The sequence below is a fragment of the Caretta caretta genome, chromosome 2, assembly GCF_965140235.1.
Source record: "Caretta caretta isolate rCarCar2 chromosome 2, rCarCar1.hap1, whole genome shotgun sequence".
Taxonomy (NCBI): Eukaryota; Metazoa; Chordata; order Testudines; family Cheloniidae; genus Caretta; species Caretta caretta.
The window spans coordinates 4,451,068-5,027,783 of record NC_134207.1 but is presented as its reverse complement, the minus strand read 5'-3'; the positions used below and the strand labels follow the sequence as shown (position 1 = coordinate 5,027,783).

Below are 576,716 nucleotides of genomic sequence, written 5' to 3'. Positions count from 1 at the left end.
TCCATGAAGCTCCTGGAAGCGACCGGCATGTCCGGCTCCTAGGCGCAGGTGCAATCAGAGAAGCTCTGCGTGCTGACCCCACCCTGAGCTCCACCTCCACAGTTCCCATTGTCCGGGAAGCATGGCCAATGAGAGCTGCAAGGGCGGCGCCTGCGAACGCGGGCAACGCGCAACACGCAGAGCCGCCTGGCCACACCTCTACCTAGGGGCTGGACATGCCGGCCACTTCCAGGAGCAGTGCAGAGCCAGGGCAGGCAGGCAGGCCGGCCGGGAGCTGGTCAGAGAGCACTGGGCTCGGCCCTGCCGCTACAGGCCTCCAGCACATGCACGCGCACATGAACACCCCCCATAGATTCACACACAGAGCGCGCACCCCCCTTAGATTCACACACAGAGCGCGCACCCCCCTTAGATTCACACACAGAGAGCGCGCACCCCCCATAGATTCACACACAGAGCGCGCGCACCCCCCTTAGATTCACACACAGAGCGCGCACCCCCCTTAGATTCACACACAGAGCGCGCACCCCTTAGATTCACACACAGAGCGCGCGCACCCCCCATAGATTCACACACAGAGCGCGCGCACCCCCCATAGATTCACACACAGAGCGCGCGCACCCCCCATAGATTCACACACAGAGCGCGCGCACCCCTTAGATTCACACACAGAGCGCGCGCACCCCCCATAGATTCACACACAGAGCGCGCGCACCCCCCATAGATTCACACACAGAGCGCGCACCCCCCTTAGATTCACACACAGAGAGCGCGCGCACCCCCCATAGATTCACACACAGAGAGCGCACACCCCCCATAGATTCACACACAGAGAGCGCGCACCCCCCTTAGATTCACACACAGAGCGCGCGCACCCCCCTTAGATTCACACACAGAGCGCGCGCACCCCCCATAGATTCACACACAGAGCGCGCGCACCCCATAGATCACACACAGAGAGCGCGCACACCCCCCATAGATTCACACACAGAGAGCGCGCACACCCCATAGATTCACACACAGAGCGCGCGCACCCCCCTTAGATTCACACACAGAGCACGCGCACCCCCCTTAGATTCACACACAGAGAGCGCGCACACCCCCCATAGATTCACACACAGAGAGCGCGCACACCCCCCATAGATTCACACACAGAGCGCGCGCACCCCCCTTAGATTCACACACAGAGCGCGCGCACCCCCCTTAGATTCACACACAGAGCGCACACCCCCCTTAGATTCACACACACAGAGCGCGCACCCCCCATAGATTCACACACACAGAGCGCGCACCCCCCATAGATTCACACACACAGAGCGCGCACCCCCCATAGATTCACACACAGAGAGCGCGCACACCCCCCATAGATTCACACACACAGAGAGCGCACACCCCCCATAGATTCACACACACAGAGCGCGCACCCCCCTTAGATTCACACACAGAGAGCGCGCACACCCCCCATAGATTCACACACAGAGAGCGCGCACACCCCCCATAGATTCACACACAGAGAGCGCGCACACCCCCCATAGATTCACACACAGAGCGCGCACACCCCCCATAGATTCACACACACAGAGCGCGCACCCCCCATAGATTCACACACAGAGAGCGCACCCCCCCCTTAGATTCACACTGTGACGATGTGACTCAGCAGGGAGGGGGGAGTGTTGACCTGGGAATGTGCCCTGGGGATGGGAGTCCTGAGAGCCTGTCACCTGAGCCAGGAGGGGGAGGGGGAGGTGACACCTCTGCCCAGGAATGTGAACAGAGGCTGCAGCAGGGAACCTGCGGGGTGAGTTTAGTTGGCAGTTTGGAGGCTGGGGGGAGGAACACAGGGAACCCCAGGGCTGGGGTCTAAGCTCCCTGCTCCCCCAGAAGGACGTGATTGAGGGGTCCTGGTTGTACCCACAAGCTCTGTTGTGGACTGTGTTCCTGTTGTCCAATAAACCTTCTGTTTTACTGGCTGGCTGAGAGTCTCAGTGGATCCCAGGAAGAGGGGTGCAGGGCCTGGACTCCCCCACACTCCGTGACAACTGGTGGCAGCGGTGGGATCTACTGCACCCCGTGAACGGCGCTTCCTGCAGTAAGTGACTGGGGAACAGTAAAACGAAGGGGAATTGACGGGGACCAGGCGTGCTGAAGATTCAGAGACGGTTTCGGGGGGCGGTTAACCCCTGGGAATGTGTGACCAGAGAGAAAGACTTTTGCAGTAACAGGGTCCCCCGGGGGATTGCAGCGAGCAGTCCCAGGGGCGGAGGAGTCTGCAGCTCGACCCTGGCAAAGAGGTGGTGACCTCAAGAAGGACTGGCACACTAAGGGCTTTTCCTGGAAACCGTGGGAAGCTGCCCGGCCTGCGAGTGGCCAGCAGGGAGATGTACGCTAAACGCCTTAAGAGTGACCTGGTGGAGCTGTGCAGGCAGAGGGGGCTGCGCATCGGGAGGTCCACCAAGGAACAACTGATTGCCCAGTTGGAGGAGAGGGATCGCTTGGATGACCCGATCCCTATCCCTGAGGGGAGCCGCCCGGCAGACGCAGCGTGGGCCCTGGGGCCTGACCGGGCTGGGAGGGGTCAGACTGCTGCCGAGGACATCCCGAGACCCTTCCTACCTATGTCTGGGGGAGGGGTTGGGGGAAGCCCAGCGAATACCGAGGGCACCCTGACCCCAGCACCCAGCAGGGGATCCTCCCGGCGGAGCTCCCCATCCCTGGAGCGGAGGCGGCTGGAATGGGAGAGGGAGATGAAAATGAGGGAGCTGGAGGATCATGAAAAACAACGTCAACATGAGCAGGAGGAGAAGGAGAAACAACGTCAACATGAGCGCCAGGAGAAGGAGAAACAAAGACAGCACGAACTGGAGCTGGCCAGGCTGAAGAGCAGTGGGGCCCCGGCTGTGGTGAGTGAGGGGGGACCCAAGACTGCAAGGAACTTTGATAAGTGCTTCCTGGCCCAGCGTAAGGAGGGGGAGGACATAGATAGCTTCCTGACGGCCTTTGAGAATGCCTGTGAGCTGCACAGGGTTGACCCTGCAGACAGGCTCCAGTTTCTCACCCCCTTACTGGACCCCAAAGCCGTGGAGGTGTACAGCCGGATGACAGGGCCGGAGGCAGGGGACTATGAACTGTTCAAACAGGCGCTGCTCCGTGAGTTTGGGCTGACCCCCGAGATGTACCGGAGAAGGTTCCGGAGTCAGCGTAAAACGCCTGAGGTCACCTACCTACAACTGGCCAACCGGATGCAGGGGTATGCCCGCAAGTGGACAGCGGGGGCCCGAGCTAAAGAGGACCTGCTTGACCTAATTGTACTGGAGCAGCTGTATGAACAGTGCCCTTCCGACCTGAGGCTGTGGTTGGTGGACAAAAAGCTCGAGAACCCCCAGCACGCAGGGCAGCTGGCCGACGAGTTTGTGAACAGTCGGTCAGGGGGTAGCCGGGAGGAGTCCCAAAAGAACAGGCCCCCCCCGATGCAGAGAGAGAGTCACCAGGGGGCCTCCCAGCGGGGAAATAGGGAGAACCCCCTCCCAAGGGGAACGCCTGGCGTCGGGCCCCTCCGACCCGCTCGAGGGGACCAACGTGACCTGAGCTGCTATCACTGTGGCCAGAGAGGCCACGTACGGTCCCAGTGCCCTGGGCTCAGGGACAAACTGAGCAGACCCAACCTACCCAGGGTTAACTGGGTAGGGACCCAGCTGGACGAGGGGCAGACGACTCAGGCAAGGGGGGCTGCCAGTTTACCACCTGCCCCGGAGGGAAGAGTACCCCAGGCCAGCTCCACCAGAGGGCTGGAGGCTCTGGACTCAGGGCGCTCAGTTTACAGGGTGGGCGCGGGGCTGTCCCTCCGGAGAGAGTGCCTTGTTCCCCTGGAGGTGGATGGGAGGAAGGTCAATGGATACTGGGATACGGGTGCGGAGGTGACGCTGGCCCGGCCCGAGGTGGTGGCCCCAGATCGGGTGGTGCCCAACACCTACCTGACCCTGACAGGGGTGGGTGGGACCCCATTTAAGGTGCCCGTGGCAAGGGTACACCTGAAATGGGGGGCCAAGGAGGGCCACAAGGATGTGGGGGTACACCACCATTTGCCCACTGAAGTTTTGATGGGGGGAGACCTAGAGGACTGGCCAAGCAAGCCCCAGACCGCCCTGGTTGTGACCCGTAGCCAGAGCCGGCGAGGGCCACTGCTCCCTGACCTCGGGGAGGGTACCGCACCGGAGGCGCAGGACCCTACCCTGGTGGGAAGGGAGGGCCGAGGGGCACGGCTCAGAGAGGCTGAGGCCTCAGACCTGGCCACTGAGGGGGAACCGGTCCCCATCCCTTCCCCAGCTGCTGAGTTCCAGGCCGAGTTGAGGAAAGATCCCTCCTTGCGGAAGCTCAGGGACCTGGCCGACCTCAGGGTGGTACGGACCATGAGGAGAGGCTGCCAGGAGAGGTTCCTGTGGGAGAAGGGGTTCCTATACCGAGAATGGGCTCCCACAAGGGAAGTAGAGTCCTGTGGGATCAGGAGGCAGCTGGTGGTCCCCCAGAAGTATCGCCGCAAGCTCCTGTACCTGGCCCATGACATCCCCCTCGCAGGGCACCAGGGAATCCGGCGCACCTGGCAGAGGTTGCTACAGAACTTTTACTGGCCCGGGGTCTTTACCACGGTCCGGCAGTATTGCCGATCCTGTGACCCCTGTCAGAGGGTGGGGAAGGCCCGGGACAAGGGGAAAGCGGCTTTGAGACCTTTGCCCATCATAGAGGAGCCTTTCCAGAAGGTGGCCATGGACATCGTGGGGCCTCTCAGCAGGACGACCCGGTCGGGGAAGAAATACATTCTGGTGGTGGTAGATTTTGCCACCCGCTACCCCGAGGCAGTGCCCTTAGCTTCCATTGAAGCAGACACCGTGGCCGATGCGCTCCTGACCATTTTCAGCCGAGTGGGGTTCCCCAAGGAAGTCTTGACAGACCAAGGCTCCAACTTCATGTCGGCCCTGCTCCGGTGCTTGTGGGAGAAATGTGGGGTCCGGCACGACTGGGCCTCAGCTTATCACCCCCAGTCCAACGGGCTGGTGGAGAGGTTTAACGGGACGCTAAAGATGATGCTGAAAACCTTTATGAACCAGCACCCACAGGATTGGGACAAGTACTTACCTCACCTGCTGTTCGCGTACAGGGAGGTGCCACAGGAGTCTACCGGATTTTCGCCTTTCGAACTGTTATATGGAAGGAGGGTGAGGGGCCCCCTGGACCTGATGAGAGACGAGTGGGAGGGGAAGGCCACTCCCGATGGAGAGTCAGTGGTGGAGTATGTCCTGATCTTCCGAGAGAGACTTGCTGAACTCATGGGCCTGGCCAGGGAGAATCTGGCCAGAGCCCAGAAGAAGCAGAAGGTCTGGTATGACCGCACGGCAAGGGCCCGTGCCTACGCCACCGGGGATCCGGTGATGGTTCTCATCCCAGTGAGAAAGAACAAACTACAGGCCGCCTGGGAGGGCCCTTTCAAGGTCGTCAAGCAGCTCAATGAGGTAAACTATGTGGTGGAGCTGTCGAACCGGGCGCACCACCGCCGGGTGTACCATGTGAATATGATGAAGCCATATTATGCCAGGGGGAATGTGGTGTTGGCCGTGTGTGGACAGTGGGAAGAGCAGGGAGATGACCCTTTAGTGGATCTATTCCCTGGGACTAGAGCTGGTTCCCCCCTGGAAACAATTCCCCTCTCGGATCAGCTAACCCCTGCCCAGCAAGATGAGGTCAGGGAGGTGCTGCATCCGTACCGACAGCTGTTTTCCAACCAGCCTGGACGCACTAATCTGACTGTCCACCGGGTGCAGACAGGGTCGCACCCGCCGATAAGATGCTCCCCCTTCCGAGTCACAGGGAAAACTGCTCAGGACCTGGAAAGAGAGGTCCGGGACATGCTGGCTTTGGGGGTGATCCAGCCATCTGCCAGCCCTTGGGCCTCGCCGGTGGTGCTGGTCCCCAAAAAGGATGGGTCGGTCCGGTTCTGTGTGGACTATCGGAAGCTCAATGCCATCACTGTATCTGATGCCTACCCCATGCCCAGGCCTGATGAGCTCCTAGACAAGCTGGGAGGAGCTCGGTACCTTACCACCATGGACCTTACAAAGGGCTACTGGCAAGTGCCGCTGGATGCAGATGCCCGGCTGAAATCGGCCTTTATCACCCCTCTGGGGCTCTATGAGTTCCTGACCCTGCCTTTCGGCCTCAAGGGAGCGCCGGCCACCTTCCAGCGCCTAGTGGACCAGCTCCTGAGGGGGATGGAGAGTTTTGCCGTGGCGTATATTGATGACATCTGTGTCTTTAGCCAGACCTGGGAGGACCACGTGTCCCAGGTTAGACAAGTGCTGGACCGACTCCAGGGGGCTGGGCTGACTGTAAAAGCGGACAAGTGCAAGGTGGGGATGGCGGAAGTGTCTTACCTGGGCCATCGGGTGGGGAGCGGCCGCCTAAAGCCGGAACCAGCCAAGGTGGAGGTGATCAGAGACTGGCCCGCTCCCCACACCAAAAAGCAGGTCCAAGCCTTTATTGGGATGGCAGGATACTACCGAAGATTTGTGCCTCACTTTAGCGCCATAGCCACCCCCATCACTGAGCTATGCAAGAAGGGGAAGCCAGACAAGGTGGTCTGGACCGAGCAGTGCCAGGAGGCTTTCCGGGCGCTGAAGGAGGCTCTGGTCAGTGGCCCAGTTCTGGCAAACCCAGACTTTGACAAGCCCTTTGTGGTGTTCACCGACGCCTCCGACACGGGACTGGGGGCGGTGTTAATGCAGGAGGATGAAAAGGGGGAGAGACACCCCATCGTGTACCTGAGCAAGAAGTTGCTACCCCGGGAGCAACACTACGCGGCCATCGAGAAGGAGTGCCTGGCCATGGTGTGGGCCCTCAAGAAACTAGAGCCCTATCTCTTCGGGCGGCACTTCACCGTGTACACCGACCACTCGCCCCTGACCTGGCTGCACCAGATGAAAGGAGCCAACGCCAAGCTCCTGAGATGGAGCCTGCTCCTGCAGGATTACGACATGGACGTGGTCCACGTGAAGGGAAGTGCCAACCTGATAGCGGATGCGCTGTCCCGGAGAGGGGGCCCCGAACTTCCCCAGGTCACTGGTCACAGTGACCCCGCTCAGTTCAGTCTCGAAGGGGGGAGAGATGTGACGATGTGACTCAGCAGGGAGGGGGGAGTGTTGACCTGGGAATGTGCCCTGGGGATGGGAGTCCTGAGAGCCTGTCACCTGAGCCAGGAGGGGGAGGGGGAGGTAACACCTCTGCCCAGGAATGTGAACAGAGGCTGCAGCAGGGAACCTGCGGGGTGAGTTTAGTTGGCAGTTTGGAGGCTGGGGGGAGGAACACAGGGAACCCCAGGGCTGGGGTCTAAGCTCCCTGCTCCCCCAGAAGGACGTGATTGAGGGGTCCTGGTTGTACCCACAAGCTCTGTTGTGGACTGTGTTCCTGTTGTCCAATAAACCTTCTGTTTTACTGGCTGGCTGAGAGTCTCAGTGGATCCCAGGAAGAGGGGTGCAGGGCCTGGACTCCCCCACACTCCGTGACACACACACAGAGAGCGCACACCCCCCTTAGATTCACACACAGAGCGCGCGCACCCCCCTTAGATTCACACACAGAGCGCGCGCACCCCCCATAGATTCACACACAGAGAGCGCGCACACCCCCCATAGATTCACACACACAGAGCGCGCGCACCCCCCATAGATTCACACACAGAGCGCGCGCACCCCCCATAGATTCACACACAGAGCGCGCGCACCCCCCATAGATTCACACACAGAGAGCGCGCACACCCCATAGATTCACACACAGAGAGCGCGCACACCCCCCATAGATTCACACACAGAGCGCGCGCACACCCCCCATAGATTCACACACAGAGCGCGCATCCCCCATAGATTCACACACAGAGCGCGCACCCCCCATAGATTCACACACAGAGAGCGCACACACCCCTTAGATTCACACACAGAGCGCGCACCCCCCCACAGATTCACACACACAGAGCGCGCACCCCCCATAGATTCACACACAGAGAGCGCACCCCCCCATAGATTCACACACACAGAGCGCGCACCCCCCTTAGATTCACACACAGAGAGCGCGCACCCCCCATAGATTCACACACAGAGAGCGCGCACCCCCCATAGATTCACACACAGAGCACGCACCCCCCTTAGATTCACACACAGAGAGCGAGCACACCCCCCATAGATTCACACACAGAGAGCGCGCACACCCCCCATAGATTCACACACAGAGCGCGCGCACCCCCCATAGATTCACACACAGAGCGCGCACACCCCCCATAGATTCACACACAGAGAGCGCGCACACCCCCCATAGATTCACACACAGAGCGCGCGCACCCCCCATAGATTCACACACAGAGCGCGCGCACCCCATAGATTCACACACACAGAGCGCGCCCCCCATAGATTCACACACACAGAGCGCGCCCCCCATAGATTCACACACACAGAGCGCACACACACACCAGACACACACACACCACAGAAAGACACCGAGTGTGCACACTCACCACAGATACACACAGAGCATGCACACACACACACACACCATAAACACCAGACATAACACCTCACACACCAGACATACACACAACACATGCACAGAGTGCAGACACACACCATAGACACCACACACAAACAGAACACACAGCCCCATACATACAGACACAAATGCCACACAGACAGCCCCCTAGCATGGACACATGCACACTACTCTCAGAGAAAAGAAAAGGAGTACTTGTGGCACCTTAGAGACTAACCAATTTATTTGAGCATGAGCTTTCGTGAGCCACAGCTGAAGTGAGCTGTGGCTCACGAAAGCTCATGCTCAAATAAATTGGTTAGTCTCTAAGGTGCCACAAGTACTCCTTTTCTTTTTGCGAATACAGACTAACACGGCTGTTCCTCTAATACTCTCAGAGAGGCACACAGACCCACACAAGTAGTTCCTATGCACACCCTCATCACACAGACACACCCACACAACTAAAACACACAGTCTCACACACAAATGTTCCCACTGTGCACACAATAGGATGCAGTCACTCACACCTCACAAAAAATACAAATGTGGTGACACATACACACACTGCCCAGGCTCACAAACACACAAGCACCTCCATCCACAAACACACCCAGTCACATACGCCCAAACACCTCTCACCTGTAACATCCACTACTCCCACAGACATACCAGTGTCCCTGAATACACACAGAATCACACGTCAAACACCCATGCACACACACCCTCAGGCCCACAACCAAGCACACCCATATCCACACAAACACATTTTAACCTGGGCAGAAACATGCCCACACAGTGCAGTCTGACTTTCACACAAACACAGCCCTCTGCACACCACACACATCCTTGCATATCCATACCTGCCCCACACACAGCCTCCTAACAGATAAGGATCATAGAAGATCAGAGTTGGAAGGGACCTCAGGAGGTCATCTAGTCCAACCCCCTGCTCAAAGCAGGACCAATCCCCAATTTTTGTCCCAGATCCCTAAATGGCCCCCTCAAGGATTGAACTCACAACCCTGGCTTTAGCAGGCCAATGCTGAAACCACTGAGCTATCCCTCCCCCCATAAGCTGCAAGACTTCAACATTCTCTCCCTTAGAAAACTCCAAGGTGTTGCTCTCCCAGACCAATGCACAGCCATGTCCCCTTTAGCTCGTATGGATATTTGAATCCATCATGCAACATCTAAACATCACACATTTCTCCTTTGCTCTGTCGCTTTAAGGGAATCCCCTCTCCTCTGGAATTGAAATCATAGGGGAAAGTGTCACCAACTCAAACCAATTTTGCAAACACAAGAGTTCATCTGGAAGGTTGCCAAACTTGGCAAGTTTCCCTAGCCCCACGTTAGAGTATTTGCAGTCCAGGGCAAAGCACACTCATTCTAGGAACAAAGGGGCTAATTTTTCAAATCTTACTCATGCAAGTAAATTTCCCTATTCCTGGGAATACCCCCTTCAAAATCAATGGGACCAGTCACAGAAGGCAAGACTTCTTGTGAGTGAGCAGAGTGCAGGATTGGGCCCCGCATGAAAAGCTAGAATAATAGAAAGGCAGTGTGGTTTACTGGTTAGTGCAGCCAACTGGGAGTTGAGAGACCTGGATTCTGTTCTCGACACTGACGCTAGCTCATTTTAGGACCTTTGGGCAAGTCACTTCCTGGCTCTGTGCCTCAGTTTCCCCATCTATGCAAGAGGGATAAGGACCTTTGCAAAGCCCTAAGGCTGGCTGCTCAGGGAAAGATTGTGTTGGAGAAGTGCCCAGTAGAGGGCAGGAGAAGAAAGATGATCTGCCAACCCAGTGTGGCGCAGCAGTAGGGGGTGGAGGGTGGGGGGGAAGAGGGCATTTCTTACCCCTAATATCATGGCTCTGTGCCATTAATGCTGGTGAAAGGTGCCAGATTGCCATATGTGGGGGGCTGGCGGCACCCTTCGGGCAAGCTCACAGACTTTAACAAAGGGCTAGCCAGCGCCAAACGGCATCACCTGAATGCTTGGAGCACCCAGAGGCAGTGAGAAACTGCTGGCCACCACCCCTGCGAGGGCACCAGCCAGATACATCCAGCTCTGCTTGGCTTCGTATCCCCTTCGTGTCACTGCAGCCAAGCCAGGAAATCACAGGCTGGTGGCCTCCCTGGCGAGAGCCAGAGCTAGGGGCCCTGAGTTGCCGGGGTTGTTTGGGGGTGTCTGTCAGCACACAGTGTCCAGGAGAAGAGGGGTATGCACAGAACAGACACACGATACACAGCCCCAGCGGCTCTCTTCTCACCCTCCACAGGGGGCATGTGACTTCCCCCCCCCACCATCACAACTAGACCCAACACAGTTCCTCTCCTTGCTTCTGTTTCTCTTTGGCAACGGTGGGCAAGTCCTTTATTCCTCAGAAACAACCACTTTGGTGCGGGGAAGAAAACAAGTCTAGCACCTGTGAGCAACCCTGCCACAGCCACCCAACTGGTGCTCAGAGCAACCCTTCCCCAACAAACTTCCTTCCACCTATAACACCCTCCCACAGCAAACCAGCCGGCACCGGGAGCCAGCCACCTGGCCAACGCAAACCCACCAGCGTCCAGCAGCAGCCCTGCCCGAACAGCCCAGACAGCACCCAAGAGCAGCCTTTAGCAACAAGCACCTAGGGGGAGCCCAATTCTCACAAGCCAGCCCCACAGTCATAAATCAGGGCACACAGCTCAGTGCTCCAGACTGACCTGACAAGCACGTGCTGCCCAGGCCGCAGGAGCAGCCCTGCAATAACAAACCGATGTCTTCCGTGCATGCCGCAGGCAGGGAAAAAACATTCCAGTGTCGCATCTCCATAGGGCTTTTGCTCTATTTTTTATCAGCTGAGAGCTACGTCAAATGCTTTGGCCACGTCCTGTCTATCTGAACCGGCTTCGATACAACATACGGGGAAAACGCTGTTCTTTTTGCTTCTGAGAGCTCCCCCCTACCCCGATGGGCTGTATCCATCTCAGAATTCCTGGAGGTACAGGCTGCCCAACACGGACTGTGCTAGGAAATGTCAAAAGCCACAGGGAGCAGAGAGATCCATTTACACTGCCCGGAGTGAGGAACTCATAGCAGGGAGCCGGGGACAGCTGCAGCAGATACAGGTTCATTAGGGGACAAAGGGTATCAGACTCCAGCTTGGTATGAACAGGCCTGCCCCACCAGACGGGGAGCAAGTGCCAAAGAGCCAAAGGTGGATCAGGTGCTGCTGGAGTGTCTGTTGCCCACTCATTGCCAGAGGGACATCAGTAATATGCTGACCCCTCCCATGGGGCTGTCCTTTGGGAATCAGGAGGTTGATCGATCTAGCTATCCTGTTGCAGCGGGACACTGGCTGATCTTGCTGCAGTGCAACACTGCATGTCCCCCCTGCCATGTGCCATTTCTTTACCCTGCCACAATGAGAGGTCGCACAGGCCAGTTGTAGGCCCCGCAGCGCTGCGTGGTCCTGCCGGGGTGCCACACTGCATGGCCCCGCTGCGACGGGACATTGCATAGGCTCCTCGCAAAGGTATGGTCTCCCTGCAACGCAGCATCCCTGGTTCTGCTGCAATGCGGAGTCACGTCGAGAGCCATCGCAGTGCAATGTACCCATTGCGCTGCACTGTCCCATGTGCACGGCAGCGTTGTGTGGTCCCAGTGCGCCGCACGGCCCTGCTGTGACGTGATGCTCCGCCCTCCCACCGCAACACACCACTCCGTGCTTTCTGTGCCATGGGATGTTGCACCGATCCCGCTACGACCCAACCACCGCGGCGCTCCTGCACCCACCCTGAAGATATTTCAGGATGCATTTCCCTCACGGTGGGACGTCCATGTCCCACTGAGGCCTTGCCAGAATCAGGACTGGCCTGGGAAAACAGGTGGCAACCCCACAGCCGGGACCGAATGTCCTGGAACTACCCCTCCCCAGCCGTGTTTTCCCCACAGCTGCAAACGGAGGCAGGGAGGTGGCTACCGTTAATGTGCTCAGATCCACCACCGGCTCTGCCACTTAATGGAGTCCAATTGTCTATTTTTCATTATTGAACAATTTCCTTTATTGGGCTTTTTGGCTCGTCCAGGAAATTAAATCAATAGAGTTCTCAAAGGGAAGCGAGCGAGCAAGCGAGAGGCGTGCGGCTCGTAATGGGCTCCTCAGACAAAGGCTTGTATTATCATTGCTGTCCCCATTAACATAATGACTCAAGTGCCTGTTATGCCCCCTGTATGAAGTATTCCCACCGTTGGCTGTGACGCAGGCTGGGTGCTGCCCGGCAGACCGGGCCTTCCCCAGAACCAGCCGCAGCTCCAGCAAGGAGGGGAAGTGTCCAGCTTGCATTGGCTGGAGGGCAGCATCGGGATGCGATGGGTGGGAAGAGCTGGGCTAGATCTCCTGACTCCAGCTGGGACAACCCCTGCTGTCCCATTCCCCTGAAGCCGAGATTTGTCCTCACTCAGTGGGGTAGGCTTAGACCATGTCTACACTGGGCATTAGGCTCTGTAACCCACACCCCCCACCACACCCTGCTGGTGGCACTCACCGGCCTAGCTGACCTCTGGTGATGGGAGGGCGAGCCCCAAAATGGCTTCCCGCCCTTGGGAACAACAATGGCCGCCCTCTCGCAAGAGGGCAGGGGCCAAAAAAGAAACCAGGGTCAGCCAAACGTGGGGGCCAAACAGATGGGGGGCCACAGGTGGAATGGGGGCACTGAGCAGAGAACCCCAGGCTCTGAGAAGAGAGGGTGGGGCTCAGCAGGCAACCCCCCCACGGACCTGGATGCGTGAGTGAGGGCAAAGGGCTCCAGCCCTGCGGTCGCGGTGACAGCTGCCGGCGACAGGGCCACAGTGCGTTGCGGGAGAGCTAGCTGAACGGTCTCGGCTAGTCCGCATGGAAGGGCCTATGGCTGGGGCAACTGAGGCACCATCACGGTTCAACCTGCTGCAGTCCAGCTGGTGCTTTAGGATCTGGGCCCTGCTGGGGGGAAGACGTGAAGAGGGCCTAGCTGGTCACAAAGGGGACACGGGCTGTGGGACACGGTACATTTCTCCAGTGTGGGCGAGGACAGGATGGGAAGCAGTGTTAGGGACTAGAGCAATGGTCCCCAAACTTTTCAGGGTCGGGACTTGCACCCCACTCCTTCCGGAGCCAGGAATACAGACAGGGGTAAGGGGGCCAAGGCTGGGGCCGCAGATGGAGGCAGGTCTGGGGCCAGGATCGGGTGCAGACCTGCAGCCGGACCACAGTCAGGGGCTGAGGCTGGGAGCAGGGCCAGAGCACAGCAGGACTGGGTGGTGCTCCCTCCCTGCTCCACCGTGGGAGCCACGCCCCGCCGCACCCCCTCAAACGTTCCTACGCACCCCCCTAGGGAGGCACATCCCACAGTTTGGGGACCTCTGGACTAGAGGTTAATAGTGAATAGCTGACACCGCCATTATAAACACGGACGATACTCCCTGCCCCATAATGTATTTGGGTGTCTGTGTGCTGGAAGCATGTGTGCGTCCTGTCCAGTTCTGCCCAATGGAGAGGCAGAAAGAGGTGGCAAAATTTGCAGATGATACAAAACCACTCAAGATAGTTAAGTCCCAGGCAGACTGCGAAGAGCTACAAAAGGATCTCTCAAAACTAGGTGACTGGACAACAAAATGGCAGATGAAATTCAATGATGATAAATGCAAAGTAATGCGCATTGCAAAACATAATCCCAACTATACATACAAAAGGATGGGGTCTAAATTAGCTGTTACCACTCCAGAGAGAGATCTTGGCGTCATTGTGGACAGTTCTCTAAAAACATCCACTCAATGTGCAGCGGCAGTCAAAAAAGTGAACAGCATGTTGGGAATCATCAAGAAAGGGGTAGATAATAAGACAGAAAATATCCTATTGCCTTGATATAAATCCATGGTACACCCACATCTTGAATACTGCGTGCAGATGTGATCGCCCCATCTCAAAAAAGATTTATTGGAATTGGAGAAGGTTCAGAAAAGGGCAATAAAAACGATTAGGGGTATGGAATGGCTTCTGTATGAGGAGAGATTAATAAGATTGGGACTTTTCAGCTTGGGAAAGAGACGACTAAGGGGGATATATATGACAGACGTGTGGAGAAAGAGTAAATAACACTTCCTTATTTACTCTTTCTCATAACACAAGGGGTCACCAAATGAAATTAATAGGCAGCAGGTTTAAAACAAACAAAAGGAAGTATTTTTTTTTCCACACAACGCACAGTCAACCTGTGGAACTCCTTGCCAGAGGATGTTGTGAAGGCCAAGACTATAACAGGGTTCAAAAAAGAACTAGATAAATTCATGGAGGACAGGTGTACCAATGGCTATTAGCCAGGATGGGCAGGGATGGTGTCCCTAGCCTGTGTTTGCCAGAAGCTGGGAATGGGCAACAGGGGATGGATCACTTGATGATTCCCTGTTCTGTTCATTCCCTCTGTTGGAGAAATTGACCAAGGAAGTGTTATTTACCCCTTCACATAACACAAGAACTATGAAATTAATAGGCAGCAGGTTTAAAACAAACAAAAGGAAGTATTTCTTTATACAAAACACAGTCAGCCTGTGGAACTCATTGCCAGAGGATGTTGTGAAGGCCAAGACTAAAGCAGGGTTCAAAAAAGAACTAGATAAGTTCATGGAGGATAGGTCCATCAATGGCTATCAGCTGGGATGCTCAGAGATGCAACCTCTGACTGCCAGATGCTGGGAGTGGATAACAGGGATCACTCATGATGGCCTGTTCTGTTCATTCTCTCTGGGGCACCTGGCACTGGCCACTGTCGCAAAACAGGATGCTGGGCTAGATGGACCTTTGGTCTGACCCAGTATGACTGTTCTTATGTTCTTAATGGACAATGGTCAGCAGCTTGGAAATACTTCCAGATGGGACAGGGTGGAAAGATCATTAGACCCTGGTTTGTTAGGGTACTGTACATTATTAGGACCTCATGTGGTGCTCGCTGGTGATTTTAATCACAAGTCTCCTGATTGTGGGTGGTTTTCTTAAACCCCCCGTCCCAGGAGTCAGGTGATGACATGAGAACTGAAGCCGATGACATGCCATTATTTTGACGCCAATCATAATTTTTCAGCGCCCAACTCGTTATTTTTGAATGCTTGTGCGTGGCAACGCTGGCATGATTTAATGTCCATCAGAGTTCAGAATGTGCCTAGGTGAGAGATGCATACACCTATCTGAGTTTGTGTGTGTGTGTTTGGGGATGGGGTGATACCATACCGCATATGGGGGTAGTGGTGTGTGAGAGGTGGAGGTACATACCGGTCAGAGGCTGGAGGTCAGTGTGCGTCTTCTGGAGAGCATCTGGGTGGTTGTTGTGGGACTGCGTATACACGGAGCGTTTGCCTGTGTGTGGAGGCTTGTGTTGGTTTGGGAATTGTGCGTGTGTGTGTTGTACAGTGCTGGGGGGGGGGGGGGTTGGGGTGAGTGGACATACTGTACTGGAGTTGTGGGGGTGCGCATTGTATAGTGCTGGGGGAGTGTTGGAGTGTGTCTATGCTGTACAATGGGGGATGTTTGTACTGCATAACATTGAGGTGGGGGGTGTACTGCACAGTATTTGTGGGGGATCTTGAGTACAGCATTAGAATATGGGGTGTGCATACTGTACAATATCTGAATGGGGGCACTGGGGGATGTACAGTGTTTGCATGAGGGGGTGTATACTGTCTGGATGGGGGCACGCTGCACAGTCTCTGGATGGGGGTTTGGGGGTATACTGTACAGAGTTTGGGTGCGAGGATGTTTACTGTACAATATTTGGATGAGGATTGTATTTTACAGTGTCTGGGTTTGGGGGATGTATACTGTACAGTGTCTGGGTGGGATGCTGGGGAGTACTTTAAGTGTTTGGGTGCGGGGGTGTATACAGTACAATGTCCGGCTGGGGATTGTACTGTACAATGTCCGGGTCCGGGGGGGTGTATATTGTATCTGGGTGGGTGGTACTTCACAGTGGCTGGGTGAGGGTTGGGGGGCTGTGTATACGCTGTGCTTTGCCTGTGCAGGGCGGCTGGTGCCAGTCCCCCCGCCCGTTGCTGGACGGGATTCTTTTGCCTAATGAGTTGTGTGCGTGTGTGTGTGTTGTGTCTTGCAGGCAGCATGGCAGAGGCGCATGACGCTGCGAAGATGCCACATAACGAGGTCCCTGTCACCGGCTCGCTCCTGACAGGGCTTCGTAATTACCGTATGGGCCTCTGCGCTGTGCTGGCAAACGTGTGTCAAGCTGTCAGCCGCCCCCGTCACCCTCTCTGTGCCTTGGCTTCCCCTCCCGCTGCTTCCCTGCTGCCCAGACCCACCACCCAGCCTTGCCTGGGGGAGCAGGGCCGGGGAAGGGAGCAAACCCTGTCTGGGTCGCTGCTGCTTCTCCCCCCGCCCACCCCTTTGGCAAAAGGCACTTCCCCGTGCACAGCACGCAGATTCACAGCCGTCACTGATCGCAAACAACAGCGCTTCACCGCGCCGTGGTGTTGTCATCATCAAAGACCCTGACTTCCAGCACCTTCCTGAGAGACCGCCCTCCCACCTGGGTTTGGGACACACACACACCGCAGTGCACATTCTCACACAAACATCTGCACACACTCACCAGCTCACAAACACTCTCCCACGCAGCCTGTCACAACCACGCAGAGCATCACCCCAAATCCACCCCACAGCCTCCCACCCAAAAATACAAGCACACCATCTCACAAACTGCCTCACCCATACAGTCTCAAGCCCACAAATGAGGTGAAAGGCAGTAGCTACTGTACATAAATGTCAGATATTAGCGCTGCGAGCTGCTCCGAGTGACACCAATGCAACACCGTCGATACAGGGGGGACTGGATCAGGGGAGCAAGAGCAAAATTTGGCCCTGTGTTGAAAATGCACTAACATGAAGCGCGAAAGAAGAGTGTGATTATTTACCAGCCACACACGGCTTCTGGCATGCAACAATATCACAGCATCCCTGCTTCTCCTATTGCAGGGAGCAATTCCATGTAGAGCAACACCCGCCCCCCCGAAGATGCGCCATAGCTCGCGTTTACACCTGGCTTCATCAGAGGCACCCTATTCAAATGCTAATGCTTTTCCCTTCCCTGCCCTTTTCCATCGGAGACTATCAAAGCACTTTACAAACACTAACGAATTAAGCCTCACCACACTTCTTTCAGGTATTACTATCCCCGTTTTAATGACGGGGAAACTGAGTCACGGAACGGGGAAAGTGATTTGGCCAAAGTCACACAGCAAGTCAGAGGCAGAGCTGGGAATGGAACCCCACTCTGCCAGGCCTCTACCCCAAGGGGTTCACTGACTTTTTACACACTTGAAATGCAGCTCAGCACACTGGGAAAGAATGAATGTGGGGCAAATCTTGCTGGGCACCATCCATAACGAGGGCCCTATCAAATTCATGGCCATGAAAAATGCATCACGGACCATGCAGTCTGGTCTCCCGCTGTGAAATCTATATAGTAGGGTAAAAGCACACAAAAGACCAGATTTCATGGGGGAGACCAGTAGTTCTCAAACTGGGGGTCCTGACCCAAAAGGGAGCTGCGGGGGAGGGGGTCACAAGATTATTCTAGGGTGGTCACGATATTGCCACCCTCACTTCTGCACTGCCTTCAGAGCCAGGCACCTGGAGAGCAGCGACTCTTGACCGGGCGCCCAGCTCTGAAGGCAGCATCCCCGCAGCAGCACAGAAGAAAGAGTGGCAACACCATACCATGCCATCCTTATTCTGCACTGCTGCCTTCCGAGCTTGGCGGCTGGAGAGCGGCAGCTGCTGACTGAGGGCCCTGCTCTGCAGGCAGCAGCGCAGAAGTAAGGGTGGCATTGTATCGGCTCTGCCTTCAGAGCTGGGCTCCCGGCCAGCAGCTGCCGCTCTCCAGCTGCCCAGCTCTGAAGGCAGCGTCGCCGCCAGCAGCCGTGCAGAAGTAAGGGTAGCAGCTCCGCAACCCCTCCTACAATAACTTTGTGGCCTCCCTCCCCACACAACTCCTTTTGGGGTCAGGACCCCTACAATTACAAAACTCTGAAATTTCAGATTTTTAAAATCCTATGACCGTGAAATTGACCAAAATGGACCATGAATTTGGGAGGGCCTTATCCATAACATTAGAAACTCATCAGACTGGTACATTGGTTCAGGGAATTCAGTTTGCCCACAGTACCCAGTCACCCAAGGCAAGTCAAATCTGGGCAGCTGACCAGCTGGAGTGTACGGTGGAAAGGTCAGTATCTGGGCAGGGCTGGGCTGACATTTCCAAACATTTTATGAGGGTGTACAGTGTGATCTCTGGGCCAAATTCTGATTTCACTTCCATGAGTGTAAATCTGGAATCTTTAGTGGAGTCATCCCAGATTTATAGTGGCTGCTCTGAGAGAGGAATCTGGTCCTCAGTCTTTGAATTCTGCAGAGTTCTCAAAAAGGCAAATACATGAATTTCTGATCACAAAAATTCTTGCAAAACTTTCTAATGCGTGTGCATTAGAGCATTGCACTATTTAAAAAGGATACAGAAAACAGAGGGGAAATGGAATAAAAGAAAAAGGACAAACAAGCAGGGGAGGTGGCTTAAATTTGTGGACCAAAATGATGCTCTTCCTGATGTGTTCCAGGTTCCTAGACACCCTGGTGATGGGTATATTGTAAGTGCCTCATGTTAGCAGGTGCCTTTCCCACCCTGCCCTGAACACGCTGTCTTTAGTCCCAATTCACCCTCTTTCCCATGCGTTGGCTAGTGGTAATTCAAACAATTAAAATACTAACCTCAGTCTAAGCATGGCTATCCCTGCAGAGACCTCCCTGTGCCAGACCCTGCTTCTGAGTGACCCAAGAGCCAGGCTCAACTCCCTTATATACAAGGCGAAGTTAACAGGCCCCGCCCAGTGCCTACCACAGCCAATCAGCAGGAGTAAGTACCCCCACTGTAAGACTCCATCAAAGTGGGGAGAGTCAACACAAGAGCCTCCAACGGGACACAGTAAATGCTCAGCTGACACAGCAGCCAGCATAGAAAGGGCAGCTACGTGGACTTTGCGCTTTATAGCCACGTTTCCCCTTGAGTGGGTCTCCCACAGGAGGTTGCTTGGGTCTCTTTCTCCTCCAGACCTGGCTTGATCAGCCTCTGTAACCCTCGGCCCTCTTTTTCCTTCCCTTCCAGAAGAGAGTCCTTGTCTGAACAGCACAGTCACGTTCTCCTCACCTCCCCAAATGAACACGGTCACGAGGAGCCGATGGGATGAAGCAGGTCGTGCAGGAGCCCCGAGGAAGGACATTGTGGGGACAGACAGCACAGCTCAGCGGAGGCCCTCCGTGAGCATCAGCAAGACAGCGCTGTGCAGCATCCTCCCTTCGCATGGAATTTCCTCCCAGTTTGCTCTCGACTCCGAAGGAGGTGGCATTTCTGCTGCTGCTTGTCTGGGTGCTAAGGCATCCAAGTCTGCTCAGGCTGGGGACACAGCTGATAAACCCTGTGGAAAACCAGAGAAAAAAAACCAAACACCTACAACCTTCTGGTTAGAACCAACTTGTAGCCAAATAAACCCAGTCTGAGCTGTAGCCTTGGAACTCAGTACAAGATGACAGTCTTTGGTAGTCACGGCTTGGCCTGCCTTCATGTTCTGGGACTGATAGAGTCTTTCCTGGTTAGGGGCTTCATGCCATCTTTTCCCAGTCAGTTCTGGGTGCCTCAGGGTTTGGAGGCCCAGCTTTAAGACCCCTTGAGCCTGACAGTCTGAAGTGCAGAGTACTCACACCTCCCATTAACTGTCACTACAGGTATAGGCGTGCAAGGCCTCTGAGGATCAGGCCTGAAGTGTCTCCCAACTGGACACCTGAAAACACAAGGCACCTGTCAGAGTGTGGGGGAGTCCAGGCCCTGCACCCCTCTTCCTGGGATTCACTGAGACTCTCAGCCAGCCAGTAAAACAGAAAGTTTATTGGACAACAGGAACACAGTCCAAAACAGAGCTTGTGGGTACAAGCAGGACCCCTCAGTCAAGTCCTTCTGGGGGAGCAGGGAGCTTAGACCCCAGCCCTGGGGTTCCCTGCGTTCCTCCACCCAGCCCCAAACTGAAACTAAACCCCCGCAGCAGGCTCTCTCCTGCAGCCTCTGTTCACATTTCTGGGCAGAGGTGTTACCTCCCCCTCCTGGCTCAGGTTACAGGCTCTCAGGTCTCCCATCCCCAGGGTACATTCCCAGGTCAACACTTCCCCCTCCCTGCTGCTTCACATCCTCACAGCACCCCACTCCAGACGCTGTGTTTGATAAGTCACTCTTTGTTCTTCAGTGGGCACTTTATGGCCCACTCACCAAAGGGGGCTGGGATTTTGCATCTGATCTCTTCAAAGATGGTTCAAACATAAATGCCCTTTTCATGCCCCAAAGGGGGACTTCTAGAATCTCCCAGACAGATCCTCGACTGGCATGAACTCCATTGAAATCAGTGTAGTAGCACTGACTTCAACCAGTCCACGTTCTTAATCTCTCTTGGCAACAGTATACAGCAGAGGTCCCCAATCTGTGGGGCACACCCCCCCCCAGGGGAGCACAGAGGAACATTTGGGGGGCACAGCTGTGCCCCAGGCCAGCCCCCATGGGAGGCAGAACCACACAGCTCTGCTCCCAGACCCATGTCTGGGGATCTGCTGCCAGCCCTGCACCCAGAGCTCTGCTCTTGGCCCCGCGCCCAGGGATCTGCTCCCAGCCACTGGCCCCATGCCCGGGGTCCCGGCTGCTGACCCCACGCTCAGCCACAGCTGCTGACTCCGCACCCAGAGCCCTGGCTGCTGGTCTTGGCCTCTGGTCTCTGCTCTGGTCCTACCTCTGCCCCCAGCTGTGGCCCCAGCCTCGGCCCCCTGACCTCTGTCTGCACCCCCCCCCTTTCCTGGAGCCACAGCCCCACTCCCAGCTCGGGAGGAAAGGGGGTGGGTATGAGCACGGACAGGATAAGAGGGGGCGTGAGGTAAAAAGTTTGGGGACCACTGGGTGTACAGCCACAAAATGCCACATCCCACCTGCCCAGTGAGCCTCGTGAGGATACCCCAGGATCTCCTTTCCTCTCCACCATCGCTAGCAGACTCCCCAATCTGCCTGTCAAATTCTCCTCCTTCAGGAGGAGGCAACAGTAGCAACAAGGAGACCTGTGCCAACATCTCTGCTGCTCCGCGCTCCCACCAACCCTGAGGCCCGTCAGACGGGCCCCTGGAGGCCAGCAGAGAGGCCCAAGAGAGGGTGAAACATCAGGAGAACGGGGTGGTCTTGCTGCAGAGCTGTTCCGAGTCGCAGCCAGACACTCCAAGTGAACAATTGCAATGGGTTCCAGTCAGCCAGGTAGATTCTGGCCAGCAGAGGTCCACCGGTTTGGGCAGGCAACGGTGCAATCATCTGTCGGTTCCGGAGCCTACTGGGCCGCCAGTGAAATCAGAGATGCTGTGGCCACGACGGGCCTGCTAAATGTCAGGGGACTGTTGCCCCTTTACTAACATTCAGTGGGGTGTTTTAGTTGCTAGCTCCCAGTACTAAAAAGGGGAAGGGTCGATGGGGAATCAGGACCCCGAGACTGACAGTCCCCAGGAACAATGGGGAGAGGCCATTGCTCCAAGGCAACCTGAATGAGAGAACGGGCTAATCAGGGAGTCAGGAAGGTCCCGTCCTCCACGTGAGCTGGAATTGCCTGGGTGAGACAGAGTGGGGCCGAGCTAAGGAGAGAGCTGAGCTGGGGAGCAGCGCCAGAGAGAGCAGACCCTGTGCTGGGAGCAGAGCCGCAGCCCCAAAGCCAGAGGCACAGCCCAGATCGAGCAGACTTGCCCTGGGAGCGGAGCTGCAGCAACCAGAGCCAGAGCAGCCAGAGAAGCAGCCCAGGGAGCTGGAGGCAGAGCAGCAGCAGCCGTGCTGAGACAGGGTGGAGCTGGAGCAGTCCGGGGCCCGGTGTCGTGAGCAGCTCGGGAGAGCGAGGTGGGACTCTGGGCAATGGGCCCAGCACAGGGAGATGCCTCAGCCAGGAGGCTCTGCAGGCCAGACTCGGAGGGGGATTGTAACCCCGACAGGGCGGGGGCAACACTGGGAAGAAGGGCCTTGCCACCTAGAGCCTGTGAGCGTGTGGCCACCACCAGAGCAAGCGTCCAACCCACAGCATCCCTGCAGCACAGCCAGGGCCTGAGAAGAAGGCCTGGGACTTACAAGGAGAAGACTGTGACCTGCCCTGACATTCCAGAGACACTGTTTGTGAAGTTCCCTGCCACAGAGCGGGGTGATGTTTCCTTTCACCCTTTCCCATTTCCCCTTATTCTGTTTAAAATTAATTGTTGATTAAATAACTTGCATTTGCTTTAACTTGTATGTAATGGTCAGTGGGTCATAGAATATCAGGGTTGGAAGGGACCCCAGAAGGTCATCTAGTCCAACCCCCTGCTCAAAGCAGGACCAATCCCCAATTAAATCATCCCAGCCAGGGCTTTGTCAAGCCTGACCTTAAAAACTTTAAGGAAGGAGATTCTACCACCTCCCTAGGTAACGCATTCCACTGTTTCAGAGAAGTGCCCAGTGCAGAGTGTACACCCCAGAGTGGGGACACCCTAGCCCCTGTCTTAGGTGACCACAGCAGGGTTGGGGGTCGAGCCCCCCAGGAATCCTGGGCCCAGCCTTGTTGGGGTTACGAGGACTCTGCCAGACAGGAGAGGGGAAGGGGAGTCCTCAAGGGCAGGGAGGCCAGTGGGTAAAGGAAGTGGGAGCGAGGACTCAGATCCTTTCGCTAGCCCACTTCACCAAGGTAGTGCAGAAGCCAGGAAAGTTCCCCACACTAATGGGACTATTCCCGCGCTTACATAAAGGATTCCAATGGAGTCTACTGGAGTTTCCACCAGGGAGGCATTAGTGCATTTTAGAGGCTGTGGACACTTAGCCTGATCTGGGGGCGCCCACCCAGTGACCAGAGCGGTTGCTAGGAGCCCAAGCGTCAGCGCTAATTCGCATTTAAAAAAAAATAAAGAGCAAATTGCAGCCACCCTCCTTTTGAATAAGGAGGTGCTGTCCTCCGGGACTACACCTCCCAGCAGGCCATGCTCCACCTTGACCTGCTCTGGAGTGGCCTCCAATCAGAACAGGCTGGAGCATTGCACGCTGGGACCCGTAGTCTCTGCGGACACCACCACCTCCATATTGAGCCTCAGGATAGCGGCTGTGCCATGGGAGCCAATGGCAGCATTTTAACCATCCCTCTCGTACCAAGCTACTGCGGTTTCCAGGCCACGTTGCCATTCCAGGTAATCGTGCTGCTCGTTCGTAGACCCCCCCCATCCTAACCTGCTGGATTTCCTGGGTTAGCTGCGCTGTGCCAGTGAACCCCAACAATTCCTGCCCCCCAACAACCAACCTGGGGAAAAGATACCCCAGGAAATTCACGGTCCCCAGAGAAAAGGTGCGACGCACAGGCGGGCTGGGACTGTTACGTTAGGGTGCGGCAGCGAGAGCCCTGGAGAAGAAACCCTTGTGCACCAGCAGGGCGAGATCCTGGGAAGGAACAAAGCGCAAGCTGAGCAGAAGGAGCCGGGAGGGGGAAATCTCCTGGCTCCGGCAGACCCTTCGCTCTGCAGTTACCATTCAGTGGAGCATCCGTAGGGCCTGACACAGTTCGGCAGCCCCCCAGGCCCTGCTCACATCTGCTCCCACCCATGCACACACACTCTCCCTCCCCGCAGTTCAATCTATTTGTGTATCTGAAAGGAATTGCTACTCACGGCTGATGCACAGCTTGTGTCGGAGCCAAAGGCTGGCAGGAGAAGGGCCCAGGCACTTTGAGGATTAAATACACTCAGGTTTATTGCATGGAGGAGGGGAAGGAGAGGGCCACTGACTTCCTGCATATCAGCGCTGTCTCCAGGTGGTGTTTCTGCCCTGGCGCCCGGGGAATGGGGGCCCCCCAACTGTAATATGTCTCTTGACGCTTCACGTTCTGGTCATGTGCCAGAATGGGTCCTGGCCTCAGGGTGCCTGGAAATGGGCAGCATTTCCTATAGGGACAGGAAGCTCCTGGAGGGTTAGCCTTTGTTGAAAGTAGTCTTATTCACAAGGAGAATGGGAGCAGCTTTCCCAACCTCAAGTGGTCAAAAAACTCACAAACCACATCCACAAAAATCACATGAATGGCTTAGAAATCCTGTGGGTTTTTTACAAATGTGTTTGTCCAGCACCTAGCACCACAGGGCCCTGGTCCATGACTGGGCTCCCAGCTGCTACTGCAGTACACATAATAATAAATAATGATCAATCTTGGGTTCTTTTTATTTTTCTTCTGGTTTCGGAGCCTTTTAGGGGCCACTCAGGTCCCATTTTCAAGCTTCTCTCTGCAATGTAATCAGTTCCCAGTCACTGCAGGGGCTTCATGCATTGGTGCACCTTGTGCTCTGCCTGCGGCATACAATAGGTCAGTCTCCCAAGGGCTGTAATACTTTGGTCTAATTCTGGTCCTTGGGTTTGGTGAGTGGGTGCCGGGTGGGGTTGGTGGCCTGTGATATACAGGAGGTCAAGCTCGATGATCTGGCCTTAAACTCTGTGCATCCAACAGGAACCCTAGAAATTTGCTGTTTAAATGACATTCTCCCCGTATGATATGACTCCAGCTACTGGGGCTTCTAGAAAGACACCAAACTTTACGAGGCTGGTGCAAAAACATACACGGTGGCAACATAACTCAGATAGCGTTAGCTAGCTCGAGCGAGCTGACGCTTTCTAGAACGCTAGACACGGCAAGTTATACTTCAGCACGTGCTAAGCGGGGCCATTTGAAAGCGTAGGGACGCACGCTAACTCAACCAGCGTTGCACCTGGTACAACTTGCTTTGTCTAGAATTCTGGAGAGCGTTAGATCAAGCTAGCTAACGCAATCTCCAAAGGTACCTTTAAATCCTAGTCTAGACAATGCCTTGGGGAGGAAATTTTCCCTGCAATGTCTTTAAAATGATCAGAACATAGAGAGCTAGTTTAGAAACTAAGCAACAACATCCTACTCTACCTGCCAGAAAATATAAACTCTCAGCAACAAGGGCTACTGTTTATTTGGGACTAACACAGAAACACTGGGCTTGTTCTCCTCTCTCATACCTGTGTCAAGCAGGTGCTAAACGCTACTAGACTAGAATTCACCATTCACACCAGTTGTGCCATTTATTGCCTCCCAGTTCCCTACTCTAACCATTAGACCGCACTCCTAACCTGGCAGCTGCTGCAGTCAATATCAGTCAGCTCTTTTAGGGACAAGTGTTCAAATGTAGGTGCTCCAAGCTGTACATGCACAACCTGCATTTGCACACGCACACACACACCGCTCTTGCACACACCAAGAGGGTTAGGGCAAGGCTAATTCATTTTAAAGGTGGCTCTAAGGCAGGGGTTCTCAAACTTCATTGCACTGGGACCCCCTTCCAACAACAAAAATTACTATTTGACCCCAGGAGTGGGGGACTGAAGTGTGAGCCCACCCAAGCCCTGCCACCCCAGGTGTGGGGCCTTTAACCTGAGCCCCACCACCCCCAGCTGAAACCAAAGTCTAAGCCCCAAGTGGTGGGGTTAAAATGGGATCACAACCCACTTTGGGGTCCTGTAGCGCAGCGTGCGCTCCCCACCACAGCACCTCCTGCTGGTCAGTCCAGGAATTAGCTCACCCATCTTCAGAGCGCCTCCTGCTGGCCAGTGTCTCTCTACTGGTACCTGCTTCCTGGTCTCCACCACTGTACTTCAGGCCCCACAACCCTCCGGACCCCTTCTCTTGGGTACTGCTTATGGTAGTGTTCCCACACTCAGGGTCCTACCCTCCCTGGGGACCCCCAATCCCATGTCACCTCAGTGACCCACTGCCAGGCTTCATCTAGCCCCTTCCCTCAGGGGCAAACTGCAGTCTGAAGTGGCCACTCATCATCGGCAAGGGGGTTGGACCTGTTGCCTCTTCCTCCTTCCCCACAGACTTAGTACCTCCTCCGGTCCTTAAAGCAAGGCATCTGCCTGGGGATTTGCCAGGCTGGAACTTCCACAGCGCCTCCTGCCCTTCCCCAGCACAGCACTATCAAAGTGCCCTTTTCTCCTTCATGCAGCCAGATCCATCTCTCCCCAAAGCTAGAGAGAGACTGACTGCTTCAGGCCCTGCAGCCCTTTTATAGGCCCAGCCTAGCCCGGATTGGCTGCCTCCCAGCCTTCTCTGATTGGCTCCCAGCCCTCTCCAAGGGCTGGCTTTTAACCCCTTCTAACTCGGAGCAGGGTGACTGCCCCACTATAGGTCCCAACCCACAGTTTGAGAACCGCTGCTCTAAGGCAAAAACCAGCAGGAGTCAGGATAAGGAGCTCAAGCTATTTAGCTTAACAAAGAGAAGGGTAAGGGGTGATTTGATCACAGACTTTAAGCACCTACATGGAGACATTCAATAAAAGGGCCCCTCAGCCTTTTAGACAAAGGTCTAACAAGATCCAATGGCTGGAAGTTGAAGCTAGATCAATTCAGACTAGAAATAAGGCACACATTTTTAACAGTGAGGGTCATTAACCATTGGAACAAGGCCGTGGTGGATTCTCCATCACTTGCATGTTTAAGTCAAGGTGGGATGTTTTTCTGAAAGCTCTGCTCTACTGCATACAGGCCTGAATTCAGAGACGTCCTGTGGCCCACTTTGGGAAGGAGATCAGACAAGACAATCAGAATGGACCCTTCTGGCTTTAGAATCTCTGAATAGATCTGTCCCCGGTGTTTACTTAGGGCAAAACTGTGATTTGGGCTACGGGCCTCCCCATTCCCTACATGCCCCCAGGCCAGACATGCGGGATCCAGGCACATAAAAAGCAGAGCTGTGAACCCTAGCCCAGATCCTCAAAAGTATTTGGCACTTAACTTCCATTGGAATCAGTTGGAGGTTGGTGTCTAACTACCTTTGAAGATCGGAGAAGGACCTGAGCCCCTTCCTCAGCTGGACTGACCACTCACCCATCACCCCGCGGAGCCCTGTACAGGCTCAGACTCGTAAGTCGGCAAACGGATTGAAAAACAGATGGTCAGACAGACAGATGAGGTAGTAGACAGAAGTGTGGGCTGGGAGATAGGTCAGTAGATAGCAGGAAGTCTGGGCAAATACAAGATAGATACCATAGTTGAATGATTGATAGCTAGCTACATACAGCAAGCAAATGGATGCAACAGCGAGATAGTGTACAGCAAAAGGAACTTGTCAGATGAACCCGCAAGTAGATACATGTTGTAGGCAGATAGAGGAGTGATAGATACATGCTGTAGACAGGCGAATGATAGATCCTGTAGGTAGAGGGATACTGTACATAGAGGGAAATGTGTGTCACCTGCAGGAGTGGTATATAATCGCCTTTCCCATGTGCACTGAACTTTCAGATTCACTTGCCTGCAGTACCCTAGGGTCCTCTTTAAAAGAGCACTTCCAGAACCTGCTTCATAAACAGAACTGATGGGGTTCATTCCCAACGTGCCAGGTTGTCTTCAACAGAAAATAATCCTTAAACAAATCAAGTGCAGTTTATCTGGGCTTCAAACGCACATGCAAAAAAAAAAAAAATCCTAAAAACAAAAAACAAAAAAAATCAAAAGTAAAAAGAAGAAGGGGAAAAAAAGCGCCACATTTCAGAGTCAGCTGAGAAGTGACAAAGTAATTTGCTCTTGGCAGTCTATCACGGCTGTCTAATTCCCAGTGACACCATTCAGCTGCTGACTGCACTAACTGTCAGAGTCAATTAGCCGGGAGCCAGCAGCGCAAACTGTTTACGGGTGCTAAAATTCACTCCACACGCTGTGCGGAAGTGAGAAAAAATTACTTTGAGGGAAGGGGGGAAATTCAAGCGGCTGGTTTAATGGTACAGCTGCCTCTGCCGAGCCCAGAGAAAACAACGGGAACGCAAGGAAACAATGAGATGCGGGAGAAAGCAACTCAGAAGCGTCCCAGCCATGGCGAAGAAGAAGGGGCAGGAGCTGGGGGGAGAGATTGGTTGGTTTCATTAGTGCAATGTATAAATTAACCTGCAGAACTCACTGCCACTGCATAGGAAAAGACCTCAGGCCTGGTTTAGCCCCCTGAGATCAAGTATGGAGGGGACAGCCCGTATGAAGAAGGGAGTGGTCTTATGGCCCTGTGGCAGCTCTGCTCCCTTTCTTAGACTGTGTGAACATAGCATAAGCAGGTGGGCACCAGGCTAGGCCATAAGAGAAACAGGCATCACTCCACAGTGGCCGCTCAGAGATGTGATACACCTTGAGCTCTCCTCTCTGTGGTGAGGAAGGACCTACCCTTCTGTTCTTTGCCTGTGACACACCATAGCTCAGTCTCCTGAGGACCGTGATACTTTGGTCTAATTCTGGTGGTTGGGCTTGGTGTGCGGGTGCTGGGTGGTGTTGATGGCCTGTGATCTACCGAAAACAGACTCGATCTGGTGATTCCTTCCGACCTTAAATGCTGACTCTTTACGGGCAGGGCACATGGCAACTACTGGCCGCAGGAGCCCCCTTCAGTACAGGTCCGCTGCATCAGTGCCAGACAGGGAATGGGTGTCAGACACAGCTGTCGCAGAGATATGTGCTGACCCCTGTGCAATCTTCTGGGTGCAGGTGCAGGCAGAGGGGGCAGCCAGGCAGCCTGTACCTTGGGAGGGGGAGCAGGGGGAGAAGTCTGAATTTTCTCCTCCATCACTGCTTTTCCTTGGGGTGGGGGAGACAACTGTGCCCTTAGGTACTGCCTCCACGGCGCTACAGAAACAACCAGACTGGTAATACGTGCAGTTCCAAGGGCATTTGTATGAATGAGAGAAGCATCTGCTGTGACTCCACAGAAAAAGGCCCGTCAACCTGTAGGCTCCAGGGCACTGATGAGAAACTGGGGTCAGGAAGACCCTCCATGCCATAACACAGCACAAGGAACACTTGGCAGCAGGATACGGGATGGGTACTCCTCTCTCTGATGCACCCAGCACTGGCCACCATTGGAGAAGGAACCCCAGACTCACAGACTATTAGTCTTTCCCCAGTTCCTACATTCTTAAAAGGAAAAGTCAGTTATGGCCGGGGGAAGAGGGGTGGTGGGTCTGAGATGGGGCTGCATTGGTCAGTGAGGAGAGCCACAGTGCAGTATGGTACGTCGGGCTGGCACAAAGCTGGAATTTCACTCAGGAGACTGGAACCAGCAAAGCCAAGGGGGAAGAAAGGACATGATAAAAGGGAGAGACATGTGCCATGCTCTCTCTCTCTCTCTTCCACCTACATCTACAGACACCACACCAAGCGACTGAGGCGCTGATCAAAGGGGAGAGCCTGGCTGAAGAGCAACCAGGCAGCCTGTGGTGAAAAGTATCCAAGTTTGTAAGGGCACTGAAAGTGTTAAGATCAACTTAGAATACATTTTGCTTTTATTTCATTTGACCAAATCTGACTTCTTATGCTTTGACTTATAATCACTTAAAATCTATCTTTATAGTGAATACAGCTGTTTGTTTATTCTACCTGAAGCAGTGTGTTTGGTTTGAAGTGTGTCAGAGACTCCCCTTGGGATAACAAGCCTGCTAAATATCAATTTCTTTGTTAAATTGCTGAACTTATATAGGCTTGCAGCGTCCAGCAGGCATAACTGGACACTGCAAGACGGAGGTTCCTAGGGTTGTGTCTGGGTCGGGAGATATTGGCTAGTGTGATTCGGTTGCTGGGAGCAGCTTACATGCCTGAGGCTGTGTGTGAATAGCCCAGGAGTGGGGGTTCTCACAGCAGAGCAGGGTAAGGCTGGCTCCCAGCATCAAGGATTGGAGGGACCTAGCAGATCACCGGTCCAGATAACACCAGAGGGGAATGTCACAACCAGGGTCTTCTTCACTCCCCATCCTAAACTGCGAAGTGGTGTTGCTGTGTGCCGTTCGACAGCTGCTGCCTTCCACCCCAGAGGCAGCTGCCTTTGGGTGGTCAGGGGAACTGAATATTAGAGCTGAGCAGGAACCGGTTTTCTCAGCTGAAAATGTGATATTTTTTTTTAAATCCCCATCCTGCACTGAGACAAAAAGTGGAAATCTCAAATTTTTGCAAACTGAAAATCCAAACAAAATTTTGGGTCAGGTCAGTTGAAACGCTTTGTTTTTATTTTAGACAGAATCAAGGTGGGTGGGGTGAGATCTTTTATTGGACCAGCTTCTGTTGGTGAAAGAAACAAGCTTTGGAGCTTACACAGAGCTCTTCTTCAGGTGTGGAAAATGCATTCAGATTGTAACAGCTAAATACAAGGTTGTTTAGTATAAGGAGTTAACACACATTTCAAGGGACCACTCAAGGACCAGGACCCACCAACTCAAAGCGGCACCAGATCCTGTGAAAGCAACAGATTCAAAACCTGCAGACATACCTCCGCAGCTGCAATGACCAGCACGCCCCCCCTCACAACGCATCTTTCAGGATCGGGGGTCCTACACACGCCTATCACAACATGTGGTGTACCTCAGCCAGTGTAGTAATTGCCCCCAAAACAACTCTGTGGGTGAAACCAGACAGTCGCTAGGCTCTCAAGTGAACTCACCCAGGGAAATGATGACAGACAAAAACACCCCATGACATCACCTGTGGAGGAGCACTGGTCCCAGAGTGATCACGCTATATCTGACCGATCAGTCCTCATCCTCCAAGGAAACCTGCACAAGACCTTCAGGAGATGAGCCTGGGAGCTTGCTTTCATTACTTTGCTAGACACTAAAAATCACGGACTGACCAGAGACACTGGATTTATGGCTCACTACAGTGATCTATAACCCACTCATAACCACCCCCAGCTTCATCTTTTTTTCCCTCTCTCCTTCTTTTCCTTCCTTTCCTTCCCCTTCCTTTCCTCCCTATGACTGGAGGGGTGTTAATGGTCCATTTCACCTTGAATGGTCCCTTGAAATACGTTAACCCTTATGCTAAACCAGGGGTTCTCAAACTGGGGGCCGGGACCCCTCAATGGGTCGCGAGGTTATCACATGGGGGGATCACGAGCTGTCAGCCTCCACCCCAAACCCCACTTTGCCTCCAGCATTTATAATGGTGTTCAATATATAAACAAGTGTGTTTAATTTATACGGGGGGGTCACACGCAGAGGCTTGCTATGTGAAAGGGGGTCACCAGTACAATCGTTTGAGAAACACTGTGCTAAACCATCTGTTCCACACCTTGTATTTAGCTATGGCACTCTGAGGACATTTTCCAAATCTCGAACGCTTGTCCCTCTCACCACTAGATAAAGATCTGAACTCACCCACCTTGTCTCTCTAATGTCCTGGGACCGACACGGCTACACCCACCCAGCAAACAACTTGTTTCGATTTTGACCTTTTAAAACTGTTTAAATATATTTTTACTAAAATTGACCTCCATGTCTCAATAAAACATTATTTTGGACAAAATAACCCTGAATTTTTTTCATTTTGAAAATGTCAAACCGGGACATTGCAGCCATTTCAAAGCGAGAAAGGCGTCAGAACGGACCTTTTGCCGCAGAAAGTTTCTGCCTTTTTTTTGAGAGAGAGAGAAAAACATTTTGTCAAATACATGCTGACCAGCTCTGCTGTATATATGTTGGGAGGCCCTGCAGAAAATTTTAATCCTCATCCTTCCCATTTTGAGTGGAGGATCTCAAATCAAGACTGGCTGTTTGTCTAAATGGTGTGGTCTAAGAATGATCTGGGGGCAGTTCTCTGGGCTGTGTCTTGCAGGAGGTCAGACTAGTTGATAACAGTTGTCCCTTCTGGCCTTGGGATCTAAGAAATCCCCTTCAGATATTAAGGAATTTAAACCAGAAAACTAGGTAGGAGTGAATCATTTATTCTCCAGTTTCACCCGTTTGTCACGTTGAGAGTCACCCAGTAACAGTTTGCAACTTTCTGAAATACACCCTTTATTCAGAATGGGGCCAGAGAGCATGAGGAAGGTTAAGATTTTGTCACCGTTATTTTTGAATAAAAGTCACAGACAGGTCACGGGCAATAAACAAAAATTCACGGAAGCTCATGATCTGTCCCTGACTTTTACTAAAAATAACGGTGACAAAAACGAGGAGGGGAGGTTCCAGCTCCAGGGTCCACCAGGTGCCCGCGGCAGCTTGGAGATCCCAGGTTCCCCCACTGCCCACAGTGGCTGAGAGTGCCGGGGTCCCCCCTGCCACCCATGGCACCTCGGAGCTGCAGGAGACCCCCACCATGGCTCGGAGCTCTGGGGCCAACAGCTGGGAGCTGCGGGGTCCCCCACCAGCCGTGGTAGCTGAGAGCTCTGGAGCCCTGCCAGATGACAGCTCCAGCCCCATCGTCCCCGGGGACTGAAGCGGAATATGTCACAGAGGTCTGTGACTTCCGTGACATAATCTTAGCCTTAAGCCTGAGTGAGCCCCGAGCTGATGGGTAATACAAAGAACCGTTCCCAGGGCAGGTTAGCCGATAACTGTAGGGTTTTATGTGCTTTCCTCTGATGTTTCTGGTGCCAGCCACTGCCAGAGACAGGACACTGGATTATATGGACCTGGGGTTTGATCCAGTCTGGCAGTTCCTATGTTCCCAACTTCTGCAAATGAATGTTGGCCTGGGACTTGCTGACTGCCCTAACAGCTCCTTCCAACTATTCAAAATTAGAGCACAGTTTGTTCTGCCTGGATGTGGAGCTCACATGGATATTTGCCCTGCTCTGCTCATAAAACCCCTGTGTCCTAGGAAATTATAAACCACCCCCAGGATCCACAAAGCAGCCAATTTACCATCCCCCTTCCTGAACTGATTGGGAGTCCTGGCCCTGTAAAACTGCACTTTTCCTGTGGGCAGTTTCCAGGTCCAGCCAGGTGAATTGCATTGAACAGCGCTGAGTTCCTAGAATAACAGAGAGATTCCCCCTTCCCGCAGGAGGCATTTTAACAAGCCAGGACTGCCGTAACACTGTGTAACTTACATGGCACAGTTCACCCTAAGATCTCAAAACACCTTACTCCTACTGCTTTATTAGGCTTCGCAGCCCACCTGGGAGGTTGGTCAGTGTTAATATCCCCATTTTACAGATGGGCATAGTGCAGCACGGGGAAGGGAAATGACCTGACACAAGGAGTTGAGCAGCAAAGGCAGGGCGAGAATCCCAGCTTCCAGTCCAGTCCCTGCAGCAATGCTAGCCCAGGAACAAAACCGTGCATTGTACCCTTAAGTCAAACCCAACTCAACCCTGCTCTACATCACAGACGGGAGACTGGCAACAAGGGAGCATGTGCAGAGCAGACTTGGGTGTTTGGGGGAAAAAGCTGAATGTTTATAGATTCGTAGAGTTTAAGACCAGAAGGGGCCATTAGCTCTAGGCCGACCTCCAGTGTATCACAAGCTGTTTTTAAAAGCTCAGGTTCCCGTTTGTTCCTATTCCTCGCGTTAAACCTTTATTTTAAATCTTTGTATTCATTTCAGAAAGCACAGAGCAAATGCTCGTCACAGACAAGGGCAGTCAAATACCAACTCACCGAAGTTAAATTGAAAACCCAATTTTCCATCAAAGAAGAGTTTTGACAGTTTCTTCAACCAGCCCAACTTTGATGTCTGTCTCCTCACAACCCCCCGGCCAGGTACGGCATTGTACAGATGGGGAGCTGAGGCAGAGAGGCAAAGTGACTTGCCGATGTTCAAACGGGATGTCTGTGGCAGAGCAGCAACTCCAAGTCCTAGGCTAGCGCCCTGTCCATGGGCCCATCCTCCTCTCTTACCCATATGCACAACATACCAAGAACCAGAGCCAAGTGAATAATTTTGAGTCAATAATCCACCTGGCAAAGCATGTCCTGGTTCTGCTCACAACATCCACAAGCCGATTGACCCCCATGGCCTCAAATTTATTCCTTAGGTTATTTAATGATTTGGGGTGGGAAGAGAACTTTGCAGTTGACACTATTTAAGCTGCCTTGGTTAGCCGTGATTGGCCAGTTACGCAGGGAGCGATAGCTCAGTGGTTTGAGCATTGGCCTGCTAAACCCAGTGTTGTGAGTTCAATCCTTGAGGGGGCCATTTAAGGATCTGGGGCAAAAATTGAGGATTGGTCCTGCTTTGAGCAGGGGGTTGGACTAGATGACCTCCTGAGGTCCCTTCTAACCCTGGGCGAGCCTGCGGCATTAGTAGTCATGTGTACCAATCGAGCGCTTGGTCTGCATGAATCCTCACGCATGGGCCTGTGGAATTCACTTTCCACCAACCTCCAGGCAAGGGCAACTCAGCTGCAGGGAGATGGTCGGGGACAGAATTTGTATTATCGTAGCACCGCAAAGCCCCGGCTGAGATCAGGGCCTCATTGTGCGGAGCGCTGTGCACACGCATTGTGCAAGACAGTCCCAGCCCTGAACGGCTCACGACGGATGTTCACAAAGAGCCACCGCGGACGTGGATCATTACCAGCGCCCATCCGTGTAAAGCCCCACAGCAGCCAGGAGTGGAGTCCTGGTCCTATTGACGGCAATGGCCTATTGGGTTGGGATTTCACCTGTCACTTTTACCGCCACATCCCCCTGCTCTGTCAATCAGTGTGCTGGTAGAGACCGCCTAACCTGCGGCAGTGACGCACTGAGACCCCCCGTTAGGGGGACCAGAAAGCAAGTGTGAACATTCAGGACAGGGGTGGGGGGGAATAGGCATCTGTATAAGACAAAGCCCCGAATATTGGGACTGTCCCTATCAAATCGGGACATCTGTGAACTGCAGGCAGGGAGGAAGGGAATTGGACCGGCCAGCAAACCCCACCGCTCCACAGACCCAGTGACAATGGTGTCATCCAGACCTTGGTGCACATCAGAAGGAAAACTCAGAGCCAGGCACTGCTTGCCTGGAGCAGAGCCCCTTCCCCTGTTGTTTTCTGCTGTCTCGCTGCCCTCCATCTCTTTATGATTTGCTGTCTTGTTTAGCTAGGAAGTTCCTTGGGGCAGGGCCCTCGTTCTCCGTCTGTAATGTACCACGTTCACCGACGGTGCTGTCTAAATAATACAGCATAACCACAGCACCACGTCACACCTGAGCCAGATGGAAAAACGCCCTCCTGGAGACGTGGGCAGAACAACGTTTCCGCTGCTTTATTCAGCACGGAGACGGTGGGTGCCAAACGAAGAGGCAGGTGTTCGCCAGGGAGACTTTCCCTGTCTGTCTGTGAATGCACCTCGAGCTATATCTGCAGCCCTTCCCCACCTGCTGTCCTAGCCCTGGGCTCCCCATACAGCCCCAACGCACGGGTCTGGGCTCCCCATACACACCGCTCTGCTGATGTCCCTCAATCCTGACCCACAGCCCCCTCTGCTACTCAGACCCCGGCTTTCTACACAATGCTACAACCTGCCCTTCCCTTTCCAGACCTCCTCTGCTCATGCTGCACTGGCTCCTTGTCTCGGATGGCGTTATAAAACAGGTCCTGGAGAACAGGGACCAGCCCCTTGTCGTCACACTGAGCCTGGATTTAAACCCAGGTGTAGACAGGAGAATGGACACCCATCGCCCCCTCCCCACCTGTGCATTGAACCCCCCAGCCCCGCACCCCTGGCATGGTCTGCAGCAAAGAGTTCCCCAGCCCCATCCCAGGGATATCCACCAACCGCACAGGAGCCTCACCCAGCTCCTAGCCCCTCTCAAGCACCATGGCCATGTCTGCATGGAAGGGTCAGGAAAGCAGCCCGTCCTGGGGGTAAAGCCAATGAGGACAGGTGGGCTGAGAGAAGAGAGTCACCAGTTGCCCACCCCCTGCGTGATCCTGGACCCTTCACCACTGGCTGGGTCTTTGGGGCGCCAAGTATTTATTGCATTTGGGTGATTTCTCCTCCTGAGGGCATCTGCTGGCTGGGTCCACCTCCCTTTTCGGGGCCCTGGGCCATGTTTTGGGGGTCCCCACCACTGGATATTAGGCTGGTGGCTGGATAAGCTTTTAGATTCCTTCCCCTTAGATAACTGCATCCTTCTCTGGCTTTGGGGTGAATGGGGACTGGTACCCAGGCCCCTGAGGTGGGCATGTGCAAAGGAGGCTGGGGCAGTGCAGGCAGGGGCATCCTGCCCCCGAGGGGAGCTGCAGCATAGGGCTCTGTGCCAGGTCCTAAAGGCACGTGCAGGAGGGATTTGGAAGGGGCGAACTGCAGGGTCACAGATCCAGTGGCTCCAAATCCCCACGGGGGGGGCGGGGCATGGAGGGACAGCAGCTGCTATCTCTGCCCCTAATCTGTAATAGTTTCTGCAGATAGGATGGATTGCAATCCCCTGGCTTACCCACAGGTTGGGGAGTAGATTCCATCACCTCACTCCCTCCGAATTTCCTATGCAATGTTCTGGAAGGTAGCATAGGGATAGTGCACAGGGATGGGATTCAGGAGACTTGTGTTCTATTTCTGACTCTGCCACTGACCTGGTGTGTGACCTTGGGCAAGTTACTTTGCCTCTCTGTGCTTCAGTTTCCCCTCCCAGCCTTTGCCTGTCTTGTCTCCTTGGACTGTGAGTTCTTCAGGGCAGGGACAGTCTCTTACTATGCCTATGTTCCACACTGCCCCATTGTGCTAGGTGATCTTTGAACTGCTACCATCATAAAAATAAGAGTATTGTGATGCAGTTTGGTGTGTGTTACACAACCCTCTCTAGTGGCTGGTCCACAGAATATAAGAGTCTATTACAGCAGCCGGCTAGAGAAACTACTCATTCAGGCAAGTGGTTGAGGGGCTCCCTTTTGGTGCTGGAGGTCTGAGGTTCAATACCGAGGGCTCCCACCCATCTTTTGAAAACAGCATGAAATGGCAGTATTCTGTTAGGTCTATGATGTTACAATGATCTGCCTTATCTAGCCATCCTTGCACATCTGTCTCCATTGCTGGCTGCAGTTCCACAGTTATGATTTTTATTATTCATGTTGCAGGAGTGTTAGCAGCACCAACCAAGCTCTGGGCCCCATTGTGCCAGGCTCTGCAGAAACACACGGTGAGAGCCAGCACCTGCCCTGAAAAGCTTCCAATTTAATAGACAAGACAAAGTCAGGACCATTATCCCCCTTTTACAGATGGGGAAACTGAGGCACTGAGAGACTGTGTGCTCAAGGTCACACAGGGAGTCTGTGATAGCGCTGGGAATTGAACCCAGATCTCCTGAATCCCTGCCCAGTGCCTTCACACAGGGCTATGTCCACATGGCACTGTCTCATATAAAGGACATTTAAAAGTCCTCAAACATGTTCAGATTGGCTAAGTGTCCACATGAGACATAAACAAATATAATAAATTATTGTACTAGATCCCAAAGAGACCTTCCCCAGGGACTGCACCTGGACATGGGCAGACGTCTTGCCTGCTCCCATGATCCCGAGGGCTATGCTGCAGGAGTATAAGTGATAGGGCCACCCATGCCAGACAGCTTGAAGGTTAAGAGTCAGATTAAAGGCAATCCACTGGTCCACCTCATAGGGGGTCGGGAGGATGCCAACAACCCACTCCTTTAAAAAACCAAGTGGTTATGGAAACCTACCCTACTGCTCAGATGAACACACTGAGCTCAGCGCGGTTGGCCCTATAAGAGAGATGATGACATAAAGTGGCCAAACTCACAAAGAAGCTGTTCCCCTGAAGAGTTTTCTCTCTCCTACAGTCTGTAACTAAACTCGGCACATGGACGGTGGGGACACAATACACGTCTGGTGCAATGGCGCCAGTAACGCCAACATGCACTAGGCACCTCCCAGGACCACTAAACCACACGTGCCTTGTGGAGCTCAGGGGCTGGAATCTCTCAGAGAGGAATGAGTAAAGACAGCTTTGCGGGACCAGGCTGGGTCCCACAGGCAGGCCAAGAGTACCATAACCCCCTGGACTGTGTCAAAGGCTGCCCACTGATCCCAACAATACCAGCAAGGATGACTGATCCTTTTCCATAGCCCTGCAGAGCTCATCTGTCGGCTCAACTACTCACATTTCTGCAACGTATCCAGGTCTGAGTCGGGGTCTAAGATGCTGAATCATAGCATTAAAAGGGACCACAAGGGTCATCTAGTCTAACCCCCTCCCAAGATGCAGGATTTGTTGTGTCTAATTTGTTGCTGGCCCAACATCACCTTCTTAAGAAAGAGACATTTCAGACAGGGCAGTAGTTGGAAAAGCCATTGCTTGTTGGCATTGGCCAGTACTTTCTTGAGTGTCGACCAGATGCGGAGAGTATCTGATGACACAGACTTTCAGGAGCTCTTCCAGCAAGAATGGCCCAAATTCCACCCAAGTGGAAGTTTATCTATCAACTTTTTTGGACCCAAAACGCTTTTTGAACCATACAAAAATGTTCACGTTGTTCAAGGGTTTTAAATTTCCGTCAAAGCAACATTTTTCATTTCAATTCAGTATGAAAATTTTCATTTCAAATCAGTTTGAAATGAACAAATTCATTTCTATTGGAATTAAAATGAACATTTTGTTGTTTAGGGATTGGAGGGGGGCCATTCCCCTTTACCATTTCTTGTTCCTTTCCCTCCCCAACTCCTTTTCTAATGGAAAAAGAGGGTAAAAGGGGAGAGCAGGATGGGGAGGAGAAACAAACCAAACAAGAAAGTTTCATGTTGACAATGTGTATAGGCTTGGAAAGATTTGAGTTTTATTGGTAAATGGCAGGAAACGTAGATTTCACCAGGCACACACAAATCAACGGGAAAATATTGACACCGATAGCAAAAATTTACAACATAAGAAACATGCTGCTTGAGAACTTCTTAGAGGTTGATGTAAGGACATTTACTTTGTATATTTTGACATGGGGTGTTGACAGTTTGTGTTTTAATGGTTATAAAGCTTTAACTTGCTGAATCTCAGCTTCTCATAGAATCATAGAATATCAGTGTTGGAAGGGACCTCAGGAGGTCATCTAGTCCAACCCCCGGCTCAAAGCAGGACCGATCCCCAATTAAATCATCCCAGCCAGAGCTTTGTCAAGCCTGACCTTAAAAACTTCTAGGGAAGGAGATTCCACCACTTCCCTAGGTAAAGCATTCCAGTGTTTCACCACCCTCCTAGTGAAAAAGTTTTTCCTAATATCCAACCTAAATCTCCCCCACTGCAACTTGAGACCATTACTCCTTGTTCTGTCATCTGCCACCACTGAGAACAGCCGAGCTCCATCCTCTTTGGAGCCCCCTTTCAGGTAGTTGAAAGCAGCTATCAAATCCCCCCTCATTCTTCTCTTCTGAAGACTAAATATCCCCAGTTCCCTCAGCCTCTCCTCATAGATAATTATTCTCCCGTCATTAGATAATTATTGTCTGGCCTCCCCATTACCTGGTCCCCCCATAATTTCCTGCAATTGTGAAAACATAAACAAAATTTAAATGCTTAAAAATAAACATTGATATTTTCCATCAAAATTATATAAAAAAGAGCTCTGCCGAGCCTATCTATGTATAAATCAGTAGAAAGTTTCAAATGAATGAAAATTTCTCTCTCTTCCCCCCCCATACTTCTTTTTTTTAACCCAAGCCCATCCCCATGGCTTCTTGCTTCTTGCTTCAATTCTGCCTCTGAATCCTTAGCCCCGGATTCAACCACTCATTTCCACAAAGTCAAATGCTATCTGCTCAGAACAGGAGGCAATCAGGAGGCCCCGCAATCCCAAAATAGGCCTTTTGGACTGGACTTTGCCGAGGCAGTGGCAGGAGAGAAGGACCCCTTAATACATTGCACTCAGGTAGCAGAGCATTGTCACCTGCCAGTTTCATTCTGGTTTCCTACCAACAGGGCTTGTTTCTCATGCCCTCCTGTTTAAGTTGTCAGAGCTCATCGGTGAACCTGCATTCTCACCAGCCCTGGAGGGTTCAGCAGACGATCACGAAGGTGACTTGACCCTCCAAATCCCACAGCTCCAAATATCACAAGCTATTGCCTGGTGGGGAAGGATGACCTGCCCAAGACAGAAACGGGGGTGGCCACCACAGGGAATTGTAAAAGGGGTGTAGCAGTGTTCAGTTTATCATCAACACCCAAAGTTTTTAGTCCCATTTCCCTATAAACTCTCTGACCTCTCAGACAAGTCCACGGATCACCCCCAACTCTCCCCAAACTCAGGATCTTTCCCCCAAGGTGATTGTCTCCCCTTCTGCCCATTTCTGGAGCTGGTTTTCTCTTTGGCACTCCTTCAGCATACACATTTCTTGAGTATGAATATTGCTTCTGTTCCTCCTTGGAATGAGCTGGGTCTGGTGGATATAGACCCCAGTCCTGTTCCACTCCTGGCAGCCTGTGAGAGGATTGGTTACTTGGACTCCGCTGCTACTTGGGATTTCGCCCGCCTCCTCCCCCCCCGCCCCATGTGACAGTTCACATTGTCACAGGTCAGTATCTCATTGTATAGTCCTACAATCTACCACCAGCCCAGCCCAGGGCATGGCAGAGAATTCTGGGAAACCAATAGGATCCATTCATCTCATCTGCCCAATCAGCAAGGGAACATTTCACTACTAATTGGGATCTTTGACATGCTAGCATTTGCAAGAATAGGCAACGTTAAGGGCGGTTTTCTCTTTTAAAAAAAACAAGGAAATGAAATGCAAAAATACCATGTCAGTGCAGCATTAAGAGCAGACAGTTAAAAGAAGACGGAAATGAAAAATTAAGGTTCCTACAGGCTATGCTACACATTCTGTACATTTTATGGGATTCATTTTGTAGAAGACAAAGTCCTAACAAGATCCAGTGTCTCGAAGTTGAAGCTAGACGAATTCAAACCAGGAGTAAGGAGCAAAATTTTAACAGCAAGGACAATTAATCACTGGGATGACGTACCTAGGGGTGTGGTGGGTTTTCCTGCACTTGGAGGCTTTAAATCAAAGCTATATCCCTTCCTAAACCATGCATTCTAGCTCAGCTAGCACTGATCGGCTTGATGCAGGAATCACTGGGTGAGGTTTTTCTGCCTGTGTCATGCAGGTCAGATTAGATTATCATAATGGTCCCTTCTTGGCCTTAAGAATTATGCATAATTTATTGAAAGACAAGAAAAACAGGAAAAGGAAAAACTGCATAAAGTAGATGGGTGAAATTCACCCCAGTGCAGGGCCCAGGAAACACTGAATCCCCCCAGGGTGTAAGTGGGGCCCAAGCTTGGTGCACTGGGGTGAGTTTCATGAAAAGCCATCAGCTAAAATCTGGGAGCACAAATTATTCATCAAACAGTGACAGACAAATGTGTCAAAGTCACCGACTGTTCCCAGGTGATTTGTAAGCTGAAATAAAGGGGCTAGAGGTTCGTGGGATAAATTAGCTGCAACTCCTAACTCAGTCAGCTCCGCCCAAGGGAAATACTTTAACCACAAATGGAAATCGTTTCATTATTACACATGCCTGAGTTCTCTTGTGATGGGGAGGGAGCAGGAAACTGGATTCTATTCCCTGCCTTGTGACCTTGGGTGAGTCACTTGATTGCTCTGTGCCTCAGTTTCCCCTCTGTGAAATGGCAGTGATAATGCCTCACCGGGGACTGTGAGGATTGGTCAGCAAATGCTTGGGATTGTTACACGTATGGTGCCATACAGCGCAAAGAATCCACAGTGCTGTAGGGTCTCACACCTGTCACTGTGTTGCATGTCACAGCTACTCAGAACTTCATAGTGGTAAGGGGATTAGAACTCAGACTCTCATGATCCATGATGCTCTTACCACTTCAGCTAAAGGAGAATCGCTGTTAGCAGTACAGGGCTTATGAGGCACAACTGAGCAGTTCTAATTGCATCCAGTAGAGGGCAGTAGAGACAAGTTACATACCAGCCAGCTCCTTAGGGTGGAGCGAGAAGTGAAATACTATGCTCAGATACCAAAGTGGTGGGCCTGGGAGAGGATGGACAGAGAGGTGGATGGGCAGACAAATGGACAGACGGGAGGATGGATGGACAGACAACTTGATCCTGCAAAACCATACTCATATGGATAATCTCATTGAAGCCAGAGAGTAAATTACCCTGGTGAAAGGGCAGGAGGGAGCAATGTTTTGGAACAAGGAGTAGCTCGTCCTGTGGATGAAACCCGCTCCCCTCCATCCTACCAGGAAGACAAAGAGCAAAGCATTTGGTTGGCTGCCTAACCAGCCACGTCCAGCTGCTTCCACATACATCATCCATCTCCAGTTTGCGCTGCTGATGGCCATCTGTGCATCTAAACGAGGAGCCCCCCAGAACGTTGGGTCACTTGAGTCCTTGTCTCTTTAGCCCTCCAGCCTGCCCGCCGTAGGAAGCTGGGGAGGAAAGCCTCCCCCGACACTGCCAACAGCAACAGGGGATGAGATTCAAACAGCAGCTCTTCATGGCTGCCTGAACCATCCAGCGACAGAGCCCAGAAATCAGTGCCACGGAGAGCTGAGTCCCTGGTGTCTGGCTGCCATGGGCTCTCGGGAGACGCGTTAACTTCCACTGAAATGATGGAGTCTGCCCAGAAGGTGGAAGGTGAACATGACGCTGGCCCGGCTGCTGATCTGACACGGGAGCCCTTGGGAATGGCTGCCCTCCCACAGGCCTAGTTGAACACGGTGGCCCCTCCGACGTGGGATGGGCACAAGGTGGTGAAGATCAGGGTTGGTCCTGAGGGGGCCCTTTTGGTACATTGCCAGGTTCCGGATTTGCATCAAAGGGAGCAGATTGCAGACATCCTGCTATTAACAGAGAGATGAGGCCCAGGGAGACGACCACTCCCAGCATGTAACACTCCACCTCGATCCCGGCAGCTGAGGACGTAACATGCCGTCTGGATCCGAGTGTCCCGATTTTCAGACGCGCTCAGCTCCCAGGGCTGCACCGCTGGACACGTTGGAAAGATATCGAGGTGCCCGAGTGGCAGCGGCACCCTGAGGAAAACCTGGCCGCGCTGGTGGGTGCAGAGTTGTTTCGAACATCTGGCCCCACCTGCGCAGGAATGGGAGCATTGCGCACTCCAAAAACCACACGTCCGCATTCTCATGGAAGAGTTTCACAACTCACATGTTCCCCAGGGCCGCAGCCCCAATCAACCTAATCCTCGCTGCTGTTTTACATTCACACAGTTTCCTTCGCCATCCCAAGATGGAACAGGTTTGGCTTGGTTGAAAGCACTACTCCCACAGAACAGGTCATGACGCCCCCCCAGAGAAGGGCTTCCCAACCTGCCCCGGGGCCCCAGGAACACTGCTCTAGGAGACGAGGCACCGGTGGGCTGTCACCGACTCACTGTTCAACCTTGGAAAAGTCACTGCCCCGCTCTGTGCCTCAGTTTCCCTTTATGTGACTGGGGATAATGATACAGATTCGCGGGTGTTCCATCATCTGCCAGCTAGAGTGGGCATGTCTACCTGAGCCGGCAGTTACACTTCCAGCTCCAGCGTGCAGACATACCCTAAACAACATGCCCAAGATCACGCATAGGAATCCACAGCAGAACAAGGAGCGGAACCCAGATCTGCCCGGTCCCACTCCTGTGCCCTAACTATGCGCCCGCCCTTCCTCTCTTTAATGCTAATAATACAAAAGATGATGGCAGAACCAGCCCGGGCGACGGCAGGTGAGAACGCTCCTCAAATGATTCACGACGAGGCCTGTGGCGGGGGTTAAGAGGAGGAGGAGGTAGGGCGAGAAAACACACACGACAAGCTTGTCAGTTGACTTCTTAAGTAAAAGCCAGCAAGCCAGGCAGGCAGACGCCGAGTCGGGTTTCTCCCAATTAAATTTAACAAGAGACGCCCCTGAATCTTTCATGAGCGTTCGGAAATTTTAGTCCATCTGTCTTCCTCTCCCCCTTCACTCTTCTAAACGGCACAACACTTTGTCTATCAGCCGCGGCTTTTGTAGCAGCATAAATAATTTCCGAGGGACTTTAAGCCTCTAGAAGACATGGGGAAGTGGGCCCAGAGGCCTCACTCCACCCAGCAGCCTGGACAGGCAGCCCCCTTCTGGGCTGTTTTGACTTCATCATCAGCTTTACCGTCATCTTCATCCTCCTCCTCTTTTCCCCCCTCTGTTCCCGCCTGATAGATTGTCACTTTAATTATCTATCGGCCCCTCAACGTGCCGGCAGGTAACCCAGCCCTAGTCAAGCTTCAAAGTGGCTCCTGGGCCTCTGTGTGTTTGTGTGCAGTTTACACACAGCATCAGTTGCTTTCAATTAAGCTCTGAGCTAACCTGAAAGAGAATCCGTGGCTGCTGCCAGAAACAAGCAGAGCAGGTGGGGGAGAGGGAGGAAGGGAGGAGCATGTCATTGGGTTAACATTTTAGGACTACAGCAGAAAGTGGTTGGCTTAAAGAGGGTGAAAGAGCAGATGGAGGCATCCTATCCACACAGGGCAGATGCCTCCAGGAAGTGCTATATGTTACATCCATGTCATACACACAGAGATGTTAGCTAAAAACATCAAATACACTTGCTGGAAGGTTGCAACGTGACACTATTTGATTTGTTAGAATTCAGAACGACAACATACAAGACCCCAAAACAGAGAGAGACAAAGCAGGCTGCTCCCTGAAACAGAGTGGCACAACTCACCACCCAGCACAAGATCTAAGTACCACATCCCTTTGGCTGTTACTGTGAGGAATTTTATACTGATGCTGCTGCCCCAATGCAAGCCACTAGTGTCAACATGCTGCACTCGGGTAGCAAAGCTGGGCACATTGTACCCCACTGCATCACATCTACACTAGGGATTTGCACAGTGGTGTAACTGCCCTGATGCAAAGATCCCCAGCGGAAACAAGCCCTTGATCCCTCAATATGACACCTCAGTGGTTATGAGCCATCAGCTGCTAGAGTTATGTGAGAATGGACATAAGGTGGTTATCAGAATGACGTGATTTTTTTAGGTCTTCTTTCTTGTGGCCTGCCAGGACTAGGGTAACTTTGATGGATCAGTAAACTCTTCCAACCACTGGTCCTGGATCAGAGATCAGAGCTAAAAATGCTGATTGCCCTGAGGGATGGATGAGAAAGTCAGTTTGGAAGAAATAGCAAGTCTACCCAGAGCTAAAACAGAACCTTATTTCTTGTGTAAAAAGTTTTGCCCTCTTGCCTTTAGTTTGTTTATTTCTTGCTGCAATGCGGGCACCCCTCTGCATTCCATGTTCCACCAGGAACAAGAGCCAAAGTCCTGAAAGATTTTGAGCAAGGTCATTGTAGCTGCTTTCCTGCCCCAGAAAAGACCTGTCTAGGAATCACCAGGAAAATTAGTCCCCATGAGGCTCCCGGACAAATGAGGCGCCGAGAAGCTGGAGATGAATTTCTGAAACTTTGCCTGTTGCTCTGGACAGCAAGATACGCTGACTCAGCCTTTTCCATCCTTCCTAATCACACCCCCACACACTCGAAGGAGGCTGGAATCACCAACATTAGGGCTAGAAAACAGCTATCTAATGGGTCGTTTTAGTCCATCCTTTGCGATCAGTCTGTGAGGAGGCAACACACTTTGCCATGATGATGACAGGTGTCAGCCATCCCCAGGAGCCACTGCTAGATCCGTTGCCACTGTTCTTTGGACAGCCTAGTCGCAAAGGTCCCTTTCCTAAGGAGCCCGCTCCACAGCCCAGGAGATCTTCCCAGCAGGAAGTTTTTCCCAGTATTGGGTCAGCTCCTCAGATCAGCATAGCTGCATGGAAGTTAATGGAGTTCCACCGATACCAGCAGAGAGTCTGCTTCATTCAGACAAAATGCCCCCTTTCTTAATTCCATCCCACTCGTCCTAGTAACAGTCTGTCCTATTATCCTAAACCATCCCTCTTGGAAGCGAGGACAATCCAGATCTCTCGGGTTGTACTTTCATAGCTCTGCTGCTGACTTGGGCAAGTCACGTCCGCTCTTTGGGCCTCTGTGATGCCCCATGGGTCAGTCGAAGTGATCGCAGTGGCTCCGTTGCTAAGTGGTGAATTTCACTTCTTTTTCTGCTCGAGAACAGATCGTAAAATTCACAACTCTGTTGCCCAGAATTGCTCATCAATGTCTTTATCATCACTAAAGTAGCACTTGAAGGCCTTCATTGCAGTCCAGGCCCCATTGTGCTGGGTGCAGTGCAAATGCATAGTAAGAAACAGTCCCTGCCCCTGGAGCTTACAATCTAAGTAGAATCTACAGGATTGACAATCCAAATAGACCTAAGGCTCTCCCCTCCCTACTCCTAATGAATAGCTCACAAACTCTTCAGAACTCTGATACTGAAATCTACACTGGATGAATCACATGGGTTTATTTCCGTTCCCTGACTGGGCAGCTTATGTGAATAATTAAAATAGGGAAAATTGCAAATGTTGAATATTGCAGGCAAGTGCACAATGTGGCTAATTTGAACTCGAGCCTTCCCTGTCGCCTTTGAGGCAGGTCGGTATTATTCCCATTTCATAGATGAGGAAACTGGGACACAGGGGTTTCATAAACATCTATAACAGAGCTTGGATCAGAACCCAGATGGCTTGTTTCTGTGTAATCTAAACACCAGTGAAACTGCCCCCACCTCAACATACCCCTTGAAGTAAGTTGCAACCCAGGAGGAAACTTCCATTTTGCATGCCATAAAATAGACACAAAATTGAATGTACCCATGGAGAAAACAGAAAGGGTATGGCAAGATTTCTTCAGTAATACCTATGCTAAGTAGATTTAGCAGCAAATTAGCAAACGATTCATAAGAAGCCAAGAGAAATTTGGGGCTGAATATCAGGAATAACTTTTTGATAGCAAGATCTACTGAAGTTAGACATTTTTAAATCAGAAAATCCAGATAACTGGCACCCAAGAGTTTTAAAAGAGCTGTCCGAGGAGCTTGCTGGACTGGTAATGTTGATTTTCAATAAATCTTGGAACACTGGGGAAGTTCCAGAAAAATGGAAGAAAACCTAATGCTGTGCCAATATTTTAAAAGGCTAAACAGGAAGACCTGGGTAATTATAGGCTTGTCAGTCTCACATCGATCCTGGGCAAGATAAGGGAGCATCTGACACAGGACTAGATTAATAAAGAATTAAATTAGGATAATATAATTAATGCCAATAAACCTGGGTTTATGGAAAATAGATCCTGACAAACTAACAACATCTTTTTTGATGAGATTGCGAGTTTGATTGATAAAGGTAATAACAGTGACATCGTAAACTGAAATTTCTGTAAGGTGTTCAGCTTGGTACTGCATGACATTGTAATTAAAAAACTAGAAAGATATAAAATCAACATGGTACCCATTAAATGGATTAAAAGCTGGCTAACTAATAGATCTCAAACTGTAATTGTAAACAGGGAATGACTGTTGAGTGCATGTTTCTCTAGTGGAGTCCTGCAGGGATCAGTTCTTGACCCTGTACTATTCAATTTTTTTTATCAATGTCCTGGCAGAAAACATAAAACCATTACTGATCACGATTGCAGATGACACAAAAATTGGGAGAGTGGTAAACAAGGAAGAGGACAGGTCACTGATATGGAGCAATCTGGATATATAAATAAATATAGTAAATATAAGTAAATATATACAGCAAGGAACAAAGAATGTAGGCTGCACTCACAGGAGGGGGGGCTCCTACCCTCGGAAGCAGTGACTGAAAAAGCTTTGTGGGTTGTGGTGGATAATTAGCTGAACATGAGCTCCCACTGCAACGCTATGCCCAAAAGAGCGAATGCAATCCTGCGATGCATAAACAGGAATCGTGAGTATAGCAGAGAGGTTCTTTTATCTCTGTTTCTGGCACTGGTGCGACTGCAGCTGAAAATCCTCTTCTGGTGCCCACAATTGAGGAAGGAGGTTGATACATTGCAGAGGGTTCAGAGAAGAGCCACAAGAATGATTAAAGGATTAAAAAACCTGCCTTATAGTGACAGACTCAGGGAGCGCAATCTATTTAGCTCAGCAAAGAGAAGGCTAAGGGGTGACTTGATTACAGTCTGTTGGTACAAACATTTGATAATGGGCTCTTCGATCTAGCAGAGACAGGTAAAGCATGAACCAATGGCTGGAAGTTGAAGCCAGACAGATTCCCCAGACTGGAAAGAAGGTGTAACATTTTACCAGTGAGGGTCATTAACCACTGGTCCTGGTGGAGTCTCCATCACTGGCAATGTCTAAATCAAAACGGGCTGGTTTTTCTAAAAGTTCTGCTCTAGGAATGACTTTGGGGCAGTTCTCTGGGGTGTGCTATACAGGAGGTCAGTCCAGATGACAACAGAGTTCCCTTCCAGCCCTGCAATCTCGGACCTAGCAGGGACCCCATCTCTTGGGCCCTTTGAAAAATCCAAGTTTCACCGAGCTGGAGGCATTTGGTAATGGCAGAGAGGGGTGGGGTGGATTTTCTTCCACCAGTGAATCGTACGCTTGGCTCCAAAGCCTATGGAAGCCAGTAGAAAGATTCCCATTGACTCCACTAAGCTTTGGATGAGGCCCTTAGCGAATGTATTCAAAGAACTAAGGAGCCGAGGACATAGAGCAGGCTAATGAACACAGCTAGCCCATGGTAAGGTCAGTGGCCTAATTGGATGAGTCCATACAACAGAAAATTGCAGTGTAGATAATTCTGCTTCTCTTTGCTCTTCCTGTTCTGCTCATCTGCCAAAGTCCTGCGCTTCTGTGTGGGGCAGTACCTACCACACAGCCAAGGGCATCCCTGGCTGGGGCCTCACCCCAGTCTGCTTGGCTCTTCTGGGTTACTGCACGAGTAATTAGGCTTCTTCTTTTCTCCCATGGAACCCTTTTTCCTCTGTGCCCCCAAATGCCAAATCCACCCCTCCGGCCCGGCCCGGCTAACAGAGACCTAACAGGCCAATGGCATTTTGGGATGTATAAGTAGGGGCATAGCGAGCAGATCGAGGGACGTGATCGTTCCCCTCTATTCGACATTGGTGAGGCCTCATCTGGAGTACTGTGTCCAGTTTTGGGCCCCTCACTACAAGAAGGATGTGGAAAAATTGGAGAGAGTCCAGCGAAGGGCAACAAAAATGATTAGGGGTCTAGAACACATGACTTATGAAGAGAGGCTGAGGGAGCTGGGATTGTTTAGCCTGCAGAAGAGAAGAATGAGGGGGGATTTGATAGCTGCTTTCAACTACCTGAAAGGGGGTTCCAAAGAGGATGGCTCTAGACTGTTCTCAATGGTAGCAGATGACAGGACAAGGAGTAATGGTCTCAAGTTGCAGTGGGGGAGGTTTAGATTGGATATTAGGAAAAACTTTTTCACTAAGAGGGTGGTGAAACACTGGAATGCGTTACCTAGGGAGGTGGTAGAATCTCCTTCCTTAGAGGTTTTTAAGGTCAGGCTTGACAAAGCCCTGGCTCGGATGATTTAACTGGGAATTGGTCCTGCTTCGAGCAGGGGGTTGGACTAGATGACCTTCAGGGGTCCCTTCCAACCCTGATATTCTATGATTCTATGATTCTATGATTCTATGACCATCACCGGTTTGTCACTGGTGACCATGCATTACCATCTCCGCCTCGCCCACAGTCAGGTCCTCGTTTCCTAGAAGCAAAGCCAAGACATTTTTCAAAAATAAAGGCCCCAAAGATCCCAACTGGGAGAGGAAGGGAGTAAGATTTCAGCCTGTTCCTAGCCTGGGGGAGGCTGCCTGCTGTAAATCCCAACAGGGGCTGAACTCCCAGCAGTGGGGAAAGGAAATTGCATGATACATTTCCAGCATGGGAATTCCTCTGCTCTGCAAAGCTGCTTTGGGTGCCAATTCCTCTCTCTCTCTCTCTTTTTAACCACCCACCCCTCTCTACCTGTTTTCCCTCCCCTTCCATCATCGGGGCCGGGGGGACTCACGTCTGATGAGAAAGACACAACCTACCTTGGCTAAGCAATAGCTGAGTGTAGACAGTCACTGAGATACTACTGTGAGGACGGATGGGCCGACAGACCAAAAGGAAGGAAGATACTTGTAGGATACAACCTACAAGTATCTCTGGGGTATAAACGTCAAGGAATTATTGAGCGTGTTCCGAGCTGTTGGAACTCGGAACAATAGGATGAAATTAAAAATGTTAAATACCGAGGAAATCTTCCTGCAAGGGGGCGGTATCGAGTCACGGAACAGTCCACCCAAAGGATGCACTGCAAGCCCTGTCACTTTTCGGCATTTCAAACTCAGCCACCATGTGCTTGCCTTGACGGAATGGGTTCTTTAATACAGTCGCCATCTCCGTTTTCATTTTGCATCCGAAAGAACGTAACTTCGGTAGTCAGGTGCCCCCTGGTGCCACGCCTTGGAATTGGCTCCAGACCGGCTCAGAGCGTCCCCTAATGAGACTCTGGCCCCACTTTCAGACTTAAATATGTTACTTGCGTACTGTGCCAGAGAGGGGTGGACTTAAACACACGCTTGAGTGAACCTTGAGCTTTGGTGTTTGGCTGAATCGGAGCCTAGATCGTTAATGTTTGTAAAGAAGTGCAAGGCCCTATTATGAATTCACTCCTTCCTCCACATCATTCATAAATATACCGAGCAGCAGCTGCCCTCCTGCAGACCTCGGGTGTATCCCACTCGTTCCTCAGTGAGCATCAATTGTTTAGTCTTCCTCGGCTGCTTCTCTCTTCCCCAGCTTTTAATCCAGGAATTTACCTCTGCACTCCACAACTACCAAGTTTCCTTCACAGCCCCTTGTGAGAGACTCTATCCAGATCCTTCTGAAAGTCTAAAGGATTTTTTTCTTCTATCCTCTAATTCCTTACTTCGGTCAAAGCATTCTAACAGGCTGGAATTCCTGGTCTTGGCATGCAAATGGCCTCTCTAAAGAAATCTTGTACCCACCTCTGTAGTGCAGTAGTCCCCAAACATTCCAGGGGGTAAGAGGCCCGAGGTTGGGGCTACAGCTGGGGGCAAGTCTGGGTCTGGGGTCAGGGCCAGGAACGGAGCTACAGCCAGGGGCTGAGGGCTGGGGCCAGGACCAAGAGCAGAGCCCCAGTCGGGGGCCAAGGCTCAGGGCGAGGCTGGGAGCTGGGCCTGGAGCGGTGGCCACGGCTGGACCAGAGCAGGGGGTGTAGTGGGGCTGGGTGGTGTTCCCTCCCAGCTGCCCGTGGGTGATGGCACAGGTGCACTGTACCCCCTCCCCCCCCAAAGGTTCCTCCACTCCCCCCTAGGGGTGAGTGCCCCACAGTTTGGGGACCACTGCTGTAGAGAGATGATATTCAAACATGGCCTATTGGCTTCCTTTCAAGCATTTGACCTTGATGTAAGCAAAGCCTCAAGGGTCAGCAGCTAGTTATATGCTCATGAGGATAGACGAGGTCAGACAAATGGACCACAATGCAAGAGCAGTCTCAAGAGAATATGTGAAAGGACGGACAGGAGACCAGACAGGTCAGGGAATTGTCAAGAGGAGGGAGAAGCTTTTGCCACTGGTTCAAGTCCAGCCCCGGTTTGGTGCTAAGGAGCAAAAGCCAGTATCAGCAGGTGTGCAGGGCACACGTGGAACGAATTGGCAGGGTCTCCATTCAGTTCCTAGGGCTCGAGACAAAGTGTGTGGGAATCTTTCCATCCATGTAAGTAAGGTTTGGGTCAGGCCACAGAGCAAACACAGCATCCCAAAAACCAACCGCCAGCAGAGCGGCCAGGGGCTGGATGAGAACAGAGCTGGACCTAGTCCCCTCTTGGCCCTACATATGCTCCCTCCAAGCCCTCAGCATGTTTGCGGGGAAGCTCGCACCTGCCGGTGCCTGGGCTGGATCATCCTGGCGAACGGCTAGAGAGCTCCTGCCTCCAGTGACTGTCGATCTGGCACCTTTCACCCACACTCAGTTCACTTAAGTTCCCTCCCGGCTGCCTCTGCAAACCCAGCCCTGGCTTGAAACAAAATAATAAAGAATTAATAAAGACAAAGCTCTTAGCAGCATCCCTGCTTCCCAGCCCCTTAGCCACCCTACGGAAGCATTTTGAATGCCTCTTAGTTTGCATCGCCTGACGAAATAATCAGGATGGAGTGGTGGCTTGCACGGACGCCTCATCCTCGCACACTACAGCCGTCATGCCTTTGAGTGTGCACCTGCAAAGGGCTTTCAAAGACCTCGCTCCATTATTTCATCAGCAACCAGCTCATGATGCTCTGCCCCTCCTCACCCCCCGACCCTCCCAAACCTTCCTTTCCCCTCTCCCCCATGTCACAGCTGGTGAGAGTCTGAGTGTAGAAAAGAAACTTTTAATAAAAGTAGGGAAGTAACTCGGCATTAATTTGGGAAAACACCGCAAACAGAGTTCATAAATATAAACCATGAGTAAAAGGCCCACCCCCAAGTAAGCTGGGCAGTGTCCTTTTCCCCTCAGGTTCTTAAATCCAGCAACCCACAAGTCCCTTTCACATGCCCGTCTCTTCTCTGCACCCCACTCTCAGTTACTGTCCTTGGTTAGTGCAGACCCAGACTTCAGAGGTCCATCTGAAGAGTTCATCTCCCCCACAGGTGAGGTAAAGAGCTACCTTACTCTGCTTGTAAGGGACTGCGGAAGACTTTGTTATGACCTAGCTAGGGAACTTCCGCTTTCTCAAGGCCGCCCGGTCACTGTAGGACATGGAGAACCAACTTTAACCGGTTTTAGGCCGGTTTTGTCTGCCTTGCATGGCCCGTGGCCAGGTAGCGGAAAGCCTCCTTAGGAAAGTACCTAATTATATATTCATGAGCTGTTTCTGTGCACTGCTTATTATGGCTCGCTGGTTGCCCCTTCGTCGGACTCCGTCCCAGGCAAAGCTCAGGTGCGCTGGGTTCTCCGCCTCCGTGACAGCAACGCTTGGAGTCCCCGTTGCGGGTGTGTCACTAACCTTCAATAAAGCCAATAACTCGCTGCTTAGCTGCGTGTGGCTCTCGTTTTCCAGAGTACCTCTGCCGGCCTGCGGTGCTTCGAACACCTTGGCCCAGAACATTTGGCGCAGCGAGCAGGGTACTCTGACAAGCGATGCCACTTTGGCCGAAGGTAGGGGAGGTGGGGAAGCCTTCGCTGTCCCTACAGCGCATACCAGGATGGCCCCCGACAGAGCGCTGGGGGCCGGTAGCGCGGGTTATGGCCGGGTGGGCTGCCCCGGCGGATTGGCGGGAATTTCAACAGGCTGCAGGGGTCACACCTGTGCGGCTGGTTGAGGGGAGGCGTCCAACATGTTCTAGCATTGATAGACACGGGCGCCAAAGTCACCATTTTGCACTCCACGCAGGCCCAGGGCCGAGCCGCTGTGGTAAAAGGCCTCAGAGGAGCGGAAACTCTGGCATATGAGGTCACTGTCACCCTCACCCTGGGAAAGACACCCCGTTTTGGGCCACGGTCTTGGCAGCCACGATCGGAGAGTATATACTGGGCATCGACGTCCTGCAGGGCCGCTCGGTAGATACCCAGTACGGTCTCTTCGTGTTTGGACATCCCCGGTATCTAAGCGCGACGCAGGTACGGGAGGTGCGGGCATTGACGATCCTGCGGGGTTCTCCCCGCTGGGAGCCCGTAGTGTTGTCTCCCCCGGCCGCCGTAGTCTCTAAAAAGCAGCATCGCCTCCCAGGAGGGGAGGAGGAGATCACCCAGACCATCAGTGCACTATTAGAGGCCAAAGTCATTCAGCCTACCCTCAGCCCGTACAACAGCCCTCTGTGGCCTGTGCAGAAACCAGATGGAACTTGGCACATGACGGTAGACTACCGCAAGTTGAATAAGGTGACCCCCCGCACTGACAGCTATCGTACCGGACATGGTAACCTTGATTGAGCGGATTGCAGAGGCTGCCTTACCCTGGCATGCCATCCTCGATCTCTCTAATGCCTTTTTCTCCATTGCCATCGCTCCTGGCAGTCAAGAGCAATTTGCCTTTTCATGGCAAGTTTGCCAGTATACCTTTTGTGTTTTGCTGCAGGGCTGGAAGCACTCCCTGACTATTTGCCACCAGTTGGTGAGCGCAGATCTTGACCATATACAATTGCCAGATACGACCCGTTGTTATCATTACATCGACGATGTGATGGTCTCCGGCCCCTCCCGTGAAGTGGTGGCGGATGCATTGAATGCAGTCATCACTAGCCTGGAGGCGCGCGGATGGACTCTGAACCCACAGAAAATACAGGGCCCCGCCCAGACAGTGGTCTTCCTGGGTATCATGTGGGCGGGCCCAGAACGACAAATTCCCCAGAAGGTGCGACAAACAGCGCCCCGACCGAGATTGAGTGGCATGTACTGGCTAACATGTGGTGGACATTACCACAGCGAGACCCACAAGCCGCTGTAGTCCTCACCACTGGGGAAGGATGGGCTTACGTACTCCCAGAGAGGGAAGACTATCCCCGCATGGTCTCGCTGTCCCGCTTGTCGCGACGCTCCTTATAAGTACCGTCGCAGCCATCTTCTCACCTGTGAACACCTGGCTGGTGCTGGCTCGCAGTGCTGTGAATGCGACGTCGTTTTGCCTACCGCATACGTTCGCTGTGGGTGCGGTAATGGAGACCTGTTTCATCGGCATCTGTGCAGCACCGACCCTGGTCCAGCACTATTCCCTACTGAAGACAATTGATAAGACTTTTACGTATACTGCCTTGTATGCATTGGGGCCAGCCCAATATAAACTGGACGCCTCTATGTATTCCTTTTGGCTTGCTAATGTAACGCTTGCTCCTTCTTGTATGTGGTTTGTAAATGCTACTCACGTTGGGGCGGACCTCACCAATGGAGACCTTATATGTAATGAGAGTATGGATATCTCCTTTGCATACAGGCATATGAAATTGCCTGCTGGGTGGTTTCTTTTCAGTGGCAGGCGTGCTTATTCCTACATCCCCGCCAATAGCTCTGGGAGCCCCTGCGCTCTTGGTCGGGTGGCCCCCCTTATTTTTCCGTATCCCCCACAGATGTCTGCCCAACACAGGAGGGATGCCACCCCCCTTGATTCCACCTGTAAATTGGATGTGACCCTATTCTCCGAGGCCGAAGCCGGGGCCCTGGCCTTTTCCTTGATTGGTATTCCTGGGCTAGTGGTGCACAATTATCATGCGGTGGAGCACCTTGCCTGTACTGTGGCAAAAGCCATCCATCTGACCTCTGCAGTCCTCGCACTCCTCTCACATGAGTTGGGCGAGGTAGGCCAGGGTATGCTACAGAACAGGCTGGCTGTGGATTATTTACTCCTGCGCCACGGCCACCTGTGCCAAGAGTTTGCTGGCATGTGCTGTTTTAATGTAACCGATGCGGGGCCTTCCGTTGAGGCCGACTTACTGCACCTCCGGAAGTTAGCAGAGGGCATCCACCAGCAGCAAGGGGATGCCTGGCTTTGGTCCTGGCTTTCCACCTTACGGCGGTGGGCAGCACATCTAGTCCAAGGCCTCCTTATAGGCCTCTTTTGCCTTATTAGCTTGTATTTTTACTGCTTTTGTGGTCACGGCTTAATGTCCCAATGCTGTGCGTGATCCACCCATTATGCTTCTGCCTGGTCCCTGACGTCGCTCGAGAAAGCGAGGGGAGGAGTGTAAGGGACTGCGGAAGACTTTGTTACGGCCTAGCTAGGGAACTTCCGCTTTCTCGAGGCCGCCCGGTCACTGTAGGACATGGAGATCCAACTTTAACCGGTTTTAGGCCGGTTTTGTCTGCCTTCCATGGCCCGTGGCCAGGTAGCGGAAAGCCCCCTTAGGAAAGTACCTAATTAAATATTCATGATCTGTTTTTGTGCACTGCTTATTATGGCTCGCTGGTTGCCCCTTCGTCGGACTCCGTCCCAGGCAAAGCTCAGGTGTGCTGGGTTCTCCGCCTCCGTGACAGCAACGCTTGGAGTCCCCGTTGCGGGTGTGTCACTAACCTTCAATAAAGCCAATAACTCGCTGCTTAGCTGCGTGTGGCTCTCGTTTTCCAGAGTACCTCTGCCGGCCTGCGGTGCTTCGAACACCTTGGCCCAGAACACCGCTGCTCGGGCCCTCGCTCGCCACCCTGCTCTGCCAGCCACCCTGCTGGATGCTCACCGCCACCCTGCTCTGCCGGCCACCTGCTCACCGCGCCTCTCCACCAGCCACGCTACTAGCCACTCATCACGCTTCTCCACCAGCATGGAGAAACCAGTTAAACCCATCTAGAGGAGGGCCCTAGAGAGTATACAGCCTCCTGGCTGGGGCTGGGAATGGGAATCCTCCTCCCCTTAACCCCCCCCCCTTACTTTCACAGGGGTGTGACATTCAATCCTCTACTAAACAAGGTTCTTTCAACTGAGGGTGGCCCTCCTCATTTGGGACAGGTTAAACACAGTCCTGCTTTCCTGTATTCCTACAATAATTACCACATTGGTAACCATATTTCACTACCCCTGCATTCAGTACTAAGGCCATTTGTACCCAACACCAGCCAAAGTTGATCCTTTGACACAGCTGTATCTGACGAATATGTAAACAGAGCAGGAGCAAACTGTATTTACATAAACACACCCAGGTCTCTTCCCCTTCCAGCTACCTGTCAGGGAAGCATTCATTCAGACCCTGCTTACAAACAAAAAAACCTGCAAGAATGAGTCTCAGAGCCTCAATGAGTCCTCTACAGACTCGGGTTCACACTACAGCCACGTAGCTGTTCCTGATCGGGCTCTGAGACGCACCATTCTCACCAGGTATCATTGCCCAAGAGCTCTAGCCCGAGAGGGAATGTCTACTCTGTTCTTTTGAGTGCCGTAGCATGGGCCCCAAACTGTAGACCCAGGCTCTGAGATTGGCTGCCCTGGGTTTATGTAGACGTATCCTCTGTTCCCTTATCAGTTCCCTTGGAACACTTGAAATTAAACTGTGTTCACTTGGTTCCCTTCATCACACACTGCTTTCTTATTGCCGAGTGGAGCACACTGGTTTCCTACTGTAGGGCTGCTCATGCTGCTTTATTGTGGTTGGGCTTCCCAAGAGCACTGTGTCATACACATACCCACCCATTTTTTATTGTAGGGTCGCTCATGAGCACTGGCCTGCACACGCGGGTCTGTTATTGCAGGGCTGCTCGTGAAGGCTAGGGCTACAAGCACCAGACAGTTACTGTAGGGTTGCGGAGGCTGCTATTTTGCTGACTGTGACAACTTTCAAGCGCATCAGAGAATTACATTCTCTTTAGAAAGAACCTGCAAAAACCATTGCACGGACTTTGCAATGAGATCTAAGGAGAGGGGAAAAGGCAGGTCAGACTCCAGGGCCTTCACTTCCGGCAACTCAGCATTTATTGTCCCTCGAAAGCAAGCTGGGTTTGGAAAAGCAAGAAAGTTTGGCTCCGAAAGCTTCATCAGACTCCTCCATTTAATTTCTGTTTGGTTTAGTTTGTTTGCCTCCAGATTGTCAGCCGATGTGTGCGTGTCACTGGAAATAAGAGAAAGACCCCTGAAGACTTCTGGAGACAATAATGCAGACAGATTGTTTTTAAGTCTCGCTCTCTCTCTGTAGGAGATACTGTCTCTCTTGCCTGCTTCATGAAATAACCTGTATTAAGATGCATCCCTGTTACAATAAGCAGCTTCCCGATGGATTTTAATAGAGCTCGCTGACTCGGGCTCTTTCATTTCTAAACGCCTCACTCTTAACAGCTGGTGAGAGCCTTGACAGGGCGTCATTTTGGCGAGGGAAGGGGGAGGCTGTGAAGCTGCAGTTAAGGGGGCTTCGAGAAAACATCAAGAACAATGTTAATTATTTGATGGAAGAGGCAGGAGGCGGGTGGGTGCGGAACAATCCTGCAGCCGGGCATTGATATGCTGCTGCACTGTCATACGTACCCCCAGAAACACTCCCGGGAAACCTCCTTCCAAGAGGAGCTGCAGGAGCTGGGGGCTACGCAGTGAGCTGCTGGGGCCCAATCAAGCACTCTCGAGTTAAGCCTTGCCTACACACACACACACACACACGCACCCTCCAAGTATACGATCCTTTTCTGGGAATGAGGGGTGCTGGGCATCCAGAAGGAGTCACTCAGTCCCACACAGGATCGGACCCACTGATCCACATGGTTTTGCCACAGGAGCGCACCACTAGCCAGTCCCAAAGCGGCTCCGGTCTCACCCCACAGCTGAGATCTGACGCCGAAAGCAGTCACCAGAAACAGACCCCAGCCAGGCAGTTTTGATCTGGATCCAAGTCCAGATCCAAGTCCCAAGGTTTGCGTGTATTCGATCCAGGGCTTTGGTTCAGCCCTGCGTGGATCTAATAGAGGACCCTGCCATTTAGCTGGGTGAGGGGGCCAAAACCCACCAAACTTTGCCCATCCAAAATCCATCCAGTAGCATCCACTCCACATAAACCAGACTGCATTTCCCTGACGTCAGTTTCCTCAGCTGTTAAGTTGCAATTAGGAGGGGGACAGAAAACAACAGGGAAACTTGCTGCGTAAGTCATTTTCTGCACCAGCGCAGCATCTGTCTAGCTTCGGTGCTTGTCTGGCTTCCATTAGCACAGTATCATGAGCACATCACAATTGTTAATGTCCCTGTGAGGCAGGACAGTGCTTTTAGCCCCACCATCCAGGCACAGAGAGACTAAAGGACTGGCCCAAGTTCACCCAGGAAGTCTCTGGCAGAGCAGAGAATTGTATCTGCATCTCCCAACACCATGCTAATGCCCCAACCACTGGACCATCCTTCCTCCCCATGTCTGCAGTTGGGGGCTGTTCCCATGCCTCTCCATCAGTGCAAAAAACAATTAAAAATGGCCAAATGTGGGCAACCCCCAAGCTGAAGCGCTGTATATAACCAGCTCAGTGCTATTACGAAATGTTCACCGTGACGTGAAATTGGCCTGATTTGAGTTTCCAAAACAGGCTCCACAAAAGAGGGGCATGTAACAGACCCAGACCTACTCCTGGACACGGGGCATGTTACACAAATAGGAGTTACATCAAATTCGTTTCAAAGAAATCTTGACAGGCAACAGACTTGACCTCCCTTGACAGTTGCTGCATTTGCTTAGCTCTTCGCTTTATGGACCCAGACCAATTTTTGCTTTGTGTGCTTAAACAGTGCTTTTCTCAAAGTGAATTTAGAGCTGGCAAAAGATGCCTGATTGACAGCCCCAGAGACTCTTTAGCCACAGAACACATATAAGCATTCGCTTCCCGGGCGGGATGGGGTGACGCTGGCTCTTAAACAGAAGACTGTGTTTGAAAACACAGGCTGCGATGGGTCATGAGAACTTGTCTCTGCTTTTAGTTGCTTCTTTATTATGTATAAAATGGCCTGAAAGATTTGCCATTGTTGTTGTTGCTGATGGGGTTTTTTTAAAAAAACTATTATTTCTTCTGATCGTTTATTACATCAAATGTTCAGGACTTCTCTGCACAGATCTTCCTGGAAGATTCTATGGTTGACGGGAGAACTGGGACAGTAATAGCATCAGAGTTGCTAAGCCCTGGAAACCTTATTGAAAGAGGCAATGATTTTTATTCATATCATTTCAGAGTCTTTTTGTTGTTCTTGTTTGCTCAACCCCTATTTAACACAAACACCCGACAGACAGCTGGGAGAAAAAACCTCACAGTTAAAGATTCAAAATGCTCACCCCTTCCATTCAGAGTCAATTCAATTGTCTGAGTTCTCCAGAAAAAATTCCTGACAGTCTAAGGGCTGGTCTACACAGGGGTTTTAAACCAGATCAAGTCAAGCTAATCTGGTTTGAGATTGCTCACGTACCCATGAGGCAATCCATCGCAGCGCATTAGCTCCACATGTGCTGGGAACTCTGGAGTCCTCTCGCAAAGCAGACTGAGTTTGCTGTGAGCTGAAGCAGTCTGGTGCATTGTTGGGGTGCACGCAAGTGCTGTGCACCACTTTTTGCACATCTCCGGTGGCGACCCCACACTGCATTGCCGGCGACCGTTCCAGACCTGTCTGCCCTCCCCTGCTCTGGTGTCAAGATCCCAGGACGACCCCTCCCCTATTTAAAACCTGGTACAAGGCCAGATTTTGTCCCTTTGCTCCTGGATTTGAGCGTACCGGCATGCTTGTGATACTGCTGCAGTAGCAGGTCAGAATCCCCACAACATGCCTCATGCAGCCACCTAGAGCTAGCCAGTGCTGAGACCCTGGAGCTCATTGTTGTCTGGGGAGTGCAGCAGTGTTGGAAGTTCTTGTGGCCTGCTCTGAGCACGAAGATCTGTTTGCGGACATTGCACAGCAGATGTCCACGAGGGGTCATGACCCGGAGGGGGAGCAGAGTCCGAAAAAGAGCAAGCAGGGTCTTTATTAAAACAAGGGATGCAAGGTAAACAGCCAGCAGGGAACATGTGACCTGTCCATTTTTTGAGGAACTGGACAGCATTTGGCAAAAGTACATAACCCAGAAAGCTTGTGTAACCTGCTGTCCACTCTCTTCCCTCCCCGCCCCCAAAGATGACCGGCAAGACCCATCAGAGGATGAGCAGGACAAAGCTGGAGAAGAGCTGTCCCCCGACAGCCAGGATCTCTTTGGGTCTGAGGACCTGGATGCTGGCCAGGATGAAATCCAGCCCGATTCCTGCCCTGCATCAGCCAAGCCCAAGTCCCAGCCAGCAACCCCTGCTGGGACCAAAAAGGCAGATCCTCTGGTGGATGTAAGTACCTGTCTCCATCCCTCCTTTGGCCCACACTGTCTGCTTGGCCCCACTATTCGTTCCCGAGATGGCCCACACCCTGGAGAGCTCATGCGCATCCACCTATTTCCTTTCCCCTTCCCTAATCTGTCCTACCCAGTAAACAACCCTCCATCCCAGGACCTGTTTGCCATCGCCAATTGGTGGCCAGCAGCCCAGCTCTTGCGGCAGATTTGACAGATGAAAACATCTGTTTCTGCAAAACTCAGCAGTTTATCGAGGCAGCGGTTGCAGGCAAAGGCGTTTGGTTAGCAGCATGGCATGCCCATACAGGTACAAACACTGCTGCTCCCCACGGAGGTTAAAATGCCCCGTAACACACAGTCTTTCAGGAAAAGAGCTGACAGTCACTGCGGAAGCTGACAGTCACTCTGCTTTTCACCACATCTGTGGGGGAGATAAAGCAGAATTGAAGACCAAGAAATGGCTCGATTTTGCTTCACACATTATAGGGCATAGAATCATAGAATATCAGGGTTGGAAGGGACCTCAGGAGGTCATCTAGTCCAACCCCCTGCTCAAAGCAGGACCAATCCCCAATTAAATCATCCCAGCCAGGGCTTTGTCAAGCCTGACCTTAAAAACTTCTAAGGAAGGAGATTCTACCACCTCCCTAGGTAACGCATTCCAGTGTTTCACCACCCTCCTAGTGAAAAAGTTTTTCCTAACATCCAACCTAGACCTCCCCCACTGCAACTTGAGACCATTACTCCTTGTCCTGTCCTCTTCTACCACTGAGAATAGTCTAGAACCATCCTCTCTGGAACTACCTCTCAGGTAGTTGAAAGCAGCTGTCAAATCCCCCCTCATTCTTCTCTTCTGCAGACTAAACAATCCCAGTTCCCTCAGCCTCTCCTCATAACTCATGTGTTCCAGACCCCTAATCATTTTTGTTGCCCTTCGCTGGACTCTCTCCAATTTTTCCACATCTTTCTTGTAGTGTGGGGCCCAAAACTGGACACAGTACTCCAGATGAGGCCTCACCAATGTCGAATAGAGGGGGATGATCACGTCCCTCGATCTGCTCGCTATGCCCCTACTTATACATCCCAAAATGCCATTGGCCTTCTTGGCAACAAGGGCACACTGCTGACTCATATCCAGCTTCTCATCCACTGTCACCCCTAGGTCCTTTTCCGCAGAACTGCTGCTGAGCCATTCGGTCCCTAGTCTGTAGCTGTGCATTGGGTTCTTCCGTCCTAAGTGCAGGACCCTGCACTTATCCTTATTGAACCTCATCAGATTTCTTTTGGCCCAATCCTCCAATTTGTCTAGGTCCCTCTGTATCCTATCCCTGCCCTCCAGCATATCTACCACTCCTCCCAGTTTAGTATCATCCGCAAATTTGCTGAGAGTGCAATCCACACCATCCTCCAGATCATTTATGAAGATATTGAACAAAACCGGCCCCAGGACCGACCCCTGGGGCACTCCACTTGAGACTGGCTGCCAACTAGACATGGAGCCATTGATCACTACCCGTTGAGCCCGACAATCTAGCCAACTTTCTACCCACCTTATAGTGCATTCATCCAGCCCATACTTCTTTAACTTGCTGACAAGAATACTGTGGGAGACCGTGTCAAAAGCTTTGCTAAAGTCAAGAAACCATACATCCACTGCTTTCCCTTCATCCACAGAACCAGTAATCTCATCATAGAAGGCGATTAGATTAGTCAGGCATGACCTTCCCTTGGTGAATCCATGCTGACTGTTTCTGATCATTTTCCTCTCTAGTAAGTGCTTCAGGATTGATTCTTTGAGGACCTGCTCCATGATTTTTCCGGGGACTGAGGTGAGGCTGACTGGCCTGTAGTTCCCAGGATCCTCCTTCTTCCCTTTTTTAAAGATTGGCACTACATTAGCCTTTTTCCAGTCATCCGGGACTTCCCCTGTTCACCACGAGTTTTCAAAGATAATGGCCAATGGCTCTGCAATCACAGCCGCCAATTCCTTTAGCACTCTCGGGTGCAACTCGTCCGGCCCCATGGACTTGTGCACGTCCAGCTTTTCTAAATAGTCCCTAACCACCTCTATCTCCACAGAGGGCTGGCCATCTCTTCCCCATTTTGCGATGCCCAGCGCAGCAGTCTGGGAGCTGACCTTGTTAGTGAAGACAGAGACAAAAAAAGCATTGAGTACATTAGCTTTTTCCACATCCTCTGTCACTAGGTTGCCTCCCTCATTCATTAAGGGGCCCACACTTTCTTTGGCTTTCTTCTTGTTGCCAACATACCTGAAGAAACCCTTCTTGTTACTCTTGACATCTCTCACTAGCTGCAGCTCCAGGTGTGATTTGGCCCTCCTGATTTCATTCCTACATGCCTGAGCAATATTTTTATACTCTTCCCTGGTCATATGTCCAACCTTCCACTTCTTGTAAGCTTCTTTTTTATGTTTAAGATCCATTAGGATTTCACCGTTAAGCCAAGCTGGTCGCCTGCCATATTTACTATTCTTTCGACACATCGGGATGGTTTGTCCCTGTAACCTCAACAGGGATTCCTTGAAATACAGCCAGCTCTCCTGGACTCCTTTCCCCTTCAAGTTAGTCACCCAGGGGATCCTGGCCATCCGTTCCCTGAGGGAGTCAAAGTCTGCTTTCCTGAAGTCCAGGGTCCGTATCCTGCTGCTTACCTTTCTTCCCTGTGTCAAGATCCTGAACTCAACCAACTCATGGTCACTGCCTCCCAGATTCCCATCCACTTTTGCTTCCCCCACTAATTCTACCCGGTTTGTGAGCAGCAGGTCAAGAAAAGTGCCCCCCCAGTTGGCTCCTCTAGCACTTGCACCAGGAAATTGTCCCCTACGCTTTCCAAAAACTTCCTGGATTGTCTGTGCACCGCTGTATTGCTCTCCCAGCAGATATCAGGAAAATTAAAGTCACCCATGAGAACCAGGGCGTGCGATCTAGTAGCTTCTGCGAGCTGCCGGAAGAAAGCCTCATCCACCTCATCCCCCTGGTCCGGTGGTCTATAGCAGACTCCCACCACTACATCACTCTTGTTGCTCACACTTCTAAACTTAATCCAGAGACACTCAGGTTTTTCTGCAGTTTCGTACCGGAGCTCTGAGCAGTCATACTGCTCCCTTACATACAGTGCTACTCCCTCACCTTTCCTGCCCTGCCTGTCCTTCCTGAACAGTTTATAACCATCCATGACAGTACTCCAGTCATGCGAGTTATCCCACCAAGTCTCTGTTATTCCAATCACGTCATAATTCCTTGACATCACCAGGACCTCCAGTTCTCCGGCTTGTTTCCAAGGCTTTGTGCATTCGTATATAAGCACTTGAGATAACCTGCTGATCGCCCCTCTTTCAGTATGAGGCAGGAGCCCTCCCCTCACAGACGTTCCTGCCTGTGCTTCCTCCCGGTATCCCACTTTCCCACTTACCTCAGGGCTTTGGTCTCCTTCCCCCGGTGAACCTAGTTTAAAGCCCTCCTCACTAGGTTAGCCAGCCTGCTCACGAAGATGCTCTTCCCTCTCTTTGTTAGGTGGAGCCCGTCTCTGCCCAGCACTCCTCCTTCATGGAACACCATCCCATGGTCAAAGAATCCAAAGCCTTCTCTCCGACACCACCTGCGTAGCCATTCGTTGACTTCCACGATTCGATGGTCCCTGCCCCGGCCTTTTCCTCCCACGGGGAGAATGGACGAGAACAACACTTGCGCCTCAAACTCCTTTATCCTTCTTCCCAGAGCCACGTAGTCCGCAGTGATCCGCTCAAGGTCATTCTTGGCAGTATCATTGGTGCCCACGTGGAGAAGCAGGAAGGGTTAGCGATCCGAGGGCTTGATGAGTCTCGGCAGTCTCTCCGTCACATCGCGAATCTTAGCCCCCGGCAAGCAGCAGACTTCTCGGTTTTCCCTGTCAGGGCGGCAGATAGATGACTCAGTCCCCCGGAGGAGAGAGTCCCCGACCACCACCACCCGCCTTCTCCTCTTGGGAGTGGTGGTCGTGGAACCCCCCATCTCAGGACAGCGCATCTCATGCCTTCCAACCAGCGGAGTCTCCTTCTGCTTTCTCCCCCCAGACGTATCATCTGGTCCACTCTCCGCAATGGTACCTGTGGAGAGAACACGAAAGCGGTTAGTTACCGTGTGGTCATTGCCCCTGGAACGGCTTGCACTCCTGCAGCACCCCGGGGGGACCACCTTGGTGAATCGACTCACAGAGTATCTCTGCCCTTTGCCTTTTTGAATAAGGCCGTTCTCTGCCTCCTGGGCACACTGCCTCCTCAGTGTAAAGGAGCCAAGAGTCAGGACAGCCCGAGATGGGTGGAGATGGGATTACTATCCAGCTCGCCCCCCGATACCCGCCTTACTCCTCTGACCGACAGCACAGAAGTGCTTCCAGGAAAAAACAGGAACATAATTCCACCCGCACAGCACAGCAGGAAGGCCAAACAGCACCTTTCCCATGCACACCCCACTTACCAGCTCTGAGTTGCCCAGGACCGGGAAGACTCCCAGGGAGGTAAAGTCAGAACTGCACACAAAACACACACACATGCTATAGTGCCCTGTCTGGAATACAAATGATAACTGACTTTTTTTTCCACACTCCCCCAGCCACAACTCCTGCAGCAGCCGGACCATCGAGGGCAGGGGCTCTGCCAGCCGCAGAGCAGCTGGCCAGCCCGAGGGGGCCAAAATGAAAGACTCGCAATGAGATGTTCTCAGAGCTCACCACGGGGTCCCAAAGGGAAACCAAGGCAGGTCTGGTGGAGGCACTCTTCGAGGACCCAGAGGAAAGAGAAATGGTGCTCTCCATGGAGATCGTGGAAGGGGCCAAGGGCAGTGTGGAAGCTGCCGCAGAAAGCGTGGCCATGGCGTGATGAGCCACACGGTGGGGGATGCAGAGGCTACCCTAGGCCAACGTGCTCTGCTCCATCGCATGCTGCTGCTGGCAGCGGGTGCTGCAGTCCCTATGCCAGGTCCCATGTTCTTCAGACCCCGGACTCTACGGGTTACTGGGGACGCCGGCGATTCCTCCCTGCTCTGACAGTTCTCCCTGGCACTTCCCGAAGCCTTTCCCTTTGCAGAGCCAACCTCTGGGCACAAAGACAAATTGCACCAGGAGCGCAGCTCTTTTTGAGCCCACCGTGATCCTAAGGGCAGAAAGTCCCTTCTCCATTACTGCAAATACAACTGAGTCCTGAAAGCTCTTAGTGTCGTGACCCCTGCCAGAGCACCCTGCAGTGGCCTTATCCTGGTGGTTAGCCAGCCCTCGGAGCACCGTGGAGAAATGCCCCTTTGTGTTTTCAAATCCTGTGTCTTACTGGGGCGGGGGCAGATGATAGGCACATGGGTTCCAGCAGGTGGCCTTGGACAGTTTAAGAACCTCCTGTGTGCAAAGACATTTGAGCCCTGATACATTCAAGCCAGGCCACTCGGCCCCAAAAGCTCTGCAAACAAAAAGAGAAAGAGCCAAAATGTATCCTGGCCTGTGACTTTAAGCCCCCACCCAGCACATTTGTGCCCTGCACGGTTGCACTTTAAATTTTGGCTTCCCTGATGTTTGACTTAAAGGTTTCTTTTACAGCTCTTACTTAATAGGCTTTTTTCCCCCAATGTATTTCCCAATAAACTATGGTTGGTTTAGCAGTGGCTCACATAAACCTTTATTTTTGGTCTGTTACAGAATCGATTGCTGTTTCGTAATAAAACCCCATTTAAAAATCATCCAAGACGAGGCCTCGAACCGGCGATTCATGCAGAAAAATCTTTAGGGTGAGTCTACACTACTGTGCGGCTCGGAGCAGCTGCACCGATGCCGCTGCTCCGCTGTCGTGTCTGGTGAAGTTGTGTAGTTGTGTCTTCTGCTGACATAACACAGTGTGGACCCCACTTCAAGTCAATGTAACTTGTGTTACTGGGGGGGGGAGGGGGGCTTTTTCACACCCTTTAGCGAGGTAAGTTACATCGACTTAAGCAGCAGCATAGACAAGCCATCTCATCCCAAGGAAATAAGAACCACGTCCCATCGCCACCGCCTCCCAACCCCTTCTCCACGCACATTTGTAGGCATGAGACTCACCCTCAGAACAGGAAGCTGCCCTGAGACTCCTCCCCCAGCTGTTTCCGTTTTCTTTGCGACACCTTCCCAGCTGCTCAAACCACTGAGCAAGTCTGTACACCTCAGCCTTCCGCCCGTCGGCGAGGTTTTCTCCCTTACCCACACAAAGAGACGGGTCGAAGCGTTTCCTCCTGCTGCCGCCGACCTATTCCGCAAACGGCACCATCTTCCTTTCAAATGGCCCGATGCACCTGCCCCGGCCACTCTGCCCCTGCCGGGGCGGTAGTTAAAGAGTTCCTGTCTTCTGTCCAGGTGGCCTGTGAATGGCTGCATTAGCCAGGGAAGCAGGACTTGAGCCGGGTCCTCCCAGAATAACCAGAGCAATCTTCACACACCATTAATGTCCACCCGATCCTGGGGACCGAAAGTCCCTTCTCCAGTAATGCAAATACAAGTGAGTTCTGAAAGATCATAGCGTCGGGAACCCTTCCAGAGCACTCTGCAGTGAACCCATCCCGGTGGTCAGCCTGCCCTCGGAGCACCATGGAGAAATACCCCTTTCTCTTTATAAACCCTGCGTCTTGCTGCAGCACCTGGTCTCCGGCTTGCAGCCCAGCACAGTCCCAGAACCCCACGTGTGCAAAGACATCCGTGCTTTCCTGAATGCCGCCCAGCTTTACAACCCGGGGAGCATGGGCGGCGGGTATCATAGGCTGGGAGAGGCTGAGCCTCCCCAAACAGCTCAGCGTGGCCCCGCCTATGCACTGCCTGCCCAGCACTCCGGGGTTCAGGGTGCTGTGGCCACACCACCCGCCTGGGGCTGGGGGCGCTGGGATCGCTTGGAGCTGGGGGGGAAGGTGCTCTGGGCTCCGGCAGGGGAAGGAGGGCAGAAGGGGAGGGAGAGGAAAGAGGCCTCGAGCAGGAAGGGAGGGGGCCGGGGTTAGCCTCCCTCAATGGCCTGTTGACCCACCACCCATGCCAGTGAGACGGTACCTGCTCCATGGCATCACACACCAGTGTGGCAATGGCCCCAACAGTTGGCCTCCCCCTGCTGAATCAGTTGTCTATGGTCCAGTAGCCTGCCAGGGTGGCCAGTGTGGGGACCTGCTTCTCCAATGGGCGTGGGGCACCACACGTTGGTACGTTACCACTGCAGCTCCAGGGTCAGTTCAGCACATATCCCAAAAAAGGCAGCCCCCCCCCTCCCCCGCCCCGTGCTAAAAGTCTCTCTCTGCTGGCCCAGGCCCAGAGAATGATCCTTCGCCATCAATCCACGGTGCTGCACCCTGTGAGGTTGCTCCAGGAACCAGCCCTCCAAGACCAACCAGTCAGTGCCCTCCTCTTTTTTTGTTGTCCTCATTCGGCTTCCATCACCGCTGAGTCTCCGCCTGCCGCGGACGCCGCAGCATCTGCTCAGAGGTGCGACGGGCAAAGTTGAAAGCCAGATTCGTCCGGATCTGAGTGCTGAAATACAGCCCAAGGAGCCTTTGGGTCTTGGTGGGTACCGAGCGGAGCCATGCTGGAGCCACGCTGGCCAATAGCAATTCGAAAATAGCGCGGTCTCCACCCACAAATGAAGCGTGGGGCGGAGCCAGCAGGAACATGGGATTTTTTTTTTTTAAGTTTGAATCTGACTGGTTTCTGCTTTGATCCCACAACTCCTAGTAAAAAAAAAAAAAAATCCCCGGGTGCACATTGCTCCGCCCGGAAGCAAAGGACCATGGGACACCCTCCAAGAATGCCGCACGCTTGTCATGCCACAAGGCACTGCTGTGTAGACACACAATGCAAACTGAAAGACAGGACAGGCGCACCGTGGGCGGTTTGCATGCTGTGCGTTACCCGACACATGTCAAAAAGCTTCGGAATAAATCCCCTTTGTAGACAAGCCCTAACGTGAAAAATAAGGGGGGGGGGCCTTTACAATTATTTGAAGAACATTCAGACTTTCTTTATAGTCATTGCAGTTCTTTTCTTTTGCAAGCCCACCTCAATATCCCACTGGAGTTACATACATGCAAGTGCTTTCACAACAGCCTCACCCTTATTATTATTTGATTCCCAGTCCAGTGCCCTGCTCACTAGCTCACACTGCCTCTCTGCTTAACTGGGCCGGGGCTCTTCTAACAGGTCTAGCCTTGTCTGCCACTCTGCATTTCTTAGAGGGGCCCAAGTCCCCCAGATAGCAGGTTGGGAGCCCTGCCTGCTTCCTTTCTCCTCTCCCCTCCAGCTTTATCCCGCCTGGTGTCTCTCACCCACGCAGCGTCCTGCTGCCTCTTACACTATTAAATACCAGGGAGCTGGAGCTGAATAGTGAATAATCGCAGGGGGGGTGAGAGAAATCAACACAGTGCTGCCAACACTTGCAACATTGTTGTGATTTCAGGCAGCTCTAGCAAACAAACAGGCATCTTGGGACTACTGCCTGAAAACCCTCCCTGCAGTTTTCCCCTCTGGCCCCGAGAGACGGGCAGCTGGGGCAGCAGGCAGGAGTCCAGAGACAGCCCCCTCCCCTGCACGCTGGGGACAGCTGCAGGAGCCTTATATACCAGGGGACTGGACGCTGGGGGAGCCTGCTAGGAAGAGTGGAGAGCTGGGGAGGGCTCTGGGCAGCACGAGGGACCAGCTGCAGTGGAGGCTGGGACCCATCTGGGTGTGCACATCTTGTGTTTATTTTGGTTGTAATTTACATACCCACACACGCAGACATTCAGAGGGGGTGCCTGGGAAGTTCATAAACCAGAAGACAAACCCAAACCACCTGATTCCTTTTTCCCCCCTATAGCTCACGATTTTTCAGCCAGTCTCATGATTACTGAGGTCCTGGCCCAGGGTTTTTGGATGAGGACAGAGAAATGTGGTTGCCGAGATCTGGCGTATGAGGGAGGCTCCATGGGGCCGGGAGAAGCTGTTCCAGACAGCAGGAGCTGCAGTGGAGAAGGCTCCCACGCCAAGCCCTGGTGTAGAGGGGCAGAGAGGAGACGGGGCTAGAAGAGCAGAGGGAGTGGGGATGACAACAGAGGAAAAAGGGGACACGTATCGAAGGCTTTCCTCACTCCACATTCTGGTCAAATCCCCGTTGACTTCAGGGGTGGAGCGTCAATATTCGGAATGAACTCCTGGCCCCATTGAGGTCAATGGCAACTCTCTGTGGGCCTGATCCAAAGCCCATTGAAAGGCCCCATATGCCCTGTACAAGTCAAAGAAAGCACAGTGCAAACCCAGTCTCTGCAGTGGTCTATAGCGGCATTTGACTAAATGACCAGCAATTCCGTACACCCCCCATCCACTCTGACTGAGCGACTACAGCCCGACACTGGGAACCAGGACTCCTGGGTTCTTTTCTAGGCTCTGCCACTGTCTCAGCCTGTGAACTTGAGCCAGTCACTTAGGTCCAGTTCCTCAAAGCTGTTTAGGTCCCTAACTCCTGTTGGGCCTAGGAGCGTAGCGACGGGGGGAGCGGGGCAGCGGCCGCTCTCCCAGTGAGCAGAAGTGGTGCCATTTTAATTTTTACTCACCCGGCGGCGCTCCGGATCTTCAGTAGCACTTCGGCGCCGGGTCCTTCACGCGCTCCGGTCTTCGGCGGCATTTCAGCGGCGGGGGGTCCTTCAGGGCCGCCGAAGACCGGAGCGCGTGAAGGACCCGACGCCGAAGCCCCCGAGCACCGCCTGACCCGCTGCCGGGTGAGTACAAGTGGGTGGTGCCGATTTTTATTTCCGCTCCACCTGTTTTCTCCACCTGGCTACGCCACCGGGCCTAACCCAAGGTCTCCTCCCTAAAATGGGGACCATAATAATTCTCTGCCTCCTAGTGGGGAATTAATGCACTAAGGCTTGTGAAACTCTCTCCTAGGGTGACCAGATAGCAAGTGTAAAAAATCGGGACAGGAGGTGGGAAGTAATAGGTCCCTATCAGGGCCGGCTCTAGGCACCAGCTTTCCAAGCAGGTGCGTGGGGCAGCAGTCCGTGTCCCGCAGCGGCAATTCGGCAGCGACTGCTTGGGGCGGCAAAATTCGTAAGAAAAAGCCCTCAAAATTGGGACTGTCCCTATAAGCTCGGGACATCTGGTCACCCTACGTCTCTCCCCGAGATGACTGGATGGAAGGTGCCACAGAAGCGGAATGGGAGACCGGTCCGTAAAGCTAAACGCTGAACTGTCGAAAAGAGTGAGCTGCCAGGAGTTGGTACCCCATCTCCAGACGGGGCAGACAGCTGCTTCTCTCCACCAGCTGTGCAAGCAATGGAACGAGAGCAGAAGATGTCGCAGGATCCATCCCTCCTGCAGTCTGTGCACTGTCAGGAGATGGCACAACACAGGTTTGACAAGGCTGGGCAAGAGCACAACTAAAGTCTCTGGAGACTTGATCCCCAGCAGAACGGAAACCAGTAGTGTTCCCCTGCAGTGATAGAACGAAGATAGCGATTTCTCCCCAACCCCCTCCCAGAATGCCGCAGTGCTCAGAATTCTGCCCCCAACCCGCTCCCAGAATGCCGCAGTGCTCAGAATTCTGCCCCCAACCCGCTCCCAGAATGCCGCAGTGCTCCGAATTCTGCCCCCAACCCGCTCCCAGAATGCCGCAGTGCTCAGAATTCTGCCCCAACCCGCTCCCAGAATGCCGCAGTGCTCCGAATTCTGCCCCCACCCTCCTCCCAGAATGCCGCAGTGCTCCGAATTCTGCCCCCAACCTCCGCCCAGAATGCCGCAGTGCTCCGAATTCTGCCCCCAACCTCCTACCAGAATGCCGCAGTGCTCCGAATTCTGCCCCCAACCCCCTCCCAGAATGCCGCAGTGCTCAGAATTCTGCCCCCAACCCGCTCCCAGAATGCCGCAGTGCTCAGAATTCTGCCCCCAACCTCCTCCCAGAATGCAGCAGTGCTCCGAATTCTGCCCCCAACCTCCTCCCAGAATGCCGCAGTGCTCCGAATTCTGACCCCAACCCCCTCCCAGAATGCCGCAGTGCTCAGAATTCTGCCCCCAACCCGCTCCCAGAATGCCGCAGTGCTCCGAATTCTGCCCCCAACCTCCTCCCAGAATGCCGCAGTGCTCCGAATTCTGCCCCCAACCTCCTCCCAGAATGCCGCAGTGCTCCGAATTCTGCCCCCAACCCCCTCCCAGAATGCCGCAGTGCTCAGAATTCTGCCCCCAACCCGCTCCCAGAATGCCGCAGTGCTCCGAATTCTGCCCCCAACCCGCTCCCAGAATGCCGCAGTGCTCAGAATTCTGCCCCAACCCGCTCCCAGAATGCCGCAGTGCTCCGAATTCTGCCCCCACCCTCCTCCCAGAATGCCGCAGTGCTCCGAATTCTGCCCCCAACCCACTCCCAGAATGCCGCAGTGCTCCAAATTCTGCCTCCAACCCCCTCCCAGAATGCCGCAGTGCTCCGAATTCTGCCCCCAACCCCCTCCCAGAATGCCGCAGTGCTCAGAATTCTGCCCCCAACCCGCTCCCAGAATGCCGCAGTCCTCAGAATTCTGCCCCCAACCCGCTCCCAGAATGCCGCAGTGCTCAGAATTCTGCCCCCAACCTCCTCCCAGAATGCCGCAGTGCTCAGAATTCTGCCCCCAACCCGCTCCCAGAATGCCGCAGTCCTCAGAATTCTGCCCCCAACCCGCTCCCAGAATGCCGCAGTGCTCCGAATTCTGCCCCCACCCTCCTCCCAGAATGCCGCAGTGCTCCGAATTCTGCCCCCAACCTCCTCCCAGAATGCCGCAGTGCTCCGAATTCTGCCCCCAACCTCCTACCAGAATGCCGCAGTGCTCCGAATTCTGCCCCCAACCCCCTCCCAGAATGCCGCAGTGCTCAGAATTCTGCCCCCAACCCGCTCCCAGAATGCCGCAGTGCTCTGAATTCTGCCCCCAACCCGCTCCCAGAATGCCGCAGTGCTCAGAATTCTGCCCCCAACCCGCTCCCAGAATGCCGCAGTCCTCAGAATTCTGCCCCCAACCCGCTCCCAGAATGCCGCAGTGCTCAGAATTCTGCCCCAACCCGCTCCCAGAATGCCGCAGTGCTCATTATTCTGCCCCCAACCTCCTCCCAGAATGCCGCAGTGCTCCGAATTCTGCCCCCAACCTCCTCCCAGAATGCCGCAGTGCTCCGAATTCTGCCCCAACCTGCTCCCAGAATGCTGCAGTGCTCAGAATTCTGCCCCCAACCCACTCCCAGAATGCCGCAGTGCTCCGAATTCTTCCCCCACCCTCCTCCCAGAATGCCGCAGTGCTCTGAATTCTGCCCCAACCTCCTCCCAGAATGCCGCAGTGCTCCGAATTCTGCCCCAACCTCCTCCCAGAATGCCGCAGTGCTCATAATTCTGCCCCCAACCCGCTCCCAGAATGCCGCAGTGCTCATTATTCTGCCCCCAACCTCCTCCCAGAATGCCGCAGTGCTCAGAATTCTGCCCCCAACCTCCTCCCAGAATGCCGCAGTGCTCCGAATTCTGCCCCAACCTGCTCCCAGAATGCTGCAGTGCTCAGAATTCTGCCCCAACCTGCTCCCAGAATGCCGCAGTGCTCCGAATTCTGCCCCCAACCTCCTACCAGAATGCCGCAGTGCTCTGAATTCTGCCCCAACCTCCTCCCAGAATGCCGCAGTGCTCCGAATTCTGCCCCAACCTCCTCCCAGAATGCCGCAGTGCTCAGAATTCTGCCCCCAACCTCCTCCCAGAATGCGGCAGTGCTCTGAATTCTGCCCCCAACCCGCTCCCAGAATGCCGCAGTGCTCATTATTCTGCCCCCAGCCTCCTCCCAGAATGCCGCAGTGCTCAGAATTCTGCCCCCAACTTCCTCCCAGAATGCCGCAGTGCTCAGAATTCTGCCCCCAACCCGCTCCCAGAATGCCGCAGTGCTCATTATTCTGCCCCCAACCTCCTCCCAGAATGCCGCAGTGCTCCGAATTCTGCCCCCAACCTCCTACCAGAATGCCGCAGTGCTCAGAATTCTGCCCCACCCCATTTCAGAATGCCGCAGTGCTCCGAATTCTGCCCCCAACCCACTCCCAGAATGCCGCAGTGCTCAGAATTCTGCCCCCAACCTCCCCCCAGAATGCCGCAGTGCTCCGAATTCTGCCCCCAACCTCCTCCCAGAATGCCGCAGTGCTCAGAATTCTGCCCCAACCTCCTCCCAGAATGCCGCAGTGCTCAGAATTCTGCCCCCAACCTCCTCCCAGAATGTCGCAGTGCTCTGAATTCTGCCCCGAACCTCCTCCCAGAATGTCGCAGTGCTCAGAATTCTGCCCCACCCCATTTCAGAATGCCGCAGTGCTCCGAATTCTGCCCCCAACCCACTCCCAGAATGCCGCAGTGCTCAGAATTCTGCCCCAACCCACTCCCAGAATGCCGCAGTGCTCCGAATTCTGCCCCAACCCACTCCCAGAAATCCACAGTGCTCAGAATTCTGCCCCCAACCTCCTCCCAGAATGCCGCAGTGCTCCGAATTCTGCCCCCAACCTCCTCCCAGAATGTCGCAGTGCTCAGAATTCTGCCCCACCCCATTTCAGAATGCCGCAGTGCTCCGAATTCTGCCCCCAACCCGCTCCCAGAATGCCGCAGTGCTCAGAATTCTGCCCCAACCCACTCCCAGAATGCCGCAGTGCTCCGAATTCTGCCCCCAACCCACTCCCAGAAATCCACAGTGCTCAGAATTCTGCCCCCAACCTCCTCCCAGAATGCCGCAGTGCTCCGAATTCTGCCCCCAACCTCCTCCCAGAATGCCGCAGTGCTCAGAATTCTGCCCCAACCCGCTCCCAGAATGCCGCAGTGCTCCAAATTCTGCCCCCAACCTCCTCCCAGAATGCCGCAGTGCTCCGAATTCTGCCCCCAACCTCCTACCAGAATGCCGCAGTGCTCCGAATTCTGCCCCCAACCTCCTCCCAGAATGCCGCAGTGCTCATTATTCTGCCCCCAACCTCCTCCCAGAATGCCGCAGTCCTCCGAATTCTGCCCCCAACCTCCTCCCAGAATGCCGCAGTGCTCCGAATTCTGCCCCCAACCCCCTCCCAGAATGCCGCAGTGCTCCGAATTCTGCCCCCAACCTCCTCCCAGAATGCCGCAGTGCTCCGAATTCTGCCCCCAACCTCCTCCCAGAATGCCGCAGTGCTCCGAATTACACACCGCGCCCTGCCTCAAAAATGCCGGTTTTCCTTTAGCCCCTTGCCTGCCATTTGGAAGCAAGCCCCACGCCCCCAAAGGTTGGCTGTCCATCCTTTGCTTTTACGCAGAGGGATTTAAAAATAATGAATTTACTGAAGCAAGGGGGGGGAGCGGGAGGGTAGGTTAATATGTTGTCCAGCATGGAGCCCAGGAATGTCCCAAGCCCATTGCTAGCACGACCAGTGTGTGCGTGTGTGTGGAGGGGTCTCTGCGGGAAGAAGAGACGGTTAATAACTCTGAGTTAGTCTCTGGAGGATGCCACAGAGCAGGCGGTTGGAGGGAACGACCCACTAAAGGTCCTTTGCAACCCAAACGATTCCTGGTTTCAGGTTGCTATTGTAAGGCAGGGGTCGGGGGGGTGGAGGGGGCATGAGAAAACTGCCGACACCGGGGAAACATGAAAAACAGCAACAACAAAAAGAGCAAAATCAAAGAGAATAAGTGAGTGCTGCTTACTCCACAACACGGCGCGGGACTGGGAGTGAGCCGCAGCCTGCTCCGAGTAACCGCTCCCCCCGCACTCGCCCACCCCCACCAAGAGCCAGTGTCCAGAGGAAAAGGCCCAACACAAAACCAAAACGCCACCGTCCTGCCGGGCCACAATAGCACAGGGATTGGAACAACAGAGAGGCCTAGATAGTCTTATGAGGCAATGCCAGGCCTCGTGGAGGATGCCTCCCCTCCTATGCATCACCCTGTGCTGTATCAGCCACTGCCCCGACCCAATACAGGCTCCATCCCTCCTGCGTTACCACCCTGCGCACTCAGCTGCTCCCAGCCCCAGCCGGGCTCCATCCTTCCTGCACAGCATTGCTCTGTGTTGTAGCCTGACCCATTTTAAGTGACCCAAACACCGAGGCGTCCGCTCTTTCTCTCAGGAGACTATTTCGCGGCCCCACTGATCCCACTACTGGGATGCTTGTTCGGGGACGGTCTCAGTTTTACTCCCATTCATGTCGTTCTGTTACTGGGATGCAGGGACTCCCTGGACGTGAGGCCGGAGGTCTGGGTTATAATTGTTATTGCTGTAGACCCCCTAGGAGACTCAAATAGGGACGGGGGGCTCCTTGTGCTAGCCCCCCACACACACACATACACACACAGTGGTTCCTGCCCCAACAAGCCCTTTTGCAAGATTCAGCTGTCAATACACTCGGGGGTGGGGGGGTTTACCCCATGGATCTATAAGCACTTTACAGAGGTTGGGCTCTGCAATCGTCCTCATTTTGCTAGGGAAACTAGGGAAGCTAGGGAAACTGAGGCACAGAGCGGGGAAATGACTTATCCAGCATCACATGCTGAGCCAGTGGCAGAGCTGGGACTAGAAACCAGAGCTCCCACGCACAGGTCCTGGCCCTGGCCCCCTGCGGCCTCTGCCAGGAATACTGGCCCTGGCCCCCTGCGGCCTCTGCCAGGAATACTGCCTCCCCCTGCAAGGATCTTGTGAGGCGAACTGCTTCAGGGTCTGTAAAGAGCGTGGTGATCCTCAGCTGGATGGTGCTGTCTTAGCACTGTGCGTTATTGAAATTATTTACTCTGAGCACTGGCCATGTGCAGCTTCCAACTAATTCCTTCACTTGCCTGCTGCAGCCTTGGCCGGGGGTGGCGGCCGCCCTAAAGACAAACATTAGATCAGCATGAACCAGAGACCCCGGAGGCCACGTGTGAGCCACACATCCACTTAATTAGGGCAACAGTCAGAGGACAGACTCGTGCAGTGACCAGTCATTCAGCGGATAGTGCAGCTCGCCTGGTTCAGCAGCATGCCCTGCACCACCCACTTGCTGGAGAAAACAGGGCTGCTTGGCGCCCGATTTCCTGCCCCTGCTAATATAGGTTGGAGAAGGGTTTTGTGCCCCTGGCTCTGCCAACCACTCAATCAGCTCATTCAATTACAGGGAATCTCTCCTGGCATCACTCAGTGCACCCCCAAAGCAGAGGACGCCATCTCCATTGGTGTCGGGGTCTGGGCCCACCTGAACCTCAGACTCAACAGAGACCAGCTCCGCTGAGATTGCTCCGCACCCGCCGGGGGCCAGGTCAACAGAAGCCCCTGAATGAGGAATTCACTGAGGCACACCTGTACCCCACATCCCGCCCCACTGAAGCTGAGGGCTCCCAGGGATAGGACACAGCAGCCTGATCACTGGAGAGGGTACTGCTTAGCCCAGTGGGGCTGCTCTCACTCTCCTCGTTTAGCAAGGCTCTCCCAGAACTGCAGCAATGGCAGCGGGTGACCCTCAGGGTCTTGCCATTGGGGATTAAGCTAGTTTAAGCCACTGGATCGGTTTCAGGGTAGAGCTGCCAGCATCCTCCCGGGAGGTGATCAATGCCAGGAGGCGCTACAGTGGATGGAAAGCAGGGCACGGGGGAGAGACAACAAGCAAAGTTCTTCTCTACAGATTCAGCATGCTTGCAAATCAGGGGTGCTGGGAACAGCTGGGAGTCTGCAATGCGCCTGCAGGTTTTTTTTTGGGGGGGGGGGGCGTAGAGATTAGGGATGGAGGGGGTGGAGTTTGCTGACTGCACTGCTGGAGCTTATTTCCCAGGATGCAGCCACAGCTGCGAGCATCGGGAGCCTGCCAAAGTCCAATAGAAAAACACTGATTAATATCATCGTACCATGGATCCTTCGCTGCAGATGTGCGGGCTGCTGACTCTGCAACTCCCGGCCTCTCCTTGCAGCAAGGAGACCTCGAGCCAACAATGCCTGTGTGTGTGTGTGTATATATATATATATCAGAGAGGAGCCTGGACCAGAACCCCACACCCCAACACCACCCAGATTTGGAGGGATGTGAAATCTAGCTCTAACGCTGAGTCTACAGCCTTTCTCTAGCATGTGTGTCTGTATATAGGGATGGGGGAGGAATGTCCACGTGTGTGTGGGTTCGTAAGCATGCCTCCATGTCTACAGGTTGTGTGCATGCAGAAAGGCCTGTCCCTGAGGCTGACAGTGTGTGTGCACCCACATGTCTATAGCATGTGTGTGCGTGTGTTTTGTGCAGATGTGCGCACCTGCATTCTTGTGTCTATAGCATGTGAGTGCATGTATATACGAATCCATGACTATGGTGGGTGAAGACATGTATGTCCATCATGTGTGTTCATGTATGTGTATTGTACCTGTGCTGTGTGTGTGTGCATGGATGCATGTCTTTAGTGTGTGTGCCGGCATGCGTGTGCATGTAGAAAGCATATACTGTTTTTTACACTAGCTTGTCCTGCCCATTGTCTCACTGGATTTGTGCTTGCACTGCATATCTATGGCTGCAAGTACGTCATGTGCAGTTGTGTTTGTGCATGCGGCTCTGCAGTGTGTGGGGGGCAGGAGCAAAGTCCCTCGGGTGCCACGAGTAAGCTGTAGGTGCATCAAAATTAAAAGCCAAAGCAGATGCCACCACAAGTTGGCTACGCAGCTGGCATGTCGCAACTGCTGCATATTACACTAGTCAGCTCACGTCCACTGTGGGCTCCCTGCTTCTGTTTGCCGCAGACCCCTGTTTGTTGTGTACATCGCCTAATGCAATGAGGGGCCTCAGTCAGGGATCAGGGCCCAAGTGCTATGGTCACACAAACAAAAAAGAAGAGCAACATATGAGGATAGGGCAAAGGACTGACCTAAGATCAGCAAAGCATTCTGCATTCCACTATCCCCGGAGACATGGGCTCAGCCTAGTTAATCATCCACATGATAGCGAAAAGTCAGAGCACCACGTGGCTCACCCAAGTGTGACTTGTGAGGTGATGAGTACCTCCTTGGGGAACAAAAACGTGATAACAGACGGTTCTTCAGGCTAGTACGCCAAGTATAATGAGACCCAATGGCTGAACATATTCAGACTGGAAATAAGATGCACTTTTTTAACAGTGAGAGTACCTGACCACTGGAACAATATACCAAGGGTCATGGTGGATTCTCCATGATTGGAAATTTTTTACTCAAGCTTGGCTGTTTTTCTAAAAGATCTGCTGCAGGTCAAACAGGAATTAATTCCTGGAAGTCCCACGGCCTGTGTTATGCAGGAGGTCAGGCTAGATGACAACAATGGCCGCTTCTTGCCTTATACTCTATTCAAGTGTAGCCATTATGATTCAGAGTTAACATCACACCTTTCAGAGAGGGCGGCAGGCTCAGGCACTTGACACTTTTCATTCAGTTCACGTTTTGCCAGCACTCTTTCTAACCACAAGGCCTGGAGACTTCTTTTTTTAAAGGAAAGCCAAGATCCCAGAGCACAAGTCTGAGACAATTTAAAAATAATCCACCATTGTGCAGCCTCATACTAACAAGCATCATTATTATTATTCCATTCTAATTAAATCAGAGAGACACCTTCCCCCCCGCCCGCCCCCGATGAAATAACCAACTGGCAATTCATCAGCTGTGAACAATGCCAGAAAGGGGGAGGGATAGCTCAGCGGTTTGAGCATTGGCCTGCTAAACCCAGGGTTGTGAGTTCAATCCCTGAGGGGGCCATTTAGGGATCGGGGGCAAAAATTGGGGATTGGTCCTGCTTTGAGCAGGGGGTTGGATTAGATGACCTCTTGAGGTCCCTTCCAACCCTGATATTCTATGTTTAAAGAAAGTGAGAGAAAAAAGTTACACCCATCAAACCCGTTGACTTCGATGGAGGAGGTCACATGCGGGATTCAGTTGTAGCTGAACTTGTAGCATCCCTGCAAGCTACGAAACGTCCCCCATCTCCCCTCCTCATCATCTCCTGCAGGTTTCGACGGGGAGAGAGCTGCGGCGACAGATGGAGCCAGGTGTTCCAAAAATAGGATCATGCATGTTTAACTACGGCCCCAGCTTGGTCCGCCTGTGCATTTTTGATGGCCGGGGGAGCTCGAGTGCAGCGCCGGGGAGGTGCTGCCTCACCAGGGCCCCCACACTTGCCTTCCAGAGCGGCAGCAGCATGACAGGGATGAATATTTCATGCCTGCCCTTGTGTTTTTGGCAGCCTTTGCCTTGTTTATTGTAGCAGCTTTCACTCTTTCCCCTCTGCTGCCTGTCCAGTGCTACTTCAGCCTGAGCTAATGCCCCGGCCCCCAGAGACAAGCCACTTCAGCTCCTGAAATATTGATGGGGCAAGCAGGCAACACAGGCACTGGCCTGGTGGGCTTCGGGAAGGATGTGACACAGGGTGGCCCCACTGGATGTGCATGCCCACACCCGACTCTGCCAGGGGGGCAGGGGCCTGATGTGGAGGGGAGAGGGAAATAGGGCAGGAAGGGAAGCAGCGGGGTAAGGTAAGGGGGGTATGAGAAAAGGTAAATGGAGGAATAGCCCAGAGCAAAGAAAGAAAGAAAGAAAGAAAGAAAGAAAGGTGTAGCGAGGAAGCAGAAAGAGGACAAATAAAGACAGGATGAGGGAATTTAAAAAAGAAGGGAAGTGTATTCTACTGGAATGCCAGGCGACCTCTCTCTAAGCTCATCACCCTGAAGCCCTCTCCTGTAGAAGGTTGTTGAGCCCGGCTCTTGCCTCTATCACAGCCCAAGGCTTAGATATTGCTCCTCAGTATAATTTGCCACATAGTGGTGCCCTGCTGCCTGCGAACTTCTCCTCTTCCTCCGCTGCTCGGAAGCCAGGGAGAAAGAAGAGCTCTTGCTACAGTGCAGGGCACCATGTAAAGGAGGACCCTGCTGCCCCGCAGTTGACCAGGCCCCTTGCTCTCATGAAAGGTTGTTGCTTCACCTCAGCGCCAGGCCAGCTTCAGGTCTCGTACTTCTCCCAAGTCGGAGCCATGCTGTGGGTCTCAGTGCTGAGAGCTTGCTCTGACGCCCTTTAAAAGGGCTATCTCGGGGTTTTATATGGCCACTCACCACTGTGGTAGCTGGGCACCTAGATGCCACTTTTTGAATGGATAACAGGAAACGCTCCTTCGTGCAACATAGCTAACCTGTGGAACTCACTGCTGCAGGAAAACAGCTCAGCAAGTTTCCAACAAAAGACTAGCTATTTCTGTGATAAACAATAACATCTACAGTAATACCAGCTAGAGTAATAAAATACCATCCTCCTCTTCCTCGTTTGTCCTTCACTGGCAACCTGTATGCAGGGAGCTCAAGGCATGTCACAAACAACAAAAAAATTCATGACTTGAGCCTCACAGCAGCCTTGGGAGGCAGGGAGATGTCCCCTGTGTGGGGAAACTGAGGCAAAGAGAGGGGAGGTGACTTGCTCAAGACAGCATCGGAGGCAAGAATAGAACCCAGGAATCCCAGCTCCCAGTCTTGTGATTTAGGACAGAAAGGGTGATCTTGTGGCTAATGCACAAGACTGGGTGCAATATAGGGACAAGTCCGGTTCCCCATCTCTTCCCCTAGGGCATTCCCAATTGGCTTGTTCCAGCCCCCAGGCTTCATGTGGCAACCCCTGCTGGCAGGAACCAGGCTCTGCAAAGTGTCAATCCCAGTTTCCCAAAGGAGTTCTGTGGGGCCCAGCCATGCCCTTCCCCAACTGCCTGACTAGCCACAGGCCACATTGCCGGCAGCAGCCTACTCCCTGGCATCACTTAATATGCCCCTTACTCCACAGCACACAAGGCCAGGCTGGGCCCCTCTAGCTGCCGTTCAGCGGGGAAGCCATAGAGTGATTTAAGGGCAGCTCCCACTGAGGTCAATTGGGATGATATTCATTGTATCACAGCAGCACCAAAACTAGAACCCTGTTCCCCTAACGCCCAGCCTCGGGTCTGACCCACAGGACCACCATGGGAGTTGAGTAGGGTGGCTAACTTTGTAATATTTAAAAAACGGGCACTGGACCCTCTCCTTCCCCTCCCATTCCCCTCCCGTTCCCTGCTTCTGCCCTGCCTCTTCCCCCTGAGGCCCCGACCTCTGTTCGCTCCTCTTTCCCCCTCCCTCCATAGCTCGCTGCTCTTTCCCTCTCCCCCTTCCCTGCGTGGGTCGGGAGGGACTCGCCCGCGGAGTCGGGGCTGGGAGCTGCAGCCGCCTGATGCAGGTAGGAGGCGGCCCCGGCTCAGCACCTCCCCGCCTCTCCCACCTGCAGTAACCGGACTTTGGGTGTCTGATCAGAAATTCTGACCAGACACTGTCAGGTCCCCTTTTTGACCAGAAAGTCCAGTCGAAACCCGGGCACCGGGTCACCCTAGAGTCGAGGGAGTGCCCGACCAGCCAGGCACTCGGTATCTCACCGGAGCAGGGCCATAGGCCGCCGAGGCTTTGTCAGCACTGCAATTAAACACCCAGGGCTGTCCCGCGCCAGCTGACTCGGGCTTGGGGCAAAGGGCTGTGTAATTGCAGCATAGTCCTAGAGCCAGGGCTCCAGCTCAAGACCGAACATCTACACTTAGCCCGAGCCCGAGTCAGCTGGGCCAGCTGCGGGTTTTTAATTGAGACATACCGCCAGAAACCAGCACCCTAACCTGCGTCTAAGCTGCTGCAGAATGACTCACCTCCAGAGCAGCACTATGAAAAGCCATCGCGCGGACCAGCCCCTCTGCCACGCTACCACCTGGCCTGTTAACGCCAAGTCAGGCATTCTTGGTGTCCCGGGAAGCCTCGGTAAAAGCCCGTGCTATGGATCGCGGCTCCCTGCTGTTACTGTCCCTGCTGAAACTTTTCCCCTTGGCCTTCCTTTCCTGGCTGCTCTGAGCAGCGAGACTTGAAAACCCTCACGACTTCCCCAGGGTTAGATCCCTGCCGGTTCAGAGGCACAGGCTGCATCCATCCCGCTGTGTGAGGCTCTCTCCACGGGGAACGGCAGCCTTGCCCCTTCCGCATGGACCGTGGAGAGCCAATGGCACTTTTTGTCAGAATTCACACACACCCCCAGGCCCCCTTTGGAGCATGTTTTTGTACAAGCTCTTAGCATAACGGGGGCTTCGCTCCCGCTTGGGGCCGTTGGGCCCTACCGCCCTCTCAGTATTAAATCGTAATAAGGAATCGCGATGAGGAAGGCAGACAGCGCTGCAAGAAGCAATGCGAGCGCCATAAGTGCTCATTTGCTGCATTGCAGGGCAGTGGGCTGGGTCTTTTCCTCACTGATGTAAAGATCAATCCCAGGCTGTCCGGCAAAGGGGAAATGCTTCAAAAGTGCCCTAAGTCCCACTTGAAGTGCTTGTCACTGGGACTCGGGCCCAGACCCTCTAACGACTATTGAAAGCAATCAGTCACTGGCTGAAGACGCTTATGGAGCGCTGAGAATGCGGCCCTCAAGCATTCTGAAAATTTTGCCCAGTGACTTTTATTCTGTAGCGAACAAGACTTGTGATGCAAACAATAACTGGGGGTTGGGTCATTTTTAGACTGTGTGGTGGGTTAGAAAGGCCAGACCGGCCTGTTTGGGGGTGAATTAAAGGGTTGGGGGCATAGGGTTGCCAATTTTGGTTGGACATGTTCCTGGAGGTTTCATCACATGACATTAATCTTTAATTAAAGATTAAACTTTAATTCCTGGAGACTGCAGGACAATCCTGGAGAGTTGGCAACCCTACTGGGGGGCTTTCCACTCTGCTTGTTTTTTCACATCGGTAATTCAGGTCTTGTCTACCCTCCTCCTGGGAAACTCTCTGGAGGACTGGAGATCGGCTGAGACAGAGGCCTCGCGTCTAAGGCCTGAAAAGACTCCCCAGCATAGGTGCCAACTTTTACTTTCCCCTTGGGGTGCTCCACCCCCACTCTGCCTGAGGCCCCGCCCCCCACTCTGCCCCTTCCCCCCACGGCACCCCCTTTGCTCCGCCTCTTCTCGCTCCTGCTCCACCCCCTCCTCCAAGGCCCCAAACTCACTCCGCCCCCCTCCCCAAGGCCCCCACTCTGCCTGCCGCTCCCTGGTCTCCGCCCTCCCCCAAGCCCCTCTCCCCAAGCTGCCCAACAGCTGTTTGCCGGCGCCCCGAACTAGCTGATCGGCAGCACCGCAGAACAGCTGTGGCTGTGGGTGCTGAGCACTCGCTGTTTTTTTCCCCAGGGGTGCTCCAGCCCCGGAGCACCCCCAGAGTCAGCGCCTGTGCTCCCCAAGTACCTAGTCAGGCCTCCTGCGTGCCCCAGGCCTCTAACTTACACGCAGCCCAACCACCAGAATTAGACCCACGTATCACAGCCCTCAGGAGCCTGAATTGGTGGCTGCCGCAGGCAGAGCACATCACAGGCACCTGAGCGAGTGAAACACGGCAGCTTGGCAGGGCTGGCGATCTTTAGTCAGATTGTTTCGGGGGGGAGGGGGTTGTCCCATTAACCCCTATTTATGTACAGGCCTGAGCAGCACTTGCCAGTAAAGCTCTCTCGTTTCAGGCTTCAGCACCCTCCTCTCCTCACAATCCGCCTTGCTGAGCCACCAGCGAGCCCTCCCCAAAACCAGGGCTGACCACACTCGACCGTCCCCCTCGGTCCAAGGTCGAAAGCCACCAACTGCAAACCCAGGCTCTCTCTCTACCCACCAGAACAAAGCTCGAGAGGGCACAGGCCCGTTTTCCCATCCTCAGTGTCCCACCTGTGAGGGCGCCTGGTGGCAGAGCCAGGAACAGCCCTGCGCCCACTCCCCTCCCTCCGCTCGCTCGCTCCCCTGGCAGGCTGTGACCCCGGCTGGCAGTAATTGGCAGCCAGGGTCAGGCCATGGCTTGCTGGTAGCAGAAGCTGCCTGGAGACATGCAAGAGTGTTTGTTCCCGACAATCTAAGCAGGTCGGGGAGGGATGAATGGAAACACCCCCTCCACCAGCACAGAGATGGGACTTGAGTCTACAAACCTGGGCACAGCAACCTACCCAATATCCCCTGCATTAGCCCCCAGGGCATACAGCAGAAGGGGAGGGGTCAGACATGATGAGGAGAGACTCCATGTGCCATCTCTTTCCTAGCAGCTGGAGCCCACCTGGATGGCTGGACCCTTACTTAAAACTTAATCAGCAGCCAATGAATATTTCACAAAGACAAACAGGCCAGGTACATAAGGCGAATCTTTTATTTATGACCCTCCGGGGGGAGGGAGAGAGACAGACACAGAGGGCACCAGACGAACACAGGCTTCGCCAGACCGAGTGTGCCCCAGTACCAGAGCTGGCAGAGCCGAGAGACTGGGATTGACGGGCCCGACTCCCCTCTCGCTTACGCTGGTTTCACGCTGGCCTCAGGGGAGCTATTCCTGATCGACATCAGCGGGAGCCAGTGAAGAATCACACACATCCACTGGAGCTCACCGTTGGCTTTAGGAACAGAGATCCTGACCCAACATAATAAACAGAAGTGGCTGCACCCCCAATTCTTAGGGAGATCACTGTGGCAATTCCCAGTCCCCGCAGCCCATGGGACATACGTACACACACACATAAACGCACACGCTGTATTTGGGAATTGTGGCTTATGAGGTGTGGCTCCTTTATATGGTGACCAGATGACAAAAACAAAATATCAGGACACATGGGGGGGAGCCACAGGCTCACCCCCTGCCCCCACCAGGGCTGGCTCTAGGTTTTTTGCCTCCCCAAGCCAAAAGAAAAAAGAAAAAAAAGCCGGAGTGCCGCTGAAGCAAAATATCGGGACAAATAGCGTCCTGACCATACATTGGTCGGGACACGGGACAAACAACTAAATATCAAGACAGTCCCGATTTTATCGGGATGTCTTGTCACCTTACTCCTTTGAGAAACCAGGAAGTGGAGCCAGGAGGAGAGGCCCCGGTGGCAGACATAAGAACGGCCATTTTGGGTCAAACCAATGGTCCATCTACCTGGTATCCTGTCTTCCGACAGTGGCCAATGCCAGGTGCCCCAGAGGGAATGGACAGAACAGGCCATCATGAGTGATCTGTGTTATCCACTCCCAGCATCTGGCAGTCAGAGGTTGCATCTCTGAGCATCCTGGCTGATAGTCATTGATGGACCTATCCTCCATGAACTACTTAGTTCTTTTTTGAACCCTGCTTTAGTCTTGGCCTTCACAACATCCTCTGGCAATGAGTTCCACAGGCTGATTGTGTTTTGTATAAAGAAATACTTCCTTTTGTTTGTTTTACACCTGCTGCCTATTAATCTCATAGTTCTTGTGTTATGTGAAGGGGTAAATAACACTTCCTCGGTCAATTTCTCCAACAGCATTCATGATTTTACAGACCTCTATCATTTCCCCCCTTTACATCCCTCGAATAAAAGTTTGTTCTTCTTTGCATTTAAACCTAAGCGGTCTTCAAGTTATTGGGATACCACATTGGTGAAAGGATGTTGGACCCAAGTGTGTCACTGGCTGCCGTACAATTCCCAGCTTCTATGCCCAGATCTGCCCCATTCCTGATGCTACCACGGGACCACCCTTGCCATGGACCAGATGGATCGCAGCATTCAATATGTCCTTGGTGGCGGCTGGTCTGGAGGTGGCACCTGCAGCATGCCACAAGCTAGGAACCAAAGGCTTTTGGGATCTTCTCCACTCTGGAGACAGGTGCATCGTGCCGGGGGCGGTAAGGGCACTAGCAGGACACTTTCACCCCACGCCCAGGGCTGTACTCAAACGTATGACCTTTCGGTGGCAAGCGTAACTCCCCGGGGAATCAGTCTGTCAGTTTGTAGCCAGTCTCTGAGAACTGGCAGTTATGTGAAAATTTGCAACCCTAACTGATGAGATGACTCGGGATCAGTTTCTGGAGTGGATTTCATCCCCTTCCCTCCCGCCTCTGTCCCAGCTTGCAGGGGCACCTCCTGATGGAACTAGATTCCCGGACGCTCCACAGGGCAGTGGAAATGGGCTGTTGATTTGAACATGCAATCTAAGAGCCAGACCCCCCACAGGTTGCTCTTCTTCAGAAGCATCCTTCACACCATCCACCACTGCAGCCACCCCCCAGTTCAGCAGATTGGCCTAGTTCAGGTACCCACGTGGGTGACAGAGGGGATCCCCCCCGTCAGTAGCTGTGGCAACTCTGGCTGAGCCCCTCACCATCAGGGGCTCCAGGAGTGTCCAGTCCAGGGACAAATGCACCAGCAATGTGGAAAACTTCACCGGTTTGCCAGATGATGCCACTCTGCCCCAGCCGTCACCTACCTGAAAGACCAGGGGATGGAGGAAGATTCCATGCCTGAGGGGATCAACTCGGTGACACGGCACGGGGAGAGTTTTAAAATCTACCCATGCCATTTAGCAGGTGCCGAGATACTACTGCTGGTGGACACTGGAGCACGAGTCTCACTCATAAACTACACCGCCTACCATAGATATTTTGCCTATTTCGCCTTGCGGCCAGCGCAGTCCACCCGATCCAGATACGGCAATGCCAGCTTCGCTTTGCTGGGGATGGTGGATCTCCCCATGATGTATTATCAACAAGACGTGGGAGCATTCCCAATTTACATGGCCCACTCTGGGGCCAACCTTCTCAGGCAGGATCTGTTCCAGGCACTGGGCTTTAAAGTATTAGGCTCACAGAACACAGAAATCCACCTTGTGGGGAATGAGCGGAGAGACGTACTCCCTGAGGTCTCCTCTGGACTCAACTGTTGCCATCACTGTACGCATCATCCATGGGTGGATCCACTGGCCACCCCAATTATACAACCATTCTGCAGCCCTACCCTGGCATTCAAGGATGCCGTATCCACAGAGATTTCTCGCTTACTCAAGGAGGACATGATAGAAGCGACTGACTCCCCACTGTGGGTGTCAGACCTTGCTGTTGCAAAAAAGATAGAAGGCAAACTATGCTTTTGTGTGGGCTTGCCCCAAGTGAACAAGGCCATCAGACCCAACTGCCATCCTCTGCCGATTGTAGAGAAACTGACAGCACAATGTATTGGTTCAACTGTGTTTACTAAATTGGATCTACACCAGGGATATCTCCAGATACCGTTAGCCCTTTACTCACAGAACCTCATTACTTTTCTCAGCCACATGGGCTCTTTCGGTTTCAAAGGATGCCTTTTGGTTTATAATTGGCCCCGGCTGTTTCCAAAAAGTCTTCACTGTTAGCAGGTGTTCCTGGGGTGGCCAAATAGCCAGATGGCATTTGGTTCACGGGTCATCTTCTTCTGACCACGATGCTTCCCCCCATGCAGGACTAACCCGATTTAAGGACCATCATCTAAGCTGAACACAGAGGCGTATGTTTTTGATCTGGATTTTGTGGGTCATCATCTGTTGGCGAGTGGAATCACTCCTTTGCAATCCAACGTGTATGCCATCCTTCAGCTGCCAGACCCCATGGGCAAGTCAGAAGTCCTCGCGTTTCTTGGAGTGACTATTACGTTTATTTTGTACAAGATGATGCTCAGCTCACTGCATCCTGACGGGCCCTGTTGCAGTGATGCGGGCTGGAACTGGACTCCAGCGTGTTCCTGGACAGCGGGCCGGCTCAAAGAATTTAGTACATCAGCTCCCACACCGTCACATGTTGCCAACTTTGTCACGTGTGTTGGCTCAGCTCTGGCTCTCAGGGCTGCGCTCCCCCAGATCCTCCAGGGGGTGGAAATTCCAGTGGCATTTGCCTCCCAACCACCCTCCTCAACTGAGTAAAAATACTCAGTGAGGCAAAGGGAGGCCGTAGTGTACATATGGGGGGGTGTTAGGGGGCTTATTCCTTCACCCACTTACTTCCCTGGTCCTTCTCGCATGAACAGAGAGCAACAATACCCGAAGTCCAAAGGTGCAAACAATTCGATGTTTATTGGGGTGAACTTACAGCAAGCATGATTCCAGTTTCCTTCCTTAGTATCCTCCTTCCCAGCTCTGACACCACAGAGCCTTACACCTGTGTCCCTGTTCCCATTCCTGCCCTTAGCCAAACATGATTCCAACTTCCTTACTCCCATTCCCTGTTCCCATTTCCCCCTTTAGCAAAACATGATTCCAATTTTCTTACCCCCATTCCGTTCCCATCTCACACACCCACATGCCCGCCCACGCCCACCCCCCGTCACTTCCTCATTGACTACAGATTATATAGTAAAACTAGAGTTCTGCTTAGCTATACCTTAACCAATCATTTTCCTGAAATTTAACTAACCAATCCTAACATATTGTAACATGATTATGTAACCAATTATATCCCACCACCTCGATTAGTTTACACCCAGCAAAATTAATTATACAGCAGACAGGAACAATCACAGAACCAGACAGAGATTATACAGACAAACAACAGCAAAGTGGGAACTATAATGACAAAACAATACAGAAGTGAGGATTTCACATCCCAGCTATTGATAAGTGAGTTCTTGCCAGACAGGATGCTATCAAACTAAGTTTCCTTTTACATTTTCTAGGCACTTCCCTTTCTCTGGAGGTGATAGGAATACAATCCTGTCCTGATAGTGCCTAACAGCCCAATAGCACCTTATTTCAATGTGACTAGTTTGGAATGTGAGGATGTGACTGTTCGCTTCCCAGTTTATGGCTGCCTCTGCTGCTTAGCCAAAGGCCTGAGCCTAAGCACAGGGCCACAAACTGTCACAGTAAGAGAAGGCCCTTACACTGGCAGACAGTGGTTTTGATTCTTTCTTTTATACCTCTATCACTAGCCAAGTGATAAGAATACACCTAAATTCTTAGAGTATAGGCCTTTACAGACAGGCCTGAATATCTATATCCTAACAGGGGGCATGTGAAAGGTGGCATCATTATATATGGGCGTACTTTCACATTACGCACCAACCACCCAGTGTTAACCGCACTGTTAATGCCAGCCAGGTCAGGGCACTGACCCTTTCGTATTCATAGATGGGCTGATCACTTACACCAGTACAATGTCTGAGCACAGCGCCATCTGGGTAAACTCAATCAGGTGGTCGGTCACCTATCCCAGGCTTTACCTGCCAAATCCACAGAAAGGGGGGTTCTGAGCCAGGAAGAGGATAACACCACCTTGGCTGATTTCGCTCTTGTCACACCCATGTCATTGTGTGCGGCACTGCCCCGGGATGTGGTATTTCCAAGGGGGCTCAGATATGTTCATTGGGGTTGGCCAGACACTGGTCCAGACTAGCTTGGGGCTTATTTTCATGTGCGACATGAATGATCGCCAGGGAGTGATCATGGTCTATTTTGGGGTGCCCAGCTGGTGGGTCCAGAGGCCGTGCAGGCAGAGGTGCTGGCCACCACCCAGGAAGGGCCCGTTGGGCAGGGCTGTATGAAGCAGAGGTGTCGCACCGCTATATGGTGGCCAGGAATTGAAGCATTGGTCAGAAATTGTGAACCCTGTTTACTTAGCGGTAAATCCTGCAAGCCAACCAATGGACCCATGATCCCTAACCCACCACCGCCTGCACCGTGGCGGCCCACACAGCTAGACGTGTGTGGAGAAATAACCCCTGCCCCAGCATCTGTGGTTTCTGGTAGTAACCTACAATCTTTTTTTCCAGAGGTAGCTGTTAGCAACAGCACAAGTCATCTGTGATCAGCTGGAGGAGAGGCTCTCCAGGTGGGGTTATCCCCACACCATAATTACTGATCATGGACCTCAGTTTGTTTCAACCAATTCCAATCACATAAAGGCATCCGGCCTGTCTGTACCCCCAGCTACCGCCTTCAGGCTAATGGGACTGTAGTGAGATTTAATCTCACATTGAAAAGCAGGATTTGGGCTCATCCGTCCCAGGGTTTGTCCTTTCCGCAAGCTCTCTGCTCGGTACGACTGCATCACCGGGCTGCTCCCCAGAGAGCTACAGGTCAGTTGCTGGCTTTGCTCATGCTGGGGCAAGAGTTGGGCTTAACATTAGACTTATTACGGCCCTTTCTTAAAGATCCCAGGAACACAGGCCTGGGGACAGTCACGACAATGTACAGAACGATCAGGCACACTGCAAACGTTACACCGCTGACAACCAGAGGGCGAGGGTGAAGACCTGGTGGTGGGCCAACAGACCCGGTATGTGTCCGCAGACCACAGGCTGGTCCAAGTTTGGATGATAGCTTTCAAATCTAATGTGGGGTACGCTGCGTCTAGAAGCAGTAATATACGAATTTGCACAATGGATCCCATTGGCATCTCAGTCATTTAGTCCAGGTAACGAAGCCCATCACAGGTGAAGCAGGTCTGGAAATCCCCACTGCCCCTGGTTTTGCCTGGTCTGGTAGTGGCTACAGTTTCGCTTCCGTCAAGGTTCCTTCCGCACTCTGAACTCTAGGGTACAGATGTGGGGACCTGCATGAAAGACCCCCTAAGCTTATTCTTACCAGCTTAGGTTAAAACTTCCCCAAGGTACGAACTTTTACCTTTTGGTCCTTGAACCTTTATGCTGCCACCACCAAAGCGTCTAACAAAAATAACAGGGGAAGTGCCCACTTGGAAACGTCTCCCCCGCAAAATATCCCACCAAACACTACACCCCCTTTCCTGGGGAAGGCTTGATAAAAGTCCTCACCAATTTGCATAGGTGAACACAGACCCAAACCCTTGGATCTTAAGAACAAGGAAAAAGCAATCAGGTTCTTAAAAGAAGAATTTTAATTGAAGAAAAAGTAAAAGAATCACCTCTGTAAAATCAGGAAGGTAAATACCTTACAGGGTAATCAGATTCAAAACACAGAAAATCCCTCAAGGCAAAACCTTAAGTTACAAAAAGACACCAAAACAGGAATCTACATTCCATTCAGCACAGCTTATTTTATCAGCCATTTAAACAAAACAGAATCTGATGCATATCTAACTAGATTGCTTATTAACCCTTTACAGGAGTTCTGACCTGCATTCCTGCTCTGGTCCGGGCAAAAACAACACACAGACAGAGAGAACCCTTTGTTCCCCCCGCCCCACCTCCAGCTTTGAAAGTATCTTGTCTCCTCAGTGGTCATTTTGGTCAGGTGCCAGCGAGGTTATCTTAGCTTCTTAACCCTTTACAGGTGAAAGGGTTTTTCCTCTGGCCAGGAGAGATTTAAAGGTGTTTACCCTTCCCTTTATATTTATGACAGCTTCCAATCCTGCCTCCGCCAGCTGCTGATGTCCCAAGGATGATGCATAGACCTTTATGCTCCTGAAGGCCTTTGCAGTGTAAGATCCAAAGCAATTACTACAATTTTGAAGGTTTCAATTGCACAGTTTGTTGTTGTAGCAAAATTAAGTGTTTGGAGGGGGGCATATGTAGTATTTGGGGACAGGTTTCAGAGTAACAGCCGTGTTAGTCTGTATTCGCAAAAAGAAAAGGAGTACTTGTGGCACCTTAGAGACTAACCAATTTATTTGAGCATGAGCTTTCGTGAGCTACAGCTCACTTCATCAGATGCATACTGTGGAAAGTGTAGAAGATCTTTTTATACACACAAAGCATGAAAAAATACCTCCCCCCACCCCACTCTCCTGCTGGTAATAGCTTATCTAAAGTGATCACCCTCCTTACAATGTGTATGATAATCAAGGTGGGCCATTTCCAGCACAAATCCAGGGTTTAACAACAACGTCTTGGGGGGGGGGGGTTTAGGAAAAAACAAGGGGAAATAGGTTACCTTGCATAATGACTTAGCCACTCCCAGTCTCTATTCAAGCCTAAGTTAATTGTATCCAATTTGCAAATGAATTCCAATTCAACAGTCTCTCGCTGGAGTCTGGTTTTGAAGTTTTTTTGTTGTAATATCGCAACTTTCATGTCTGTAATCGCGTGACCAGAGAGATTGAAGTGTTCTCTGACTGGTTTATGAATGTTATAATTCTTGACATCTGATTTGTATCCATTTATTCTTTTACGTAGAGACTGTCCAGTTTGACCAATGTACATGGCAGAGGGGCATTGCTGGCACATGATGGCATATATCACATTGGTGGATGTGCAGGTGAACGAGCCTCTGATAGTGTGGCTGATGTTATTAGGCCCTGTGATGGTGTCCCCTGAATAGATATGTGGGCACAGTTGGCAACGGGCTTTGTTGCAAGGATAGGTTCCTGGGTTAGTGGTTCTTTTGTGTGGTTTGTGGTTGCTGGTGAGTATTTGCTTCAGGTTGGGGGGCTGTCTGTAGGCAAGGACTGGCCTGTCTCCCAAGATTTGTGAGAGTGTTGGGTCATCCTTCAGGATAGGTTGTAGATCCTTAATAATGCGTTGGAGGGGTTTTAGTTGGGGGCTGAAGGTGACGGCTAGTGGCGTTCTGTTATTTTCTTTGTTAGGCCTGTCCTGTAGTAGGTGACTTCTGGGAACTCTTCTGGCTCTATCAATCTGTTTCTTCACTTCCGCAGGTGGAATGCTTGATAGAGATCTTGTAGGTGTTTGTCTCTGTCTGAGGGTTGGAGCAAATGCGGTTGTATCGTAGAGCTTGGCTGTAGACAATGGATCATGTGGTGTGGTCTGGGTGAAAGCTGGAGGCATGTAGGTAGGAATAGCGGTCAGTAGGTTTCCGGTATAGGGTGGTGTTTATGTGACCATCGTTTATTAGCACTGTAGTGTCCAGGAAGTGGATCTCTTGTGTGGACTGGACCAGGCTGAGGTTGATGGTGGGATGGAAATTGTTGAAATCATGGTGGAATTCCTCAAGGGCTTCTTTTCCATGGGTCCAGATGATGAATATGTCATCAGTATAGTGCAAGTAGAGTAGGGGCGTTAGGGGACGAGAGCTGAGGAAGCGTTGTTCTAAATCAGCCATAAAAATGTTGGCATACTGTGGGGCCATGCGGGTACCCATAGCAGTGCCGCTGATCTGAAGGTATACATTGTCCCCAAATGTAAAATAGTTATGGGTAAGGACAAAGTCACAAAGTTCAGCCACCAGGTTAGCCGTGACATTATTGGGGATAGTGTTCTTGACGGCTTGTAGTCCATCTTTGTGTGAAATGTTGGTGTAGAGGGCTTCTGCATCCATAGTGGCCAGGATGGTGTTTTCAGAAAGATCACCGACGGATTGTAGTTTCCTCAGGAAGTCAGTGGTGTCTCGAAGATAGTTGGGAGTGCTGGTAGCGTAGGGCCTGAGGAGGGAGTCTACATAGCCAGGCAATCCTGCTGTCAGGGTGCCAATGCCTGAGATGATGGGGCACCCAGGATTTCCAGGTTTATGGATCTTGAGTAGTAGATAGAATATCCCAGGTTGGGGTTCCAGGGGTGTGTCTGTGCGGATTTGATCTTGTTCTTTTTCAGGGAGTTTCTTGATCAAATGCTGTAGTTTCTGATATATGCCATCATGTGCCAGCAATGCCCCTCTGCCATGTACATTGGTCAAACTGGACAGTCTCTACGTAAAAGAATAAATGGACACAAATCAGATGTCAAGAATTATAACATTCATAAACCAGTCGGAGAACACTTCAATCTCTCTGGTCACGCGATTACAGACATGAAAGTTGCGATATTACAACAAAAAAACTTCAAAACCAGACTCCAGCGAGAGACTGTTGAATTGGAATTCATTTGCAAATTGGATACAATTAACTTAGCTTGAATAGAGACTGGGAGTGGCTAAGTCATTATGCAAGGTAACCTATTTCCCCTTGTTTTTTCCTAACCCCCCCACCCCAGACATTCTTGTTAAACCCTGGATTAGAAATGGCCCACCTTGATTATCATACACATTGTAAGGAGAGTGATCACTTTAGATAAGCTATTACCAGCAGGAGAGTGGGGTGGGGGGAGGTATTTTTTCATGCTTTGTGTGTATAAAAAGATCTTCTACACTTTCCACAGTATGCATCTGATGAAGTGAGCTGTAGCTCACGAAAGCTCATGCTCAAATAAATTGGTTAGTCTCTAAGGTGCCACAAGTCCTCCTTTTCTATCTGGGGACAGCAGCTGGTGAGGCGAGGCGAGGCTCCTTTAACAAACCAGGACGTAGAGCCCAGAAGGAAGCAGGGGGGTGGGGGAGGTCATGGGGAGGAGAAAGCTATAGAGGGGGCACTAATACGACCCCAGGAATAAAGCTTGTTCTTGTTTGTATTTAAAGCGGAGTGGTCTTCAAGTTATTGGGGTGCCCCACTGTGCACACACACAAAGCGGGACATTGATCCCAGAGGAGCCTGGAGAAAAAGGGAGCCTGGGGAAGGGGGAATCTTTCGAGGAATATAGCCCCCAAGTGGGCTGTGGATTAAAACACTTTTAGTAACTCTGTTGAACTGGATTCATGCTGGATTTGCACTGCTGTAACTGAACATAATTCAGCCCATTGGGTTTGCCATATGCTATCAGTCAGCGCCCTGCCTTTGGAAGCTGGGAGGGAAATACTCCATCGTGTCTGATGCTGCACGGGTTGAGGGGGGAAAGAGGGGGATTGATGTTTCCTTCCTGACCCTTTGCTGATGAGTACATTACACCTTGACGTATGCAATCTGGTTGCGGTCATGGTCTGAGCAGGGTGGCAGTGGCTGCCTAAGGGGCTAAACAAAAATAAAGAAATGAATCATTCCAAGGATCGGTGTTTGGGTGCTGCAGGAAGCCGGCACACACCCGGACCCCTCGGTGTTTGAACCTGCCATGGGGAGGCGACTTCTGGGCCTGAAATAACACAAGCTCTAAACTAAAGGTGCGGGGAAGTCAGAAACAAGGGCAAGGAAGAGAACGCGCCGGGAAGGAAGCACAGCTACTGGATGGCTAGTGCACAGCCATGGTGAAAGATTAAACAAAGGCCCTGCCCCACCGCCCATACAAGTGACTGAGAGTCTTTCCATTGGCTTCCAAGGGGTTCTAGATCAGGCCCTAAGCTGCATAGTTCAGCTAACGCAACGACTAGCTGTGGGGACATGAGAGCCCATCTCCAAACAGCGGGATGGTCCAGAGACAGAGGGATCATTTAGGGGTATCGGCAGGAGGAACAGGATGAATATCAGGGGGTACCATTTGACGGTCAGATCTCTGAGCCTGGGAAGGGAAGTGATGGAATCCCAGCTCCAGGAGCACTGGGAACAAGACTGCGTGATGCACTCTAGGTAATACACTGCGGGAGGCAGTCCTGTGTGCGCGGGCCATGGCAGGATGGGCCAGCCAGGGGCCATACAGGGACTTTGCCTGAGGCCGGAGAAGAGGATTGAGATGGGGATATGTCCTGTCTCTAAATCCTGTGGGGCTGACCCTGAGAGATGCTGAACCCCACAGCTCCCAGTCAAGTCAGTTTCTGCATGTTGCTATTAATGTAAAAAAACCTAATTAACTTAAACAAATCATTTGAACAGTCAGAAAAGATGATCTTGTGGTTAAAATGCGGACTGGGTTTCAGGAGGTCTGCGTTCTAGTCCCAAGCCTTCCACAGACTTCCTGGGCGAGACGCTTAATCTACCCCATGTCCCAGGGCAGCACAGTTAATCCACCTCCACGAAAGGAGGGTAGCTATGTGGACAGGAGAAGCCCTCCTTGTCGTCCAGGATTGTCCAGGAGTCTCCAGGAATTAAAGATTAATCTTTAATTCCTGATTACGTCAGGTGCAGAAACCTCCAGGAATACGTCCGACCAAAATTGGTAACGCTACCTACAACCAGGGTTAGGTCAGCGTAACTGCGTCACTCGGGGCTGTGGATTTTTCACGCCCCTGAGCAACCGAGTTATACCGCTGTAGATCTGTGGTGTGGACCTGGCCCCGGTTTCCCATCTGTAAAATAGGGATAACAAATCTGTATTCCTGTTTAGATTGTAAACTCTTCAGGGTGCCAACTCCCTCTTCGGTCTGATCCACACGACAGACCTATATTGGAATAACTACGTCGCTCAGCAGTGTGAAAAGTCCACGCCCCTGAGCGATGCAGTTACACCAACCAAACCCCCCATGTAGGCAGCACTGTCAGTGGGACAGCGTCTCCCACCGGCATGGCTACTGCCTCTCGGGGAGGTGACGTAACTAAGCCCACAGGAGAGCTCTCCCACCGTCTTCATGGACGCTACCGCAGTGCAGCTGCGCCGATGCCGCGTTTTCAGTGAAGGTTTGTCCTTAGTATGTGTAAGCACTGTGCCTAGCACAATACGGTCCTGACTGGAGCAGGGCATCTAGGCATTTTAAATAATACTCTGGATGCTTTTTATTACACCAAAACCTAAGCAGAACATGAATAGGAGGCTTATTCACCTGCTGCTGAAAGGCAGCCCCCTCTGAGAGGAAACTTGGCAACTGTTTATAAAGAGATCATGCCCCGTCACTGAAATGCAGCCACCTCTGAGATGGGCCATGGCAGCTGTTTATACAAGGATCACTCAGGTATGATAAGCCTGTGAATGTAGTTATCATGTAACAAACAAATCTGTCTGTAATACACATGTAATTAAAGCCAGCATGGCCACAAAGACAGGGCCAACATTTAACTGGCATCAGGGAAGATGTTACCTAGAAAGAAGTTAATTACCCAGCTTATCAGATGTCCACATTGTTAACATAACCCTGACGTAATTAACTTGATACAAACTAGCCCACAAATATTAATTGCCTAAAACTTCCTTGTAACTTGACTGTATTAATAAGACCATCATTATGTATGGATTGCATAGCTGTGAGTTAATGACATGGCAATTTGATTTGTCTCACAGAAACACGATAAACCCAAGGAAGTGTTCTCCAAACAATCAATTGATATTTAATTAACGGACACAACCTGTCGGAGTAAATCTAAATTAAACGCCTGCAACATTGCACTTAAAGTGTTATGACAAAGGCTTCTGAGTGCGCGGCACGTGGCGCCCAGACCCCGGTGATGGGAGGCTGCAAACAGAGACAGCAGGGGAGGATCCCAGGAGGCAGAACAATTGCTGCTTGCTCTTCAGTGATCACAGGAAAAACCCGTTCAGTGACCTGCCAAGGCAGCGCCAAGAAGATTCCACTTTTTCTGGGGGTGGAAGGCAAAGATTAAGGGAAGCTAAGAAATCCAAGTTACCCGCGGTGCAAACCCACTTGCTCCCATCACCTCTTCCCCCTCCTCCCACCACTTCCCCTTGTCATGTTCATTCATCAGCCCACTGTGCCTCAAATTTTAGGCCCATTGCAGAACAGAGACCTTCACTTGTAGGGATCTGTCTCAAATGAGCTATATGTACAGCTCCTAGCACCCCTGGGGCACTGATCGTGGCGGGGGCCTCAGGGTGCTACAGCCAAAGCTACAGTAGTGCGATGCTTCAATCCCCTCCCCCACCACCGGTGCTGATGAATGGCACCAACCGGCCCTATTAGTACTTGGCAGCCTGGGCTCCTGGAGCAATGGCCGTTGGCTCCAGCTCTGCATTAGGCTGAGCTCCAAAGCCTTCTGCAAATCCACTAATACACTTGCTGGCCGGCAACTGGCTGGGGAGTGGGGGAGCGATGGCAGTGGAGAGGGGGAGGGGGCCGGCGAGGTGGAGATGGGACAAGCTTTGAAGGGGATTTTCCATCAACAGGCCCGGTGAATCAGTCTCCCCCTGAGGCACTGGGCTCCGCACCCAGCCCCACCGCTGAGCCAGCAGCCGTGGGGGGCAGGAACACAGCCTGGCCTTGCCCAAAGCTCAGAGTGGGAAGGGAAGTGCGTCCCCCTTGCCAGCTCTCCCAACGCCCGCAAGCTATCATGAGTGGGTAGGTGCCCCCAGCAGTGAGCCCATGGGCAAGGAAGGGGGTCCTGGGCATAGGAGCCCCTGGAGATACAAGAGGCCAGCAGGGGAGGCCCTGCCTCCCCCGCTGTGGCTGGTGGCCGCTCCCGCGGGCTGTCTGTAAGCAGCTGTTTCAGGGCTCATCTTGCCAAGGGGACCCTGAGCAGCCCCAGGTGGCTGCTTCTTTCCAGCTTGCCCTGGAACCCTAAGGAGGAGGGAGGAGGCCCCAGAGCAAGTGACTGGAGAGCAGGAAAAGGGCTAGCCGCCCTTTAGACACCCCAGCACCCCTCCTCCTGCCACTTCCCAATGGCCTGCCCAAGAGGATGATCCCAGAGCGCCCTTTGTTTGGGTCACGCCCATTCTGCTTCCCCCTGCCCTCCCACCCACTCCCACTGCAGAGTCCACCCCCGCCTGCCTCTGGCTGGCACCCCTATTTCACCTTCTGACATTCCTGTTGGTGAATCCTGCCGCTCGGTCCCGGCACCACGGGGCTAGAGAGACGCTGCCCATCCGCTGCCAGCAGCAGGCGAATAGATGGCCATGAATAGAGACTGACGCAGCATGCCCAGCGTCTGGGGCATCGGGACCCAGGGAGGCTGGTCAGCGCGGGAACCCGGTTTTACAGGTCAGTGCTCACCAGTGACACAGTCAATCAACAAGAATGTCTATGGCTGGCTGTGCCCATGGCCAGGCTGGCATTCCAGGCCTCAGGCACAGAGGAAAGAAACAGATCACTGGGACTGACTGTCCATTGTAATGACTTTGTCACCGGTGAATTCAGGCACCTCCCAAGCAATTAAAACAAGAAACAACTATGACAATTTCCCTCTGTCGTGTCCAAAACACATTCGATAGGTTAATGGCGTGCAAGAGGGTGGGCATGTGTCTACAGGTGGGCGGGTGAGAGATGGGCATGGACAGCACATCTACAGGTTGGTGAGCAGCACATGTCTCTGGATGGGCATGCAAGAGGGTGAATGTACAGAGCGCAAGGCAGGAGTGCAGGAGAATGAGCACAAAGCGTGAAGAACTCATTGAGGAAAGGCTAAGTCTCAGAGTTGGGTTTTGCATTTAGTCCTGAATGCAACGAGGCCCGTGGTCTCTTGTGGCCATGAGTTCCACAGTCTCATTGGAAAGTTCTTTCTGCTGCACTCAGCCCCTCCTCATGGGCCAACAGTTCCACTGTCCCAGTGGAGCGTAGCTGTACAGAGAACTCACAGTCATGAAGGGAAGGAGACTGAGGGTCACTAGGACCAGTCCACAGAGGGCTTTGAATAGTAGTACTGAGACCTGGAACTGTTCTCTGTCCAGTGGGGATCCAATGGGGATTCAAAGCACAGAGCCCCGGGCTGATGCATTAATGGTCCCCTGGATGCCTGAGCTTTGCACCAGTTGGAGCTGTGATTTGCACCAGCTGCTGCATCTTCAGGGCATGTGGCTTTGGTCCTAACTCTGATGTGAGCTGCAGCCTGGAGGCCATGGACACATGGTGCGCTGTGGCCAGGTCTGAGGCTGAGAGGGCGGGGCAGTCGTCTCAGCGACTTGCCCAGGGTGTTTGCTGGTGCCACGGCTGTTTGGTCACCCAACAGGGGTGGGGAGTCCAAAGGGCTGAACACTGGGCAGGCAGACAGGGAACAGCATTGCAGCGCGGGCGGCAAAGAACACTGGGATCCCATGGATGAAAGGGGCAGTATAAATCCTCAACTAGCGTGGGGCCTTCTACAGCCCTCATCGGGCATCTGGGGCACAGAGCCCCTAAGTGACTTGCCCAAGGAGTCTTTGATGAAGCAGAGAACTGAACTGGGGTCTCTTAAGTGCTAGGTTAGCCATCAAACCACTGGGCCAATCTGTCTCTTGCTGAGCTAAACACTGAACCAGCTTGCAGAGAGCCGAACGTGGTGTTCACTATCTGCTCATAGCCAGGAGCTTTTCATAGTAATTATTTGCTACAGTAGCTGTGACATGTGGCTGGCTTCCTGCTAACCACAGCTCTGCCAATCTCTGGGCCAGATCCGCCCACCTGAACTCTGTCTGTGCCTTGATTTCTGTCTGGGTTTGCTTGGATTCAGTGCAGGTCCAAGGCTGCTCCTCACCCAGCAGCTGGAACACAAGGGAATCTCTCAAACCCGACTCTGGTAGGCAGGCTGGGCCTGGCTTTGCTTCATGATGTCATTATTGAGGTCTTCTTTGGGGGGAGGGGGTCTGTCCATTGGATTCTGTCGAATACATGGCGGACGGCTGTATATCTATTGCTAATTGCAGCCCAGAAAGCCCCCAAGTCCAGCAATCCACCAGCCACTGGATTCAACAGCCAGAAATATATTTTAAAGGCAGGCGGGGGGACCAAAATACAAATCTCTCTCTGGCTTTTCCTCCCCCATTCCTTATTTCCTGATGAGAGCTGATGGGATTTGTTGGTGTTGGTGTTGGGTTCCCCCCCACCCCCATCTCATTTCTTTTCCATTAAAGGTTTTTTGCCTGGATTTGAATCCCTATCAATAAAATTTAATTGTCGGCCACAATTAAATCTATCAATACGGAATAAGCCGAAAAGCTGACGTGCTGCTTCTTGCCTCCGTTCGCGGGGAATAGAGTTGGGGGGGGGGGTTTAAGTGAAATGCTAATAAAAGGAATGAGACGATTCTTTGTCAAAGCTTATTGAGCCGCGAGCACAAACAGAGCCCTGAGACGATAGACGCCCCCAGCCCGGCCGGCTGATGTCAGTTTTAATGTACCCGGAGTATCAGATTGGTAATTGCTTCTGCTGTTGTCCCCTTCCCTGGAGGATCTCAAAGCACTTCACAGCCATTGGATCAGACTCCTAGCCTGTTCTAGGGGGTGGGACCCTGGGCTGGCCCTCAGAGACCCAGGGGTCATTCTGATCAGCTAGTCTGGCCTCTGGCATAAACAGGGGTCCCGGTGTTCTGTTTCCGGCTCTGCCACTGACTTCCTGTGCGACCCTGGGAAAGTCTCACCTCTGCGTCCCCTCTCATCCTGCGCCTGCCTGGGGTCTCTTACTCCATAACTCTGCAGCACCTAGGACAATGGGGACCCAGTCTCCGTAAGGGCCTTCAGATGCTACTGGAATACCAATAAAACAGCAGCCGCAGCCCTGGGAAGGGGCTCAGTGCTGTTATCCCCATTATTTAGACAGGGAAACTGAAGTATGGAGCAAAGCTGGGAGTAGAACCCAGGAGTCTTGGCTCCTGCTCCCCTGAATGGGGGAGGCCTTCTCTACAATCTCTCACAGCTCCCTGCTTAGCAGATGGGAAGATGAGGTTGAATGTAAACCTTATTCATTCAGCACCATGTGCTCGTAGTGCCTCAGTATGTCAGCCCCTCACTCCGCCCCAGGGAGGTGCTGTTATCCCCATATTACAGATGAGGACACTGAGAATAAGTGATTCACCCAAGACCACACAGCAAACCTGTGGCGGAGCCCAGAACCGAGCCCAGATCTTCCAAGCCGGTGCTCCCACCACACAGCCACCCTTCCTCCCTCCACCCTGTAGCAGACTCAGGCCTTGTCTACATGGGACAGTTTTACCAGTTACACTGCTAGAGCTGTACGGGTTAACGCCTGGGTGGGCACTTTTATTCCAGTATAAGAGTGTCCACACAGGGCCTATACCAGTGTACCTACGCTGGTTTAAATTCCTACCTTAGGTCATAGCAAAAACCCTGTGCCAAGTAGGCAAGGCTTCCGCAGAAGACATGGTCGCCATGTGACCTAGAGACCTGTTGGTGCCAACTGGCAGAGGGCACAGGGCATGCATAGGGATTTACAGGGATCCCCTGGGTCTGATGCATGCATAATAGCTCACCAAAGGGTGGCCCGAGAGGTCTTTAATGAGACAGGTAGTCTCTACCTTGGGTCAATATGATCATTGCCAAATGTACATGTGGATACTATGTAAGGAGTCCTGTGTCTATTCTGAAAATTATGTTCTTAAAGTCTTGGGATTAAAGCAGGTCACCAAGAGGGGACGTACCTAGGAACTGTCCCTTTCAGGCAGGAGGCAGCCACCACACAGCTCCCGGTCTGGCAGCGTGTACGGCGTGCCTCACAACAGACGCCTGATTGCACGCTGAGGCAGCTGCTGATTAAGAGATTGACAAATCTGCAGGCAAGCAAATCTACTGGAAGCAAGTTGGCAGGGTGGTGCCCTGCACATGAATAAAGACAGAGAATTGTTCTGGGAGAACAAAGTGAAACACTAGATCTTTCACCTAGGAGGCAAACTAGCAGTATGTGTGTCTCATGAAAGGAGGGTCACAGCCAAGGCTGGCTGTAAACCACTGCAGGGATCTTGGGTGAGCGACACGTTATTAGACATGAGAGCATCTTGTTAAGCAAGTCTAGGCTCTAGCAGGCAGGTTAGGATTTTATTTGATATGTAACCGTTTGTTTCCAACACTTGTACTTGCTACTACTTGAACCTCTTGTGCTTTGTTAAATAAACGTACGTGTGATTTCACTGTAAACATACCTTAGTGCTGCGTGGTAAGCAGAGCGAGCAGCTGAGCTGGAACGGGTAGGCTGGGCAGCCCTGGTTCTTTGGAAGCAGCAGAGCTGTGAATGCTGTGAGTGCCCAGTGCGCCGGGGGCTGGACAATCCAGGCAGACCTTCCGAGGGTGGGAGCGTGCCTATCGCTGACCTGCAAAGTAACAGAACAGCCTGCGAGCGCTTGTGTTGCCCATGGCCAGGGAAGTCAGGGAGCTGACCACTGGCTGGCATAGACAAGGCTTCCTCACGCTAAGGGCTGGAGAAAGTGAGGTGCCTCTCAGCCCTGGGTGCCCCCGGGAAGCGTCACAGCCTGCCCTAATGAGGCCCCAGGCGCAACAGACAGACGCAGGCCAAGCCAGATGCACGGGGAGACCCAGAGGAAGCCTCTAGCTGAGCCCATCTCCCTACCAGCCTCATTCTCTCTGAGGGTGGGGAGTGTTTGCGAACAATGCTAGGGGGTGAGCTTGGAAGTGGGATCTGAGTGAGAGAGAAGGTGCCCAGACAACCAGGCTGGGGAGGAACTGCCAGACACAGCAGGGGGCGCAGTGTGAACAAAAGCACTGAGACGGGAAGGACAGAAAGGGGACCAGTGAGAAATGAGAGCAGCGGGGTAGATGGGAGTGTAGGTTCCCCATAGCTCGAGTCTCAGCTTTGTCTCCTTTGTTTACCAGTGACCACACCTTGTCTGGCGCTCTCTACAGCACACAGAGACCTCTAGTGGTCAAATAAGATACTACAAATAAACATCCCGGCCACCAGACAGGCTCTTAATTCTAGGCACTCCCATCTTCCACAAGGCATGGGGTAGGGGAGAGAACTTGCACCCTCTGCTCAGAGATGAATGTAAAGATCCCTGCCCACCTCTCCCTTCTTTCCAATGACAGGGGGTAAACATGCTGGTATCCCCGACGCTCTGATCCCCCCCACCTCCAGACCCCCTAAATACAGCCAGCTCCAGACCCAATCTTTGTTCCTATTGATGTCTTCAGGTTGTGAGCCCTCTGGGCCTGGCTGGAAACTGCCACTTAGGTGAGGCTAACAGCTTGGGGAGCCTGCTCGTTTAGTGTCTGGGGGCAAGGGCAGACAAGGTCCTCTACAGAAAATCCCCATAGTCCCTGCCAACGCAGGTGAGCTGTGGGGCGGGAAGAGAGCAGGCCAAAGTTGCCCTGGTAGAAGGGGAGAGGATGGGGGATGGGACTGGGGCAGGAGGAGGTGGATCTCGGGCTGCATTGGTTGGGACCCAGATCAATGGAGCGGGGCCTGAGGTGACGGGGGAGCAGGTGGGCAAAGCTCAGAGGGGCCACAGGGGACGCTGAGCTCCCAGGAGGACACCCTATGGGATCTAGACTGACCAGCACTCTAATGGCCAAATCAATCTCTAACTGTGACCCTCTGAACACAGAGGGGTTTGCTGTGGATGTGAGCACACGCTAGCTGTGAGCACCCCACCTCCCCCACCCCTTCATTGCAGCGGCAGGGAAGAGAATGGGGTTCCAGAAGCAGCAGCAAACCTGTCCTCCACCCGTTGGTACATGCCAACACTCCCGCAGGCACACCTGACTTTGCAAAGCTTGGACCCAGTGAGCTAATTCACTGATCTGCTGTTTCTGGAGGCTAGGGCTGTGAAATGAGTTTGCGGTTCTCAGCCTACTCCCTATGAGACGTTGGCTCCCATCCCAGAAGTCTGCAGCAGTGCGATATGCTGAGGGGTCTCTGTTCACCAGAAGCCCCAGGCTGGAGGAGCCCAGCACTAGAAGAGCAGGGGGGCTGTGGGTCCGGGCTGAGATGCATCAGCAGAACTATCTATGGGGGGAGAAGAGTACAGAGGGCCTGCCTTGTAGCGTACCTGACTCGAACCTGCACCATCCACCCCATTCCAACCTTTCGTAAGCACTCAGTCCAGGTTGGAAGCCAAACTCTTGGTCCTTGGACCGGAAGCCACCACTCCCAAAGCATCTGTCAGAGAGGAGGCACCATTGTTTACAGCAGGAGATGTAGATTCTAACCCTGGTTCTATAAGTGACACCCCTCTGTGCCTCAGTTTCCCTCTCTGCAAAAGAGGGAGTGAGTTTATCTCCCATCAGCTGGGGGAGGCTGCAAGATTAAATTTGTTGTTGGCTGTGAAGTTCTCAGAGCTGCGTATTAACGCCCGGATCTCGCTCGGCACACGCCACCAGTTTGTTAACAGTCTATTAAACAGGGTTTGTGCATTAAAACTCCGCCCTTAACCCCCATGCTATTCAGTCTATTGCATATCGTCTTGGGGCAGGGCCAGAGGAGATGGGTAGAAGGGCCATTAGCACTGGTGGGGGGAGGAGGAGCAGGGGGTGCTCAGGGCAGGTTTCTTTATATTATACACGTCTCAAGGACTGTCAGTCACGCTGGGCTTTTTTTCTTTTATGTAAATTTCACATGACAATTAGTTTATTTTTGTTTGTGTAAATTACAACTGGCTGCTCCCAGAGAGCTGCCAAGGCTGCATTGAGCTACTGACTACGCTCCTGCTAGCTGAATAAACTGGGGGGAAGGGAAATGCTACAGACCCCCCCATTTTTCCCAACTCCCTCCCCCAACAAACCCTTGGGGTTCAACAACAGCACACAGCTCCTGGGAGCAGTGAGCATCAGGCACGGAGGGCACCCAAGATGCTCAGATACCACGGTGATGGACAGTACAACAAACCCCAAGAGATTCAGAGATGTTAAGGCCAGGAGAGATCATTCCATCCTCTGCTCTGACCTCCTGTATCACACCAGCCCTTACACCCTCCACCCAGCTGCCCCTGTACCGAGGCCAACACAACCCAGTTTTGTGTTGCTCAGGTCCATTCCAAGGAGGCGTGTGCACGCCACGTGTACAGTCACCGGACGGTTTTTCCCCTAGCGGTACCTGTCAGGCCGATCCAGGTGCCCCCTAGGGTCGCACCTTCATGGCGCTGCATAAAGGGCCCTGCCGACCCACCACCTCTTCAGTTCCTTCTTACCGGCTTTGCTCTGACACAGAGGGAGGCGGGTGGGTCTTGGATCGGACGTGAGCAACACATCTCGAAGAACAACAGTTACGAGAGGCAGGTCACCAGTTTTTCTTCTTCGAGTGCTTGCTCACATTGATTCCAAGTAGGCGGCTCCCAACCAGTTTCTAGGAGGAGGGGTCAGAGCTCCCCGATTCACGGATTGATGCGCTGCTCTGCCGAATGCATCCCCGTGGAGTACGCTGTCAGTGCATCTTTGCCAAGTGAGAGCGTGTTCGGCTGCAGGATGTGAGCCACAAAGAAACTCTTTAGGGCGACAGCAGAAGGCCCTTCAGTCCGGTTGGTTTGTTTGCTTTTTAATAGGTTTCTGGCAAACCCCACCCAGCATAAACCCTTGAGACCGAGGCATGCCCCGGTCTCGGGGAAAAGAAGGGGAACGAGGTAGGGAACCCCGGGATGGGGATTGTAATTAAGAACTGGACTACCACTAAAAACTACTGACAACCTTTTTAACTATTTACAGATTAAAACGAAGAGTTCACTAAAGGATCGCTTGAGGCGAGAACGAGAGAGAGAGCGCGCCAACGACCGTCATGGGCAGTAAGAAGGAACGGAAGAGGCGGGGGGTCAGCAGAGCCCTATATGCGTCTCCATGAAGGTGCGACCCCAGGGGGCGCCTGGACCGACCCAACTGGTACCATAGGGGAGAAACCTTCCAGCTACTGTGCACGCGGGGCACACATGCCTCCTTGGAATGGGCCTGAGCAAGCATCCGAAGAAGAACTTGCTTTTGGCTAACGCATCACTTCCAGAAAGGCAGCCATTTGGGTCCGAAGACACCAAGAGAAAGAGAATCCACCACTGCCCTTGGGGGGTTGTTCCAACAGTGAATCACCCTCACTGGTAAAACACTGGGCCTTAATTCTAATTTGAAGTTGCCTGGCTTCCGCTCATGGTTCTTGTTATGCCTTTCTCTACTAGATTAAAGAGTGCTTTGGTACCCGGGTTTTTTCTGCCCAGGAAGGGACTTATACGCCATAATTGAGGCACTTCTCTAGCCTTTCGATAAGTTCAACATCTTTAAGTCTCTCGCTGTCAGGCATTTTCTCCAGCCCCCGAATCATTTTTGTGGCTCTTCTCTGCACCCTCTCCAATTGCCCATCCTCCTTTTCCAGAAGCAGACGTGATGATAATGTTGCAAGAAGCTAGCTACGGTGCACCGCTGCCCTCTCCTGGATGGAATCAGAACTGCTCAACTGTGTGTCATAGGCCCTACAGTGCTAGTTGCAAATGGAGATGGTTCCTCTAGCTCCAGGAGAAGGGAGTTGTTCTTTTGAGGTGGGGGATTTGAGTTCTAGCCCCGCTGTCGGGGAAGGTGAGGGGGTTAGGTGGCTAGATGCAGGCTAGTGTAGTACACAAAAGGTCCCGCTTCTGTAAGGGGAGCACATACCTTTCTATAGTGTCTTGCATCCGGGAAGATCCTGCCCAGGCTTTGTTCTCTATCCATATATGTCACTTTGTCCATCCTTAGGGTGGGATGAGGCAGCTGCTTATCAGGGCTACCCAGCTCTTTAGGACAGGAAGGGAAGCTCAGGTGATCCAATGGAGGATGGTCACCAGAGCTAACACTGAACACTTGCCAAAGGCCCATGGGATCCTTACTGCTCACCACCAGTCTCGACCTGGCCTTTCCATCTTGCCTCATGCCCTCCAGCACCACAGCCCCTTTGTGCCATGCCCGGGAAATGGGTCCGGGCCTGGATGTGAGCAGAGCAGAGGACGCACCTGGAGCTGCATCAGGGGTCACTCCAGAGCCAGCCCTAGCAGGGAAATGCTGTTTGCTTTCAAACCACCTCACCCCAAGAACCGGCTGAGGAACACTCAACTCGTTTACTGCTCCCCTACAGAGACCCCAATTTCTGTCATTGCCAGAAGTGTCTGAATGGAGTTGGGGCCAATGGGAGGGAATGAGCAATGAGAAACATGGGCTGAACGGCAGGGGAAAGCTCTTGCTGGGAAGACGTTGATGCTCCCAGATTCTCGTGGTCAGTGAGTTTGCCCCGAGACCCGACCTAAATCCCCCTTTGTTCATTCTCACCCCCTTGCTCCTGGTCCTGCCCCCTCCCCTTGCTGACGCTGGGCCCAGCCAGGCCAACCAAGCTCTCTCTCTCCCCGCTGCAGTCAGACCCTCCAGCCCCTGGACCATCTTCCCCTAGTTCCTGCTGGATCTCTGGCCCCTGGGCAGGTGGAGGGCTCTTGCATAGATGGCAGTGCAAGAAGGTAACATCATTGGTCAGCTGTATCAGCAGCAAACCCCCTGAGATTGAGAGAGACCCCCCCATCCCTGCCCTAGCCTCACCCCCTGCTTCCCCACCTCCAGCACCAGGGCAGGCACGGGCGCCTGACCAGCACCTCCTCCTCCGCTTTGCAAAGTACAGGTGTCACACGCCTTTTCCCGCAGCCACCATCAGCACCTTGAGGCAGGTGCAATCTTCCCCACTGCTGCACGTGAACCTGGGAGCAACCGCTCGGCTCCCCTCTCGGGGTCTGCAGGGACGGGGGCCCTGGATCTAAGCAGGTACAATCTGCAACGAAGCGTTCTGGCTTGGGTCAAACTCCACGTGTGTGGGGGAGGATCATGTGACCAAGCCTAGGCAGGGTGTGATCCTTGTGATGCACACGACCTCAGCCAGCCTGGTGTGAATTTCAGCACCTCAGCTGGGTGGAGGCTACTTGGGGGGGGGTCTCTGAGAATGGGCAGTTGAACTGCACCCCCAACCCCCTTAGCAGGAGCCATTGGCATGGGGCAGTTGAACCCCAGCAATGTACCTGGCATTCCACCCCACTCCCCTGGACCCATGGTGGAAATCACCGAAAATAAAGCTCCCCCATGGGGAACGCTCCACGAGAGTGACACGTCCACTGGAATCAAAGCCCCAGTTCTTTTGACTTGTGCTCTAGCCATCCTGGATCCTGGCCTGGAACAAGCTGCTGCATAATAGGAGAGAAATCGGTTTGCCTCTAAAACCCAGTCAAAACAGCCAGCAAAGCATTGCCCGGTTTGTAGGAAAGCCTCAGGGAACCATTGGCGCCTGGCTGGCGTGTTCCAATTCTCCCCTTCCATCTCACCCCAGCAGCAGCTGCAGCTGGCATGTGTACAGAACTCACGCCCTGGCACTAAGAACCTTTTAGCCTTTGTAATGTGCATCGTCCCACGAGTCAAACACAGACTGTGGTGATCAGCAGGAGAAAGACCCAGCGGAAGGCCCAGGCCCCTCCCCTGAGCTGGCACAAATACAGGTGGTTTGAAGGTACCTTCAGCCCTTTCTAATGAACTCAGAGGCTCACCTTCCCAGAGCAGTGGGGCAGGTTCTGTCCACAGTTACGCTGGTATAAATCAGGCAGATCCCACGAAAGTCAAAGTGGTTCCTGTGGATTTACACCAGTGCCACCAAGATTGGGCGAGCATCTCTCAGCCTTTCAGTCACTGGAGATCCCGCTCCGAATCGCCCAGAGGCAGAGCCCCACCTACCTTGGGGCAACGCTGCCACATGAGAAACAGGTGTCAGAGCAGCAGCCGTGTCAGTCCGTACCCGCAAAAAGAACAGGAGGACTCGTGGCACCTTAGAGACTAACCCATTTACTGGAGCATAAACTTTCGTGAGCCACAGCTCACTTCAGCGGATGCATACTGTGGAAAATACAGTGGGGAGATTTATATACACAGAGAACATGGAACAATGGGCGTTACCGTACACACTGTAACGAGAGTGATCAGGTAAGGTGAGCTATTACCAGCAGTAGAGCGTGGGGAGGGGGGGGGCGCGACCCTTTTGACACTAGGAGACACAAGAGGAGAACGGATGTGAGGCAGCAGCCTTGTTAAGTCCCTGCCATCAGTGTCTGGGCTGTTGGTTTCCTCTTAGTGGAGTACAAGGTTTTACATGTCTAGGCACCGAGTTTCCCCTTGCTGATCTCCGCTCTCCAGGTCACTTTGATCCTCCTGCAGGAGGGGACAGGGAAATGCTGGGTATCCAATCACCTGGAAATCCTAAGAGAGTACCGGGCAGGGGTACAACTACTACATCACCAACGCCAAGCATTCAGAAATCATGAAACAGGCCCCCAAAATTGCAAGATTGGCTTCAAAATCATGAGTTTTAAAAAACAATAATAGTTGTCGGATTCTTTTTTGGACCTTCCAGGGGCACTGGGGTCACAGTTCCAAGCTCTCCCCTGCAACAATGGCTTGAAACTGACTTCGCTTTTTCCCAGTGAAAGCCCAGATTCTCATTCCTCCAGGAGCTGGGGCTTTAAGAAAGACACCAGATCTCACAAGACGAATGATAAAGTCGCGAGAGCTGGCGACACTGCAGTGACATGCCAGTGGGATAGGCGCCGGATTGGATCAGATCATGTAGATCTTGCACCCAGCATCAGACAGATGCTGCCCTACACAGTGACGGCACATTCTGCTGCAAATGGGACTCGGGTGCTTAGGGGAGCTGTAACAATAGATTCCTCCCAGCAAGCTGCCGCTGCCCCTGGCGAGTATGAAGCCCCATGGCAGAGTGCCCCATCAGCAATCGGCAGCCTGTCCCGTTCCGCTCTTCCTCGGCCACTCTACTCGGGAACCCTCGCATCTCCGGAGATCCCACATGCAGGTTTCTTTGGTCCCCTTGACCCACCAGCTCAGTAGAGATTCAAGCAAGGTTCTGCCAAAGGGACACTTCTCTGTTTGGAGCTCAGAAAATCCCACGGCCGTGGTCAGGGGGAACATAGGGCAGGAAACGACTGTAGGCATTTAACACAGCCGGTGGGAATGTGAAAAATGGCCCCTTGCCCACGGCAAGATAAACACACGCTTGACACATTCCTTCAAGGAACCCAAAGATGTTTGCTCGAGATGAACCGGTAACAAAAATGCTATTCTGTGCTCATTTCAGGCTTCAGGCTCACTCTGCTGCAGTCCAGGGTCACTCCAAACAGCATGCCAGCAGAGACGGGAGCCAGATCCTCCAGCCCCAACAGCAGAGGAGGCCCCTAGTAGCTGATCTAAAGGAAAATCCCCCTTAACTGTTAGCAGTATAGGGCTTATGACATGTGAATTGCCAGACCAGATTAGACTGATAGCCCATCTAATCCAGTCTTCAGTCTCTGATAGTGGCCTGCACCAGCTGCTTCAGAGGAAGGAATAAGAACCCCATAGTAGCAGATGTGGGGTAATCTGCCCCACACATTAGGTCTCCTCATCCTAATACAGAGATTGTCTTAAGCCCTGAAACAGGAGGTTAAATCTCTCTTCCACAATATTTTATCATAAATAATTATAATTCTGGATATTCCTGATCTCCGTATAAATGTCCAATCCCTTCTTGCATCTTATTAAGTTCTTGGCTTCAATGCCTTCCAGTGGCAGTGAGTTCCATAGTTTAATCACATACTGTGTGAAAAAGTATTTCCGTCTATTGGCTTTGAATTTCCCACCTTTTAATTTCATTGAATGTCTCTTGTTCTTGTGTTATGAGCCAAGGAGAACCAAAGTGCCGCATCTCCCATCTCTAGACCATTCAGTATTTCATAGACTCAATGATTAGAGGGCCGGAGCACATGACTTATGAGGAGAGGCTGAGGGAACTGGGGTTATTTAGTCTGCGGAAGAGAAGAATGAGGGGGATTTGACTGCTGCTTTCAACTAACTGAAAGGGGGTTCCAAAGAGGATGGATCTAGACTGTTCTCAGTAGTACCAGATAACAGAACAAGGAGTAATGGTCTCAAGTTGCAGTGGGGGAGGTCTAGGTTGGATATTAGGAAACACTATTTCACTAGGAGGGCGGTGAAGCACTGGAATGGGTTACCTAAGGAGGTGGTGGAAACTCCATCCTTAGAGGTTTTTAAGGCCCAGCTTAACAAAGCCCTGGCTGGGATGATTTGGTTGGGGATTGGTCCTGCTTTGAGCAGGGGGTTGGACTAGATGACCTCCTGAGTTCTCTTCCAACCCTAATATTCTATGATTCTTTTGTTCCCCCCTTATTAGTCTCCTTTCTAAGGTAACAATTTCAACCTTTCCAATCTCTCTTCATGGGAGTTTTTTTCCAGGCCCTGGATCATTCTCACTACTCTTCTCTGAATACCCTCTAGTGCATGACTGGTGTGGAGAAAGTAAATAAGAAAGTGTTATTTACTCCTTCTCATAACACAAGAACTACGGGTAACCAAATGAAATCAATAGGCAGCAGGTTTAAAACAAATAAAAGGAAGTGTTTCTTTACACAACGCACAGTGAACCTCTGGAACTCCTTGCCAGAGGATGTCGTGAAGGCCAAGATACTAAAAGGGTTCAAAAAGGAACTAGGTAAGTTCATGGAGGATAGATCCATCAATGGCTATTAGCCAGGATGGGCAGGGATGGTGTCCCTGGCCTCTGTTTGCCAGAAGCTGGGAATGGGCGACAGGGGATGGATCACTCAGTGATTCCCTGTTCTGTTCATTCCCTCTGGGGCACCTGGCATTGGCCACTGTTGGAAGACAGGATACCAGGCAAGATAGACCTTTGGTATGACCCAGTATGGCTGTTCTTATGCCGTAATATCCCTTGAGATAGGGTGCCCAGTACCGAGAGGCAGTGTGGTCTAGTGGATAGAGCACTGGCCTGGAACTCAGTATTTCCAGCTGAGCCACTAGCCTGCTGGATGATCATGGACAAGTCACTACCGCCCCGTGCCTCGGTTTCCCTAACTGTACAATGGAGATAAGGATGCTTATCTCCTGTGTAAAGGGCTCTGCGAGCTACTGATGCAGCTGATCTCTTATCTACTGGTAAGAGGCAAGTAGCATTATTACTGTACACACTAAAGCCATTGCTTTACATAAAGGCATTCAAATATTCTCCATATTCTTCACCATCTCAGTCTTTATGCACCCGCATCCTGGTTCGCTTTGTTGGCTGCAGGTGCACACTGAGCAGAGGTCCTGGATGAGCTCTCTAAAGTGATATCCAGCCCCCTTTCAGGAGTTGATACCGGCTCGTTAGAACCCTGCAAAGTACAGGACTGGTGTGATGGGCTGCACCTGGCCCGGCGAGACCCCCCCACTGGAGGCCCCAGGGTCCTACCACATCCTGCCGCAGGAAAGGAGCCGTGAAGGTGGGTCCCACAGTCCCGACTGGAGAGGCTGTACAGAAGCAGCCAAACAGAGCCCAGCAGGCTCAGATAAACGGAGCTGCAGGGGCTGAGCCGGTCAGTTCGTGACCGCGTCCAGAGGGGCTAGGAAGGGTGGTTGTGCCTGGCCAAAGACACTCACGGAGAGACCCAGAGGATGGGTTCCAATGGTACTTGCAAGTTGCATTCAGCAGGGAGGAGGAAGATTTGAGAACTTCCGGCCTGAGGTCAGGGTGAGGAGAAAGAGGCGACATGGGAAAGGACCCAGGGAACAGCAGCAGAAAACTGAAGGAAGCAGTATGGGGCTGCTATTTACAGGATCCCTAGGTTGGGACCCGGAGTACTGGGCGGGCCCGGGTTCCCCCACCCACCACTGGCAAAGTGCCCTCAGCTGCAAGAAGTGGACAAGGAATGGGTTACCTAGGGAATCTCCATCCTTTAGAGGCTTTTAAGGCCCGGCTTGACAAAGCCCTGGCTGGGATGATTTGGTTGGGGATTGGTCCTGCTTTAGGGGGTTGGACTAGATGACCTCCTGAGGTCTCTTCCAACCCTAATCTTCTATGATTCTATGACAAAGCTTGGTGAGACGCCTGAGCGTTAAAAGGGCCCAGAGACCGGACTGAAGACCCTGGCAAGGGCTGACCTTGTGTTGAACTCTGTGATACCCTGGAAGGGAATTGAACTTGCTGACTGGAGAGCTGAGGCAGTGAGAACCTGGGCAGAGGAAGAGTATCCAAGGTCAGAGTCTCCCTGGGAGAAGTGCTCAGTTAAGGAGCCAAGAAGAACTCTGCAGGGCCCAGGAGTAGGGGCAAAGCACAGGGAACTTCAGCGAGCGGTGGACTGTGGGCGGGAGGGACTCCCAGGAAGGCAGCCCGGGCTCAGGTGCTCTGTAACAGGGCAGGGAAGGACTCAGAGTTAGCCCAGAAGGGGCCAAGAACTGAGCCCAGAAAGCAGGCTGAAGACTACGACAAAAGGAAGAGAAGAAACATTTGTCTGGATGTTTGTTTAGACTTTCAGCCGGGCTTTTATTTCCTCGGAAAGGGATCATCCATTTTAGCCTGTGTGACTTGTTCTGGAGGACTGATCTCTGGAAGACCGAGCCCCGGAAGACCCACCAAGTAAGGTCAGGGAGCGCCTGGGGCAGGAGAGATTGCAGCACCACACCCAGCCGCCAGGTATAGCTGTGATGCTTGCTGGTCTACAATTCCCTGGACCACCCTTACAGGCTTTTTTCCCCAGTATGGGTACACCAGACGGGTTCTCCACGCCGCAGGAGCAGTGGTTGGTTTTAAGGAGTGTGTGCATATTTTTGTTAGAAGCGCAGCTCCCTCAGAACTCTTGAGCAGACCACGTGGGCCTGGTGACTTCCTGGTTTTTAAACTTATAAATTTGCTCCAGCAAATTCTTTTTCTTCTGATACCTCGATCTCTAAAAGTCTCTCGTGTTTATTATCAGGAAAGAGCAAATCTGGGTAGATATCTCCCTCCACATCCTGATGCAAAGAAATAATTTAATTTCTCAGCTATGGCCTTATTTTTCTTAATTAGTCCCTTTGACCCCGACGATGCAATGGACCCACAGATTCTTTCACAGGCTTCCTGTTTTTGAAAACAGGAAGAATTGCATGTTTATTTCTACATCTTTAGCTATTAGCTCTTTGAAATCCATTTTTAAGCCTTCTGATTTCCCTCTAATACACCACGGTGCGTATTGACTTCGGTAGGGTCACATGTAGTTGAGCAGTTCTGATTCCGTCCAGGAGTGGGCGGTAGCGTGCACATAGACAAGATCCTTTTTTTAAACATTCGCTGGGATGTGGAGAGAGAGATCGCTTTAAATTACAAGTGTGATAATATTCTGCTCGTGTAGGATTTGGGAAGTTTTTCTTTGTTTTCTAAGGGAAGGAAGGGAGAGACCTTAAAGTTTGCACCACTTTTGTTCCTCCCAGCTCCAAATATACATCCCCTCCCCTGATCTTTCCATTATGGATTCCAGATAAATAAGTTATAAAAGGCCATTTCCTGTACCGAGAAATGTATAATTAATATTACCACTAGAGGGCATTCAAAACACCATGTGCACGTGTCGCATACTGGATTCCTACAGGACAAACGCAAACCCGGATTCCCTTTGTTAAAAATACCTTTGGAACAGATTACTCTTCAAGAGCTGCCTAGCAAGACTTTACACTAATTAAAAACAAACCCATACCTACATTGGGGCATTTCAGGAAACAGAAAATAGACTTGCAAGCCCTTCAGGGCAGGGACCCTGTATTCATGGTCGGTAAAGCACTTTGGGCGATATATTAAAAGCAGCTCTGAACACACAGTTATCAAATGTAGATGGCTAACGGTAGGCACGTAAATTCGTACTCAGGCACATTATTAATTATCATCTGCATTGCAGCCGTGCCTCGAACCCACAACCTAGATCACGACCCCGTTACACTGAGCCCTGCGCACACAGAGGAAGGCTATGTCTATACCACACACCACTTCCGGTGGCATGTAGGATACGTGCAGCTACACATGGCAGTGAAAAGCAGGCTGCATCCACACTGCACTGTGCAGGCATTCCCCACTGCTGAAGCCTGTCCCTGCTGCCAGAGGCTTTTTCTGCAGCAGGACACCACCCGGCTAAAAACAGGAGTGTAGACAGGAAGGCAGGGCTTGGGCCAGTAGTGTCTGTTCAGGCGTGTCTGTTCTTACTCAGCCATGCCTCACCATCCACAGAGCTACTTAAACCTATACCGGGGGGGGGGGCCACCCGAGTACATACTCTCCTACCTGCTGCTGAAAGAAGTGTGCCGGGTAGACGTAGCTTAAGAGCCAGTCCCTGCAACCTGAACAGAGGAAGGAAGTCATTCCAGGCACTTACCTTTGAACATTTTGGTCTCCACGTTTATCTTCCATTTTCATGTGTGGACTCTTCTTCCTTGTTCAGGATCACCCAACTGGACAAGATGCTAAAATATTGTACCACGACAATGGGTGAGGAAAAAGAAAAGGAGTACTTGTGGCACCTTAGAGACTAACCAATTTATTTGAGCATGAGCTTTCGTGAGCCACAGCTCACTTCATCAGATGTGTACCGTGGAAACTGCAGCAGACTTTATATACACACAGAGAATATGAAACAATACCTCCTCCCACCCCACTGTCCTGCTGGTAATAGCTTATCTAAAGTGATCAACAGGTGGGCCATTTCCAGCACAAATCCAGGTTTTCTCACCCTCCACCCCCCCACACAAATTCACTCTCCTGCTGGTGCTAGCCCATCCAAAGTGACAACTCTTTACATAGTCAAGTCGGGCTATTTCCTGCATAGATCCAGGTTTTCTCACTTCCCCCCCACCCCCATACACACACAAACTCACTCTCCTGCTGGTAATAGCTCATCTAAACTGACCACTCTCCAAGTTTAAATCCAAGTTAAACCAGAATATCTAGGGGGGGGGGGAATAGATTGGACATATAGATTATTATAAACAAATGGAACCATTACAGTGCTGCAAGCCCCAGCTGCTGGAGTCATGGGAATATGTGAGAGTTTCATTTTTTAGGGAAGGAAAAATTTGACTCAAGTGCTTCCTAAGGGTTTCAAAACAAGAAGGTAAATGAAAATAACTCAAAATCAAAATCTGAGTTTTTTAATGTCATGCTTTTTTAGTGAATACCATGATTTTGCAGGGCCAGGTTCATGATTGTTTAGTGTCTGGGGTTGCAAACAGTGCATTTATCTGTGTTTATTGTGTGCATAAAGCAACAATAAAATAAAAAGCTTTCCAGGAAAATTCCTTATTGGTTACTAAACTCAGCTGAGATTATTAAAACAGAAAGAATCTTACAAAAAAGCCCATTAGAGTTGTATTTTGTTCACCCTTTGTTCTTCACTCAGTATTAGGGTGACCAGACAGCAACTGTGAAAGATCAGGACATGGGGTTGGGGGTAATAGGCACCTATATAAGACAAAGCCCCAAATATCGGGACTGTCCCTATAAAATCGGGACATCTGGTCACCCTACTCAGTGTGGACAGAAAAGCTAGCCTGTCCAACTTCATGGTCAGTTTCTAGTCAGTTTCACATGACACCTAGGTCCAAGGGATGATCCAGGTTACAGGACAGCCAAAAGAAGGCTCAATTCTCGCCCCATCTACAAATAACTTAACTTACTCTCCAACAACCATTTTTTTAAAAAAGTCAAGAGGGTTTTATTCTTTAAAAACTGTTTAGGTGTCAAACTTTTGTTTTTATTTAGACTCCTTGAGAGTTTCCCTTGAAGGCTGACGAAAAAAACAAAACTTTTGACCAAATATCTTCTACCACCTGTATTTATTTTGTGGCCCCTTTTCTCCATAAACATCTTTCTTGAAGGGGTTGCCTATTTGCAGATTTACAACTTATTGGGTTAGTGCAGCAGAACTGGTCTTAATTGTAATTCTGTTTGATGCCCTCCTTGGACACAAAGTGGTGCGCTTTGCTAAACATTGGTTTGCATATAGTGAAAGAGAGAGAGAGAGACCTGCAGATTGCCACAGGTCTGTCTGAAAGCTGATGAAACAAACACCTCTCAAACCCACGATCAATCAATATCAAATTAACTCTGTTTTTCGACAGGCCACAAAGCGACATGTCTCACATGTGTCTGACAGTTTGTTTTTTAAGATATAAATAATGAGGGGCGGGGGGTAGGAGGCAGGCTGTGTGTGAGGGACGTGTAAAAATGATATCTAACCAAAAACAGAATTCAAAAAACTGGAGAAAATTTAAAAAAGTGTGTAGGGCAAAATACATAATCGAAACAGCATCTCAGGATTATATACACAACTACTTACTCGCTCATTGGCCAGCTCCTGGTCTCAGTTATGCTGGTTTAAACTCCACTGAAGCCAATGGACTTATACTCCAGAATTACACCAGAATAACTCAGTTCATAAGCAACCGCATCACCGTTAGTAGTTAAAAGAATTTTATAATGTACAATCAAACTTTGTTAGTGTTAATTCAGTCTTCTCTAGTTCACAAGTCCTATAATTCACGTACCCCAAACAGCCTCCTCTCCCTGCTTCTCGGCAACAATTTAATAGCCAAGTGTCGGAGGATGGTCTCATGTTACTAAGACATCATAGAATCATAGAATCATAGAATATAAGGGTTGGAAGGGACCCCAGAAGGTCATCTAGTCCAACCCCCTGCTCGAAGCAGGACCAATTCCCAGTTAAATCATCCCAGCCAGGGCTTTGTCAAGCCTGACCTTAAAAACCTCTAAGGAAGGAGATTCTACCACCTCCCTAGGTAACGCATTCCAGTGTTTCACCACCCTCATAGTGAAAAAGTTTTTCCTAATATCCAATCTAAACCTCCCCCACTGCAGCTTGAGACCATTACTCCTCGTTCTGTCATCTGATACCATTGAGAACAGTCTAGAGCCATCCTCTTTGGAACCCCCTTTCAGGTAGTTGAAAGCAGCTATCAAATCCCCCCTCATTCTTCTCTTCTGCAGGCTAAACAATCCCAGCTCCCTCAGCCTCTCCTCATAAGTCATGTGTTCCAGACCCCTAATCATTTTTGTTGCCCTTCGCTGGACTCTCTCCAATTTATCCACATCCTTCTTGAAGTGTGGGGCCCAAAACTGGACACAGTACTCCAGATGAGGCCTCACCAATGTCGAATAGAGGGGGACGATCACGTCATGCACATCATGACTTCTGCAAAATACACTGCCGTACATTCAGTAGTATAACTAGGGAATATTAGTTTCAATAATTAAAACGGAAGCTACACTTGGCATATGAATGAGCAAAGTGTATTTTGTGGCGCATCATCGATTGTTTTATCTTGGTTGTCCACTTATTTGTGAAATCTGGTTATCTACAATGATTTTTCTAATCATTCGTGCGCGATGACATGTTCTGCACACAGAGAACAATATATTTAGCGCACGCACATGACGCACCATCTCAGAGCATCACGGACATTTGAGACGGGAAAACTCAGTTTCGTCATCTAGTCAGATCCAATAGGAAAGGCTGGGTTGGTCTTGTGGTTGAAGTGCAGGAGTGGGAGTCGGAAGAGCTGGGTCTACTCCTCGCTGGATCACTGACCTACCTCCAGCCTGACCTTGGACGAGTCAGGTCACCTGTCCAAGTCCCCGCTTCCCTATGTGCAACCACCATTTAATTTCATACTAAAATCTAAGACCAGCCCAAAGGTGTCCACACCTCAGCATAGCTCTGAAAGCAGTTGTTTTAAACCAATAAACTGCAATACTCCCAACCAGAAAGTGAAACTGATTGTAAACCAGCGTGAAATTGACGTCACTGCTCTCCCTTATCCAAAGGCAGAGACCTGGAAAGGGCAGACACAGTGAAAAATAAAACTGAACGTTTACAGTCTTTTCCACTTCAATAATACAAGGTGATGCCCGTTACACAACGGAAACAATCCATTTATTCACAGTCTGGGGGTTAGATCCGTAGCTGGCGTGAGCGGGCATCACGGGATTGATTTCAGTGGAGCTATGTCCCTTTACACCAGCTGGGGATCTGGCCTGTGATTTTAAGCTGACAGTTGCCCTTTAAAATTGTTCTCCACACCTATGGTGAGGCTTAATGAAAGCTTGGAAAGCACTAGAAAAGCCTCCCATGGAAGAAGCCACGTTTGTCATCAGTCAGCCACAGGAGAGTTCCCTACGGCACTTTCTCCAGTGCTTCGTCCATCCTTGAAATGACCCAGCCACTGGGTTGAGTCTCTAAGGCCTGATCTCGCTCCCTTTGAAGCCAGGAGTTCAAAGCCCTAAGAAGCATCCTTCCGAGTTGCAGCCCGAGGGAGGATGAAAACAGGCTCGGCCTACACAACAGACTGATGCAAACAGGCAGGGAAAGCTGCAGAGCGCTCCTGTCGGCTGTAAAACGTCTTAGTCCTCCACACTGAATCCAACGTGTGGAGGGGCTACTGTCCTAGCCTCAATCCACACGAGTCCTCAGCTCATCAAGGGAGTGGGGCTGCCAGAGGGAAGGACTTATGGGGCCGCCCCATCTGGGCCCCAGGTGATTTTTGGCCAGTCCCTAAGAGACAGCATCAAGTTTAGAATAATTCCCCATGCCTGGCAGTCTCTCTCCAACAAAACCTCCAGGACTGGAGGAGCAGGGGGTAGGCTGCAGACCAAGAGCAAGGGTACTGGGCAGAGTTGGGGGAGCCCTGGGCTGGTATAGCAGGGGATGGTACAGGGTAGGCTCAAGAAGCCTTGGCAGAGTAAGGAGGGGAGCCCGGGGCTGGAAGGGAGGCAGGCTATGCTGGAAGAATTTGCACAGGCCCCGCCTGCGTGTGGCCCTCTAGCTCCCAGGTTCAGGGTGCCTTGTCAACAGGGCTGGCTCCAGCGTTTTTGCCACCCCAAGCAGCAAAAAAAAACAAAACAAAAAACCTTGCCGCCGAACACAGAGGTGGAGTGATGGTGCGGCTGCCGAATCGCCGCCGAGCGCCAAACACACTCTGAGGGAGCCGCTGCCAAACTCCCGCCGCCCCAGAGCCCGACCTCCTGCCGCCCCTTTACATTTGCCGCCCCAGGCACCTGCTTGGTTCGCTGGTGCCTGGAGCCGACCCTGCTTGTCAACGGTGCTCATTTTACTCTTCACCTGAGGCCAGAGGTACCCGGGTTCAGAGTGTCTCCTGCGTAACAAAAACTAATTACCCCCACACTAAATTTCCCCCTACTGTTACGCAAACCTTCTTGTCAACTGTTTGAAATGGGCCACTCTCATTACCACTACAAAAGTGATTCTTCCTCCCTTGGTATCCTACTGTTAACTGAATTGTCTCGTTAGCACTGACCCCACACTTGGTAAGGCAACTCCCATCTTGTCATGTACTGTGTACATAGACCTGCTACTGCATTGTCCACTCCATGCATCTGATGAAGTGGGTTTTAGCCCACAAAAGCTTACGCCTCAATAAATTGGTTAGTCTCTAAGGTGCCACAAGGACTCCTCGTTGTTCCTGCATTGAGCACGTCATGGCTGTGATGGTACTCCACCCTCTCCATAACAAGACAGAGACACATTCTCAGGGTCCAGGTCAGAGAGATGCCCCAACTCATTGCTCCGCCAACACCACTCACCTCTGCTCTACCTGCGCCCCGGCAGGCAGATGTGCAAAGCACAAGAACGCTGCAAACTCCAAAGTCCCCTAGGGCTCTTCCAAAGAGAAGCCCGAGATGAAGGGAAACCAGAGGGGCTACCACCCATTCCACACGACGGCTTCAATCGGGGGAAACTGAGATCCCCTTTGGCAGGGGTGACATTGCAGGCGATGCTGTTCCTGCACACTACCCCTGTGTGGACAGTGACGGGGGAGAGTGATTAGCTCGGGAAGTGGAGGGAGGTGAGGGAAGAGTTTGGGAAGGAGACACTGCCCAAGGAGGGATGAGGGGTTAGGTGGCAGGAGGCATGTGATCCAGGGCAATGAGGAAGGTCACAGCTACTCTTAGCCCTGCCAAAGGCATGGAAACTGCTACTATCCAGGGAGAGGGTTCCCTAGGGAACTTACAAGCCAGGAGCAAGGAGCCTGAAGGGCTCTGAAGGGCTTCTGCTCGCAGCCCCTCGCTCAGACCCAACCTGGGGAGAGCGACCTCATGGGAACGACACATGCCGGCCTGGAACCGTCGCTTGCTTGGGAATCAAACTCGGGGGCAGAGTCATTCACCTGCCCCATCCCCGCCCAAAGCAGATAAAGGCCCCAGGAGTGACCTGAACACTCGCCTTTCCGCTGGCGCTCACAGCCCAGGGGTCAACGCAGCCTCCATGAATGGTTTCTACAGCACCTTTCCGCCCGCAGCCCCGGGCCACCGGGGACCCGGGAAATGCAGCTGCCCTGCGTGCGGAATGCAGCAGCCAGGTGGCCAGCATGCTGAGTGGGAGAGGGGGCGGGAGGGGAAATCCAGGCCAGGACATGGGAAAGCCCTCGAACGCCCACACAGAGAGCCATGGATCTCCAGGACATTAGTTTTTAAAGTCTCATCTGACCAATCCAGGCAGTGGCGCTCCAAGGGTTAAGCGGAATGCTTCCCCTCCCCACCCCTAACGGGGCCCAGAATCCGCTCCCTGCATGGGGTGAGAGTGCGGAGAGCAGGATCCCAGCCTCACTTGTTCAGGCCAGAAGAATTCCCCCGGCGCGTCAGGACTCCGGCAGCTGCCAAAGGCTGTGCAACCTGCCAAGGAGGCTGCAAAACTCACCCACCCTGTCCCCCTCCCCGGAGGAGGGGGCGGGGGACACAGACAGCAGGAGAATTCTCTGCAAACTGGAGCGCAGCCTGCCCCGCCTTGGAGCTGAGCCAGGCCAGGATCTTGGCTGGCCCCTGTCGACAGCCAGGAGAGCTTAAAATAATATTGTTCCATTCCAAGAGCCGGGCTTGGGACTGGATTATTAAGGGGGCTATTTTCAACGGGGAGGCTGGCCAAACCCCCAGGAGCTGACTCGGGCAGGAATTAGAGAGGGAAGAAGGAAGCGAAGTGGCAGCGAGAGCTGGGTGCATGGCCAGGGAGAGGGAGAGGCTGGTAACTCACTGCAGACTGTTACACGACTGGACCACGGCAGGCTAGATCCACACGATCTATAGGGCAGGATAAATCACACTCCGTGGCCTGCACCAAGCTCCCAGGCAGCGTCACTCTGGGGAACCAGCGGCTGTTGGTGGATTAAGCAGGAGACGCACTCAAACCAATCCCCCTCTGCTCCGGGTGGACAGATGTGTGCGCGCCATCTCGCTAGCCGCTCTATAGATTGTGGGCATGTGTGTTTGAGGAGGGCAGGGAGCAGTAAATACAGGCCTTGGGGAGCAAGCTGAGACTGCACATACCATTGTGTGCCTGGAAAATCGCTCACATAGTTGGGGTGTTTTCAAGGACCATTTGCACAAGCAGTTTTGGGCATTGGGCACAAGGCCTTTTTTTACACATGGAAAACTTGGCAATAGATGGTGGGGGAGGGGGGCAAGAGAGAGAAGAGAAGAAAGCCTTAACGACCCAAGAGGCTTCTTCCAGCATATTGTCTGCGTGCAGGCATATAAAATACTGTACAATAGTTGGTCATAATATTGTACTAGGGAGAAAATGCTGAAGGGGGATGATCTTACACGCAAAATACACAACTAATATCAGGGGGCGGGGAAGCTCAGCAGATTTCAGCAAGGGGGTGGGGGGGAACTAGCACAATGCCTTTAATTGAGCGGGGGGGGGGGGGGCGTTGGAGAAGGCAGCGGAAGCCCTGCGTTTTTCTAACCCCAAAATGAGATTTACAACCCTTAAGAGAAGCATCCAGCGTGGTTTGTGACTTTCTAGCTTGTCTTGAGAGGGACAGACACACACACACACTTCATAGATGTGATTTCACCCTCCCCTCCATTTATTATTGACATTACACAGCCTAGGAAATAGGAATCTGCTGTCTACGAAGGAGAGAGAAATTGAAGAGGTGGATCTGAATCTGCCACCTGTAATGCTCTGACCCAACTCGGGCCAAAAGAATTTTTAGCTGAACTGTTCCACTTCCGGAGAAGGGGGGGCAGGGGAGGAAGTGGTCGCTATTCATTCTACTCGGTCATTTCTTGGCGTCACTCTGTGCATTGGGAGATTCAAACCTGTCAAACTGTCGTTTGCAATTTCAAATAAAAGACATTAAATAGTCTTGCGCCAGCCCCAAACCACCTCCCTGTGGTTAAAATCAACAAAACTGCAGAGACAGCAGAGGGATTTGAATTTTGGAAGCATCATGTTGCAGACACAACCGCTCTCCCCTTCGCCAAAGCATATCTGCACTCGGTTCATTAAACATTGCTTCATTTGCCGCGGGTCATGCCAGGGCTGAGCCCCGGCGCCTCTAGGCTTGGAAGTTCATAGTCCTAGCACCCTAGGCTTGGCAATTCATAGCCCCGGCCTCTCTGGGCTTGCCCTGTCAGTTATGAAAGTCAATAAATTGCTTGAGCCCCGGCACCTCTTTCATTACAAATTAAGCACTGTCATTAAGTCATTGGCATGGAAGCCCCTCTACATCTATGGGAAAGTCTCAGTTCCCACCCTAAGACTCCGGAGGAAACCGGCAACCCGAGAGACTTGCCCACTTGCTGAAGTTTAACGAGGAAAAAAGGGTGGCGTATGATTTCTTGATCCTGTATTATTCATTCGACAACATGGCACTTTGTAGCAAAGGCATCACGTTAACCCAGGGCTTAAACAGGGAGTGCTCAAGCTGCGTCAGCATTGACGGGTTCCGCTCGTCTATGCAAAACCAGGCAGTTGCTTGGGGTTTGGCTGACGCTTGTGATCAGTTTTGAATTGCATCCTGAAGGGTGCTTTCTCAGGCGAGGCCAGGGGACAGCCCGGGAGCGAGAGCGGGTTAGGGCTGGGCAAACTGGTTTGGAGAAAACAGAGCCGGGGCATTGCTTTAGCCACTGAAGACAAGACAAGACTAGAGCATAGGGCCCGCTCCCCAACTGCTAGAGAAGGGGAGAGGTGGAGAGGGGAGAGGTGGTGCCTAGCAGGCGTCCTTGAAGCTCCGTATGATTGAACCTGTCTGAGGCTGGCTCACCAGCAGCTATCAACAGCAAGGCAACTCCAACACAGCCCAGCGCTAACAACCCGACTCTTGCTACGGGGGTGGACTCGCCTCATGATTGGGATGCAAGGCCAGGGAGGAATCCACCGGGCACCCACCCTGCCCCACACATTGGACAGTTCACATTCACCGCCCTTTCCTTTTTTGGAGGCAAGTTTGAGGGACAACATCGGGAAAAAAATAAACCAGAGACCGAAAAGGCACAGCTGCTGCAAGGGGACTGGTCATCTCCCCTCACGCCTCCTCTCCCCTCCACCCGCACCAAGCCTGCCCCGGAAACTGTCAGGAACTCAGTCATGGGGGTCTTGGATACATGGACAAACCTCTCAGCCTCTCGGCCAAAAAAGGACTGCAACTTAAAGAGCAGCTTAGATACTGGGTGGGTGAAAACCAAGGGCTGTTTCTAGCAGAGAGTGGGGTTATTAGCCACTGGAACATGGTGGATTGTCAATCACCGACAAATTTTTAAATCAAGCTTGGCTGTTTTCCTCGAAGATCTGCTCCCAGTCATTCCTAGAGCAGTTCTCAGACTGTGTTACACAGGAGGTTGGACGACATGATCACCTTTGGCCTTGGAATCTAGGACTCGCTTTTGTCAACAACCTTCTTGGAAGTTGGGTGGGTCGGTAAAGTGGGGGGCAAGCCCCAGGGAACTGGTGTACCATGGCACCCCCTCTAGTGTCTCCAAGGGAGCTTCTCTGTAAAGCAGCTGAAAGGCAGATTGCACTGGGTGGGAGCTGAAACTTTCCCGTTCCATTTCACCAGGGAGCCAGGAGGCCTTGCTTCTATTCCTGGTTGACCACCGACTTGCCATGTTGCCTTAGACAACTCACTTCACCTTCTCTTGCCTCTGTTTCACTGTCTGTAAAATGGGGCAGCGGTGGGTACCCGCCCGTGTAGTGATCTGAAATCTAGGGGTGGAAACTGCTAAAAATTATTAGACACATTCCCTCCACCACCACCACCCAGCAGAACTGCAAGAATCAGACCCCCCCAAAAGGCTTCTGCGTTAGTTGGGTGCTGGTGAATAGACAGGCATCAACATAGGGGCAGAAACATTTCAGCCCTGACCCGCTGGTTCCCAGAGTCTGAAGCAGGAGGCCAGTGCCCATTCCCCAGCCCTGAGAGCTCAGACCATGCACAAACAAGGCCCAGAATGGAGAAATCATTGGGTATTTCTCAAATATCTCGGGCTGCTTGGGAAATGCAACTCGGCTCAGCTCTGCTCTCATCAAAATCAATGGCAAAACTCTCACTGATTTCAACAGGAGCAGAATTGGGCCCACTCCCACAGATTATTTTGTCAGGGCGCTGAGAAAAAGCAGCAGCAATCAAGCCGGCTGAGTGACGATGGGCGCACTCAGAGCTAGGAAGCCTAATCATGAGCTAAAATCCAGGAGTTTCTGCCCTGCAAATGAACGTAGTTTGTATTGCACAGGGCTGCCCTGTATCCCGGTGTGGCCGGCAAGCCGGATTTCTGACCTGACTCGACGCAGTTCCTATTTCACTGTGCCTTGTCCCGATTTGCTCCATTCCCTCGAGCTTTATTCCTGTTTTCCTCATGGACGGTTTGGCCACAAATTACTCAGGTCGAAAACAAAGCAAGTGAACACAGGGGCACTCCAGAGGAGAGCTAAAAAGATTCAAACACAGAGGAAGAGGGAACACAACTCTCAAGGACAAGGGGGCACAGATTTTGCCCCTTACTAAGAAGAAATAAATAGAGCGCACAAATATACAGAGAGAGACGGGGTGGAAAATGCCACGGTTTATGTAACTGCCTCTCTTTTGTGTGCCAGTAACGAGGCAGGAACTGTTCACACTCCCCATGCCATGTGCCAGGCAGAGCTGGACTCTGAAAATTAAACCGGAAGATTTCAGTAGACTAGCGTACCAGTCCGCTCGGCGTGTGTCTATAAATATATGGGGCATATACACACATATATAGTCAAGTTGTGTCGCTACCGTGCTCTGCGTAGGCATGACCCACACCGACGCTGCGTCTGGATCAGACCTCGCGTTTCAGACCTCGCTTTTCTCCAAAACCCCGTTCTCCGAAATGAGGCCACATCGCCTTACACAAATCCTTTACATTCCCCCCCAGCACTCCACTGAGATCTATTAACTTCACATCCCGCAGTTCCATTGCGATAGCCCTCAGCTTGCCAGAATATACGGCCGCCAACCGCTGTTTGAGCTGGTCAGAGCTTCCACTACAGCAGGGAGACTGGCACCAATGTCCATCGGACTTGGGGGCACGGAAAAGGGACTGGTCACACTTTAACCCAAAAGGTACAATGGATTCACTGTGTAAGTCAAGATCTCTGCTCACTCAGACTCTAAGGGCTCGTGGTTTCATTTGATGATCTGGGAAGCCTGGCTCAGAGCATGGCCGCAAGCTCAGCCCAGAAATGAAGCACAAGCAAGAGTGGATTGAACTGTATTCAATTGTATTTGGCCTTTTATTCTGCAACTGTGGGCCACGCACTTGAGCGGGGGTGGGATGGGTGCGTGAAGATAGTCATGCTAATACTTAATTGCATGTCACAGAGGGGAGAAATATTTGCCGATAGATATCAAGCTAAAGAACAGCCAAAAAGCAACCCAACTATTCCTTCTGCCAAAGAAGTAGTCACGGTTCCTGGGCCTATCAAAGCACAAGATATCTCACTCAATAAGCAACGAGACTAAGTGACTATTGACTGGTCTGTAGGCAGCTGAACGACTGGTACTCTGGATTGTAATGGGGAATCCATGGAGTTAATTAATGCATGAATATCATATGCACACACGCACCCACAGAAAAATTGCCCAATGTGAAGTTAACTGATCTCAGTGGAGTGCAAAGGGGCAAGTGTAAATGATTCACGTAGGACCATGTACACAAACACACACACGAACAAACGGGACACAATCCAAACAGAGGGTCAGATCCACAATGGAGCCATGCTAATTTACACCAGAAGATGATCTATCCCAGAGACAGGCAGTATTACAAGACCCTTCTTTGTGGGTGCGAAAACTTTCCTGGCCTTTGTTTTTAGAGAGACACTTTTAAAGTCCTATCTACTCCAATCAGACTGCTGTCATGCAGCTTCATTTTCAGTCACTTGCCTAAAGAGTTATTGCTTTCGAGCTAATGAGTTTCAAGTCATTATGGTGGAGGGCGGGGGAGGCCCCTCTCCTAGGGTGGAACCCCTTTCCCTCACCAACTTTTCCGCTCTCCTTATTTAGTAACACCCACTGGCTTGGGCCGGGACTGCCGTCTGAAAAATGCAGAGGTGGGGGTTAAGGGTGGGAAGATGTAGGGGAATTAAGAGGAATGTCTACTGCAGGGGCTTGGGACCCAGCACAGACTAAGTAAACGCTGGGGATCTGACAACCCGTAGTCACCGTCTCACAATTAAATGGGGAAATTAAACTAGAATTGAATAAAAACTAAAAAAGGCTTTGGGGGCCACCACCAGGGAAGGGCCCTGAAACAAAACAAAACGAAACAACAACAGGTGGAGCAGCAAGTGGTGCAATTTACAAGATGAAATTCAGTGATAAAAGATGGCATCCGTTCCCTTGCTTTAAAAGAAGGGGCGCCAGTCTCCTTCCCAAAAGGCTTCCTCATTGTTAACACTTGTGGTCGTTCATCAAATCCGAATGACTGACCCAAGTCCAGCACAAATTAACCCTACCCAGGCCCTGCCCGTTGGAGAGAAACTGCGCCGTTAACAGTGTCCAAATCCCCGTGGGGTGTGGGGAAAAGGAAATTGGGGTTACCCGTGGGGGGGAGTCAGCGTGGAACCACATGGTGAAAAGACACCAAGAAGAGAGGAAAAAAAACCTGGGCTGGACTGACTGACGCACGCGCTTCCCCCCCCATCTTTGCCAGCAATCCTCGCGTGCTCAACCTGCAAAGGCAGGTTTTGCAGAAATCTTACATTTCATAGACAGCATCTTTCTATGTGTTCAGGGCCCAATCCTGCTTCCACTGAAGTCAATAGCAAAATTCCCCAGGATGTCAGAGCAGAATCAGGATCAGGCCCTCATCTATTGGTCCTGCTTTGAGCAGGGGGTTGGATTAGATGACCTCCTGAGGTCTCTTCCAACCCTAACCTTCTATGATCTATACAGCATATGGATCTCTCTCTCTCTCTGGATATTAAACCTCTGGATTTCGAGATTCCAATCTAGTCCGTAGCGGACACACAACTCTCTCTCTCACACACACACACACGGCGCCTGCAAGTCCACAAAAAAAAAAAAAAAAAGTGTTTTGAGAAGTCAGGAATCTCACCCAACTGTTCATGTCATGAGGCAACGAATATCTGCCTAAAAAGGAGCTGAACGATTCGGGGAGAGAAATGCCCACAATTATTTAGGACAGTGGGAGGGGATCAAACCAGAAGGAAAATTAACAAGGGGAGAAATTTAGGCTGAGTATTCAGAGAGACTCCCGGACAGTGAAATCTATCCAGCTGTACGATATAGTCTGTCAGGGACAATGTGGATGCCCCCTCGCTTGGGACAGATAAACTAGGCTGGACAAAGCAGTAGGGAAAAGAAAGAACAATACAGACCAAGCCTGTCCTGGCCAAGAGAATGAACTGGATGAGCTAATTGGTCTTTTCCATCTTTAACTTCTGTAACTGATCTATAAAAGCTGCCAGGCAGGCAGCTGCAGAATCACCCTCCATCCTCAGTCCCAGCGTCGCACCGATTGCCATTTCCCCCTCCCATTAAATAAAACGGGTGCGGTGCCTAACAGATGCCCAGTGTCCATCTCAGCTCCCTTCAAGCAAAAAACCCTCCTTCCTCCGGGCCAAGGAGACGCTCCTCGGAGAACGGCTTTCCGACCCTGCACCCTGAAATGGTACCAAAGCCTCCAGCCAGCAATCCATTTTGCATCTGCGAAGTGAGAGCAGCACAAAGTCTAAAGCAAGCCCAGCAGACCCAGAGAAATGGGGGGGGGGGGATTCAAAATCAGACTCTGAAAAAGAGGGTGGGCGGGGGGAGTTTGTGCCAAAGTAGAAGCCTTCTGGTTTATTTTTTAAAATATTTGAAACACTCATTTTTCCCATTTGTTGAGCGCACACAAACCCAAAAAAAAAAAAAAAAACACAACAAAAAAAACCCAATTAGTGCTAGGATTTTAATTGGCACCCAAAAGATTCCCTCCCGTGAGGATCGCCACCACAGGCATGTTTAACAGACAAATTAAATCCACTCGATTTCTAGTCATTTTAAAGTCACTTAAAGCCATTCGCTGCTTATTCTTCTATTTTTAAATTGCAGTTTAAAATATTACTTTGGGGAGAATTTTGTTTTTAGATTAAAAATTCTTAAACAATATCCAAAAGGGGAAAATAAAACCATTTACTGCCATTTAAAATAAAAGGCACTCAGTGGACTGATTTGGGCATGAGAGAGACACAGCATTAAGCGCTATTGAGAGCATTCATTTGGTGTGGAAATAATTATTTGTTTAAAAAGAAAATGATTTCACTGGTAAGTGCGGAAAAAATGCTCCAATTTCTGATCAAATCCTTTATCGTTCTAAATCCCAGCACTCTGAAAATTAAAATGGAGATCTAAAACATGCACTTAAAAATGCTCAATTTAATAGTCCTTTTTAAATAAAACATATCCCATATATTGAATGATTCAGATAAAGTGTTTCTAATGAAAAAGAAAAGAGTAAAACCACCACTTAATTCCAAGGAATCTCTCTCAAAATTTAAATTGTCAGCATTTAAACAAAAAAATAAATCAGACTAATAAATGGTGAGGTTTTAATATTATTTCAAACCAAATCTTTGGAAATGAAAAAGTACCAGAAATAGCACTAAAATATTGTCGTTTTTCCCCCTATAGATGAAAACTTGGGAAGAAAAATTATGAGCCTAAAAGTATTTTTTTACCATTAATATCTTGCTGCTCCAGTCACCCAAACTGTATTTTTAAAGTGCTGTCCTTTAAACTAGAAAGCTCAGCATCACCCAGAAGAAGAAGAAGAAGAAGAAGAAGAAAGTGCATCTTCAAAAATGGACAAAATATTGATGTTTAAAAAAAAAAAACCTGAAAATGTTTACCATGCTTTCCAAAGAGATCAATTTTTATGCTAATTTCTTACACTGGAAAACGAATTTTTAAAGTGGGAGTTTACACAGTTTCATCTAGAGCCCACCAAAACAAAGTTAAAATAATTTCCTAACTATTCATTCACTCCAGGGATTGCAGTTGCATATATTTCCCTGCCTTTGTATTTAAACTCAAACTCACATTTGGATTAATCCATCACCTTGCATTCTGGTACACAAAGCAAAGAAACGAGTGTGCTTTAATTTCCCCCAAACATCTAATCCAAAAGAGACAATCACCACGGTCACCAGTGCAAAAATTTAAAATGGATTTCCCCTCCCTACAAAAACTAGGAAGGCAAAAAAAAGATAGGTATGTCTAAAGAGATTTATTTTTCGTTCGTCTGTAGCCAAGGAAAGCTAAAATGAGTTTTTGCATTGATGCCTGAACACAAAGGAAACACAATTCAAAGAACAAACAAAAACAAAACAAACAAACAAGATATAGGTGGTTTTGAGGTTGCAACAGCCCACATGGCTCAACAGCAGTTCATATAAAAAGACTTAACTGAAGCTGTAGATGAATATACGTTCTATCTTGATGCAACAGAGTTAAAACCATCAGAAACTGAAACAAACTGGTTATTTAAAATGCTTCGCACAAGCAGCACCTAAAACGTACCAGTTCCCAAAGTTCACACGTGGTTTGTTTGTCTTTAAGACTTTTAGTTTTCCCTAAGATTTCCTTTTTTTAAATAAGCAACTTGTTAAAAACCCCCAAACTGCTATGTATATTTTGTTTTACTTTCACACAAAGCATAAATTGCAAGATTAGGTGCATTTTCTTTTCTCTTTTAAAATCATCAAGGTTAAAATAATATGGTTTCCCAGGGGTTAATAAATAAATCTGGTGCATAGTGATACAGCAGCCAACTGATTGCAGTCCATATATTACTATATTGCCTTTCAGGTCATCTTAGAATGTTACCTTTTTCCCCCCCAATTATTTTTAACAGCATAGATCATTTTAAATCTCTATAAAACAACAGCATTATTTAATCCAATTGATTCCTGTATATAGTGCATTCGGCTTTTTCAACATAATTAAATTAATCAATTCTTATATTATTTGCATGCTATTACATACAAACTTTCGTTAAGACTTGTGATTTTTTTAAGCTTTTTTTCTTAAATCACCAAGCAAAATATAGTCTCAGAGAGAAAAACAAAGGCAAAAAACTAACTAAATTCTACATATGTACAAGTGGACACCTTTAAATAAGTTAAGTTTGGCTCAGGTTTCCTTTTTAAAACAACAACAAGAATTATTAGTAAGAAAAGGAGATAAAAAGCAGGTAAACTCAACTCTTTTTTTTGGAGTCTGAAGTCCCAAGATATATATTCCAGTCCCTTTTGTGAGTGTTTTGCTGCACTGTTCCACTGAGAGAGAAAACATCACTTTGCAAACATTTTAAGACTATTTGTTATTTAAGATGCACCCAACAAGAGTGCTGCAAACTAAAAACTGACCGTTGGGGGGGGGGGGGGGAAACAAAAACAAAAAATATTACCAAGAGGGGGAAAAAACTGGATCATGCTTTTTCTTCATCTGTTCTAGTAGAAAAGAAGGGGAGATTATTGAAATACCATACATGTCCTGCATGCAGGATTGCTTAAAAAGTCTTCTAAGAACCACAGTTAAGTTGCACAGTTCCTTGGACGCCGCTTTATTAATTAGTATGATTATTAAGAGTATATAGGAGGATTTCGTTACGATGCACTTTTTCTCCCAAAACGATTTTGGTTGGTTACCCAGTTTTCCAGGAGGCGGGGGGAAAAATGCAGGTTTGCTCATTATTTCCTTCTTCCCTGTTGCTTCGAGTCTTTCACTGTTCAGTTTGTCTTTCCCTCCAGCCAAAGCTTGGTCTGGTCTGGTCGGGCTTTGTTTTTGTTTTTGTTTTTTAAAGTTTGTGCGATCACAAGGTTAAGACTCAGGAGTGAGCGTGTGAGCATGTCTGGAGGCGGCTGTCACCTTGCTGCCTCGCCTCTCCCGGTCCCAGCTCGGGCTCTCTTGCCCGGGGACGTACAAAGGCAGGAGGATGCGCTGGGGGAACGGGCAGGACCCCGGGGCGCGGCTGGAACGGAGGCGAGCTGGCCGCAGGGCTGGGGCTCTCGTGGGCAGCCCAGGCGGGGGAGGGAGGGAAGGAAGGAAGGAGACGCAAGCGGGGGCGCTGGGGGGACGGGGACCTTGCCCCGCACTGGGAGGGGGGGCGCCCGCTTGGTGAGTTGGTTTGCAGCCCGGAGACGCACACAAAAACAGGAGTCTATGTACAGCAGCCGGCCCCTCTAGGTACACGGAGTCCCGGGGGCAGTGGGGAGGCCGAGCACCCCCCCCCCCCACACACACACCCCCCACTTTCCCCGTTCACATGAAGAACTCGGCCGAGGCTTTGGGGGGAGCCTGCGGGGGCGGCTCCCGGGGGAAGCCGCGGCCGGCCAGCTTCTCGTACTTCTCTTTGTACAGGTCCCGCTCCTTGGCCAGCCGGGAGACCTCCTGCTTGAGCTGCTCCACCTGGCCCTGCAGCTGGGACTTCTCGTTCTCCAGGATGTGCCGCTGCTGGACCCGCTTGTAGCGGCAGGACTGGGCGTAGCCCCGGTTCTTCAGCGTGCGCCGCTTCTGCTTGAGGCGGATCACCTCCTCCTTGCTGAAGCCCCGCAGCTGGCGGTTCAGCTCCCGCACCGACATGCTGACCAGCTGCTCGTCCGAGAAGCGCTCCTCCAGCCGCAGGAGGTGGTGCGGGGGGCCCGCGTGGTGGTGGTGGTGGTGGTGCGGGGGGCCCGCGTGGTGGTGGTGGTGGTGGTGGTGGTGCGGGGGGCCCGCGTGGTGGTGCCCGGCCGGGGCCGCCTCCTCGCCGGGGAAGCCCGGGCCGCGGAAGCCCTCGTAGCCGTGCAGCGGGTGCGGGCTGCCGATCAGCGCCTCCACCGCGTCCTCCGGGGTGAGGTTCAGCGCCTCCGGGTTGAGCGGGGGCTGGTAGCCCGCCATCCAGTAGAGATCCTCCAGCGGCGCCTTGCCGGCGCTGCCCGGGTGCGGCGCGGCGCCGGGGCCCGCCGGGCCGCCGGGGCTGGGCGCGCAGAAGCTGGGCGAGGACGGCACCGAGGAGCAAGGGGTGCTGAGGGGGGTGGAGGAGAGCGAGCCCGGGGGGAGGCGGTGGCAGAAGCGCTCGGCCTCGGGCGGCTCCTTCTTCACCTCGAACTTCATCAGGTCGAAGTCGTTGACGTACTCGATGGCCAGCGGGCTGGTGGGCAGCTCGCCGCTCATGGCCAGCTCGGAGGCCATCTCAGTCCATGCACCGGCGGCGCGGGGCTGGCCCTGCCCGGCGGGGGGCTCGGCTGCGCCCGCCCGAGGCGCCCCGGATCTCCCCGCCTGCGACCCTGGGAGCCCCTCGCCCCCGGCTTGAGCCTGGGCCGGGTGAATCAAGAGGTCGTTCGGGGCAGTTCAGAGCCTCAGCCAAGGCGCCGCGGGGAGAGTCGCAGCCGGCGCATGGGGGGCCGCGGGGAGCACGGGCCGGACACGGGCCGGGGGGCGTCTTCAGAGGCAAGTTGCGCTGCCCCAGAATCCGGATCGGAGGGGCGCGGGCGGGCCGCTGCGGCCCCTGGTCCCCGCCCGCTGGGTCTTGCCCAGACTTGGCTGCGCCCGCCTCTCTCTCTGTCTCTCTTCTCGCCCCCGGCTTTGCTCGGCGGACGGCCGGCTGCCAGCGGCAAAGAGCCCCCCGAACTCTGCTCTGCAACCCCCCCGCCCCCGGGCTCCGCTGGCGCCCTCCCCCCGAGGCTGACGGCTCAGTGCAATGCCCCCCCCCCCCCCGGCCACAACGCTGGGCAATGGCCACAGAGGGTCCCTCCGCCTGTGGCCCCTGCCCCCCACACTCAGCTGCAGCAGCTCCCGCGACCGCCGGCCCGTCTCCCGCTTCGCAAGCACTGAGGTGCTGAATGGGGCACTCCGCCTTTTATCGGGAGCAATGCCTGGCCCCGCCTCCCCGGGCGGGGGCAGCCGCCTCCCCACCTATAACAGCCAGTGCAATTTGCCTATCCCTATAGCAACCCTGGGGCCAGCTGTCAATCTGCTGCGGGAACAGCTGTAAGGGCGGGGGGGGGGGGGGGGGGGGGGGCAGGGACAAGGTCCCTCCAGTGGCCATGAACGGGAGTAGCATAAATAGAGCAAGGAATCTACTCTCGTGTAAAAAGAACAGGAGGACTTGGGGCACCTTAGAGACTCACCAATTTATTTGAGCATGAGCTACAGCTCACTACAGCTGTGACTTTAAAACTACTCTAGTGTAAGTGGCTGCTGCCCAAACCACCCCCCCCCCCCCACCCTTTACTTCTCACAGCAAATCCAGAGCCCAGGGCTCATTGCACAAGAAGATTCTCTGAACAATTAGTTTAGCCTTAAATGTATGCCACAAAACCCCAGCATTTTTATTTTACCGTATGCAAAATTCACAGATCTAGTCTAATAATTGTCTCCCTTTGAATTCATCAGCCCCAAGGGGAAGAAATAAGTTTGACAGTAAAGACAGATTTCTTGGCCCTTCAGGGCCAGCTCTGCTCCTGAACCAGGGCAGTAAAACTGGGTTTGCACTTTTTACCCTTGCTGTGCACTGGCAGGAAAGGTGAATGCAACTCTTCCACCCACCCCCCAGACACATACAGCCTCACTGCACTCCCCCCAACACAAATACGCAAGTAGGCAGGCACACCCCAAGCTTGTCCACGCTTGAGATGCCGTTACCCATAATAATTATAATCCAAAAGGCAACTGCTCCGATACACCCTACAATTCTCCCAACACACCCATGGAGATGTAATAATGACACACAAACCACACACCACAACAAAGGTGCACACAGCAGGGCAATGCATCCCCCCCACCACTACTGTCTCTCTCTCTCTCACACACACACACACACACACACACACACACATCCATCTGCATTCCTGGAGCTCTGTACAATAAAAACACAAACTTCAATATACACATTGCATCTAGCTCCATAGGTGTACTGGGAGATATCTGCCATGCATGAATCACATACATCTTAATACACGCAAATTGTACACATCCAAGACACATTTCAATGCACGCTAGCTGTCACACTAACTGATACACACCCCAAAACTGTACTTTTTCCCAGTACCACAAAGGGCAGCAAGCAGCCCAGGCATACTTATAACCCTGCCTTCCCCCCCCCCCCACCCCTACCCCTCCAATCCACCTGCCTCAAATCCCACAGCGAATACATACAGACTGACAAACTGCAATAACCAAAGGCTTCCCCCTCTGAGGGTAGTTAGTTCATTGTCATACGTGCTGGCTGTCGTTGGGGTTGTCGTAAGCTAGTTAAAATGCCCTGCCTTTGCTCTCAGCAAATTGTAACTTTCCTATCAGGGCTCGGCCAAGCAAAAGGAAAAACCCTCCCTCAAAAGAGAAGGGAAAAACCCAGAACGTGGCTTATTGATTTCAAATATCTGCAGTGTCAGATTTCGCATGAATTAGAGTCTAACAACCCAGCCCGCTGCAGGGCTCGTTGTCTCTCCATCAATCCCACGTTCCCCAGGCCAGCACCAAACCGCTTCCTGGGCGCTGCTGGCTGGCATGCCCCCAAATCTTGTGCCAAAAATCCTCTAGCCACTGGCCAAAATCCCACAGCCCCAGATTTAGCTGGGGGGAAGAACACAGCCCCGCAGTTCCCATTCCCCTCAACAGTGTCAGTTCACAGAGATAATGGCAGGATTTCCAAGTGGAGTGATTCACTGTTCATTTGCCACCGCCACCCCGGCAAGGTCGGGATTCAGCTATTTTTGCACACACCACCCAGCTGAGGCAGGATCAGGGGCAGAACCCCAGCGTGAAGGCCCAGAGACCTTGTCTGTTGCTGCTCCAGGATGAGGGCCAGTTTGTTCCCTGCATATGCCCGCCCTGCAGAACAAGCAACAGGGTGGGGTCCTGGTGTCAGAGAGGCCAATCAGTAGCGTGCCTGGACTCTGCTCCCAGCCACCATGCTTGGGGAGGAAGTCCTTGGCCTGCACTGAGGGTTTGGGGCTGGAAGCGTGTCAATGGGAAGATGACCAGAAGCTCCCAGGTCTGACCTTACTATAGAGTTTCTCCACAATTGAGGGGAAGGATCCCACCCTGAGGGAGGAAAATTATCCCAGCACAGTGTGTCCCAAGCCAGGTTACAGTGATGGCATGAACACGACAGCATCACTACTGGAAGGTACAGGGTCCTCTGGACTGTTTATGCAGCATACCCATTCTCCAGCCATGATCCATGCTACAAGGGTGAGCCTGTGGGAGAGGGGGCTGTGGGAGAGGGGGCTGATGAGGGCTCTTAAACCAGGGGGACAGAATGGCTGGTGAGGAGAGAAGAGGAGAACCAGGTGCTACTTCCAGTTCTGCTTCCCATTGGCTGCATAACCCTGTGAGAGTCCCTGCACTGCTGTGCCTCAGTTTCCCTTCCTATGCAATGGGAATAATGGGATACTTACCCAGCTTATAAAGTGCTTTAAGATCTACAGATAGAAGAACACTGAAGGATTAATATATTAAAGGTATTGACGATTAAAGAGATTGAAAAGATGGGGACAGATTAGTTTAGAGAGGAAACAAATAAGAAGGGCCACAATAGAGGTTTGCAAAATAATAAATGAGAGAAAAGTGGTGAATTGGGCACTCCTCCTATTTAGTCTTTCAGATACAAGAGCAAGGGGAAACTGAAGGCAGAAAATTTAAAATGGCTTCAAGGAAACACTTTTTCATGCGGTGCATGGTTAGCCAGTGGAACTCACTGCTACGTGATATCACCAAGGTCAGGAGCTGAGCAGGATTCAAAGGACTGGAGAATAGTCACATGAGGTCAGATTAAAAGTAAGGGAATGATATCTGCAAGTTTTAGGATATAAACCAAATCATCAACTGATGAGAATAAGGAGGGAAATTCCTTTATCAAGTTAGAAGGGACCGCAAGGGTCAGCTAGTCTAGCCCCCTGCCAAGATGCAGGATTTGTTGTGTCTAAACCATCCCAGACAGACGGCTCCAGCCTCCTTTTGGAAACCTCCAGTGAAGGAGCTTCCAAACCCTCCCTAGTCTGTTCCTCTGTCCATAGCTGTGCACTGGGGCATTTCTCGTACATCCCTCTGACGCATCTAGTGCTGGGCAGTGTCAGAGACAGGATACTGGACTAGATGACCCAGCCTGGCATTTCCTAAGGCTTCACTGGGACATGAAAGCCCGGCGAGAGTCAGTCCGATCCATGCAGAGTCTAACAATGCAGCCACTCCAGTAACCTTGCAAGATCCCAGTCTCAGCGGTATCCGTTTAAAACCATACTCCAGTATCCTACCTTAACGGCCCCAAGACAGCCCGGCGGGCGGTCACGGTGCTGCAGGCTGTGTTGTTTAGAAGTGTTCCTGAAGAACACTCACACGGCTTTAAAAGTAAGGGCTCTCTCCCCTAAGCCCACCAGATGGGCTGGCCTGGAGTCAAGAGGAAGCTGCACCTCCGCCCCACGGCTGTCACTCGCCCCTTGATACAGAGTGAGATAGCTGCAAAGCAAAGGCCTCCTGCTCAGACAGGCTCTGCACAGCTCCTGCTGGCTCAGCAAAGGAGGCGGCGCTGGGTTGGCTCAGGGAGCCAGAGTTGCGATCCTGCGAGAAGCCTGATCCCAACCTCAGCTGGGGTGAGGTACAGTAGAAGGATCTTTGTTCTCTCCTCTCCCTCTGATCGGTTCCAAAAAACCCAACCTCTCCTCCTCTCTAGCAACTGCAAAGGCGGGTGGGCGCAGGGATGGGTTTTCTTCAATTAATGCTACGAGCTGCTGTATTATGGTGATGTATTATTTGTTTAGCCATAGCAGCTAGGAGCCACAGTCACGGAGCAGGACCCCATTGTGCTAGGCGCTTTACAAACACAGAACAAAAAGACAAGCCCTGCCCCCAAATAGTTCACAATCAAAGTACAAGATCTTCTGGCAGCTGGGGTGCAGCAGAGTCCCAAAAAGGCCTGCCTCCTTCCCCAGAAATCCACCCTCAGGAGCTGCCCAGTCTATGAAGTTCCACCCCACGCTAATTACAAATCGGAACAGATCTCAAAAGCCATTTAAAAACGGACAATTCTAGGGTAGTTCGGCACCTACAGACACAACACTGAGGATGCCCAGCTCCAACTGAAGCATTATTAATTGGAGATTTGGAACATTAGCTACAGTATTTGGGCACGTAAAAAGGCAGCAGAAGGAATCAGAATCAAGAGTACTGCATAGGCTATTAATACATTCACTAAATGGATTAAAGGCTGACTAACTGATAGGTCTCAAAATGTAATTGCACCTGGGTCATCATCCTCCGGCTCTTGGCCCTCTGCTATTTAACATTTTTGTTAATGACCTGAAAGAAACTATAAAACCGTCCCTGATAAAGTTTGCAGATGACACAAAAATGGAGGGAGAGGTAAATAATGAAGAGCATAGGTAACTGATACAGAGCAATCTGGATTGCTTGGTAAACTGGGCTCAAGTAAACAATGTGCATTTTAATCTGGCTCAGTGTAAATATATAGGACACAAAGGACACAGGCCATGGTTCAGGATGGGGAACTTTATCTTGGGAAGCAGGGACTCTGAAAAAGACTTGGGGGTTGTGGTGGACAATCAGCTGAACATGAGCTCCCAGTGTGACACTGTGGCCAACAAAGCTAATGCGATCCTTGGATGTGGAAATGGGAATCTTTAGTAGGAGCAGAGAGGTTACTTTACCTCTTTATTCAGCGCTGATGCGACTGCTGCTGGAATCCTGTGTCCAGTTTTGGTGCCCGCCATTGAAGGAGGAGGTTGATAAATTGGAATGCGTTCAGAGAAAAGCCACGAACATGATTACAGGATTAGAAAACCTGCCTTATAGTGATAGACCCAACAAGGAGCTCAATCTATGTAGCTTAACAAAGAGAAGGTTAAGGGGTGACTTGATCACAGTCTGTAAGTACCTACACAGGGAACAGATATTTGATAACGGGCTCTTCAGTCTAGCAGAGAAAAGGTCTAACATGATCCAACGGCGGGAAGTTGAAGCGAGACAACTTGAGACTGGAAATAAGATGTAAATTTTTAACAGTGAGGGTAATTAACCATTGGAACAGCTTACCAAGCATGATGGTGGATTCTCCATCACTGACCATTTTAAAATCCAGACTGGCTATTTCTCTAAAAGACCTGCTGTAGGAATGACTTGGGGACAGTTCTCTGGGTTTGTCAAGTAGGGGGTCAGATGAGACAATCACAGTGGTCCCTTCCGTCCTGGTAATCTATGAAGTCCAGAGGAACTGACAGTGCTCGGCACTTCTGAAAATTCATTCCACAGAAAGTGTCACTTTCACCTAGCATTGAACAAGGAACTTGATTAGAACAAGGAAAACTGCCTTTCCTTCAGCTGCTCCTACTCCACTTCCCTGTCGGGCTTCTGCCTAGAGCTCACCCCACAGCCCTTCTTGCCCAGCCCCGCTGGGACAGATTTAAAGAAACGGTGCACGCATCGTCCTACCCATCGCTTTAGCCTCTAAGCGCCGAAGCCGGCAATTGGATCAGCAAAACTAGAAGCTCCAGTGTGAAAGTGATCATTGCTACAGGCTGCGTGAAGGGCGAAGAACTAAAGAAAATATAGCACAGGTGGCAAAAAGGGAAATTTGATTTTTAAAGGGCCTTCAGGTTTAAATAAGTCGGAGGCCTAAGGACATTTGTTTTGTTTCGAAGGGTATAGGCTAGACTTTCATACCCACACACACCATTACTAGGGTGACCAGATGAAACGGACAAAATATCGGGACACATGGGGGAAGCGGGGGGAAAAAAAGCAGCCGGAGCAGAGTCGCTGAAGCAACAAAAAACAAAACAAAAGAAAAACAAAACCATCAGTCAGAGCGGCCAAAGCTGCAGCATCGGGACAAATGGCTCCTGGCTGCGCATGGGTCGGGACGCGGGACAAAGAACTAAAAACCGGGACAGACGGCTGGTCACCCTAGCCATTACAAATAGCCAGCCCCCACCTTTTTAATCTGCCGGTTACCTAGAAGAGCATAGTCCATGCTACAAGTAAATGGCTGTTTTCAACAGCCCTGCGCGGGAGAGTCAATGCTCTTGCAGGATACAAGCAGCTCAGCGGCAAAATACCAGCTGTGTGAGTGAACGGCCTTAACCCTCTCTAAGGCACACTGCTTCCCTCATGGCGGTTGCAGAGCTGCCGTACATATGCTGGGACTCTGCAACAGCCCGAGAAGTGACCGCCCCAGAGAATCCCTCCTGGCATTTTCCAGAGCCCGGTGCATCCTGGGACATGACTTTGGGAGTTCAGTGAGCGCTGTGTGAATACCCAGGCAGTGCAGAGACAACTGGCACATATCTCGCCAGCAAGGCTCAGTCTCTGGGTTTAAGGAGCTGCTGGTAACTTGAGACATAACAGGGTGGCCAGGGCCTTCCAGAATGAAGGGTCCGTTTTGCTCTGAGCTGCACCATCAAGGTAACTTCAGCAGAGCTGGCGATTCCCACTGGCACAGTGAGAGTAGCATTCAGCTCCCCGAGTTCAGCCCCCAGCTTAGCCCGCTCATGCAGCCACCTGGAGCAAGCCGCCACGCAGCCCCCCCGGCCGCTCCGCTCTGCAGCTCGCTTTGGCCTGAGCAGAGCTGCAGAGGCCTGTGAAAGGAGTCACGCTGGCCCCACTAACAGAGCCAGTCTGCCCGTCACCTGCAGCAGCCTGTGGCCCAGGTATAATTCGTTCCCAGCCAGGGGAAGCCTCACCAAAACCCAATCTCCCCAAGTCAACGGTTCCACCCAGAAAGCGGAGACTCCTTTCTACGCGGCCTGGAGATCCAGAGCCCAAGATCTAATATGTCCCTGGCCCCCCTCCACCTCAGAGACTCTGCCCAAAGTACTTCATTCCCAGCTAAGCGTCTGGCTATTAAATTAACCCTTCGCGAGCTGCAGTCCGAGGACAAGTGCCAGCTTCAAAGGGGAGAAGGGAGCAAAGGATTGTGGGAGACGTGGCAGAGAGTCGCCGCCCAATCTTGCGAGCCCTCAACACCTTCCATCGAGGTCAGTGGGACTGAAGGGCATTCAGCACCGGGCAGGATTGGCCTTTGACGTGGCCGGAGCGGCTGGCAGCACTGCCATCTTGTGGCTGTTTAGAGATGTAGCATTCTGCCGGGGTGGACGCTGCTTTGCCTCTGACAGCCCCAAAACCGCCTGCGATCTGGTCCCACGTGGCTCAGCACTGGCCCCAGGGCCGCTGCTTTGGTGAAGCTCCTGGAACAGCAGCAGGTAGCCAGCTGCCTGCACCAAAGTCCGCGTAACCCTTCTGCCAGGTGGAGCCGGCAGCAACCGGGGCCGGGTTCAACATCTAGGGGTTCCTTTTCAACGATACAACACAGAACCGGCTCGAGCGGCCACCTGGAAAATTACGCACACCCCCAGGGCGCCTGTGAGAGGCAATACTTCCCCTCTGGCAAGCACAGAGTCTGCGTGTAGAAAGGAAACTTTTAATGAAAGCAGGGAAGTCACCCGACATTAATGAGGGAAAAGGCCACAAGCAGGATTCATAAACCTAAAGCTGTGAGCAGGACGCCCACCCCCGAGTGCGTGGGGCAGAGCCGCTGGTGAGTTCTCCAACTCAGAGTTCCTGTTCTGTGCCCCGTCTGCTCCCTCACCGCACCCCACTCACAGTGGTTGTCCTTGGTCAGCGAGGTCCCAGGGTTCAGAGACGCATCTGTGAGAGTTCCCCTCCCACCCGGGGAACAAGGCACCTTGCTCGCTCTGCCATCTGAGCACTTGCTCTGGCTGGCCGCCCCGCCCGCCACTGTCCCTCACCGCCTGGCCGCCCTGCCCGCCACTGTCCCTCGCCGCCTGGCCGCCCCGCCCGCCACTGTCCCTCGCCGCCTGGCCGCCCCGCCCGCCACTGTCCCTCGCCGCCTGGCCGCCCCGCCCGCCACTGTCCCTCGCCGCCTGGCCGCCCTGCCCGCCACTGTCCCTCGCCGCCTGGCCGCCCTGCCCACCACTGTCCCTCGCCGCCTGGCCGCCCTGCCCACCACTGTTCCTCGCTGCCTCACCACCCTGCCCGCCCCTCATTCCACTCGCCGCCTCGCCGTCCCGCATGCCACTGTTCCTCGCTGCCTCACCACCCTGCCCGCCCCTCATTCCACTCGCCGCCTCGCCGTCCCGCATGCCACTGTTCCTCGCTGCCGGCCACCCCGCCTGCCACTGTTCCTCGCCGCCTGGCTGCCCCGCCCACCCCTCATTCCGCTCGCCGCCTGGCCGCCCCACCCACCACTGTTCCTGGCCGCCCCGCCAGCCACTGTTCCTCTCAGCTGACCACCCCACCAGCCATGGTTCCTAGCCACCTGGCCGCCCTGCCAGCCCCTCATTCTATTCACCGCCTGGCCGCCCCGCCCGCCACTGTTCCTCGCTGCCTGGCCGCCCCGCCCGCCCCTCATTCTGCTTGCTGCCTGGCCGACCCGCCCACCACAGTTCCTCGCCGCCTGGCCGACCCGCCTGCCACAGTTCCTCACTTCCTGGCCACCCTGCCAGCCCCTCATTCTACTCACTGCCTGGCCACCCCACCCACCACTGTTCCTCGCTGCCTGACCGCCCTGCCAGCCCCTCATTCTGCTCACTGCCTGGCTGCCCTGCCCACCACTGTTCCTCTCTGCTGACCACCCGGTCAGCCACGGTTCCTTGCCGCCTGGCCGCCCTGCCCACCACGGTTCCTCTCTGCTGACCATCCCGCCAGCTACGGTTCCTTGCCGCCTGGCCGCCCTGCCCACCACGGTTCCTCTCTGCTGACCATCCCGCCAGCTACGGTTCCTTGCCGCCTGGCTGCCCTGCCCACCACTGTTCCTCTGGGCTGACCGCCCCGCCCGCCACAGTTCCTCACCGCCTGGCCACCCTGCCAGCCCCTCATTTCACTCACCGCCTGGCTGCCCCACCCGCCACTGTTCCTCATTGCCTGGCCACCCTGCCCACCACGGTTCCTCTCCGCTGGTCACCCCGCCAGCCACGGTTCCTTGCTGCCTGGCCACCCTGCCCGCTGCTGTTCCTCTCCGCTGGCCACCCCGCCAGCTGCTCATTCTGCTCACCGCCTAGCCACCCCTCCAGCCACGGTTCCTCTCTGCTGGCCACCCCGCCAGCCACTCAGTCTGCTCGCACCTTCTGCCACCCACCCCTCTGCTGTGACCTCCGCAGGTCAGTCTCTTAAGAGTCCACCCAACTCTTAGTGACTGTCAGCTCTTAGTGATGCAGGCTAGGCAGAAATGCTGTCTTACCACAAGTGTTTTCAGCTCTAGTGAGCACTTTACATAACAAAAGACTCCTAAATGGAGCCTATTTAGCTTCTATCTTTGAACAGTGGGGGAGGAACAGGTTAAACCAGACCTGGGACCCTTATGGAGAGTCCACGGCTCCTAGCTAGGACAGCTGTCCCCACCCCTCTTCCCTTCACAGGGGTCTGGCATTCGAGCCCCTGGCTTAGCAAGTCCATTTCACCTGAGGGTGACCACCTCAATCGGGACACGCTCAGCAGGGCTCTGCTCCCCTTTCCTCATACAATAAAGATAACGTTTCACTACCCCTGCATTCAATACTACTGTGATTTGTAACCCAACACCAGAGTGGGCGTGTTCATGTAAATACAGTGTGCTCCTGATGTCTCTCCCCCTCTCCTACTAGCTGTCAGGGGAGAATTCATTCAGACCCTGCTTACACCTGCATATTTGCACAGGAACACGGGGTCTTCCCATGCAGAACCCTCGTGCACACCAATCCCATCTACACAAACGTTTGTGGACAAGAGGGGTGAACACGGGCGAGTGCAACAATGATCCAGAATACAAGGAAATCGTAGTAAGAAAGGGTTCCTGGCCCAGGAGTAGCTCTTGGTCTCCAAGTGTGTTCGGTTCCTCAGAGGCACGCATCAGTTCAGCTCTCTAAGGGTATGTCTGCACTGCACACAGGCTGTAACTCAGCTTCAAGCCGAAGCCCCTGTTCCATCCACACACAAATCAGTCTGACTCTGGTCAGCAAGCCCTAGGACCCTGCTGGGGGGTTGGGGGGGGCGGGGGTGCTGGGTCAGAGCCCGAGTCCTGCTGTGACTCGGGTCCAAGCCCTGCCACTTTTCAGGGTGGATGCAGGCCAAGCTGCAGCCCCATGATGCAAGGGCCACGTGGCACAGTATGAACACGATGGCACAGCTGTGGGACCCAGGTCCAGCAACTGTAACCATAGAATCATAGAATCATAGAATATAAGGGTTGGAAGGGACCCCAGAAGGTCATCTAGTCCAACCCCCTGCTCAAAGCAGGACCAATTCCCAGTTAAATCATCCCAGCCAGGGCTTTGTCAAGCCTGACCTTAAAAACCTCTAAGGAAGGAGATTCTACCACCTCCCTAGGTAACGCATTCCAGTGTTTCACCACCCTCTTAGTGAAAAAGTTTTTCCTAATATCCAATCTAAACCTCCCCCACTGCAGCTTGAGACCATTACTCCTCATTCTGTCATCTGCTACCATTGAGAACAGTCTAGAGCCATCCTCTTTGGAACCCCCTTTCAGGTAGTTGAAAGCAGCTATCAAATCCCCCCTCATTCTTCTCTTCTGCAGGCTAAACAATCCCAGCTCCCTCAGCCTCTCCTCATAACTCATGTGTTCCAGACCCCTAATCATTTTTGTTGCCCTTCGCTGGACTCTCTCCAATTTATCCACATCCTTCTTGAAGTGTGGGGCCCAAAACTGGACACAGTACTCCAGATGAGGCCTCACCAATGTCGAATAGAGGGGAACGATCACGTCCCTCGATCTGCTCGCTATGCCCCTACTTATACATCCCAAAATGCCATTGGCCTTCTTGGCAACAAGGGCACACTGCTGACTCATATCCAGCTTCTCGTCCACTGTCACCCCTAGGTCCTTTTCCGCAGAACTGCTGCCTAGCCATTCGGTCCCTAGTCTGTAGCTGTGGACAAGAAACCCCAGGTTTCTAATGCAGTGTTGGTGCAGGCATACCCATAGGGCTCAGCCCTCGTGAGCTGCCGAAGCAGTTTTCAGTGTCCGGTTTGTACAGCTCTGGCTCCTCGGGACGGCCATCGAGCATCAGCAATGCAGACTGACCACAATGGTCAGGACTCTGAGGGCACACCCGAGTACCACACTGCCCCAGCTCCCCTTAGCAAGGATCGGCTTGGGCCCCAAAGCTCCTCGCCAGGGATCTCCTCCCATGGGGTCCCTTCAAATCTCTGCAAATCCAGGGTCTTTTGGGGCCCTCCTCACTGTAGCCTCTGAGCATCTCACAAGCATGAATGTGAGGGAGGGATCCTGTGAGGGAGGGAAGGATTTTACAGTGAGACACAGAAAGATGAAGCAATGTTCCCAACATCACAGAGAAAGCCAGTGGCAGGGCCAGAAATCCAACCCAGATCTCTCAAGCCGCAGTCCCAGGCCTTAAACCAAAGACCAGACTTGTTTCTGAGTAAATAAAACAACACTAGTGAGTCAGGGTCTCTCTCTCCTTTGCCTAAATCCTGTTTGCTTTGGGCCCTGCACTCATCCGAAGGATGAATTGGAGGAAGATTTCAGTCACTTCACACCTGGGGCAATTTGTAACAAAGAAACTGGCATTTCCTCCTCATTTAAAGGAGAAAAACAGCCAGTTATTGATGAGCGAAATGCTGCGTATCAGAATTTATCAGGGGTTGTCCATACAGACGGAGGCTCTGAGATGGCTTTTTGGGATTAGGAAATTAGCACCAGTTTATAGAAATTAACTGATCCTCATTAGACCTGTGGGTAATTTTCTCACCTCTATCCCGTTCTTATTTTTAGTGCTACAAAACTCTTAGCCAGCTACCTGCTGCCAGCCACAATGCTTTCGGGGCGGACTGTCAACGCAGCAGTCTGGTTGAGTGGACTAAGCACACGATGGATTAAGCAACAGCAGGGTTCTAATCCCAAGTCTGGCACTGCCTGCCTATCGTGGTCTCATTCAAGTCACTCAGCCTTCTGCCTCAGTTTACCCATCTGGAAGGTGGGTGTTAAAGCACTGGGCTATCGCCCAGGATGACTGAGTTTGAGGGAAGGGATACCATTCATCAGAAGGTGCCCCAAACTCTACCAGCTCCAAGACCCTAATTTATTTGGGGCATCAGCAGAGCTGGGGATGGGAGAACAGGATGGCAGCTGCTGGGAGAAGTGTGTGCAGACAGACCCCCAACCTTGCTGCTCTAGCAACAGACATCCCTGAGTGTAATGCCCCTTCCAAAGCACCCCCAATCTCCTGCCACTGAAAGAGCACCCTCTTTCCACCAGCAACACGATCTGAAGGGCTCAGATCCTTGCCACAGATGCAGTGTTACCGCCCATTTCCAGGTTTCTCTGTGCATCTACAGCCAACAGCACAGGTTCCCTCTCCTCGCCATGGAGAGCGAGAGGCTGAGGAGACACCAAAGGTAGCCAGAACCAGGAAACATTTCTAACAGAGGAGAGGAAATGTAAAGGACTCCAGCCCCGCTCCGGCATGTGAGTATGGCCACACATCCACATGCAATCTGCAGCACATGTGCAATGAAGACAGTCACTGTGACGGATCCCATTGGGACTGTCACCTGATGTGCTGAAATGACCTCTGAGCCCATTTTCCCTGCCAGCTTGGGATTCCAGAACCCTGCCTTGTTGAGCCAGACACTAGTCTGCTGCAACACAGACCCAGGGATTGGTCCACGCCCCCAAAGCTGCAGACTTTAACTAAAAACAGCTCAGCAGGTTACCTGTCTCCAGCACCCAGCTCCCAATGGGATCCAAACCCCAAATAAATCAGTTTTGCTCTGTATAAAGCTTATAAAGGGTAAATTCATAAATTGTCCACCCTCTATAATACTGATAGAATGATATGCATAGTCGTTTGCTCTCCCAGGTATTAACCGCTTACTCTGGGTTTATTAATAAACAAAAGTGATTTTATTAAGTATAAAAAGTAGGATTTAAGTGGTTTCAAGTAATAATAGACAGAACAAAGTAAGTCACCAAGCAAAATAAAACAAAAACATGCAAGTGTAAGCCTACTACATTAAGAAACTGATTACAGGTAATATTTCACCTTCCGAGATGTTCCAATAAGCTTCTTTCACAGACTAGACTCCTTCCTAGTCTGGGACCAATCCTTTACCCTGGTACAGTCCTTGTTAGTTCCAGCAGACATTTCAGGTGGTAAGCAGGGGTTTTCTCATGACTGGCCTCCTTTTGTCCTGCTCCGCCCCCTTTTATAGCTTTGGCACAAGGCAGGAAACTTTTGTCTGTGCTTGTCCCCACCCCTGCCTCATCAATGGAAAAGTACAAGGATTAAGATCTGATACATCTGATGAAGTGAGCTGTAGCTCACGAAAGCTCATGCTCAAATAAATTGGTTAGTCTCTAAGGTGCCACAAGTACTCCTTTTCTTTTTAGGATTAAGATGGATTCCAGTATCATGTGGCATGGTGACAGGTCACTGTAAGACTCCTAGTCTCCATTTTTCCTGGGTTGGCCCACAGTACACAGGAAGGCTTGCAGGTAAATAAACCATTTACAACCAATTGTCCTAGTCAATGGGAGCCATCAAGATTCTAAACCACCATTAATGGCCCACACTTTCCATAATTACAATAGGACCTCAGAGTTATACTTCATATTTCTAGCTTCAGATACAAGAAGGATACATGCATACAAATAGGAGGAATATATTCAGTAGATTATAACCTTTGTTATGATACCTTACAAGAGACCTTTTGCATAAAGCACATGCCAGTTACATCATATTCACGCTCATAAGCATATTTCCATAAAACGTATGGAGTGCAACGTCACACCCTCCTCCTGAACTTACTGCCATAGTCTTGGACACTGTCCATGGCAGAGACAGTACATGTAAAATCCCTGTTCATCTCTGATCACATCCCCTCCCAGTACCTTTAAATCCTATAATGTCATTCATTGGGGTTCCTGAGTGCCTGAAAACATCCACCATCTTGGCTGACACACTGGGGACTTCATAGGGATAAAAGCAGGAGCCCCCAGAGACCGAGCTGCAGAGCCAGGCTCCGTAGCTGCGGGTTTTAACAGACTCACGTCCTCTATGGATTCAGTAGCGACACGTAACTCACACTGGCCGGTGGGTTGCACAACTTCCCTCATGCTTATATAGACCCGGGTGTGTGTGTGCTCACATCCCCCACACCCTCTTGCCTCTGTGCAACCAAGCACGCACACGACCTGAACGCAGCCCTGTGGGACAGAGATGCACCTGCGCCCATCCAGCCCCTGCAGGCCCCCATGTGGGGTGCACAGTACCCGGCCTGCAGCACTCTCCAATGCTCAGGAGATTGCCTGACAGATCCTGTGACACTTCTCAGTAACAGAGGGGCACCCAGCCCAAACCCCAGGTGTCCCGCTGCCTTCCCAGGAGCTGGGGGGCGCTCTCCTCGGAGAGCGTTAACCCTCTATGGCTCAGCTGCCACCTCTCTCCCTCCTCCTCCCCCCTTTCTCCTGGGAGCCTTTAACCCTCAATTGCCTGTGTCCGGGTTCCGACAGCTGTCGGCGAGCTCAGCTGTTAGAACGTGCAACGACTTCCGCCAGCAGAGACCGGGACAGTCCCGCCGAGCACGGCGCGCCAGGAGCTGCGCTCTTTGTTAAAGGCACCGGCCCTCCGCTGGGAAGGTCATGGGGGGCCAGCTCGTTACCTGGCTAGCAGGCTGCATAGAGGTACAGCGCGGTGACGCACCCTCCTTCCTTCCCAGATCAGGACAACAGTTGGAGCGTTCTCTCCTTTGTGTTCCTGGGGGGTGACTGGGCAGTGCCTACTTTCCAAATACACTCAGCGGCGACCGAATAAAGCAGCTCCCTGGAGCTTTGAGACCGAGCCGGTTTTGTAAGACGACTTTCCACACTCCCCACAAAAACTGCAAGCTAGGAAAATGTTGCAGAAACAAAGCAGCTCTGATTTTTCAAGGGTTAACCCCATACCCAGCTGCCCACAAAACTCCCAGTCAACAAAAGACAGGCACAGAGGGCTCGGTCCTGCTGAGCTCCCACTGACATCAGGGGAGTTTTGCCCAATTAAAGACTTCAGAATCAGGGCCACGACCTATCACAGTCCTTGGTCCTGTCGGAAAAGTCTCATTCTGTGGTTATTCCAGGAATGGCTCTGCAGATTCATCCAGGAAAAGCCAGAAAGGATCACTGAGGTCAACGGAACGTACCAGACCCTTGATCAAATTTCCCAGTTTGGTCCTATGATTCTCCTTCACTTCTTGTCCCGACCTGTGCCGATGCTGGGCTCTACAAAAATGGCTAGCATGTTCCACCCCAGAGGTGGCTGCACTTGCGTGGTGGGAAGGCAATTATTCTATGTGTAAAGGTGACCAAGTGATTAGGGATTCTTTGATCTGAAGAGGAGCCACATAAATGAAAGTTGTTATAGCCCGGTAACATGGCTATTAGGGCTTATGTTCTCCCCCGCCTCTGGAGGGAGATAAGTCACGTATACGTGCACAGAGAAGGCAATGGAGACATCTGGACGTGTTGACAGATTGTTGCATAGTCACCGACAATATCACTCTGCAGTGTCGCACCCACTACTGATGATTCTACCAGTGCAGCAGTGGGGAAAGCTGGCAGAAAACATCAGCCAGGAGTACCCCAGATACACCAGAGTGTCAGGAGCTCAAGGACTCCCAGCCAATTTGCTTCTCCTAAGGAATTTAGAGCTGGAATCCATCCAGCCTCACTTCACTTCACCCATGCACCAAGTACAAAGAACAGTCTTTGCTAAGGATGTCTGGAACTCAGAGCACTAGCTAGAGGTAGGCATGGTGCCTGCTGGTGCTGGGCAAAGTTCTCCCCAGAGTTCTGCTAATGCCCCTTGACCCTGAGCCAGACCCACCTGCTATTCCAATCCTGAGCTCCCCACACCCCGCTCCGCTGATGCCTCTTGATCCTGATCCGATGTGCACCCCCCTGCTATTGCAGTCCTAATCACCCCACACCGAATGCACACAGCTCTGCTGGTGCGCCTCAGTCCCGACGTCATGCACCCCCCCCGCTATTGCAGCCCGAATTCACCCTCCCACAACTCTGCCAATGCACCTCAGTCCTGCCTGCAGCCCCCCATGTCTATGGTGACAAATCACAGGAGTAACTTTCTAATTCTAAACAAGGAACTTTATTAGACTAAGTAAAACTACATCTCTGTACAACTTCTGCCTAGAACCTTCTCCAGCCACCGCCTGCCCAGCTTCCTGCTATAGATTTAAAGAAACAGGTCACATATCCTCACAGAACCATAGGGTTAGAAGGAACCTCAAGGATCATTTTGTCAAACCTCTTGCCAAGATGCAGGATTTGTTGTGGCTAAACCACCCCAGAGGGACGGCTCCCGCCTCCTTTTGAAAACCTCCATAGAATCATAGAATATCAGGGTTGGAAGGGACCTCAGGAGGTCATCTAGTCCAACCCCCTGCTCAAAGCAGGACCAATCCCCAATTTTTGCCCCAGATCCCTAAATGGCCCCCTCAAGGATTGAACTCACAACCGTGGGTTTAGCATGTCAATGCTCAAACCACTGAGCGGTCCCTCCCCGCTTCCACACCCTCCCTAGGCGTCTGTTCCATTGTCCTACTTGTCTTACCGTTAGGAATTTTTTCCTGAGATTTCATCTAAATCTGCTGTGCTGGAGTTCGAACCCACGGCCTCTTGTCCTGCCCTCTGTGGCAAGAGAGAACAACTTTTCTCCATCGTTTTTATGGCAGCCTTTCAAGTATTAGAAGATCGCTATCATGTCCCCCTGCAATCTCCTCTCTTCCAAACTAAACACACCCAGTTCCTTCAGCCTTTGCTCATCTGGCTTCTGTTCCAGCCCTTTGATCATCTTTGTCACCAGTTTCTCTACATCCTTTCTGTACATTGGTGACCACAATTGGACACAGTTCTCCAGCTGAGGCCTAATCGGTGCCGAGCAGCACGGTACTGTCACCTCCCGTGGCTTGCATGTTAATGCAACCTAAACTGGAATTTGCTTTTTTTGCAGCAGCATCTCGTTGCTGACTCGTGTTGAGGTTGTGATCCACCACAATGCCCAGATCCTTCTCAGCCGTGCTGCTGCCAAGCCAGTTATTCCCCATTCTGTATTTGTGCATTTGGGTTTTCTCCCGTAGGTGTAGCACCTTACATTCGTCTTTGTTGAATTTCATTTTGTTGTCCAGCCCAGTTCTTCAATTTATCAAGATCCCTTTGAATTTTAGCTCCATCCTCCTAAGTGTTTGCAACCCTGCCCCCGCCAGCTTTGTGTCATCTGTCAAATGTGATCACTGTGCTCTCTATTCCTATATCCAGGTCATTAATAAAGATGTTAACACCGGACCCAGAACAGATCCCTGTGGAACCCCACATGAGAGGACCTTTCAATCCGACATTATTCCATTCAGAGTTACTCTAAGCGGTTGTTTAACCAGTTACAGTGTGTATCTACTTAATGGTAGTCCTGCCAAGCCCCCATTTCTCCCCCTTGCTGTTCCAGTACTCAGCCTCTAAAAACCAGCATAAACCTCATCTCCGTTCGTTCCAAGTACAAGGCAGACCTGTTCCACCTGCCTTTGCTAATGACAACACAGAGCAGTTTACATGTAATTTTAAATCTCATGCAATTTCCCCCAGAGAAAGGAAGGATGGATGGACAAACCACAGGTGACAGAGGCTAGTCACATCACTTAATGCCCTTCTGGAAGGTCCTCAGATACGAGGAGATGGGGGTTGTATAAGGGATGGGATGGGATGTAGGAGAAGATGGGGTTGGATAGTTTTAGGATAAGACGGGACCAGCCAGTCCTGCTGCACCATGTGAGTGTTTTGTGATGCAGACAAATGGGAACGTGTCAAAGACTCACCGAGCTCATTGCGTGATTTGGGTCCATGTCTGACATCCACACGCAGAAGTGAGCAGCTGGGGTATGAACCCAATGCACCCGCTTCCCCCCTCTCTCACACACAACCCCCGAGGCCCAGTCCGCAGACCTTCTGGATGGGGGAACTCAGTGGTGGAGACGTCTCTGCTGTAATCTCACGCTCCCTTCCCAACAGAAGCCACGACTCGGACAAACATTTCCCCAGGATCTGGAATCCCCTCCTCCAGCCAGGCAGACCATGGTGCTGGGTGGGGCAGCCCCTGGTAACCGCTCCTTCTCTTTGCTCCATCCCTTGAGCACAGGAACCGCGTGCCCATTTACATAGCAGGTGGTAGGATGTCGAAGAAACACGCATGGGCTCAGGTTGGAAGGGGCTGGAGAAAACGAGGATCCCTGCGGCTTGGGCAGTGATTGAACAGCTGCTTGCCTGCACCCCGCTGCGGCTGTGCCCCTCTATCTTCCTCTATCAGTGCTCCGAACCAGCTGGAGGAAATGCTGCAGGACTTCTGCTGGCGGTCAGCCCCGAGCTCCTCCACCCGACGGGGACAAGGGGGAGCGGATGGCAGCTGAAATCCCTGGCTGCCCTGCTGCCTTTTGGGGTGCCTTGTGCACACACCTCAGTCTGGTAGGAGGCCAGGCCGAGCCGCGCAAGTCCCCAGGGTCGTCAAGGCTTAGCGCCCAACGCTGACAGGTTAAGTCCGAGTCCTAGCAAAGGGGTAAGGTGGCCCCGGGACTGTGTGGCCCACTAGCCTGCCCCAGTTGCTGGGAGCAAAGCTGGCACCTGGGTCCCACTCTGCGGGCCAGGCCCTTACCGGACAAAACCGCGGCGGATCCTCTTAGCACAAGGAAGTCCGACAGAGCCAAGACAGCTCTGGGCAGGGGATGGTCGGGGGCTCCCTTGATGGCTGTGGGAAGCGGGCTGGGCCTGAGGCTCCCTGGATGGCACAAGGCCCCTTGTTACTGGCGGGGGAGGAGGGCAGCGGCTGGTGTTTTGTGTTGGAGGTGGTGGCCCTACGTGAGGGGGACTGGAGCCGGAGGAGCACCATGCAGGGAGCTCTGAGGGAGGCAGACACCGTGGGGAGGAGGAGACAGCTGGGAAGAACGGTGCAGGGAACACCCAGGCGGGAGATAAGGGCACATGAGGGGCGGCTTTGTCCCTACACCCTAAACACGTGGCTTGAAGCTGCTCCAGAATGGTGGCCTACGGACCTCAGACGTTTTAGCATCTTCCCGCCCTTGTCTGAAAGCCTCCAACTTAGTGGAACTCCCCAGCAGTGGAGGCCAGAGGGGGACTTCCTCTCCAGGGGGTGCCCCAGCAGCCTGGCACGCGCTCTGTGGGCAGGGGCAGGGGCGGGTTCCTTGACAGATGGAGATCTGAGAACCTCGGCAGGGCACAGGGCTCAAGGGGGGGAAGAAAACCTGGGCACCTCCACAGGTTACAAAGGTGGACGGGATCTCAAGGCGGGCAGAAGGGGGCTCAAGGTTTGTTCCTGATCCCCCTCCTCCCGCTCAGCCTGCCCTAGCCCCAAGGAGCCATCAGCCCAACCCAGCCTGTCCCCGCTTCCCTCCCCCTCTGCCTGAGCCAGCCAGCAGCCCACGCCTCCATCCTTGCCTGGCAGCTCTGCACTGGCTGGGCACCTCCAGGGGGGAGCACCGAGCTCAAACACAAGACAGTGCCCTCCCATGCCTGGTGGCCTGGGGGCGAGGGAGGGAGGGCAAGCTCCCGGGGCTCTCACAGATGGTCCCAGGCAGCCATTCACGTGGGCTCATTTTCAGCCACCCTCCTCCCCCCGTCAGACCCTGCCCCGGCCCCAAAGGCAGAGTCCCTGCCCCAGGCACTGATGGCATCTGGGTGCCCGGGCTGCCCCGGCCAGAGAATGCTAGCAGGGCCAGGGCAATGGGGGCTGCTCTAGAGTTAAACTCCCAAGTTCCTCCCGCAGCTCTGCCACTGTCTCCTCTGTGGCCTTGGGTGCCCCCCGAGGAAGCGTGCACACTGGGGGGGGGGGGGGGAGCACTTACAACCCTTTCAATTCTGCAGTGAATACCATGGTCGCCCAAGGACCCATACGTGGCCTGCCTAAAGTGCCCTCAGGGCAAAGCGTTTCCCCAGCCCTCCATTGGGGTTCATGCTGCACCCAGTGCCCCCCCAGGAGAGGGGACCCAACAACCAAAGAGCCCCCAGGGCCAGAGACCCTCCACGAGGATGGCTCCATTGTCACATCTCCAACAGCAAGGTGGGGGCCCCTGGTTTGCAGTTCCCAGGCCCCTCACCCCGCAAGCATCCACCTCTTCCACTCGCCGACCGCCCTTTAAAACAGAGTGTCGGCGGGACGTCCCCTCCTGCCTGCAGCTGGCCCACACACACGATCCACCAAGCCCTGAGCACTGTGCACAGGATGGGACACGGACACCGCCCTCAAGGGAATACCACCCCAAACTGCTTCCCCTCAGTGCATCACCCCGCCGGAGCCCAGGTCACAGTGCAACGTCCGTCAGAGGCAGTGGGCGTCTCCAGGGACGTCGCCTGACATGGCTGCCCTGAGTTCCTGACAGGCTGGGACCTCTCCACGTGAGAGCGAGCTCAGAAAGCCAAGCAAACGACGCGCCATGCAACTTGAAAGCACTCGCCAGTCCTGGGCTTTGACGTCACTGGCCTATTGCTGGAAAGGGGGCAGGGGGTGTAGGCAGAGCTCACCGAATGACACTGCAGAAAGAAAACGGCTTCTCCTATGGAGAGAGGTCAACAAATGCTTCCAACCCGGCAAAAAATCTAGAGACTGGCCAACCTCCCCCCCACCCCAGCCCATCAGACTGAGTCACTGTTTGGATGGGAGACTTCCAGGGAAACCCAGGGACTGAAGTCGGGGAACTTTTCTCCGAGTCAGCAGTTAGCTCATGCCCTGGCCTGTGATCTGAGGACACTGAGATGCTGGATGAGATATGAAACCAGGTGGTCATTAGAGACCCCTAGATTCACTGACTCAATGGACAGAGTAGCTTACACGGCTCTTCACACTGTGGCCATCTGGCCTTCATGGCCAACGGCAGAGAGAGAAATCAGAGTCTTCTGTTCTCCACACACAGGCCCGCACCACTGTAGCTAAGGGAGAATCTCAGTCCAGGTTAGTTCCCCTGGAGGCCCGTCCCTGGAGGACAACCCAGTAATTCTTTGCCCTTCACTAGCGCTGCCCAGCAAACAGATCTCAAAGGGCTTTGCAAACCATAATGAATTAGTCCCTCCCAAATGCCCTACTCCCGGGAGGTGGATATTGTTAATCCCATTATAAAGATGAGGAGACTGAGGCCCCAAGTGACTTGTCCAGGGTCAGGAATTGAGTCAGCGGCAGAGCCAGGGATGGAAGCCAGGTGTCTTGGAGAGAGAACGCGAGAGCGAGCATTGTGCGGTGCACGACAACGAAGACACAGGACCTCTGGACTCCAAAACCTCTCCCACCCCTATACAGCCACGCCTGCCCCTATACAGCAGGTCTGCCATTCTGTCCAGCAGAGGGCAGCGGTGCCCCACACACACACACAATCACACACACACACTGTGGCAGAGCACAGCTGGTTTCTCAGGAGTTGGGGTGTGAGCTCTGGTGACTTGGGCAAGCGCCCAGGCTGGTACGTGCGTCCTCCCCGCGGGGCTGGGGGTCAGTTTGTCACACGTTGCTCTGTCCCTTACAGGTTCTTTAAGAACTGAAGGGAGCAGCAGGATGAGAGAAAGGTGGGGGAGATTTCTAAGCATGCAGGATCAGCTGGCAGGGCGTCTCCGGGCACTCTTTAGCTAGCTCAGACAGCTAGAGCCCGTAGCTCTCTTTGACCACCTTAAACCAATCAAAGGCTTTATTCGATCAGTTTCAAAAGGCTTCCTTAAGCGGCTTTCAGCCTTTAGATCATTGTAAATGTCAATCTAAAACAATTTCCATCACACTCAGTGGCTGCAGCCTCTTGTAATCTGGCTGTTTGTCTCCTTACTCCATCTTTCTGGTACCCATGAGCCCAGGGCTTCGGCATTCACGCTGGGCCTGGGAAAGAGACAAGGTCTCCTGGCCTTGTGGCAGCAGCTGGAATCAGAGAGCGTCTGCTGCAGTGCTGAGGTCGTCAGGCCATGTTTGGCTGACTCACAGAAGCATCCAAGTTTTGGGGGACTGGTGACCCCCAAATAACCCAAGCAGGGGACACCAGAAGCTAGTTAGGAAAAACCCAAGCTTCAGATTCCAGCAGCGACTCATGCAGAGGCTTCCTGGGGTGAGGACAACTTGGAGAAGCTCGCAGGCAACCCAGAAGCGTGCTCATGCCAGTTACAGGACGAGGGGCCAGAGGAGAAACAGCAGGAGGAAGGAGTAGCCAGTCGGGTGACCGGCCCGCCAGCCAAGACTCATGACCTGTGAACTCGGGGCTTTCAGATCCAAACACACGTGGGTGTGCAGGCTAAAGGAGAAGCTCTGCCACTAGAGGGCGCGGATTCACAGGATGGGGACAACCCTGAGCCGGCTGAAAACGTTTCACACAATAAACGGCTTGTCAAAGGAAATGAACATTCCCCGTAAAAATCAAGATTCTCCTCCCTCCCCCTAACAGAATGAAATGAAAAACAGAAGGGTTTTCGAAACCAAAACATTTTTTGCTACATTTTCCCCTCCCTTTTCTCTCCCCCCCCCCCCGCCCCCAGGGGAAAACGACCCAAAACTTTGTTTTTAAATTTGAGACAAACATTTCCAGGGATCCTTTGAAAGGGAACAAAACTGCCTCCCCTGCCCAGTCTGCTCCCTGGCCCACGATTTGCACTCAGGTCTGCTTCCTCTGCTGGGGATGGAGATCAGGCCAGCCCAGGAACGCTACAGATATGCAAATACCCACTGTGCCCTCTTGCAGTCCTGGCCCTCTGCTGGGTCATGCCCGGAGACTCCCTGCCAGGCAGAGGCAGCAAGCCATGTCCTTCGTGTGAAGAGCTGGCAGAGTTAGCCGCGGGCCTGCTCCTGTGTCTTCCTAAGCAGGGAGCGTGGGGCCAGTCCAGGATGCTGCACCTGACCTAGTCACGTAGCTGCCTCTTTCCATCAGCAGCCAAGGCTCCCGGGCTGCGTCAGTGTCCATCACACGCAAGGCCAGGGTAGTTCCGCGCAACGGGCCGTGGGGAGTTCTCCTGCCACAGTGGGCAGGCGGGGCTCAAACTCAGCAGCTACCTTTTAAGAGGGGGAGAGGGATGCAACCAGGACTGGAGGGGGAACAGCTGGATGTAAAGGAGGGTGTCGGGGGAGGGCTGGCTGCTCAGGTTAGAAATAGGGTTAGCTGGAGCATGTCCACGGGGCTAGAGCAGGGGGAAATAATGGGTCCAAGCTTGTCACTGGGCACCTCCCATGGAGCGGTTTGAAACCACTTCATGGGACAGGGCTTCAGTCCACTAGCAGACGGGGCACCCGCCCTCTGGACTGCAGCGAACCGTCACCCTGGAGCGCAGCTCAGCTGGCAAGCCAGGGCAAGAAGCAGGTCTGCAATAGAGAGCTGCAGGGAAGGACGCTCCAGCGATTATGGCTCCAGCCTGGGACCTGGGGAGACCTGGGTTCAAGCACCTGCTCCACTGCAGACTTCTTGTGCAAATCTTGGGCAAACCATTTAGCCGCTCCGTGCCTCAGTTTCCCCTTCTAAAATGCGGCTGATGGAGCAGTGCTACCGCACGAGTGCGTTGTGAGGATAAGCACGTTAAAGAATGTGAGGGGCTCGGACTCTACAGCAGAGGGGGGCCAGAGATGTACCGTGGACGTACCAGATTCTGTAGGTCGGGGAGCGCTTTTCGCAGAGGTCAGGCGCAAACAACCCCTCCCCGTGGTACTCGCTGGTGCTGCGCCGCTGCTGGGGCCATCTTTTGGGCGAGATCTATCTGGGCAGTCCTCCCCCTCCCCCCCCCCCCCGTCACCAGAGCATCTGAGATGCAACACCAATGCCCGCTCCGGACAGCTGGCCGGCAACGTAGACCCTACGGTGCTTAAACAGAGGGTGTCCTTCCGACCAAGTAACACCTCACCCCACCCAAACTCCGCCGGCTGTTTCAAGCAGCTACACTTTTCTTCTTCACATTGTGTGCTGTTGAACAGCTGCTGCATTCCCCCCCAGAGGTGGCTGCATTCCAGCAGCGATCAAAAGCCATCCCTGGACAGACAGCGGCTCGTCTGCCAGTTGAAATGCCTCAGGCTGGTTGGGACCCTTTGGCACGAAAGGCTCTAATGAAAGGTGAGCTCCCCTGGGTGGAACATCGTAGACGGGGGCTGGGGCTGGATTCGGATTTGCACATTGCTTTCCCTGTGGTGGCCAGGCCTGAGCAAGTGTTTCCCTTTGGCGCACGAGGGGTTGAGAGAAGAAGCTCCCAGGGATGGGTTAATTCTGCTTCTCTGGGGTCCGGGGATAGGGAAGGCCAGGCAGGGAGGGAAGGGGAAATGAGCCAGAGTAACGCCTCCCTCCACTCCTCCTCTCAGTGTCCAGGATGCTGGGACCCTTCGGGCCTGGAATCCCCTTCCTTGTGCTGCAGTAACACAAGGAGATTAGCAGCTCCTTTCCCTGGGACAGGAACACACGTCAGCACCTTCCCCAGAGCAGTATTAACAGCTGCCTCCCTGGATGGAAATGAGACATTAAAGGATTAGGGCTGGGCCGGGCTCCAAGGATCTCTGTCACTCTAGGCCCAGGGAGTGGGAGTGTATTTATAGGCGCTTTGCTGCAGAGCCAGTGGCATCTCCCCTCTTCCCCCACCCCGGACCAGGAGCCAAGCGGTTATCTAAGTTTGCACACAGGAGGGAGAGTGACATAACCAGTTGGAGGCCCGGAGATGGCAGAGAGCTTGCATCATCCCCTCGCTTTTAGAGGGGCAAACAAGTGCGCGGATTTAACTCTTGGAGCCGTTCTGCACCGAGGACCCACTGTGCACCAGGACGCCTGGGTTCTTTTGCTGGTTGTGCCGCTGACTCGGTCTGTCTCCCCAAGCAAAATGCACCGTCGCGCCGTGCCTCAGTTTCCCCATCCGGGATCGTAACACGACAACGAGTCCAGACCCTCACAGCTATCACTACACCCACTCAGACCTTCCCGGCAGGACAGAAGTCAGAGCCTTCTGCTTCAAAAGCACCAGCAGGTGCTACTGTAGGCTCTGTATCTGGGGTTTGCCAAGCACAATGGGGTAACCTGACCATGGCACTACCATCGGATTAAATTAGAATCAAGAAGACTTTCCTCTAGCAGTATGGGGCTTATGACACACACAGCTGAGCAGTTCAGCTGACATGCTAACTCATGTGTGGGTATTAGCTATCCAGTGGCAAGAGCATGCTCTGTCTTGTGCTGACAGGCACAGAGCGCGTGTCCCGGCCCCAGAGAGCTCGAGCCCAGCTCAGACACACGTGGTCCATCCGTCGTAGAGGGGGCTATTTTTTCTTCCCACCCATCCCCTGGGAAATCACCGGCTGTCCAGCCTGGCACATGCACCCTAACCTCTTACCTGCGTTTTCCAGCCCCAGCGACATCCGCGGGACATTGCTATGAGTGAATCTCTCTCCACCCTTGCCCCAGCGACATCCGCGGGACATTGCTACGAGTGAATCTCTCTCCACCCTTGCCCCAGCCCACGCCCTTCGTCCGCCCACCGGGTCTGTCCTGGCTTATTCAGATCATGAGATAAACAGGTCCTCAGTTGTGAGATGATCAGTCAGGGGCTTTTATCAATGCGTTGGAATACAATTAATAACCATCCGAATTAATGGCAGCCGAAGACCTATGGCTCCATACCCCAGCCTAACTGGAAGGAGGGGCTGTGTTCCCAAGCCCGGAAACCCCCCTAGCTCCCAGCCCACCCCACACTCTTCTGCCCCCTCCCATCAGAAACCCGTGTGAACCAGTGCTCCCCCCAGATTTACAGATGTCTCCCTCCAGGAAACCCGGCGCTGAAGTCAAACAGCTGGGGAATTTTTTATTTAACTGTTTCCCCCCCAATTTCTCTCAAAAGCTTCGCAGGCAACTTCAGCCAAACAATGAGCGCCTTTCAACCTCTGGCCAGCTGCCTCAACATCTGGAACCGGTCACCAGTGACACGAGTTTGGGAGGCTGCTTGTAATTCTCCCCACCCCCAAAGATATTCCCCCAGATCACGAACCCACCACACAATTTGGCTCGAAGGACCGCGGCTCCCCGAGAGAGAGGCGCACGGAATTGGAAGAACCGGAGGAGCTGCTGTTCTCTCTCTCTCACACACCCGCCTCTGGTGCCAGCTGGATGCGGTGTCCATGTGCAGAAGGGAATAACCCACGTGACTTTAACTCAGGGATAAAATTCCAGCCTGCACCTCCTGCTACATCTGTGAGGGTCCCACAAGTGCCCCTTGCCACAGCAGCCTATCAGCGGGTTAACAACAGGAGAGTCATCACCCGCCTCCTGGAGTTGGCTCGATTTGGGTCACACCTGGGATTTCCATCTTCTATAGCCCTTTATTCAAAGTGCTCTACAGTCGTAACGCAACGGGCTCAGGAGGTGGGCAAGTGTTACCCTCATTGTACAGCTGGGGAAACTGAGGCACGGTGATGGGATAGTTCTTGTCCCATGTCACTCACATTCCACGCTGGCAGCAGGAGCCGGGCACAGAATCCAGCAGTCTCAACTATTCTAGCCCCACCCCTTATGGCCCCAGGCAGGAGGGTTGGCTCACCCCCCAGGCACATTGAGAGCAGACTGGGAGAGGAGAGAAAAGTGACCCAGGTACTTACAGGATTCCTCAGAGCCTCCCATGGCAAGAAGTCGAGCCAGCCAAAAGAAGGGGAAACGATGGGATGGCATCTCATTAAATCTGTCTTCAACGAAACCAGCCACAGCACCTCACTCACCACAATACCTGCCCTTGGCAACCCAGACGGCTTCTCTGGGGAATGGGGATGCGCCAGCCATGCCCGGCATGGCTGAGACTGGGCGGGAGCCAGGTCAGGCCCTGCTCACGGGGCAGAGGTCAGTGTTTGGATGGGAGACTCAAAAGCAAACCCCAGTGGGGTGCCAGGGTGTGGCAATGGGGTACAGCAGGTGGTCCTCTTTTCTCCAATGCCTACGAAAAGAATACTTGGCTTTTCCCGAGCCCTCTCCACGTGCCTCCCAGGCAGTAATGAATTTAGCCTCAGAATCCTCCGTCAGAGTAGGGTAGCAAGTGTGAAAATTCGGGACGGGGGTGGGGGGTAATACGCCTCTATATAAGAAAAAGCCCCAAATATCGGGACTGTCCCTATAAAATTGGGACATCTGCTCACCCTACTTCAGATGGACCCATTCCCCATGGCACAGCTGGTGAAACTGAGGCCCGCTTAGCAGATGGGTGGAAAACTTTTTCCCTAGGAGGGAGGTGAAGCACTGGAATGGGTTACCTAGGGAGGTGGTGGAATCTCCATCCTTAGAGGTTTTTAAGGTCAGGCTTGACAAAGCCCTGGCTGGGATGATTTAATTGGGGATCGGTCCTGCTTTGAGCAGGGGGTGGGACTAGATGACCTCCTGAGGTCCCTTCCCGCCCTGATCTTCTAGGATTCTATGGTCTGTGGCAAAGCTGGGACTGGAAGCCAGGCTTTCACCACATGCCCTGCGCTCCAGAGCCGAGATCCTCGCCGCTCAGACACTCACTATCCCATGGCGCTGTCGGCAAGAGCGAGCCCCCTGGTTTCCTCCCTACATCCCACCTACCTAACTCCCAGTCTGAAGTTCCCGCTGGATGCCGGGCTTCTCTTCACTTCCTGTCCTGAACGCTCTCGCAGAGGTGCTGCGAGCCAGCGGCTCCCTTCCACCCCAGCAGCGGCTGCAGACGACTGTGACCACTAGAAAAAGCAGAGAAACGGTTTCCATTCCAACTCCCTTTTCCCGGAGCCGAGAACTCCCTCCACAGTCAATTCCTTTGAGCCTGAAAATGCCCACCCAGATCCTCATCCCGAAAGGAAATTGCTCAGGCCTGTGCTAAAACAGCTGACGGGCTGTGGATTTGCACAGTGCCTGGGGACGCCACAAGTACTCCTTTTCTTTTTGCGAATACAGACTAACACGGCTGTTCCTCTGAAACCGTAGAAAGCTGGAGAATGCTGCAGGGGGCGGTAGTGTGCTCCACCCCAGAAATACCACCATCCTGCAAAAGAAACAGGGGCTTCTTGCCTTTCAGTTCCTGCTAACCCCAGGAACCAGGCGTCCTCTCGAGCAGGGACGCGTTAAGCTCCCTCCATGCTCCCCTCATGGCCAGGTCTCCCACACAGGCTGGTCTTCTGCACGTTTGAGGCATTTTGCAGGCTGCAGACTGAGCTGGTGCTGGCCTTCGCACCGTAACCAGGGGAATGCCAGCCCTGGTACAGGGTGGGCCGCTCCCAGCCCATTGCTGCACTTCACCTCTAAGAGCAAGATCCCAGCTGACACTAAACCCCCAAATTGCCCTTGCCACAGCAGGGCACATCCGAGAGCGGCTTGGAACATGTGGGGAGAGGATTCCCTTTGTAATGAGCAGAACAGGTGTCCCCCCGCCAGGATTTCCTGGAAAGGGGGAATCTCAGCGTAAATAGTTCAGGGCTTGACAGCTCCCCGAATTGCCTGGAAAGGCCTGGGCAGGGTTCATCTCTCCCCAGGTTCGTGCACCGTGCCGAGCGCCAGGAACGTGGTGCGCCGAACAAGCTAATTGGCTGGGAACGGAAATGAGTCCGTTGTTTCTCCACCTGCGAGGGGAGAACGGAGGGAGGGTGCACGGGTGTGCACACGGGGGCTCGCCCTGCATCTTCCAGGCTCACTGCATCCTCCTGGGGTCCATCACTCCCCCATCTCCCAGGCAGCAAACAAACTCCCAGCCCTGGTAAGCTCCCGCTACTTATCCGATCTCGTCTCACCACAGCGTGACCCGCCCCCTTGGCTTTGTCAGCGGCAGCGGCCTGCCCGCCTGCTTCTCCCCCAAAACCCTTTTGGGCCCCCCGTCTATGTAAACGTGCTTCCCAATCCCAGATCAACTGGGACAGCCACCACCCTGCCCCCCTTCCAATCTTCAGAGCCACCTCTCCCCCTATGCTGGGCCGAGCGCAGATGGGGGCCCGAAACTGTCACGCTTCTAAATGGGGCCCTTGGCTGAGAATCGCTGCAGCCACACATCTCCAGCAGTCACCGTCATCTTCCCCTGCCCCGTTTACACCCCCCTGTTGCCTCCTGACCCTGTTTCAGTTGCACGTTCTTTGGGTATGTCTGTCCAGCACTCTGGGGTGTCCCAAACGGGCCTCTAGGCCCCCCTCCAATGCAAACAATAAATGAGGATGATGCGAGGGACCTGGGGACCCCTGGCCCCAACACAATCCCCCAGTAGGAGCCAGGGCAACTGGAGAAGACTATTATAACCAGAGAGAGGACATGACCCCAAAGGCCCGCGAAACTTTCTCTACTCCCCTCTGATGCAGGGCAGTGCTGCAATCTCCATCTCACAGGTGGGGAACTGAGGCACAGAGAGGCTAAGTGACCCGCCCACAGGGACATTAGCAGGATGGAGACGCAGACAGGAGGAAGAAGGGGGCCTCTGACCTTCCTTGTGGCCCAGGACGACGAGGGCCGGCTGCCTATTGCCTTTGCTTCTCCACCCAGCCCTACCTGAGGGGCATGGGCTCGCTCGCCTCCTCCCAGCAATGGCCTGCCACGGCCAGCTTGTTGCCAGGAGCCTTAAGGCTGCTGATAGCACCAGCACCTCTCCTCTCCTTTCGCCTGGTGGGGAGAGCTTGCCGTGGAGGGAGCGTGTCAAACAGCTGCAGCTGGTACTTTGGCTGGCAAGCCAATGCGCCCAAACTTGTTTATGTGCCTGAAATCCATCTCCCAGCCCGAGGGGCGGCATTGGGTTTCGTACCCAGGGGCCTCTAGGAGGGTGGGATCCATCCCAAGGCAGCATGACCCACAGGGCGTCTCTAGATGACTGCAAGGTGTCAGGAAGCTCCCGAAATGTCACCCGGGCTTGTGCCGGACACCTAACACCCTCCCTGGAACACAGCCCTCCCTAACCCCAGTGTAGCTTGAAAGCTTGTCTCTTGCACCAGCAGAGGTTGGGCCAATGAAAGGTCTGACCTCACCCGCCATCGGATGGAGTCTGGGAAACCTGCCTGCACCGCTTGGGCTGCATGAGAGGAGGAGCGGGGATCAAGAGGTGGCAGTTATCTCCTAAGGTGACTTTTCACTTCTAGGAAAGGGGCGGGGTGCTGGTCAGTTTCCCTGCGTGGCTTTGGGAGCCAGGGATGTTCTTACTGTGACTTCAGCACTGGGTGAAGGGGCTGGCTTGACAGCCAGGAGATGGACGGCCTCCACCTCTCTCGGCCAGGTTCTCATCCTGCCTGCGTCACCATGGGATCTGAGCACCTTCCCACATGCGGTCACTGTAGTGACTGATAGCTGTCACACGTGGTTCGTTCTCTCTCCTCTCCCTGGGGCATGTCCTAGGGAAGCCCCGACTGGAGCTCTCTCTTGCTGCAGGCTGCGGCACGACAAGTGCATCTGCCTCAGTTTGCTTCCTTCAGAGTCGCCAGTAACTCCCGCTAGCTTTCCTGACTCATGCCCTCCTTGGGACTGGCTTATTACCAAAACATAGTTCAAAAACTCCATAACAAAAGTCCTAAACAATTCATTTCTCACCCAGCAAACGTAGTCCTTAAAATCCTCTAGTCCATCAATGTGGCACGTACCCTGCTCCAGCATCTTCCACCACACCTGGCTCCTCTCCAGCTCTCTCCTGACCTTTCATTAGGACAGCCCTTCCAGGTTGGGTGCAACCCTGCTCTTCCCCCTGGAAGCCCCCATAGCTTCTCTGCTGGGAGTTCATCCTCACCAGGTGAGCATCCCTCCCTCCCCCAGCCCGCAGACTTCTCCAGCCCTCTGGCTGCAGCTCTCCAGTGTGGAGGCATCAGGGGGTAGCTCTCTTCCAGGCCCTCCACTGCTCCCCTGCCTTCAGCCCACTCCAGTTCTCCAAGTCAGCAGGCAGCGCCCTGGTCTTCATCCCTCCGGCCCTGGCTCTCGGAGGTGTGATGGGGTGTTCACCCCCCGCCCCACCAGAGGGAAGGAAGCGCAAAAGGGGCCAATGAGTGAGATAGGCCCCACGTGAGGGGGTTAGGCTGGAGAAGCAACCCTTGATTGGAAGATGGGGCTCAGCTGCATAGGCAAAGGCTGGGCTAGTCTAAAGCCAGGAAGCGGACAAGAGAAATGGCAGCAGAGAGTCTGTGCATTGGAGAGGGAAGGAGGGAACCCAGGGCAAGAGTAGGACCCTGAGAGCCGGGTCCTGAGGGAAGGGCGTACCCAGAACAGAAGAGGGAGGAGAAAGCCCGTCAGAGGTGAGTAGGAAGCAGCCCCGGGAGAGAGCAGCAAGGCTGGGGACTGAGCAGACCTCGGCTGCATGTTGTAGGGTCCCAGGACTGGAACCTGGAGTAGTGGGTGGGCCCAGGTGCCCCCACCAGCCACTGACGGCGTGTCAGTGCTGGGACAGCAGGTCCAGTGAGACTCCATACCCCCCAGCCAGGTCATTAGGGGGTACGTCACGAAGAGGAAGCTGCAGCTCCTGGAGTGAGAGAGGATGACAGGGAGATGTGGGGCCTGGAAGAGAGCTAATCCCCAGAACAGCCAGGAGGAGCTGCGGCCTGTAGCAAGCAGAGCGACCTGAGATGGGGGTCAGCCGGCAAATCCTTTGTGCTGCTTTCTTGCCTTCGGCTTTCCCCCAGGAACATCCTACAGCTCCCGGTCTCTGTCAGCTCTCACCTGCCGACCTGCCACCCCCAGGCAGAGCTCCTCTTCCCCTTCCCTGGCTGAGTCCCTGACAGGGCCCAGGTGCCTTCTCTTAAAATCCAGCTGGTGAGTGACAGGTGTGCTGGCCTTTTTCTTCTCAAAGGCTGCTGCCACCCGAGAGTTTTGTTTTGGGAGAGTTTAGTTTGGGGGGGGTGTTTTTACATGGTCAGACTGCCCTGTGGTCATACGACAGAGCAGGGAGCAAAGAAATGCACCATGCGCTTGAAGCGGAAGGGGGGAGGTTTTTGTGATGAGCCTGGTTCCTGGGGAAGTTCATTCCACAGTCTCGGACCAGCTTTATCCGTATGGCAGAAAGTCCCATTGGGCCTGAGGAGCAGAGCTTTAGATATGCTGGGCCCAGCTCATTGAGTGCCTTGAAGATAAGGATGGAGACCTTGCATGTGGCTTGCTAGTCAATGGGAAGCCAGTGTAGACAGGGCAGGACAGGTGTGATGTGCTCACTGTAGCCCTCGGTTGCTGTGGAATGCTCTGCGGAGTTCCGTACCAGCTGGATTTTCCTAAGAGCTGATGGCTTCATGCCAGCTCTGTTGCACTGAGGCAGGCCAGAAGGCCAGATGGGACGCACAAAGGCATCTCACTGAGGCCAGGCTTTTGTCCACCAGGATGGGGTGGAGTCTCCTAATCAACCAGATGGGGTAGGAAGTGTTACTTGTAGATGCTGCTAGGTGAGTGACGATGGCCACGTTGTTAGGACTGTTCTCCCCCCCCTCCTGGGGGTGGTGGTGGTGGGTTAATGGAGGACGTCAGGCTCTTGATAGGTCCCTGTTTACCCAACATCTAATTCATTGTTCATGCTGCCAGAAGCCATACCCAGAAGCTGTGTGAGAACTCAGTGTCGGCGAGGAATCCAGTGTTCCTGGACTACGGACTGAATTGACCAGTTCTGGGTGCATCCCTTCAACCCCAAGAGACCATGGCTGCAAACTCCTCCAAGTGCTTTCCTCTGCCCACCAGCATCACCTCGGTCTCATTCAGGTTCAGCGTCAGCCAGCCGTTCCTCATACACAGGTTGGTCTGGTCCAAGCACTGGGCCATCTTGCTGGCGGTGGAGTGGCCGTAGGCAGTGAAGGATAGGTGGAGCTGAGTGCCATCTGCCTATGAGTGGCACTGGAGCCCATGTCATTTCACCAGGTCACCTGGGAGCTGCATGCAGATACTGACTAGGGCTGGAGAGGCATTGATCTTTGTGCGACTCCACAGTAGGGGGGATCTAGTTGTGGGGGTGCCGTTTCCCATCACTACTCATTGGGGGCGTCTCTCCAGGAAGGACTCAGACCAATTTAGTACATTACCCTAGACCCTAGCCACCTCACTTAGGCAAGACAACCGTGTCTCATGATGAACGGCGCTGAATACCGCTGAGATGCCCGGGAGGAGGAGAATGGGGGTCTGCTCTCCATCCATCGACAGCAGGAGGTCATGCAAACAGGCTGTTTTGTCTATTCCTAGAGCAGAGGCAGCTGCAACGCGAACTTCCCATGCGCACCTCCTCCAGCCAACAGGCTCCCTGCCTGCACTCAAGGACCGCCCCACCCACAACAGCAAGGGGTGTACAGTCACCATGGTCCACCCATCCTGCTGGGCACCCACAGTACAGATGTCCCAAGGGCAGGGTAATCACACGCCTTATGCTAACAAAGAACAGTTCCTCTGGCAGGGAAGTTCTAGGAGTCCCGGCCATGGTAACTAATGAGAAGCTCCTGGACAGTATTTTCCCATTAACCTCCACACTGCTCTATAACACACTAGGTGAACATCCTGCAGACTGGCTTGTGGTTAAGGCCCAGCACCGAGGTCGGGAGACATTCCCAGCTCTGCCACAGAACTTTAGTTGGCCTTGGACAAGTCACTTACTCTGATCACCCATCCATGTTTGTGGAGCGCTTGTGGTATGGCGGTAAACTACCACGGAAATGCCTCTATAGAAGAGATGATTGAGCAGAGACTGCTGCTTGGACCTGGTCTTTCCACATACCCCATCCCCATCTTGGACGTAGCCTCTTGCGGTCTTGTCAAGAACGTTAGCTCCTTGGGGAAGGGACCTCCTTTTTGTTACGTGTGCATAGTGCCTCGCACAATGGGGCCCTGATCGAGGCCTCCTTGATAACAGTGATCCCTATTGCAGTAGATCCCTGAATTAGTTCGGCCTCCTTGTGCCTCTATTTCCTCATCTTTAAAATGGGGACAGGAATTCCAGTCGTATGGGGGGGTGAGAGGCTTACATGTGTGAAGTGCTTTGGGATCCACGGAGGCAGGGCACTGTGGAAATGCTAAGTATTATTGTTAATAAAAGCACACACATACTATCTTTCCCTGCGATGACTGCTTCAGTTGCAGTGAGATTTTTTTTTTTTTTTGGGTCCACACCACCATTCCCATTGCTACCACCTCCCCTGGCACCGCGTCAGCATCTCCATCATAAACACCAATTTCAACGGTATGGGACCAACTTGCGGCTTGGCAACGCATCGCTGCCACCCCCCCAGGACAAGCCCCCATGGAAATATCACCACAGAAACCTTCTCGGCAGCTTCTGCCGCTCTCTTGGCCTCATGAGCTACCCCTCTGTCCAAACCTGGATCTCCCTGGCCAGCTCAGTTCTGTGTTGCCCAGATACCTCGGTGATGGGCTTGGTATAACCTGAATAGACAGATGCTGAATCTTCAACCTGGTTGCTGTATTTAGCTCCACTCAGGGCTTTGGAGTACAGTTTATAAGCCATACAAAGTAAAAGCTCATTGCACTTGGCAAGGGCTGTAGGCCACAGGGTCATCTCCACATGCGGACACCCAGAAAGTGGGGCTCTCTCCAGTTGGAACGGGACAAAGATTTTCAGTGGGGGAAATGTGGGAAGAAACATCCAGTAGCTGGTATCCTCTGGGCCCAGCAACTGCCCGAAAGAGGACTTCGCCTGTTCTCCTGCTCTTGCGCTGAAATTAATCACCTCCAAGCATCTATTTAATGGCAGCCGGCAATAAATTACACCATTCCTTGGGAAAGGCGTGGAGGCATCGGGGGCGGTAAAACGGCTGCACTAAATGAGTGAGTAATTTCCTAGCTTAATTATTTCAGCATGATTCTTAATCCCCATTACTCTGCTCCTTAAGGAGCCTTCACTGCTGCTCCCAGCGGTGCCTTCTGCTCAAGCTGCCTCTGAGCTGTGTTTGTAGATCCAGCTGGGCCAATCCAAGCCTCCCAGCTGCACTACGCAGGGTGACACAGAGGTAGGAATCTCAGCTCACGAGCCATCCATGACACAATACCACAAAATTACCTGGGGCCTTACAGAATCCCCTAGGTTTCCATCCTTGAAAGGCCCAATCCCGGAGAGTGCTTGGCAGCTAATTAAACATCAAAAGGAATTGGAGGGTTCTCAGCACCATACAGGATCCAACCCAAGACAGACAAAACAAAGAGATGATGATTTTGCCCTTAGTATGAATGAGAACAGTTGTGTTTAAAAACGTCAAAGCCAGTGGTGGTGCTGAGACTTAGGCTCAAATGTGGTAGCTGGTAGGTTAACCATGACCAGCGAATATATTTTTAACACAACTGTCGTCCCCCAAAAGGGCAAATCTTGATCTGATCTGGCAGATAGACATAACACGGTCCAAAGGCTGGAAGCAGAAGCTAGACACAGCCAGACTAGAAAGGAGGTACACACTTGTAACAGTGGAACAACTTATCCAGGGAGGTGGTAGATTCCCCCCACGTGGGAGTCTTTAACTGAGACTGGCTGTCTTTCTAAAAGATCTTCTCTAGCTTAAACAGAAACAAGGGGCTTGATGCAGGAGTCACTGGGCAAGAGATCAGACCCAATGATCCCAATGGTCCCTTCTGGCCCTAAAATCTGTGAAGCCAAGAACCATTGAAAACTGGCTTTTACGCTGTGCTGATTCAAACGGTTTAATTAATGTTTCCTAACCCAGGATTTCCCCCAATATAGATAATGCCTGAGTCGGAGCCAGAGCGGTAAGTAGAACTAAGGTGTTCAAGACTCAGTCCCGCGTTTGGACCACGTCACCATGCTGCCATTTAACAATTTCCTCGCAATCACGCAGGAGACAAAAACGAAACCAGAATAAGTCAGGAAGAGAGAGGAGGCAGAGAGGGAGCCCAATGCAATATAAATGGTGTCAATAGGTTCAGAACAACAAAGTTTAACGGGAATCTCTTCGGAGGGAGAAGGGTTTACCTACCATGGGCACATCGTCTCCCCAGGAAAATGCCTTCTGTGTGTTGGGTAATTTCAAGACATTTTTATAATCTCTACATACAGTATGTGTATATTACTTCTTCTAGGCAAACGTACAATAAAGTCCTCTGCACTCTGTGGATGCATTCCTTTTTCTGAACACTCATGGAAATTAGATATTTAGACATCATTAACTAGAGCTGTGCAAGTGACTGTATTTTATTTTCTGCTAAAAATGTACAAAGCAGAAATTTTTGTCAAAAAATGTTCATGGAACTTTAGTTTTTATCAAAAACTCCCCCAAAACTGAACATTGTGGGATTTCAGTTGTCAAAGGCCAAACGTTTTTCAGGTTTTTGGTTTGTCAATAAAAACCTGAAAAATTTCAACAAATGGAATGGGTCTGACAAAAATTTCTGCTTCACAAAAAAAAAAAAAAGGTTTTGATGAAAATTTTTCAGCCAGGCACTACCTTGGTAACGTTGGGAATAACGAGAAACTTTTGATCACACATCAGAGAAAGAGCAAAGCCACAAAGCAGCAATTTGTTGCACAAACTCTTCATTCACCTTTATTTAAATATCAAAAAGCACCAATTAACAAAAGACATTTAGTATCAACAGTGACTATGGAATTCTTTATTAAAAATAGCTTCCTTTAACACATAGCTAAGAGTTTCACACCAAACAAAGCCCAGCACGAGCATAGAGACCACAAAGCGAAAGGTAGTTTTGAACATACTCCGTTTCATGGCTCTTCCAAGGAATATCACCCTAGCGGTGATGGACACAGATTCTTACGCTTCACAAGCCTGTTACTGCTAACTTAAATCCTATGCTGCCCAAGTCAGTGCTCTGGCTACTCTTGATTTTGCAAGCAGTAAGATAGCATATTGACATCGAGGGCAGAACCCTTCACATTGAGTGGCACTACATTCCTATGTCTGCTAGTTCAGTTAGACGTAATTGCTTCTCTAGTCGGAGTCCATATTTTCAGGGGGTTATAGAACTTCATTTCTAAGATCTTGGGCCTAATTCTTGGGCCTAATTTCCCCAACACCCTTGAAACAAAACAGTACGATAAGGCTGGGCTGCTTAAACACACTAAGAGCACAATTAAACCTGGATCCCCACTGGCGTAAACACGTCTAAGCTGTGCCGATGTACCCCAGCCAAGGAGTCGGCCTGAGAAGTGGAGTTGTTGGGGCTGCCTGATTTGGAGGATGCTACAAGATGCTTCCCATTGGCACTGGAATGAGGAGCAGTGGCAGGGAGTTGACTGCAGCCTTCAGAGCTTACATCTGAGGTTCGCTCCCATTCATTTATGTGCTGAATGTACCCATGCACCAGGGAGCAGCCCAGCCCACAACCGGACTGTGTGGAAGGGGAGAGCGGGCAACCGCAAAGTAAGTTCGACTACCATTTAGCCCCTCCGAAATCCACCGGCTCCCCTCCATTTGCTAAAGATCTTCTGGACCAGCCCTACCCCCAACCTTGGTGCTCCTTAACAAACTAGGAAACGCCAAGTGGCTCTCACGGGGTATGTCTACGCAGCAAAGAAAAACCCGCAGCTGGCCTGTGCCAGCTGACTCAGGCTGTGGGGGTGTTTCATTAAGCCCGAGCTCTGGGTCCTACAGCCCAGGCTCCAGCCCGAGCCCAGATGTCTACACAGCAGTGAAACAGCCCCGCAGTCCAAGCCCAAGTTGCCTGGCACAAGCCAGCCACGGGGGTCTAGTTGCTGCGTAGACATACCCATGGAGGAAGGACATTGTTTTTTAAGGGGGAAATTCAAAGTCATTTCCACATTGCCTGCCTGGGTAACACAGAAAGCTGGAGTCATCTCTGGCTTTCATTTCAGTGTCACAGTTCACCAGGGAGGGAGCAGGCGTTTGCTTTTGAGGGCTGGAGCTAGGTGGGCTGTGTTATCCGCATGCAACCTTTGAGCATGACCCTTCTTGGTGGCTTATAATACATGGCATGACTAAGTGTGGGTTCACGTATAACTGTCAAGCACTCAAGAATCTTCTGCCCAATGTTCTCATCTGTCCTTTTAAATCCTGTGCAGTGACACCTCTGTCCAGTGGACTGCACCAACGGCAAGGCAGCAGCAGGGTGCTGGGTTCATTGACCACTCGGGTGGAGGTGTCCTCGTGAGAGGGCTTTGGGTGTGACAATGCCTAGACGGGTTGTCTCGCTCAAACGAAGGATGCAGGACGCAGCGGGGTCCACGTGGCAGTTGTACAGTAATCACAGAATTTTTGAGAACCCCAAATGGTTGCATTTAGTGCTGTTGATGTCACCATGTTTCACAAAGGTGTGTGACATCACAATGGGGAAACTGAGGGGTTACGTGCCCAAGTCAGAATTGGGAATAGAACCCAAGTCTCTTGATGCCCAGTCACCTACCCTAACCTCTGGACCATGCTCCCTCCCTGCCTCTACTGAGCACAGAGCGAGCCCACGAAGATAGCAGTGATTTGTGCCAAAGCGTTCGGGTTTGGAAATTAGTTACATGGCATCTTTGGTTGTACTTCGTGCCAGTGAATGTACATGATCCGAGAGCTGATACTCTGGGCAGTTGAGCGAAACACTATCTGTCAGTCCCTCCTGGAACAAATCCTGCAGGGTAACTCACACCCTATAAACAACCAGCCTCAGCCCCCTTAAAGAGACGCTTCTTCCTGAAAGTTTCAGAGTGGCAGCTGGTACTTGGAAAAGTCAGAAGCTCTCTGAGCTACTACAGCTTTCCAAGCCTCTGCATATATAATTTCCCCCCTACAGGAATCTGTCCTGCCCTGGAAGTAAATACGGTGACGTTAACATCAAGCACCAAATCAAAACGATACGGTTACATGGTATCAACTCCATCCCAAGCCCTGGCAGAGGAACGAGCCAGTCCCCACCCCAACACCTGAACTGAATTGATCCCCAAGGAATCTAACAGGCTCAAAATTCCCACTGCCGTAGATGGGGGCAAGGAGCTAGAGCAGAAGATGGGCCTGGTGCTGGAGGTGGGGAGCACCACCTGTGAAGGGCTGAGCACCTCCTCACATGCTGCCATCACCAGGAGTCGAGGGTGCTCAGAACCTTGCAGGATCAAGCCCACTGTCCCTAAAGAGGATTGTTAACCTTACATCATCCTACTCTGGAGCAGAGCAAATGAATGGATGAGATAGCCAGCGGCCCTGGGTGTTAGCTCAGCCTGGATGGTTCACCAGCGGGGTTGAACATTATGTCTCAGCGATGCTGACTCACAGGTAACACATCGCATGGCGGTAACACAGGCAGGCATGTACAGACCGGGATAGCCATGATCTCTACCTGATAAAGTCAAGGAAGGAGAACGCTGCAGAGCAGAGTCACACTAAAGAGACAAGCAGGGACCTGTAACTGTCCAAGCAGGGACCTGTAACACCAGCAGAGCCAAGGAAGCCTCTACCGTACAGAACACATAACAGCTTGTCTATAAAATATATATCAAGGCAAGAAACTCCCTGGATCTAACCTCAACCAGCTACTGACTTACTACGTGACCTCAGTTTCACTAGGCCTCCTAGCATCTCTGTCGCCCCTGCAAGAAAATGGGGTAAAAAATAGTTGAAACCTTAGTGGAAAGACACACAGACATTACAGACCCCTCTGCAACCACTGCAAACCTGAGGGCGAAGCATCTGGCGGCTGACTGTCCCCAAGAGAATACATTACAGGCCCTTCTCCAGTCACTGCGAACCAGAGGATGCTGCACCTGAGAGCACAGCTCCCCCAGGGAAATATGTTGCCAAAAGACCTTGAAAATAAAAAGTGCCTGGCTACTGGATTTGCGAGTTCACACGCAAACTCTGCTTTCTTCCTGTTCGCTGATAAACACGCTGACCGAATCCTGTGCATGCCTCGCAATCCAGAGGTTTCCAGGGGGGCATACTGGTGACCCCGGGGCAGCACAGTAGCCCACCCTGGCTACGTGGTCAGTTAGGCAGCAGTCGGCCGGAACATATGGGCGTCTGTATTTTATTTACACACAGCAGACCCCGTATGCTTCTGGCAGGTGCAAGGGTGAGAGATTTTGCTAACCTCCCATTGCGTGTGTCGATGGAGGCTGCCCGTCTGAGGAATGAGAACCAAACCACCTGCCCCAGAGTTCCATTTAATGATACCGAGCTACTAACTAGGACATCCTACTAGGAGAGGGAGGAGTTTGGAAAGAGACAAGCCCTCTTGGTGCTTTCCTAGGACCTCTCAGTTCAGGATTTTCCTTTGCCCTGTACCCTCTGTATCTCCCCATGTCAGGAAGGTCTAATGGGGAAACTGAGGCTGGCTCTTAGTCATAAGGTGAATTTGCCTTGATAATATTTACTTCTCCAGCCTCTATCTCCCAAGCAGCAATGATGGCCAAAGTTTGCCTTCAGATACTCCCATTCAGCCCTCATTGTCTTGCATAAGTGTGACCAAGAGACAAATTTGGCCCTAAGGTCCACTATCACCAAATGCTTAGACTATCCTCTGACCTAATTCCAGGGGACCCCACCGAAGCAAGGTTCTCACTGACCATTCCCTGTGTGTGAAGTTTTACTGGGGATCTTCCTGGTTGCTGTAGATGCTTTCGATCTTGAGGTCCTAGTGCTCCCATGATGTGACATGTCCTGTATGGATCTCCTTGGCTTCACTGCAGATTAGGTTATACCATTGGGATTTCTTATGGGGTTCTCAGTGCTTTTTGCATGCTGGATCAGATGGGAATGTCTGGATTTGATAGGAATTTCTGGAACTATCCTTGGAAACTTAGTGACACCCATTAAAAATCACCTCCACCCCCTAAAGTTTAAAATGATGGAGACAAAAAAGAGAAAAACTGCACCTGCAGTTCTCCTCTCGGCGCGCCCTCGGTAAGTTGCCCGGCCAGCACTCCTCCGCTCTGCGGGAACACACATCGACAGGATGCTAAATCACAGAGATAAAGAAACGGAGTGGGGAAAATAAAAACAGCACAATCAACTGGGTGTTTGCTAACGACCCCCCTCATGCTCCCTCCGTCCCTCAGTGCAGCGAGGAGCCGGGGAGGAAATGCTGACCTCGGCAGATTGCAATTATAGTTCCAATCAATCTTTTATTAGCTTGTTGCTCTGTGGTGAAGGGAGGAGATGAGCCAGGCAGATTCACAGAAGGGGGGAAATTTCACCGCTCACCGCAAAAATTTCAATCAAACTCCACGGCAGCTGGCTTGATATGCAAAGTGACCGAGAGATGCTACCGTGATGAGTAACTAACACCCTCCAGGAGCAACGTTGGATGATCAGACACTGTGAGAGAAAAAGGCATCGGCATGTGACAACTGTACCTTTACACCAATGCAAACTGGACTCCCAGCGCCAGGTCATCTCCTGGGGGGCGAGAGGGATACGTGACAAAATGTGTCAACGTCAAGCAACTCAGTATCCACATTAGGCATGCTGAAAAGTTGCAAACTCTTTTTAGCAAATGTGTCTGGTTTGAACTAGAGACAGGTGGAGGCTGCTCAGTCTGGATCCTGATTCTGAATGCCCCAAAGCTGGGCTTTGGTTGAACCTGTTTAAAGACAGTGAAAGTCAGACTCAGATCACACTTTGGATTTGGAAGGGTCCCAAGTTTGGGGTATCTGGATCCAGGGGTCCGGCTCAGGCCAATATCAGAATAGGAGCCCTATGAGAAAGGCAGAGCTGGTGCAAACGTGTTTGGCTCTGAGGGGTGGTATGGGTCAGCTCTACATTTAAACCAAATGCTTGTTGTGTTGATATCATCTCTCAGCACAGCACTGGGGCTCCATTTCATTAGAGTCTGACCCACAGTAAACACACCAGTTAAAAATAAAGAAACCAAGGAGCTCTGAATATTACAAACTCCTCTTGGGGCCGAGGTGGATTTATCCAGGCGGGCATTTGGCCTGTACATTTGGGAACTAAGCAGACAGCATCTCTGACACACTAAACAATCATTATATGAACCTGTGAGATCATTAGAGAATGCTGGCTTCTAAACCAAGAAAACAGGTTATTTTCCCTGGACCTGAACTGAACAACCTGGAATTCAACACACATTGAGAAGGGCACTAAATCCTTTGTGGGAGGCCCATGTTCCATAAATACCTGTATCCTTGCACCCTGCTATTACCACAGTGGAGAAGAGGAGAAATCACCATTAACAAAAGTCTAATTCAGAGTCCTCGGTTCCTCTTTCTTTCCTGACTAGATACTCTGTCATCCTTGGCTTTTACAAGCCTCGCTTTTCCCCTGGAATACTTAACCAGACTGCTTTCCTCACCTCTTTGCATGAACCAGATACAGATGGGAAAAGCAGCTGGATCACAAGGCAGTGCTCACTGAAAGCAGCGGTATGGAAACCACCACACTGACTACAGACTTCACCTTCTGTCCTCTTAGTCTTGCTGCATCTCCTTGCGGTTTCCTCTCCTCTTGGAGGGGTACAGGGATGGGAGAAGGTGATCACCCTGCAAAGCCCCACCGCACACCGCAGGACCACAGGGTTTTCTTAGGCCCTGTCAGCTGCAGACAAATCACTAGCAAACAGACTCCTCCGCGTGCATTAGATATTAGGGGGCTTGCATTTCCATTCAGAAATGCTCCCCCCCTCCACCCCCAACACACAATATTTTTTGGCACAAGGGCATAACTGTTTCTCTGAAATGGTTTCAGAGCTCACCTCATGTGGCTGTTCTGTTTGGGTCACACATATCCCTTAAGCACATGGCTACAGGAAGCCACAGCCCTCTTGCACACCCCTCACTCACAAAACAAATTCCTATCCTGATGGTTGTAAGATGCGCACACCCTCATTTCTAGGCAATTGCTGCAGTTCTTGGCTGGCTGAAGTCCTCCAGCCTCTCATCATGCAGTATAATTTCCCACTAACAGACAGCACTGTTGAAATATACCCAACTGGGCAATGCGGCTTCCCGGCACTAAAGAGAAACAGAGTTAGGTTTCTTTAATCCCTGTGCCTTCCTCAAATCTCTGTGAGGAGAATTACTGCAACGGCAAAGCTCCAAACACACCACCAAGAACCCGGGTGCAAAGGGCTGCAGGTATGATCAATGGGCTCCACTTAGCCTAATCTGGTCACAACAGTTCATTCATGCTAACTCAAGAATGACCAGGCAAGCTGAAGTTAAACAGGGGCTTGGGAAGGGGGTTGTTTTAAATAAACCAGATTAAAAGATCATTTATTCCAAAATTAAAACGCTTACAAAGCCGCCTCCCTGTGTGACGGGGCTGGGGGAACCTGGGACATTTACTGTTACCGGGTTCCGGGCCAAATGAACGTATCGAAAAGGAACACAAATCAGGAGGAAGCCTCCTCCCATCTTGCTGTCCTGAGGTAGGTGCCAGGCCTAGCCTGGCCGCTGCGTTTCCTGAGGCGTTCGGCTGCTGGACTGTTGGATGGACCAGTGCATGAAGAGGCCAGAGAGATGCTGAATCCAGGGAGCTGACCTCACAGCCTGGGCTTGATCTGCAGCGGCTTCCCTGGAAGGAGAAGGAGAAAGCGGAAGGTGAGTGTTGTGGTGACATTAGTAGCTGGCAGTTTGGGAATATAAATCTATGGCAGAGGAAGTGGTTAGAGGTGAGCCCCAGATGCATTGTGGGAAGGGCAGAGGGGTCACAGCACTGGAGAGGATAGCTATGCACACATGCTAGACGTATAATTTGGGCTTAGAGGGGCAAACTCTGCTCCCTTATCCGTGGCCAGGCCCCTACCTGCACGGGGGAATAGGATTCTGAGAGCACACACCTGGACACTGGGCAGGAGCTCCCTCCATGGCCACGCCCAGTAAGGATCTTACAAGGGGGCCAATGGATCATCATCTAAGCACAGCCACTGGCCATGATCTCCATCCCCCAATGGCGCTGTGATAAGAACAGGGGGAGGGATAGCTCAGTGGTTTGAGCATTGGTCTGCTAAACCCAGGGTTGTGAGTTCAATCCTTAAGGGGGCCATTTAGGGATCTGTGGCAAAAATTGGGGATTGGTCCTGCTTTGAGCAGGGGGTTGGACTAGATGACCTCCTGAGGTCCCTTCCAACCCTGATATTCTATGGTTCTATGATCAGGGGTTAGCCTAGACTGAAGGACAGTGAGAGCTCCCTGTCCTCATCTTCAAATCCTCCGCTGGGCCAGGAAGCTGCTAGCTCAGGGGCCATCTCACCTTCTGAGCACACTGCAATATACACCTGGCTGAACAAGCTGCCTCGCAGTGACACCCAGCATGGAAGGAAGTGGCCACCAGACCCCCACCACTAGCCAACCCTACAATTTGTTTGCCAGGGAACTGAATCACAGCTTCCAAAACGGGGTCTCTCATGTGAGCTATGAAAAGTGCCTATGGATGCTCTGGGCAGAGCAGAGCATAATGCTAATACGTGGGAAGCTATACTTTGAGCAAACTGCCTACCTGTGGGCTGTGCCAATGCAGGGTGCATTTTAGACAGTCTAGTGGGTAAGACGAGAGGTAAGAGCTTAGGGCACTGTTGTTGGCTCTGTTACTCATTTGCCATATGAGCCTGGGCACGTCACTTAACACAATACCATTATTTCCTCTAGAGCCTCAGGTTCCTCATCAGTACACTGGAAATCCTATTTCTATCCCTTGTCATTGCTAGTGATTGCAAAGCGCTTCGGGATCCTTAAATGGAAGGTCACCTAGATGAGCACTGAGGGCCATGTTACAGCTCTGACTAGGAATTGTGTATGTATTTTACTTACACACACACAAACCCCAACACGGCACTAGCCCATATTTCTTGGCAGCTGTGAACCACTGGAGAATTCCAACCCTTGGGCGGATGCCATCCGGTTGACTCCCAAAACAAATTAGTGGCATTTAGTGGGGCTGCAGGGCAGCAGCTGCTGCTAAGCCAGTGTGACTAACCCTCTTTCACTGAGCTGGAGGTGGGGGTGGGCAGGCAGTGTTACTGGGGACAGGGCAAAGAGTGAGAGTTCACATCCATTTTCACTCTCGGCCCAGCCCCCAGGGTCCCACTCAGTCCCACCTGGGCCTAGAGCTCATCTTTTGGGCTCCCCTTGCTCCGCTGCTCATACCCCTTGGCTTCCTTCTACTCCCATTGCCATGCCTTCCTCCATGCTGTCTCCATCCATGAGCCACCTCCCAAACCCGGCACACTGGGTTCCTAGTCTCTCCTCATGCAAACCTTCCCGAAAGGCTCACTTCTAACACCAGCCCAGGGCAAACCTCTCCCCACCCAACTTCAAATCAGGAGAAAGGAGAGAGACTGGAAAACCGAAATAACCCTAAACTTGGGTCTCCCAATGCGTCTGGTCTTACCTGGCAGTGCCTTAACCTGTAAGCAGCCAGGGGCAGGGATTGTCTTGGCAGTGCCAAGCTCAGGATCATTAAATGAGATTTTCCACAATAGGAGCCTCTGCTATAAGGCTAGTGAGAGAACAGGGCATGGGCCAGTGGTGTGAACAGAGGGGAAGGAATCTGGGTTCTAATCCTGCTTCTGTCATTAGAACCGAGCATTGGAAAGGACCTGCTGGGTCACTGAATCCAGTCCCCTGCTATCGCAGGCCACCCTGTCAGACCATCCTGGTCCGAAATTTGCCAAGCTCCATCTTACAACCAGTTTGGTTATTTGCTCCCCACTGCATGTGTTAGGAGGCTGCTCCGCAGCTTCACTCTGAGGGTTAGAAGCTTCCTGCTAATTTACAGCCTCAGTGTATCGATGCCCAGTTTATTTGCATTTGCTCTTATGCCGACGTTGTTCTTCATCTTAAATAGCCCTTCCTCCTCCTTCGCATCCCCCGCCCCCCACCCATGTATTTATAGAGAGCAATCAAGTCTCCTCTCAGCCTTCCTTTTGCTACATTTCCGCCAAGCTCTTTAAGTCTCCTCTCATCAGATGTGTTCTCTGTTCCCCGGAGCATCCTAGCAACGCTCCTTCTCTGCAACGCCCCTGTGCCCTTGGGCTGGCTGCACGGGTGTTGCAAAAATCTAACGAACACGGGAATGTTTTTTGGGGAGGGTATTTCCTCATTTCAGTTTAAAACCAATATTTGCTCTCACTGCATGAGAGAGCTAGGAAGCTAACCTAACTAGAAACCAAGTTATAATATTTCTTAATGGGGAGACAGTGTTGCCCAGTGGATAGTGCACTTGATGGGGACCCTGGAGACCTGGATTCTATTCCTATCTCTGCCACCAACCTGCAGAGTGACCGTCCCCCCTCTGTGCCTCAATTTCCCCTCCCATCTTTTGTTTCTCATCTATTTAGGCTGTAAGCAGTCTGAGGCAGTGTCTCACTGTCTCTGTACAGCAACCAGCACAATGGGGTCCTGATCTCCATTCAGGCCTCTACGCGCTCCTGGAACATAAATAATCATGATAATAAAGTGAAACTGACCAGTCTAGTTGCATCGTACAACTTTAGTGACATGCAGAAAGCAAACAGACAGCATCAATGGGGAGAAAGAATTAAGGTCTGAAAATATCTTTCAGCTCCATTTAAAACAATGCAATTGCATTAGGAAGTCAGGACTGGCCAATCCTTATTGCAGTATGTCCCTGCATTGCTAATACCATATACAAGAGTGTATCATACTGGGGCAAGGAACCTGTTGGAATTATCTGTTTTTTTAATGGCAACAGCTCTCTAGGCTTTTTAGAGAACTATCCCTTTAACCTTAACCACCTTGTCTCACCACTGACATCAAAAGCAGCCATGTGGTTGTGTCCCTGCATTACTTACTGAAAATGTCGTCCTTCCCAAACTGCCCTGGATTTACACACACCTCATGGTAACAAGAGTCCTTCAATGGGAAGGCTAAGCTGCAGAAAACAGCACCGCTGATTTCTGGTTCTTTCACAATGGGCTGGAAGATACTGTTCTTCTTATGTGGCATCTCCATTTCTGGAGGTTTGCAAGCATGGTAGCCCATGCTGTACAGCTCTCTGCTAATCTCTTTGTGGGTGAATAATTGTTTTGATCCACATGGGACACCACATCCCGCATTCACGGTCTTCTTTTTCTGCCTGGTGTCGTTCTGCCACCGACTTTCCCTTCCAGTGCCCATAAACATGCATCGCCCACAGACCTCTTAAAAGTATCCCGCAAATCAAATCTTTCTTTACGTAAGATTGCTAACTACTGTTTTCCTAGTTCCAGTCATCTCCAAGACCTTTTCACTGGTTACGTGGTGTATCCAGGATATTTTCACAATTCTTCTGTAACACCATCATTTGAAGGATTGTAGTTTGTTTATTATGGGGTGTTTGAATGTCTACGTTTCACAGCCGTAATTTAACGCCAGCCTAATGCAAGTTTTTAAGAGTTGGAATTTAGTCTTCAGATTTATGACGCTTCTCATCAGATGTTTATTCTTCAGGGATGTCTCTTCCACTCTTGCTATTCCGGTGCTGATGTCAATATCCGATATTCCGTCTTCTGTAAGATACCGCTCCCAAACCCCACTTTGGCCGGCTCACAAAGAAGGTGTGATGTTTACAGAAACCAGGCTTGGATGATTCATTTTCATTAGAGTGATGATTGTGCCTTAAATTAATTACCTACTTATACCAATCAGCCAATCTATGTATATAGATACCTCTGACCTACACAGGCTCAGTCCCTGAGTGGCTATGTTAACAGCTGTGATTTCCTGATGCAGTGAATTTATCAACTGAGGGCAAGAGTGCCCTGCACCCACTGATTCCAAAGGGTTCAAAAGGTGCAGTTACTTTGCTGGGCCTGCTCTATTCTGAAAGTACAGGATGAAAAGAGCTGCTCCTTGTGCAGAAATTACGAATTGCCTGCGGGGATAGAGCCCGTGTCTAAACCGGAGAGCTCCCTGCTCCCAGCCACACAGGGACTTCCCCAGGACTCCAATAATTTCTTTAATATCATTGGAGATTAAACATTCTAATATTAAAGAGTGAACTTTATCCAGCCGCAGATACCAGCCACGGAGTGGGATGGAAAGTGGCTTGCAATAACACTTCGTGCTGCTCTCGTCCCTTCCCCCTGAAGATCTCAGAGCTTTAGAGACATGCATTCACCTGCTCAACACACAGGCTGAGACAGGCCATTTCGGAGAGTTCAAAGCCCTTCTCGGACTCAGGGGGAGACAAGTTCTCTGCTTTCGAGAGCACATTTCACCGAAAAGCCATCACATGGACACCTATTGTAGCTAGTCCCGCTTCTTCCAAACTCTCCTCCCCTTCTATCTCTTCACCACACAATCATTGCCTAGGGCCAGTACACCCACACTTTAGGTACAAGACAATCAACCTCATCAGAAGGCACCACCTCATTTCAAATAATCTGCTGCTACATCAAACAGCTGACGCTCACCTTTGCCAAGGGGTAGGCTGACATGACACGGCCGATATCTATTAACAACTCAATAAGGACATTATAAGAGTGACTTTGTGGGCCCCTCAGAGTGTAAATCCTCCAGCTTCCAAGAAGCAACTGCCTTCAGTTCTGTGCTACCATGGAGGAGGACTGCTGGGGAGGGGGAAGATGGAGCAGCCTGAATGCCAATGACAGCACTTGCTACCCCAGGACTAAGCCTGCTAGCCCAGGTGAAGCGACAGGTCTCCACCTTGTACTGCTCTGTTTAACGGTGCATTACCAGTTTGCTTGCTGGCTCATACACTTTGCAAACAGAGATGGGCTTTTCTTTATGTTTTTCTCCACATTGTAACGCCCATGTCATTTTCTGCAGTGTTTGAACGTGTGCTCTTCCCTCTTTTCCTTATCTGCCCTGCCTGCTTCCCTCCTTTCTGCTCATTATATACAGGTTAGGGTGCAGCCCTGGGCTTAGGGGACAGACACCCTCCTTAACTGTCCAGCACGCAAGGAGCTAACATTGGTTTCTTTATTTGCTCTGCTGTATTTCCTGTCCCTCCTGCTTTCCCCTCTCTCTGAGCTCTGAACTACTTTTTAAATGTGTCCTCCCCACCCCCAGTTACATACCTATCTGCACCCACTCACATGTACGCACACCCCCACACCTATTTGCACCCACTCACACACATGCATATACACACCTATCTGCACCCACTCACACACCTCCCCCTGCATACACACCCCTATCTGCACCCACTCTTACACCTCCCCCTGTATACACACATCTATCAGCACCCACTCACACCCCCTCCGCATACACACACCTATCTGCGCCCACTCATATGCACACACTTGCATTTGCACACTTATCTACACCCGCTCACATTTATGCACACCCCACACCTATCTGCACCCACTCACACATGTGCATATGCACACCTATTTACGCCCACTCACGTGTACACACACAATCCCCTGCATACTCACACCTATCTGCACCCACTCATACACACACTCCCACACCTCCATACACACACCTATCTGTGCCCACTCACATGCACACACACCTACCCCTGCATATACACACCTATCTGAATCCCCTCCCCCGCATACTCACCTCCCTACAAATGCTCCCAGGTTCCCCAACCCCCCCTCAGTTCTACTCCCTGGCCCTACTCACCCCAGGATCAATGGGATCGCCAAGCCGTGACAAGCAGGGCAGCAAAGCATTCATCAGTTCCAGCTCCCCCAGGGATCTGGGTCCCCGAGAAGTTGCAATGGGCAGTAGGTCAGGGGCTGGCCAAGTCCCCAGCATGGGGAGAAATGCTCCAAAGAGGAATTAAAGGGGGGGGCTCCTTCAAACTGAGGGACTAACATTGTCTGAGTGGTATCAGAGGAACAGCCGTGTTAGTCTGTATTTGCAAAAAGAAAAGGAGTACTTGTGGCACCTTAGAGACTAACCAATTTATTTGAGCATGAGCTTTCGTGAGCTACAGCTCACTTCATCAGATGTTTACCGTGGAAACTGCAGCAGACTTTATATACACACAGAAATCATGAAACAATACCTCCTCCCACCCCACTGTCCTGCTGGTAATAGCTTATCTAAAGTGATCAACAGGTGGGCCATTTCCAGCACAAATCCAGGTTTTCTCACCCTCCACCCCCCCACACAAATTCACTCTCCTGCTGGTGCTAGCCCATCCAAAGTGACAACTCTTTACATAATCAAGTCGGGCTATTTCCTGCATAGATCAAGGTTTTGCTCCAACCCCTCAGACAGAGACAGACACCTACAAGATCTCTGTCAAGCTTTCTTACAACTACAATACCCACCTGCAGAAGTAAAGAAACAGATTGATAGAGCCAGAAGAGTTCCCAGAAGTTACCTACTACAGGACAGGCCTAACAAAGAAAATAACAGAACGCCACTAGCGGTCACCTTCAGCCCCCAACTAAAACCCCTCCAATGCATTATAAAGGATCTACAACCTATCCTAAAGGATGACCCAACACTCTCACAAGTCTTGGGAGACAGGCCAGTCCTTGCCTACAGACAGCCCCGCAACCTGAAGCAAATACTCACCAACAACCACATACCACACAACAGAACCACTAACCCAGGAACTTATCCTTGCAACAAAGCCCGTTGCCAATTGTGCCCACATATCTATTCAGGGGACACCATCACAGGGCCTAACAACATCAGCCACACCATCAGAGGCTCGTTCACCTGCACATCCACCAATGTGATATATGCCATCATGTGCCAGCAATGCCCCTCTGCCATGTACATTGGTCAAACTGGACAGTCTCTACGTAAAAGAATAAATGGACACAAATCAGATGTCAAGAATTATAACATTCATAAACCAGTCGGAGAACACTTCAATCTCTCTGGTCACGCAATCACAGACATGAAGGTCGCTATCTTAAAACAAAAAAACTTCAAATCCAGACTCCAGCGAGAAACTGCTGAATTGGAATTCATTTGCAAATTGGATACTATTAATTTAGGCTTAAATAGAGACTGGGAGTGGCTAAGTCATTATGCAAGGTAGCCTGTTTCCTCTTGTTTTTTCCTACCCCCCCCCAGATGTTCTGGTTTAACTTGGATTTAAATCTGGAGAGTGGTCAGTTTAGATGAGCTATTACCAGCAGGAGAGTGAGTTTGTGTGTGTATGGGGGTGGGGGGGATGTGAGAAAACCTTGATCTATGCAGGAAATAGCCCGACTTGATTATGTAAAGAGTTGTCACTTTGGATGGGCTAGCACCAGCAGGAGAGTGAATTTGTGTGGGGGGGTGGAGGGTGAGAAAACCTGGATTTGTGCTGGAAATGGCCCACCTGTTGATCACTTTAGATAAGCTATTACCAGCAGGACAGTGGGGTGGGAGGAGGTATTGTTTCATGATTTCTGTGTGTATATAAAGTCTGCTGCAGTTTCCACGGTAAACATCTGATGAAGTGAGCTGTAGCTCACGAAAGCTCATGCTCAAATAAATTGGTTAGTCTCTAAGGTGCCACAAGTACTCCTTTTCTTATTGTCTGAGTGCTCTGAGAACTACATAGTGGCAGGGGCTGGAAGCTGCATCTGAGCACCAGTGAGCAAAGAGTTAACTCCAGGGTGTTCTGGGGGTGTAACAAGGGCAGCTTGAGGCAGGGACAGTTCTACACCCAGCCGCTGTGAACTCAAAATACAGTGCAGAAAACAGGGCCTGTCTGAATTCCAACAACCGGGACGGAAACCTGGGGAAAATCCTGCTGCTCTGCCCCCAGCCACACACTGCCAGCGCCCGAGTGAAGGTGGGAACACAGCTGTAGGGCACAGCCCAGGAAACACCCGGCCGAAAGCCGCACACCACGGCTGTGCAGCAAAGGGGAGAACAGCTCAGCACACAAGAGCTCACCTGCAGAAAGAGCTGGGATGAGGTGGTGTTTCCGGGAGTTCGGGGCATCTGATCTATTTTACTGTACAGCAATGACAACTCAGCGATAGAAATCCGGCGCCCCTAGAACATCGGGCTGACGCTTTGGATGCAATACAGGAGTTGGGGATATTGTTTGTGCAAATCGGGCAACACTATTACGTATCTAGATCAGTGGCTCTCAAACTGTGGGTCAGGGCTCCGTTCTAATGGGGTCACCAGGGCTGGGATTAGATCTTCTGGGGCCGAAGCCCAAGCCCCACCGCCCAGGGCCGAAGCCTGAGGGCTTCAGCCCTGGGTGGTGGGGCTCAGGTTACAGGCCCCTTCCTGGGGCTGAAGCCCTTGGTCTTTGGTCCCTCCCACCCGGGGTAGTGGGGCTCTGGCTTTGGCAGGGCTCGGGCAGGCTCAGGCTTCAGTTCCCCTCTTGGGGTCGTGTAGTAAGTTTTGTTGTCAGAAGGGGGTTGCGGTGCAATGAAGCTTGAGAAACCCCCAATCTAAATTGATTCCTTCCAACTGATCCATATGAGTCCACGTGTCCTGCTCCATCCAGAACAGTGTGTCTCAATGACTGGTCCGTGGAACAGCCCCGGCCCCGAAGATCTCCCTGATGCAGTTTAGGAAGGCAGCCAGCCAGTCCCTGGTATTAGGTTGAGAAACACTGGGTTAGAAGAATAGAATCAACCATTGCCCTGGGCTGTGAGAGATGAGTTTGGTCCCGAGGCATCACAGCTGCTGAACCCTTTGATCTTCCTCTGCTCTGATGGGTATTCATAGATTTTAAGGCCAGTACAGACCATTAGATCAGCTAATCTGACCTCCTGGATAACACAGGCCCAGAACTTCACCCTTGTACTAAGTCCATTTACTTGTATTTGGCTAAAGCATCTCTTCCAGAACTGCAACCAGTCCTGCCTTAAAGACACCGGGAGATTATTATTCATAGAATCATAGAATATAAGGGTTGGAAGGGACCCCAGAAGGTCATCTAGTCCAACCCCCTGCTCGAAGCAGGACCAAATCCCAGTTAAATCATCCCAGCCAGGGCTTTGTCAAGCCTGACCTTAAAAACCTCTAAGGAAGGAGATTCTACCACCTCCCTAGGTAACGCATTCCAGTGTTTCACCACCCTCTTAGTGAAAAAGTTTTTCCTAATATCCAATCTAAACCTCCCCCACTGCAACTTGAGACCATTACTCCTCGTTCTGTCATCTGCTACCATTGAGAACAGTCTAGAGCCATCCTCTTTGGAACCCCCTTTCAGGTAGTTGAAAGCAGCTATCAAATCCCCCCTCATTCTTCTCTTCTGCAGGCTAAACAATCCCAGCTCCCTCAGCCTCTCCTCATAACTCATGTGTTCCAGACCCCTAATCATTTTTGTTGCCCTTCGCTGGACTCTCTCCAATTTATCCACATCTTTCTTGAAGTGTGGGGCCCAAAACTGGACACAGTACTCCAGATGAGGCCTCACCAATGTCGAATAGAGGGGAACGATCACGTCCCTCGATCTGCTCGCTATGCCCCTACTTATACATCCCAAAATGCCATTGGCCTTCTTGGCAACAAGGGCACACTGCTGACTCATATCCAGCTTCTCGTCCACTGTCACCCCTAGGTCCTTTTCCGCAGAAAGGTCAGAAAGGTCAGAAAAGGCAGAAAGGTCATTGTCATTTGTACTGTCGTAGCACCTAGGAGTCACGGTCCTGACCCATTGTGCCAGGCTCTGGACAAACACAGAAGAAACAGACAGCCCCTGCTCCACAGAGCTGACAATCTAAGTATAAGACAAGAGACAACAGATGGAGACAGACAGAGGAGTACAATGAAACCATGACCCAATATTGGACAGGGTGCGAGACAGTGGGCTCAGGACGCCAGCAGCTTAACTGTTGTCATGATTCTTGGTGGCATCACAGCAAAGGAGAGTTTTAAGGAGGGATGTGAACAGTGAAGGGGCTTTGCAGAAGTTTACGGGAAGTTCCTCCCAGGAGTCAGGGACAACGTGGGAGAAAGCTCTAGAGGGCTTGTTTGAAAATTTAGCAATTGGGCAATAGATGCTGGCGTTGCGCTACTGACTGAGAGGGTAGGTAGAGTGGACACAGGCCAAGAAGTGAAAGTGAAGACAAGCCGCTTGTTTGAAGGGCTAGAGAAGGAGGAGTCACCGGTGGAGGGAGGCAAAGAGAAGGGCTCAAGGATGGTCCGAGCGACGGGCTAGGAGAATGGATATTCTCAATCGATAGGAGTGGGGCAAGGTTGTCTTCGTCAAGGCCAGAGAACAGGATGTTGCAGTAACTGAGACTCAAGACAATGAGAGCTTGGACAAGAGCTTTCTCTGTGTGGGTGGATAGGAAAGGCTGGACCTTACAGATGTTATGCAGAACAAATCTGCAAGGCTTAGACAGAGAGTGGATGTTTGGACCTACATAGGGGTCAGAATCGAAGATGACGCCCAAGTTCCGGGCCCGAGTGACAGGCAGGATGGTGCTGTTGATCACAGTGGTCAAGAAAGTAGGTAGCAGAGAGGCTTGGGTTTGGGCAGGGGTGGGGAGGCAGAGAGGCAGATTAGGAGCTCTGCTTTAGCCACACTGAGCTTCAGCTCATGTCTAGACATCTACAAGATGGACAAAGAGAGGCTGAGACTAGTTTGTACAGAAGGTGGCAGGCCTGGAGCAGAGAAGTAGATCCGAGTCATCAGCATAGAGACAGTAGTTGAATTTGTGTTTGCAGATGAAATTACCCAGAGACAAGGTGTAGCGGGAGAAGGGGACTAAGGACAGAGCCCAGAGATAGAAAATCCACTGCTTCCCTTGGTGGTTCGTTCCAATGGTTAATCACCTTTGCTGTTCAAAATTGTGTTTTATTTCTAACTTAATCTGTCTGGCTTCAGCTTCCAGCCACTGGTTCTTTCTCTGAAATATTAAAGAGCCCTTTAGTACCTGGTATTTTCTCCCCGTGTAATCAGATCACCTCTTGATCTTCTTTTTGATCAGCTAAACGGACTGAACTAGAAGTCTCTCACTGTAAAGCATTTTTCCAACCCTCAAGTCCTTTTTGTGGCTCTTCTCTGCACCCGTTCCAATTTTTCATCACTCTTTTAAAAATGTGTACACCAAAACTGGATGCAGTCTCCAGCACTGGTCTCACCAACGCTGTATACAAACTCCACTCCCTGGTCCCAGGGTAGCATTAGCTCTTTGCCACGGCATTGTGTTGGGAGCTCGTGTTCCGTTCTTTGTCCACTATGACCCTTCAATCAGAGTCACTGCTGGCCAGGATATAGGCCTCAATTCGCAGGCACCCCTCCAAAAGGCCATTTCCCTGCTCCGTGGCCTCTTCTTGGTCTGGTGCCAGCACCCCTTGCGAGTCAGCCAGATGCAAGAGACCACCAGCTGCTGAGCTGGAAGAGAGGGAAAGATCAGGGACAGGAATGGAGAATGATGATCTGTGCAAAAGGCTGGGCCAAATTTTCCAGCTTCCGGATGTCAGGGGCTCGTCAGAGCCCTCTGCATTTTGCAGCGGCGTCTATTACCCTGCATCGGTGCACTGGAATAGTTTGGCTCTGCCACTCAACACTTCCTGGACCACTTGGGAAGTGACCAAAGAGCCAAGTGTTCTGATGCCTGGAGTGAATTACCACCTAAAAGCATTTGGCCACCCCTCCTGATCAGCTGAAATCTCCTTAAGTACCTCTCAGTACCGTGCATTAACAGTGGAAACAAGATTGCCTTGTGGCCCTCGCGCCACAGCCCATGGGGCACTTTCCCATGGGGACACAGAACCTCTCAGCCATCAGCCCAGGAAATGCTTAGACAGCTCCAAAATGTACTGGGTAACAGACCCGCCCCCCAGGGAGGAGGAGGGCCAATACCATCGGTGGCTCCTGCTGGAAAGTCCCCTCTTCACCCTGCCCTGGTGAAGTAAGTCCCCTTGGAACCAGAGAAGTAGGACCATTGTAGACCAAAGCAGATATGGGCCATCCCCAGAGACAGGGAGTATTAGATCAAAGCCAATGCCCAAGCAAGTGCTATCCTAACATGCACATAACGGAGCAGGCTGCAGCTGTCCTGCCTTCAGTGTGTGGGTGCAGCTCACAGAAACCAGTTACGCCGCGCAACTCTCCATCCTGAGCTGAACCCTGAGTATTAAAGAGAAGGGCAGGTGCAGGCTGCATTTAGGTTGCAGGCCATGCTCCCGGAGTCCCTGCTTTAGCGCTAAGCGTAAACTGTGGGAGCAGCGTTTCCACAGTGAAGGACTCCCGGGCCCTCCTGAGCTCATTTTACTCCCTCCCCACTCCCTTCCCTGCCCCCAAGAGCTCGTCAGATGGGACACAAAGTTGCAAGGCTTGAGCTCTGCACACACCGGCTCCAGCCTGCTGGCTGGAATTCCGCAGTTCTAGGAATCCCGAGGAATGAGGCTCCTCTCACAGGCCGCTCTGCTGGAAGCCAGTAGGATACAGTTACCCTGTTCCCAAGCACGATGGGTGCTGGGCTGTACAGCTGGCCATTCCTGCGGACAGCGTCCGCATCTGGCAGGAGGCCTGGACCCAGAGGCCACAAGAGAGCGCTCAGGATGCGGATTAGAAAAGCATTACAGCTTGCACGCCGGCGAGCTGAGGGGGGATGAGAGAATAAGAGTTTTGAATGTGTAGAAACAAATGGCCCTCCCACAGGAACACAGTTGGGGATGGACGTGGTCAAGGGAGTCTCTGGGGCGATCAGGAATTTGCTGCTTCGTTAGACAAATGCACAATTGGAAAGGGATGCTTGGGTTTGTGTGGGCCCGCATGCTGCACCGGTGAAGACTGCAGGAGAGTGGTGAGCTAAGAATCCCATAGGCAAGGGGAGCAGATGGCTCCCGGCCCTGGAGCTCACCCTCTGGAGGGGTAGCGGGTTTAAATTTCTTGGCGTGCCGATGCTACAGGGGTTCAGGTTTCCAAGCCCCAAGGGCAGAAGGGCGGGAGACCCCATACCATTAACACAACAGACCTTAACCTAAGCACCGGTGGTCACAGCCCCTGGAGGACCGTCCACTAAAATGCCGCCTTGCATTCAGGGGATTCCTCCCTCGGACTCTGCTGAGGTTTCATGTGATGAGGGGGGAACATGATTACGGGTCACGTCAGGTGCCTCAGCCCACTTGGCCCCCCAGTGACTCATGTGGGCAGGAGTGGGGAAGTCTTATTTGTCTTTCCTGTTAAACTTGGCAACCAAACATCCTCAGGGTGTCAGTGGCATTGATTCATGACTTTTGAGCTAATTTATGTAAAACAAAGAGGGCTCATTTAGCACCTTTCCACCCTTAATATAACACCCATACATCAGAGGGACGCACAGCAGTCACTGGGGACTCGGCAATTAGTCACCTTAGTGGACTAAGACAGCTTTAAAGGCACAGTGGCAGAGAAACAACCAATCCCATGGTCCACCCCCCTCCCCAAGGGCAGTATCATATACCGGGGCATTTACATGCTTGTATGGGGCACCTTTTCCAGTCTATCCCTACTGCAGAAAGGCCCTAAAAGCACTTGACTAAAATGATAATACTTTGGTGCTTATGTAGCATCTTCCATCCAAGGATCTCAGTGTGACTTACAAACACTGGTTCTCTCTGGGAGATAGACTATTATCCCCGCTTCACAGGTACAGGGAGGGGAAGTGATTTGCCCAAGGTCACATGCTGAGTCAACGACAGTGCTGGGAACAGAACCCAGGAGATTTGCTTCCAAGCATTTGATTTACCAGATCAAACTTCTTGTCTACACTTTCCTGAGCTATGAACATCCACATCACAAAGTCTGCTCTCTCCTGGTTGGAAGATAAGCCACCAGAAACCTCCTTACCAGTACTTTAGATAACCCAAATAAGACTGGACCGGTCAGGGTACGGAGACAAAAGGATGGTCAGGGAGCGAGGGAGTGAAGAGGAGAATGGCATGTAGGTTACAAAGTCCGCATTTCCAATGCTTGAGTAAGACAGAACAATTAACATACAGCATTGATTGAATGGAAACCCATCTGTGAAACTCACAAGCACTGCACTTTCTGGGCGGAAGAAAGGTGGAGGCAAGCAACATCTGATGGCAAAAGCAGAGTCTGCAAGATCTCAGTGAATCTGCACCACAAAGGACTAAAATCGGGAGCCTCCAACGAGAGCTGCAGTCAAGCCATCTGACTCAATCCACTTCAGATAGACTAATTAGTGGTGGAGAGGGAGCTGGGGACAGGGGAATTGAGGGGAAGAGCAGAGGCAACCCCCCCCCCCCATCCAAGGCTTGAAATTAAACAAACAAACAAACCAAACTAAGATTTATTGTTGCAAAACTAGCCTGGCAATATTTCTGAACGATAATATTGACAGGTTAGTTTATGCCGGAAGATGGTGTAGAATAAAATAAACTGAGTGAAGACCACATGATTCAAGAGAGTCAGTCCATAGAGGATACTTACCTTAAGAGAATGTATTTACCATTCCTATCAGCTGTGTTTTCTTAGCCATCTGCAGGGGAGGTGTATTTAATCATGCTGTATGTTTCCTTCCTCTGCTGAAGGACAGCACCCAGCATCAGACCCACCGCCATAAATTCGGGGAGGGGGTATTTATTTATTTTTTATGAGGAGCTATGAAATTCTTAGAGGCATGTTGTAAAATCACCTGTCACTTCCCCCCAAGAGGCTCTGATGGGATGTTAATCGCTAAAATTCTTATCTATGTGCGGCTTGATCTTAATTATGAATCTCAAACAGAGGAGAGGGAATTTAAAACCAAAAAACAACTGGGAAAAAACATCTGTCATCTTGGAGGGACAAAAATTGTATTAAGATTTTTACTGATCTGCGATCCTATCTTCCCCAATAAAGGCTCTCTGTCATCTCCTTTAACATACTTTTCACACTTTCCAAAGCACAGCAGGAATGATCCAAGATTCAGGGAAGCTTTGACATGGGATAAACTTTTTTTTTGTATTTAGTACACAGTTGAGAATGTAAACAGCTCCCACTAGCCCAGCATGGGCAGGTACAAGGTGATCCCAACAAAGAGCAGGTGGCATCCAGACTTAACACTTCAGATGATTGCTAAATCATGATTACACCGCTGCAATTAGTAGTAGTCAGATCAGAGAAACCACTACGATGAGTGAAATTATTTCTACTTGGTCTCCCCAGGCAGCAGGGGGACTGAAGAGACACATGGTGAGAGAAGTGATGTTTACTGCTACTGAAATTCCAAAAGTGAAAGGGGCGAAAGCTTTAATCCAGTCTCTGAGTCCACTTGCCCTCCAGTCCAGTGGCTCCTCCCTTCCCAATGGGTCACAGAACTCCTTGGCAGTTATAAAGCACCTGATTATCCCAACAGCCTTTGGTGGCAGCAAAGGTATCAGACTAGTGGCTCTGGAGGGTGAAGTAGTACAACACAGATAATGTGTGCTCTGCCCAATGCTAACCCAGTAGGGAGCTGTCTGAACCCACTCTAGGAGGCAAAGGGGAGCTCTCTCCACGACCCATTCAACCTTTGAACGAAGGACCAACAAGGTGTCTCCAAGTGTGCATCATAATGGTGGTTTCCGTCACATGGATGCTGATCTGCCAGAAATGGCGCTCAGTCCTGGCAACTGCTTTTGGTCAGAACTGACCACAGCTAGATTTGAACCTGCAACCTCGAGGTTAAAGGCTTAATTACCAATCCCCTGCATGTAGACTCCTCCATCTCATACAGTGGCCTGGCAGCAGTGGCAAGTTTCGTTCACTGTACTTCTGAGCCAGTCATGACATTTTTTACATAGTGCACACAAGGGAGAGTAAATGTTTTCTGGAATGAGCAACCTAGGCCCTAAAGGGGGAAGACATGAGACCAGGGCATCCAGTACTACACATCATCCCACCAACATGGCTGGAAGCCTTCCATGGATCTCCTAATACCCTCTTTGTTGGTTTTTATTTGTCTAACTCAGTCTTCCTTCCTTTCTTCTCTTCTCCATCCCTTTTCCCACCTGTTTAGGGCTCTTTTCCAGCCTTCACTTCCATTTCTTCTCCGATGAAGTGAGCTGTAGCTCACGAAAGCTTATGCTCAAATAAAGTTGTTAGTCTCTAAGGTGCCACAAGTACTCCTTTTCTTTTTGCGAATACAGACTAACACGGCTGCTACTCTGAAACCAAACATTTCTTCTTCTGTTATAGTTTCCCCAGCACCCACTTGAATAGAACAGGACTTTAACACCTTGTGGCAGTGAGTCCTACGAGTTAACAATGCGCTGTGTATACAAGTTTTTCGTTTGATCAGTTTCAAAGGAAAACGGGGATAATATTAAACAACTCAGTTACCTCAGAGCAGAGCTGTGAGACGTTGTTAGCTAATACCAGTTCAGTACTTTGAACTTGCAAAGAGCTATTTAAATGATAAATATAACGGACGGAGAAATTTAGAGATTTTTTGAAAACATCTTCACAAAACTTTTGTTGACTACATTTAGCTTCCCGATGGTTGTGCAGATTTTTAAATAGTTTGGCTGGGTTTATGGTCGGTTCTATATTGTATATACTTGGTTTTAAAGATTACTTGGTGCTTTCCCTGTATGAATTTTAGTATATAATTAACTTAGCATCCACAAGTGCCTCAACTAGTGCTTCAAAATACACAAAATTCAAAACAAGTGAGAAGCTGTTTTTATGTTGAAACCAATTTCTAAGTTCTGACACTGACTCTAGCCATTGCCTTGAGAAAAACCCCTTTATTTCCCTACCTCAGTTTACCTAGCTACAAGAAGCAGGAGGGGAGATAATATTTACTTCCCTCAAAGGGACTCTGTGAGGGTTCAATCGTGGCACAGCGCTTTGAAGAAGAAAAGGCTCCCACTGACTTTAATGTGAGTTGGACTAGGCACCGTAGGCCTACGACTGCTGAGTGAATGGCAAGACCAGTCATTTCCAACACATCCCCATTCGCCTAAACTAGCTGCATCAACTCCATCCTCGGGAGTTGAGTTAGCATCGGAATGGTCAATCTACCACTTTTCAAACGCACTGTCAGGCCCTGAGGGGTATACTTCCATGGCTCACGTCACCACAGCATCTGAGCACCTCGCAGTCATTAATGGATTTGACCCTCACAGCACCCCACTATTATCCCCATTGTACAGATGGTGAACTGAGGCACAGAGAGGTTCTGGGACTTGCCCAAGGTCACCCAGCAAATCTGTGGCAGAGCAGGAAACTGATTCCCCAGTCTTCGAGTCCCCAGCTATTGCCCTAAACACTGGCCATCCTTCCTACCCCCCGATCCTGCAATCTAATCCATGCCGGTAGACCTGTAACACCTCCGTGGAGCCCCACTGAAACCTACAGGCAGGATCCCCGTAGGACACAGGTGCTCTCTTTAGAGCTTCTGGGGTATTTGCGCCCCTTTGTCACATTCATTGCTTAGGTTCTTGCACAAATACATTTCAGACCTCCCCAGGACCACAGGGGAGAGGGCTTTTTCTTATAAGTACTAGTCCTGGCCTCCCCTCAAGCCTGTATGTGAATCAGTGTCAAACAGGCTTCAAATCTGTCAGGGGGTAAATTACACACTAATCCCTTGCTCTTCTATGGAGCTTTTCACCAGTAGATTTCAAAGCAATTCATAATCTTTCATGTATTTCTCCTCCCCACACCCCTGGGAGGCGGGGCAGTGCTGTTATCCACATTGTACACATGGGAAGCTGATTGGAAGCTCGGTGCCCAAATACCTTTGAGGTTCTGGGCCTATGTCTTGCCCACGGTCACACAGACAGTCTGTGGCAAAGCAGGGACTTGAACCTGGGTCTCCCGATTCCTCTCCAGGAGACACATGGGGCCATTGAAAAAGTTTTGCTTCCACTTTGAGAAATCCGAAGTATATTAATGATCTCCAAAGCAATAAAAAGTTTTTAAAACCCTAACCCATCTAAATGAACAATTGCTTTTAAATACAATGTAATCTAATGCTCATGGGGAATTCAGCCAAATAAGGGAACATCCAGAGGATGGAAAGCCTGCACTGACTGGAACAACAGGCTCCACAGTCATTCTTTTAACAACCAGTTGACAGGGTTGGAATTAATTTCTGTGTGATCCTACAACACATTGGTCAAAACTCAACAAAGGGGCTGAATTTTACCTCTGTCCTCTTCCACATCTTGCCCCCTTTGCCCAGTGACAGAGAGACCCGACAACTGCAAACAAAAATATATTCTCTTTTTTTGTGCATGGTAGATTCTGCAAATTGTGTGATCAATCTTGTGCCGCATTGTGCGTGCCTTCACTCTATACCACCCTCTGTATTTCGGGAGCAATGCAATCTATCTTCCGGGAACCAGGTATATAATTTCTAGTTAGCGAAAGCTAGGATAAGAAGCCCCTTTTTCATTATGATGATTGAACTGCTTCCAAAGAGAAGAGCGAGGCTGGATCGTCAGCCCTTTGTGGAAACCTGAGCAGCTTTTGCTGAGCTTGTCAGCCTCGCTGGAGAATTAGTACTTCCAATGCTCTTACTTTCGATGAAAATCAACATTTATTTTGCCTAAGCCTAAGAAGGTGTCAGGCAGACAGAGAAACTTGCCACTCTTAAAGGGAAAGTGAGCAAAAGAAAGAAATCTAATAGAAATAGATCATCAAGTCCGAGAAGTGGACCCTGTAGTAAATCACACTTCAGGTGGCACCATTATATATTTCAATAAAAAAGTACTTTCCTCAGACACATCCTTTAGACGCTCACAAGGGCGTCTTCGTCTGCAGCCAAAGGGAAAGTTAAACAAAATTCACTTCAAACAGATATTGTGAGATGGGGAGAGGGCAGATTTACAGGGACACTGCCAACGCGAAAGCTAGTCAATTTACAAATAAAAAGAAACCTAAGTGGGCAGCAGCTTTGGATTCCACACCTGCTACTGAATCCCTTGGCCAATTTCTGTAAATCCATCGTCCTGTGTTTTCAAACCCATGTTTCTCCCCAACTGCTCTGTGAAAGACTCAGACTCTCAGTCTTTAAGGCCAGAAGGGACCATCCTGATCATCGTCCGACCTCCTGCACATTGCACGCCACAGACCCTCACCCGCCCACTTCTGCAGTAGACCCCAACCCTCTGGCTGAGCTACTGATGTCCTCAATGCTAGATTTAAAGACCCCTGATGAGCAGGGACACCTGACAGACCAAAGTGCTGCCATAGGCCACCCAACAAAGAGAAGCGCCAAAGCCTCCATGAAATCCACTAAGGACTTCACTATGGCTAATGATTTTACGTGGAAGGTGCCCAGAGGCTAAGGTGATGGGAAGCAGCATAAAACAGAGAGAGAGATGCACTGAAAAATAATTGCTCCTGCTAATCTCTTGCAGTCACTGCAACGTTCCAGATAGAAACATGGCTTCTTCATTGATGCATCATTCCCTTAGTGGCCAATCGTGAGCCAGACAGAAGATCTTTGCAATCTTCTTAACAACTCCCCCTCTCTGAAGGAGAAGTTGGCTAATGAGATGACTTTAATTAACAGTCAGAGCTCAGAGTAAGCCAAACAAGGCTCACATTATTATTGTATTATTATTATCTCACATTGTAGTGAGAGCAGCATTGAACTCTGTAAGGTAGCAGAAGGTGACATACGAGTTTCCAACTTGATCCTCTATTCGCAGTCACTCAGCACTTCTTGAAACTTTCCAGGATTGGGCTCTGCCTTAAAAGGGGCATTTCATGTGTGCGCGTGAAGTTTTAATGAAAATGGTTTAACCGTTTTTGAATGTGAGGAAAGTAACCCCCTCCCCCCACACTTTTCCCATTATAGAAACATCTTTTTCAAACCACCCTGTGGGTAACTTGCAGGGAGCTGCAAGGTGAATTTTGGCAAGGCACTAGCCTTTACTTTCTCAAGGGAAATGCACAGCCAAATCAGCTGAGGAAAAGTTTCGATCAGAGAGGGCTTGAGGCCCTTTTAAATAAAAAGAGCAAAGAAAAGTGGAAGGGTGAAAATTAAGAGTTTTCTGCAAAATCTTTTCCATAAAAGCATAAGAACGGCCGTACTGGGTCAGACCAAAGGTCCATCTAGCCCAGTATCCTGTCTTCCGACAGTGGCCAGTGCCAGGTGCCCCAGAGGGAATGAACAGAACAGGGAATCATCAAGTGATCCATCCCCTGTCGCCCATTCCCAGCTTCTGGCAATGCCCCCATACCCATAACCCCAATGTAGAAAAGTAAAGGATTTTACACTGAATGATGAGACATGAGAGTTGCATCAAAGAGTGCTAGAAGGCGTCAGGAGCAATTTCACACACTGTTGTATATAGTTAAGGCAGGCAGAGGATTATAAATCATCGCACACGAACAGGAACAGTCTCAATACCTCGTACACGGAGATAAATACACAGGTGGCAGTCACTGAGTTTACGGGGAGCGAATGGTGTCGTTGACAGAATTCTGCGTTCTGATCTCACCCACCATTTTCAGTTGCTTTTAAAACTCTCTCATACAAATTGCTTTTGGGTCAAAAGCTTCCATCCATGGGGTCAGCCCAAAGGCGCACTTTGTTTTGGAAGATTTGAGCTAAATCAGTTCAGCCATTTCTGAATTACACACTTGTTAAACACCATAAAGTAAAATACCATGTTAGGATTAAAACTTCTGCTCCTCTGTCATTCAAATAGCTCATGCCAGAAACGTCAAAGCTGGCTTGTTTCAGAGTCCTCATTTGGGAAGGAAAAAAGCTCAAATGTGAAGAAAACTTGTTCAGTATTTTAAAAGTTAGGGAGGTTTAAAATTGGTTTGTTTGTTACAATATTTTCTACTAGCTTTTATGCTACTGTGGTTCAGAGCTGGGCATGTGCAGGACATCTGCACGTAATTTGTCATCCACTTTTCCACTGATCTTTAATCCTCCTTTCGTTGTTTTGTCAAAACTAGGTAGATTAAATGACAATAAAACCCACTGTTAATGCAACACTGAGAAGTCAGAAATGATAAGTTTGATTTTCCTAAGGCAACCCCAATTTAGCCACACTGCACCTGGGAAGAATTTCCTTTTGATGGTTTAATTGTTAAATATAAACAATGTATTACTTTGTGATATTAAACATCTGCCACAAAAATACACAGGTCTTGCAATGAAACCAAGTTAGCACAAAAGACATGTCTGACTTGTGCACTTGATTTCTCAACCTTAATGTGCCATTAACTTTAGATTTTTGCATTTGATACCCAAGCAGGGGAGTAAATACCATGGAAGGTGAAGAGCTATTTAAGCTAAAGGACAAAGTCAGCACAAGAACAAATAGGGATAAACTGGCCATGAACAAACTCAGGCTTGAAATTAGACGGTGGTTTCTAACCATCAGAAGAGGGAGGCTCTGGAGCAGCCTCCCAGTAGGAGCAAACAACTTACTTAGTTTTAAGAGAAAGCTGGACAAATTTATGAATGTGACTGTATGATGGGATTGCTTGTGATGGTCAGGGGCAGGGCTTGGCAGCTTTGGGGTTCACTTCCAGTTTTTGTCTTCTGTTCCCAAAAGCTCATGCTTCAGGGTTTCAGCTGGCCAACTACGGGGGCCAGGAAGGGATTCCCCCACCCCTTTGTATTCTGTTGGGTTTTATATAATCTCCTCCCTCTGAAGCATCAGGGATGGCCACAGCTGAAGACAGGACATGGAGAGGGGTTTGGTCAGTGCTCTAAGGTGGCACTGAGCATGCTCTTTCTCAGGTGCTTGGCTGGCTGATTTTTGCTCATATGCTCAGAATTCTAGCTAATCACCATACCTGGGGTCGGGGAGGAATTTTGGCAGGGACCCAGTGGGGGGGTTTGCCATCCTCTGCAGTGTGCAGTGTCACTCGCCAGGATTATCAGGGTATATCTCACGTAATCATTGCCCTGCCATTGTTGGGGCCTTGAGCACTGGTGCACCTCGGTCCCTCCTGTTCTCTGCCTGTAGGACAGAGCAGTCCAGTCTCCCAGGGGCTGTGATACTTTGGTCTGATATTGGTTGCTGGGTTTAGTGTGCGGGTGCCAGGTGCTGTCGGTGGCCTGTGAGATACAAGAGATCAGACTGGATGATCTGGTGGATCCTTCTGGCCTTAAACTCTAGGGCTCTATAAACAGACTAACATCTAACACATGAGAGAAGCAATTTGTTTAAGTTGCAGTTTTTTTAAAAACACCCACCACAAATTAAACTGGAGCCCTGAACTCTGGGCACTCCAACTCGAGATGGGACCACTCCGCTGGGTCAGGATTCATTGTCACGTACACAGCTTTCTTCACTGTGGCAGTCACACCAAGCACAGAGGGTAATCCCCAGCAGAATGATTGTATCCTAAAAACATTTCCTGAGTGGGGAGGGAGTGGAGAGAGCACATGTCTGCTGCAGAATTGGCTGAATGCTTCACAGCCTCTCAATTCTACTTGTCAACTCTTTCACAAACACAATGGCTCTGTTTTGCGACTCAGTGACCAGAAAAGCTGGCAGATGAGCACCCTGTCTTATCTCCCCATTATCTGACAAAAAGCATCCACAGAGCAAACACCCAGGAGCTATCGATTACTCAGGGACATAGCCTATTTCACTCAACCTCCTGTGGCATATGGAGCTGAGACCTGTCCGCCCAGTTCCAGAGCCTTTGCCTCCCCAGCCCCACGCACTAAACTAATTTCTCCAACATTTTGATTCAGATTCACGCAAGAGGCTTTAATCCAGAGCAAATGAGTTTTGAGCCTGCCTACAAATACAGTTTTGTGGGTTATGGTAGCACAAAAGTACACTGATCATCCATCTGTTCAAATCAGTTCTCAAAAGCTGCAATGTCGCACCCGATTTATCAGTGATGAAATATGAAGCTTACAAGCTACAGGTGACTCTTCCTTGTACCACATCTAAGAGAGAACGCAATACTGGGGGTATTTTTATGTTCTGTTTGACACAGTGCACAGCAAGTCACTTTAATTCTTCTTGTCTAGGATCAAGCATAGTATTAATTTAATGACAGGTTTCAGAGTAACAGCCGTGTTAGTCTGTATTCGCAAAAAGAAAAGGAGTACTTGTGGCACCTTAGAGACTAACCAATTTCTAAGGTGCCACAAGTACTCCTTTTCTTTTTATTAATTTAATATCAGACATACCCTCTACCAGGGGGCGACACTTTACCCTGAAAGGGGAGTGGATTTGATGATCTCAGAGATCCTTTTCATCTCTAATTACTATGAGATTAAATAACTCAGGTGGGGAAATTGCAGGGCTGTCAAGCTGTAAGAATCTGAGCGAGAGTGATTTCCAAAGCTCCCAGGTGAGATTTTAAAAGGTCTCATCGCCAGGCCCTCCATCACAAGAGGAAAAGGCTTTTAAACACGTGTGAAAGATTAATCCGGAAGGAGTGAGTCTCAATCCCAGCAAATAAGCGAGACTTGGCAGGTCTGAAACTTGTCTGCAAATCAATAAGGCAAGAGGATTGGAAAACTGTAGACAATTAGATCCCTGCAAAAAAATAAATCAGCAAGCATATTTGCAAATGTCATGCTGTGGGATAAGAAATGAAGGCTCCGGTTCAGACCGATATGGAATCAAAATGCCTTTCGCATTTAGTTTATGACTGGAAGTTTCATTTAAGGTGAGCGACTCAGTGTCCCTTGCAACAAAGAAATCAAATGTGAGCGCAGTTGTTTCCTTCTAGACTTTCCCAGAACTGCAAAGGTGCAGTGAGACCCAGGCCTCAGCACTATACGACAATAGCCCAGTTGAGATCCGGGCCCATCTGCACTATGCACTGTACAGACACATGGGGAGCTCACCAGCTAAACAGGCAAGACAAAGGCTGGGAGAAAGGCCGTATTGCTCTTCTCATGTCACAGCTGGGGAACTCAGGCACAGATCGAGGAAGTTACTTGTCCAAGGTCACACAAGGAGTCCGTGGCAGAACTGGGAACTGAACCCCACTCTCCTGAGTACTAGCCCCATGTGCTAGCCATCAGGCCTTCCTTCCTTCCTCTCAAATACATCTCTCTCCAACAGAGGGGAGCCCCCATTATCCAGCTCTTTTCAGAGTTAGCTTCCAGAACCAAAGTAACCAAGAAAATCACTCAGAGCAGCTAAACCCTAAAGCTTTGGGGAACACTGGTGGGCACCCCAAAAACCACTTCATCCACCTGCCGATGGCAGGACTAAAGGCTGTAATCACTAATGACCTGAACAAACCCAGCGTGCCGAACAGAAACCAATTAGACTGACATGTAGCGCCTGGCCGTAGGAAGGAGCATGTGCACGCTACCTGCAACTCGATAGGTTTTGCATTAGAAAAGCAATTATATTAGAGGTTTGTTAATTCAATTATGAAAGGAGTTTTGATGCTTTCCAATTAGCTCGTTCTGAATGCTTGATGGAACATATATTTTCCTGGTTTCCCTGGGACTTGCCCATAGAAGCCAGATGAGACATCCGATGGCGGTTCATTCCCTGGGTGCAATTGGGGCAAGCAAAGCTGGGGGGCACCCACGAGCATACCACCACCACCTTGTGGGCGGTTCACAAGATAAACTTGTTCAATTGCAAGAGAAATCTGCTATGGTCAACTAACCACCACTGGCCCAGCTAAGGCCTTTGCAAAGGCGGCTGTCCAGAAGTGCACACGCTAAGGGGGACAGTGAGATCAGGGACTGCTCAAGGGTCCTCCACAGTGGAATTTGCTTGTAACCAGAAAGATACTGAAGAAGGTTCTCAGGTGGGGGTGGTGGGCCCCAAGATTGGGGTGGTTTCCTTGCTAAGCTCAGTCCCTGCCTCTGGATGCCGCTAAGCCATCCTGGCCAGTCAGGTGGCCTCTGGCGAAGGCAGAAAGGGCGGGAGATCAGCCAGCTGTAATACCTTGGTTGTTGGTTTAGTGCGCGGACGCTGGGTGGTGCTGATGGCCGGTGATGTACAGGAGGTCGGACCAGATGATCTGACGGTCCTTTCTGGCCTTGAACTTTGTGACCCCGCTGGAGACTCCAGATGAAGCAGTGATGCACCTAACTCCCTTTTCTGAAAGGGGAAAAGACCATCCCCAGGAACCCACACCGGTCCCGAGAGATGCTGGAGTCGAGTTACAGCATGGGCCTCCACTGCCCTCAGTGACCCCTTTCCTCTGCCCTCTCTGGGCCCCCTCCCCAGCGCCATGCTCGCTTCCCCTCCTTACAGAACAGCTGCATGGCGGGCAGAGCCCAGGGCTTCTCCAAGAAGTGAAGCAGCTGCCTGGGTCTGAAGCACACACCGAGCTCTCAGCACTTGGAGTGTCCCCTTGCTGGGGAAGAAACAAACTGGTCCAATCTGCTGCCACTTTGACCAGCTGTCTTATTCTCTGACTCAAACTTTCTACTCAGGAGCAAACTTGGCAAATTTTACTGTATTGCCATTGAAATTCCCTGTGTAGCAGGCCAGCCTGGCACTGTCTGGCCCAGGGACTTGTGATGCTAATGGGGAGAACTCAATTTCTGATGGTCTGGGTACTTATAGGGCCCCCGTTATCACAGTACCTGAGCACCTCACGATTGGATGCATTTATCCAGTGTCTCCTCATTAGAGACAGGCTCTTGAGGGCAGAGATCACCTGTGTTCTGGGCCTGTACAGCACCTGCACGATTGGGTCCTGGTCCGTAACTCAGGGTCTCAGGCGTTATTGAAATAAGAAACCACCACCATCCTCATGACGTCTTGCAGCTGCACAGCACATTCTATGCAGAGACCTTATTGCGCTTTGCAGAAAGCCTCACAACAGCCCCACAAGGTAGGGGAGTATTAGCTCAATTTTACAGGTGGGGAAACAGAGGCAGGGAGAGTGAGTGACCACAGCAAGTGAGTGGCCAAGCTGGGAGTAGAACCTAGGTCTGTCCGAAGGGCTGAGGCACCAGACTGGCCATCCTTCCTTCCAACGGGGGGAGGTGACTGGAAGTGTCACATCTGCTAAAGAGGGGTGTCGGCTGGGTCCAAAGCTGGCCACGCCCATATCCCCAGCACCGATGGGAAGAGACGGCTACAGTACTGGGGCGGTGGAGGTGAGTACAGACAATGAGCTCTTAGACCACACAGGGTACAGGCCCTTACTCTAGCTTTCCTCCACCCATCTTGGCGTCTTATCTCCAGGCTGTGCCCGTCTGGACGCTGGGCTGCAGACGTTGATCAGCCCGCCTGAGGAGAATGAACGGCCCAAGGAGAGAGCCCTGTGTCCCTGCGGGAGTAGGGGCTGGCAGGGGTACAGGGGCAGCACACCCAGGGGCTGGCATGGCAGAGCAACTTGCCCACCTGGTTGCAGAGCAGTGCTGAGCTGCTGAAGGAGCTGCCCCCGAGCGAGTGCAATGGTGGGGTACCGACACGCAGTTCATTGCGGACAGATCTGCTGGCGTGATTGAAGGCTTACGGCAGGAACCACGAAGGGACATGTCACATTTTTTCCCATCCCTTTATACTTGGGATCTGATCCTGTTCAACTTCACGTCAACAGCAAGACTTCCATTGCCTTTAATGGGAGCGGGACCTGGTCCCTAAGGGATGCTGGGTGGGTTTCCCCCCCCCTTTCTCCCTTCGCCATTTTATGGCCCTTAGCAGCATCTGCTGCAGCAGATCTCAGTCATGGGCGCCCACGGGTACCAGCTTGCTCCTCTGCCAGCACCTAGGCTGCTACAGGAGGCAGATGGCACAAGGGATGCAACAGCGTTAGCGTGGTGAAAAAACACAGGGCTCTGGCAGCCTGCCCAGCGGCTCTGGCTGCAAGAGACTCTAGACTTCTCCTGAAGCGGGAACACACTCCTGCTAGTGCCTGGAAGGCTCCCGGCAAAGTTAGATCCCACCGCAAACTGGGGGTCAGGAGACACCTAACAGAGGCCAAGTACTCAGAACAAGGTAAGAGAAATATGTTTCTTTGCAAAGACTCCAGCCCTGCCAGTGGACTCAGAAGCCCAGACTAGGGTGGAAGGCATGAGTCAAGGGCAGCAGCAGCCCCCTGCAAGGAGGGGATATGTCCAAGGGTACATGGTCACTGGTAAGCAGCAAATTAATGCACCTACTGATAGTGCTCTTACCTACCTGAGATACAGACAGACAACAACATGCGCTTCTCTAACCAGGGGTCTCTAAGCACACTGCACCCACAGAATTAAGTCTTAATATTCCTGCCACGTAACGAAGTACTCCTTCCATTTTAAAGGGGACACTGAGTCACAGAGCAGCTAGAGTCACTTATGTTAAAAGCCACCCTTCCAGCTGAACATTTTAACTTCTTGTTGTTACACACCAGGCCTGAAATGACTGCAATGGCAGAGGTGAGGGCAGCTATCGCTGTGACCTGGCAGTGTGTTTATTTGGTAAATGTGACTGCACTTTATGTACAGTCAGGGTTGCTCTTCTCCCAGCATAGTCAGTTCATCTCCCGCATACGCCCACCCCAGTCTGTGTGGCTTTCATGCAGCAACAGGCAAAACCCCACTCTTCTTAACAACAAAAAGAGGGTCACAAAATGCAAAAATTGGCAAAGTGATTCAAGGACAGGGGCTCAGATACCAGTGATGGGTAGTGGAACAAAGCCCCAAGTTAGGACTCAAAACCACTCTGAACTCATTTTTTAAAACTAATTAGATTTTAAGTCCATGGTATCCCTGTGACGTATCCAAGGTCACAAGAGAAGCTTGTGATAGCGTGAAGAGAGCTCAGATCTTTGGACTCTCGGGCCTGGTCTACACTACACAGGTCGACGTACGGCAGCTTACGTCAACCTAATTATGTGCGTACGAATGACAGCCTTGTCCCGCTGATGTAAGTGCCCTACTGTGCTGACATAACTACTCCACTCCCACGAGAAGTGTAGGGCTTCTTATGCTGGTGTAGTTAGGATGATAGACACTGCATTAGGTACATTGGCTGTCAGCTGGCTTAGCAATTTCATGGCTCCATGCTGGAGCCGTGAAATTGACAAGAAAGCTGGACAGCTAAAGCCCAGCTGCCCCTGGCTCTCCACTCCCAGCCAGTCTGCTACCTCAAGGCTCCCAGCTCAGGGAGCAGAGAAACCCGGGCGGCTGCCCCCCACTCCCAGCCGGGAGCAGGGAAGTGAGAAGCCTGGGGGGCAGCCGGGCTCCCAGCGGGGAGCTGTGAGCCCTGTCTCTCAGCCCCCCACACTGCCCCTCTACCGTTGGTGGAAGCACCCCTGGTGAGGACACGCACCCTGTGTGTATAACAGTGGAGTCTTTAACCCAGGACGGTAGAATGGACATCAGCCATTGCAGTAATCACTGTGGTGGCTATAAGTAGACTTAACATAGGTTGACTTAGGGCTGTAGTGTAGACATGCCCTGAGTCATGTGCTTTACCCATTGGACAATGCTTCCTCTAAGACCTTGCTGCTGACATTAGAAAACTACGATTTAACTACCTTGATTTAGAAACTGTGTTACACTGGGGCCACTCCTCGAGTGTGAACACTTTTGCCCTGGTTCAAGGGAGTCGTATCAGTTCAGCTTAAGCCTGTTATTAAAGCCTTGTTAAAAGCCTGTTGTTAAAGCCCTGGCTGGGATGATTTAGTCGGGGATTGGTCCTGCTTTGAGCAGGGGGTTGGACTAGCTGACCTCCTGAGGTCCCCTCCGACCCTGATATTCTATGGTTCTATTCTATTCTTTTATTCCTTGTATTACTGTAGTGCTTAAGAACCCTGGTCAAGGACCAGGACCCATTGTGCTTAGCGCTGTACTTTCAAGCAAGGTAAGCAAATTGGGGTGATGCGTACCTGCCTCCCGGGGCTGTTGGGAGGCGAGTTAATGCCTCTGCAGTGCTTGGGAGATAAGACACGCTAAGTGCCATATTCTTGGGAGGTAAAGATATTCCCAAGTGGCATTAGAGAGACTCCCAAATGCTATTTCCTATGGTGGCCTGGGAGGGTCATTAGAGGAGAACACAGGTGAGATTCTTCCCCAGGGTGAAAGCACTGGCTCCAAATCGTGCCCAGGCCTTGCCTGGCAGGAAGCAGGAGACCAAGGCCCGGGTCTCAGTGCTGACCCTCTGCTACCACAGCCTCACTCAGCCAGCCTGTCCCACCCAGTGCGGAGCAAACGGCGAGAGCCCCGGATGTGCAAGCCCACCTGAGAGGAGAGTCTCTGGTGGGTATGGCATTCAGGAACGCCTGCAGGCAGAGGGAATCCTGATTAGCATTTCTACATGACCAACAAGAGGGTGCCCGGAGCACCCAGAGTAATGGCGATTTGCTTGCCTGCAGCTGTACGTGCAGCATGGCCTTAGGGTTAGGAGGTGTGTGGTCTTTTAAATAATCACATTATTTCTCGTGCAAGATGAGGAAAAAAAGAGTGAGAGAGAGAGAGAAGGAAGAAATAAAAAAGTCACTCAACTGAACAATAGATAGTGGCTTTGAGAGAGAGATTTTTGCTCTCTTAAAATTTTACACTCCATCACGATGGGGCTTGATGAATATGAGAGACAGGCATATTCCCCTCCTCTACCTTCCTTGATTCAGGGCTATTGATCTCTAGCAGGTCTATAAAGTTTTTGGGGAGAGACTGCGCTTGCTACAGCCTGGCTGCTCGTGATTTCACCACTGCAACTCCTCACTTGTGGCAGCAGGTGAAGGGAACAGGTGGCTGGTCCAGCGAGGAATGGGAACATTTAACCCAGGAAGGCAGCGCTCGTGTGTGTAACCCTGGCAGCAGGGGGAGCCAGGAAATATGAACTGGGTTTGGAAATATGAACATGGCAGGGAGGCGTGTGCATGGAGGGGATTCGTGTTTTCAAAGTTATTCCTCCAGAAGCGAAAGCTGTAAACAAAAACAGAAGCACTGCACCTCAATGAATTTTCCAAAGCAAAAGTGTTTGAGCGTGCTCAGCGGAGCCATTAAAAAAGACTGTAGCGAGCATCTTCCATTAACGTTACGACCGTGAAATATGACAATAAAATGATAGCCGTATGGTCGCAGATTTGCAGCCCGCCGAGTTGCTAGGGGTTTATCGTCACTCAAACGTGCAGAGAGCTGTAAAATGTTTACAGAAAGGGTCGTTTGCAGCTATAAAATCCTCTTTTCTCTCCTAAACAAGGCTGAGTGGAGCCATTTACAAACCCCTGAATGTTCATCGGGGGAAAGGGGAACATCTGTTCTCTCCAGGAGTTTTCAGTGATCTTCTCGAACAAATTAACTAAAATGGGTGCTTTCTAATTAAATTAGCACTCGATTGGAATGGTTTGCATTGGTGCGCTTGGTTACAATTAGCGCAGGGAGGACAGTTAGCTCCAGCGCAGGCTATTTAACTGGAAGGTGAAATATGGAAAAGCACATTATCTGGAAACACTGTCAGGAGGGGAGGGTGGCTAAATTCATCCCCACGCCGGAAACACTTCCAGGAGGGGAGGGTGGGATAGATTTATCCCCCCCGCCCACCCCACATAAATGCTTCCCCAGTTTTGTAAGAACAAAACAAGGTGAAGGACACGAATGTTGCAACTAAATCCAGGGAGCAGCTGATCTCCCTGTGCCCCCTGCTCCTGCTGGAAAGGAGCTTTCTCCCTGGCGCACACTGGAGGGGAAGGCTGCCCAGTGAAAGCCAGGCCGTCCCCTTCACACAGCCTCAAGACTGTGCGGGGAAGAGTTATTCACACAAAGGCCACGCTGAGGAAGCCCTGCCTGGAAATAGCACCCTGCATTAATCTGCTACTGCGTCGGCACAGACGGTGGAGGAAGGAGTGCTTTGCCTGTACATAACACTACATGATGCCCCATAAGTGGGCACACCTTACAGCCAGCGTCCAGGGCAAGGGAGCAGGAGGCCCACTTCCACAGAGTTCCTCACATCACAGTCCTGCAAGGCACACTGGTCCCCATTAACACCACTCCCGGAGAGCCGAGAGCAGGTCCATCCCAGAGCTAGATGAGCTAAGGTCACTAGCAGCTGTAAGACCCAACGGGGATGTTCACCATCAAGCAGAGGCTCTTCGTATGTGTCAGCTCACGTTCTGTGCCAGCCTTGTGGCTCAGACAGTCACGGCACTGAGATGCTGCATGGGCGACGGGTTCTACATGACACTGGACATGCCTAGACTAGCATGAAAGCTGTGGCTAAACCCTAGGCCCCCCACACCTAGGGTCGACCCCTACCAGCTCATGCAAGTTCAATACCACTTTCCATGTCTACACTAGAGTACTAGAATGTGTTAGCTGACAAGTTTTAGAAGACACCTTTCCCCATGTCTGGAGTACATTGGAGAGAACAATCCCATGTTGAGAGGATTGGGGAAATGGACCAGATATCCCCAGAGGCCTGTTCAGTCTCTAACTTCGGAGACTTTATTAACACGGACAGATTACTGAGTCCATGCTGGGCCATGGACCACACCAAACCCTTCCCCGAGCGTGCACAGGAAAAGACATGAAAAGGGATGGGGTGGAGTTTTCAAGAGCACCTAAGGGACTTCTGCAGATATCTAGTTCATCTCCCTACTCCTGTCAGTGTGGGGTTATTCTCTCCAGCATACTCCAGAACTTCTTCCACTTCATCATAAGTGATTCACAAGATGGAGCTTCCACCTTTTCCCTGGGAAGGCTTGCAAAGGAGGCAATGCGACCAGGGATTAGAACAGCTGACTGGGAGCCAAGACCTTGTGGGTTCTATTCCGGTCTCTGTAGCTGGCTCCGTGTGTGACCACGGGCAAATCACTTCAATTCTCTGTGCCTAGGCTTCCCAGCTAGCGGGATGGGGACAGCAAAGCTGACTTGCCTCAGAGGAGGGGAGCACGTGCATGAATGGAAGTTTGTAAAGCACTTCAAAATTCTTGATTGGAGGCCTGTATAGAAGTGCAAAGGGCCATTACCAGCCTAAACTGCAAAACTGAGAGAGAGCAGAGGAGAAGAGAGCCTGCAATCTGATGGCCTAAGGCCCTGCACTGAAAAGAAATGCGACAACGTTTTTCTTACAGTTGTGATTTTTAGTACAAGCATAATATTGTCCACCCTGGAGCATGCACATTCCTATTAAATTGATTGGGGCTCAAGTCATAAACCACACGACTGAAGGCACATGAGCCTTCAGTCCTCTCTCTCAAAACACCCAATACACACACACTACTTTCATCTGGGTGTTCAACAGCTGCTGGGCAAGTTAACTGCACACTCACAGCAGAGTCCTCCTGGGCTGACCGTAGAGTGGGGATAGACTTGTTCCCAATTCCACTCGCTTCTGCAGAGACACACATACTTTTATTTTCTTGTACGCTGCGTAGACTGACAGATCTTCCACATGCAGAGGATGCGCTTAAGAATTCTCCAAGTCTGAAAAATTCAGCTGATTTCAGAAACGTTCCCTGTGGCAGCTTCAAAATCTTTAAAATGGGGAATTCCATTCCGATCTTTCCAGCCAGAAGGGTTTTTAAAGAGCGTGCACCAAACGAAGTTTCATAGATGCGCACACACAGATAGATGCAAACACATTTAATAGAGAACCTATGATTAGGTGTTTCAGAGTAGCAGCCGCGTCAGTCTGTATTTGCAAAAAGAAAAGGAGGACTTGTGGCACCTTCGAGACGAACGCATTTATTTGACATAAGCTTTCGTGAGCTATAGCTCACTTCATCGGATGCATTGAGCTTATGTTCAAATAAATGTGTTCGTTTCTAAGGTGCCACAAGTCCTCCTTTTCTTTTTATAATTATGTGGTGTGATAAAGATCTTATTAGTCCATGTTTGAGACCGTTGCATTACAAACGAGCAGTCATCCCGAATTCAGACCAATCAAGTCTCTCTGACTCTCCTCACCCCATGTGTGTCACATAGGCCACCTATTATAAAAATCCTCCCTCCATTTCAAAGTATCTAAGCATTTTTAAAATACAGATATAGATACACACACACAAAATTTCTTAGATCCATCTACCAGTAAGTCACCAAGAAGATATAAATCAACAAGGTTAAAGCTCCTTTAAAAATGGCCTGAAATAATTTTCTGTACACAAAAATGTCCTGGCTTTATATCTGGGGACCTTCGAGGGCTATAAGCAAGAGCTGAGTATCCCACTGGACAGCTGAGAATCTCAGACTCATAGGCTGTAAGGCCAGAAGGGACCATCATGATCATCTAGCCTGACCTCTGGCACACCCCAGGCCACAGAACCTCATCCACCCACTCCTGTAATAGGCCCAGAACCTCGGGCTGAGTTATTGACATCCTCAAATCCTGGTTTAAAGATTTCAAGTTACAGAGACTCCACCACTTACACTAGTTTAAACCTGCAAGTGACCCGTACCCCATGCAGCAGAAGACGACAAAAAAAAAACCCCCAGGGTCTCTGCCAATCTAACCCAGGGGAAAATTCCTTCCTAACCCCAAATATCAGTTAGACCCTGAGCTTGTGGGCACAACCTACCAGGCAGATACCTAGGAAAGAATTCTCTGTAGTAACTCAGAGCTCTGCCCATCTAGTGTCCCAGCTCCAGCAGTTGGGGATTTTTGCTACTGGCAGTCGCAGATTGGCTACATGCCATTGTAGGCAGTCCCATCATACCATTCCCTCCAGACATTTATCAAGCTCAATCTTGAAGCCAGTTATTTTGTCCCCCACTGCTCCCCTTGGAAGACAGTTCCAGAACTTCACTCCTCGGATGGTTGGAAACCTTTGCCTAATTTTGAGCCTAAACTTGTTGATGGCCAGTTTATAGCTCCCCTCTTCAGCAGTGTGAAGTTCCCATGATTAGACCTTCAGGGCTGAGAGATATTGGACCTTTAATCAGTAACTACTGCCATTCCTGCCTCCCAGAGCAGTTGAACTGGGGGGTTGTTGGTGTCAGATGACTGCCTGCAGTTCCCCAAGGCTGTAGGGATGTTAGAACAAGGCTCAGGGAGATGGATTAGTGAGTAAAGAGAAGAGAAGGTGGCCAAAGTGGCATGACAAATGCAGTTCACCACTTATCTAATAATCAGATGTACATGGCAACACACCCTACTGGGCAACCTCTTATCTTCGCGGACAAGCTGAGGTGGGTTTCCTAAGTGTGGACAGAGCACAATTCTGCTCCCCCTTGACAAGACAATCATCCACCATTAAACATGGGAGTTTCTGGTCTTGAGTGGTTGCTGAGGATACACTCACTGTGAATGAACAGAAGCAATGATAAAAGTTGCATCTCTTCTGTCAGCAAACTTTGTCCATTGTAACTGGCTGAAGGGCCCCTCTATGCATAGATCACCTTTGAAATGCAGTTCTCACTGCAGGATGTATGCTCTGGGAGTGCAGGGATAGGGCAGCAAATATGGAGGGGAGTCTCCCGCCCAGTCCCTTGGTGACAATCACAACCAGAGGACTGTCCCACCCCTCCTCCCCCAGCCCACGTGCCAAGCAAGGCCTCTGTGCTTTATGGATCAACGGCATGGCGATCACTCCATCTCCGGCACGAGAACACACTCCCCCTCAAAATGGTTTCTATATATCTGCAATTCCCTGTAGCCCCAACACTCACGCTTTCTCCAAGGAGTCTCCAGCCGCCCCACCAGCCTGTGCGCCTCACTTCCAGCAAGGGACTGCCCCACTGAAACTGGAGGAGGGGCGGGTGTCTGCCTCAGAGGGAAAGGAATGTGGAGAGTGGGCTACCAGTTACATCCTATTGCACTTGGATCTCCTACCCTCGCATCCTGTCTCCTCCAGCTCTGGCAACTCCCAGCTGGCTCTCAAGTACAACCACATCTCCTGACGCGGGCGATGCCGATTTCCAGGGGCTCTGGGGCAGACAGCGCTATGAAAGCTGTTCCCTCGTCTCCAGAGAAGGCAAGCGGGAAACGATGCATAAGGCACGGTGCGGCCCGTCACAGCCAACACTTTCGCTAATGTTGGGGGAAGACAGGGAAAGAGGAGGAAGGGGCCAGATAACCCATGTCAAGAGCATGCGTGAGCTCTTTATTCCATGGGATGGTGCTTCCGCTCGAGAAGCCAAGCCAGAGCATCAGCTACTTTTTCTCTGTGTGCTCTCCTCCTACGATGACCAAAACCAGGAGTTAGAAAAAAATGCTTCTTTCCCCTCCCAGATGCCCTTTCCGCTACTGCATCTTTACCCTCCATCTGACACCCATTCTCTTGACCCACTAGAGGATGAGTTACTTCAGGCTGACAAGTGCAATTCATGGCATTTCAACAGCTTTCTTTCTGCAGATTAATTGCTCCATCTTCACGGCAGAGATAAAAAAGCCAGATTAACTCACTGGTTCAAGAGCACTTCCCATAGCAGACAGCAGCCGCCCTGCCATTGAGATCAAAAGGAGTTGAAACGGGGCCAAGAGGAGGAAGGAGGGGGAAGAAATCACTGTGATTCAAAAGGGAAGCCAAGCACTCCTCTCCATGTTGCGTAGAGAAGCCTTTATAGCAGCAATGATCCTTGCTGAAAGGGCAACGGCTGCCCTGCGCGCCCATTGCTTAGCATTTCAATAGCATGCAGCCAAGCAGCCATTCTTCCGAACACACATGCTCACCAGTGACCTAAGGAATATGTTACTAATCCCAGGAATTCTTTTCCCCCAGACATCAAGATGCCTTGAAACTTCCCAGCCTTGAAGTGGGTTTTACACTTTACTGCCAGGCTGATCATAGCTCCGAAGTTCCATTAAGCAGAAGAGACGTTTCTCTCCAGCATGGGAGGCTGGAAGGGGGCTCACGTGACCTTTCATGAGCTGGCTCTCATTGCAGTCCCTCTGCCCACACAGACCCAGGGTGATCTCACTGCCATTAGACACGAGACACAGAAGGCACTGCAGAAGCATGACACAGAGCAGAGCAGAAAAGTTAAAGAAATGGATTTGTGCTCCTGGCATGGCTTGTTTCCCTGTCTCCCTTCTCTTCGTACAGACCCAAGCCTTGGGCCATCCAGTCCAGCCACTGCATTTGGCATGACTGGCTCCATAAATCCTTCCGGCTGTGCCGAGTTTTAGGTGGGTATGAGTGGGTGACCTCCAGAGGGCTTTCTCCATCAGCAGCCAATGGGTGGAGTTCTCCAGCATCCTCAGGAGGCAGCTCAATACTCAGTTCCCTTGTGGGTGTTTTAGTGAACTGGGTGGGTTCGCAGCGTGTTGCTGGGACTTCTCAGGCTGTCCCCGCTCTGGGATCTAACTGGGGCATGTGGCCAGTTTGCTATAACCTACTGGCCTCATTTTCAAAGCTTTAGAGCACCACCCAACTCCCACCGACTTAATGGGAGACTGTGGGGCTCAGTGCCTCTGAACATCAGGATACCGCTGTACACAGACTTGGATACCTAACTTTAAGCACCCGCTTTGGAAAATGTTGGTTTCATTTCCTAGATCAGATACTACAGAAAAACATGCAGGAATGAGACACATAAGCAGCCAATGTGGCAGAACACAATTTACACCCCTGCTTCCTCCTAGATTAAAGGACATCTGAGTTAGGTCTATCCCACCCACCCACCCAGACGGCATGCCAAAGGGGACCCTCAGCACCCTGACACAGTGGCCAAGTAATTTCAGGCAGGCTAAATTGGTATTGGCATTGCATGAGCACCCAGAGCCCCATTGTGCTAGGTGCTGTACAAACACACACAACGAAGAAACAATCCCTACCTCAAAGAACTTGCAATATAAGTAGGTTAAAAGGTGCCTCCTGGCTTATGTCCTATGCTGCATTCTGGGCCCCCTCTTCTCCCTCTTGCTGCCCAGTGGAAACACTTTTGCAGCTCTGCTCCCTTCTCATTATCTGACACACACAGCACACGCTAGGGACCTTCAAAGAGTGCTAGAAAACTGAGGGACCTTCTTGGAGACAATGTCAGTAGCCCTGGAGTTAGCACAGTGTCATCCCTGGGGGCTGTTTTCAAACCTGGGTGCTGACAGGTAGTGCCATAATTAGGCAGGCCATTCCCCATTTTGGGTAGAGATGGTCAAAAGAATTCAATTTTATTACCACAGAAAGTTTATCTCCATTTTTTCTTGTGGACATTTTTAATTTTTGATGAAAATTTTCAAAATTAAAACAAAAATGTGTTTTGATTCAGTTTTCGATTTTAGTTCAAAATGAAAAAATATTTTTACTTGATTTTTTTTTCTTGAAACCCCCCAAACATTTCACTGAAATCAGCCTGTCTTCGCAAAACACTTTGATTTTGACAGAACGGCATTTTTCAGCGAAAAAAGTTTTCAGTTAAAAACAAAGTTTTGACAGTTCTAATTTTAGGGTCCTAAATGGACATTTGAATCTTTGGCCCCCTGTGCCCTCCCCAGTCACCCCTCTTCTTCTGAAGTACTGCAGTGTGTGTCACACACCAAAACCAGCATACTCGGTTCAGCTCTCCGGAGGAGCTGGGCACTAAGTAGGAGTAAGGAATCGCTCCAAATCCCCAAATGACTTACTGGAGACAAAATGAGAATTAAAAAAATATACATATAAAGGCAAAATCTCCTGCCTCACTTGGGAAGCTTTTGCCAGTCACAGGAGAGCTGGCTGCTTTGCTGTCTCCAAGACATCGCATCCCAGCCAGGGGAACGGGCTGAATGCATTCCGAATGGAGTGATCCCACCCAGATGGTGCATTTAATGGAGATCTCATCCCTCAATTTCAACCTAGGATGATCACCATCATCTTTCACTTTGAGGAAAGTCTGGTTCCCTTTTGCATCTCTCCACCTCCCTTCACCTACCGCACACCTGATCACACAGCACGACAGACCAGCTGTGGAAACAGGCGCTGAACTAGTGGTGGTCATGCACCCCCTTGCTTGAAATGGTTTCCATTATATACTGCAGGGGTCAGCAATCTTTGGCACACGGCCCATCATGGCAATCCACTGGTGGGCCGCGAGATGTTTTGTTTATGTTGACTGTCCGCAGGCACGGCCCCCTGCAGCTCCCAACACATGCCCATGGCCTGCGCCGCTTCCCCCAGCTCCCAGTGGCGAGCCTCAGCCACTGGGAGCTGCGGGGGGCCGTGCCTGCGGAGGTCAATGTAAACAGAACGTCTTGCGGCCCACCAGCAGATTACCGTGATGGGCTGCATGCCAAAGGTTGCCAACCCTGATATCCAGGGTTTACCGTTTGGTCAATGGCTCTCAGCGTCCTCGCTATAAAAATTGTTCCAGGGCCCCTGCTGTGGCTGCGTCTAAATAAAGAACCTTTCAACGAAGAGGTTCAGACTAAGTAGAAATTATTCCAAGAGAAATGTGTGTGTTCCTCCCTTTTCCAGGGAACGGGAGGAGGGCAGGGGAAAATACTGTAACCCCACTCCCAACCTTGAATCTCGATGCCATAATGGCCGGGCTTCTAGCAGAGGAGACATGGACAAGATTCACTGAGGAGCCAGCCAACATTGCTCCCATATCAGCAGCTGGGTGACCCTTAACTATCATTCCTCTCTGCCTCGGGGCTGCCTCGTGTTAGTCAGCAAGTTGATTTTGGCATTTGAATCAATTGCTGCTGAAAGCCCCACCCACCACCGTTTTTATTCTCAAGTTTCTTAGTCAATGTCACACTGCTGAAAGATGCACGACTGACGGCCCTGGAGACTGGAGTCTTGGGTTTATCTAAAGGTGAGGGACAGCCTGGGGCAGCAGCATAGCACACTGCCCTGCCCTCACCTCTGAAAGGGCCCCTCAGCTCCTGATGGGTAGTCCCCAGGATCCAGTCAGTCCTTGACCGAGAAGGGGGGAGGCAAGGGGAACAAGAAGGGGTGCTCGTCTTAGTGCTATGCACGGTGTTCCACATGGAACTGGACTGAGACCCTGGTCATTTCACACAGGCCCAGGAACTCCAGAAGAGACTCCGTTTGTTCACCTCCTATTTTACTGCTTGCTTGCACACTGAACGAGGGGCTGTTTCTCTTAACTAAAGCAGACATTGGCCCCAGTAGTAAATGCTGGGAGATTTGTAAAGGACAGCAAAGGGCTAAGTAACTTTCTGAACTACCCGATCTCTATCCTAATTCTGGAGAGAATATACCCTGGTCTCTCCCCCTCACACACACTGGAAGCTGATGAGTTAAAACAGAAGGGTGCTTGACTGGAGCTTATTATGGTGTGACCACAGAGCTGGGACTGCAGTTTGGAGACGTCATTCAAGGTAACACACGGGACTAGATTTTGGGAGGGAGGGGCCTAAGAAAGCAGTCATGCTGCAGATGCAGCGGTAAGCTCAGTGCATGCCGTTTGAGGGACTGTGGTGGGGGAATGCGTACAGGTGCCTTTCATCTCTGGACACGGGTTCTAACCCCGGCTCAGGCTTCAAGTGAAATTTATTTGATGGTGCCCAGTGGACTCTTGGTCCCATCAAAACACTAGCACGCTGACAGTCGCTTCTCCCTAAGGCCTGGGGGGTTTCAAACAGCCTGGGGGCTGCTGCAGGTCAGGAGTGCAGCGCACTGGCAGAGCTGCGTGTGTCCCAGGAGCGGACAAGCAGGAGGAGCCGAAGCCAGGGTTAAGGGGCACTGACAGAGTTGAAGCAACAAGGGATGCGTGACTGCACCACCCCAATTCTACTCCAGTTCTCCCCTTTGTGAATTCACCCAGCCGGGCCGTCCCTCGTCCTGGGGGCACACTGCGCCCAGGGCAGGGGCAGCTAGAGAAGTGCCAACTGGGACATGGCTCTCTCTTGGCTTTGGCTGATGCACCTCAGGGAGCCCCACAGCTTGTGAGAATGCAACACAGAACAGCAGCCTTGTACCTGTATCCTCCCCTGTCTTGTCTCTGTCTGCGGTGTGTGTCACCCCTCTCGGAGAGGTAGGTGACTGGAGAGAGATGAAAGATGGGAGCTTCTGAAGTCTGCTGCATGCTGGGGTGTCTGTGTCACTCCGAAACTTTACACCCTGCTCTGCGCTGGAGGGTCCAGGAATCTCCCCATCATCCTGGAGGTGGGCTGCATCCCTCCTAAAAAACACATCCATATAAGTATGAAAACAACAGCAAATCCCATGTGAATCAGCAAGAACATTAAAATAGGTTCTAGCGAGGTAAGACTCAGACGACAGAGATGAAGAGACTCATTAGCTCTTCTAGCTACCAGGCAAGGATTGTTCCCGATGGTCTACTTCCAAAGGTTTTGCCTTCTCCAGTTTGAAATGACCTGAGTGATGCCATGCCCGCCCCTTCACCTGGAGGATGATCCCACAGCCTGATCCATCCCACTGCTAGTTTCTCTTTGGCTGGCCAGATCCCCTTACTCCTATTTACATCCCAGAAAATCCCCATTCTCCCCTGAAGGAAGTTTCCGCCCTTTGGATATGTGCTGCTGAGCTTGTGGCCAGGATCACCTCCGTTAGTTTGGGTCACAGATCTGAGCCAAACAAGAAGGGAGTGGGGAGCGGATCTAAGGTAGCAGGGCTGGAGCATGAGGCCTGGGGGTGAGCCAGGTAAGGGACAGGTCTGGCTGTGTCAGTGTTCTTGATTCACTGCTCAGTGCACAGATGGCTAATGGGACATTTTATCTAGCTTGACATCTACACTGAGGGTGCTAATAAAGGGCGGGGGAGAAAGCTGGAGTAGTTTAAAGCTTCTCTGAACCCGGCATCTTCTCTCTCTCGGGAAGAGGCTGCTGCTGGCCTTTCCAGGAAAAGGGGATGGAAAGAGCCATGCATAGCTCTCCTCCCCGCTGGCCAGCTCTGCATTTCGCATTCCCACCTAAAAGGAGCAAGGAAATATTTTACACCTCACTTGTCCAGGGGCTGGGAGCTGGACATCATTCCAAGCTTACTGTGTCACCCTAGATAGCTTCGCAGAGCCCTCTGCACATTCACTCCCCGGTGCTACCATACAAGGAAGGGCCTTGTACTGCGGTGATGTGTCTCGGGGCCGGATACAGAGAGTGCTGGTGCTTTCAGCTCTGCCCGTCTCCAGCCAGGTGACTAGGACTGATTTGGGGGGAGGGAGGGGAGAAATGAGCGTGGCATAAAAACCTGTAGAGAACAGAACAGAGATTGCTGAATCCTGGCTCTTGGAATGACAGAGGGCAAACCACCAAATACATCTAGTCCCTTCCCCAGGACTCAGCACAGGGTTGTGTCATATGGTCTGCTTCCTAGTGGTTTCCCCCATCTAGCGTCAGCGTCCATAAGCAATGAGCTTCCATCACTTCCACGGCAGACTAGTCAGTGACTCGTGGCCAGGAACCGCTACAGAGGAGGCCTCACTGCCTCGGCACAGGATGCCGATGTGGGGAGAGCCACACACCCAGTGCAGGAGGGACAGGAGGAGGGAGGCAGGGTTCCCTGCCCAGGCTCTGCGTGCTGGGCTGATCCCCGTTTCTCTCTCTCCCGGCTTAGCTACGTCGTGGGGTTTGTGCGTAGGAAGATTCTCCCCGGCTGAGCACCCCTCCGCATGGAGGGACTGCACTGCCGGCTCTCAGGTACCTACTGGAGGTTGTTAACAAAACATTCCAGAGGAGTGACGCAAACGGCAACAGAAAAATACGAACAGAGATGGAGCCAGGAAGTGCTGGGAGCCACAGGACTGATGGGCCCAGACGACAGGCTGCTGACAGTGATGGATCAAGCAAGTCCTGCCAAGAGGGCTGCAGCTGGAATTAGTGTTGTACCACCCTGCCCCCTTCTATTCTAGTCAGGTCTATTAGCTCTGCCCTTAAAATGACTGTTTATGCAGGGCTAAGCAGCCCCAGGGTCGAGTCCTTTATCCCTAAGCCCTGGGTGCAATCGCAGACTCAGTAGCGGCCTGTGGAGACAGATATTCCTAACACAGAAGACACCATTCATTTTGGGTATTGAAGGACACCATTGTAGGCAGCGCTAGCCAAGAGGCTAAGGCATGACTGAGTCTGAGCACTGCCCTGTCCCCACTAGAAGCTGGGCTCCCCAGACAGCTACACAGACAAGCCTACACGGCTGCTGCCCCTTCTGTTTGAAGAGTAAGCACCCTGGGTTGACATCTTCACCAGCGCTACCTTAATTGACAAAAAGCCACCGCCAACAGCTGTTTCTGGAATCGCTCCCTAGATTTCACAGCAAACACTACAGGCAAGAACAACCCTCTCTGATCACTTGCCTGGCAATGGCTGGGCTAGGACTTTGACTTTGCCAAGCTTTGCACCCAGGACTTGTGTCGGCACCTTCCCAGAAACACCAGGAGAATGAGTAAGGCCATCCCATGGCTGAAACGATGACATGGGGAGGCCAAAAGTATAACTGGGTTCAAAAAAGAACTAGATAAGTTCAGGGAAGTTAGATTCATCAATGGCTATTGGCCAAGATGGTCAGGGACGCAACCCCATGTTCAGGGTGTCCTTAAACATCTGATTGCCAGAAGCTGGGACTGGATGACAGGGGATGGATCACTTGATAAACTGGCCTGATCTGTTCATTCCCTCTGAAGAATCTGGCACCGGCCACTGTGGGAAGACAGGATACTGGGCTAGCTGGACCTTTGGTGTGACCCAGTATGGTCGTTCTTATATGAGCCAGACACATGTCTGCCCGTATGCAGCCTGACTGAACCAGTCTTCCCTTTGCCCCATCCTGGGCACATGCAGCTAGGAAGCCGTAACACGTTGTGTAGATATTGTGGTATCTAAGTGTAACCCACACACCTCCTGGGTGTGGTGTTCTGTCCCATCTAGTGGCACAGAGATCAGAGAGAGAGAGAGAGAGATAAAATGAGTCTGCTGTACACCCTGAGCTAACAGCCAGTTAGCTTTTAAGTCATGCTGGAGAGGCTCATGCACTAAGCTCCAGAGGTCCCCGGTTCGATCCTGCCCACTGAAGACCGGGGTCTGGTTGGCGTTTATATAATCACCTCGCCGCAATTAATCAGTGCTGAGTTTGCCTTAATAGCAATATTCTCATAGCCTCCTTTGTTCCTGGCATGATTTGTTTCTTATGTTTGTTTCTCGCCCTGCCCTCTACTTTCCTGTCCCAGGTCCCTAAGTGAGGGTCAGTCCTAGGAAGATGCCATTGCCTCTGGAAGAGAGGCAGCTCCTGCACTTAGCCCTGAACATGATCAGGGACAGGCTCCATCTAGTCTCCTCTGGGAAAGTATTCCACTGCTGTGGTCCCACTGCTGATAATCCTCTGTCTCTTATTATTTGTATTACCACAGCGCCTAGGAGCCCACTGTGCCAGGCACTGTGCAGACAGAATAGAAAGACTGGCCCTGCCCCAAAGAGCTTACAGTCTACGCATGAGACCAGAGATGGATACAGATGGATTGGAGGAGGAATGCAAAGAAACAATATTGTCCCTTGCACCCTAGGCCCATATAAGCTTCCTCAGGCTGGCCTATAGCTGACCTCAGTTCTGGTCCGACAAGACCATTTCCCACAGAGGTAAGAAGCTCATTCTTCACATTGGAACAATCTTCTGAGTGGAGGCTGCTAACCTGTGCATAACAGTGGGATGGGTATTGTGATGTGGATTCATACCCAATGATGGTACAGAGACAAGACCCCCCCAAACTTGGATGTCCTCAATCTCAACACAAACCTTTTCCCCTGCAAGGAAACGCAAGTGCTTTAGCCACCATGCCTGCCTACCAGCCAGCCAACTCCCTGCACCTGAGTAATTCAAAAACCAGGCCAGCTTCCTGGCTGATTCTGGAGCTCCTGCATTGGGGTGGAGGTGTTCAGCATTGTACCGATTGCCCAGTCCCTGGCTGACAAAGTGTTAATAATTCTCCTCTCTATTACAATTCAGGGAGTTAACAACACTAGAGAAACCTCTGGATGCCAGGCTTGGTGGATTGCCCAGTTAGGTAGCTTGCAGCCACACAGCATTATTAAAATTGAATAATCAATAGACCCCCCCAAGGGCACATAGGACAATGACCTCAACAAGAATCAGATAGTCATTTTATGCTGATAGTTGCTGATGTGATTAACAAAGTACCAAGCAGAACAGCAAAGACATTCTGCACACCTATTATATTTCCACGTCCTTCTCCACCTCGGCCTCCCCTAATGGCTGCCTCTGCATGGGTAGAAGGGAGGCAGGCAGTTGCCCCAGATCTCTGATTGTTGTCTTTTCCTTGCCTTAACTTAGAGTGTGGAGTGATCAGGATCTAACACTCATGTTCTGCACTGGTACACAGGAAAGCTGGGTTCGAGTCTCAGTCCTACCACTTCCCAAGCAGGCAGAAGTGCCAAACAAGCCTCGGAGAGGAAGGATAATCTTGTAGTTATGAGAATTGGGAGTTCTCAGGTCAGTTCCCATCTCTTACCCAAGGTCATGCAGGAAATCTGTGGAAGTCACTTCCCCTTTCTGTGCCTCAGTTTCGCCATCTGGATAATATTTCCTTGCCTCCCAGGAGGAAGTCAATAAATCCATTAATTTTGGGGAGGTGCTCTAGTACTAATGTGGTGAGAACCAAAGAAAGGCCTGAGATTCCACCAACCTTCGGCCCCCATGGCAGGGGATGGGGTGGTTCCTGTCGCTCCATAGCCCCACTTGTAGACTATGGAGCTATCTGACAAGCTCCAGCAGGGACACAGCAACTCATCCCCACTCCAGATCAGAGAGTGGAAACTGCTCTTCTTTTGGCAAGTGCTTTGATCCAGACCCAGGGTGTGGGTGACGCTATTTATTTATTTATTTAGCACGGAGTGATTTACGTGCATTTGAAACCAGAGAACTACAAGCACCGGAGAGAGCCAGAGGATGCATGGCTCCAGCCCACACAGCCCTGCCGCTGCATTTCAGCCCTGACCTACAATGACCCGCTGCAATGCTCTGGAGCGGGGACTGCCAACGCTGCCAAACTCGGACAGCTCTGCGACAGGACTGACATGTCCGAGGGACGGGGAGCAGGCTGTAGAGCTCATTTTCCTTCATCCCTAACAATAAAGGTGGCAGCGGGTTTGGTCTGACAGCGTGAGATTTCCCACAGGGAGAGAAGGGCCTGCAGAATAGACGCTGTCCGAACACTTGTGGAAATGAGCCCAGACGTGAGAGTGCACCGGACCCGGATTCAGAGGGCACAGCTGTCCTGCTGCATGAACTTGCTTGACAGTGGGGAGATGCCGTCAGCACAGAGTTGGTGTTTGACACCTTCGCGGCAGGAGCAGGGACTTCTGGACACCCACATGCATCGGACACACTGGTGACAAGAGGAAAGTGAAGCTGAGCTGGTCACCCTGCCTTTCAGGAAGAAGTGGGCTGCAATGGGTGTGTGGTAAAAGGGGTGGCATGGTGGGGGCATTGAGTTAACACACAGGCCTTCCACTTCCGCACAACTCTGTGCAAACTTGGCTTGGGTCCTAAACCAGGGACAGTTTTGAACTTCAGGAGCCCAGAGACTCTGATACACATGAAGAAAGTACTGGATAGCTTGGCAAGACTCGCCACCTCTGCTCAGGGCCGAAACATTTCTCAAGCACCTTCCAGGCGAAGATGCCAATGTGCCCAAACTGCAGAACATAAACTACAGACACACAGGGAGCACTTCACCCATTGATGAAACAAAGCCCCACTCCAGGGAGGGAGCCAGTAACAGCTCACAGGGGTGCTACGTATTGAGGACAGGAAAGCAAAGAATACAGCCTCCACTTGGAGCTCCAAGAGTACAGGTGGACAGAAAATAATTAGCCAGGACATCAGAGCCAATATTCCCGAACCCTGGTCAGGTGTTTCCTAACTACAGGTGGTTGGGGGCCAGTTTTACCTCTCTCCTGAAAGACAGTAACTCTAGTAGCACACTGCCTGTTGGGGTCAGTGCTAACTCAGAGCTACTAATCAGCAGCTGTTTCCTGGGCAGCTTTCCTGGATGTCTCCCGCCCAAGCACTGACTGGACTTGGCTGAGAGGATCTGTCGAGGTTGCCATAGCAGCAGCCCCAATCTGTTACACACCTTGTATAAAGCACTTTCAGCCCTGTTAGACATACAGTCACTAGCCCAGCACCTCCAACAAAGCTTTTTGCTCTCAGCCCTGCAGAGTTAAAGAGCAAGCGGTAGTCTCTGAAGTCTTGTGGTACCTTTGACAAAATGGCTAGGGGTGTCCTGACGTTTGGGCTGTGATGGTCAGAACTCAAAAGTCGCAGCTTGAATTTCAGGCACCAGAGCAAATCTGAATTGACGACATTCAGGAAATTAGCTTAGCCAAAAAACCCCCAAAGAAACAGGATACAGCCAGATTCCTGAAACTACAGAGTAAATGCATCACACCATGTGCAGATGAAGAGGAGCCCTGATTGTTCCTCTACGAACCACAGACGAAAGGGATTTATGCAAAAGAAAGAATAGGAGTGTTTTAACTCCCCTTACCTCACTGCCTCCTCTCCCAGCCTCCTCCACTTCGGTGATGACCTGCTCTGGCTGGAGTCACCTGCGGTGCTGGGCTGTCTGGGGTGATGCTTTCTCTGGGGATGCTGGAGTTTGCACTGGGCGCCCTTCGGACAGATGCCGGTCTTGGAAAAGTCTGGGCACACCAGTGTGTGTTTCTTCTTGCACTGAAAAGAAAATTACACAAATCTGTGAAAAACATCCTGGCACTGCAGCTACATACAGAGATGTGAACAAACATAATGCCACTACTCGCTCTGCAATCTATCTGCAAGGAATGCTAATTAATAAAGGCTGTTTCCTTCAGGTGGCACCAACAGATCACTAAAGAAAATGGAACATGAGTTACCTGATGATTTCCTTTCTTCAGGCCAAGACATAGCGCTGTCCCTCTTTTCCTGCAAATCTGGTGGGCAGCTCAGACTTGTCCACTGGGTTCCAAATGCCTAGTCATTGAAATCCTTAACTTTATCCGTACCTAATTGTAAACTCTTGGCCATCAGGCTTTCCCCAGGAAGAGGCTATTATAGAGGGACCCAAAGAAGTTAACTTGGGTTGGGTGAGCTGGGGAAGATGTCAGTCCCAGAAAGGAAATTAATGACAAATTTTCCATCCTGGGATCATCACCTCTCCTCTCAGCTGGACATCTGGGATTCAGGAAGCAGCGAGGAAAAGTGACCAGGGAAGGAGTAATCAGCAGGAAAGAGTAAGTGTTCCCCCTCCTTAAAATTCACCTAGTTTGGGACCGTTGCCTGGAGCGCCTTCCCGCCAAAGAAGGCTGCTGGCAAGGTTTTGATCTGTTATGGAGGGTCCTCACTGCGGGGGGCGGGGAGGGTGTCAAAACTGCCTCGCCTGCCCCTTTCTACACTGCTAAATGGGAGGGGAATCCAAGCTAGATGGAAGGTGGGTTTCAGAGGTAGTCCGGAGGCAAGGTGGGGGGGGGACTCAAAAAACAGAAAAAAGGGTTCCAGAATAGCAACGGTTGAGAAGCACTGTGTAATGAAATCAGTGTCTGTAGCTACAGAGGCTTTAGAGATGCAGCACTTGATCCTTCTTGCTACTGACATTTCAGGTGCTTTCAAGCGCAGCCATTTGGGAGTGAAAGAAAACAAATAAAGAAGATGAGTTACTGGACAGTTCTACTAGGATGAATCTTAACAGTTCTTCTCACATCTAGCTCATACAACCCCTTTTCATTTGGGTGCTGAAGCTCTGGGGGAAACGAAGGCAGAGTGATTTACTGGAAGGTACTGAAGAGTTAACCTGCTGAGGGATTCCTTGGGAATATGCATCTTGTCCATGCAGGAAGGCTTGAGCCTTCTAAGAGCAACGATTTCAGAGACTTCTGGCCAAGGAGACTGTGGCCTGGAAGCCCGTCTTTACGGAGAAGAAAATACAGGGAATAGTTCAAAGGGATGGGCAGTGAGAGGTTGAGGCAATGTGGGTAGATCAAAGATCAGGAATACAGTCCGAAATGAGGGCCTGGATAGACATGTTGCTGTAGGGAACCTTGATACCATCAGAAAATCAAGCAGGAAGTTGAACAAAGCTGGGTTTGTGGCCCCATTTAGAGCTGAGATGCTAAAAGTGGAAAGTCTCAGGCCGAATCTAGGCTGTCCAGAAGAGAAGGCACACTGGGTTTCCTGGAGCTGACTGATTTCCATGGCAGATTTTCTGCAGCTCCTGAGAGGCTAGTCTCATTCCGGGAGCAGAACTCCAGATATTAATCCTCTAGGGGTGTGGAGAGGGAGGTTTGGCTCACTGCTGCCCCAAATATGCTTTACAAGCAGGGATGGTAGTGGATAAGGTGGGGAGTGCTGAGTAGTGGCGCTTTCTGTGCCACCGGAGGCAGAGAATCTGGTGCAAGGAGCCTGGCTAAGCCCCATGGACAACATGAACTATCTCCAGCGTTTGCAGGAATAGAGATGCAGTCCATGTGTTTCATATAAGAACGGCCACACTGGGTCAGACCAATCTTGCCCAGTATCCTCCCTCTGACAGTGGCCAATGCCAGAGCTTCAAGGGGAGAATACACAACAGGGTAATTTGGAGCGATCCACTCCTGTCTTTCCCCGCTGGCAGTCCGAGTTTTAGGGTCACCCCAGAGCATGGGGTTACCTCCCTGACCATCTTGGCTAATAGCCATTGATGGACTTCTCCGCTATGAGCTTAGCTAATTATTTTTGGAACGCAGTTACACTTTTGGCCATTACAACATCCCTTGGCAATGAGTTCCACAGGTTAATTGTGTGTTGTGTGAAAAAGTATTTCCTCTTGTTTGTATTATATCTGCTGCTTTGGTGCCTGTTAATTTCACCAGGTGACTGGAGGTTACTTACCGTAACTAGAAGTTCTTTGAGATGTGTGGTTCCTAACTGTATTGCACACATGGGGTAAACATACGTGCCACATGCCGAGTCCGGAGATTTTAAACAAGCAGCATCCAGTGGCCTGCACGTGCACAGTACATCTCGTGATCCCAAGCAAGGGTATAAGAGGCAGTGCAGGTCGACAACCTCTCAGTTCCTCTTCTTACTGCAAATCCAACCAGATCCAAAAGGTAGTGGAGAGCAGCAGGTAGTGGAGTACAGACAGGGACCGCGGTAACCTCCATTTCTTCTTCAAGTGCTAGTCCCTAAGCGTATTCCACACGTGGATGATTGGCAAGCAGTACTCAGACTGGAAGTGGGTGCCAGGAGGCTGGCAGCAAAGATGCTTGCAATTGCAGTTCCCACCATTGCATCCGTAGCAGAGACCTGGACCAGTGCATAGTGTCTAGCAAACGTGTATGGAGCCCCCGGTGGCTGCGCTGCATATGTCCTGCAGCAGGATTTCGTGCAGGCAGGCTACCCTGGCGGCCTGTGCTCTTGTGGAGTGGGCTGTTATACCACCAGGAAGCAGGATGTGAGCTAGCCTGTAGCACTTGATAATAGAGCCTGAAAAACACATACAAATTCTTTGAGAGAAGACAGCTTGGCCACGGGATCTTTCAGCAACGAAGAAGAGCTTCTGATGGGTTTGGTTCTTTACAGGTAAAAGGCTGGTGCACTCCTGATGTCGAGAGAGTGAAGTCCCTTCTCTTTGGGAGAAGCGTGGGGATTGGGGAAAATGACAAGTAACTAAATACACTGGTTAAGGGGGAATCTGGACACAACCTTGGGTAGAAATTTAGGGTGATGGCAAAGGGATACTTTTGTCCTTGTGAAATAATGTGAAAGGAAGGGCTGCTCTGATGGCTCCCAGTTTGCTGACCCTCCTAGCTGAAGTGATGGCCACTAGAAGTGCCACCTTTATGGATAGGTGGGATGTGGAACATGTGACTAAGGGTTCAAACGGAGGCGTAGTAAGTTTTCACAGCACAAGATGAAGATCCCATAGTAGTGTGGGTTTAACACCTGGCAGCAAGGCCTTGGTGAGGTCATTCATGAACTGAGCATAGTTGGGTGCGTGAAGACAGTGCCTGTCTACTGGAGGGAGGAAGGCATGAGTGGCTATGAGGCGGACTCATAACAAGCTGATTGAGAGACTAGACTTGTTTAGAGACAGGAGGTAATCTAAAACAATCAGGATGCTTGAGGGACTGACTGAGGCTGACTGTGCTATATTCAGGTGGAGAAGCATTTTCATTTAGCCGAACAACAGGTTCTGGTCAATTCTTTCCTACTCTGGGTAAGTATAGCCTGGACAGAGGAGAACAAGAGCAATCTACTTCCAATGCCCACCAAACACCAGGGCACGAGAGCTCTGACTGGGGTGTTTGCCCCTGCCCCTGTCCTTTGTGAGGAGATCTGGGAAGGGGTGGATCCTGACTGGAGGGTGGGCTGACACTGACAGAAGCTCTGGGAACCCAAACTACCTGGGCCAACAAGGAGCTTGAAGCATGACACAGGCCCGGTCATGACATGTCTTTCTCAGCACCTGTGGGAGCCGGGGGATGGGAGGAAAGGCATATCCGAAACCGCTTGTCCATGAGAGTAGGAGAGTACTGCCTTGGGAGTTGTGGCCTATGGCTTCCCTGGAACATAGTGGGAGGTTTTTGTTCGTTTGCGATGCAAGGCGGTCCCACAGAGGTGTGCCCCACCGCGTGAAGATGTCAGTCAAATGGAGTCATGGATTTCCCACTCATGGTCTGCTGAGAAGTGGCGGCTGAGGTCACCTGCTAAGTAGCTGTGAATAACCACGCTGTATGCTGCCTGGATGGTGGTGATGGGCCCAATGCACCAGTTTCAAAGCCCGGCTGCCTCCAGACAAAGGAGATCTCGCTCCTCCCTGTTTGTTTGTGTAGACCATGGCAGTGATACTGTCTGACATCACTTGGATGTGAAGGGAGACAAGGAGTGGGAGGAAGGCCTTGCATGCGAAGGGGATTGCCTGCAGCTCCAGGATGTCGATATGTAGCCTGCCTCCTACGTGGTCCACGTGCCCTGTGCAGTATGACTGTTGAGGTAGGCACTCCACCCCAGAAGGGACACCTCTGTTACCATGGTGGCACTGGGAGTGGAGTGGAGAAGGGAACTCCCACTTGTACCTTGTCAGGGGACCACCAAGCCAAGGAGACAATGATCCTGGTGGGAATGGTCACCTTGGAATTGATGTGGTGTTTGTGGAGTGGGTAGACTGAATTGAGCCAGGCCTGCAGGCAACACAGATGAAGGCTGGCAAAGGCTCTCACCTAAGTACACACTGCCATTTGACCTTGGAGTGATAGGCACAGAGAGGGTAAGCAGGACTCAACTAAAACATCAAAAGTGGCCCCTAGCAGCAGGCTGGAAATGGGTTGCAGTCGTGGTGGTAGAGGGGCCAAAACATGAGGCCTCTGAGCCTCTGTTGCTTATGAGGAGGCTCAGCAGGACGCTGGTAGAAGGATGCATGAGGAGAAGGAGGAGGTGGTGGTGGTGGTCTTGGTTTATAGGTCTGTCTCTTATGCATCCTCCTTGGGGCCCAGGGAGCAGAGGGCAGACCCTGAGTCCTTTAATGAGTGGAGAGAGTCATCAGTCTTCTTGTTAAAGAGGTTGGACTTGTCAAAGGGAAGATCTGGAATAATGTTCTGTACCTCTCTGGGGAAGCCTGAGGATTGCAACCATTAATCCTTCTCATAACAATACCAGTGGCCAAGTTCCTGGATGCTGTATCTGCTGTATCAACTGCAGCCTGAAGAGCTGTTTTCATCACTAGCTTGCCCTCCTTTAAGAGGGAGAGGAAGTGGGTTCCATCATCAGAGAAAAAAGTTTGTCTTAACAGGCCGTCAGCCTACAGTAGTTATTAAAGTCATATTTGGAGAGAAGGGCCTGGTAATTGGCGAGGGGGAATTACAAGCCCGCAGAGGAGAAAACTTCTCTCTCCCAGAGGTCCAGTTTCTGGGACCCCTTGTCTGGTGAGGTGATCCTTAGGTATTGAGACCTCTTACATTCCGTAGCAGCCTGTGCCACCAAGGAGTTGGGAGCAGAGTGGGAGAACAGAAATTCAGCCCCCTTTGCTGCAATGACATTTCACAGAGCCGCTCAGCCTTTGTAGGTGTAGGGGCACAGGATGCTGGGGTGCACCACACTAAGCTCACTGTTCCAATAGGGCCTCGTTGACTGGGACAGCCACCTTACCTGGGCTCCGAGGCTGCAGAATGTCCAGCAGTTGGCGCTGTGGGTCTGGGACTTCTTCCAGAGATATCTGGAGACCACCAGCAACTCTGTAATAAGTCCTGATGCTGTCTACGGTTGTTTGGTGGGGATAGGGAAAGAGAGACAGCATCATCTGGAGAAGAGGAGATTCCTGTCAGAACCATCAGTACCTGCGGTTCCAGTTTGACATCCTCCTCCTCATACACTGACGGAACCAGTTGTTGATGCATAGGAGAGGAGTGGTAAAGATTACTGAGTGGGTCCTGGACATCTGGTATAGGGATCCCATGGCCCCCAAAAGGGCCAGAAAGAGGGGCCAACCATTTGAGGAGGACTCCATGGAATGGAGAACCATTGGTCCCCAGGGAGGTCATGTCCATGAGGGTAATGACCATGAGTCCTGGATCGCCCGTCTGGACTTGGCTCTCTTCAGGGGGTATGAAGGAGGGATCGACTAGTCAGATCCATCTGAACCTGAAAATTGCTCCCGTTGGAACAGCAGAGTTGTTGGTACTGAAGCAATCCTGTCTGATGGTTGTAAGTGAGATGGTCCCTGAGATGCCGAAGTAGGATCATCTACTAGTGTAGCAGTGTCCCTTAGGAAGGCTGGGCTAGGGAAGAGGGGAGACTGCGGGCAGGGGAGGAAAATATCCTCCAGTGCTGTGTAACTATCCGTGCGTCCTGTTGGGGGCAGGAGGGTGTTCCAATGGTTGGCACAAATGTTACCAGCACACCCCGAGTCGTGGTGTGTTCTTTGGGTGGACATGTTGGTGTCACTGAGTCCAGACCTGCACCTGTGGATGGGACTGGTGGGTGATGGCATTTATGCTTCAGTACTGAAATCACCAAAAGAACTAACAAATCCTTCCTCCTGCACACTTTACCCTCACCTTCCAGCCTAGGGTTGCTTTGTTTTTTTTTAATTTACTTTTTATTTTTGCAGGACCTGTTCCTTAGGTTCTCAGCATCAGGCTCGCCTGCCTTCAATAGACTCAGGTAAGGAGCAGGTCTCTTAGAGGGATCTGTCCTTCAGCCCATGAGTGCCTCATGCTCTCAAGGGAAGCCCTGGAGGAAGAGTCTTTGGGCTTCTGCACTGAAGGCTCTGGTCCAAAGCATGCACTCAGAGGGGTACTACTTGTGGGATGAGACCAGACAGAGAGGTCTCCCTAGCCTGGACTGGAGAGCAGCCTCATGGCCTTCTCTATTAAGTATTTTCAAAAGCAAAGCTCATGGGCTTCACGAGTTCTCAGTAGAGAGAAGCGATAGATGCTGTACTTCACTGAAACGTGTCTCACCCAGACAACAGAGGCACCGTTAATGTTCTTCACTTGACAGAAAAGGATCTGGGACAGGAGATGTAGTTTTGAAGTCCAGGACTCTGGCCATAGTCCCAGACCACGGGGAAAGATTCCTTACTCTGGGGAAGTAAAAAAAAAAACAAAAAAACAAACACTAAACTATACTAAAAACTATAAGGATACTAAGCTAACAAATAACTATTTACCACCTTTATTTGAAGAGTCTCTGAAAGATGAAAGAGAGAGGCCACTAGGCTCTGACTCAGTCAGAAGGAACTGAAGGGGTGTCAACCCCCACTGCTGTTTATACCCTGACTCGAGAGCATGAGGCGATCTACTGCACATGTGTGGGCGAATGGACACTAGCTGTTAAATCTCCTGACTTGGGTGCATACGTACCCCACGAGTGGAATACTCATAAGGACAGCACTCAAAGAGTCACTCCAGGACTCTGCATTGTGAGAAAGGGTAAACAACACTTCTCTATTTACTTTCTCCACACCGTTCATGATTTCATAGACCTCCATCATATCCCCCTTAGTTGTCTCTTTTCTAAGCTAAACAGCCCAAATCTTTTTAGTCTTCCTGGTATGGAAGCTGGTCCATACCCTTGATCATCTTTGTTGCCCTTCTCTGAACCTTTTCCAGTTCCACTATTTCCTTTCTGCGATGGAGCAATCAGAACTGGACACAGTATTCAAGGTGTGGGCACACTATGGATTTATACAGTGGCCGTTTCGGATTAGCAAGATCCAGGACAATCATATCTAACCAACAATTTCCCCTCCTTAGATCACAAACACCCCCCTTTACTATTAAAACTCCCAGGTTTTGCAGTGCCTCCAGCTAGGACAATGAAATGAGACTGGGCAGCCTGCCTTTCTGTGTACAGCCAGTTTTATTTTCTAGCTCTAATTCACTAGCTCAGAGCTCTTATTGTGCTGGGTTTTCAGCCCTGCAAGGGACGTGTCAACTGGGGGACTTGTGGGGAAGTGTTTAAATTGACACTTAGAAAAATTCTTCCCTTGAGCTCCCAGCATCACTTGGATCTTTCCCAGACTGACCTCCATGCCCCAAAACATCCCCCTGATTCTGAGCAAGGCATTTGCTAGCACTGGCTGGGTTGGAAGAGACCAGGCTGTAGTGATGGGCCTCATCTGCGTATCTGGGAACTGCAGATCATTCCTCCTCACCAGCCCCCAAACTGGCTCCATATATCCATTGAACAGGAAGGGAGACAGGATGGAGCCTTGTGGGACCTCAGGTGAGGATAAGGCAAAATTGCCTAACACCACTCTCTGGGAACGGTCATTTAGGAAGGAACAGAGCCACCCAAGAACAGCCACATCCATTCCTGCTATGGTCTGCTTTCGAAGCAACTACACCTCATGACCAATGTGCCATCTTCTCTGTACTCAGGTCTGCATCCAGACCAACAAGCATCAAGGAGATCTGAGGCATCTAGGTATTCAGAACTGTCTCAATGAAAACGGAAGATCAGATCCTGGATGATAGTTAGTCAGTTCATCAGCATGAAGAGATTGTTTCTTTAGCACATTCCTAGTTGTGCTTCATATCATTAGGGCTACATTTTTACGTATGTGCATACAAAAATGCACAGGCATAATCTGTTCAATTATTGCAATTACACACACAGAGACAATAACCTAGCATGGAAATGAATAATTAGACATCCAGCTGGTCATTTGCACATGCAGCTGCAGTAACTATGTGAGCAAACCATGCAGACACAGTCATAAAGAAATCTCATATTCCAAAGCATGAACTAGAGAAGCCCTAAGGCTGCAAACCTGATGGCTGCATGTGACCATAATACTGTAGAGCAATCATAGAATCATAGACTTTAAGGTCAGAAGGGACCATTATGATCATCTAGTCTGACCTCCTGCACAACGCAGGAGAATCTCACCCACCAACTCCTGTAACAAACCCCTAACTTATGCCTGAGCTACTGAAGTCCTCAAATCATGGTTTAAAGACTTCAAGGTGCAGAGAATCCTCCAGCAAGTGACCTGTGCCCCATGCTGCAGAGGAAGACAAAAAAACCCAGGGCCTCTGCCAATCTGCCCTGGGGAAAAATTCCTTCCCGACCCCAAATATGGTGATCAGCTAAACCCTGAGCATGTGGGCAAGACTCACCAGCCAGACATCCAGGAAAGAATTCTCTGTAGTAACTCAGATCCCACCCCAGCTAATATCCCATCACAGACCATTGGGCATATCTACCGCTAATAGTCGAAGATCAATTAATTGCCAAAATTAAGCTATCCCATCATAGCATCTCCTCCATAAACTTATCGAGCTTAGTCTTGAAGCCAGATATGTCTTTTGCCCCCACTGCTTTGCTTGGAAGGCTGTTCCAGAACTTCACTCCTCTGATGGTTAGAAACCTTCGTCTAATTTCAAGTCTAAACTTCCTGATGGCCAGTTTATATCCATTTGTTCTTGTGTTCACATTGGTACTGAGCTGAAATAATTCTTCTTCCTCCATGGTATTTATCCCTCTGATATATTTATAGATAGCAATCATATCTCCTCTCAGCCTTGTTTCGCCTAACCAAAAGAAGACAAGCTCTTTGAGTCTCCTTTCATAAGACAGGTTTTCCATTCCTCGGATCATCCTAGTAGCCCTTCTCTGTACCTGTTCCATGTTTAAGAAGGATGAATTCAATGTAATGCAACTTTTATTTCAGCATTTGTACTGAGGATTTGCATTATTACAACTGATTATATACAGATAAGCCATTCAAACAACCACTTTAAAAAGTATGTTACCTGTCCAAAATGGTTACAGATCATAAGAGGAAAAATACACCATTGTGAAAATAACCTGTCCTCCAGTACTGGCTTGGCCCTGTATCCAGACCTGAGTTCACCAACAATAACTTACAGCTGACCTGACTAGGAGGGAAAGGGTAACCACAGAGTTGTTCATTTGAGGACCTGGTGGGCTGAGCTTTGGGCGCACTTGGGGGAGAAAGAATGCATGTTCAAAAGCCCTGGCCAAGTGGAAAGGCGACAGTCCACTGATGTTTATTGGTCCGACTACAGCTGTATCACATAGGACAAAAAACACTTTCTCCTATTGAGCCCAGGGACAATGCCCCTTCCCAAGCCCTGCGTCCCACAGTGATAATACTCCAGCATTTTACAGCATCTTTCACACAGACTGTCCCCCTCAGTTTCCAGAGTTAAACAACAAACTGCAGCAGAGGGAAATAGAAATTTGCAGGCCCCAGGAAGGAAGAAGAGAGCATTTCAGAGATTTCCAAATAGGGGGCTGGGCGAGTCAGTCAGGTGGATTAACATCTTCCTAATTTACATCTCTCCATGCAAACGCCCCTCCCTTTGAGCAAAACTCTGTGCTAACATATTCACTTATTCAAAGAGTCAACAGAAAAGTTGGCCAGCGCTAATCGAAAAAGCCTTCTAATGCTGCCAACAGGAAAGCAAAGCATGAACATCTCTCTGAGCCACCCAAGCTTTGTTCATGCCCACCATGCGGAAATCCTGACTACTTATACCCATTTGATGTTACGTTCTGCCTTTGGGTTCCAAACATGGTTTATTACCTTCTCTTCTGCTCTCATTTTGAGTAGCCAGGTGCACTCAGGAGTCACAAACACATACTAAACAACAATACACACTAGCAACCTGAGCTAGATAATACACAACACAGCAGCATTTCAAATATCTTTACACAGCCTCTTCTCTTACAGCGAAGTCCTATATATCTTTTTATAGCAAAGTCATTCCCTTGCTCCACCAGAACACCTTCTGTCCTCACCATGGTTGACAACACATTAGCAACGACAGCAAAATATGGTCTCACCTCTCGTGGGGATAGATCCATAGAGTAGCAAAAGGCTTCCCCACAACCAGGATTACAATCTGCACATTGCACTCAATGGAATTTCCTCAGGCCCTTTTCCCTTCTCCGTGAATGGAACTGCATTTGAGCTCTCTCTAAGGAGGTCCTTCCGTGTTAGCACGTGAACATGCCCCTCAGTAGGACAGAACAAAGCTTCTGGCTTTTTTTTCCAAGTGACTTTGGGGTATTAGGCCAATCCCCACTGGTGACCTCTGGAATTACTCAGCACTCCATTTGACAGGTACAAGCAGTGACAGATCAAGGGTGTCTCTCTCTGAAAGGGAAGAGGGGCTTTGTGTTTCTACAGCCCAGCAGGGATTGCTGCAGTTGACAAGCAACCAAAGAGGTCATCAACTAGAGGCAGAGGATATTGTTAAACAGCAGGAGAGCTGGGGATCTGGGATGAAACAGACATCAGCGACAGTGGAGAAATGGCCAGAAATTGAAAACATGAAAACCAGGGTAACACCCTGCAGGAACAACATAAGGCAGAGCAGCAGCAAACCACTTTACAAGCCCAGATGCTGTAAAATCCACAGAGATGGCTCTAGCGGTTTTTCACTCTACCTCAGAGTGATTCTCTGACAAAGGAAAAAATAACCCTAGTGGTTCATTTAAAGTGCAGCAGGCCCCCTGCAAAATGGAGAATGGAGTTACACTGGTCCGAGCTCCAGGACTTGCTGTACTCCAAGAGTGGACTAGTGCTGGAAAAGAATCACTAGAGCAGTGAAACTCAGACCTCAGTGGTTCCGCAGCCACATTAGTGATCAACATTACCCAAAAGAGTCACAGTCGTGTGAATTTAGTGTTTCATTTACTAGAGTTCTATATGATCATGGCAGGGGAAATACTTAGTTTTTATACATACATATATTATTCTCACAGCAAAATGACCAAGTATCGTTAATAACCTAGTAAAAGCCTCCTGATTGGTTCATAATTAAATCACAGGGGTTTAATATCACATGCTGCAAAGAACTGCAGGAGATACATTAAACTAGAGTCACTTGTGGCTCGCAAGCCTCAGTCTCACGGCACTAGAGAGACCAATGCTGGGCTGACAGAGCAGCAAGATCCTACGTGTTGCCAGGACTAGACACAAATCCTTTCACCCAGGTGAAAGCTTGCAACAACACTAGTCATGGTATGAGGCAGGATGCCGGACATATAAAATCCACACCCACCTTTGGAATACACACAGGGACCATCCCTCGAAGAGGAACCCTTCCATTCGGCTTACAGAACTTCTTCAATGCCAACATTTTAGCAGCTGCTACCTCCTGAACCCCTGGAGCTAGAAATCAAAGGTTTAAAACCAGCTTGGAGTTGGAAGCCCAGCTTTCGAATGACCTGGGACATTTCTTTGTAACTAGTAGTTCCTGAGACTTTGGCTGCTGGAATTCGATGGAAAAGGCGAATATCAAAAGTGCTTTGGGAAGGCTGGGACACTACAGCCAATTGTGGATCAGTGAAAAGAAAGAAAAGGAAAGTCAATCCTTGTAGTGCTTTAAAATAAAGTGAAGCAAAATTAGCCATGAACCTGCCCTGAGTGCATCCTATGAGAAATCTAAGAGATAAGTAAAGTAAGGTAAGGAGGTTACTAACTAGTGGGGTCGGGGATGAAAAAATACAGAGGTATTTACTAAGACGACTAAACAACAGACTAGCAAGCCTTTGCTCCAGTCTGTGTCTTGCTGAAGGTGGACTGTCTGTATGAAGGGACATTAGACACCAGATTACGGGCTCCTTGGGTTCTGAATCCTGCTATCCCTTCCCACCCGTTATGCTCTGTTCATCAGCAGTCTCCTTGCAGTTCTGCAAAGCTGTTTAGTCTCTCTCTTGTCATGTACTTTTAAGCACTCAGTCTGGAGGCAATGGCTTTTGCTTGATAGATCACAGTGGAGGGTGCTGCTCAGCCACAAATTATAGGGTTCGAATGGTCTATTGAATAGATCAGGGGTTTCAAAACCAGGAACTCATGTATTTCAATCCCAGCTCTGACAGACTCCCCATGTGCCTTAGGCAAATCCCCTAGTATCACTGTGCCCCAGGTTCCCTGGCTTTAAAATGGGGGATAAAAACCCTGCCTGTCCAGACGTGTTGTGAGGCTCCATCAGCTCGTTTTCATGCAGCATCCTGAAGCGCTGGATCATCTGGGGCTGCCTGCAGATTTTGCTCTATTTCCTTGGAATCTAAAGTTTCACTAAAAAAGTCTCTTGCACTTTTGGTTGCCAAAAGCCACAGTGACATCACTGACACCCCGTTAAAATGCTGAGCCTGCAGCCAAACCGACTGAAACAGCAGCACTGAGAGGGCATGAACTTTACACAGATTAGAGCTGGAAAAAACCCTTTAGGCCTTAGCTCATCTAGTCCGTAGCCAGGAAACCAGTGCAAGATTGTTCCCTGCCGTGCATCCTCCGGGCTTGTACTAATTGTCCCATGGTGGGGCTTCCTTTACTCCTGCTGGGAGACTTTCCCACAGTTTAATTCCTCCCATATCCCATTCATTTCATTAGGGTGTTCACTTGGAAGCCATTTAAATGCCAGCTCTTGACCATGTCAGTGCCAGAAGTACCCAGGCACTGTGCTTATCCAGCAGGGCTGGATGGTTCATCCACACCCTGACCTCCCATCCCCTGGAAAGGATGCTCCTAGGAATAAAGCTATGGATTATATCAAAAATCAGAGAGTTGGAAAATCAAGGTGAGCAGGGCTGGGTGCCTGACCATCCTCTGTAGCAGCTGACAGTGCCCTCCAGCCAATGTTACAGAACAAATTCTTTTCCTCTGCAACACCTTTCAAGGTATGTCTACACTGCAGGCTTCTTTTGGGGGGGGGCATGTCGAGTACATACACACCTGGGCTGCTAGCACAGGTGTGAATAGCAATGTGGCCAGTGAGACAGCTTAGGCAAGTAAAGACACGCCATAGGGGTGTGGGTATGGCCATGAGTACACACCCTACACGGCTCTCTGCTCACCCTAATTCCCCATCTACACTGCTGTTTTTAGCAGTGCAGTGTCCTGCTCTGCAGCCTTTCCTCCCTGCAGCAGGGAAAGGCTGAGCCCTTCCCAGCTGCCTTCCCCCGCCAGAGCGTTTCCTCCGTGCAGTGAAAGACTCTGGCAGCAGGGACCTGCTGAAGCTTTTCTGCACTGCCCCCACCAGAGCCTTTCACTGACACACGTAACTCTACACCGCAGTGTGGACGCAGCTTGCTTTTCACTGGGGCAAGCTGCTACACATCCCCTCTGTGCTGCTGCCCATGGTGTGTCGTGTAGAAAGTCTCAGAAGATGGTTTCTAAGAGCTTTACAAAACTAACATTCAACCTCATAACATTATTAGAAGGTAAGTAAAATAAATGCTACACACAGGTCATTTTGCTCACCGGTGAAATGCAACCAGTTCTTGATAGGAACACAGAGGCTGTTTAAACATCCACATATCAGACTATGGCAGGAAGCCAAGAATATTGTATCAAAATGAAACTGCCGTGGCAGTGGATGTAGAGAGAATGAGATTACTGGAGTTGGCATTAGGCTGAACTCCGGGGCTAACTTTCCTCCTCCTACACAAAACACCATAGGATCTTCAACAATGGCAAAGGTTCAGGACTTGGGCTTTCCGTCTCCACCAAAAGAGAGAGAAAGGGAACTCGCAGGACGTATCAAAACTGGAGCTAAGGAGTGAACAGTTTTGACTCTGATGATAATGGGAAATTATTTCCTTTATTTTAGTTCACATATGGACATAGCATTTCCTGGCTGGTTGGCACTCTCTTACGTGAGGGAATGCTCCAAAGTTTACCGGTCGGTTCATTCAGCTCTACCGTACACGCCCACTAGCAGAGAGTTCTCTCTCTAATATTTACCATACATTTGCTCTCCATATGTTTTGGGGATGATGCCGCCGTGAAAGCCACGCTTTGCTTTCAAGCCAGTGCGTTACTTGCCATTGGCCACTATCACATCTTTGCTCTGAGAGATTCACATTCCGCCAACACGCAGACCTTGGACTGGAATAGCTAGAGGGCATAAGAAAGCAAGACCTGTACTCCCCATCTCACCACCGTAAAGGATGCAGTATGTTTTCCAAGAAGTGCACGTGGAGAGTTAGCCAGGAGATTCCTTTGGCAAAATTCCCATGTAGTGCTTTATACATATGAAGTGTTGTGTTCTCACTTGCCCATTCACTCTTTGTAGGATCACCACAGGGATTTTCACACACAGAAACCATGTTATGCCGTTACCATGAATAACAGCCTTTCAGCTGTTTTGCAGAAGGCGAAAAACACTACGTCCGGCGGAGCTGGGATACATTCACTCTCTCTCACATTGATACAGTGCATTCCATCCCCAAGGATCCCACTGCTTCGTAATAGACAGAGCAGAATCCCTTCACTTCATACATCGCTGCCACTCATCGAACATTATTTGTTCCATTTATTCAGTCAATTTCATACTGTTCAAATTATTCAGTGTTCCCCCATTTACAAATATATTTGTAAATTAATCATTATAATCACTTGTATTACAGTAGTACCGAGAGGGCGGCCCCGCTGTGCTGGGTGCTGTATAGACACACAGCGCCAGACTGGCTCTACCTCAAAGCATGTACAGTCAAAAAGACACGGCAGTCAGAGGGTGGGAGGCGAAATGGAAACACGGACAAGTGACATGGCTTATGTAAGGTCACACGGCTGGTTAGCAGCAGAGCTCAGAACAGACCTCAGGCCTCCAGTCCAGTATTCTACCCACTGGACCATGTGGTCACCCCAAATCAAAGTAGCAATCTGATAAACTTCATTATTTTTTTCATATTAAACCCAGCTGTACCCCCCTCCCCCTTATTTGCCCATCTCTACCTATCACTGAAGGGCAGCCACCTCGGCGGTGGGATGTGGGTGGCAGCACAGAACAGTTTGGGAGGGAATGTGAAAAACGACAGGATGCAGTTGAAATGGCAGCGTCAATGATCGAAGCTGGAATGTGCACGATAGCAGGGTTCAAACCCCCAGCACTTGTGAAGAATACCATAGGATCTTTAAGGATGCCAGGTGGTTGGGACCACATTCTATGTCTTGCCACTGCTAGGCCAGGGCACTTGTTCAATGGTGACGGAGGGAAGAGCACCACCCACTGAATTCCTTCCTGCCACACCTGGGTTCTCCTTGGCGGTCTCTCAGTGAAGTACGGACCGGGTCCAGTCTTTTGGAGGTGACGAGACCTGGAAAGCTCACAACCCCATGGGGCAGATACAGATATGCCTTAACATATAGGTCATTTCAGCACACTGCTCAATGGCTTGGGGGCGCACTATTTGCTGGGAATCAAGAACAATGTTCTTCTTAACAGCCTCTAAATGTGGACATTTCTTCCCAGCACGTCAGCACACAGTTCAAAATACCTACAGGGGACGGCGTTGTGCCCTGGCATATTCGCAAGGCTCTCACCCCTTCTCTTCCACTTCCCATCTGCAAACAACACCTCATGGCTTTTGTCACCTACTGGGGTAACCCCAATGGAAGGTGACTTTTGTGGCCAAGGAACTCCCTATGTTTACTTTACCAAGTTAAATCCCCACCACCCCAAATAACCCTCCGCCTCTCCAGTTATAAATCTCTACGCTAATAATTGCATTAGGGTATCCTGATTGGCGCCTTTTCCAGTACAGACTTTATAAAGAAAACAAACCGCATGTAACTAATTCCAAGGTTGGGTGCTGGGCTCAGGTTTCTAATTATTTTTCCAAGCCATTCTTAGCTTGGCTGTGCTATGCTATGACACCATGCTTGGCCATCTTTCCACAGCATTGCAGGCCTGCTCTGGCCCTCTCTCCGTGCACCTGTCAATCAGCTTAGCCTGTGACCACAGGGCAGGGAGAAGGCCAGGGAAGTGGGGCAGGGATTGTGCTGAAGTTCTGTGCACTCTGATCTGCAGAGCAAAGCCCTGCTCGCTTTCCAGCTGAGGATGGTGGGGTATGAAGAAGCCCCTTTGGGAGGGGAAGAGCGACGTGAGATGTTCTGCTCTTGCCTGGGGTATTAAAGCCAGATAAAACATAAGGATTGGGTTACAGTAAACCTGCTTGCTGCCCCGCACATGTCAGTTGAGGTGAAGAGGAGGACTGGGTTTAGGATGGCAAGGGAGCAACCTCATTCGTTGGGTCATCTGATCCCTTCCACCTGTCAGTGCGACTAATTATACCCACAGCGGGATCCCGGCCAACTAGCAGGTTGTACCATAAAAAGAGAAGACGATCTGGTCATTCTCAGAAGAGTTACGTGGAGATTCCAAAAAACCAGAGACCTCCCCAAAAAGGTTGGGGTGCGGGAGGGAATGCAGTGTGCAGGAAGGGGCTCAAGGCAAGGGGTTGGGGCGGAGGAGGGGTGCGGAGTGCGGGAGGGAACTCAGGGGAGGGGGCTCAGGGCAGGGGGTTGGGGGGCAAAGGGCAGGAGGGGTTCGGGGTGCAGGCTCCGGCCTGGCTTACCTGGAGCGGCTCCAGGATGGCAGCGGGGACAGGGCAGGCTCCCTGCCTGCCTGCCCTGGCCCCACGCTGCTCCCGGAAGTGGCTGACACCACGTCCCTGTGGCCCCTGGGGGAGGGGGGGAGCAGAGGGCTCCGCGCGCTGCCCTCACCTGTGGGTACCTCCCCCAAATCTCCCATTGGCCGCAGTTCCCTGTTCCTGGCCAATGGGAGCTGCAGGAGGCGGTGCCTGCAGGCGAGGGCAGCGTGCAGAGCCCTCTGCTCCCCCCTCCCCCAGGGGCTGCAGGGAGGTGGAGCTGGCCACTTCCAGGAGCGGCGCGGGCCCCACGGGGGTGGCAATCCCATGGGCTGGCCCCAAAGCCCTGACAGGCCGTAGTTCGCCCACCCCTACTCTGAAAACTTCCACAGTCTGGGGGGTATCAGCTCAGACCCAGCTCAAGTTGTAGGTTAGTATTTTCCCTAGTGCTTTTCATGCCCCAGTCTGCTGAGGCCAACTGACACAGCTCCCTGCGGAGCTGGCCGGGAAGGTCATTGGTCAGCCACATGGGGCTCCCTCGCCCTTCGAGAGGGCGCCTTCCGCCCCAGCCTGGGCCCACTGTGCATCTCAGCTGGGACTCTGCCTCCACACTGGAGCCCAATGAACTCTGGGTGAAATTCAAGGTCTTGCTCACTACGCACAAAGCCTTAAATCGTCTAGAGCGCAGCTGCCTCGGAGACCGTCTGCTTCTTCCTCTGCCCTGCATCAGAGCACTGAAGCAAACCCTGCCAAGGAAGAAACTGGAGGGCACTAGCTGCTCTTGATGGCCAGCTCTCATTTCTCCTGGGAACCCCCTTCCACCTGGAATTTGGTGAAGTTCAAGACCTCTAGACCAAATCCTCACAAAGCCACTGGCTTAGTTTCCCCCCTCCCTCATCTTTGGCTGCATCCTTCTTGATTTGCCCATTTTAGACTCCTTGTGCCAATGGGATGGGGGTGAGGGGTTTACCGATTATTAGCTGCTTATGTATGGGAATGACTGATGCCTTAATATAACCCATGTACAATGTGCCCAGAGGCAATGGTGATGGTCGCCATACAAATGGCTGAAACAAATAAACACAATACTGACAAAATAGCTGAGCTGGCCCTGCCACTATCTACTCACAGGGCGCTTTGGCATTGGCGGTGGGCTCGGAACGCCACGACTGCCCAGCAGGCGCATGTGGGGAGGTGTCGGACAGAGACAAGGGCAGCACGGCCACCTACGTCTGTAATAGCTTTGGTTATTCTCTCCTCAAACCCAAAAAACTGATCTGGCTGAAATACACAGTCCCGCAAGGTTCCCGGGGTCCCAGTTGGTCTGTCCCCCAGGATTGAGATGTATTAGTTGCATTGATTTTGTGCACCCTGTGCTAAGCCTTGGATTTCCCTGTGCACATTCCCCAAAAGGGGCTACAACAGAACCAAGTGTCCAGGCAGTATGGATCTGAGCGGCCTGGCCAGCTGTCCTGCTCTTTAACAGGCAGGGGGAGTGTGTGGGAAGCAAAGCAAGGTATGTTTGGTTTCAATGAGCATTTGCTCCTCGCTTTAGTTTAAGCAGGGAATTTGGGGCCTCCCAGCTTCTCATTTCCCCATGGCCTACCTGCCCCCGGGACCCTCCCAGAACAGTGATTCCACCAGCAGGAACCAGGAGGAGCCTTCCCAGGTGCCTGACATCATGATTCCCCCACCTCTGCAATGTGGACTCTAGATTTACTTTCCTTATTGGCTGTGGCATCACCAGCTTCTTCCCACCCCTCTCCTATTTCCTCTACAGCCCCTTCAGCTGCCCAACCACACCTTCCTCCTCCCCTCCCTATTTCCCTCTTCACCTCCCTCCAATTCAGTGTCCCGCTCCCTTCTCTTCTCCCCACAATCCTTTCCTTGTCCCAACTCCATAGTAAGACGTCTGGGATAAATGTATCTAAAATGTGTTACACAAACCATGGAGTACCAAGCCCTGATTACTTTGTTCGTGAGTTATGTCCTGTTCCCGCATCCTGCGTCTGTCTCTAGACTGTATGCTCTTTGTGGGAGGGATCACATCTTCCTGTATGTTTGCACAACGCGCCTGGCACAATAGGACCCCAAACCTGAGTGGAGACACTGAGTGCTACCATAATAAAAGTTCCCTGGGTCTTTAAATAGAAAACTGGGTGCCTCAAGTGCTTTTAAAAGCCACACCAAACACCCCTGAAGCTTTTCTGAGCTGTTACAGGTAGAACCATCTCCAAGTTACAGGATTAACTGGCTGGATTGATGTCAGGCTGTTTTAATGTACCTCTTACCCACAACTTCCTAGTGCTAAGTGGCTGCTGGGAAGCTATCATTGGAGGTGGAGGGGCTGCTTTCTGAAGTCGTTCTGAATTGACAGCTAGTAAATAGCTTTTTTTGATGGCTTTTTTATAATTGGGTGCAGATGGAAGCAGTCTTAAAAATTCCAGCTCCCTGTCGTTAAAACCTGGAAGACAATACATCTGAACATCATACAGTCTGTGGAATAATAATGGAGGAATTTATCCAACACATGGAGCATTGTTTGTGCCTTTTCATCTTCAGCTGCAAACAGCAAAAACCTAGTTTTTTGACACAATTTTATACTTTCTTCCTGACATGGAGCTGAAAGACCAACCCCTGGGAGATGTTAAAGGCTCCCTGTTAGAGCACCCAGCCAGCGCTATCCTTGGTGCCCAGCTACAATAGACTGTATTAATTACCTTCATTATTTAGAACCACACCTATTTACAGCACTCTGAGTGCTCAACTCCTGAGGATGCAGGAGTAAAGGTGCGATGCATGCTTTAATATTTCCATTTTACAGCGCAACCCTCATTTGCCTTTTTTTGAAAGAAACTAATTAGTCACCACTGGGACCCATGTAAACACCTAATACAGGGCAGTGGAGCTGGGTTTGTGCTGGGAAAAGTAACATGAAGGGCTCCACTTAACCCAGTACAAAGCAAGGGAAACTCTGAAACTCACCCCGTTGAGCCTCGGCGGTGTTAACAGGGTGAAAGACCACCCCAAGCTCAGAGAGCTTTACAAGACTAGGGCACAACAGGAGTACATTACTGAGGGCATTTCAACATAAACACAACTCTTTGGCTTTGTTGAAATCTGACCCTTATATTAAGGGTACCTTTGGGACTTACTTGTCTTTTTTAAGTCGGTACAAAAACAAGGAACCAAAGAAAAATATGAAACCCAAGCAGATCTTTGGGGAAGGGTGTGTGTGCGCGCGTGCGCGCACACACACACACACACAGAGTGTCTGTACAGCTCCTAGCACAACAGGACCCCAATCTCTGCTTGCGGCCTTTAGGTGCCACCTTAATACAAATAAGTAATAATACAGATGCTGTTCATCTCTCTGTCCACATGCCTGTGTTTTAACCTGTGACAGAATCCAGTTCCATAGACCTGGCCTAGGTGATTGCGTGGATTCCAGTAGTAGCCAAATAGTTACTTCCAAACAACAGACCTGAGTTTCCAGAGATGTTGAGCTACAACCGTTGTTAATGGCAGCTGCATTGCACAGCATCTCTGTACAATCAGCTAGAGCTGTCAAGTGATTAAAACAATTAATCACAATTAATCGCTCTGTTAAACAATAATAGAATACCATTTATTTCAATATTTTTGGATGTTTTCTACATTTTCAAATACATTGATTTCAATTACAACACAGAATACAAAGTGTACAGTGCTCACTTTACATTTATTTTTGATTACAAGTATTTGCACTGTAAAAAAACAAAACAAATAGTATTTTTCAAATCACCTCATACAAGTACTGTAGTGCAATCTCTTAATCATGGAAGTTGAACTTACAAATGTAGAATTATGTACAAAAAAACTACATTCAAAAATAAAATAATGTAATATTTTAGAGTCTGCAAGTCCACTCAGTCCTACTTCTTATTCAGCCAGTTGCTCAGACAAACAAGTTTGTTTACATTTGCAGGAGATAGTGCTGGCCCGGCTTCTTGTTTACCATGTCACCTGAAAGTGAGAACAGGCATTTTCATGAGACTGTTGTTGCTGGCGTTGCACAATATTTACGTGCCAGTTGCGCTAAAGATTTATATGTCCTTTCATGCTTCAGCCATCATTCCAGGGGACACACGTCCATGCTGATGATGGGTTCTGCTGGATAACGATCCAAAGCAGTACGGCCCTACGCATGTTCATTTTCATCATCAGAGTCAGATGCCACCAGCAGAAGGTTGATTTTCTTTTTTGGTGGTTCAGGTTCTGTAGTTTCTGCGTTGGAGTGTTGCTCTTTTAAGACTTTGGAAAGCATGCTCCACACCTTGTCCCTCTCAGATTTTGGAAGGCACTTCAAGTTCTTAGAACTTGGGTCGAGTGCTATCTTTAAAAATCTCACATTGCTACCTTCTTTGTGTTTTGTCAAATCTGCAGTGAAAGTGTTCTTAAAATGAACAACTCCTCATCTGAGACTGCTATAACATGAAATATATGGCAGAATGTGGGTAAAACAGAGCAGGAGACATACAATTCTCTCCCAAGGAGTTCAGTCACAAATTTAATTAACACATTGTTTTTTTAGCGAGCATCATCAACATGTCCTCTGGAATTGTGGCCAAAGCATGAAGGGGCATATGAATGTTTAGCATATCTGGCCTTTAAATACCTTGCAATGCTGGTTACAAAAGCGCCATGCGAACACCTGTTCTCACTTTCTGGTGACACTGTAAATAAGAAGCGGGCAGCATTATATCCTGTAAATGTAAACAAACCTTTTGTCTTAGTGATTGGCTGAACAAGAAGTACGACTGAGTGGACTTGCAGGCTCTAAAGTTTTACATTGTTTTGTTTTTGAGTGCAGTTATGTAACAAAAAACTACACTTGTAAATTGCACTTTCACCACAAAGTGATTGCACTACAGTACTTGTATGAGGCGAATTTAAAAATACTATTTCTTTTGTTTATCATTTTTACAGTACAAATATTTGTAATAAAAAATAATATACACTTTGTATTCTTGTGTTGTAATTGAACATAAGAATGGTCATACTGGGTCCGACCAAAGGATCATCTAGCCCAGTATCCTGTCTGCCGACAGCGGCCAATGCCAGGTGCTCCAGAGGGAATGAACAGAACAGGGAATCAAGTGTTCCATCCCCTGTTGCCCATTTCCAGCTTCTGGCAAACAGAGGACAGGGACACCATCCCTGCCCATCCTGGCTAATAGCCACTAATGGACCTATCCTCCATGAATGTATCTAGTTCTTTTTGAATCCTGTCATAGTCTTGGCCTTCACAACATCCTCTGGCAAAGAGTTCCACAGGTTGACTGTGCGTTGTGTGAAGAAATACTTCCTTTTGCTGACTGAGTACTTTAGCATTCTGTTTGCCCCAGGGAATCTTTTGCTCGTTGTATTAGATGGTTCCATTGATGTTGTACACATCAAACGTATGTTGGCGAAGCACTAAGAGTCCTGAGTTAAACTTACAAGGCAAATACACTCCAGTCAAGCTGCCACTCACCCTTGAGCGCCCCTGGGCTCCGTGTAGGTATATTCTGGTGATAAAACAGCATATAATATTTAAGACCTTCCAAGCTGCAATAGGCACAGGGAAGTTGCCTCATCCTCACGGTTAGTCTTTTGGTGGTATTTTAAAAATCCCAATGAGCAACAGGAGCTGGAAGACATCTTGCAGCTTTCCCTGGGGAACAGAGCAGCACTTCTCACACTCTGTTCTCCAGGGCTTTGTCCAGTCTAGCTGTAGGTGGCCAAAGCAATGGAGCTTTCATCTGTTTTGCTATTCTAGTGTCTCCCTGGCAATAAATCTTTCCTGATATTCAGTCTAAACTTTTGATTATTTCCTCCCGTTGCCCCTCGCATTGCTCTGCCTACGTCTTGCTCCAGCCTCTTTAGCATCTGTGTTTTGCTGACTCTTACGTACGATATTTGTGCTAATAGTGCATCTACAGGGCACAGTGCCCCTAGCTTGGTCTCACTGCTGAAGAACACACTGTACAGCTTGGTGCGTGGGCATCGGATTGCTGCTATTGATCTAGGATGGCTTTTTCTATTGTATTGCTTTTCATCTCCATGGCTTGTCTGCCAGGGACACTTTCCAGAAAACGATTCCTATTCCCAGTCAGATCTCTGCCTCACAAGGCCCAAAAGTGAGAAGCAATGAGTGACACAGACCCAAAATGAGGGAGACACAAATAATTATTTACACAGGAAACAAAGTGCACGGGAATCCCTTTCCTCTAGCGTCAACAACTCTTTCTATAACATCAGCTTCATGATTCTAAATGAAGTTCAACAGTAAGCGTGGAGATATCAAATGTGTGTGGCACATGGATGACTCTGAGGCTAAACTGCATGATGTCCCTTGAACTCAGGGACTTGGGAGTCACTCTATCTGTTCCCAAGCAAACATGCTGTCTAGATACCCCTGCCAAGGGTCCCCCTATATTTTAAGCAGAACACACACACACATACAAAAAGAACCCCAAAAGGACAGAGGCACACCAATGACCAAAGATGACAACATCTGCTCCTAATTCTAAAGCACTCAGCACATGTTTGGTACTGTACAACGAATGCTAAGGATGTAAGGCGGAAAGGAGAAACCAGCCAAAGTGAACCCCCTCTCCGGTGGGATGTAACTGGTGACATTCAGCAAGAAAACCGGTAAGGGAATGATTGCATGAACTGGTTTGGTGCCTCCCTTTATTCAGCATACGTCTCTTCAGCAACACTGTTTCTGCCAGAGCAATTCTGGTACATTGGCCCAACATGCCTTACAATTGTGGTGTACCAGTGCACTCTGGGACTCCCATCGGTAATGCCCAGCACCCATGTTGGGAGCAGGGACTCATTTCCACGCACATGGCTTGGGGTGGAGTTGGGAGGATGAGCTGAACAGCTGCTGCTACATCACTTACAGCTTCCTCCTCACAGTGGGAAGAAACCATCCCAGACTGCACCGGTTGAGCCAAATACCGGTTTTCAGGCGGCACAAGGAACCGGTCAAGCAGTGCCTGTGAAAGCGCTGGGACGGTGGTTGTGTGTGGGTGTGACGCGTCATGCAGCCAATGTTTTCTGCAATGTCTTTTCATCTAGTTCAACACAGCTGATGGGACCCAAAAGATTAAGCCTGGGAAGGAGACTGAACAGAGTGATACGACCTCCTTTGCAAGGCGTTTTGAAATCTACTGACCAAAAGTGCTACAGAAGTATTATTATTAACCTTAGACCTAGTGGCACAAAATACATGTGTCTCTCCGCAGATACTAAGAAGTTAAGGTAGCTCTCAAGAACCCTTTGTCACACTAGTACATCCCCAGTTACTAAGCAGCTGTGATTCAGAGACTATCCTTACTCTGAAAAGTATTTTTAGACAGTCAGAACTTCTACATTTTACTGTTTCTATCAGTGTGTGTGGAGTACCATTTCCTAGGGGGAAACTACAATGCTGGAAGAGAAAAAAAATCACAGACTGCTGTCAAAATGTTTTTATCAAACTAGCCCAAGCTATTAAGTGGTTCAAGTTTGCCCCGATAAGCAACATCTTTAATGTAAGCAGCTGAATGTTGTAGAAGATACTACGGTTCAATTAAAGTAGCAATAGGAACACTCATTATACCATTACAACATATGGAAAATAAGATTCAACTGAAAACCACAAACATTTCTGCAGAGATACAAAGATAGGATTGGATGTGAAAGAAATCTGATTAGTCTTTAAAACTCTTATGTAGTTTACTAGACATTTTAAATTAAAAGCTTTCATTGCCAATACTGAGGTTTATCTGCTACCATCAGTAACACAATTGTTGTGGTTGTTTTAATTTTGTACAGTTGAGAATCAATCTGGTGCTCAAAAGGGAATGACTGGCAGAGTTTACAAGAGCTAAGCATAGTGCCAGCAGAGATTGTGTACACCCTTCCAACAATTCTATCAGTGTCCCACAATCCTGCCCACCTCAACCTCCGCTATTTCAGGTCTGTGGCAGTTCTCCTAACGCACCTCTGTTCTGAGCTGCAACACTTTCAGTCTCTCATGAGCAAAGACAGCCAGTCTAAATTATGCCAAATATTGTAGCCGTAAGGCTAAGAGGTGGACAAACCCCCCGTAGGATGAAACCCCAAGCTCTTTCTGTGTGTTGTGTCCTAAACCAGCATTTTAACCCACCCAGAGGTGACAGTCTGTGCATTTCCCTCTTATGTTCCCAGGACAACACCGAATAATTCACTCTCTATAGTAAGCCAACCGGTGCACACGTGGACAAGTCAAACCCAGCATCATTAACATTCTTGATCTTGAGAGCTGACATTTGTAAGCATTAAGCACCCTATTCCTTCTTTAAAAAAAATATATATATATATAGAATTTACTTACGACTCAGTTCGTTGACTGAAGAGATTTGCTACACATTGTAGGAAAAACAAATTAAGCTGGCTACTATAGTACCCAGAAAACATCTGTTAACCAACACCAAAATTAAAGATAAACAAAATTAAGTTGCCTTTGTAATTGATTTTCATACAGCTGCACTGAACTATAAAAGAGCTAACAAAGGCAGTGCTATCCATCAGTTACTTCTGAACAACTTGCAAATGCAGGGCCCAAACCTCCAACGGTATCCCTAGGAAAGTACTGCTAATCTTCATAAATTGTTGGTAAGAGCTGCATAACTTGTCATCACCCCAACTCCTCTACTCACTGCAACTTTCAGGGGAAGTGCTTCCTACCCAAGATCAAAGGGAAATGATTTAAAAGCACATCTTCATGGAGAGCTTTTACAATATTTCTAACGTTTGGATGGTCAAGAAGATTAATAATAATAATAGGATTCAGAGCCTCTTGGATCCTGGCCACTGGCTAGAATCCAACCCAGGCCCCTAATCACCAAAAATCATTATTCCCTCTGACAGCTGCACCGTGGCCTACGAGCTAGTGGGACTTAGTCCAGTTCCTAGTGGACTAGGGCATTAATTTGTCCCTTTGGTGGCAGTCTCGGCAAAAAGGCCAAGGACTAATAATTATTCTTTTATAGCCACTCAGTATGCTGATGGATTGATTGCTAGGAGAGAGACACACAAGGATATGGCCTGCAAGTGCATCCGGGGCATCACGGGAAACATACAGGAAATAGGAACATGCTACAGAGATCTTACAATCTCAGTGATGGACATGAAGGGAAAAGCTCATAGTAGGAAAGAGAGTGGCCAGGAAGGGTTACAGAGATACACTGACCTAGTTGCTTACCAGGTATGCACGTTTTAGTGGGTCAGTTTTTTCAAAGCGATCACTATAGGTGATGCTGCAAAAGTGGGTCTTTAGATGTGGTAGGAAGAAATGAGAGAGGAAGGGTGGACCATACATAAGGATCAGCATGGAATTGAAGGGACTGAATTCTCCTCTCCCCGATCAAGGTGGACTGTCGCAGTCAGGGAGACGGTCCGTAATGGGGCATTGCTTGCACTGCTTTTGTCTGGGGTGTACCTGTTCTGTGAATAATTGAAGGATGTCAGATCCCATAGCTGCCAATCTGGCAGCTTCACTGTACTGATTTTAAAAAAAAAAAAGTTTAGGCTTAATGAAGAACAGGCAAAGTGATCTGGTACAAATCTCTGTCAGTAAATTAATTATTCACTCTCAACCCAGGCACAAGTACCAAGCTTCTAGAGATGGTCCCAGTATGACAAAGCATTCCCAGATCACTTTTTGTGACCTTTCTGAGCAGTCATACTGGCTGTATCACAAACTAACGTCCAGCTCTCCAAGACCCAAAGTGTGGAGCAAAGGCCTAAAGAAATAACAAGGGGAAGAAAATAATGCAGAGAGTTTAGAATGAGGAGCAATTCTTTTTGTGTGTGTAAGTAACATCTCTATAGCCATGTTCAACACTTCTGACGACAGTCCTCAACTTGAGACAACATCACCGGGTATAGGTGTGAAAAGGATTATTTTGAATCTTAAATGGCTCTTCACCCCTAGCACGGGGGTCAGTCATCCAAGACACTTCTTTTTAAGCCCTGCAGCCTGAGCCTCAAGAGCCTGAGCCAAATGACCTGGGCTCTGAGACTCGCTGCCACAGATGTTTCATTGCAGTGCAGACGTATCCTTTAAGGCTACAGTTCTAATCGCTCCTGTGGAAGTGTATCACAGAGATTACCTCCACAGAAAAGGCAACTCGCAGAGGTATGGATCCCAGAATGCCGAGCCGCCAGGGTTCAAAAGAGGCAGACAGTTCAAATACAAAATTCAGGTGAAGCTCCGCACTTAATCCTCTTTGTGCACACACTTTGCTAAGACTTGTTGCATTAACAGCGACAGCACTTCAGACGCCCCATGTAATACGCAAGCACCAAGGGACTTATTTTCAATTGAATTTGGCATAATTCAGCATCTCGGCTTTAGGTAGCTCTGACATATCTGCTAGCAAGAACTTCAACTAAGGAAGTCTGGGCTACAGCCCAGAGTTGTCTACAAACCTCTTGGTGTAAGTGGCAGCAAGATCCTACAGGAAAGCTAATCTCCTCACTGATCCCCAGTTGCACGTTGATCCACAGCTGGTGCAGGTGTAACGTAAAGGGATGTGCCAAATGATTCACTAGATAGTGAAGGGTTTATGGTCTCATCAAGTATCCAAAGTGCCACATGGAAAGGAACATGACTGCCATCCCCACACCAGCAGGAAGTCAAGTAGTCCCACATATACAGCACAAACTCTTCCCTAAGGGAAGCACATTTGCGCGTGCACACACACACACACACACAGCCAACACATTCCCCAATTGTTTTGTTTGTGACTCTAAGCCACAGCCTGTCAAAACGCTTGCACTACCCTGGAGCAAGACATCAGACAGTGGTATTACATCGTCTCTTGCTGCAAAGTCAGGTGCACTTTCCTTCCCACTTTACCAACACGTCCGAACGCTGAAGCCTCAGTCAGAGCCCTCTGAAATAACTACAACATCTGGGAAAGCAAACAGTTCCTGGGAAGAGCTCTGGCTTCTGCTGCGAGGGAGCATGCTCCTACTTCTAAAATAGCAGAGTGAGAGGACGGGAAGAGCTCTAGCTTTCCCATTAACCAAAAGGGCAGAGGCAGAGATCTTAGGGCTGGCGACAATCAGGAATGGCGCTAGGGTGACCAGATGTCCTGATTTTATAGGGACAGTCCCGATTTTCGGCTCTTTTTCTTATTTATGCTCCTATTACCTGCCACCCCCTATCCGGATTTTTCACATTTGCTGTCTGGTCACCCTAAATGGTGCACACCACCACAAGGGTCATCAGAGTTGGTGGTAAAAGAGAACAGCAAGAAACAGCAGCCATGAATTATTTAAAACAGATTTCTAATTAGCAGCTTATTAATTAATAGTAATTCATTGTTATTCATTATACCTGTGGAGTTTCTACCATCCAAGCATCTCAAAGTGCTTTACCAACAATAATTAGACAGGTCTCCCGATGCTTTTGGAATAGATGGGGATGACTTCACCCATCTCCAAGATGGAATATGACAGATGTGTAACAGAGCCCAACAATAACAATACTTTAGGACAGGAAGTGAAAAATAATGTATCCAAATGAAACTGCAGGAGGAAATTAGGGATGGAGAATGTAATTAGAGCTGGAATTTGGCCAGGAACTCCTCTGTTCTTGCAAAAAAGTACCATGGGATCTTAAATGAGCACAAAGAAAAGGAGTACTTGTGGCACCTTAGAGACTAACCAATTTATTTGAGTAAATTGGTTAGTCTCTAAGGTGCCACAAGTACTCCTTTTCTTTTTGTGAATACAGACTAACACGGCTGTTACTCTGAAACCTGTCATTAAATGAGCACACATGCTCATGGCCTTGGCTTTATGTCTCAAGAAAAAGATCTCTGCCAGTAGCAGAGCGCGTGCTAGAAGCAGGCTAAGGAATTAACTCAGAACCGATGCAGAGGAAGGAGAGCCACCTATTGAAAAAGGAACACAACTTCCTGCAGAACATGGGTGTTCCTTGATGATCTCCCATTGAAGATGATGATAAAGCACAGCACTGCTTAGCTTGTGGAATCTCAACAAATTATAGAACAGAGTGGAATACCTGCAAGCCACAGAAATGATGAGTGAATACAAAGGAAATTTATACTAACGGAGCGCTATCCAACAATGTTGTTGGCTGACAGTTATAATACAATGACCAAAGAGAGACAATGCTTCCAGTTAGCTGACAGCAGAGGACATCAAAATGGGGTGGGACAATGTAACCCACAACCATCTTCATCATGCTGCCCAAAGAGACTGGAGTTCCCAGCATGCAGTGCTCCATCTTGAGCCAAACAGTGGTTATTTGTTTAAAAATTCACCGTTAAGACATATTACTGGTAGTTGCAGTTAATTAAGCAAGGGCTGATTTTCCTGGAAGTGGAGCAATTTTAAATTTAGTGTGTTAGATGCATCTGATAAATGTTATTAAGAATCTGTGAAATTTCCAATAAAACAGGAAAACTGTGCTAAGACTTAATGGAACTAGATGGATACAAAAGAGAATGAGGTTTGAGCCACAATGAAAGTCACCTATTGAAATTGTGTGCAGAGAATAAAGCAGTTTGCTTCTAAACCATAAAACATTGCGTCTGGGGATGTCAACGGTTTTCTTTAGAAGCGGCAGTTCCCTGAACAGACTAATTAGGAAGCACAGGTTAACTAAACTTTATTGGCCAATGGTGATTTGTTATAGTTTTATGTAAATAAAATCCTGTTTAGGAATTTGAGACACATCACTTGGGTGACTCCTTTCAGAACCCAACATTTCTAAATTTAAATGCCAACATTTGTAGCTGGCCTCTGATCTAAACTCAAACTAGACCTTTTTAAAAAGGTGATTGTGGACTTTTCTGGTGTACTGTAAATCAAGGTATGGTTTTCAAGCCCTAAAGTTACCTGACTGGGTAAAAAGCTTCAAAGAGCTGCATTTGTCTATCAAGCTGGTCTACCTCAATCCAGACAGCCAGAACTAAGACTGCTTTTGTCCCGGACACTCTATACAGCTCTGCCAATGCATTTCAATTCCAACTTGCAGTAGCTTTGCTATTCCACTGCCCTCTGGCTACCTCAGGGTCTCACCCCTACACTTCCAGTCTCTGCTGGTCACAATGGAAATCAAACCTGTGTTTAGTGTGACAGCACAGAGTTACCAGACAGGCCCGGTGCAAGAAAGAACGAGCACGGAGATTTCCATCAAACTCCAGCATGGTTTGCCAGTTAGGATCTTCTACCACAGTAGAAATTGCAAGCAGGCCTCAGGGTTAGGCTCTGCCAATAGTATCTGATGAGCTGTGGCAATCTGTTTTAAACAGCGTTATTGTTCTGGACAGAAAGGGTAGCTAGCAAACAACAAAGCGCACAGATCTCCACTTCACCATGATGTATTCCAATGTACTTCCCCGTGTATTTTCACGGTAGCCTGGCTGTTTAATCTCACCATGTCTCAGTGTTTAGCAGTTCCAGAGGGGGAACAATGTACCCACAGGCTTCAAAGCAGCTGATGGAAACAATATGAAGATAGGTTTCAGAGTAACAGCCATGTTAGTCTGTATTCGCAAAAAGAACAGGAGGACTTGTGGCACCTTAGAGACTAACCAATTTATTTGAGCATAAGCTTTCGTGAGCTACAGCTCACTTCAGCTCACGAAAGCTTATGCTCAAATAAATTGGTTAGTCTCTAAGGTGCCACAAGTCCTCCTGTTCTTTAAGGGGAACGAGGTTACCTTGCATAATGACTTAGCCACTCCCAGTCTCTATTCAAGCCTAACTTGCTAACCTACACCATGTGGGGGGTGTGGGAGGGGGCAGGGAAGAGCTTACTTAATAAAAACAGCTCTACAAATGCAGCAGTTGAGGGAGACAAAATTTAACCCACTTGTCTTTGCTCTGATGTGCTGGGGGGGGGTGGGGTGACTGACCACAGAAAAGCACAACCACCACCCAGGATCCAAACTCCCAGCCCTATAGGATCCTCAAAGTGCTGCCACGGCAAAGCATGGTCCTTAAAGCATTGACGTCGTTGCCCCTTCCCCCCCGTCGGTGGCCCTGCTGGAAGGGTGCATACCAGCAGGGCCGCTGACACGGGAGGCAAAAGGGGCAGGGACATCGGTCCTTTGCCAAAGGACCCTGCAGCGCTTTAACATCCCTGCCCCTTTTGCCCCCCCTTGGCTGCCGACGGGCTGGTGGGGAGCAGCTGCCCTGGGGCCGGTGATTTAAAAGGGCCCAGGGCTCCAGACGCCGCTACCGCAGCAGCAGCGTCCAGGGCCCCGGGCCCGTTAAAATCGCTTTAGGAGCCCCGGGTGGTGCAAGCCAGGCGGCCTGGAAGGACTCCATCCCTTCTGCCCACGGCCCCGCCCCTGCCGGGGGCCAGAGCCATACCGGTACGTGTCCTGAGTTACTTTCACCACAGCCACATTCGTCCATAGACACACACATTTATAAACATATCACTTAAGATTAGTCATGCAGGACCAGACCCTCGGAGTGTGTAAGTAAGTAGAGTTCCTTCCATGCTGATTTACACCAGCTGAGGATATGGTTCTCAGTATATGTAGCATACAAACCAGCATCTAACTACTACAGCGACGAGCACTCCATAAACACCTAAGACAGATCTGTTGGAACAGTGCGGTCTGGTTTTAATGTAGACTGCACGTTCCTCTGATCAAGGCTGGAGTCTCTCTCTATGGCTGCACAGTGCCAGGCATGTAGAGCAATGCTAGGCTAGAATAATAATGGTGCCTGCTGGAGTGGCAGCAGTGGATACCGACGTCCTGACTAGCCTGCCATAACCCGACACGCAAGACTCGAGCAGGAGGCCAGGAAGACGTTCATGTCAAGGGCTCAGATAATGGGACAGCCCGTACATTCACACTTCCACCAGAACGGCTGCTGAGGGAAGGCTTTCAGGCCCTATCAATGGAAATGTTCATAAAGAGATTAGGTGGCGCCCAGAGGGGGTGGGTGAAGAGCAGGGCCTTTCACACACCTTCACCACTGGCTAATATTCTCAAGAGAGAGGTCTTCTTGTGGCAACCTCCCCACCCAACCCCTAAGCCTACATGTAGGCAACAAGGGTGCTTGGTTATGATGTAATGAAAGGACAGCATTAAGCAGCGACTATTCTGGCTTTTTAGCTATGCCTCACTTCTTATTGATCTTTACCAGCATGTGAGCTGCTTATTCCCTCGGGTACCTTTATTAATACATTTATTAGCCTGGTGGTCTGCAGCCCTCCTGCTCTCAGCTCTCCAGGTCATTGAGCTGTTCCCTATGTGTTTCCTGCCCTCTCTCATCTGGGTCTCATCTCAGTGCCCAGGATGATCATGGCTAAATTGACATGCAACAACCCACAAAACCACTCAGGGAAGGACTTTTGGCTTCTTTCGTTAAAACAGTCTCTGGAAACTCTAAAGAAAGCCCAGGATCAGGCTGTATCTAGCAGAAAGCATCTCTGCCTGCAGAGTGATGGACTCTTCCCCACTGAGACAGAAGCAGTTTCACAATGAAGTTCAGACTGAATGACATATGGACTATAGCTTGAAAATCTCTAAGGAATGACATGCAATGGATTGGACATGCCCTGTGAGGTCTTTTCCAGCCCTGAGCGTGTCAAGGGATCATGGAACAATGGTTTCCTGCTCCCCTGTCATTTTTCTCTGAAGCACTGGGTAGAAGCAACTGTCAGAGACAATATATGACTGGATGGATCAACTCTGGTGCGATGTTGCAATTCCAATGTTCCTGAGAGCCAGTGAAAGCCAACACATTCCTGATGATGGGAGAGAATGTGAACCATGGCAGAGAGTTTACCATGGAACGTTATCACATCATAAAAAGTTCCAGTCCAGATGTGGATTCACATGGTGCTAATTGCCAGGAGCAGCTCACTGGAAATCCTCAAATCCTGGAGTAAGGGAGTTGGTGAGTGTTACATTCTTTTTCTTGCATGCAGACTTCAAGGCTCGATGTCCAGGTTCCATAACCAGAGGTCAGCCTCTGTATCAAGAGAGGCTAGGTGTTGTAATCCACTCTCCAGATGTCGAGTTGGGCACTCTGCCACCATTTGAGTTATTGCCTGCAATGCTGCACCATAGGAGCAGCATGGAGAGGAAACTGGGCCAATCCAATGCATAGCTGTGGCAACTTCGGATGAGCCAGAGCCCATTGAGCCTGGTTGGTCGATTAAGTGGACAAGGAGGCAGTGCAGTGATGGACTCCTGAATGTACTTAGTGGGTTAGACTCTTTCCCAGGCATGCTTCCAATCTACACAATGGCTGTTTTCAGCTCCTTGGAACGGCTGATTGTCTATGCATGGGAAAGAGCCAGAAGCGCACTTGTCTAGGACTACATGAGCTGCTGTAGCAAAGGGGTGGAGAGCTCAGCTATGGTGTCCCACCTCTGTCTGCAGGAGTGGGATTCCTCCCTTGAATATGAGCAGATCTACGAGCTGGCACTGCATGTTGTTTCCTGTCCAAGAATGCAGCATTGGTCAACAGGAAATGTGGCAGGTTCGTTCCATCTGTCACAGCTCTCCAGGCAGATTTAACAGTAATTGCATCTCCTCAAAGGTCTGGAGGAGTTCTGGGAGCTAGCACATACAAACTGGAGGTTGGTGTAGAATTCAAGGAGCCACTAATAATACAGGTTGCCGAATTCAGCTGTGTCAACAAACTGAATGCGGCAACTGCGCCCCAAACCACAGAGCAGCCACAGCTGGAGCAAACAGCAGGGCCAATACAGATGTGTGAAAGACCGAAGGGTCTGCTTGCTGGGCGGTTCTGGATAGTTTTCGTATCAAGGCTGTACAGAAGGAGATCTCCACTTTCAAGTATTCCAAGGGAGGCTGACATGTCAGGCTACAGTTGAGGTTTACTCCCAAGTATATGACAACTGGTCGGAATGGCAGTAACTGCCCTTGTACATGTATCAAGAGTGGACAATTGTCAATAGCGTTACATGAGGACTGGAGTTATGCAATCATGAATGGGCTGGGAGATGTGTGGGTGTGATCTGCACAATGGTGAATGGTGGAGATTTGCAGAGGTGAGTGGGCAGGAAGGATCCACAAGACAATCTCTCCACTAAGCTGCTGTGCAGACTTTGACCTTTCTGCACTTTATCAGCAAACTGTCCGTGACAGATGAGAGGCAGCAATGGAAGGGAAGACCACACAGTACAGGCCTCTCATATTTCATTTATTTTTCACATGTGCTAGGGGGAGCAAGGGAAGGAAATGAGTACTGACTCTGGTTTAGTGGCACTTTAAAGTAGGATTGCAGAAACCGATTAGACCCCTGCTGGAACTGGTACAAGACCCCCAGCAGGAGCCAGCAATCTGCATACTCTTGCCCATCCCCCTATAGTTTACCCAGAGAGTAAATTAGCTTTTTACGGGATGGGGGGGCGGGTGTCAAACTGTGAGAAAGAGCGGTCATTCCCTTCTATCCCCACATTACAGACTTATTCTGGCATGTATGGAAACAGAGAAAGGAAGACCCAGTGTTTCCACTGTCTAGCCACACAACTGTGCTTCGCACCAAGCTTGGCAGCAGGCATGCAGACATTTCAGGAAGGATGAACGCAGAGTGAACGAACATGCATCTGAAGGGATGGCAGCAATCGGATGCCACGGTGCCAACCTCAACCATTCAAAAATCATAAGATGGCCCCACAAAATCATGAGATTGACTTATGAGGCTGTTTTGGTTTTTTTTAAATAATCTGGGTTCTTTGTATTTGCCTTCTAGTTTTTGAGCCTGTAGGGTTCATGTTTTCAAATTCTTCTGTACAATTACGAAGACTAGAAACTTCAGGGGTTTTTTTTAAAAGGGAACTTGAGATTCTCACATATCCACAGGAGCTGGGGCTTTAAGTAACACACAACATACTGCAATATTTGCAATAAAATCGTGAGAGCTGGCAACAAGTTTTACAAATTCATTTCTGCTCTTATGAAGCCAACACACACATCAGTATTCACACACTGAACCATGCACTGCGGAACTTACCCATGTCACATACACAGATCAGTTTTAGCTAGAACTGCCTTCAGCCACCAGAACGAGAGGGTTCGTTTTACTATTATATGGACCTGTGCTCAGTGCCAGTGTTTCTAAGCCCTGGTCTACACTAGGACTTTAGGTCGAATTTAGCAGTGTTAAATTGATGTAAACCTGCACCCGTCCACACAATGAAGCCCTTTATTTCGACTTAAAGGGCTCTTAAAATCGATTTCCTTACTCCACCCCGACAAGTGGATTAGCACTTAAATCGATGTTGCCGGCTCGAATTTGGGGTACTGTGGACACAATTCGATGGTATTGGCCTCCGGGAGCTATCCCAGAGTGCTCCATTGTGACCGCTCTGGACAGCACTCTCAACTCAGATGCACTGGCCAGGTAGACAGGAAAAGAACCGCGAACTTTTAAATCTCATTTCCTGTTTGGCCAGCATGGCAAGCTGCAGGTGACCATGCAGAGCTCATCAGCACAGGTGACCATGATGGAGTCCCAGAATCGCAAAAGAGCTCCAGCATGGACCGAACGGGAGGTACGGGATCTGATCGCTGTTTGGGGAGAGGAATCCGTGCTATCAGAACTCCGTTCCAGTTTTCGAAATGCCAAAACCTTTGTCAAAATCTCCCAGGGCATGAAGGTCAGAGGCCATAACAGGGACCCAAAGCAGTGCCACGTGAAACTGAAGGAGCTGAGGCAAGCCTACCAGAAAACCAGAGAGGCGAACGGCCGTTCCGGGTCAGAGCCCCAAACATGCCGCTTCTATGATGAGCTGCATGCCATTTTAGGGGGTTCAGCCACCACTACCCCAGCCGTGTTGTTTGACTCCTTCAATGGAGATGGAGGCAATACGGAAGCAGGTTTTGGGGACGAAGAAGATGATGATGATGATGAGGTTGTAGATAGCTCACAGCAAGCAAGCGGAGAAACCGGTTTTCCCGACAGCCAGGAACTGTTTCTCACCCTGGACCTGGAGCCAGTACCCCCCGAACCCACCCAAGGCTGCCTCCTGGACCCAGCAGGCGGAGAAGGGACCTCTGGTGAGTGTACCTTTTAAAATACTATACATGGTTTAAAAGCAAGCATGTGAAAGGATTACTTTGCCCTGGCATTCGCGGTTCTCCTAGATGTACTCCTAAAGCCTTTGCAAAAGGTTTCTGGGGAGGGCAGCCTTATTGTGTCCTTAATGGTAGGACACTTTACCACTCCAGGCCAGTAACACGTACTCGGGAATCATTGTAGAACAAAGCATTGCAGTGTATGTTTGCTGGCATTCAAACAACATCCGTTCTTTATCTCTCTGTGTTATCCTTAGGAGAGTGAGATATAATTCATGGTCACCTGGTTGAAATAGAGTGCTTTTCTTCAGGGGACACTCAGAGGAGCCCATTCCTGCTGGGCTGTTTGCCTGTGGCTAAACAGAAATGTTCCCCGCTGTTAGCCACAGGGAGGGGGGAGGGTTGAGGGGGTAGCCACGCGGTGGGGGGAGGCAAAATGCGACCTTGTAACGAAAGCACATGTGCTATGTATGTAATGTTAACAGCAAGGATTACCCTGAAAGAGTGTAGCCACTGATTTATAAAATGTGTCTTTTTAAATACCGCTGTCCCTTTTTTTTTCTCCACCAACTGCATGTGTTTCAATGATCACAGGATCTTCTCCTTCCCAGAGGCTAGTGAAGCTTAGAAAGAAAAAAAAACGCACTCGCGATGAAATGTTCTCCGAGCTCATTCTGTCCTCCCACACTGACAGAGCACAGACAAATGCGTGGAGGCAAATAATGTCAGAGTGCAGGAAAGCACAAAATGACCAGGAGGAGAGGTGGCGGGCTGAAGAGAGTAAGTGGCGGGCTGAAGAGAGGGCTGAAGCTCAAACGTGGCAGCAGCATGATGAGAGGAGGCAGGATTCAATGCTGAGGCTGCTGGCGGACCAAACCAGTATGCTCCAGTGTATGGTTGAGCTGCAGCAAAGGCAGCTGGAGCACAGACTGCCACTGCAGCCCCTGAGTAACCAACCGCCCTCCTCCCCAAGTTCCATAGCCTCCACACCCAGACGCCCAAGAACGCGGTGGGGGGGCCTCCGGACAACCAGCAACCCCACCACAGAGGATTGCCCAAAAAAAAGAAGGCTGTCATTCAATAAATTTTAAAGTTGTAAACTTTTAAAGTGCTGTGCTTAAAGTGCTGTGTGGCATTTTCCTTCCCTCCTCCACCACCCCTCCTGGGCTACCTTGGTAGTCATCCCCCTATTTGTGTGATGAATGAATAAAGAATGCATGAATGTGAAGCAACAATGACTTTATTGCCTCTGCAAGCGGTGATTGACGGGAGGAGGGGCGGGTGGTTAGCTTACAGGGAAGTAGAGTGAACCAAGGGGCGGGGGGTTTCATCAAGGAGAAACAAACAGAACTTTCACACCGTAGCCTGGCCAGTCATGAAACTGGTTTTCAAAGCTTCTCTGATGCGTACCGCGCCCTCCTGTGCTCTTCTAACCGCCCTGGTGTCTGGCTGCGCGTAACCAGCAGCCAGGCGATTTGCCTCAACCTCCCACCCCGCCATAAACGTCTCCCCCTTACTCTCACAGATATTGTGGAGCACACAGCAAGCAGTAATAACAGTGGGAATACTGGTTTCGCTGAGGTCTAAGCGAGTCAGTAAACTGCGCCAGCGCGCCTTTAAACGTCCAAATGCACATTCTACCACCGTTCTGCACTTGCTCAGCCTGTAGTTGAACAGCTCCTGACTACTGTCCAGGCTGCCTGTGTACGGCTTCATGAGCCATGGCATTAAGGGGTAGGCTGGGTCCCCAAGGATACATATAGGCATTTCAACATCCCCAACAGTTATTTTCTGGTCTGGGAATAAAGTCCCTTCCTGCAGCTTTTGAAACAGACCAGAGTTCCTGAAGATGCAAGCGTCATGTACCTTTCCCGGCCATCCCACATTGATGTTGGTGAAACGTCCCTTGTGATCCACCAGAGCTTGCAGCACTATCGAAAAGTACCCCTTGCGGTTTATGTACTCGGTGGCTTGGTGCTCCGGTGCCAAGATAGGGATATGGGTTCCGTCTATAGCCCCACCACAGTTAGGGAATCCCATTGCAGCAAAGCCATCCACTATGACCTGCACATTTCCCAGGGTCACTACCCTTGATATCAGCAGATCTTTGATTGCGTGGGCTACTTGCATCACAGCAGCCCCCACAATAGATTTGCCCACTCCAAATTGATTCCCAACTGACCGGTAGATGTCTGGCGTTGCAAGCTTCCACAGGGCTATTGCCACTCGCTTCTCAACTGTGAGGGCTGCTCTCATCTTGGTATTCATGCGCTTCAGGGCAGGGGAAAGCAAGTCACAAAGTTCCATGAAAGTGCCCTTACGCATGCGAAAGTTTCGCAGCCACTGGGAATCGTCCCAGACCTGCAACACTATGCGGTCCCACCAGTCTGTGCTTGTTTCCCGAGCCCAGAATCGGCGTTCCACAGCATGAACCTGCCCCATTAGCACCATGATGCATGCATTGTCAGGGCCCATGCTTTCAGAGAAATCTGTGTCCATGTCCTGATCACTCACGTGACCGTGCTGACGTCGCCTCCTCGCCCGGTATCGCTTTGCCAGGCTCCGGCGCTGCATATACTGCTGGATAATGCGTGTGGTGTTTAATGTGCTCCTAATTGCCAAAGTGAGCTGAGCGGCCTCCATGCTTGCCTTGGTATGGCGTCCGCACAGAAAAAAGGCGCGGAACGATTGTCTGCCGTTGCTCTGACGGAGGGAGGGGCGACTGACGACACGGCTTACAGGGTTGGCTTCAGGGAGCTAAAATCAACAAAGGGGGTGTCTTTACATCAAGGAGTATTTCAGGCAGGACTTCACGGAGGGTTCCAATAAGAAATGGTGCACCTAAGTTATTGTTCTTATTGGAACAAGAAGGTTAGCCTGGCCTCTGATTGATACATGGCTAGATTTACCTCGCTGCACCTTCTCTGTGAGTGACTGCAGTGTGACCTAGAGGAATGAGTCCCCTAGACAGGGGAGGGGGGAAGCAAATGAGTACAAAACAAATCTGGTCTATTTCTTGTTTTGATCCACTCCATCTATCTTTTACATCTTTGGCTGGCAGCAGACGGTGCAGAAGGACTGCATGCCATCCACATCTCATGGCTGCTCGGCAGAAGATGGTACAGTACGACTGCTAGCCATCCTCATCTCTTGCCTGCCAGGCAGAAGATGGTACAATACAACTGCTAGCAATCCTCATCTCTTGCCTGCCTGGCAGAAGATGGTACAGTACGACTGCTAGCAATCCGTATCGCCTGCCTGCTCACCATAAGACGGTTCAATAGGACTGACTGCAGGACTAAAGAGAATGACCTGGTAAAGTCGCTCCAAATTTAGTCCCTGCGCCCATGTCTGCCCAGGCGCTCCCAGCCGACGTGGCCAGGAGCACCTCGGACATGACGAGGACGACTACCAGTCATACTGCACCGTCTGCTGCCAGAAGGCAAGGGGTTGCTGCTACTGTGTAGCAAAGCCGTACCGCGTCTGCCAGCACCCAGGAGACATAGGGTGACAGTTACCTGAGCGGGTTCCATGCTTGCTGTGGTATGGCATCTGCACAGGTAACTCAGGAAAGAAGGCGCGAAACGATTGTCTGCCCTTGCTTTCACGGAGGGAGGGAGGGAACAGGGGCCTGACGATACGTACCCAGAACCACCCGCGACAATGTTTTAGCCCCATCAGAGTGCTCCATTGTGACTGCTCTGGACAGCACTCTCAGATGCCCGATTGTTTGCCGTTGCTCTGACGCAGGGAGGGGCGACTGAGGACACGGCTTACAGGGTTGGCTTCAGGGAGCTAAAATCAACGAAGGGGGTGTCTTTACATCAAGGAGTATTTCAGGCAGGACTTCACGGAGGGTTCCAATAGGAAATGGTGCACCTAAGTTATCGTTCTTGTTGGAACAAGAAGGTTAGCCTGGCCTCTGATTGATACATGGCTAGATTTACCTCACTGCACCTTCTCTGTGAGTGACTGCAGTGTGACCTAGAAGAATGAGTCCCCTAGACGGGGGAGGGGGGGAAGCAAATGAATACAGAACAAATCTGGTCTATTTCTTGTTTTGATCCACTCCATCTATCTTTTACATCTTTGGCTGGCAGCAGACGGTGCAGAAGGACTGCATGCCATCCACATCTCATGGCTGCTCGGCAGAAGATGGTACAGTACGACTGCTAGCCATCCTCATCTCTTGCCTGCCTGGCAGAAGATGGTACAATACGACTGCTAGCAATCCTCATCTCTTGCCTGCCTGGCAGAAGATGGTACAGTATGACTGCTAGCAATCCGTATCACCTGCCTGCTCACCATAAGACGGTTCAATAGGACTGACTGCAGGACTAAAGAGAATGACCTGGTCAAGTCGCTCCAAATTTAGTCCCTGCGCCCATGTCTGTCCAGGTGCTCCCAGCCGACGTGGCCAGGAGCACCTCGGACATGACGATGACGGCTACCAGTCGTACTGTACCGTCTGCTGCCACAAGGCAAGGGGTTGCTGCTACTGTGTAGCAATGCCGTACCGCGTCTGCCAGCACCCAGGAGACATAGGGTGACGGTTACCTGAGCGGGCTCCATGCTTGCCATGGTATGGCGTCTGCACAGGTAACTCAGGAAAAAAGGCACGAAACGATTGTCTGCCCTTACTTTCACGGAGGGAGGGAGGGAACGGGGGCCTGACGATATGTACCCAGAACCACCTGCGACAATGTTTTAGCCCCATCAGGCATTGGGATCTCAACCCAGAATTCCAATGGGCAGCGGAGACTGCGGGAACTGTGGGATAGCTACCCACAGTGCAACGCTCCGGAAGTCGACTCTAGCCTCGGTACTGTGGAAGCGCTCCGCCGAGTTAATGCACTTAATGCACTTAGAGCATTTTCTGTGAGGACACACACACTCGAATATATAAAACCGATTTCTAAAAAAACAACTTCTATAAATTCGACCTTATTCCGTAGTGTAGACATACCCTTAGTGTAGAAGAAGTGCTTTACAAAACTTTATATGACTAGACATTTTTTCATGACTTAAAAATACAAATAGTATGAATTGAATTTTTGAAATTTCAACATTCCCTTGCTGTTTGGCAAATTTATACAGTCGCCTCATGCTACTGTATGGGATTCAGGAAGTAAGATGGACTAGAAACATGAAGTGAAAGTTATCAATCTAGCTTCATTCCCCAAGCCTAGTAAAGAGTAAGAAAAGTGAACAGGAGGGTGTGGTGCTTAATGATTAGAGAACTTGGAATTAAGATTCCTGAGTTCTAGTCCCAGCCCTAACAGACTCACCATTTGTAACCACACGAGCCAATAAAGACTCTCCCTTCAGGCTGACCCATAGAAAGCCATGTTGAGTCCATCGTTCCCGAAAACTGCTCTCTGTATGCATGTCAGTTATAACGCCTAGCCTTTTCTATTTGTTTTTGCAACTGCACACAACTCAGAAGTGACCACAGAAGCTTTCATGATGTTTTGTTATCATGACCCCCATTAGCTCCTGATCCTTCAGCCTGATTTACACCCATGTAGAGTCCCACTGAAGTCAATTGGGCTTAGCATGGGTGTTGAGGTCTGTCTATGAAGATTTGATTTAAGACCTCAAACACATGCATGTGCAATATTTTTTATTCCAGTCACCATACCTTTTCTCCCGAGTCCATTCTACACAAAGCAATACACTGACAGACTTGCATTCTGCTTTGAATGGCATTTCACTCTAACAGGACTCAGCAGAACTTCACTGTAGTCCATTATTTTCAGGCACCCAGCACTCTGGCATCTGGCTTCTTGCTTTTGTGTTTAATTTAATTGTTCCCAATAGAGAGAAATAGCACTCAACCTCCTGCTTCACAGAAACCTGTCATGGGGAAACCCTCCTGCAGCTATGACCCATAGTCAAACAAGTAGCTGACCGAAAAGATATGCCTTTTGCCATGCTGAGAAGGCCGGTAAATACAGACTCTGGTCTCCAGTCCTCAAGAGCACACCTCTAAGAATCACTCAGCTGATGCCAGCTATCATGATGGGGCATGGAGAGAGGAGGTCTAGTTTCTAAGGTGGTACAGAGGGTCTCAATATCACAAAGCATATAGTTAAGATACATACAGCAGAACCTGGATCTAGACTCACTACTAATTCCATCCTGTACATTATTAATGGTGCGTATAAGGCTTATTAAGGACAGGTGTGTACATTTGTATAAGAATTGTTCCATCTTCAACAGATCAGATGACTTCTAACCTCAACAAGTTACACTACTACAAAGGGAAAAACGTTGGCAATTTGGGAAAGAAAGATTAGGGCTCCCTCTTCCCATCTCATTTCTTAGCAGTTGCTGTTTAAGTCACAGTGCACAGATACTGTAAAACAACTGGCATAATTTTCATTAAAAGCTCATACACGTATGTGCCGTGTGCGGCCCAAAGCTATAACCTGGGAGATGAGCAAAAGCTGAGCTTATCATCCTGAGTGTTCTGGAAGAAATTCTGAGAAGTACTTACGACGAGACACTGGAAACAACGTGCAATACATTATAAATAAGAATGGACATTTTTATGGGCATCTCATAAAAATCAGAAGTGGAACTTCTTCAGTGAAACACGGTGCAGTACACATGGCAGCAGGGAAGAGCAGGAGAAGCCGCTTAGAACCTCACTACCCAAACAGCTAATTTTCTAATCACTGAAAACCCTTTTTAAAGTTTATTTTTACATGATGCTACATCAACTCCAACTCCAACTCCACTTCCTTGCCTTGTCCTTTTACAGGTAAAATTGCAGACGGCTGGGTGATGCTGCATCTCGGACACAGAATGAGAAGCGATTTACTCCCGTCCTAAATTATTCAAAAGAAAAGGGACTGTGCATCTTTAACAAGCCATCATTTTATGAAGCAAGGTTAACATTTGTACTTGATTCAGTAGAAGATTATAAACTCTCTCGGGTCCATTTGAGGACTTTCTTCTTCAAGCAAAAGAAACAGACTCAGCACTTTTTATATTATTTAGAGAATAAAATTAACCCTCAATGGCCCAAGCTGGTATTACTCCTCTCCAGTTAAATATGGCACGCTCAGCAACTTCCCCCCCATATATAATTACAGGCTGCTATCCATCATCTGTAGGAGAATGCTTTTCTGACACTCCAAAAGTGACGCGGTAAGCACTTTTACTAATAGAATAAATATTCTAAATATCTCTTTTATATTTTCATTTAAATTGGAATATTTTAAAATAATTGTACACACAGTGCCTGGATGGCTAGTACTGCGTTTGGAGAGAGGTTGCCAGATTACTTTATTTACATTTACTCTTCGCCCAGTCCCCTCCCTGTACTGCCACAAAATGTAATTAGGCAAAAGGTTAATTTATTAGCATTTTTCTCCTCTGCTGCTGATATTCCGCTCACTTTATAGCTTTTCTTTTTGGCTTTTCTTCCTCCCTTTTGATGGTTCTGCTTTGCAGTTGTCTCTCCTATGGAATCTGTATATTTCATGCTGCTTTAGCAAATCCATCAGGTACAATCCTATGTCACAGTCGAACCGCCACATGGTCTGTGACAGTGCATGAGCCTGCTCCATTAATGGGGAAATAGATGGCCACACAGGTACTTAAATGGCTTCCTCCCCTCACTGTAGGATCTGAGAACCTGTTGGTCCAACTCTGCCTCTCTACTCCTGACAACAAAATGTCTCTCTACCCACACTCAAGAGAGAACCCCAAAACCACAGGTATGGGGTTATGCCCTGTGAGAAAATCTACTGGAGCCTTCGTCCCTGTCGGGCTGGACTCCACTTCTGCAGAAACAACCATCTCAGAGCAGAGCAGCAAATCTCTGGATTGTGGCCTTGTCTGCGAGAGCTGTAACCTCGACCAAAGGGCAGGAAACATGAAACAGGGTTCCTCAGGCTCCACTGCAGAGCAGCACATGCTCAAGTGTACAATGGCTAATTCCCCAATGGACGGTAGCCTAAAATGTCAGGGAGAAAAACCTCTAAGACCAAGAGGTGTGTAAAGCCGTGCCTAGGCAAACGTGTATCCATGTGTACCTATGAAATTCAATAAAATGTCACCCTACTGGGCTGGTGCCCTGAGGTTTGGAAGACCCAATATCAACAAATTACCACCTCATTAGTCGTTTGTTTTTCAGCCGAAGAGCCAGTGCAAAGCACTGTTTGCAAAGTTCCTGTCAGATTTAAATCTGGTGTCCAGATTCTCTAACTGGGAGAGGTGGCTTTTCCCTGAACGTCATACCTGACAGCACATACACCTCCTTTTTCATGAGCAAAAGCAGCCGTGGCAGGAGAAAAAGCCCTTTTGGAGGCACTTATCTGACATCTTTTCTCTACCAAAGGATCACAAAACATGTCCTAATTATTATGGGAAAATTTCATGGACAGGAGTAGAGGACTTTTCTTGGCAGCCTAGACGAACAGAAGCTAACTGAATAAGCATAGGATTTTACAGGACAGAATGACAGAATGCAGACAGTGGTGAAATGGACTGTCAGAAAACCCATTGCAGTAGCTTAAGCTACAACAGAACGGGCCAACAGTTCAGATTCAGAGTGAAAGGGCTTAACAAAGCGGGGGCTGGATGTATTTCAGAATCTGTGCCATTTCCAGCCAGACATTGTTTATTCTGTTTGCAAATTAACTGCCCAATTCTTTATGAACTATGACTTCCTGCTTCCAAAGCAGGGAGGGCTCCCACATGAGAACATCCTTGGAAAGCATGGTCTTGCCTAAAAGGGTCTGAGATGAGAACGAGAGGATGAGAAATGTCGGTTCATATCCTTGCTCCCCACAACTGTAAGAGATGGGAAGTGAAAGGGAAACAGTTATATTAAAAGGTGAAGCAAAGCCCACAGAATTAATGCGAGTAGATTGAAGGGAACCTTAAACAAAGAAAGGCGATCTCTAGCAGATACCCATACATCTAGCTCTTGAGTTAGAAAGCCATAAGGGTTTAGAACTGCAGGAGGCACCCTGCAGTATTCTACAAGGCTGGAGCTTGTGAAAATTTCTCCAATCCCACAAAGCGCCTGTTTGAAAAGCAATATGACTGAATGGAAGGGAAAGGAATTGAGACACCTTACAACCAACCCTCCTTTCCCCGCCAACAAATCTTCAACAGCCACAGGCAACATTCTAAATGAGAGGGCTCTCTCAGAAAGACACATTTGTTTTCCGTCTAATGAACGTTGAACCTCAAACAGTTCAGAGGTTCAAGTTTCCCCAAACTGTGGCAAATCTATGGTCTAGAAATGCAGCTGGAAAATTTCAGAAGATCAGGCTCTCATCAGAATTTCAAGGACAGAAATACCATAGAAACGACCTCTTCTCTTAGCATGTCAGTATTTCTACTTCATGTCCCAGCTGAAGCTAACAAGTGCAGAAACAAGTATACCAAATTCTAAACGGAAGATGTTCCCTGAATAATTCTGAACTTCAAAAACAGCTTGGGGCAAGTTCTGGACAAATGATCAGGTCTGGTCTTATTTGAGTCTAAGTGTCCATCCTTGTTTGTCTGCCCCCTCCAGGCCAAAGTGCTAAATACCCAATGGGAAACCTGTGAGCCATGTTGAAAATGAAATCTGAAAACAGGAATCTCTTGATCACACAGATATGATGTTACCTCAATGTGGCATCAGTTTGAAGTCTACAACCTTTTAACAAATTAATACCTTATGGTTACAGAATGTGTGAGAGAATGTTGGTCTATTTCAGTACTTCCCAAGCCATGGTCCATGGACCACAAGTTATTCAGAGTCCTAGCTGGTCACATGGTACTGGCTCGCCTTATTTTCAGCTGCTATATCACTTTAAGAGCATCTATAGACATATTCAATATTTCCCTGATATTAATATCCCACAACTGCAGAAGTTGCCTGAGGAATGTTATGGGATCAGAGGGGAGGTAGTCTCTTACAAATTATGTGATGATGACGGGAAGTGGGCACTGGCCTACGAGAAGTTGGATGGGAGGAGCTGGAGTCCACGAGAGATGCTCTCTATTGCAGAGTGGGTTAGACTACGGAAACATTTGGGATCCCCTAAACCAGTGGTTCTCAAACTAGGGATGCCACTTGTTCAGGGAAAGACCCTGGCGGGCCGGGCCGGGCTGGTTTGTTTACCCGCCGTGTCCGCAGGTTCGGCCGATCGTGGCTCCCACTGGCTGTGGTTCACCACTCCGGGCCAATGGGGGCTGAGGGAAGCGGTGTGTGCTGATGGATGTGCCGGCCGCCCTTCCCGCAGCCCCCACTGGCCTGGAGTGGCAAACCGTGGCCAGTGGGAGCCACAATCGGCCGAACCTGCGGATATGACAGGTAAACAAACCGGCCCACCAGGGGCTTTCCCTGAACAAGCGGTGCCCCTAGTTTGGGAACCACTGCCCTAGACTATAAGAGCCCTTATCTGGCAGGAGACTTTAAACTTCCAGAGGATTGAATACTGAGCTCACTGGTTTTATCACAGCTCATTCAGAAAGCTTTGATCACCCTGTTTAAAATTCACACATTCAATTGTGACACTTCTATCACAACCATTTTATTTTCTACAGCGTCCGCTGATTGATTTTTAATTTCTATTTCCATTAATCAAAATGTATCAAAGTGCAGACCTTTAGGTAAGACTGAAGATCACGTGCATTTGTGAATGATCTTATAATTATTACTTTGTTAACAATAATTAGTTAGTTTTACAATGTCACTCTCATACTAGAGACCTGACTTAAATTCCTTTCTATTTTTGCATCTGTAAATAGCTGCTGATACGATTTTGCAGGTGCAAATTCATTTGCAAATAACGTAAGTTAAAAGTATTCGTGTCCGCATCCATGCCTGCAATTAACACAGTAAATACAGTGTCATTGATGGCGCTTCACAAGCACCTGCGAAATTGGACTCGGTTATTTGCTAGCACAAAGTGGAGGCCAAGGTAAGATGCCTTTTAAAAAGTGATTTGTGTAACTGAGCCATGTAATTGCAAAGACCCCACTGAAAATCACTGCAGCTTTTATCCAAAGCAGCAGCAGAATGAACAGAACTATGGTACAAGAAAAAAATGTAAAGCCATGTGTCTTGGCACAGTGGGGAAAGGGAAATACTGACTGCCTTTTTCACTTCGTTCAATCAAGCCACGTAACGTCCACAAAGAAAAGAAAGCTCTGTAAAACTGTGAAGCAGCCGAAGTTCCTGGTGACTATTCTAACCGACAGCACAATTTGGGTGAAGAGGAGCTATTCAGGCACAGAACTCTCCTGTGCATTGCCTGCGAGCACAGGTTTCCCTGAAGACCAGACAGGGCATCTCACTGACTCACACCGTCTCCAGTCCAGCCCTTTGAGCAGGTTTTGGGAGGAACTCAACTTCCATCCCCAAAGCCAGGCATTTCTGCTATGCTCTGGCTTTACCAAGCAAATCTTCACAGCCTTGCCAAGGACAGCATGTGGAGAACAGATGTGATGCAGGCTCTATGTGACTGAGAAATAAAGCAGACTTTGGACCTGTGGGTAGCATACTCCTTAAGCAGCATAGAGACACCGTGGAAAGTCTCAGAGTGGAAAGATGTCAGACCAAGCTCAACTTTTATTTCTATTGCATGATGCGCAAATCACTCCTTTTTAGATAGAAGTTTCTGAGACTTCTCCATGTCTCTCTGTAGGATGACCATGCATAGGGTCTACGCATAGGGTCATCAGCTGAAGTGTCAGGAGCTTGGGGACAGCTTTGCACATTCACTCTAGATATCTATGATGCCCCTTAGGGACCTCACTATGTCAATCTGATTAACATGGGAGGCATCCGGATAGGATGGCTATGGCCACCAGGACAAAACTGGCAGACAGATAGCTAGAAATGCAAGTTAAATTTCCCAGGTTCTATGACGTTTCACAACACTGAGTTTTCAGTGAGGAAGGGTGGCCTCAAAGAGACAGAGCTTCAGTCCTCACCTCTGCCACAGACCTCCTGTGGTGCCCTTGGCGAGTCACATAGAACCGCTATGCCTAGATTCCCTGTCTGTAACAGGGAAGGAATAAAACCTCCCTTTCTCCCACCCCTTGTCTGTTTTATCTACTGAGACTGTCAGCTCTTCAGGGCAGGGACGGTCTCTTACTATACGTACAGCACCTTGCACAGCGCAGCACCGATCTCAGCTGGGCCCTTAGGTGCAACGGTAATACTACACCACCGACAACGAACAGCACTAAGTGTTGGAAGTTTTGCAGAACCCCACCCAGGTGGATCTGATAGGAGAATACGCCAATGGCACCACGCTGCAGCCCCTTTGCTTCTTTTCTTCGTGTGTAAGGAGACAAAGCCCTTCTGCCCATAAACCTTTTGAAATGCACAGGACTGCTGTTCATCACGTCCAGGTGTTCCACAGCTTTCAGCTCTACTACTCCCCTCGGCATCATAACCAGTGTGAAAAACAGCTTGTGGGTTACCAATACACCTACCTTCCCTCCTGCAGGGGCTCAGCAGCCGCGTATCAATCACGGCAGTCAACTGAAACCGAGAAAGAGGCACTGAGAGCTAGTCACCTATTTACCTTTTTGCCCAGGGGGCAGTAGCCTTTGAGGAAATCCTGGCACACTTCGGCTTTCCTGGACACGTAGACATGGCTGTAGGGACAGTCACTGTTGTTGCAGATTCCTTTCAGGAAGTATGAGCACACTGGCATCTGTAAGGGTAGAAGATGATCAAACTGTTGCCCCTCCCACGTAGATTAGGAGCCATTCCAAAACCCAGAACTGAAATAAAACCATGACACGCATAAAATAAAGAGATGCCTTTTGCCAGCCACTGATCCCGGGGGTATTTTTAGATCTTCTATCGGTCTCTTGCAACAGAACTCTCTGACTTTACATGGTCCCAGTGTATACATGCAGGGGGCAAACACACTGCTTTAGCATCCTTCAGGCTAGCTCAGAATGGGGTGGAATTAATGAAATTTCAATCGTGGTGAAAAGTGCCACTTTACAACACAGTGAAGTGATGGGGGAGTCGCTAATAAACTCAAACGTCACTGACGGGGCCTTACTGGCACAGGCTCCGTGTCAGATTGAGCTTCCTTTGCCACCATAAAGCTGCCAAAGCTCCTGAGTAACCTTGAATTGGAGAGAAGCAGGTTGCTGCTCTCCAGATTCTTTCACTTTCAATGTTTTTGAGCAGAAGTCTCAGTGTCCGGGGCTTAAACTTCATTTTCAGGAAGCACTGAGTCCGGCATTCCCCGGAGATGGAACTTCAGGAACCTCAGACAGGTTGGTCCTATACAGAGGTTCTCAACCCAAAGGTCATGACCCCCAGAGGGTTGAACCAGAGGCGTCTCACCTTGATCTTTCCTGTTGCTAATCAGGAATGAGGGGCTTGGCTAGACAGGAAAGGGCCCAATCAAGGAGTCTCAGGATGGAGAAGGTTGAGAATCACTCTTCTAACACATTTTTAATTTTTCTTTCACCAGCAACTGTCTCGCTTCAAACCCAGATTTCAGAACAGTTTTCCCTAGGTGTGCGACCTAGGCCACTGGAAGTCTCTGTCTTGGCTAGAAAAGGAAGAGGATAACCACTATTGTGTATGTTTCTTTACTTTAAAAGGTGACCATGGAGCAGAATGACATGGGGGATAGTGAAAGGAAAAGGACTGGTCTGATTCTTTCCCTGGGGCTCTCTCTCATTCTGCAATGATATACAAGTGTGTCAGACAACCGGTGCCTTAGATCTGCAGGCAGCTCTAGACAAAATAAACATTCCAGAAGTCATTATTTCCAGTCATTTTGCAATACTACAAGCAAAGTGAAACAGTGAGAAATCAAGGATCCTTATGGTCATGCCTCAAACCACAAACTTTACCTTCAGCCAGCTGTTATAATTAAAAACAAATTACCAGCCTGCTGTGATATTTCAGATTTTTCTCTACCGACTACTGCATGCAACTTCCAAAACTGACTAGCCAGTTACAAATCTGGGCTTTTGCCCAGAAGGGAATTTAGCCCTTTGGATCTGTGCCGATCCCCTATTCGCAGATAGCAACGTGCAGTTTCCGAAGCTGCTGTTATGGTCCATTTGTTCTCCCGCCCGTGCTTTGCTCTTCATTCCTGATCACCCCCGCCCCCACCCCCTACACACAGCTCACCTAAATGCAAAATTTACTTACTGCACGGCAGCATATCAATCCCTCAGTTGAATCACGGGTATCATCTTAGTCCTGCAGGTTCAAATATCCCCAACCCAATATTTACAATTCTGCAATAACTGCAGCTGATATTCTATGGAAAAGTCCATTTCCCTGAAGGAAAAATTAGGGTTTTCACTAAATGGGTTCACTTGAGTGAGAAACACAGAGGGGTGTGGGGATGGGGAAGCATAAAGGAAAGAAAACAAAAGGGAAGAGTTTATTTTTAATTGTCTTTTAACTGCAGACATTAACATAAAGGACAAGGCTCTAGGGCTATCTTTTTTGTTGGTGGTGGTGTGACCATAAATGATTCCTTTAATGTAGTTTTTGATATAGAACCCAAATTAGCTCTAATAAAAAGGGATAATAAAGCCGGCTCTTATACAAAAATAAACTCCTCCTAGCTGTCAAGCCTGAACCATTATCAAGAGGAAGCCACATTCTCATTTCAATTAACCTTGTTTGCACCCCACTACGTCCACGCAAATAACAATAACATTAATTCAAGGCACTGGTGCGGGGCCTCCATATTAGACAGCTTTGAATATGTACATGCTTTGGAGCTGGCAGCTAATGAACCCGAAACTCAACGTGAATTTCCAAATTGCTCACAACAGAGTTTTGAAGCTCTATTAGGGAGAAAAATGCTGATTCTTTTCAAGTTCCTCAAGGGGAAAAGCTGTTGTAACAGCAGCATGCCTCTGCCCAAGTCCTAGCCTCTCTCTAACCTCCATTCTCAAACCCATTCAGTCACACTTACAGTTCTCCCTAAATCATCAGGAAGAGGCAGGGCCTGCTTCTCCACACAGCATCACAACAAGACACCAATTTCAGATCCACTCTTGACCAAGCTGGCTTTGTTCTGGATGCCTGCTCCTCAGAGGGGATCCCCTGGGTCCAATATATACATAATAGTTCACCAAAGGGTGGCAAGAAAGGTCTCTACCGAGAGCCAGTAGCCCATTATACTCATTGCAAAATGTACGTACGGATACGATTTCAGAAGTTATGTATTTATCATGAAAATTATCTATCATGGAGTCAAGGCCTGTCACCAGGAGGTGACACATCTCGGACAGGTTCCTTTCCGGCAGGAGATGCCAGTCCCTGTCTGGTCATATGTGTATTATCTGCCTCCCAGTGGAGGACTATCTGCATACTTGAGCCAGGTGCCAGTCAATAAGTTGTGAAATCTACAAGAGAGAAAATCTATAGGAGGAAACAAAACAGTGGGGGAGGGAGGTGCCCTGTTTATGAATGAAGACAAAGGATGGGACTTGTATATCTTAAGATGCAGAAGAACACGCTGGGTCCTTCACTTAGGAGGCATGCTGTCCGTGTCTCATGGAAGAAGGATCTGTATCAAGCCTGTCTGTAAAAGGCTGCAAGGACTTAGCGTGAGCACTATTCTATAAGACATGAGAGTAGCTAGTTAACTAAATCTAGGTTATAGAATGTGTGTTATGATTTTATTTCATATGTAGCCATTTGTTTCCAGTATGTCTACTTGGTATCACTTGAATCTCTGTGCTTTGCTAAATAAACGTATACCTGTTTTCACTATAAACATTGTGATGTTATGCTCCATATTTTTCATAGAAACATTGTTATGATATGAATATGAAATAAATTAGATATGTTTTATGCAAGATGGATCATGTGAGATATCATTGGAAAGGTTATGATTTACTGAATGTGATTATCCAGTTTGTATGCATGTATCATATCTGTATCTAAAGTTAGGAATATTGACTATGTAACCATTACAACTGTGTGTGTACTTGGGAAGCACCCACCAGACAGCAGGCTATCAGCCTTGATGGGCTATTAGGAAGAAACCATAAGACTCTGAAGATACTAATCTCTCTCCTTCCTGAGAAGCTGGTACTTTGTTTTGACACTACAAGAAGGTCAGGTGGTCATGTCACCTGGTACTAAACACCATCTTGGACTTCTAGTGATTTTCCACTAAAGGGTGTGTGTGTGTGTGTCAAGACTGGGAAACGAAAGGTTCCCACCTTATGTAAATCCTATTTAAGGATGGGAAGTAAGTTGATCTTGGTTCACTCTTCACTGAATCCCCACCCAGGATGACAGCTGGAAAGATCTGAGAAACAAAGACATGGGGATGGAAGAGTTGAGCCCAGGCTGGAAAAGGGATCTGGTCTGTGAATATGGTGTCTGAAGATTTAAGTTGCAAGCAGGGTAGCTAACCTTCAAAAATTTCTGCATCCTGCCCAAAAGCAACTTTTAGGGTGAGAAATTACTTCTTGAAACCAGTCTCTAAGATCTTAAGCTTAGTATGAGTGGTTTGTTTTATTTGCTTAGTAATCTGCTTTGTTCTGTCTGCTATCCCTTATAATCATGTAAAATCTGCCTTTTGTAGTTAATAAACTTGTTTTTGTTTATTATAAAAGCCAGTTTGTGCAATTTATAATGGGGCGGGGGGAAGAAGTTGGGCATATCTTCCTTCATATTGAGGGAGTGGGCAAATTTATGAGCTTATGGTGTATAGATTTCTCTACGGCGTAAGACATTATTATTTTGGGTGTACTTTCCAGAGGGAAGCTTCACTTGAGTGCTGGGCAATTTCCTAGCTGAGGCTTCTCAGAAAGAGAGAGAGAGAGCGTTTGTGTGTGTGTCCCCATCCGTCCATCCAGAGGCTGCAGAGCCTGATTCAGCAAAACAGGGAGGGAGCCCAGGCTAGTGGAGCAGGCAGGCTCAGTGAAACCCCAGCATATCGGGGGCATCCCAGACGGGGTGGGGGGTCCAACCCATCACAAACATATCTAAGGGCTGCATGTTAAGCGGAGCGGTGATCTGAGGTGGAACTGGTGAGCTGGGGTACACTGTTTCTTTTGAAGCAGCAAATCTGTGAACATTGTGAAGGTCTAGCACACCAGGGGCTGGATGCTCCAGGGAGATGCTCAGAGGTTGGTGTGCACCAATTGCTAACCAGTAGAGAGAGAGCAGGGCTGGTGAGGCCTACAGGGGAGTGCTTGTATTGCCCATGGCTAGTGAAGCTGGAGAGTTGACCCCTGACAGGCAGGCACAGACAAGGCTTCCGCACGCTAAGGGCAGATGGTAGTGAGGTGCCTCCCAGCCCTGGATAGACCTGAAGTGTCACACCTGCCCACCAAGAGGCGCAAAGGGCTGGACAAATTTTGAGCAGAAGGTTAATAAAAATGGTTCTGGTTATTTGTTCTGCAGAGGCCTGTCACTGTGCACCACACGACGAGTCAGCAAAGAGGGTCTAATTAACTCTCTAGGTATTTCTGCGGCCCTATTATCAGAGCATCTCACAATAATTAATGGAGCAACTTTTGCTACACCCCTCTGGGGTACAGAAGGTTGCCCCCCTTTTACAGAGGGGAAACAGAGGCATAAAGCAGATGAAGTGATTTGCCCCAGGTCACACAGGAAGTCTGTGCCAGAGCCACAGACTGAACCCAGGTATCCTGAATCCCAGCCCCATGCCCTAACAACTAGCCCATTCTTCCACCGCTGGGTAAGGCCCCCAAGGAGATTTCACGTTACCTCAGACGAATACGGGACAACGGCTCACATGTGAAAATGAGCAAGGCTCCTCTGGTGGGGCCCTGAGCTTCTCGCTCCCACTCAGAAAAACAAAAGGTAAACCAGAGTAAAATAAAGGGAATAGTTGAAAAATCCCATGCACCATTCCCAGCCATTAGACTGCTTCTTATCTGGTAAACAACCAACAATGCACTAAGGTGCTTTCAACAGAACAGCTCCTTCCACATGAAGGATACAAGCAGAGCAACTGCTCCACTGTCCCGAGAATATCGTGCCCATGTGCATGTCCCACTAGGGGGTTCCAGAGCTGCAGTAACTTTTCCACTGACTAGCTGGTCAGCTACAGCAAAGGACCAACGGGCGCTTCCCTACAACGCACAGCAGCATCCGCTGAACATGCTGACCTAGAGCTGCCACTGGAGATGTCAGCGGGTAAAAGAATGCTCCACTCAGTTTGCCAAACTGGTGGATTTTCAAGGGCTTAAGCAGCCTGGATTTGTGCACCTGTTCTCCTGCAAAGCTACGTGAGCTTTACGCAGATAGAGATAGAACGAGATATAAAATCCATGAGCTCAAACACGAGAGTACTGGGCACGTTAAAAATACCTTCTGTGCACAGACAACGCCAGGGCATGCTCCCTCTACGTACACAGGCTCCTGCGTATGAATATTAATGACAGATATTTTGGAGCATTGAGAAGCCTGAGTTACAGTAAACCACATTACCTGCCCTCGTCCTTGTGCTCTTACACTCACTCATGCTAAGGGGAACCATCAGAGGAGACATACTACCCCATGTGAGCTGGTGGGTTAGGTGCATTTGGGAGCATCAGTGGCTGAGAGTGGTTAGTGATTTCTTGATAATAGCCATGAATGCCTACCAGGAACAGCCGCAAACTACGTGGCACAACAGGGAGGCGAGGCTAGACTTTAACATGTGAAAGTGAAAATGGATGTAGTGGCACTGCGAACCGATGATTTAAGCAGCACAATCTAAACTGGGTACACACCAGCCTGTCTGAGGCTCTGTACTTTTCTGTAAGGGCGCTGGAGGACCACCATCCCCGCAGGAGAGGGCAAGACAAACAGCTGTAAAAGCTGGAACTGCTGGCTAAAGCAGGGTATGACTATGAAGAAGCTTACCAAGCAATCCAGCTTCAGAGGGTACCAGCAAGTGTTGTGTATGTTCAGAGCACAGATATTTAGGGGTGGACTGATGGGGGGGGGGGGAATCTTATTACCCTACAATTTAGGATGATTTACACTGATTTCCTGGCAATTTACTCTAGAAGAATCCGCCCAGTGATCAACCCTTGATCTGATATGGATAGAGACTAGTACCTCTTCACCCACACCCTGCTGGGAAGTTAACAATGCCAAGAGAAAGTCACATTATCAACAAACAAAAGCTCAGCTCCAATAGTTAAAACAATAAATAACCACCCAAAATTGCTCATTTGAAGAGCAAGTGGAATTTGCCCTGCCTGGTTATAGCAAAGCCTCCAAGCAGTAGAAAACCACTTTCCTTCCTTTGCTGAATGAATTCACCTGTCTCTTTCTTTGGGTTTGTATTTGATAAATGAGTCTAACATCACCTTTGCTAGTAATCACACAGGTTAACAGGAAACTACAGAAGTGAATGCCGGAGTCGCCTCTTGCTTTGGGGAGCCTGCTCTCTGCAGCCATAAATCACAGTGAATGGGCTCTGAACTCAGCAAAGAAGGCTGTTTCTCTTCCAGCCCACACCAACTACAAGATGGCAACCGGTGACCTTTGAACCGTTTAAGGGAGACTAATGCTGGGGACAGTCACTTTCCCCCTTTGGTAGCACAATGGACATTTTTGGAAATGTACTTACAATATTGGTTTTTCAGATGTACAGGAAACCCTGCATGCTGGATACTCCTCTATGTCCAAGGCCCACTGCTATGACAGTTACTACTTCTGGGTGTAGAGAAGGCTTTGCTAACACAGGTGGGTAAACTACCCCAGTAAAGGAAACCTACAGGTGGTGGACAAAGTCCAACAGAAGCCTACAATCCTGTTCTTCTATCAGGGCACTATTTTGTGGGAATGATCTTGCCACCTTTTCTCACACAAACTCCCTTTCAAGTCATTCCGCTCTCTAACACCTGAATACTATTTATTTCTAAATCAAAAAATGCCAGCTGCCCAGCACTCAGGAGTAGGAGGGGAGGGAGGAGTTTGGGTGAAATCCCAAATGTATGTATAAAAACCACTTGTGACACCCTGCACGAAGACCCAAAGGGACAGGACTTTGGCCAGGGGAATATTAAGGCCCTGAATCAGGAAAGCATCATCGTTCAGGACAGCACTTAGGTACATGCTTAACTTTAAGCATCATTTAAGCTTTAGATTGTGGTGGCCCCCGAAAGCCCTGCTCAGGATCAGGGCGCGGCTGTGCTGGGATCTGTAAGAACACAGGACACAGTCCCTTCCCTGGGGTCAGAGAGAATAAGCCAGCTCCAGTGCTGTCTGGAACTGAGATGGCTACGGCAGGCCTGTACAGGAAATAGAGGGATGCTGATGGAGGGGAGGGGAGCAGGGAAAGACGAGGAAGTGGTCAGGAAGCCAGGAGGAAGAGACTGGGTAAGGTAAGGACTGTGGACTTTCCCAGCTGACACAGCTTAAGCTTTATGTTGCTGCTCGGGGAGCGGAGGTTGGGCCAGGTTGAAGACGGCCCAGGTTCTGATTCTCAGTAGGCCAGGGCAGGGAAAACGCCCTGCACGGAATTGTGTGCATCTTAAAGTGACCATGCAGTATTTTCTCTCTTTTCCTGTCCCGCACCCACCACCCCATTCCTGCGGCCTGGAGCCCACACAGCATCATCCCAAGCTATTTTCACATCTCTACCCAGAAAGGTCCAATAATTTTATCCTGTGTTTAGAAATAAAACCTGACCTGCTTCTGACTCAAGGCATGCATTGGGGGTGAGTGGGCAGGACAGAGGGGGACACGTGGAGGGGCAGGAATGGGGAAGTGAGCAGTGGATGAGAGGCACACGGACTGGAGGTGAGGGACTGTATGCCACGGAGGTGTGCTACCTGCTCTGGGAATGGGAGATTCTCACCTTTGCCCTTTAACATGTGCAAACAGGCAGCAAAAGGTCAAACTGTTATTTTAGGGAAACAGTTAAGATTGGGTGGGGGTGTACATTGGGTGGAGGGAATAGAGTGGCTCTGGGGAACTGGCTGATCATTTCCAGCCGTTTCACCCGAAGGGCTTTCTCTGAGATTGGACATGTTCAGTAATGCTGCCCTGGGGTGTTCACAGGACTCCACTGAAACACTTGCAACAGTCACTTAAAAAAAAAGAAAAGAAAAGAATAAGGTGGCTGCTGGTTTTCACCCTCACTGTCCCAGCGCTCCTGAGAGACCAGAGACGAGCGCTCGGTCAGGGCAGGCATACAGTGGAGGGGGGAAAGCGATAAGAAACATTACAGCTGCAGGCTTACAATGTAGCAGAGATTTTCGGTGTGATTAGATATGAGAATTACCCTCACAACATGCTGCTAGGCACTGCAGGATATATACACACACAAGCATGACTACAGATCTGGATAGTTCTGTTCAATACACTAGTGCTAATACACTGCCTGACGGGTTCAGATACCTTTAGTCCACTGCCTGGTCTCTGATAGCAATCGGCACCAGATACTTCAAATGAAGCTGTCAGGACCCTGCAATAGCAAATGTGGGATAAACTTCCCCTCACATTCGGTCCCTTTCTGATCTCTAATACTTGGAGATTGGGTCAGGCTCTGAAGCATGAAGTGTAACATCCTTCCAAAACGGTTGTTCGCTTTAACTGTAACAATGGATGTTATTGATCTCCAGATAAGCATCCAATCCCTTTCCGAATCTTGTTAAGTTCTTGGTCTCAACAATGCCTTCCACAGTCCGGTTACACACTGTATAAAAAAATTGCTTTTTACCAGTTCTGAATTCCCCACCTTTTGAAGTCTCATAGACTCATAGACCCATAGATATTTAGGTCAGAAGGGACCATTATGATCATCTAGTCTGACCTCCTGCACAACGCAGGCCACAGAATTTCACCCACCACTCCTACAAAAAAAACCTCACACCTATAACTGTGCTATTGAAGTCCTCAAATCGTAGTTTAAAGACTTCAAGGAGCAGAGAATCCTCCAGCAAGTGACCCCTGCCCCATGCTACAGAGGAAGGCGAAAAACCTCCAGGGCCTCTTCCAATTTGCCAAGTCATCAAATCTCTTCTTGTGTTCTGAGACAGGGAGGACAGAAGTTCCCCATCTCCATTCTCTAGACTAGTGGTTCTCAAACTATTGTACTGATGACCCCTTTCACATAGCAAGCCTCTGAGTCCGACCCCCCCCCGTTATAAATTAAACACACTTGTTTATATATTTAACACCATTATAAATGCTGGAGGCAAAGTGGGGTTTGGGGTGGAGGCTGACAGCTCACAACCACCCATGTAATAACCATGCGACCCCCTGAGGGGTCCCGGCCCCCAGTTTGAGAACCCCTGCTCTAGACTGTATATAATTTGACATACTGATGAGTAAAAGACTGCTCTATAAGTGCTGTATGCACAAAAAGTCCCACATGGCGCTTTGGCGAATAGTTCAGAATGCGAGTCAGATGGCCTTCAGGATAACTTAGGAGCTCTCCATCAACCACAGCCAGAGTGAAAGAGAAACAAGTAAGCTGCGTCCAAAGGTGAGAGCTGTCGAAAATGGTTCTGTTTCAAACACTGGTTACACATGGGGGGCTGGTGGTTAAAACCTTTGGAGGTATCGCTGGGTTAGTTAAAGCTCTATGTAATACATTTTGATTACATAAATGGCATGATGGACTATGACTGGAACAGAGAAACATTTAACCAATAGGGAATGGAGAAAGGAGAGAGCGGAAGGTGGCATCTCCAGGGTGATTTATGACGGTATCTTTGGATGATCTGTGGGACAAGCGACAAAAGCAATGCTTCCTGATCCGACAGCTCTCTGGTGCTTTGATTCCTGTCGTGCCTCGGGCTCACAGCAGTTAAAGTTGCACTAAAGCTGCTTTAGGCAAACTACCTGCCAGAATTACACATAGTGGGGCTGGAACAATCACGGAGTGACATGATGGAGGGGTGAAGCATAGTATTTATGGACTTTTGGGGAGGTCCCTTTTCCCTTTCACATCCAAGCCTCTTGCATCTCCACCACGAGAGCAGAACATGAAGACTGAACTGCTTCTGATACTGTGATCCCTTCTACTGTGGAAGCATGGGTTTCTCGGGAATAAACCCTTCTGGCTTGGACATTAACACCTCTAGTTTTTGTTCTGACTCTCTGTCTAGGGCTTGAGAACTTCTCTCTCATTCATGCAGGCCCTGACTCAGCAAACCACTTAAGTATATGCTTAACAGGGGCAAAGTCCTTCTCTCCTCAACAAAGAACCCAAGCATGTAAGTTAAGCACATTCTTAAGTCCCAGGTTTTCATTTAGGCATGTGCTTACGTGCTTTGCTGGATTGGGACCTCAGAAGTTACTTCCAATGTGAAGTCCTATCCAGCGAATGAAAATTAACCTGCTAAATTATCAGCCAATAATCGCTAAAATAAAATCTAATTATCTCTCAACCTTAATCTGTGTAATAAAACGAAAGAGCTCCGAACACTTCCAAGCAGAGTGAAAATGATGAAATTAAAAATCATTCTGCCAGACAGTTTCATTGTCTAGCTTAAAAAAAAAAAAAAGTTAATTTATGTCTCTTAACTGCAGTACGTTCCAACATTCTCTTGGTCTGACCCCAGCTGTGGAGCGATTTAGAACGAAGCATGGTCTTAAAGAGATGGCAAACACTCTGACTCCGTGTGCTTGTGTTCTGATCTGAAGTGCTTAAATACCCCTTAACCAGACACGTTACCAGTACTGCAAACAGCCCCAGGTGTTCTAGTCTCAAATTCGCTGCTTAATGCACTAAAATACTGATTCGCCAAGTTGGTTTAAGAGGCACACTCTTCTCTCATTATAAGCTGTGACCCTGTAATGAGCCTGAACAGCTTGGCAAGCAAACTGCAAATGAACTCAATTTGAAACACTCTATAGCATAGACTTCCCTACAACCAGCAGAAGCATTGCTTCCTTAGGTCAACTCTCTCATAAAGCAGGAATGTGCTCATTAGAAAACCATACAGACCTTATCTTTAGAAACTTTGTGTGAAAATGAACATGTCCCATCAGTCTTCTTGCATGTGCCACGGAGAAATCTGCCAAAGAACCGGAAGGGGGTTTAGAGACAGATACAGAGTATTACAAACAGTTCACAGAAACATGCTATTTTAAACACAGAGAATACCCCCGGACTCACCATTTCATACTTGTATTAGCCTGAGGCACAGTTCAAGTGAACATTACATAACTGCTCCATACATTTTCTATTAAAGCCCATTTCACATACCAAACCAGTACTTATCTTTCCCCCTAAAAGGGCAAGTGATGCCTCATGAAAGTTTTCTAAACAACTCAGTTACTGATCAGTAACCAGAGGGACTGGTGCTACAAACTTCAGATGCAGTATTTGAAACCCTGTGGTTATCAGGAGGATTATTTATACCTTCGCAGTGCCCAAAGGATCCAGTCACACTGGGGCTTCATTGTGCCCGATGCCGAACAGAAACAAAGGAAGGCCTGGTCCCCCGTTCAGGGGTGTTTAAGGTCTGGATTCAAAAGACAGGGTGATCGGATATGAACTCTGGATGAAGATCGGAGCTCAAGATTCTGAAAGCACCCCCTAAAATATGTGTAGGCATTTAGCGTCTTCTGATTAATCAGTATTTAGACACCACAGCGATAGTGGATTTTTAAATTCAGATAGACACATTCAGGAGTGAAGAGGCATTTTCTTAAAGGAAAATGATTTAAAATGACTTTTTAAAAGAATAATATCATAGCATTAACAGTTGGGTAAGAAATGATACTTATCAAAACTGTTCATTTTTCAAACATTTTACAGCAATGGCGCAAGTAAGACGAGCTGGGAACAGTCTTCAGTGTTTCTCGTAATAAAGTAATATCCCTTCCTGGTTACACAGCATCTCAACCTGACGCACCCCACAGAACTTTCCAGACTGCAACCAACACACACAATTCAGCTCAATTCAACAAGGTTTTATTGGCATGACAAGCTCCACAAGTGTTGCCACAGAGAATGACTCCTCCGGTCAGTGGTAAGTAAGATCCACACAAGCACAGTTTGGGGTATGATCCCCTGCATCCATTGGCTATTACTCTCCACTCCTGGTATGTTGCTACAAAAGGGTATGTCAGGTGAAGGCATCCTCTGGAGAGGAACATCGCAGTATTCAGCAGCATTCAAAATTACACTGTTTACAACAGAAATGGATTGTCATGCCCTACTGGAGGCTGCAGTGTGTGTTTTGAGGAAAAAATATATAAAACCTCCAGTAAATCCATTAAAGTCAGACTAACCCCAGGGAAGATGCTCCCCAGCCCATGGCTTAAATGTTTAACAAGCACAGTACTGGCATAGGCTGGAAGTGGAATATCAAACAGGTGCGCCACAGACCCCTGGTTTAAAAAATGTTTCATGTCTTCATTTCAGACAGGCTAGCCCAGCATCCAACACCACTTGGCTCATTTGCTGGCACCCAGAATCGCAGGGCTCCATCCTGCAAGGCGCTGAGTGCCTTAAGAATGTCACAGGATTGGGCCCCAGGAGGAGGCATGAGGAACGCCGGTCCGCAATATGCTACTTGTCTAATCAGTCATTTGTAAAATCGGTTTTTTCGGTGGAGCATGTAGGACAATAAGCAAGGCTGGAGTCAGCACCACCACCGGGTGACAGAAGGCAAACCTCTAACGCCAAGCCTTCGCTCTAACCTTAGCAGCAGCAATCTATGGCAGCTTTGGATGTGTGAGCACACAGCTGCAGCGAGGTCTGTCGGTGCTCTTGTGATGAGCAGAGGAGGTCAGCACTGGAAGCAGAAGTGATGTCTGCATGTGGATCATTGACAGAGATGTCCAGGTGGCCTGGAAGGTTGGAAACGTTTCCCTTAGCTTGGTGTTCCCCTGTTCGGAAAGGCCTGGGCCAGTGGATGGATCCTGAAGCAACTTTAACTGTCTGTTAACTGGGATTAGCTATAAAACAATGTACGACTGCAGCACAGTCTCTTTCCCATCTCAGAGGCATTTTCAGAACAACCCACCTCAAGATTCGGAGTCAAGGAGTGGTTTGTTCAGAGGGACTAGTCCACAGAGAGGGGTGCTAGGAAATGTGTTTGCGTGTGCAACTTCTCGGTTCCAGGAAAACAGACTGGGCTGAAAGCAGGCTTGTGCAGATGGAGCATGCTGGAGAGGAGGGTGGTTGCAACAGAGTCCAAATATATCTTACTTCTTCACATGCTCCATCAAGGGGAAAACCTAACCTGAGAGGCAGAGAAGCCCATACCTGTTACATGTCAAACCAGAAGCTCTTGCTCCTTAACTGAATTCTAGATACGCTCCCAATGAGAGGTGTTTTATAATCGATCTGCTAAATAATCTTCTTAAAGCCATTGGCACAGAATAAACATGGGAAGGGGGGAAGAAGAGGATAGACTTTTGTAGCTGTACCTGAGGTTTAAAGTGCAGGTTAACAAGTCCTGCAGCTAAAACCCCACACTGCTCTGATGTCCATGTCACCTGTCCAGTTCGCCTAGTGGCGGCATATACATGTTGAACAGGATTAGTGAAAGAACTTACCCTTGTGGGACTACTCCCCCTGTGGCCTTGGGTAAATCATTTACTCTCTGCCTCACTTTCCCCAGCCACCAAACAGAGATAATACTTGGCCTCACAGAGGTGAGAAGAATCAGTGCTTGTTAGTAAGTTCTAAACTTTACTATTGAACTTAAGAGATACAGAACTTCACGCTAGCCAGTGTTCACGTTGATTTAACATTAATGTTGATTCTTAGACAGGCTACACGAGTTACTACTTTGATCTTTTGCCATAGTAAAACAACTTAATTATTAGGGAAATTAGATGAAATTACAAAAGGTGGATGCCAACTGGTTGAAAGACTGTATTCAAACAGTAGTTATCAATGGCTCACTGTTGGGGGGTGAGAGGTAATAGCTAGTGGGATCCTGCAGGTAATAGCTAGTGGGATCCTTGTATTATTCAAGATTTTTCTATAATGACTTGGATGATGGAGTGAAGAATACGCTTATAAAATGTGTGGATGACACCAATCTGGGAGGAGTTTCAAACACTTTGGAGTATAGGGTTAGAATTCAAAACAACCCTGACAAATTATAAAAGTGGTTCGAAATCAACCAGACGAAATTAACTGAAGACAAGTGCAAAGTACTTTGCATTTAGGAAGGAAAAATCAAATGTACAAATATAAAATGGGGAATAACTGGCTAGGCAGTGGAACTAATGAAATAGATCTGGGGGTCATATCAGATCACAACTTGAATGTGAGTCAGCAATGTGAAGCAGTTGTGAAAAAGGTAGTACCATTCTGGGAGGGTTGTGACCCTATGCACCCCTGTATTCATACCCTACACACTATGTTAATAATCTTTGTACAAAACATGCCATGTGAAGCATCATTTGAAAACTAATAGGTCAAGGACCATTAACACTCTTGCGTGATGTATGTACTTGGTGCGTATCAAGACTTATGGATATATGCTGGAATTATTACTAATGTGTGTTTAAACCTGGCATGTCAGCGCGGATGGTAATTGTCCTGCTCTACTTGGCCCTGGGGAGGCTTCAGCTACAGTACCGTGTCCAGTTCTGGAAAACACACTTCAAGAAAGGTGTGCACATATCAGAGAGAGTCCAGAGGAGAGCAACAAGAATGAAAAAAGAGGTTAGAAACCCTGACCTAAGGAGGAAAGCTTAAAAACCTGGGCGCGTTTCATCTTGAAAAAAGAAGCGTGAGGCGGGGTCCTGATAACAGTCGTCAAATATGTTAAGGACTGTTCTAAAAAGGAAGGTGATCAGTTGCTCTCCATGTCCACTGAAGGTAGAACAAGAAGTAATCGGTTTAATCTGCAGAAAGGGAGATTTAAGTTCGATATTAGGAAAAACTTTTTAACTATAAGGATAATTAAGCTCTGGAACAGGCTTCCATGGGAGGTTGTGGAATACCCATCACTGGAGGTTTTTAAGAACAGGTTGGACAAGCACCTGTCAGGGACGGTCTAGGTTTACTTGGCCCTGCCTCAGCACAGGGGGCTGGACTTGATGGCCTCTTGAGGTCCCTTCCAACCCAACATTGCTATGATTCTCAGAAATCTGTGCGTTTGTGGTTCCTGTTAAAAAAAACTTACCAAAGAATGTTCTGGCATCCTTTGGGATGAAAGGCAATCTCTGGATTTAAGGCCATCATTACATTTAGTAAAGCAAATCTCTCTCTCTCTCACTCACACACTCTCTCTCTCACACACACAAGCCACGGTCCAAATAATATTTTACTGGCATGACATGCACTTTGAGGATGTAAAATGCTATGTTAGTTCAAAACATTGCTACTGTTTGGTCTTTTTCACTAAACATGTGACAGAGGCAAGGACTGACTGCAGGTGAGTTCTGTGTCCAACCATATCGAGATGAAGCACAAGTATGCGCTTGCGACGAGAAAAGTTACGTGTCCATGTGCCCACCTGGTGCAGACAGCTACTTTTTCCGGATCATGGATGTAGGGACAGCTCTCCCCACGGTTACATTTGCCAAAGCGGTTGTAGTACATACAATACTCCTTCTTCACTTTCTTCTGCTTGGCCTGACGAATGATGGCTAAACTCCGCTGAACAGCTCGGCTAAATGGAGGGAGAAAGCTATTTAGATAATGTTCTTAACTTCAAGGCAGCATCCTTACAACATACTGGGAAGTTTTCTTTCCATCAAACACAGGACCAATATTAATTGGTCCTGCTTTGAGCAGGGGGTTGGACTAGATGACCTTCTGGGGTCCCTTCCAACCCTGATATTCTATGATTCTAAGAGTCTAGGGTAAATGTTTCAAAAGCACCTATGTGACTCAGAAGCCCAATCCAACTTTCAAAAGTTTGATTTAAACATGTAGGAGCCTGTCTCATTGAATTTCAACGAGCTGCTGGCTCCTAAGGCACTTAGGTGCTTTGAAAATTTTACCCAGAGTTTCTTAAAAAATTGCACTATGAAGTCCATGTTACAGGATGCATCTGGGACAGGGGAAGAGCTGATTGCAGCTTTGAAGAACTACAACACATTTTTACAAACACTACATAGCACAGATCACAGCTAGTCATTCTCTGTGCTTATACAACACACAGCATGTCAACAATAATGAAGGTCCCGATTTAGAGGGTATTTCAGCACATGCCTAACTTTCAGCATGAGAGATGTTCCACCAAGTTCTCATTTGCTTAAAATTAGGCACATATTTAAGGGCCCCAGTGAATTGGGACCTAAATGTTCCTTGTAGGAGCACATGGCAACACCAAATATCAATGAACAACTTAGCCCACATTTTGTGACAGTTGGAGCCTGAGAAGACCGAAATATCTAGGAACATGAAAAGCTTTGTTATCTGGCATGTTGGGGGAATGGGGAGGTTAGTCAAAAATTCCAGTTAACTTAAGAGTTATATTTACCAATGGAGGGAAGGGGTGTGGGGTGCAGGCTCTGGGAGGGAGTTCGGGTGCAGGAGGGATTTCAGGGTGCAGGATCTGGGTGGTGCTCACCTGGGGCTGCTCCTCACAAGCTGTGACATGTCCCTGCTGCTCCTAGTGGGAGGCATGGCCAGGCGGCTCTGCACACTGCCTCCGCCCGCAGGCACTGCTCCCGCAGCTCCCACTGGCCGCGGTTCCCGGCCAATGGGAGCTGCGGAGCCAGTGCTCAGGGTGGGGGCAGCGCACAGAGCCCTCGTCACCATTCCTCCGCCTAGGAGCAGCAGGGACATGTCGCTGCTTCTGGGGAGCCCACAGAGCCAGGTAGGGAAACTGCTGGCTCTGGGCCAACCAGACTTTTCATGGAGATATCAGAAATGCCGATTTCTAGACAGACACAACCAAGGTCATGAGGGCATTATGAGGCTAGAACAGGCAATCTCATTCCCTTTACACTTTGATTTCTGATTGCCAAGGCCGATGGCCTGCAGTTCACTGGCAGCAACAGCCCACGTATTGGCACCCTGATCAACAGGTTCCACCAACACATGCAACATGGCTTGGAAAAGCCACCCAACTCCTTCCTTAGGGAGCTGGAGGGAAAGGCGGGAGCGTAGACATCGACAATGCTAAAGCAAACTGGGCTGCATTCAATAGCCAGCCAGGACATAAGAACGGCCACACTGGGTTAGACCACTGGTCCATCAAGCCCAGTATCCTGTCTTCCAACAGTGGCCAATGCCAGGTGCCCCAGAGGGAATGAACAGAACAGAGAATCATTGAGTGATCCATCCCCTGTAGCCTATTCCCAGCTTCTGGCAAACACAGGCTAGGAACATCATCCCCGCCCATCCTGACTAGCAGTTTATATTCCTTTCTATTTTCCTCACTCGGATTTAACTTCCACTTTTTAAAGGATGCCTTTTTGCCTCTCACTGCTTCTATTACTTTGTTGCTTAGCCACGGTGGCTCTTTTTTGGTTCTCTTACTATGTTTTTTAATTTGGGGTATGCATTTAAGTTGAGCCTCTATTATGGTGTCTTTAAAATGTTTCCATGCAGCTTGCAGGGATTTCACTTTGGGCGCTGTACCTTTTAATTTTTGTTTAACGAACCTCCTCATTTTTGTGTAGTTCCCCTTTCTGAAATTAAATGCTACAGTGTTGGGCTGCTATGGTGTTTTCCCCACCACAGGGATGTTAAATTTAATTGCATTATGATCACTATTACCAAGCAGTCCAGCTATATTCACCTCTTGGACCTGATCCTGTGCTCTACTCAGGACTAAACCAAGAACTGCCTCTCCTCTTGTGGGTACCAGGACTAGCTACTCCAAGAAGCAGTCATTTAAGGTGTCAAGAAACTTTATCTCTACATCCCATCCTCGGGTGACATGTTCCCAATCAATATGGGGATAGTTGAAATCCCACATTATTATTGAGCTCTTTATTTTAATAGCCCCTCTAATCTCCCTGAGCATTTCACAATCACTATCACCATCCTGGTCAGTTGGTTGGTAATATATCCCTACTGCTATATTCTGACTATATGATGACTATTGAAATATTCAAGACAGAGATACAGCTGTCCCATGAGAACACCCAACCCGGACCTAGAGGAAAGTCATTGTGAAAGGGGTTATTCAGAGGGGGTGGACATGTAACTTTGCATTCTGTGCCCAGGACAGGAGTTGGGTCTCAGCACAGGACACTGCCACTAGAAAACATGCAAGCTTCCAAAATAGAAACCATGTAATTTTGTCTCATTTATTGCAACCTCATAGCAGACGGCAGGAGAAAACCAGCAGCTTAGCAATCAGAAGCCCCATCGACTAAATGGCCAGTTAAACAGCTGGATATCAGGCTTCTTGCACCAATATGTGCATACATCATGGGCACCCTGCGAAAGGGGATGTTGCCATTCTTTCTTGAGAGTACAGACCTGGCAATGTATCTGCTTGTAGCTGATCTGTGCAGAGAGCTGGGAGGAGAATAACCGAGGCCGCTGGCTGTACAATCCAACCTTGCTGTTCAGAGAGAGAAAGAAACACAGACATACTCATTACAATTCACTCAAAGCCAAGAATTTCGCTGGAATTCACGAGACACTCAATATCTTATTAACATACAGGAGGTGGCATGTAAAGTTCACACAGGGGTGAATACGCTCTTTGTGGGCTTGGATGCTCTGGTGCCTCAGGAGATTCTACAGCAAGAAAGAAGGAAACAAGGAACCTGGGAGAGGGCTGGGTTGGCACTGGAGCAAAAACACTCTGTACCTTCAGCTTCGTGCGAAGGAGCATTGCAAAATCTTCCTCTGAGGAGGGGTAGGGTATCAAATCGACTCATAAAGGAGACACAGCCCTGATCTAGTAAGCCCTCCTTGCCTGCGTAAGACTGTGTAAGGGGCACCAGCACCTGAGGGCCCCACTATGGCAGCTCCATGATTAAGTACCCAGGTAAATCCAAGCAAGTGACCTAACCCCACACACGGCCCTGAGTGTGTGAGCAAGAACCAGGCAGCCAAGTGCCTGAGAGTCAGAATGCCTGGTGCTGCTTCAGAACCCTCCAAATCCCTGTTGTAGCAGCCGGGGGGATGCCCCGCGCTCTCTCATGTTCAGACTGACTGACTCATGTACGTGTACACACATAATTAAATTGCCCGTGACTGGCATATGAAAGCGGGAATTAAAATCAAATTAAAAAAGGCCTGTATCTTGGAGTTCCAGGTGGTAAGAGTGCAGCTCAGTCACTCACCTGCCAGCCCAAGTGTGTTCCCGAGTGAGCGAGTGGGATCTGATAGCGTGTCAATGAGCTCTCCCTTCGCTCGAGCTGTCACTCGGCCCGCCGGTGACGGCACAGCCCCATCTGTTCTGTGTGCAAATCAAATGCTGGTGCAGTCGCAATCCAGGAGCGGGTGTCACATGCCTGTCTATCAGAGGCATCAAACATCCCAGCCACGGGGCGAAAACGAAAGCAGTCAGTCACTGCAAACATCTGGCCGGCTAACAGACTGATACAATTTGCCGACAACTGGATTTGGTTTTGCCGCAATCTAACAGAACATGAACCGGACGCTTAAGTTGCAGCTGCATTTATTTAGCATCTTTTCTTTCTATCTTTCTTTTTTTTTTTTAAAAAAAAAAAAAACTTTACTTTCTGCTCATTTCCCCCTTCCCTCTTCCGCAGAGCCTGCCTCGCTGTGGGAGTTTTGACAAGAACAGCCAGGCACCTTTTCAAATAGTTTTCAGTGTTAAAAAATGCACATAAACTAACTTGCTTGAAAAGAGGCACTAAAAACCAAAACATGTTGCAGTGCAAAGGTGCTAAAAAGTTCAGGCAAATCTGTACTGAACCTAAAGAGCAGAAGGTGTTTAGCATTTTGCAGAACCTTCACTTCTCAGGGAATGGAAAAAAAAATACATGTTTAACTAAAAATGAATAAATAAATAAAACGCCTTCTGAACATTTCTAGCTTAACAGGGATCCCTGCACGAGGCTCCTAAATGCCTGCACATGGCACAAACACTCGCATGGAGCTGACCCTACATAATGAACAGTACTTTATTCCCTGCCACAGCAATGCAGTCCCTGGAGAAGGGACACTTATAGCAGAATAAATACAGCTCACATATTCCTTTTGAAGTTACTTGTACATTTCAGTGAGAGCAATACTTGGAATCTGCCATGGGTATGTCTACACTGCCATTAAAAACCCACCGCTGGCCTGTGCCAGCTGACTCCAGCTTGGGGGCTGTTTAATTGTGGTAGGTCTGGGAGCCTCGCACCTCACTGGGTCCTAGAGCCTGTGCTCCAGCCCAAGCCCGGACATCTACACCGCTATTTAACAGCCCCTTAGCCTGAGCCTTGAGAACCTGAGGCAGCTGGCACAGGCCTGTCACGGATGTCTAATTGCAGTGTTGATATATCCTAAGATTAGGGCCATGAATTCAGCAAAGCACTGAACAACTGCTTACTTGTACACCGACGTTTAAATGCTTTGCTGAAGGAGGATGGACTTTAAGAGCATGCTGGAGTGCTTTGCTGAATCGGTGGCTAGAGCTCGTGCTGTATCTTAGGGTACTCCTACACTGCCACGGAAGGCGCAACTGCAGTGACAGTGTGTTACCCATGTTAGATTTAATCTAGCTAGCGTGAAGACATGGTGGCATGGACCCCAGGGAGGGCTAGCTGCCCAACTATGTATCCAGAGTCCCTGGCACTTGTACTACTGCCGTTACCTCCGCCAACTAGATTAAAGCTATATTTTAAAGCCTCTATCGTTACACCTTCAATTGCAGTGAAGGCCTACCCTCGGTTCCAAATGCAGTAGGGGTGTAACAAGGAGAAACCGCATTTTTAAGAGGAACAATCTCTTGATTTCATGAGCCCCGTTTGCAGAAAGGATCTTTAACAATGACTATGGTTTTGGTGATAGTTTCATAGAATCGCAGAAGTCAGAGGTGGAAAAGATTAGCCAGTGCATCTATCTGCTCAGACAGCAGATGTCAGCACAGACAATTCCCTATCACATCTTCCAGTGTTTTGTATTGTGGTTGTTTGTCTCTCCTCTCCAAGAGTGGTCAGTAGCCCACTTACAGCTTTCATTTTTCTTTCCCTTTTCCTCACGCGCACAATACTATCTGCTTATGAAGTGTTATTGCTCTGCACTTCTATAGCCCCTTTGATCCAGCCATCACAAGGGCTTTGTGGCCTCAAACTAGGAAACATTATCATCCCTATTTACAAAAGGGGAAAACTGAGGTGCAAAGAGGGGTTAAATATCTTGCCTCAAGGTTACACAGCGAGTCAACAGGAGAGCTAGGAATAAAACTCAGGAGTCCTGCCTTCCAGACCCTGAATCTAACCATCCAAATCAGGTCTGTCCAACTGGTCTGATTCCACCAAGGCCACACGCCGAGCCCCAGCCCCAGATTGGGAAAAGCAGACCATCTGCAACCAGCAAACATTGTGATGCTTCCAGCAACCAGGCAAGCATTTGACTCGACAAACCTGATGCTGGGGGAAACACAGTGGCCAGCTCTGAAAGGATCATTCTGATATGCAACTACAGTCCAGTGCTGACATGTAGCAGCTGTGGATGCAAGCATCTCTTAGCAGAGAGAAAAGGAGTACTTGTGGCACCTTAGAGACTAACCAATTTATTTGAGCATAAGCTTTCGTGAGCTACAGCTCACTTCATCGGATGCATACTGTGGAAAGTTTTCAGAGTAACAGCCGTGTTAGTCTGTATTCGCAAAAAGAAAAGGAGGACTTGTGGCACCTAAGAGACTAACCAATTCTTTTACGTAAAAGAATAAATGGACACAAATCAGATATCAAGAATTATAACATCCATAAACCAGTCGGAGAACACTTCAATCTCTCTGGTCACGCGATTACAGACATGAAAGTTGCGATATTACAACAAAAAAACCTTCAAAACCAGACTCCAGCGAGAGACTGCTGAATTGGAATTCATTTGCAAATTGGATTCAATTAACTTAGGCTTGAATAGAGACTGGGAGTGGCTAAGTCATTGTGCGAGGTAACCTATTTCCCCTTGTTTCCCCCCCCCCCCCGACGTTCTTGTTAAACCCTGGATTTGTGCTGGAAATGGCCCACCTTGATTATCATACACATTGTAAGGAGAGTGATCACTTTAGATAAGCTATTACCAACAGGAGAGTGGGTTTGTGGGGGGGGGGAGGGCGCGGGGGGGAGAAAACCTGGTTGTGCGCTGGAAATGGCCCAGAGTGATCACTTTAGATAAGCTATTACCAACAGGAGAGTGGGGTGGGGGGAGGTATTTTTTCATGCTTTGTGTGTATAAAAAGATCTTCTACACTTTCCACAGTATGCATCCGATGAAGTGAGCTGTAGCTCACGAAAGCTCATGCTCAAATAAATTGGTTAGTCTCTAAGGTGCCACAAGTACTCCTTTTCTTTTTGCGAATATAGACTAACACGGCTGTTACTCTGAAACCACACATAGAATAGCCACTTGAATGTTCCTCACCAATAATAAAGAATACAGGGCACTTATAGAATGCCTTTCATACAAGAACCTCAAAACATCCTCAGAGTGGGTATTGATTTATGATCTCATTTTATAGGTGGGGATACTGGGGTACACGGAGATGAGGTGAACGGCCATAGGGACACAGTTGGGACTAGAACGTAAGTTTCATGATCTACCATTAGAGTCACACATTTTAAAGCCAGAATCTAGTCCATTGGTTCTCCACCTGTGGCCCGCGGTCCACTTGTGGCCCAATCAGCCCACAGCTGCAGCGGCCCATTTGACCTCCTCGTGGCCACACATGTAGTATCTATATTGTGTGGATGTGGCCCACATAATCCATAGAGAGTGGCATATGCAGCCCACAATGGTAAATAGGTTGAGAACCACTGCTTTAGTCTGACCTCCTGCATAACACAGGCCAGAGAACGTCACCTAGTGATTCCTGCATGCAGCCAAATAAGTTATAGACTCATAGAATATCAGGGTCAGAAGGGACCTCAGGAGGTCATCTAGTCCAACCCCCTGCTCAAAGCAGGACCAATCCCCAATTTTTGCCTCAGATCCCTAAATGGCCCCCTCAAGGATTGAACTCATGACCCTGCGTTTAGCAAGCCAATGCTCAAACCACTGAGCCATCCCTCCCCCTGGTTGAGCTGGAGCAGATATTTTCAAAAGACACCCGATCTGGATTTAAAGACTGCAAGTCATGGAAAATCTACCCCATTCTTTGAGAAGCTGAACCAATGGTTCTTGACCTTGACTGTTAAATTACCTCCCGTTTAAATTTGTCTAATTTCGTCTTCCAGCGACATGCTCTTGTGATGTCTGGTAGACATCAGCTCCCTCCTCCCTGCATAGGTGCTAACAGTCTGGGATCAAGAGTCACCTAGTAACCTTCTCTTCAATCAGCTAAGCAGATTGTGCTCCTGAGGCCTGCTCTTCAGATCTTGAAGGATTTTTTGTAGCTCTTCCCTGAGCCCTCTCCAGTTTTTCAACATCCTTTTTAAAGTGTGGACACCAGAACTGGACAAAGTGGTCTCTCAAATGCTGCATAAAATACCTCTTTTTGAGTCTCATCAGTAATCGCATGCAAATGTAGACTGTCAGTTGCATATGCATTTCTGTGCTTGCAAACCAGCTTGCTGTTTGAAGTAATTGGACCCACCAAGTCTTCGCCAAGAGTTATGAAAAGATAGAGCTAACGATTTCCATGTCGTTGATTTTAAATGTCTATATGCAAAAAATCTATCTATCTATGGACTAATCTATTTACACGACTTTTGTACTCTTCTAACATGCGGTCTGGCAAGGAGCCACACCAGTATATGGACATTTACAACTGTCAAGAGACTAAGGATTAAGAATGTGCTACGATGCATGAAGAATGCATATTTTCCCTTAAGGGATTTTATGACAAATAACTAACACCCTAACCACAGAGTTACAGCAACCCAGAGGCATTCTTGTCGACTGCAAAAGTTAGAAAACCGTGGGCTGGAATTTTTAACTGACCGAACAAAAAAATCAACAGACCGACAGCTGGAACAGAAATCGCTTCACAGCGCTACTTGTGTTTTAGAAAGCTGCCTAATTATTTACCCAAACTGGACCTGCTCTGAAAACTATTTTAAAACTGCCTCAATATTTACACACTTGGAAACGGTCCATTGCTTACTTAATAATCTTGGTTAAAAAAACTGCATCATTATGTATTAGCCTTTTAACATTATCAGTTTGGAAGTGGGTTCAATACATTGGGCTTTTAGCCAGGACAAATGTTTTCAATCTCAATTTTTTGATGGGTTTCCCTGGTGCAAAAAGAATTTTAAAACACATACAACATATTTTGCAAATCTTAAAAAAAAAAAAAAGTCACGTCAGGGATACAATCTGTGGCCACAATCCTGCAAGTGGATCCATCTAGACAACAACACTGGCCCAGATTCTCAAATGTGATTAATGACTTTAGAGCTCAGTTTATCACAGAATCACTGAAATGCTGGGTTGGAAGGGACCTCAAGAGGTCATCTAGTCCAGTGGTTCTCAACCAGAGGCCCAGGTGCCCCTAGGGGGCCGCAAGCAGGTTTCAAGTGGTCCACCAAGCAGGACCACCGTTCGACTCGCTGGGGCCCAGGGCAGAAAGCCAAAGCCCCACTGCATGAGGCTGAAGTCTGGGGCCCTGAGCCCTGCCACCTGGGGCTGTAGCAGAAGTCTGAACAACTTAGCCTTGTGGCGCCCCTGTGGCGTGGGGCACTGGGCAATTGACCTGCTTGCTACCCCCTAACCCCGGCCCTGGCTTTTATATGCAGAAAACCAGTTGTTGTGGCACAGGTGGGCCGTGGAGTTTTGAGGCATGTTGGGGGTGTCTCAGAAAGAAAAAGGTTGAAAACCCCTGATCTAGTCCACCCCCTCGTGCCGAGGGAGGATTAAGAATACCTAGGTCACTCCTGGCAGGTGTCTGTCTACGCAACTGTAAAGGGGCCTGACAAATCCTGAGCACCTGCCCCCTGGAAATCAAGCCCTTTATAGGTGTCTCAAGTCAGTCGACCAAAAAGTGAAGCAGTTAAAAAAAAAAATCACAAAGTTTGGGCTGCTAATATTTAGTATTTACACTACACTTTTCATCTTCAAAGCACTTCCGTTATTAATGGACACTACCAACACTGCTGCAAGGGATAGATTATGCCTATTTTGCAGAAGGGGAAACTGAGGGAGAAAGGTTAAGAACCTTGTCTAAGGCCACAGGGGGAGGCAGTGCAAGACCAAAAATTAGAACTCAGCAGTTCCTGGCTCCCAAAGCCTTGTTCAGAAAGGGTGCCCCAGGTAAGCCATAGTCACTGCAAATGCTGCAGTGCATACACAGAACAGGCCCATCCACTGCACCACACATTCCAGCCGCTCCGATGGCATCAACACAGCAGGTGCAAGGAGCAGGGGCCGGGTTAATTTAGTAAACAGTGGTAATGACTCAAGTCGTTACTTTCTTGATTCTTCTCACTGCTCTTGCTAAAAGAACCTGCTAATGCTGGTGATCACAGTGCAAACTATTATACAAAGCTCGCCCTCACCTACTCAGATGTCTCTGAAAGATTCTGAAGTCATAAACCCTCCTCACTGTTGGGGGTGGAGGTTTGAAGAAACCCAAAGGCAGCTTAGTGCTGATGGTCAGAGCATGACAGAAACTGGGTAGAGACTGGACTACATCTGACATGTCTCCTTCCCATCCAAAGTATTGTGTGTGTGATGAAATCAGAGTTGGCCTTGCAAAATTTCTGCACACTGAGCTGTATTAGAACCAGAGATGGGAAACAGGTTCCTTCAAGTTTTAGGAACACAAAGCTGTGGTGATGGGTTTAGATCCTGTGAAAAGACTTGGGCTCCCAGATGTAATTATTTATACAAATTAATAAATAAAGAAGAAGAAGATCAGATTCTGATTTGGGCCTCTCTCTAAATGACATGCGTCTCTCAGCAAGTTGGGAGCCACGAGCTGATTCAACAATTGGTCTAACTTCAAATCCAGGAGTAAATACTGCTCTTGGATCTGCATGGCAAGTCATGCATGCCAGATTCTGCTTCCCCCATAACCTGCAACTCTCCTGATGTACCAATATAAATAGGTTTCAGAGTAGCCGCCATGTTAGTCTGTATCCGTAAAAAGAAAAGGAGGACTTGTGGCACCTTAGAGACTAACAAATTTATTTGAGCATCAGCTTTCATGAGCTACAGCTTACTTCATCAGATGCATGCAGTGGAAAATGTTAAGGAGTTTTTAACTGATTACACACAGCACAGCAGCAGTGGGCTTGATATTTTATATCTTGCATAAGGGGCTACTGTTTTTCTTTTTTTTTTTTTTTTAAATTAATGATTTTGTCCACCTGAGGCACATCATCTGTAAGAAAATACACAGCCCATGTAAAGAGGCTGTTCCTCTTAATACATCATCTGTACCTGACACTGCCTGCTCTGGCAGTTCTCAGCGTTATCAAGCAAGTGCGCTGAAAAGTGATTGTTGTACCTAACCCAGCTGCGAGACTCTGCGCGTCTCTCCGGAGGGAACAGGAGCTGTCATGTTCATTAAATGCATGATTACAGCTATGATTAATAGCGGGGTCGAGAGCCTAACTACTTTTCTTTCAATCTTTTGAATGAATCATCAGCCAAACTGCACAGTAGCCTTGTCCTATCAATCCAGCTACTCAAGGATTTTCTACACGGTCCATCACAAAGCATCTTTCTCTGAACTTTTTGGTAATTTTTTTAAATGGACAAAAAAGCCTGGATTTATCCCTGCTTAAGCTGTTCTGCAACCACAAAACGTATTTACAACCAGTGGGCTCCAAGGCAGTGTTTCTCCTCCAACACCATCACATCAAGGCCAACCTTTGCCCTTAAGGTCATCACAGCAACTGGGACACAAATAAAGCTGATCAACAATCAGGAGATCCTTCATCTACTACCCTCATCTCCATATCCCCTGGTAGGGACACTTGATAATTTCACGGATAGCCACTTGAGTGCTGTCTGGGAGAAAATGTTCAGTGTCTTACAAAATGTGTTGGCTAGAGAGCTGCATGCAGAACCTTCTGAGGGGCTGATCTGAGACTGTGGAATTAACTCCCCCAGGAACTAAAGGACCATCACAAACCTCACCACACCAAGCCCCAAAACAAGACACTCCACTGCACATGCGGCTTCTCCTGGGGCAAGACTAAGAGAACAAAAAACACATGACATATAGGTCGTCACACTGCTACACTACTGGAAGGCACTCAGATCCTACAGTGGTGAGTGCAGTATAGCAACCAATATCGAATAGATCAGAATAGATGGAAGGTCAATTAACATGTCGCTTCAGGAGTCCAGGGCAATCAATAGATTAAAAATGGGGGAGGTATTTAGATGTCATCTTAATGTTTTTATGATTCATATATGATCTTTGAAAGTGATTCATATATTATATATACATAAATTAGATGCAAACTGAATATTTTCCTTTGCACCAATATTAGCTGTAATTATTGCATGGTGTTAGCTTGGTTAATTATCAGTCCAGTTGTTCAGGAAGGAAAGAATGCCAGCATCTAAGATGTGAAGGACACTTTGTATACACAAATGCTTTATATACAGGGAAATCAGATTTTCCATAGAAAAAGCTTGAGAGAGAGGAGCAGATGGAGGACTTACTGAGTCAGGGATGCCCAGCACTGGAGGCGGGTACCATATAAAGTTAGGTTTCAGAGTAACAGCCGTGTTAGTCTGTATTCGCAAAAAGAAAAGGAGAACTTGTGGCACCTTAGAGACTAACCAATTTATTTGAGCATAAGCTTTCGTGAGCTACAGCTCACTTCATCGGATGCATACTGTGGAAACTGCAGAAGACATTATATACACAGAGACCATGAAACAATACCTCCTCCCACCCCACTCTCCTGCTAGTAATAGCTTATCTAAAGTGACCACTCTCCTTACAATGTGTATGAAAATCAAGGTGGGCCATTTCCAGCATAAATCCAAGTTTAACCAGAACGTCGGGGGGGAGAGGGGAGGGGAGGAAAAAAAAAGGGGAAATAGGCTACCTTGCATAATGACTTAGCCACTCCCAGTCTCTATTTAAGCCTAAATTAATAGTATCCAATTTGCAAATGAATTCCAAAGTTAACATTCCCATGTACCAAAGAAGATTGGCAGGAGCACTTTGAGAAAGCACAGCTGGTCGCAACATTTAGTTGCGGCAGAGATCAAGGAGTGAATGGGCCACAGACGGAACTCAGCTCTCAGCTCTGGAGGCAGAATGCTCCAGATCAGAGTGGAGGCAGGGTGGCCAGAGTAAGGGCCCCACCATGCCTGTTCTGTGGATACAGGACTTTGGTGCCCAGGGCTGTTGCTTTCTCCTACAATGTTTCACCAGCACAAAATCCATTTTATTTGTTTAAATCCCCAAAAAGAAAGTGAAATTAACGTACCAGGAGCAATTAGCACTCCGCACAGGTAATCACAGCTGACGGATGCTCCCTCTGATGGGCTTCTCCCTGGATTACCTTAATGGGTTTTTCCAAGGCTTCCATTATTTTGCCTACTTCTAAAGGGAAAGGGCTTTTGATGAAGCTCCCACCAAACAGCGCAGCTTTCATCCATTCCCCGTATGGCACTTCTGCACCATTAAACGCAATTTGTTCTGCTAAACCTGTTTAATGCATGACCTTGGCACCCAGGAAGAGTATTCTTTTAACCACAATGATTCCTTTAATAGGTCACATTATCATTGTGCTTTCTCTTCTACTGCACAGGCAGCCCTACTTCTCGTGCAGCGAACGAATCATTGCAGAGTGCTCTGGCTTTATTGCTGAACAAAAAGTTTTTAGGTTGGTGCCGAGGAAATTTATTTCTTTAATTATTATTCATTTAAGTGGGTTCCACCATTTCAGATAATCAGCACTAGCAGCTGCTGAGGTAATTTATTTTACTCACCAGACAGCGAGAAGCCTCATTCCCTACAAGGTAATGACAAAACAAGGTAGAAGGTACTATTAAAGCCAAGCAGCCACACTTTCCTCCTTGCTGACCTAAGTGAGCTGCAGACAGAGTCGTAAGAGGAGCATGAATGTCCTTGATACGAACTACATCCCAGAACATTTTGTTATTACGGAAACACACCTGAGATTAAGTTAATAAAAAACACTTGTTTGTTTCTAGGTTATTAATATTATGGCTCTGGAAATCTCTGCAAGGAACCCCCAAACCACCCAAAATGCTCAGGATTTCATGGCAAACTCCAAATTGGGCCACATGCAGCCATAAGATTATTATTTATGATGCACTACAAAATTGCATGTGCTTTATAAACAATTAGGTGACAAGGTCTCTGCCCACAAGAGCTTGCAATAAGGGTACTGTCTCTAGTACATCTCATCATACTGGAATAAGATGGTGAGACATCAAGTTGGCTGGCAGGATGCTGAGCGCAATTTACCACTCAGCATAGATCAGGGCAAGTCAGGTTCAGCCCTGAGTCAGCAAACCCTGATTAAACCCTTCTGGGGGTCAATTCAAAGCACAACTGCAGGCTTGGGAGGCAAGGCTGAGCCCAGCAGAAGTGGTGCCAAAGATGTCTGCTTGAGGCTCTGCAAAGTGAAATCACTGAGGGGTGAATGGGTCTCACTATTTTCAGCTCTTCCTAGTGTACTTAGGAGCTTGTAACAAAGCCTCTTTCCTCACTCCAACACCAGCACAATTCATCAGGCTTCTGCCCCAAAACTGAAATGTATAAGAAATTAAAGGATTTTCTTGCTTTCTTCCCAGTACCCAGCCTCCTCCAGGTACGAGAGAGCCTATGCAGTACGTACAATAGCCGTGGCTAGGAAGAGATGTGGACACCTGTTTATATTACCAACTCAAGGCCAGAGCTGAAAAGGCCTCCATGCATAGAGTTCCCATTGACTTCCACAGGGGATCTGCCAGCAGAAAGCTTGTCGTACTGCACCCTTACAAGTTAGGCATTTCTTGCACCGTTGAGGGTGGCTGAGTGCCTAAGCTTGTGGTACTAGAGACAGATTAGCACTGAAAGGCAAATCATATTGGACTACAATTCTTTTGTGAGATGGCTCAGACTTAACAATAAAAACATTTCACCTTTACTCTACATCCATTTAGCCCTCCCATACTCCCCCACCCCACCCCCGGAGGTATTATCCCCATTTTACAGAAAGGGAGGCAGAAAAGTTAGTAAATTGCCCCAAACCAGAGGTAGTCAGCATCTGAGATGGGATTAGAACAAGGAATCGTGACCTCACTGATCGACTGTTCTGTCTCTGTGACTGAGGGGCTGGCATCGCTCCTGGGCTCAGAAAATCACTAAGAGCACAAATTCATGTATTGCACTAAAAGGCACAATTGGGGCTAGGACGATATTTAACAGTAGCAGACACAGAGCCCACAATTCATTTACAGAAAGTGTCTCTGCATGTCAGAGCAGCAACTAATAAACCTTAAGAAGAAGAAAGAAAAGGGGGCATGTTGTGGCGAAAGCACTTCAGCTTTTTAAACCTTTTTCTTTCTTTTTTTTTTTTTTTTTTGAACAAATTAAACTCGAAGGGCTGGCCTAAAGCCAAGGAGCTAACTAGAGAATGGACTGTTCACACAAGCCCTCGGTGACATCACCGGCTTGGTTGTGGTGCTGAGCACTTTATCATCTGTGCAAATGTGGAAATTGCATTTCTGTGGCGCTCAGCACTTCTAAAATTAGTTGGTAAACAACCAGCAGATAGTGCACTTTCTTCAAATGCATTCTTCCCTGCTACGGAAGCTGACAGCTTGGCTCGGACTTTTTTTTTCTTCCCCTTCCTTTCACCCGAGTTTGGAGTTCCCCTGCTGGGTTCGAAATCATGTTTATTATTATTAGTCGTCCTCCTCTGGCACCATCCAGCTGAGGATCTCAAAGCGCTCTGCAAATGGTAAGGAGTCTTGACTCCTTAATGCTACTGTGGGGGAGGGAAGTATTGTCATCCTCCTTTTCTGTTTGGGGAAACTGAGGCCCGCAGAAGGGAAGTGGCAGGCCCAATGTGATGCAGCGAACCAGTGGAAGGGCTGGGAATCTATCTAGTATTTATCCAGCACCTCTGTACTATTGGAACATATCCAAGTATTTACAAATAATACCATTTCCCTCTCTCCTCTTTCCCAAAGTGTGGGAGAAATTGCCTTGTTGACAAATTCTCATGATTTTATTCTGACTCTCATGATATATCCTGTTTTTCTTAAAACTCCAGCTCTTGGAATCTCCTCATCATCGTAGAATCTCAGCCTTCATTAAAATTAAAAAGATAACTTTCTAGCCTTCGTGATTACAGAGAAAAGAGTGAATTCAAAAGGCAAATAAAAAGAACGAATTAAAAACAAAAACAACAACTCATGATTTTGGACCATTTAGGGTATGAAAGAAACAGCCTGGTTCATTCACAGTAGTTTTGCTGTGGGGGAAGATGTGAAGGACTAGAAACCCTATCTTCTGACTCCCAGGCTTGGAAATCTATGCCAAATGTTCACCTTTAGAAAACTCTGCAAGACATCTGTAGAGGAGGTAAGTAGGGTTTAAAATCTTACATGGTTGGCCAAGAGGGGATTCTGGCATGGCCCAGAGGCCAAATCCAGCCAACTGACTTCTGTGTCTTTAGTACACGTCAGGCCCATGACTAAACATCCCAGCTTGCAAATCTGCATCCTGATCTGAGCAAGATGGAAATGGAGCACTGCATGCTGGGACTGCAATCCCCATCCTCTGCCCTTCTGTATTACCGATGAAAGGGGCTGCAATCTGGTAATGGTAAATTAGGTACAGCCCTCAAGCTGCTATAGCTAATATGTGCTCCACTGGGTATAGTCTGAGTGCTCCAAAACCATCACAGCTCTACCATCTTGTTTTGCTCGACTCCTTCCTTTCACTAAACTCCCTCATGTTCTCATGTATGTACTGCATATATTCACTCAGGCTCTATTCAATTAGCATTAACTACAACAAAAGGGGCCATTTCTCATTAATCATGTTCTGCCTATAACTGCCTTTTAAACAAAACTGCAAGCACTGGCCATTGCTTCAGTTTGCCTCCTGAATTTGTAGTAGGGATGGGTGGGGACTCACTCAATCGTATCTAACAAAGGGCATCAAGTGGGTAAATATGGACAGGGGGACTTTACAAGGATGAGACTCAGAAACTAAACAGTGCATGGAGGAGAGCCTGAAATCAGCTTGCCTGCCACAGATGCCTCTGTGCACCTTCAATTCCATCATGTTACCAATAGCTTTAACTGTAACCAGGAGCAGTTCTTTAATAGATTGGGGTCAGGACTGCTTTCCGGACAAAGTCAAATCTTAATTTTGTTTCTGCTGCTTTCAATCTTGTACCAGGGTTGCTCTTTTTCCCTTTAGAATTTATGAAAAAAACCAAGGGTCCTTTTCCAGGACCTCTTCCCCATTTCCACAATGGGGCATAGAAATTCCTTAAGTACCTCGATTTTGTTTTGTAAGATGTGAAAAGAGCAGAGGCAAGGTTTTTGTGAGCAAATAAAACTTATCAGCCTGTCCAATTAGAGACATCTAGCCACAAAATATGTGGGTGAATATTGTTTTAACCTGCTGCCTAGTTCATACTCCTTTGTTTCAGAAGCAGCATTGAAATCATCTCTGTATCCACCACTTTGAGGTGGCTACTAATGAAATGAAATGTAATTGTCAAGAAGACCCCAAGGTTAAAGGTTCGTTCGTTTCTGATCGGCATGCTCCAACACGCACTGGGTGCCACAAAGTAGCAGAGTGACTCTGTAACCAGGTCAGCATTTTTATTTGCATGTTTTCCCCCTGGAATCTTTTACCTCAATGGTTTAACCATGTTACATCCATATTTGATCTGTGCAGGCAGATGGATCTCATAAGAGAACTTTGCTAAGCAAACAAAAAAGAAAGCAAAGTGTGTGGTAAGTGCATACACACACATTGAGCGTAGTCATTGCATCCACTCCCTTTATAGGCATATCCTATCTTAGTTCAAAGGAAAATCATGTGTTGAGAAAGAACATTAAAATGCCACTACAGTCAGATAAGGGTCTATCATAAAAACTGCACTTTCCATACAGCCAGGAGGTCAGCTCTGTTGACTAACAGACTTGAGCTGAGGACTTTCCCACAAAAACATGCTTTTATTAGCTTTCACTCCACCTAGGCCTGCAGAACCACCACCACTATGGGAGAAGAGGTGACAGTCTAGTCTGGCTTGTGTATCAGCAAAATAAATGATTATGTATGTTCCAATTACAGATATTTTGACTAACAGCAATAATGCATGAGCCAGTCGCTCTTCTTTCCAGCCTCAACACACTGGTTTTGAAAAAAACTGCAAGGGATTCCTGAAAGTTGTTAGAAGTGTAATGCTCCTTTGAGAGAGGGATGCAAGGGGAAAAGGCGGACAAAATCCAGCACTGTGCAGATGTGATTGCCGCCATCATCTCTCCACCATACAGGGAACAGTGAGCAAGGTATGCGTGAGACGCCGTGGCGTTATTGGTAGCCATTAATTGGAATGGACCAAACTCCACTTTCGGTTCCCTTTGTGCAGCCTCCGCTGAAGTCAGCATGACCATATGGATGTAAGAGCAAAACCTGGCCCTGGTTCAGCAGTATCCATTCTAATGGAAGGGTGCAATCTAATGGCTGTTTTTAGCTGTGCAGACCAGTACTTTTCTTGCCTGTGTGCATTCAGTTCAGGTTTCAGCATAAAGAAACCCACATACTCACCCACCCCTCCTCTGCTCTCCTGCCCAAAAAGTGCATGGCACAAAGTTTACCACTCTCCGTCTTCATGGTAATGAGGTGGATTGCAGACAAGCAGCAGTAAAACTCCTGGTTTCCCTCTCACTTAGGGAGACAGATGACTTGCTTTATCACTTCTGGCAGCCCTGTGATTGGCCACTGAGATTGTATAGGGCTGGAATAGATGCAGCCCCAAGACCAAATTCTAACCTGCTACAGCAGTTAAAGTAGGCATTTGGCCTGGACAGCAAAAGTGAATTGGAATGGTCCAGTTGCCTGGGGGGAAAAGGTTGGCTGAGCACATAACAAGACAGTCTGAACAAAGAGGACTAAATCATACTCAATAAACACTTATCCGTTGCTGTCATATAGTGCTGGTAGATGACATGATGGAATGAAAGGATCAGAGTGTGGCAACAGTGCCACAAGGGAGGGACTCCTGGATAAAGCAGTAGCCTGTCTGGTTTGTTTAGCATTAACTAGCTACTGAAATTCAGTATTTGGCTTCTTGTCTGTGGCAAACATTGAGAAACCACTGCCTTGAACGTGAGACCTGTGGCACCCGCTCCCAGAGCATAACGCACAAAGTAACTCCTTTTCCCTTCTGCTCTTTAGATTTCAGTGTCTGCTCACTAGAAGCTAATCTGGCGCACAGCACAAGATTAGTGGCCCATCTGATTTGCGCGTAGGGACATGTCAGAATTTTATCATAACTCTAATTGTAGCCGTGACTCAAGGAGACAAAATACTGACCCAATAAATTCAGACGAAGAGCAGAATCACAAGGCAAAATTATAACCCACCTTAAGTAAATTCCAAGCTATTAAACTGTCAGTGTTTCCCATCTCCTTGCTAGTCCAAAATACACTATGTTTTGCACTGAAGGGGAACTGAAAAGCTCTCTTAATTATACCTTTAAAAGTGCTCAAGATCAAGATTACGTGGATGTGTGGAGTCTCATACACAACAAATAAATACGATTTTGCAGTCTGACAGCCTCGCCTGTCCTGCAGGAAGGAATTCTGATATTCAATGGAATTCACCCTTTCCGAGCAGGAGAAAATATGGCTACATTCCAAAGGAGGTCACACACAGAGACAGAGCTATAGGGGTACAAACTGAATGGCCCAAATGGCAGGGGTCAGAGGGACATTCAGAACAGAAGGGATTCAAAACTAAGGGCCCTTTATTAGTGTTGGGTTCCCCCAAATCTGAGATCACCCACTCCCCCAAGCATTCACTGAACTGGCTGACAACACAGGTCCTAGGGTACCTATTGAAGCACAGACCAGGCCCAGGGCAAAGTCCATTAATTCCTTTCTTATTATAGTGAGATAATGGCAAAGCTTTGCAAACCCTCATCTAATTTCAATTAGAAGAAAAAAATATTTGCAAAACCTTAGCAGATGATGCACAAAGTCTGCCTGCCTGGTTTCATCCTCTGACTTCGGTCCCTGAGCCACCCCTCGCTTTCCTCAAAGGAGCAGGTCCTCAAAGAATCAATCCTGAAGCACTTGCATGAGAGGAAAGTGATCAGGAACAGCCAGCATGGATTCACCAAGGGAAGGTCATGCCTGACTAATCTAATCGCCTTCTATGATGAGATTACTGGTTCTGTGGATGAAGGGAAAGCAGTGGATGTATTGTTTCTTGACTTTAGCAAAGCTTTTGACACGGTCTCCCACAGTATTCTTGTCAGCAAGTTAAGGAAGTATGGGCTGGATGAATGCACTACAAGGTGGGTAGAAAGCTGGCTAGATTGTCGGGCTCAACGGGTAGTGATCAATGGCTCCATGTCTAGTTGGCAGCCGGTATCAAGTGGAGTGCCCCAAGGGTCGGTCCTGGGGCCGGTTTTGTTCAATATCTTCATAAATGATCTGGAGGATGGTGTGGATTGCACTCTCAGCAAATTTGCGGATGATACTAAACTGGGAGGAGTGGTAGATACGCTGGAGGGGAGGGATAGGATACAGAAAGACCTAGACAAATTGGAGGATTGGGCCAAAAGAAATCTGATGAGGTTCAATAAGGATAAGTGCAGGGTCCTGCACTTAGGACGGAAGAACCCAATGCACAGCTACAGACTAGGGACCGAATGGCTAGGCAGCAGTTCTGCGGAAAAGGACCTAGGGGTGACAGTGGACGAGAAGCTGGATATGAGTCAGCAGTGTGCCCTTGTTGCCAAGAAGGCCAATGGCATTTTGGGATGTATAAGTAGGGGCATAGCGAGCAGATCGAGGGACGTGAACGTTCCCCTCTATTCAACATTGGTGAGGCCTCATCTGGAGTACTGTGTCCAGTTTTGGGCCCCACACTTCAAGAAGGATGTGGATAAATTGGAGAGAGTCCAGCGAAGGGCAACAAAAATGATTAGGGGTCTGGAACACATGAGTTATGAGGAGAGGCTGAGGGAGCTGGGATTGTTTAGCCTGCAGAAGAGAAGAATGAGGGGGGATTTGATAGCTGTTTTCAACTACCTGAAAGGGGGTTCCAAAGAGGATGGCTCTAGACTGTTCTCAATGGTATCAGATGACAGAACGAGGAGTAATGGTCTCAAGCTGCAGTGGGGGAGGTTTAGATTGGATATTAGGAAAAACTTTTTCACTATGAGGGTGGTGAAACACTGGAATGCGTTACCTAGGGAGGTGGTAGAATCTCCTTCCTTAGAGGTTTTTAAGGTCAGGCTTGACAAAGCCCTGGCTGGGATGATTTAACTGGGAATTGGTCCTGCTTTGAGCAGGGGGTTGGACTAGATGACCTTCTGGGGTCCCTTCCAACCCTTATATTCTATGATTCTATGATTCTTTTCAAGAGTTACTACAGGTCACCTTTAAAAACTAACACTTGAAAGCCATTTCCTTTACCTCTTGCCTAGCAACTCCCAAGTTCAGGGTTTCATGTTTCTTCAGCAACAGTTACTGGCTCTGTAAACACCTACAGGCAGAGCATCTCTCAGCGTACCCTGTGCTGTTCCAGATGTTCATCAGAAGAAACAATGGATCCTGAACACTGGCCTTACTGGGTGGAGAGCCCTAGTTCATCTTGAGCAGAACTATGTTAGTTACTGTTTGCTGAGATTGACGGGACAAACAGGCTCATCAGAAGCTTGTGCTAACACCGTCTAAAGGAAAATGCATCCAAGAATAAAAATGGTAGGTTAATTATGTCCTTCCAAAACACTCCGCTTTCCGACACAAGACTCTTCTGAGACCCCAAGTATTTAGAGAGCCATAAAGAAGTGCCATCCTAAGGAGGAGAGTGATAATTAAAGGGATAGCCTTACGCATTTACCTTATAATCTGTGTTAATTTTCAGCAGCAAAGGAGATTATTCTGAATTGGCTAGTGTGTCTGTGTATGTCGCTGCCCTCTGCTGGAAAGCATCAAGACTGCTCAGCTGTGTGTCACAGGCTCTATACTGCTCACAGCTAATCAGGATTCTCCTTTAACTTGAGTGGCAAGGGCCTGTGCTTTTGGAGCAGAAGGATCCACGCTGTATTCTCAAAGAAGCTTCAGTGTGAAGCACTGAATGTCTGTGGTGTGCAGCAGAGCGATGGCAAGGAAGCCGGAGGCGTATTATAATAATAGCCACTCTCATTGAGGGGCCATGGAACATTATTACTTTTTTTGCTTTCATTTTATGGCTGCCTTAAAAAGAAAGTATTTAGAATTTGAAAACCACTTCTTCACAGACCTTTGTGGCAGGCTGAATTCTGGACCTAGACTAAAGGACAGTCACCGTCAGCCAGACAGAACGTTGGCCCAGGATCTCCTCCAGGTCGCTGGGGCTCCCTTTCCCCATCACAGCTGTTATTGTACTGCATGCTCATTTGGGATCGCAGAAAGGACAGTTCCAACTGGCAGATGGACTTCCCCAATACAATAATCACCCCCAGCTTTGAATCATCCCTTCCCTTCAAGCCGACATTAGAAGGGGCCTTGGAAGCTTAGCTGACTCTACTGTGGGCCATCACCACAAAGTGCTGAGTATCTGTGGTAGGTGCTACGACTGCCCCTACTTCCATCTCTCTCACAAACCTCAGAGATACACAGGAGCCATCTCCAAGCAGGTCAACAACAGAGCAGAGCTTTTACTCTAACACTGGTAACCTCCTTCCATATGGAACGTACCAGTTTAGTGTATTTCTGTTTCCAGCCCTTCTGCCACTTTATAATCCAACAAACTAACTGCCCCCTGCTGCCTAGAATTATACTTTCTACCGCTACTAAAAACCAAGCATCTAGGTATCTCCCACCATAAGCAAGGGCTCTAGATTGGGATTTTCTAAACTACTTAGAGTTAGGTTCCCAATTCCTATTGAAAGTCATTGGGAATTAAGGGATTTAGGCACTTGGCATTTTAGAAAATACATCCCCTAAATGTCAAAAATCTTCATATCAACCCTTGCCGGCTAACCTGGCTCACTCTGTGGTTTGGCCCACCTGCTTTCCCCTTTGCGAAGTTCCCCCATACCTTTTCCCACACACAGTAGCAAAGTTTACAGGTGGGATCAAGTGCTTTTAAAACAAACAAGAACCTGTGCGTGTGGGTGCAGAGACAGCAACAGGGAAGACACTGTATAGTACCTGCCTGCGTAGCCAGCCACAGGGTGGGTCTCTGTCCTGAACAGGACTAAGTTGTGAAAATGCCAGCTAAAGCTTCCTTCCCAAACTGCTGGCCAGACTTCTTTTAATGCTCTCAGAAGGCAGATTACCTGGAAACGATGCTTCATCAACTTTCCACCCCTCTGACCTCCTCAATATCATCATCTCTGGCATTATCTGCACACTTCTTCATTTCCCATCGGCACAGCCTGGGAAGCTAATCCCTGGTTTAAGCTAAATCTCCACCCTCTTCACCGACGGAGAGGATATGGCCGTAAGCATTTCTCATCGCCGTGGTTACTTCTCTAGCCTATCCCTAATTTCCCACTCTCAATTTTCTCTCTCACACATTTAGCATCCGCATGTAAGCTGGGGCGAGAGGGGGAGGGTGTTTATTCTTTGTTGAGATATTGCCATTTGCTCTTAATTTCTGCCCATTTTTAAAAACTTTCAGAGGCTGCTCAGTTCTTCTGCTGACAGGATTTTTGTGCCTATTCAAGGCTCTCTCTCACTCACTCTCTAATCCTGTTCTTTATGGGTTTGTTTAACCGCACTGGCTGCCAGCATCCCTTTTAAATATTTCATTTGCCTTGGGCTTTTGCTCTCTTTTGGGTTGTTTTCAAGGGGGGAAAGAGGGAAATTAGATGTAGATTGATTTTTTTCCTGAGTTAATTTGGACAATAATCGATTCCAAAGATTTTCCTTCACCTCATCCTGCACTTCTGTGAAGTCGGGGGTTGTGGGCACGCTGCCGAAATGCCACTTTCAGATACAGTGAGAGAAGCATTTCAGTTCTGTTTACACTGTAATCAGCAGGCCTCAGGTGCACACCAACTTCTAGCTTGTTTATCATACCTCAGTTATTTCTGTTGATCAAGAGAGGGGAGAGGAAAAACCCTCCTAAAATGATGGGATGTTCCCCCAACTATGCGAGGCAACAGAACTGTATGTGATCGCCTGGGAACGTTTCCCCTTTAACTGATTCCACTCTAGTTATCCCAGTCAGCATCTGGACAGTTGAGATGTCCTTCCCCTCAGCAGCCTAGGCCTTTCAAATAAGCTTAGTGTATCATCTTTCACATGTCCTGAGCTCTCTTTTTAACATGTCAATCTCCCAGTGTTTTAAGTTATATTTAAAATTAAACCCCTCACCTTTGTATCGCGTCATAGAATCATAGACTATTAGGGTTGGAAGAGACCTCAGGAGGTCATCTAGTCCAACCCCTTGCTCAAAGCAGGACCAACCCCAACTAAATCATCCCAGCCAGTGCTTTGTCAAGCCAGGCCTTAAAAACCTCTAAGGATGGAGGTTCCACCACTTCCCTAGGGAAAGCATTCCAGTGCTTCACCGCCCTCCTAGGGAAACAGTGTTTCCTAATATCCAACCTAGACCTCCCCCATGGCAACTTGAGACCGTTGCTCCTTGTTCCGACATCTGCCACCACTGAGACCACCTGAGCTCCATCCTCTTTGGAACCTCCTTTCAGGTAGTTGAAGGCTGCTATCAAATCCCCCCTCATTCTTCTCTTCCGCAGACTAAATAACCCCAGTTCCCTCAGCCTCTCCTCATAAGTCATGTGCCCCAGCCCCCTAATCATTTTCATTGCCCTCTGCTGGACTCTCTTCAATTTGTCCATATCCCTTCTGTAGTGGGGGGACCAAGTCAGATCCAAGTATAGTAACATTAATTTACACATCCACCCTCCATCTCTCCAAAACTCAACCCTCTCCCACCAAAAAATGCTACATACCAACCACTTGACTTAGCTGAGCTTTATTATAATTAGAAAGGCAGAATGATCCAGCAGTTAGGGCACTAGCTTTGGACTTGGCTGTGCCGCTGTAAAGTCTACCGTGCAGCTGCTCTCCCATCGGCATAATTCAACCACCTCCAATGAGTGGCAGTAACTATGTCAGCAGGAGAGCATCTCCCGCTGACATAGCACTGTCCACACCGGGGTTTTTGTCGGTGAAACTTATGTCGTTCGGGGCTGTGTGTTTTTTCACACCCCCAACTGACAAAAGCGCCAGTGTAGACATAGCCTTAGTGTCTCTGTGCCTCAGTTCCCCGCCTGTACAATGAGAAGGGAACTTCACAACATCTCAGTGAGGTTGTGAAGATAAATATGTTATAGATTGCGAGCGGCTCAGCTATTACAGTGATGGGGCCACATAAATACTCGAGAGAGACAGCCAGATTATCCCTGTTGTTCTTTATGACAGTGGTTACAGAATGAACACCTGCTGAGCACAGACAGAAATGGAGGAAAATGCACAACAGGTCCTCAAGCCCCGAATTGCTTAAGAGAAGTACATAAGACTAGCTGTCAAATACAACTGGGATAGGCACACAGGCCATTCTAGACTAGGATACTGGTCAATCTAGGTTTGTCATTTTACCTCCAGCAGGAACCAACAGCTGACACTTCCATAACAAAAGTGATGAAGACGTGAAACCAATGTTATTGGGACAAATATCTCTAGAAGCAGTTAACAGTCACTGCTGATCTACTTACCTCAGTATTAAGTTTAATTTGGTGAACCCAACAGATGCCTTTGAACTGGATGAGCCATTTACAGGCAGCAGTATCTTAGGTAGCTACAGGGTGCTCATCAGAGTAGTATCTCAGCAAGTCTGGTGTTTAGGAGACTGACAGGATCTCACCCGAGTTCAGGCAGTCTTCCCTTTGTCTGGTAAAGCAGCTGTGGGTAGGGCTGTCAAGCAGGCTATGGGAGGGTGGCAACGATAGTTCAGGCACATACTCCTGCAGGGTTTTGCTGTGTTTGGGAAGAGTTAAAATAGCCTCACAGAGTAGCAGAAAGAGTGTCTGGGGAGAAGCAGCAGCTGCAGGAACGCTGCTGGGCTGGTGAGCTTTAATACAGTGGGGTGTTACGTCTCCGTAAGCTTCACCTTGCTTTTACCATCTCATAGCCCTGTTCAAGAACATACATATTTCTCATCCAGTCAGACTAAAGGACACAGTATCCGTGGCCTGCGTGGCTGCATTAGTTTGCTTCTCTCCCACTTTGATTTCTGGTTTTTACTGGCCCCTTGGTGGCTGGGACCCTTCATGAGCAAGCAGGAGACAAAAGCGAAGTGTAACGTGCCACACGATGGAGTTGGAGAGATGTAAATGCGGACATATGTTGCTCAGTTTGTCTCACCAGGAATTCACACACACAGACGTGCAAATGCTCAGCACAGAACACGGAGGCATTGTCATCACCTACCTGTTCTACTGTGGAGCTTGTGACTCAGGTCGCCACCCCTGACCGGGGAGCTGGAGGTTTTGGACAGTTTATTTGCTGACACCCTGTACATCACGCCTCCTATACAGCAAAAGCCTTTGTTCCTCCAACTCGGTTGCAGCTGCTGGGATTTGCCGCCTAGGGTTGACTGGCGCATTTGGTTTAATACCAGAGATCTGCAAAGACAATGAAATGCCACAAATGGGAGAAGAGGTGAGCTTTGCATCCATAAAGCTATCCAGTGAAGTTTCACTTTGCTTCAGATTTCATGGACAAACCTACAGCTGCAGGGAGTCTTCTGGGGATAGGATCCAGCCCCACCTATGGCCACTTGCTGTGCGAGCTGGATCCTTCCTGCTCATGCTCCGTACTACCATAATGATGGAGAGCTCTAAGTAACTAGAGAAATCAGGGGCTCTCTTCTCCTGCTGTTTCACAGCCCAAGCTGGAGGAAAATCATAGATTCCCCCACTCCTCTTGTTTAACATCTATTGACTACTTCTTTTAAGGCCCTTCTGCTCCTCAGCTCAGGACACAGTACACCTTCATTCCCTCTTCCCTACAGGCCTGAGCAGCCCCGTCCTCCCCAAGGTGGAGTAGAAGGTTGGGGGAAGTGCTGCTGGGAGGAGAACTCTGGGTCTTGAAGCTGGCTGAGGGGGGCTAGGGGACATCAAATGGCTTCCCAGGGCACCTTGGATTTGGTTGACCCAGCCCTGCTCACTAGCCCTAAATATTGCTGACTGATACCGTGGACCTCCAACGCTGAACCCAAAGAACAGCTAAAACCTGGGCTGTATACATGGCTATTAGTGCATGACAGCATATAGCACAAGGAGGTTTCTGTGTGCCTTCTAAATATAGAGCCGACTTCACTGCTACCAAAATACATACATGTGGACACAGCCATCCCAGTGAAACTGGGCACAGGAGCACTCGGCTGCCCAGTGGTTTGGAACATCCTGTCCCTAGCCCTGGCTCATGGAAGATCCATAGCTGCCAAGGGCAGGAAAACCAAGCTCAATGGTTCATTTAAAGCCAGAAGTTGGCTCTCTCTGAGGAGCCCCCTTTTCCCAGGTTGTCCCTGTTTTGCACCAATGCCGGAGAGGATGCCCTCTCTGCAGAATCTCCCCAAGAAAGGATGTCCTTCCTAGCCAGATGGAAGGTTGGGGCAGCCCAGACGGGGCTGGCAGCCCAAGACCCAACTGCAATCATAAGTAGCTAGCAACAGACGTAGGCCTGGAATTCCACAGTCAGGTGGGACAAACAGCATCCGGACTGTGCCCCACTACTGCAGCTGAACAGAGTCTGTCCAAACTTACTGGAGCCCTAAAGCTGTAGGAAAGTGATCCACAAACTGTGGCCCTTCAGTACCTCTTTAGGGCCTTACATGTGGTTCTTGTGGGAGGGATGAGAATGGAGTGATACCCCTTACTTCCCAGCAGTCAATGGGACAAAGGTGTAGCACAATCACATGGCCCTGGTGCTTTTAGGACACTGGAGTATGATTAATCTAGGGCCTGTTGACAGCTGCATGAGATGAACAGCAGCTGATAAAGGCTGTAAACTAATGCCTTAGTACCAACTCTACCCTCCACGTGCTCATTCACTGCAGGAAACCCTTCCAGCTGACAGACTGACTTTTCCTATGTAATGGCAGCTTGCATTCAATCTGTGTAAAGCCGTGTGCCTCATTTTTGTACATATCTGTTATGCATACAGAGCTGTTGTGGCCAAATCAAATCCACTCAAATATCAAGTCCTCTTAACCATTTACCACTAATCCAAACAGTAATTTGTTTATGCAAATTACAGCTCTAATTTTGTATTAGTAAAATTTATGCTCATAATGCTATTAACAGAACGTACATAAACCACGCATTACTGAAGAATATCTGTAAATTAAGGCCTGGCATCCCATCAGCAGAACGCAAACCCTGGGAGCATTACCTTTAAATGAAGATGTGCTGCAAAGAAAGAGAGAATTGTAAAATGTAATAGTTACATTTATTAGTGCTTAGTTTGACAGTCTATTCATTTAATATGGCTGTTGCCATTGGCTACCAACCGTACATATCTGCTTGCAAGTTTCCACAGATGCAGGGCAGGAGAAACCTTAGAATGAATGGTTATGCTGCGGTATTCTGCAATCGGATTCTTTGGCAAGCCCTTCAATGTGCCTTTGGGACTTGCGCACCTTATTAAAGGTCTAAAAATCTGTGTTTATAGCAAGGGGACTGACATGAAATTGAGAAAGAAACTTCCCTGTCATTCTTGTACAGTGAAGTTAGCATTTCTAATGGAGCTACAAACAGCACAAGCCCAGTGGTGGGATCTCTGACTGAACAGACAGATGTGCGTGGATCGGATCGCAATGCAGAATGAAAGAGAGTTGCACCTGATTTCCTCCTGCATTCTCTCCACGGAGCCTCTCACCTCTGCCGTCCTAATGTGCAAATCTGTGACGTAGTGAGGACAGCGGCCCAGTGGTCAGAGCAGTAGCCTGAGAGTTGGGAAAGCTGGGTTCAAGACCCTGCTCTACCACAGACGTGCTGTGTGACCTTGGACAAGTCACAATCATTTTTTGCCTCAGTTCCCTGTGTGTAAAATGGGGATAAATGCGCTTCCCCACCCTACAGTGGTGTTGTGAACATAGATGCAGTAAGATGATGAGGCACTCCATTACTATGGTAAAGGGGGCGATTTATGTACCCCCTATAATAAGCCTGACTATACTACGTCACAGCCTAGTGACCAGCCTGCAGATGGGAAACAACCCCTATCTTCTGCATTTCAGAGGTTTGTCAGCTTGGTTCCAACCAGTTTTCTTGGCTCATCCAAACCAAAAATCACAGTGAAAGTAGTTCTCTCTCTAGAGAGATCTAGTTCCACTGGTCTGTGGGGAACAGGATTCTTTAGAGATCAGAGGTGCTTGGTGTGCATAATGTTTGGTTCTTAGGAAACCTCTCTGACATCACAAGGAGATCCACGCAGAGCCTTAAATTCACAAGGCCTGGCAGGAGTGAACCTCATCTCCGAGCTACACTACACTGCAACGTGTGCTAGGTAGCACTCTCCTGGTGGGCCATTTGGAAGCGTCAGCCAGTGCAGGATGGACCTACCCTCCTTTTAGGCAGGGGAGACAGGACACAGCATATTAATCGCATGTTAATCCCATGCGCTTCCTGGTGTAATTCAAGACCTTGATCAGCCTCTAAAAGGCACATAGTGCCTGTCTCAGGCACCACCTCTCCTCCCCCTAAATCCCATCATTGCAGGGGTAAATAGCCAAGGCTTTGTTGGTTGGTTCCCAGAGTGGAATTCCAAGGACCTGCGGTAAAGGCCTCCCAGTGGCGGGGCTTCAGCTGTCGAATTCACTCACAGCACAGACATATCAGAGCCAGAGATTGATCTTCAAGGCGCATCTATTTGTGTGGGCCCTAGCAAAATTATGAGTATTAGCACCCCCTGGAAATTAGTCTCCCGGCTGGTTAGCTCCTTGGTCTGGTCTAAGGTAACTGAACTAGATGCTGTGAGAGGATGCACTGAGTTCTAGAGTACATACATTAAGAATGGACCCTGATACCTTAGCGGTGGACACCTTATTACGTTAACACAAATAGTACAATAGGCTAAACACACAATAAAAAGTTTCCATAATCATAAAGCATTATCAACACTCCCTGGGCAAGAGAGACCATCTGAACTACACCCCTCCACTATCCTTCACTCTAACAGCTCCATATTTTAACCTGGAGAGACGCATTGTCAAGTGGGTCTACATGCTAGTCATTCTTACGTTCCCATTTTGCGTTAGTCTTGAGCTGTGGACCACAGCCTCTGACAGATTTGTATTCATTTATAGACTGCAGGGGCTCAGAATAAAAAAAAACAACACACATTTTGAGTCATGGCATCTCCATTACATCTCCACTTTCGCTGCCTACTTTCCACATCCAGGAAATATTAAAGATAACCATGTTGCACAAAATGAAATGAGTTCAGAGCCAGATACTATTTGTACGGCATTTGAAGCTTGTGTACTAATTTCCTCACTGCAAAACCACAGGTTCTTTGAAGTCACACATCTTCTGCATGGGGCACTGGAAACTCAAAGTTAAAGTGAGTTTGAATTTACAGGGGAAGGGTGATTTGGGGGCTAAAGGATTGAAAGGGGTATGTAGGGTCTGTTCCTGTTCCTGCCCCAAACTATGTGACCTTGCAGACATCATTTAAACTCTGTGCCTCAGTTTCCCTCATCTGTACCAACAAGAAGGCTGAGTGGCTAAATGTTGTAATGCTTGTAAAGCGCTTTGAGATCCTTCTATGAAAAGCACAACAGATGCTCAAAGCATCTCTCATGTACCTATAAAAACACACACCTTCAAAGAGCACAAGCCTCTTTCAGAGCTACACAATGGCTTGCATAGACAGGCCTGTACTTAACATGTCAACTACTCTGTTGTACTTTGAGGGCTCTTTGCTTCTATTTGCATTAGATTGCAGGGTTTTACTAGGAAGATCCTTAATACAGACACCTGCATTCAGTATTGTTCTAAACACAGAGACTCCGTAAACCCTTCTTTGGAAAGCATGCCTGGAAAAGGCCTCATTAAAGCTATCCACCCTAAGGTGGTTGGTGCAGTTAGTTTCCTTTAAATAAAGTATGCTAGGTAAAAGGTAAATGCTGCATAGTTTCACTAGCCGTGACAGTTGTAATATGCTACAGCTGTGATTAAAACTAACCATTACAGACGAACAGCTTTTTAACAGAACTTGGCGTTACTTCCACCTGAACTAAAACCAAACTCAAGTGTAAAAACTAATCAAACATAGGACCCTTCAAGTGAGCAAATATTGTTTGAAAGTACTTAAGCTGCTTTCCCACAACTTAATTGGAAGTCAGGTACAATAGCAAAGATCCTAACAAGAAAATTCCACCCAAGAGATCTGCCTACAAGAAACTAAGAACTACACATACTTGACACTATAAAAGGAATTAAGTGACTGTATGTCGTTAGAAACAGAGTATTTGCTTGCTCAGAGAGACAGGGATGTATCCATAATCCCTATATACAAGCAGCATGGTGGGAATGGTTAGTGATATGGGATTTATTTACTTCAATTTCTACATATAAAACATCGAAGAATGCCTATAAAACATCACTGATCGAGACACAAGGCCTGGCTATTACAAAATTACTCCAATACAGGAACTTCCAATATTTTATTTTAGTCTCTGGTAGGAGAAAAAACCCCACATGCTCATTTAAATTTCCATCTCCGGCTTGCCAGCAGAGATGCACGGAATTCAGTGAAGCTGATGCAGTGCTCAGGGCATACAGACGCTGCTGTGTTAATATCTTACATCTATCATGTTGCAAAGCACACTAAGAGAAGCTTGCTTAAAGGAACGCTTATTTTTCTCCCCCTGTGTTAGCAGCAAATTGTGTGTATGCAAACTGCTGAAGTGAAAGCTGTCCCTGTCAAGACACTAGGTAATTCTCACTGAAAAAAATGTACATAAGCCAAGCCACTTCCTGCGAGTTGGAACTGAATGCTGAAAGAGTATTAATCTCAGTGGCCCCCGTCTTTCTTTTCTGACAAGTAACTTAGTTAATTTAGCAGATCAGCGATCACTGAACTGTGTTGTACACTGCTTGGTGTCTGAAAAACTAACATCAACTTACACACAGTAAAAAATGGGTGAGTCAGAGAGAACTACAGGGGAACAGAGTCCTGGCTACACTGGGAGTAAAATCCTTTTACCCCCAAAACATTCATTCAAGTCAGGAAAAAAAGAAGTGTTTATACCTCATCTGTATTTGGAAGATAAACATCCTAAACACAAAGCCAAGAGCTGCAGCACTTCCGTCTGCATGGTAATGTGCACACAGCAATCCGTTTGTGTTTAAAGCACTTTTAGCCCATCAGTTCAATTCTCTAGAATAAATGCAGCCTCAGTGACAAGAGCATGATTTCGGTCCCCTACTTGGCCCTATTCACACAGGCTGGCTAAGCTCCGTTTAAGTGGAGCTCATTTAAAACTGGGTTAAGTGACAGTTTTAGGGCCTTTGCAGACCTTAGGGCCTTTGCAGACCGAAGGGCTTGCGCTCAATGCAGTTCAAACCATGATATTAACGAGTCCAAGCCCAGTTGCTGCTCCCAGAGTTCCAGCAGCTTCCCTGAATATTCTGGACAATGATTTTCTCTTTATCACAGAGTTACAAGCTATTAAATGTTTACAAACTACTTTGGTCCCTGTTCAAGAGACACCATTTGCCCAATAGTTACCACTCCATGAAAAACAGCACAGGTTTCCCTTGTATCTGAGCAGAGAATAAACTGTACAGTACCTGCTGGCAAATACTAACTCTTTCATAACAACCACTGCAGTTTATAAATATTTAATTCTTTATAAAGAGAAAGCAGTAGTCAGCACCCAGAACATCCGAGGGAACCAGGCTAGCATCTTGGGAGCAACAACCCTACTTAAATGCTATGGATAGTGTCACAATTTGGAGAGTTCCTCAGTCTGGTTTGCCTTTCTTAACTAGCAGGCAGAGGTTGGAATGTAAGCTTTGGAACCACTGACAGGCCATCTAAGGTGTCTTCCCCCAGTTGGAGATGTTCCACCACAATGACATCTGGAGGGCTTCTGAAGAGAACACCAGGCCAAAGACAATCACACATCACAGGAGACATCCCAGAACAGGATAACAGCACTGTTCCTCGTTCTGCCTTCAGAACCACTAGCCAGATTGCTGGAATCTTGGGAAAAAATTGAACAAATTTGAAAGGATGAAGGCTCGGTATGTTTAAGGAGAACTACACAAGCAGACCATGAGCTTGCATTGTTCCCCTTGTGGGACTGAGGCCTAAGTGTGGGGCCCATTCAAATTCAGCTAGGAGAAAATCTCTGGGACTGGTAGCTGGGCATGTCTGATTCTGCTGGGGTTGAGAGATCCTGGAATTGACTAAACTTCATAGCCAATGGACCAAATAATATTTCAAAGTGCTACAGGAATCTTTATCTTTCTTCTTAGATTAGAGACTCAGAGCTGCGCTGAGAGTGGGGTGGGAGTGGCATAGTAACAGATAGGCCAGACAGAGAGGCCTTTATACTGCAATCTTAGCTCCTCCATTTCGGAATATAACATGGTCCTCCCAAGTGCCTAGCAGTGAAATCTCAGCAGCACTCCAAACACACACACACACGTACATGCTGTGTTTGCCTACCCACAGATTGTGCTACCAACGTGGGTGACACACATCTGAAGACTGTGGGGACAACATACACACAGTCAAAGTCTAACCTGAGGGCATGACAGTGTTGTTGGTGCAGGGAAGCTTTGTGCCACAGCGGTGACTGATGGAATTACCTCTGCCTTTGTTCCCATTCTCTCTGTGCCAGGAAGAATCTGAATAGTGACTTCTCTGAACACAGCTTCCACCTCTTCCCTATGCCCACAGCCCCAGGACCCTAGGAAGACCGGGTCACCTACCAGCTAGGGCTTACGACCTGAAAAATGTTTATTTCTAGAAAAGTCAAAGTTAATGGGGGGAAAAACTCCTAAATGGAGTTGTAATCTGCTCCAATAACCTTTAGAGCTGTTTCCCCCGCTGGAGACAGAAAGACTGAGGGAAAGGCGCCAGGAAGTTACATTACTGCTTCAGCAGTTTTATTATCAGTCTTCACCCTGCTTGCAAAAGATACAGTCCAGACTGGTGCAGGGAATGCTACAGAATACCTACTGTACATAGAGATGGGGGTGGGAGAGCAGAAGACTGAATACATTCTCTGCCTGAATTCACCTTACTGTACATAGAGTACTAGGCATGGGAACCCTGATAACCTACGGTTACACTAAAGATGTCAGGAGTTATTTTTAATTTCTGCATTTCACGCTGCACAAGGAGCTTAATTCCTTTGCCTTTCACCTTCAGGAATCCTAGGTTTCCATTTGGCTTGGGGTACCAGTCAAATGAGTCTGGAGGATTCAATCTAGTCTCTAGTGGACACATGTCTGCAACAGAATTTTACACCATCAGGTCTTTTCTTAAGCAGAGGGCTGTCCAAGATCACAGGTTCATCTGCAAGGAGGCCTGAATCTCGCTGTGAGAGATTGGAATGGGAAGCTCAGACACTGCCTACCTATGCTCAGCTCTGGCCCCAACTATCTTATTCTCAGGTGGCATAAGATATCCAGAAATTGACTGGAAAAGATCCATTATGCGCCATGCACCAGAGAAGAGAGAATAATTATGTGAATTTGCTGAGCACATATAAGTCATTCCCATATAGAAGGAAGAGGGTGTTGCCTAGAACTTAATTGTCCCAATCATGCCTTTATAAAAGCCGTCTTCCCTTCCTAAAGTAGGCTCTACAGATTTAAACTGGATTCATTGGTCTTCCAAATGGGTATCTAGCTCTGGCAGTAATATTCAGCTTGTCTCTCCTCCACCTGCTTAAAGTGACATTTGCTGCACCGGCTAAAAGTCTGAGCAAAAGGCAAAGACAGGGGCAGCACGGGGTGAGCGGGGGCGTGAAGGAAGGAGGACACATCTAAAGAAGCGCAGGGTGCCTCTAAAAACAGCGTGTAGCTTTTAATTCGCAGCAGTGTCACAGCACTCTACTCAATTGTTACCCTAATGGAAAGAATGGCCTTTGGAAACTAACTGTATTGAGAAGAGAGGATAAAATTAATGAGATAATAGCTGGGCCAAGGACCTGAAGAATACACCGGCCCTCAACATGAGGGGCTCGTAATTCCTTTTCTACAACACAAGCCCTCAGATCTAAAGACTTTTCCCATCCGTCCAGCAGGCCTTCTCCGGCAGGAAATTTCATTAACGCTGGAAAATAGGAAAGGTATTAAGCGTGGATAATGAAGGCCAGAGAAGGAACAGTGCCTTAAGATAGTCTTCTTTCTAGCCTTTGTAATGGGAGGCATGAACTTTCCCTTCAAATCCATTTCTAATCCATTTGAAATACTACAGCAAATTATCTTCCCTTCAGCCCGAAAGCAGCCAGCCAATTTACTCCGAATAGAAGTGACAATGCAACAGAATTTATCGCCATAACCTTGACTACACAAGGTTGAGGGTTGCCTTTCCCCCACTCCTGTTTGGGGGAGGATGGCGGGGAGGGAGAGAAATACAATTTTAAATGAAAAAAGGTGGTAGAGGAACACTACAAAAATATATGTTTAAAAACAGTGTAGCAGCTGTCAAAGATCAGCTGCCAATAGCTGTGAGAGGTTCAAAAGCAGAATCCCATGCTCTGTGTTAACAATAGTCAGAGCCCAAGCCTTGCTCTAGGAAAAGATTTGATTCCTTGAGAGTTAGGCAATGATTGTGTCTGGGTTTTCCCCATTAAATCCACTGACTACTCAACAGTAATAACTTCACTAGCGACCTGAGATTTTACTCTGTCCGATCATAAATCACACACTTGGCCAAGTTTGATTTTCTTTCTTCCATTTTCTCTACTTAAAACACTTAAGAGTCTGTGTTTTTCCTCTTGTTTTCTGTAAGATTGAATTCTTGCAAATATACTTTCTCTGCCAACAGACCAGAAAAATCCAGGTGTCAGTCCGGGCTAGCAGGAAAGCAAAGGACTCAGCAAGACAATGCAGCATTAAGCAGCACTAAAGTCTGGTCAGCTAATCAGATTGCTTGGCTCAATGAACCGTCCAAACTATTTACTCGCAAACAAAACAAACTTGGTTGAAAAGAGCTAAGGCTGGACCCAAAAAATAATGTTAAACTTTCTTTACAAAAATCCTCCTCCTTAAAAAACGTTTCCAAATATCTGATCAGACGAGGGATACGGCCTTTTCCTCACAGCCATACTCCGCTGCCCACCACTACTACTTTTTTTTTTGTAAAACAGTTCTTCGTTTGGGAAATTCCTAGGTTTTTTCAACCAACGTCACCAATTAAATTAGGTTGGTGTGTAAGTTGCATATGAAAGGAATCTTGCTCCAACAAACCTTACAAGGTCCATTCAGAGCAGAGCTCCCCTGCCACAGACACCTCCCCGTAAGGCCCTCCCATCTATGCTCTATATACAATCCCACAATTGAGGAAGAAGGCTGTGCTGGTTAACAAAATGATCTGGTTTATACTGGGAGTGAAGGCAGCTATTAAAAAAATAAATCAATAAAAACAACAAATGGAAGTTAGGGGAAGCTGATATATCAGAATACAAGTCAGACGCTAGGAATTGTAGGAAGTTGATAAGGGAAGCCAAGGAACCCAAGGAGAACTCTATGGCCAGCAGAGTTAAGGATAATAAAAAGGAATTTTTAAAAACATATTAGGAACAAAAAGAATCCTGACAACAGTACTGGCCCATTACTAGATGGAAACGGTAGAATTATCAATAATAACGCAGAAAAGGTAGAAGTGTTCAATAAATATTTTTGTTCTGTATCTGAGGAAAAAAAACAGATGATATAGTCTCACTATATGGTGATGACAGCTCTTCCCATTCTACTAGTATCTCAGAAGAACGTTAAACAGAATTACTAAAGTCAGACATTTTAAAATCAGCATGTTGAAATAGCCAGCTTTTTTAAAACTCTTGGATGCAAGCTGAGGATCTCACTGGACCATTAATGTTGATTTTCAATAGGTCTTGGAGCACTGCAGCAGTTCTAGAAGACTGGAAAAAAGCTAATGATGTGCCAATTTTTAAAAAGCGTAAATGGGATGACCCAGGCAATTATAGGCCTGTCAGCCTGACATCCATCCCAGGCAAGATAATGGAACGGTTGATACAGGACTTGATTAATAAAGAATTAAAGGAGAGTAATGTTCCTAATGTACATCAACATGGGTTTATGGAAAATAGATCCTATCAAACTAACTTGATATCTTTTTTTGATGAGATGAGATTAAAAATTTGGTTGGTAAAGGTAACAGTATTGATGTAACGTACTTAGACTTCTGTAAGACATTTGACCTGGTACCACACAACATTTTGATTAAAAAAACTAGAATGATATAAAATGATACAGCACACGTTAAATGGATTCAAAACTGGCTAAGTGATAGGTCTCAAAACGTAATTGTAAATGGGGAATCATCATCAAGCTGGTGTGTTTTCACAGGAATTGATTCTTGGTCCTATGCTATTTAACATTTTTACGAGTGACCAGGTAGAAAACATAAAAACATCACTGATAAGGTTTGCAGATGACACCAAGGCGGAGAGTGATAAATAATGAAGAAGGACAAGTCACTGATTCAGAGATCTGGATCGCTTGGCAAACTGGGTGCAAGCAAAAAATACGCATTTTAATATGGCTAAATGTACACGTATACATCTAGGAACAAAGAATGTAGGCCATACTTACAGGATAAAGGACTCTATCCTGGGAAGCAGTGACTCTGAAAAAGATTTGGAGGTCACGGTGGATAATGAGCTGAACATGAGCTCCCAGTGTGACACTGTAGCCAAAAGAGCTAAGGCATAAACAGAGGAATCTCAAGTAAGAGCAGAGAGGTTATTTCACTTCTGAATTTGGCACTGGTGTGACTGCTGATATAATACTTTGTTCAGTTCTGGTGCCCACAATTCAAAAAGGATGCTGATAAACTGGAGAGGGTTCAGAGAAGAGCCATGAGGAAGATTAAAGGATTAGAAAACCTGCCTTATAGTGATAGACTTAAGGAGCTCAATCTATTTAGCTTCACAAAGAGACAATTAAGGGGTGACTTGATCATAGTCTGCTAGTATTTACATGGGAAACAAATACTTAATAATGGGTTCTTCAGGCTAGCAAAGAAAGGTCTAACATGATCCATTGGCTGGAAGTTGAAGCTAGAGAAATTCAGATGGGAAATAAGGTGCAAGTAATGAACCACTGGAACAATTTACCAAGGGTTGTGGTAGATCCTCCATCCCTGGCAATTTTTAAGTCAAGCATGGATATTTTCTGAAAGATCTGCTTTAGGAATTATTTGGGGCAGTGCTATGGTTGGTGTTATTCAGGAGGTGTGATTAAGTGACCACAATGGTCCCTTCTGGCCTTAGAATCTATGAATTTCCTCTCCAACCAACCAACCAACACTGAATTCAGCTCTTCCTCTAGCCCTCTACTGCTTCAGGCTGCATGTACACAAAGGCCTCATGACAGAACCAGAAGCTGACATTCACTCTCTGTATGACTCTTATGGGTCCCCTCTTGGGGTACGGAGGAGTACAAGCACCAAGGAGGTTTCAGAGTAACAGCCGTGTTAGTCTGTATTCGCAAAAAGAAAAGGAGTACTTGTGGCACCTTAAAGACTAACCAATTTATTTGAGCATAAGCTTTCATGAGCTACAGCTCACTTCATCGGATGCATACTGTGGAAAATACAGAAGATGTTTTAATACATACAAACCATGAAAAAATGGGTGTTTACCACTACAAAAGGTTTTCTCTCCCCCCACCCCACTCTCCTGCTGGTAATAGCTTATCTAAAGTGATCACTCTCCTTACAATGTGTATGATAATCAAGGTGGGCCATTTCCAGCACAAATCCAGGGTTTAACAAGAACATCTGAGGAACAGGGGAGGGGAGGGGGGTAGGAAAAAACAAGGGGAAATAGGTTACCTTGCATGATGACTTTGCCACTCCCAGTCTCTATTCAAGCCTTAGTTAATTGTATCCAATTTGCAAATGAATTCCAATTCAACAGTCTCTCGCTGGAGTCTGGTTTTGAAGTTTTTCTGTTGTAATATCGTAACTTTCATGTCTGTAATCGCGTGACCAGAGAGATCAAAGTGTTCTCCGACTGGTTTATGAATGTTATAATTCTTGACATCTGATTTGTGTCCATTTATTCTTTTACGTATAGACTGTCCAGTTTGACCAATGTACATGGCAGAGGGGCATTGCTGGCACATGATGGCATATATCACATTGGTAGATGTGCAGGTGAGCGAGCCTCTGATAGTGTGGCTGATGTTATTAGGCCCTGTGATGGTGTCCCCTGAATAGATATGTGGGCACAGTTGGCAACGGGCTTTGTTGCAAGGATAGGTTCCTGGGTTAGGGGTTCTGTTGTGTGGTATGTGGTTGCTGGTGAGTATTTGCTTCAGGTTGGGGGGCTGTCTGTAGGCAAGGACTGGCCTGTCTCCCAAGATTTGTGAGAGTGTTGGGTCATCCTTCAGGATAGGTTGTAGATCCTTAATAATGTGTTGGAGGAGTTTTAGTTGGGGGCTGAAGGTGACGGCTAGTGGCGTTCTGTTATTTTCTTTGTTAGGCCTGTCCTGTAGTAGGTGACTTCTGGGAACTCTTCTGGCTCTATCAATCTGTTTCTTCACTTCCGCAGGTGGGTATTGTAGTTGTAAGAATGCTTGATAGAGATCTTGTAGGTGTTTGTCTCTGTCTGAAGGGTTGGAGCAAATGCAGTTGTATCATAGAGCTTGGCTGTAGACAATGGATCGTGTGGTGTGGTCTGGGTGAAAGCCGGAGGCATGTAGGTAGGAATAGCAGTCAGTAGGTTTCCGGTATAGGATGGTGTTTATGTGACCATCGTTTATTAGCACTGTAATGTCCAGGAAGTGGATCTCTTGTGTGGACTGGACCAGGCTGAGGTTGATGGTGGGATGGAAATTGTTGAAGTCATGGTGGAATTCCTCAAGGGCTTCTTTTCCATGGGTCCAGATGATGAAGATGTCATCAGTATAGTGCAAGTAGAGTAGGGGCGTTAGGGGACGAGAGCTGAGGAAGCGTTGTTCTAAGTCAGCCATAAAAATGTTGGCATACTGTGGGGCCATGCGGGTACCCATAGCAGTGCCGCTGATCTCAAGGTATACATTGTTCCCAAATGTAAAATAGTTATGGGTAAGGACAAAGTCACAAAGTTCAGCCACCAGGTTAGCCGTGACATTATCGGGGATAGCGTTCTTGATGGCTTGTAGTCCATCTTTGTGTGGAATGTTGGTGTAAAGGGCTTCTACATCCATAGTGGCCAGGATGGTGTTATCAGGAAGATCACCGATGGATTGTAGTTTCCTCAGGAAGTTAGTGGCGTCTCGAAGGTAGCTGGGAGTGCTGGTAGTGAAGGGCCTGAGGAGGGAGTCTACATAGCCAGACAATCCTGCTGTCAGGGTGCCAATGCCTGAGATGATGGGCATGAGGATGGGGTGCCCAGGATTTCCAGGTTTATGGATCTTGGGTAGTAGATAGAATATCCCAGGTCGGGGTTCCAGGGGTGTGTCTGTGCGGATTTGATCTTGTGCTTTTTCAGGGAGCTTCTTGAGCAAATGCTGTAGTTTCTTTTGGTAACTCTCAGTGGGCTCAGAGGGTAATGGCTTATAGAAAGTGGTGTCGGAGAGCTGCCGAGCAGCCTCTTGTTCATATTCCAAACTATTCATGATGACAACAGCACCTCCTTTGTCAGCCTTTTTGATTATGATGTCAGAGTTGTTTCTGAGGCTGTGGATGGCGTTGTGTTCTGCACAGCTGAAGTTGTGGGGCAAGTGATGCTGCTTTTTCACAATTTCAGCCCGTGCACGTCGGCAGAAGCACTCTATGTAGAAGTCCAGTCTGCTGTCTCGACCTTCAGGAGGAGTCCACCTAGAATCCCCCTTTTTGTAGTGTTGGTCGGGAGGTCTCTGTGGATTAGTATGTTGTTCAGAGGTGTGCTGGAAATATTCCTTGAGTCGGAGGAAGGTGAATTATTTAGGGATGGTCCTTTGACTATAACTAGGGGTACTGTATTAAATTAAGACGGGAAAATCAGAACAAACAACAGGAAAAACTTCCTCAGAGTGAGAGTGATCAGACTGTGCAACAGTCTCCCAAGGGAAGGGGTGAAAGCTGCAGTGTATTCGAGGCACCCAAAACTAGAGCGGAAAATGCACCTAGAGCTGTACAGTCGAGAACAAACGTGCTGCAGACCCTGGAGATGGGCTAGCTGATACCTAGCTAGTTTCCTTTCACCTCTCACATCTACAAGCATGGTAAGGCAACTGGTGTGAAGCAGTAGAGGATTCCCAGACAGGGCTTGGTCTCCACGAGGGACCTTGCAGAGAGAACGCTGTAGGCCTGCAATGCCAAGTTCCCTGTGCAGGGAGGAGAGGGAAGTCTGAAAGCAGGAGAGGAGAAGATTTCAGTGACTGGGGAGCACAGTAAAGAGATGGAGAGATGGCGGCTTAGAGAGGAAGAATGCTTCTAGGCTCTGAGAACAAGAGGTTTTGGGGCAGGGACACTGACGTTTTGGTGGGGACCCCCGACTAGCAGCCCTCAGTGTTTGGGAGATCTAGGCTTTATTTTTGCCATAAAACACCCGTGATCTCAGTGGGCACCCTTACTGGCAGTGTCAGTATGGAGGCCAAGGACTGAACGGGCCACACTTCCCAAACTCCCTTCTCACCCTTACAGTTGGTTTCCCCCAACAGAGGCTACTGAAGCAGCATGTGGGGAGCCAGCACCACTGCTGCCCAGGCTGATTCCACTCTGGGGGGGTTCGCCTTCATGGCTGTCAATCTGGCACCTGTCCCCAGCACACAATTCCTTTTGGAAAAGAGAAGAGCGGAGCTCCTGGGGAGGGTAGTCCCTAAAAGCCCTCCCATAGGAGCGCTGGCTGCTTTCTTGTTAACCACACGTAGCCTCACAGGGATTGGAAAGGGAGCTCTTTTTAGAGCGTAAATGGCTCAGAAGGCTCACAGCCCCTCACCAAATCCCCTTGGCTGCTGCATAACAGGGTAAGTCTATTCAGCAGCTGTCTGTGGAGCAAACCAGCATTTCAACAGGAAGTTTTCCCTCGATGGCAATTTGACTAACGACTGGTTTTTTTCCTGAAGACTCCGCAACAGACGCTTTGCTCACCCACGTTACCAAAGCAGACTTGTACCCTTTTCTGTAAGGCCCTCAGCTTCAAGCCTCTTTCTGGCAGAGACTAGAAAAGTGGGTCCCCCATTTCAATGGCATCTATTCCAAGCATCACCTTTAAGGCACATACAATCCCCAGCTGCTAGCAGTAGAGGGGTTTAACACTAACAGGGAACTCCAGCTGCAAGAGCAGAACCACTGGGATCAATTGTAAATAATACAAATTGCCTTTGAAGCATCTAATATTTTTTTTCATATTTTTAAAACCTTTCATAGATTTCCTGTGTTCTCCTTGCCAATACTTATTATTGAAGCTATCTAAAGAGTTTTCTTCTTCGCAGCTCAACCTATTACTTAATCTTGCAATCAAAACTATCGTGGTCATTTTTATGGCTGACTGTTATATAACAAACACTTCATTATACCTGCAATGCAGATTTGGGGAGGAGTGGGTTGGGCAGCAGGATGGTGGTTCCACATTATCCACATGAAATATGACATCTCCTTTTCCTACATGCTGGAGAAGTTCTCTTCTCAACCAGGTAAAACTGAAAACAGCCAGGTAATAAAATAATGCTCCCCATATTGATTGGGTACATGTCACCTCAGGACGGGATGCAGAGATAAAGTTTCTTGACACCTTAAATGACTGCTTCTTGGAGCAGCTAGCCCTGGAACCCACAAGAGGAGAAGCAATTCTTGATTTAGTCATAAGCGCAGCACAGGATCTGGTCCAAGAGGTGAATATAGCTGGACTGCTTGGTAATAGTGACCATAATACAATTACATTTAACATCCCTTTGGCGGGGAAAACACCACAGCAGCCCAACACTGTCGCATTTAATTTCAGAAAGGGAGACTACACACAAATGAAGAAGTTAGGTAAAGAGAAATTAAAAGGTACACCAGTGTAATCCTGTGCAAGCTGCATGGAAACTTTTTAAATACACCATAATAGAGGCTCAACTTAAATGTATACCCCAAATTAAAAAGCATAGTAAGAGAACCACAAAAGTGCCACCATGGCTAAACAAAACAAAAGAAGCAGTGAGAGGCAAAAAGGCATCCTTTAAAAAGTGGAAGTTAAATCCTACTGAGGAAAATAAAAAGAAGCATAAACTCTGGCAAATGAAGTGTAAAAATATAATTAGGAAGGCCAAAAAAAGAATTTGAAGCACATTTAGCCAAAGACCCAAAAAGTAATAGCAAAATTTTTTTTAAGTACATCAGAAATAGGAAGCCTGCTAAACAACCAGTGGGGCCACTGGATGATCGAGATTCTAGGACGGTAAGGCCACTGCGGAGAAACTAAATGAATTCTTTGCATCGGTCTTCATGGCTGAGGATATGAGGGAAATTCTCAAACCTGAGCCATTCTTTTTAGGTGACAAATCTGAGGAACTGTCCCAGATTGAGGTGTCATTAGAGAAGGTTTTGGAACAAATTGATAAACTAAACAGTAATAAGTCACTAAGAGCAGATGGTATTCATCCAAGAGTTCTGAAGGAACTCAAATGTGAAATTAGCTATCCTCGAGTTAGTAGTTCTGCAATGTGATGCCAATTTTTAAAAAGGGCTCCAGAGGTGATCCCGGCAATTACAGGCCGGTAAGTCTGATTTCAGTACCGGGCAAACTGGTTGAAACTAAAGAACAAAATTGTCAGACATACAGATGAACATAATTTGTTGGGGAAGAGTCAACATGGATTTCGTAAAGGGAAATCATGCCTCACCAATCTACTAGATTTCTTTGAGGGGGTCAACAAGCATGTGGACAAGGGGAATCCAGTAGATACAGTGTATTTAGATTTTCAGAAAGCCTTTGACAAGGTCCCTCACCAAAGGCTCTTAAGCAAAGTAAGCAGTCATGGGATAAGAGGGAAGGTTCTCTCATGGATTGGTAACTGGTTAAAAGATAGGAAACAAAGGGAAGGAATAAAAGGTTAGTTTTCGCAACGGAAAGCGGTAAATAGTGGTGTCCCCCAGGGATCTGTACCAAGACCAGTCCTATTCAACATATTCATAAATGATCTGAGAAAAGGGGTAAACAGTGAGGTAGCAAAATTTGCAGATGATACCAAACTACTCAAGATAGTTAAGTCCCAGGAAGACTGCAAAGAGCTACAAAACGATCTCACAAAACTGGGTGACTGGGCAACAAAATGGCAGACGAAATTCAGTGTTGACAAATGCAAAGTAATGCACATTGGAAAACATAATCCCAACTATACATATAAAATGATGGAGTCTAAATTAGCTGTTACCACTCAAGAAAGAGATCTTGGAGTCATTGTGGATAGTTCTCTGAAAACATCCACTCACTGTGCAGTGGCAGTCAAAAAAGTGGACAGAATGTTGGGAATCATTAAGAAAGGGATAATACAACAGAAAATATCATATTGCCTCTAGAATCATAGAAGATGAGGGTTGGAAGAGACCCCAGGAGGTCATCTAGTCCAACCTCCTGCCATATGAGGAGAGATTAATAAGACTGGGAGTTTTCAGCTTGGAAAAGAGATGATTAAGGGGGATATGACAGAGGTCTATAAAATATGACTTGTTTTGGAGAAAGTAAATGAAGTGTTATTTACTCCTTCTCATAACATAAGAACAAGGGGTCACCAAATGAAATTAGTAGGCAGCAGGTTTAAAACAAACAAAAAGAAGTATTTTTCCACACAACGCACTCAACCTGTGGAACTCTTTGCAAGAGGATGTTGTGAAGGCCAAGACTATAACAAAGTTAAAAAAAAAACTAGATAAGTTCATGGAAGATAGGTCCATCAATGGCTATTAGCCAGGATGGGCAGGGATGATGTCCCTAGCCTCTGTTTGCCAGAAGCCGGAAATGGGCAATAGGGGATGGATCACTTGATTCCCTGCTCTGTTCATTCCCTCTGGGGCACCTGGCATTGGCCACTATTGGAAGACAAGATACTGGGCTGTTTGGACCTTTGGTCTGACCCAATGTGGCCGTTCTTATGTTCTCTGCACTTTGCACTATTTTTACATCTGAAGACCTCAAAGGGCCTCACACAAAATAGTTAAGTCACACCACCACTGCAAGGTAGGTTGATGTCATTAGACGTATTTTACAGACAGCGAAGAGAGGTTACAGAAATTGCACTAGGTGACAAACAGCTGCAGAGATTGAATTAGAACACAGGAATCCCAACTCCCAGCTCTCCTGCTCAATGGGCCATTGGACCACACTTTATCCCAATAAACTAAAGAGGCCAATAAATTCATTTATATACAGGCATTTACACAGAGTATTTCGAGGTGGATCAAGCAACCCCGCCCCCCATAGAAGGAACAAGGCCACTTAGATGGGCTTTGGAACATCTCTGCTGACTTTCACTAAATGCAGATATTTAATATGTTATGCAGGGTTAGAGACTCCGAAGTCACATTAAAATTACTGTGAGGTTTTATGGTAAACTGACTGGGAAGATTTGTATTTTAAAAGCCCAGATTGAAAAATCTCTGAATCTTTCCAAATATTTCCTAGTTTTAAAGTTGTTTGCACATAAACAAAATGGTTATCCCAAACAGCTTCCCTCTTTCTTACTTATTCACCCAAAATGAAGTTACAAACCCCCTGGCCAAGGCAGCAATATTCACTGCAGATGAAAGGACCATGATCACAAAACTGAAGATTCTGATGTCTTTGAGTGTCCAGCAGGTGAGGTGGGAATGGGGGTTGTCATGTTTACATCAAAATATTGCAATACTTAAGAGCTTTGAGAAAGAAGCCAGGAAAATATCTGAAGTCATATGGAGGTTGCTGGCTCTGGGGTTTTCTAAAAAGCATTTACACTCTGTTAACTTGCATTGCATCAGGAGCTTTATCTCCTGATAGGTTCAAGAAAGCTGTGAAGAGCACAACACTGTACCCGGCCTAATTCACCAACCCACACTCTGCCAGCATGCTGCTTGAAGGTCACTTGCCCCATCAGCACCTAGATTATGGCAACAACTGAATCCAAGGACGCTGGTCTAAAAAAAGAAATAAAAATACAGCACAGCTATGGGCTATGATGACAAAACGTGACCCACAATCCAGTGTCCCCCCTGTATGGCAGTGTCTCACTGTGGGGGGAAGCAGGGACGTCACATTCAGCTGCACCTCCCACTAAAGCTCTTCCTTTTCCCCTGGGTTGCTGGCCGTGAGCTATAATCCAGCTGCTTTGTTCCCACTGGATTTATTTCAAATTCTCTCTTGAATGCGTTTCAGCTCCACAACAGCGTTTCCCTTTAATTCCTCTATTGCTCCTGAGAAAAATCACAACGCAGAGTTTAAACTGCAATTGGCAGCATCGCTGTGTGCTGAGACCTCAAAAGCCCAGCCCAGGCTGAGAGCGTGCCAGTCGCCTCTTCCATTTTGTGGTGGAGATGTTACATGCCATAGCACTTACACGGTACTTAAAGCATGCTAAGCACTTTAGAAAGCACAGATAAGACATGGCCCCTTCCCCAAAGAGCTCACTGTGTAACTGCGGGGACACTCCCCAAATCACTCCTGATCGAGGCCTTGGGGTCAATTCCTTTTGCTTGCTTGGGGACTAACCAATTTATTTGAGCATAAGCTTTCGTGAGCTACAGCTCACTTCATCGGATGCATAAAAGTGGAAAATGCAGTGAGGATGTTTTCATACACACAGACCATGAAAAAAATGGGTGTTTATTACTTCAAAAGGTTTTCTCTCCCCCCACCCCACTCTCCTGCTGGTAATAGCCTATCTAAAGTGATCACTCTCCTTACAATGTGTATGATAATCAAGGTGGGCCATTTCCAGCACAAATCCAGGGTTTAACAAGAACGTCTGAGGAGCCTCACCCATAACTATTTCACATTTGGAGACAATGTATACCTCCAAATCTGCGGCACTGCTATGGGTACCCGCATGGCCCCACAGTATGCCAACATTTTTATGGCTGACTTAGAACAACGCTTCCTCAGCTCTCGTCCCCTAAGGCCCCTACTCTACTTGCGCTATATTGATGACATCTTCATCATCTGGACCCATGGAAAAGAAGCCCTTGAGGAATTCCACCATGATTTCAACAATTTCCATCCCACCATCAACCTCAGCCTGGACCAGTCCACACAAGAGATCCACTTCCTGGACACTACGGTGCTAATAAGCAATGGTCACATAAACACCATCCTATACCGGAAACCTACTGACTGCTATTCCTACCTACATGCCTCCAGCTTTCATCCAGACCACACCTCACGATCCATTGTCTACAGCCAAGCTCTACGATACAACCGCATTTGCTCCAACCCCTCAGACAGAGACAAATGCCTACAAGATCTCTATCAAGCATTCTTACAACTACAGTACCCACCTGCGGAAGTGAAGAAACAGATTGATAGAGCCAGAAGAGTTCCCAGAAGTCACCTACTACAGGACAGGCCTAACAAAGAAAATAACAGAACGCCACTAGCCGTCACCTTCAGCCCCCAACTAAAACCTCTCCAACGCATCATCAAGGATCTACAACCTATCCTGAAGGATGACCCAACATTCTCACAAATCTTGGGAGACAGCCCCCCAACCTGAAGCAAATACTCACCAGCAACCACAAACCACACAAAAGAACCACTAACCCAGGAACCTATCCTTGCAACAAAGCCCGTTGCCAACTGTGCCCACATATCTATTCAGGGGACACCATCACAGGGCCTAATAACATCAGCCACACTATCAGAGGCTCGCTCACCTGCACATCTGCCAATGTGATATATGCCATCATGTGCCAGCAATGCCCCTCTGCCATGTACATTGGTCAAACTGGACAGGCTATACGTAAAAGAATAAATGGACACAAATCAGACGTCAAGAATTATAACATTCATAAACCACTCGGAGAACACTTCAATCTCTCTGGTCACGCGATTACAGACATGAAAGTTACGATATTACAACAGAAAAACTTCAAAACCAGACTCCAGCGAGAGACTGCTGAATTGGAATTCATTTGCAAATTGGATACAATTAACTTAGGCTTGAATAGAGACTGGGAGTGACAAAGTCATTATGCAAGGTAACCTATTTCCCCTTGTTTTTTCCTAGCGCCCCCCCCCCCCCGTGTTCCTCAGATGTTCTTGTTAAACCCTGGATTTGTGCTGGAAATGGCCCAACTTGGATTATCATACACATTGTAAGGAGAGTGATCACTTTAGATAAGCTATTACCAGCAGGAGAGTGGGGTGGGGGGAGAGAAAACCTTTTGAAGTAATAAACACCCATTTTTTCATGGTCTGTGTGTATAAAAACATCCTCACTGCATTTTCCACTTTTATGCATCCGATGAAGTGAGCTGTAGCTCACGAAAGCTTATGCTCAAATAAACTGGTTAGTCTCTAAGGTGCCACAAGTCCTCCTTTTCTTTTTGCGAATACAGACTAACACGGCTGCTACTCTGAAACCTGTCGTTTTGCTTGCTTGCAACTCCACTGACCATGAGGAATACAAATGCCTTCTTATACAAGACTGCATAGAGCCCGGCTGCCAAAAAGCATGGTGTACAGAGTGCTGCACAGGGAAGCCAGGTGAAATGGTTTTCAATTACGACACATTTAGGAGAGTGAATTTGTGTGTGGGGGTGGAGGGTGAGAAAACCTGGATTTGTGCTGGAAATGGCCCACCTGTTGATCACTTTAGATAAGCTATTACCAGCAGGAGAGTGGGGTGGGAGGAGGTATTGTTTCATATTCTCTGTGTATATATAAAGTCTGCTGCAGTTTCCACAGTATGCATCTGATGAAGTGAGCTGTAGCTCACGAAAGCTCATGCTCAAATAAATTGGTTAGTCTCTAAGGTGCCACAAGTACTCCTTTTCTAATTACGACACAGTGTCCCACTGCACCTGAGACCCTCCCCAGTCACGGGGGGAGGGACAGAATGTGCCCCTTGATGAGCAGCTAGTCACATTTCAATAGCATTTGAAAATACCAGGGTAGGATTAAGAAGCTGGTGGGGTTCCTGAAGTCTCCCTCTGCGGGGTGGCCAGGGAGGGGTAGTACGGCAAGTCGGGTTTACATGGTTTAGTCCAAGTAAGGGAGAATTTACGAAGTATTGATCATAACTAGCCCCACCCAGCACAATGCTGACTTCAACTTTACACTACCCAAATACTCATCATGTGAATCTTATTCATATTACTCTGTTCCGTCTCTCATACCCTCCTCCCCCCATAGCAATATCTCTTGGGGCTCAGAGTCCATTAGGCCTGGTTAAGGAGAAGCACTGAGATTCCCCAAAGTGAGGCTCTTCCAGTCATGCTCCACAAGCAGGATGGTGGATACAGCATCAGCTGTATGTGCCTGGCGAGTGCTGAGCATTCTGAATGGGGACAGAGCTCCAAAAAGAGACGTGAGGATCCACAGGGGGGAACTTTGTGCTTTTTAAGCCCTCTGAAAACCGAACTATGAAAGGCTCTGGAACAAAGTCTGGGGTAAGAGAAGTGGCTTCCAGCAAGCTCAGTATAGGTAAGCACTGTGACAACATTCCCCACACAGCTCTAACCACTGGACCCAAAACCCATAATCAAGCCTAGGTTGCTTTGAAAGAAAGCTGGCAATTGCACCAAATTGTATGAGTCTGTGCAAGGGTTCCCTGAGGCAAGAGTACAGGGATTACAGCAAAACAAAATTCAGTTTTCCGACAATGGGGCCCTTTAGGCTCTCACAAAACAGAAATGCCAAGAACCTTTGCCAGGTGATTAGGTAACAGACTCTATGTGAACTACTGTAGCCCTATTACAAATAAGTCACACAGGTCTTGTCTACACACAAGTTTGCACCAGTTTTAATTAAACCACTTTAGCTTGCCTACATCAATTTTAAAGCTCTCTCTATGTAAGCCCGGTGTAAACTGATTTAAGAGTGTCCACACACAAAGCTGCACAGATTTAACCATCAACCAATTTAAACAAACCACCTCTTCAGTTAAACCTGCACAATGATGTGTGTGGATCAGGCCTGAGATTACTAATTTAGCATGGTGAACATTATTTCACCACATGCAAGACCTGTCATCCTATGTTACATTCCCTTTTCCTTCTCCACTGTAGGAAAAGGATGAGCAGACATGCTCCGGAAAGATTTTAACCTAAGGCTGCATGTCTGTTCACAGTATCATTTATTGGTCAATAATAGCCAAAGAGTATAAGGGAGCTTAATAGCTTGAGCAGCAAAATAAATTGAAAGGAGCAGATAACCTTTAATGTCCCATGTCATGTTCAACCTCCTCACTACCATGGTTCTTTTATATCCCCTGTATTTTCAACTGTTATGCAAGACAGCTGTGTGTCAAAAGGCCTTTGACAATCCCTGCAATTTTCCTGTTATGAGTGCCCCCAGCTGCATCCCATGCAGATTGAACTGTATGTTTGGGGAATTTACAGGAATGCTCCAGATTGCCTTAAAGATCAAAACAAAGGCCCCTCTCTGATTTACAGATGTATTAAATCTGTTGGAAGATGCTTTAAAAAAAAACTGTATATGTTTAGTGGACAGAATTCTGGACTGGGAGTCAGGACTCCCAAGTTCTGTTCTCAGCTCTGCCATTCGCTTTGTGACCTTAGGCAAGTCACGTCACCCCCTCTGTGCCTCAGTTTCCCCTTATGTAAAGTGGGGATATAATGCTCACATAAATGCCACAGGGTGTTGGATCTACTGCTGTCTATGGTACTTGTACAGCCCCTATTATCACAGTATCTGAACAAGTCAAAATATTTAATGTAAAAGACGGTCCCTGCCTCACAGTGCTTACAATCTAAGAGACAACAGGTGGCTACAGATAGACAGGGAAGAACAAGGAAACAATGAGACAATACTGGTCAGCGTGATAAACCGTGGTCTCAGATCACCAGTTACCTAACCATTGTCAATGAGTGAGAAAGGCGAGACTAAGGCAACGTGGGTAATGGAAGACACTTAGGGAGGGAGACTGCTGCCTATCTAGTCAAACCCATGAAGGCAGGTGAGAGGCCAACAGGGAAGCAAACCCAACAGAGGGCTGTACACTTCTGGTTGTGAATTCTGTGTACTTGATATACTAATCTCAGACATCACCTGCTAACGGACCAGAACTACCATCTCTGGACTCCTCCATCAGCGAGGACTTTGCAAGTCAAAATAACACACCTGTATGTCAACAGTGCTACCCTGTCCTGAGGCAATCTTAAATCCCAATCTTTGCAAGAGGCTGCAGCAAAGGGAAGTGAAAGAACCAAGTATCATAGAGTTAATATTTCTGCGATGGAATACTGCTCTACAGTAAGTTTTCAGGCAAACAGAAACCACTGTCAGAGTCAGAGCAGAGTCTTTTATAAGGATATTGACACAGGGGTTTAATAACAAGGGAGTTTTTGCTCTTAATTTGAAAGCATTGTGAATATCTGTTATTTAATTGCAATGATCTTGTCTAATACAACCTGAATTTGGCAACCAAACTCCAGTGATGGGCAAAATTTACTGATTGTCAGTTGTTTAAGCCATGGAGCTAGTTTAAGATAATTCTTTGCACCAAATAGAACAAGGCCTATGTACCTCCCTAAGCCTTTCAAACAAGAACTGAGTGGGATTTCAATGATGCTCAGGGCTTGTGCTGGTCCCTCTGCACAGAGGTAAATTTCACCCCCAAGCGAGTAGCTTTAAACTTCTCAGATACACGATCATTTTCCCCTCAACATGTGCTGCAGCATTAGCAGATTTACCTGTGACAAGGAAAAACGAGAGAAAATGTTCTACAAAGCCTACTGAACTTCTCTGAGGATTTCTTGGCTCTCTCCAAGCAGGATTGACGGATACCCTAGTGAAAGCGCAGTCCCAAGGGCAGTCCCCAGTCGTCCTTAGCTTTCTTAGCTCAGAGCAGAATCCTTTTAATACTTTATGAGCCCTCTAGCCACCCTTGGTGTCTTCTGTATTTCAGCGGCCACCAGCAGAACCCTACTAGGGCACCCTGCCCCTCACCGCAGCTGTGTGGGTCCTTCAAATTACATATGCTGTGTAAAGAGAAAATGACAACAAATGTCACCACCTTCCTCTCCAGACTGAATAGTTCTTCAGTTGCCCTTTCTAGGTGGCAAGGCCTCAGGACTATTTTGTCTCTCAGTGTTTTCTACAGAACCCATCACCATGGTATCTCAGTGCTTCTTCTATTCTTTCTCACTTTAATGGACTAAAAAAAAAAAAAGGTCCTTTCTCTGAGCCTCCCCTGCAATGGGAGGGGGCCTGGAATACCCTGCCAAACGTATCCGTAGAACACCATTGCTCTCTGCAGGATGCCATTTCTACCTGTAATTAATATTTCATTATTGCTCTTGAAAGCAAACAGCTGCTGTGATCTCAATCACGCATCTTCTTGTGGCTCTTGCTTTCCTCAGGGGTAACGGGGATCATGTCAACCCTCTTATTTTCAGCTTTCCTCTGTGATCTTGCACAACTTGGTTTATTCAACACCTCATGATCAGAGCGTCTCAGACCCAAGATGCTTTATGTTCACACTTTACTTGCCTTCTTAGCACACAGCTTGCTTGCTGCAACTTTAGCTTCACAGACATCCGTCCCTTCATGGACCCTCTCACCAAGAGCTTATTCTCGAGTCCCCCTCACCCAGAGTTTGGAAGCTATTGTATGTCTAGAGACTAAACCACAGAGATTTAATATTGCATCAGCTATTTGCTCCTGCTTAATCTCACCTTCCAAGTCTGCAACGTTGGCTGGATATGCTGTGGCCTTTTGATTAAATTCTCCTCTATGCCTTCATCTCCTCTTGCTTTGACTATAGCGATTCCCCTTCTCTGGAGCTTCTCAAAGTCCCATGTGCAGAACCTAGCTGCTCCATCATCTCACACATACAAAAATGTATGATCACACCCCAGCCTTAAACCATTGTGTTAACTCCCCATTCATTTCAGGATCCAACTCAAAATTATACTCCTGGTCTTTAAAATATGCTTGGATCCATGCTCTCTGCTGTCCATGAACTCTTTTACCCCACAGTTTGGACTCAGGGAAATGTTTTTTTTAAAATGGTTCACAGTTTACTTAAGTCTTCTAATAAATTATAAGTCTTAACACTTTAAAAACCTTTACCACCACTGCAATAGTCATTGAGAGAAAAAGATGGAAAGACTCCAGCAGGTATGACTGTTTATACTAAATCATTTTCAAGGTACGTCAATTTTTAGCCTAAAACCCATGACAATGTCCCATTCAACTACTTAAGCCAAGATTTAGAATGGAAATAATGACAACGCCCTAATATGTAGCTTTGCAAAGGCAAATTTCGAACACTACAGCAGATCAATAATTATTTTAGCAAGGCCAGGGGAGTACCATCCCCTTTAATTAGCTTTCTTTTACCCCTGTTAGCTCAGCTCAGAAGTTGATTATGGTTTATTTCAGGTTACTTGAAATGGATCTTTTCCGACACAAGCTGCAGTCAGGTGCTATTGGCTTCTGAGCATTTCTGAAATACACTGTTACACGTGAGTGTCTGCTCTGAGAATCACAATAAACTGACTCTTTGGACCTATCTGCTACTTGGGAGTAGGAGTTTGTTTCTTTTTAAGTAGCATGTTAACTCCCTCAGGTTAGTGATATTGAGTCAGAAGAAAAGTGAAAGCAAAGAAATGTCTACGTTCTTCCACAATGACACATAAATGACATTTATCCACCAACTAATGCCAGAGGCTAGTAAACTATGGGTGGGTCTCCACTGGCAGTTACATCGCCGGCAGGTACAGCGCCGCTCAGAGCGAGCTGAAGGGAAACCGCTGTTGTGTGTTCACACTCTCAGCTGCCTGCGCAATAGCGTGTTCACTCCTGTGGCACTTGCAGCAGCATTCAGAGCAGTGCTCTCTGGGCAGCTATCCCACACAGAGCATTTCTTCCTCTTCTGCCGCTAAGAGTTGTGGGAAGACGGAGGGGGTCGCAGGCCATCCTGGGTCCTGTCCCAATGCCCCGGGATGCATTGCTTCGCATCCCAGCAATCCCTGTGCTTCTGTCTGCATTTGGCGCCACCTTTCAACGGTTTGTGTACTGCGCGCTCTGCCTCTTCGGTCCCTGCACACGTCACTGAGCAAACAGGAAGGGGACTTTCAAAATTCCCAAGGAATTTAAGGGATGGGGTTCACGGTGGGTCACCTGAGGGCAGGGCAGTAGAGTTCAAACCGATGACCAGAGGGGCGAAAACAGGCATTGTGGGACACCTCCCGGAGGCCAATCCCAGGGCTATAATCAACCAGGGTGTCCACACTGTCACCACGGCACTGTAGCCCTAGTGCAGAAAGCTCTACGCCTCTCGTTGGTGTGGTTTTTTTACAGTGCTTCAACTGCGAGTTTCTGCACATTATGTGGCTTGGCAGCGTGATCAGCTCAGGAGTTACACCGCAGAAACTTGCCAGTGTAGACAAGGCCTGTTTTTCAGTCCTCTGGATGTGTTCCAACTGGGGTGGCTCCTAAAACAGAATTTGTATTTTGCTGCTTCCCTTCTAATCTACTAATACGTAAAATGAGCATGGGATTTTGTCAGGTGTAAGTCTCCTTTTGTAAAGTGCTACGTCAGTGCTAAGTATTATTACCACCTTGATGGAGTATGCATTCAAACCAGCTCAACAATACCTTGTGGGAAAACAGATGCTCATGTAATTTTGCATCAATGCGTATCTTTATGTTCAAGCTGCACTCTCCACTTTGCAAAGCCTAATTGAAAACTACCTTTTAAAATCCTAAACAGCAAGATAAATCCTATAAACTAGAGTGCTATGACAGGAACCTATTTTGACACTGTATCCAAGGCAGTTCCGTAATCTTGGAAATGTTTAAAGGTATCAGTTATAATGCCTGAAGTAACCAATCCAGATGACTTGCATATAATTCCATGTTTGAGAAACAACTGCAAATGTTCTCCAAATAATCACCCAAAGACAAAGCGATACCCTAAATCAATGTTTTCCCCTCTTCTCCAGTTTCGTAACATGACTCAGCACGTTCATTTTCTCCACAAGTGAATTCGTTTTGAATGCCATCCTCCCCATAACCTAAAAAATATGTAACTTAAATGTATTCATTAATAGAAATAAATAATATTTTAACAGGCCAGCAGTTTTTGCCTATAACCCACACCCTCCTGGTAGGTGTTGATCCTGCTATGAAAGGGTTAAGAGCGTTCTGCTGACTCATTTAAAAAGGGACTCATTACCATACTCAGATAGGAGGTAGTTGAGAGTGACTGCCTGATGAGAGAGGATCCAGTGTGTGGGTTGAGCAAGCCTGGGAAGAAGGTTTGAGACTGAACTGTAATAACAAGGAAATTAATACCGTCAAACCCCAGTAAGCAGTAAGTTTTTAACTGTACTCAGTGTGAGGACTTTACTTTAGAGGAGGCTGGCGAAGATACTTGCTCACAAACACTTTGCTCTCCTATTGCACCTTCCATCTAAGGATGGCAAAGCAATTTGCAAACATTAATTAATTAAACCTCAACCCCTCTGTGAGGCAGGGTAAGTACTATCCCTATTCTATAGACACGACACAAACACAAAGGTTATGGTCAACATTTTCAAATTGTCTATTAAATATGGGTGCCCAACTTCTGACCTCTTGGGTCCTCATTATCAGAGGTGCTTAGCACCTGCAGCTCCCAGTGACTTCGTTTAGCGTTTGGGGGGTTCACTACTTCTTACAGTAAGACCCAACATGTCTCTCTCAAAATACATGCCATAGCACTTTGCCCAAGGTCACATACAGCAAATCCAGAAACAGAACCCATATCTCCTGACTCCTAGTCCTGTGCTTTAACCACTTACGCATACACTTTGGTTAAAGAAAAATGGATCCTGCCTCTCTTGTAGCTTATCTTTTTACCTATTGCAACCTTCAGTTATTCTTTCGCTGTCACACATGTCAGAAAATTGTAACTATCTCTACTTTATCAGCCTGGTTCTCCTAGGTCTTCACATAAACTTTGCTTTGCTCTGTAAATCACATCAGTTTTGGTGTTGACATCAGGCAGTAATGTACAATTTTTAATTAAAGTTTGATGACTACTTTGGATATGCAAAGTGTTCTATAAACACGAATATGATTTCCCATGAAAGCTGGGACAGTTGCTCTTTCTATGTCCTAAAGTCCTGGGAATCTCACACTTCTGTCTCAGATTTAGTTCTCCAAATTCACACGTAGTCAGTCCTTATACCATATCCATCACTGTACTATCTGAGCATCTGATACACAGAAGCCTAAAGTTGAAACTGTACCGAGCTAGGTTGGGGAAAGCTTGTGCAATACTGTCTAACACTGTTCCTGGCTCCTTACCCTGTACTGTTACCTTTAAACGAACCAAGATTAAAAAAAAAAAAAAAAAAGAGGGAGTTTAGGCTCCACTTCAGAGGGAAAGAAAGAGAAAAAGATATAATACCCTCGAAAGAGAACTGCACGCTTCCGAGGGCTTCATTACTCGTTGGCTAGATACTTACAGCAAGTTAGCCTGCTTGGTTTCTGTATATGCTGTAATGTATAAAAATGATTCAAAGGCACCCATCAAGGGGTAGTGTATTGGTTGGCAATACTAATTGCACTGCCTACATTACAAATGATATTGCTCCATTATTAAAGGGTCGGGACAATTTTATGTGCTCACATCTATTCAATTGGTATTTCGATCAATGGATGCATTACAAGCTTTCCCTTTAAGAGCCTAATAAACAACAAGATGGAAAGTAAAATTCTCCATAATATGACACTTTTAAAAATCCATTTCAGCTGGAGCTATTGGTACTTTGCAACGCAGGCTGCAAACCAGCCAACCACAAAGAGATAGGGGTTGCTCTTAAAGTTAGAGAGTTCAGATTGGAACTCTGCAGAGCTGCTTCCAAAGGTTATGCTGGATAGTCCCTTATGAGGGGAACAAAACTCAATTAGCAGAACACAGGAATAAGGGAAATGTTTGCCATCCCAATGAGATGGAAGTGAAGATTCCCATTGACTTCAGCGGAAAGAGGAATGGGGTCTCAATTCAAATATTATTTGTATTATGGGAGCACCTAGAAGCCCCTGCCATGGACCAGTCCCCCCTTGTGCCAGGGCTGTACAAACGAGCAACAAGACAGTCCCTGCCCCAAAGAACTCACAATCTAAGCTAGCTCCTAAATTTGAAAATGCAGACAAGCATCATGTAGTTAACATACCGCATCACTCCAGAAAATTGGCTGGCACAATTACTACTGAACACATCTCAAAGCCGACTAGTGCTCTCAAGTGAATGCAGGAATCAGTGCCAAGTCAACATGCCACAGGGCAGAGGTATTTCCTGGAATGCACTCATCTTGGCATTGCTCGGATCACACAGTTTTGTTTTTTTTCAGGGAGTGGGGTTCGTATTTTTACAGAATCGCTTTTTTAAAAATTCTGAACTTAATTAAGCAACACAATACATTAGACAGTGGTTGTCGCAGATAATGAAGTTTGTTTATGCACACACAATCCATTTCAATGGGGTCAGGAGAATAATTCAGCTGATCCCAACCAGCATGAAAATAGCAGACTTGGATTTTCGGATCAGGACTCAAGCTTTTTTTTTCGGACTGCATCAACCCAAGCAAACCAACAGTTAGTCTTTAGGGGACCGTTTCTAATTCCCCAGTGCTTCTACCACCTCCAAGAACCATTAAAAAAATTAGAGCACTCACAAAAGCAAGAACCTGCAGAGAAGAAGTGGCCAATAGGCATGTTGCAGCTGAATCAGTCATTTACTGGCTGTATTGGGAACCTTTCTGCATAATTTCTGCCAGTGGGGTTGCTCTTTAAGGGAAGACTTCACGGGTGCCTGCAACTTCTACATCAACTAGCAGGATGTTTCCTTGTACCTCTCTCTACTGGAACTCTAAACTCTGAGGCCTGCTTATCGGGGACCTTGAAAAGCACACGCTGCAGTTGTACAGGCTATTCAGAACAGGCATTTGATACATTCCCAAGGTCTTTAGATGACTCTTTGCTAAAGCCACCATTCACACATGACTAATATACAAAGCCCTGGTAAAGAAACAAAGAGAAACAACTTCATCCTTCTGAATGATTTAGGGGTGTATTTTATCAGGGGCTTTCTGGCGACAACAGAAACTACAGGGGCAAAGTGATGTAGTGACTGAGTTCCCTGGACTGAGTTCCCTGTGAAATACAAGTCTGCAAAAGCCTCCTGTGTTAGGGCTATATCAGGTACTCACGCAATTTAAGGGAAATAGTTCTAATGAGGCCACCTGATCATACAAGCATTCTGCTTAGCACGCCCTAGATGAAAAAACCCCTACGCTCTGCTTTCAGCATCTCAGTGCTGCTAAACTATTGTGTGTTTTAAACACATACAAAAATCCTGAACAAACCTGAAATTCACAGGTATTCTGTGATTAAAATTAAATTAATTCTTCAGCCTTCCCTGAGGATGACTCACATAGAGCTGTCTCCCCCTGCTGGAAAAGAATGAGAACAACTGGATTAAAAAACAAAGCACACAGCAAAGCTTTACAAACTAAAGGAATTCATGATTGTAGTGTCCAGCCCAGTGCACTGATATGATGGATGGTGGAAAGATTAGGTCTTGTTAAAGTAGGCTTTAATTTACAGTTACAGCCACATCTATAGCATAATTAAACCACATCTTCGGTTATAAAATTCCACATAATGGCAGATATGTGAGGAAGAAAGTGCTAAGTATTTTATGTAAAGAGGATCCTGAAGCAAAACTCCAGATCTCAACACCCCTGATATCGTGGAAAGCGTGGATCCAAATCTACACTTTACTTCTTAGATCAATCCTAAAATTGTAACTCTTCCTGCACGGACCTTGATAGCTCCAAACAAACAAACAAAAACTCAACTTCATATAGCACTACGAGTAGTGGCTGATCAATCATTAAACATTTACTGGTAAAAAGCACCTTGATACTACATTAAGGTAGGAAAAAACCCAAGCAACTCTTCATAAAGGGAGCTGCACAACCAAAGCAAAAGTGTGCCGATTTCTTATATGTTGAAACTTTGTTGTGCATGTCAGAGGGGGTTGGACTGTGCAACTGCTTTGAGCAGGTCTCTAAGGAATTTGAATTAGCAGCACCACCAAATCTGCCAGAAGCCAACCTTCAGTGCCACATCTGAGAGACCATTAGTCAGTCAGCTGGCAGTCAGTGGTGCATGGTGCATTGAAATTGGGGCGACAGGAGAAGCACCCTGGGGAATGCAGAAAAACAAACCCACATGGACAAGAGCTGAGCTGGAGGATGAACAACTGAGTGAAGGGAGAAAGGGGCTGCAAGTCCGTCACGGCTGCCTCCTGAGAGAAATCCCTCAGAGAGAGTTAACAATCGCCGCATCATTTATGGTAATGCTTAATAGATCTGTCACACCACACACTGCATTGAATCTCATTAGCATGAGGTCTTCTCCAGAAGGCCCCTTGTGTTTGCTTTTCCTCAGTCTGCAGTGAAAAGGAAGGACAGTATTTAGGGCTTGCCTAACGAAACAGGTGCAACACTTCAATCCAGCTCCAAGGGAAGAGAAACAGCTGTCACATGGCAAGAGTGCCTTGTGCGCACCAGGGTGACAGGGGAGCATGCAGTCACACTGACATGAAATTCACACGGGCACCACTGCCTTCTGTGCCACTATCCAGGGGAGAAAGGAAATGCGTGTCCAGATTAGCCGAGCTTTTTCCAAGTAGCACCTCAGTTAGAAGAGCTCAAGGTTGCAGGTTGAGGGCATTTACGAGCCTTTTTTACCAAATCAGTGAGTTTCAAAAGTTCACCATTTTCATAACCCCTGGAGCCCAACCGGGTCTGCGGCAGCCATGCTCCAACCCTCCATCTGGCAGCCTGCTGATGCTTACCTACCTGGGACCCATGAAGCCCAGCTCCAGTTTGAGGCTCTACCCCTGCAGTCCTATTGGCAGAGTCCCGGAACAGCTGACTGGCCTGCTGACCCTACATAAGCCAGCAGCAGGAACAGGAAGCTATCCAACCAAGTGGGCTCCACCCTGTTCTGGACTGCGTGCCTTGCGCTTCCTGCCCCTGCTCCTCTGGCTTGATTTCCAGGCATCCTGATCCAGCGATGCCACCTGTGTTCTTCACTAGGATTCCTCTTTTGGGTGAGGTCCAGACTACTAGCAGTCATTAGAAATCCTGTGACACTTTTCCCGAGAGCAGGGGTAATAAATTAGGTGGTCCTGGGCCCCAGTTGCTAGACGAATAGTTGATGCTTATCTAGCTTTCTGTATGTTCACAGCACCGTAGAAACATTAATCCTCACAAGAGCCCTTATGGATACAAGCCTTGATTTTTCAGATAGGAAACTGAGGCACAAAGGTTACAATTTCAGAGTGGTAGCCATGTTAGTCTGTATCAGCAAAAAGAACGAGGAGTACTTGTGGCACCTGAGAGACTAACAATTATATGCTTCCATTTTTTTCAAACCTCAGCGGATTAAATAACTTTTTCTCCCTTGCCCAGATCTCTTGATTTCTCCCTCCCGCTGCTATTTTTCTTGTTTGTTTATAGGTTTTCTTAGGGTGTTTTTTTAATGTGGTGTATGGTCACCTCATAAACACTAATGAATTTTATTCTCATACCACTGTGAACTAAGGGAGTGTTATGCCCATTTTACAGGACTGCAAGTTTAGACCCAGAGAGATTAAAGGACTTGCCCAGGGTCACCAAGGAAGTTGGTGGCAGAACTGAACCCCAGTCCTTTGCTTCAACCGCAAAACCATGGGTTTTTTCCCTTTCAATGCTATAAGCATTATGGGATGCAGTTTGCATGCAAGAAGTTGTATAAAGAAAGTTGTACAGTGCTGTATATAAATAGGCCAAGACTGCATATAAGGAAACACAAACATTCCTTTTACACTACAATCCAACTTCTCTGGGCTCAGTTCTGAGTGCTCCCAAAAAAGGTTATGAAGCAATTGCAAGACACAAATTAATTAAGCTCCATCAAGGTGTAACTCAGTTAGTTTCCTTTACCTTCCTAGACTCAGGCATCTATCGTAATTTAGTCCATCAAGCAAAACTAAGGGAATAAAAACCACATTTCCCCACATGTGGCCAGTTGCATGCATGCAAGCCAGGGCTCCAGTGCCCTTTGTGCTATTAGAAAGCATCTTGCAAACAGCAGTGCACTTCTCCCCTCTCTTCCATTCTCCCCACCCCCCCGCCACCCCAAATCATATTAAAGTTGTACGCGATCAGAAAGTCATAAAAGAGCACAGCCTTCACCAGCCCAGGGCAGGGGGAAAATGAAATGCATTATTGCAACAGCAGAGCAATTACCTTCCTTTCTGTATCCTTTTGAAATCAATATTTAGCCACTAAAACTGATTAGGCCAAGTCTGGTGCTGCCTCAGAACAGATGACACAAATTGGTAAAGGTGCAGTTCAGAAGATCGCTCCTCTCTATGCAGATCAGCCTGGGTCCTTCATCATAAAACAGGGCTGGTAAAGCACAACCCCATGCGAATGGGTGGGCTGAGGTGTAGGAGGGGCTGAAGGAGGAGGGAGAATGGAGACTGAGGAGACAGTGAGATGGCTATAATTTATATTCTCCTGCCTATACTTTATGGCTTTCTTAATTCAGCTCCTGCTACTATTAATGTAGTTAATGTTGAGATTATATCTATTTTCTAGCGTCAGGCAGTGATTTATTCAAGCCATTTTTCCGGTACTGGCTCCCACGCTGTTAAATCAAGCGACTTGCCAATTAAGTGCTGACTGGGGAAGTGGATGCAATCTTAACAGATATCTAACCACAAATTAAACTGGGGGTTTCTTACACTTTGTGGTGTGCAGGGCCAGACCACTGAACCCTGCTGACTTGGGAGAAAAAAATAAAACAAAGCAAAGAACTAACAACAACAAAAAGAGTCTGCTTCCCTCAAAGGCCCAGTGGCAGAGCATCCTACCCAAAACCGGCCCACGTGGGCTTTCCCCATTCAGATGGAGGAGATCACTACAGACCCAGCTGCATACTGGTGGTCATTAAAGGTTCAATGCAATCTGAGCAGTGATGTCCCCTGATTGTCATGCAACATGTGGCATTCCTATAGATGTTTGGGCCTCTTCCCGGCTCCTGTCAGCAAATCACTAACTCATCCCCTCAGCAGCAGGTGATGCTTGCTCTGAAAATGTTAGTCATACGAGTCTTGACTGCGTGGTGCCTTTTGGTGAGCCCACTGCTGGCAATTGACAGATTAAAAGGAGCCAACACCCAGCAACACAAAATCAGAGAAGAAATTTTTAAAAAATACAAAGTCTATTTTTGAGAGGCCCCCTTTCCAACACTGTACTGAGCCCTTACAAGCAGAGATCCTTCCTCATTGCTTCTGGAGCTCTCTGGTCGGCACAAAACTGCCAGATCGCTCTCAGCAGACGTGCTCTATGCATTCACATATGAGAAAACAGTTACAAGGTTTTGAATGAGCACTGAAGAAGCTGGACTGCCTGCCCAGGAACTTATCTTTACAACAAAATTTAAAATATCCCTTGTATGTCCTGATGTCCTAAATGATTATATGAAATTAGGGGTGACCAGAATATCTATAGATGTAGTAGACAGCTCAACATATTAGCCGAGGATCTGGGCTCCTGGCTAGGGCTCATGACACTACAATGGAACTGCCAGGGGCACTGCGCTGTCTCAGGGCTCATCTACCCCTGGAAATTTACCAGAATAGCTATTCTGGAATAGTTATACAGGTATAAATTCCTGTGTGGACACTCTTATTCTGGAATAGCTATTTGGTAAATTTCCAAGGGTAGATGAGCCCTGAGATACTGGCCTTACGAGATGTTTGGAACTGGAAGATGGGGATTCGAGGGCACTTTTGAAAAAAACAGAAGATACCCCCTGGTGTCCTAGCTGGCCTGGACATTAATGATATTTATCCATTTGGGTAATGTGCTGTCAGATCCATGGATGAATGTTACAAAGGACTATGCATAATTATTATTACTAATAATTCAGAATAGCTGACTGGGATAGAAAGAATTCAGGATATAATGGGTAAATGTTTTCATGTTCTTATAGCGCTAAGTGGGGCATGGCTTTTAAAAAGTCAAAGAAACAAAGTTAGAAGAGAATGCCAGGTCATACAGATCACCAACAGAAACCTCTCAGAACCACCCACAGTGATAGTATCTATCACAAAAGGCTTAATCAGATGGCAAGACTTCAGAGTCTGCACCAGGGATTTTCAAAAGGACCTAAAGAAGTTAGGTGCCCAAATCCCACTAATTTCCAATGGCCCCTTTGAAAAACCCAACCCACTATGGTTATGAAGAGAACGTTGATGGGAAAAAGCACATCTGGGAAGGCAGTGCACGTAAAATAAGTTTGTGAGTTAGCTGAGGAGGCATCAGTGCCAGTGTATTTTATATGCCATATGTAACGATCTATTCAGTTTCATCCTCATTGTATGCAGAGCTTGAACATTATTCAGCTGAATATTTGTGCTGTCATGACCCCTGAACCCATGTCTATTTAAATTTACATTGCCACATATTCACACCCCCACCACTTAATCCATTCTGGATCTCCACCCTCCATCATGTCCCTGAATAAAAATCAATTAATTCTGGGATCCTCCCCACCAAATTCATAGAGTCTGGCCCCCTGCCTCACTGCAAGTCTCTTCTGCTGCTGCTGATCACACTGCTGCTCTCCTGGACACACAAGAGGTCCTAGTCCTCCAGTCACTTGGTCTTCCCACCTTAATATCCTGTCACTTTGTTCCTTCCTCCTGCTCCTCCCCTGCCCTCCTTGCAAAAGGAGCTAACTCTCCAGCCACTCTGTTCCCTTCCTCATCCCTCCCCCTCATCACTTCAACCTTGTACACTCCCTGCCTCCCCCTTCTTCTCCACAGAAGGAGGCAGGACACTCTCTGGCCTCTCACATGACCAAAATTCCCACGTGCCCTGAGCAAACTGGAGAGGGTGTTCTCAAGCCTTAAGAATGTAGAGCATGGTGATGGTTTGTAGGAGACATCAGGCATTTATGTGGCTGTATCTGATTAGAGAACCCAGAGTCACATCCAGGCTATTTCGAAAATATGAGCAGAAACAATGAGGTGGGCTGAGGTGTGGGAGTGGTAACAGGTCGCAGGCAGCCTTTCCCCCCTAGATTACTAGTTCTGATCCAAGCAAGCCCTTGCTACTAGTGACCAAAAGGAGAATCCACCTAGTGGTTGTCCATTGGCCTATGGCACATAAGCTGGTGATTTCAACGCAGTCCCTTGTGGGCTGCACCCAATCAACATACACCACCCGACAATCAGAGGCAGCCTCAGCAGTGGGCACAAGGACTGAATCTATCCTCCCACCAGACGAGGGCTGAAATACAGTGATGAGCACGAAGTAAGCTTACATTATCATTGGAGTTAGCTATAGGAAAGATCTATTAAGGTGTCTTGCTCATATTCCACTGCCATTGCCTGTGACAGTCTGTTCTGTGGGTCAAGGGGTCCTTAATACAGTCCCTTTCACCAGAACCATTCTCCCCACACACACACACACACACACACACACACGTTCTCCCCGACCCACTCCCTGAACAGCGCCTCAAGTTCCTCAATATTTTGAGCTAATCTTTCCCAGAATGCGGTTATCCAAATTCCATTTATCCCAAAATGCTACTTCTCCGAATCCACGTGTCGCCCCTCTGCAGACACTTTGGATTCAGATAAACTATGAGAGCAATTTCCAGCAATGTGTCTAATCTGTGCTACGCCAGTGCAATGCACCCCACTCCAGATGTGGTGTTCCGTGGCTTCTGCACCATGTCCAGGGCAAACGGCAGCCCATGTAACTAGCTGTATCCACAGCTGCACCTCTAGTCAGCTCTGCTCTCCCATCACAGAGCCCTGTAGCTCAGCTCAAAACAAAAGCCTGTCCTCCGAAAGTTTCAGCTGTCCCCTGGGCCATTCAGATGAACAGGAATGGGCTGTATTTAAGAGGAATGTCGTAAAAAGGCTTCTCAAAATGACCTTCACATAATTTTTAAAAAGATTCACTCCACTTCAGCGATATTCATCAAGCAGCCTGCTTCGAGGCAGGGGCATATTCAGCAAAGTCTCAGTTAAAAATTAAGAAGTGAAAATCAATTGCAAGACATATGCTCTGAATTCACCCCACCTATCTCCCACTGCTAACACCAAAGGAATTTGGGGAAAGTGATTTGTATGTCACTTTTAATGCAATGGTCTCTACTGCTTTCCAATGAATTGATAAGCAGGGCCACGGAAAGTGAATCTTATTTTCGTCAAGATTAGGTCAGCAAGCTTAAAATATGTAAGTAGTCTAACATTCTATTGATTACCTTAAACATAGTTTACTACTATCCTTAAAACTAGAGTAAAATGGTATTTAAAACCGTGTTTAATTATGTAAGCTGGCTAGATAGCAGTGTGTATAACAAGTTCTGGTCCATCTTTTTGCAGGATTTCTTTGGTAAAGTCTCTTCTGGGCTCTTTTCAGTTATTTCATTACTTATTTTTGGTTAAATGCCAACAGTGTGTTCACTGCTGTGCAAAACACAAAGTGAAGAAAGTCCTTGCCTCAAAGAATCTGAAACATAATTCATTTGTCACACTGGACTCTTAGCCAAACACTCTATACCAATTGACAACATATTTTAAATCACATATTAATATTGATTCAATTAATGCAGCTCTGGCTAAATCCAATTGATCATCCCTAAGGCTTGTGGTCATCAAATATGCCTAGTTGCATGTAAAAGAAGCAGAGAATGGGAGACCAATTTGAATTCCCCCCTGCCCTTTGTCAAAATATTTTGTCCCAGATGGATGGTTTCTTCCTCAATTAACACTTTCTGTGTTTGCTATCAAACTGATAGATCAAAAGGCTGACAAATCTTGACTGCTATATTATAGGGATGATTGTCCAGGTCAAATCCATCAGCGTCCAAGAAATTTAAATGGTTTTTTAAAATGCAGATCTGCTCCTTCTGAAATCCTTTAAAAAAACCAAGTGCAAATTAAGGGGGACAAAGTATAATCAAGATGATCTAACAGCCACTAGAAACCTTTTCTATCTCAAGCAGCATCTAACATTACCCATATTGTGCCAATGGCATTTAAAATGTAATGCAAAGGCATCAAATGAGTGACACAATGGAAAATAGAGAAGGGAGCTTAAAATAATGTAGAATTAATTCCTTTGACATGTATAAAGTTTTCAAGAACCCTCAGTTCCATGATTCAGCACTTCTGATTGGTAATTCACAATAATGAACAGTGAGCACAACAGATCTGTGTATGAGAAACAGAAATCTGGATCTCAAATGAGCACCACACTGGCGCTTCAGAATCAAGCACAGTGGAGATATACATAAGCCCCAACCTGAAGCATTTGAAACGGTGATTAAGAATTCCAGAGGCACAATTTACAAGGGGCACGGCTCCCTAGATTTTCACATTCATAACACAAAAGATTTTATATACACTATAAAATGTAAATATCTGACACGGAAGTTAGAAACATGACTTTAGTTAGCAGGTCAGTGGAAAAAAGGAACATAAGGGGCACATACACACATATTATCTATACCTTAAAACATAATTCTGAATCCAGATTGGCTTAACAAGGGATCAAATGATCATAGCTTTGCCATATCCCAGGTGACTCAATTGTCATTCAGGAAGTATTGACATCTCTCCAACAGGTTTAGAGATGACCACATAGTAAAGAACTTAAGTGCCATAAACTCAAAGAGCAGGCCACTTTTCCCATTAGAATATCAGGGTTGGAAGGGACCTCAGGAGGTCAGCTAGTCCAACCCCTTGCTCAAAGCAGGACCAATCCCCAATTAAATCATCCCAGCCAGGGCTTTGTCAAGCCTGACCTTAAAAACTTCTAAGGAAGGAGATTTCACCACCTCCCTAGGGAACGCATTCCAGTGTTTCACCACCCTCATAGTGAAAAAGTTTTTCCTGATATCCAACCTAAATCTCCCCCACTGCAACTTGAGACCATTACTCCTTGTCCTGTCATCCGCTACCACTGAGAATAGTCTAGATCCATCCTCTTTGAAACCACCTTTCAGGTAGTTGAAAGCAGCTATCAAATCCCCCCTCATTCTTCTCTTCGGCAGATTAAACATCCCCAGTTCCCTCAGCCTCTCCTCATAACTCAGGTGTTCCAGTCCCCTAATCATTTTTGTTGCCCTTCGCTGGACTCTCTCCAATTTTTCCACATCCTTCTTGTAGTGTGGGGCCCAAAACTGGACACAGTACTCCAGATGAGGCCTCACCAATGTCGAATAGAGGGGAACGATCACGTCCCTCGATCTGCTGGCAATGCCCCTACTTATACATCCCAAAATGCCATTGGCCTTCTTGGCAACAAGGACACACTGTTGACTCATATCTAGCTTCTCGTCCACTGTAACCCCTAGGTCCTTTTCTGCAGAACTGCTGCCAAGCCATTCGGTCCCTAGTCTGTAGCGGTGCATGGGATTCTTCCGTCCTAAGTGCAGGACTCTGCACTTGTCCTTGTTGAACCTCATCAGATTTCTTTTGGCCCAATCCTCCAATTTGTCTAGGTCCCTCTGTATCCTATCCCTACCCTCCAGCGTATCTACCTCTCCTCCCAGTTTAGTGTCGTCTGCAAACTTGCTAAGGGTGCAATACACACCATCCTCCAGATCATTTATGAAGATATTGAACAATATCTTCCGACCCTTGGGGCACTCCGCTTAATACCGGCTGCCAGCTAGACATGGAGCCATTGATCACTACCCGTTGAGCCTGACAATCTAGCCAACTTTCTACCCACCTTATAGTGCATTCATCCAGCCCATACTTCCTTAACTTGCTGGCAAGAATACCGTGGGAGACAGTGTCAAAAGCTTTGCTAAAGTCAAGGAACAACACGTCCATAGCTTTCCCTTCATCCACAGAACCAGTTATCTCATCATAGAAGGCAGTTAGATTAGTCAGGCATGCCGAACTCCACACAAACCTGGTCCTTGCAGGCATTGCTATGAAGAAAGTTCGTCCCATCTAGCTTCCCCACGCTAAGAAAAATATTCAGAAAGCCTCGTGTCATGCCTCAGCCCTAACTTTAGGCACCCAAGTTTGAAAGTGCTGGCCTAAATCTCCTCCTCACTGATCCGAAGACTGGTCAGGGAACAATCCCTGAAGCTTGATCTCCTCTCCAGCACCAGACAACCAAGCACAGCCAGAAGGCTCCAGAAGACTTTAAAAGGAACAAGTGCTTTGGAAACATTCCATTAAAAACGGCAAATGTCTCTACCTTGAAGAAATTAGCATACAGCTGGAATGAACGGAATAAGCCCTTCGCAATACTCCGCAGATGACTCTGGTTCAGTTTTTTAGAGAACTAGCTCACTGGGTCGACGAGGGACAGGAGAGCTGCAGAAGCAGCGTGAGACTAGACGGGGTGTGAATGCAAGGGCCTCATGTGGTTCAACAGTTGAGTGATACTGAGAGGCGTTGAAGAGCGTCGTGCTCTTCCAGGAGGGTGCACCAGGATACCTGGAGGATGGAAGGGGTGTGAAACAGGTGGAAATGTCAGGTCCTATAGGACTCCAAGGAACCCCTCCACCTCACAGGAAATGGCACTCACACACTGACTGCACACCAGCCCCTGGTGTCATCTCAGAAATATTCTGAGTGCTTATTTAACTCCATTTCCCAGCTAGATACACTTCTACAGCCTCAGCACAACGTTGCAGCAGCACTTCAGGAGTTGATTGAACTGGTTTCACGTAGCGATTTGTCATGAAAATTTTGATCGCCAGTATGTGGCCTGCAGCAAATAATAACTCCACTGCTAAAGATGCCGTTATACAATTTCTAATTATGCCGGTCAGATTTCTCTCTCTCTCTTTGTGTCTCCTCTCTTGTTCCCCTTGACACCTGTAAACAGGACCCTGCAAAATCCTGGAGGAAGAAGCCTACGTTATCTCACTTCTAACTGTGCCATGGCAAGCCAGCTCTATTTATCCTGGCTGTCATTCACATGCTCCACCGCGGCTGAAGAATCGAAGGAGGGGACCTACATGTCTCAAAGTAAAAAATAAAAAAACCCTTTGAAAGTGGTTCCAAATTAAGAGCTGCATCCATGCTGTCAAGCCCCTGCTAGCTGAGTCTACAGCACCTTCCGTGCAAAACTGGAGCTCAGCCCGTTTATTAGAATGATGAAAGCAAAGGGATCTAAAAATTGCACTCCTTCCTTAATGAGCAGCCAAAGAGATCGGTAAGCATAATTTCAGAGGCTAGTAATATTTTATATAATCGCCGAGTGGTTTAAATTGAAAACTCCCAACTGAATCAATATTTACTGCATTGAAACGAAATGAATAGTAATAAGTCACTAAGCTCCCTGTCCTGTTTCATAAAATAAAAAATTATAAAAATGAGCACAGGCGCAAAGAGACTATCACATTAACTTTTACAGCACTTGGGGAGTCGTAACCGACTATTCTCATAAAATACAATTTTAAAAAACCTGCCGGAGGAAGCCTTGCTTCAGCACTGCCAACAGAAAAGCAAAGTAGGAGCCAAGAGTTTAAAAAAACAGGCAGAGATTTCTCCCACCAGCCCACATTCCACTTTCTCAGCATGGTTACCTCTTTCCCCAGCCACTCAGAACACACCCCTCAGACAAGAAAGGGCACAGCTAGACAGGCTTCCACCAGACAGGATTACTGCCCATGCCTACACTCCTTTGGCTCCCCACTCCACAGACACACACTCTGGGCTTGTCTACACGGGAAATGCCACAGTGGCACCACTGTAGCGCTTCAATGTAGACACTACCTGTGCTGAGGGGAGGGTTTCTCCCATTGGTGTAGCTAAAAACAACCCCCAGGGACGCAGTAGCTAGATCAATGGAAGATTTTTGCCATTGACCTAGCGCTGTCTACACTGGAGATTAGGTCAGTTTATCTATGCCATTCAGGGGTGTGGATTCACGCCCCTGAATGACACAGTTAAGATGACTTAATTTTCTAGTGGAGATCAGGCCAGACAGACACACATCCTGGGCTTCCTAAGTTCTCTGCAGTTTCACAGGTTATAGTTCAACACAGTATAGGTTCACTATTACTTTCATGGTGTGACCTTTGTATTTCCAGTGTCCAATCAGGGTAAATTGATTCCTACCTAGTTGCGTGCAGATGCTAGAATTCTGCAGATGAAGATTTGATGGCTATTCAAAGCATTTCTTTCAGATCCAAACCTCTGCAATATTCTGGGCATTATTATATCTGCAATGTCTATTACGGTCAAGGAAAAGGCCCAGCTCCTACTTCCAACTGCAGATTAAACTTTCCAGAGAGGAAACGATACACTCATTGGGCTGAAGTTTCTCAATCCAAACGGATTTATTCTTTTTCTGGATGGTTTGGTAAGAGTCTAAGTCAAGCCTTTCAGTTACCCCAGGATGCTGGTTTTCTACAGTTTGAAAAAAAAGTCATTCATAAGCTTGTCCTAATACCACACCATTTTTAATGCGCAATGGTATAGAATGCAGCCAGAGAACGTCTGGAGTGCTGCACACTGAAATAAATACTTAGATTGTGAGATCTTAGCAGAGGGACAATAGCTTCATATGTGTATGGGCAGCAACCAGTATATGGAGGGGCTGCCGGAATACAAGAATAAACAATAAAGGTTTGCTTATGTTCAGTGACTGCCTGTTCAACACACACACACACACACACACAGCATTTAACTGACTCTGATCACGTTTCCCATGGTGTGACCATTTTATTTATTTTTTTTAAGTTTGGATCCTTTATTTTGAACACTGGAAATTAAATGCAGTGCCAGGGTCAAGGTTATTATAAAGCACATTTCTACAGCACCTTTGATTCATGAAACTCAAAGCAATTTACAAACACCTCCATGGAGTAGGAAAATGTTCACCCCACTTTACAGACAGAGAAGTGAAGTGATTTGCTGAAGGACACCCAGGTTAGTGGCTGGGCACAGCTGGTAATGGAATCCAGAAGGCCCATCTCCAAGTCCCCAATTACATTTCCCCTTTTGAAATGCACAAAACCCCTAGGAAATTCAATTTATGGATCCCACAGCACCTCTAACTTAGTCTCTTTGACAAAGACAACAACATACAAAGTTCCACAAAATACTCCCTCTCTCTCCGAAAGGGTCTGAGATACTAGTGACTGAAGGGAAGAGGGTTTGTGTGCTCTGAAAAATTGCCATGTTGTACTGTGACTTTTTCCAAGAAACAAGACGTCTTGTTTCTTCTGGTCGTTTATTCTCCTTGCCTCAAAACATCTTCAGCTGTTTTCCTGACTTCTCATTCTTCTTGTCCACTTTTAAGGCAAAGCTTCAAACCCATCCAATCTCACCAACAACAATGGAAAAGGGCTTTTTTTTTTTTTTAAATGAACCATTCCACAGAAGTTGCCGTTTGTTCTGTGAGCAGTTCAAACTGGGTGGAAACAAACCCCCTTAGCCTTGTGTGAGGACAGCGGTTAACTTTGAATGCTGTGCTTGGGCAAATTGCAGTGTACATCAGCCTTTTTCGTGGATAAGCGTAGTTCTGTTTGAAATGTAATTGGATGGCTGGTTTATGGGCAGAAGGGGTCTAGGGTTTGCTGAGCAGTTTCCTCATTGAAATCAATAGGAAAGTGTTCCTGACTGTGACCCCAAGTGCCAATTGGCAGAGGGCCCACACTTTTCTTAACACCTAGCAGGCCTGACATACTCACTACACCTAATGCATTGCTGTCATAGTATTTCTTTGTGAAGTGTCATGTGAAATAGCAAATGAAAGCTGGTGACACTCTAGTGATTAACATCATTGTGTGATGTATATACAGATGGTGTGTCAAGAGTTACGTATGTTTGCTGAAAATATGTTCTTAAAATACGTTTTGGGGACAGAGTTGATAAACATGTTTGTCCTAGAGAGATAAGGTGAGTGAGGTAATATTTTTCATTGCACCAACTTCTACTGGTGAAAGAGATATGCTTTCGAGCTTATATACAGCTCTTCCTCTGGTCTGCAAAAGGTACTCAGCATGTCACAGCTAAATACAAGGTGGGAAAGATAAGGAGCTCACACACATTGCAAGAGATTATTCAAGGTGAAATTGGCAGTTATCACCACAACAGTTATAGGTTTCGTGGATTACAGATTGTTGGAATGAGCCATAAATCCAGTGACTTTATTAATCCATGATTTTTGGTGTCTAGCAGAGTTATGAAATTCAAGATACCAAGCTCATCTTTTGAAAGGGTTATGTAAGTTTCCTTTGAGGACAGGGACTGAGAGGTCAGATATGGATTGATTGTTTTGTGAAAAGTGTTCACCCACGGGTGATATGCTGTTTTTGTCTTATTTTTCCATGCAAGTTCATTTGATAGCACAGTGATTGTCTGGTTTCACCCGCACAGTTGTTACTGGAGTATTTAGTGCGCTGGATGAGATACACCACATGTCTCAATAGGCACATGTAGGATCCATGGATCTTGAAAGGTGTATTGTGGGGGGTGTTGAGACTCACAGCAATGGAAATATATCTACAGGTTTTATATCTGTTGTTCTGGCAGGATCTGGTGCTGCTTTGAGTTGGCGGTCCTGATCTGTGGAGAGCTTGCTTCTGATGATGAGCTTGGCTAGATTGGGGGCTTGTTAGAAGGCCAGAAGAGGGGGTTTGGGAAAAATTTCTTTCAGGATGAGATCCCAATGGAGCATGGGTTGTAACTGCTTAATGAGACCTTGTACAGGTTCCAGTCTGGGGTGGTATGTGACAACTTGGGGGTGTGCTGTTGGAGGGTTTTTCCCCTTGTATTGAAGCAGGTTCTCTCAAAATATTTGGGTGGCCCTTTCCACGATATAATCTACTTCTCTGGTGTAGTGTCCTTGTTTGGAAAAGGCTATTTTAACTGCGTTAAAGAGTGCATCCTCGACTTTCTCTTCAGAGCGTATTATGTGGTATCCGAGGGTTTAGCTATAGATAACAGATTTCTTCGTGCGTTTGGGGTGGCTGCTGGATCTGTGAAGATAAAGGGTGGTGATCTGTGGGTTTCTTGTATGTAGTTGTCTGTAGGGTTCCATTATTGAAGCTGACTGTGGTGTCCAGGAAGTTGATGTTGGTGTGGGAGCGCTCTAGAGAGAGTTTAATGGATGGGTGGTGGTTGTTGAAGTTGTGATGGAAATCTACAAGGGAGTTTAGGTCATCTCCCCAGATGAAAATATCATCAACGTATCTTAGGTATTTCATTGGTTTCATGGTGCACTCATCCAGAAACTCTTCCTCGATGTGGCCCATGAAGAGGTTGGCATATTGGGGAGCCATCCTTGTACCCACGGCTGTTCCCATGGTTTTTACAGTGTTTGTTGTTGAATGTAAAATTGTTATGGGCAAGGATGAAATGGATACATTTGGCAAAGTGTTTCTCACTTACAACAAACTCCATATCTGTTCCACCTTGTATTTAGTGGTGATACTCTGAGTACCTTCCTCAGACACAAAGAAGAGCTCTGTGTAAACTCAAAAGCCTGTCTCATTCACCAACAGAAGGTGGTTCAGTAAAAGATATTACATCTCACCCACCTTATCTCTCTAATATCCTAGGACCCACATGGCTACAACACTGGGAACAAGTTTGTCCTAGACAAAGGAATGTTCATTTGCCAGTTTGCCTGGGCCGCTAATGTAAATTGAGAATGGTGATGCCAGAGGCAATGGGCAGTTCATTTGCAACCGAGGTAAATACCAGTTATCAGGAGGATGAGGAAACAACATGGCATCAGCACATCAGCGGACACACCAGAGTGTGAACCCCAGGGGGCCATCTTGACTTGAGACAAAGATAATGAACTCTGAGGAATATAAGGAGGAGAAAAAGGACATCTTGTTATCCATCACTGAGGGAATAAAGAAGTTAGAGCTCTTTGTGCCTCTGAGTGATGGATTCCCAGCCAATGTGGGTTGGTGATGCTGAGAAGCAGCTGTAGGTAAGAAAACTGCTTTAGACAAAGCTTGGAGCCTTCTCCGGTTATATGTCATCTCTCAGAAGCGTGTTATGCTTTTGTTTTATTTGTGACCATTTTCTGTTTCTATTATCTCTGCTTGGTGTCACTCTAATCTCTGTTCTTTATCCATAAACTTTTTCGTGTTTTATTACCAATTCATTGCAGGGCTGTGATAGGAAAGTGAGGTGTGCATCCTCAGCTGAGCCAACAAGCTAGTGTATATTCTGTGTCTCTGGAGACAGCAGACTTGTGGTCATCTGCGACAGGGGCTGGATGATGCAGGAAGATGCTTCTGGAGAGTTTGGGAACTGACGTTCAGCCAGGGTTAGACTGGCAAAGTCCTAAGGGATTTGTCTGGCTGGCTAACAGACTGGGGAGGCGGGGAACTACAACATAGTATAGCACCAATAAATCCCTCTTGCTAAGGCAGAAAGATAACAGGGTGGTTTACAATCCTGCCTGTCCTGAGAAAGCAACACACTGTCCATCTCACTTAAGAATGCAGCCTCCACAGAGCAAAATGACAAGCCATGCAAAGCCATAGAGAGTGCTGGCATTTCCACATTTCCTCCTCAAATTATTAATATGGTCTTTTAAAAATAGGTTTAAAAGGAATATTTTAAGATCTCTTTAGATTATAAGATGATTTAAAATTTCAAGCAGGGACTATCTTCTTTTATGTCCTGTACAGCCCTGAGCGCCCTGTTCATGCTTAACAGATAATAAAATATTTATCCATACAAATTTTGATGAAAAAAATATTGGAGTTTCCTTTAGGGCCCTCCCTTGAAGACTCCCTCCCCTCTCTGTTTCCGGTCTAGAGGACGAGAGCTTCTTTCAGTTACTAATATTTTAATTCACTAGTTTTTAATTTGATAAATGACTATGAAATTCAGGCGTTGTTCCACAGCAAGTGAAATTATTTGTTCTCAAAATGGTCTGGAGCCTGGAAACTGTCAACGCTTTTGGACAAGCAGCTCCTACACTTGTGCCAAGTTCAACCCTTGTGCCCTTTTTTCACGTTCCCATATTTAACAGCTGTGACCTTTAAGACCTTCCTATGTCCATCTGTAAATCCCTTCTTCAGACAAGCCTGGTGGACAGTGCAAGACACAGATGCTGCAGTGGTCAGCTAGCACTCCGGAGGCCCCAGTCAGATATCAGGAGAACAAAGGGAGCAGAGAAGATGCTGACCACAGATGTTCTTCCAATACATGGCAGTCCCACAGTAACTTACTTCACAGAGGACTCTGACCAGCTCATTGAAGTTCGGCTATTAGCCAAATGGAAATGAAACAGCATGCCAAGTTTAGCCTGGATTCTGTAAATCTCATGCAAATCAACATACCAGTATTCAGGAATCACTGATTAACGACAGACCACTACCCCATCTGTGACATCCCACTCAGCACATTTCACAGCCATGCTGGGGATCCTGCCTCAAGGAAATGCCATTTACCAAGCCAGTGGAGACCATAGCATCGTGGAATCTGTGTGGGTGGCATCAGTTCCAGCCTCCTTCCCTCTATGAGCACCACATACTGGCTGGTTAAGAGTTTTGGCTGTTAATCCAAGGACAAGTCCCATTGTTAACATGGGTAGTCAGGGTGGAAACAGAAGACTATAGCTATTTAGAGGTAAATCAGTTGCTACTCTCCATGCCCGCCCCCACCCCCCACCCACAAAGTTTGTTTGATAAGTGACTAAGAAAAGGACTACTCCTTATGCGAGACGATTGTTATCACTTTAGAGGTTTGTGGTATCTGAGGTTAGTGACATATACAATATGTTGTACAAGTTTCTTTATTGGCTTTCTTTGATGTAACACAATCAAACATAAAAGCCAGAGAGATTTCCTCTAGTAGGAAAGAAGGCCTCTAAGTCATACCACAAATTGCAAAGCTTCACCACACTGCTCTAGAGGGCAAGAACTTCTAGTGTGTCAGACAGAGAATTTGCATCTAAAAAAAATGAAATACTTTGCCAAGGCAAGAATTAAAAACCACAGATGAGTGCAGCCATAAGGAGCGGATACAGACACCTCCTGAAATGACTGAGCCAGACATCTTTATGATACCTCAAGGTGGTACTTATTCAATACTAAACAAGTTAATTCTGATCATCTCGGAAGCAGCTGAAGTAAATAAATTCACAGTGACTGAGAAAGCCGATTACATTGTTCCAAAAAAACCCAAGGAGGGGGGAAAAGGCAAGCCAGAGGCTCATTAGCACACACAAGACTCCAGCTAGGCTATGGAGACACAGTGTATTGAGCAATACGAGCTCCCTCTTGATTACTGGGACTCTGGTATTAAGCAGATATTAAGAGGCAAATATATCCCCCCACAAATCCAAAAGGTCTATTGTTTCACAGCTGACTCACCTTACTGCCAATCCCTCTCTTTTTCATAATACAGACATGTACGAGTAATTACTTGGAAAAAATATTCCACATTGAAAAGCCCAACACTTGTTAAAATCAAAATCCAGCTTGAAGTGTGTGTTCCTGGTCCAAAGGCCATAAACTGTTTGCCCTAAAACATAGGATCAAACTGTAAATCCTGATCTTCTGCCCTGAGGCCACAGTGCCTGGTGTAAAGAACCTACTATTATTCATTTACAGTAGCATTCACTATGTTAGATACTTTCCAAACACTGAAGCAAGCATGCTCTGCACGGAGGTGCTCACAATCTAAGAACAGAGGAGGAGACAGGTGAAAGAAAACGAAATGGGAACAACGGCCCATTTATCCATGCGGAAGACCGAGGAAATGTACGAGGACACCTTGAAAGTACATCTTAAGAAGGAAGGCATTGACCCCACGAATTAGAAAGAGCTGGCTGGCAACAGACTGCAATGGCATCACACCATGCATCATACACCCAGCCTCAGCCCATTTTGAAGGGAATCAGCTTGCTCAAGAGGCTAAGAAACAGCAGAGGAAGGAACATATACAGCGTCCCAGCCAGAAGTTGTGCTCTCTCCAAGCAACCGCCTGTCATATATGCGGAAAAACCTGTAGAGCACCGATCGGAGTCCTCAGCAATCTTAAGTCTCATCAATGACTTTTCCCCCGGCAGACATCAGCCTCATATCGAGGGACAGCCAATGACTATGACTAGACTTCTACCCTAAAGAAAGCTACTCCCTCACCACTCATTGTTACAGATCAGTTAAGCTGTCTGTGATTCATTCATGCTGAAATGCTAGAATTAATGTTAACTATCAGTTACAGAATGTTATATGCCTTGTGTCTTTAAAAGAAAACTGAGCTCTTTACAGGGTGACACCTCCACCGGCAAAATAATGAACATGCCAAAACACGGTCAGTAAGGCCAGCACCCCAGCTAGACAGCCTTGGAGAAGAGGGGATGCTTATTTGGGGATGTCAGAGGGAAATCAGAATGGGACAGCAGTGACGAATATCATGCTGACATCCGGAGCACGAGCACAATCATGAGCTAATCTGCCGACAGACTACCCCAGGAAACACCACTTCTTTCCGGCAGAATGCGTTCTATCAGAATAAGCCAGACACATTGAATGAAATCTGAAATGTGTACAAGGGCTGAGAGAGGTCAGTAAAGCCAGGGGACAACAGATGCCACAAAGGATGGGTGTCTGACAAACTGCTCGGCAGGAAGGGTCAGAGGAGAAAAGGCATTCTCCACAAACACAGGGTATTCTTTAAAAAGAAAAGGAGGACTTGTGGCACCTTAGAGACTAACCAATTTATTTGAGCATAAGCTTTTATGAGCTACAGCTCACTTCATCGGATGCACGAAAGCTCATGCTCAAATAAATTGGTTAGTCTCTAAGGTGCCACAAGTCCTCCTTTTCTTTTTGCGGATACAGACTAACACGGCTGCTACTCTGAAACCTGTCACTATGCAAGGTATTCTTTGTTCACTGGAGCTAACCCTATACTAGGCCTAACAAGATGGGCTTTTGCAGAGTGTCCAGTCAGACAAACCATTTCTGTTTTAACTGGATCTTTTCTCTCTAGTCTTAATTCATTTCAGTATTAATTAGGCCACTTGGGTCTTAGCTAGTTTGAGAATTTCACACCCACTCGGATTCTCAGTCAAAAGGGCATGAACTAGAGACTTCACTCATAAGGTGTGTTGGTATCAGGTCCAATGGCTGCGCGGGAAACACCATCATGGATGAGAACCCAGATTAAAGGGCACAAGCTCCTCCAAGAGCAAGTTAGTACTACTAGAGCTGTCCACATCCTGTGGCTCAGTCTGAACCCTGACTGTAAAGCATCTGGAATATTGGTGGGGAGCAGGAGCTATTGGTGTATAACCATTGCCACAGTTCCAGTGAGTTTGCTCAAGAAAGGGACTGATTATCTGCCATTCTTCCCAGAACTACCTCGCCATCCCTCAAAGCATCCGTCACACGGTTTTTCCAACTAAAAGGTTTTTAATCCAGATTCTTCTCTTCCTTAATAGCCTCTGAAATAACTCTGCTTTCATTTGACTCCTGATTAATCAAACTGGGAAGAAATGCTCCATCAGCCTTCATCTTCTACATTCAATTTGTTTTCAATGTAATTTAGAAGCTTTTGGTTTGCACCGACCCAATCTACCAGTCAGAAGAAGCACAGTACCCCTATGATGAGAGGCATTCATTTTGTTTCCTGGCCTAGGCCATTTCAGAATCGCTCTTTTACATCCACAAATCCAGGGGTATTTGCAGGGGTTTTATAACCCCTGCATTTTTCTCATGCCAGGAAGAAACAGATGGATCCATCTTTGAGCCTGAAAGAGGACTAAATGTTTGTCTAGCTTGGAAAGAATTAATCAGTTGAAAATTAAGCCCAAGTACTTGCCAACTGGTCCGACCTTACTGCCCCCAGAAACTGGTTAGCTCTTTTTCGAGGCCTGAGACTTCCCCCGTCACTCATCTGTAACATGTTGGCAACGCAGCGAGGTACAGCCCAGATGCTAGCAACAGTTGGATATGGCTCAGTGCAACAGACCGTGGTGGGGCTTAGAGGAAGGTACCACTATTTAGCTGCATTTGGTAGCTAACACAAATTGATTAGGGTCATTGTTGGAGGGCACTGATCTGCCATTCAGCTGTGTTAGTTTTACTGCAGTATGCTAGGACTTTTTACCAACTTAAATGCCAGCAACTAGTGCCAAACTTCTGGAACTGATCAACTGAAAGCCAGAGAAGTTACTGCATTGTAGCAAAAACCACTCGAAAAAAACTTGCCATTGTTAATTTCCCAGTCTGGAGTAGAACTTAAATACATCACTCATTCATCTGTCATTGTCAGGTTAAAAATCAGATTTAAAATAAAATGTCCCTTAACTTTGTAAATATCCAGGGTTGAAGCAAAATATTCTCAAACTTCTTATGCTGTTAGGTAGGATTGTTATATTTATATAACTGCTTCCAGACGTTAAAAACTCCTTTACAAAAAAGTGTTTAATACACACAAAGTACATGTGCAATTTTGCGATCATAGACCATCAGGGTTGGAAGGGACCTCAGGAGGTTATCTAGTCCAACCCCCTGCTCAAAGCAGGACCAACCCCAACTAAATCGTCCCAAACCGTGGCCAGTGGGAGCTGTGGGGGCGGCACCTGCTAGCGGAAGCAGCACACAGAGCCAGGAGCTGAGGGAGGGAGTGACATGTCCCCGCTTCTAGGGAGCCCCCGAGGCAAGCGCTGCCCAAAGCCCGCACCACAGCCCAAACTCCTGCTGCTGGTGAGTTCCGTGATCTCCGTGTTAAACTCGCAGTGTTAAAAATAAAACACCCCGGGATTGGATGCAGACCAAAAAGAGGGAGGATGGTCTTGTCATTAAGGCACTGGATTAGGATTCAGGAACTCTGGGTGCAATTCCTGGCTCAGCCACAGATCCTGTGTGACCCCGGGCAAGCCCCTTTGTGCCTCAGTTTCCCATCTGAAAAATTGGAATAATGATATTGCCTTTCTCCTGCACTTCGCTGGCCTTGTCTACTTTGAGTGTGAACTCTCCAGGATATAGCCCATTGCTTTGTGTGTGTGTGTACGGCATCCAGTACAATGGGGCCCCTTTCTCAGGTGAGGTCTCTAAGCAATACTGCAACACAAATTCCCATCTGTCCCAGTTACAGGTGGCTACAGAAAACCACATGTGTGATGGAGAACTCAGAACAAGGACAGAGAGTAGCCTAGTGACCTGGGAAGCGGAGGTGGAAAATCTATTTTATAAAAGGGGAAAGAATTCTAGCCTACGTCTACAGGTATTTGCCATTATCAGGGAGAGAGGGAGGAACATTTATTCAAATTTAAAAAAGAAAATCTACAAGGGGAGAACAGAGATGGAACGTGAGGCAATATCCTGGCAGTTTTACCAACATCCTTGGTAAAAATGAGCTATCACCATATGATTGACAGGCTGCAGCTATTGTAAGTGACAGGGGAGCATAAAAGAAAGAAACAACAGTGTTTTCAACAGCCTTATTTTCCTACCCTTGGATGGCAACAGTGGCATCACAAACTAATGAGAAGGTACAAAAGTACGGACGGTTACAGGCATATAACATCCCTCCATGAAATTAAGTGTGTATGCAAAAGGTCATCTGTATGGCAGATCGCCTCTTAGAAAACACCCTGGTTTGGGGGAGAGGGTTGGAGCTTCCATCATCTCTCACAGAGGCTCCTCTGGAAATCTACAAATCTCACCTTCCTAGTACTGGAGATAGGGATTTTAATGATTTAAATTAACCAGTTTTACTTGTGCGCTAGCCTTAGCTCAGTATTACCACGAGACTCTCTAATGAATAAGGAAAGGCCAGCTCCAAGTCATCCAAACACTGCACACACAGAGAGTCAGCAAGGATTCTTCAGGGCAAGTCTTCACTTCAAACGCTGAAACAGCGCACCTGCACCCGCATAGCGCTTCAGTGAAGACCCAACCTGCACCAACGGGAGGGCCTCTCCCACCAGCATAGTTAATTTACCTCCCCGAGAAGCTACGTGGATGGGAGAATTCTCCCGCCGCGTCAATGCTGGGTGCACCGCGGTATGGGTCAGGAGAACTAATTTTTCACATCCCTGAGTGACATACTCATACCAACCTTAATTTTGTAGGGTAGACCTGGCTTCAGACCTATTCCAAAGGGCATGAGCCCCAACTTTTTAAAACTTCCTCACTAATATGGGTGCCTCCCTTTTGGGGTGCCCAATGAGCTTGATTTTCAGAGGTGCAGAGTCTCCCTTTACTCCAGTTGCCAGAAGCTGGGAATGAGCGACAGGGGATGGGTCACTTGATGATGACCTGTTCTGTTCATTCCCTCTGGGGCACCTGGCATTGGCTGCTGTCAGAAGACAGGATACAGGGCTGGATGGACCTTTGGTCTGGCCCAGTCTGGCCGTTCTTATGTTCTGAAGCCAATGGGAGCTGCAGAAGCTCAGCACCTCTGAAAACAGAGCCCTTGGAATTTGACGTTGACTGCCCAAAAACAGAGGCCAATTTCAGAAGTTCAGACCAGGATGACTAGTACACTCACCTAGCTGAGCTCATGCAGGCAGGCTGCATAGGCAGGAATTTGGAGAGGCAGGTTTATACCTCAGCAAAAGCAATTTTTAATATCCTATGGAAATCTCCTTGTTTAAGAAGATTCTATAGATTGTCTTTTGTGTTTGATGGTTATTTCCCCGGAATCTGCCTGCTGGATGTCTTGTTAAACATATTCTATGTAGGTATTTCCAATGCCTCAGTGTAGTATCTTCGGCACAGAATCACATTCAGCCTACAAAACTAGAATGCTTATTTGAGGGGGTATTTTCACAAAGACCTACCGCAATAAAGATACAGCTGCCATACCCTGACCCTGGGAGAAAAAGGAGACACAGCAGAGAGGACACTGCTTCGTAACAACTGGATCAGGAACGGACAATAATGAAGAGATAATAAAACCCCACCCCCACAGACACCTGCCCAGTCTGGCTTTTCCTTACTCTTCAGTAACACTCTTATAGCTTGCCACATCAATAAAGTTTCACTGGACTGAACTGCATTGCATTGAGAGAGATTTTCCTACCTCTTTTTTTAAACTTTCAGGCTATTGTTTTTCTTTGTTCCTTTTCTCTGTTTGTCTGATTGGTCAAGTGGCTCATATGCTAACATGTAAGATCCAGTGTCACCAAGAATTAAACTCACAAGGATCATCTATATGTGCAGAACTCCATAACACTCCATTGACAAGCCTGCTCGACTACATAATCATTAACAGTCTGGTGAAAGGTTTTCACCTGAAGTTGTTTGATAGATGAATCAGTCCAACAGGCCATTAGTTACCTTCTCTTCTCCACTTTACCATACACTGCTGTATACTCCAATTTCCTCTCACATGCCATCAATCAGCAATGGGGCTGCATTAGACATGAGACTGCTTTTCTTGCCCACCACAGAAGATGGTCAATCAGAAAGCCTAATTCGCATGCCTCTGATCTTTCAGTAGTACTGATTTATTCTGTCCAATTTGAAAGGTTTGCATAATTCTTTGGCTCTATGTACCATGTGATTATTGGGTACTTAATACACTTTACATAATGAGTTCACTTCATTACATGTGTCCTATAAACATCTAATACAAATACTGAAACAGAAATGTCTATTCTAGGCAAGCAATAAACCTTTGTCTGAAAAAAGTAAAGAAGAAAAGGTTTTACTGAGTAACGTATATCCCTTATTGTTAGACCAAAGCCTTGGTTCAGCTTCTGCTGTCAGCAGCTGAGATGCTTGCCATGCTGGTGAGTACGGTACAAAACCCCAGATGAACAGATGAGAGAGCAAGGGCTACAATTGCACCTAGAGGCCTCACCTGCAACCTGGAGCCAATGTACTAGATGCTGTAGATACACATAGGAAGAGACAGTCCATGCCTACACTCTGAATAGACAATGCAGATATAGAGAGAGAGGGAGGGAGGAGAAACTGAGGCAGAGAGCAGGGCACTGAGTTGCCAGAGGTCACCCAGCAGGTCAGTGGCAGAGCTAGAATCCAGACCTCCCATCTCCAAATCCAGTGCCTGTCTTCTAGGTCACTCCTAGGGTTGTCAACTCTGACTGAAGCTATTCCGGGAGATTATTTTTCCCAACATGACGTAATGTCATTTTCTTAAAATATCCTATTAAAATCTCCTGAATTGCTTTCAGTAGTCACCAGGAGATGGATGCCGATTCTGGGAGACTGCAGGCCAATCCTGGAGGGTTGGCAACCCTAGTCATTCTGCCCACCAAGGGCTGCTTCCTCTGCCACCCTTGTACCTTCAGAACACTCCATCCCACAAACACACACGTGTGTAGTGGATTTTTACAGTAACAAACATTCACACAAGAAATTGAAACAGCCAACAGAGCAGAGGGTTCTGCATTAACCAGATTACAGACTGGTTGGGTCTCTCCATTCATTTCCATCTTCCCTGCTACCCAGAGAGTGAAAGGTCAGAGTGTTGCGGCAGAAGAAAGCCAGAGCTAGACTGGGATTTTGCATGGAGAGATGGTCTCAATGGAAGCTCAGCCAGTTGGAAAAGAGCCTAGTGGAGGAAACTGCCTCTTGTGTATCTTTCATTGATGAGACAACTGTGTTTTGCTGGGTTTTAAGTGCCTCTGTTTAAAGCTATGCCCAACCAGTACCAAACAAAAAGGCACTACTTTGGTTTCAAAGGTGTGAGGAGCTATGCTCTCCATCTTTATAATCATGCAACTCAGCCAAAAGACAGGCTGCCAGGCTGCAGCTGGGTATTAAGTTTTGTCTAGCTCTCTACAAACAGGCCAGAACATTTTCAGATCTGGGTGCCCCATGTTAGGGATCTGAATGCATTTTTAAGCAGCACAATATGCCTCATTTTCAGAGGAGCTGCGAACCTGCAGGTCCTAGTGGCTAGCATGGAAACAGTCAGGCAACTTATTTAGGCGCATACTTTTAAGCACTCACATTTGAACATCAGGCCCATACAAATACATTACAGAATGGGAGGCCTTGGGCTATTAGTTTTAGCCTCATTAAATTAAGAGAAAACTGTGAATCCTCCCCGTGCTGAGGCAGTTGAAGTCGTCCATCTTCTTCCTCACTAACCGAAACATACAGATATGACACATTAAGCGATGCGCACACACACAAGATCTCCATTTTCTTAAACCTGGAGCGAATTCTCTTGGAAGCTTTACAAACCAGAACCTGGTCCTTTAGCACCTCCACCAACCCCTCTCCCCTGCATATAACGCTCTAGAGAAGGATGAACATGGAAGGAATGAGCCAAGATTAACACAATACCCGGTCAACTAAATAACGCATAATTGCCTCCCCAGGTTTGAAACTGACAGTTTTGTTTTTAATAGAATCAATTCAAAAACCTACCACTCCATTAACGAAAATTAAAAAAAGAAAATCCCATTATTCTGAAGTATTAGCATGTGCATTTAAAGCTGGCCATTAACCTGTGGCTCCCATTTTTATTTTGTTTTCATTAGTTCCTCCAAAGTAGGGCTCAATTAGTGTGGCTGCCTCTTAGAGGAGGAGGAGGAGGAAACCAGGGGGTGGGTTCTTCTCTCCCCAGACAGACCAGAGTTCGTGAATCCCAGCAGCCTGGAGCCCAAGGGCAAAGCATCATCACAAACCAGTGTTAAGGAGAGAGCAAGAAGGCGTTTTATGCAAGGCCTGGGGGTACATTTGTGAAATTAGGATTTCAACCAGCGCTGATAATCATGTTGCCCCTCACTTCTTTCTTAGATAGGAACAATCCAAAATATGTAAACGCAGGGGAAAAGATGCACATTCCTTTCTTCTCTCAGTCCCCCCTATTTGCTCTCTGCAATGGTGGGTAATGCTCACAGCTGATTGTTTCACTTCACCTGAGATTGGATATTTGTGGCCTGAAAGATCCCATGCTGCCATTTCAACATCCCACATTGCACAATAAATGTGCAGGAGTCCAACACTTGGCAGCATGCTAGGGAAAGTCAAGCCCAGCACCCAGATATCTGCTCCATTTGGAAAAAAGAGATGAAGCATTATCAAGTGCCTCTCATTCTAGGGGAGGAAAAGCACTGTGCATATGAAAGATTAATGCACAGCTTTGCCAAAAAGAGTCTACATTGTTTTTTAAAGCCTCTAACTAGTAGCAAACAGAAAATGGATTATGTTAGGCCGGATGTCAGAACTTCTCAGAAACAATAAGGGGTTGTGTCTCTCATACCATCCTCCTCAAAAAGATTAAAAAGTACTTCCTATAGAAAAAAAAATCATATTTTTAAACTGGAGCCATAGTTTCCCCCAGCCTATAATGTCTCCAATCTCAGCAGATGAATTTCACTGTAATGAGATGTCATTTTTGAGAATGGTTTCACATCCCTTCAAAAAAATCTTATCCCTAAACCTCATAAAACCACATAGAGATTATTAAAAGAAAATTTACCACCCAGACAAAAAAAAATAAAACAAAATAGAACCCGCCAATTCACAGAATCCATGACACGGCCATTTTTAAATGTGATGGAAAAGGCTTTCCAAGTTATCTGCTTAAACACAGGGTTTCTGTTTACTTCTCACTTTCATATCAAATGAATTTAGGAAGAAAAAATTGACAGGAACTTTAAGGACATTAGTCACATTTCAACTCCCTTTCAGATTAATGTACTGAAAGCTTTTGGGGTGGGGGGATGGTGGAGAAAGAGAGGAGGGGATAAGAACTGTGGTAATAACTGCATATCTTGATGAAATAAAATTAACTCCTAGTCCCCCAACTTTTGATCACACGGTTCTGCAGTCCAAATACAGATCAAAGTCAGGAGGGGAGTCACAAGAAGGAAGGTAAAGGCCAGCACAAGTATCTGAAAGGAGAGAACCATACGCATCTCTCTCAATTGATAAGCACACAAAAGTATTTTCCACTTTATGCATCCGATGAAGTGAGCTGTAGTTCACGAAAGCTTATGTTCAAATAAATTGGTTAGTCTCTAAGGTGCCACAGGTCCTCCTGTTCTTTTTTTTAAAAGTAACCCAATTCACTCTAATTCTTCCAAGTCAAATGCTTAGTAGACGACTCATCATCATAAAATGCAAGCACTGCTGCTGCTTTTCTTGGTGGACACCAGGAATTCAGGGATGCGATTGGCTCTGTCCCACTGAAATTATACGGGGATCTCAGATTAGCGAAGGCTAGGGGGTGTTTCATGGCTGGGAAGGATTTAACAAAGTACAATAAAAATAATATTCCAAGTGATCCACTGCTCAGCTTCTCGATAACTTCCCTGGAAGTAGCTTCTGAACATTCAGACAGGCAATAAAAACCTACATGAAAGACGTTATAATCTTGTTTAAAACTGACAAAGCCCAGGAGAATTCAGAGAAGAGAAGCTTCAACTTAGAATCATAGAATCATAGAATATCAGGGTTGGAAGGGACCCCTGAAGGTCATCTAGTCCAACCCCCTGCTCGAAGCAGGACCAATTCCCAGTTAAATCATCCCAGCCAGGGCTTTGTCAAGCCTGACCTTAAAAACCTCTAAGGAAGGAGATTCTACCACCTCCCTAGGTAACGCATTCCAGTGTTTCACCACCCTCATAGTGAAAAAGTTTTTCCTAATATCCAACCTAAACCTCCACCACTGCAACTTGAGACCATTACTCCTCGTTCTGTCATCTGCTACCATTGAGAACAGTCTAGAGCCATCCTCTTTGGAACCCCCTTTCAGGTAGTTGAAAGCAGCTATCAAATCCCCCCTCATTCTTCTCTTCTGCAGGCTAAACAATCCCAGCTCCCTCAGCCTCTCCTCATAAGTCATGTGTTCCAAACCACTAATCATTTTTGTTGCCCTTCGCTGGACCCTCTCCAATTTATCCACATCCTTCTTGTAGTGTGGGGCCCAAAACTGGACACAGTACTCCAGACAAGGCCTCACCAATGTCGAATAGAGGGGAACGATCACGTCCCTCGATCTGCTCGCTATGCCCCTACTTATACATCCCAAAATGCCATTGGCCTTCTTGGCAACAAGGGCACACTGCTGACTCATATCCAGCTTCTCGTCCACTGTCACCCCTAGGTCCTTTTCCGCAGAACTGCTGCCTAGCCATTCGGTCCCTAGTCTGTAGCGGTGCATTGGATTCTTCCATCCTAAGTGCAGGACCCTGCACTTATCCTTATTGAACCTCATCAGATTTCTTTTGGCCCAATCCTCCAATTTGTGTAGGTCCTTCTGTATCCTATCCCTCCCCTCCAGCATATCTACCACTCCTCCCAGTTTAGTATCATCCGCAAATTTGCTGAGAGTGCAATCCACACCATCCTCCAGATCATTTATGAAGATATTGAACAAAACCGGCCCCAGGACCGACCCTTGGGGCACTCCACTTGATACCGGCTGCCAACTAGACATGGAGCCATTGATCACTACCCGTTGAGCCCGACAATCTAGCCAGCTTTCTACCCACCTTATAGTGCATTCATCCAGCCCATACTTCCTTAACTTGCTGACAAGAATACTGTGGGAGACCGTGTCAAAAGCTTTGCTAAAGTCAAGAAACAATACATCCACTGCTTTCCCTTCATCCACAGAACCAGTAATCTCATCATAAAAGGCGATTAGATTAGTCAGGCATGACCTTCCCTTGGTGAATCCATGCTGGCTGTTCCTGATCACTTTCCTCTCATGCAAGTGCTTCAGGATTGATTCTTTGAGGACCTGCTCCATGATTTTTCCAGGGACTGAAGTGAGGCTGACTGGCCTGTAGTTCCCAGGATCCTCCTTCTTCCCTTTTTTAAAGATTGGCACTACATTAGCCTTTTTCCAGTCATCCGGGACTTCCCCGGTTCGCCACGAGTTTTCAAAGATAATGGCCAATGGCTCTGCAATCACAGCCGCCAGTTCCTTCAGCACTCTCGGATGCAACTCGTCCGGCCCCATGGACTTGTGCACGTCCAGCTTTTCTAAATAGTCCCTAACCACCTCTATCTCCACACAGGGCTGGCCATCTCTTCCCCATTTTGTGATGCCCAGCGTAGCAGTCTGAGAGCTGACCTTGTTAGAGAAAACAGAGGCAAAAAAAGCATTGAGTACATTAGCTTTTTCCACATCCTCTGTCACTAGTTTGCCTCCCTCATTCAGTAAGGGGCCCACACATTCCTTGGCTTTCTTCTTGCTGCCAACATACCTGAAGAAACCCTTCTTGTTACTCTTGACATCTCTGGCTAGCTGCAGCTCCAGGTGCGATTTGGCCCTCCTGATAACATTCCTACATGCCCGAGCAATATTTTTATACTCTTCCCTGGTCATATGTCCAACCTTACACTTCTTGTAAGCTTCTTTTTTATGTTTAAGATCCGCTAGGATTTCACCATTAAGCCAAGCTGGTCGCCTGCCATATTTACTATTCTTTCGACTCATTGGGATGGTTTGTCCCTGTAACCTCAACAGGGATTCCTTGAAATACAGCCAGGTCTCCTGGACTCCTTTCCCCTTCAAGTTAGTCCCCCAGGGGATCCTGGCCATCCGTTCCCTGAGGGAGTCGAAGTCTGCTTTCCTGAAGTCCAGGACTTCACTTGCTCATTTCACTGTCGCCGAGTAAACACGACACACGCACACTTTAAAAAACCAGCTTGTTAGCCACAGTGCTGGGCTGGTTAGCACTGGGGACTGGCACAGGGGAGTCCAGGGGCAGATTTGCTGGTCTGGGCTTTCACTTCCCGCTCAAGCAAAGGCTTGCACACGGCAGAGAGCTGTCAAGGACCAAGGGGAAAAGACAGACCTCTATTGAGGACAAACACGAAGAAGTCACCTCACAATATATGTAACTTCATTCGAAGCTTCCTCCCCACCAGCACGCTCAGTGATTATCAATGGAAGCAGCCAATGTTAACACTTCGCTACCTTTTCTCTGCCACTGTGGAAATGGCACATTTGACTCTGCTACACCAGAGCAATACCGATCCCATCTATCCATGGTGCATTATGATCCAGAATCACACAAACCTGGATTTGTGCTGGAAATGGCCAAACTTGATTATCATACACATTGTAAGGAGAGTGATCACTTTAGATAAGCTATTACCAGCAGGACAGTGGGGTGGGAGGGGGTATTGTTTCATGGTCTCTGTGTGTATATAATGTCTTCTGCAGTTTCCACGGTATGCATCCGATGAAGTGAGCTGTAGCTCACGAAAGCTCATGCTCAAATAAATTGGTTAGTCTCTAAGGTGCCACAAGTCCTCCTTTTCTTTTTGCGAATACAGACTAACACAGCTGTTCCTCTGAAACACTCAGCGATTGCAATCCAGGACCCTGAGAATTGACCCCATGACTTGTAAATTCAGCTTGATTTAATGCGTCCGCCCCTTATCGAAGTGTTTCACTGCATCAGGATTAAAGTTCCTCTCTAAAGTAACAAAGTGGTAGTAATATAGAGCAGTGCTGGAAATTTCCCCCCAAGAATCCAGGAGGAAACATGTTCTCAGCTTTCCCTTCTCCTTTCCTGCCGTGCAGTGGCTAAACATGCATCTTTGTGCAGCTCAGATGGTGTGGACAAGAGATGCCAGATGTATTTACGTAGCAGAGAGCATCAGTTTAAACAAACAGCAAGTTTTAAAAACTGAGAGGGATCTCTTTTCCATGCTGTGCTCTGCATAGCTCACAGAAACGTTTGCTGACAAGGGGCCACTTCAACTAGCTTCTCCAGAAGGTGGATTTGAGAAAATACACAAGAGCAGAAACTAGCTAGCAACAGAAAGAAATAATTACTTGTAATTTATCTGCCTCGAGCTGATTCTTCTTCTTGATATTTCTTGAGCCATTCTGGTTGTGAATGGAGAGAAAATGATACTGCAGCTGGAGCACACTGTACGCATAATTGTCAATAATGACAGCTCAGAGCCCTTATCACCCACATTGATCCAAATCAGAACGCCATACACATGAGCTGAAACTCCCCATCCCACCATTTCCAGCGCATTACACAAAAAGGTACATTTTGCACAGAAAATGAATTTAGGAACATGCTTCCACCTAATTCCATTCGCGAAGCTTATCACAAATTGGAATTCTCAGCCTGTGATACCGAGTCAGTTTACAAGCCAACCACGTGATATACATACCAGAGTAACAATGCACATGAAGGATGGGGATTCAGCCATGGCAAAGAAGAACAGGATTAAACTATGTTCTCAGTAAGCTAGGGCTATGGAACAGTTTCCATATGAGGAGTGATTAATAAGACTTGGCCTTTCAGCTTGGTCAAGAGACGATGATGAAATAAGCATTTTCCCAGCAGTATCCAAGACCCTGAATGTAAGCAATCAGAATCTGAGAAAATGGTGTTGGAAAAGCAAAGAGAGAAAGGGATATATTGGTCCCTTAAGACAAAAAAAGAATCTTAGAACTAATAAAATAAATAAACAAAGGGTACTCTGCTCTTAGACCATTTCAACGAGTGCAGCATTCAGGGCCCCAAACATCTTATGTATGAAATCTCTCACCTTGGTATGAAAGAGCACCATAAGACAAAGCCAACTGTTATGCCACAATCTGCCCTGAGTAATGGGCATTAAAAGGGAAGGGATTGTGACTCTTACATTCACAATTCCCTCTCTGTTTCTCCCGTTGCTTCAGGGACACAAGTAATCTGCTACGTTACTACTTTCATAGCATATTATTTCCGCTTCTGCACCATCACAACCACACTTGTTGACACTTGGGAAGAAGGGGCAAAGCAAAGGGTCCATCCATTCTCCTTCCATCTACATGCCTGATTAACGACTGCGGGGAGACATGACAGAAGTCCGTAAAATCACGATTCGTATAGAGAAAGTAAATAAGGAAGTGTTATTTACTCCTCCTCCTAACACAAGAACTAGGGGTCACCCAATTAAATTAATAGGCAGCAGGTTTAAAACAAACAAAAGGAAGTATTTCTTCACACAACGCACTATAACAGGGCTCAAAAAAGAACTCAATAAGTTCATGGAGGATAAGTCCATCAATGGCTATTAGCCAGGATGGGCAGGGACGGTGTCCCTAGCCTCTGTTTGCCAGAAGCTAGGAATGGGCGACAGGGGATGGATCACTTGATGATTCCCTGTTCTGTTCATTCCCTCTAGGGCACCTGGCATTGGCCGCTGTCAGAAGAGAGGATACTGGGCTAGATGGACCTTTGGTCTGACCCAGTGTGGCCGTGTTTATGTTCTTATGTAGTAACATCCCCTAAGGCATTCCTTTGGAAATGTGTGGGTTTTTTTCCTGTGGAGCCAGCCAGTTCACCACAGAGAGGTTACACATGGAGATGTCCCCTGCGGTGCAGGATGCCCTTGCCTCGCAGCCAACGCAGCACGCTCGGCCAGAGAGCGTATCTGTTGCTGTTCTATTAAGTCCCATGTGATGAGGCTTCCACCACATCCCTGAGGCAGATTATTCCCCAGCCTCACAGATCTCATTTTCAGAAATGTAGGCTGATACTCAGCATATGTTTAAATTTCATCTCACTGTTCCGGTGAAACCTATGGTACCCCACGCACCTGACACCCATTCCAACGAGTATATTGTAGATTATCCCCCTTTGTTTATGGTCCTTCTGCCAGTTTTCAAGTCAAATGATAACACTGGTAGCTAAGCCAATTTTAGTTAATACTGAGATTATTATTTGCTCAGTCTCAATAACAAAGGCTTTACTAAAATCCAAATATATTACCACCCACTGCTTTCCCTGCCTTTATTAAATTTTGTAATTCTACCCAAAAGAGCAACAAAGTTTACCTCTAAAGATCTATTCTTTATAAACTAATGCTGCTTATTTGTCCCAATTCCATTATCTTCTAGACACGTAATGGGTCTCACACTCGACATCCATACAATTATTTTAGGAACATAGGAATTTCCAGACTGGATCAAACCAATGTTGCATAGATTATTATTGTTTATGACAACAGCTAATACCCGATGCTTCTGACGAAGGGGTTAAGAATCCCTATAATGGACAATTCCAGAATAAGCTGCTGATGGGAGAGGTTTCTTCTTAACCCCCATCACCTTAGTGGTTACTTAGGCTCTGAAGCAGGAGGATGTGTATTTCTCATACACATACATTTAATATTAGTGTGGATGTTCTCAAATCCAAACATTTAATCCTCTTTCAAATCCTGTAAGATCTTAAACTCAATATATAGTGTCAATGAGTTCCACAGGTTAAGTATGTATTGTGCTAAAAAGCATTACCTTTTCTAGTTTTAAATGTACAGCCCTTCATTTTACTGGATGTCCCAATTTTATTACATAGAGAAGTTAGATTTATGGGACATGAGCTGACAAGATTACTTTTCTTTTCCGTTTTCAGGACCAAATTTGCTTTTCTTTTGCTACCTCTGCAGTTTTGCCTGAGTTCTCAAAAATAATTGTCAATGTGTGGTAAATTCATACGTTAATTCCCACAATACTCTAGAATCCTTAACAGATGCATTGACTTGTGTTTAAAATTTGTATTCCTTTAGCACAGTGGTGTGGAAACTTTTCCAGTCACGCCCCCGCTACCATTAACGGAATCCGTCCGCGCCCCACCTCCATTACTGCACAGCAGCAGAGCTTAGGCTGAAAGTGGAGTTGGGACTGGAACCAGGGATGGGGGCAAAGAGAGAATGAGGGCAGAGTGGAGCAGGAACAGAGCTGGAAGCTCCCTCCCCACCCCCTGTGAGAGCTGGCCTGGGACCCACTGCATGCTCCCCCCCCAACATGTTTTATAAGAGATTCTCCCCACTTCCAAACAACCCAACTATTTTTTTTTTAATTTTTCTTTCAGAAGACACATTTTTAAAAGTACACTGTCTCAGTCACTTGTCTCGATAAATAGTTCGTTATACTGCATCCCATATACCAGTGACCTCCTAAGAGTGCCGGGACTAATTCACCAGTAATTCCATGCTAGCTTGGGGATCAGAGTGGAACCCAGTGCTGGCAGTGAACATCAGGAAAATCTTACCTTCAACGACAAAGGGTAAGATAGGGCCTAAAGCATGTCCAACGAGGTGCCGCTGGAGCTGCCCTCTCTCTGTAACTTTACACAAAACTAAGCAACTGCAGGTTTTTGTGGCAAATTCACTCAGCCAACAAGCAGTCAGAAATCTAGAATGGGCCTACGTGCTTTTGAGACTTTTACCCAAGTGACTCAGGTGCTTAAGTTCCACTGACTTTTAATGATATTTAGGCTCCTAAGTCACTTAGGTGCTTTTGAAAATTTTACCTCTTGCAGCTAAATCACGGGATTGGTAGTTGGGAAAGTTGAGCTCTTCTCCTAAACTCTGGCACAGACGCACTGCATGATCTTAGGCAACTCACTTAACCCCTCTGTGCCTCAGTTTCCTCATCAATAAAATTGTGCTAATCCTGAGCTTTCTTGAAGAAAGGTTTGGAAGGACAAATTCACTAATGTTTGCAATGCAAAGCAAGATCCTCAGATAGATGGCACTATAGAAGACACTGCATATTACCTATCAAGGAAGGCAAGTAAAAGCACAGAACAGGGATGTGAGAATTGAGTTTTAGGTTCTAAAATGTTCATAAATTAGCATGCAATTGAGGCGTGGCCTTTGTGTTCAAGGCAAGACAACACCACCACTCATGCTCTGATCTAGCGCCTTTCATCAGCAGATCTCAAAGCACTTTAAAAGGAGGTCGGTGTCATCCCCATTCTACAGCTGAAAAAACTGAGGCAGAGAGGGGAAATGACTTGCCCAAGGTCACCCGGCAGGCCAGTGGCAGAGCCAAGAATAGAACCCAGGTCTCCTCAGAGACAGTCCAGTGCTCTACCCAGTAGGCAACACTGAGCCCTAGTGGTTCTCCATTCTGCAAAAATTAGGAAGAGCTATCAACATGGGAAAGCAGCGTAGACACACCGCAACAGAATGCAGGAGTCCCAGTGTCTTGAAACACAAGAATTCAACTCACCTGAGTCTCAGTTGCTTGAGGGTTGAGCTAGCAACTAATATTCCAAGAGCTAACATGCATGTCCCAGTGACAGAGGGGGGGAAACACAACTCACCCAACAAAACAACTATTTTGTACCTGTTTAATCTCCAGTGTCTTGCAGTTCTGCTGACCACTCTATGGCAGCGTGAATGGCCATTTATTTTCATTACAGCAAAGGATAAACTGACCTTTTAAATAGGGCGGTAACAACAATTTCAAGAAGGCAACTATCTCACTCCTCTGAAGAAGATCGTAACAGGACTGGAGAAATGTCAGCAAAAAGTAGATCAAGTGGTGAGGAAAATCTCAAAGGACAAACCCCACCCTGTCAAGATCCAAATGAGCACAGGAGTGATGCTGGAAATAGGTGAGCCTTTAAGGCTGCTACTTGGTGGGATTGCAAGAAATTAGCTGGAGTAAGATCACCACCTTTTTCTAGCAGAGCACAGCAGTGGCGTCACTGGTCACCCTACAGACACCAGAGGACACAACATGCACCAGAAGGGGAGGATATACATCGTAAAGATGGCACGGTAACTCAGTTTAAGACAGGATAGGACTAGGTGGAAACATGCATTTTTTGTAGGCAAAGCTGCACATGTGGGATCTGAACAGAGAGAGGGAGGCAGCTGGCTGACTAGATTTCAGAAGGGCACCCCAAGCACCCAGGCAGGGTGGAATAAAGAAAGCACAGTGACACTTGAGAGAAACAGCCAAACAAGATAGGGAGGATGGTATCATTGGCAGATCTAAAGCTTAGAGCACCAGCCCCCTGGGATTGCAAGGGCTACCGGAGAGAAGGAGTGCCTAGAGAAGGAGTGTTTTATCTCTCAAGCACGACTCTGACTTCATTAGTCACAGTCACAATGAATTATGATGTCACAAACCCTGGATAAATCACGCAGGAGAAGGCAGCTGGGTACTAAGAGAAATCTACCAACAAATATACTGACAGACAGAAATGAAATGGTAATGACACCTACGATATTAAGAGCACTTTACACTCATGAACCACTGTGGCAAAAGAACAACTAATCAATCCTCAAGACTCCGGAAGGTAGCCCAGTATCAATCATCAACCCCATTTCATAGATAGGTAAACTGAAGCATTGAGGTGAAGGCTTGTCGTAGGCTAAAGGGAATGCCTGTGAGAAGGCATGACTAGAAGTCTGAAGCTCCTGTTGCCCAGAGCAGTGCTCAGACCACTGGACCATACTGCTCTTCTTCAGAGAATGGAATTATGGGGGGGGGAAATACCATTTAATCTTATGCTGGCAAATATTCTCTCTCCCGAGCTATATTTCTTTGCATGCAACACTGGTTCTTTAACACTGTTCTCCAAGGTGAACGTCAAAGCTTTCCAAAATAAACAGCTTGAGCGCCCTAATCAGTGACCAGACATATATGCAGACAAATTACACACGTGTGTAAAGAACAGAATTGCAAAGCAGGTGCCCCTTCCATTACCTGCCAGGTCCTGAGTTCTAAACCCTGTCTGACACCTACAAGGTAGTACCAGCTGACAAAGGCTAGTCAGGAGGCAAGCCATGACTAACGCTCACTGTGCTAAGATGAGGTAGCTGTAAAACAAGCTTATTTCTTCACCTCCCTCCCCAATTCCCATTTGCTTGTTTCACCCATTTGCTGTGTTCTGTTGTACCCTAGTCTGAAAGCTCTTTGGAACAAGGTCTACTTTTCCTTAAGTGTGTGGACAGCACATAGCAAAAACAGTTATAGAATCATAGAAACATAAGGCTGGAAGGGACCTCGAGGGGTCACCAAGTCCATCCTCCGGCGCTGAGGCAGGACCATGTAAACCTAGACCATCCCTGACAGGTGTTTGTCTAACCTGTTCTTAAAACCCTCCGATGACCGGAATTGTACATAGCGATATAGAACCACAACTGTATTCTATTATAACACAAGTTTAAGGACTCCTAAAAACCTTCTTTGATACGATGCTTACAAAAAAAGAGTTGGGCAACTGGTGCGCTGCGACCACCGCCTGTCAGGCTGACCAATAGCATGTGTCTGTTTTCTTGTACTCCTGTCTGTATCCACGCGTTGTCTCGTCTTATAAGTTACAGTGTAAGTTCTTTGGGGCAGGAGTTGTCTTTTTGTTCAGTGTCTGTACAGGGCATGGGAGCCCTGCTCCTTAACAGGCTCCAGGGCACTCCTGCAATACAAATTAATGTCAGCAGCATAATGGAGCACTCCAGTAATAATTATAATTATGGCTCCACACTACATCAGTTGCTGTGCCTAGCACAAGCAGCCACTAAGGCTCAGGTATGCAGAAAAATGTTTTGCATGTGGGTTAGGATTAAGGTTATAGATTCATAGCTTCCAAGGCCAGAAGGGACCACTGTGATCAGCAAGTCTGACCTCCCATATAACACTGGCCTTAGAACATCTCCAAAACAATTCCTGTTTGAAATAGAGCATATCTTTTTTTAAAAATCCAATCTTGATTGAAAAACCACCAATGATGGAGAACCCAGCACAGCCCTTAGTAAATTGTTCCAGTGGTTAGTTGCCCTCACTGTTCAAAATTGACACCTTATTTCCACGCTCAATTTGTCTAGCTTCAACTTCCAGCCATTGGAGTATGTTAGACCTTCCTCTGCTAGACTGAAGAGCCTATTATCAAATACACCTCTACCCCGATATAACGCTGTCCTCGGGAGCCAAAAAATCTTACCACGTTATAGGTGAAACCGTATTATATCGAACTTGCTTTGATCCACCGGAGCATGCAGCACCCCACCCCCCACCCCAGAACACTGTTTTACCATGTTATATCTGAATTCATGTTATATCGGGTCACATTATATCGGTGTAAAGGTGTAGTTAGAAAGGTTTTTCCTAATATCTAACCTAAATCCTCCTGGCTGCAGATTAACAATCCTTAACATATTTGAAGACTTATTGGATTCCTCTCAGTTGTCCCTTCTCCAGACAGGCACAGAAGATCCTTATTTCAGGTTTCAGAAATAAACCTGGGGTATTCTATCTGCTACCCAAGATCCATAAACCTGGAAATCCTGGGCGCCCCATCATCTCAGGCATTGGCACCCTGACAGCAGGATTGTCTGGCTATGTAGACTCCCTCCTCAGGCCCTACGCTATCAGCACTTCCCGCTATCTTCGAGACACCACTGACTTCCTGAGGAAACTACAATCCATCGGTGATCTTCCTGAAAACACCATCCTGGCCACTGTGGACGTAGAAGCCCTCTACACCAACATTCCACACAAAGATGGACTACAAGCCGTCAAGAACACTATCCCCAATAATGTCACGGCTAACCTGGTGGCTGAACTTTGTGACTTTGTCCTTACCCATAACTATTTTACATTTGGGAACAATGTATACCTTCAGATCAGCGGCACTGCTATGGGTACCCGCATGGCCCCACAGTATGCCAACATTTTTATGGCTGACTTAGAACAACGCTTCCTCAGCTCTCGTCCCCTAAGGCCCCTACTCTACTTGCGCTATATTGATGACATCTTTATCATCTGGACCCATGGAAAAGAAGCCCTTGAGGAATTCCACCATGATTTCAACAATTTCCATCCCACCATCAACCTCAGCCTGGACCAGTCCACACAAGAGATCCACTTCCTGGACACTATGGTGCTAATAAGCAATGGTCACATAAACACCACCCTATACGAGAAACCTACTGACCGCTATTCCTCCCTACATGCCTCCAGCTTTCACCCAGACCACACCACACAATCCATTGTCTACAGCCAAGCTCTATGATACAACCGCATTTGCTCCAACCCCTCAGACAGAGACAAACGCCTACAAAATCTCTATCAAGCATTCTTACAACTACAATACCCACCTGCTGAAGTGAAGAAACAGATTGATAGAGCCAGAAGAGTACCCAGAAGTCACCTATTACAGGACAGGCCCAACAAAGAAAATAACAGACCACCACTAGCCACCACCTTCAGCAACTAAATGTCACCAACTAAAACATCTCCAACGCATCATCAAGGATCTACAATCTATCCTGAAGGACGACCCATCGCTCTCACAAATCTTGGGAGACAGGCCAGTCCTTGCCTACAGACAGCCCCCCAACCTGAAGCAAATACTCACCAGCAACCACACACCACACAACAGAACCACTAACCCAGGAACTTATCCTTGCAACAAAGCCCATTGCCAACTCTGTACACATATTTATTCGGGAACACCATCATAGGGCCTAATCACATCAGCCACATTATCAGAGGCTCGTTCACCTGCACATCTACCAATGTGATATATGCCAGCATGTGCCAGCAATACCCCTCTACCATGTACATTGGTCAAACTGGACAGTCTCTACGTAAAAGAATAAATGGACACAAATCAAGAATTTTAACATTCATAAACCAGTCGGAGAACACTTCAATGTCTCTGGTCACTCGATTTCTGACCTAAAAGTGGCTATTCTTCAACAAAAAAACTTCAAAAACAGACTCCAACGAAAGACTGCTGAATTGGAATTCATTTGCAAATTGGATACCATTAACTTAGGCTTGAATAGAGACTGGGAGTGGTTGAATCATTACACAAAGTAAAACTATTTTCCCTTGTTTATTCCCCCCCCCCCCCCCCGCACTGTTCCTCAGACGTTCTTGTTAACTGCTGGAAATGGCCCACCTTGATTGTCACTACAAAAGGTTCCCCCCTCCCCAGCCTACTCTCTGGCTGGTAATAGCTCATCTTAAATGATCACTCTCCTTACAGTGTGCATGATAAACACCCATTTTTTCATGTTCTGTGTGTATATAAATCTCCTCACTGTATTTTCCACTGAATGCATCCGATGAACTGAGCTGGAGCTCACGAAAGCTTATGCTCAAATAAATTGGTTAGTCTCTAAGGTGCCACAAGTACTCCTTTTCTTATTTTAGGGAAGAAGGTAGGTAGACAAGGGAAAGAGGTCCTGTCTTTAATGACAGGCAGCATTTCCGCATTGTTATCTCTACCCACCAGCCTCAAGCAAGGTGCGCTCTTGCCTGACACTCCACTGGCCCACTCTCCAGCAAGGGAATCTGTGTCCTCTCTGGTAGGTTCTACAATACTGCTGCATCCTCAAATGAGGAGAAAGGCTCCCTGCTTCTCCGAACAAGTACGGAAAAGCTGAACGGTCTTCTGTTATTCTCAGGGGAGAATCAGACACACCACAGGCAAGTCACCGAGTATCAATCAGGCTATGAACCAGGGTGAAAGCAGGACCTCCCTGAAAGCAGCTGCAGCAGAGCAGCTGGTAAACAAATTACCCCAAAGAACTAGCATAATGACAGGTTTCAGAGTAGCAGCCGTGTTAGTCCGTATCCGCAAAAAGAAAAGGAGGACTTGTGGCACCTTAGAGACTAACCAATTTATTTGAGCATAAGCTTTCGTGAGCTACAACTCACTTCATCGGATGCACGAAAGCTTATGCTCAAATAAATTGGTTAGTCTCTAAGGTGCCACAAGTACTCCTTTTCTTTTTCCCAAAGAACTAGTTACCTCAAGTATCTGTTAATTAGGGCTTATGAGTGTAGAGTGTCCCTGACATCACCACCAGTTCTTCAAGCTCATCTATGGCCAGAGGAGGACCTGGACAGAGTTAAGATGCCTCTGCATGATTCACACAACAACCAAATGTGACAGGAAAAATGAAATTTAAGAGAGAAACCACAGCCTTTCCAAAACTCGCCCCTGCAAAGCAGGAAGAGATTAGGGGGAGGAGTGAAAGGAGAATCAATAAATCTTAATCTCATCCACAATGATCTGGAGCTCTTATTAAGTAAATTAATTTAAGTTAATTTAACTCGATCATGACTCCTGATCACAGTGATTTAGTGAGGGGGAAATTGCATTAGGAAAGGCCATGCTCACTAGATAGAAGAACGGAAGAAAATTAGATCCACTTAGCAATGTGAATTAATATGGAAATAGCAGGTGTAAATTTAACCTTATCAAGAGCATGAAAATTATCTTCATAAATTTGTAGAAATAGCCCCCAAGTTGCTTATAAATCTATTTAAAACAAAAATATTACAAAAAGTGCAGTAAAATTAATTTAAAATACACTCCCATCTATCGCCTGCAGAAGAGTCAGCGGCAGGGCGAAGTTTAATGCAATCTAGCAATGAGGGAAGAAAGCAACCAATCACTGAGGAATTAGCACTGGGTGCCTGTGGCCGAGCAACAGCACACCCCAGTCCCCACTCACAATCCTGAGAGACACATTAGTCTTCTGTCTCTGGCCAACTGCTTCATGGGATTTGCCTGCAATGGAACGAATGCCAGAGACCCCACCCCGTGCTGCAAACTGCAGGGTGGTTTCCCCTGAAGCAGCATGGCAATACTCTTTGCAGAGTCAAGCTTTACAGAGTGTTCGGTGGGTTAGAGATGTGGCCCCACTTGAAGTCCATTAAAGTGCCGTATAAATCAAAAGGATTACGGCAGCACTGAAGGGCCAATGCCCATCCCATGCAGGCCCTGAATGATCTGGATTTTGATAGCTGAAACTTCCCCATCCCTACGTGCTGCAAGTGCAGCGGCCACGTACACCCAGTGCCACCTTTAGGACTACACTTTACAGCACTGTGGCTCAGTGCCAAGCGGACATTAAAAAAAATGCAGTTCTCAGTACCATATCAAAAGGTAAATCTAAAAGGCTAATAAATCACTGCTGCTTAGCCACTCGACAAACAAGCTGCAAATTCAGCCGAAGGAGGGCACTGCGTGCATGTGCTAAATCTCACCACTGTCACCAACACAAAAAGCTGGCCATTATCTTCGCATAAGCCCCCCTTGGCCCCCGCTTGCTGCTATGCAGCGGCGGTCAAACACGTCTGAGATCCCTTTGCCTCAAGCTGGGCTTATTCCCAGCACCAATGGCGCTCATGTTGGGCTGTATTGTTTAGTATTCAGCTGCTATTTAATACGTTACAGTAGCACCCCAAGACAGTATCGGGGCCCCACCGACCTAGGAGCTGTACAAACGCATGGTCTCTGCCCCAAAGAGCTAACAATTCACTAAGAGAAGTAACATACAATGGGTGGGGCAGAGAGAGTATATTCCAAGCAGAGAAAAACAACATCAGTCATCATCACTTGCAACATCACTAGCAAACAAGGCAGCAGCAGGCAGATTTTTCAGTGGTTCTGAATTAGACCTCCTTCAAAATGAGCCACTTTCTAATAGTGGGGCAAGATGAAATGTGACTGAAAAGAGGTCGTTGGACCATTGAAACGAGAGATGGACGAGATCCACTCACTTAATCCATATCTCAATCTTCCTCTGAACAGTGCAGGATGGCTCTCTGCTAGAAATGTCTCTCCCCAGTGCTTCATCCAGTCCAGTTTTTAACAACCCGAACATTGGCTCTTCCCTCCTCCTCCCCCTGAGACAGTAGCTCACAGTCTACTAGATCATTTTTTTATTCCACATCCAGGAGAACGTTATGAACAATGGAGTATAAGACAAAGGTCAGAACTACAGAAAAAGCGTTTGCCATGTCCTGACCAGACGGTCCGTATGATGGATCGTATGCAACGAAGGTAATAGCAAGACTGAATCAGAGATTTATCTCTTCTTTAAAATATAATTGTTTTAATTTGCTGATGGCACTTTATTAAGATCTGTATGAAACAGCCATAAGATCTAAGCCACACAATTTAATGAAGTCCAAGATTAATAAGTATAAGAGGATTCTACAAATGGAAGCTCTCATCCAATCAAAATGGAACAATCAGATTACTTCTCTATAAAATGACTGCTCTGGTGAGGAAGACTGATGGTGTGACTCTGTGATCTCTGGTCTTAATCACTGTCTCTAGCCCTGCTCCTCCCCCATTTTAAACCACAAGTCCCCTCCTCTCAGTCAGATGCTCAATCTATTAGATGTTCAGATTGCATGGTAATGAGTAGGGTATGAGAACCTGAACAGAATCAAATCGAGGAGGGACTTGTCTCTCTGTCATTATGGTTGAAGCTAGCTTCCCATTCTAAGCCTCGTTTTGCCCCACCTCAATAACATCACTGATATTAAACTTACCCATTTCAAGTTTTACAGGGCTCATCTTACCAAAGAGCAGAAGCTTTTTTTTTCCTGCGAAGTTTGGTACAAATACAAGTAATCTTCCTCTTTCTTTAGGGTTGCCTCTCCTAATCTTGAATTGATCTCGTGAGTCAGATTCGCATATCAAGCTTCGTAGCGATGCCATGTCATGATACAACACGACGACGCTCCATACAAACAGCGCTGGACCACCCAACACCCCCAAGTTCCAGTGACTCTGCATGTGATTTCAGAACCCTGACCAATCCACAAGTAGTGCTTACAGGACGCAAATCCCCCGCACCTCTGTTGATAAAATTGGGACAATTATGGAATCTGATGGGTGCCACCCTCTTTCCAGGCCCCAGTTAGAGAAACATTATGTGCAGAAACACTGAAGTGGCAGTTTTGTCCAGACCCTTCACAGAACATTTATGGTCACAAAAAAAATAGAAACAAAAATCAACTTTCACTCAGGCTTTCAGATAACTGGGCAGTAACAGGGAGAATGGTCATTTTAACAAGACTGGCTGTACCACATAAAGAAAGAAGCAACTGTTTCAACCAAGGTAGGTTCCCCTTAATGGATTTAAATAAAAGAGCAAGATTCAATCAATGCTGCTTGTTCAGGACGAAAAGATACACTCTCAAATATACTTAACTCGAGATAGGAAGGGGGCAACTTCCAGACTGATGGGGATGTAATGGCTTTGGTTAGGGGCAAGTTTCCTGGCTTATCACCATTCGCTCTAGGGTCATGTAGGCATTGCAAACAAAACCCCTGTAGATGCACAAAATGACCTGACAAATTGCAATGTGAATAACAGAGTTATAGTGGACAACACAGTAAAGAACTCCTTGCTAGTGGCGACAGCGCCAAACAGAAGTGATCAGTTTAATCCCAAAACAATGAAGCATCTGGACTTAATTTAGTAAGCAATTTACATTTAACACTGGCGCAAACCTGAAAATTATTTATCCTGAACAGTTTCCTTGGCCACTATTTGTCCTGTCCCCTCTGCTATGATTAAATGGTTTTCTCCTCCCTCTCTGTGAGGCTACTGCCAGTACCAGTGTCTACAGCCATGACACTGATCAGAACTTGACAGATTCGATACTATGATTTCAGGGCAGAATCAACCAGAAGATGAGCTATCAGGACTAAACTTTCATTTACGTGCAAATATCTACCACTGTAACTACCAACAACAAATTATGAACCTGTGAAATGCAGAGAAATTTAAGGCCTGGTTTACACTACAGAGTTGGGTCGGCTTAACTACATTGTTCAGGGCTGTGAAAGTTTCACGCTCTTTGCGATGGAGTTAAGCCTACTTAAGCCCTGGTGTAGACATTGCTAGGTTGGTGTAACAATTCTTCCATCAAACTAGCTATCACCTCTCAGAAAGGTGGATTTCGTACAGTAAAGGGAAAATCCTTTCCGTCACTGCAGTAACTGTCTACACTGCAGTAACTGTCTACACTGCAGCGCTACAGTTGTGCCGCTGCACAGTTTCTAGTACAGACATACCCTGAGATTTTAGCCTAACGTATTCGCAAGAACACAGTGTACAAGCCCCTCCTCAAAACACTAACTGGGCCAGCCTAGAAGTAGCACAAGGACTGGTTTGACTGTGTGATTTCCTATCGTGGAATGACAGTCGTGGATATTTGTGGATTCTATATAGAAGATAAAATATGAACACATGATGATATCTTGATGGAAAAGCAACGCGGGGGTAGGGGGAAAGAGCAGGAAGAACCCATATTTGATCTGTTTGTGAACAGTTAAACACAAAGTGTTGGCACATCTGGTTCATAAAAGGAAGGTGAATTGGAGGAGGGTCCATGACTCAGTAGATGCCTTCCGTGAAGTGCAAGAGAAATTTGTAGACTAGTATGGAGAATAGAGCATGTTCTCTAGGGGACAGCGTGACCTCAAGACCTCTTGATGCCAATTGACAGAGGACACCGAGGTACATGGGGTATACGGATCCCATGGGTTCACCAAAAGGGGTCATTGTAAGGGTCTCTACTGAAAGCCTGTGTCACACTGGTTATTTAATCACTGAGAGACGTATGTACGAAAATGTGTGAGGAGTTGTGTACGTATGCTAAAAATTATGTTTTCTAGGCCTTGTAGTTAAAGGCAGGTCACTCCAAGGTAGCATGTCATGAGACAAACTTCTCCAGACAGGAAATGGGAGAAGTATCTCCCTGGTGAACCACTATATATTGTGCATCTCACAACAGAAGTCTGTTAGCATCCTAATAGATTAGCATAGGCAGAAACATTACCTGGATGTCACAAGTCGCCTTGTCTTCCAGCTGGGAACAGGAATGCTGAAGGACGACGAACTTGCAGACGAAGCCACATTCTTCTTCACTATCCTGTAGCGAGTCTGTACGACTTTATTAGCCCCAGGGCTCCTTACAAGGTGCAAGCTGGACCCTGGAAGAAAGTAAGCAAAAGAACAACCTGAAAAGTTCTCATCCTTAGGATGTATATGATTACGGGTGGGAAGGAGGAGAGCCACCTACATAACTAGTTCATACTACGTAGAGAAGAGTGGCTTCCAGCTAAGACTAAGGAGAGCTAGTCAGCACTTCAGCTACTTATGATCCCCAATTTAGTCAGAAAGTAATGCCCCCAAGTGTGCACATACACACACGTGCACATGTACGGCACAAGCATTCAGATGTATTATGGGGGTGTTCATGTTTTTCTGTGCCAGGTAGAAACTGGACAAAATGCAACATTGTCTGTTGCAATTACTATGCTCTGACTGTGTCGATCCTCATTAAGCTCACATAGTCTAGCTCATGCTTATGGACAAAGAGGTTCTAACTTTCAGTGGGTCATTAATACACGAAGTCTGTGAACGACACGACTAGTTAGCCAGATCTGTTTGAGAGAGAAGTGATCAGTACAGTTGACAGGCAGAAGATATTTTCATCCTTGGTTATATCTCTGCACACTATTGACTGAAGCAGGCATTTCCCCACTGCATCTTAAGGAGTACAAATATTCCAGCCTTCCTACTGCACAATGGTCTTTTGAGACATTTCAAACACATTTAGAAAACACACCTTATCCCTGATATCTACATTCTGACTAGATTTATGTATTTAATCATTTTCATAATATTTTGCAAGATGATCTACAAGCCAGTTTTTAATGCGGAATGCTTCATGCAATTAACAGTTATATGTTTGACTCTGTTTTTCCTCTCCTTGATAGTTAGCAAATTTTTTTCACAGCTTTAAGGAATGCATCTAATTGCCTGACTTTTATAACATACAGATATAACTGCCCAGATAATTAAAGCTGACACTACATGCTGAGACTAAATCTTCTGGTTTTATAACTGATTTAAAGGGCCAGCTGTGTTTTTTGGAGATCCTCTAATTAAAATTATTGCAAGATGGAGAGGGGAAAACCAGACCCCACTTTTGTGTTTGCCTAATGCGTCCCTTGTTGGGAGAGGTGGGACAAGTGCAGCCCAAAAGCTAAATTTAGTATGTGGTGATAACAAGGGTGATAGGGGCACAGAGTTACCACTGCACGCGTACAGGCATATTCCAGCAGTCGCATCAGTGCTAAGTACCACCATAGGCAGAGCAGGTTTTCAGAATGTGATGGCAATAACTGTGCATCAGAGCTAAAATACAGGTACTCATTTTTCTAGTTCATTCAGAAGCTGGGTCCTAGAGTTAATTCAAATTCAGCAACTCAGTACCTCTGTTAGGATCTGGAGGGCGGGAATAGGGTCCGCATCATGAATCTCCCATCCCAAATTCAGACAGCGGTAAAAAAATCTTTAACACATGGGAGAGGCAAGAGAAAGCTCAATAGATAGGCAAGAGAAAGCTCCAAAATCTGAGAGGGGTGAGGTGTGGAGCATACTTTCAGATGTCTTAAAAGAGCAACACTCCGATGCAGAAACTACAGAACACAAACCACCAAAAAAGAAAATCAACCTTCTGCTGGTGGGATCTGACTCAGATGATGAAAATGAACATGTGTCGGTCCTCACCGCTTTGGATCGTTATCGAGCAGAACCTGACATCAGCATGGATGCATGTCTTCTGGAATGGTGGTTGAAGCATGAAGGGACATATGAATCTTTAGCGCATCTGGCACATAAATATCTTGCGATGCCATCTACAACAGTGCGATGTGAACGCCTGTTCTCACTTTCAGGTGACATTGTAAACAAGACGTGGGCAGCATTATCTCCTGCAAATTGTAACCAAACTTGGTTGTCTGAGCGATTGGCTGAAGTAGGACTGAGTGGACTTGTAGGTTCTAAAGTTTTACATTGTTTTATTTTTGAATGCTGTTATTTTTTGTACATAATTCTATATTTGTAAGTTCAACTTTCATGATAAAGAGATTGCACGACGGTACTTGTGTTAGGTGTACTGAAAAATACTATTTCTTTTGTTTTTTTTTACAGTTCAAATATTTGTAATCAAAAATAAATATAAAGTGAGCACTACACTTTATATTCTGTGTTGTAACTGAAATATATTTGAATGTAGAAAACATCCAAAAATATGTAAATAAATGGTATTCTATTATTGTTTAATCATGTGATTAATTTTTTTAATCACTCGACAGCCCTAGTTCAAATTGTTAAAATCAGACCAAACAATACTTTTTAAATACAGCAAATGCAGAGGTTCAAGCATGCAAGTAGGAAATCCTTTAAGAAGACTGCCTGATTAAGCTTCTTATGCAAACCAGCTTGTTTTGGCAAGGACAGGGATATTGGGTCCAAAGACTAAGTTTTTTTGGTATATGTTTGTACAGTGCTGAGCACAAAGGGGACTGGATTCCTTATTGGGGCCCTTATTTGCTACCACAATGTAAATAATTAATAATAAATGCACTGAAATAATCTTATGAACTGTAATGTTATTTAATAGGCTCAGCACAAAACACATTATAATGCTTTACAGGATGACAGGATTCTGCTGTAGGGAAACTCATAGAAATAATGCTTTCTGGAATTATCAGCATTAATAAAAGTAGCAGTGCTATACAGTAGATTAAATACCAAAAAGGGTACATTAAGTTAATGTAAAGTATTAAATACCCACAAAAGCCAGGAAGTTAAAGCAGCGCCTTTTAGTAAAAAACTCTGCTTAAACAAACAAAACAAACCCCACGGCTCTATAAATCAAATCAAATATTCCCAATACTTCTCTTCCTTCTCTCTTAATTAACAATTATTCACATTAAAAATGTTCTCTGTTTCCGAGATATTCCAGCCCCTTGTTCCCCACATAGAAGCCTATGGTTTTGACAAGGCATTTCCAAATCAACCAGTTCTAAAAGACAACCAGTACGGAACAGGAAATAGCAGGCTGCAGACAGTGGGGAAATCTAAGGCCCTGTCTACACTTGGGACATTTAGTAAAAGTTTCCCATCATTGCAGACACCAGTTCAGTTCTACCAATGTTAGGTATCTTGGGAGCGCTAGCGGACACAGGTCCCATTGGTGGTTTCAGCACTATCTCATCTCACCTTGATCACAGTGGATCTAACTGACATGATGTAGCTAAATTAGTGTCAGCAAAGTCCCGCAGTTACAAAATTTCCCTAGTGTAGACAAGATCTATGAAAGAAAGATCCTGTTGTGTTGCAAATGTCCCTAGCACTAAAGACTGAGAAAGGGGATAGTCTGAAAATGTAGAACAGAAGCTGAACAGTTTCTCATCTAAACAGAATGTTTATCAAAGGTTCCCCACAGTGGATTTGTTAAAAATGACTGTAAGCTCCCCAGAGCAGTGACTGCATCATCCTGTGTGTCTGTACAGCACACCTAGCTCGTTTTGAGACCTACTGTACTATAATTTATCATATTATTGAGCCATGTCCAGGTCAGATGGTTTTGTTCATGGAACATCTATTTTACTTATTTGTTTTGATTTAAATAATAACTAAAAAATGCCTATCCAAGACTCTGCATGCACTAATGCACCATTAACAATATCTCAGCAACATTAACATGATCAATTCAACAGGCGCTCAGCCACCCAGCCACCTACAAAAACTTTTTTCCGCCCCTTCATTATCTAAGAAGCATACCCTCAATCTTCTCCCAAGCCCTATCTAACAGATCTAAACTATCCCCTCATCCGGCCTATTTCAGACCAAGCGGTGGCGCAAACTCCAGAGTCCTCACAGAGAGCTCTAATGATACCTGGCCTTCGTATGTTTTGCTATCCTCTAGAACAGTGGTTCTCAAAGCCGGTCCGCCGCTTGTTTAGGGAAAGCCCCCGCAGGCCGGACGGGTTTGTTTACCTGTCGCGTCCGTAGGTTCGGCCGATCACAGCTCCCACTGGCCGTGGTTCACCGCTCCAGGCCAATGGGGGCTGCGGGAAGCGGCGCGGGGCAAGGGATGTGCTGGCCGCCCTTCTCACAGCCCTCATTGGCCTGGAGCAGCGAACCGTAGCCAGTGGGAGCCACGATCAGCTGAACCTGCGGACACGGCAGGTAAACAAACCAGTCCGGCCCGCCAGGGGCTTTCCCTGAGCAAGCAGAGGACCAGCTTTGAGAACCACTGCTCTAGAAGAAAGTCCAGAGTTGGAACAAAAAAAGAAATGACTCCACTTCTCTGCATGGCCTCAAACAAAGCCATTCACAATTCATATGAGGACACGTTTCTGCCAAAGCATCTATAATATTGCAGAGGTCCACCCTGGAAAGCAGTTCTGCCTCTCCCCCTTTAAAAGAAGGGGAATATAATGGTTAGGCTGACTCACTCTACACATTTCATATCCATAGATTTAATAAGACTACACTTAAAATTTCAGTAAAGCTTTTTATGGATCTTAAAAGTCATGAAGCTATTTTACACAGAGGTCATGCAGAAAAGCAGTGGCAGAAGTGTGAAGAGAACCCAGGAGTCCTGGCTCCCTGTTTCCCCTTGCCAACCATTAGACTACATCCTATTTCTAAACTTTCACATGTGTGTTTCCTTGCATGTAGGATCATAGAATATTAGGGTCGTAAGAAACCTCAGGAGGTCATCTAGTCCAACCCCCTGCTCAAAGCAGGACCAACCCCAACTAAATCATCCCAGCCAGGGCTTGTCAAGCCGGGCCTTAAAAACCTCTAAGGATGGAGATTACACCACCTCCCTAGGGAACCCATTGCAGTGCTTCACCACCCTCCTAGGGAAACAGTGTTTCCTAATATCCAGCCTGGATCTCCCCCACTGCAACTTGAGACCATTGCTCCTTGTTCCGTCATCTGCCACCACTGAGAAGGGCAGAGCTCCACCCTCTTTGGAACCCTCTTTCAGGTAGTTGAAAGCAGCTATCAAATCCCCCCTCATTCTTCTCTTCCGCAGACTAAACAAACCCAGTTCCCTCAGCCTCTCCTCGTAAGTCATGTACCTCAGCCCCTTGATCGTTTTCATTGCCCTCTGCTGGACTCTCTCCAATTTGTCCACATCCTTTCTGTAGTAGGGGGACCAAAACTGGACACAATACTCCAGATGTGGCCTCACCAGTGCCGAATAGAGAGGAATAATCACGTCCCTCGATCTGCTGGCAATGCTCCTACTAATGCAGCCCAATAGGCTGTTAGCCTTCTTGGCAACAAGGGCACACTGCTGACTCATATCCAGCTTCTCATCCCCAGGTCCTTTTCTGCAGAACTGCTGCTTAGTCATTCGGTCCCCAGCCTGTAGCGGTGCATGGGATTCTTCCATCCTAAGTACAGGACTCTGCACTTGTCCTTCATGAACTGCATCAGATTTCTTTTGGCCCAATCCCCCAATCTGTCTAGGTCACTCTGGACCCTATCCCTACCCTCCAGCGTATCTTCCTCTCCCCCCACCTTAGTGTCATCCACAAAGTTGCTGAGGGTGAAATCTATCCCATCATCCAGATCATTAATAAAGATGTTGAACAAAACCGGCCCCAAGGGCACTCTGTCGGGCTCAACAGGTAGTGATCAACGGCTCAATGTCTAGTTCGCAGGCAGTATCAAGCAATCTAGCCAGCTTTCTATCCATCTTATAGTCCATTCATCCAAATCCATACTTTTTTAACTTGCTGGCAAGAATACTGTGTATTACTGTGTAATATGTACAGATCCCTGTAGGAATTTGCCTAAGCATGCTACTTTCATATGTGATACATTAGCTGACTCTTTACCTATGTTCTGACCTTATACAATTATTTAAATTAGGAATTTGTCAAATACATTACACCACCGTTTTTTGTTTTGGTTTTGGTTTTTTTTTTGGGGGGGGGGGGTTGGCACCTTTACAAGCTCTAGTGGCTGTTAATCAATCAGACATCCAATCAAACTCCTACTTAACATCCCTCACTGCCTTGCACTTACAAGTGATGTAAGAAATGGAGGTCCCAAATTGTTGTGGCTTTCAGTTCCCCCTCCCCACCATTCCCAAAACACAGACAGACCGGCGTCCGGTAAACTATTCCACAGCAGTAATTGGATGTTGCATTTATACAGTAGCTGCTCTTCTGTGCGCGAGTCTCTGGCATTAACCATGTTCTGAAAGAGACTCTCCGAAGCAGCTCTGTTTTCTATTATTACTTGCTAGCTGAGGGGTTTTGTGTAGATAATCATGTTATTTAGATAGGATGTTGGTTTAATTCCCTTCATTACAGGCTCCCAGGGTTGTAATTTTTTTTCGCCGCATGATGTATTCCCTGTGGCACATTTCACTCAAATCAAACACTTTACGCTTTTATTACAAACAATACCCCAGCGTCTCCCGTTATCAGCCCAGCACACACATGCACGCTCCTTGCAGAGATCCAGAGGTCAGTTCTAATGACTAATCGATCTCATTAGCTTTCCTAATTAAAAACTTTACTACCGCAATGGAAGACAAACTACAAAAAAACTGCTTGCATCATATTTGAATGGGATATGAGCACCATTTATCAGCCAGGGCTCACAGCTCATGCACACCAAAGTGCTCTGTGCATTGCTGAGATGGTGGTTTTACTCCGAGACATGCCTCCCCCGTGAACAATTCACACCAACCACACCCAAGGAGAAGAGGAAAGAAAAAACCTGGTGTGGAAACTTAAACACCTTATGGCTGACCTTCACAATGGCACCTTATTGCCATAAAAGTCTTAAAGCGATACTTATGTATGCATCCTTCCCAAGGTTCCTTATGAGCTGATGGAGTCAAAGAACCAAAGTGTGCCACTCTTTCGACTTTTAGGACGATGTTTGAACGCTGTAACATCAAGGTGGCAAACCTCTCTGGTTAAGCTTCACGATAATCTACTTTGCTCTTCCACAGCACATTCTAAGTGGGTCTGTGCATTCATTCAGACACACAACACTCATGAGAGCTAGGGAAGCATGATCCCCATTTTACAGATGGGAAATCTATGTGGGGGGAAGGGGGAAGAGAGAGAATAAACAGCCTTTCCTAGCATCACATAGGGAGTCTGTGGTATAGCCAGGAACAGAACTCAAACTCCAAGTCCTTTATCTTAACAATGGGATCATTCTCAAGGCTAGTATTCATCCATCTTCCATCATCTTCAACCATCGGTAATTTTCATTTGTTTTAATTTTTTCTCCCCCAAAATTACTGAATAGATAAAATAAATATTCAACGTGAGAGGACAGTCTAACTTTTTTATACAAAGTGACAAAACAGGATTGTTTCCCTAAAACCAGAATTTCTTAGAATGGATTTGTATGTCCATGCGTTCTCATGGACACAGGTTCATCTTGAGATCTTACATCCTCGCCAAATTGGGTGACCACGGAAAAAGACTACCTCCCTCTTATTTACATAGCACCCTTTATCTCAAAGGCTCCAATCACTTACATTTTACTTCTCCACAGCCACCATAGAACTCAGAAGCAGGAAAGACATTAGCCAATCTAGTCCGTCTCCCAGCCAAAGCAGAATTCTCCTCTACATTTTTCAGCAATTTCTCCAATACAATTTTCAAGGAACCAAATAATGAGGCTTCCATCTCTTCCTTGGGGAGAATATGCCATAGCCTGCTGGAGCTCAGTGTTGGGCTGAGGAGCCAGAAAAACTTCCTAAATTCTCTGCTGCATAATTTCTGATGCCTACAATCACACAGAAGCTGTACTGACAGAAAGACAGCATGTATGACCAGATGATGACAACTCACCACCCTTTGCTGTTTATTTCTGCAGGCCTTTGTTCAGTTGACTATGTTATTTCTCAAGAGATAGAATATTATTAGCACATGCCAAGAGTAGCAATAATCAAGCATGGTAAGTAGAGAAAGACAGTAAACTAGCAGCCATTGTTGGGATAGATTAACTAATCATCTAAACTGGTAGGGTAAATCCTATGTTCCTAAAAGTGAGAGGAATAAAGTACCCTAATGAGAAAGGTACAGTGCAAGGATAAAGAGTGGGAGCTGAGCTTCCCAGAGACAACTGATTTCAATTCCTTTGTAAAGGAAAAATGCAAGGACCAAGAAATGGGCCAGCAGGGCTCTGTAAACTGCTCCGACATCTGAGGGTCACGAGGATCCACATTGGAAACAGAGAGGGACTGTGGACCCCTGGTGGGGTCACAAGAGGCCATTAAGACTTGCAGGGAGAAAGCCACAGGAGCTGCCATCAAGACAGTCAGGAAGGGTAGGCACCAAACTGAACCCCAAAGTCAGTGGAAAATGGGCAATAGCAGAAGTTAAGTGTTTATTTTCCGTTACTTGGAACTCAGTTCAGGGTAGAGGAGCCCCTGAGGGCAATGAACGCCAGGATTAGAAAATGAACGGCAAAGGTGGTACGTCTACAGCCATTCAGGGCTTTAGGGGAATCGCTGGAAAGAAGGATGAGTTCGCATTAGCCTAACAGGCTTCTACAAATCTATCAGGGAAGACAGGCAAGTGAAAAAGCAGGAGACAAATGAAACCAACAATAATTCTAGTGTGGCTCAGCCACAGAGCCACCTGTTTCAAAGGCAGCCTGTTAACAAGAAAACTAAAGGGGAGCAAGTATAATATACCATAGATACCGATCCTGGCTCTGTCTGAATTCCTTAGTGCAGGATCAGGGCCACAAATCAAAGAAGGGAAAAATTGAAAATCTTTACTGAATGTGTATTGTAGAGGTCACCTGGGGGATAACCACAAGGGCTAAGATTACACTGAGACTGTGGTGGTAAAAAACACACAGAATCACAGCCAGAACCAACACAGGAATGCTCGTATCTGTTTTAAGTGTGGCGCAGGCCTCCATGTGTGATATAAACCAATTTAGTTAAATCAGTGCAGCTTTGTGTGGGAATCTTTCCCCAACATGCATAAGCAGAGTTATATCAGTATAACTGCACCCACACTAAGGCTTTTTCCAGCATAGCTACACGGGTAAAAATCACCCCCCTAAACGACAGAGCTAGGTAGCCCAGGCTTTGTACCAATTTCAGAGTATCCACAGTAGGAAGGTTCACTGATTGAGGTAAATTTGTGCACACATTGTGTGTAGATAAGACCTGGATCTATTTCTCTAGCTGTAGGGACACACGAGACCCTCCTTCATTTCAATGAACTATCCACTTCAAAATCCTAACTAGGGCTGCTGAAATGTTAACATTGTTATGCTCCTCTAACACATCTCAGGACTTAAGTGCTCTCTGGGGCTGTGATTTCTAAAGCCCTCTAATGTGCTTCGCATGAACTGGTCCATGCAGAACAGTCTGGTACACTTTAACTTAGTGCTGTTTGACACAATACTACATTAAAGGGCATTAAGGAGCGAGGAGCCACTAGCGAAGAGAGACTGAACCAGATACTGCTACTCAGGCCCTAGTGAGATTCAAACCTGCGACCCCTGTATTTCGAGACCACTGTTCTAACCCCCTGAGCTATGGAACCCAGCTCCAGGTCCCCTCACCACAGGGAGGAGGTTGGTTTAGGCTGAGGAGCGTTGAGCCAGCGAGGAAGGAGAGTGTTAAGCAGAGACTGCTACCCAGGCCCCAGCAAGATTGGAACCTATGACCCCTAAACCAGTGAGCACCAGCGGGAATTACACAGACCAATTACAGGTTTCAGAGGAACAGCCGTGTTAGTCTGTATTCGCAAAAAGAAAAGGAGTACTTGTGGCACCTTAGAGACTAACCAATTTATTTGAGCATGAGCTTTTCGTGAAGTGAGCTGTAGCTCACGAAAGCTCATGCTCAAATAAATTGGTTAGTCTCTAAGGTGCCACAAGTACTCCTTTTCTTTTTACAGACCAATTAATGCACCACACGTTAGGGCGCTTTAGAAATCAAACCCCTGTAGAATGCATTACCCTACTGTGCAGATGAGCCCTCATACTCATTGTGTTTGTTCCCTCAGTGCTGCTCCCAGGCTTAGTTCTCTGCTCCCCTGGTACCCAAAATAGACCTTTCTTATCACACTCCTCCTAGTGAAGGCAACTGAGGTTCCTTTCCATGCTGGACATTTTTTCTCCTTACTACAGTTATTTATAATTATCTTATGGTAGCACCCAACAGACTCATTGTGCTAGCCACCGTACAAATACATCTGAAGGTACTTTCTCTGTACCAAACACCCCACAACATAAGACAATAAATGATTAATAAAATGTGGTGGAGAGCAATACAATCAGATATAATTTTAATGTTTCAAATCCTTGCCCCCCCCCGACCAATAATCATCAATATATAAAGTACCAACTCTTCCCAACTGTCCCAACCCCATTAGTCACTGACTGATTTCCTAAATGGCACAGGTGGGTCTCGGGCACACATTTCCCAGGTTACCCTGCTTTACAGCAATCACAATTGTGGTGTCTTAGGTGGAGCCCAAAGTGGGCACACACTGTTCCTTTCTTTAGCTGCTGTAACATAGCATCTGGCACAGGACTGTGGGGGAGAAGGGGACCTTTGGCAAGACTAAGTTTACTCCTAGGTGTCTGCTGTATCTCCTTTTCAAGCATGAAGAGTGGGTACCCAAGTCCAGATTTACCTAAAAACTCCCACTTGACCATCTGCTGTTGCATAATCATTTAAGTAGAACCTGCTTGCCTTGCATTATCAACAGATCCATAGATCACATATATTCTCATTTGCAAGCACACCTGCAAAACAGGTTAAGAAGTTGTCCCACACTGTACAGCTGGTAAACGCAATGTTAATGATCTGCAGAATTCTGCATTATTGAGGCAGAAGACTCAGCAGGATTTTCCACAATTTGGCAGCAAAAGGAGCTAATGAAAGTTCAGGCTGCATGCAAAAAGGCAGAACAAGCAACCGATAGTCCCTTTTTATAAGGTCCCAGTGAGGCCATGCCTAGAATCCTACATTCAGCTCTGGGCAACTCAATACCAGAAAGATGTACATACACAGAAAGGAACTCAGAGAACAGCAGCAAAAATATTATATAAAGGGCTTGAAAGTTTGCTATATTAAAGGAGAGCAAATGAATAACCAGTAGATACCACTCGGCTAAGCAATGATTAAACAGAGATAAGGTAACTGACCACCACAAGAAGAGGAATTATTTATGGTCCTGCAAATGGTTATTATTACGAGGAACAGGATGAAACTGAGCAAAGGAAACTTTATAGCTGAATACAAGGAAACAATTTCTTAGCTGAATAGTCCCATGGGGAAGTAGTGGACGCCTTATTGCTTGGGTCACAAGAGATTAGACAGAACAAAGCAGCAGAGAACTTATAGGGAACAATCCTGGGTTGGTCAGAGGGGTGTTGTGTTAATGTATGTCCACGCTTCTCAGACTCACAGCTGAAGGGTTTTTTTTGCAGTGTAGACACACCTGGATTGACTCTACAGTCTCTCTCTCTTACCTCTATAACCTGAAATTATCTGAAGAATTCTATAGGCTTTGCAACCAGACAGCTTTGAAAGAAAACGATTCACAAAGGCGAGTACGCTGAACATTGTTCAGTATATGAGGTACAAAACAAAGAACAGGGAAGGATCTTTCACAGTTTTCCTCCTTTCCGTTTTCCAGCACCCGTATAGGCATTGGGGGCAGAAATGAACTGTCCAACATGAGCATTGCTGGGCAGAGAGAATTTTACTACTCATAGCTGCAAGGTGGAGACTTCCTAAATATTGAAGAGCCTGTTACTAACTCTCAGACTGCAAGGGACTCTCCCTCTGCATCTTCAAAACAGGCACTTAGCTCTTCAGGCTTAGATGCCTACAGAATTTGCTATCTAGTCAAGAATTGCCTCATAAGGGATCTCAAACAATTTGCCCAGATGTGCAGCAAATTGAATAAGAGACTGTTCTGCACAGTGAATACTATGATCGAAAATTGTTATTTATACTGATTTTGCATAATATATGAGGAACCCCGCAAAGAGGTACATGTGGGATACTGATCCTTTGAACTGCATAATGTAAGATTATGTCAGATAGGTGATGTTTAAATGATCTGCCATTGCTGAGCTGTACTCCTGAAAAAATGGTGACAAATGTTTCATGAGGAGGCATAGGCCTGCTTTCTGAGAAGGTTGGAAATGCAGACAGAGACAGCCAATATTCTGGTGCTTTAAAAGCCAGAACTCCTATAGGCACTCGTTCAACTTTATTAGACTACCGTACTTTAGAGATATTTGTTCCAGACGAAAATCTGCCTGACAAAACCTCAGGCCAGGAGGAACCTTTACCTTTACTGCCAGCTCTCCAAAACCTCCCAAATAACAGTGACAACTTCTCCACTGCCAAATGAGTATTTTGCTCATCTCACATTGGTATGGGCATTAACGACTGGCATAGCCCTATCAGCAAGTGCCAAGAGTTTACCTTTGGAGGCTACTTTCAGCTTGGGGACGTCTGGCAACTCACCAACTACAGTTGAAGCTGGTATCATCCCATGCCTGACAGGATGGGCCAGTGGCAAGGGTGGTAGCCTGGGACTCAAGAAAGCCAGATTCAGTTTCCTGTTCCACCACAGACTTCTTTTCAACCTTCAGCAAGTCACTTAGTCTCTCTGTGCCTCTGTTCCCCCTGTAAGTTGGGGGGATAACAGGATTTTCCTACCTCACTGGGGCAACTGAAAGCAAGAGTGAGATTTAAGTTCCCATGCTATTCCCTACGTGGAAGGCAGAGCATACAAGGGAAGGTCATAAGGAGCTTCAGAACAACCTGGCCTGCTGCTCTAAACGTCTGTGCTTCCATCTTTGGCTTGTGCGTGATCGAACACCGAATAAGTGAAAACCCACATAGGTAGAGACAGACACTGCATACTCAGAGAAAAGATAATGATCTTCTGCACCTGTCTAGAGTATTTACCAGTGATACCAGAGGATTACTGGCTTAACAAGATCTGTCTCTCTCTATTAAACATAACTTCCTCCTTAACCAACTGGTTTTCAGTTCCCCAAAAGTCTAAAAAACTAATGACCTGGGTTGGCAACAACATGGCAAAATGCAGAAATCAGCTGAAAATCCCCACTAGGTGAGGATACAACACTGCTACAGTCTAATAACGTTAAACTGGATACCGTCTGTTACAGGAGCATGGTGTTGCATGACCCAGCATAACTTCACTTCTGCAGAGACGTGCTCTGGTGGTACCAGCACAGGTCTGGGAGCTAGGAACTCTGGAGTTCTAATCCCAGCTCTGAGGTGGATTTCCACTTTACCTACCTTAATAGACTTCTTTTTCCCAACTGTAAAATGGCCAGAGCCTCAACTCCCTCCTTGCTATCGTTTCCGTGGTGATTAACGTTGGTGAAGCACTTTAATGATGGAAAGAGTGAAGTATTTGTCTTTAAAATATCCATTAAAGCTTTTTATACAATTACTTTGTTTCAAAACGTTAAACTATTATAGAAATTGAGAGTCTAAGGACTTTTAAAAAGAAACAGCATTTCTATATTTTCTCATTTAGAATTCTCTCTCTCTCAAGTGTAAACAACGCAGACTTTAGGACCTGCTGGTTTAGGAGTACATGAAAAACATCATTCTGCTCTCCGTTAAACAGCTGCAGCTGAAATTGATGAGAGAGGTCTACAAAACCACGCATAGCTGCTAGCTGTTCCTGGCTCACGTTTTCGTGGTAATGGGCAGTCACTACATTATCAGACACTAGTGACACTGGGTTAATTTTGTTTTTAAGCCATGATTCGGGAACAGGTTTGGCGCTCTCAGAAATTACAGCTGAGAGCTGAAAAGGGGTAGGAGCTGCAAACAGCACCAGGGAACTGCTGAGTAACTCTATTGTGTGTGAGCCACCATTCTCCCCCAATAGGGGGGTGTACCACAGCTGTCCTGTGCGTGTATGATCTGCAAGAGCCCTTACAAAGATCACCATCTATTACTTTTTGAGCAGCCAAGTATCTGCTGAGGCCTCACAATAAAATAATCTGACCCTGTCTTTTTATGAAGTAAAGTGGGATTGTGTCTTGACTATCCACGTTATAGGTGGATGGAACTAAAGGGGCACACTGTCTCCTATGGACTGCTCCTTTCTCAGACGTGCAATGCAGCGGGCTGTGAAAAGACACAGACAGCAGTCACCGGCACAAGTTTTCTGGTCTCTGTTTCCACAGTGATCAACGAAGCTCCCAGACCACATGTAAGGTCAGATCAAAGCCACACAGGAGATCCCATGCCCAGGAACATGTGCCTTCTGGGGTGTGAAGTAACAGGACAGGGAAGCAACCGGGGAGAAAAGAACTAGAAGAACCATACAAAAATAAGAAAAGAAGAGGGGGACAAGGGAGAGAGGGAAAAAGACAAAAGGAGAGAGCAGAAGCTGAGCCCGAGTAGCTCAAAAGAAGAGAGGGGCGCCCATCCTCAATCCATTGCAAATGGGGTTTTGACAGTTAAAAAGCCAAACATAATCGGTACACACAATAATGGGACTACATCTTATGGCATTAGAAGTGTCCTTGCATTTCCAGACTTGGTGTCAGAACCATAAAATTCCTTGTTGGATCATTCAAGGGTTGTTGATCGTATTATAACATGTAACCTAACAACTGGGATTAATTGATACATTAACTTGATTCAAAGTTATCAGAGCTCCTATCCCAACCAACTACAAATTCTCTTGGTGATTCACTTTACCCAAAAAACACCTGCAAATATAGGTTTCAGAGTAACAGCCGTGTTAGTCTGTATTCGCAAAAAGAAAAGGAGTACTTGTGGCACCTTAGAGACTAACCAATTTATTTGAGCATAAGCTTTCGTGAGCTACAGCTCACTTCATCGGATGCATAGTGTGGAAAGTGTAGTATGCATCCGATGAAGTGAGCTGTAGCTCACGAAAGCTTATGCTCAAATAAATTGGTTAGTCACTTTCCACAGTATGCATCCGATGAAGTGAGCTGTAGCTCACGAAAGCTTATGCTCAAATAAATTGGTTAGTCTCTAAGGTGCCTGCAAATATAAGCGCTGTGCTGCAGAGCTCAAATGTCTTTTGTTCTGGTTACCCAGTTGGCCAAGTCCCTGGAGCTAACAAAAGGATTTGGGATTACTGTAATACTGTTACGAATTCAGTGTGAAAGCAGACACCCAGTATTATGGGATGATTATCCCTGAGTATGTTCAATATGTTCACACAGAATGGCACAGCGAGAGGTTAATTATATTGCTACTGGAATCTGCTTCTAAAAGGACCATCTTTCGGTTTAAGAAGGGAATTTAATTTTCACACTCATTCAGTTCTGAGCTCTTTCAAGAGAGACTGCTACTTATGCCAGAGTGTAATCGATAGTTTAAGATCACAAACTGCTGTTTAATAGGAAATAAATCCAAATGATTAAAAGTACTTTACCTGCGACTCCGAAGCAGGATTGTTGTTCAGACTCTAGATCCACAACGAACAATAGCAGCATTGGCTTTGCAACTCAAACGTCTTATTGGGTTTCATATACCCTCCAATGTTTGCCTAGCAAGGCAATCAGTTTCAGAGGGAGACATTTGGGGAATTAGTAACAAATCTGCTTCATTAATTCCTTACGTTGAATGGACCCAGGCAGATGAAGCTAGCATAACTTACCAGGAATGACAATGCAATGGAAAGACAGCACTGGGGTCTAGCAAGCTCCAAGAGAAATACCAATTTTTGCAGTGAAGGTATTAAATCCACAAACTGTTAACAGGAAGTGCATCTAGCTGTTAAGTAGCAAATATAAGTTAAGTTTTGCAAATGGATTTCCTGAACTTTTAAAGAAAGGAAACAGGATTTCTGTCTCCAGGACACCTTGTGGCAGGGAAACCTTTCCCCGAAGTTCAGGGACAAACCAAGCTATCAATGGCTCATCAAGCAGTAATTTATTAAGAGCTGAGAATGTTGGAGCTACTAGCACCTTCTAACTCACAGGAAAACTACCGTACTGGAAATTTTAGGAGGAGAACAAAATGGAGAACCACACAACACTATCTCTTAGCAGACAGCGGCAATTGTGATGGCTCTTCAGACAACCACATACAAGGAGCTGGGCTGAGAATAGCTAACATCTCTCATATTCCACCAAAAGCAAAACAAAACTATATTGCTCGCTACCAACTCTGGTTGGATATGAACCAGTGAGCAAGAGGTGAAAATCTCAGGATAAGTGCTAATAGATTCCGCCAAGGCAGTGGACAGAAGGGCACATTTTATTCTTTCAGAAGCTTTTTAAAATACAGATCTGTTGCAAGGTAATTAAAGCAAAGTCCTGGCTCCAAACAAGGATGTGCAAAGCCTGTCCTATAACATCTGTTACCATCACACACACACACGACTATGGTATCACACCTTGCAAGGCCCATCTCCCCTTGCTTTGGGGATGGTAGAGAGAAAAATTAACTTTCAGGACTTGCTGAGCTGTTTAAGAAAAGTCTATTATCTTAATTTTAAGACACTGCATTTTTTTATACTAGTAAGATTGCCTGCCTTTTCCTCCCCAAGTTCAAAGCATACTGGTAATGATGTCCATCTTCCTGAAATAAGTGCAACATGCTTTAAAGTATTTATTGCCAAGTTTAAACAAACTGGAGAACACATAATCACATTTTCCTAGCTGCAGGGCATAGACTAAGCAATAACACTTCTCAAAAACAGCTTCAATTAGGGGCTTTTCATTTAGATGTTTTTGGCAACAAATTGGTTTGAAGCATGGAATTAGAACAGGACAGTGGTGGTGGAGTAAAATCCCAATATAAAAGGGCGTCAGAAAGAAATTTCATTGCAATTCTTACCAGATAACGGTGAGGATTCTAATCTTTCCAGACGACATCGCTCACTTCCCCTGACTCTCTGCTCATTTCAGGATCCAGTTGAAAACCGGTCTTATTTTAAAAAGCCTTTTAGCTTTCTTAGTTTGGCACATCGCTCTTCTCGTCTTTTGACTACGTGCCTAACTCTGGCCTGCTGTTTCTCCAGTTTCTTTCCACTCACTGTTGGTGCAAAAACCCTCCATAGAATTCTCCTGCCATCTTCCTGTAGTCGTTTCATCAGCCCTCCACCCCATTTCAATTCCCAGCTGAAAACAAAAAGTCTCCTCTTCTCCTTGTCTCTCTACTTCTCTCTCAATTATTTCTCTTTCACTAGCATCAACTTGGGGGGGGGGGGTGTCAAATATCTGTCTGAAACTATTATACCCACTATAGATACTAGTAACACCTGAGTTCACTAGAAATGAAAGTCGTTACTAAAAATATTCTCAGTTCAGTGTTCTCTTTGTGCATTTGACAACATAAGCATTTAATCATATTTTATTATGTGTAGTACTGTGGTGCATAGGGAGTCTCAGTAACAGACCAGGCCCCTATTTGCTAGATGCTGCATGAACACAGAACAAAAAGTCTAACTAGCTTACAAACTAAACAGAAGATAAGACAACACATGGATACAGACAGACGGATGGATGGGGGAGTACAAATAAACAATGAGATAATATTGGTCAGCAGTGACCTCCGCGCACCAGCAGCCTAATCATCGTCAAGTTTTGTAAAGGGCTTTTATTGTTTTAAAGAGTTTTAGGTGTTTTTAAGTCAGAGTAACTAGACAGTTCTGTAGAGTGATCTGGACACAACCAAATGCTCTATCAGGAGGTAGAATTTTTCTTAGAATCATAGAATATCAGGGTTGGAAGGGACCTCAGGAGGTCAGCTAGTCCAACCCCCTGCTCAAAGCAGGACCAATCCCCAATTAAATCATCCCAGCCAGGGCTTTGTCAAGCCTGACCTTAAAAACTTCTAAGGAAGGAGATTCACCACCCTCCTAGTGAAAAAGTTTTTCCTAATATCCAACCTAAACCTCCCCCACTGCAACTTGAGACCATTACTCCTTGTCCTGTCCTCTTCTACCACTGAGAATAGTCTAGAACCATCCTCTCTGGAACCACCTCTCAGGTAGTTGAAAGGAGCTATCAAATCCCCCCTCATTCTTCTCTTCTGCAGACTAAACAATCCCAGTTCCCTCAGCCTCTCCTCATAAGTCATGTGTTCCAGACCCCTAATCATTTTTGTTGCCCTTCGCTGGACTCTTTCCAATTTATCCACATCCTTCTTGTAGTGTGGGGCCCAAAACTGGACACAGTACTCCAGATGAGGCCTCACCAATGTCGAATAGAGGGGGACGATCACGTCCCTCGATCTGCTGGCTATGCCCCTATTTATACATCCCAAAATGCCATTGGCCTTCTTGGCAACAAGGGCATACTGCTGGCTCACATCCAGCTTCTCGTCCACTGTCACCCCTAGGTCCTTTTCCACAGAACTGCTGCCTAGTCATTCGGTCCCTAGTCTGTAGCTGTGCATTGAGTTCTTCCGTCCTAAGTGCAGGACCCTGCACTTATCCTTATTGAACCTCATCAGATTTCTTTTGGCCCAATCCTCCAATTTGTCTAGGTCCCTCTGTATCTTATCCCTGCCCTCCAGCGTATCTACCACTCCTCCCAGTTTAGTATCATCCGCAAATTTGCTGAGAGTGCAATCCACACCATCCTCCAGATCATTTGTGAAGATATTGAACAAAACCGGCCCCAGGACCGACCCCGGGGCACTCCACTTGACACCGGCTGCCAACTAGACATGGAGCCATTGATCACTACCCGTTGAGCCCGACAATCTAGCCAACTTTCTACCCACCTTATAGTGCATTCATCCAGCCCATACTTCTTTAACTCGCTGACAAGAATACTGTGGGAGACCCTGTCAAAAGCTTTGCTAAAGTCAAGAAACAATACATCCACTGCTTTCCCTTCATCCACAGAACCAGTAATCTCATCATAGAAGGCGATTAGATTAGTCAGGCATGACCCTCCCTTGATGAATCCATGCTGACTGTTCCTGATCACTTTCCTCTCATGTAAGCGCTTCAGGATTGATTCCTTGAGGACCTGCTCCATGATTTTTCCGGGACCGAGGTGAGGCTGACTGGCCTGTAGTTCCCAGGATCCTCCTCCTTCCCTTTTTTAAAGATGGGCACTACATTAGCCTTTTTCCAGTCATCTGGGACTTCCCCCGTTCGCCACGAGTTTTCAAGGATAATGGCCAATGGCTCTGCAATCACAGCCGCCAATTCCTTCAGCACTCTTGGATGCAACTCGTCCGGCCCCATGGACTTGTGCACGTCCAGCTTTTCTAAATAGTCCCTAACCACCTCTTTCTCCACAGAGGGATGGCCATCTCTTCCCCATTTTGTGATGCCCAGCGCAGCAGTCTGGGAGCTGACCTTGTTAGTGAAAACAGAGGCAAAAAAAGCATTGAGTACATTAGCTTTTTCCACATTCTCTGTCACTAGGTTGCCTCCCTCGTTCAGTAAGGGGCCCACACTTTCCTTGGCTTTCTTCTTGTTGCCAACATACCTGAAGAAACCCTTCTTGTTACTCTTGACATCTCTTGCTAGCTGCAGCTCCAGGTGCGATTTGGCCCTCCTGATAACATTCCTACATGCCCGAGCAATATTTTTATACTCTTCCCTGGTCATATGTCCAACCTTCCACTTCTTGTAAGCTTCTTTTTTATGCTTAAGATCCGCTAGGATTTCACCGTTAAGACAAGCTGGTCGCCTGCCATATTTACTAGTCTTTTGACTCATCGGGATGGTTTGTCCCTGTAACCTCAACAGGGATTCCTTGAAATACAGCCAGCTCTCCTGGACTCCTTTCCCCTTCAAGTTAGTCCCCCAGGGGATCCTGGCCATCCGTTCCCTGAGGGAGTCAAAGTCTGCTTTCCTGAAGTCCAGGGTCCGTATCCTGCTGCTTACCTTTCTTCCCTGTGTCAAGATCCTGAACTCAACCAACTCATGATCACTGCTTCCCAGATTCCCGTCTACTTTTGCTTCCCCTACTAATTCTTCCCTGTTTGCGAGCAGCAAGTCAAGAAAAGCTCCCCCCCTAGCTGGCTCCTCTAGCACTTGCACCAGGAAATTGTCCCCTACGCTTTCCAAAAACTTCCTGGATTGTCTGTGCACCGCTGTATTGCTCTCCCAGCAGATATCAGGAAAATTAAAGAGAACCAGGGCATGCGATCTAGTAGCTTCTGCGAGTTGCTGGAAGAAAGCCTCATCCACCTCATCCCCCTGGTCCGGTGGTCTATAGCAGACTCCCACCACTACATCACTCTTGTTGCTCACACTTCTAAACTTAATCCAGAGACAGTCAGGTTTTTCTGCAGTTTTGTACCGGAGCTCTGAGCAGTCATACCGCTCCCTCACATACAGTGCTACTCCCCCACCTTTTCTGCCCTGCCTGTCCTTCCTGAACAGTTTATAACCATCCATGACAGTACTCCAGTCATGTGAGTTATCCCACCAAGTCTCTGTTATTCCAATCACATCATAATTCCTTGACATCACCAGGACCTCCAGTTCTCCCTGCTTGCTTAAAATTGCTTTAACTCATAAAATTGAGTTGACAATGTCCCTTGAACTCTGACGAACTTTAGGAAACACTTTGCATAAGAACAGCCAAACTGGGTCAGACCAATGATCCATCTAGCCCAGTATCCTGTTTTCCAACAGTGGCCAGTGCCAGGTGATTCAGAGGGAATGAACAGAACAGGGAATCATGAAGTGATCCATCCCCATCCCCCATTCTCAGCTTCTGGCAAAGAGAAGCTAGGGACACCACCCCTGCCATCCTGGCTAATAGCCATTGATGGACCTATCCTCCATGAACTTATCTAGTTGTTTTTTTAACCCTGTTATAGTTTCAGCCTTCACTACACCCTCTGGCAAACAGTTCCACAGGTTGACTGTGCGCCGCGTGAAGAAATACTTCCTTTTGTTTGTTTTGAATCTGATATCTATTTGGTGGCCCTTACTTCTTGTGTTATGAGGAGGAGTAAATAACACTTCCTTATTTACTTTGTCCACACCAGGCATGATTTTATAAACCTCAATCATATCCCCCCTTAGCTGTCTCTTTTCCAAGCTGAAGAGCCCCAATCTTATTAATCTCTTCTCATACGGAAGCTGTTCTAGACCCCTAACAATTTTTGTTGCCTTTTTCTGTAACTTTTCCAATTCCAACATATCTTTTGAGACGGGGCGACCAGACGTGCATGCAGTATTCAAAGTGTGGGTGTACCATGGATTTATATAGAGGCAATATGATATTTTCTGTCTTATTATCTATCCCTTTCTTAATGATTCCCAACATCCTGTTTGCTTTTTTGACTGCTGCTGCACATTGAGTGGATGTTTTCAGAGAACTATCCACAATAACTTTTTAGATCTCTTTCTTAAGTGGTAACAGTTAATTTTGACTCATCATTTTATATGTATAGTTGTGATTATGTTTGCATGAAGGACACTATACAAAAAAAGCAGTGATACATAAAATAGGGGTGCTTTGAAGTTTATCCTGCTCACAAGAGCTAACGACTCCACATCTACTGTACCTCAAATATTCACTGCAGAATGCAGCCATATCAAACATCTCTAGTCATCAATATAAGGAATCACAGTGCTAATGCAGGCTAATAGAATAATGCTCGGGAGCAGAATAAAAAGAATGTCATTACAGTGCCAGCATTTGGACTATTAAAAACCAAGACAGCGCGTTAGACAAAAGCTTTTGGTACAGTGTAAAGCAAGCAAGCAATGGTCTCTCTCTCCTTACTACTATTCAAACTCCAAACCAAAGGCTTGGAGCAGCCTCCCCAAGAACTAAACAGGTACATTGGAACCAGGCAGTTCCATGACTATTAGGAATGGATGAATGGGTGCCTGGAACAGATCCAGAGAAGCAGAGTGACAGCACTTTAAGGAAGAGAGAACAGTCTGTGAAGAAAAGCTGACAGGAAGCAGTATAAAGTGTGGGAAAAGGAAAGGGAATGTGGTTTGAATGAGAGAAATAATAGACGTCAATGGAACCAGAACAGTAAGAAACTTACCTGAAAGAATAATACAGCAAGTGCAACCTGAGCAACCAGCAGTTTCTAACAAGTGTTTGAATAGCAATGCTGGCAGGTTTGTCCTTGGTGAAGGATAAACCCACAAGCTATTTTCCCCCTTCAGTCCATTGTTGTCTCTGGGGGCTAATAGTTCAGGAGAAAGAGATTCAAAGGTATCTATGGCCTGGTCTATACTGGGAGGTGGGGAGCCGCACCAACTAAGTCGGTCTAAGTTACGCAACTTCAGCTACGAAAATAGCCTAGCTGAAGTCAATGTACTTAGAGCTACTTACCACGGTGTCTTCACTGTGGTAGGTCGACTGCTGCCGCTCCCCCCGTCAACTCCGCCTACTCTTCTCGCTCCGGTGGAGTACCCGAGTCGACGGGAGAGCGCTCAGCAGTCCATTTATCACGTCTTCACTAGACGTGATAAGTCGACCCCCGGTGGATCGATCGCTCCACCTTAAGTGTAGACATGCCCAAGGGCTGCTAATACCTTAACAGAGACTGTGGGTAGTCCACATCTTCATAAAACAAGCAGGACTGCATGTTCCCTTTGTATAAAATTCAGGAGGGACAAACCACCAACCAAATTCCCTCAGTCTGGTTCCCCCACTCTCCTGCTTTCTTTCAGGGAATTTTATGGTGCAGAAAGTACTCTCAATAAGTCTCCTGCTTGTTCTGTGGGGAGAAGGAGAGTTTAAGTCTGGCTTTTTAATGTATTTACCAAATTCTTTAATTGGAATATTTCAACAACATTTAGCACAGCAATGTATACTATATAGTATCACCATGTCTGATCAGATTTATTCCTACCTTGCACACACCACTAGGGATGGCACATTCGAGAACTACCTCAACAGACTTGTGTTCAGAATATGCAACTCTAAGTAGATTAGGGAAAAACAAGACACGCATTGCCCAGAAAGAACTAGTCCTGCTCCACTTGCTAGATCAGCATACTACGTTGTTTAACCCAGCTACTCAACTGCATTCTTCTGCGAGCTACAGACCATCTCAGTGAAAGAACCTGTATGTACATTTTCACTATGAGGAAGTTAGTAAGAGATTTAATTAATCTGTCTTTCTGATTAATCCACCCATCTGTTTAAATGTATCCAGCCTCCTCTGCAATCAACTTTCCCCATCTGTCTGTGTCTGTCTACATGTATAGTACAATATAGACATCTGCCTATGGAATCTACCATTTCAAGTTTGTCTGCCACCAGAGATCTAACACAGTTCTGGTATTTCAGCAAACTAACTGTGTGTAATAGCCCACGTGCTCCCATGGGCATGGTATCATTAGAAAGGGGAAAGATGGAACATATTAAGAAAGTTTCCAACACACTGAAAATAGCACCCATCTTATATTAGTTCACAGTGCACGTTTACTACCTTTCCGACTTGAAAACCTGTAGCTCGGGCACCTCAGTCGTTCCTGTTCTCTAGCTGTGGCACGTGACAGTCTAGTCTCCTGAGGGCTGTAATACTTTGGTCCAATTTCAGCTGTTGGGTTTAGCATGTGGGTGCTGGTAGCCAGCGATACCCAGGAGGTCAGACTAGATGATCTGGCAGTCCCTTCGGTCTTAAACTCTCTGACTCATAGTGCCAAATCCTCAGCTGGTGTAAGTCAGTGTAGTTCCATGACTTGGGTGGATCTGCACCAATATATACCAGCCAAGGATCTGACCCATAAAGCAGGTTGCAGAATGAAAAAGTTGGAGACCTGCTGCGTTAGCATAATAATCAATATGCCTCTAGTCATCTGAGCACCATGCCACTGGACTGCATCATTGGGAAATTTTTTTTCATCATACTAAATTAGGCATGTAAATCTTGCACATACTTCTGAAGATTCGTGATGTATGTCTTCTGATCCTCAAAGGGCTAACACTGATTTAATACACACAGATCTTTACAGATGATTGGTGGCCCATTACACACCAATCATCAACACGTTATACATCACACATTGCACTCTATAAGCCTCCATCCACCGTGCATGTGTCTTTGCTTACAGTTTCACATCACTTCTATTCATCCATTCCCACTGCTCTTCTGGTTCATACAGCCTAGATGAGTTCCCTTCTCTAGTGCCAGTGGCAGTTATTCTGGAAGTATTCCTGTCACTCACCTGTAGGTGCACTCAAATATTGCAGCAGCGGTTAGGCAAGCTATCCTCAGAAAGGCCCTGTTAACAGCACACTGTTACCAGGAATGCACATTTCTTGCAATAACAATTTAACGTTAGTGCAGAAGGAAGCCACAGTGCTTTAAAACTGATTTACAAACAAATAAAGTCACTTGAATGCAGAGGCACACAACAGCACTACACAGCAGTTTAGGTCAAGGAGCAAAGACTTTTATCCAATTAAACTATAGAGGAGAGAATGTGATTGTCTGAATTCCAACTGCAGCAGGACTCCTAACCCTTCCCAAAAGTGCCATGGAATCTTTAATGACTGCAAGTGATCAGGAACTCTGATTGCTTTTCTCATTAAAAAAAAAAAGCATTTCCACCAGAAGAACATCCCCTAGCTTCATGCCAAGCACCTGATCAAAAAGGCACTCAGAGAGGAGTCCCACCTTCTGAATCATCTATGTTACTTCCTGTCGTACCTAGCTTTTCTTGGGAAAGATCCCATGTAGGCATTAACAAAGAACCACCCTGCTAAGCCTGTGAGATCCAACAAGATCAGCTCCTGAGTAGGTCTGGGCTTTACTCTCAGGCTGTGATTCAGTTCAATACTAACAGTATAGCATTAATATACAAACACTAACAATATCAGCAAGGTGGGCAGGGAAGTCCGGTGAAAACTCTCACACAAAATTAGGTTTTTTTTAAATCATACATTTCGTGGGGTTAAACTTTAGTGCTGATAACTAAAATACAGCTGAATCAAAAATATAACAGAAACCAAGGGTATGTTAACTGCAAAGCGAAGGGATGATTGTAGCACACCAAGAGCGTATCTGCACTAGCTTTAATCTAGCTAGGATGGGTAACAATAGGAATGAAGATGCAGTACAGGCTTGTACCCACAAGGAACCCTGGTACGGACAGAGGTTGCTAGCTCATGTGGAAGCCCGCACTGCCACATCTTCGCTACTATCGTTACCTGTGCTAGCTAAATTAAAGCTAATCCTGGTAAACTACCATCAATTGCAGTGAAGACTTACCCTAAAACAGTAGCTCTCAACCTTTCCAGACTACTGTCCCCTTTTCAGGAGCCTGATTTGTCTTGCGTAACCCCAGGTTTCACCTCACTTAAAAACTACTTGCTTACAAACCAGACCTAAAAATACAAAATTTACTTTCTCATTTTTACCATACAATTATAAAATAAATGAATTGGAATGTAAATATTATACTTCCATTTCAGTGTATAGAGAGAGAGAGAGAGAGAGCGCAGTGTAAACAAATTGCTTGTCTATATGAAATTTTAGTTTGTACTGACTTTGCTAGTGCTTTTTATGTAACCTGTTGTAAAACTAGGCAAATATCTAGATGAGTTGATGGACCCCCTGGAAGACCTTGGAGTACCCCAAAGGGTACATGTACCCCTGGTTGAGAAACCACTTCCCTAAGAGACAAAATGGCCCTTTCAAGCACCAAAAATCATCATTACTGAGTCACAGATTCCAAGGCCAGAAAGGACCATTGTGATCTAGTCTGATCTCCTGTACATCACAAGCCACAGAACTGCTCCCAAATCATTCCTAGAGCAGAACTTTTAGAAAAAACACAATTGCCAGTGATAGAGAATCCACCACCACCCGTGGGAAATTGATCCAATGCTTAATTATCTTCACTGTTAAAAATGTATGCCTTATTTACCGTCTGAATTTGTCTTGCTTCAACTTCCAGACATTGAATCGTGTTAGACCTTCCTCTGCTAAACTGAAGAGACTTATCAAATATTTGTTCCCCAAGTAGGTACTTACAGACTGTGATCTAGTCACCCTTTAACATTCTCTTTGTTAAAATACATAGATTGAGCTCCTTGACTCGACTGCTGTAAAGCAGGTTTTCTAATCATTTAATCGTTCTGGGGGCTCTTCTCTGAACCCTCTCCAATTTATCAGCATCCTTCTTAAACTGTGGACCCCAGAACTGGACACAGTATTCCAGCCGCACCAAGTGCCAAATAGAGAGGTAAAATAACTCTACTCCTACTGAAGATTTCACACTTTATGCGTCCAAAGATCACATGAGCCCTTTTGGCTACAGCATCACACAGGGAGCTCATGTTCTTCTGATTATCCACCACCTCAAAATCTTTATTCAGAGTCACCATTTCCCAGATAGACTCTTCCATCCTGTAAGTACGGCCTACGTTCTTTGTTCCTGGATGTATACATTTTCATTTTAATACACATTTTGCTTGTTTGCACCCCACTTAAAACTCCCTCACTGCCTCTCCCTGCAAACAAGGGAGAAGACCGCACATATTCCCACTCTGGGGAAAAATTGAGGACCCATAATCCCAACTCCATTGGTAGCAGCTGTAACGTGACAGGATGCAGCCCTTTTTACCACCCCTTTAGATGGCATGGTGTGAAATTAGACAACACAGTGACTAAAAATGGCTGAGTCCTGCCTACACTGCAGCTTCTACTGCTGCTACTGCCAGTGGAGAACTACTGGTCCCAAGTCTCCTGGATACGCTGGACCAATGCACCAGGAAGGATCAGATAAACTAGTGTCTCATGGACGGATAAGGAGCGATTGTGCATTTTCCACTCCTCTGCTGCGATTATGAAGAGGCGGTCACAGTTAATACACGGAACACGCATTTCTCTAATAAAGCCCCCATTAAAGAGAGTGAATGGGTCTCTGGAGCATTGGGCCTTGTTCAAACACAACCCTTATTATTATAACAAGGGGGGGGGGGGTTCCCCCTTCCTTCAGTGAATGATTATTAATGTGTTTCCAGGAATCCAGTCCATTTCTCTAAATGAGAACAGCGATGGCAGCCGAGGCAGAATGAAGCTTGATAAATGCCCCCCTTCCCCCACTCACCCGGCAGGAGCTGCCAGGGTTCTCGTTCTAACAAGCGTCAGATGTAAGATGACTGGAATAACAAAGTATGAATTTTTATGAGTCTAATAAATCACTCCACTTTTCCTGCTCTTGATCATTTTCACCAATTCAAACACTAGAAAAACCCTGGCTATAATCAAATGGGTTCATGGATCTTGCATTAGAGATTGGCCATGGGTGGGGGCATGGGGAGAGGTCTCTCCCCCTACCAATTGTCGTGTTTGGAAACAAAAAAACACTTGTCATATGCAAAATTAATTTGCATTTACACTTTGGTTTTTTTTTTCTTTTTTTTATATAATGATCAAAAATTTGAATCCATTAGGGATTCCCCACCCTCAAAACCGCATATCAAATTGGAAGCCAGAATATTTTTTCCCCAGCCTTTAACTTTCCTAGCTATTTAAAAGACCCTGCACGGACGCCTGCATCAGCAGAAAAACTTGTATAAACTCCTACAAATGGAAGGAAACTTTGGAGCCACTGTTCGAGCCACATCACAAGAGGGCAGGTTTGCAAAGTTCTTTTCATTCTCCCCCTCCCCCCGGCTCTGAATTTCTGAATAAAAACATTGATGCTATGGACTGGCTATGACAGTATCTAGGGAGAGTAACAAAAAGGGGTCTAATTCTGCCCCAAATTTGCTGGCAGTGTACATGCAAACACACTTGGCAGAGACAAATACTTAAAAAGGAACGCAGAGTCCAAACCTTGACTAGTATGAGGCAAACTGAAAGACATCAGGACTTTGCTCCTTGCCAAAGAATTTTTAAAATATCCACTGCACACACTGGAAGAATGGGAGGGCACCAAGAGAGAGACACAATGCTGTAATGCATCTTAAGCATGAGAGAATGCATCCATCTAGCTGTCAAGTGGTCTCTGGTACCTCAAGATCAAATATAGGTTACAACTGTAACACGCAACTTCAGGAAGCTTTGAAGCAAATCAGAAGACATCCTCTGAACAGGTACAATTCCCCCAGCACACCAGACAGCATGTTGAGAGTGTGTGTGTGTGTGTGTGTGTGTGTGTGTGTCTGTCTGTCTGTCTGTCTGTCCGTACTACTCTGAACAGGGAGAAGCAGTAGTCCTGCAGTTTGGTAGCTTTATGTCCCAAAGAAAGTTGGTCAGATTGGCTGGGAAACCTGTTTTTTGTCGTCATCATCTGCCTGCACCTTAATCCACCCAATCTGTTTTCCTGCACACCGCTTTTCATTTGCTTTTCCAGCACAGCACTGAATCAGGTAGGGAATTCATCTTTGACAAACATTTACCGATTATCAAATCACAACTGCAGCCACAGACAGGGGCAATAAGTCACTTTAAGCAGCCGTCCGTATTGCAGTCTGAAGAGTTTGGGCAGCTTCGTGATGACAAATAACTCCTGTCAAAACCGCATGTTCCCTTGCGCTCAGAATCTTTGTTCTCTGTTGTTCCACACTACCTGGTGTTTAATGACAACACTGTCAGACTAAGACGAAGCCTCTGCACTGCAGACTGTCAAAGCCCTATTAGAGTAAAGATTGAGACCCTACTCTTCTTAAACTCACTCAAGCAACACAACCCACTAGTTTTTATAATTATTGTACGAGAGTCATCGATCGCATGCTGACACCTAACCTAGCTGTATGAAATGGGAGTAGTTTGCTGGGAGACAGTTGCTATAGATTATTGTGGGTGGTTTTTTGTGGTATTTTCTTCCCCCCCTTTTATCCATTGCTCTACAAAGCCGAAAATGAATAGGAAGGGAGACAAAAAAGTGCACAGCTTCCCCCAAAGACACTTTTCCATCCCAGCCCTCTGCACCCAAGTTGCTTTCAAAGACTTTCCAAGTTGGGAATCCTAAGAACAAACTAAGAGGGAGCTGAGTTCTCCCCCTCAATCAATTTACTCCATGTCATCAAGGCAATGGCAGGATCGTCACAATGAGTGCTTAACATACAGTTAATATCCTCATATTGAGCTCCTCTGAAAGATGCATATGGATACATTAGAGAGCTCTGGATTTGCAGGCAAGGTGGAGCTAACCCATATGGTCACCATAAAGAACTCATGAAGTGCCAGTCCCCTAGATAAATTTCAGCACGAAGTATTCCTGGCCTGCAGGAAAAAGGGACAAAGTCTATTTGCAGGGTTCTGTATTGCACAGAAGACGCTGGCTCAGGGCATTTTATCAGCTATGTGCTCCTTCCACTTTCCCCAGGTGATCACGGGAATGGATGCTCCACTGGAGTGATGTTCTAACCTGAACGTTGAGCCAAACACGGTCATCAAGAGGAGGAGGAACTGAATGTCTCGGCTGCTCCATTGTGAAGGAAGAAGGCATTAAATACCTGCACAACATATGCCGTAAATCTAGGAACAGAGTGTGCTGTTATCAAACGTTCACACAGAATACAGAGAAAGAGAAAACAGTGCTGGGAGAGATCAAGTGTGGAAAGCCCAAAAAGTAACGCTCCAGAAACAAAAAGGTAGGAAGAGGGTGGGCTGGCGGAGAAGGGGATAAAGGAATCGAAGAAGGAGAGTGGGCTGGCGGAGAAGGGGATAAAGGAATTGAACTCTCATTGTGCAGCTGCTGGTGTAGCCCCAGAGCAAGTCCAGGTTTAAACCCTGCCTTATACAGTAGGCAGCAAAAATGAAAGCCACTGCCACAGCATCTCTACTGGCCATGCTGTAACACGGGGGTTCTCAACCTTTTCCCTTCTAAGCCCCCCCACCGCATGCTATAGAAACTCCACGGCTCACTTGTGCCACAGTCACTGGTTTTCTGCATATAAAAGCCAGACCCAGCATTGGAGCGTAGCAAGTGGGGCAACTGCATGGCGCCCCACGCCACAGGGGCCCCTGCGAAGCTACATTGCTCAGGCTTCGGCTTCAGCCCTGGGTGGTGGGGCTCAAGGCCCCGGGCTTCAGCCCCATGCAGTGTTGCTTTGGCTGTCTGCCCTGGACCCTAGCATGTCTAACACTGGCCCTGCTTGGTGGACCCCCTGAAACCTGCTTGCTGCCCAGGACCCCTGGTTGAGAACCACTGCTGCAACAGTCACATCCTCCTGCCACCACAGTGGCTGTGTCTGCACTAACAGCCTTTTGGAAACCCTCCCACTGATGCACCCCCATTGGTGGTACTGTTAGTGTACACGGGCACTCACATTGTAATCTCGGTTCTCTAAACCCGCCCAGAGCATATCTAGATGTCTTGGTGGCCAACATGCCAGTGGCTGCTCGAGCTACTACCTCAGCGCTCACCACTGCTTCCATCCAGGGAGCTGCACTGGGGGACATTGCTCAGAAAAGGGGAGCATAAGCAAGGTTAATGTGAACATAAGAATGACCCACACTGGGTCAGACCAATGGTCCATCTAGCCCAGTAGCCTGTCTTCTGACAGTGGCCGTGCCAGATGCTTCAAAGGGAATGAACGGAAGAGGGCAGAATGTAGCCTTAGGTGTGAGAGGAGGAGAAGAGTTTTAACTTTAAACTCAAACCTTCAGACTTTCACCATTCAGACACAAAGGCTCCCCCCCACCCCCATTGATTTTAGCAATGAGAACTGCTAGACAGAACACTGACAGGCTCTATCCAATCTTTGCCACACTTAAAGGGCTCCTTTATGCACTCTGCTTTCCCATCTAAAAATACAGGCAATGCCTCAGATCCAGATACTCCAAGGGCTGGGAGACTTAAGTTCATTTTAAATGCTTGTTAACCTTGTCTGCTTCCCTTTAACATGGGCTCTACAGTTGTCATTTCAAAGTCATTCCATTTTACTTGCAGAGAACTAAATTTTGGTTTCACAGCGCATAGAAACAAATCCTTCCACCGGAATGAAAACATCTAGTCCAATACGAACTCTCCACTTCAATTTGCGGAGGATACACTGAATTCTCAATCGTATAAAGGAAAACTGAACCATGGTGGGAGGAGAGCTACTCTGAAAACATGAAAATAGAGGTAAGGAAGGAATTCCAATACGGAAAGCTGCATGTTTCAGAGCACAAAGCAGACTAAGCAGCTTATATCCCCTCCACTAAAAGCACAGGCCAAGATGGAACATTTGTCAAAATAACTGTGCTCTCCTACAGCGCTGCATAAGGTGATGAGTCACTCCTGTGCTAGGCTCCAGCCAATCCACAAGCCAGGAACAGGTCTGGTGACGCTCAACGAAGGTACATAAGCCTCACAGGCTGAACAGCAGCTCAGTCTGCTCCTTGTCACTCCAGCGCTTGGAACGCTCTCCTGTCTGATGGTGGCAACGGATTCCCCAAGCCTTAGCCTGTTCCAGCCCTGCTCTTGCTCCCGCCCCGTTCCTAGTCCTGCTCTCACTCTGGCCTCACCCCAACCCTGCACTGGACTCTTGATTCCAGCTCTGACCCATGGCTCCAACCACTAGACCCCAACTCCTGTGGCTCCGACCTCTAGGCCCAACCATCCCCATAACGGTTTCTGACACAATGGGAGCAAGGACTTAAGTCTTCTTTGGAGCTCAGCAGCCTATTGTATATAGCTCTTAATAAAGCATACTGGGAGTTGTGTGACAGGTCAAGCTGTCTCTTGGGGACAAGGAAAAGACCTTGGGAGACAACCAGACAATGCTTTGTGAATAAACTTGTCTAGTTTTCCCAGCATGCGTTTTGATAGGGCCCTTAGGGTAGAGCTCTGCAAGAATGGATAAGAGCTGTCCTCCACTGCAGCATGAGGAGGATGGAGGGTTCCCAGATTCGAGGGAGTTGACCAGAGAATTGGTCCCAGTGTAAGTAACCTTTTACCTGAAAATGTGAGGGCTGAGCTTGTGGGACAGAGTGAGCTAGCTCTTCAAGACTGAGAGTGGCAGAGTAAGCCAAATACCATTCACTTGGTTCCAGGTGGAGAAAGGAATACAGCTGAGTAGGTGCTGACTCACAGGGAAGTCAATGGGAAAGCAGGTAGAGACCCTGAAGAGTTTGTTCCCCTCAGTAATGGCTTTGAAACTCCAACAAAGCCCCTGTGTGGAGAACAAAGGAAGAAACTCTTCCATGTTGTGTCTCTGTCTTTGGGGTACATTGTCCAGAGTGCTACACGTCACCCTTGGGATCGCTGGTATGTACAAGGTTTTTTTTTTTTCTTGTGACGTTTTAGTAAACACCTTGGTTTTCAAAAAATCCTCCCATCTCTTGGTCTTACTGCACTGGTGGGCAGAGTGATCCAGGCACTTTTCTTCAGCAGGGTGACACTTTGAGCATCCAGGCAAAAATGGGTCCCAAAACCGTGTCTATGCAGTGATGGATTGAAAAACATGAAGCTTTTACTCAACCAGAGAAAAATGATTCACAGACCCCAACAGGCACTCTGCTGTTTCAAGGAGGTCTCAAGTTGGAAAAGAATCCAGTACCACAAAAGAACAAAACCTAGAATGTAATGGGTCACCCTTGGGTGCTCAGTACAGCTCACATACACCATGGCCAGGCCTCAATACATCAGACTCAGATTTCTGCATCTCTCTCCCATAGTTGGATGCAGTGTTGGTCCCAGGATATCAGAGACACAAGGTGGGGGAGGTAGTATCTTTTATTGAACCAATTTCTGTTGGTGAGAGTGATGAGACTACATGGAGCTAAAGAAGAGCTCTCTAAGTACGAAAGCTTCTCTCTCACCAACAGAAGCTGGTCCAATAAAAGATATCATCTCACCAACTTTCTCTCTCTCTCCCCCATAGTCCGTTAATTTTACTGACAATTTATACCTCCTCCACACTGGAAATGTTCCCAGATTGATTTAACTGGATTAAATCCAGGATTTGAGGGCTCTGGTTTCACTGCAATGTTCTGTGTACCTATACGCTGCAATATTCAGTGGTACACGGGAACAATAACTCTGGTTGTATTTACTTCTCTTCAGCTCCATAAAAATAATGGATATCATCAGGTTAAACTTATTTCTAAAATAAAATGTCCTTACCTACCTATACCAAATAATGACTACTTCAGGTTACTGAAAGTGAAAATTGTCTCCATCTAAATTAACAGCCCAGGATCAGTGCATGTGGCTTACTTTATGTATTTCACTATTTGGACATTACAGACCAGTTAGTTTCTTGCCAGTATCATGCTGATTTCCTTACCCCAGAGGGCCTTCTCTACCCTAAGAACATAAGGACCCACAATTCCACAACCATTGCAACTCCAAGTTTACCACAGACTAGAGGACACAGAGGCAGAAACACCTGAGTCCTGCCCATGCTACCACCTCCACTGGACAGTTACAAATCCTAAACGTGCTAGCGTAGACAAAGCCTGGTATAATGCTATGGTGTTGAGTTGGAAACAATGCAGGGCAAGGCTTGAATGCAAACAAACAGTTCTCTTTGGAAAAAATTTAAATCAGGAGAACCATGTTATTGAGCCTCGGTGTTGTCAAATTCTGTGTTTGCAACATTTACATTAGGGGCCTTATAGTATTGTGTTATGTTGAAAATAAGACCAGAGGACTGCAGCCATACAAGAAGGCAATCTTCATTAATTCCCGAGACTACTCCCTTATTAAAAAACTAAATAAGCACCATGCAACTAGTATACAAGACTCCTTATGCACACACTTTTGACCCCAACCTCTTCAAGCTACAGCATGCTAGCATAACATTACAAAGAGGACACGCAACTGGTCAAACTACCTACTTGATGGCTTCTAACTATGGAAGCCAATGGTAAGTTAGAGATGCAGCAAGAAGGCAAGATCAAGCCAAAAAGTCTGCCGGTAACCAATTAGCATCCCATCCTGCCTGAGTCTGATAACAAAGAGAAGCATGAGCTAGCAGAATGAAGGGACACATTTCCATTTCCAACTGACAGCGAATGTTGTTTTATCCAAGGAGTCAATAATCCAATCTTTACAATACAATTGAGAGCACTTTGTGTTTAGGTTTAAATCCACACAGTCCAATCCAGTGGCTCTTTTCCTGACACCACGCTCTGAAGGGAGCGATTCTTGTTCTGCAATTGAAACACCATGCTGGTTCTGCCTCCAATAAACACCTAATTTTCTAAACCTTGAGTGACAGGAGAGCAGAATGCTCCCCTTGTACCTTTCTCAGGATTAGCAAATGAAGTCAGTGTGGGGAAGGAGGAGAGGAGCGAGAATTCTCACTTATCTTGCCTCCAAGTTTGACAAGCAATTCTAGACAGTGGTGGTAATATTTGATAAATTCTCATTTTCTCTTCTAGGCTGTCAGGTAATCTTTTTATTGACAGTGCTACAGGAGTTTTTCTGTAGTCTCAAGGAAAGGGCTTACAACTCATGCTTGTTATTAAATCAAATATACTTTTCTAATAGAGAAACAATCACCATTCACCCACCCAGAAAAAAAGCCCCCATGGATATCAGCTTCCTACTATGCACTTAAAAATGATAAACACTGCACAAGCTTTATAGAGAGAATACTTAGCACAGTGATGGTGCCCTGGTCTATGGTTAGGGCCCCTAGCCACTACCACAGTACAAATAATAAATTGTAGGAATAGCCTCTGTTTCTTATTCTCAGTTTGCTTTTCAATGACCTAAGCAGTGGGGCTTCTACCACTTCCTTGGTGAGATGATTCCACAGTCAACAAATCTCAATGTCAGGAAAATTTTCTGTGATTTAGGATATGTCTACACTACCCACCGGATTGGTGGGCAGCAACTGATCCAGTGGGGATCGATTTATCGTGTCTAGTCTAGACACGATAAATCGACCCCCGAGTGCTCTCCCATCAACTCCTGTACTCCAGCTCTGCGAGAGGCACAGGCGGAGTTGATGGGGGAGCGGCAGCAGTCGACTCACCACGGTGAAGACACCACGGTAAGTTGATCTAAGTATATCGACTTCAGCTACGTTATTCACGCAGCTGAAGTTAAGTAACTAAGATCGATCCCCTCCCCTAGTGTTGGCCAGGGCTAAATGTTGCCCTATTATTCTTAAATACATCCACTTGAGGACTCTAGGGGGAGCTGTGCAACGTGGTGGAGCAGATCCCTTGAGCTCCAGAGCCATCCGCTAATGTCCATTTCCAGTTCTAATCCAGGGCCCCGACCAACCCCCTCTCCTTCCCGCCAATAAAGGTACAGTTACCCCAAATCTCCGGAAGATCAGCAGAAAAAGTTCTGTCTACTGAGAGCTCTACTAGTAGCCAAAAATCAAGGAGAATGGAGGCCTCCCCACTGCCTGTATAAGATGGCTGCTGATGAGGACACTGTCTAGAATGGCCCGGCTGAAGAAAACTGCTGCAGACACAGTAGATCTCAAAGCCAAGGTACAACTGACTGTTACATCAATCAACTCTATCCAGGTGTGGTGAGGACTCAAGACCCCCTAGCAATTGTTCCCCAGCTCCTTTCAGAAGTGCCCAGCCTGCCAGATGATTTTAAATTTGAGTTTGAGAGAGCGCATAGGTCCCCCCAGGCTCCTAAGCCAGCCTCAAATGCCAAACCTTGCACCCTGATTATCAAATTTCTCAGATTAACTGTAAAATAAAATACAATGCAGCTAATTTGTGAAAAACAGAAATGTTTTGGGGAATGCCACAAAAAGGCAATGATTTTTCAACAGTTTGCAAAATATATGGTTGAAAAGAGATCAACCCTTAGAAGAATAAGGGAACTTGTCAAACATTTTATATAAGTATTCAGCTCAGTTTCATGTCAAGATTGGTAAGAAAGCGTATCTGTTCCAAAAGCCACAAGAAGTAGAACTTCTTTTTAAGTAGCCTACAGTGACTTGAGTACCTGCTCTGTTTTAGACTAAGTTTACTTCTCATTTGTTTATAGGAGGACTTGTGGCACCTTAACAAATTTATTGGAGCATAAGCTTTCGTGGGCCACTTCATCGGATGCAGAGAATGAAACGTATAGTAAGAAGATGTATATGTACACATACAGAGAAGGTGGCAGTTGCCATACAAACTGTGAGAGGCTAATTAATTAAGAGGATTAATTAGCCTCTTACAGTTTGTACGGCAACTTCCCCATCACCTCCTATTTCCTCCTTGTCACCCTGTCACTTTCCAATATCCCCGGCCTTCCTCTCCCCCTATGTCTACCCTCCATCCTACTTCCCCAATATCTTTCCCTGGCTGCCCCATCCCCCTTTGCCCTAAATCTCCTACAACTTCTTCAGCCCCTTCCCCTACCCTAACACCTTCTACAAGCTCAAACGCCAAGTACATGAACATAACGTATGACATTAATATAGAAGAGTCACTTGTTCAACTGGATTGTTTGTTGTGTTCTCTGGGGCAGTGATTTACAATTTGTGGGAGCAGTTCGATTCCTCCCATTAGCTACGTTTAGTTAATATGAGGAAGGGAAAAGAAACGTTTGGTGGCAAACTAAAAGGGGGAGGGGCCATTCTTCACTTTTATTAGATCCCAATTTCAAAATTTTTATTGAAAAAGAAATTGGCCGTTCCTGGAGACAAATAAACCTTTTGTAGATGCCCGAAAAGCCACAATCCCACAGTTGAGGAAGAAGGTTGTGCTGGTTAAAAAAAAACCCACCGGAGTTTAGAGGGAAAGTGAAGGCAGCTGTAAAAAAATTAAAATATACAACCAATGGAAAAAAGGGGAAATTGATAGTAATGAATATAAATTAGACATTAGGCATTGTAGACAACTGATAAAGGAAGCCAAGAAGCACATGGAGAAATTTATGGACAGCAGAGTTTAGAACAATAAGGAGGGTTTTTTAAATATATTAGGAACAAGAAGAATCATGACAATGGTATTGGTCCATTACTAGACAGAAATGGTAGAATTATCAATAATGCAGAAAAGGCAGAATTGGTCAATACATATTTTTGTTATATATTGGGGGGGGGGGGAGAACAGATGATACAGTCTCACTCTTTCCATTCCACTGGTATCTCTGGAGGTGGATAAACAGAATCTACTAAAGCTAGAAATTTTAAAGTCAGCAGGTCCAGATAAGTTGCATCCAAGAGTTTTTAAAGAACTGGCTAAGGAGCTTGCTGGACTGTTAATCTTGATTTTAAAAAGTCTTGACATACAGGACACTGGAAGAAAGCTAACATTGTGCCAATTTTTAAAAATGGCAAATGATATGACCTGGGTAATTATAGGCCTGTCAGCTTGAAATCTGAAATAAGACAAATTTCTAATTGTGAAGATAATTAACCACTAAAACAATTTACCAGGCATCGTAGTGGTTTCTCCATCACTGATGATTTTTAAATCACAATTGCAGGTTTTTCTAAAAAGATCTGTTCTAGAAATTATTTTGGGGAAGTTTTATGGCCTGTGTTATACAAGAAGTCATATGACTTGCTAATTGGGGAGGAGGGAGGGCTATAATTTGGAAGAACTGGCTGAGCAAGGGCATCAAAAGGATGTCCCAGTTAGCGAGCGAATGAGCACTCTATCTCATTTCTAACACTAAGCAACTACATGACCTGACAGTATCAGTGGAGTGGCAGTACTTACAAATAAAACATTTGCTAGTGTATCAATTTGGAAAGGATGCCATAGGACTGCCAGAGGCCCCAGAGCTACTGGAAAACTTGGAAATGCTTTATAAGCTCCCCAGGCTCCTGTCCACTATGTATGCTTTACTAATAAAGAGAAACTCCATTGGTCTGGAATTCTTTGTTGAAACATGGGAAGCGGAGTTATCACAGCCCGTAAAAGAATCCCAATGACGGAGCATATTACAGAATGTTAAAAATGCCTCTGTGGATCTCAGACTATCCCTGATACAGCAAAAGAGTCTACTCAAAACGTACTGGACGCCACAGAGGTGCAAGAAGTGAGGCCTTGTAATAAAGAAAAGGAACCTTGATGCATATGCTGAGGGACTGTCCAACATTCGGACAGCTTTGGTAAGAGGTGGACACACAAGTGAAAACAACGCTTGGCTTTCAGTGACCAAACCTCAGCTGAAAATTATGCCCTAAGTTACGTACCTGCTACTCCAGATTTAACTCCACCACAAGGACTTTCGTTCTTGAAGACTCCAATGATTACCAAGCACATAATTTTACAAAAATGGAGTAGACTTCTGTCCAGAATAGAGCAGTGGTAGTCAGACCTGTCTGAGTTAGCAGTGAAAGAAAGACTATCTTATCGACATAGACAGCAATGGCATGAATTTGAAGAAATCTGGACCCCATTTCTTAATTCACTTGGATAAAGAATGCTGAGACAGCTCAAATAATGCCAGACTTCCATTCCATCTGACTTCTCCACTTTTTCGCTTCCTTTTCTGCTGATTGGTGCATTGCCTTTTAATCTATCTAGATCTATATAGTGACCCCACCCTAACGTGTTATATCTGTGTAATATTGTTCAATTTTCTATTGTCTGGTCTTGTAGCTTTGCCAAATTGTAAAGATGTGTAACCTCATAGTTTGAGTGGAAATCCTGTAAATTGTGCAGTATTTGGTAACATACACAAGCTGTATCTTTTTGTATTTTATTGTTTCTTTATGAAAACTAATAAAAAAATTAATAATAAACCACTATACCCACTTGAGTCACCCTAAAGAATTCCTCTATTCCCTTGGTAATTGTACCCTTCAAACAACATTACATCCCTTCTCAACCTCAATCTCCCTTCACACGAACGATTAATATTTAGCTAATTTAGTCCTTCCTTATGAAATAAGATCTCCAGCCTTGTTACAGACAGAGCGCTGGACTGGATGAGGGAGACCAGGCTTTTATTCCCAGCCCTACCACTGTCCTGCTGGGTGATCATGGGCAAATCACTTCCCCTCACTATGCCTTAGTCTCCCATCTGAAAATGGGGGTAAATCGATACAGGCAGTTCTCAGACTTACGACACAATTGGTTCCTGAAAATTGCGTCTTAAGTTGAAATGTCATAACTCGATTTTCCCGTAGGAACAATGTCGGATCGAGCATCGGAAAGTCGAAACCAACGTTGGAAAGTCGAAACAGGAGGTCAATTTATAAACGTTGTAAGTGCCGATCATAACTCAAATGTCAAAGTCGAGGACTGCCTGTACTTACCTGCTTTGAAACACGTTTTGAGATCTACTGATGAAAAATGCTATATAAGAGCTAGAATTGATTATTTTAATCATTTTTGTTGCACTTTTAATTCTTAGCATTTTGAGGACTTTTTTGGTACTGAAGTGCAGAGAACTACACATAATATTCTATATAGGACCTCCTCAGTGCCACACGTAGACTACTGATGTTATACCAATACATAAGTGAGGGAGAAATTACCCAGGGTTGCACATTTTAAACTCACCCCAGGTCTCTCCCCTTATCAGTATTTCCCTTGCTCACTCCTTTGCCTTCCACTGAATGCTGGTGTTTCCAATTTCTCCTGCCAGGTGAAATATCTCCGCTTTTTTCAGGCTGAATCATTTTTACATTTTAGCCATCAGAGGGATCAAGTTCTGGAACAGTCTCCCAGTAGGAGCTGTGGGGGCAAACAACTTAATTAGTTTTGAGAGAGAGATGGACATATTTATGAGTGCAATTGTATGATGGGGATGCTTGTGATGGTGGAGGCAGGGTTGAACAGCCCTGGGGGTCCCTTCCAGTTTATGTCATGTTCCTAAAGCTCATGCTTCAGGGTTTCAGCCAGCCACCAACAGGGGTCAGGAAGGGAGTCCCCCACACCTTGAAATGTATTCTGAGAGGGTTGGTTTTTTTTTTTAATTTCCTTCCTCTGAAGCATCAGGGATGGCCACAGATGAGACACTAGAAAAGGGGTGGGACAGGGCTCAGAGGTGGCACCGGGCATCCTCTCTTAGGTACTTGGCTGGCTGGCTCTTGCTCACATGCACAGGATCTAACAGATCTCCTGTGTAGGGTGGGTCAGTGTGGTGGGGTGGAGCCCCACCACCTGAGAAAAGAGCTGAACCAGGCCAGAGAGCCTGCGCGAACCAGCAGCCAATCAGTGAAGGCATGGGGGGAGCCAATCAGGGTGAGGGAAGGGGCAGCCAATCAGGACCAGGCAAGGTCCTATATAAAGGCTGCCCAGCTAGGGATCTGGGCAGTCTCTCTCTGACTGGCAAGGGAGGAGGACTGGCTCCTGAGCAGAAAGGTAGCACCTTGGACAGAGCAGTGCTGGGGAAGGGCAGAAGGAGCTGTGGGGAGCTCCAGCCAAGGAAAACCCCAGGCTGCAGGCCTTGCTACAAAGGGCTGAGCAGGTGCACAGGGCCGAAGGGGAAGCGGCCCAGGGACAATAGTTTGACAAGGGGAGAGAAAGAAGGCAGAGAGGCTGCCACTACAGGGTCCCTGGGTCAGGACCCAGAGTAGCGGGTGGGCCTGGGTTCCCCCCTTCCCCCCCTTGTACTACACCTGGCTGATGAGGAGTATGGCCTGATACAGGCTGTGGCTGGCTCCTGCGACAAAGGGGCTAGACTTTGAGGCTGCAGTCGGCCACTAGAGCTGGTGTAGATCGAAGACTGCTGATAACACCAAACCCCCCGGAAGGGGGAGAGACCAGAGCACAGGGCACTGCCGGAGTGTACTGTCCTGAAGAGGACGCTGCCAAGCGGGGAGCAACACGGGTCCCCAAAGCAGCAGAGCTAATGATGGACAGGACACCACCAGCAGAGGACGCGCCGCAGAGGACAGAGCTAATTCCTAGACATGCCAGCGGGAGGCGCTGCGTTGGTGAGTCCCAACCCCGTCACAGTCAGGAAGGAATTTTCCCCCCAGGTCAAGCCGGCGGCAGCTTTGAGGGGTTTTGCCTTCCTCTGCAGAGTGTGGGTCACTTGTCAGGATTATCTGGGTGTCTCTCACTTATTATTGCCCTGCTATTATGGGGGCCTCAAGCACCTCGGTCCCTCCTGTTCTCTGCCTGTGACACATAATAGTCTAGTCTCCTGTGGGTCTCATTTCCTTTTGCCTCATTTCCATTGGTGGGGTTAGTGTGCGGGTGCTGGGTGGTAGTGGTGGCCTGTGATTTACAGGAAATCAGACAAGATTGTCCCGTGGTCCCTTCCGGCCTTAAACTCTGACTATTTCCTTGTTTCACTCTACCTATCTAATAAACTCTCCTATTTATGGGAGAGGCAGGGGAGACTAATATGAAATGAGAAGTAAATTTTTAAGGACACAGCCTCCAAGCCAGCTAATAGACAGAGGTTTACAACACTCCCTCCTGGTAGATTTCGATACAAGTAGCAACTGCCACCAACACTGCATTTTCCATTACCGCACCAGCTTGCCCAAAGAGGAGATGCTTAAGCAAGCTCTTGTGACTGAGGGAAGGGATGCCTGGAATGAAGGGTAGCCTACCACCTGTGTCTAGTACTCTTTAGATTCGAGGAAGAGCTCCTGACAGAGCAAGGAGAGCACAGCCCTCCATGGATGGTATCCAGGGCTCTGCAAGCAACTAGAAGGAGCAGCAAGAAGGAGATTAAAGCAATTCAAGAAAAAGGAGGACTGAATAAATGTAAATACATATATTGTGGGCAAATCATAAGGAACAACTGTCATTTCTCATAGGCATAATCAACTGGCTGGATTCCTAGGCCAACTCAAAAGCCTGCAATAGCAAATAAGACCCAGAATAAAACTCTGTAAATAGATTCCTTGCTCCCTGCACCAGAAAGAATTGTAACAACTGCAGAGGCAGGATGTTTAGATACAGAAGTCTCACATCACATCGATCTTCAACAACTCAGCTAGCCAGAGTAGGAACAATAGTAGTGGACTCTGAGTGAGTCCCCTCTAGCCTTCTTCAGCCTTAGTACAGCACAGGATATTGGGCTTCATCTGAACTCCACTGCAGTCAATGGGAGTCTCTGCACTGACTTCAACAGGATTTGGATCACACCACTGATGTCTAGATCCTTCAAGGTGTGGAGCTCCCTAAGCCAATCCAGAGAAGTACTCAAGTAAGCATGCACTTAAAGGGAGGCACATAAGTAAGCTGTTGAAGTCAGTAAGACTAAAGTGTCTCACTGGATCAGGCCACAGTGCTCAGCACCTTGCAGAATCAAGCCCCAAAAGAGGGGGAGAAAAGAATGGTAAAGGGGAATAAAATCTCAGAACAGGCATCTTCTCCCGACCACTGCACCCCCAAACCAAGTTAACCTTGCACAGGGGCAAACGGAGTAGAAATATTGAACAATTTCATACTACTGGGGAAAATACTCCTTCCGAGTTCCTTGGGGGGGGGGGGGGGTTGGGGGAGATACTTTATAGTTAGAACAGTCTTCCCTTAAAGCCCATCTTTCGTCATTTTTTCACGACAGTGCTCAGTGAAAAGGTTTTCATTCACAGATTCATAGATCTCAAGGCCAGAAGGGACCATTATGATCATCGAGTCTGACCTCCTGCGTAACATGAACAAAGCAACTCCCCAAACCATTCCTAGAGCAAATCTTTTAGAAAAAGCAGCCAATCTAGATTTTAAAATGAACTATGATGGAGAATCCTCCATGACCCTTGGTAAATTGTTCCAATGATTAATTACCCTCACTGTTAAAAATTTACATCTTATTTCCAGGCTGAATTTGTCTACCTTCAACTTCCAGCCATTGGACCACGTTACAGAGGTCAAACAGAAACATAAGGTATCAACTTTTCAGTGTCTTGAACACTCAAAACCCAGGAAAGAAATTAAAGTGCAGAAATACTACCAAGAAAGCCAGTAACAAGGACAAGCAGCTTGGATTTTACATAAAACTCCTACTACTCTACTTCATACTCGAGGTTTTGGAGCCTCTTTGTCCTTGAGAATCCATTTAAACACAGAGGGATTCAGCAACCAAGGTTTGGCTGGCTGTTTGTTGGCTGTCAGCTGTAATTTTTGCAAGTCTAAATTCCAATCTGAAAAAACAAAAGAGGAAGGGAATCACTGATAGCTGTAATGACAACCCCATCAGTGATTAAGGCTGGGATTTTCTAAAGTATTTAAAGGAATTAGGTGCCTAAAGCCCATGGAAAAAAGTGCTCTTAGGCACTTCTAAAAACCCCACCCTCAGGAGTTTAGGCACCAACAGTTCATTTGAAAAGCTAGAAGAGAAACGTGGCTGCAGTTGCAGATTCCAAAGATGTTGACACCCTGGATGAGCAGAACTCCACAGAAGCTCCAAGAGTGACACTTTGCACAGTCAGACCAACCTGCTACTATTACCAATCTTCCTCTCCTGCAACTGTGCACACACAGGTTTCAGAGGAACAGCCGTGTTAGTCTGTATTCGCAAAAAGAAAAGGAGTACTTGTGGCACCTTAGAGACTAACCAATTTATTTGAGCATGAGCTTTCGTGAGCTACAGCTCACTTCATCAGATGTTTACCGTGGAAACACAGTTTGTTTTGGGTGAATCTGGCCTCTCCGTTTTCAGAGTCTCTTGCAAAAATCAGCTCCTTTCTCCTGTACATGCCAGCAGGCTGGTGGTATTGTCAACTTGACCCTCCTGCCCTCTTATTGCTTGTTATGCTCCCTCCCTGCATCTCAGATAAGCTCTTCAGGGCAGGGACCATATTTACCAACAAGTTTATACAGGACCTAGTGCAATGGGGCACTACTGATTACTTTATAAATCCAGCCCTGCTAATCCCCCCGTGGAGCCTTGAGAGAATGGTGCACACATCAGATTTATACATGCTCTACAAAAACTCTGCTAAAAGCTCAGTCACCATCTGAAGGCTTCCCCTTCCAGACAGGGAATGTAATGGAAAATCCCATAAAGACCATGCAAGTTCCCCAAACATCTGCTAATCTTCCTCTTTTTCACCCCATTCCCCGCAAATCTTTTCACATCAAGCTGCTGTCCTTCAAAGGATGTATAACAATGCCGTTACAACCAGCATGCCATTTTATATAGTGCCCACATCACTCCCTGGTGGGTCTATCAAATGGTATCACTCACATCAATGTTAGTCCTAGGTTTTATGGTCACACAGGAAAAAATGTTAAAGCCACGACACCAATCACCAACTTCAAGTCTCAGAGTAACAGCCGTGTTAGTCTGTATTCGCAAAAAGAAAAGGAGTACTTGTGGCACCGTAGAGACTAACCAATTTATTTGAGCATGAGCTTTCGTGAGCTACAGCTCACTTCATCACTTCAAGTCACAATTCTGTTATAAATAACTTCCTTCCACCCCCACAGGACAAATTCTCCAGGTTCCCATTGCCTTCCCGCAGGTGATGTAGTGGGGATCGGCAATCTTTGGCACACAGCCCATCAGAGAAATTCGCTGACGGGCAGGACGGTTTGTTTACCTGAAGCGTTCGCAGGTTCGGCTGGCCGCAGTTCATCATTCCAGGCCAATGGGGGCTGCGGGAAGCAGTGGCCAGCACATCCCTCAGCCCGCACCGCCCCCCACAGCCCCCATTGGCCTGGAACAGCGAACCGCGGCCAGTGGGAGCTGCAATCGTCCGAACCTGCGGACGGCTGCAGGTAAACAAACTGTCCTGGCCTGTCAGCGGATTTCGCTGATGGGCTGCATGCCAAAGGTTGCTGATCCCTGTGATATAACCTCATGATTTTCAGTAGAGCCCCCTTCTTTATTTTTGCTTCCATCATCCCCTCTTAGGGCTCATTAGTTCACCTGGCCTTAATTATCCCTACACAGACAACATTCAGATACACATCTTATTTTCCACACTCTCCAATGGCGTCAGCTTTCAGTGCTTGGCTGATGCCTCGTCATGGGTTACTTTAGTTGAATACAGCTATTATACCCTACCAAATTCACAGCCATGAAAAACACAACACGTACTGTGAAATCTGGTCTCCCCCGTGCAATCTGCTGTTTTGTGTTTTTTACCCTATCGTATACGGATTTCACAGGGGAGACCAGCATTTTTTAAACTGGCGGTCCTCACGCAAAAGGGAGTTGAAGGGGGTCACAAGGTTATTTTAGGGGGGGTCACAGTATTGCCACCCTTACTTCTGCGCTGCCTTCAGAGCTGGGCAGCCAGAGAGTAGCAGCTGCTGACTGAGGGCCCAGCTCGGCAGGCAGCTGCGCAGAAGGGTGGCAACACCATACCAGGCCATCCTGACTTCTGCGCTGCTGCTGATGGCGGCTCTGCCTTCAGAGCCGGGCTCCCGGTCAGCAGCACCGCTCTCCAGCTGCCCAGCTCTGAAGGCAGCATCGCCACCAGCAGCAGCACAGAAGTAAGGGTAGCCGTACCTGCGGGGCCCCCCCATACACACTCACAATAACCTCGTGACCCTCCCACAACTCCTTTTTGGGACAAGACCCCCCACAATTACAACATTGTGAAATTTCAGATTGAAACAGCTAAAATCATGAAATTATTATTTTTTAAATCCTATGACCATGAAATTGACGAAAATGGACCGTGAATTTGATAGGGCCCTACAGCTATGCCGGAGATTTAAGATGGCTGGCTTGAGCGGTCAGCTCTCCTCCCCAAGGGGTACCAAGTTATTAAAGCAAGTCTGTCTCATCTGCATCCTGTTCCGGTTGGGAATGCGGAGGTTTTTGATTAAAGCTCTGTAATTTGGTTTTCTAATCATACCGGGATGCCAGTGAAATCGTGCTCCGAACAATTTATATAAAATTCATAAATATCGGCCGGCAGCAGCCAAGTTTCTGGTTAAAGCTATAGTTCTCTCACAAGAGGCTCACTGTGGCCGGTTTTTAGTTGGCCTGTTCTGCTCATCCACAACATCAAAAATACAGCTGCACAGTTAACATTTTTCCTGCATCATGTAATTCTGATTCTAGCCCTCTATTTAGGCAATTACACTCGTTAGCACCAAAAGATAAGATCTTCTGCAGCATGTTTCACTGGACTTGGCACAGGACCCCCAAACTCTAATCCTATCTCTGATGTTGACTCAGGGTATAGCGTTGAGCAAATCACTTTGGTGTTGATTCCGCAAGGTACTTAAGCACATGCCTAATTTTAAGCATGGGATCAGTCTGACTGAAGTCAACAGAACTACTTAACATGTGATAAGTTAGATACAAACTTAAGCACCATGCTGAATTGGGGCCTTAACTTCTTCTACCTGGTGTTCTCACCAGTAAAAATGGATTACTACTACTCCTCATCCTCACAGGTTGTGGCAGGATTAATGAACGCTTGGGCAGCCCTTAGAAGATAATTAGTACTGAGTATTATTAGATTACAAAATACTCCACTGTGTCAATTCTCTCTTTCTTGCGTAATCTACTCTGTGATTATTTTCCACCTCGTGCTCTTTCTGCTATTTCTGATTAATTGCCAGTTATTCCATCAGCAGAGTAGCCAAATATACAGCTGCTGAGTACTTGGTCCATAGCTGGAGAAACTCTTCTGTACAATATTCAAATCTATTTTTAAGTTAGTTAGTCTGAAAGAGTCTCTCTTTGCAAGCGACTTATAGAACAATCTGCTATTGGTTTTAGTACTTCAGCACCTCTTTGGACAGTACCAGAATTCAAGGGAAATGTACTTTGAAAATTACTTTGTAATATACATCTCAACATAGCACCAAATACTGCAATAAAGGTCACCTCATTGATCAACGTTCCAAAATAGAAAATAGGCTGGATATTAACAGAAAACGTCGGGTAGCACAATGCATAAAGTGAGGAGATCTGAGACACTGTGTTGTTTCCTCTGATGTTCCATGATTCAGTGGCCTCTTGTTTAAAAGGTTTAAAAAACAAACAAAAAAAGTCTCAGGAAAACCCTGAGAAGATTAGGTACAAAAAGAACTAGATGTTTACAGCAAACTCCCCACGCAAGCCATAAAAGTAATCCTCAATGCTAGAGGGATTCCATATATGACAAGTAGAGGAGTGGGAATAGCTGAAGCCTGTGTCTGACTCTCTCAGTGTTGTTAATTCCTGCATAAATGTAACGCTAATCATCATAAGAATTATCCATTGGTTCCCGCTAGGATAAGATGCCAGATGGGTCTACAGTCTGATCTGGGGTGGCAAATTCTGGGTCCTTTGTGGGAGTTCCAGACTAGGAAAACACGTTCCAGGTGAAGCTCGAGAAGCATTGGCTGAATGTTGTAGGAAAGCCTGCAGAGCATTACTGTCATTGCTATTACAACACCACAACGGGGCCCCAGGCCTCTGAGCACTAGGTGCTGTACTATAGTGCTCCCCGCTCTGAAAAGTTTACAATCTCATTTATGTCAAGATGCAGTAAGTGGGTGAAATTAACAAACTCAGGGAATGGGAGGAAGGAAGATAAGGTTAACGAGGATGGGAAACATGTAGTTAATGCTTTTAATACAAGTTATATGATCCATACTTTCCCTTTTTGTCTGTAGGATTCATACTTGCTTTCGGGTCAGGGGGGTTCACAGCAAACACCACCAGACAACCACCCTCATTTCTCTCTCATTGTGTCACATCTTAAAAAAACTTAGATTATTAACTCCTTGGAGGAGAGACTTTTTTTTTTTTTAAAGTCTTCTATGAAGCACCTATCAGAATTTTAGGCACTATAAAACAATAGTAGGGGACTGCATTAATGGATGTTAGAACTGGGATGGCTGTATTATCTGTCAAGAACTGAGAACTCAGTGAACACAAGTCACTTTACAACTATGCCATTACTGGGAGAAGGGGGAGAAAACTAAGGGAAAGGAACTATGAACTTGAAAGACTAAGCAGTTGAGCTTTCTAATCAATCATTCTCAATACAAACTATTACATTTCAAGGAAAGGTTGGTGCTTGGGCTAGCTGAGCAGAAATCTTTCTAGATCAAACTGCACATGCACACACAAGAACAACAGGCCTGAAAATCCAACTTAGATGAAAATAATTTTACTAACCCACCCCCTCCCTACGCTCCAGAGCCACAACTTCAAAGCACTGTTTATACAGCTAATTTTAGAGTCCTAGAGTGAGCCCTGCTACCCACAACTGTCAACCCGAAGATGGGAGGCTTGCCCCAAAATGCCATGTAGACTTACTCTAAGACAGTGGTTCTCAAACTTCAGCAACCTAAGGATTCTCATTTTCATTTAAAATATTTTGTGGACCCCTCAGGCCCACTTGCTCAGCCCCAGGCCCCATCCCCACTCCACCCCTTCTCCCAAGACCTCACCACACCTCTTCCCGCCCCAACCCTACCCCTCTTGTTCCCCGCCTCTTTCCACCCCCTCCCCGATCACGCCCCGTCCCCGCTCCTCCCCCTCCCTCCCACCGCCTCCTGCATGCTAGGGAACAGCTGTTCTGTGGTGTGCAGGGAGCACTGGGAGGGAGGGGGAGGAGTTGATCAGTGGGGCCGGCGGCCCTGGACATGATTCCACCCTCTCCCCACAAGCGCGCCCCTTCCTTCTTCAGCTCCTCCCCCTCCTTCCTAGTACCTCCTGCACACTGCTGAACAGCTGTTCCCCAGAGTGCAGGAGGTACTAGGAAGGAGGGGGAGGAGCTGAAGAAGGAAGGGGGAAGAGTTGATCAGCAGGGCCAGTGGACCCCTGGAGTACCCTCGCGGACCCCCAGAGGTTCATGGACCCCCAGAAGTCCACAGACCCCTGTTTGACAACGTTCTATAGCAACACTGCCTAGAAAAATAAATCTTTAGAGAAACACCGCATGCAAACACACTCAGAATCCGGACATAGAAAGGACAACAGAGACGGAGTTCAACAGCTTCAAAGCATGCCCAGTGGAATACTCACGGCACATACATGACTTCAGCTGTAAAATAAAGTGACAAATTAGAAACTACGCTGTTTACCTACACAGCTCTAGTACTCCACACACTTCTCGCGGCACCTCTCTAAATCTCACCCGTGTCTTCTACTGCTGCTATATAGGAAAAGTAATAAAGCACCGATAGAGAATCTCAGCGCTCTTTACAAAGATTTAGCCTCAGCACCCTTGTAGGTCCAATCCACAGGCAGGGAAACAGACACTGTGATTCGACCAAAGTCACAGAGGAACTCAATAGCCGAACCAGCACCAGAACCCAGGAGTCCTAACGATGGGAAGCACAGCTTTTCCCTTTACACGACAAGATCTCGCAGTGCGGCGGTGAAGCTGCAACTGGTAAATTCCACTTCAGTTCGTTATATAGACTGAGGCTGATGGTGGCAGCTGCAGGCAATCGTGTGGAGGGAGAGTATGTTATTTACCAAAAGAGAAAAGTTTACTGTGCTGGGATAAAGGCAATAGAGACACGTTTGTTTTATCTTCTTTAAAAAGGTGGATACTGCAGATGACCAAATACAATGTGAAATCAGTAACATGACAAAATAAAGCAATGTTCTGAGCTGAGCTAGGATCCCCTTGCTAGGCACTTGGCTGGCATCCATGTTTACTACACGGGGCAAATGAAACAGGCACATGTTGGTTTTGGGGGGTACTATTATTCTTCCCTATTAGTTACACTAGCTAATGGTCTATTAATATTGAAAACAAGGAGCAGCCACACGGCCACCTTACATGCCTTGTTGCAGGCACAGCAGCAGCAGTTTCAAAGCAAATGGCGCATAATAGCCTCATCCCACGCCACACCCTCCCATGCACCAGCGCCCGTCCCCCTCCTGGCTGCTCTTTGGGGCATAGTGGCTGTACGCAAGGCAGCATGAAACAGATTTCCTAATGTTCCTCACACTAGGAGCTCCTTCAGCATGTGCTCACTCTGTAATCTCCATAAACCGCTTCCAAAAACAGCTGCAGCTCTCCTTAATTAGTCTCTGTGGGCAAAAGGCATTAATGATTTCAGCCTGATACCTAACTATTTTGGTTTAGGTTCCCCACCCCCCCAAGCTCCAATACACACACTTAATGATAGCCTGGTTGGGGAACATAACCTTTCGTCAATGTCACTGCTGGAGAAGTTAAGTTAAAAAGCATTTAACCAACTGTACCCTTCAGCCACATTAGCTAGGCTGTATAGCACTGAACAGCCATGGGCCCAGCAGAGTGAGGCGTGGAAGCTGCAGTTACTTGCAAGTCTTGGCTGAGCTTATGAAATTAACCCAGAAATGTGATTCCTAAGGTCCCACTTCTACCTGTGAGAGAGGTGGTGTTAAGAAAAGTTACTACAGCACTGGAAACTGTTTGACAGATTTTTAAACAGCAATAAGCTACTATGGTGGGTCTAGATTTGACTCAGTCTTAGAATAACACTGTTTTCAAAGACAACTTTAACATAGTGTGGCGTGAAGAGCAGGTAAGTTTTTTAGCCCGAAAGCAGTTCAAGCAGCATTAAAACTGCCCCAGAGACCTGAAATACTCTCCATCTCCTCCAGCAAGGATTCTCTGTCTTTGCCTGAAGATTCCTTTCAACTACATTCCTTTCCAAGAATCACAGCTCCTTCCCACGTGTGAATGGGGCTCAAGGGTCTGAACAGAAGGTAATGGAGGAGATGTTATCCCACCAAACCATAATCGTGACTCAGCAGTTTGGGGGAAGCTTTCAGCAAGAACAGTTTGCAATAGTGGGTTGTATATTAAAAACCAGAGCAGCATCCCCATCCTTGTACATTCCCAGGCCTCATACCAGGAGCCAGCTTTTGACACAAAGGAACCAATCGTAACAAATCTACCAAGTTGGCACAGTGCTTTGGAAAAAAAAATAGCTTGGAACAACTGCTCTGCCACTAGGAAAAGCAGCTCAGAGTCTGTGCAGCAGTTGCAGGGACTGTAACATGCAGGAGACAGGAAGCAGCAGTAATTCACTGTAAAATCCAGGTTCTCTACACACCTGAGAACTGAAAAACTAGTGCTAATTTTAAGTCCTTCACCAGCGTTATTTCATTCAAGGCAGAAGGCAACAAAACACCACATGAAAACCCTTCCCTGGCAAGTGGAGACCCTACACTAACGCCAGATTGCAGCTAGACAAAGATCAGTTTGGCTCCCATGGCAATGTTATCAGAATCCATTAGTGTAGGTTCTCTCCACTACAGCCCTACTGTAGAGAAATGGCCTGCAGCCATACCGCTCTGACTTCTGATCTAATCAGATTTGTAAAATAAGTTAGGTCAAGGCGTCATAAATATAAAGGGAAGGGTAAACCCCTTTGAAATCCCTCCTGGCCAGGGGAAAGCTCCTCTCACCTGTAAAGGGTTAAGAAGCTAAAGGTAACCTTGCTGGCACCTGACCAAAATGACCAATGAGGAGACAAGATACTTTCAAAAGCTGGGAGGAGGGAGAGAAACAAAGGGTCTGTGGGTCTGTCTATATTCTGTCTTTGCCGGGGTTAGACCAGGAATGGAGTCTTAGAACTTTTAGTAAGTAATCTAGCTAGGTACGTGTTAGATTATGATTTCTTTAAATGGCTGAGAACAGAACTGTGATGAATAGAATAACTATTTCTGTCTGTATCTTTTTTGTAACTTAAGGTTTTGCCTAGAGGGGTTCTCTATGTTTTGAATCTAATTACCCTGTAAGGTATCTACCATCCTGATTTTACAGGGGGGATTTCTTTATTTCTATTTACTTCTATTTTTATTAAAAGTCTTCTTGTAAGAAAGAATGCTTTTTCATTGTTCTCAGATCCAAGGGTTTGGGTCTGTGGTCACCTATGCAAATTGGTGAGGCTTTTTTATCCAACATTTCCCAGGAAAGGGGGGGGTGCAAGTGTTGGGAGGACTGTTCATTGTTCTTAAGATCCAAGGGTCTGGGTCTGTAGTCACCTCGGCAAATTGGCGAGGCTTTTTACCAAACCTTGTCCAGGAAGTGGGGTGCAAGGTTTTGGGAAGTATTTTGGGGGGAAAGACGCGTCCAAACAGCTCTTCCCCAGTAACCAGTATTAGTTTGGTGGTGGTAGCGGCCAATCCAAGGACAAAGGGTGGAATATTTTGTACCTTGGGGAAGTTTTGACCTAAGCTGGTAAAGATAAGCTTAGGAGGTTTTTCATGCAGGTCCCCACATCTGTACCCTAGAGTTCAGAGTGGGGGAGGAACCTTGACACAAGGCCTGGTCAGTATTTGGATAGGAGACCTGAAAAGGATTTCAGGGTTCTGCAGGAAGTGGCGTTTCTACATTAGGTGGCGCGCTTCCGAGTCTGCGCTAAAGCAATGCCATAGAGTGGTACTGAAAGTGTTGGGTTTCTGAAGGTGCCACATTCTGGAGGTGTAAAACTTGAGGTCCCAACCACTTGTGGACATTCAGGATCCAAGAGACCTTTTTGCCAAAGTTAATGGCGTCAGCCCTAATATCTGGCCACATTCCAACTCAGGTAGCTAGTCTGGCCATCTAAACTCCCCTGAAAGTACTATATACTTTTAAGGATATTCGAGAAAATACAATCAAGTTGTTTTTTCTTACAAACTCAGCAAAAACTTTTAGAAATTCTTCCAAGGGTCTCTCCTCCTTTTGATATATGTGCACAACTCCCAGAAGTACCTGTGTGCGTTCCCTAGATATCTACCACCCCTTGCGGGAGAGAAATGAATCTGGTATTATTGCTCCTGAGAATTGACAAAAGCGGTGTCACTTCTTGATGTGATGGGGGAGGCCGGGGGGGAGAGAATTGATCATGAGAAACTCCACTTCTAACCCTCTCTCTATCCCCCATCCTTTCCATTCCTACAGCAGTCAGATGCCACCCATACTTTCTCACCAGCCCTTCCAGCAACAGTAGCAGGTAGGATCACATTGCTGCAAGGCACACAAGACAACAGGGAGGAGATACAGAAGAGCAGGGTGGGGGACGGCTACCCAACTCCAGATGGAGCACTGCACCATGGGACCCATCATCTCCACTGGCTGCACCAAGGTATTAAAGACAAGGGCCAACACATGATCTGTTACACATAGCCCTCAGGCTCCTGACAGTTGTCAAAGCAGCCCTCAGGTGGGCAAAATATGGGTGCCCTTGTTATAACTAGATTACTTCTTACTGAATTTACAACTCTGCTTCCTGATACAAGTCTGATTCCCTCTCATCTCCCATCACCTATCTCAAGAGCACCACGCTAGCTTGCCTTCCTTAAAGTGTGTTAACAACATACACTGAAAGCTGGCAGACAAATATAGCTCAGCCCTTCCCCACTGAATTTTGAAATTAAATGAAATTAATAGGCAGCAGGTTTAAAACAAACAAAAGGAACTATTTCTTCACACAATGAACTGTCAACCTGTGGAATTCCTTGCCAGAGGATGTTGTGAAGGCCAAGACTATAACAAGGTTCAAAAAAGAACTAGATAAATTCATGGAGGATAGGTCCATTAGTGGCTATTAGCCAGGATGGGCAGGGATGCAAAACCATGCTCTGAAGTGTCCCTAGCCTCTGTTTGCCCGAAGCTGGGAGTGGGTGACAGGGGATGGATCACTTGAGGATTACCTGTTCTGTTCATTCCCCCTAAAGCACCCAGCATATACCACTGTCAGAAGACAGGATACTAGGCTGGATGGACCATTGGTCTGACCCAGTATGGCCATTCATATGTTCTTATGATTAACACAGCTGATTCTGGATGTACAATACAACTAAACTGGGAGGCTATTTAAAATAATACACCATCTTTGAATTTTCATGCCCATAAAAAGTGGAAAAACATGGCAGTCTAGAAGAATGCATATCAATAAAGCTGAAGCAGATTATCAATATTTAGCTATATGGAAATTTATAACAACCGAGGAAGCAATTTCTAATGCAACATTCAGTAATTTGCACTACATATGATATTAAACAACAGAAATATTTACCACTGACAAAAGCTCTCTCTCCTCTCCAGTGTGTTTCTCTCTCTAAAAAGGCGTTAAGAGTACAAGCCAACACAAAGCAGGCAGCAACAATTTCCTGAAAGTTCAGCCCCAACTGAGACATTTTGTAAATTTTAATATTTCATATTGCAAGTATTAAAAGTATATTCTTTTAGAGGTACCCTATGGAAAAGCTTTAATCTGGCAGCATTTATTACTGTAGAATGTAAATGCTATACACTGCACATACTCACAAACCCAATCTTCCTTTGGTTCGAAGGGACTCCTTTCGAGGTTATCCATGCTGCTAAGAGCCACTGTGATCTACTTGTCTAAGCATGGGCCCAGGAATTAGGAACTCATGTTCCAATCCCAGCTCTAGCAGCAATTCCCAGTGTGACCTGGGTGAGTCACAACCTCTCTCCCATCTGTAAAATTGGGGTAATATTTCCCTCCCTGTAGGATTACTTAGTTTGCATAGTACTTTGAAGTGGACTAGCAGGACATAACCATATTATTATATGGCACAGCTTGCATCAAGAACCCAGCTATGATCAGCATTTGCAAGACTGTGTCCTGTCTGAATTCACACCACTAAATTCTGGACTCTCTTGTCCTTTGAGTATTTTTTCATTATCGCAGGTTTCATTGATCACTTACAGTGGCATACACGGGGGCAAACACACCAACACAGAGCCCTTAAAAGCCAAACAGCTGCTAGAGCAGGGGTAGTCAACAGGCGGACCGCAGGCCAAATCCGGACGGCCAGACGCTTTTAACCAGACCCTGAAATCTTTTTATTTACTTATTATTATTATTATCATCATTTTTTATTATTTTCTCTGGAGTCTGGACCTTGACTATACCTTAACCAAGAAATTTGGACCTTGACCCCCCCAAAAAATGGACTACCGCGGTGCTAGAGGGTCTACTGTTGTAATACGGCCAACTAAAACGCTCCAAAGGCATCTCAAAGAATGCTCTCGGAGCCTCCCCACCTTGATTTCCTGGCAGCCTGCACAGAGGGGTCCCCAAAACTGTGTGGTGCACAGAGAGGATGAATGTGGAGACAGTATATTTGGAGAACTCCTATTGTAGGCAAATAACCTTCCTCACCCATCTGGCAGAGGTAAGCCTCCAAAAGGCAGCATTGAGGGACAGCTCCTTAAGGATCTGAAGCTCCAAAGGGAGGAATTCAAAGGGTAGGCCGAGGAAATGAAAAGGGGAGGGGGGGTTCCGAATGACACTGGAGCCCCCTGCTGGCTGCAAGGAAGGACTGGCCCCGAAGTACCCTACTGCTTTCCAACACTCCGGGTCTGGACCGCACAATGCCTGATGGACAGCAGGGATTCATGGAGGAAGTTCTACAGGAAGGAGTCCATTCTTTGCTATGCTGGGGTATCTTCTCCAATACCTGAATTCAACAAGTTCAGCCACCTGCCTTATTGCAGTGTCCAATTTTTTTCCCTATTGTATAAAGCTTTAAACAAAGGCAAAGGGAGAACAGAACAATGTAGATAACGGATCTGTGGTTTTAACTCGGCAGCGTGGCTCCTAGCCTGAGAAACAGCCAAGTATTTTGTAGCTTACAGTGCCTCTCTGAAATAATTCTGTCCATCTGCAGGGCAACATGTGTGAAAGTAGTTGGCATTAGGTTTCAATACAGCCATGTAAGTTCACAAACTTTACGGCTATTAATACTCCAAGGCATCCTCTCCTGTTGGGAGGGGTTAAACACTAGAACATTAACATGTCATGCCATTTGTGCTTCCAGATTTGTAGCAACTGTGCAAGCAGCCTGTACTAGTGGCTGCAGTGTCCCTTTATTAATGGCTGACAAGGGCCACATCTCAGTTCTCCTGCTCCTGTTCTCCCAGCAACTAGCTAGGTACTAGCCTGCCCCCAATAGCATTGAGTGTGCCCCTCAGTCCAAAACTCCTTGTCAATAGCAGTACACAATATCCATTAACGTGTAACCTAGGCATTATAATCTAATAAACCCTGGCCCGAAGAGCCTGTGTATGCTTGGTAAGTAGCTGTTATTCTCGACTGTCCAAATGTGACATTTGAATTTTGTGACCAATTTTTAAAATGTCCTGCTTTTGAAATCTTTATCACTAGGTTCAAATACATTAAAACACACAGGAACACCCCACCCCCACTCTCGCCACCGCAAATGAGTAACTTATCATACTAGTTCTCCCCAACCATTCACAAATATGCATCTACCCAAGAAAACAAGAGACATTACCCATCTGGAGAAAGTCAAGTCAATTTGATTGGTATTTTCTCTCCTCATGTGCCTCTCAGGGAAGAGCGGCCAGGTCTACATGTAAGCATTGGGTCAATATACAGACAGAGCTCAGGAATGTGAAAAATTCACACACCATAGCACCATGGCTAGGACAGCCTAACCACCAGCATAGATGCAGGTAGTTCAACAGAAGAATGTTTCCATCAACCCAGCTACTGTAGCTCTGGGAAGCGGAGTTCCTACAGTGATGGAAAAAACCCTTCCATCACTGTAGAAAGCGTCTACGCTCATGGCATTACAGCGTAGCATCCATAGCATAGACATGGCCTAATACTTTGTCCTTCCACAATGCTTTTCATAAGAGTATCTCAAAATTATTTCGATACATTATTTCTCAATACTCTGTTTTAGAGATGGGGAAAACTCTAAAAGGTTTCTATAAAGGTGAAGATTTGCACCCAAGATCATACAGGGAGTCCGTGGCAGAGCCAGGAATAGGGCCTAGGGATCCTGGCACTATTTAACTACCCTTCTTCTGTAGAGACAACTTCAGACCTTTCTCCTAATGGTCTACATGGAGGACAACGGACCGGATGTTTTAAAAGACTGCCTGTAGGGACTCACCAGCACAGTGATTTAATGCACTGCCTCTCACTTCTGCTGGCCCTGTTTCATAACCCAAATTCATTCACCAGTAAAAAGGAGGGTTTTCTTTTGTTTTCAGTTGGTTTGGTTTTGTTTAGTTTTGGTGGTGCCTCATCTCAATCTCTTTCACAGCATAAAACTATTAAACTGCTTGGCAATCATCAATCAAGAGGAACAGTCAACACTCATAAGGTTCATGACAAGTATACGAGATTGGGCTCCCACTCAGAAGGGCGGTGCTTGGACAAAATTGACTGAAAGCCTGCAGCTGGAACAATACTGTAAGTCAGGGCTGAGATGCATTGGCAGAGCTGTAGAGAAATGCCTACCCACTACACACACAGCAGACCTGTTGATCCTTCCCTGTCACGACCACTAAACCACTTTCTCCAGATTAAATACATGTTTTTCAGTCAATAATTGCACTAACCTCCTACACAGAACCAAGGCTGCAGCAAGCACATGGTGGAATGTGATCACCTTGCCTCCATGTAATCTCTGAATTCAAATATAAGTGGCACATCATTATGCTGGGTGAATCAGTAGTAAGAACAACATTAGCCATGCAGACACACTGACAGTGACAAACAGGACAGTAAACAGTTGAGGAGAACGTGTCTCCTTATCCATCCCACTCAATGGTTGCACTCGTGGCAAAAAAAGTCAGGAATAAAAACCCAGCATTTTACCCATTTAAACTCCAATTCAGCAAAGCACTTAAGCACATTCTAAAAATCTCACTGAAGACAGTAAGTGTTTTGCTGACTAGGAATGAAAAAGCAGATGCTCAGGTGGCTTCCTGAATCAGGCCCTTAACACAAAAAGTGTGATGAAACCACAGGCGTAACGCTTCCCATCTAGAATCCTGGCATCCCAGAGTACAGCTAGGAAAGGATGTTCTAACATTTTCAAACACCAACTCTTCCTCAGCCGCGTAAGCCAAGAGGAAGGGGGAGGGAATGGGAGGAAGAAAAAACACCATGCAAAGCCCTTCTCAAACTACCCCAACAATTTCCCGGCTCTGGTGAGACTCCCGCCACCTATTAGGGAGTGTGAGAGGATGACAGATTACTGAATCTTTAGATTAATTGCTCTGCAAAGTGAGATGGTCGTGTTTGGCGCCCGACGTCAGCACATCCCATCAATCTCTGCAGCGGAGTGCTACTGTCGGGAGGTTAATCCCCTCCCCTCTCTCTTCTCCAGGCAGGGAGTTCATTTCCACTTCATTACTTCACAATGTAGTGAACCGACGAGTGTCTTACTTACCAGCTATGCTACACAGACACACTGCATTATTTACTACACAGACAGCGGTACCCCACACAGACACAGTGCTCTCACGGGGTGCCCACGCGTTGCTGAACTGAAAGCTGAACCGGCAGTCTGACAGGGCTCAAAGGCTGCACATAATCTACATAGAGCACAGCAAATCATACCCACCTTTTTCTCTTTAATGCAGAAGGGACCTGAAGGGAGGAGAGGCCCCACCCCAGCATGCAATGCTCTATCTCCCCTTATTTAAAAACAGGCCCAAATAAAGCACTTGGGGAACATACTGAACAGTCCCATGCTGGCAGGATGATGCACAAGATGACCCAAAGAGGTCTACGTTCTGAACTCCCTCACTCTCCTTCTTGATTAAGGGACCTTCCCCATTCTAGGTTCTCGGCTTCCCACCTAAAGCAAGCGTCACCGATTGCAGAAATACCAACTGATTTAACTAGTGTTGCAGAATACATTTTACAGTCACTGATTTGATAACCACATTCCCCTGTGAACTTCTGGTACCAACCACTGTTACCAGTAACCCCTAAAATCTTTTCCCAGTTTGTTTACTCTGTGCCTTTCACAGGACTTTGCCTATAGTCAGTTTCATTGCTCTGTTGAAAGTCAGGGGAATTGCTGTGTGGTCCACTAGCATGAGACATTGCTCTCAGGACCCTGTATGGAGACATTACTACTAAGAACAGGAGCAAAGCAGAAACTGAAGAGGCAGCAGGCGGGCATGTACACACAGAAAGCTGTGACCGGGGAAAAAGGTTGGGGCCAACCACATTTAGGACGGTGTTTCTCAAGCCTGTCCACTCTCTTCTGTAGGAAAGACGCTTATAAATATCAGCAGAGGAGAAAAAAATCCATTAATATATTTTAGAATCACAGAAATGTTGAACTGGAAGGGACCTCGAGGCACCATCAAATACACACACACACCCCGGTGCTGAGGCAGGATCATGTAAACCAGTGGTCTCCAACCTTTTTACGCCCAAGACCACTGTTTGAATTTAAGGGCAACCCAGAACTTATTCTGCCCCTTCCCCGAGGCCCCGCCCCACTCACTCCCTCCCCCCCTCTCTCTCTCTCCACAGCTCACTCTCCTCTGACAGGTGTTTGTCTAACCTGTTCTTAAAACCCTCCAATTACAGGATTTGTACATAGTTATATAGAATCACAGTTGAAGTGATTTGAAAAAATTATGGGCATTTGATTCTATCAGACTTTAATCCCATGCTTTTAAAGTCACATTATCCTTCAGAGAGAGCTTTACTCCAGATGTGTGTCCTTGAGATGATGGGGCTGTGCATCCCCTTCCCATGCTGTTCTTTCCTAACATTTCATCATTGCTCTGCAGTCACCCTTCAGCATGAGGTGTAGAAGGGTAACAAAGAGAACAGGGCTCTTTCCAGCAGCATCATTACTGCTGTGTAATTACAGAAACCGAAAGCAAGATGTCTGTGCATACAAGTTTATCTACACTATCCCTGTACACCATTGATTTGCTTATGGGAATTGCAGTGTGAAACTGTATTTGTTTGGCTAAGAGAGAGACAAATTTAGATAGAAGCCTGCACAATGCCAGCCCTTCACTAGCCAGCTAACTTGGTAAAAGCCGCTAAATATCCCAGCGTACAGATAGCTTGCCATCTGAATGCAAGGATTTGCAGCTCTGAGGAGACACAGCAACTAAGAACCTGACTGACTAGCATGTCTACAGTTAAACAGTAGACCCTTTTCCTGAGTTTGTTCTTCAACCACTGAAGAGATCTATTTCAGATTTTGCCAGGGGTTTTCTGGCTCCCTCTCCTCTGCCTGATCTAGTGATCAAACCAGAAACACCTAAACCCAGAAACAGAAAGAAGGGAATAAAAAATTTAAATGTCACCATTTGGATTGCGGAGATTCAGAATGTTGGGCTTGCTTTAAGAATGTAATAAAGAAAGAATTACAAGTGACCCCCGTTGGAATATTAGGAATCAGTTAAGCAGAATTCAGTATATTACGCAAAATGTAACAAACTCCAAAATAAACAGTCTAACTCTAACACAAAGATCAGATATCCCAGGGCAGAAGCTAATTATGGGAGCACTGTAAAATAGGGTTTACTCAGAAAGGTTTTCAACACATCTGCAGCAGCTTTGGAGGCATGTGGCTCACACAACTACCACCACGCATAGTAGCTTTATACAACAAGCAGTGTTAACTGTAAAAGCAATAAAACTATGTTTAAAATAAAACCCCACTCCGCCACACATCCCAAATTTGTCAGTGTGACATTATAGCTATTTCAACACCAACAAAGGATCAGAAAGGCACTGGCCAATCCAGGACCATGTTCTCAGCTTACCAGAAGCAGATGGTTGCGCTCGATTTACATGGAAAGGAAGACAGACTACGAGTACCAGCATGCCATGCTCCACTCTGACTTCAGTGTACACAGCTCAGATCAAGGTCGGGTGTTACTTGCTGGGACCTTTATGTTAGAGATGGGGGCAGCCACACACATTTCAAAGTCATGGGTTGAAGTGGCATACACAATGTTGTTTGTTATTGCAGCTGTTAAACTCCTTGCACACGGGCTCACAAACTTTAGGATTGTTACATCCACTATTTTTTGTCCGCATACATAAGTCTAAGGTTTAAAACACTGACCTTTCCCCACCTCACATCATTTAACCAATTGTAATCATTCCAGAAAATAAGCTTGTTTTGGTGAGGGCAAGGGAGGAAGAGGGAGCAAATTACTTACAGCACTGCTAAAATACTGATTTAATTGCTGCTTTCAATCTCAATTTCCTCATGAGCCACAGATCTTAAGTCACAAGTCAAATTAATGTCGGTTAGAACAGTGGTTCTCAACCAGGGATACGTGTACCCCTGGGGGGTACTCAGAGGTCTTCCACAGGATACATCAGCTCATCTAGATATTTGCCTAGTTTTACAACAGGCTTCATAAAAAGCACTAGTGAAGTCAGTACAAACTAAAATGTCATACAATGACTTGTTATACTGTGCTATATGCTATACACTGAAATGTAAGTATAATATTTATATTCCAATTGATTTATTTTATAATGATATGGTAAAAATAAGAAGGGAAGCAATTTTTCAATAATAGTGTGTTGTGATACAAAACCAGACATAAAAATACAAAAGTAAGCAAGCAGTTTTTAAACTGAGCTGAAATATGGGGGTACAGAAGACAAATCAGACTCCTGAAAGGGGACCAGTAGTCTGGAAAGATTGAGAGCCACTGGGTTAGAACATCTCAAAAGAAGAAGTGGAAACTGTGAGTCGCAATGTCATACAATGTACTACTGATGGGCAAAAGGCCATGGGTTTCTGGTTAGGCCATTATTCCTTGCTAAGCATGTTTATAATTTGCTGTTTCTTTCAGTCCTCGTTTAATTTACCTACAGCCACTCTCTGAGGAACCTCCTCTCTGTGACTGCAAACCTGTTTTACAAGGCATACACCAGGCCCTAGCAAAAATACAGGCATGTTATGCCCCCTAGAGGGCATTTTAGGGGATTGAGTGAATCTGCTGTTACACACTGATCAGGGAACATCTATACCAGAGGAAGGCACAATGCAGCTACAGTGCCAGAAGAACTACTCCATGCTTGAACTCCAGTATTTAATAATTTCACTGCTGAAGTGGAGAGGGCAAGACAGAGGAGAAAAGTGCCAAGTGCCATTCACTGCCCCAGACTCCTCCCCGCCCCTAGAATACATTTAAAAGGTAAAAAAGAAATAGGGAATTTGAAACAGGAAAAAAAAAATACTATTCAGCTTAATAAATAATTGTGTTTCCTGCAAGGAACAGGCTGTGTGAAAATATCATGCAGTTGGTAGATGTTTCTACAGCTTAACTACGTTCCCAGTCAGGAGATATAATTAGTCAATCAAGGCCTGATCCAGAGCTAACTGAAATCACTGGAAGGACTCCCATTGATTTCAAGGGGCTTTGGATCAGGGCCTTGATGAAGTTACTGGGGGATTTCTTGTGATCAGTTCAGATACCTGCACACTGTTTTTGCACCAAACCAATCCCAAAATGCTTTGGGTTAAATAATAAAGCTACAGTTAAAAGAAAAAACTGATGAGGAGGGAAAGAGAAATTAAGAGCCAAAGGAGAAGAGATGCTTGAAGCTGATATCTGAAAACAGATGGAAAATCAATGAGGCAGAGAAATAACACACACAAAGGCTGCTCCTGACTGAAGGAGCTGCCAAGGTGAAGGCTCTTGTCCCCATAGTGAGAAGGAATAGAGCACCAGTTAATGCTAAACGAGCGAGAGAGAAGAGGTATGAGGCAAACTAGAGTGGGTCCACGAGGGCTATGAGAAACAAGGGTGGTAATTTTGGATCCTGCAATGAATAGGAATCAGCGAGAGTGCTGGAGACTGGGGTGATATGGTGGCTTCTCTTTGGGCATGTCAGCTGGTAAGGGGCAGCATTCAACACAGAGAGTCAGAAGAGAGAAAGAGGAAGTTGCAATAGTTACCTTTCTCTTCTGGCTGTCTCAAACACACCCAGTTACAATGGCACTTGGGGAAGGTTAGGAACACTCAGCTTCCCAAATGACTGGATGGACTGAGGGCTTCTTAGTGCATTTAGTCCTACAAGAGGTCATGTGTCCTTTGTGCTTAGCTCGGGGAGGCGAGGGTGAGGTACAAACAGATAAGATTGGCTTTAGTTAATCACATGCATACTAGAATATTGGCTTCTTAACCAAGTGTGGCTGATCAGACACCTGAATTTTTGCAGCCTCTTTACATTCCCTGGAGTTGAAAGAAAAACATTTGTTTGCTTCCCCACAAGCTGCAGCCTGTCACAAGCTGCCCCGGTAAGCAGCAAGATCACTTACAGATTGACTGTCACACTAGCAGAGCGCCCACCTCAATCCCAAACCATACAGAGCATTTCCTGGAGACACAGGCTGGGAAAGAGCAGCAAAAGGGACACAAAACGAGATGTAATGTTTTTAAATCCCCATAGCTTTGCTAAAACCAAGGTAATCCAGAGCGGTTATAAATTATGACAATAAACATTGCAGGAGGGATATTAAACTTCATGTTTCAGGGCTTCAACCTAACAAACTACTGGAGACCAGGAAAAGACGTAATGTTGGGGAGTAGATTACCCCATATCTGCCTATTGCCAAGTTCTTACACATTCCTCTCGAGTATGTGGTGCTGGCCACTGTCAGAGACAGGATCCTGGAGAGATGAAATGGGGGTCTGATCTAGTCTGACAGTTCCTACGTTCCACAGACAGAGTGGACAAAAATCAATTATTTAAAATAAATAAATAAAAATCGGATTTTTTTTAAATCGGATTTTTTTGATAAAATGCTTTTTGAGGAAAAAACTATCTAAAGATAGTTTTAATTAAGATACATTATAGCTCAAAGATATCTCATCTTGGAACAGGGATTATAAATTCTAATTCTATAGGATGAGACAATATATTCATGTAATGTTTAAGAAAAGTTTCGTAAATGAGTTCCAATAGTTCATGGGACTCAGACTTATTTAGCGACCCGATCTTATAGGGTTCCACAGGCTTCTGTATAGATTATTTAGGTTAATCTTTCTATCTACCCAATGGGACTCCATTGTCTAGAAGATACCAAAGATGCTCAGTTTTGCAGTTCTCAAACTGTGGATTTGTGTCTCCAGTGGTAACATGCTTGTTAAGAGCAAAAATGTTTTTAAATAAATAAATATATAGAGAGAGGTGAGAAATAACAAACCTCAACTCTATTGTCCCTCTGCAAATATATGTACAGAGAGTCAATCCCTTACCTCTCTTTAAAAGTGCAAAGTTTCAAAAATTTCAATAAATAGAAATAGCAGACTGTTGGGGGAGGAATAGATCTGGACAAGGGGAAGAAGCAGTCTGGGGATAAATGTGAGAAGGGAGGGACATATGCTTGTTTTGTTAAAATATTATATGTTTGGTGTTGAAGAAACTACAGAGTGCTGCAACCAGAGGGCCTGATTCAATGTCCACTGAAGTCAATGGAAAGCCCCTCATTAATTGCAAAGTGATCTGGATCAGGCCCAGGGAGAAGCTGAAACTTACAGATATTCATGGTATTTGAATATCTGCCTTTTTAACATTAGATAAAATATACATTTAGGAAACGTCTACACTGTCTACATTGCAAAGACAGTGGCTTTAAGCAGACGTTTTGTAAGTCAGAACTGTATGTACTGCGGCAGACAAACCATGGCAGAGAGTTATCAAATAGGCCCTTGCATTGGGCGTGTAGAAGGAAAAGGCATCTGTTAGGGCTGGATTGGAAGAGATGCACCAAAGTGTAAATGACTGATTGAAAAGTGGTGCTGAGGAAAATGTGAGGGGGAGTGAATCTAGTAGCAAGAGTCAGAGACTGGGAAACAAGATTCCTGGATTCTTTTCCCAGTTCTGTCACCAGCTATTGATCTAGGTGTTTATATTGCACTCATCATCTGGATATCTGAGTGCCTTGCACATTATGACTTAGTGGGTGATATAAGGCAAGTCACTTAGTTTTTCCTGTATGGTGCCTCAGTTTCTACATCTATACAATGGAGGAAGTACTTGCCTGACTCAAAGGGAAGGCTTAACATGGGTCTCTTAGATGATACGTGTCAGCCATAAAGTGGCTGCAAAAGAAGCGAGCAGTGACCCTTAACCTAATCCCCCAAACACCACCAAAAAAGGGTGCTTTTAGACTAGGTGGCAGCTAACTCCCGCAAAGGGGACATTCTGCTACCTGTTTATTAGAATGGACTCACACAGGAAAACGATAACAGACAAAAACACCCTATCACTCATGAGCGAACACCTTTCACAGAACAATCACTCTGTATCTGCCCTCTCAGAAAACCTGCACAACACCTTCAGAAGACGAGCCTGGGGATGTAAATTCATAATTCTGCTAGACACCACAAATGATGGACTTAATAAAGACACTAAATTTATGGCTCATTACAACAATCTGTAACCCACTAATCCTCCTTTGTCTTATGATCCTAGCTAGGTGTCTTAACAGTCCACTTCACCTTGAATGGTCTCTTGCAGCATGTTAACTCCTTATCTGTCCCACCTTGCTTTCTGCCGAGGGCTCATCTACACGTCAAAGGCTGCAGCTCTGCTGCTGTAACACTATAGTGAAGACACTACCCAGGCCCAGGAGGGCTTCGCCTTTCAGCATAGCTACTCCCCCTCCCCAAGATGCAGTAGCTACCGTGACAGGAGAATTCTCAACCTAGCGCTGTTCTGCCCTAGGGATTAGGTCAGTATAGCTGCATCTCTCAGGGGTCTGGATTTTTCACACCCCTGAGCGACACAGCTATACCAAAGTAAATTCCTAGTGTACATCAGGCCTGAGTACCTTTTCCAGAGCAGAAGAGCTCTGTGTAAGCAAAAAGCTTGTCTCTCTCACCAACAGAAGCTGGTCCAATAGAAGATATTACCTCATCCACCTTGTCTCTCTCAGAGCAGGGACTTTTAAAACTCCTAAGGACAGAAGTCAAGCACACACACAGCCCGAATCTGTGGAGATCTGTTGCAGGGCTGTTCTCTGCTGTGCCAAGTGTACCGGTAATGGGCATGGGCTGAATGGGACATTAGAGGACTTGCTCCATCTCGGATTCCTATGAATCCATGGAGAAAAGTGAGCCACAGTGCGAGCCCAGTCTGAGACAGGATTTTACCCATCCATGTTTCATGGAGGTTACAGTGAAAGGAAAAAGGAAGGCACTGCAGAACACTGTCATATTTCACATAACACAGCCATGCAGTTACTCCTATGGCTAACTGTCCTTCAAACCACATACAGGATTGATACACAGGACAGTTCAGGACAGTAGGGTACACACAGAGGGGCTAGTCAATAATAATGTGGATGTGCAGCTATTAAAACAAAACAAAAATTACTAAGTGAAGCTGGCAGACATTAAACTCATTTTTAATGCAACATGATTCCCTGCTGTTCTCAAGAACCCCAAACCCGAAGACACAAAACAGCAACCCCGTGTGTGATTGGGTGCTTTCTAATTTATAGTAGTTGCATCTGACGAGACATTTTCATTTGCAAATTCCATCAATTCTATGCACTCAAACCAAATCTTAAAATTGGAAAGGCACCTGTGTACAGAGGGAGAATCTCAAGGAGGCCGCAGCAAGGAGGCCAAGCCAGGACCAACATGCCTGTCATGAATGGGATGCCAAGCTGGATGCTTCTGTAGGGGCTTCTTGAGCCAAAAGGGGTAAAGATAGCTCTTGCACACCAGAATAAACCTGCAGCTAAGGTTTCTCTTTCAACACTGCTTGCTCCCCTCTCTCCTCCCCAAATAAACCCACCTTGGTTTTTTGGCTTGTTGCACAGAAATGGGAAGTTTGAAAAGCAAATTGCGAAGGGGATAGGGTTACTCAGAGATTGGGGAGGGAAAAGTGGCCTGCTCACAGCTGCCATTCTCTAGCTTTCTCACAGGCAGTTACTTGGTAATTTTCATCACTCTTGCTGTAAACACTTGCTGTTTTATATGGACACAAGAGATGGGAAAAGGAAGAGACAGAAAAGCAGACACCCTGTGCAGATGCTTTTACTTAGGGTTTTAGCTCAAATGTTTTTAAAATTCAAAGAAGTCACCTTCCCAGAAGGAACATCTAACAGCCCATCATCACCCAAAACACCTCCTTAAGAACTAGGAGTTCTGGACATTCCTCATTTATTTTCCACTATTCCATTCAACAAACCAATTCATTGATCACAGCTGGACACTGGACAGACTTGAATAGTTCCCAACAAACTGATCAGGTGCTTGATACACATCTTACCAGGTAAGTACTTGCAATTACACACAACAATCCACACACTGTTCTATCACACTGGCTAAGTCAAGTGGGTCAAACTGCAATACTTGGACTTCACTTCAGGAAGTGGCTGGAGTCACTTCCAGGAGGCAAATAAAAGAAACTTTCAGTGATTTCTCTGATGACTGAGAATTAAAGCTGAATAAGAGCCCAGATTAGCAGCAGTCAGAGAGAATGGTGCTTTCAAAGGACAATGAAGTCACTGAGGGGCGAAGTAATGCTAGGTTTGGTCCTGAATTTCTTGTGAACCCAAAATTCTCAACAAAATCAACAGCCCACTCAACTGTACATTTCAGTGGGAAACGGACTCTTTACTCCACTACGGAGAGTAGTTTTTTGTTGGACTGGATGGTTGGTTTTCTATAGCCAGTTGTTCTACCACTTAATAAAACTGACAAAGAGAGTCCACAGTATCCTCTGTAGGAATTGCCTGACTCTTTGCACACAATCTGCAAATATACAAGTCTGTGTTCATTAGCTATGCTGCTGCAAATTTTTTTGGTTTGAGCATTTAAAAAACTAACCGCACCCTAAACAAAAGGTGAAATTAAAGGCAGAGAGAGCAGAGTTTTAAAGCCCAGGACTGCGAGCCAGGAATTCAAGTTCTAATTTTGGCTCTACCCTGACTCCATGCTTGACCGCAAGTAACCTCTCTGCCTCGGTTCCCCCACCTGTAAAATGAGGATGAAAACACTCACCTATTTGGTAAAATATACCTCTTGATTAAAGGCTTAATCAAGCAGCAGTGCCTTAACACAAATGTAGTTTCTTAATTGATAAGCTTAATACACAGTTTTTCATATACTTTTATCTATGTGATTGTATCCTTCACCCCCTACCCTTCAGATCTCATTTGCCGTGTCAGATTGCCAACTCTTCACGGCAAGTACTGTATCCTACTTGGTGTTCGTACAGCACCAACACAATGGGGGTCCAACCCTAACTGCAGTCTCTGGGCACTACCACAATACATAAATAATAACAACAGGTACTTAATGTTAAGCTCCTTAGGCACTTAAATAAGTGATTTGATTTTCTCAAGTACCCAGAAGTTTACACGCAAGTCAGTCAATGTAGATTTTACTAAAACCCCATTGAAAGTGTCATCTGTTATTTCTATATGCACTTTATTATCTTTGCTGAACATGACGGTTGTGTGCAAACAGATTCTGGCTTCTTCACACCCACCTTGTTTCCGTTGCTTGGTTCATTCAGAGATTTCAAGATCGAGCATAGGACTCATTACAGTTCAGCCCCATGGAAGAGACCGCAAGTGACAAGACATTTATAATAATAGTGACCGGAGACCGTGACCAGAACTGGGGCCCCATAGTACTAAACATGAACCCATAATAAGAGACACTTCCTGTTCTGAAAAGCTTACAATCTAAATAGAGAAAAAAGACTGGGGAGGGTGGGGAGAAGAGAAGGGATTGGACGTACTAGCATAGCGAGTCTCCAAATGTTCTTTTAGCTCCAAAAGGTTTTTTTTTTCCCTGTTTATTCTAATTTGGGGGTGAGTTTTTGTTGTTTATATAATACATACGCGCTTGCATTATACATACATTATACATGCAATATAGGGCAGGGGTGGGATGTATGGGACCGTAGCCTCATTGGTTAGGTCTTCACTGCAGCTGGGAGCGAGCTTCTCAGCTTGGGTAACAGACCCATGCTATCAGGGCTTCAACGAGCATACCTAAAACAGCTGCATGGGTGCTGCTGTTCGGGCTGCAGCTCAGGCTCTCAGCCCACCTGACCCCTTAAACATGAGGGCTCAACACGGAATGTCCTTATAGTTTAGAAGGGGGAAAAGTTTCATTTACACAGGCACATCAGCAAAGGTGCAGAAAAGGCACATGACAGTGGAAGTTCCCCCAACACCGCAGGTGTGTAGAGGACATCTGAAGAGGTTCAGGGTGAAAGTGCCTTTTATCCCAAAGGATCCCTAAACACTTTGTAAACTACTGAGGGGGGAAAGCAGCAGCTATTCAACAGCATCAATTGCATGGGACAACAGCTACTTTGCCAGTTTGCTCTGAAGAGACATTCTGTGATTTTGCCACAGATTTTGGAACTAACTAATCAAACGCCGGAACACTTCGAAGAACAAGTTGGCTGAGGCACTCACAGGGTTGCCACCTCCGAGGCCTAGAAAACCCGGTCACTGGCCGCCACCACCACCACCCCAAAAAAATGGGCACTGGCCACCCCCCGCCCAAAAGTGGTTCCAGTACCAACTCTGACTGCGACAATATTTTAAGAGAACCATGTTACACCAAAACAACACACAGTGCGCTACTATTTTATCATTTTTCTTTCCTTACCCAGAGGGCAGAGGTGTCAATTTAGAGCACTCTAATGTGTGCCAAGAGAAAAAACAAACAGCCCATTACGTCTTTAACCAGCAAGATAATCCAAAACCCAGCCAGGCAGCAGCCCTATTGTGAGGAAAGCTTCTATCTATAGAACTTGTATGACCCTCATTACCTGAGCAACTCATAATTAATGTCTTTATCCTCCTCACACTGCTATGAGCTCTGCAAGAGCTGTTATCCCCATGTTAGAGATGGAGAACTGAGGCCCACAGACACCAACGGGCAGATCTGTAAAGATATTTAGGTGCCTAAAGATGCAGGTAGGTGCCTAGTAGGATTTACGAAAGCGCCTAGGTGCCTAACTCCCACTGATTTCAACTTTAAATATCTGGCCCCACGTGACTTGCCCATGGTCACACAGGACTTCTATGGGTGAGCAGGGAATTAAATCTGGGTGTCCCACATGCCAGGCTGGTAATTAATTGATCTTTAAATATTCATTTACCCTAATGGCCTGTGATGGGATGTTAGATGCGGTGGGATCTGAGTTACCCAGGAAAGAATTTTCTGTAGTATCTAGCTGGTGAATCTTGCCCATATTCTCAGGGTTTAGCCGATCGCCATATCTGGGGTCGGGAAGGAATTTTCATCCAGGGCAGATTGGAAGAGGCCCTGGAGGTTTTTCGCCTTCCTCTGTAGCATGGGGCACAGGTCACTTGCTGGAGGATTCTCTGCTCCTTGAAGTCTTTAAACCACAATTTGAGGACTTCAATAGCTCAGACACAGGTGAGAGGTTTTTTTGCAGGAGTGGGTGGGTGAGATTCTGTGGCCTGAATTGTGCAGGAGATCGGACTAGATGATCATAATGGTCCCTTCTGATCTTAGTATGTATGAATCTATGAATCCTAATCACTGGAACATCCTTCCTTTCCCTGCGGTGGCTGCCTATCTTCCCCCTGTTCTGTGGGTAAGTAGACTACTTTACCCTCCAGCGCTGCTACCCCAGCACCTTTTGGCAGTATGACATCATTTGGTCTAATTAATAAGTAAATAGCAATAACAACTCAGAGAAGATCTCAGAGAGCATAACGAAGGCGGGTGCTCAATATCGCATATTTAGACGGAGTTCTTCCGGGCAGGAACCATGGCTGCACGTAGTTTTGTGAAGCGCCTAACACAATTCAAGCAATACTACCTATATCATTTACAAATGGGGTAACTGAGGCTCCAAGGGGCGATGTGACGCACAAAGTTACACACTGAGCAAGTGGCAGAACTGGATTAACAACCCACTTCTCCTGACTCCTAATCCTGTGTTCAGTGCGCTAGGCTACAGAGCATTATATAAGTGCAAAGCAAACTGTAACATTAATATTGTTTCTGACAGGGTCCACAATGAGGCACCAAACAAATGCAGAAGTAGGCACGGGCTCTGGCCCAAGCAGCATACACTCTATAGCACCGGGAGTTACATGTTACTAACCAAGAGCTCATTATGTTTTTGCACCGTACACATAAGAACGGCCACACTGGGTCAGACCAAAGGTCCATCCAGCCCAGTATCCTGTCTACCTACAGTGGCCAATGCCAGGTGCTCTAGAGGGAGTGAATTTAACAGGTAATGATCAAGTGATCTCTCTCCTGCCATCCATCTCCACCCTCTGACAAACAGAGGTTAGGGACACCATTTCTTACTCATTCTGGCTAATAGCCATTAATGGACTTAATCTCCATGAATTTATCCAGTTCTCTTTTAAACTCTGTTATAGTCCTAGCCTTCACAACCTCCTCAGACAAGGAGTTCCACAGGTTGACTGTGCGCTGTGTGAAGAACTTCCTTTTATTTGTTTTAAACCTGCTGCCCGTTAAGTTCATTTGGTGGCCCCTAGTTCTTTATTATGGGAACAAATAACTTTCCCTTATTCACTTTCTCCATACCACTCATGATTTTATAGACCTCTATCATATCCCCCCTTCGTCTCCTCTTTTCCAAGTTGAAAAATCCTAGCCTCTAATCTGTCCTCATATGGGACCCGTTCCAAACCCCAAATCATTTTAGTTGCCCTTTTCTGAACCTTTTCTTATGCCAGTATATCTTTTTTGAGATGAGGGGATCTGTACGCAGTATTCAATATGTGGGCATACCATGGATTTATATAAGGGAAATAAGATATTCTCCGTCTTATTCTCTATCCCTTTTTTAATGATTCCTAACATCCCCTTTGCTTTTCTGACTGCCACTGCACACTGCGTGGACGTCTTCAGAGAACTATCCACGATGACTCCAAGGTCTTTCTCCTGATTAGTTGTAGCTAAATTAGCCCCCATCATAGTGTATGTATAGTTGGGGTTATTTTTTCCAATGTGCATTACTTTACATTTATCCACATTAAATTTCATTTGCCATTTTGTTGCCCAATCACTTAGTTTTGTGAGATCTTTCTGAAATTCTTCAGAGTCTGCTTTGGTCTTCACTATCTTGAGCAGTTCAGTATCACCTGCAAACTTTGGCACCTCACTGTTTACCCCTTTCTCCATATCATTTATGAACAAGTTGACTAGGATTGGTCCTAGGACTGACCCTTGGGAAACACCACTAATTACCCCTCTCCATTCTGAAAATTTACCATTTATTCCTACCCTTATTTCCTACACGAGAGAAGATGCTTTTTCCACTCTGCAGTACCTGCGGGGCCTCATTCATGTAAATGTCACTTTAAGTCGAGGCAGAAATAAGACCCTTGAAAGTTACATTTATCACTTTCTGCTTTAGGCATAAAATATTAACAGTTTTACAATACACTGGTTGTTTTACAGACCCCCTAACAACTATGGAATAACAGCTAGTTCCCTTTGTTTCAAGGGGCAAAGTGTTTCCATGGCGGAGTTAAAAGGTGGACAGGCAAAAAGCATCCTAGAACAAATAAAGACAGACAATGACCTCCACTAAAGAGGGGTAAATACTTCTGTCACAAAACATGACATTCTGTCCCATAATGCCGCTTAGCAGCAAATCCCACAAGCAGAACTTGGGGAAAAGCAGAAGGACCTAATCCACAGGAAGGAAATGCCAGTATACAGCTATGGTAAGCGACAGAAGGGAACGTATTACATGAACACAATTCTAGATGCTCATTAAAACTTTCAATGCGGCATATTTAAGCATGTTATATTAAAAGGAGGTAGGACCCCAAACTGCTTGGCTATTCAGTGGGACAGAAGGAGGAAAAACCACAGTGTGAACAACTGACACTCTGGAAGTAGAGCCCAACTACTGTAATCAGAGTTAGAAGTGAACCAAAACCCTGGCTCTAAACACTCTCCAACTCTGAAGAAGACTGAAGAGATCTGGATCCAAACTTTGCAGGTTGGAAACAACTCTCGTGCTTTGAGGGGGGGTGAGGAAGGTAAGAGGAATGGGCGGTGATAGTCTGGTTCTGTGTCCCAGCTCTAGATGAGCTCTGAGGTTTCTAGATGTTTTATAATGGAAGAACTCGAATGGAGAACCTAGCCAGTTGCTGGGATGAAGTGCTCTGCTCCTTAGAAGAAGCAGCTCTTCAGAAATCCTCAGCTATCTTAGCTCATTTGTTACAATTTGCATTTCATTCTTTAGAAATACTATGTATTACAGTATTTGTAGTGCTGTAGCGTCTGGGTCTGGAGCCTCAGTCACAGACCAGGATCTGATTATTCTATGGACAGTGCCTCGCACAAAGACTGTAACTAGGTAATCTCCCTCAACTCCTTAATAACGCAACAACTGCAAGGATAATGGACTAGTTAATTCACAGTTTTATCCAGATCAGTGCTGTGGGCCTTACACACAAGCACATTCTGGAAGTCTGGCAACCCACTGTTACGCCACCACTCATGCAACTCGACCAGTGACAGTAAAGCAGGAGTGCTAGTGTGGAGACGCTACTGATGTTTCAACCGTTGTGTTGTCTCGACCAGTTGGAAGCAGCGTTCAGCAACATGGGTTACAAATCCAGTGGGTAGCTGACATGAGCACTACAGCTGTTGCCAACAGCAGTGCACAGACTAAGGGAAATGCCTGTGCAGATGTCGGATAAGATAAGAGCAAAGCTCTCACATAACTACAGGCCTTTTGCCACAGAACTCATCTACCTTCTCAGATGGCCACTGGTGTAAAAGCCAGTCTAATGCCTAGAGGTTTACTGATAAACCTCACAAGAGCTATTTTGATTCTGCTCCTCTTCTCTGTTCCTGTACAAGAGGCAATGGGAAGCTCAAGAAACTCTGGGACCAGGGAATAAACACACGAGGTTCCTAGCAGCTTACGTGCATAGCTTTACTCCATAGCAGAAGTGCTGCCATTAAGAGCCACTTTGCCCCTTGAAACAAAGAGTAGGGAGGCCTGGAAAAGAGACATTTTTAACTACCAAACTACTCTGAGTTCACCATGGCGAGACACCTGCTTCCCAATTCCAAATTAAAAACCTCGGGTCTGCTGCCAATGATGGCATCCCCTGTGCCCATTGCTTCTTCATACTAATAGTTCTTTGCCCTTCTGTATCATCTCTCATGGGAGGATCCCAAAGCACTTAAACTCACACTAACAATCAGGGTAATTATCCCAATTTTTCAGAGGAATGAACTGAGACACAAAGAAGTAACTTGCCCTAGGTGACAGAGTAAGTCAGTGGCAGAGAGAAGAGGGCAATGGATTCGCGGAGTCTCAGCTTCCATTCCCTTCTCTCACTAGCAGACCATACACTCTGACTAGCGGACCTGGTCCATCACTGGAACTCTGAGTAGTATGAACTTTGGGGCCCAACCTAACTATAGTCAATTTCAATTAAACTAGTCTCTGCCAACCTTCCCTTCCCAGAGTCTGCTATAAACAGCCCTTGTGTGTGCACATCCAGATACATTTGTACATCACCCAATAACCTAGCGTAATTCCAGTTGGGGCATTGGGGGTTCACTTTCTATTTGTTCTGCTCTTTTTCATGGGATACGGTTCCTGATAGCTGATCAAACCCGAGGCACTGGTAATCTGACAGGCTCTAGAACACAGCTCATCTGCCCCCTTCAGTGTGCAAGGTTCAGCTCTCAGGGCTGGTCTCGTATAAAGAATATATTCATAATTTGGAGATAGGCTTGATAGCTCAGATATACATGGGAAGCCATTCTGAGGTGCTGAATGATTTAAAACATAATTTACCCCCATCCATTCCCCTCGGTGAAGGGTGCCACCTGTTAGTGTTTAGAGCATGAGAAAATACCAAGGAATGAGCAGAATCCAAAGACGTGCAGCTCCACTCCGCCAACTGCAGTAAGAAAGAACCTGCTAATGACTCCTCACTTGCTACAGGGATTATGTCATAGCTCAAATTGTATTCTCAAGGAATGGAGTTACCACATTCCCGCATTCCTGAGAAATGTGCTTGGTTCAGAGGGAGCCTCCCAGCAAGGAAGACAGCTCAACAACCACAACATCGCAACAGCACTGGGCCACATGGCACACAGAACCCCTTCAGTATCTGAGGTTTGCAATAAATGGCTGTCACGTGGCGCCAATGGTGGCTGACAGCATTAAGGAACCCTTGGCCTTTCCTCTACTTTCATCACCCCTTTGATAAGGTGTATTTGATACACACAGGCAGGACAGTGCCAGACCCAGAATATCAGTGCAATCTGAACTGTGCTCATCAACTGTGTCAGCTGGGTGCCTAGGGCTGTGGTATAGCTTCCCCCCATCCTTGGCACATCATCCCATTATGTCAACTGTCTCATTTAGGTTCCAATACCATGGACCTCAGGGGGCACCACAGGTGCTCAACAGCTATGAAAACCAGGTCAGAAGCTCCTCGGAGCAAGGACCATTATCTAAGGCTACAAAGCAAAAAGCTCAAACTTAAACAACAATAATATGCAAAAAGAAAAGGAGTACTTGTGGCACCTTAGAGACTAAGGTGCCACAAGTACTCCTTTTCTTTTTGCAAATACAGACTAACATGGCTGCTACTCTGAAACAATAATATGGTTTTCAGGCAGGAAATAAAGGTGTCATTTTTTGACAGTTAGGGTAATTAACCACTGAGACAATTTACCAAGGGTTGTGGTGGATTCTGCACCACTGAATTTTTAAATCAAGCTTGGCTGTTTTTCTAAAAGATCTGCTCTAGGAATTATTTTTGGGAAGTTCTAAGACCTCAGACTAGATGATCACAATGTTCCCTTCTGGCCTTGGAATCTATGAATCCATGAACAATTAACACGCGGCAGAGACCAAACATGAATCATTAAAGTCATCCGCAGAAGGGGCTGAAATGGAAAGGATACGGCAGCCTCAGTATAACTATTGCAACTTCTCCACCTATAATTATGGGATCTTAGCAATTTTCTTCGTAGTAATAACATCCTAATAGACAGTCAACCACAATGTAGCAGCACGGCTGTTCATTTATTTTATCACATTCTTTAAACGGTTCCGATTTCGAGGGAGCAGGGCTGTGAATTCATATTAAGCAAGCACAGACAACATTCAGCCATGACAAGGGTTCACCACTTTGGGAATTTAACAGCCGCCCCTCAGTTTTTCTTAGCTGTTTGAAAGTGTTGGCATATGGATATGCATCAAGTGCAGGCTATTGCGTAGAAATGCTTGCAATGCATTGCCCTCTTGTATTTAAGTATAGATTGCAAATAATCCCTTATTATACTTAACTGATTAATAAATAATACTTTCCTGTGTAACAAGGCAGCTTGCCACTTACAAGTCTGGAGGGCCTGGGGCTGGCCAACCCTGATTACTGAAGAGGCACACCTGGGTTGGATTAGGCAATTCCACTATACAAGCAGCAGGAAGCTGCAATGGAGGGGGGTTGTTTTGAGAGAAAGAGAAAAAGAGCTGCTGAGACTGGCAGGGAGAGGAAACCCAGCAGTAAGGTTTAGAAAAGAGACTCCCTGAGGGTATAGCCTAAGACCCAGCAGGGTAATGGCTCTGGTGTTGTTTTCAGTTTTTGGTTTGCTACTTGGAAAACAGAGAACTGAATAAAAACCTGGACAAAAGGGCATGACAGCCTGTTTTGGTGTGAAAGTCACTGAAAAGCCCTGAGGAGGACATCTCAGGGGGTCCTGAAGAGGAGAAAACAGAGGCAAGGTGCTGCAAAACCACTTCTGGCCACAAGGGGGCGCTCAGGAAACAGCAGGCTCTGTCACACCCTACCTTATGGGGGTATGCGTATTACCATTTGTGACACCCATAGATATTGCGGTGATGAGAGCCACAGAAAACTCCATAAACAAAACACTTGGCTAGGTTGTTTCCTTTGTCTTTTTCTACAAGGGAATGGGGCCGACCAAGTTCCTTAAATCAGTCAACATTACAATTAGGGAGCAAACTGGGAGGAGAGTTTTGAAGGGTTTTATTAAGATCCAATTACTTCCCATTATATGGTAAATAAAGTACTCAAATGAAAAAAAAAAAGTATAAAACAAATAAATTGTACAGTCCAAATGAAATGGGGGAGGGGTAGCTCAGTGGTTTGAGCATTGGCCTGCTAAACCCAGGGTTGTGAGTTCAATCCTTGAGGGGGCCATTTAGGGATCTGGGGCAAAAATTGGGGATTGATCCTGCTTTGAGCAGGGGGTTGGACTAGATGACCTCTTGAGGTCCCTTCCAACCCTGATATTCTATGATTCTGTGAAATATTTCTACAAAGTTTGCAGGAAAATAAGACAGGAAAACATGATTTAGGCTCAAAAAAAAAAAAAAGAAAAGAAAAGAAAAGAAAAAAAATTTAGCACTTCTAAAGTAGACCCATGGTTGCACTGCCAGGACTCTTGGCTGCTCAAGAATGTCTCCTGTCAACGCCTGCATCCCAGGCATGCGTATAGGGTGAAATAATCATTCTAGAGAAATACAAATATGCTCCCATCCAGAAAATATTTCAAGCCATAACCCACAAGCAGTGGAAGCACCCTAAAAGTGGGGAGGAGGGTGCCACAGGCACCTCAACCATGCCCCCCCATGCCGTACTGCTCCCTGAGGTCATGCACCGCCCCTCCCCCCTGAATCCCCACCCTTGCACCTCCCCTTCCCAAGACCCCACCCTCCCCAGTCACGCATCTCCACCCCCTCCATCACTTGCCCTTCTGGCTGGTAAAAAGTGCACGGGCATAGCCTTCCCACTTTTAAAAGTGATGGGATCATGGCCCCTTGCCCCCCCCCCCCGTTCCAGCGCCCCTGCCATAACCAATGAACATGGAGTAGAGTTAGGACTGCTCCAGCATGCCAGGTAAGCAAGTTTCCCCAAACTCAGAGAAAGGAAAACGAAAAGAAAGCAGAGAGATTTTAAAGGGTGACTAAGAAAGCCACTTCAAAATCATCCAGCCTCAAGCAAAACTCAAGGGCTTCGCTGATCTGGCAGAGAATCAATTTAGAGGCACAGGAAAATAACCTGTGATGTCCAGGGACTTCTCGGGCTCCCTGCCTTTCCTGCTGTGTATTCTGAAATCTAAATCACTCCATAGTACCAATTTTAAACTGTGTTGAGGAACCAAGCAGTACAAGTTGCTTCCACGTGGCAATTTTGAAGACGGGCTACATCTACATTAGGCTGGTGGCCTCAGACATGGCTGTGATTTAACAGCTCACCACGAGCTGCATCGGATGAACTGTAACAGTTCCCAGAGGCACAGCACAGATGCGCTATTGTGCTAGCAAAGCATGCTTACTTATTCAGGAGCATGGACGGGATTAGATGAACTGGACAGTTTTCTTACAAATAATCCCAAAAATGTTTGTAGAATTCTCAAAGTACGCCATCTTTGGGAAAGAGTATCAGGAGGGCGTGTTTAAACATTGTAGAAAATTATCCCCAGAGAAAACAGACTTCCTGGGTATAGCGAATTGCTTATATATTCAGAGATAAGCAGCCAAACATTGGGAGAAAGGGGCAAAAGGACACTGGTAACGAAGCTGGGGATTGCTCTGGGGAAAACATGTGGGTTGAATGGTGAAGGGAGAATGGGGAGTGAATTTTTTTTTTAAAAAACGTGTAACCTAGATGACATCTCCCTCTCCTCTCCCCACCCCCTTCATCTTCTTTTCTGTCTGAAAAGTTCCTATCACAATATCAGCACTGCTACAGTACAATTAAACACAGGCAGAGAAAACCAGAAAGCTTGTAGCTGAAGGTCTTGGGAGATAGTTTTCATCAAATACAGGGCTAATTACATTTTAAACAAAGCCAGAGGCATTTTTCCTCTAAGCCAGTGGTTCTCAAACTATGGGTCAGGACTTCAAAGCGGGAGCCACCCCTTTTTAATGGGGTCACCAGGGCTGGCATTAGACTTGCAAGGGCCCGGGACTTTGGCTTTGCTGGGGGGGCAGGGCTTGGGTGGACTCAGGCTTCGGTCCCCACTCCTGGAGGGGGGGGTGTAGTCATTATGTTGTCAGAAAGGGGGCGTTGTGCGATGAAGTTTGAGAACCCCTGCTCTATGATTTTATCTACAAGGGAAAGTTTTACCAGTCATCCTGACATAGTCATACAGGTATAACCCCGTTGTGGGGGGGCTCAGTCCAATGTAAGAGTGGCTTTGGGGGTTTCACTTAAACCCTTTCCAGAATGATTTAAGCTAAACCACTTATGAGCGTGCACACTGTGGGGTGGACAGATAATACGGTATAATTATATTGGTTAAGGCACACCTTCGGTTATACCCAAAAAGCTTTCCTACGTAGGCAAAACCTACACCTCGGTCTGGTCTACACACAGTTTTTGTACCAGTATAACTACTTCAATTAGAAGTGTAGTGTCTTTTTTAATACCGAAAGTGACAGCAGTGTGGACACAGTTATATAGGCGCATTACACCAGTATAGTTGATTTCCCCCTCCAATACAGGATTAGCTGAATGGGTATAAAGCACCTTTATAAGGCTATAACTAAATCCACACGGGGGTAATTGCTTGGACTATCCGCAAATAGTTTAAGCGGTACAACATTTATATTTGTTTTTAAACTTTGGGCTTGGCCCTTGCACTTCCATTTTAAATTTTCCTCCTTTCTTTCAAATAAATTATTTTGCCTGGTTGTGAAGTCTCAACAATTTAATCAGCACCCTATTTTCTAGAATGCATCAACATTAAGAGATGTGAACTGCTCTCACTTATCTTCATGGGATGCTAACTTTACAGCCCAATTATAACCACTTACATACCAGCACTGATAACCAGATCAACTGGTGGTCACCATACCAGAAAAATCCAATCCCCGCATTTTTCCAGCATAGTAGTCACACCCCAACATCCCACTCATTTGAAGTGTAAGATTGCAAAAGCTTTGAATATGCAAATAGCTACGTATACAACAATTCTTTCAATTATTTAGATAACTGAGACTTGATATTGTACTTAAAAAATAAGTTAATATTAACATATGCTTTTTCATCCACAGATCTCAGAGCACTTTAGTTTATTCTTCTCCTTTTACAGATGGGGAAACTGAGTCACCAAGGGGTAAACTGACTTGCCCCAATATCATACACTGAATCAGTGGCAGAGTTGGGAATGTTAGTAACCAGGTCTCCTGACTCCCAGCCCACTGCTCCATACACAAGTGTTTTTTCTGTTATGCAAGTACCTGAAATGCTTGTTACCATCCTTTAAAATTAGGTTGGAGGAAGCTTCAACTGTAACTGCATTAGTCAGAATGTGCTAGACTCCTCTGATGTGATTCACAGGATTTTCTATAAAACTTGGTCCAGCAGGAGTTATGGCTGTTTGGTTTTAATCAACTAGAGACGTATCTGAATGACAATCCTTGGGTCTTCGAGGCATACTAGGTATTAAAATTGAAGAGTACTGCCAAGTGAAATAGAGGACCTCTCCAAGCCATCAGAAATCCCAGATTTGGGAGTGCAGGATGGGAGTGGAATGCTTGCATTTCTCTATTGTCCCTGAGCATGACTCATGCAAGGGCTTGTACGAATCCCCACTTGACCCCGTTCTATTTTACTAGAAAAGTTTTTAAAACTTCCTGTGTCTGAGTGCACTGAAAATAAAAATTGCATCCAGCATTTTTCACTCAGCCGCCACGTCAAATTATGCTCTCCAGGCCATGTGTCAGGTGCTATCTCCTGAATCTACTGTCTATTTTAATAGCAGGAGAGTCGGACTTCCGACCCCCATCCCACCAGTGACCTCAATGCAGGGGAGCAGATTGTTTATTTCTTGCAGTGTTGCCAATCTCTTAAACATTGTTACATTCCTTCAGCATGTTATTTTACTCTTAATACACTGCAATTCTATAACACCTTGCAGCTGAGATTTCAAAGCAGTTTGCAACGATCAAGACATGCCCTCTTCAAGACCAAGGTGCTGAGCACCCTTAATTCCCACCGTCTTCAGCAGAAAGGCAGCAAGCAACCTCATAGAGGTGTTCAGCACCATGCAGGACTGAATCTAAAGTGAAACAGGGGATTGTTATTTGTACCCCAGTAGCACCCAGAAAACCCAATCAAGGATCCGAGCCCCACTGTGCTAGGCAAGGCCCAGACAAACAACGAAGAGAGAACCCTACAACACTGAGATCTCCTCAACACTTGGATGGCTGGCTGGAAGGACGGATACCCTCTGCAGAAACAAAGTGGATGAATTATTTTTTATCCAAGGAGTTTACTATACAAGATATAATAGCACACAGCCCATTCATCTCATCTTCCAAGGGGTAGTTTACATCACATCTGCCCCCCCAGAGATGCAGAATACCAACTTGTTCATTTTTCCTTTCTCTTCCTCTGAGACACTCTCTCTTTCCTTTTATTACTCTTATTTAAGCTTCAGGTACACACTTAAGTAACCCATCAAAAAGCACTAAGGAACACATGAAGTAAGCAGTATTGTGTATAATCCCCTTGTCTATTGTGTGAATGTCAGTTATCTTTCATGTATGAAGAGCATTCTTTATCCTACCAGTATGATAAGAGAAAATTTTTTGTTTGCAACTGATGTCTGTTACTGCACATGGATTCATTTTAATGTTTAAAAAGGGGGACAATGTGTCAATATTAGAGGCCACTGACTGGGTTAATGAAAAGTTTTATACAAGCTATTGGCAAGTCCACTTTTGCTTTGGACTCAGAAGACCGTACGGCTTCATTAAGTCACCAAGCCACTCTGCTCACATGAATATTTAAAACAAAAAAGCACAGCATTAGGCATCCGAGCAGCCCAGGATGCACACTGACCTCTTCAAGAACATGGGACAGTAGTATGCAGAAAGTATCAGCATGCTGCCTTTGGGATAAGGCCACAACAGGCATAGCCCTCTCCTACACCATCTCATTTTAGCATGGAACAAAGTAGCAGTCTCCCTGTGTGGGCTGTTCAATGCCCGCGGCCACTCATGCAGTGGAAGGCAATAGCTGTATTGAATCACAATTAAGGGAGATATAATTTTCAAGTATTTAAGGAACATAAATACAAATGAGTAAGAGGAAGGCATGCAGGGGTGTAAGACCAGGAATAATGGGATTAAACATTTCCCCAACTGTGAGGTCTATTATGCCACAGAAAAATCTTTAAGGGAAATGTGGAAAGTCAAATCTCTCCAGGAATCTAATTATTAGCTTGGACAAATCACTGAAGGGTAAAATCTTGCGTTTGACACAGGAAAGAACTGGATGACCTAATGGGCCATTCCCATTCCTACGTGAGAGAAATATGGCCCAGAATATCCAGAAGAACAACTGTCCTCATCCATTCATGCATAAACACAGATTTAAGATTTAGCTGAGGTCAGAAAAGTCACTACATATAAAAACAGCCCCGTCTTCCTTTACTAGTCTGGTCCACAAGTATCAGAGTGACAACTTCAGTCTTCTTTTAAAGTTCATTTTACTCCTGTTTGGCTCAGCAGAGACAACACAGCTACAGGAGAGCAAGCTGAAGTTTATACTGGTTTGCTTATCAAAAGAAATATTAGCCAAGTTCTAAGTGCAGGTCCATATTTTCCCTTAGTTACATTTGTGCAACCCCCGTGAAGGCAACAGGGTTGTACAGTCAAACAAGCACAGAATTTGATCTGTAGACTCTCTGGCTAAGATTTTTTTTAGACTCTGATTTTCAGAAGAACTGCACACTCAGCAGCTCCCACTGATTTCACAGGGAGCTGCCGAATGCTCAGCATGTTTGAAAAAATCAGGTTATTAACAGCCTGATCCAAACCCCACTGATGTCTACAGCAAGACTCATGCCCTTCAATGGGCTTTGGATCAGGCCCACATTTATGTAGGTGTTTAAATATGGCCTGGAGCGCATAATTTTTGGCAACCATTTTTGAAAATCTTGGCCTTTATTACTTGTGATGCATGAGCCAGAAAGAACCCAGCTTGACTTTCTGATCCCAGGGAGAGTTTGCAAAGTTGGTAGCTAAGGGAGAGAAAAACAGTTTTACTTGTAAACTGAGAAAAAGTGACCTGGAGTCCTCAAGATGCAATAAATATATATAGTTCAATAAAAACCCTTTAAGACCAGCTTCCCCAGCAAACCCTACCACAATGCCTGAAAAATCTGTGGTCACATACACATGTAACCACTGCACTGCACTTCTCAAAGGAACAATGTTGTGTGCTACATGTTCCTGAACATAACCTGTTCCTTAGCATATTGCTAGTGAGACTTTGAGTTCATACTCAGTAACACAGACTGACTGTGCCTTGCACAGGCCATACATTGCCTGTAAGCAGCCAGACAAAAATCTTATATAAGTTTTTTTAATATATGTGTCTCCGTCTCCAAGAGACGGATATTACTAAAGTTAAGGATTGACATCTGCAGCTGCCCATCCTGAACAGGGATGGACGTCTTTTCTAGGATCTCTGGGAATGTGAAATCTGCACAACTGAAGACAGAACGAGGAGGCAAGAAATTGTCACTGAAATTGTAGGGTACAATTTTAAAAAGCATCTAAGTCCCACTAAAAATCAATGAGGTTTAGGGTTCCTACATCACTTAGGTACTCTTGAAAACATTACGGGTAACATCTCTCTGGCAGGATACCAACAGTCTCCTGAGCAAAGGCAAGTTTGCCCACAATGCTCACTGTTCTGAAAAGAAAACATGGCAACTTTCTTGTATGTAATGGCAAGAAAGGGCATGTGCTTAGGACCCTCAGCCCAGAAGTCTTTAAGACAAAAAGTAGGAGCCTAGAATCAGCAGTTCTGAAAGCCAGTAGTAGTCTGCTGGGACACAGGGCTTCTGCCCTGACACCCCTCTGCGAGGCTAAAGCCCTTAAACTTCCCTCCCTGCAGTGCAGAAGTCCCTCATCCGACCACTCCACCTCAGGGCAGAAGCCCTGAGCTCCCCCCTGCCCATTCTGGTAGGCAGAGAATGGGGAGGTCCGTGGGGGGCTCTGCGAGCCGCACTAACTGTAAACGAGCCACCATTTGGCCACCCCTGTTCTATAAGAGCCCATGAGAAGAGATGACATAAAACAAGCTGCCCGCCTTAATATGTATTACAAAAAAAGGAACGCCCCAGGCTTCAGATTTACTGCTAGTCACTAGTGGGGGTTTAACATCTTGATTTCATATTGATATTCTTCATTGTATTTTATTACAGGGTTTTGCCTGTTTATGTTGCCATTTGCAGTGTTCAGGAGGGGATTAGAGGGCTTCATTCAAAAAGGTCTTGAAGTACAGGCATTAAACGACCCTACAGCTGGACACTGCCAAGTCTGATGACTTAACATTGGCAGCGATGAGAGCACCAAGACAAAGGAGCTAGCCACCAAATCTCTGGACTGAGCCAATGCAAGAAAGCACCACAGTCTGCTTACTGGAAAGACAAAGCAAGGTTCCAGCAAGATTGTGGAGACAGGAAACAGTATCATCCCAGAAACCTGTGGATTCCATAAACAGAGCCAGAAGGGTACCCAGAAGTCACCTACTACAGGACAGGCCCAACGAAGAAAGTAACAGAACGCCACTAGCCGTCACCTACAGACCCCAACTAAAACCACTCCAGCACATCATCAAGGATCTACAACCTATCCTGAAGGACAATCCCTCACTCTCTCAGACCTTTGGAGACAGGCCAGTCCTTGCTTACAGACAGCCTCCCAACCTGAAGCAAATACTCACCAGCAACTACACACCACACAACAAAAACACTAACCCAGGAACCAATCCCTGCAACAAACCCCGTTGCCAACTCTGTCCACATATCTATTCAAGGGACACCATCACAGGACCTAACCACATCAGCCACACCATCGGGGGGCTCATTCAACTGCACATCTACCAATGTGATATATGCCATCATGTGCCAGCAATGCCCCTCTGCCATGTACATTGGTCAAACTGGACAGTCTCTACGCAAAAGAATAAATGGACACAAATCAGAGATCAAGAATAACATTCAAAGACCAGTAGGAGAGCACTTCAATCTCCCTGGACACTCAACAACAGACTTAAAAGTGGCATTCTTCAACAAAAAAACTTCAAAAACAGACTTCAACAAGAAACTGCAGAACTGGAATTAATTTGCAAACTGGACACCATCAAATTAGGCCTGAAAAAAGACTAGGAGTGGATGGGTCACTACAAAAAGTAATTTTCCCTCTGCCGATATTCACATCTTCTTGTCAACTGTTCAGAATAGGCCACTTCCACCTTAATTGAATTGGCCTCATTAGAGCTGACCCCCCACTTGTTAAGGCAATTCCCATCTTTTCATGTGCTGTGATACGTATACTGCTCACTGTATTTTTCACTCCATGCATCTGATGAAGTGGGTTTTAGCTCACAAAAGCTTATGCCCAAATACACTTGTTAGTCTCTAAGGTGCCACAAGGACTCCTTGTTGTTTTTGCTGATACAGACTAACACGGCTACCCCTCTGAAACCAATAAACTCGTATCTCGCCCCTTCACCTTAGGTACCACACGATTCTTTATATAGCCTGGTTTTCATCCCAAGTTCTCCCCAAAGGGCATTTTACAAATTAAGCACAATGATAAAACCTAAGTGAACAATTAGACTGTGGCAAGCTGGGGTGTGAACTGATCCCACACTAGCCTGCCACAGATTAATTGTCCGTGTGCACGCTGCTGACACACATTACCAGTTCACTATAGTGCTTTGAGCTAGTCCTGTTTCAAAAAGGACTAGATCAAAGCACCCAAAGGAACTATTAATGCACATCAGCAGGGTGCACATGGACAGTTAGAGGATGGCAGGCTACTGCGGGATGGATTCACACCCCAGTTTGCCAAGGTCTAGTTGCTCCTGTAGACAAGCCCCACATCACTTTTGGAATGTTTACCTAGGATATTTAGCAGCTCAAACATAACTCAGTCAGATCAAACAGCTAAATAGCTTCAGAATTTATTAAGGCTTTGTCTACACTAGCACTTCTGTCAGCCTGTCCTAGTGCCCTGCCTATTGCAGAGGCTAAGAGGATGGAAGATAGGCTGGCTAATGCTGCACACATGGGTATGGCTCATGAGGAGGGACTGTTCCTATACACCAGGATAATCTTTGCTTTTTCAAGACAGAAAAGCCAGGAATGCCGTTTGACATATACCTGGCGGCCTGTGTGTGAAATAAACCCCAGCATCCAAACCAGAAGAGCTGCTATTACAGATAGCACAAAATTGACAAATTAAACACAGAGACAACCAAGACCTGAGTGAGCCAGGAGGACAATCCCCCGACCACTAGAAATGGCCCCTCTAGCATAGAACTGAGACACATTAGCAGAGGGAAGTTTTCATGGCCCCCTGCCTGTTTTGTACCTCTTGTGTCTTTGGGGCTATCAATCAAGCATCATTCAGCAGCACTGAAGACACAGAGAACAGGAAAGTGAGCTTCCAGCCATATATACGAGATGAGATTTTATCCCTATTACAAAACTATGAGAGACTGACACACTGGCTCCCCTAGCTGCGACAGGCCTGACAGCCTGCGGCTCGTCACTGCAAGATTAAGTGCTACACAAAGTTCTTCCATTGTTCATCTTGCCACAATAAACAGCAATGAAGGCAGACACAAACTCAAGGCAAGTGCTCTGAACTTTCAGCCTTTGCCTCCCTCCCTTTTGCTTGTCTGTTCCTAACTCTATATGCTGACACTGTTATTCCAGAATAAGAGTGTCCACACACGGAGTTAATCAGGAATAGCTCCATGTGTATCAAGCTTTACTCTCAACATTATCTATGCAGAAAAGGACTGTTGGTTAACTGTGTACAGTGACACCTGTTTGTCTAGGACAGCCAGGCAGAGGCAATAAAGTGATAAACAAGGATATCTAGTTTAAGCCACTTTTCAACAAAGCTTCTTCAGCAGTGTGATGCGCAAGTGATGGCATGTCACACACGCCCTCCCCTCCCCTGAAATAAAAGAGGTGACAGAGGGCAGAGTCACTGCCCCCCACCCTCAAAATCTGGATCCTTGAAGGCCACACAAACTACAGCAATGCAAGATGCAGCTGTCTGCTTACAAACAGAGTACCATATAAGGCACACATTACACCCATGCTTTGCAGATTGTATTGACTTCCAATTTGTATCAATTTCCCCAGGATTCAGTTTCAGTATGTTGAGGGTTTTTTTTAAAATCTAGAATCCTTTGTGGTTATAGACTTGATGGTCGTGTCTCCCTTAGTTAAGGCTGAAGAGTGAACAAATTTATAGCATACCCTAGTTCCATGGGCTACTAGAAGACGGTTTTTGGAGCTCAAATATTTGATATAAAGAGAGTATTCTTCACAGAACTCAGTGCAAAGCTCGTCGCAACTTTTCCAATTTGGAACATTCTGTCAGCCTGAGCCACAGGCTCCTTGCACTGTGGTGCCCCAAATTATTCATTCCTTTTCACACATCTCTTTGGAGAGAAGATCTTGACTCTACCACTATTAGGTAAGCTTGAGCCATTATGTATATAGCACTGTGTGTGTACGTGACACTTTAGGTATAACAACCCTGATCATTTTGTTTCTCCTCTCCATCCCTGGATTGCCCCATATGCTTGTTCTTCTTGGCAAGGAAGACACAAGACAAGACAGCATTCTGAATCAATCAACAGCACTCCTGAATGACTTGGAGTGGTCACTGTGGAACAACAAAGTATTCCATCCCAAACCACCAAATTCCTATTTAAGCACACAAAAAAGCATGCTAAAAATACGAACATTTTATATGCTGGCAGACATCTCTTCTGTCTTGTGATTTTCTATTTATTGTTTATATTGTGGGATGTTAATAAAAACCATCTATGGCTGTCCAGAAGTTATTTACATACCTATAAGTCCTTCTGTCCCATTTTATAGAGATTTATATTCCAATTTTTACAGGTGTAATATGTCCTTTGTGCTTCTTTCTTTACTGACGGTGAGAGTTAACCTGAAAAAATTTGTCAAACTAACAGTAATGACAGAATACAGAAGGGTGCTCTGCAAGCTGCCTCTTGCACAGCTTTTCCAGTACACCTCAGTCTGACCTGCAAAACCTCTGGTTACGCCAATCCTGGGGCTCTCTTTTGGCATGAGTGCCAGACTGAATAATGAGTTTTGAAACATGAATGAATATCCTCTTGAAAGAAGGGGTGAAATCCCAGCGCCACTGAAATCAATGATAAGACTCACATTGAAATCAATAAGGCTGGGATTTCACCCTCTGTTTTTAAAATACCACATTTCTTTCATTTTTAACCCAGGTCAGGTGTGAACCAAGGTCTTTGGAAAGCACAGAAATGAGAGTGAGAGAAAGAAAATCTATTAAAGTGACATTTTTGGCTATTTTTCAGAGTAACAGCCGTGTTAGTCTGTATTCGCAAAAAGAAAAGGAGTACTTGTGGCACCTTAGAGACTAACCAATTTATTTGAGCATAAGCTTTCGTGAGCTACAGCTCACTTCATCGGCCCAACTTGGTTATCATACACATTGTAAGGAGAGTGGTCGCTTTAGATAAGCTATTACCAGCAGGAGAGTGGGGTGGGAGGAGGTATTTTTTCATGCTTTGTGTGTATATAAAAAGATCTTCTACACTTTCCACAGTATGCATCCGATGAAGTGAGCTGTAGCTCACGAAAGCTTATGCTCAAATAAATTGGTTAGTCTCTAAGGTGCCACAAGTCCTCCTTTTCTTTTTGGCTATGTTTCCCTAGTCAATGCAGGATTATTCCCTAAGGTACTTACTCCATCTAGTTGAGACTTCTGGACAGGACTTCTATCATTTCTTTTGGAAGATTATTCTCAGATCTCACAGTCATTCTAGATATTCTTCCTTAATTTGACCCCATTACTCATATCCTCTTGCAACACTCTAAACAATTCCCCTCCATCTTTGGAATTTTCCATCCTTCAGATATGTGTGGTCAAGAACAACGAAGTACCCCTGAACTCAGGAAAGTTTACCTCAAGACCAAACAGAGATTCCAGGACATCTCTAGTCTGTGAACTACTATGCCCCCTCTCAGTTATCAATTTAGACCAGGGGTGGGCAAACTTTTTGGCCCGAGGGCCACATCGGGATTGCAAAACAGTATGGAGAGCTGGGTAGGGAGGGCTGCGCCTCCACAAACAGCCTGGCCCCCGCCCCCAGCTGCCCCCTGACTGCCCCCCTCAGAACCTCCAACCCATCCAACTCCCCCGCTCCTTGTCCCCTGACTGCCCCTTCCCGAGAACCCCCGCCCCGACAGCCCCCCCCAAGACTCCCACCCCCATCCAACCCCCCCCCCGATTCCTGACTGCCCCAACCCCTATCCACACCCCTTCCCCAACAGGCCCCCCGGGACTCCCATGCTTATCCAACCCCATTCCCTGTCCCCAACTGCTCCCGGGACCCCTTGCCCCTTATCCAACCCCCCTGTCCCTGCCCCCTTACCATACCGCTCAGAGCAGCATGTCTGGCAGCCACGCCACCCGGCCGGAGCCAGACACACCTCCGCACTGCCCTGCAGGAGTGTGCAGCCCCGCCACCCAGAGTGCTGCCTGCACGGCAGAGTAGCTGCGGGAGAGGGGGAACAGCAGGGAAGGGGCCAGGGGCTAGCCTCCCCAGCCGGGAGCTCAAGGGCTGGGCAGGACAGTCCCACAGGCGGGATGCGGCCCGCGGGCTGTAGTTTGCCCACCTCTGCTTTAGACTATACATAGAACCTTTGAGTTACAGACACGTCAGGAATGGAGGTTGTTCATAACTCAAAAAAAAAAAAAGTTAACCTTTCCAAAACTGTTGTTCAAGATGTGTTGCTCATGTCCATTTCAGTACAGATGTGTTCACACGGTGGATAAAAATCAATGATTTTTTTTAAATAGGTTTTTTCCTCAAAAAGCATTCTATCTAAAGATAGTTTTAATTAAGATACATTAGAGCTCAAAGATATCTCATCATGGAATAGGGATTATAAATTCTAATTCTATAGTATGAGACAATATATTCATGTAATGTTTAAGAAAAGTTTTGTAAATGAGTTCCAATAGTTCATGGATTAGGGACCCAATCTTATGGGGTTCCAGGGGCTTCTGCATAGATTATTTAGGTTAATCTTTCTATCTACCCAATAGGACTCCTGCTCAGTCTAGAAGATATCATCAGAGATGCTTCGTTTAGCAGTTCTCAAACTGTGGATTTGTGTCTCCAGAGATAACATGCTTGTTAACAGCAAAAATGTTTTTAAACAAATAAATAATATATAGAGGAAATAACAGACCTCAACCCTATTGTCCCTCTGCAAATTTGGGTACACAGAGTCAATCCCTTACCTCTATCTAAAAGAGCAAAGTTTCAAAAAGTTCAATTAATAGAAGATTGTTGGGGTCGGAACAGATCTGGACAAGGAGAAGAAGTCTGGAGATAAATGTGAGAAGGGAGGGACAGGCAGTAGAAACAAAAGTAAAACTGTTTGAGCAGCATATTCCAGAAGTCTTGAGGTCTTTCTGAGTGTAGCCTTCATTGACGAGACCTACCATAACATTCTCTCACTAGAAGGGAAAACCTTGGTAGCAGGCTATAAGAGAGACCCAGTTTGGGAATATTTTAATGAAGTTCCTCCACCTGTGGGTAAGACAGACATGCATGCAAAATGCAAACAGTGCAACAAAGAAATGTAAGGCCTGGTTGCCTAAATGAAACAACATCATGAGAAGTATTCCTTCTCAGGAGGAAGCTGCTTGAAGATGAAGAAAGGAACATGTCTGAACATGCAGGATCTTCAGGTTGGTAAACTTTTTTATTTCATACTTCTTTCTTAAGGACTGCCTGTCCTCCTCCTGGACTATTCTTGAATTCTCATGTTTGAGCAAAAAACTATAGTTGTTACTCTATGGTACTATCATTTTAGATGCAGTTGTGATAAAAAAAATGAAGAGCTGAAATAGGCAGATCTTCCTTTTACAATTTCACCTTTAAAGGAGCACTGAGTCAGTGAATGCAATGAGCAATACTAAATGAGCAGTTCCAAGCACAGTTCCCATAATCAGGGTAATAACAATTTATTCTTCCTGCCCCAATAACAGAGACACTGGGGATCCCACAGCAGCCAAAGTGGCCATTTGGGCAGCTATGGTCTCATTCTAGGCGTGGTGGGTGTGCCTATGCAAATGAGATTGGCCCCTGAAGTTCTTTTCCACAACTTGCCACACCTCACCACCAGATGTCAGGGTGGAGCTCACCCTGACACTGCTTACATCCAAAAATGTAACCCTTCTGCCCGTCAGAGTTGGCAGCAACAAGGGTCGGGTTCAATATCTAGGGGATCCATTCCAATAACACAATGCAAACCGGCTCGAGCCCCCACCCAGTGACCTGGGACAAATATATACCACCCCCGCTAGGTGCCTCCAAGAGGCAATACTTCCCCTCTCCCAAGCACATAGTCTGAGTGTAGCAAAAGCCTTTTAATAACAGAGAGAAACAATGTGGCATTATGTTGGGGAAACACCACCAAGGATTCATAACACAACCCATGAGCAAAAAAAAAAACCCACCCCAAGCAAATTGGGGCATGCCCTTTTCCCTTTGGTTCTTGAGTCCAGCAACCCCAAATCACCCAAAGTCCCAAAAGTCCAATGCCCCAAAAGTCTCTGTCCCTGGTCAGGGCAGCCCCAGAGTTCAAAAGTTTATCTGCGGAGCTTTACCTCCCAACCTGGGTGGAAATGGGACGGGGGTAAGAGGCACCTTACATGATCTGAAGCTGACCGCCCCATAACTCCATAGCGGCGCTCCGCTCCGCCAGCCGCCCCACGAACTCCTTCGCTCAGCTCCACGGCCCACAAGCAGCTCCTGCCATCCACAAACTGCTCCGCGTCGAACTGCTTCACCAGCCGGTCTGCAAGGCACTCCAGCCGTCCCGCAAACTGCTCCACAATATATCTTCAGGCTCCCCCACTACTTAACACAACACTCAGTGATTTCAGCTCTTAGGTGAATTCAGCTTGTAGTAGGGGAGCCCCAGTGCTAGTGCACTGTCAGCCCAAAGTGAGCTCAGCAGCCTATAACTAGACTTCTAATGAAATCAAAATTAGCTCTGATATTCCACAGTGGAGAGAGGAGGAAGTGCAATTAGCATATAAGGCCCTCACCAAGGGGCCCATGCCACCAAGTATTAATACTTGTCCCCAGCCTCTCTCCATTCACACAGTTTTGGAACCCATGACCCTTGCCTAGCGAGTGCTACTTAGTTGATGGTGAATCCCTCCACCATAACAAAAGGCCACGTACAGTTCCAAGCACAGTTCCCATAATCAGGGTAATAACAATTTATTCTTCCTGCCCCAATAACAGAGACACTGGGGATCCCACAGCAGCCAAAGTGACCATTTGGGCAGCTATGGTCTCATTCTAGGCGTGGTGGGTGTGCCTATGCAAATGAGATTGGCCCCTGAAGTTCTTTTCCACAACTTGCCACACCTCACCACCAGATGTCAGGGTGGAGCTCATCCTGACACTGCTTACATAAATAACTGCATTGATTTATTTTTAGGAGAATCCATTCTCAACATACAGGATTCTGAAGACTATTCATCTTCAAGATCACCGTCATTTTCCATGGTTTCAGAGTTATCTGCCAATGATAGTGTTTCAATCACACCATATACTGTGGCTATGTGACATACATCACCTGTAGCAAAAACAAACAAAAAAAACTCCATCATCCAGAAACAACCATAGATAAGTTTGTGATAAGAACCAGCAGATTACAAAAAGAGGTAATTGATGAAAAAAAATGCCCGGTTTGTTTATGCAACAAACTCTCCTTTCCATATGATTGAGAACCCACACTTCATTAACATGGGTCAGTCATTAAGACTTGGTTACAGTCCACCCAACAGAGCAGAAGTCGCAGGAAAATTGCTGGATAAAGTGTATGAAAGAGAAATTGAGCAGTGTGCCAAAGGTCTAGAGGGTGAAATTGTTAGCCTGAGTCTTGATAGGTGGAGCAATGTCCACAATGATCCTGTTGTATGTGCTTGTGTGACAACAGAAGGGAATGTCTTCCTTACAGAAACAATTGATACATTAGGAAATGCACACACAGAATACTTAAAAAGAAAAGGAGGACTTGTGGCACCTTAGAGACTAACAAATTTATTGGAGCATAAGCTTTCATGAGCTACAGCTCACTTCATTGGATGCACTCAATGGAAAATATAATGGGGAGATTTATATACACAGAGAACATGAAACAATGAGTGTTACCATACACACTGTAATGAGAGTGATCAGGTAAGGTGAGCTATTACCAGCAGGAGAGCGGGGGGAGGGGAACCTTTTGTAGTGATAATCAAGGTGGACCATTTCCAGCAGTTGACAAGAACGTCTGAGGTGGGGGGGAGGGGAGTGGTAAACATGGGGAAATAGTTTTACTTTGTGTAATGACACATCCACTCCCAGTCTTTATTCAAGCCTAAGATAGTTGTATCCAGTTTGCAAATTAATTCCAATTCAGCAGTCTCTTGTTGGAGTCTGTTTTTGAAGTTTTTTTGTTGAAGAATTGCCACTTTTAGGTCTGTAATCAAGTGACCAAAGAGATTGAAGCATTCTCCGACTGGTTTTTGAATGTTATAATTCTTGACATCTGATTTGTGTCCATTTATTCTTTTACGTAGAGACTGTCCAGTTTGGCCAATGTACATGGCAGAGGGGCATTGCTGGCACATGATGGCATATATCACATTGGTAGATGTGCAGGTGAACAAGCCTCTGATAGTGTGGCTGATGTGATTAGGCCCTATGATGGTGACCCCTGAATAGATATGTGGACAGAGTTAGCAACGGGCTTTGTTGCAAGGACAGGTTCCTGGGTTAGTGGTTCTGTTGTGTGGTTGCTGGAAATACAAGAAGTAGCAGTAAAAGCTACAACAAACTGTGAAAAAAAATTCAACTGTCTAGTACGCAGCTTGGTCACAGACAATGCTGCAAATGTATCCAAGATGAGAAGAAATTTAGAAGAGAGTCCCAAGCTAATAACATAGGGTTGCAGTGCTCATTTGATGTACCTCTTAGCCAAAGACTTTAGTGTTCCAGAAATAAAGGCTAATGTTGAAATTGCAAAATACTTCCGTAACAACCACTTTGCAGCAGCTGCTCTGAAAAAAGTGGGAGGAACCAAGCTCACTCTCCCACAAGACGTGCAATGGAACTCCGTAGTGGACCGTTCTGAGCACTAGAACAAGAACTGGCCTAATCGGATGACAGTTTGTGAACAAAATAGTGAAAAAAAACAGATGGCACTGTCACAGCCAAAGTTCTCTGTATTGGGCTTAAGAGAAACGTTGAACACATGCTGAGCACCCTGAAGCCTATTACTGTAGCCTTGAACAAAGTGTAGGGAAATAGCAGTTTTATTCCTGATGCTGTTGAAATTTGGAAGGAACAGAGTCAGACCTTAAAAAAAGAAATATGCAATGACAGAGTTAAATTAGAAGCATTAAACAAACAAAATGGGACAAACACCATCTCCAGCTCATTTTCTTGCAAATATTCTCAATACTCAGTACCAGGGTCAAACCTTAACTGCTGAAGAAGAGGTGTTGGCGATGACATGGGCATCCAGCAATCATCCCTCCATAATGCCACTATAATAAACTTCAGAGCTAAGGGTGAACCATTCAAGAAATATATGTTTGCTGATGTTTTAAAAGAAAGTCACACCAGCGAACTGGTGGAAGTCACTTAAGCACTTGGATTCAGAGACTGTTGAAGTGATCATCTCACTTTTAACAGCAGTAGCGCCTTCTGCTGGTGTAGAAAGAATATTTTCTTCCTTTGGAGTAATTCATTCCAAATTGAGAAATCATTTGGGACTTGAAAAAGCAGGAAAGCTTGTTTTTCTTTTCCAGATTATGAACAAACAGGAAAATGAAGGTGAAGACGACTGAGTTAGCTGCAGAAGCCAGTATTTTAAGTTTCTCATGTTGAGCTGGCTGACATAGTTGATTTAATTTTTGTGGGTTTTTTTTAAATATTTAATTTAACTATTTTAGTTAAAAACAAACAAAAACAAACTTGATTTTAAAAAACTAGAATGTTTAACTAAATTCAAAAATTCACATACTTGTCTTGTTAAAATATTATATGTTTGCTGTTGAAAAAAATCCAGAATACATAATGTTGTTGCTTTAGTTAAATAAAACAAATTTAGACATCTGTCTGGTGATGCTAATTTTCTTGTCCAATACAGCATGGCAAGAAAATCCTCCAAATATTAATGATTAACCTGTTGAACTGGAGATAGTTCACCTCCTGATGACTTCATAAATATCTGCTTCAATTACCTTTGGTAAATGAAATAACCAAACATTCATTCATTTTCTGATACAGCTGTAAAACTCATCTGAAAAGTTTTCAAAATAAATCACTTAAAGATGTATAGTGTGTAACTTCTAAAAATGAATCCTACTTCTACCTCTGAGTTGTGAAGAATATGTATTAAGGTTATAACAAACAACAAGAATGCACTTTTAGGTAGAAATCCATGATTAAATCGAATCTTCCTGAATAGTGATTTAAATCATGATTTAAATCAAATCCACCCTGTGTGCACACGTTCACACCATCGCAGGAAGACTTTTTTCCCCAGTGGTACCAGTCACATTGGCTCTGTGCCCCCTGGAGAGGCGCTTCTATGTAGGATTGCCAACTTTCTAGTCGCACAAAACCAAAACACCCTAGCCCCGCCCCTTCCCTAAGGCCCCACCCACTACATTCCCCCTCCCTCAGTGGCTCACTGACCCTGACCCTCACTCACTTTCACTGGGCTGGGAAGGGGGTTGGGATGCAGGAGGGGGTGAGGGCTCCGGCTGGGGGTGAAGGCTCTGAGGTGGGGCTGTGATGAGGGGTTTGGGGTGCAGGAGGGTGCTCCAGGTTGGGGGGGGGGCTCAGGGTTGTGGTGTGGACTTAACTCGGGTGGCTTCCAGTCAGCAGTGCAGCGGGGTGGGACGGGAGGGGCCTAAAGCAGGCAGCCTGCCTGTCCTGGCACCATGCTGTGTGTGCCCCGGAAAACAGCCAGCAGGTCCGGGTCCTAGAAAGAGCAGCCAGGAGGCGCCACGCGCCACTCGTGGCTGGAGGCACCGTCCCCGCCCCCCAGCCAATGGGAGTGAGGAACCAGTGCTCGGGGCAGCACGTAGAGCCCTGTGGCTCCTCCACCTAGGAGCCGGACCTGCTGGCCACTTCTGAGGCGCAGCACAGTGCCAGCCAGAACAGGCAGAGATGAACCTTAGCAAGAGCCTTAGCATGGCAGCACCACTGACCGAACTTTTAATGGCTTCATCAGCAGTGCTGACCGGAGCTGCCAGGGTCCCTTTTCGACCAGGTGTTCCGGTCAGAAACCCGGACACCTGGTCACCCTACCTCTATGGACATAGTATGTGGCCAACTGCCAGGCCGCTCCCTCCTCAGTTCCTTCTTGCCAGCAACTCTGACAGAGGAGCAGGAGGGTGAGTTGTGGAATGGACATGAGCAACACATCTCAAAGAACAAGTTACGGAAAGGCTAGTAACCGTTTTTCTTCAAGTGCTTGCTCATGTCCACTCCAATGCAGCTGACTCCTAAGCAAACACTCAGGCAGTAGGGTTGGAATTCCTGAGAGACACGGGCTGGAGGACCGCTGCGCTGAAGGCTGCATCATTCCTCGCCTGCTGAGTAAGGGCGTAGCGTGCTGTAAATGTATGGATAGACGACCAGGTCACTGCCTTGCGGATGTCTACAGTGGAACATGGGCCATGAATGCCACTCATGAGGCCTGTGACCGTGTGGACTGCGTTGTTAAACGTGGAGGAGAGGGCACTTTCGCCAGGTCAGAGCACGTGCTGATACAGGCCTTTACCCAGTAGGAAAGCCTTTGAGCTGAGACCAAGCTGCCCTTCATCCTTTCAGGGACAGCCACAAATAACTGGGTGGACTTTCGAAAGGGTTTGGTCCTTTCTATGTAAGAGGCCAAAGCACATCCAACATCTGAAGAGTGAAGTCTTTGTTCATGTTTGGAAGCGTAAGGCTTAGGATAGAAGACTGGGAGAAAGATGTCCTGACTATTGTGGAAATGGAAGACCACTTTCAGAAGGAATGATGTGTGCTGCCACAACCGCACTTTGTCCTTGAAGACGACCGTGTACGATGCCGGAGGTCTCAGATCTCCGTCACTCTTCTAGCTAAGGAGATCGCCTTTTTGGTGGCTGTCTTCCAGGACAAATAAAGCAAGGGACATGTTGCTAGCAGCTCGAACAGTGGCCCTATCAGTCGCGACAGGACCAAGTGGAGATCCCAGGGGGGCAGAGGTTGGCATACCTGTGGGTACAGGTGCTCCAAGCCCTTTAAGAGCCGAGAGCTAACTGGGTTGGAAAAAACTGATCTGCCATTCACTGGAGTGTGGAATGCTCATACTGCTGCCAAATGAACTTTTAACAGAGGACACTGATAGACCTTCCCCTTTCAGATGGAGCAGATAGTCGAAGATAAAGGAGAGTGTGGCTTCCACAGGGGAGACCCCCTTCTGAAGAGACCAGAGCGAGAACCTCTCCCATTTTGCAAGGTAGACCGTTCTAGTTGACCGCTTTCTACTGCCCATAAGGATCTCTTGGACCGTGCCGAACAGACCAGCTCCATTTTGTTCAGCTACGAAGGTGCCAAGCCGTCAAATGCGGAGACTCCAGGTTCGGGTGAAGCATGTGGCCGTGGCAGATCAGGTCTGGCCACGCTGGGAGATCAAATGGGATATGTATCGAGAGATACTACAGGGTTGTGAAGCATTGCTGGTGTGGCCATACCGGCCCTATGAGAATTACATGTGCCTTGTCTCTTTTGATATGGAGGAGTACTTTCTGGATGAGGGGAAAAGCGTACAGGAGTCTGCTGCTGCCGCGACCCCCCCTCCCCCCCATGGCAGTTGGAAAGCATACAAGAGAGAACCCGGACTGTGCCCCAGGTATGAGCAAAACTGGGGGCATTTCCTGTTGCTCCTGGTCGCAAACAGGTTCACCTGGGGAAAACTTCACCTCTGGAAAATAGGGTCCAGGACACCCGGTCAGAGAGACCACTCGTGATGACTGGTGAATGACCTACTCAGGTGATCTGCTAGCTTGTTCTGCGAGCCTGGAAGATAAGTGGCTTCCAGGCGAATGGGGTGGGCTAAGCAGTAATCCCAGAGTTTCAATGTCTGGAGGCAAAGCGGAGATGATTGGGCTCCCCCTTGTTTATATAAAACATTGCCGTGGTGTTGGCCATGAGGACTGACAAGGACCTGCCCCAGAGCCTGCAGCAGAACACCTGGCAGGCAAGGTACACTGCCCTTAGTTCCCAGATATTGATGTGCAGGTGTACCTCTTCTGGTGCCCACAGAACTTGTGTCCTGAGGGGCCCCTGGTGGGCTCCCCACCCCATATCTGAGGCATCCCACCAGCTCTACCGACAGCGTGGACCTTGTGAAGGGAACTCCAGCACATACTATATCTTGATTTAGCCACCACCACAGGCTGTTGAGCATCACTTGGGGAACAGTAAGCATTCTGTCTAACGGGTGACACCAGGGATTATACAGCAATGCCAGCCACAGATGTAGAGGGTGGAGTCTGAGGCATGCATGCTGTACTACATAAGAGACCATATACCCAAGGAGTTTTAGGCAGTTTCTTGCTGTGGTGGTGGGGCATGCTAGCAGGCCTCAAATGAGTGTTGAGATGGTCCAGAAGCACCCTTCCGTCTGGTTTATGTCCAGGATCGCCCCTATGAATTCTATCCTCCAGATGGGCAAGAGCATGGACTTCTGCTCGTTGATCAGGAGACCCAGGCTCTTGAAAGTGGACTGTACGATCTGCACATGCTGTTCCACTAACTCCCTGTATCGACCTCTCACCAACAAGTCATCCAGGTAGAGGTAGACCTGCACCCCTCTCCTTCCTGCACGGTGTGTCCCACTTCTACCACGTGGAGCACCCTTCAGTCGGGCATGATGTTGGCTCAGGCCCGATAAACATGGGACAAATGATCCAAAGTTTTGTCATTCAGTTTCCAGTGTAGCTAAAGCCTAAATTACATTAAAACAATGTAATATTGGGCTATTAAGAAGGAGATTCTGTCTTAATAGAACCCACCATCACCAGATAAAGAAACAGATCTTAAGATGTTTAAAGGAAACTTTGTTTGACAGCATCTGTCTGGCAAGGAATCACTCATCAACAGTTGTAGGCGTGAAATACCTACCTCATTACTGTTTTGCTTTTATGGTCCCCACTTCTCCATTGTTTATCTGTCTGGTTTCTGTATGGGTCTTTGTTTCTGTTTGTTGCATAATTAATTTTACAAGATTTAATCAACTAAGGTGGTGGGATATGACTGGGTAAAGAATTATTTTGCAATATGTTAGGATTGGTCAAAGAATTATTTTGTAATATTTTTAGTAAAATTATTGGTTATGGTATAGCTAAGCAAGACTCAAGTTTCATGATATAGACTGAGGTCTAAGAAGGAGACCAAATGGGAAGGAAAAGAAGAAGAAAAGACCTGAAAGAAGAACTCACCCCCAATAACAGCCTAAAATCAGAGCTGTTAAGAACCCTCTGCATGACTGTGACATGCAGCAACCAGAACCCAGATGAGACTGATCTTGCCTGATCAACAGGGAAAGTCCACCTGCATGATCAGGATTGGTAAGTACAGCATTGTATGCTTAGCACATGTATTCTGTTTGGCGATTGTTAATAAATAGAGGATAAGGATATTACTGTGTAAGGCTCTTGCACTGGTGAAAAGATCCTACAAACCCGCAGAAGAGTATACCCTGAGCCCTAGGAACGGGGTCAAGATAGGTGCCTTTTGCCCAGAGCCCTAGGAACTGGGAAAGGGTGGGGGTGCCTAAATCAACGGGATTACCCCTTGAGTCCTAGGAACTAGGTAAAGGTGGGTTCCCTAAGAGTGTGTGGGTAACACTGTGCAGAAGAAAAATGCTGTTTTTAACCATTTTAATTTAAATGAAACAAGCGCAGAGAGTTTCCTTACCTTGTCAAATCTTTTTTTAAACTCTGAGTAGTTTACATTTAAACACAGTACTGTACTGTATTTGCTTTTCTTTTTTGTCTCTGCTGTTGCCTAACTGCAAACTTCCAAATGAGGTGTGTGGTTGACTGATCAGTTCATTACTCTGGTGTTCGTAACTCTGAGGTTCTACTGTACTTGGTTAGAAAAGCTAGTGCATTAATCTCAAACTTATGTAGGATAAAATTAAAATATAGTCATGTCAGGAAAAAAAGAGCTGCCATTTTGGAAGTAAATAGTATACTATATTCATACAAAAAAACCAAAACTTTGTTTTTTCCTCACTGATTGTTCTAAAAAAAAAAAATTAATTAGGACAACTCTAACAATACATAAAATTGCTAGCCTCTCATTTCATAATTTATGCAAGATGAAAGTATCGCTGTGGTTGCCTTTTCCACTGCCTAATTCAGCATTTTCTTTTTTCCTTATGAAAGCAAGACTCTAGATTTAACTGCTCTAATGCCCTTTTACAGTGTTTGGTGTAGTAAAATGTAACAGCCAGTACAGCACAGCAGCAAAGAAATGATGGATCGCAGAAGCCTAAAGGAGGGATGCCCCCGTTAATGTTCAGATGGTGGTGTAAATCCCATTTCACCTATTTCACACACTGATATTCCTGATGGAACTATCCTTGCCATGTCAAATACCCTTTTGGTTTTCCTCACTGATAACACAGATGCTGGTACCCAACGCACAATTCTTTTCTAATAGTTCAGCAAACAGCTGCACTGCAATGGAAGCATTTCCAAGTCATTGTCACTAGATTAAGCTCACCAGGTGATGGGGAGACCCAGCCAAGAGAATCATCATTTGGGGAGAGGTTGACTTTTGAAGTTGCTCAGTTCTTGGGGTGGGGGGGATAGTCAAAATTATCCCATAGAGCAGTGGTCCCCAAACTTTTTACCTTATGCCCCCTCCTTAGCTCTGTCTGCACCCCCTTCCCCATTGGGACCGGAAACAGGGCAGCAGCTCCGAGAGGAGGGGACATGGATGGGGTAAGAGGGCTGAGGCTGGGGCCACAGCTGGGTGTGGGAGCGGAGCTTTGGCTAGGGCTGGGTTGCCAAACGTCTAATCACACAAACCCAAACATCCTTGCTCCGCCCCTTCCCCGAGGCCCCGCCCCTTCTCCAAGACCCTGCCCCACTCACTCAATCCCCCCTCCCTCCATCACTCACCCTCCCCCACCCTCACTCGCTTTCACCAGGCTGGGGCAGTGGATTGGGGTGCAGGAGGGGGTACATGCTCTGGGCTGAAGGGTGGTGACAAGGGGCTCTGAGTGGGAGGGGGCTCCAGAATGAGCCTGGGGCAGGGGTGCAGAAGGGAGTACGGGGTGCAAATTCTGGGAGGGAGTTTGGGTGCAGGAGGGGGCTCCAGGCTGGGGCAGCATGTTGTGGTGCAGGAGGGGGTGCAGGGTGCAGGCTCCGGACAGGAGACGCTTACCTCAGGCAGCTCCCAGTTGGTGGTGCAGCAGGGCTAAGGCAGGCTCCCTGCCTACATTGGCTCCACACCACTCCCGAAAGCAGCTGGCACATCCCTGCAGCCCTTTGGGGGGAGGGGGCAGGGGGCTCCGTGCGCTTCCCACACCCACAAGCACCGCCCCCGCAGTTCCCATTGGCCACAGTTCCCGGCCAATGGGACTGTGGAGTCAGCGCTCGCGGCGGGGATAGTGCACAGAGACTTCCTGCCAGGGGCCACAGGGACATGCCAGACACTTTCAGGAGTGGCATGGAACCTGCCTTAGCCCCACTACACCGCCAAACTTTCAGCATCTAAAAATCTCCTGGTTTGGCTTCAGTAGCCTCCGGGAGATAGAGCCTGATTCCAGGACACTCCCGGCGAAACTGTGATGGTTGGCAACCCAAGCTGGGACCCCGGGCACAGGGCCAACAGCAGAACTGGGTGGCGCTCCCTCCCAAGCCCCTATGGGGACTGGCCCAGGCCCCAGCTATGCCCCCCCCAAACTTTCCTCTGCACCCCTGCGCCCCACAGTTTGGGGACCTCGGCCATAAAGTATTTGGGCCCTTTGATCTGAGGGCCTTACTTTCAGCCTGACAACCAAACTGGAAAACTCAGAGGTGAAGATAGCAAGCGATTGTCTGACGCATATTGCAATGAGTTAAGCTGCACATTATATTCAGATAACCCAGGTGCGATAGCCATCAGCAAACAGCAGCCCAATTGCCGAGAGGGCTATTTCCACAGTTTTTGCTGGCTAGTGGTTGCATGTTCTGGACCTGGTTCGTAACTCAGATGCTTTCCTGCACCTCCACAAAACATGTGCATATGCTCCTACAAACAGCAGCAGCTTTTAAATCCAAGGATGGCAGTATGCTAGTCACCCCTTTGAATCCTCTAATAACTATCTACACTTTTGCCTTTTGCATGGGCTTCCACAAATACTCCACATGGGTCCTGGCTAGTTTGAGTTATCCATTCACTGAGCCTCACAAGACAAGACAGCTCCATTTTCAGGAGGGACCCAAGAGCACAGAGATAATAGAGTCTGACAACAGCACACTTCAACACCAGTCAATACTATATAATGTTGTAGGACAAACTGACACAGATGCAAACTTGAAGGTCTGTTTGTACTAACTGGCATAAGAACAGATAAAAAGTCCCTTAAAACCAGACTTTTCACAGGTAGCAGCACTGTTCATAAGGACAACTGAAGGACACTTATTTGTGGGGGAGGGATAGCTCAGTGGTTTGAGCATTGGCCTGCTAAACCCAGGGTTGTGAGTTCAATCTTTGAGGGGGCCGTTTAGGGATCTGGGGCAAAAATGGGGGATTGGTCCTGCTTTGAGAAGGGGGTTGGACTAGAGGACCTCCTGAAGTCCCTTCCAACCCTGATATGTTATGATTCTCTAACCCCTCAAATAAAACAGAGCCTCAAAATAGGTGGGATAACATGGTGTGTGAGGTTGCATGCAATAACTCCTGTATTTAGGAAGCACACACTAGGTGCATTTGTACATCTGTTACATACTCAAGGAATTTTACTACTTATTTATATAGCACTATAGATTCTACACAGCCTCATACAAGTAAATAAGGGCAGGTTCTTCCCTGAAGAGCTGACAATCCTCAGTTACAATACACTGCTCCAATGATTCATATGCAAGAAACTCAAGAGAGCTCAGGTCACTGAGGAAATCACCACAGGAGGGGAGTTTAAAATGCTTCCTAAAATCTGTTTCTTTTGTAGAGAACAAAAGGAAGGAAGAGGGCACAGAGCACACTGCCCCGTGGAAAACTTTCCAGGTTTTACAAGCCCACTTCAGTTGGGATGGGATTTGGGGAGTTTTGCAAGTGCTGTGAAGAATACCCATGAAGTATACACATTACCCGTAAAGTGCAGTCATGCACCTCATTACTGAGGCTGCCAGTAGTAATCAGGGACCCAGATGCAACATCACTGATGATCTTGCCTGTTATACTAACATACATGTTGGTTTTCAATCAATAGGAAACAGGATAATGAAGCAAAAAGGAGAGGGGAAAGAAAATAGTAAAGGAAACACAAGAAGGGGAGAGATTAGTTTGCAAACTACAAGGAGCGGTGTGATTTTTTGTTGTTAGTTTTTTAAACATATCCAGCTATAAAACATTTTAAAGGGCAACTAGACCAGTGTTCTTTTAAAGACAAATGCACAAACTGAAGATTCTGCGTAAAGGGTCTGACAGGCAGTGAGGCTCAGACACTCTGCACAATGTAGAGTGGCAAATAGAGCAGGAGGAATTAATCAGCAGGAACAATTCAGCCATGGTTCATGTTTGTGAACAGTTCTCAATGTCTGAGAATGTATTTGTTAAACATAATTATGTACTGAATGGTGTGGCTGAGCAAATTTCACCTTCCAGGGTGTTTGTAAAAGTTATTTTAACAACAGCTTCCCTACCAGACTTTGTAGCCTTCTCTCGCTATCAGAACAAGCTATAATGTAAATTAATTTTATTAGTACAGTACTTTGCCAGTCAGGACTACATTTGCAAAACTTCATTTTAAAACAGAACTGCAAGACACCCTGTGTTTGTCTGGCTGCCACTGATGACCAGAATTACACTGGGCAATTCCAACACCTGGCAGAGTTACAAGTTACAGGCATTAGCTAAGAAGTGGTGCAATGCAAGCCATGCAGGACAAACAAGAAGCACATATTGGTGTGATAAGGGCTTGTGCTCTATTTTGATTTGGGGGGAGGGTTTCTATTTTGGTTCCACACTGGGCAGTGCCTGCAAGGATCAAAATCTTAGCAAAGCTTCCCCCTACCTCAGGGGCTTCAAAATATCAAAGGTCACAGCCAACAAAAGGACGTCATACATCTCCAAAGCCAAATATTTTTCCCATTAACCTATAAACACATTTACCAGAGACCTGCATTTCTACTAATAGAATATAAACTCATCCCAATCATGCAGTTCTGTGGGTGGCAAAGGGGGCAGGGGATTTTTTGACACCAGGAAGAGGAGCACTCCCCACACTGAAATAACGGTGGAAGAAAGCCACTGAGCTAGAAAACAAAGGGGAGGAAAAATATACATGGGGATTAAGGATGAACTGGAGTAACGCTCTATAAAGGGCAAGTTACCTTTTTACACTTCTTCTTTCTCTCTCCTCCACTCACATGAAGTCCAGCCCCACTCATTCACCCCAACCTCATGTGAATTTTTCTGCTCAAAGGATTTAGGCTGGGATTTTCCAGGGAACCCAAGGGAATCAGATGGCTACATTCCAATAAATTCAATGGGAATTGGGCACCTAATTCCCTGAAATTATCTAACCACTGGTGAAAATGCAGTTGACCCAGTGACATCCACCCATTTAGGAACACAGGCTTCCAATAATAGAAAACTAAAAACCTGTTATTTCAGAGAGTTATCACAAAACAGCATCCCAGCTGCTGGCTGTTTGTAGTTTAGGAACAGTCACCTGTAAATGCCAGAGAAACCCAAAACCATTACTAATACTGATGGAACTGGTCCTGGGGGTACAGCCAAGTATGTGAACTTTTACCAACTACTGCAAGGGACAAACACTTAGCCAGCACCTCTCCCCCCCCCCAATCAGGTCCCAGAGCCTGGGTTCCAGCCAGAGGTAGAACGTCTACATTGCTATTTTTAGCCCCAGAGCGTGAAAGCCCCACAAGTCAGCAGACCCAGGCTCTGAGACTTGCTGACGTTTCAGGAGGAGGGGTTGCACTGTAGTTGTACCCAAGGACAAGCCAGTGAAAGTCAGAGGAGAGATTTGAGAACGTAATGATTTATGAGTAAGGTCAATCTACATAGTATCTGACAGCACGGCTGGTAATGATATTAACCCTGCTGGTTTCAAACAGCAAACCTGTGAACTCTTCAGAGCAGCTCCAGGAAGCATCTAGTCACTCAGACAAGACTAATGATGGACCACACCAAATAAAGACATCAGGAACTCACAGGGGTCCCAGCTAGTTTTACACATGTTGCCAGGGTCTCATTTGAGGGCAAAGATCATACCAATTAAGTCCAAGGTTAACATTTTACTGAGACATCCCACGAGCCTCGCTCATTGGTAACATGATCAGGGATGTCACCTCACAAGTAAAACATATAAAAATAAATTTGTACTATAGATTGATGGGGAGAAAAATTAGAGAAAGCATAAAAAAAGCGTTACATAAAGAAATAAAGGGTTAAAGGGACAGGGGTTAGAAATCCTCTGTTAGAGCTACTTGTTACTAATTCCACTTTCCACTACAGTGTGAAGATTTTAGAAAGCTAGGCTGAGGTTTTCAAAGCTGCCCAAGAGAAATGTACACCCAATTCCCAATATAATTAATGGCAATTGAGTGCACGTCCAAATCCCACCCTTAAACTGACCCGTCAGTCACTCTTCACACCTGGTTCACATTTTGCACTTCACTGTGCTTGGATAATGAACACTAGACAAAAAGAAAAAGGAGGACCTGTGGCACCTTAGAGACTAACAAATTTGAGCATAAGCTTTCGTGAGCTACAGCTCACTTCATCAGATGCAGTTTCACTTTTGTCCACAGTCAGTTTCTAGGAGTCCCACTCCCTTGTTCTAATGCCCTAGCTCAGTGCTACACTGTTTGGGTTGATAAAGAGTGCAGAGGGATTTGTTTTCCCAATACATTTAAGTTCCATTAAAAATTAAATCGAGGTGTAGGACCACTCTTATGGTTATCAGGTCAAAACAAAACATTTATTTTTTCTTTTACAAAAAACTTGGCAGTGTCCCTTTAAAAAACAGATGTTTTCTCTTTTGGTTAATGATTCTTAGAGAGCTCTGTTTTAATTTTTGTAATAGCTGACAGAGCATTGTGAACAGGCTGGTAACAGGAATGGTTTTGTTCGCACCGACAACCAAGCTGGTTCTCTAATTTGTGAAGTTTAGAGAGCTATACTCGGGAAGCAGAGCATTTTTAGAACGGGAGAGGCCTGAAATCCTGGGATCTTGGCAGTACAACGAGGCAGCACAGCTAGTGGGCTGAGCATAGGATATTCCCTTATTCTAACCCCAGGTTTGCCACTGACTTCTTTGCCTTGGGCAAGTTGCTATTTTAGCTCTCCATCTCTCTTAAGCACGTTCAAGGCTCCCATTATCTTGCCACTTGCAAAACAGGAATGTTAATATTTCCCCCTACTATATCCATCTCACAGGAATCTTGTAAGGATTCTTTAGTTAATGTCTGTAAAGTGCTCTGAACATGCAAAATGCTGAGTAACAGTATTATTCACACACCAGTACAATTCCATGCTGCTCTCCAAATGAAAGGAGCACAGTGAGTAAAAGATGATTCTCCTAGACACAGCTGAAGAGACACCTTTCACAGTACAGGCTTTTGGGTAGCAATCACAAGGACCTGCAATCTAGCTGGAGAAAGTCCACTAATAACCCTTTTAAACAAAATTATCTCCTCATCATCCATATTTGCTACACTTTCCCCATGTGTCACGCATAAGCTGCTAAACAAAAACTAGTTTATGTAGGTTGGATTGTCACTCACTATGGGCAGAGGAGGTACATTAGCCTTTGAGTTCAGGAGATTTGGATTATGTCACTACCAAAATGAGCCCGATTATCTCAGGCTCGTCCCACTGAGGATATTTCATTCCATCTGCAAATCCCTTAATGCTTTGCCATAACTGATCTTCTGTGCTCAGAGACCAGGACTAGAGGAGCAGGAGGTGCTGCAGGTCAGCAGCACTTGCAGAGCTGAATGGGGAGAACCAGACGTGGGGAAAGTTAATTGGCCTGACTCTTGAGTAATAGATTTAACTCAAATTTCGCAGAACAAACCCATTACCACAGATCACTGTAAAGAATGAAATTCTGCAATGCTCCTGCTAATTGTGTGGGGATAAAACTATTGTAAATATACAAAAATTAGATTAGATAGACTCCTTCAGATGCTTCTTTTCCAAGGCATAAATATTTGTCTTAACCATGCAGATGTGGGATCCTAAACATTTGGTGCCCAAGGAAGGGAAGAGATGAACCATTTTGAAGCAAGGTGCATATGCTGGCTGTAAAGTACAATGGGAAGAGACAGGTGTAAGCCACATGCACACCCCATCTAAGCAGACAGCAATAACAGTAAGAGCCATACAAGCAACATCCATACATCATCAGTTCAGCACGTTGCTTCTTGACACAAAACCTGCTAAGAGGATAGGTGTACGCTGTGTTGAAGCGATGGGCTACTTTTTTATATGCTGAGTTTGCATTAAGTTATCAATCATGGCAAAAGACAGACATTATTATTTAAAAACTTGCTCACAATGCTACCTAAGCAGCATTCCCAAGAGGGATTTTCTCACAGCTTTTAAACATTACACCTCCAAGTAGCTGTGGCCATGTGCGAACGAACCCAGGCAACGAGGAATCCTGCCTAGGAGGGGACATTATAAAGGGGAAAGAGACACCGAAGAGCCTCTCACTGGAATCTCTGTAATATTCTGTAATCCCCACAAGCAAGAGAGGCAGACTGCACTGCTGCTGAACAATGCAGTTTTGAATTCAATTAAAGTGATTATCTGTTGTACCAAATAAATTGTGTACAGCATATATCCTGCAGCATTTTACACCTTCAGGCTCATTATTTTCTAACTGTTTCCTCCTGTTTATGCACTTTCAAATTAAATTGCTGATAATATGCGCCAAAATAAAAAATGAGCGCACCTTGTCTGAAGAAAATTGATTCTCCTCTTTCCTGAACTAGGCGATTGCCAGGTTTTATATACTCTGTTCCGGGCGATCATTAGTAATTCAATTTTCTTTTTATTAGCCCCCTTATCTGCTGAGCAATATAGTGGCAGAGCTGACCTCTTTCACACGGGTAAATGTTTAAAATCTTTTCCCTGATTAATTTTGCCAGTTAAGGAAAAGAGGAGAAATGGCCCGGCTCTTAGCCATCACAATGAATAAAGCTTAATGTTGATTGTGATGGAATTTCTAATGCCAGAGAAATTGATTGAACGCAGCAATTACGCTGCAATAGTAACTCAAGGGAAATGGGATAGTTTTCTCCTGGCCATAGCCTTTTGGTTATTTAAAACAATCCAATTTGCAAGGATAATTATATATTAGTGTTTTATCTGCCACTTGAAATGAACATGGGAGTTTTGATACTGGCCCAGCATTAGCAGGTTATTGCTGCAAATTACTTGATATCTGCTTTCTTTCACATAAAGAGGAAATTAGGCAATCAATTACCAGAAAAAGGTGGACTACGGAGAATACAAGGGGCAAGACTGCCCTCTGCAGGTCAGAGGGGGGAGACATCACGTGAGCCTTTGCCAAAAAAAAAAAAACAGAGGCAGAGCTACCTTGCTTTCCAGCAAGTCCTGTAATTTATAATCCTGTTTTGATGTGCATATACACACACACTCTACATGTGGGTCTGCCAGGAAGTGTTGAGAGTCGTGGCTGATATACAAATGGGAGCCCGCTTTGACATTTACATGGCTGCCACTTCTCCCGCAGAAAAGCAATGTTAATTTGACAAGATTAGTTCTATTTATTAATAGAGAATAAACCACAGAAACAAGATGACTGTGCAATTGCACTGCATGCCTGAGCAGAGTGGAATGCCATTGGGAAAGGAGCATTGCACAAAAGGTATCAGAACTGCAGCGACTAACGAAAGCAGCAGCATTGATTTTACAGGGGTGAGGAAAGGTTCACAACTCCAACCACTGGACTATTTTTACCCTCCTTTCATTAAAGGACAGAGCTCATGAAGGACCTGATCCTGCAAGGTGCTGAGCACCCTCAAATGCCACGGATGCCAACTAGAGTTGGGATTGCTGAGCCCCTGGCAGGATTGTGCCCGTAATTAAAACTACCTGGTAGAGAGGCATTAGCTTGCCCGAGGGTATCTGAATACTTCTAGAACTGCACTGTACAGCTGACAACCCTTTGTACAGTAGTAGCGGGGATGTATTATGCGTCTCTGTCGGTCAGATCTTACCAAAAAGTCACTTTTTAAAAAAGGAAGACTGTCTGAAAACAGCATATTCATAAAATTACAATCCGCACCATCTTGTCCTCTTTAGGATAAACAGATTTCCAGTTTGCTGAAGACCAAACAAGCCTTATCTACGCCGATCAGAACAGTGCTCGTCAACAGCACTCCAAGGAGCTGCGGTATCAGACTGCACCAACACACAGTTCGCTACTTTACTGTTTTAACGGTTTGCTGTAAAAAGTCACTGCAGTGGAACACGGATACAAGATAAACATCGCAAAAAGGACAGGAGGACTGCTGGCACCTTAGAGACGAACACATTTATTGGAGCATAAGCTCTCGTGAGCTACAGCTCACTTCATCGGATGCATTCTGTAACTGAGACATAGCTACAAAGTGTCCTAAATGGCAGGAAATTTACTTTTAAAAGACACTGTGGGAGTCCCCTGCCATCACGCTGACCAGTATCGCCTCATTGTTTCCTTGGGCTCCTGTCTGTCTGTATCCATCCGTTGTCTCATGCTTAGATTGTAAACTCTTTGCAGCAGGGACAGTCATTTTGTTTGACGTTTATACTGCGTTTAGCACAATGGGGTTCTGGTCCATGACCAGAGCTCCTAGACAATATGTTAAAACAAATAATTATTATGATTTTCTCTCTGTGGTGTCTACATGCAATGAGTTTAGCTCAGATGACAAAAGATGCTTTTTTTCAGTTTATGACTGGTGGAAATTCCACCCAGGATCCAAACATCAAGTTGGGCTTCTTCTGCTTTGTACAAAAATTCTGCACTTGAAACAAACCTGAGAGTTTGCTTACTGATTCACATGCCAGAACTGAATCAAAGATCACTCTCCCATAGTTATTCACAGACAAATAATGTTGGGAAGTTATAGTGCAAATTAAAAAAGCATTTCAAATCAAGGCAAACCATATACACATAATTTTTAAAACATGTATTAAAAATACAGAAGTGACAATATTAACAATATTTTTGCACTTATACAGTCCTTTCCATCTATAGAAAACAGCTGTAGAGTAAAACAGATGTGCTGCCAGTCAAGGTCCAACACAAGACCTAATGAACTCAGTAGGAGTCTTTCCATTAACTTCATCAAGCTTCCAGTCAGGTCAAAGCAAGCATTTACAAGCCCCACAAAACCTTGTAATCAGAGCATGCCAATTATCTACAGATTCTCTTTTTACACCCCTCTTCCCAAATAAAACAACCAACCAACCCACCCACCCTAGGAAATTAAATGTAAAAAACCACCCTACCATTCATGGAACAAGTGCAAGACTAAGCACTGAAGGGTCACCAAAAAAAAAAAAAATCCAGAAAGTTAAGACTACTCTAGAAACATTAATTCTGCCACACTTCATAAATGGAATAGTCTCTCTGCCTATTTTCCTTCATAGGTATGTTTTACCCTTTGTTATGAATATGATCCAATGGCTGAAAATTGAAACTAGACAAATTTAGTCTGAAAATAAGGTATAAATTTTTAACAGAGATTAACTAACTATTGGAACAATTTACCCAGGGTTGTGAAGAATTCTCCATCACTGGCAATTTTAAAATCAAGACTGGATTTTTTCTAAAAGATCTACTCTAGGAATTATTCTTGGGAAGCTCTATGGCCTGCGCCATACAGAAGGTCAGACTAAATGATCACAGTGGTCTTTTCTGGCCTTGGAAAACATACCGCCACAGGGATGAGTGTTATAAAAACCTGGAAAACCAGACCATAAACTATACCAGAGAGGCAACATGGCTGTATTAACCTTGCCAGCGCAACTTAAATTTGGAGAATTTTCTTAATTACTGAGCACTTGTTAAATGTTCCATTCAGACTAATATATTACAGTTAATTTATAACAGATGTGGAATTTATGCTAAAGACTATTTTGGATAATCTAATGGCAAGACGACATCATTCTGTGACAATGTTCCATTTTCTCCTTTGCATCGTCATTAGCTCTTAAATTGAAAATGCTGGATGCAAGGCAATTAATTACTGCTTCTTCTCACAGAAGCATCATTATTATTTATATTACTATTGAGCCTAGGAGCTCTCGTCATGGACCAGGACCCCATTGCACTAGGCACTGTACCAACGTCCCACTGAGTCAATGCTTAGAGGAAACACCAATCCAGGACCAAATTTTAACCTCTGCATCCCACATTCCAACACACAACCTCTCAAATGAGATTTCTGCATATATAGAACTCTGTGTGTAAGAGTCGATTGTGCCCACGCGTCCAATTGCACTACACTGTTACAGCTCCTTCCCTGCAACACATGAGGCTGGGTGCTAACATACGCTCCATAGTGCATTGCTGTTTAGGGACCAAATCCACCTCCCAGTAAGCACAGAAGACCTGACAAATTCAATGAGAGCTGGATCATGCCCTAAACATGACGTGTGATACTAATATTAAGGGACATTTACACTTCAATTTTGGAATCCTACAATTTTATCAGTTGCTGAAGGAATCAGGTATCAGGGTTTCATTGTGGACTTTCCAGATGCTATAAAATGGACCTTCCTCGCTAACATGTGTGCGCCCCTGCTCACCCACACTCACTACCTGCTCTCAGTGGCAGGGGGCTAGGCAGGAATTAGTCCCCCATCCCTAGACCTGTGCATGACAGATGTTCTGGTTGAATTGGGGTCCGATTGGATGAGATCAGTAGTGGTCCTATTTGGGAAGAGGGAGAATTAGGGGGTCAAATACAGATAACAGCTGTGTAACTTGTTCAGGAAAGGAGTGACCTGATCGGTTTCATTGAGGAATTTGCATTTGGAGGTGGGAGAGGATAAGGTTGCTTTTTGATAGATACATAGGATCTGCTACTCAAGCCTCAAGAGGCGGCACCCAGTCTTCCTTGTGTAACAGAGCTGGCAGGAGAATTCCATGGGCCTAATTCTGACACAGCTCTGCCCATCAGGGTCTCTGTGAATCTGGGAAAGGAGAACGGGGGACAGGCCATGCTTTCGGACTCTGAACCCAAGTGCATGAACCACCCCACCTGAAAGACATGCATCTGAGCTTGTGCTCCTAATGGGAATTTAGAAATCCTGGTGGTATATGGACAACACCATTCTTCCCAGGATTCCTGACCAAGCCGTCAGACCCGGCCCAAGACATATTGTTCCTCAAAATTTCAACACCCTTGCAGTTCATGTCTCCAGTGCTTGACACATGATCTCACGGTTTCCATGAAAATCATGCAAGCATCTTGGGAGGTTTCTGGCTCAACTCACAGGTGTGCATACTTTGTCTCAGGCTAAAGCTCCGTTCCAAACTGAAGGTGCAGCGATGCCACCATTGCCCTACTCAGATCAGCAACTGCATGAGATGCAGGTCAGAGCCCAAATGGTCTCCCTGCCTGGCCTTCAATCAGGGTTTCACGCTGCAGCTCAGAGGCTGTGTAGTCAGCTGCACGAGAAAGGAAGTCGGAGGAAAGGAATTGCCTAACGTCAGTACACAGCAATTGCATCTGGGTGGTCCAGGTCCGTCACAGACAGCTCCACAGAGAAGCAAGTCTGGTTTTCCCGACCAAAAGAGTCATCAACACCCAGCGACCTGAGAGTATTGGGATGACAGTGGAATGATTTAGCACCTCTCACCCAATAACCTCTTAGAACCTCAAAACTCTTCATGGCAAGTATCATCCCTATGATGCTAATGCACAAGAGAGGTGAAATAACTTGCCCAACGACACTAAGTCTATGGCAGAGTCAGGTATAGAACCCAGCAGTCCTCACTCCCAGTCTCCTGTTGTACAGCTGTTAGACCACAGGAAAACTAGACAATGCCGACAATTATACATTTAATTTTTAATATATATTCTGGCAGGTGCACAATCTGGGCAATAACTGCACCTGAGCTGCTCTGGTCAAGTTAGAGACTGTTCTGATAGTAATAGCACCGTATTTTCTTTACTCTCATTTCAGGATGTGGGATTGTGCCCTGGCTGTACACAAACCCAGTCAGACGCAACACATCCTGTACTGCTGGACAGCATGGCATCGGCTGTCCCATTAGGGAAACACGAATGGTGCTATCTGCATTAGATGTCCACATTCATGCTTGTTCATCCAATGGTAATTACCAGTATTAGAAACCAAAAAAGCTTAATAAAAGGTCTGATGTCTATCACCTGCAACCATCGCACCTCAGGCTGTTTTCTCACAGACTAATCAATCAGACTTGGTACTTGATAGATCTTCCTACTCCAGCCCAATAAAGAATGCAAGAACAGTCAAACTGGCTCAGACCAATGTACCATCTAGCTCCATATCCTGTCTTCCAACACTGGCCTGTGCCAGGTGCTCCAGAGTAAATTAACAGAACAGGGCAATTTCGAGCAATCCATCCTCTGCCATCTAGTCCCAAGTTGTTGGGGTTTGAGACACACCTGGAGCATGGGCTTGCGTCCCTGACCATCCTGGCTAATACCCACTGATGGACCTATTCTCCATAATCTTTTTGGACCCAGTTATACTTGTAAAGGAAATTCTATTGTGCTGAAGGAATTGGTGGTATAGATTCATTTTTTATGAATTAATTTGTGGTTGATTTTTTAAGAACAAGTACAAAAAGGTGAAGACTTACAGCTTGTGTATGTTTCTGAACACAAAGTAAAGGAGTACTTGTGGCACCTTAGAGACTAACCAATTTATTTGAGCATGAGCTTTCGTGAGCTACAGCTCACTTCATTGGATGCCCGATGAAGTGAGCTGTAGCTCACGAAAGCTCATGCTCAAATAAATTGGTTAGTCTCTAAGGTGCCACAAGTACTCCTTTTCTTTTGCGAATACAGACTAACACAGCTGTTACTCTGAAACCTTTCTGAACACTGCGTGCTTCACAGGGTCTCCAACAGAATTAGGCAATTATGCAGTTCCACAACTCAAAGCTGCAAGACTAGACAATACAAAACCAGACACTCTGAGGGGGGACCGGATAACAATCTTCAAATATTAAGGGCTGTTGAAAAGAGGACGTGGATCAATTGTTCTCCATGTCCACTGAAGATTGGACAAGTAGTAATGGGCTCAATCTGCAGGAAGGAAGGGTTAGGTAAGATATTAGGGGGAAAAAAAACTACAGGAGTAGTTAAGCTCTGGAGTAAGCTGCCAAGGGAGGCCGTAGAATCCCCATCACTCTCCAGCCTATTTTTAAAAAACGACAAACACTTGCCAAGGATGGTCGCAGTTCATTTGGTCCTGCCACAGCACTGGGGGCTGGACTTGGTCACCGCTTGAGGTCTCTTCCAGCCCTACGTTTCTATGATACATAGACATAACACATTAAGTTCGTTTCCAAGATATCCCAGCAGAGGACTAGGGGGCAGTGTGTCACTGGAGACATCAATTTTCAGATGAGACATGAAACCAGAGCCCTAACTGCTTGTGAACATTAAAAGATCTCATGTCACTTTTAATAAGAATAGGAGTGTTACTCCTAGGATCCTAGCCAAATTCCAATTAAGGTGACTATATTCTACCAATATTTAACTTGAAATTTCACCTGGCTACAGGAATCTTCCTCACTTCCTGTGCTAAACAGTTAAGTCAACTTACTGCATATTGCTCAACAGCTGCTGCATTCCACTTCAGAGGTGGCTGTGGTGATTAGAGAGACTGTAAAGTGACTGGGGATCCTTGAAGATGAAAGGTTTCAGAGTAGCAGCCGTGTCAGTCTGTATCCGCAAAAAGAAAAGGAGTACTTGTGGCACCTTAGAGACCAACCGATTTATTTGAGCATAAGCTTTCGTGAGCTACAGCTCACTTCATCGGATACATTGAGCCTATGCTGAAATAAATTTGTTAGTCTAAGGTGCCACAAGTCCTCCTTTTCTTTTTGGAGATGAAAGATGCAACAAAGATGAAAAGCTGACATTGTCTCTGGTAGCAGTTCCCAGGTTAGACACTGGTATGCTGCTACTATCTTATGCTGGAAAGATTAGTTGGGAAGGCTGGCCTGTAGGTGTGAGGGAGAAGAGAGGACAAGGGTCCTTCTACAGAATATATGGCTATATTGATTGCCTGGAGACTATTTCCAGGGAGTAAGATACACAGTCAAGCTCTCCTAGAACTATCCTTTTCGGTAAAAGATGCTCCCAAGAAGAGATACCGGTCTGAAAAGAGCAAGATCTTCCTAATAAGAACTGAGGAAATGCCTCCCAAGGGAAATGGTGGAAGTTAGATCATAGATTCCAAGGCCAGAAGGGAGCACTGATCATCTAGTCTGACCTCCTGTCATGTGGGACATTTAAAATAAGACTGGGCAAAGCACTAAAAAGTGTACTTGCAGGGAGCAACCCTGCACTTGCCCCAGGGTAACACGACCCAATGAGTCTTTTCCGTCTCTAAAATGAACAGATTCTATTACCTCTTAGCAACCTTGTTTCAAGGACAGAGGATCGGTGTTTTCCTGGATGGTAATTCTTCCCTGGTGAAGAACGTTAGGGAGCAGTGGGGAACTCTCTCCTTCATCCTGTAAAGCAGCAGGTACAGAATCATAGGCCTCGAAGGGGCCTCGAGAAGTCATCTAGTCCAGTCTCCTGCACTCATGGCAGGACTATATTATCTAGACCATCCCTGACAGGTGTTTGTCTAACCTGCTCTTAAACATCTCCATAATTGGAGATTCCACAACCTCCCTGGGCAATTTATTCAGGTGCTTAATCACCCTGACAGTTAGGAAGTTCTTCCTAATGTCCATCCTAAACCTCCCTTGCTGCAATTTAGGCCCATTGCTTCTTGTCCTAGCCTGACAGGTGAAGAACAACAATTTTTCTTCCTCCTCGTACCAACCTTTTATGTACATGAGAACTTTGTGGAAAGCACAAGCCCCACAGGAACCTTACAGGTTAATTTCCTGAACAGCCCCCTATTTTCCCTCGCTCTGGATGGATCAGAGTCACCACCACCACAGCATATGCCTCCACTGTACACATTCACAAAAGCCTGCGTGCTTTAGGATGAAGAATTGTTTCTTGATGACACTTATCTATGTTCAGGACTCTAGGATTTTAATATGTATTTCCAAAATACATGGGTCTTTGGTGGTTGCTCTTCAGGTCCTCAGGAGACATAGGGCACTGGGAGGGTTTAGTCCATTTGGTCTTTATAGTCTGGATTTTACATACGTTTTCACTTCTAACTGTGAAATCCTTATATGGGCTTCGACTGACAGCTTCTGGAATAAATTGTGGTGCATTTGTACGGGTATTCATGAGCATCTACTTAAAAGTGAAGTTCTGCCCTGAAAAGTGACTAAAAACAGGGAGATGTGCTACAAAGGCGGCTCCACAGCCACCCTCCATAGCTGGCAGACATGAGCAAAACTGACACACACAAATAGCCCCATTTTGCCATGCTAATGAGAAGATAATGCCACAGTGCTGGTCTATCCGAAGGACAAATGCTACATGCAGGGACAATCCCTGGGGAGAGTTGGGAGAAAGACAGTTAGAAACAACAGGGCCATCATGAATGATCTGACTAGCCAAAGAACGTAAGATTTACATGGGGGGACCAATACCAGCAGCTAGAACTAGGTACCATCTTTGTAGGTGATGTGCAAGCTTTGACAGGGAGGTCCTGGACCTCTCCAAAGCAGAAAATGCCACCTCTTGTGGTACTTCTGCAACATGGACAAGTATCTACTAGGTACGGAGAGATCCCCAAGCTCATTGTCATTTGCAGCTCAGCCACTGTGGAATTTGAAGCCAGGTTTCCAGAAATGAAGGGCTCAATCAAACTTCATGTCCAGCAGGTAGAACAAAAGAACTGGGAGTCAGGAGAGCGAGGTTCTAGTCCCCGTTCTGCCACTGAGGCAGCTCGATGAAGTCACGTCCCTTCTCTGTGGCTCAGTTTTCTCATGTACTCACCTCCTAAGTGCTTTGAGATCCGTGGATAAAGAGCACTTAAAGTGCAAAGTATTACTACAGACTGAACTTGCTGTGCCCCTCAAAGCTTCTATAGTAGAGAAACTTGTTCCCGCACCTTAGCAGATGCAGCAGAATGTTTTTTAAAAAAAGAGGTGAATTGTAAAGAATTTTTAAATTTGTGAGACTGAGAACATCATGCTGGTGAAAGGTGCTAGATCAACAACTCAGGAGACTTAAACACTGTATATATCCCTAGAGCAAGTACAGCACAAGCTGCCTCCCTGTTTGAGGAGTCCATGCAGACCCCACTACTTGAACGAAGTAGCTGTCGTTACATTGCTCTATCCAGCTACCAGCTTTAGCGTTAATTTTTTCCTAGATCCTTGCTGCTTTGTGCTCTCGACAGCTTGAGGGGATATCTATACATACAGCACTGCAGTTCCGCCGCTGCAGCGCATCTGGTGAAGACGCCCTATGCCAACAGGGGAGAGAGCTCTCCCACTGGCATAAAAAACCCCACCTCTGCGAGCGGCAGAAGCTGTGTCGGCGGGAAAAGCTCTCCTGCCAAGATAGCGCTGTGCACACAAGCGCGTATGTCAGTGTAACTTATGTCGCTCAGGGGGGTGGACTATTCACACCCCTGAGTGACATCAGTTTTGCCGACACAGGTTGTAGTGTAGACATGGCCTTAGTCTCCCCTTCGCCTTCACCAAATACTTGTGCCCTCACAGAAACACTCTCACTGACGTGCAGTAAAGCCCTAGGCACTCTCCTCATCCTTCTTCCCTTCTCCCTCAGGGGATGATCTCTGAAGAGGCTTCGTGGCTGAACTGTCTTTGTTAAGTTGATTTCCTAGGTGCAATGTGAGTTGAGAGAGACCTTCGGTTCCATTTGCAGCTTCCATGTACCATAACCATCTTTTCCACCCAAGCCTTTCATGTAGGGCCTTTGAGTGGTGCCCTGCCTCCAGCAACCTAAAAGCCTCTCCAGGTGCAATAGAATTTAGAGAGAGAACTGAGAGAAACCGAGCCTCAACGCCACTGCACAGTGACTGGTTTGGTTTTCAGGTGTCTGACAATCACAAATGCTCAGATGGTCAACACATGCAATCGTACACCTAAATGCACATCTCCTCTCCCACACGCTGCATCGTGCCTTTTATCAGGCGGTCTCACTACCTCCAGAACCTCTCCCAACTATACCTAGCACACTCTTCCTGACCACAGCTGTAAAGCAACCTCTTCCCACATCTCCAAATTCCTCCAGAAAAAAAAAAATATATATATATATATATATATATAAAAAACACACACTTTCTGCAGAAAATTACTCTTCCCTGCTCCTCACCAACAACCCCTGATCCGCTCACCTGAAGTGTTACCCTGTTCACTGTCTTTTCGTTTGTCTAAGATCAGCAGCATCTGCACACATAAATGACAAGTTAGATATGCAGCTGCTCTTTTGCACATGCAGTGACTGCAATTGTGCATGTAAGCCTAGTAATTCCACATGCAAATTAGGCAACTGCATATTCATTTTCCAGAAAATTCAGGCCTAAGCCATTTTGAGATTGATTCCTGTAGCCAGAGCATAGGCTGTTGTACCCCAACTAGCTAAGTGCACACACTCCTCACTACCCCATCTCCTCCCACCCACACTTGTTGAAAGCAAGAGTCTTCAAGGGTTGCCGCTGTATAGTAGTTTCCATGTGAGGCTCTCAAGTGCTTTATAAACAATATTCACACAACCACCCTCCACACCCCTTTGGTAGATATTAAACCAATTTTACAGAGGAGAAAATTGAAAGAAATGTTAAGCAACTTGCCCAAGGCCACACAGAAGTCAGTTGCAGAACCAGGCCTCCCAACTCCCAGTCCAGTACAGGAACCATTAGATCTCATCTGTTCCATGTTCATGCAAATTAGGCGCAGCCCTCAGGCTCCCGGGCAAGTCGCCAATGCTGCAGTGGGCTGGGTTATCTGAAAGCTCCTGCTCTGCAAGGAAGGTCATGGAGACAGCTTTCGGGCCAGAAATGACACAGAGAGCCTGCCCCACTAACTGCCAAATCTCACCACACACAGCAGGTGATCAAACCAGAGAAACACCACCTTACAAAACAGAGAGATGTGCACAACGATGTCCATGTGCAGGAGGTCAAATCCTCTAGCAGCTAGATCTAGGGTAAGAGGTGCTTTACAGCTAAATGCTGCTCCACCTAGGGGGCAGTATTCCATTCCACAAACATTTCTTTCTTAAACCTTAATTCCTTTAATATTCCTTTGAGATTGTTTAAATCAACTCACACATACATGCTTTACCCCTGCAGAGATGCAGCTGTCATGCGCACAGTTTCTAACCATGATGCAGTTATCAGGTATATTTTTCCTGGCTGAGATGAGCATCTCATGAGACACACACCGTTTTTTCCCTAATGGAAAGACAGGGATTATACAATCTTACAAAGAATGCTTCTGCCACCTCCTGCTTTGAGTCCTTCTTCAAAAGACACTCTCTCTGTGAAGCTATAAACTCTAGCCCACTCAAAGACATGATTGGTTTAAAGGTTAAACCATCTCTACACTGACCAACGATATTTGAACTCTCCTGACCATTGAGCGAGTTCTCTGTGTTGCGAGTGTCTGTTTAGACTGCAAGATCTTCCATGGAACAGTCCTTGCCCTTTCCTGATCTAGAGAGTGACAAGCTGATGGTGGTGAAGGAGCAAGAGGGACACAATCAAAATGAACAGACATTGACCAGTCACCATTCAGGTTCTTTTCACACCAATAAGGTATCTTAACCCTGGGGAATGTGGGCCCATCAACAGTTCATATACGTTCAGAGACAGGGAATTGATCCTACACATGCAGAAGATGACTCAGTGCTGCACACAGATCTATACACAGTGAAAGTTACTTTATGCCACCATCCACAACACTACTGAAAACAATCATTTGCCCAGTAAAAGCTGGTCTTTAACTGAAAGTACAGCAAAACCATCCTAGCAGCAAGGGGAAGCTTTAGAGTGGTTGTCAATTAGAGGTGGCCCTGAGGGGAGGTTTCACAGTACACATGGGGGAAGGTCGGGGAATGCAAGGCTCTACAGAAGTGGGACCTGGTGAGAAAGCCCTGAAATGGAGCGAAGGCCTCAAGTCCCATGCCGTCTTTTCTTCTCAACACTGACTCTACAACAGCGATCAGCAGGTTTACTTCACTGAGGAATGAGCAGCTCATTTCCTACTTCCAAGAACCTACTCCTAAAACTGTCCCCCCTCATGCAATATTCCAGCTCTATCACCACATGTCCAAGCTCTTACCTTCTTTGGCTGGGATGTGCATTCTAGAGGCTGGCAGCCTGCATAGCCTGTGCTTGGTGATCTGCACCAGCTCCTTGGGCAGGGTTCTCTTCAAAGGTGCAGGTCTTCCCCGCAGGGAGTTTCTTTTCCTGAGAGAGTAGTGGCTTTTCAGGGGCATTGTGGTGAAGGAGTTGCTCTTCTTATCTGTTGGGGAACTGCAAAGAATGCAATCCAGCGAGTTTAAAAATGAATCACAAAGGTATTAAACAGCAACTCCCCAACCCCAGCTATCTGTGCTCTCCTTTCTCCACCAATGCAGCAAGACTGTAGCACAGCTGGGATTAGAACCCAGTTCTCCTGACTCCTGGTTTGATACCTTATCCACTGAACTACAGTGCTTCTCTAGGTAAGAGCAATGCAAATGCCAGGTGAAAGGGCAAATTTGACCAATTGCTGGGAAAGCATGAAGAGAGATTGCACTCTGACATCTCAACTCACATCTAGGTATCCCCCATCACTCCCAGTCTCTCCCCTACTATAGCTGTTGGAGGAGGAGGAGGTGGTTCTTAAGAGGGCTGAGAAGATCAGGCCAAGCCAGGCAAAAGAAATAAGCAAGCAGACCTCAAACTCTCCTCACCTCACCCCCCAAACCCCTCAGCACCACTCATGTGGAGATATCCTCACCTCTCTCCAGGAGAGGATGCCAAGGCACAGTGGGGAGATTAGTAGAAGACAGATGAAAAGAGAAGCTTGGACATGGGAGTAAGGGCCAGATGCCCCCATATTCTAACCCAAGCTCTGTCATTGGCTTATTGCGTGGCCCTGGACAAATCAGTGAAACCAAAATTTACTGTGATAGCACCTAGCAAGCCCAGTCACAGACCAGGACCCCACTGGGCTACGCGCTGTACACAGAACACAAAGAGGGTCCCTGTTCCAAAGAGCTTACAATGTAAATATTTGAGTATTTGCTCTCATTGACATCAATGGCAAGACTCCTATGGGCTTCAATGAAAGTAGGAACAGGCCCCAGGTGAAGTGCAAAGAAGGTTAGTACCAGCTACAGAACTTCACACAACTAGTAACTTACCAGCAACTCCCCTTTCTCCTGATGATTTTGGTCCGGCTCTTCACTTTATAAGTGGAAAGTGCAGCATCGTTGAAAGAGGACTTCAACCCGCCATGACCAATGGATGCGTTGCTTAGAGTCTGAAGGCCAAAGTTGGCTCTGGAAACCTGGGAGACTCCAGCCTCCTTTCGTCCCTCAGACTGCCACTTGAATACTGACTTGGAAGTTGAAGAAGGTGGCTGTAGGCTAGATGCTTTCCATTTGTACTTATTAGGAGAGGCATCCAATTTCAAATGCACTCCGGATTTCTTCTGCTTTGCTCCCAAGTCCCCCTTTGGCAGTGGCTTAGCAGTTCTCTCTGCTCCCACAAAAAGCTTCCTAGTGCTTTCAGAAGCTCTAGGGCTAGTCCATCTCTTTACAGCACAGGGCCATTTACTAGGATTTGCTACCCACGTATAATTGGTTTTCCTGAACTTAGAAGCTTTGCTGGAGACTGGCGTTGAGGCAGCTCTTTGGAAACTGGGTAGCTTGTGTGGTATTGCAAACTGGTTCTTCGCTGGGTTTATCCCAACCTCTGAAGTCACAGCCTGAACTGAGCTTGTGCACGCCTCAGATTTTCCAAGGGTCTTTGGCTCCTTCAAAGTATCTCTTCCTGCCGTGACTTGCTCTGAGCTACAGTGAGCTGGAACCTGTGCTACTGGCTTCTTCCAGGCTACCAGCCAGCCTGATTCTCGATCAAGAAGAGCTAAAGGCTGCTGAGGCTTGGATTTTAATGCTATGGCACTTTCACGGATAACGTCACATAACTCAGGGGCACTTTTAGCCAGTTTCGCAGTCCGAAGTTTGCCCAGTTCCTTTGGATATGCTGGGCTTGCATCATCTCTGCCTCCAGCAACAGCAGGCTGGCGCAATGAACTCTGGGAGACAGAGAGAGATGTTTCTTTGTCCTCTTTTTGAGCAACACTTTGAAAGCTAGAACTTTCATGAACCTTTTCAGCTCCTTTTGGAGCAGCTATGGCTACTTTTACCATAGAGGAACCCTGCTGGGATCCCAACTCACTAACGTTTCTATTGTCCAAGGCTGAGCTAGTCCTCTGTGGCAGTTTGACTCCTATGACTATACCACCTGCTGCTAAGCCCACTTGCCTTTCCGAGCCTGTTCCCTGTGGCCCAGGAGGCTGGCTATTCCTTTGGCTCCCAAAAGCCTGAAGTGTGTTAGCAGATGCACTGCTTCCAGGATGATGTGTTGGTGCAGGCGGTCTGTTTACAAGGGAGTATTTTTTCCTCCAGGAGTTACCTTGATGTGACTGGAAATCCCTTGGAGCATGCTGAGAATATCTTGCAGAGAATGCTCCCTGACTGTTGAAGGCAGTCTGCCTGGGATTTCTCCACCTTGGAGTCCTGGAGGGCGAGGGCACTGGGGCATTTCCATGGATGTTTTTATGGTCATTTATGAGACCTGAAGAAAGCAAAACAACCTCTGTTAGTTGCATCTTCCACAACAGTCTTGCAACAGCAAGTTCTGCAAATTGACTGTCTTCACATTGCACTGAAAACACCTGTTCTACATGAGCTCTCATGCTCTGTAGCTTTCAGACATCATCACTAATGCTGCAAGAAAAGCTGAGCTATGTAATGATTACAGATTTCTTATTATGGATCTTTACATAGCAATTGAATACTGCATCATCCCACTTTCTCTCCATGTTTAGTTCCTCTTATATGCACCATCCTGAATCCACTACTCTGATCATTGTTCCTGTAGATCACTTGTGGTAAGGGTGGTGGTAGGAGGGGGGACAGACAAGAAGGGAAGAAAACTTCCTGCTTATTTCTTTTATAGGTATCTTTTTAGCTCTCACTATTGCATCTCTGAGCTCCTTTATAGTGGTGATTGCCTAGCAACCCTAATCTGATCCTGCTCATATACAGCACAATACAGTCCCCTCTAGAGGTGCTTATTATTTGGTTTAGGAAAGGAAGGGTAGACTTATTATTAAAGCAAGAGACTAAGAGTCAGGAGGCTTGGGATCTAATCCCAGCTCCGCCACTGACTAACAATGAAGTGATTTGCCCAAGTGACTCACTTGCATGTCTGTGCCTCAGTTTCCCTGTTAACAATAATATGGATGAATATGCTTACAGGGGGAGAGGGATTGCGAGGCTTGGTAAATATCAATATTTATAAAGCACTTTGTGATCTTCAGATGAAAGGGCTTAACAAAGGACTATATCTGAGCCCTGCATTTTTTCCAGGGATCTCTATGTGCTTTAATGAAGAAAACAAGTTTTTCCTGCTGCCAAAAACTAGACCATATAGCTGCAGAAAGACAACATAAGCTGACCTGTCAGCTAAACTCCCTGCCCACAAACTGCTCTATTGATGTTGAAAGGTATTTCAAAATCCAGCCGCAACAAGACACACATCAAAACACAAAATCCAATTACTTTTTTGGCTGCTCTTCATTCCACCCCCCAGAACCACACTTGGTCTGCATTGCGTCTAATAACATTATGAGATCCTCAGAGCAAGGACCATGTCATCTTACTTGTGTGTACAGCTCCATGCATGCCTGTGGTGGTGCAAAAATAGTCATATGAGATCAGGTGTACCTGGTTGTGTCCATCTCAGACAGTATTGGTATGTCTACATTGCAAAGAAAAAAAAACGGGTGGTGCACCGTCTCAGAGCCTGGGGCTAAAAACAACAGTGCAGATTTTCAGGCCCAGGCTGGAGCCCAGGCCCTGAGACCCACCCTCCTCACTGGATTCAGAGTAGCAGCCATGTTGGTCTGTATCCACAAAAAGGAGGACTTGGGGCACCTCAGAGACTAACAAATGTATTTGAGCAAAGTGAGCTGCAGCTCACGAAAGCTTATGCCCTAATAAATTTGTTAGTCTCTAAGGTGCCACAAGTCCTCCTCCTCACTGGGTTTCAGAGCCTAAGGGGGAACACTGACACTGCTATTTTTAGCCCTGTAGTATGTTCCCCAGTCAGCTGACCTGGGCACAAAGACTCACTGCCACAGGGTTTGGGGTTTTTCCACTGTCTAGACATATCCTCAGTCAAAGATAAGAGCCCTGACAGAGGGGAGAGCACAAGTGGATTTCCAGGACCCAAGATGGGGTTTCTAGCACTGAAAGTTAGAAAAATCACCTTGCAACCCACAAAGCAAGGCACCCCTCAGCCCAGGCCCCAGATCTCAGCTGATGTCTTTCACCAGGAACTAGACAAGGTCACACAAACAGGTCTGCGAAGGACCCGAGAGACTGGGAGGAGCCTTTTAGGGGTCCCAAGGGAGGCAGGAAAGGTGCCCAGTCTTTGCCCCACAGCTCAGACTCAGGAGCCACACAACCTAATCCCAGCACCAGGGACAAGAAGCTCGGGGAGAAAGAGTATCGCAGCAGGTCAGCTCCCTCCCCTTACTGCAGCGATCGGGGGGTAGCTTGGCCCCTCACACCGCAGCAGGGGTGAGGCGCAGCAGCGGGGGGGGGGGGGTAATCACAGAACCAAGGGGCAGAACACTGGCAGACTTAGGTGGGGGGGTACCGGGGAGGGGGAGGTCACAGGACCAGGGGGCGGAACGCTGGCAGACTTGGGGGGGTAACCGGAGGGGAGGGCACGGCAGCAGACGGGGGGGGGATTCACAGGACCAGGGAGCGGAACACTGGCAGACTGGGGGGGGGTAACCGGAGGGGGGGGCGCGGCAGCAGACGGGGGGGGGAGGGATTCACAGGAACAGGGGGCGGAACACTGGCAGACTAGAGGGGGGTAACCGGAGGGGGGGCGCGGCAGCAGACGGGGGGGGAGTCACAGGAACAGGGGGCGGAACACTGGCAGACTAGAGGGGGGTAACCGGAGGGGGGGGCGCGGCAGCAGACGGGGGGGAGGGATTCACAGGAACAGGGGGCGGAACACTGGCAGACTGAGGGGGGGTAACCGGAGGGGGGGGGGCGCGGCAGCAGACGGGGGGGGGGGGAGTCACAGGAACAGGGGGCGGAACACTGGCAGACTAGAGGGGGGTAACCGGAGGGGGGGGGGCGCGGCAGCAGACGGGGGGGGAGTCACAGGAACAGGGGGCGGAACACTGGCAGACTGGGGGGGGCTAACCGGAGGGGGGGGGCGCGGCAGCAGACGGGGGGGGGAGGGATTCACAGGAACAGGGGGCGGAACACTGGCAGACTGGGGGGGGCTAACCGGAGGGGGGGGCGCGGCAGCAGACGGGGGGGGGGATTCACAGGACCAGGGGGCGGAACACTGGCAGACTAGAGGGGGGTAACCGGGGGGGGGGAGCGCGGCAGCAGACGGGGGGGGATTCACAGGAACAGGGGGCGGAACACTGGCAGACTAGAGGGGGGTAACCGGAGGGGGGGGCGCGGCAGCAGACGGGGGGGGGGGGGAGTCACAGGACCAGGGGGCGGAACACTGGCAGACTGGGGGGAGGTAACCGGGGGAGGGGAGCGCGGCAGCAGACGGGGGGGGGGGGGAGTCACAGGAACAGGGGGCGGAACTCTGGCAGACTAGAGGGGGGTAACCGGAGGGGGGGGCGCGGCAGCAGACGGGGGGGGAGTCACAGGAACAGGGGGCGGAACACTGGCAGACTGGGGGGGGGGGAACCGGAGGGGGGGGGCGCGGCAGCAGACGGGGGGGGAGGGATTCACAGGAACAGGGGGCGGAACACTGGCAGACTGGGGGGGGCTAACCGGAGGGGGGGGCGCGGCAGCAGACGGGGGGGGGGATTCACAGGACCAGGGGGCGGAACACTGGCAGACTGGGGGGGGGGGAACCGGAGGGGGGGGGCGCGGCAGCAGACGGGGGGGGAGGGATTCACAGGAACAGGGGGCGGAACACTGGCAGACTGGCGGGGGGTAACCGGAGGGGGGGGCGCGGCAGCAGACGGGGGGGGGGGGATTCACAGGACCAGGGGGCGGAACACTGGCAGACTAGAGGGGGGTAACCGGGGGGGGGGGAGCGCGGCAGCAGACGGGGGGGGGATTCACAGGAACAGGGGGCGGAACACTGGCAGACTAGAGGGGGGTAACCGGGGGGGGGGGGGCGCGGCAGCAGACGGGGGGGGGGGGGGAGTCACAGGAACAGGGGGCGGAACACTGGCAGACTAGAGGGGGGTAACCGGGGGGGGCGCGGCAGCAGACGGGGGGGGGAGTCACAGGACCAGGGGGCGGAACACTGGCAGACTAGAGGGGGGTAACCGGGGGGGGGGGCGCGGCAGCAGACGGGGGGGGGATTCACAGGACCAGGGGGCGGAACACTGGCAGACTGGGGGGGGTAACCGGGGGGGGGGGCGCGGCAGCAGACGGAGGCGGTAACGAACCGTGGGGGGGTGACAGAGCGGCAGTATCGGGCCCGGGTGGGGGGGGGTTAGGGGCCCGCGAGGACGGCGCGGCGGGGGAGGGGCCGCCCTCAGGACACAGCGATTCGGACCCGTCCCGTCGCGGCCGAGCGCCCCTCACCCTGCAGCAGGCGGATCTGACGCCGCAGTTGCTCCTTCTCCTCCATCCCCGCCGCCGGCCGCCCCCTGCTACGTCATCGCGCTGCGCCGCGGCACAGGAGCGCCTCCCTCTGGAAACGCCACCAGGCCGCGACTCCCATTCACCGGTCACGTGAGGGAGCCTGATCACGTGACGCCGGAGGCTGCTGCATTCCGTTGCCTTGGCAACTGGGAACGGGAGGAGAGTTTACCCCTCCTACGGGTCTCCTCGAGCCGGGCCCGCGCAGCTCTAGCTGCCCCCTCCGCGCCAGCCCCTCGTCCCCGAGAGACGGAAAAACCGGCCACGCCCCCAGCGGCCTGATCTCCCCGCCCCCGTCCCTCGCCGGCGTCCCCCACCCCCAGCAGCATGACCCTCCTCTGCCCGTCCCTGGTGTCCCCTCCCCGGACTGCCACTGCCCTGACCCTCCTAGGCCCCCCACCTCCACTGGCCTGACCCTCCTCTTCCCCCTCCCATCCCCCCCCCCACTGCCCTGACCCTCCTAGGCCCCCCACCTCCACTGGCCTGACCCTCCTCTTCCCCCTCCCATCCCCCCCCCACTGCCCTGACCCTCCTAGGCCCCCCACCTCCACTGGCCTGACCCTCCTCTTCCCCCTCCCATCCCCCCCCCACTGCCCTGACCCTCCTAGGCCCCCCACCTCCATTGGCCTGACTCTCCTCTTCCCCCTCCCAGGCGTCCTCACCACCACCCTGACTCTTCTCAGGTATCCCCCCCCACTGCCCTGACCCTCCTAGGGCCCCCACCTCCATTGGCCTGACTCTCCTCTTCCCCCTCCCATCCCCCCCCCCCACTGCCCTGACCCTCCTAGGCCCCCCACCTCCATTGGCCTGACTCTCCTCTTCCCCCTCCCATCCCCCCCCCACTGCCCTGACCCTCCTAGGCCCCCCACCTCCACTGGCCTGACTCTCCTCTTCCCCCTCCCACCCCCCCCACTGCCCTGACCCTCCTAGGCCCCCCACCTCCACTGGCCTGACCCTCCTCTTCCCCCTCCCATCCCCCCCCCACTGCCCTGACCCTCCTAGGGCCCCCACCTCCATTGGCCTGACTCTCCTCTTCCCCCTCCCATCCCCCCCCCCACTGCCCTGACCCTCCTAGGCCCCCCACCTCCACTGGCCTGACCCTCCTCTTCCCCCTCCCAGGCGTCCTCACCACCACCCTGACTCTTCTCAGGTATCCCCCCCCACTGCCCTGACCCTCCTAGGCCCCCCACCTCCATTGGCCTGACCCTCCTCTTCCCCCTCACCACCACCCTGACTCTTCTCAGGTATCCCCCCCCACTGCCCTGACCCTCCTAGGCCCCCCACCTCCATTGGCCTGACCCTCCTCTTCCCCCTCACCACCACCCTGACTCTTCTCAGGTATCCCCCCCCCCACTGCCCTGACCCTCCTAGGCCCCCCACCTCCATTGGCCTGACTCTCCTCTTCCCCCTCCCAGGCGCCCTCACCACCACCCTGACTCTTCTCAGGTATCCCCCCCCCCCACTGCCCTGACCCTCCTAGGCCCCCCACCTCCATTGGCCTGACCCTCTTCTTCCCCCTCACCACCACCCTGACTCTTCTCAGGTATCCCCCCCCCCCACTGCCTTGACCCTCCTAGGCTCCCCACCTCCATTGGCCTGACTCTCCTCTTCCCCCTCCCAGGCGCCCTCACCACCACCCTGACTCTTCTCAGGTATCCCCCCCCCCACTGCCCTGACCCTCCTAGGCCCCCCACCTCCATTGGCCTGACCCTCCTCTTCCCCCTCCCAGGCGTCCTCACCACCACCCTGACTCTTCTCAGGTATCCCCCCCCCCACTGCCCTGACCCTCCTAGGCCCCCCACCTCCATTGGCCTGACCCTCCTCTTCCCCCTCCCAGGCGTCCTCACCACCACCCTGACTCTTCTCAGGTATCCCCCCCCCACTGCCCTGACCCTCCTAGGCCCCCCACCTCCATTGGCCTGACACTCCTCTTCCCCTTCTAGGTAGCTCGCAGGTGTCCCCACCACCACCCTGACTCTTCTCAGGTATCCCCCGGTCCCACAGCTTTGACTCTCCTCTTCCCCTCTCAGGCAACCCACCCCCACAGCCCTGACCCTCCTTTTCCCCTCCTAGGTGCCCTTACCAGCCTGCCCCTCCCAGGTGTCCCACCCCCACAGCCTTGACCCTCCTCTTCCCTTTCCAAGTGTTTTCCCACCCCCTGACCCATTCCCCACTCATCCCAGGCACCCAACTACCACTAGCTTGATCCACCTCTTCCCCACCACCCTGGCCCCCACTTGCCCTACCAGGCTTCCCTCCGCCTCCTCTTCTCCTTTCAGGCACCCACAACCATCACCACCATCTGCTGTACCAGTAGTGCTTCCAGCCATGTGACATGCACCTGCTCCTGATAGTTAGAGGATTGGCACACTTAAAGAGAAAACAACCCAGCACCCTCCAATAGAAAAGCTAAGGCAGTAGAAAAACTGGCCAAGTGGGAATTGCTAACATGGAAAAGTAATACAGGATAATATCTAATGTATTTGTAGCTGTCTTTTAATGCAATTGAGTAACTAGAAATAAGGAGGATCTGGCACCATATGAACATACAACTTTCCGCAGACCAACAGCAGGTGCTTTATGGACCACAGTTTGAGAACCTCAGTACTAGAAGCCTGACTCAAAGCCCACTGAGGTCAGTAGAAAGAGTTATGTTAATTTCAGTGGGCTTTGGGTCAGACCCTAAATGACGAATTAGGTAAGTATTAGCACTGTTGATTAATTGCAGTTAACTCATGTGATTAACTCAAAAAAATTAATCGGAGAATGGCCCTGCCCTAACTCATCCAGATGTTATGAACACAAATACATTAAAGATTGTGAAGCACTCAGTTACTGTGGTAATTGGGACATAGAAAGTATTACCAAATTTTTATTTCCCAATTTGACTATTGGTTTTTATAGACTAATCCCTTATTAATATTTTTATTACCATAGTGCCCAGGAACCCTAGTCATGGACCAGAGCCCCACTGTGCTAGACGCTGTACAAAGATGATCCCTGCTCCAAAGAGCTTACAATCTTAGTATAAAACAAGAGACAATAGATGGAGGCAGACAGATAGGGGAGTACAAAGAAACAATGGGCTAATAATGGTCAACACAGTAGTCAGTGATCTTAGTTTTTTGCAGGCATCACAACAAAGGAGAGTTTTAAGGGGGTTTTGAAAGTGGATAATGACATAGCTTGATGGATGTTTACGGACATAGGCGCTGAAGCCATTGGTGCTCCTGGGTGTTTAGCACCCACTGGCAGCCAAGCTCCCATCCCTCACCCCCCACTCTCATCCACCTGTGGCCTTCACCGATCAACTACTCCTCCTCCCTCCCAGCACCTCCTGCATGCCGCAGAATAGCTGTTCAGTGGTGTACAGGAGGCACTGGGAGGTAAGGGGCAGAACAGGGCGGGGAAGAGGAGGAACAGGGCAGGAATAGGCAGGGTGGAGGTGGGGCCTTGGGGGAAGAGGCGGGAAGGGGTGGACGTTTGGGAGAAGGGGTGGAATTGGAGTGGGGTCTGGGGTTGAGTAGACATTGAGCACCCCCAGGGAAAATTAGAACCCAGTGCCTGTGTTTATGGGGAGTTCCTCCCAAACATGAGGGGAAGCACAGGTGAAAGCAGGAAGGGGCTTGTTAGATTTTCAAACAAGTGGGGATGGAGGCTGGCATCCTGGGCTGATCAAAAGCTGAAATAAACCTTTCAATACTGACTGAGAAATGAAGTTGCAGATAGGCCACAAAGGGCCTTGAAATAAAGACAAGTAGCTTATATTTGATACAGTAGAGAAAGGGGAGCCAATGGAAGGATGTACACAGAGGAGTGACGTGGTCAGAGCGACAGGCTAGGAAAATGATCATTGCAGCTGCGTCCTGAATGGCTATAGTGAGGCAAGGTTGCATTTGGCAAGACCGCATCGTAAAGATGTTATGAAAGAAGAATCAGCAAGTATTAAACATAGCCTGGATATGAAAACCTGGAGAGATGTTCAGGTTGAAGATAATGCCCAGGTTACAGGCCTGAGTGACAGGCAGGATGGTGGTGGTGTTCACAGTGATCAAGAAGGGAAGTAGTGGGGTAAGCTGGGAATAAGAGCTTTGTTTTTAACCAGGTTAAACATGGGGTGATGGCTAGACATCCAAGAGGAGATGCCAGAGAGACCAGCTGACCTTTTAGTTTGGACGGAAGAAGGCAGGTCCGATGAAGAGAGGTAGATCTGGGACTCATCAGCATAAAGATGGTAGTTTAATTTCTGTTTATGAATGAGACTGCCCAGAGTTAAGGAGTAGAGGGAAAAGAGAGAGGGACCAAGGACAGAGCCCTGTGGAATTTCCCTGCAGAAAGTTGAAGGGTGGAATGTGGAGGATCCTCTGAAGGATACACTGAAGGAGCAGTACTTCAGATGGCTGAAGCTATGGCTGAAGTTTTCCAGAGTAGATCCGCTTTGAGTTAGGTTGCATAACATGGCAGTTGAACTACAGTAAGCCAGTCTATACAAGAGCTTCACTGACGGTAGTGACAGTGGGAAATGTTAACCTTTTAATTGTAATGCATTCAAATGTCACTAAATAAAGACATTTCTGCAGCTTAACAAATGAGGCAAGTGGAAAGAGTTTTAGGGCCCTCCCCTGAAAGGTAGGAACAGCATATAGGCTTTGTCAACTAGGTTAAAAAAAACACCTGACTTGAAGAGGTAGAAGAGCCTGTGGTACGTGAACATACCGCTCAGTGTTGGTATGTTGTTGAATGTGGATTTTCTTCAAAGAAAATGTTGTCTGCTGTTAACAACCCATCAGATTTGAAAAAGCCCTTTATTAGCATTTGAGTAACTTTATTCACTGTGCTGTGACCCCAAAATGTCAGTGAGTTGGCTGGGTTTGCACTGGTTGTGAATCCCCTCTGTTGGGAGTCCCTTCTCTATCTCAGATATAGCTTTGCGCAGTAAATGTGTGTTTCATATCAAGACTGACTGCCTTTCTGGAAGATGCTTTAGTGAAACACAAGGTACTGAGTTCAATACAGGAGTAATAGGATGAAATTCTCTGGCCTGTGTTATACAGGAGGTCAGACTAGATGATCTAATGGTACCTTCTGGCCTTTACCTCTGTGAAGCTATATGAAACAATTCCTCTATGTCTCAATTTCCTATCAGCAAAATCGGGATAATAGCAGCATCCTACCTCCCAGGGGTGTTGTGAAGATAAATATGTTAGAGTGTGAGGTGTACAGATATGACAGCAAGGGGGCATGTAACAGGGTGGCTTGCCTGTGGGCCGGAGAGCCTGAGACTAAGCCAGCCCTGATTATAGGACAAGCCTCACCTGTGAGGAATCAGAGGCTTCCTGTATGAAAGGAGCTGAGTTTATGTGTTGGTAGGGCCTGTCTGGGGAAAGAGCTGGTGGGAGGAGACTGTAGGGCACAAGAAGGCTCCTGCAGGGCCCTGAGTGAGCAGTGGGATAGCTCAGAGCAGGAAAAGAAAAGCTCTTCAGGCCGTGACTAACCGGGGAAGTGACTGGGAGACCCAGAGGGGAAATAACGAGACAAAGTTGGAAGTGACCCTTAGGAAGACCGCAGTATGGGTAAGGGAGCCGATCTAGCTGTGCAGTACAGGGCCCTGGGCTGCAAGGGTGGGACTGGGTTCCCCTACAAGCCCTGCACAAAGGTTGTTGAGCTCAGCAAGGAGCAGCAGGATGAACTGAGGACTGGCTGAAGAAGAGCGTCTGAGAAGGGAGATGGCTTTTTGTTTTCGTTAAAGAGAGAGTTTTGAACTCTTAAGAACATAAGTATGGCCATACCAGGCCAGACCAACGGTCCATCCAGCCCAGTATCCTGTCTTCCAACAGTGGCCAATGCCAGGTGCTTTAGAGGGACTGAACAGAACAGGGCAATTATCGAGTGATCCATCCCCTGTTGTCCAGTCCCAGCTTCTGGCTTCCGGGCACCCTGAGCATGGGATTACATCCCTGACTATCTTGGGCACTAGCTATTAATGGACTCTATTCTCCATTAACTTGTCTAACCCTTTTTTGTACCCAGTTATACTTTTGGCCTTCACAATATACCCTGGCAATGGGTATCCACAGATTGTCTGTGCATTGTGTGAAGAAGTATCTCCTTGTTGTTTTAAACTTGCTGCCTATTAATTACATTAGGTGACCCCTGGTTCTTGAGTTATGTGCATAAATAACATTGCCTTAGTCACTTTCTCCACACCATTCATGATTTTTATAGACCTCGATCATATCAATTTAGTATGTCTCTCTTTGAAGCTGAACAGTCCTAGTCTTTTTATTCTCTCTTCATACGGAAGCTGTTCCAGACCCCATATCATTTTTGTTGCCCTTCTCTGTACATTTTCGAATTCTAATGTATCTTTTTTGAGAGGGGGTGACTAGAACTGCATGCAGTATTCAAGGTGTGGGCATACCATGGATATATAGAGAGGCATTATGATATCTGTTCTGTCTTTTATTATCAATCCCCTTCCTAATGGTTTCTAACATTCTGTTTGCTTTTTTGACCGCCACTGCACATTGAATGGATGTTTTCAAAGAACTATCCACAATGACTCCAAGATCTCTCTCTTGAGTGGTAACAGCTAATTTCGATGCCATCATTTTGTATGTATAGTTGAGATTATGTTTTCCAATGTGCATTACTTTGTATTTATCAACACTGAATTTCATCTGCTGTTTTACTGCCCAGTCACTAAGGCTGTGAGTCTTTCACAGAGGTCATGGCCGGAGCACTCCCCCAACCACATGCAGCACCCTGGAGTCCCCCAGAGCCCATAAGATTTAGTCAGGGGTATTTATAGTACAAGTCATGGACAGGTCAGGGGCCATGATTTTTTGTTTATTACCTGTGATCTATCCATGACTTACTAAAAATACCTGTGACTAAATCATAGCTTTACCAGTCACCCACTTTAGTGATAGGTTTCAGAGTAGCAGCCGTGTTAGTCTGTATCCGCAAAAAGAAAAGGAGGACTTGTGGCACCTTAGAGACTAACCAATTTATTTGAGCATAAGCTTTCGTGAGCTACAGTTCACTTCTCTTCGCAGTCCGTTTTGGATTTAACTATCTTGAGTAATTTAGTATTGTCTGCAAACTTTACTACCAAACTGCCTACCTCTTTTTCCAGATCCTTTATGAATATGTTGAACAGCACTTGTGCCAGTACAGATCCCTGGGGAACGTAGCTATTTACTTGTCTCCACTGTGAAAACTGACTGACTATTCCTACCCTTTGTTTCCTATCTTTTAACCAGTTACTGATCCATGATAGGACATTCCCTCTTATCTCAGCGCACCTTACTTTGCTTAAGAGCCTTTGGTGAGGGACCTTGTCAAAGACTTTCTGAAAGTCCAAGTGCACCATATCCACTAGATCACTCTTGTCCACATGCTTGTTGGCACCCTCAAAGAATTCTAACAGATTAGTGAGGCATGATTTCCGTTTATAGATGCTACGTTGACTCTTTCCCAACATATCATGTTCATCTATGTGTCTGATAATTCTGTTCTTTACTATAGTTTCAACCAATTTGCCTGGTATTGAAGTTAGGCTTACTGCCCTGTAATTGCCAGGATCACCTCAGGAGCCTTTTTAAAAAATTGGCATCGCATTAGCTATCCTCCAGTCATTTGATATGGAAGCTGATTTAAGTGAGAGGTTACATATCGCAGTTAGTAGTTCTGCAATTTCATCCTTCAGAACTCCTGGATGATTGACTAGGGGTCACAAAATGAAATTAATAGGCAGCAGGATTAAAACAAACAAAAGGAAGTAGTTCCTCACACAATGCACAGTCAACCTGTAGAACACTTTGCCAGAGGATGTTGTGAAGGCCAAGACAGGTTTCAAAAAAGAACTGGATAAATTTATGGAGGATAGGTCCATTCATGGCTATTAGCCAGGATGGGCAGGGATGGTGTTTCTAGCCTCTGTTTGCCAGAAGCTGGGAATGGGCAACAGAGGATGGATCACTTGATGATTCCCTGTTCTGTTCATTCCCTCTGGGGCACCTGGCATTGGCCACTGTTGGAAGACAAAATACTGGGCTAGATGGACCTTTGGTCTGACCCAGTATGGCCGTTCTTATGAATACCATCTGGTCCTGGTGACTTATTATGGTTTAATTTATCTGTTTCAAAACGTCTTCTAATGACACTTCAATCTGGGACAGTTCCTCCGATTGTCACCTAAAAAGAATGGCTCAGGTGTGGGAATTTCCCTCACATTCTCTGCAGTGAAGAGTGATGCAAATAATTCATTTAGCTTCTCCATAATGGCCATGTTTTCCTTGAATGCTCTTTTAGCACCTCAATTGTCCAGTCACCCCACTGATTGATTGGTGGGCTTCCTGCTTCTGATGTACTTAAAAAAAATTTTGCTGTTAGAATGTTTGTCTTTTGCTTGTTGCGTTTCAGATTTTTTGCAGACCTGATTATACTTCTACACCTGACTTGCCAGAATTTATGTTCCTTTCTATTTTCCCCAGCAGGACTTGACTTCGAATTTTTAAAAGATCTCTTTTTGTCTCTGACCACCTCCTTTTCTCTGTTGCTTAGCCGTGGTGCCAATTTTTGGTCCTCTCACTATTTTTCATTATTTGGAGTATATGTTTAGTTTGAGCCTCTATTCTGGTATTTTTAAAATTTTCATGAAGTGTGCAGGTATTTCACTCTTGTGACTGTTCCTTATAATTTCTGTTTAACTAGACTCCTAATTTTTGGGTAGTTCCCCTTTTTTGAAGTTGAAAGGGACAACTTCTTGGTTAGGACATCTGGGACCCAAAAGGGGTGGGCTAAAGACAGTGAACCAGGTGGTGGACCAAATAACCAGGCAGAGAAACCTCCACAGTGCCAGAAGCAATAGGCCAGCAAGAGAGGTGAGACACCACACATGGTCATGAGGGAGTGCCTAGCAGTGAGTGAATTCTGTTAAAGGGTCATGTAAGTATCTAAGATAGATAGCGTATACCTTACAGATTTCTCCTATTGTTGGGGGCAAAATACAGACCCAAGGGATGCTGCACCATTAAAATAAACTCCTTTTTCCCTTTGCTGAGTTAGTGCCAAATGCCAAACGTTCAGCAGTCTTGCTTGACGTGTGTTAAAAAACACATTTGTAAACCACAAAGTATTCCTGACACTTGTTCTTTGATAATTACACTGCAGTTGCATGACACTTGTTTGTGAGTCTAATTTAATTAAAGAAACAGTAAAAAGCAAATACAAGATTTTGATGCTGGACTGGCAGGGAGTCTGTATGTGAAAACATGCCCCAGGGAGGATGGCACACTTAAGAGAAATTAAATTGTCTCATTCTGCCTAGAACAAACCTTGTGCTAATCCCTCTAATGGGTTTAAACGTCACTAGAACTATGTATCTTGTGACAAGCGTGCAATAGGACCCAATTAAGTTACTCACACATTTGAAATCCTAGCTTTATCAGCTTTGGTTTAGTCAGGAGTCTCTTGGTGGCTTACAGGAAACTTGCTGAGAAGAGCTAAAATGTTCAACTTAGTTAAGCGCTGAGCCAGCAGATTGCAGAGAACTGATGATAGTATGAGTGGGAGTAGCTAGCATTTCCTGCTGGCTGCTCACAGAACTTGGCTTCCAAAGGAGAATGCACAGGGATCTTCTAGGAACATTTTACCTTTCAATATTACTTATAATAAGCATCACCCTCACAGGTGTTTTCCACCAACCTAGAGTCCTAATATTAATAGCAATAAGAGCATAATTGTTTTACTGCATAGCAAATGCCAATTAATGACCAGATCTATTTAGGTATTTATACCATGTGCATCACTATATTGTCTGTGCACCATATATATTTCCAAAATCCAGCAGGTGTCTAAGTCTTTAGTTTCAGAGTGGTAGCCATGTTAGTCTGTATCAGCAAAAACAATAAGGAGTACTTGTGGCACCTTAGAGACTAACAAATTTATGTGGGCATAAGCTTTCGTGGGCTAAAACCCATTTAATCAGATGCATGGAGTGGAAACTATAGTAGGAATATATATGTAACAGTACATGAAAAGATGGGAGTTGCCTTACCAAGTGGGGGGTGTCAGTTCTAATGAGACAATTCAATTAAAGTGGGCTATTATCAACAGGACGCAAAATCACTTTTGTAGTAATAACCAGGGAGGCTCATTTCCGACAGATGACAAGAAGATGTGAGTAACAGTAGGGGGAAATTAGCATGGTGAAATTAGTTTTTGTAGTGACCCATCCACTCCCAGTCTTTATTCAGGCCTAATTTGATGGTGTCCAGTTTTCAAATTAATTCCAGTTCTGCAGTTTCTCATTGGAGTCTGTTTTTGAAGTTTTTTGTTCAAGAATTGCCACTTTTAAGTCTGTTATTGAGTGTCCAGGGAGGTTGAAGTGTTCTCCGACTGGTTTTTGAATGTTATAATTCTTGACGTCTGATTTGTGTCCATTTATTCTTTTGCATAGAGGCTGTCCGGTTCGGACAATGTACCTGGCAGAGGGGCACCCCCTACTTGGTAAGACAACTCCCATCTTTTCATGTACTGTTATATCTTCCTACTGTATTTTCTACTCCATGCATCTGATGAAGTGGATTTTAGCCCACAAAAGCTTATGTCCAAATAAATTTGTTCGTCTCTAAGGTGCCACAAGTACTCCTCGTTGTTTAAGTCTTTAGTTGTTGCACTTCTTTTTGCAGTTGGAAGGATAAAAAGGTTTTCTTTATGTCATGGGAAAGACTTGCTTAAGAGAAATGTCTTGCACTGGGATTGAAGGGAGTATTGGAATCTGTGGTCATTCTAATTTCCTGTAAAAGGGAGATCTATGGCAACTAAGAAGGCTCTGCCTCCCACTCTGACCAGTCTCAATTGTCATTCATAGATCCACAGTCCGTGAAGAAAGCAGCTATGGTGGAAGGTCCTGGTCATGGAGAGAAAGGTAGTTCCCTGCACTATGTGGGCCCAACCTACTGAGTATTTTGATTATTAAAACCAGCACCTTGAATATGATCTGCAGCCCAATGGGGGCCAGGGTAGCTACTGGAGCAATGCGGGGCTAATGGAGCTCATGTTGACCTGTATTGACTAGGAAATGAACTGCAGCATGCAGAACGAGACAGAGGTTTTTCAAGGCCTGTGGTTTTCATTCCCAGGTACAGTGTGTTACAGTAATCAAGCCTGGAAGATATGAATACATGAGTCACTGGAGCCAAACCTGCACTTATCTGGATGGGATGCAGTCTCCTGGCCAGCTAGAGATGGAAGAAGGTATTTATAATAGCTGTTGCTAGTAATGATCCAACCAGTTCATCAGATTCGGTGATGAATCTTGGTCACATGCCACCTGAGGCACGTTGCGCATATGCTAAGAAGAAGAGTAGGATAAGAACATATTTTAAATACTCAGAGTGCTCAGAACTACAACTGCTGGCTCAATATAAAACACTAGTAAGATAAAGAAGGTGGCGAGGATGGATTTGAAGACGGAGAGTGAGACTGCATGGTACATGGAACGAGGAAGGAGATTCCAAGGAAATGAACCAGTGTCAGTGTTGGCAGAGAGCTGTCTGGGGAAGGAACTGAAGGGAGGGCCAAAGTGCAGCACATTGGCAGAACACTGAGTGCAATATAAGAGAGGTACTAGAAGAGATGAGACAAGATGTAGGCTGGGCTGGGGTGGAGTTGTGCATGACAGTGAGGATGAGGCATTGGGGTATGATAAGGAAAGAGACAGAAGCCAATTCAAAGCTTCAGGAGGAGGTGAGATATGGCTGGGCCAACGAACAGGAAAGGAAGATAGCAACATGCTAGATATGGGGATATGATGTGAGAACTGGGGAAGGCAGCGAAAAGGAGGAGGTTGACGTAGGCTAGGCAAGGCAAGAAGTGATCAAGTATGGACAGAGACATACACAGGTGAAGTGACTTGTTTATGATCATGCAGCAAGTCAGTGGTAGATCCCGGAATAGGACAGCTCTTAGGACTCCCTGTAGGAACAAATTAATACCAGTTAGAGGGGTCTAACCCTGAGAGTGCCATCAGGCCATTCAGCAAGCTGTTGGGAGGCAGCATGTTCCAGTGGATAGGGCACTAGACTGGGACTCAGGAGACTAGAATGCTAGTTCCAATTCTACCACTAACTTGCTTTATGTCGTTTGGCCAGTCACTTCACGGTTCAGTTCTCATCTTCCCCCGTTGTCTCTGACTATACACGGGGACTGTCTTTGCATTGCCCCACCATGGGGCCCTGATCTTGGCTGGGGAGGCTCCTGTTATTGATTAGCTTTGCAGTGAGTCAATGCTGTACTTGGTCCCCAGACTGAGAGAGGAGCCCTGAAGAGCCTGACGTTTATTTACTACTAAAAAAAAGTTGTATCTGTTCTGAAAACTTCTGCTCTTCTTACTCTAAAAAAAATAGTACTCCCAAGGGCAAATTAACTTCAGAATTGTATTTTTCCTGATAACAGCAAGGCTCGGGAGCACCTGCCTGAGGGAGGGAGATGTCTCTTGGGTTATATAGAAAATGGAGAGAAAAATGTCAGTTACAGGAAAAGAAGCTGCAGCGTAACCCTAAAGGAAGAGCCATTTTCATTTATCAAATGAGCATCACTTTTCTATTCTAATTCCTGCTTCTTGGCCTCATTCTTGCCTGGGTTTAGTGCCACTGCATGCAGACCTATACAAATGTGTTTGGGAGGGAAACACTCGGAGGAAATGGGAGAGTGAGTTCAAAGCCATTTTAGTGACCTTCCCATAATTCACAGTGACAATGATTATTTTTAGAAGTTCTTAAAGGAGAAAAGACAACGCCTTTGAGAGTTCTTCAGCTCTCCTCAACTAAGCGAGGTTGGTCTAAGTCAGTACTGAGATGGCAGCTATCCAAAGAGGGACTTCAGGAAATAGTGGGAACATAAAGTCTTAACTCTGCTAGACACAAAAAACATGGACTTCACAGGGACACTAATTTTATGGCTCATTGCACCAATTTGTAACACACCACACTGCCTGCTGCCCTTAATGGCTCACTTCAAACTCTTTATGCATAACAGCCTAACCCCAAATGGCCCACTTCATTTCAAGTGACCACCACCCAGGTTACCCCTTCTGCTTAACAATATGTCTCAACCTGTGCTTAGCTCAGACACTCTGCTTCCTTCTCCAGGCAGGAAGAAGAGCTGCGTGTAGCTTGAAAGTTTGTACTTTCCACCTTGTCTCTCGCATAGTAACTCACTGACAAGAGTTAATGAATGTAAGAGGAACTAAGGAGTTACCCTATGTAAAACATGATGCCCTGAAATTAGTGGGGTGTGGATGTACAGATAAGGAAAAGGAGCTGAAACCATTATGCATAAGCATAAAGTACAGGGGATGTCAGAGTAATGTACTATAAAAGTTGAGTCCTGGCCTGTGTTGTCTTGTGAGAAGGAGAAGCCAGGATGACAGCCACTGGTGGTGATGATGACAACAATGATTGACACCTCAGGGTCCCTACCAGGAAGTGTAAGTGATGCCAGGATTAGGACTACACATGCTGTGTTACCCCTTTCTTTCCTGCTGTTTTGCAGTATTTTTGATATAGTTTATCTGTTTAGTAAAATTCTTAATAAAAGGATACTTGAGAACTTGTAGGCACATCAGTTGTGGTCATGGTCCCTCATGTGCTTCTGGAGTCTCTGAAGCTGATGATGCTCACACGACTAATCCTGCTGCTGTAGTTGTGTGATGTCTCAGATCTTGAACCCAGGCTTGGGAGTCCCTAAACAGCTGCTGCACCCTAGCCTCCACCCAATGTCTACTGAAACCTGATGGGCTGAGAAGCTAGTAAGACTATTGCCCCAGCCAAGACACCAACCACACGAACTCTGATTGGAAGATCATCCAGCTCCGCCGATTGGGCCAACTATGCTATTTAAACCAGAAAGAGGAACAGGAATTTTGTCTGAGCAACAAGGTGGTTTTCTGTTGTGGTTACATTGGACCCTGCTTGTGCCTGTATTCTGCAACAAACCCTGTTCATGATTCCTGCTTGCCTCCTGCCTCACCCCTGCCTTCGCTCCTGTTCCTGCCTTCGCTCCTGTTCCCACCATCCTCCTGCTTTATGCTTCATCTTTGTCTATCCTCCTGCCCTTACACCTCGCTTCCAATTCTCAATGACCAGTCCTGACTCCGACTCCATCCTCCAACTTCTGACTCTGGCTTGACCTTGTCTCTGGCATTTGGCATCTGATCTTGGCTCTGAATTCACAGCTTCAATTCCTGGTTCTGACTCTGGCTTGACCCCTGGCTCTGGTAACTAGCAGCTGACTCTAGTGCTGACCCTTGGCTTTGTTCCACAACTGGGATGCCTGCTCCACCCGCTAGACTTGACTGCTGCTCTGACTACTAGGCCAGGCCACCTACATCTCGGTCCATAACAAGTTGTGTAGGAAGCTGAACTTTTAACCCAGGTGACTGTGATCTAATATAAAGCCAGTCTATCCATAATCAATATATTAATCCAGAAATTAATAGACTACAGTGGTCTACTAAGGGGAAAAAGCCACCAGGGAATCTTTCTTTAAAGAGTATGTCTGCAAGTGGGAATGCTTATGGGAGTGCCTCTCTTACCAAACCTCTCTCCTTGAGCTTGTGAAGCAAATGGGACCAAATAGCCCAGAGCTGGAGTAAGCCTTTCTATTAGTCCAGGCCGAACAAGATCCCTTTTAAAACTGAACCAAGATACTTCCTTATTTGTGCTGTACACAGCCTCACTCCATTTCACAGTGCTCCTTTAAACAAAGATGATTCCAAGCTGAGCAAAACCAAGAGCTTGTGTATATATAGTAACATCTGAAGTCCAGCTAAAGCACACCCTGGTTGAAGAGCATATTGGCACAGTCTCCTTCCCACCCTCTCCCCATAGTATTTCTCCCTGACCTACTGGGGCAGAGAATTCCACAGGTTAACAACACACTGCATCAAAATTTATTTTCCTTTGCTGAGAGAAAAGCTATAAGTCCAATTTTCTGCCTGGAGGCAAGATCTGTGTTCACCTCTCAGGAACTCTGCCAGTTTTTTCTAATGCTGGAGGAACAAGTTCTTCTACAGAGAGCGTGGGATTTTTTTCCTTTTTGTGTGCTTCCCAATGCAGGCCCAGAGGCATGGAAGTCTCCAGTAAGGAGTCTCTTGTTTTATTCTTACTTTTTTTTTTAATTAATTCTCACACAGTCTTTGAATCTTGAAATTCCATCCATCTCTTTCTTTTAAAGGGGCTGTCCTCATACAAAGGTTTCTCTCTGTTTTGGCTGGTCACGCAGCAGAATAGCCTCCTCAGTGAGATCAGGACACTTGTCACAGCCAGATTCTCAGAGACTTGCTTCACTTGCTGGATAGAGACAGAGGCAACACTGCAGACTGAGGGCTCAGGGTCAAGCAGCGAATCACTGAGAGCTGAAACAAGGAGCAGGTCAGGCACTGACCCGTGATCACCCATAGAGATATGCAAATACACAATCAGAGACCATGAACTTAGATACACAAATATGCTACGCATGTGATCAGAAACAGCTGTGCCTAGAGGAATACCTTAAATGTGCAAATTTGTTACCCAAACATCCAGAAACAGACAGGCACACACTCTAGTTAAACACACACCCTGAAACAGTCGTGCACAGACACATGACTGGTTAGATGTGCACACTCAGGTATATTAATTTGCTTGGTTCAAAGGCCAGGATTCTCACTTACCACTGAGCAGTGAGGACATATCTCCTTCACTCATGCGGCTGGCATCCATGTGATGAACAATGAACCCTAGAGAGATGGTTAAAATAATTAGCCTCTCACTTCTCCTCACAACCTCCAGTGGGAGCTTCTACTGCTTAGGCCTATCCCCAAACTGAGGCGTTTTCACAACATCTATCAGGTCGTTAGATGAGTTCACAAGCTCCTAGGAGGCCCAAATCTGGAGCATGACTAAAGGGCTGATTTGCAAAGGCGGGGAGATCTACTAGAAGTGGGCAAATGGGGATATCCTGGCAAATATTTGGTCAAATGCAAAAATGAATTTTCCTTCAGTTGTATTGGTGAATGTCAGAGGATCTCATTCTGTGATCACTCAAGCTTTGCTAGGGCAAATACTAGCAGAAAGCAAATTGTAGCTCAATTAATGGCCACAAACTGTTTTCCAGTTGTATGCTTGATTATAACTTCTTGAATTCTTCCATTGACCTGGCTACTGCCTCCCGTGCAGATGGGTTAACTACGCCAATGGGAAATCCCTCCCATCAGCACAGACAGTGTCTACACTGAAGCTCTACAGTGAGGCAGCTTCACTCCTGTGGCATTTTAAGTGGAGACAAGCCCAAAGTTACAGTTACATTAGTTTGGTGAGTTACAGCGTGAAGAAGTATATATATTCAATTGTAACACTTGCAGTTTGCACAATCAGCTGCCCAAGAATTAGTCATTAAAGCTATTTGCAAATCCTTTTGAATCAAAAATACTCTGGAGAATTTCACTATGTGGTCAAAAATCAAAAAAGCAAAATGTGCCTAATAAATAATTAGCTGTGAATTATTAACTCAGCTCTAGTATTTGCATTGTTCTAAAGCAGTTATTCCAGGAATAGCATAGTGTGGGGTTTAGAAGAATTCTGATGAAAGCATGGGCCTTGAAAGGGCTGTAACTTGCTTCCTATAGTTCTTTATAAACCCCAAGAAAGAGGAAAGGAAGCTCAGAAAAAGGCTTTGATAGAAGTTGCTTACAAAGGTCAAGTGCGTGGTTTGGTTTACCTGTTAACATACTGGCTGCCCTCCTCACGGGAGCCTGGCCACTCTTCAGATAGTGCTGGCTCTGGAACAGGAATTCATGGATTCTCCCTGAGTATTGCTGAACCTAGGGAGGAATGAGGAGACCTCTCTGAATATTAGAGCAAGCTTGGCTGGGGAGTAGAAGAAAGGGAAATACTGTATCTAGGTCAACAAGGTGAGGAGGGTATAAGAGGAGACACAGGCTGGATCCTAGTGGGCTAACAGACTGATCCAACTTTGGTGCCAGCAGCTAATTCTTTCAAATCCAGAGCTTTCACCTTCTAGGCAAACTCCTCTCAAGCCTGGTCTGCGCTAAAAAGTTAGGTCAACCCAGCCACGTTGCTCATGAATCTGAAAAATTCAAGCCCATCAACGGCATAGGTAAACCAACGTAATCCCCAGTGTGGACAGTGCTAGGTTGATAGAAGAATTCTTCCCACCTAACTACTGCCTCTCAGGGAGGTGGATTACTTACTCCAACAGGCGACCCCTTCCCGTCGGCATAGGTAGTGTCTACATGGCTCTGCCACTGTAGTGTTTCAAGTGTAGACAAGCCCTTGGAATGTTGCTGGAGTCACCAGAGAACAGCATTAGGGGGAGGGAAAAGAGGTCCTATGGGGCCTCAGTGAACATGGGAGCCCACTGGTAGTGGGGGGAGGGATAGCTCAGTGGTTTGAGCATTGGCCTGCTAAACCCAGGGTTGTGAGTTCAATCCTTGAGGGGGCCATTTAGGGATCTGGGGCAAAAATTGGGGATTGGTCCTGCTTTGAGCAGGGGGTTGAACTAGATGACCTCCTGAGGTCCCTTCCAACCCTGATATTCTATGATTGATAGACGACTCTCCCAAAGGCAGCAGTGGAAGACCATTCACCTGAAATATTTAAAACTAGACTGGATGGAGCACAGACATTCCTCCATTTTCAGGAGAAGGGGCTGGGTCACCTAGTACCTCTGTTCAGTTTCTAATGTCTGTGCTTCTGCTGCAGACAATTCCTGCCAGCGAGATTTTGAACAGGAAAAAGCATCACGAGCACTCTCTGAGTGCTCCATGGCCTTGTCCCCAGCACTGATGGCACCTGCCTATTCCCACTGCATTGTCCCCAAGTGCCCTTCCCACTGCCTATGGGCATTGCTCAAGGTATCACTTTTAGACAAACACCAAGGATTTTCAAGCTTTCCAGTTCACCAGCGTGATCTAAGACAGCAGCAGCAGGGTGTGGACAGGAGGGTCACTAAGCCTGCAAAGCGAGATCTTTGGGGAGATGCAAGTCATTTTAAATATGGTACCATTTATTAGATAACTCATATGCCCCCCACCACCAAATCATCCCATTCCAAATAAAAGCCCACTGTTCACTGACCAGGTGCTTGCAGACATTGCACAAGGCCTGCTGATTGTCATAATGGGCCATGGTGAATATCTCCTCCAGCAATTTCCATCCCAGGAAGTCATTACATCGGGCTAAAGTCCACTCACAGCTCTGCATGGCAAAGGGGAGAGAGGGAGGTCAGAAGGACAGATGCTGTTGATCATGTCCAATAGCCACTGAAAGCCAACAAAGAAAACTTACCCTAAGTAGGAGAGGGAAGGAAAGGGTTAATGGCCTCCTCCTTGACCCCTGTAGTCTCTCTGTTCCTATCCCACAAAAAGAGCCAGAGCTAGGGCCCTGGGGTCCTACAGTCTCCTCCCACATTTTTGGTGGGCAGATGTTTGCAGATGCATTCATGCAAATGAGGTGTTAGGCTGCAATTACCTGATTTATAGGGTTTTGCAATTGCAGACAGATGCGCATGCAAGTTTTGAGAGGTGCATTTGTAGATGCCAACCAGCAATGTGGCCTTAATGTCCCTGCCTTCCTGTTTATGGCATCTGGCATTGATTCTTCGAATGGGCTAAAATGGTACCGGAAGTGTCTGTGAGGAGCAGTATTTTTACATTTGGGTTCATGTGTACAGGAAATACATTAGGGTAAAAAGCAGAAAAGATTGTGCCGTGGGAAATGGCTCTAGAGAGGAATCTGGCAGAAGAGCCTGACAATTGTCATTCCTTAGGGCTGGAGAAATGACGCTAAGTCTTACCTCAACCACCTCCTGGTCCTGGTCGTGCAAAAGGAGCAGCAACGGCACCAAGCTGCTGAGGACTTGCTCCTGCATGATGGATTTAGACTTTAGGTTCAAACCTCTTAAGAGGTTCCCAAACAGGCCAATGGCAGAAGAACGCACCTTGTCTCTGGGCTGTGAGTAATACACAAAGACGGAGCTCTCACTGAAAGCTGTTTCAGCACAGAGCAGTGTCTGTGTAATGGAAACTACAGACTCAGACTGAGGCTTTATAACCGTGCATAGCCTGCCTATGGAGAAAGAATGGCTCTTTATACAATGTGGAGGATTGAGGAAATTCATTGGATTGAGGATTCAGGCAGTTCATTCCCAGTACAGTTTCATATGTAGGTGTTAGAGTTCTCTGCTCTAAGGTTCAGGCATCTCTATACAAGAGGTTCATACCCTGTGTCAGGATTCCTTCCCCACTCTGAACTCTAGGGTACAGATGTAGGGACCCACATGAAAGACTCCCTAAGCTTATTCTTACCAGCTTAGATTAAAAACTTCCCCAAAGTACAAACTTTGCCTTGTCCTTGAACAGTATGCTGCCACCACCAAGTGCTTTAAACAAAGAACAGGGAAAGAGACCACTTGGAGACGTCTTTCCCCAAATTATCCCCCCAAGCCCTACATACCCTCTTTCCTGGGGAGGCTTGAGAATAATATCCTAACCAATTTGTTACAAAATCATCAAAGACCCAAACCCCTGGATCTTGGAACAATGGAAAAATCAGTCAGGTTCTTAAAAGAAGGATTTTATTAAAAAAAAAAAGAATGGTAAAAATCATCTCTGCAAAATCAGGATGGAAAATGCTTTACCGGGTATTCAGATTCAAAACACAGAGGATCCCTCTCTGGGCAAAACCTTAAAGTTACAGAAAACAGGAATAAGCCTCCCTCTTAACACAGGGAAAATTCACATAAAACAAAAGATAAACTAATCCGCCTTGCCTGGCTTACCTATACTGGTTGCAATATTGGAGACTTGGATTACGATGGGTTGGAGAAGATGGATTTATGTCTGGCCTCTCTCAGTCCCAAGAGAGAACAACCCGTAAACAAAGAGCACAAACAAAAGCCTCCTCTCCACCCCCCAGATTTGAAAGTATCTTGTCCCCTTATTTGTCCTTTGGGTCAGGTGCCAGCCAGGTTAGCTGAGCTTCTTAACCCTTCACAGGTAACAGGATGTTACCTCTGGCCAGGAGGGATTTTATAACACTGTATACAGAAAAGTGGTTACCCTTCCCTTTATATTTATGACGCGCTGCTAACACCGTGTCATTGTAACATAATGGCAGAGTCTGTGCCATGTCCTTCTCTAGTGGTCTGGCCACTAGAAGATAAGAACCCACTACTGCTGCCAGCTCGTTAAATTACTCCATTTGCTCAAGTGGTAGAGACTTGTGCGGTAGCACAGAAGGTCCTGGGCCCAAACTCAGTTGACAATTAATTGCAGGGAGGGTGTTGTTAAATTAGCAGCACATCCTGCTGCATAACACATAGAACATCATAATCCTTCATCTTCCAGTGGATTACATCTTCCATATTCTGCAGCATACTGCTTGCGTATCAGATAAAATTTGAACCTCCAGATAGTGTTGCCATAATATCTTTCTGGTCTCAGGGTCCTTCGTTCACCAAAGATTGCTGCGGGGAAATCACGCTGCCCTTCTAGTTCAGAATCAATAGAGACACTCACTCTCAGTCACCCAATCAACCATTGACAGAAATCCCCATTGTCATGGGAGACCCTGTATGGGGAGCCAAATGCCTGATGGAAAGTCCTGTCTGTAGACTGGTTGAGGTTTAAATGTCTGGGTTTGCTGTAACCCTGAGCATTCATTTCCTCCTGTAATGAGGAAGGCCTGCTTTACTCTGAGGAAAGGATGAAATTGGAGACCAATATCAATTCTGTAGTATTGTGAGCTGCAGATCATGCCTATAGCAGAGAGTATACCTCTGACTAATAGAGAACATCAGAATCTGCCCTACTGATGACTTATTTACAGGCTTTTCTATGGTGTTCGTCACTAGTTTTTGAGCACCTCACAAGCAATATAGAATATGACCTCACAGTACCCTGGGAGATCAGGAAATATCAGTAACCCCATTTTGCAGATGGGAAACAGACTAGATATTGCCCTATTGAGCTTGACTGTGACAGGACATGAACTTTACCTCTGACAGAACATTCCAAAGCCAACCCCAATAAGCATGGCTATACGTGGATCTCTACTGCTGCTTAATAAAGGCCCAACAGGATCCACTGAACGAAAACTGAGCTCGGGATCAGGGAAAGCAGAAGGAACCAAGAATCGAAGGGATTAAAAAAGGAGGTTGTTCCCTCACAAAGGGTACTGCTTTTCCCTGGGAGCAGTAACTAGCTCCTCCTCCACACACATAGGAACCTTCCTTTTCCCGTTGCCTTACGTCATCCAGGAAGGGCCGAAGCGTCTTCGCAATCCGAACACAGATGGAGCTGATGTTCACCCTGTCCCTGTGGTGTCTGAGAATGCTTCCCAGAGCAGTGATGGCCTCCTCAACAAGCCTCTCGTGTGTCTCGTTCAAACCCACCAGGATGGCAGGAAGGAGAGCCTGGAGCTGTTTCACCTGCAGAAAAGAAGCTCATCAGAAGAGATGGAATACTGACTCATACTCCTCAGTCACTGCACAATGTAACCAGCAGACTGAAGACAGAGGATGCTCAGAGCATGGTCCCTCCCAGGATTCAGAGACTCGCTTTCTGTTAGCTGGATGCAGGGTATTGACAGCTCTTTGTCACCTTCCTGGAACATTATTGACCCCTGGTTGAAGCACTCCCAGATGTCACTCACTCAGCCCTGAACCATCCAGCAGTTCTGGTTCTACTTCTGCAGACCTAGGATTTGCGTCAGTGCCATCAACACCAGCTACATGGTTCTGTTATGTTCACGACAGGCTTGTTTTGGTATTACTGGAGTCGGTTTTATAACTGAAAATAATGATAATTCACCATTCAGGTTTCAGAGTAGCAGCCGTGTTAGTCTGTATTCGCAAAAAAGAAAAGGAGTACTTGTGGCACCTTAGAGACTAACCAATTTATTTGAGCATAAGCTTTCGTGAGCTACAGCTCACTTCATCGGATGCATGCAGTGGAAAATACAGTGAGGAGATTTATATACACACAGAAAATGACAGTTGTCACTTCTATACCTAAGACAGCATGGTCTAGAAATGGGCCTGGAACAAGTCAGGACTCCTGGGTTCTAGTCGTAGCTGCACAACTGACTTGCCTGGGCAAGTCACTTACACACATGCTTTCAGAAGTAGCCTCTAATTTTGAGGGCCTAGTTGCAGACATGTAAGGCCTGGTATTCAGAGGAGCTGAGTATCTGCAGCTCCCATGGAAGTCCCTCTTATTGCTATTACCTTCTGCTGGTGAAGTGCCATGTTTCCAAGCCCATGCAGACTTAGCCAGCGGACAGTGGGTCTCGGATCTATCCGCCACTCTTCCAGCCTACACAGAATAGTTCGTCTTGGCAATAGCTTGGTCACAGATTTGCTACGGAGAAGCTAAAATCAAAACAGTGAGTCCATTACAAGCAGAAAACAGAGATTTCTCTCTCCAGGTGTGTTCTTTGGATGGATATCAGAGGCAAAATTCCCTGCATTCTGCTATAAAATCTCCTAGAGTCATAGAGGTTTAGGCCATAAGGGACCACCAGATCATCTAATTTGACCTGTATATCACAAACCACCAGCACTCGCACTCTAAAACATTAGACCAAAGTATTACAACGCACAGCCCACTCCTGTGTGAATGCAGTTCACTCCTCACCAGCATTTCATGAGGTGTGAATAGGCTTTTCTCACAGCTGTCCCCAGGCAAGGGACTCAGAAGTAGGATTGGTCTGTAAATTAAAAATAAAAATCCAGGAAAGTGAGTATCTCTAGATCTCATGGCTTTAGGTGAGGGACCATTCTGTGCAGACAGTCCCAAAGAACTGGGAAAAGACAAGCCATCTAATTAGTGAGGAAACCTGGAGAGAAATATCCTTGGTGATCTCTCATTCTTTCCCTGTATCACGCAATGGTTTAGCCCATCCAAAACTAATGCTTCTGCGACTGAAGATAGGATCTCTCATCATGCTTCTCCCACCAGAATCAGTGACAAGGAACAGATAAGAGGATGACCAAGTTGCTAATGCAAATTCCCCATTCAACACTGAGCTACTGAAGTCTGGAGCTAAACTGCTCCCTAGAAGCCTAGCCGCGCATGTCAACTAACCCATCTTACCCCAGTGAAGAAGGCTATGGCTGTCAAAGTTTTCTCTTCATCCTCAGTGCGGAGATTTGGGATGGTATTGGCAAGAAGCCCAGAGAGATGGTGGCTTGCATGTGTAACCATGGCTCTGTGATATAAATCAGACACTCATAATTATCGGAGGAATATATAGTAACAAAGTTGCAACAGATGGCAGCCTGAGCATGAATCAGCCCAGGGCAGCCAGAGGAACTTGAAGCTTTCATTGCCTACCTAGCCAGCAGAAGGACCCCTTCCAGGTAACCCTCAGCAGTTGAGAGAAGGTCCCAGCCTCCCACTTTCTCCATCCATGGCAATACAATTTCTTTTCTGTCTCGGATCAGCAGGACCTTCAGAGCTTCCACTGCACAGCTACTTTGAAAAAAAGACCAGGGTTATGGAATTAAAACAACCCCTCTCAGTTCATGTTTATAAGCACCAAGATACATAGGGTCAAATTCTATAGAGTTACACAAGGGATTATTTTGACCCATTCAGCATACTGGGATATAACTGAGATCCCAATCCTACCTTCACCCCACTACACAGACACTCCCATCACCTCATAGGCAGTCTGACAGGCTAGATCTGAGACATCAACACCCTGCAGGCATGGCATGTATAGCAAAGGAAGGGAGATCACAGAATAAGTTTGAAACAGATATCACAGGGGCACACTGGGGAATGTGGGATTGCTTCCTAATTTGAGACATTTAAAATGAGCCTGCAGAACCAACTGCAGGAAATAATCCTGCACTGGTCCACAGTGGGTAGATTAGATGTGACACTGTAGCTCATCTCCAATTTCTGTTCACATGGGTGTGTGTATGGATGGAACGTATGGCTATTAAATGCCTCCTCTCTGTCTGTGTCCCCCCCATAACCCCTGGGAACTTTCCGTGGCATGATTATTATCTTAGTAATAGTCTCTGAGCTGGTTTAACTGGGCTCTCTGCTCCAGTACTTGGTTCTGATCTCCAGTGGGGCCTATCAAATATGGTGATGGGTTGGGAACTCAGAAGGTAGCTAATAACACAGCTGGTAACTGTCTATAAAACAAGAGGGTGCAGATGAGAGCTGAAAGAAGAGTAAGGGTGGTGTGGGATTGCAGGACAAATTTCTCTGTGAAAAGAGAGATTAATGTCTCCCATAAGTAGTTAGGGAACCTACACTGGGAAGATCTCAGGAATTACCTGGAAGAAAGAAGGATGTTACAGTGCTCAGGGGACAAATACTATAGACAGAAAGGTGTTTGGCCCTGAATGGGGCCCAGTGGTCTCTTTCCATCTAAGCTACAATGTGTAGATGTTGGAGTATTTAGGAGCTTTGGTAAGGTCAGGAAATGGTAAAGGAGCCCCACAGTGGATAGCTGATATAAGTTATCAGTATTCCCTTTGCATAGCAGCTGGGTAACAGACTCATCCGACTCTGCTAAGCCTTTATTGGGTGTGGTTTCCAAGAGTTCTGAGGGATTTAGGAACTTTTCAGTGAGTTGGGCACCACACACTGGAAGGGGCCTTGGTAGGTCATCTAGTCCAGTCCCCTGCACTGAGGCAAGACTAAGTGTTTGCTAGACCACCCCGGCAGGTGTTTGTCTAAACTGTTCTTAAAAACCTCCAATGATGGAGTTTCCTCAACCTCCCTAAGTAATTTGTTCTAGTGCTTAACTACCCTTACAGTTAGGAAGCTTTTCCTAATGTCTAACCTAAATCTCCGTTGCTGAAATTTAAGACCATTACTTCTTTTCCTGTCTTCTGTGGATAAGGAAAACAATTACTCTCTTCTTTATAACAACTTTACATCCTTGAAGACTGTTATCATATCCCCCCTCCATCTTCTCTTTTTCCAGACTAAACAAACCCATTTTTTTCAATCTTTTTGCATAGGTCATGTTTTCTAGACCTTTAATCATTTTTGTTGCTCGCTTCTGGACTTTCTCCAGTTTGTGCACATTTTTCCCAAAGTGTGGTGGCCAGAACTGGACACAATATTCCAGTTGAGGCCTTATCAGTGCTAAGTGGAAGAATTACTTCTCATGTCTTGCTTACAACACTCCTGCTAATACATCCCCGAATAACGTTTGCTTTTTTGCAAGAGTATTACATTATTGAGTCATATCTGGTTTGTGATCAACTATAACCCGCAGATCCTTTTCTGTAGTACTTCTTCCTAGGTAGTCATTTCCCATTTTGTATTTGTGCAATTGATTATTTCTTCCTAAGTATAATACTTCACATTTGTCCTTATTGAATTCCATCCTATTTCTCCAGTTTGTCAAAATAATTTTGAATACGAGTCCTGTCCTCCAAAGTGCTTGCAACCTCTCCCAGCTTGGTATCATGCACAAACTTCAAAGTGTATACTCTCTGCCATTATCCAAATCATTTATGAAGATATTGAATAGAACTGAACCCAGGACAAATCCCACTCAGTATACCCTTCCAGTTTGACGGTGAACCATTGATAACTACTCTGAGTCTCAGAGGAACAGCCGTGTTAGTCTGTATTCGCAAAAAGAAAAGGAGTACTTGTGGCACCTTAGAGACTAACTAGTCTGTTTTTCCAACCATTTGTGCACACACCTTATAGTAAAGTTGTCTAGACTGTATTTCCCTAGTTTGTTTATGAGAAGGTCATGTGAGTATCAAAAACCTTATTAAAGTTGAGATACATCACATCTACTGCTTTCCCCTTATACACAAGACTTGTTACCTTGTCAAAGAATATTAGATCAGTTTGACATACTTTGTCCTTGACAAATCCATTTTGACTGTTACTTATCACCTTATTATCTTCTAGGTGCTTACAAATTGATTGCTTGATTATTTGCTCCATTATCTTTCTGGATACTGAAGTTAAACTAACTGGTCTGTAATTCCCTGAGTTGTCCTTATTCTCTTTTTTATAGAGAAGTACTATATTTGCCCTTTTCCAGTCCTCTGAGATCTCTCCCATCCTCCACAGTTCCTCAAAAATAATCACTAATGGCTCAGAGATCTCTTTAGCCAGTTCCTGAAGTAGTCTAGGATGTATTTCATTAGGCCCTGCCAACTTGAAGGCATCTAACTTGTCTAAGTAATTCTTAACTTGTTCTTTCCCTATTTTAGCCTCAGATCCTACCCCATTTACACTGATGTTTACTACGTTAGTAATCCGATCACTGCCAATCTTTTTGGTGAAAACTGAAGCAAAAAAGGCATTTAATACTCTGGTCATTGCTTCATTTTCTGTTGTTGTCTTTCCCGGTCTTCCTCTTGCTTCTAACATATTTGCAAAAAGTTTTCTTGTTACCCTTTATCTCCCTAGCTGGTTTAATCTCATTTTGTGCCTTGGCCTTTCTAATGTTGTCCCTACATGCTTGTGTTGGTTTTTTACATTTATCCTTTGTACATTGATCTAGTTTCCACTTTTTGTATGACTGTTTTTTGAGTGTCAGGATACTGAAGATTTCCTGGGTAAGCCAGTGTTGTTTCTTACCATACTTACTATTTTTCCTGTGCATTGGGAGAGTTTTCTCTTGTGCCCTTAATAATATGTAAGCAGTGTCAGGATGAGCTCCACCCTGACATCTGGTGGTGAGGTGTGGCAAGTTGTGGAAAAGAACTTCAGGGGCCGATCTCATTTGCATAGGCACACCCACCACGCCTAGAATGAGACCATAGCTGCCCAAATGGTCACTTTGGCTGCTGTGGGATCCCCAGTGTCTCTGTTATTGGGGCAGGAAGAATAAATTGTTATTACCCTGATTATGGGAACTGTGCTTGGAACTGTACGTGGCCTTTTGTTATGATGGAGGGATTCACCATCAACTAAGTAGCACTCGCTAGGCAAGGGTCATGGGTTCCAAAACTGTGTGAATGGAGAGAGGCTGGGGACAAGTATTAATACTTGGTGGCATGGGCCCCTTGGTGAGGGCCTTACATGCTAATTGCACTTCCTCCTCTCTCCACTGTGGAATATCAGAGCTAATTTTAGTTATAGGCTGCTGAGCTCATTTTGGGCTGACAGTGCACCAGCACTGGGGCTCCCCTACTACAAGCTGAATTCACCTAAGAGCTGAAATCACTGAGTGTTGTGTTAAGTAGTGGGGGAGCCTGAAGATATATTGTGGAGCAGTTTGCGGGACGGCTGGTGAAGCAGTTCGACGCGGAGCAGTTTGTGGATGGCAGGAGCTGCTTGTGGGCCGTGGAGCTGAGTGAAGGAGTTTGTGGGGTGGCTGGCAGAGCGGAGCGCAGCTGAGCGAAGGAGTTCGTGGGGCGGCTGGCAGAGCGGAGTGCTGCTATGGAGCGGTCAGCTTCAGATCATGTAAGGTGCCTCTTACCCCCGTCCCATTTCCACCCAGGTTGGGAGGTAAAGCTCCGCAGATAAACTTTCGAACTCTGGGGCTGCCCTGACCAGGGACAAAGACTTTTGGGGCATTGGACTTTTGGGACTTTGGGTGATTTGGGGTTGCTGGACTCAAGAACCAAAGGGAAAAGGGCATGCCCCAATTTGCTTGGGGTGGGTTTTTTGCTCATGGGTTGTGTTATGAATCCTGTTGGTGGTGTTTCCCCAACATAATGCCACATTGTTTCTCTCTGTTATTAAAAGGCTTTTGCTACACTCAGACTATGTGCTTGCCAGAGGGGAAGTATTGCCTCTTGGAGGCACCCAGCGGGGGTGGTATATATTTGTCCCAGGTCACTGGGTGGGGGCTCGAGCCGGTTTGCATTGTGTTATTGGAATGGATCCCCTAGATATTGAACCCGGCCCTTGTTGCTGCCAACTCTGACAGGCAGAAGGGTTACAAATATTTCTTTAAAAAACTGCCAACTCTCCTGAACTCCTTTTTCCCCTTAGGGCTGGTCTACACTATGGGGAGATCGGCGCTGCTGCAATCGATGCAGCAGGGATCAATTTAGCAGGTCTAGTGAAGACAGCGGGGTAAATCCATCTAAGCTGCATTGACTCCAGCTACGTTATTCACATAGCTGGAGTAGTGTAACTTAGGTTGGCTTACCCCCGTAGTGAAGACAAGCCCTTAGACATACTTCCCACAGGATCTTACCTGTCAGTTCTCTGAGTTTGCTAAAATCTGCCTTCTTGAAGTCCACAGTCTTTATTCTACTGTTTTTCCTCCTACCATTCCTTTGCATCATGAACTCTATCATGATCACTTTCACCTAAGCTGCCTTCCACCTTCAAATTCTCAACCAGTTCCTCTCTATTTGTCCAAATCAAATCTAGAACAGCCTCTCCCCTAGTAGCTTTATCCACCTTCTGTACAAAAAAGTTATCTCCAATGCATTCCAAGAACTTATTGGATAATCTGTGCCCTGCTGTGTTATTTTCTCAATAGATGTCTGGGTAGCTGAAGTCCTGGGCTTTGGATGATTTTGTTAGTTGTTTAAAAAAAGCCTCATCTGTCTCTTCTTCCTGGTGACGTGGTCAATAGTAGCCCCCTACCATGACATCACCCTTGTTTTACCCCTTTGATCCTTACTCGGAGACTTTCAACAGGTCTGCCTCCCACTTCTGTCTCATCCTCAGTACAAGAGTACACAAGGGTATACATCTTCGATATACAAGGCAACCCTGCCTCTTTGTTTTCCTGTAGTGTTGTCTGTGCGTCGTTATGAGGTTAGAAACACACCCGCTCCCTTCATAACTGGGCCCTGCCTGGTGGGTGGAGAGGAGTAGTGTACAGCAATACAACACCTATAAGGTGTCAGAAACTGAGACCTGGATGGTCAGACCTAGTGGTTGCAGTAGTAGCAGTGGGGTCTAGTGGTCAGCATGGTGGCAGTTGGGCCAGGAGCTGGAGCCAGAGCTGAAATCAGGAGTCAAGAGCGCAGTCAGAACAAGGCAAGCGTAGGGCTGGGAGCTAGGCCAGAGGAAGGGCAGGCCTGGAGCAGGCTAAGGCCTGAGTTGTCTGTCACAACTAGCAGGCTGGGGAGAGTTCCAAGCCATGAAGTGACATTGAGCAGACTGAGCTGCTGTGTCTCCTGTGAGGCTTATATACCTGCCCTGAGAGTCACCAGCCCAGCTCCTGGCTTGTGGATTGGCTGGAGCCTAGCATGGGAATGACTCATCACCACATGTGGCTTAATCAGGCTCTGGTTCAGGGATGACTCAACCTCACATCAGGCTTACAGGTGTATTGGTGCCACCCTGAAGGGGATCCAAAAGCCCTGCCATAGCCATCCCCATGGTGTCTATCAGATGAGGCCCTGCTGAGCCAGCGAGTGACATGGGATTTGGGGGATTAGTCCCAGCCAGGGTTCAGAGGCAACTCAGGGAGGCCTGACAAGCTGGGAGCCATTCAGATGCAGCTGAGGCTGTTTAGGCTCATCACCTTTAAAAAAGGGTTTGTTAGTGGGCAGAAGCCAAGAAAGGAAGCTTGGAGGAAGCATAGGAGTGACCCTGCATGGTTTGTTGAATTCTGGAGTTTACTGCTTGTAAGGTCACATGGAAGCAGGGCCGGCTCTAGGTTTTTTGCCTCCCCTAGCGAAAAAAAAAGAAAAAAGAATGGCCGGAACGCCGCCCCTAGAATTGTGCCCAAGCACGTGATTGCTTTGCTGATGCCTAGAGCCGGTCCTGCATGGAAGGGGAGCAACTAGAGACTTTTACTTGGTTTGTGTCCATCTGAGTTAAGCCAGAGCCCCTTCAACATGACCCCTCCTTGAGAGAGTGATTTGTGTTCACATCCGAGCCTTCAGTACGTTCTGCCCAAGCCCTGACACAAGGAACCACCCATGTGGTTATTGCCTCATAAGCATCTGCTTTTTCCATAATTACCTCACATGGCTGGCTGTCGTGAGCCTGTTCTGCTGGCCGCACTCCCTTCTGGTGACCTCAGTGTAGCCTGGCAGGCTCACCAGGTAGTGAACTTGAGTCAGCAGAGCTAGGAATAGCTGGGGGTAGAAGCCCCGCATTGCCCCAATGCACACATAGATAGTAAGCATCTCACACAGGGCTCTGGTTGCCTGAGGAAGGTAAGAGAGAAAAATCTAACTCTAAAATCCTCTGTCTCCCCTACATAGAATCATAGAAAGTTTGGTCTGGAAGGCAGCTGGAGAGGCCATCAAGTCCAGTCCCCCTTGCTGAGACAGGACCAAGTAAACCTAGCTCACCTGTGACAGGTGCTTGTCCAACCTGTTCTTAAAAACCTCCAATGGTGGGGATTCCACAGCCTCCCTGGGAACCCTATTCCAGATCTTAGAGTTAGAAAGCTAATAGCTCACCTTGCTGCAGATTAAGCCCATTACTTCTTGACCTACCTTCTGTGGACATGGAGAACAGTTCATCCCCATGTGATGTGTTCTTCCATATTCTTTATGAAAATATACTTATGATATGAGTATGACATAACTGAGATATACTTTATGCAAGATAGCTTATGTGAGATATCATTGGAAAGGTTGATTTACTGAATGCAAAGGGGGAAGGGATAGCTCAGTGGTTTGAGCATTGGCCTGCTAAACCCAGGGTTGTGAGTTCAATCCTTGAGGGGGCCATTTAGGGATTTGGGGCAAAAATTGGGGATTGGTTCTGCTTTGAGCAGGGGGTCGGACTAGATGACCTCCTGAGGTCCCTTCCAATCCTGAGATTCTATGAATTTGTATGCCTGTGTCATTTTTGTATCTGAAGTTAGGAATATTGACTTTGTATCTGTATTTCAACTGTGGTACTTTGGGTGATGTCCACTGCTAACACTTCAGGTACAACAATGGAAAAGCCAGACAGGGTGGATGGCCCATCAGCAAGGACAATGGACTGAAAGGCTTGGCCTGCCTGTGGATTCTCCATACTGCCACTGACTCATGGCCGCTGTGATCCAACAGGGTCAGGTGGTCCTGTCACCTGATACTAAAACATTACATGGGACTTCTTGTAACTTTCCACTGTAAGGGAAAGGGGGTCAAGTTTGGGAAACAAAGGATTTCTGCCTTATGTAAATCCTATTTAAGGGTGGAGAGGAAGGGAAGCAGGACTCCTCCTCTCCATGTCCTGTCTGCCCAAGAAGAAAGACTGCAAAAGGCAAGGCAAGAACCGTGTGCTCTGTAATGCCCCGCCCGCTCCTGGACAGTCAAGACATGAAAAGATTAGTTTGTTCTTCTAAAGACACAAAAGCATGTCACAGCTTATTAACTTTACAGAGGAAAATACACCCTTCCCTGTAAACACAGCACTGAGTTGGTTTACAGTAAAAAATAGAACAAATTTATTAACAAGAGGATAGAGGTTAAGTGATGTCAGGTAAAAGGAATAAACTTAGTAAGGGTTACAAGCAAATCCAAGTGAAAACATGTATCTAAAAGTCTAAAACTTAATCTAGCAAGGTGCAGGCTTTGTTCAAGATGGTTTCTCACTTTTATTCAGTTTTCAGAGATTTCAACCACCTCTGGACTGACAGACCCATCCTTCTCACTTGCAAGAGCTCTGTTCTCTTGTGTCTGTTCAGCGATGGATGCCAAAGATGGCTTCTGTCTTTGCTCATATCTTCCAAAGTTCAATGACTTTGTTTGCAGAGGCAGGATGCCCTCATGATGTTTTTCCCTTCCTGGGGCTTCCCATCCCTCTGGATGTAAATGGGGCTTCCATTATTTTGATCCCACCATGTTTAATTTATATAGATAGCTACCTTCTCTCCTTTCTGGGACGGAACCTGTTTCTCCCTGTTTGGCCACAGACTTTAAAGCATAATATCATTGAGTAGCCATATTTCTTCATACAGTGTAATACAGACATTTCAGAGTGATATTAATCACCCATGTGCCATTAACTTTCAGAAAATACCTCACTCTATATTATAATACAGTAATATTGTAGAACATCAGTTGATTCAATTACTTATCATTTTAGGTTCAGCCCCTGTGTTCATAGACCAATAAACCTTTGCAATGTATTCTTTGAAAAGTAAAACCCAAACCAAGTTTCTCTCTCTAGCTGAGTGTAGATGCCATGCTGTCTCCTCCCCCTCTTCTTTGCTTGATAGTTTTGTTTACCTGGTATGTAAAAATGGACCTTCATTGTCTCAGTCAGATGAAAGGGCTGGTCAGAGAAGCAAATACACATTCCTTTGTCTAAGGCAGACCTGTTTACCAACTCCCCCTGACATGCCTGGTTTAAACACACATTAGTAATAATTCCAGCATACATCCATAACTCTTGATACACACCATGTGCATACATCACACAAGAATATTAATGATCAATGACTTATTAGTTTTCAAATGATACCTCACAAGCCATATTTTGTACAAAGATTATTACCATAGTGTGTAGGGTGTGAATAGAGGGGTGCTTAGGGTCACAACACCCCAGAATATTAGCCTTTTTCCCAGCTGCATCACACTGTTGACTCATATACAATTTGTGATCCACTGTAACCCCCAGATAATTTTCAGCAGTATTACCACCTAAACGATTGTTTCCCATTTTGTAGTTTTGCATTTGATTTTTCCTTCCTAAGTGTAGTACTTTGCTTTTGTCTTTATTAAATTTCATCTTGTTGATTTCAGATCAATTCTCCAATTTGTCAAGATCATTTTGAATTCTAATCCTGTCTTCAAAAGTGCTTGCAATCCCTCCCACCTTGGTGTTATCTGCAAATTTTATAAGCATCCTCTTCACTCCATTATCCAAGTCATTAATAAAAATATTGACTAGTACCAGACCTAGGACTCACCCCTGTGGACCCCACTAGATACATCCTCCTCGGTTGGTAACTACTTTGTGGGTACAGTCTTTCAACCAGTTGTGCATCCACCTTATAGTAGTTTCATTTAGACCACATTTCCCAAGTTACTACATGTTACTTCATAATCTTGGCAAAGAAAAAACTTTGTTACCTGACTTACAGTTACAATAAACAAGCTAGTTAAACTGTGTCTCCCAATTGCAAAGGCAAAATGGAGTCATTGCAGCTGGGCCCTGCCAGTAAGAAGGATTATCATTAAGCCCAGCTAGACACGCGTTCAACCGGGAAATTTAGCCTTCCATAGAAGGGGCTGAGGAGGCAGAGTGCTTTGCCCTGGGAAACAGGTGGTGCTGCATTTTGCTCTGCCATTGTCCCCTCTGATGGGCTGAGAACTTGCTTTTCCTCCAAATGAGCCTCATCCAGTCTTCTGTCAGAAGGGTGTGGTCATGGTAAAAAGTCTTGGTGGAAGGTAAAGTGCAAAAGACAGAGAGACTTTCAGAGTGTCATCAGGCAGATGTGGAACCCATATACACTATTCCCCCCAGATGTGTCATCAACATCATCCCTCAGTGCTCTGACATGCTGCTGCTCAATATGGAGGATACAGAGCTGCTCCCTTTCTCTAGAATGGGAAGTCCGGTTGGTTTGATTACTCACAGCCAGTGGAGTGAGGGAGGCTCCATCACCAGAGCTGCTGCTGTTCTCCTGGAGTCGGGGTCTCTGTTTCAGCTCTCTGAGCAGCTGCCACATAACTTTGGCATTGATTTCTAGGTTTCGGCACAGACCCTTCCACAGCTCAGCAGCATTGCTGAAAATTCAGAAATGTAGGCACACTGATCAGACCTTCAGCACTCTCCTCTGTTTAGATATGTATATAGCCCCCGTCACCATGGTATCTGTACTCCATTGTGTTCATTAATCACCCCTCTGCATGGAGAAGTTTCTCCTGAACTCCCTTTCCAGGGTCTGACTGCACTTGTGAAGCCTAACATGGAGCCAGGATCCTAAACACGGTCCCAGGGGAGGCTCACAGGACAGAGGGAATCTGCTCGGAATGTGTCCCATCAGGAAACAGGAAGAAATGCAGGGATGATAGACCTGGGTCTGAACCAGACTGGGTTTGGTTCTGTAATATCAAAACCCAATGGAGGTGTTGCACCATCAAACTGAGACAGAGCTCTGATCAGACCTACCAAGTTCATGAGAGCCATGTGTTGAGCCCCAAAGACCCACATGTGCCCCTAGAGCCACGGTTGATGTCTTGTTGACCCAGGTTTAACTATGTAAAGAAAGGAGCTTCCTTCCTCCTTCTTCTCTGGCACCAGCACAAACAAGCACCCATCACCCATGCATCCTGAGAGTGAGAGTCAGGATTCCTTGGTCCTATTCCCAGTGGCTGACCTTAGGCAAGTCACTTCACCTCTCTTCAATTTCCAGTTTGTAAAATGGGGACAGTACTGACCTACTTCACAGAGGCTTTGTGAGACTCAAGTCATTACAATTTGTAATGCATCCGTCTACATGCATCCGGCGAAGTGGGTATTCACCCACAAAAGCTTATGCTCCAATACGTCTGTTAGTCTATAAGGTGCCACAGGACTCTTTGCCGCTTTTACAATTTGTAGAGTGCTTTGAGATCCTCATGTGAAAGGCGCTAGAAAGGGGCTATGCATTAATGCAATTACCTGTCACATGGGAGCGAGTGACTCAGAAGGCTTGAGACCACTTCCTCTGGGTACTCCTCAGCCAATGAACACATCACCCTGAGAGCTGCCCGCCTGGCACTGCCCTCTGGGATGTTGTTTATCTGGAGATAGATGCCATCCACAATGTCTGACACCTGGAGCAAAAGAAAAGGCACTCAAAGATTCACTTCTTGGTGGTGGAAACTGAATTTTCATTAATCATATCTATAATTATTTATAGGGCATGTGTACTTGGGACTTTACGAAATACATAGAGAGACATGGTCCCTGCTCTGTGGAGCTTATACTGTAACTCAGACAGATGTGATACACAGGGCAAAAAGGTACAGAGACCATAATAACAAATTTGTCAGAACTAGAACCCAAGGAGTGAGCATGAAGCCCTGGAGAAGAGTAAGAAGGACAAGACAGGTATGAAGGAGCCCTGGATTGGGAGGAACTGTGACAGAGAGCATCTTTCCGGAAGACTTGATTCACAAGTTCATACTGGCAGCTCATTAATACAGCAGCACATAGCCCACTATTGCAATGAAGACACAGATGATTAGTTTAATGCCTAGTAGAGGGATACTGCAATAATACAGACGTGGATACGAATAAGAACACAAGCAGTTTGGGTACACCTGTTACATTATGGCAAAGTCACTATACAAACCCACAAAGAAGGTCCATTCACTGCCCCCAGCATAGAGAACTCCAATTTCCACCTCTCACAGCTCCTGCCCTCTTACCTTCTCCTTCATCTCAGCCCCATGGTCCTCCAGAATTGCAGCCAGTGTTGTCATGGCTGCTTCACTGGCATGGTCAGAGTCCTTCAGACTGGCTACAGTTGTCAGCACCAGGTCGGTAAGTGAGACCAAACTGGTATGCTCTTTGCCGCTCTGAAATAAACAGGATAAAGTCTTTCATTGATGGTACAGTTCTAGATGCCACCCGCACTGGGGAGACTAAAAGCAAGAGGAATCTGGCCACAGCCTAGTCCCTCACTAGGGCTCCTTAGAGGTTAAATCACTTGAATCTCCCAGCAGATTGCAAGGTTTCCTCAGGACAAAATTTTCAAACGTAGATTCCTTAGATGGTAGGAGCTCTTTGATGGCCGGGACTGTCTTTATTCTCTGTTTATACTGTGCCTAGCACAGTGGGGTCCATGACTAGGGCTCGTAAGTGCCACAGTAATACACATACTAGTAATAATAAAGTTAGGCACTTCAGATCATATTTAAACACCCAATTGCTTTGGTTTTCAGAGATGCACAGAACCCAGCCTCTACTGAATTCAGTGAAGACTGTTGGGTTTTCAGCATGTCTGAGATTATGGCCTTTTAAGTAGGTGTCTACATATGGATTTACGGGCCTAACGTTAGGCACCAACATTTGAAAGTGTTGGCCTAAGCCTTTGCTAGCTTGTTTCATACAATAGCATTGGGCAAGTGGGCTAAGTCTGCCCAGAGGCCCGGTCTGGGTGGGGTGATGGCTCAGAGAAGCCCAAATCAGGTAGAAAAAATATGTGGAGAGAGCCAGATTGTTTAGAATAAGTGTACAAAGAAGCACAGATTCTGTAGGTTAAATATGCAGAGACCTGGATTGGATGGCATAAATAGGCGGAGAGGCCTGGGTTGCTTGGGATTAGCTTGTGGAATGGCCAAGATGTAAGTGGGAGGGAAGCTGTAATAAATGGTGAACATTCATACATGACCATTGCCTTCCTCCTGCGGTAGTGGGGAGGAGTCCTGTTGAGTTTGAGAGCTTGTCCAGTCTCCTGTTATCAGGGGCCCTGCTGTTTCAGGTTTCCTCTTCCCTTGCCAAAGAGTGAGGTCCCATTGATTCTGGACAATGTGTTGCTCCACCACTTCTCCTGCAGCAGCACCGGACTCCTGCATTACAGACCTCTGCTGCTCCCGCTGTAGGGTGATATCCTGTTTGTCTGCAATACAGAGCTGTGTCTTCATCTCTGGCGTGCTGGCCTCCCATTTATTGACTTGCATCTTTACTTGGTCTCCAATTTGGCTGATTCCTGATTCATTTTTCTCCATCAGCATGTTGATCTGTGAGATTTCACTGTGTACCTTGGAGAGCTTGGCTTTAATTTCCATTGATGAGTCTGAAAGTACCTGCAACGTCCCCTTGATAACCTGGATTTCTTCAAGCACAGCTGAGAGATCTCTCACTGAGGGAGGAGCAGTGGCTATTTCAGGAGAAGAGGGAGAGGATTTTAGCCTTTTTACAGCCTGAAACTTCTCCTGAACCCACAAAGAGCTTAGTTCTCTCTTCAGACTAGGCTGTGTTCCCTTCCTGGCAGCAACCAGCTGGACTGTTTGAGATTTCTCCTGCTGCAAGATGAGGTTCTTCTCAACCTTTGGAGAGGAGCTTATGTCCTCACCAGCAATAATTATCTCAGAGACACTACCAGACTTCTGTTTGCTCTTCTTTTGAGGGTCTTGCTGTGCAACTGAAGTCATACTGTAATTAAATCAGGAAGAGCCGTTAATTATTTTCCATTCGTCCTGAGGAATTGCAGAACAAATGACAGGGACCCATACATCTCAACTTGCCACTGCTGAATTGTGAGACACAATGTATGACCAAGACCCAGAATGAAGGACACTAAAAATGGTTCATGCAGGAAATTGAAAATGCTGGTCGATCCCTTCCTTTAGTGTAAAGAACTGACTGTAAACTGCATCTTAATGGTTCTTTGTTTCTTAGGTAAATAATTTTCAACAGTATAAGGGAGGGGGGTGACAAACTTGCAGGGAAAGTGGGTAGCTTTGGGACTAAAACGAGTAATGCGCCTCCTATGAGGGACATTTGAGAAGTGTGATGAGACATTCTCCTCTTCTCAAGATGTGACAAGTGGGCACCATGGAGAGGAGAGAGTTAAAGGCAGGAACCAGATCAAACTCTCAGTTTTTAAAGTCACTTTTCAGAGTAAAACCACACACTAAATAAAAAAAAACCCAGGGTAGGATCCTTTCACTTCCAGGTGTGCAAGTACCACTTTCACTTTGGGTTTCGTAACATAATCCCTATGAACAATCACAATTTCTATCACTGAACCATCCAAAATAAATAAATATTGTTATTGTTTGTATTGCCGTAGCATCTCGAGATCCCAGACAAGACCAGGTCTCCTGAGTGCCAGTCCAGTGCTGATCAATCGGGCCACTATGCCTCTAAAATAAATAGAAAGTTCCCCACCAAATAAATGATTCCCTGGAGGAGAGAGTGGCAGGGTTTGTGTTTTTTCTGCCTGTTGCCCCTACATGGGCTCTTAAGCTCTCTGTTTAAATTTGTAGCAAGGACCCTCTCTTATTTTGTGTTTGTCCAGCACTTGACAAAATGGGCCCCTGATCCTGACTCAAGCCTATAAACACTACTACAATACAGACAATAAATAATAACAGTGCTCTATGGTACTGCAGCTGTCTATCTAAACTTTTTTTTATGAGTTCTTTGGGGCAGGAACTGTCTTTCTAGATCCTTGGAAAGAACCCAGTACATTTAAATATAATAATAATTAATAATAATAACTTTCCTTTTCTATCTAGAGCACCTAAGAAGTAGCCCTGTTGCCCATCAAAATGACCTGGCAGCCACTCACAGCACCCAGACCAACGCTCGTCCTCACTGTGTGGGGATGGCTGGCTGCTGCTAGCCAATGCCTCCATTGCACAGAATATCCTGTAACAACCCGGCAACCTAGGACATCCTGGCTGTCGCTCTGTTGTGTCCTGTGGCCATTCACAGATTCACTGCAACAACAGTGCTACCATTCAGACCCCCCTGCTGCAAGGGCAAAGTGCCTCCCCACTGGAGCTAAAGGAGAACCCCCATTAGCGCTTAGCAGAATAAGGCCTATGACACACATTTGAGTAGTGTGGTTCCATACAGTTGACAGCAGGGGTCTCTCTCTCTCTCAGTCTACCTCCCACTTTCCCTCTAGGCCCAACTAATATCTCAATTCTAATACCTTATTTCCCTATTTTCCACTGTCCACACACCCAAACAGTTGCTTAGAAGGCTATAAGCCACTGGGTCCAATAGCAAGAGTTCACTGTGAGTTTTATTCACCAGGCTTTTTCCTCTGGTGTGAGGGCTCCCAGGTTAAAACCAAACCAACTATTGGAAAGGACACAGGCTAAGCTGAGGAAACAGCCCAGCCCTTCAGCTACTGGTTGGAGAATTCAGCCTCCTCTTTCTGTCTCTCCTGAATAATAGGGAACTGTCCTTATGTTCCCTGACTTTCCTCTGAGTCCCTGATTGCACCCCCAGCCCTTGTTATCCCACTACTTACACCTCTGAGAAAGCTGAGCAATGAGATGAGCTCATATAGGATCTCTGCTCCCTGTACCAATAATGTCTAAATCAGAGATGGAAAAGACGTACCGGATTCCACTGAATCCTTCCCACCCTCAAGGGGCCAGACCACTCCTATCCTAGACATTCTAGTGCATATTGTCCTGTCTAATGTTAACTGGCCCGAGATGGAGGGAGGGGGGCTGAAATGTACTTTATTATCTGGATTTCTGCCCCCCTTTTTTTTTCAGTGTATCCTTTAGGAGTTTTTAAAATATAAGTATTTCCATCAATTCTTCATAAAGTCAATAGGGACAACTTCTAGGCCATGTTCCCAAAGTTAACCCCTCATTGGCCAGGACTCAATGCTCTTACCCAAAGTTACTCATGATAATATTCTTCCCTAACCCGTTCAGTACATTCTCTGGAGGGGAGGTCTCATCCATAAGACCATCAATGGCTACTTTGGGGAACCCTGTGGCTTGGAAGAGACTCATTGCCATTAAAAATTAAATGACAAACCTTGTCTAGCTGTGAATAGGAGCGTCCAATGCTGAACATGTGCTGGATCATCCCTCTGAAACATGAATCCCACCAGCTCATTGGCCCCTTTGCAGTAAAGCAGCTGCAGGAAGGAGGTGGGATGGGATGGAGCCATGCGAGAGTTCTAGAGCCAGGAGCAAGTCACAGTGAATGAGGTTACCATGACAATGCCCAGTGTGACAAAGTTCCTCCTCTACCTTGGTGGGTCTTGCGCTTATTGGCAGATTTGCTCGCCTTGGAGCTTCACGGCAGCCCTCAGCTTGGCCGTTTTTCTGAACCCACAGTCCAGTACGACGACTCCTGTGTCTGACTCCGAGTTGGGAGGTTTTGGGGGGAACCCGGGCCCACCCTCTACTCCAGGTTCCAGCCCAGAGCCCTGTGGAATGCAGCTGTCTAGAGTGCCTCCTGGAACAGCTGTGTGACAGCTACAACTCCCTGGGCTACTTCCCCATGGCCTCCCCCCAACCCCTTCTTTATTCTCACCATAGGACCTTCCTCCTGGTGTCTGATAATGCTTGTACTCCTCAGTCCTCCAACAGTCCACGTTCTCACTCTCAGCTCCTAGTGCCTCTTGCTCCCAGCTCCTCACACGTGCACCACAAACTGAAGTGAGCTCCTTTTTAAACCCAGGTGCCCTAATTAGCCTGCCTTAATTTTCTTCAGAAGGTTCCTGATTGTTCCAGGGAAAAGGGACCTACTTAACGTGGGGCTAATATGTCTGCCTTCTATTACTCTCCTGTAGCCATCCGGTCCGACCCTGTCGCACCAGAGATATGTTCTCAAGGGCCACTGATTATCTGAGGGTCAGACCATCAGAACAGGTTTCTTTGTTAATGACTGCCAGGAGAGGTCCAGAGCCCTAATTTTCAAAGGTGGTCACAGATTTGGGGTATCTCAGTTTTGGGATGAGCAACTTGAGACCCCTGGACCCTGATTTACAGAGGTGCTGAACACCCAAAGCTCCCACTGACTTCAAGTGCACCTCTGAGTGCTCAGGTTTCAGAGTAACAGCCGTGTTAGTCTGTATACGCAAAAAGAAAAGGAGTACTTGTGGCACCTTAGAGACTAACCAATTTATTTGAGCATAAGCTTTCGTGAGCTACAGCTCACTTCATCGGATGCATACTGTGGAAACTGCAGAAGACATTATATACACAGAGACCATGAAACAATACCTCCTCCCACCCCACTCTCCTGCTGGTAATAGCTTATCTAAAGTGAGCACTCTCCTTACAATGTGTATGATAATCAAGTTGGGCCATTTCCAGCACAAATCCAGGTTTTCTCACCCTCTGCCCCCCCGCCCCCCCCCCCCAAACTCACTCTTCTGCTGATAATAGCCCATCCAAAGTGACCACTCTCTTTACAATATGGATGATAATCAAGGTGGGCCATTTCCAGCACAAATCCAGGTTTTCTCACCCACCCCCCCTTTTTCCAAAAACCACACACACAAACTCACTCTCCTGCTGGTAATAGCTTATCCACAGTGACCACTCTCCTTACAATGTGTATGAAAATCAAGGTGGGCCATTTCCAGCACAAATCCAGGTTTTCTCACCCCCCCCCCCCCAAAAACACACACACACAAACTCACTCTCCTGCTGGTAATAGCTTATCCAAAGTGACCACTCTCCGTACAATGTGCATGATAATCAAGGTGGGCCATTTCCAGCACAAATCCAGGTTTTCTCACCCCCCCCCCACACACACAAACTCACTCTCCTGCTGGTAATAGCTCATCCAAACTGACCACTCTCCTTACAATGTGTATGATAATCAAGGTGGGCCATTTCCAGCATAAATCCAAGTTTAACCAGAACGTCTGGGGGGGGGGGGGGGGGGAAAGGAAAAAACAAGGGGAAATAGGCTACCTTGCATAATGACTTAGCCACTCCCAGTCTCTATTTAAGCCTAAATTAATAGTATCCAATTTGCAAATGAATTCCAATTCAGCAGTTTCTCGCTGGAGTCTAGATTTGAAGTTTTTTTGTTTTAAGATAGCGGCCTTCATGTCTGTAATTGCGTGACCAGAGAGATTGAAGTGTTCTCCGACTGGTTTATGAATGTTATAATTCTTGACATCTGATTTGTGTCCATTTATTCTTTTACGTAGAGACTGTCCAGTTTGACCAATGTACATGGCAGAGGGACGTTGCTGGCACATGATGGCATATATCACATTGGTGGATGGGCAGGTGAACGAGCCTCTGATAGTGTGGCTGATGTTATTAGGCCCTGTGATGGTGTCCCCTGAATAGATATGTGGACACAGTTGGCAACGGGCTTTGTTGCAAGGATAGGTTCCTGGGTTAGGGATTCTGTTGTGTGGTATGTGGTTGCTCGTGAGTATTTGCTTCAGGTTGGGGGGCTGTCTGTAGGCAAGGACTGGCCTGTCTCCCAAGATTTGTGAGAGTGTTGGGTCATCCTTCAGGATAGGTTGTAGATCCTTAATAATGCGTTGGAGGAGTTTTAGTTGGGGGCTGAAGGTGACGGCTACTGGCATTCTGTTATTTTCTTTGTTAGGCCTGTCCTGTAATAGGTGACTTGAGCTGTAGCTCACGAAAGCTTATGCTCAAATAAATAGGTTAGTCTCTAAGGTGCCACAAGTACTCCTTTTCTTTTTGCGAATACAGGCTATCACGGCTGTTACTCTGAAACCTGTCATTATGCAAGGCACTGCATTTAGCCGTATGGAGTGGAAATCTATCAACTGCATGAAAAAACTTGTACAGATACAGACAGACATCATCTTCCTTTCCAAATGCAAACAGATGGACATCGTATCAAAAGGACTGAAGGTAAAAAATTCATTACAATCTACATACCACACAGACTATGCTGACAGCTTGTGCCACACGCTCTCAAAGAAACTGCGGAATCACCTGATCAACGTCCTCTACAGCAAACAGGGAAAGATTAAGAATGAGCTCTCAGAACTGGATACTCTCATAAAAAACCAACCTTCCACATAAACTTCCTCGTGGCTGGAATTTACTAAAACTAGACAAGCCATTTACAACGCACACTTTGCTTCTCTACAAAAGAAAAAGAACACTAAACATTACAAAAAGAAGGATTCTAGGTGGACTCCTCCTGAAGGTCGAAACAGCAGACTGGACTTCTACATAGAATGCTTCCGCCGACATGCACGGGCTGAAACTGTGGAAAAGCAGCATCACTTGCCCCATAACCTCAGCCGTGCAGAACACAACGCCATCCACAGCCTCTGAAACAACTCTGACGTCATAATCAAAAAGGCTGACAAAGGAGGTGCTGTTGTCATCATGAATAGGTCAGAATATGAACAAGAGGCTGCTCGGCAGCTCTCCAACACCACTTTCTAAAAGCCATTACCCTATGATCCCACTGAGAGTTACCAAAAGCAACTACAGCATTTGCTCAAGAAACTTCCTGAAAAAGCACAAGATCAAATCCGCACAGACACAACCCTGGAACCCCGACCTGGGATATTCTATCTACTACCCAAGATCCATAAACCTGGAAATCCTGGGCACCCCATCATCTCAGGCATTGGCACCCTGACAGCAGGATTGTCTGGCTATGTAGACTCCCTCCTCAGGCCCTACGCTACCAGCACTCCCAGCTACCTTCGAGACGCCACTGACTTCCTGAGGAAACTACAATCCATCGGTGATCTTCCTGATAACACCATCCTGGCCACTATGGATGTAGAAGCCCTCTACACCAACATTCCACACAAAGATGGACTACAAGCCGTCAAGAACACTATCCCCAATAATGTCACGGCTAACCTGGTGGCTGAACTTTGTGACTTTGTCCTTACCCATAACTATTTTACATTTGGGGACAATGTATACCTTCAGATCAGCGGCACTGCTATGGGTACCCACATGGCCCCACAGTATGCCAACATTTTTATGGCTGATTTAGAACAACGCTTCCTCAGCTCTCGTCCCCTAACGCCCCTACTCTACTTGCGCTGTATTGATGACATCTTCATCATCTGGACCCATGGAAAAGAAGCCCTTGAGGAATTCCACCATGATTTCAACAATTTCCATCCCACCATCAACCTCAGCCTGGTCCAGTCCACACAAGAGATCCACTTCCTGAACACTACAGTGCTAATAAACAATGGTCACATAAACACCACCCTATACCGGAAACCTACTGACCGCTATTCCTACCTACATGCCTCCAGCTTTCACCCTGACCACACCACACGATCCATCGTCTACAGCCAAGCTCTGCGATACAACCGCATTTGCTCCAACCCCTCATACAGAGAAAAACACCTACAAGATCTCTATCAAGCATTCTTACAACCACAATACCCACCTGCAGAAGTGAAGAAACAGATTGATAGAGCCAGAAGAGTTCCCAGAAGTCACTTATTACAGGACAGGCCTAACAAAGAAAATAACAGAACGCCAGTAGCCGTCACCTTCAGCCCCCAACTAAAACTCCTCCAATGCATTATTAAAGATCTACAACCTATCCTGAAGGATGACCCAACACTCTCACAAATCTTGGGAGACAGGCCAGTCCTTGCCTACAGACAGCCCCCCAACCTGAAGCAAATACTCACCAGCAACCACATACCACACAACAGAACCCCTAACTCAGGAACCTATCCTTGTAACAAAGCCCGTTGCCAGCTGTGCCCACATATCTATTCAGGGGACACCATCACAGGGCCTAATAACATCAGCCACACTATCAGAGGCTCGTTCACCTGCCCATCCACCAATGTGATATATGCCATCATGTGCCAGCAACGTCCCTCTGCCATGTACATTGGTCAAACTGGACAGTCTCTACGTAAAAGAATAAATGGACACAAATCAGATGTCAAGAATTATAACATTCATAAACCAGTCGGAGAACACTTCAATCTCTCTGGTCACGCAATCACAGACATGAAGGTCGCTATCTTAAAACAAAAAAACTTCAAATCCAGACTCCAGCGAGAAACTGCTGAATTGGAATTCATTTGCAAATTGGATACTATTAATTTAGGCTTAAATAGAGACTGGGAGTGGCTAAGTCATTATGCAAGGTAGCCTATTTCCCCTTTTTTTTTCCTACCCCCCCCCCCCAGACTTTCTGGTTAAACTTGGATTTATGCTGGAAATGGCCCACCTTGATTATCATACACATTGTAAGGAGAGTGGTCAGTTTGGATGAGCTATTACCAGCAGGAGAGTGAGTTTGTGTGTGTGTGGGGGGGGGGGGGGTGAGAAAACCTGGATTTGTGCTGGAAATGGCCCACCTTGATTATCATGCACATTGTAGGGAGAGTGGTCACTTTGGATAAGCTATTACCAGCAGGAGAGTGAGTTTGTGTGTGTGTGTTTTGGGGGGGGGGGGTGAGAAAACCTGGATTTGTGCTGGAAATGGCCCACCTTGATTTTCATACACATTGTAAGGAGAGTGGTCACTGTGGATAAGCTATTACCAGCAGGAGAGTGAGTTTGTGTGTGTGGTTTTTGGAAAAAGTGGGGGGGGGGGTGAGAAAACCTGGATTTGTGCTGGAAATGGCCCACCTTGATTATCATACACATTGTAAAGAGAGTGGTCACTTTGGATGGGCTATTACCAGCAGGAGAGTGAGTTTGGGGGGCGTGGGGGGAGCGGAGGGTGAGAAAACCTGGATTTGTGCTGGAAATGGCCCAACTTGATTATCATACACATTGTAAGGAGAGTGCTCACTTTAGATAAGCTATTACCAGCAGGAGAGTGAGGTGGGAGGAGGTATTGTTTCATGGTCTCTGTGTATATAATGTCTTCTGCAGTTTCCACAGTATGCATCCGATGAAAAGCTTATGCTCAAATAAATTGGTTAGTCTCTAAGGTGCCGCAAGTACTCCTTTTCTTTTTTCTGAGTGCTCAGTACATCTACAAGTGTGGTGCAGGGTGTCTCAAGAGGGCTCCCAAAACCTGAGGTACCCCAAACCAGAGGCCAAATGTGGCCTAATGTTCTCTTAAAGTGGGCATTGCAAGTGTGAAGGACATGCAGGGAGGCCTGGGATAGCCAACTCCTGCAAAGTCACAAGGAGAGGTGCCGGGGAAAGGAGCAAGGGAATGTCTGTCCTAGGCTGATGGGGGAATGGAGGCTTCTTTGAAAACAGGGCCCAAAAGGAAGTAAAGCAGAGAGGAGGAATTGAAACCCACGCACATTCACATCTCTGCTGAGTAACTCAGTAAAGAGAGGTTTCAGAGGAACAGCCATGTTAGTCTGCTGCAGTTTCCACGGTAAACATCTGATGAAGTGAGCTGTAGCTCACGAAAGCTCATGCTCAAATAAATTGGTTAGTCTCTAAGGTGCCACAAGTACTCCTTTTCTTTTTTCAGTAAAGAGAGGCCTATTTGTTGCAAGGGGCAGTATATTGGGAAGATTTGGGGAGCTGAGGTTTCTGTATCTTGGAGTCAGAACAGAAAGACCACACTAGTACCTATTGAAGTCTCCCTTCTCTCTCCATTACCTGTGACAAAGCTCTTCGGGTAACAAACAGAGAATGTCAGACTCCAGGGCATTCAGTCTAGTACCTTCCACTATCAGCAAAGTCACTTAAAAATCGATGACTATACTTGTTCACAAGCAAGACATTACCCCCCATGCACATAGCTTGCCAATGGTGGATACATCCCCATCAGATAGGAGAAAGCCCGATGCCAACTCTGTCCACATATTTATTCAAGTGACACCATCATAGGACCTAATCACATTAGCCATGCCATCAGGGGCTCGTTCACCTGCACATCTACCAATGTAATATATGCCATCATGTGCCAGCAATGCCCCTCTGCCATGTACATTGGCCAAACCGGACAGTCTCTACGCAAAAGAATAAATGGACACAAATCTGACATCAGGAATCATAACATTCAAAAACCAGTAGGAGAACACTTCAACCTCTGTGGCCACTCAGTAAAAGATCTAAAGGTGGCAATTTTGCCACAGAAAAGCTTCAAAAACAGACTCCAAGGAGAAACTGCTGAGCTTGAATTAATATGCAAACTAGATACCATTAATTTGGGTTTGAATAGAGACTGGGAGTGGCTGGGTCATTACACATATTGAATCTATTTCCTTAAGTTAAGTATCCTCACACCTTCTTGTCAACTTTCTGAATGGGCCATCTTGATTACCACTACAAAAGTTTTTTTCTCCTGCTGGTAATAGCTCATCTTAACTATTTAGCCTCCCACAGTTTGTATGGTAATTTCCAGCTTATCTGTATGTGTATATATATATCTATCTTACTATATGTCCCATTCTATGCATCCGGTGAAGTGAGCTGTAGCTCACGAAAGCTTATGCTCTAATAAATGTGTTAGTCTCTAAGGTGCCACAAGTCCTCCTGTTCTTTTTGTGTGGAGATGACATTCTCACTAGATGCAAGTACTGTTAGCCAGTGTGGAAGAGCACTCTGTGCTATTGTTTAGTTAGTGGTGCTGAGGCTGGGTATGTTACTTACACCTAGTGCATGCTACTAATTTCAGTGGGACCTGAGGGTGCTCAGATCCTTGCAGGAGTGTGCACAGCACCTTGCAAGATCAGATCTTTAGTCCATCCTTATAAATTTGTCTCCCCAGACCTCTGATCATTTTTGTTGTTTTCTTACATATTTGCTGCATTTTGTCAATAGCTTTCCAGCAACAAGGTACCCAGAAACTAAAGTTATAATCCAGTTGTGGTGTCAGCTGAGCTGTTTAGAGAGGAACTATTGTCTTACATATACATGATGGATGGTATCCTCTCGCACTGAGGATACCTCTCCCGGAGAGGGAAACCCTGTTAGCAGGAAGAGACAGGTAATAGTAATGAGAAAAGGAGTACTTGTGGCACCTTAGAGACTAACCAATTTATTTGAGCTGTAGCTCACGAAAGCTCATGCTCAAATAAATTGGTTAGTCTCTAAGGTGCCACAAGTACTCCTTTTCTTATTGATATAATAGGCATCACAGAAACTTGGTGGAATGATGATAATCAATGGGACGCAGTAATACCACTGTACAAAATATATGAGTGACAGAGTAGGTTGAGCTGGGGGGAGGGAGGGGGTTGCCCTATATATGAAAGAAAGCATAGAGTCAGATATGGTACAAATCTTAAATGAATCAAATGATACAAAAAGAAAAGGAGTACTTGTGGCACCTTAGAGACTAACCAATTTATTTGAGCATGAGCTTTCGTGAGCTACAGCTCACTTCATCAGATGTTTACCGTGGAAACTGCAGCAGACTTTATATACACACAGAGAATATGAAACAATACCTCCTCCCACCCCACTGTCCTGCTGGTAATAGATACAATAGACTCTCTCTGGATAGAAAGTCTGTGCTTGAATAATAAGAGTATAGCAGTGGGAAAATAATACTGACTGCGAAATGCTCAGGGAGATTAGATAGGCTACAAAAACAGAAAACCCAATAATAATGGGGTCATTTCAACTATCCCCATATTGACTGGGAACATGTCACCTTGGGATGGCATGCAGGTATAAAATGTCTAGACACCATGAATGACTGCTGTCATGCTGCCAAACCAGCAGTCAAGTTAGGATCAGCAGGCCAAATAACCTGCGTATGAACCTTAAAGGCTTGACAAGAGGCATTGCAATTGTAATCGGGCCAATTCACTTGTGAGTGGGCATCAAAGAGATGCTAAAAGGGGTTAATAGGCTAGGCCCATTCATTTGTCTTGATAAGAAATAGAGGAAGAACTCTGTGTATGTTTATGTCTGGCTATATCCTCAAAAAAGAAAAGGAGTACTTGTGGCACCTTAGAGACTAACACATTTATTTGAGCATGAGCTTTTGTGAGCTGTAGCTGTGGAATTGAGCTGTAGCTCACGAAAGCTTATGCTCAAATAAATTGGTTAGTCTCTAAGGTGCCACAAGTACTCCTTTTCTTTTTGTGAATACAGACTAACACGGCTGCTACTCTGAAACCTGTCTACATCCTGTAACTCTAATTAATCTTAAGATCAAAGATGTGTACATACTGCATGAATCTAATGAATATTACCTATATTGTCTTCAGCTTATCTGTCCCTGTTATAATAAATGACCAGCAATTACCTTATGCAAATCAGTGTAGTTGGATTATGCATAGGTATGTGTATGCATAGGTCAGGAGGAAATAGAATATTAACTTCAAAGGGTGGGTTGTTGTAGGCTCAACAATGAGGAATCTTCAGACACATGCTGTGCTCAAAACACTTGACAGTCTGTTTCAGCTGTAAAAGAAAAAACCTCCAGCAGGATCCTGCCATCTCTGATCTGCTGAACTTTAACAAGGAAAGTTTGAGCCATTTGACACCGATCCCCAAGAAATTACTTGGGATGCCCTGAAAAATTCATAGAAGGACTCCAACAGACTCCACATCTAAGTTAGCATTTGAACTCCAATCTTTTGGATGAACCAGAGATTTATTACAAACTGGCAGATTGAACCACACTGCTATCATCCTGATCTACAGACTCTGACATCAGCTGTAATGGACGTGATTCATTTTAACCTCTTAATAATGCTCTTCCTTTTTTTATATTAATAAAAAAATAATTAGTTTTAGTTACTAAAGGGTTGGCTACCAGTGTGGTGTTTGGGTAAGATCTGAAGTATATTTTGACCTTGGTTATGTGTCTGGTTCTTTGTTACTGGAAGAACCTAATATATGTGATTATTGGTTTTAAAAATAATTTATCACAGAAGTCTGGTTTGTCTATGAGGGGCTAGAGAGCTTGAAGGGGACTGTCTGTGGCTTCATAATAACTAATATAGTATTTTGGAAGCACTTATTTGTTATTGACTTGGTGAAATTTTATGAGAGAATGTACCACCAGTTTGGGGAATGTGCCCTGTTTCCTGGCAGTCTGACCTGAGATTGGTGCTCTGAGCTGTGTCCCATACCAGGCAACGTGACAACTGCTTCTTGAAGCAGCTAGTCCTGGAAACCACAATGGGAGAGGCAATTCTTGATTTAGTCCTAAGTGGCACACAGGATCTGGTCCAAGAGGTGAATATAGCTGGACAGCTCGGTAATAGTGACTATAATGTAATTAAAGTTAACATACTTTAGGGGGGGGGAATATCAAAGAAACCAATCACCATAGCATTTAACTTCAAAAGGGGGATCTACACAAAAATGAGGAGAAATTAAAAGGAACAGTCATAGGAGTGAAATGCCTGCATGCTATATGGAAACTTCTGTAAAACACCATAATAGAGGCTCAAATTAAATGTATACCCCAAATTAAAAAAAAAAAAAACAAAACAGTAAGAGGACCAAAAAATGACACTATGGCTAAACAACAGATTAAAAGAGGCGGTTAGAGACAAAAAGAGATCTTTTAAAAATTGGAAGTCAAATCCTACTGAGGAAAATAGAAAGGATCATAAACTCTGGTAAGTCAAATGTAAAAGTATAATAGACAAACCAAAAAAGAATTTGAAGTGCAACTAGCAAAAGACAAAAACTAACAGCAGGTGTTTTTTTTAAGTACATCAGAAGTAGGAAGGCTACAAACAATCCATGAGGCCACTGGATGATCCAGATGCTAAAGGAGCACTCAAGGAAGAAAAGGCCGTTGTGGAGAACCTAAATGAATTCTTTGCATCAGTCTTCACTGCAGAGGATGTGAGTTTGATTCCCACACCTTCACCAGTCTTTTTCGGTAATAAATCTGAGGAACTGTCCCAGATTGAGGTGTCATTAGAGGAGATATTGGAACAAGTTAAACTGTAATAAAACACCAGGACAAGATGGTATTCATCCAAGAGTTCTGAAGGAACTCAGATATGAAAATGCAGAACTACTAACTGTGGTTTGTAACCTAACGCTTAAATCAGCTTCTATATCAAATGACTGGAGGATAACTAATGTGACAGCAATTTTTAAAACAGACTCCAGAGGCAGTCCTGGCAATTACAGGCTGGTAAGGCTAACCTCCCTACCAGGCAAATTGGTTGAAACTATAGTAAAGAATAGAATTATCAGATCTCCCCACTGTATTTTCCACTGTATGCATCTGATGAAGTGAGCTGTAGCTCACGAAAGCTTATGCTCAAATAAATCTGTTAGACTCTAAGGTGCCACAAGTACTCCTTTTCTTTTTGCAGATACAGACTAACACGGCTGCTACTCTGAAACCTGTCATAGATGAAAATGATTTGTTGGGGGAAGTGTCAACATGGCTTTTATAAATGGTAAGGCATGATTTCCCATCTATTAGAATTCTTTGAGGGGGTCAACAAACATGTGGACAAGGGTGATCCAGTGAGTATAGTGTACTTGGACTTTTAGAAAACCTTTGCCAAGGCCCTCACCAAAGGCTGTTAAGCAAAGTAAGCAGTCATGAGGTAAGAGGGAAGGTCCTCTCTTGGATCAGTAACTGGTTAAAAGACAGAAAACAAAGGGTAGGAATAAATGTTCAGTTTTCAGAATGTAAAGAAGTAAATAGCAGTGTCCCCCAGTGTCCTGTACTGGAACCAGTGCTATTCAACATATTCATAAATGATTTGGAGAAAGGGATAAACAATGAGCTGACAAAGTTTGCAAATGATACAAAACTACTCAAGATAGTTTAATCTGAAGCAGACTGTGAAGAGTTGCAAAGGGATCTCACAAAACTGAGTAACTGGTCAATAAAATTGCAAATGAAATCCAATGATGATAAATGCGAAGTAATGCACATTGGAAAACATAATCCCAACTGTACATACAAAATAATGAGGTCTAAATGGAATAATTGTTGATAGTTCTCTGAAAACATCTGATCGATGTGCAGGGGCAGTCAAAAAAGCTAAGAGAAAGTTAGGAACCATTAAGAAAGGGAAAGGTAATAAGACATGAAATATCATAATATCACTATATAAATCCTTGGTACACCTACACTTTGAATACTGCATGCAGTTCTGGTCGCCCCGTTGCAAAAAAAGAGATATTAGAAATGGAAAAGGTACAGAGAAAGGCAACAAGAATAATTAAGGGTATGAAGCAGTATCCATATGAAGAGAGATTCAAAAGACTGGGACTGTTCAGCTTGGAAAAGAGACGACTAAGGGGGGATATGACAGGGGGCTATATAATCATAAATGGGGTGGAGAAAGTGAATAAAGAAGCGTTGTTTACCCTTTCACATAACATAAGAACTAGAAAAGGAGTACTTGTGGCACCTTAGAGACTAACCAATTTATTTGAGCATAAGCTTTCGTGAGCTACAGCTCACTTCATCGGATGCATACTGTGGAAAATACAGGAGATGTTTTTATACACACAAACCATGAAAAAATGGGTGTTTATCACTACAAAAGGTTTTCTCTCCGCCCACCCCACTCTCCTGCTGGTAATAGCTTATCTAAAGTGATCACTCTCCTTACAATGTGTATGATAATCAAGGTGGGCCATTTCCAGCACAAATCCAGGGTTTAACAAGAATGGCCCACCTTGATTATCATACACATTGTAAGGAGAGTGATCACTTTAGATAAGCTATTACCAACAGGAGAGTGGGTTTGTGGGGGGGGGGGGGGGAGAAAACCTGGATTTGTGCTGGAAATGGCCCAACTTGATTATCATACACATTGTAAGGAGAGTGATCACTTTAGATAAGCTATTACCAGCAGGAGAGTGGGGTGGGGGGAGAGAAAACCTTTTGTAGTGATAAACACCCATTTTTTCATGGTTTGTGTGTATAAAAACATCTTCTGTATTTTCCACAGTATGCATCCGATGAAGTGAGCTGTAGCTCGCGAAAGCTTATGCTCAAATAAATTGGTTAGTCTCTAAGGTGCCACAAGTACTCCTTTCTTTTTGCGAATACAGACTAACACGGCTGTTACTCTGAAACCTGTCATAAGAACTAGGGATCACCCAATGAAATTAACAGGCTTTAAAACAGGTTTAAAACAAATTAACAGGTTTAAAACAAACAGAAGGAAGTATTTTTTCACACAACGTACAGTCAGCCTCTGGAACTCGTTGCTAAGGGATGTTATGAAAGCCAAAAGTATAAGTGGGCTATTAGCCAAGATGGTCAGGGATGCAACCCCATGTGCTGGGTGTCCTGAAGATTATGACTTTCATTCACTCCCAGCTTCTCTCCTCATCAATGTTTGCAACTCCTCCTCATTTGCTTTCATCATAGAATTTCATGAACATGCTTTTGACTTTTTCTTCCAGCTCATTAATATAGATGTTAAATATGAGTGATGGCTGCTAGCAGCAACCACAATGCAGCATTCAACCTGGGACAGAGAAGAATTCTTGTGAAGTGTTTTATCTCCCAGGACCACACCTGCTATATTCAGACCAATAAGCTGCTGTGCACAGAGGGTTCTTTTTTGCTGAGCTGCTTGACATTAAGGCTATGTCTACGCTAGCATTTTTGTCGGTAAAACTTTTGTCGGTTGGGATGTGAAAAAAACACCCCCCTGACCGACATAAGTTTAATCAACGAAAGTGCTGGTGTGGACACCGCTGTGTCGGCAAGAGAGCCCCTCCTGCCGACGTAGCTAACGCCGCTCGTTGGGGGTGCTTTAATTATGCCGGCAGGAGAGCTGTCTCCCGCCCGCAAAGAGCGGCTGCATGGGAGACCTTGCAGCAGCACAGCTGAAGTGGCATAGCTGTACTGCTGTAAGGTCCGTAGTGTAGACATAGCCTAAGTGCCCTTTAATTCGGGGTAAGAGGCTTTCCAGGTTTCCTAGATTCATTCCTGCCCTCTTCTCTCTGCTTCCTCCCTCGCTTCCCAGTGTTGCCGTGCACGTTAATCAGGAAAAGCCCAGTCAGTACTTGGAGGAGGGTCGCCGCAGAAAACCCCAGGTGCTACCCGGAGCAGTGAAGTTGGCGGAAATCCTCGCAGCGAGTCAGTACTGAATGACCAACTCCCAGAGAGTGCTGGGCTCCAGGAAGAGCCGTCTTGTGGCTGAGAGGTAAAACTGTGGCTCTGACCATTTAGGTCATTAAAGAGCCAATGATCATTAAAGCCTAGAGTTCTACCATTTATCTTGGCAAGCCCTGATCTGTAATACGGAGGCCCGGCCTGCACAAACTGCAGGTTTCATGATGCAAATCCAAGGGCTGCAAGGTTTTCCGGGCAGAGTCGGCTCCCACCTGCGGCACATGGAGTGCATGCAGCCAGTGGTTCCTCTTCTCCTCCCTACACTTGGAGGAGAGAATGTGGGAGGTTGCTCTGGGCTGTGTCATTCCCCAGCACTCCCAACCAGATTCACCCCCACCAAACCTCCCCATGCTCCTTCTTCCCCCTATAGCCCCCACACCCACCAGATCCTGCCAACATCTCGTTCTCCTCTGTATCCCTTTCACCTCCTTCCACCTCAGCCTCCCCAAAACCTTCCAGCTGCCTCTGGCCCTTTCCAACTCTGAGGGGTTGTGGGAGAGAACCTCCTTCTGCACCTTCTCACCCACCGTGGCTCTCAGTGCACTGAGGTAAAGGGAGTCAGGTGAGAAAAGTCACCTGTCAGGGCAATACTTGGCAGTTCCCTCCAGGATGATAAGCCTTGTTCCAGTGTTCCTCCCTTCTGGATGCCATCCCCTCCCCATCTCTCACCACCACCCCACTTCCATGCCTCTCCGTGCAGCCCCAGTTTTACTATTTCTTTCTTTAGACTGAAATAATAACAAAAAGACACTTCTACAGGAGACCTAGACACCCTGACCCTTGATTAATCTTACTACACCATGCATAGCACAGCCAGCAGCACTGAAAGGCCTTGCCTGTATTTCCATGCTACCAGTGCAAATGTTATTGCAATTCATTGTGTCTTTGTAGTCAAAGTCCATCAGGTTCCCCCTATGATGCCCCACAAACTTCATCTTCCATCCCCTAGGCACTGACTCCCTGAGTGCTCCAGGGCTCAAGCACCCACTGAAAAAAAAAGGGGTGCTCAGCACCCACAAGCCACAATGGGTTTTTTTTATGGAATAAATGTTATTAAAGATGTCCGGGATAGCTTAGTGGTTTGAGCATTGGCCCGCTAAACCCAGGTTTGTGAGTTCAATTCTTGAGGGGGCCATTTAGGGATCTGGGGCAAAAATTGGGGATTGGCCCTGCTTTGAGCAGGGGGTTGGACTAGATGATCTCCTGAGGTCCCTTCCAACCCTGATATTCTATGATTCTATGATTCCATTGGAAGTTACTTTGCCTTAAACCGACATTTTGCAATGGCACCAGTAGGTGCAGGAACACTTACATGGCACACAGTGAAACTGGAAGGCAGAATTACTAGACTAGTATTAGGGCAACCATATTTTCCCAAAGGAAAAACAGGACACAGCATGGGGACAGCTTGAGGCCTCCTGTCCCCCCATGCAACCACCCCCCAGCCCTGCCTCCTGCCATGAGGCTGGCAGGAGCCCCCCACCCCCACCCCACCCATGCACAGGGCCAGGCTGAGGTCCCCTGCCGCCTACCCATGCATGGGGCCGGCCTGAAGGCCCCCCCGGTACAGGACCAGCCCGAGCTCCCCTTTCCCCCCTGCCACGTGGGACCAGCCCAAGACCTCCCCTTCCCGTGTGCAGGGCCAGCCCAAGGCCCCCCTCTACCCACTGCACACGGGACCAGCCCAAGACCCGCTGACCCCACCCCCAAGCCACTCTCCAGAACTCTCACTCCTGCGCAGGGCTGGAGTTGTCCCTTGCCCCCAACCCCTGCACATTCCTCCGTGCCCCACTAGGGGTCGCACCCTACTTTTCTGGCAAACTGGGCAATTGTCCAAATCCCCAGTTTTGCCAATAAAGTCGGGACCGCTGGGACAGGGCTTAAAAAAGGGACTGTCCTGGCCGAGACAGGATGTATGGTTCCCCCTAACTAGCATTTAGCAATACACAGTTAGGTAATGGAAGTGAGTATGGCCAGGCTGAAAGATGGATACATTTGTGTTCAAAATCAACCGTGGAAAATCTTCAGGAACCTCATGTGGTTCAGCAAATACAAGAGAATCTGCCGCAACAGTCGGCGATCCGACCACTGAAACTGCTGCCCTTAGTTTTGATACCAGCGAGAGCAAACAAAACACAAAAGAAAAACGAGGCAAAGGAAACTACACCATGACATGTTCTTGGACATAGCTGTATAGAAAAATATAACAGTCTCCAGTGTCTTAAGGGAATGAACATTTGCGCATTATACTTTAAAAGTACTGAAAATTTATAAGAATCCTTCTCACTCTGCTTGTATCATCCTGCACTGTGGAACGCTCATTCTCCAAACTCAGAAGACTTAAAAATTATCTCCGGTCATCAATGGGACAAACGCGACTGAATAATGTAGCTGTCCTTAACGTGCATCAATACCCTACCAGGGAACTAGATGTAAATAAGATTGCTGACAGTTTCATCCAGAAAGCTACAGAGAGACGTAACGTCATTAAACTGTGATGCTAGTGAAGACAGCTTGTAGGTGAGTGCAATGATTTTAATATACTGTAA

At 47.7% G+C, this 576,716-nt stretch overlaps 3 protein-coding genes across 5 annotated transcripts; all 3 read right to left on the bottom strand.

Annotated features, from left to right (window-relative positions):
* Positions 1-131,333: 131,333 nt before the first annotated feature.
* On the bottom strand, positions 131,334-134,751 carry MAFA (MAF bZIP transcription factor A). The gene has a single exon (XM_048841820.2). The coding sequence runs from the start codon at positions 134,299-134,301 to the stop codon at positions 133,390-133,392; it is 912 nt and encodes a 303-aa protein (XP_048697777.2). The 5' UTR covers positions 134,302-134,751; the 3' UTR covers positions 131,334-133,389.
* A 36,770-nt stretch (positions 134,752-171,521) lies between these two features.
* On the bottom strand, positions 171,522-520,902 carry ZC3H3 (zinc finger CCCH-type containing 3). 3 transcript variants are annotated; one of them, XM_048841821.2, is made up of 12 exons: positions 520,818-520,902; positions 515,367-516,804; positions 514,298-514,491; positions 394,116-394,269; positions 315,892-316,085; positions 292,669-292,753; positions 289,742-289,897; positions 285,259-285,328; positions 273,907-274,038; positions 224,929-225,113; positions 218,393-218,595; positions 171,522-178,490 (listed from the first exon to the last, which is right to left on the bottom strand). In XM_048841821.2, exons 1-12 carry the CDS (start codon positions 520,861-520,863, stop codon positions 178,459-178,461), a joined length of 2,889 nt encoding a protein of 962 aa, XP_048697778.2. In that variant the 5' UTR covers positions 520,864-520,902; the 3' UTR covers positions 171,522-178,458. The 3 variants fall into 3 exon arrangements, with proteins under 3 accessions (XP_048697778.2, XP_074980997.1, XP_048697781.2); XM_075124896.1 differs by lacking the exon at positions 520,818-520,902 and adding an exon at positions 520,679-520,758; XM_048841824.2 differs by lacking the exon at positions 273,907-274,038.
* A 14,933-nt stretch (positions 520,903-535,835) lies between these two features.
* Positions 535,836-557,894, bottom strand: MROH6 (maestro heat like repeat family member 6). Its single transcript, XM_048841826.2, has 14 exons — positions 557,127-557,894; positions 556,167-556,316; positions 555,415-555,569; positions 554,387-554,537; positions 550,825-551,012; positions 544,282-544,419; positions 544,042-544,156; positions 543,174-543,317; positions 542,196-542,375; positions 539,742-539,897; positions 539,024-539,143; positions 537,645-537,747; positions 536,599-536,664; positions 535,836-536,301 (listed from the first exon to the last, which is right to left on the bottom strand). Exons 1-14 carry the CDS (start codon positions 557,892-557,894, stop codon positions 536,072-536,074), a joined length of 2,664 nt encoding a protein of 887 aa, XP_048697783.2. The 3' UTR covers positions 535,836-536,071.
* Between the last annotated feature and the right edge of the window lie 18,822 nt (positions 557,895-576,716).

Coding starts and splice junctions, on each gene's coding strand:
- MAFA (XM_048841820.2), bottom strand. CDS start 134,301: ATGGCCTCCGAGCTGGCCATGAGCGGCGAGCTGCCCACCAGCCCGCTG.
- ZC3H3 (XM_048841821.2), bottom strand. CDS start 520,863: ATGGAGGAGAAGGAGCAACTGCGGCGTCAGATCCGCCTGCTGCAGG. Junction 316,086..394,115: donor AGGCGACTTGTGACATCCAG/GTAATGTTTCTG, acceptor TTGTCTTTGCAG/ATCTCTGGTATTAAACCAAA. Junction 225,114..273,906: donor ACTGCCCCCTGGGCAAAAAG/GTAAATAGGTGA, acceptor TTTTCTTTTCAG/TGCAAGAAGAAACACACACT.
- MROH6 (XM_048841826.2), bottom strand. CDS start 557,894: ATGACTTCAGTTGCACAGCAAGACCCTCAAAAGAAGAGCAAACAGAAG. Junction 539,898..542,195: donor TTCGGCCCTTCCTGGATGAC/GTAAGGCAACGG, acceptor TATTACTCACAG/CCCAGAGACAAGGTGCGTTC. Junction 539,144..539,741: donor AGGACCAGGAGGTGGTTGAG/GTAAGACTTAGC, acceptor TTTGCCATGCAG/AGCTGTGAGTGGACTTTAGC.